The 576,716-nt window shown below is 40.5% G+C and overlaps 18 protein-coding genes, 3 long non-coding RNA genes, 2 other non-coding genes and 1 pseudogene across 41 annotated transcripts; 11 read left to right on the top strand and 13 right to left on the bottom strand.

Annotated features, from left to right (window-relative positions):
• Nucleotides 1-47,703: 47,703 nt before the first annotated feature.
• On the top strand, nucleotides 47,704-70,386 carry LOC103282846 (chitotriosidase-1). Of its 2 annotated transcripts, none has more exons than XM_062978503.1 (11): nucleotides 47,704-47,794; nucleotides 56,088-56,117; nucleotides 57,297-57,498; nucleotides 59,550-59,606; nucleotides 62,604-62,769; nucleotides 64,410-64,534; nucleotides 64,735-64,825; nucleotides 66,580-66,762; nucleotides 67,778-67,894; nucleotides 68,654-68,789; nucleotides 69,696-70,386. In XM_062978503.1, the coding sequence occupies exons 1-11, from the start codon at nucleotides 47,770-47,772 to the stop codon at nucleotides 69,959-69,961; spliced, it is 1,398 nt and encodes a 465-aa protein (XP_062834573.1). In that variant the 5' UTR covers nucleotides 47,704-47,769; the 3' UTR covers nucleotides 69,962-70,386. The 2 variants fall into 2 exon arrangements, with proteins under 2 accessions (XP_062834573.1, XP_062834574.1); XM_062978504.1 differs by having other exon boundaries at nucleotides 47,710-47,794; nucleotides 62,673-62,769.
• An 11,962-nt stretch (nucleotides 70,387-82,348) lies between these two features.
• Nucleotides 82,349-99,822, top strand: LOC100559330 (chitinase-3-like protein 2). Of its 2 annotated transcripts, none has more exons than XM_016993270.2 (10): nucleotides 82,349-82,512; nucleotides 82,796-82,825; nucleotides 83,516-83,714; nucleotides 84,245-84,301; nucleotides 86,329-86,479; nucleotides 86,907-87,034; nucleotides 87,595-87,730; nucleotides 88,782-88,964; nucleotides 96,492-96,608; nucleotides 99,182-99,822. In XM_016993270.2, exons 1-10 carry the CDS (start codon nucleotides 82,485-82,487, stop codon nucleotides 99,431-99,433), a joined length of 1,281 nt encoding a protein of 426 aa, XP_016848759.2. In that variant the 5' UTR covers nucleotides 82,349-82,484; the 3' UTR covers nucleotides 99,434-99,822. The 2 variants fall into 2 exon arrangements, with proteins under 2 accessions (XP_016848759.2, XP_016848760.2); XM_016993271.2 differs by having other exon boundaries at nucleotides 82,364-82,512; nucleotides 83,560-83,714.
• A 14,295-nt stretch (nucleotides 99,823-114,117) lies between these two features.
• LOC100559528 (chitinase-3-like protein 1) lies at nucleotides 114,118-125,207 on the top strand. Its single transcript, XM_003220374.4, has 10 exons — nucleotides 114,118-114,270; nucleotides 114,626-114,655; nucleotides 115,960-116,161; nucleotides 117,069-117,125; nucleotides 119,794-119,944; nucleotides 120,535-120,662; nucleotides 121,198-121,333; nucleotides 121,786-121,968; nucleotides 123,129-123,245; nucleotides 124,649-125,207. Exons 1-10 carry the CDS (start codon nucleotides 114,246-114,248, stop codon nucleotides 124,802-124,804), a joined length of 1,185 nt encoding a protein of 394 aa, XP_003220422.1. The 5' UTR covers nucleotides 114,118-114,245; the 3' UTR covers nucleotides 124,805-125,207.
• A 5,203-nt stretch (nucleotides 125,208-130,410) lies between these two features.
• Nucleotides 130,411-136,073, top strand: LOC100565373 (acidic mammalian chitinase). Its single transcript, XM_016993273.2, has 9 exons — nucleotides 130,411-130,587; nucleotides 131,080-131,136; nucleotides 131,510-131,675; nucleotides 132,232-132,356; nucleotides 132,964-133,087; nucleotides 133,206-133,391; nucleotides 133,951-134,070; nucleotides 134,692-134,833; nucleotides 135,701-136,073. Exons 1-9 carry the CDS (start codon nucleotides 130,451-130,453, stop codon nucleotides 135,982-135,984), a joined length of 1,341 nt encoding a protein of 446 aa, XP_016848762.1. The 5' UTR covers nucleotides 130,411-130,450; the 3' UTR covers nucleotides 135,985-136,073.
• A 9,895-nt stretch (nucleotides 136,074-145,968) lies between these two features.
• On the top strand, nucleotides 145,969-154,359 carry LOC100565573 (acidic mammalian chitinase; the record flags this gene model as incomplete). Its single annotated transcript, XM_008109678.3, has 9 exons — nucleotides 145,969-146,270; nucleotides 146,940-146,996; nucleotides 147,087-147,252; nucleotides 148,291-148,415; nucleotides 149,445-149,568; nucleotides 149,678-149,863; nucleotides 150,697-150,816; nucleotides 150,916-151,057; nucleotides 153,886-154,359. Coding segments are annotated over 9 exons (1,536 nt in total), but the record flags the coding sequence as incomplete, so codon positions are not given.
• Nucleotides 154,360-163,561: 9,202 nt separating this feature from the next.
• Nucleotides 163,562-181,497, bottom strand: LOC103278705 (uncharacterized). Of its 2 annotated transcripts, none has more exons than XR_010005482.1 (3): nucleotides 181,357-181,497; nucleotides 164,817-164,927; nucleotides 163,562-163,643 (listed from the first exon to the last, which is right to left on the bottom strand). It is a non-coding gene; the product is annotated as an uncharacterized LOC103278705 (long non-coding RNA). The 2 variants fall into 2 exon arrangements; XR_010005481.1 differs by lacking the exon at nucleotides 163,562-163,643 and adding an exon at nucleotides 163,708-163,850.
• chia (chitinase acidic) lies at nucleotides 165,539-177,747 on the top strand. Its single transcript, XM_016993274.2, has 11 exons — nucleotides 165,539-165,791; nucleotides 168,701-168,730; nucleotides 169,074-169,275; nucleotides 170,880-170,936; nucleotides 171,318-171,483; nucleotides 172,023-172,147; nucleotides 173,650-173,773; nucleotides 173,962-174,147; nucleotides 174,267-174,386; nucleotides 176,025-176,166; nucleotides 177,442-177,747. Exons 1-11 carry the CDS (start codon nucleotides 165,767-165,769, stop codon nucleotides 177,696-177,698), a joined length of 1,434 nt encoding a protein of 477 aa, XP_016848763.2. The 5' UTR covers nucleotides 165,539-165,766; the 3' UTR covers nucleotides 177,699-177,747.
• On the bottom strand, nucleotides 180,526-180,717 carry LOC134299042 (U2 spliceosomal RNA). The gene has a single exon (XR_010006202.1). It is a non-coding gene; the product is annotated as a U2 spliceosomal RNA (small nuclear RNA).
• A 98-nt stretch (nucleotides 181,498-181,595) lies between the features above and the next one.
• On the top strand, nucleotides 181,596-201,089 carry cimap3 (ciliary microtubule associated protein 3). 3 transcript variants are annotated; one of them, XM_003220375.4, is made up of 8 exons: nucleotides 181,610-181,873; nucleotides 184,287-184,454; nucleotides 189,145-189,291; nucleotides 190,553-190,695; nucleotides 192,316-192,414; nucleotides 195,067-195,200; nucleotides 197,294-197,411; nucleotides 197,557-201,089. In XM_003220375.4, exons 2-8 carry the CDS (start codon nucleotides 184,433-184,435, stop codon nucleotides 197,626-197,628), a joined length of 735 nt encoding a protein of 244 aa, XP_003220423.3. In that variant the 5' UTR covers nucleotides 181,610-181,873; nucleotides 184,287-184,432; the 3' UTR covers nucleotides 197,629-201,089. The 3 variants fall into 3 exon arrangements, with proteins under 3 accessions (XP_062834572.1, XP_003220423.3, XP_016848765.2); XM_062978502.1 differs by lacking the exon at nucleotides 197,294-197,411 and having other exon boundaries at nucleotides 181,596-181,873; XM_016993276.2 differs by lacking the exon at nucleotides 184,287-184,454 and having other exon boundaries at nucleotides 181,613-181,873.
• On the bottom strand, nucleotides 182,663-182,853 carry LOC134299041 (U2 spliceosomal RNA). The gene has a single exon (XR_010006201.1). It is a non-coding gene; the product is annotated as a U2 spliceosomal RNA (small nuclear RNA).
• Nucleotides 199,214-213,576, bottom strand: LOC100559926 (acidic mammalian chitinase). The gene is made up of 12 exons (XM_003220376.4): nucleotides 213,212-213,576; nucleotides 212,630-212,659; nucleotides 212,036-212,065; nucleotides 210,732-210,933; nucleotides 208,859-208,915; nucleotides 207,192-207,357; nucleotides 205,774-205,898; nucleotides 204,197-204,320; nucleotides 203,444-203,626; nucleotides 202,673-202,789; nucleotides 201,191-201,326; nucleotides 199,214-199,554 (listed from the first exon to the last, which is right to left on the bottom strand). Exons 2-11 carry the CDS (start codon nucleotides 212,649-212,651, stop codon nucleotides 201,192-201,194), a joined length of 1,161 nt encoding a protein of 386 aa, XP_003220424.1. The 5' UTR covers nucleotides 212,652-212,659; nucleotides 213,212-213,576; the 3' UTR covers nucleotides 199,214-199,554; nucleotide 201,191.
• Nucleotides 213,577-217,033: 3,457 nt separating this feature from the next.
• On the bottom strand, nucleotides 217,034-220,860 carry LOC134298710 (spore coat protein SP85-like). The gene is made up of 3 exons (XM_062979774.1): nucleotides 220,819-220,860; nucleotides 220,073-220,208; nucleotides 217,034-217,833 (listed from the first exon to the last, which is right to left on the bottom strand). The coding sequence occupies exons 1-3, from the start codon at nucleotides 220,858-220,860 to the stop codon at nucleotides 217,433-217,435; spliced, it is 579 nt and encodes a 192-aa protein (XP_062835844.1). The 3' UTR covers nucleotides 217,034-217,432.
• A 265-nt stretch (nucleotides 220,861-221,125) lies between these two features.
• LOC134298416 (uncharacterized) lies at nucleotides 221,126-224,615 on the bottom strand. Its single transcript, XR_010005480.1, has 3 exons — nucleotides 223,395-224,615; nucleotides 222,194-222,379; nucleotides 221,126-221,237 (listed from the first exon to the last, which is right to left on the bottom strand). It is a non-coding gene; the product is annotated as an uncharacterized LOC134298416 (long non-coding RNA).
• Nucleotide 224,616: 1 nt separating this feature from the next.
• LOC100560124 (acidic mammalian chitinase-like) lies at nucleotides 224,617-228,396 on the bottom strand (annotated as a pseudogene).
• Nucleotides 228,397-233,802: 5,406 nt separating this feature from the next.
• On the bottom strand, nucleotides 233,803-244,959 carry LOC100565965 (acidic mammalian chitinase). The gene is made up of 11 exons (XM_003220324.4): nucleotides 244,360-244,959; nucleotides 243,655-243,684; nucleotides 242,976-243,180; nucleotides 242,256-242,312; nucleotides 241,079-241,244; nucleotides 238,512-238,630; nucleotides 238,043-238,166; nucleotides 237,712-237,894; nucleotides 237,004-237,120; nucleotides 236,195-236,330; nucleotides 233,803-234,377 (listed from the first exon to the last, which is right to left on the bottom strand). Exons 1-11 carry the CDS (start codon nucleotides 244,382-244,384, stop codon nucleotides 234,082-234,084), a joined length of 1,458 nt encoding a protein of 485 aa, XP_003220372.1. The 5' UTR covers nucleotides 244,385-244,959; the 3' UTR covers nucleotides 233,803-234,081.
• Nucleotides 244,960-249,309: 4,350 nt separating this feature from the next.
• Nucleotides 249,310-264,658, bottom strand: taf8 (TATA-box binding protein associated factor 8). Of its 2 annotated transcripts, none has more exons than XM_062978500.1 (8): nucleotides 264,554-264,658; nucleotides 261,494-261,650; nucleotides 258,250-258,348; nucleotides 258,075-258,137; nucleotides 255,773-255,897; nucleotides 255,339-255,486; nucleotides 254,087-254,229; nucleotides 249,310-252,622 (listed from the first exon to the last, which is right to left on the bottom strand). In XM_062978500.1, exons 1-8 carry the CDS (start codon nucleotides 264,623-264,625, stop codon nucleotides 252,479-252,481), a joined length of 951 nt encoding a protein of 316 aa, XP_062834570.1. In that variant the 5' UTR covers nucleotides 264,626-264,658; the 3' UTR covers nucleotides 249,310-252,478. The 2 variants fall into 2 exon arrangements, with proteins under 2 accessions (XP_062834570.1, XP_062834571.1); XM_062978501.1 differs by having other exon boundaries at nucleotides 254,096-254,229.
• Nucleotides 264,659-264,670: 12 nt separating this feature from the next.
• ccnd3 (cyclin D3) lies at nucleotides 264,671-371,876 on the top strand. Of its 3 annotated transcripts, XM_062978498.1 has the most exons (6): nucleotides 264,671-264,857; nucleotides 271,350-271,710; nucleotides 350,052-350,267; nucleotides 357,417-357,576; nucleotides 359,650-359,792; nucleotides 369,958-371,876. In XM_062978498.1, exons 3-6 carry the CDS (start codon nucleotides 350,097-350,099, stop codon nucleotides 370,126-370,128), a joined length of 645 nt encoding a protein of 214 aa, XP_062834568.1. In that variant the 5' UTR covers nucleotides 264,671-264,857; nucleotides 271,350-271,710; nucleotides 350,052-350,096; the 3' UTR covers nucleotides 370,129-371,876. The 3 variants fall into 3 exon arrangements, with proteins under 3 accessions (XP_062834568.1, XP_003220373.2, XP_062834569.1); XM_003220325.4 differs by lacking the exons at nucleotides 264,671-264,857; nucleotides 271,350-271,710 and adding an exon at nucleotides 344,731-345,183; XM_062978499.1 differs by lacking the exons at nucleotides 264,671-264,857; nucleotides 271,350-271,710 and adding an exon at nucleotides 346,647-346,847.
• A 5,910-nt stretch (nucleotides 371,877-377,786) lies between these two features.
• On the bottom strand, nucleotides 377,787-390,531 carry bysl (bystin like). Its single transcript, XM_003220326.3, has 7 exons — nucleotides 390,123-390,531; nucleotides 387,253-387,415; nucleotides 384,592-384,730; nucleotides 384,076-384,209; nucleotides 382,000-382,160; nucleotides 380,279-380,381; nucleotides 377,787-378,558 (listed from the first exon to the last, which is right to left on the bottom strand). The coding sequence occupies exons 1-7, from the start codon at nucleotides 390,403-390,405 to the stop codon at nucleotides 378,210-378,212; spliced, it is 1,332 nt and encodes a 443-aa protein (XP_003220374.3). The 5' UTR covers nucleotides 390,406-390,531; the 3' UTR covers nucleotides 377,787-378,209.
• A 53-nt stretch (nucleotides 390,532-390,584) lies between these two features.
• On the top strand, nucleotides 390,585-413,330 carry med20 (mediator complex subunit 20). Of its 4 annotated transcripts, none has more exons than XM_003220327.4 (4): nucleotides 390,585-390,952; nucleotides 394,092-394,246; nucleotides 409,365-409,618; nucleotides 412,208-413,330. In XM_003220327.4, exons 1-4 carry the CDS (start codon nucleotides 390,786-390,788, stop codon nucleotides 412,421-412,423), a joined length of 792 nt encoding a protein of 263 aa, XP_003220375.2. In that variant the 5' UTR covers nucleotides 390,585-390,785; the 3' UTR covers nucleotides 412,424-413,330. The 4 variants fall into 4 exon arrangements, with proteins under 4 accessions (XP_003220375.2, XP_016848769.1, XP_016848770.1 ...); XM_016993280.2 differs by lacking the exon at nucleotides 390,585-390,952 and adding an exon at nucleotides 407,762-407,871 and having other exon boundaries at nucleotides 394,107-394,246; XM_016993281.2 differs by lacking the exon at nucleotides 390,585-390,952 and having other exon boundaries at nucleotides 394,108-394,246; nucleotides 409,370-409,618.
• On the bottom strand, nucleotides 409,203-412,290 carry LOC134298415 (uncharacterized). Its single transcript, XR_010005479.1, has 2 exons — nucleotides 412,155-412,290; nucleotides 409,203-409,628 (listed from the first exon to the last, which is right to left on the bottom strand). It is a non-coding gene; the product is annotated as an uncharacterized LOC134298415 (long non-coding RNA).
• Nucleotides 413,331-427,323: 13,993 nt separating the features above from the next.
• On the top strand, nucleotides 427,324-478,112 carry usp49 (ubiquitin specific peptidase 49). 5 transcript variants are annotated; one of them, XM_062978491.1, is made up of 7 exons: nucleotides 427,324-427,425; nucleotides 461,021-461,159; nucleotides 462,858-464,268; nucleotides 465,799-466,003; nucleotides 468,431-468,539; nucleotides 469,255-469,460; nucleotides 470,229-478,112. In XM_062978491.1, the coding sequence occupies exons 3-7, from the start codon at nucleotides 462,886-462,888 to the stop codon at nucleotides 470,417-470,419; spliced, it is 2,094 nt and encodes a 697-aa protein (XP_062834561.1). In that variant the 5' UTR covers nucleotides 427,324-427,425; nucleotides 461,021-461,159; nucleotides 462,858-462,885; the 3' UTR covers nucleotides 470,420-478,112. The 5 variants fall into 5 exon arrangements, with proteins under 5 accessions (XP_062834561.1, XP_062834565.1, XP_062834562.1 ...); XM_062978495.1 differs by having other exon boundaries at nucleotides 469,255-469,309; nucleotides 470,229-470,403; XM_062978492.1 differs by lacking the exon at nucleotides 427,324-427,425 and adding an exon at nucleotides 427,482-428,010.
• Nucleotides 478,109-483,679, bottom strand: tomm6 (translocase of outer mitochondrial membrane 6). The gene is made up of 3 exons (XM_003220379.4): nucleotides 483,520-483,679; nucleotides 479,463-479,567; nucleotides 478,109-478,504 (listed from the first exon to the last, which is right to left on the bottom strand). Exons 1-2 carry the CDS (start codon nucleotides 483,636-483,638, stop codon nucleotides 479,471-479,473), a joined length of 216 nt encoding a protein of 71 aa, XP_003220427.1. The 5' UTR covers nucleotides 483,639-483,679; the 3' UTR covers nucleotides 478,109-478,504; nucleotides 479,463-479,470.
• A 50-nt stretch (nucleotides 483,680-483,729) lies between these two features.
• Nucleotides 483,730-538,281, top strand: LOC100560909 (uncharacterized). 4 transcript variants are annotated; one of them, XM_016993285.2, is made up of 18 exons: nucleotides 483,730-484,769; nucleotides 510,419-510,502; nucleotides 518,851-518,945; nucleotides 519,619-519,755; nucleotides 523,681-523,721; nucleotides 525,221-525,358; nucleotides 527,324-527,419; nucleotides 527,914-528,060; nucleotides 528,729-528,824; nucleotides 529,364-529,522; nucleotides 529,800-529,895; nucleotides 530,423-530,563; nucleotides 531,940-532,286; nucleotides 532,941-533,083; nucleotides 533,756-533,811; nucleotides 534,194-534,280; nucleotides 536,214-536,357; nucleotides 537,547-538,281. In XM_016993285.2, exons 2-18 carry the CDS (start codon nucleotides 510,461-510,463, stop codon nucleotides 537,733-537,735), a joined length of 2,154 nt encoding a protein of 717 aa, XP_016848774.2. In that variant the 5' UTR covers nucleotides 483,730-484,769; nucleotides 510,419-510,460; the 3' UTR covers nucleotides 537,736-538,281. The 4 variants fall into 4 exon arrangements, 3 of the variants coding, with proteins under 3 accessions (XP_016848774.2, XP_016848773.2, XP_062834560.1); XM_016993284.2 differs by having other exon boundaries at nucleotides 519,616-519,755; XM_062978490.1 differs by lacking the exon at nucleotides 483,730-484,769 and adding an exon at nucleotides 497,961-497,979 and having other exon boundaries at nucleotides 519,616-519,755.
• A 5-nt stretch (nucleotides 538,282-538,286) lies between these two features.
• On the bottom strand, nucleotides 538,287-574,222 carry prickle4 (prickle planar cell polarity protein 4). Its single transcript, XM_062978496.1, has 8 exons — nucleotides 573,872-574,222; nucleotides 549,477-549,627; nucleotides 547,899-548,006; nucleotides 546,345-546,482; nucleotides 545,389-545,592; nucleotides 543,047-543,233; nucleotides 541,538-541,852; nucleotides 538,287-540,186 (listed from the first exon to the last, which is right to left on the bottom strand). The coding sequence occupies exons 2-8, from the start codon at nucleotides 549,612-549,614 to the stop codon at nucleotides 539,615-539,617; spliced, it is 1,662 nt and encodes a 553-aa protein (XP_062834566.1). The 5' UTR covers nucleotides 549,615-549,627; nucleotides 573,872-574,222; the 3' UTR covers nucleotides 538,287-539,614.
• Nucleotides 574,223-576,716: the final 2,494 nt, after the last annotated feature.

Here is a 576,716-nt window from a genome sequence, read left to right as displayed (position 1 = left end):
CTGAGGAGCCTTATCACCAAGGTGAAAGAAGAAAGTGCAAAAGCTGGGTTGCAGTTAAACGTCAAGAAAACCAAGATTATGGCAACTACACCTATTGATAACTGGCAAATAGAAGGAGAAAACATGGAGGCAGTGACAGACTTTATATTTCTAGGCGCGAAGATCACTGCAGATGCAGACTGTAGCCAGGAAATCAGAAGACGTTTACTTCTTGGGAGGAGAGCAATGGCCAACCTTGACAAAATAGTGAAGAGCAGAGACATCACACTGGCAACGAAGGTCCGCATAGTCAAAAGCAAACCGCTACTTAAAAAGTCCTCGTTAGACCCATCCGTATGTAACAACTACAGACCAATTTCCAACCTCCCATTTTTGGGCAAGGTTCTGGAGCGGGTGGTTGCCACGCAGCTCCAGGGGTTCCTCGATGACACTGATTTTCTGGACCGCTCGCAGTCTGGCTTCAGGCCTGGGCACAGTACCGAGACGGCTTTGGTCGCCTTGGTGGATGACCTCCGCAGGGAACTGGATAGGGGGAGTGTGACCCTGCTGGTTCTCCTGGACATCTCAGCGGCTTTCGATACCATCGACCATGGTATCCTTCTGGGACGGCTGTCTGGGATGGGGCTTGGTGGCACTGTTTTGCAGTGGCTCCGGTCCTTCCTGGAGGGCCGTTCCCAGATGGTGAAGCTGGGGGACACCTGCTCGGACCCCTGGCCTTTGACCTGTGGGGTCCCGCAAGGGTCTATTCTTTCCCCCATGCTTTTCAACATCTACATGAAACCACTGGGAGAGGTCATCCGGAGTTTTGGAGGGCGTTGCCATCTCTACGCAGATGACACGCAAATCCACTACTCGTTCCCATCTGACTCCAAGGAAGCCCCTCGGATGCTGAACCAGTGCCTGGCCGCTGTGGCGGACTGGATGAGGAGGAACAAGCTGAGGATCAATCCCGACAAGACAGAGGCCCTCCTGGTCAGTCGCTCGTCGGATCGGGGTATTGGGTGGCAACCTGTGCTGGACGGGGTTGCACTCCCCCTGAAATCACAGGTCCGCAGTTTGGGGGTCCTCCTGGATTCAGCGTTGACGCTTGAGGCTCAGGTGTCGGCGGTGGCCGGGAGGGCTTTTGCACAACTCAAACTTGTGCGCCAACTGCGACCATACCTCGTGAAGTCTGACTTGACCACGGTGGTGCACGCCTTAGTTACCTCTAGACTGGACTACTGTAATGCACTCTACGTGGGGCTTCCCTTGAAGACGGCCCGGAAATTACAACTAGTCCAACGCTCGGCGGCCAGATTAATAACGGGAGCGAGTTTCAGGGAGAGATCTACTCCCTTGTTTAAGGAGCTCCACTGGCTGCCGTTCATTTTCCGGTCCCAATTCAAGGTGCAGACCATCATTTATAAAGCCCTAAACGGTTTGGGACCCGCCTACCTTCGTGACCGCATCTCCTACTATAAACCTGCCCGAGCCCTTCGTTCATCTGGGGAGGCCCTCCTGTCTCCACTGCCTTTATCACAGGCCCGCCTTGTGGGAACAAGGGAGAGGGCCTTTTCTGCTGTGGCCCCCCGTTTGTGGAACTCACTGCCCATTGAGATCAGGCTAGCCCCCACTCTTTTAGCCTTTAGGAAAGTTTTAAAAACATGGCTCTTCCGGTGTGCTTTCGGAGAGTAATTGTATATACCTCCTGTGTTTCTCTCCCCAACATGTATTCTGTAGACCCTGTTCCCCATGGTTTTATTCTTATCTCTTCTTACCCCGAGTTTTTTAACCTTGTGTCCATGCGGCCCGCCCTTGTTATGTTATGCTACGTTCTGCTTTTTTGTTCTGTATTGTGTAGTGTTATTGTTGCATTGTTTAATTGCATTCTGATATGTTGTTTTTATATTTTGTCTATTGTATTGTCTTGGGCATGGCCCCATGTGAGCCGCCCCGAGTCCCCGTTGGGGAGATGGTGGCGGGGTATAAATAAAGTTTTATTATTAAGTTTTTATAATGGTATTCCCCATAGTAACCTATGGATGTGAGAGCTGGACCATAAGGAAGGCTGAGCGAAGGAAGATAGACGCTTTTGAACTCTGGTGCTGGAGGAAAATCCTGAGAGTGCCTTGGACCGCAAGAAGATCCAACCAGTCCATCCTCCAGGAAATAATGCCCGGCTGCTCACTGGAGGGAAGGATATTAGAGGCAAAGTTGAAGTATTTTGGCCACATCATGAGGAGACAGGAAAGCTTGGAGAAGAGAATGATGCTAGGGAAAATGGAAGGAAAAAGGAAGAGAGGCCGACCAAGGGCAAGATGGATGGACGGTATCCTTAAAGTGACTGGCTTGACCTTGAAGGAACTGGGGGCGGTGACGGCCGACAGGGAGCTTTGGCGTGGACTGGTCCATAAGGTCACGAAGAGTTGGAGACGACTAAACGACTGAGCAACAGCAGCAGCAGCAATAAGTATGACTTTCCAAAATCTTGTCTCCCACAGATGCTTATCCCTTCTGTACTACAATATTCTGTTGTCAATAGGCTTCTCTAGTAATCTCTCCCATTACATATTATACACTAATGTCCTGATTTTAATGCTACCACTACTGTGAAAACACTACCTATTTAAACCACCCACTTTTGACTTAATTGTGGTGCTTCTGGTAATCCCATCATCCTTCAAGGATTTATGGCAGCACTAGTAATGTATGGTTAACACTACCAGGATTGCGCATCTCAGTGTCTACTCTCTGCCATTGCTGTATAATTACAGCAAGATTAATTGTAACACTTGTTATGAAGATATTAGTCCTGTAAGGAGCATCACTCCTGCCTGAAATTTCTAACCATGGGTAGGATCCTCTCCCATGCCCTCATTGGCCTTTGCCACGTTACGTAGTTGAAAATCTCCCATGAGATTAAAAACCTGGGTGTGACCAGTAATTTATGGCAGAACATTCATTACAAGGAAGGCAGATAATATAGCAGACTAGCCTCAAGGTTGTAATGTCAGAGAGGAGATATACTTTCTGTCCACCCTATTGTAGACTAGCCTGGCTGTCTCAGAAAAGTTGCAACAAAGCTTCATCTACACACATTTGCTGCAATTAATACAAATAAAACTGATGTAATTTACTTCAGATTATACAGATCGATCATCCCTTATCAAGAATTCCAAATCTAAACTACTACAAAATTTTCCATGCAGGAAGTTGAGATAGTGACGCCTGTGCTTTCTGATCATACAATGTATATAAACTTTGTTTCATGTACAAAAATATCTAAAATATTGTATAAAATTACCTTTAGTGTATGAGTATAAAGTGTATATAAAACAGAAATGGATTTCTTGTTTAGACTTGGCTCCCATCATCAAGATACCTCAATATGTAAATATGTATAAATACAGGAATTCAAAAAATCCCCCCAAATCCAAAGCACTTCTAATCATGCATTTTGGATTGAGGACATTCAACATGCAATTCATGTATTCCTAATGAGCGCAATATATTGAGGTGAACATAATAAGAATGACAACCCAGAGACCTGGAAATAAAAGGAAGAGGGTTCCCATTTTGGAACTCTTAGACACCTCTTTGCATTTAGTTCATCCACCCTGAGAATGTCTCCATGATCACTGTAAAATTGTCTGCCTTTAATTACCTTCCTGGTTTGCAATAAAGTTTATCTCACTATGTTTGCCTACACATCACTGAAGTTATTAATATTTACTCATGCATAATCTGAATGCAAGATTATGTTCTTTGTAAACTGGGTACAGAAAACATGACTCTTAAAGCACTACTTTGCACCTCTCAAAGAATCAGGACTATATGACTTCATCTGAGCCATATGTATAATCCAGTGGAAGTTAATTTTATTGAGAACAAACTTTCAGATCCTGCATATTATCCATGTCAATAAATCCTACATGAATTCATGTATCTGGCTAAACCAATCTGGTAAGATAGATCTATTTTCTCCAGTCCTCTGAAGAAGATTGAAGCCTTTAAATACATGAGAAGCACTATGCTGAGTTGGATTGCCAATCTAGACCAATATGATTGTCTTAATCCCACAGTCACCAATCAGAAGCCTATTTGGGGGGGGGGGGGGGATAGAACATGAACATAATAGCACACTCCCGTTTATGTTTACCAGCCACAACTGACATTGAGAGGCTGGTAGCTTTTACTCCATGCCTTTGATGTCACTGCAGAAAAATGATGAGGCCATTGTATGCTGACATTGTAAATATTGCTGACTGAGAAATCCAGGACATGGCAGAAATTACTTGGTCTATGCCTACTCTTCCAATTTCGCAATCAACATGGAAGTATCTTGACCAAAGATTAATTCTGGCGTAACCTGTAGTGGAACTGAGTCATTCTGTTCCACTCATCCAAATGAGAACATTTCATCAGAGTTATCCATACAACTATAGTAGAGGTGATTCTGGGTGGAACTACACTATAATATTAATGCAGTTTGACATTACTTTAACTGCTATAGCTCAATGCTTGTAGTTTTACAAGGTCTTTAGCCTTCTCTGCCAAAGAGAGCTGGTGTCTGACCACAAATCTTAGGAATCCGTAGCATTCAGCCTTGGCAGTTAAACTGCATTAATTCCAAGTGTAGATGTACCCCTTAATGAAGCAGAACCACCCATGAGCACAATTCAGTTTATGACATGAATGTGTAATCCATGAAAAAAAAAACATGTATATGTTTATTGTAAGAGCCCCAGACCGAAAGGTCCCTTTACCTATATGTTTATTGAGCCAGTGTGACATAATGGTTAAAAAGTAAAAATGTGAGACTTTTTTAGACCCTGTTCCATGCCCCAGGGATGAAATTAGCATTTTTTTGGTCAGAAAACAGGTAACACTTCTCATGGATCTTAACATGGGTCAACTTTTAGTTTAGACAACCTTCATTCTGGAAACACTGGTCCTATCCTTCCTTGGCTATGCTTCCCACTATTGCTTAATATAGTTTTTAGGGCTAAATTAACTCTTTGCTGACTTGCTGGTCAATTTTTTTGCAACATTTACTACATAATATTGCAATAAGAAACAATGGACAGTATAAAAAATGCAGGACTGCACCTAGTTCAATTCATTGTGCTTCCAGATACATGTTCTCTCATGTGGAAAGATGATCCAGATGAGATATTTGAAATTTTAGAATGTGATAGTCAATGGATTATCAGAACTAGAATCCTCTATGAATCAAAACAGGTATATATGCTCCAAAGGTCTCTTCTTCTTTATCCTCTTGACCCTTTTAAAATCTTTAATGCTAGGGAGTCATTGGAGTTGTATTGTTAGGAGGTATTTAACGTTTTCTGTCAATGAGTACTGGTGCCTCACAAAACTACAAATCCCAGGATTCCATAGCATTGAGCCAGGGTTTTTAAACTTGATTAATTCTACACTGTAGATCACCCAGGGTTTTCATCCATAAATTAGGCTACTGAAAAAGGAAATCTTGGGAAAAATCAGTACTGGGTTTTCATATGAAAAGGCTTGGGTGAGCATTTTTCTGGCACCAATCACAAATTCCTGGGCACCCGCTCCAGCTTTATCTACACTGACCATTTAATGCAGTTCCAACCAGTATTGAAGAAAATGATTTCGCTGTGCAGATGATTACATAAGAAATCCTGGAAACCAATTTGAGGCCCGGATGGTAATGACGCAAACCACAGGTACTGATGTGCATTAAGGGCTTTCTTTTGTGTGCTTCTGTTGGAATTTGTTGTCTGACTTGCCGGTCAGCTAGCTTTGATCTGCATTAAATGGTCAGTATAGAAGAAGCCTCAGAAGCACCTCATTCCTTAATTCCTAGCTCATCTAATCTATTATTTTATCCCTGGCTCCAGTTGTGGAAATGTCTGGGTTCTGATTAAACATAATGTAGAGCCTGCGATCATGGGACCTGCCCCTGCCTTAAAAGATTTTCTATATTTGCCCTTCTATGTGCTGAAGCAGCCCAGTAAAGAAGCCTGGCATTTACTGAACAGAAATAATTCACCAAGCCAAGAAAGGACGAAGTGAACTATCCTGTGTGTGTTTGTGTATGTGTGCACGTACTTCCATGCACGGATCAGAGAGGACTTACATATTTTGTTGACTGAAGCAAAGGGCAAGATGACGCTCCACCCCTATCAGAGTAGAAAAAGCAAACTGGATTGTCAGCCGAATCTTATTTCAACCATGGCAATGCAACAGTCCCGAAGGACAGCAGACTGGTTTGAGAAGCACCTCTGCTCTTCACATATGTGTGTATGTGTGTCTGTTTGTCTATCTATGTATGTATAAAATGCAATGGACAAAGACACATAAGGAATTCTTTTGAGTGGTGAGGCAATGGCTTCATTGTGTCTCGTGAGAAGGCTCCCCATGTTTGTGTACAGAAACCAATCCAAGCCAAACAAGGTCTATCTATATCAAGCATGGGCAAACTTTGGCCCTCCAGGTGTTTTGAACTTCAACTCCTACAATTCCTAACAGCCTACTGGCTGTTAGAGACTGTGGGAGTTGAAGTCCAAAACACCTAGAGGGCCAAAGTTTGCCCATGCCTGATCAATACTGTAGAATTAATGCAGTCTGACACCATTGAACTGCCATAGCTCCATGCTATGGAATCTTTGGAGCTGTAGTTTTATAAGGTTTTTAGCCTTTACTGCCTAAGAGTGCTGGTGCCTCACCAAACTACAGCTCTCAGGATTCCATAGGATTGAGTCACGGCAGTTCAAGTGGTGTCAAATTGCATTAATTTGACAGTGTCGGTGCACCCACATCCAAGATGGTGGCAATGGAAAATCTTTCCGGAACAAATCTTGACAAAGAGATCCTAATAAGTTGAAGCACAAAACACATTCACCGCGCGGGTTTGTGTAGAACAGTGGTTCCCAAACTTATTTGGCCTACCGCCCCCTTTCCAGAAAAAATATTACTAGAAACCCTAGAAATTATTTTTTTAATTTTTTAATAACAATAACAGAAAGATATATGTATTAATGCATATGGCAAATGCACCTGTGGCCATCACCGCCGTCTGGATCACTGCAGCACCCACCAGGGGGCGGTAGTGCCCACTTTGGGAATCACTGGTATAGAATGTGTAGCTGTTCAGATCTGTAACAAAGCAGCCACTCATTTCTCAAGCTGAGGTGCATCTACACTGTAAAATTAATACAGTTTGATGCCATTTTGATTGCCATGGTCCCTTTCCTGTGAGTCTTTGGGCGCCAGGCTAAATCCTTAATTCATGCTCGCTTTAAAAAAAGACTTTTAAGAACAAGTCGGGGGGGGGGGGCGCTATGTGGTGTTTTAGTTATTTTAATGGTTTTATATAATTTTGAGTACAGTGTTCCCTCAGTACTCCGCAGTTCACTTTTCACGGATTCGCTGTTTCGCGGTTTTTCAATAAACTCTAAAAGACTTATAAATCATAAAAAATTACAATTTACAGCCTAAGGAAGGGAGGAAGGAGAAGCCAAAGAGAGAGAAAAGGAGCCCAAGCGGCAACGGGAGGAGAGGGAGGCGATTTATCAACACACAATTGGTTGATAAAGACTTAAAATGGTGTATAATTACTAAAATAAATAAATAAATACTAAAATAAATATAGTGTCCCTACTTCACGGATTTTCACTTATTGCAGGTGGTCCTGGAACCTAACCCCAGCAATAAGTGAGGGAACATTGTATTTATTTTTAGCAGCCTTATGCTAATAATATACTGTAGTATTATATATATGTGTGTGTGTGTGTGTTTGTATGTGTAAGTATGTGTGTGTGTGTGTGTATATGTATATATATATAATATTGTATATTATACAATATAATTTACAATAATAAATAATTAATATAATGCATATACAAGTAATATTGATAATATTATAATGTAATGCAATATAATACTAATAATAATCCAATATAATAATATTTATTATTTATTATTTATTACATGTAATATTACTGGTAATATTACAGTATAGTGGTGTGGTGCAATATGGTGGTATATAGTGCTAGTGTTGTGCTGTGCTATTGATACAATACACTGTAAATATTATTTGTAAGCTGCTCTGAGTCCCCTTCGGGATGAGAAAGGCGGGATATAAATGTAGTAAATAAATAAATATGTGTAATAATTATATGTTGTGGGTTTTAAATTGGTTTTTTTAATGTTGTGAGCTGGTTTGAGTCTCATTTCAGAGAGGAAAGAGAATAAAAGAAATAATAATCATAAAAATAATGGCTAAATGTGATGAAATCATGGACATTGTAGTGTTTTAATTATTTTAACAGTTTTTTAATGGTTTTACGTGATTTTAACAACCCTATGTTTAATAATGATATGTTATAGGTTTTATATTGTGTTCTTTTTCATGTTGTGAGCCGCTTTGGGTCTCATTTCAGAGAGGAAAGCAGAGTATAAATACAGCAGTAATAATAATGACTGAATGTAATGGAATCATGGGAGCTGTAGTTTTACAAGGTCTTTTCTGCCAAAGTGCACTGGTGCCTCACCAAACTACAGCTCCTGGGATTCCATAGCATTGAGCCAAGGGAGGCAAAGTAATGTCAAACTGCATTAATCCTACAGTATAGATCCAGCTTGGACAAACTTGGCCCTTCCAGGCGTTTTGGACTTCAACTCCCACCATTCCTTTCCTTTTCCCCCTCAGCTGCCTAAGCGGCTGAGGGGGGAAAGGAAGGGGCCTGAAGCTGTCAGGAATGGTGGGAGTTGATGTCCAAAACACCTAGACGGCCTAAGTTTACCCAGGCCTGGTATAGATGCACCCTGAGTGGGAATGACTACTTTTCCCCATTTCTAAAGGCTACACTGTTAACAGAAACGGTGAGGTTGGGGCAGATAGTAATCAGAAATCTGTAAAAAGAGAAGGCCAGGAAGCACAGCGAGAGAGAGACAAACCAAATGCCTTGCTAGCCCGGGGCTCAAATTCTGCTGAGCTCAGGCGAGGGATTTTCCAGGCCTGGGAAGCGTCGACACCGCCCATTGTTTTCAGGGATTAGCTTTCAGCCTCTGACAGAGAACAGCTGTTTCCCTCGTTCGCCCCGCCCCTCGCGCTCCGCCAATCAGCGCCGAGGCGCTCTGAGCCCATATTAGGAATGCGTTCCCCTTCCTGCTGGTTAGGGCGGCCTGTGACGTAGCGGGGCGGCGCGCGCGTCAGTGGCCCCAACGGCTGCCCAGAAGGCGGTTGGTAAACGCTTTTGAAAAACAAATGACGTCAGAGGTGAACAGGGCTTCGTGCTTTCAGGAGGCAGAGAAGGGCTGGAGAAGAAGGTCAGGGGAGGGCTTCTTAGTCCTAAACACGGTAGGGCTACTCTTGGAATGGAAAGGATACTTGAACTTGAAGACCTGGCTGTTCCAATGTGCCTTCCCAGATTAATAGGAAATCTCCAACACCAAGTCCCATAAGCACTTTATTAAAACTAAGATCGTATATCGCACTCTGCACTTGTCCTATAAGCCTTATATATCACCTGTCACTTCAGCACTTTTAATCTTGTACCCTTTACTCTGGCCCGGCCCAGTTTTATTGTGTTTTAGTGTATTGTTTATTGCTTGTTGTTTATACTGTTTTAATTGTTTTTAATTTGGCTTTTGTTTTGTATTGTTATATTGTGTGTTGAGGCCTTGGCCTTTGTAAGCCGCATCGAGTCCTTCGGGAGATGCTAGCGGGTTATAAATAAAGTTTAATAATAATAATAATAATAATAATAATAATAATAATAATACACATGAGGTCCATACCCTCCACATTGGCTGGGGTTAGGAGAACAGGGCCACCATGAAAGTGAAAAAGCACTAATCAAGAAATGGCTGTGGTTGAGGGAAGGCCTCTAGGAATTTCTAAGAGCCCTTCCAGACAGGCCCTATATCCCCAGGATCTGATCCCAGGTTTTTTGTTTAGCCCAGATTATCTGTCAGTGTGGACTAGTATAATACTAATAATAATACAATATAATAATTCTATATTACATGTAATATTACTAATAATATTATAGTGGTATAGTAAGTGGCGAAGTGCGTTAAAGCACTGAGCTGGAGACTGAAAGGTCCCAGGTTCAAGCCCCGGGAGCGGAGTGAGCGCCCGCTGTTAGCTCCAACTTCTGCCAACCTAGCAGTTTGAAAACATGCAAATGTGGGTAGATCAATAGGTACCGCTCCGGCGGGAAGGTAACGGCGTTCCATGCAGTCATGCTGGCCACATGACCTTGGAGGTGTCTACGGACAACACAGGCTCTTTGGCTTAGAAATGGAGATGAGCACCCACCCCCAGAGTCAGACACAACTGGACTTAACGTCAGGGGAAGCCTTTACCTTTACTTAGGTAAAGGTAAAGGTTTTCCCCTGGCATTAGGTCTAGTCGTGTCTGACTCTGGGGGTTGGTGCTCATCTCCATTTCAAAGCCACTCCTTTCAGAGGAGAACTGAAAAGTGGAAATACATAGTATCTGTCTTCTGTATATAACATAGACTGGGCAGGGAAGAATAGGAGAGGAGAGAAGTTGGTATTTGTGCCCTTCCTAAATCAAAAATAAAGGCAATTCCCATACTCTCTTAGAAATATGTCAAGAAAAGCCATGCTACATTAGTCCAGCTTCTAAAAGGACCAACCAGATGTCTATAAGAAGAAAACATTCAGACTATGAATTTAATTACAGCACCCTATCCTTGTTTCCAACAACTCATTTTCAGAGATACAGTGTATTTGATAGGTAAAGGTAAAGGTTTTCCCCTGACATTATCTAGTTGTGTCCGACACGGGGTTGGTGCTCATCTCCATTTCTAGGCCGAAGAGCTGACGTCCTTAGACACCTCCAAGGTCATGTGGCTGGCATGACTGCATGGAGCACTATTGATCTACTCACATTTGCATGTTTTCAAACTGCTAGTTCATAGAATCATAGAATCATAGAATAGTAGAGTTGGAAGAGACCACATGGGCCATCCAGTCCAACCCCCTGCTAAGAAGCAGGAAATCGCATTCAAAGCACCCCCGACAGATGGCCATCCAGCCTCTGCTTAAAAGCCTCCAAAGAAGGAGCCTCCACCACGGCCCCGGGGAGAGAGTTCCACTGTCGAACAGCCCTCACAGTGAGGAAGTTCTTCCTGATGTTCAAGTGGAATCTCCTTTCCTGTAGTTTGAAGCCATTGTTCCGTGTCCTAGTCTGCAGGGCAGCAGAAAACAAGCTTGCTCCCTCCTCCCTTTGACTTCCCTTCACGTATTTGTACATGGCTATCATGTCTCCTCTCAGCCTTCTCTTCTGCAGGCTAAACATGCCCAGCTCTTTAAGCCGCTCCTCATAGGGCTTGTTCTCCAGACCCTTAATCATTTTAGTCGCCCTCCTCTGGACGTTTTCCAGCTTGTCAACATCTCCCTTCAACTGTGGTGCCCAAAATTGGACACAGTATTCCAGGTGTGGTCTGACCAAGGCAGAATAGAGGGGGAGCATAACTTCCCTGGATCTAGACGCTATTCCCCTATTGATGCAGGCCAGAATCCCATTGGCTTTTTTAGCAGCCGCATCACATTGTTGGCTCATGTTTAACTTGTTGTCCACAAGGACTCCAAGGTCTTTTTCGCACACACTGCTGTCAAGCCAGGCGTCCCCCATTCTGTATCTTCGATTTCCATTTTTTCTGCCGAAGTGAAGTATCTTGCATTTGTCCCTGTTGAACTTCATTTTGTTAGTTTCGGCCCATCTCTCTAGTCTGTCAAGATCGTTTTGAATTCTGCTCCTGTCTTCTGGAGTGTTAGCTATCCCTCCCAGTTTTGTGTCGTCTGCAAACTTGATGATCGTGCCTTCTAACCCTTCGTCTAAGTCGTTAATAAAGATGTTGAACAGAACCGGGCCCAGGACGGAGCCCTGCGGCACTCCACTTGTCACTTCTTTCCATGATGAAGACGACGCATTGGTGAGCACCCTTTGGGTTCGTTCGCTTAGCCAATTACAGATCCACCTAACCGTAGTTTTGTCTAGCCCACATTTTACTAGTTTGTTTGCCAGAAGGTCGTGGGGGACTTTGTCGAAGGCCTTACTGAAATCCAGGTACGCTACATCCACGGCATTCCCTGTATCGACCCAACTCGTAACTCTATCGAAAAAAGAGATCAGATTAGTCTGGCATGACTTGTTTTTGGTAAATCCGTGTTGACTATTAGCAATGACCGCATTTGTTTCTAAGTGTTCGCAGACCACTTCCTTAATGATCTTTTCCAGAATTTTGCCTGGTATTGATGTGAGGCTGGCAGTTTGGCAGAAGCTGGTGGCAGAAGCTGGTGACAACAGTGGGAGCTCACCCCGCTCCCCGGATTCAAACCGGCAACCTTTCGGTCAGCAAGTTCAGCAGCTCAGCAGTTTAATCCGCTGCGCCATCAGGGGCTCCTATAGTACAATATATAGTTATATATAATACTAATATTGTGCAAAGAGTCGGAGACGACTAAACAACTGAGCAGCAGCAGCAGTTATGCTAATAATATATTGTAAAGACATATAATATTGATAATATTATAATGTAATACAGTATAATGATTTTTATTACCATATAATATTACTAATAATATTGCAGTATAGTGGCATACAGTAGTACAGTATAGTAATATAGAATACCAATATTGTGCTATGCTAAAATAATATAATATATTGTATGTACATATAACTTGTAAGCCGCTCTGAGTCCCCTTTGGGATGAGAAGGGTGAGATATAAATGTCGTAAATATATAAATAATAATAAATAAATACAATCCAGTTCAAAGCAGAAAGCCTGGGATCAGATCCTAGAATATAGGCCCTGTCTGGAAGGGCCTTAAGTCTTCTAGATTTAACTTTGAATTTTAAAATCACATTCTATCTTTCTTGTATTTTATTTTTTGTTTCATGTTTTTCAATATGTGCTTTTATGGGTGTATTTTTAACTACTGTGCTCTGCCTTGAGCCATAAGAAGTGGGTAATTTAATATATATATTATTATTATTACTGCATGACTCAGTTATCAATTTCTTATAGAATTTATTTATTTATTTACTATATTTCTACCCCTCTCTTCCCATCCTGGAAGGGACCCAGAGTGACTTACCGTTTGGCCACTCAGAGCCACATTGCAAATACACCATGTATAAATATAATACAATACAAATCAAAGCACATTTAACATAAAATACAGAATGAAAAATGACGCAAAGCATCATAGCATCCAGAATAAGATATAAATAAATATTAAGCATTAAAAACATTTAAAACCAATTACAATTATTCTGGAGACTCATCAGTTAAATAGTATATTTCGCTAAGCGCAGTCATCAGTGATTAACATGAGCCAGTGAGAAAATTAAGAGAAGTCTCCACAAAATAAATAAAATTAAAATAAAACCTGAAAACAAAGCAAAAACAAAAGTCCCCACTAAAGCCCAGGAGGAACAGAGTCGAAAGTTGAGATCTGGCGGAGAAGTCAGCGGCGCCAAATCAAAGCCTAAGTACTAAGTACTAAGTTGATGGTCAAAGGGGGGTTGGTTGGTAAAATTCCCCAGTACTGTCATCCTATAAGGTATCAGTGACTTGAAGTAACTTCGGGCAATGGTTACCTAGCTGCAAGGTTATGGCATGGTAGCGGTAAATAGCGGCAATGGTAGAATGGCTCTGCTGCACCAACTTCTCTAGGTCGATGCTGGGCAGTGGAAGGGAAGGCTGAGTGGAGCGTAGGTCAGGGAAGCCACCAATTGGTTGCGTTCGCCGGTGGTCGGGTCTGCATGAGACCATAGGCTCCCCAATGGAATCAGGCCTTCAGTAGAATGCTAGTCAGCTGGGTAGCTGATGGAAAAGGCTGCCCCGGAGCAGTTAAAGATGCCAAGAGGGTCTCTCAGCGGCTCTTGGAGAGCGCCTGGTTGGTAGACTGGCTCCCTCCCACTTAGCAGCCGGTGGAATGGCAGTTAAAGATGGTGGGAGGGTCTTTCAGCAGCTGTTGGAGAGCTCCTGGTTGGTAGACTGGCTCTCTCCCACTCAGCAGCCTGTGGAATGGCAGTTAAAGATGGCTGACCATAGAATCATGCTGGAGAACCTAAAGATTCTTAGATAGTTGTTTTCTCTAGAAATGTCCAGGTCCTCCAACATTAATGGAGGACGTTAACCATAGAGTCACACTAGAAGACCTACAGATTGGTAGAATATTTTTAAATGAAACTTGTCAGTAATCAAAGCCATAAAAGTCAAGACCACAAACAGGAAGAGATGACTGTACCTTTTCCTTAGTGAGGTCTATATGCAGATTTATGCATGTGTGTGTATTAATTGAATATGGTGACTTTTACAGCTAGCACAGAGTGATAAATCTGGGGATGTGGCACGTCTGTATGCAAACCTTGTCGTGTGCCTTCAGTTTCTGACCAATGGTGATCCGATCATAAGTGTTTCTTGCCAAGACTTGTACAGAAGAGGTTTGCTCTTACCTTTCTCTGAGGCTGAAAGAGCATGACTTGGACAAAATTCCCCAGTGGATTTTCATGGCCAAGTAGGGATTTGATCCAGAGTAATAGTCCAATGCTCAAACCATTGTGCCATGCTGGCTCTCTGTTTTTAACAACGCTTTACTTGCAATGCAGGCTCAATAGGATATTTATGTGAGTAGTTTGTGTCTGCTCAAATCAAACCCACCAGGGATACTAAAGCTTCTGAAAACCGTGTGATAGGGTTGCCTTAAGATCACCATATGTCAGAAACAACTTAAAGGCTCACACCAACAGAAACTCATAGCAACACCAAAAGGGATGCTCTGAAGTAAGGTTGAATGAGGGTGCATTATTATTATATGACACAGTGTGGATAATTTAGATCACATAGGTTTTTCCCACACCATACATTTTGACATTGGTGAGAAAAGGTGGTCCCATAATATCCAAATGATTTCTCTGTCACCAATTCAACGTGAAATGCAATATGAGGAATGACTTGCAAAACCATCATGATTGAAAAATGAAATATCTTTTAGGCCCAAAACGATTCTCTATCTCCTACTCTATAATTCATCTCTGAAAGAATAGCCTGGTTCATTAGTGTTCAAATCTTCTATTATGAATCATTAACGTGTGTGTGTGTGTGTGTGTGTGTGTGTTTTGGGATTTCCCTGGTCTGAATGCCATGCCTGTAATACCCCAGTGGAGAAATAATTGGACATGCCCAAAAGTTATGGTGTCATGTCATTTAAAATGATATCATGGCTGGGCCTCAATATTCAGATCAACTCTTGAGATTGAACTTTGGAAACCACTTGCTCAAATGATCAAGCATTACATGTTCCTGATGATGATGTATGGGAAGAGAACGCCCAAGGTCATTGCTCCTCTTCCCTTGATTTCTTTTTCCTCCTCAGGCCAACTAGTAAACAATAATGCTGGGAGGAAAAAAACTGCACATCGAGTCATCCCTCCTCCATGCTTAACTGCTCCAATGGAAATTGCTGAGTTCAGCCTTGCCTTGATTAGGGCTGTCAAGTTAGGAAGAAAAAAACAGTTCTGCCCTTCTGCACTGAATAAGCCAGCCATCTGCTGAACTGGTTGGGGAGGGAACTTCCACAGTAAACATTTTCATCTACTAGCCTACGATCTTTAGTCCCATTGATGTTAAAGGCACAAATGTAAAAACTGGAAAAAATGTGGACCTAGCCTACAGTTCTCTATCCAGTAACTCTGAATAGATTCTACTGAACTTTGTGGGAATTACTAGTAAAGGTAAAGGTTTTCCCCTGACATTAAGTCTAGTCATGTCCGACTGGGGGGTAGTGCTCATCTCCATTTCTAACCCGAAGAACTGGCGTTGTCCGTAGACTCCTCCAAGGTCATGTGGCCAGCATGACTGTATGGAACACTGTTACCTTCCTGCCAAAGTGGTACCTACTGATCTACTCACATTTGCATGTTTTTGAACTGCTAGGTTGGCAGAAGCCGGGGCTAACAGCAGGAACTTACCCCGCTCCTCGGATTTGAACCGCTGACCTTCTAGTCATCAAGTTCAGCAGCTCAGCAGTTAATCTGCTGTGCCACCGGGGGCTCCAGTGTAGAGTAGAAAAATATGTGATTTTGCTGTTTTTAACTTTCAATAGTGTAACATTGCTTAATTTGGGTTATTTCTCAGCGCTCATCTTCACCATAGAAATAATGCAGTTCAACACCACTTTAATTTCCATGGATCAATGCTATGGAAACCTGTGATTTTAGTTTGGTGATGCACCAGCAATCGATTTCATAGCACCAAGCCATAGCAGATCAAGGAATATCAAACCTAAGCCTGGGAGATGTAGTTTGGTGAGGCACCAGCAATCTTGAGCAAAGAGGGCTAAAGACCTTGTGAATTTACAACTCCCAGGATTTCATAGCATCAAGCCATAGCAGATCAAGGAATATCAAACCTAAACCTGGGAGATGTAGTTTGGTGAGGCACCAGCAATCGTTTGCAGAGAATGCTAAAGATCTTGTGAAACCACAACTCTAATCATCCTATAGCATTGAGCCTTAGCAGTTAACATGGTGTCAAACTGTGTTAATTCTACAGTGTAGATGCATTCTCAGTCTTCCCCAACTAAAACAGCGCTAGGTATGTTAGACTCCAACTCTTATTAGCTCCAGCTAGCATGGGCCATGACAATTGTAGATAAGCAAAGTTCTTTTCTGGTGGCATATGAAGCACATTGGGTTAAAGAGGTCATTCTGTCCCATTCCAGTTCTTGTTCTAGTCACTTATGGACAAGTAAAAATAACTTTGCCTGGAAATCACTCTCCTTGGCCATTCACTTGAACAAAAAATGCACTGTGGCTCCAATTAAAGTTTTCTCCTCCCCTTGCAATTGCACTCACGTACACCAGATTTAGCTCAGAGGACAAAGGAATGTTGGACTGATAAATGATGGATTGTCAAGTGACTGCAATCTGTAATCATGGAAAGAAATCTCAAGATAAGAACAGTGCTCCAAATAACATTGATCATGTAACCATCCAGCTTCCTAATTAGTGACGTCTTTTTCCAGCAGAAGACGGCAAGACAACAAAAAGTAGTAATAATCTCCTGTTGATGAGCAAATTACATTTGTACAGATCTTGCCTAGCATATTAAACTGGCAGTGATTTCCCTTGAGTTAGTTTCTCTGAGAAACTGTTTAGCAATATAAAAAGCATTTGAATATAAGGAGAATTGCAAATCCTACCAATATTTTCCCTCTAGCAAACAAAAAGGAAATGGTAGTATTTCCATAAATGGCCATTTCCTCTGACTAGGGAGCACATAGTGGGAAGAGGCAGAATAACACCAGGCCAAGGAAAGAGAAATGAATCTGGGCTTTGAGTGTTGAAAATTTCAAATGTTCAATTGTCAGTTTCATAAAACCACACAGCTGCTATCCTTTCAATTTCATTGTTCCAAATGGGTTAAATACATTTGTTCAGCTGATATTTGTCTGAATCATTCAGTAGCATTTACACTCCAGTAACTAAAGCAAGTGGAGCCCTGGTGGCGAAGTGTGTTAAAGCACTGAGCTGCTGAACTTGCAGACCGAAAGGTCCCAGGTTCAAATCCCGGGAGCAGAGTGAGCGCTCACTGTTAGCTCCAGCTTCTGCCAACCTAGCAGTTCGAAAACATGCCAATGTGAATAGTTCAATAGGTACCGTTCTGGCAGCAAGGTAACAGCGCTCCATGCAGTCATGCCGGCCACATGACCTTGGAGGTGTCTACGGACAATGCTGGCTCTTCGGCTTAGAAATAGAGATGAGCACCAACCCCCAGAGTCAGACATGACTGGACTTAACGTCAGGGGAAACCTTTACCTTTTAACTAAAGCAATATTTTACAGCGGGCCAGTAATGGGCCAATATCCAGCTCTGTTTTTATATTACCTTTTGAACAAAGGAATTGTGTTGTTCTTTGCTTCCTGGGCTCTGGGCCAACAGATAGTAAATAGGATGTTACATATGGGATTATTCCTACTGTTATTTCTCATGCTCCCGTCTCAGAATGGCTGTCCTGGTTTAGTTTTTGTGTGTGGCTCATTTTCTTATACACACACACTCGATAGATTTTCAGATGGATTTATAGATGTATTCCAGTGTGAAGTTTGAAAAAAGGGGCTATGATCCACAAGATTATACCAGAAGATTGATGCATGCAATGTGAATCATGTGGTTCTCCAGATTTGAGAATGTACCTCCCATCATTCCTCTCTATTGGCTTGACAGCCTGGACCTGATGAGACTTATAGTTCTGATGCATCTGGAATGCTGCATGGTTCCCATTCCTGATTTAAACTGTTTTCATAGCAAACCAAGGAAAGTGACTTTTAAAAACAATATAGTGACCCGCAGAAGCCATTGCTAACCTAGCAATGAAAGCATGATTGTCTGGGACCCAAAGCAATATCTTCCTGGTGTCCAGTTGTCTGTGGTTTCAGGATTTCAGAATATTAATTCTATTTAAAAGTTACTCTTTAGCCTCTAGATTCTGAAAGTTAACAGTAACTTTTCCAAGTTACTGTATGGGGCTTAAAACCTTCCAAGTTTGGGCATCTGAAAATGAAAATCCCACAACCACTTCTGCTTCCTCCACATTTAGAAACCATTTAAATTCTGCTCAGTAACCTGACATGATGCCATGTTGAAGCCTCAGTGGGAAACATAAATCTGGCTGGTTCTTCTTGGGAAAATGTGCTTTTAAGGGGCTCAAGTGTCATTTGTGCCCTGTTGACAGGACAGCTGACCAAGGAATAGAATCACAGAATCATAGAGATGGAGTCATCTAGTTTAATGCCCTGCCATACAGAAATACACTCACAGCACTCTTCAAAGATGTCCATCCAATTTCTGCTCAAAGATCTTCAAAGTTGGAGAGTTCATTACCTCTGATGCAGTCTATTCCACTACTGAATATTAGTTCCTCCTAATATTTATGTGGAATCTCATTACTTGATACTTGGATTTAATGTTGCTTCTATTTAAGAGAGGAAATAATAAAGTAGCACTGGAGGTGCCTAAACATGGGGTTTCTGTCACCTGGACAGCATATTGTTGAGCAACCAGCTGTTGAGCAACCAGCTGCAGCCAGCTGCAACAAATCACTCTGACCAAGAGGTCATGAGTTCGAGGCCAGCTCGGAGCCCCGTGTTTGTCTTGTCTTTGTTCTATGTTAAGGCATTGAATGTTTGCCTTATATGTGTAATGTGATCCTCCCTGAGTCCCCTTCGGGGTGAGAAGGGCAGAATATAAATACTGTAAATAAATAAATAAATATTGAAATATAAAAACACTTTGATGAGGTCTGTGTTGTTTTATAGTGTGATACATTTTAAGAATAATACTACTTTTCCTGTCCCTCTGCAATCTCACAGAATAAGCCTATGTTTGCCACTCGGAACAGCAAGCACAGAGTTCAGTCATCTCTTGCTCTGGGGAGAAATGCCTTGCTGAGGATAGATGCAGTTATCAGATGTGCTAAAATTAAACCTGCTTGATGAATGAATCAGTCCATAGCTATTTTCCCAGCACATCAGCAGTTTGTGCACTGGCTAGTTCAGGAGAGTCTCTCTGTTCTTATTCCAAGTTTGCCACATTGTTTTGCCAACTTTAGACTTTCACTCAAATGTATTAATAAATGTCAGAACTTAGACAATATTTTTGGCTACAAAAATTACTGTAATCCCCAAGACCACACAGGGATTCTAGAACTTATAGAGTAGCTTTAAAAAAAAAGAATAAGCATTTCCCAAGCTCTGGTAAAAGTTCACTCTAATGCTTTTTATTGATTAGGGGTATGCCTACACTATATAATTACTGCAGTTTTATACCACTTTAAATATCATGGCTTTAATTCTATGGAATTCTGGGAATTGTAGTTTGGTGAGGCACCAGCACTCTGGCAGAGAAGGCTTAACAACTTGTAAAACTACAACTCCCATGAGTTCATAGCATTGAGCCATGACAATTAAAGTGCTATTAAACTGCATCTGTTCTACATTGTGGATGTTCAGTACAGGCCTGTACCAGTATACAGTTTCATTCAATAGCATCTGGAGAACATTACATTAGTAAAAATATTCATCTTAAACTAATATTAAGTGAATAGAGTCATATGATATTTATAGGCTCTTACAGGTATTTAAAAGTGAAAGCAGTTTCTGTCAGGAAGCATGGGAAGGATGGTGTTCTTTTGGGAACTGGGCCCAAAGAACTGTTAATCCATCCCTACCCACACATGCCACCTTTAATACTCATGCCAACATTCCACCTCTTCTTTTTGTTTTCAGCACTGGGTAAAATGAGTCTGTTCATATGAAAAGGTGGGCAGGTAAACAATTTGTGTCATTCCAACACTACCAGTTCATGCTGCTTTGCAAAGGCCCCAAAATGTTATGGTGAAATTGTGGACTGTGTGTATAGCTGTTTCATTTGAAGGAATTGGGGCTACGTTCGCATTCAGAGGTGAATATAGCAGACCTTTCTTTCCTTGCTCTTTGCATCCTATGAAATGACTATCGGGGATGCTCACATGAACACAAAGCTTCCATTATACAAGATATTCTTTTAACACATTGATTAAAAGAATATTTGGGTTCTTGTTTAGTCTTCCGTCCTTAAAAGAGAAGAGTTAAACAGGCCTGCACTTCTCCCCCAGATATTGAGGACTTTGTATCTATGGTTTTAAGGTTGAAAAATAATGTGGAATATAGTTTTCCAGGTGAAATAAATGACAGTTCTCCAGTTAACAGGATCCTCTTCTGTTTCACAGTACATTTTCTCCACTCAAGAGATATTTCTTTCCAACCTTGACTGATTAAAAAGAACTTTAGGACATTTCATGACTGCCTTGAAGAGACTCCTCTTTGTGAAACAGACCATTAAGCCTATTTCTGCATATAAAGCACTAGATCAATAATGAAAATCAGGACCATAGCCAGAAAAAAGATTTGGGGGGGAGGGTTGAAACTTTTTTTAGCGAATCATGACGAGTAGTGCCATAACAAAATAATTTAGGAATCAGGCTCCATTGATAAACTTCTGCAGACACTCAAGACAAATAAACTTCAGTGGACACTCATGGGGATTTGGTTAATCAGTTTAAATTCATGTCTAAAGTTTTTTAAAAAACTGAAAATTTTTGCAGGGCGGGGGTTGAACCCCTAACCGCTCCCCCCCCTTGGCTACAACCCTGCTGAAAAATGCATGAATATCTCCTACAAAGCCAGTTAACACTTAACATAAATTACAAAAAACAAAACCAAGGACTCCAAATGAAAAAGGTAAATCTGACATACTTTACTATTGTTGACTGTAATGTTCTTTAACCAACAAGGCCAAATATTTGAGTATGGGATATGAATAGAAAGAAACTGGGTTGGTGAGCGAGAAGAAAAGCAGATTTGTTTTTGGGGACATCACATCGGATGGGGAGGGGTGTGGTTTTACTCCCATCAGCCTTTTGGCCCAGAAAAAGAAAATAGTTGACACAAACATGGAAAATTTAGAAGCAAACATTAGTAAGAATTTACAGATGTATCAATGGAAGATACAGTTATAGTATCCTTAAGATGCAGTATATAGATATTGGATTTGGACATCAATAAAAATACAAAAAGTAAATTATTACAAAACACACATAGGGTAGTATTTCATAAATTGTTATTACTGAAGGTTGTTGCTATGATAGATGGAGATTGTGATCCACGTTTGCTCACTACAAGTACTGTAGAAACCCGGTAACAGTTTACAAATCTCAATTTTATAATCCAGGATTGCAGAACAGTAGTTAGTAGATTAAAGTGTAATAATATTAGCTTTCAGTGCCACCTTGTGGGTAGTCAGTGGAAACAAACTGGAGGTAGATTTCCATTGTAGCAATAGCAAAACCTTTGTTTTTAATGCTGTAACATCACAACTGAACACTCTTCTCATCTGCAATACCCAACATGGCCAATTATGAAGTTCATGGAAATCATAGTTCAGCTAAAGCCAAAATGCTACTGATTGCCCATTTTTGACGTAGGTCATCAAAGTAGGGCATCATTCATGGGAATCACAGTGGCCTGTGGGAGGTGAATTGGATGAAGGTACTGCAAATCCCATCGTCCTTGGTCCATCCTCCCCCAAACTGCTGCAACATATAAAGTGTGTCATTTGGGATATATATACCAGATTTGGTTCAGTTCTGTCATATGTAGCAGTTGCTGTGGTCTCAAGAAGCGAGTGAAGGTACTGCATGTCCCATCTGTGTGCCAAATTTGGTCCAGTTCCGTCACTGGTGGGCATCGCAGTGGTCTGTGGGAATCGTAGCAATTGAAAGTACTACATATCCCATCACCCATGGTCCATCATCCTGCAAACGGCACCAGGACATAAAGCGCATCATGGGGTAGGCTCTCTGGAATTGTGGGAGTTGGAGTCCAAAACACCTGCCCAAGTTGGCGCATGCCTGGTTTAAAGGCTTCCATACAATCCTAGAGTTAGAAGGGGGCCCCAAAGGCCATCTAGTCGAACCCCTTTCTGCCATGGAGGAAGACACCATCCAAGCCTTCCCGACAGATGGCCATCCAGTCATAAATATGATTGGGAGATAGAGAGAGTCCTAGATTTGAAAGGGGTCTCTGAAGGTCATCCAGTCCAGCCCCTTCTGCTGTAAAGGAAGACACCATCCAAGCCCTCCTGACAGATGGCCATCCAGTCATACATACGATTGGGAGATAGATAGAGTCCTAGATTTGAAAGGGGTCTTTGAAGGTCATCCAGTCCAGCCCCTTCTGCCACAAAGGAAGAGACCATTCAAGCCCTCCCGACAGAAGGTCATTCCAACCATACATACCATTGAGACATTTATTTATTTATGTATTTATTTAATTCTGATATTTCTCCCCCGCCTTTCTGCAATGGACCCAAAGTGGCTTGCAAGGTCATTAAGCCACGTGCTAACATCCACCATATAAATAAAACATAAAAGTAATGTCAAGCAATAGTAGTATAAATAAGAAATAGCAGGGTTCAGTGGGGCAGGTGAACTACAACTCCCATATGCAAGTCCATCATCCATGGTCCATCCCACTCCAAACAGGGCCCGGATGTATAGTAGGCCATGGGGACTGTATGTGTCAGGCCTGTTAGAGTGAGTAGGCCAAAGCCTGCTCTGTGGTAGTTTTTTGCCTCAGTAAAAACTGGGGGGGGGGGGGGGGGGGGAGTAAACGATCCTTAAAAGAAAGAATAAAAAGATAGTCATTATTTTCTCTTTAGTCTGCTGTGAATAGTATTTACGTACTGCCGCCTTACCTTGTTGAAGGAGACTGCTGTATCCAAAAGACACAGGCAAAAGCTGCTCTGTTTGGAACCATGTGGAACAGGGAAGATGGCTGCCTCTTTTGCGGCCTAGCACAATGGAGCCAGGCTGCAAGGCCTGAAACGTGTTAGCACATTGATCAAAGGAGGCTTGGATTGGGGCTTTGGGGGCTAGAAGTGTTCATAAGCATATCGTTAAAAAGATAATAACAATGTTCTCTGCTGTCTTTTGAGGCAAGTAGGGCCTTACAAAGAAGTTGAAAGTTGAGGCAAGATGGCGTCTTCCTTTTCGGCCTAGCAGCGAGGGGCCAGCCTGGAAGGCCTTAAACATGTCAGCAGAGGGGCCAAAGGGGGCCATCCGTTGTCAGTGGGTTCATGGGGTGATGTGTGTCAGGTTTGGTCCAGGTCCGGCCTTTCTGGTGGTGGCAGTGGTGTTTTGGATTACCAAAGTGTAAGCTGAGGCTGTTAACTGTCCCAAAGCTAGCATCGTTCTGAGGAGAGAAGTAGGCCGAACGAAGCCAGTTGGTAGTAGTTTTTCCCTCAGCGATCCCAGTGGCCTGTGAAAGTGGCGGCCAATCAGAGATGGCCCATATTCCGGCTGGCCAATTAGAAAGCTGATCCATATTCTGCGAGGCCAATCAAAACGTGAGCACATATTCCGCCAGGCCAATCAAAACGCTGATACATACTCCGATTTCACTTTTATTATATATATAGATTTCTTGATTCTCTGAAGTTTTTAGGGAGATCCCAAAATAATAGCATGCCTTTGTGGGTAACAGTTTATTTTCAATGAGTAGTCAAGTTAGTACAGCCAAGAATATTAAGGGACAAGAATACCTGAAAATGTTTGAACTGCAAAGTGGAGATATTTTTTCCATGACACAGAAAGGAACTGGATGCCATTGAATCATTTCATAATTTTATGAAGCAGTGAATCAGGAAATTATAAAAAAAAAATCAGGGAAAAAGCAGAATTAGAACAGTTACTTTGAACTGCAGCTCCCAGAATCCTGCATGCTAGCTGGGGAAGTTGGTTATGAATATTGTGGTATTCTGAAAGTTGGCAAAAACAATGACTTTCCAAAGTTCAGTGGGAAAGGCATTTCTAATTTCTATATACAATGATGCTGAGATTTTTCCTTGCCAATTTCCTGCTATGAGTGAATAGTTTTCACTGACTCCAGATAAATCCACCCCCTGTTGTGTTACAGTTCAGGCATATTTTCTCCCTCTGCCCTGCCAATGCCTTCAACCAGCCACTATGGCTTCAATCCATTTTTATGGGTCATAAATGTTTGATGGGAGGCAGCTGTTATCTGTTATCTCTAGAGGCGGTTTAGGTTTCCAAGCTTGTCTGCAAGAATTAATTAGAAGCTGGCAGATGTTGGCCGGCTACACACCATGGTGCCATGTGGGACAAGAGCTTAATAAGTCAGTAATTAGATATGGTGAGATAATGGAAGGATCAGAACACTGTTATTCCAGTTCGGAAAGGGAGGGCCATGAAATGATTAACAAGAGGCTTCCAAGAAGGCTTAATTCTTAGACACTGTATGCAAAACTGAAGCTTGCCCATAGCCAAAAGATTCACCCCATCCCCTCCCACTGCCCCCTCTTTTTGGTACATGTGATTCAAAGGTAATGTAAAAATCCACTGTATGTCACCGGCTCTCTCAAAGGCCAAGCTTGAAAAGGCTGCTGGCTATGCTGGCTGTGAGAATCTGGGAAGTAAAATCTAAAGAAGCTTCAGGCTAAGACCAAAGTGTGTCTTTTCCAAAGCACAGTTGTTCTAGGAACTATTGCACATGCATCTGTGTGTGTGTGTGTGTGTGTGTGTGTGTGTGTGTGTGTGTGTGTAAACCAAGCAGTCACTTAATTTATATCCCACTCTTTCCCAAGACTACTTGGAAAAGAAGTATATAAGTGAAACCTCATGTAGATAAAAACCATATAAAAAGATCAAGATTAAAATAGCATTAAACTCCATGAGGAATTAAAACCATTTAAAGTGTTTTTTAAAAAACAATAACAAAATAGAACACAAGTAGCAATAAAAATACCATATATCAGCTTTCCATCTGCAACAGATTTTGACTTGCCAGATTGGTCACTATCAATTTTGGGAGGGCACCATCCCAAGACAGGACTTTATTTCCCTGTCCCCTTCATCAACAAACATCTGAATTGAATCTCAGAAACTGGGGATTGTCTCACATAGTCCCTTGTCAAATTGGTTTACTCGTGTTTTTGTAATGCTTCAAGCAGAACCTGGCATCAATCCAAAGTGGCTGTCGGTGCTAAAACAAGACATATGGGGATATCTGATCATAGCTGGACTGATATACTTATTAGACAGGGCCAATGCCTGTTAACCCAATAACCCCAGGGCCAAAATAGTTTTGGAGTTAAATCTTTCCAAGTAGATACAGTCTTCTAAAAATTAAAAGAAATATCATGCCAAAATGTACTCCCCCACCAACACACAGAGAGCAAAACTTTCAACTTTATGAAAATATGGTTTGAAACCATGTGAGAATCTGATATAGCTCCAGAAGATATTATTTCTTCTGGAATCTTTTCATACTACAGAATTGAGATGCCATGTTTCTACTTTAACTTCCATGAAATCCTGGAGGTTGTAATTTGGATGACAATTTTAAATGTTCTTTCCCAAATGTTCTACTAATCCTAGGATTCCATAGGATGTTGCCATGACAGTTAAAGTGGAATTATAGTGCCATAGCTATGTTGTGTGAAAGGTCCCTAGGAAAGGCAAATCACCTTTTAAACAGCTTGCACTAACTGTAACCTTAACCTTTATATGAAAAATACAGAAATGGAATTCCAACCACTTCCAATGTTTTCATTCAATTTGATTTTGTCATTTGGAGCATTCTATGTAACTTCGAGAGACTCCAAGATACAGAAAATTTACTCTGCTGCACTTGCCCATTTCAGGTGTGTATGAAATTTCAGAGGAGCAAGCTGCTCTTAGAAAAACCTTTCACCATCATCCCACCTGCCTATAATAATAACTAACAATCAACAAATGGCTCCAACCACAACACTAAGAAAAGAAGAAAAATATCTTGTAACTGTTTAGAAATGAATGTCTGACAACAACCTAATGATTGATTAGGCTGATTCGATCCTGACAATGAAGTCGGCTGAATGGGGCAAGTTCTCAGAAGGTAGACTTAGAGGAGGGGTGCAGCCAGGGCCATAGCCAGAAAAAGAAATTCGAGGGGGGACAGGTTTTTTTTAGTGAATCATTAAAAGTAGTTCCATAATGCAAAATAATTTTGAAATCAGGCTCCATCGATAAACTTCAGTGGACACTCAAGACAGATAAACTTCAGTGGACATTCATGGGGATTTGGTTAAAACTCATGAGTAAACCAGGTTTTTTAAAAACCTGAACAATTTGGCAGGGTGGAGTTGAACCTCTAACCCCCCCCCCCCCCTCCGGCTACAGCCCTGGGTGCAATGATGGCAGTGGTCCCTGAATTGCTTGGCCCATCTACCCTTTCAGAAGGACAAAATGACATGGAGCGTCACATGGCCTGTCCACTATCCACTGCCAGTATTTAAATAAGAGACAATTCCCAAGATATTTAATTTATGCAAGTATACTAACCAGGGATTAGTGTGGAGGCAGAGTATTTTCCCCCCTTGACTTCTCTTGGCCACAGGCAGCAAAATGTTTTGGAGCAGCCCTGTTTGAATTACTGCAGCAGAGGAAAATCGTAATACTTGAGATATAGACAAGTGGTAATCCTGCTTAGCCAAAGGCACAGAGTTCATGAAACCCATGACATTAGGATCACTCTGGCTACAGGCAGCAAGAGAGGTTCGCATATGTCACTTCTGATCTCTGTGGAATGTCATTGCCAGTGCCTGAACTACAGAGGGCAAGGTCAAATGTTTTGCAAGAGGGGAGGAAACTCCAGGTGGTGTTGCTGGACTCGAGCTGGTCCCCATAGTAAGGGAGAACACAAATGCCCCACTGAGTTTATGAGTAAGGATGTGATTATATACCTCATTGAGCTTTGCATCGAATTACTACCCCTGCTGAGTTGTCTACTGCGCACATGGTCCTGTCCATGGGGAGCTCTCCTATGTCACCTCCTAAAGCTTGAGGCATTTGATATTCTTCAGAAGATATCCTGTTCAACCAAGCAGAAGGAATTATGTGGTCAGTTTATAAGAGTGCAAGTTTTCGAAGGCAGGAATCCTTAGAGGCAAGTGGCGGAAACATCTGGTGAAAGCATTATTTGTCAGCTCTGTTCTGTTAGTCTTAATAAAGGGGACCCAAACTCCAAGAAATAGAATGAGGTATCTCTTGCTCCAGAGGCTAGTTTGGGGGTTTAACTGCAGAATCACTCTCAAAGGCAACAGTTGCATTTTCACACCATCATGTGAGATGAAACATGATGAACCAAAACAACCAGGGCTGTGGCCTGCAATGACTATTCTGTGAAGCTTGCTGTATGACATCTGGAATTTGGTGAGACATGTGGCTTCCTGTTCCTTAGAAGCTTTCTTTTTTAATTAAAAAAGCAGGTTTCTGCTTTGCAAAATTACAGACAAACTCTTAGAATATATATCAGTTGAGGGCCCAGAAATTGAATTGGATTAACTGCAGAGCTTCTATAGGTGGGGTAGCTAAGATTCCAAGCTCTGCAAAAGTTCCTCATAGGGCTGTACCACCAATTCAGATGAATCCCAAATCACTAAGTGAATTGGACTAATTTATGCAAGCTTCAAATTGAAATGCATTAGCCCAATTTGGTTCTGGAGCAGAATGGGATAATCCAGACTGCTTTTGGACCAATCTATACATAAAAAACAAACAGGAAAAGCCCAAAGAGTGTGTTTCCAAAATAGGAATAGAAGAAAAACTCCAAAATGGTGAGATGAGGAGGATGGAACAACAGTTTTACTGCCTGGCATTTCTGCCATCCAGTCTGAGGCAATGATTTCACCAAGACTTTCCAATCACAATCCTTATGAGGAGGAATTATGTGGTTCCATTTCTTTTTGTCACTTGCCTCTTTTTAAGTGTAATGTAGATGATACACTAGCAGAATCACAACAGAAAATACAAATCATTGTCTGGGATCATTTTGATTGGGGAAGCAGATTCATTTAATGTTATAAGCAGCAAATGAATTGTTTGTTTTTAAATATCTTACAGCAACAGTAATCTTCTACTGCATTTTAAAAGGCAGTAGCAAGCGGTTTTATTGAGGGCAGAGAGAGAATAAAAGTCCAAACAGCAAGGCATCATGAGCAACACTCACACACTGGGATCAAAAGGTGATGGCAACAATAGCTCTCAGCCTGTCTTCTCCCCAGGTTTGGGCAGCCAGCTCTGGAAAAGTTTCCAGCACTAGCATAAATAATCAAATGCCTTGAGGAAGAGCATGTGGATATTGAAAGGGGATTTTTCCATCTGGATTGCTTGTAATAAATAAAACCTGTTCCCCACACACACAACCATACACTCTCTCTTGTACTTCCTTATGCTGTGCCATTTGATTTGAGTAGATGGTATTCTGGTAGAATACAGCAAACAAGTACATATTCTTTTCATTACACTATGTAACAAAATTTGAAGAAAAATCTGTTCCTGGTTTGAAACTTTTATTCCAGTTTAATTGTGTGGTACTTACTTCAAAAGCAGTTGTTATACTCCAGAAACCTCATTTTTGTGGCTGCCACAAACTATGTTGAATTGGTTGAGACTCAATTCATTGAAAAACTATAGCAAAATGTGTTACCAGGTGAGTGTACAGCGGAATCAGCAGCGTCCAGTTAACACCATGTGCAAAAGACTCAGACCAAGCAGAGGAATTAAAAGAACAAAAGGAAACTTTACTTGTTGAGTTGAGTCAAATAAACAGTTCAGCAATCATACAATGTCCATGGAGTTGCATAAGATCAATAACTAATCAATCAGCATTCAAAATATATCCAGCATAGCATATTTAAATTACTACTTGACCGTAGCTATAGAGAGCCTGTCTTTTTCTGTGCTCTCCCAGCAAGCTCAAATTCCAACTGACAAATCCAACCATCTGCCAGCAAACTGATACATTGTTTTGAGGCGTGGCTTTGCCTCTGCAAAAAGAGCTCAGCTCTCCTTTTGCAGAGATCCCTTGCAAACATCTTTGCAAGGATTTCTTTACACACACACACATATAGCAATTTGGCGCAATAAAATGTGCTGCAGGATGTCCTGCAAAAACAAACTTTTTGCTGTTTAATAAACTTTTCCACTTTTTATGATAGAACCAATTGGAAAATTATATTTATAACCCAGGAACAAATATCATGTTACATAGTGTTATCACTGCCATATATGATAACTAAATTTTAACAGATGTATCTGAGTGATGGTCTGGAGTGATAGTGTTGGAATAAAAGCAGCAAAAATTAATTATCAAATTCAACAGCAAAATTACAAAGTTATTTAAGAGAGGTGTAAATAACAAACTTACAGGGAAACAGCACAAATGGTCTGCATTTGAAATTAGGCTGCATCAATTCTTTTGTTGGGATCTATGGTGTTTTTATGTCTTTCATGTTTTTTCAAAGTAAATCAATAGGGAACCACTGGTGATACAGCCTGAAAACAGATTTACAGACTAGATTGGTCTGATCCAAATTGGACCCAGACTCAAATTACCAATGAGGGCTTGGGACTGAATTGGAGACCCTATGAACAACATATTTCATTAAAAATTGGTGAAACGGCTAAAAAGGAATAAAGGGGGAAGAGATGACTCCTTCATGGACTGGGTCTCCACAGATAGCCATGCAGAAGACAAGAACCGGCCCGAGGTAATTCTAAGTAGTAGGCGAACCTAATTCTGGCACACCCCCCCCCAAATTTTGGTGCCCACCCCCCACAAACCAGAGGCCACAGCTGCGGAGGCGGCGGCGCACACCAGCATGCAGGATGGGCGAGCGCACGCCGGCACGCAGCCGCTTCAACTTGTGAGCGCGCATGCCGCCCAGAAGGCTGGCCCACGCTGGCGTGCGCCGGCAAGCAGGGCAGGTGGGTGCATGCCGGCATGCAGGGTGAGTGGGCCCACATGGGCATGGGCCCACCCGCCCGCTCTGCGGGCCGGCGGGCGCCACAGCCTCACCCGCAGCCGTCACCGCCGCTGCAGAGTTGATATATAGACAGTGCAAGGTTGATGGGTTGAGAAGGCCCGCGTGGACGGGTAGCTGGTGGGCCTTCAACCCATCAACCTTGCACATCAATCCCGTGGCGGCACCCCTGGAATGATTGCGCTACAGGTGACTGCCTAATTGGCCTCGTCTGTGGACCGCCTCTGCAGAAGACGTAGTATTCCCAGCTGCTGACCCTCTTCCCTCTGGCTCCAGCTGCATGTACATTTAAAATTTTCCAGTACAAGTCAGGACAAAATGACAATTTTCTGTTGGAAATGGAGTGATATATGCACCCTTATTTTACATTAACAACCACATACTTATGGGAGGCAGTATTGTTGGAGATGAATATAATTGTACTTCAGTTAACAAAGCACTATACAAATACTTGTGTTTCAGTTGACATCATGTATAATAAGTCAGAGCAGGTTTTGTTAACAATATTATGTATTTTTATATGAACATTGGATAAATCAAGGGTCATTCCATAGAGAGGGTAAAATGCTTTTGCCACCTCAGGGGGCTTGCTGCTTATGGCCACTGCCATTTTCCTGCTCAGATATTCAAAACGGCCTTTTGCCACTCTAAGAAAAGAGGATGGTTGGTAAGAATTAAGGTACAGTACATACAGTGACCCATTGATAAGTTTGGGGTTCTATCTTTTTATTAAAATTGCTAGGCTTATACATGAGTATATACAGTAAACATGTTCTTCATCATTAGCTCTTTAACAAAAATACAAGAGACAAAAATAAAATGGAAAGAATAATGATAGGTTCCTACAACCCTCCCACATCCCCCAAAATGAGCAATTCAGCATGTTTCATCAAACTCTTTATTCAAATTTAACAATGCACATGTGTTAGATGAAGTAGATATGTCAGGTAAGCCTTGTATAAGTAAAGAAAAATATTTTGAACCTCTGTAGAAAACATGTAATGTTCCTCCAAAATGCATAGATTCAAAATAGGTTTTTTTTCTTCCACCAGCCTCCAGTTTTCTCATGATTTTCATTTCAATGATCAAATGTGAGGCTAACTAGTCTACTGGTCCCTGTTCTATCTGTTTTGCTTTTCACACATACTCCATAAAGAATTCTGCAGGCAGCAGCTATTTTTCTTGTCTGTTGTATAGCAGAATTCCATTAATTCCCTGCTTAATTTTTATTGCATTGTTTATTGCAGACATGCTGTTGCAACTTGACACTGATGGCTTATGTCCCTTAAACACAGTGCCAACGCCAATGCTGCTAAATCTATGCAAAGAATGAGAAAAGGATTGAGGGAAAAGATGTAAAAGGCCTTTGTAAAAGATAGCTTCATTAACAAAAGCTTTTACAATTGAATTATGGCTATAAATAATTGGGTCCTAGAGCAAATAAATCACTTTCTAGAAGCTAAGATTATTATATTGAAACTGTCTTATTTTGGACATATTATGAGAAGACATGACTCACTAAAAAGACAATAATGTTTAGCAAAGTGGAAGGCAATAGGAGAAAGGAAAGATCGCACTGCAGGGGGATACACACAAGCAATGAAACAACAGCCTTGAGTTTCCAAGACCTGATCAGGGATGTAGATAAGGTAACCTGGTGGTCTCTAATTCACCATAAGTTGGAGTCAACTTGATGGCAGCCAACAACAAACGGTAGTAGTTTAGGCCATCTGGCTAATCTATTCTTTGTCTACACTTATATTGCTAGGGATGCCCCCACTTACTTCTGCTTCATAGTCCTCTACCATCCTCAAGCAGGTTTCTAGCTTAGCAGTAAGATCCCAAAAATTTTAAAAATCATAGATGGAGGTCTATTTTCTTTTTTCTAAAGATGGACTTCCATTTTCCCTTTTTTTAAAGTCACACCCTACATACCTTACATTCCTCTAATATTTTTCACCTACTAAAGCAGCTCGTGGGACATAATCAAAAAAACAAAAATGATAAGACTTGTAGTAACAGTAGACTAGCATTGACATGCCAAAGCATAATTGCAGGTGTTCTTTTTCTCTTTTTTCCTTTTTATATAAGTAACCTGAAGGCACACAACAACAATCATAATATCATCTATATTAGTGTAAAAAATAGAACATTCAAATAATATTGCAGTTTTTTTGCAGCAGAAAGTAAAACTGCTAATTAAGCTCGACCTGGTTTTGGACAGCAATTCCTATCAATTTCCACTTAACACAGTCAATGGAGCAAGATCATGAAAACTGGACTCCAAACTATAAGGCACCATATAGAAGAAGGCTGTTATAGGGTGAAAAGCAACAACTGTTAATAGTTGAACAATCACGGTCATGGTTATTTGGTTTTACTATTCCAGCAGTGTAAGACAGACAACAATTAGACATGGAGGTACTGCTGATCCCCCATATGTTGTCCTCAGAGCTAAGGAGGTGGGGTGTGTAGAAAGCTTCTTTTGTACATTGTCTGCTGCAAGCAGATTCCTCTTCTGGATGATCCTAGCTCCTGAATTCCTAGTTGTCATATAGCATTAGCTGCCATGGGTGCTTTTCAATTTTTGCATTGTTCCTTGATCCCATTTGGAGAGCAAAAGAAGGCAACTGTCTCTAAATGAGGGCCTCTGTTAGATGCTTGTTGTATGGCTGAATTGGAATTTCAGCTGTCACCTGCCCACGGAGCATATAATGTTACAGTGTCAGAAATTGTTGTTATCCTGTGGAGGAGACGGGAGACAATTTTGGCAGGAGAGGATATTTTGCTCTACTGGCTGCCTCCTCCGCTCATGCACCTGCGGGCATAGCAAAATCCTCACCTCAGTTCTGGCCTGAGGGGGCCAGAAAGCTCTGCATTTAAAAACTCTATAGGAAAATTACCAGCTTCCATTTTTTTAAAAATTGCACAATGAATGAGGATAAGAGGAAGAAACAGGAGGTGCCTTTTGTAGGCAAATGGAGGGCTTTGTTACGTTCTAGAGGAATTATTGAAATCTGTAGTCCAGTGACAGGTGAGTCCAAGTGCAAAGGTGTCACATCAAAAATGCCAACAAGTTTTATTGTTAAGCTCTTACTGCCAGTAAACATGAGCCTTTTAGAGTACAACTATACTATAGAATGAATGCAGTTGAGGCCCATTTAAGCTTCCATGGCTGAATGCTATGAAATCATGGAAATTGTAGTTTTACAATGTCTTTAGCCTTCTCTGCCGTATAATGCTGGTACCTTACCAAACTACAACACCAATGATTCCATAGCATTAGAATCATAGAATCATAGACTAATAGAGTTGGAAGAGACCACATGGACCATCTAGTCCAATCCCCTGCTATGCAGGACAAGCACAATCAAAGTATCCCTGACAGATGGCCATCCAGACTCAATTTACAAGTTTCCAAGGAAGAAGCTTCCACCATGCTCCGAGGCAGAGAGTTCCACAGCTTGCATGGTCAGGAAGTTCTTCCTAATGTTCAGGCTGAATCTTCTTTCCTGTAATTTGAACCCATTGCTCCTAGTCCTAGTTTCAAGGGCAGCAAAAAACAAGTCTGCTCCATCTTCCTTATGACACCTTTTCACATATTTGTATATGGCTATCATCAGGGCCGTAGCCAGAAAAAAATTTCGGGAGGGGTTTTGAAAATTTCGGGGGGGGGGGTTGAACCTCTAGCACATACCCCTCCCCGCTACAAACCTGTCAATATCTGCTTGAGATAGTGCCTGGAGGGACTCTTAATGTTTTGCATCTCATAGACTTAGCATGGGGATTTGGTTAACCAGTTAAAATTCATGAGTAAACGAGATTTTTTTTATAACTTGAAAAATTTCGGGGAGGGGGGTTGAACCCCTAACCCCCCCCCCTTCGCTACAGGCCTGGCTATCATGTCTCCTCTCAACCTTCTCTTCTGCAGGCTAAATATACCCAGTTCTTTAAGATGTTTCTCATAAGGCATGGTCTCTAGATCTTAAATCATTTCAGTCATCCTCCTTTGGACACCTTCCAGTTTGTCAGTATCTCTTTTGAACTGTGGTGCTCAGGTGAGGTCTAACCAAAGCAGAATAGAAGGTACTGTGTCTTCTCTCAATCTAGACACTATACTCCTTTTGATGCAGCCCAAAATCCCATTGGCTTTTTAAGGTGCTGCATCACACTGTTGGCTCATGTTCAGCTTGTCCATGAAGATTCCAAGATCTTTCTCACATGCACTATTGTTGAGCCCGGCATCACCCTATCTGTCTTTTTGCATTCCATTTTTCTGCCTAAGTGTAGTATCTTACATTTGTCCTTGTTGAACTTCATTTTCTTAGTTTTAGCCCAGATCTCTAATCTGTTAAGGTCATTTTGAATTCTGATCCTGTCTTCTGGAGTATTCACCATCCCTCCTAATTTGGTGTAATCTACAAACTTGATAAGCACACCCTCTAAATCTCCATCCAAGTCATTTATAAAGATGTTGAACAATATTGGGCTCAGGACCGAACCCTGCGGCACTCCACTAGTCACTTCTTTCCAGGATGAAGAAGAACCACTGGTGAGCACCCTTTGGGTTTGGTCGCTTAATCCATTACAGATCCACCAAACAGTAGTATTGCCTAGCCCACATTTGACTAATTTGCTTGCAAGAAGGTCATGGGAGACTTTGTTGAAGGCCTCACTGAAATCAAAATATGCTACATCTATAGTATTCCCTGCATCTACCAAGCTTGTAACTAAAAAAGAAATAAAATTAATCTGACATAACTTGTTTTTGAGAATCCATGTTGACTTTTAGTAATCATGGCATTCCTTTCTAAGTGATTGCAGACTGCCTCCTTAAGTATCTGCTTCAGAATCTTTCCTGGTATTGATGTCAGGCTTACTGCATGATCATTGTTTGGGTCCTCTTTTTTCCCTTCTTGAAGATAGGGACAACCTTTGGCATCCTCCAGTCTGCAGGGACTTCTCCTGTTCTCCAAAAATTCTTAAAGATTATTGTCAGTGATTCTGAAATGACTTCCTTCAATACTCTTGGATGTAGTTCACCTGGCCCGCAGCAGTTGGTGGTGTCAAACCGCATTAATTCTACAGTGTAAGTATACACCTAGAAAGAGAAAACTTATAAAAGCCAAGAAGAACATATTCTACAGAACTTCAGGTGGAATCTCCTTTCATGTAGTTTGAAGCCATTGTTCCGCGTCCTAGTCTCCAGGGCAGTGGAAAACAAGCTTGCTCCCTCCTCCCTGTGATTTCCCCTCTCACATATTTGTACATGGCTATTATGTCTCCTCTCAGCCTTCTCTTCTGCAAGCTAAACATGCCCAGTTCTTTAAGCCGCTCCTCATAGGACTTGTTTTCCAGACCCTTAATCATTTTAGTTGCCCTCCTCTGGACACTTTCCAGCTTGTCAACATGAAATCCCCACACCTGGAAATAGCACATTGCTGAAGGCATGTTTGTCTTGTCATTCTTTTTACATGATAGTTAGTTACTATGTGTAACGATCACCAAGAGATATAAGGTGCATCTTCACTGTGGAATTAATGTGGTTTGACACCATTTTAACTACCATGGCTTAGTGCTATGAACTTGTGGAATTTGTAATTTGGTTAGGTACCAGTACTCTTTGGCAGAGTAGACTAATGAACTTGTAATCTTGCATCTTCTATAATTCCAGAGCATTGAACCATGGCAGTTAAAGTGGTGTCAAACAGCATTAATTCTACAGTATGGATGCACCCTAGTTCAGTACAATTATAACACCTCAAAGCCCCCAATCAGCATAGACACTGGTCATGTTTTTGTAAGGAACTGTAGCTGTAAGGGCCCTTCCACACAGCCATATAACCAGAATATTAAGGCAGATAATCCACAATATTTGCTTTGAACTGGGTTATCTGAGTCCACACTGCTATACAATCCACTTCAATGTGGATTTTATACAGCTATGTGGAAGGGGCCTTAGACAAAGAAGCAGAAGGGAACTGATACTGTATTCTCCATTTGGCAACACTGCTGATAACTGTGCACTTTTATCTCGTAGAAATAGGTCACTGACTTTGAAGCACCAACACCCTGATCTCAGCGGCTTCAAGGTCACTTACTCTCAGAGGGAGGGTCAACAACAAAGTTTATTTACTCTGAGTAACTATAGAAACATGGCTTCAGTGGATGAAAAACACTGGAAAATGATCTCAGGGCTACTCCCTTCCTAGTTAACTTTTCACCTGGGCTGTTATGTTCAAAATTAATTAAATCAAGAACAGAGACTGTATGTTTCACCTGCACGGCTCTTTCGATTTGTGCAGTAACGCACACGTTCACTGCCAACTTTGAAACGGATTGTTAATTTTAAACTCCAGAGTCCATGCTCATGAAACAGGCATTTATGGTGACTGAATCTGCATTTTCTGTCTAAGTTTGCATTAAGAAGGTTGATAGATTCAGTTCCCATGAAGCACTCAGCTGAAAAGTACCTTCATTTTTGTTCCTGTCTAACCAATAAGGTTACTGTATTCATGTTTGGAATGCATGCTTCTTTCTTTTGTCCTATAGCCATTTCAGGTCAAATAGGCATTGCAGGGTTTTAGAGAGTAACAAAGCATTCCAAATCTCTGTACTCAAGGAAAAAGTAGAACAAGAGTACCTACAAAACACAAGGGTACTTCTTCCACATCAATGTCAAGCTGTTCTCTGAAATAACTAAAATCAGTCTGTGCTAATCTATGCACTACTAAGCTGCTGGTCCTGTTCAGCTTAAAAACTCATACATGAAAAGTAACTACTAAGATAGTGTTCACTAGACTATATAAACTAATGAAAGGTCATAGCTCCCTTGGGGCCGGATTCTGAAAGTATATAATTATTTCCTTTCTCCACTGCTTTGCTGGGCTAAACAAAATAACTCTCATTCATAATACCAAAATATAAGAATTATAAGAACAAATTGTACAAATTTGTGTAATCCCCCAATGCTGAGATGCACAAACTGTCCCTATATTTCTATAACCTGAAAAATATCATATGTATTTTATAAAGGAAGAAGCTGTATATATTCCTTCTTTGGATGCTGCTCTGGAAATAAAAAGAAGAGCTCCTGACAGAATTGACGTTGGTGGTTCTCAATACGCTTCTCATTGCCAGGGTGATCTCAAAAATCAGGGAATTGGACAAATGGGTTTGAAGGTTGATTTCCATTGGAGCTGCATTGAACAAGTAGATTTTCCCATTATTTTATCAGCTGCAATCCTAATGAATCCCACTGATACCAATAGCATGAAGAGGGGAAAATATTCCCCACTGGCACTACTAAGGGTGTTTTTAGAAATATCTCACATTCACAGGTGTGTTATTTTTATTGCGATCATGGCTGGAAAGGTGAAATGAAACATTCTGTCTTCACATAGCCTCACAAATATTCTTTTTTAAAAAATAAAGGAAGCAATTTTTGCAGTTACCTACACAACTTTTTAGTACCTTAATATTTAACATTTAGAAATTGAGTTTAATTTATCCAAAGAAAATGGCAGATAAAGTGACTTAAGGGATGCAAACGCAGCAAATATTAGTATTCTAGATATGGATGATTTTCAATGTCTTAGGGTACATCTGCACTGTAGAATTGATGCAGTTTGACCCCACTTTAATTGCTATAGCTCAGCGGCTGAGGAGGAAAAGGAAAAGGCCTGAGGCTGTTGGGAACTGTGGGAGCTGAAATCCAAAATACCTGGAGGGCTGAAGTTTGCCCATGCCTGATCTATAGCTCAATGCAATGGAGTCCTGGAATTTGAAATTTGGTGTGGCACCAGCACACTTTGGTAGAGAAGGCTTAAGACCTTGCAAAACTACAATTTCCATGATTCCATAGCATTCAGCCATGACTGCTAAAGTGGGATCCAACTGCATTAATTCTGCAATGTAGATGCACCCTTACTTTTTGCAATGCTAGAAATTTGGGGACTGAAGGAAAATGTCATGACAGAAAGAACTGTCATTTAATGCGGCAATGTCCTTACACACAGTCCATAAATACAGACCTGTTCTAGTGTATCAGCTTGTGATGGTTTAGTCCAGGTTGTCCAGCCTATGCAAGGCAGTAAAATACCTTTGGTAACTGTGGTTATGATAGACTTTACATCTCCAAGAATCCTGCCCATCAATTGGACAAAATGGAAAGTATCCATGAAATAATGGGATAACATGACAAAAATTGTGATAAAACAGCAGACTAGGCAACCCCTTGTGCATTATTTAAAATGAAATTCACTGGAAAAAAACTATACATTGAAATATCCAAAATGTAATTTAGTGTACTTCAGCTTTGCCTTTCTATTTGATCTTTTCTCATTCCAGATGAATAAACACTTCAAGAAACCCAGAATAGATTTATGTTTTGTGTTGGACTGGAGGTGGCTCTACCAGCAAATCACTGTGCTGCCCTTTTCTAGGCATGCTGGCGCACTGCCATAAGGCAAAACACTTCCTTCACTTGCTGTGAAACACCCAAAGTGTCAGTAGATGGCACCATTGTGCTATGTATGTATGAATGAATGAACGAATGAATGAACGAACCTCCTTCCCACTGTTTCTCAGTCCCTTCCTTTTCTTGTCTGTTTCATCTCATCAATTACCTCAGGATTAATTTACCTTGTAGTTCTTTTTATCTTCATCACCCATGATATTATGTCATAAGATTTCCCAATCACCTTTTTTTTACAGTTGCTGGTAGCTCAGATATCAGCAAGACAGTGAACCAGTTCCAGATATTAGTCTAAAATTCTCCAAGGGATTTGGGGAGATATGCTGAAGTACCTTGGACAGCTATGTTAGGGTTAATATTAACCCTACCATTAATATTAGAGCCACCACTGTTGTTGTTTTTTTGTTTTTGTTTTTGTTTTGTTTTTTGCACAGATTGATCATTCATATAACTAAAGCAATGAAATCTACTTTATAGCAGTCATGGCACTGGTCCATATAGTCCAGTGGTTCCCAACCTGCAGTCCAAGAACCACCAATGGTCCCCAAGAACTAAAATATTATCTGCAGCCGCACCATTACTACACCATTGCAACGAGAGCGACTGGTCTCGTGAAACCCTCTTATAGTGCCGAGGCAACAGAGCTGTCGGGAGAGGAGAGGCTGACTACCCACGAAAGGTGTGACAACAAGCCTCTTGACTGCTGCTTCTCCTCCTTCGACCTCCCCTTAAGCAGAGACATTCCATGTGGCACCTGGAAGCAGGAGTATCTTGGTATCTTCATTTTTAGGCCTGTTCCTGGGATTATTTGGGGTGCTGATTCAGAAAATTGCATTGGATAGACCACATCAACTCTAGATAATTAAATATGGCTTTCTGTGGCAAGCAGGTTTCGACTACTGGATGGCATATGTTCTGTATCAGAAAGTAGAGCTGATGTGGTCTATCCAATGCAGTTTTCTGAATCAGCACCCCAAATAACCAAATCAAATCTAAAATTGACCAAAAAATGATCTGTAGCCCTTTTGGTACTAATGTTGGAGAGTGGTTCCTGGTCAAAGTGGTCCCTGGTCAAATAAAGGTTGGGAACCACTGATATAGCCCTCTGGTGTCTATATCCAATTTACTGATTCATTGGAACTTCTGACAAGTCTCATTTTTTAGGTCTATCTAGAGGTGCTAGGGATTGGTGCTGTCTTGTTATCGGTTTGGGGGCACAATTAAAAGTACTAGTTATGGCCTACAAAACCCCCTATGGCATAGGTCCAGCCAATCTGTTAGACTGAGTCTGGCCAGGCCTTGAGATCCCCAGGGATAGTCCATGTCTCAGTCCCAACATAGATAGGGGTTTCCTGTTGGCTTCTCCTAAGCTCTGGAAAGCATTTCCCTGGGAAATCAAAATGCCCCCATCCTTGATCTACTTCTCCTTGTAGGTGAAGCTGTTGTTGTTGTTGTTGTTGTTGTTGTTATTTTGAAGAGTTTTTTCTTTAAAAAGAAAAGGTCTTCTAAGATGATGCTATATTGTTTTTAATGAATTGTAACTGGTTTTACCCTTTTTATAAGTGTAGATTATTAAATAGTTTTCATATTTTGAATACAATGTTGACCTTTATGTTTTCACTGCTATACCAAATTTGTGAATCATTTTCTATAGACCAGGCTTGAGCAAACATTGGCCCTCCAGGTGTTTTGGACTTCAACTCCCACAATTCCTAACAGCCTTAGGCCCTTCCCTTTCCCCCCTCAACCGCTTAAGCTGAGGCTGTTAGGATTGGTGGGAGTTGAAGTCCAAAACACCTGAAGGCCCAATGTTTGCCCATGCCTGCTATAAACAGATGGAGGGGTTTAGAGAACCTTTATTCAGTCTTTGACATATTTTTTTCTCTGAGACTCAAATTTCCCATCTGTCTTAAAAGGTGGAGTGTGTGTGTATGCATGCACCTATGTGCACAGGTGTGCACACATAGACACACATACAATTTTTTGGTTTGCTTCAGACATCAAAAATGTTTGGTGAAAGTCCTGAGAAGCAGGACATACATTTAATAAATATAGATATAGAATCCTTAAAATAGATGTCTTTGACATTTCTAGTTCACATCACCTCCAGCATCTGACCTGCAAGAAAGCATTATTTTTATTCCCACCACCTTTTCCCATGTTTGTGTTTTTTCCAGCCTTGTGCCCTGTTTGCAATTTAATATTACAAGAGAGAAACATCAAAGAATCTGCTATGGCCTTGCTAAGATTTAATTCCAGATTAGAAAAAGACAATATAGTATATGTGGCCTTGAGTGAAAAATTGCTCCAACAAAAATTGCCTTGGTTTTTTCTCCCCTGCTTACCACCTTATGCCTTATGCCTTCACCCTCTCCTATTCTTAGTCATCTCTATTAAAGTCAAACCAAACCCCATGTTTTTCTTGAGTGTCACTTGTCACAAGTGTAATTTATCTCAAGTACCATTTATCTTGACTTTAGCACATTGTGATTAGGTCTCTGCTGGGCAAAACTTTTTTCTGGCTGCAAAGGCATGGAAAGATGTTCTCCCGGCCCAGTCCTTACTTGTTATACATTATAGGTTGAAATTCTGTCAGTAAGTCCCAACTACATTTGGACCATTTAATTAATTGTTGAATGTGAGTCAAAACATAAGTAAATTTTCAATAACTCTACTCTTGGATAGGATTATAAAACAATTTGATCCAGTTTCTTTATTTATATATCCTAATTGGTCATGTTTCTTATCTTTAATGATGCTATTATAAATTATGTTTCAGTGCAGTCACATTTTACTGTCATTCTACTTGAAGCGCCATCTCTCTAGGATTGAATGACCAACTCCTTCAGAGACTATTTCTTCTTCCTGTTCTTCTCGGACAGTGGATCCCCTTGGGAAGGAACAGGTCCAACCTCTGTCTGTAAAATCTCCACAGGTCTGTCAGTTGTAGTCTCCAGCTCAGATTCTGATTCCAAGTCTCCCAGGTGATGCCTGCACAGGGCCGGGCTGTGGCATAGCTGATTAGCAGCCAGCTGCAACAAATCACTACTGACCGAGAGGTCATGAGATCGAAGCCCAGGTCAGATTGAGCTCCCAACCATTTAATAGCCTAGCTCGCTGTTGACCTAAGCAGCTCGAAAGACAGTTGCATCTGTCGAGTAGAAAAATTAGGTACCACTTTATGCGGGGAGGCTAATTTAACTAATTTGTGGCACCATAATAACTTCCAGCAGGGTGCGGAAAGGAATGAGAAAGCACTTCATCAAGGACTTGGCATCACAAGTAGACGATGAAGCGGCAGCTCCTCCTGTGGCCAGAATTGAGCATACCCTCATGAAGCCAGAAGCTGGAAAATGTTACATTGCCTCTGTCTCTGTCTGTATGTCATATATCTAATGGCACTGAATGTTTGCTATATATATGTGATCTGCCCTGAGTCCCCTTTGGGGTGAGAAGGGAAGAATATAAAAAAGCTTTAAAATACCTACTGAAAACTTCCACATGTAATGGAAACAGCCAGCAGTGGATTCAAAGTGAGTCTACTTTTTCTTGCCTGTGTACATTCCCTCTTAGTCCCATCTGGCATACAGTCAGAGCCGGTCCAACAATGAGGCAAATTAAGCGGTCGCTTGGGGCACAAAACATATGGGGTCGTAGTCGAGACTGCTTTTTCTGTTGATTTGTTGTAAAACATTATGTTTTGGTGTTTAATTTGTAAAATCTTAATGTAATTTGATGTTTAATAGGCTTTTCCTTAATCCCTCCTTATTATCCAACATTTTCGCTTATCCAACGCGTTTATTTTTCAGTGATTGGTTTTGGGGGGGAGGGCGCCAAAATTCTGTTCGCCTACACTTGAAAAATACCTAGGGCTGGCTCTGCATACAGTCACTGAATTGATGGGACCTTGTTAAGTGAACTGTTTTGCAAATTCAATTGAATGAAAGGGTCTACTTGTAGCTGGGGCTAACAACTGAATTTAATATGCCACGCCCATCTGTATTTTAGAATGTCCGATGTATTTCTGTATTTTAGAATGTGTTTTATGACTGTCCGATGTAAGTTAATAATTTTTAACTGTTTTATAGTGCATTGTACAATTTTTATATGTGTGTTTTATTGTAAGCCGCCCTGAGTCCCCTGTTGGGTGAGAAGGGCGGGATATAAATATTGTAATAAATAAATAAATAAATAAAGGATAGTGTATCACCTTAGAGAATAACTGATAGCAGAAGTTGGTAGCTTAAAGTTAGACTATGAAAGCTTATGCCACCAGTTCTGACCTCTTAGTTTCTCAGGTGCTACAAGGTGCCTTTGCACACTGATATTTCAGATTAGCATGCCTATATCTTTGAACTGAATTTAGGCCACAGTCTCCAATGAATCTAATTTGCAGAGAAGGAGCTGAGATTATATGACATGACAAAGAGTCTTTCAAAGAACCATGGCCACATTGAATTTGATTTGGTATCCAGATTTTCCAGATCCACCCCACTCTTTCCCATCTATTCAATCTCTAAGAGCTGGCTCTGTATGTTTATATCCATGTCTCTTTAAGACATTTCCTTATCATTGCATCACTATATGGATTTTCCTGCCATTCATCTTGTGTACAGGGCTAGCATTTAATATCAATGTTGTCAATCCTCTGTTTGCAACATTTAATTCTTTGTGTATACAAGCACTGCATCCTGCTCCCATACGGCAGATGAGACTGAAAAAGTTTATTTTTATTCAGTCTGGATAGGAACCAAATATTGGCTTGACTCAATAGTTTCTTTATTCTATTGGTTTGCATACTGAGATTTCAAAGATTTGAAACTGATCTCCGTTTGACAGGCATTATGAGAAAGTGTGAAAAAGTCTGTTTATATCAAACAATGATCATTGAGGAGAAAAGATTTCATATTGACTGTTATCACATTGTGGTCTAAATGTAATTGTGAGTTCTGACTTGAGTAGACACACTGAATCAATGGAATTTGTCTATGTACTGACTCACCATTCAACAATAGATTATGATACCACCCAACAAGGTGACGACCTTTATAGAATCATAGAATCCTAGAGTTGGAAAAGACTGCATGGGCCATCCAGTCCAACCCCCTGCAAGAAGCAGGAAAATCTCATTCAAAGCACCTCCGAAAGACGGCCATCCAGCCTCTGCTTAAAAGCCTCCAAAGAAGGAGCCTCCACCACACTCTGGGGCAGAGAGTTCCAGTGCCGAACAGCTCTCACAGTGAGGAAGTTCTTCCTGATGTTCAGGTGGAATCTCCTTTCCTGCAGTTTGAAGCCATTGTTCCCCGTCCTAGTCTCCAGGGCAGCAGAAAACAAGCTTGCTCCCTCCTCCCTATGACTTCCCCTCACATATTTGTACATGGCTATCATGTCTCCTCTCAGCCTTCTCTTCTGTAAGCTAAACATGCCCAGCTCTTTAAGCCGTTCCTCATAGGGTTTGTTCTCCAGACCCTTAATCATTTTAGCCGCCCTCCTCTGGACGCTTTCCAGCTTGTCAAAATCTCCCTTCAACTGCGGTGCCCAGAATTGAACACAGTATTCCAGGTGTGGTCTGACCAAGGCAGAATAGAGGGGGAGCATGACTTCCCTGGATCTAGTCGCTGTACCCCTATTTATGCAGGCCAGAATCCCATTGGCCTTTTTCACCGCCGCATCATATTTTAGGCTCATGTTTAACTTCTTCACACGTATTGCTGTCGAGCCAGGCGCCCCCCATTCTGTATCTTTGCATTTTATTTTTCTGCCTAAGTGGAGGATCTTGCATTTGTCCCTGTTGAACTTCATTTTGTTATTACAGATTATTACAGGTTATTACAGGTTATTATTACAAATTATTATTATTATTATTATTATTATTATTATTATTATTATTACAGATAATAATGTATTATTATTACAAATTATTATCATTACAGATACCTTTGCAGGTGTATGTATCTGTGTGCAGTGGAATAGTGAATATTGGTATACATATTGCATTGGAGGGAGGGAGAAGTATACTTTTGGAACAGAAAATATGTAGTTCATCCTAGGAAGCAAGCACATTTCGGTAACAGCAGGACAACAGCATCTTCCCTTTGGACTTATCCCATGATGTCACTCTTTCTTGCTGCTCCCTTGATGGGAGACTGTTGAAAGACATTTATTTCACAAAATGGATCATTTGTGTTTGTAAAAGAAATGCTTCCCATGCTGTTTTGCAGCAGAAGAGCACTGAGGAAGGAGCAACATTCTGTGTTAAGTCCAAGGCAAAGACAGTACAGTACTGTCCTACCGAAATTGTAATTCGCCTACCTTTTCCTGAAGAACTCTATAATCTCATTTCAAAAGATCATTCAAAAACATGTAGACTAAGAAAAGGGCGCTAAAGAGTTTGCCTCACTTCTATCCCCTCTAGCCTGGCTCTTTATAATGACATATTTTAAGCTACCTTGCCCTAGTCGACTGTTTTGTCCCTACCCAGATTGATCAGCCAGGCTGACTGAAGATGATGAGAGATGTAGTTCCATCATTTAAGTGGTTCAAACTTGGGTAAAGCTAGTGGACTTGATTTCCCCCTAGATCAAGTATTGGGAAAGGATGACCCATGGGCCAAATGAGTTTTCTCCTAGCCACCACATCCCACTACACCAATTAATTTCACTGACCAACACACATTTTGGTGCCTCCATGCCTGCAGGTTTACACAGGCATACAAAATGTGTGTTTCTCAGGAAGAACCGGGTTTAAAGGGCAACTTTTAAACATTTATTTTCCAGCCTTTAACCCAATTCATCCTATTCCACTCACATTTTGGATAAACGTCATTAGTCAACCCCCCCCCCCCTTTAACCCAATTTAACCTAGGTTATATGGGTGGAAGGGCCCTCAAATGCTGGTCCTGTTTCTGGGTATATTTGACCCATTGATTCCAAAAATGGTACCAGATTTTCACCATGAGTTTTTGTGATACAGAACATATACCATCTACCAGTTGCCGTCTGTTCACCCATGATAACCATGATAACCATATTAAAAATACTAGAGCTGATAGAATCTATCCAATACACTTTTCTGAATCAGCCCCAGATATCCCTAGGATTGTGCCTAAAAAGCAATTTTGGTGATAAATCCAAAATAATGCACCACTGAAGAGACAAGTATCAAGGTCTTGTTATGTAACGTTTCCCCCTATGAATGCAAATAATTACCGTAGCCGATAATAACATAAGCTCAAGCACAGAATGATTCTGGAGAGCCATCTCCAATGAAATCAGCATTAAAACATTCCTACTGAACCTGTCAATGTCAGGGTGCATAGAGATGTGTTGGATATGATTTTAGGATCCTTTAAAAGCAAGATAAAATGCTGCATGCAATGAAACCACCTTTCCTCCAGATCAAGTGACACTTAGTTTTAAATCTTCGAATGTCTCTTTATGTGCTGGTGTACATCAGTACGGAGTCTTGGGATTTTCACAAGAGAATTACGTCTCTCTATTTCTGTGTCACCACTTTCATGATTACAAGGCTTATCATGCTATTTCAAGTATCTGCTTCCTCTATATCTCAAGTGTCAGACATTTGACATTTAAGTCCACCACTGCCATTTCCAAATTGGAGGCTTAAGAAATCAAGGAATGCAATTCTCATGACTTTTTTTAATGCAGTGAACTAAAATCACCATGACTTGACATTTCTTTGTGATTCTGGCCAAATGAAGCAGTCTTGACAATGCTCTAGTATATTGATATCTCAGCTCACATTTCTACATCCTGGAAATGTTTCACAAACTTGAAAGCTGGGACGTGGCAAGATGAAAGCATTTTATTGCTCAGGCAAATGCAAAGAGAACTAGATCTCTCACAGGAGAAGCCTTTTTCCCCACTTTCTGAATTCCCAGTGTTTCTGTTATTGTCAATATTTTTGTGTTATTTAAAAACTAAATAAATAATGCACTGGATTTGTTGGTTACCTTGAAAGATGGAAAAAGATCTGCACTTGAAGGTTTTTGAGCTGCTAGCTATTTATCATTTGTTTATTTGTTAATTTTCTAGGCCACTGCTCTTGGAAGCAATTGACACACGTTTGTAGGTGGTAGTCATTGGTGGAATTGTTGCTAGACCCCAACACTTTTAATCCATCCTTGGCTATGCTATCTGCTGTGTCTACTGATGTACATGATGACAACAAGCCTACGGACACATTCCCCCTTCTCCTCTTGTCTTCTATGGCCTAATCCCATTCTGATTTCCAGTGGTCATTCTGATGTGATTTCTGATGTCTATGTTGTTTGATATTTATGTTTTGTCATAGCTAAATTATCCTTTGCTTGCTACTGTTTTGGAAGATTTGGTGCCATTTATGTACAATTTCTTTCATCTTCCAAACACAGCTACAGGGAGATCCAAAATTACATCCAATGTGAGGTTACGGTGTGATTAAACAAATAAATGTTCCCTTTGCTTCTTTGCTTAATTGTCCAAAGTGAAGTCTCAGTTGACTTGGCTTTCTGATCCTTTTGAGATCTCGGCTTTTCTTCAATCGTTCAAAGTTCTTGCTTTTTCCCTTGACTGCCCCTGAGGATATTCCCCTTCCCTAACTTCTGTTTTGGGTTTGGTGCAGGTATCTTAAGTAAATCCAAGTAACATGAATTCCACTATTGCAATCCAGGATGTTATGCCTTTCATTGTGATCATTATTGCAACATAGCTTAACCACAGACAAATGGGAAATGCTGTTTCAACATTACAATTGTTCTTTGTGGGTATGAGCCTATATAAAAGCAACAGACAAGGTGAATTGAGGTTTAAAAGTCTGCATTCTTAAAAGTAAGACAGCTGAGCAGCATTTGGACTCAGTATGGGACGAATATTCCTTTGGGGAGGTAAGATTGTATTCAAAACCATTCAGTGTTGGATGTTGTTGAATTACATTGCTACTGGATGAAGTCAGGAGACAGACCAGCCATTTCCAGAAGGGAAAAACTACCACTTAAACAAAATTGCATTGCTGCGGAAACTTAGTCTAACAGATCTAGAATACCAGTGACCAGATCCAGAGAAAAACTAGGCTCCTATATTTCTAATGAATGGGTCAGCTGGAACTGTGTACAAATTCTCCATCCTATCTGTGGTCAGAGAAATTAAGGATGGGAATATTTCATTGAATTTCTCAAGAAAGAAGAATTCACCATTGGTTTGGAAACAGAATATGTCATTACTACCCTGTTTCCCCGAAAATTAGACATTCCCTGAAAATAAAACCTAGTACAGGTTTTGCTGAATTGCTAAATATAAGGCCTGCCCTGAAAGTTTTTAAAGTAACTATTATGTTGTTTTTATCTTGTATTGCATTGTTTTTAAATCTCATTGTTTTAGTGGATCGTGTGTATTGTATGCTATGTTGTTGTCATATTTTTATGTATTTATTTATTTACAGTATTTATATTCCGCCCTTCTCACCCGAAGGGGACTCAGGGCGGGTCACATTACACATATAAGGCAAACATTCAATGCCATAACATATAACAGAGACAGAGGCAGACTCAGGCACCGGGCTGGCCTCGAACTCATGACCTCTTGGTCAGAGTGATTTGTTGCAGCTGGCTGCTAACCAGCCTGCGCCACAGCCCGGCCATATTCTCGTTGTAAGCCGCCCTGAGTCCCCGCGGGGAGATGGTGGTGGGGTTTAAATAAAATTATTATTATTAAAGTAAGACCTAGCAAATTTTTGTTTTGAAGTATGCCTACTGAACAGAACGCCAAAGCATGCAGGATCAATAAATGTATGTACCATAGATTGTTTTATATGGAAATAATGATGATAACAAGAAATTCATGATAGGATTCAGTTTGTCTGGTTATGCTGGTTTGTGATGACAACTATTGTACAGTATATAATAAATGTTCTTTTTTTGTTCAACAATAAATATGAATTCTTCTTTATGGAAAATAAGACATTCCCTGAAAATAAGACCTAGCGCATCTTTGGGAGCAAAAGTTAATATAAGACACTCTTATTTTTGGGGAAACATGGTAGTAATTCTACTTACATTGGCATCTTTCTTCCTACCAAGGACTGTATGAATATGTGGAGGACATTTCAAAAACTGTGTTGACAATCTGGACACCATCTTGCATTGTTCAAGGGCCTCAACCAGAGATATGGGATTCTAATGCTATATATTTCTGCAGAGAGAAAAAAATATATGCTACATAGATGTAGATTTATTTATCAATAATTGTCTTTGCTGGTGTCTTAAAATCAGTCATGTTAGACAGAGTAAATCTGGAATATGAACTAGTTATTCCTCTAAGGAGACACACGTCAAATTCTAGGGTCCAGGGACACAGTCTAACAAATGACTACATTGCTAAATTTGATTCAATTTTTGAAAAATCCTTTGCTTTCAATCTGGCAGAAGTACACTTTCAAGGAAAATGTGATAAATTGCCTGGGTCTACAGACTCGCATTCATCCTTTAGTGAAACAGAATGTTTAACCTATTGCACTTAATCATTTTTTTCTTCTCTTAACATGGAACTAATTAGTTGTGCACAGAGTGAGTGAGTAAAATGGAAGCTAAAATTATATCCCAGCAAAAGAAAGTTAAACTGTTGATATAAGATACTGCTTTCTTTAGCTATGTGTTCTAAAAAGAGTAATGTTTTGTCAGGTGTACTCAATTTTTCTTATTAAATACTAGCTTGGGGACTCGGCAGTGCCCGGGTTATTAGAAGAAGGCATTGTTTGTTTTGGGATGTTAGGTAATATCACTTAAGTTTGGTCCAGATCTGTCATTGCCTAGGTTCAGTGCTGTCTGGATAAGAGTTAATGACAACCAGGGCCGGCCCCACCATAAAGGCCAGTGACGCCGCCGCCTCGGGCGCAGGTCCCGGGGGGCGCCGTCAGGCTGGGAGGGAGGCGGGGCACCGCTCTGACGGTGCCCCGCCGCCCGACCAGTGCGCCCTGGCCTTGTGGCTCCCTCTTTCGCCGCCCGGGGAGGGGAGGAGGGATCGCCTCCTTCCCTCCCCGGGCGGCGAAGCCTGCTCCTTTCGCCGCCCGGGGAGGGGAGGAGGCGATCCCTCCTCCCCTCCCCGGGCGGCGAAGCCTGCTCCTTTCGCCGCCCGGGGAGGGGAGGAGGCGATCCCTCCTTCCCTCCCCGGGCGGCGAAGCCTGCTCCTTTCGCCGCCCGGGGAGGGGAGGAGGCGATCCCTCCTTCCCTCCCCGGGCGGCGAAGCTGCTCCTTTCGCCGCCCGGGGAGGGGAGGAGGCGATCCCTCCTCCCCTCCCCGGGCGGCGAAGCCTCCCTCTTTCCAACCCTGGCCGCGCCTCCCACGCTGCGTGGGAGGCGGGGCCAGGGCGAATAGCATGGGAGGCGGGGCCAACCCTGGCCCCGCCTTCCACCCAGCGTGCCCTGGCCCCGCCTCCCACGCAGCGCGGGAGGCGGGGCCAGGGCACGCTGGTTGGGAGGCGGGGCCAGGGCGCAGGAGGCGGGGCCGGCGGGGGGCGCTTTTCAGCGCCCCCGCTTAATATTTAAATTTATCTCCGACCGGCCCTGATGACAACTCCCAGATTCTCAGGACAACCACCCCCAAACCCTGCCAGTATTCACAGTTGGCCATGTTGGGTCTGTGTGCCAAGTTTGGTCAAGATTCGTTGTCGGCTGGGTTCAAGGCTCTCTGGAGTAAACTCCAACTCCCAGATCTGAGATCAATCAGCTCTAGACCAGGCCTGTATGCACAGTTGATCATGTTGGGTCTGTGTGCCAAATTTGGTCCAGATTAGACATCAGTTGGGTTCAGTGTTATCTGGATGCAGGTGAACTGCAACTCCAAAAATCAAGGTCAATTCCCCTAAACCCCTGCATTATATTCAGTTGGTCATGAGGCTTCTCTGTGCCAAGTGTGGTTCTGATCTATTATTGTTGCGGGTCACAGTATCACTGGATGTAGATGAACTACAACTCCCAGAATCAAGGTCCATTCCCACTAACCCCTGCAGTATGTTCAGTTGGTCATAGGGCTTCTCTGTGCCAAGTTTGGTCCCAGTCCATTGTTGGTGGGGGTTACAGTATCAGTGAAGGTACTGCAAGTCCCATTATCTGTGGTTCATATCCATCATTGGTTGGGTTAACATGCTCTCTGGATGTAGGTCAACTATAATTCCTGTAAATCATGGTGAATTTTCCCCAAACCTCTTGTTCAGTTGCTGATCAATTCCTCTGTTAACTGTGTTCCATAGGAAACAATAGGAAAAGGTTAAGGGAGAAGCAGTGGGTAGGGTCATGAAAATTCAGGAACCATGGGATGTCCATTCTAGAGGAAAAACAGTACATCTAGGATGAAATTATCTCTGCATGAAAGACTTCACTTGAGTGGGGGGCAGAATGGTGTAACCAATATGTGCTAAATCAGATCACATTATTTAGAGCACTACTTTTTATCCCATTTCTTTTTTCTTTGACTTCTTTATTTTTTCCAGGAAACCCACATCATTGCCCCAGACTAAATCTCATTATTGAGCATTGTGGTGGGGAAAGTGGCAGTTGCCATGCACACAAACATATAGGAGAATATATATATATAGAGAGAGAGCATTTCACCTTTTTATTTTTTAATAGTTTTTATTGAATTTAAATTTTTTCATACAATAATTACTTTTATCACATAGCAGATATGTAATGTATCGTACAATACCTGCATCATTCTTTTATATCTACTGCTGATTTATATCTACTACATCGTTAACATTTGTCCATCTATATTTCTTCACCACTGTGTATCTCCCCCTCCCACCCCGAGCCATTTCTTATGTATTGTCTAACCAAATTCTCATTTCTTTCTGAGGCGGTAGCCCTCCATCCCTTTTTTAGAGTCCTTTCTCAATAAATTTCCCCCATACATCCTCAGAATCATTTTTTTCCATATCCCTCTTTTAACTTTTAATTTGCATGTTAGCTTATCATTTATTGCCAATTTCCATACTTCCTTATACCATTCTTCAATCTGAACATCTATTACTTTTCTCCAGTTCTTTGCTATAAGCAGTCTTGCTATTGTCAATAAATTTGTTATTGCTTCTTTTTCTTTTTTATCCATCTTATTGTTATTATAAATTGATAATAATGCAGTACCAGGGCTTCTTTCCAATTTGATGTTCATTATATCCTCTATCTCTTTAAATATTTTATACCAAAATTTCCTTACATATTTACAAGGCCACCACATATGTATATATGTTCCCACTTCCTGACAGCCTCTCCAGCAATTTTTTGGATGGTTTTTATTAATATTTGACATTTTTAATGGTGTTAAATACCATTTCCAAATTATCTTATAATAATTTTCTTTAACTCTTATTGATAAATTTTTCAAGTGCCTTTGTTTCCACAATTGCGACCATTCCATTTCATTGATTTTCATCTCTAACTCCTCCTCCCATATTTCCTTAAGCGTGGTATTTTTTCTCTCTCCTTTTATTTTGAAAGAAAATTTGCAAAAGGCGATTTTTTTTTTAGTGAGGGGATGTGGACAAGAACATCACAGAAATCTTCAATGAAAAATGTAATGATGACTGGTAGCTCCCATGTCACCTTTCATCTTAACTTTACAGAGAACTATCCAAAATGCTGGACCTTCGTTAGGGTTAGGAGTCTGGCACCTTTAAAGTTTGAACTAACACAGTGGTAGACTCACCACCCCACTGAAATGGAAATAGTCAGTCATCAATGAAAAATGTCTGCATAGGTCCTAAATACCATAACACAGAGCTTTCTAAACATTCCATGTTAGTGGCACACTTTTAAACATGCATTATTTTGAGACACAGTAATTCAATCTTACTAGCAAACCGGAGGTTAAACCAACCCCTTATAAGAGATACTAACACATACATACATTGTAATAGCAAAGTGTTTGGGAACACAACACATCTCATGAAAATATTTTATTTATATTTTAAAAATATATTATTTATTGCTAGAGATAGGAAGCCTGGAGAAAACTTGGGAGAAAAACAGGGGGTTTTGGTCTTTTTTCCAGAAAAATAGGGGGTGGGTGGGAGTATGTAGAAACAAAAAGTCTCAGAAATCGTTCATTAAGATCTTCGTGTTATATAGTCCGAATACCATGTCATAGGTATATTATTTATCATTGGAAAAGAACTTATTCTATGCACTTCATTTTTTTGGGAGGGGAAAATAGCTTTGGGGGAAAAAAACAGGAAAAAACTTTTTTCCTCATGTTTGAATTTTTTTTTCCAGGCATTCTCATCTCTATTTATTGCTTACTTCACATAGACTCAAATGGTTCTCATTACATTTGCACAACCCATCTGCCCACTGCAGCCGACAAACTAATGTCACAACACACAATTTGGAAATCTCTGTCCTAAAGGCATCAGATCCCTTCTGATCTTGGATGCTAAGCATGGTCAGCTCTGGTTATTACTTGAAGGGGAGGCTGCCAACAAATACAAGGTGCTGCAGTAGGGGGGAAAAAACAAAACCATATTTGAGTATTCCTTGCCTAAGAAAACCTTATGAAATCCATGGGGTCTACGTAAATTGTCAGGTGACTTGAAAGCAACACACACACTGGTTGAGAGTCAAGAAGAAAGTTTCAAATAATGCATTTTGGTCTTCAGGAATAAAATGACCCAGGGTTTGAGTAGTCTGATGTATCTCACTCCAGAGCAGCAAAATGAGGCACCATTTGTCAAATCCCTTTTCAGTAGATATTTGAGACATGGGTCAGGAGCTGTATCTCCCTTCGCATATCCTTGCAGAGGAGAAAAACCACAAACACCACACATTTCCTTTCCTGTTAAAAATAAGCACTTATCACACAATGTCCTCTGTACATATATTCACAGCATACAAGCACATGGTAGCTATTACTGTTGGTAAAAAGCATGAGCGGAAACCTTTCTCAAATAAAAGGCTGATTTGTTCTCAGGGCTGTATTCAAGTGGCAGCTGGGACCAAAGGCCAAGACACAGGGTCAAAAACACAAGCCCATTTTAGTTTATGATAAACAACTTTTAAACAAGTCTTAAGATAGGAAAAGAATGCGCAAAAGCTGGAAAATCCTCAAAGACCAGCGCCCTAGAGAAAGGAGCATAGCTATCTGGGGTAAGACAGAAAGCTGGATAAGAGTACCAGAAGGGCTTGATTCAGCCCCAGGAAAGAGAAAGGCCTTGTAAAACTACAGCTCCCATGATTCCATAGCATTGAGCTATGGCAGTTACAGTGGTATCGAACTACATTAATTCTACAGTGCAGATGCACCAGCCTTCCCAGCTACATTATTCTAAATGTCCCTATCTTTTAGTGTCAAAGGGTAACAAATTTGAAATTGTAAGTTACATTTTCAGAGAAAGGATAAGGAAGAGGTCTTTGAATTCAAATGCTAACTAGAAGAATTGCTTCAGGATTCAGCCAGGTTCAGTCTTCACGGGGGAGTTACAGGTGGCAACAAGGATTGTTCCTGCTTTCCCACCACCAAGCCAGAGGCTGTTGTGCGAACGGGCGTTGAGAAGGTTTGGCGATAGAATTCACTTATTCCACCAGTTTTACTGGATCTGTAATTGGATCTGTAATTGGCTAAGCAAACGAACCCAAAGAGTGCTCACCAATGCGTTGTCTTCATCTTGGAAAGAAGTCACGAGTGGAGTGCTGCAGGGTTCCGTCCTGGGCCTGGTTCTGTTCAACATCTTTATTAATGACTTAGACAAAAGGTTAGAAGGCACAATCATCAAGTTTGCAGACAACACCAAATGGGAGGGATAGCCAACACTCCAGAAGACAGGAGCAGAATTCAAAACGATCTTGACAGACTAGAGAGATAGGCCGAAACTAACAAAATGAAGTTCAACAGGGACAAATGCAAGATACTTCACTTCGGCAGAAAAAATGGAAATCAAAGATACAGAATGGGGGACGCCTGGCTAGACAGCAGTACATGTGAAAAAGATCTTGGAGTCCTTGTGGACAACAAGTTAAACATGAGCCAGCAATGTGATGCAGCTGCTAAGAAAGCCAACGGGATTTTGGCCTGCATCAATAGGGGTATAGCGTCTAGATCCAGGGAAGTCATGCTACCTGTCTATTCTGCCTTGGTCAGACCACACCTGGAATACTGTGTCCAATTCTGGGCACCACAGTTGAAGGGAGATGTTGACAAGCCAGAAAGCATCCAGAGGAGGGCAACTAAAATGATCAAAGGTCTGGAGAACAAGCCCTATGAGGAGAGGCTTAAAGAACTGGGCATGTTTAGCCTGAAGAAGAGAAGGCTAAGAGGAGACATGATAGCCATGTACAAATATGTGAGGGGAAGTCATAGGGAGGAGGGAGCAAGCTTGTTTTCTGCTGCCCTGCAGACTAGGACGCGGAACAATGGCTTCAAACTACAGGAAAGGAGATTTCTCCTGAACATCAGGAAGAACTTCCTCACTGTGAGAGCTGTTCGACAGTGAAACTCTCTCCCCCAGGCTGTGGTGGAGGCTCCTTCATTGGAGGCTTTTAAGCAGAGGCTGGATGGCCCTCTGTCTGGGGTGCTTTGAATGCGATTTCCTGCTTCTTGGCAGGGGGTTGGACTGGATGGCCCATGAGGTCTCTTCCAACTCTACTATTCTATGATTCTATGATTCTACTACAATAATTCCAGCAACATATCTCTCACAGATATGGTAGTCCTATTGTATAGTAAAAATGTAATGAAGTTCTTTCATGAGCAATTCCTTACCAGGAAACATTAGGTTTTAGACAATTCCAAGTCAAAAAGAAAGTCAGCTCTAAAGTAATCACATTTTCAGCATTTATCTTGCATTTTGTCTGTTTTAGATGGGTTATAAAAGATTAAATGGCATTGATACACCATTTTATAATAATTTCTGAAAAAATATATAGCTCATGACTCTTCTTACTGTAATATAACATATTTTAATGTTGGTCAGAGTGTGAAATTAACTTGTATTTTTACATTTTACAAAATATTTCTATATTAATATTTTAATTACTGGATTATAATTTTATATTAGTGTTTTATTCTACAAGTCATTTTGAATTCATGTAAGAGAAAGGGTAGAAATTTTAATTATATCAGTGCTTTTCATCATGATGATCATGACAGAATCATCCCCAAGATTAATGCCTACATTTTCTTCATTTTATTCTAGGTTTTGCCATCTTGCTGTTTCTTCAGAGCAGTAAGTAAAGTTTCATTATTTCCCATTTCATAATCAAAGTAAGAGACAAAACACAAGAGTAAGGGTTGTATTTGTTGGGCTCCATTGTACATTTTCCTGTTTAGATTCATCTGTCTTTATGTGCTGGCTGCCCTCCAGGGGATAGTGACGCAAGACCTCCATGAAAGTGGGAAAGCTGTGAATAAAACAGCACCCATTTTTTCATTTAGAGAACATCTGTCTTGGAAGAAAATCACACACACATCCCTAATGCCTTTGCTTTAGATCTAGAGCAAACTTTCACCAGTTCCAGAACAGAAGTAGTAATTATAATTCCTTCTAGAACAGGCATGGGCAAACTTCAGTCCTCTGGGTGTTTTGGATGTCAACAGCTGTTTATGTTTTTCTGTGTCAGGAGCGACTTGATAAAATGGAAGTCTCACTTTTGGTGGGAGAGAATTGGCCATCTGCAAGGACGTTGCCCAGGGGACGCCCAGATGTTTTGATGCTTTTACCAAGAGTTTGATCATTGCATGAGAGATGTAGAGTATTTCAAACTAACTCCATAATGGCTAAACAAGTAAATTATACAAGTGAACAGAACTTACTTCTGTCTAGCTCAGGGGTCCTCAAACTTTTTAAGCAGAGGGATGGCCCACGGTCCCTCAGAGTGTTGGGGGGCCAAACTATAGATTGAAAAAAAATACAAATAAATTCCTACACACAGTGCACATTTCTTATTTGTAGTGCAAAAAACATGAAAGAACAATACAATATTTAAAAATAAGAACAATTTTTACCAATATAAATCTATCAGGATTTCAATGGGAAGTGTAGGCCTGCTTCTGACCAATGAGATAGTCAAGTTAATTAGGATTGTTGTTGTTGTTGTTGTTGTTGTTGTTGTTATTGTTGTTGTTGTGTGCCTTCAAGTCATTTCAGACTTAGGGTGAGCCTAATTCTAAAACTGAGGGGGGGGGCAAATAAATGACCTTGGAGGGCCGCATCCGACTCACGAACCTTAGTTTGGGGATCCCTGGTCTAGCTTATTAATAGGATGCTAGCCATTAATTCCAAAACCATCTCCAGTTAATCATCTCCATTCACAAAGCTAAAGCTGATAAGATTTAAGAGGCTAATTTCTGAAAATCAGTAGGACCAGTGCTGAGATGCCATTCATGTACATTCTCATTTCCACAGGTTTTGCTTTCAAAGTGGTTTGCTATTTCACCAACTGGGCTCAGTACAGACCAGACAAAGGGCGATTCCTTCCTCGTGACATTGACCCTAATGTGTGCACTCATCTCATTTACGCATTTGCGGGAATGAAAGGAAACGAGATTGCAACTCTGGAATGGAACGATGTGGACCTCTACAAGGAATTCAATGATCTCAAAAAGAAGTACGGAGAATGCTAGGATAAAATGAGGACTGGGATGTCACATTGCATGAGTTCACCAGTATTCTGATATTTAGGGAATTGATATGAAAACAGTTGCTAGCTTAATGAGATCTGAAGAAAAAAATGTAGTCCAGCCAACCCTCACATGTAATGCAATGAGATCCTATTGTCAAGGCCAGCTTTACTGTTAGGCATAGTGAAGATAGCTCCTTGTAGAAGTTAATTTTACTTGTCAGGAAGCAGCAAAATGGTAGAGTTACAGTGTCAGCTGGTGATTCCCGTGTTAGTGAGGCATTACATTCACAGTTTGGCTTTAGTCCAAAAATTAAATGAGCTATCCAGTGTGATGAACCCTAGCCACAAAAATATTTTTTGGGCCTTGGATAGCTCCTTCAAAGTTTAGACTAAAGGCAAAAAAGGGATATAAGAGCAATCAGCTACTCCTGGCAAATTATTAGAAGAATTTCCGTAGCATTTTCTGTCTCAGATGAGAAAATAATCAGCTTTGAATTCAATATTGCTTTTTACTTGGGATAAATCCCAATTCCTCATCTACAACCAGACAATTCAATGTCTTAGCATTCCAGTTCTAAAGACTGAGACTAAAAGTGAAATAGAGGAGGAAGTTTTTACAGTGTGTACATGTGCCGTCGCGCCTGGGGCTATAACTCTTAGTGAAAGAGGCATGGACGTGACATCTTTCCCCAGGGGATTGCTTCTTGCCCTCCTTTAGGGAAACTGGAACTCCCAAGGACCAAAACACTGTAGATAACTCAAAAACTGGGTTTATTGTTCACAAAGGGGGTAAAAGAAAATATACATTACAGTCTTTGATTGTTTAAGTCCGTGGAGCTTTTCCAGATCCCTCTTTCTCTGGCTGTGAATGCCGGAGCAAACTCAGCCTCAGTCCAATGACCTATATCTGAAGACAGAGTCTTCCTCTGTTGCCAAAGGACTGATGTGAAGGCGCTTGAGACTCCTCAACGTTGTTCAGGTTGGCCCTGAACATGAAGTGTGAGTCCCAAGGGTAAGAACCTCAGAATTGGTGCTGAGAGGTAACTTTTGAAGGGCTTTTTGAGCCAAGTCTCTCTCTCACGTCCATCTGGTAGAGAGCTTGCTGGTGGAATGAAAAGGAGGAAACACTGTCCTACTCCAGGAAGAGGTGGAGCCAAACAATTTTGCTGAGGGAGCAATACAACAGGTGCAAACAACATTGATTGACAGATATAAATAACCAATCCAACTACATTTACAGGGTAAGGGCAAAATCAGGCATGATACAATTATTCAAATCTTGAAACTTATAGTTTGACATATAGATGGCGCCACTCGCGCCGTCACAGTACATGCCAGGCATGCAGGTCCCAATCATGTCCACACATTTACTTTAAAGAAAAGGCAAACTAGTCTTTATTTGTGTAGTAAAGAGTGTAGTTTGAGTTTGTACCATTTCACTTTTTCCTGTAGAAAAAGAGTAAATGAGCAATGAAGTAGAGTTTGGGAGAGCTCAGATTTCTTGAGGTTTTCTCCTTATTTGTTTGTTTATTTTGTTTTGTTCTGATGTCAGGATGAGAACTCCAATGCAATAAACCTCTTGTCCTAAGGATATGAACCGAATCCTTGGTGGCCCATCATGTATGCTTTCTGTCTATAGAAATAATTTCATTTGGTTCAAAGTGATCTCATAAATTTTGAACCCAAACTTAATGTGTTGCACAAGAATCCCTTGAAAAACTTAAAATCCCACAAACCAGTAAGACAAAGTGAATGAAGAACTATTCGCTCTATTTATTCTGACTACGTGGGAAGAGGGGATTTTAAATTTTTGAAGGTGCTCCATATTCCCACCTTCAGGGGTTAGACCGTAAAGGGAAAAATGAAGACATGAAAAGTCATTTGGCACACAGTTTGCACTCCAACTGCACACAGTATCCTGTGTGCACATGCATAGCAGTGCTCCAAGGTGGCCCAGGAAAATGAATCTCTGAGGTATAGAAAAACATAGTTGCAAGACAAGAAAATTGAACTCTAATTTTTCCTCTTCTGTCTAGGAATCCAGGACTGAAGACACTGTTAGCTATCGGTGGATGGACATTTGGTAGTGCAAAGTAAGTTGTGGGATGTGTGTTTCTCAGAAAGAAACTTCATCATGAGAATTCCACAATGAGAGCTTTCTAATTTGCAGACTTCTGGTGGAATTCTAGGATTCTAGCTCTCTTTTTTATTTGAAATTAAGTTTCTAATTTTCACAAATGCAAATAATACTCTTGGTGCCTTACTCCAGCGTAATTTGCCAGAGTGATCCGTAATAGCTGTGTGGAGCAAACAATGGGACAGAATAAAATGCATTTCTCCTGCAAGAAGGAATCCCCAAAGCTTAAATCCAATTGTTAACTCCAACAACAAAAGCTCACTTGAATCAGTGAAAATTAAGTAAATCTGACTTAGCAAATCCCTGTGTATTGATAGGTCTACTCTAGTTGGGACTAACAACAGGATGTAAGCCAATGTATTTTAGAATCATCAATATTCAGTGACACTGTTCCCTCCCCCACATCTAATACTGAGCCTGACATTTTCAGGCCATGAAATTGAAATAATGAGAAATATGCATATTAGCTCCAATCTTCCATCTCATATATTTTAATGTTAATTTCAAGGCTGAAAATGTTATCCATTGGTGTCAGTCCTGCTAATCAATCTAGCAAATGCAAGAAATATTGGAACATTAACTCTGAAAATAGAGAGGACATGTTCTCAGAATATCTACACACTCCAGATTACTTCATCCCCCATCCCATTCCACCCCCAAAAACAATTCACTGGAGACAAATCAGTGCACTGCTCTGTTTTGTGGAAGCAAAGCACCAGAAAGGAAAGATAGATTGAGCTGCTAGGCTTTTCCTTTCGTCTGACAGATAGTAATAGAAAATTGTTCTTCCATCACATATACCACTGTTCACTGCTTGATTTGTCCCCCAGCTCCAATTAGAGATCTATTCTTCAGAAGGTGACATTGTTGGTTGGCAGCAGCTACTGTTTTCTGACATTAAGAAATCTTTCTGATTGCCTTGAGGTCTGTCATTGTGCACCTGTTATACAAAAAGGCGCATCCCTATATTATACCCTCTATTTCTTTATTTATAGTATATAGAGGCATTGGAATACAATTTCTTCTTAGATTGTGTGTCCCTGTGGATGCAATAGGTTCAGCCACATTCTTCCAGTTTGTTCTAGATCAGTGTTTCTCAACCTGTGGGTCCCCGGGTGTTTTGGCCTACAATTCACAGAAATCCCACCCAGTATACCAGCTGTTAGGATTTCTGGGAGTTGAAGGGGAAAACATCTGGGGACCCACAGGTTGAGAACTTCTGTTCTAGAACCATTATTTGTTCTAGATCAAGGGTGGCTCTTTGCTCTTTCTGGCTAAGTTCCACATTTAGTTTTGGAAAAGTTATAAAGAGGTGCATCCCAGAAATCGAAAGATAAGAGCAAGAATACCTGCATATTTTACAGCCAATAATTAAGCCTTAAAAGAAGACACTTTAACTAGTGGGGGAATCAAACCTGGAGAACCACAGAGCAATGGTGTCATGGTAAAGGAAATGTACCCTTCTGTGGAATCTCAAACAACCAGACTAGAAGCCCTTTCATTCTACACAATTACAATACTATGATTCTACTTTAACTGGCATAACAACATCCTATGCTATCTTGGGATCTGTAGTTTGGAAAGTATTTGAAATTCTCAGCCAGAGCATTCCGCAGAATACACATAAAGTTTTTCATTATTACTATTATTACTATTGCTATTATTATTATTATTACTCCAATGCCCCCCTCCAAAACTACAAACCCCAGAATTCCGTAGGGTGCAGCTATGGCCTTTCAATTGGAATCACATAATTATGTAGTGTGAAAGATTTCTAAGACTTGATGCCAAGACCTAGAGTTCGTCACACTGTTCTCAATGTTTTAGTGGACAATAATAATAATAATAAAACTTTATTTATATACCACCTTATCTCCTGGATGGGACTCAGGGTGGTTTACAGTCATAAAAGCAACACAAACATTACATAACAACATAATAACACATTATTAAACAAAGTAAGGTGCTCACATACAATTAAATGACCATGAATGCATTTTTATGTTCCTGATACCTACTCTAATGTGAAGAAATAAAGAAAAAGTTGATCTTTGAACACAGGAAAAAGCAAAAAAAAAAAATTGCCTAAATATGCCTAATTTACATAATTTCATGGTCAATTTTGAGTTTAAAAATGAGAGCTAAAATGAAGATTACAAATAGGCAGGGGATTAAATTATACAAAGCTAAGAGACCTTGCTGTGAAACAAAGTACAGGCAGTCCCCAAGTTACAAACAAGATAGGTTCTCGAGGACCCTTCCACACAGCCCTATATCCCAACATATCAAGGCAGAAAATCCCACAATATCTGCTTTGAACTGGGATATCTGAGTCCACACTCAGATAATGTGGAATTTTCTACCTTGATATTCTGGGATATATGGCTGTGTGGAAGAGCCCTAGGTTTGTTCTTAAGCTGAATTTGTAAGTCGGAACAGGTACATTTTTTAAGTGTAACTCCAGCCAAAAATATGTATTTTCCAACTTTGAAGAGCAAAGGGAGGGGTTAACACCCCTGTGGTGTTTGTTTTGCTATCTGTTCCCCTGTTCAGAAATTTCACCTCACTTTCTGTCCTGTCATCATTGGATTTTTTTAAAATTTGGCCTTTTGTGGAAACAAGGATTGGTGAGAAAACTTCAGTAGAGTCACCTTTTCCCCATGATTGCTTTTTCAAGAGTTAATTTCCCTTCTTAGGGGTAGATTTCTCTCACTTCCTGTTGTCTCACTCCTGTTCTTAACTATGACTCATTTGTAAGTCGGATGTTTGTAACACGGGGACTGATTGCCTGTATAGCACATTGAATGCATGTTTCAGTTGGGAAGGGAAAGGGATGTCCTCAGCAACCACCTGAAGACTCCATGGAAGGAAGGTGTACTGCTGTCATAATGCCATCACTGAAAAAGCCTTGTGACATATACTAATCAGAGTAACTGTTATCTTTCTGTGTTAGGTTTTCAGCCATGGTGGCCACTCCTGCCAATCGTCAGGCATTTATTCTCTCAATGATTTCTTTCCTAAGGAAGTATAATTTTGATGGCCTAGACTTAGATTGGGAATATCCTGGTGCCAGAGGCAGTCCTGCAGAGGATAAAATGCGCTTCACTGCTTTGGTTCAGGTATAGTAAAACCCAGCATACAGCCACAAAATGTTAGCCAAATTTGTGGATGCAGAGTTTTATTCTGGTGGCAAATTATGTGCATATCAGGCTCCTTCTACACTGCCATATAACCCAGAATATCAAGACAGAAAATCCCACAATATCTGCTTTAAACTGGGTTATTTGAGTCCACAGTGCCAAATTTTTGAATGCAGAGTTTTATTCCGGTGGCAAAATTATATACATGTCAACCCTCTTCTACACTACCATATAACCCAGATTATCAGAGCAGAAAATCCACATTATCTGCTTTGGACAGAATTATGAGTCTACACTGCCATATAATCCAGTTCAAAGCAGATAATCTGGATTTTATATGGTAGTGTAGATGGGGCCTCAATAGATGGAATTCAAAAGAGCATCAGTGAGGTCTGGAAAAGAGGAATGCTAGTTTTCTCAGTCAAAGAATGTTTTTTGAAGAAGACTACTAGAATGGCAGAAAAGATGATTGAAATATGAATAAGAAACCACATCTGATACTGTTGCAGTCTGTTAGTCAGTACTAAAGCAAGCAGATAACATGAAAAGGTTGTTGTATGTTTTCCGGGCTGTATGGCCATGTTCCAGAAGTATTCCCTCCCACATCGTTTCTCCCACATCTATGGCAGGCATCCTCAGAGGTTGTGAGGTATGGAGAAACTAAGCAAGGAAAGTTTATATAATATAAAAGTTCTTACTAGAATGAAGGCTGGCCCTAGCATGAAGCAAAGAGAGGCATTGGTGTCAGGCAGCAGATTCTGTGGGGCAGCAATGAAAAACTCTGGTCATCCACCAAGAGATAACAACACAAATGCACAGAGCTTCTATCGATCCCTTGAATTAACCTGCTACCTCAGGCATGATGGAAATGTCTGTTCCACTACTACTGAAGTTAGATATAACTAACAGACCAGTCAATGCTGTTACAGTAGAGTTCCGGTTATCCGGCTTCCGGTTATCCGACATACCGTATTATCTGACGTGCCAGGCCAGGCCGCATGATCCAGGGTGCTTGCTGGAGGGAGGAGATGCAGCTGGCACAGACTTTCCCTCCCAGCAAGCACCCAGTGCTGGGGAGAGGCCTGCTGTGCGTTGCTAGGCACTTTGGAGAAGCAACAAGCACGCACTGGGCTTCTCTAAACTGGGTGCTTGCTGGAGGGACAAGACTCTTCCCTTCGGCTTGCTGGGAGGGATAATAGGGCCTCCCTATTATCCGACAGTTCCAGTTATTCGACATTCGGCCTTCCCGTTTATGTCGCATAACTGGAACTCTACTGTATGTAGAACAAGGAAAGGGATCAATTGCCCTTTAAGGGGGGCAATCAAAGTTTTAGAAAATGTGGCTGTACCTCAAGCACAAAAAAGAAGTAGCAAAGCAGACAAAGGCAGAATTGCTCCTTATGAATCAATCAGTGTATAGAACAGAAGGTTAACAAATGTAAGGACCCAACTTCCTGCATTTTAGCAGCTTCAGAAACAATGATGTCATGTTCTTGCCCCATCTGCATAAAGTGTCTTGTCTCTGAAGTACGTCTCTGGCATAGTTTCCACTAGTATTGTTTAAATATTAATTTTTTCATAATCAAATTAATATTGTTTATCTCAATTGTTTGATTTAGGAATTGGAGAAAGAATTCCAGGCAGAAGCCCAACGGACAAAAAAGGAAAAGCTGTTGTTGACTGCAGCTGTAGCAGCTGGGAAACAAACCATTGACAGTGGCTATGAAGTCGATAAAATCTCAAAGTGGGTATTCTCAAAGATCTGAGGACCAAGGAGCACACAGTTGAGGTCATGGTTAATAAGCAAGCTTGCCTACCTTTAGCCCAGTTTAGTCCATGGACCCCACTTTCAGTGGTTGACAAATTATGTCTGTGATCCCTTCATTCCACACAATGAAGCCAACTTAGGATTCTTATGCCTATTTGCCTTCTTTGTTTTCATAGGTCTCTGGACTTCATTAACCTCATGACATATGACTTCCATGGATCTTGGGATCCGAAGACCGGACATGTCAGCCCTCTGGTCCCTGACACTGTATGTGGTAACCAATAGCGGAGTTTTCTTGTGTGTGTGTCCATGTCCATTCAGCTCTCTTTGAACATCAGTTTGGTTAAAGAGTTTGCCTCTTTCTCTGGAATTCAATCATACTAAGTCTGTTTTCCTGTTTGAAATAAAAAAAGAACTATATTAAGAGAAATAAATTGAAATAGAAAGTTTAGATCAGTCTAACTCATAGCAACTGACTAGTATGAAGTATCAGGAAGCCATGCTTACCTCTTACTCTTGGAACAAACCCAAACTATCTTCTAGAAAAACTTGAGAATAATTCATAGAAAGGTAATATCCTATAACTCGGAGTGCATCTACACTGCAGAATCAATACAGTTTGACACTACTTTGACTGCCATGTTTCAATGTTGTCCTGGGAGTGATAGTTTGGTGATTCACCAGCGCTCTTTGGCAGAGAAGGCTGAAGACTTTGCAAAAGAACTCCCATGATTCCATAGCACTCAGCTACAGCTGTTAAAGTAGTGTTAAAATCATTAATTCTTCAGCTCAGATGAACACCCTGAGAGTCCAATTCAGAAAGAATAATGCATATTCTAGCAGCATCACTATTAATACTTATACAAACATATGTAAGCTGAGTTGCATCTCTGTCACCTCCAACAATAGATCATTCTTGTCTCAATTGGAAACAAAGGGAATGTGATACAGAACCAATTAGAACTGGCCATCCATTTCATTTTTAACACTCTTACATTTTTACTTTACAGTAACTAGAGGGAGAGAGGGTGGGAGGGAGGGTAAATTATGGATGGATGGATTGGGCTAATTCTTTCCACTAGGCAAAACGAGACAGTTGTATTAGGTGGAAGATGCATTGGTGAGGGCAGCCATGCTCTTCTATCAAGTTGGCGAACTGAGCTATGTGTTTCAGAAAAACATTTAATGGTCCCTGAGGGCCCATCCAAACAGTACCTTTATTCCAGGAGCTTCAGTAGCAAACAGAGGGTGACCAGATGCCATTCCCTGTAAACGCGGAAGCAATAGCTGCAAACAGCAAAAAACGCAAGATTTCCAGGTGTGGAAATATACCGATTCTTGCCGGAAATCTGCACCTGCCAATACCTGTTTGTCCCTGAACTCGGAAAGCATGGGATTTTTAATCTTGGTTTCTTCTCGGGTGGTCGGTTCTGCCAGATGTCCTGCAGCAGCCATTTTAGGGGCTGCAAAGCTCCAGAACAAAGCAACCCCGGAACAAAGCAAAAAGTGTGGACTACAATGTCAGACATCTTGGGTCCAACAGGTCTATGTGCAGACCTGCTCACAGTTCCTGATTTTTTTTTGCCACTAATTAAAGTGAACAGTTTGGTGCTGTCTGGATGCGCCCTGAGAAAGTCATTGCCAATTTGGACATTCCATGATCAATTCTGCATCTGGAGGAGTAAAACACATTAAAGTACAGGCTGAAGAAACACTCCTCAAGGAGGTTTCTCAGGCTGGATCTAAACTGCCATCCAGATGATCTGCTTTGAACTTGATTATTTGAGTCTACACTGTCATATAATCCCATTCAAAGCAGATAATCTGGATTCAGAAACGATTATATGGTAATGTAAATGGGGCCTCAATCCGCAGCTAGCTTCGTTCTCCATTTGCTTTTCCCAATACCCCTTGAAGCTTTGACTGAGGAAACCACAACTCTATGAAATGACAAAAGATAATGCTTTTACTGGATAAATGACAATAAAATACATGTTTTCTCCCTTACTTGCTTTATCAAGGATGATGCTGTGAACTACTGGAAGAGCAATGGGGCACCATCTGAAAAGATTATTCTGGGAATCCCTCTTTATGGACGAAGCTTCACTCTTTCTTCCTCACAAACTGGACTCAATGCACCAGCCTCAGGGCCTGGAACCGCTGGGATTTACACAAGAGAGGCTGGGTTCTTGTCTTATTATGAGGTAGGCAGAATCTATCATCCATCCGTCCATCAAGCAATTCATCTGCCTATCTAGTCATGCTTATCTTATTTGTCCAAGAAACTCCTCCCAAATTTGGTTTCCTTTGCCAGAAAGTTACTGGAGGCTTGCTGATATTCTGTATTATTTACAGGCTCGAGCAGAGATATAAGTACAGCTCAAACATACTAACGTTCCCAAGTTCAATGCTCCCACAACAAATCCTCAGGGTGGCTCTGTTAGCTTACAACAATCTCTGAAAATTACATCACTCTTAGCTGCTATGGTTTTGTGCCTTCATTTCTGGCAATCCTATCACTGGGTTTTCTTGCCAAGATTTGTTCAGAGGGAGTTTGCCTTTGCCTTTCTCTGAAGCTGGGAGAATTTGGGCCCTTCCAAATAGGCCCTACATCCCATGATATAATCTGAGGTTTTCTGCTTAAAACTGGATTATATGGGTCCCCACTGCCAGATAATCTGGGATAAACAGAAAACCTGGGATCAGATCCTGAGATATAGGGCCTGTCTAGAAGGACCCTTTGGCTTGACCAAGGTCAAGCAGTAGGTTTTCGTGGCTAAGTGAAGATTTGAACCCAGGGTCATAGTCCAAAACTCAAACCACTACACTAAGCTGGCTCTCACCTCTTAGCTGCGGAGGAAGTTATATTGTCTATCCACTTCTTTGATTGTTTTTTTTTCATGACCAAGGAACAAATGCTAAGCAATTATTTCTCATGGTGACATCTCAAGCTCTATTCCATACATACATACATACGATTCACATTTATGGGTCATGAGTGTTTGAGGTTCATTTCCAGCAACTTTCTCAGGTCTGTGAGAAATCAATTAATATGGGGATGAAAATTTGCATGGCAAAGAGATTCTGGCACCTTCTTTAACAGAATGATGCTGCCATCACTTAAGCTGCAATTAGTATAAATAGTTAAATAGTCAAGTCACATCTGTCCTAGTTCAAGCATCTCTCAATATTATTATAGCCCAATTTGTTTTGTTTTAGATCTGCACCTTTAAAGAAGGTGCCACCACAGAAGTGATTGAACAACAAAAAGTTCCATATTCTTTCAAAGGAAACCAGTGGGTAGGGTATGATGATGTGAACAGCATTAAAACTAAGGTAAGTATAATGCATTTATTATCAAGAAACATCTTATAGAATATAATAATTATTACGTTTCGAAATCCCTACAGATGATAGATAAGATATGCTATCCGGAGAAGATATTTATGGTTCACTCTATCTATTGTAAAATCCTATGTGGAAGCCAATCCTGTATAGGAGTTACAGTTATCTCCCCACATTTGTAGTTTTGACACTTGCAGATTTATTTATGAATGGCATTTTATTTTAAAATGTCCTCCAGCGCAACTCTGTAATCATGTTGGGAGACCATGTCATGTTGGGAGACCATGAAATTCTTAGAAAGAACATCTCTCTAGGAATCTCTAGGTTCTTGCATGCAATTCCAAGGCTAGCCTCCAGTGAATATTGACCATAGCCTAGCAATTCCCAGAACGGCGATCTCTCTGGTAAAAAAAAGATCAGTGTCTTTCATGGGAGTCTTGTGCCCCTAACCATATCTAATACTGAATGCTGAAGGCCTCCAAAGTTACATTTGTGTATTTCCTGATATTGATTGTAAAAGATACTGTGAAACAATGCAAGTTTTCAGACTTTTCCAGCTTACTGAAGTGCTCAAAGACATGTCTATCAATGAACAAACCAAAGTTTATTTTAAAAAGATCCCTACCCAATCCTCTTTATAGGCAAATACTGTAGATAGAAACTTTACAAATCCATGGGTGGTTTTGACACTGTAATGTATCTCTCTAAATACAAAACTTAGAAGTATTTTCTGAATTCTCTTTCATTCAGGTTGCGTATATGAAGCAAAACAATTTGGGAGGTGGCATGGTTTGGGCCATGGATCTTGATGACTTTGGTGGCTCCTTCTGCAATCAAGGGAAATACCCACTTCTTCAAACTCTCAGGAGAGAGTTGGGGCTTAAAGGTGAATCTGATGTTATTGTACTTGTTTTTCTTGAAGTCACCATTCAGTCACAAGGACTGCATGGAATTAATGATTTACTCAGTCTCCTTGCACTCCATTGAAATTCTGTCATGTTGCAAGGTCAAAATAAAAAGTTGGCTGCACCAGTAAGGTGAGAATAAAAAAAAAACTGACATTCAGAAAGGTCAAGTATCTCCCTTGAAGTAGTCTCCATATTTCCATTTGCACTGCTGACTGTGATTTCACAAACTTAGTTGCTTAAATTGCTACTCAAACATTACACGTGTCTTCTTTTCCTTTTGGCACAGTAGGAGATGACTAAATAAGAGAAGCAGAGGATTTGTGCTACTGGACAATAAATGTCATTCTTAATCATTAGCTACATTGGGTGGGCCTCAAAATATCATCTCACTTGGAAAACCACAGACTCCCATCCCTCTCTATGTGTAAGAAAGGAGAGTATGAAGAAACCCAATGGATAAACCAAACAACTCCTTAGTTCAGCACTTTGTTACCTAGTGGAAGACCTTTCTGGGAGGCCCATAGAGTGTACATGAAGCCACATATAATCTCTCTATTGTTCCCTACAAAGTGAGGGCTGGTGCTTCTGACCTGAGATGTAGCATAAAGAACCCATGTATAACCCCATCTTTGCTGTGCTGAATAATTGAGGACATAACTTACACCATGGACTTGAATTTTCAATAGCATTCTAAAAATAAAGACATTTAGAAATTTAAATGTATCGTTAATATCCATGGGACAGCTTCCACTTGCAGTGCCAGAGGACAAAAATGAGTATGAACTGCAGATGTCACACCAGAGATGATTATGCACCAGATATTTACATTTTTAAAATAAAATGCCTGAATTGTAGCTAAATTGTTTATGTTATTCTTCTGACAGACCTGTCTCCAAATCCCAGACTTCCAACTTCAGAGGAAAATTCAAGACCCAATCCACCAGAATCCAATCCATCAGAACCCAACCCACCGAAAGCCGTTCCACCTACATCAGACAACTTTTGTAATGGCAAGGCTGATGGGTTCTATACTAACCCACAAGATGCCACAAAGTACTATATGTGTGGCAGTAATAGAGCCTACAGCTTTTCTTGCCCAGGAGGGCTAACGTTTGACATTCAATGCAAATGTTGCAATTATCCTCAGTAAAACGCACCTCATATCGATTAACTCCAATGATGGATGCATTGCATTTTAATCAGAGCTAACTAGAATTTCATATGCATATAATCAGAGCCAAGGAAAAATAGCTATTTTCTGTATGCTATTATTCTCCTCAGTGTGTCCAGCTATATGCTACTCCAGTTCTCAAATACCAAAGTAATGTTATCCATTCATAATTGTCATTAAGAGTGAGAATGATATTGCGATAACAATATTGAAGAAGTCTGAGAGTTGCAGTCCAAGAACATCAGGAGACCCTCATGATTCCCACTACATCTTATATCAAACCACAAGATACAAGCAACCATTGTAATTTCCTTAGAATAATATGTATTGTTACATATTCTTTGTTCTTGTCTCCTATTTTGCTATATAGAAAATTATTGGAAATAAATTTGTCTCAAAGCAGAGTAATTATCAATGTCTTTTGTTGCAAAAGTGCATGGGGTTAGTGAATTCACTGAAATACCAAATGGCTTTGGCTGGCCAAAAATAAAATGTTGCAAAACATACAGTAAGCCACCCATATTATGCAAAGGAATCATTCTAATATGATTTTTGCATAATGTATAGAACCCTTCTCCTTCTTCAGCATGCCACTGAAAGTTGAAAATACGATACAATTCATAGTCAACACCCCCACCCCCTCAGCCTGCTACCTGACCAACACAGATTATTAAAACTGATAACTCAGACTGTCTTCTTTGACCTGGATTATATGAGTCTACACTGCCTGCCATATAATCCAGTTCAAACCAAATAATCTGGATTTTATATGGCCGTGTAGATGGGGCCCCAGCTGTGTTTCTCTCTTTCTATAGAAAAAATCCCCTTTTCTCTGAGGAAAGAAATAACTAAAGCCCAGCTGCATATTTCCTCCCTGAGAAAGGAGTCAATCTTGGGGAGATAGGGCAGGATCCAAATTTTTTTATTATTATTATTATTATTATTATTATTATTATTATTATTATTATTATTATTAGAAACACAATAAGATGAGTCCACAGCAGATACTCTGCTGGCTGTTGTATTGGATCACATGTCGGACACTTCCCAAGTGTCTAGGACTGTGTGATGTATCGGCGAATAATGCGTGCAGATCCCAGTAAGGTGGCCTTCTGCAGCTGGCAGGTGGTAATTTTGTCAGCGCCGATTGTGTTTAAGCGCTGGCCAAGGTCTTTAGTGTGCCAATCACCACTGGGACCACCTTAACTGGCTTGTGCCAGAGTCTTTGCAATTCAGTCTTTAAATCCTCATATCGTATCAGATTTTCCAGTTGTTTCTCTTCAGTCCTGCTGTCACCTGGGATTGCAACATTGACAATCCAAACTTTGTTTTTTAACACGATTGTGAGGTCAGGAGTATTGTGCCGTCCGCCGGACAATAAAAAACTATAAAACTGAAACGTGCTGTCCTTTATCCGGGCGAACTGCAAATCCCTATAAGCTGTCCTATAGATATTGAACGACTGAGTCTGGATAACTTCAAAAAAGGATGTTTATTCATACAAGGTTGTAAACCTGGCACAGATCTTAAAGTTGCAGAAAATGAAACAAATTTCTATAGGTTTTAGGTACAGAATTATCCCTGGTTCCAGAAAGCAAAGGTGATTATAAAACCACTATACCCTAATCACGCTGCCTATATTAGAAGGAGAAACTCTTTCCTTCCCTATCTTTACAGCAAAGATTAGTTCTAGAAGCGACAGAATAACCCTGCTCCTCTAACTAGATTTCTTATTCCAGATCAATATAATTCAATACTTATCTAATTTGGATAGGCTTAGATTGGCCTGGTTTTGAGGATGATTTGTCCCAGTTAGCCTTGCACAGCTCCAGCACGTTGGAAGACTATAGCCAGAATGAAACTCTAAAATGGAGACTAGACCCTGGTAAAAAGGGCGGTCCTAAGATGTAGTACTCTTTGACCAATCATTGCAAAGAAAACTGCAGCCAGCTCTTGCAGACTTCAAGCCACCTTTCCTGGGCTTTGCAGCCAAAGGCTGAAACAAAATGCAAAGGAGGGAAAACAAACAAACGACCAATAGGTAAGGCAAACCATCGTCCTGGGGGACGGAACACTCCCCGCTTAAATTCCCAGGATGTGGGAATTTACCACTCAAAAACATACAAACACCTTTGCACATATGACAATACAAACACTAGAACTTTAAACATCTCCAATAAGCAACACGAGGTCACTAATTGGTCTGTCCAAAATGGACACTTTGTCTCTGTTGCAAGTCTTTAATTGAACTTTCCTGACCTTACCGTCCGGGCAAGGAAAGGTCTTTAATACAATGCCCATGGGCCATGCATGGCGGGGCAAGTCTTTGTCCTTTAACAACACAACGTTGTTAACCTCAATGTTGTCCTGTGGGCTTTGCCAGATTCTTCTAGCTTCAAGCTGGCTTAAGTACTCAGCTTTCCACCTTTTCCAAAAGTGGTTGGCCAAGGACTGCACCTGTTTCCACAGGGCACGGTGAGTTCCGTCCGGAACTGGCAACATGATGTCCTTCCATCCTGGCACCTTTTGTGTCAAAATAAGTGCAGGAGTCAGTGGTTGTAAGTTCTCAGGGTCACTGGTAAGGGGAACCAGCGGCCGGTTGTTGATAATTGCGGTAACTTCCGCCATAAGTGTCACCAAAACATCATGCGTCAATGACCTATGACTCAAAAGCATGGCATTAAGGATTTTGCGACTAATACCAATCATCCTCTCCCAAACACCACCCATGTGGGAGGCGTGAGGAACATTGAAAGTCCACATAATTTGTTCAGTATTCGTAAAGTTCTGAACCTTTGGGTCTCTCCCAAACCTAGACACACAATTGAGTTCTTTGGTCGCACCTACAAAATTGGTGCCACAGTCCGACCGAATTGACTTAATTGGCCCTCTGAGGGCTATGAACCTTTTTAATGCGTTTAAAAATGATGAAGTGTCCATCCCTTCTATGACTTCTATATGGACAGCTCGTACTGACAAACAAGTAAACAAAACCGCACATCTTTTGTTATTTACAACACCACCCCTGGTTTTCCTAGTGACAACCTCCCAAGGACCAAACACATCGATTCCCACATGGGAAAGGGGTGGGTCTGTCAAAGTCCTATCCTGAGGTAGTTCTGCCATTAACTGACTTTGACAGTTACGTCTGAGTCGCCGACATTTGACACACTTAAAAATAACACTGCTGACCAAACTTTTAGCATTTACCACCCACAGGCCTTCATTTCTAAGGGTCGCCTCAGTCAGAGTTCTACCCTGATGATGGATCCTTTCATGGTGATGCCGAACGAGCAGCAATGCAGTGTGACTATTAGGGGGTATGATGATGGGGTTTTTTATGCACGCCTTGAGTTTAGCTTTGGCTAACCTTCCTCCAACTCTCAAAATACCCTCCTTGCCTAGAAATGGGTTTAACTCACGCAAGAAACTCCGACTGGGGGTGTCAAGCCCTTGTTCTAACCTGGCTATTTCCTGCTTGAAAGCAGATCTCTGTACTGACTTGAATATGACGCTCTTAGCCTTTATCATATCCTGGACCTGTAAAGGCTCACTATCTTTGCAAGCTAAACGATGTATAAGCCTAGCTACTGCTCTAAGAAGACTGTGCCACTCCGAAAAACGTTCAAAACGGTGTGGTTCCAGGCAAGATCTTTGGCCCATCTTGATTTCTGTGGTCATCTTGCAAACTTTCACCTCTGCACTTCGTGAGACTTGAGCATTCATAATGTCCGAAAACCTTTGCTTATCTTTCGAGAGCGCTGTGGCTTCGTCTCTCTCAGAGACTTTGAAGATGGAGGAATACTCTGGAGTTATTGCTTGGCAGTAGACTGAGATGTGACTTAGGCAACTGCGCACAAGTGTAGGACGTCCACCTTTAAGCACCTGTGCTTGATTGGAGTCCAACGACGATGGTGGGTGCATCTTGTTTATGCACACTGGGCCTGTAACTGTCCAGCCTAGTGGTAGCAGCTGAGCAATGGGCGCCCCTGGAGGTCCCTTAACTTGGTCGTTCACATAGAACAAGTTCGGACAGTCCGCACCAAGCAGAAGGGCAATGTCCACATCTGGACGGAAAGCAGGTATGGCATTCTTTAATCGTCGCAAATGTGGATGAGCCTCCACAACTTCTCTAGTTACAATTTGTTTTTTGTTCCGAGGGATGGAGGAACACTCAATCAGGTCTGGCAACTTGAACTGTCTCTTCTGGTCGCAAGAGGAGACAACAAAGCCAGATGCTATGCGACCCTGCAACTTCTTTTTTCCTGCACACGTAGTCATAGTGTAGTCGACCATCTTGGTTTTAAGGTCAAACATGCGGAAGAACTCTGGAGTAGCCAGGGAGGCGTCGCTCTGTGAATCCAGGGCCACATAGAGTCTCTTTCTAAGCCAAGGGCTCTTGGCTGGATATACATCCGCTAGGCAGATAGGATGACAAACTCTGTACTGGTGCGAGTCAGAACACAGCTCTGTACAGGCGACTGCTGAAACTTCCACCTGCATCTCTGGTGCGGCTGGCTTGTCGGTGTCTTCGACTGCTGACTTTTCTTTTGGTGAAGCGTTCTCTTTGGGGTGGGAGATGATATTGGAGTTGTGCATTGCGGTGCAATGCTTGAGGCTGTTGCATTTCTCACACTTGATGTTTTCTTTGCAGTTGGATGCAAAGTGTGGAGTTGCTCCACAGCATCTAAAGCAGATTCCCTGCTTTTGAACTAGCTGTTGCCTTTCTTTGTATGTCTTTCTACTAAACTCCCTGCAGTTGGCCAAGCTGTGAGGCTTTTGGTGAATAGGGCAAAGCAACTCTTTTACCTCCGACCTGGGTTCGTCAGTCTTGAGTTGAGTTTCGACTGCCTTTACGCTGACGGGTTTATTGGCCTCTCTAGGTGGTTTTTTCTCCACTTTAGGTGCCTTCTCTGGCTGGGTCCCTTGGTATAAGGTGGGGAGGCCCGTCTGCGGATCATTCCTTTCTCTGGCCGCCCTGGTGATGAACTGGACCAAATGAGAAAATGGAGGGTATGCCTGGGAGTGGGCCTCCTTGTAGTTGAAGACCTCCTGTCCCCAGCGTTCTTGCAAAGTGAAGGGCAGCTTGGTCAAGATCTGCCTCTGGGACAGGTGCTGATCGAGGCACTTCAAACCGGGCAGTTCTGGATTCTCCTTGGCCGACTCTAATTCCGCAAGGAGATCGCTGAGGTCCCACAAGAGTTTGAAGTCTTTGAGTTTCAAAGCTGGGAACCTTTGGAGCTTGTCCATAAGAGATGCTTCAATCTCTGTGCTGGCCCCATACCTCTGCTGCAACCTGGCCCAGGCCTTTTCCAGGGCTTTGTCGGGATCGGCTACGTGGGCTGCGTAGATCTTCTTAACTTGTGAGGATGAGGCTGGGCCCAACCATGCAGCCAGAAGAGTCAGTTCTTCCTCAGGCAATAACTTTAAGTCTCTGATTGCTCTCTGGAAGGTGGCCTTCCAGAGAAGAAATTCCTCAGGCTTGTCCGAAAACTTTTCGACACCCTTGTCCTTAAGATCTCTTCTGGGGCTTCTGATGATGGAGACAAGCTGGGACTCTGGCGTCGAAGGGAACAATTGAGGAGTTTGCTGTTGTGGAGTGGACTCCCACCGTGCACCTTGCGTCAACCTTTGGCCTCTTGGAGGGATGACATCGACCACTGACGAATCGGTGGCTCCCTGTGCAGCTGTCTGTAAGGGCCAACTAGCACTTGGCCTTGAGGCCCTGATTGACTGACCTAGGGATTTAGCAGGAGGCACAGGTAGCTCGGGCAAGGGTGAGCTCCCCGCTATGACGCTCTGCTCTGCAGGAAACTCAAAAGTGACTTTGGGGCCCTGCTCTGGGTAAGGAGAGAAGTCTTCCTGTTCCTCATCCGAAAACTGGCTGTTCATGCTGCCAAGGTGCGCAAACACTTTGGCAGAAGGATCCTGTATTGGTAACTGGCTTACATTTTCTTCTGTGAGTGGCTCAATTAGGGCTTTGGCCAAAGTCTCAGCCCTTACCTTTTTGGCAGTAGCATCCATCCTTATTCTAAGCATTTCTATTTCACCTTGCCTTTGGGCCTGTTCCATTTGCATTTCGCTTTGTCTACGGGCCTGTTCTATTTGCATTTCGCTTTGTCTACGGGCCTGTTCTATTTGCATTTCGCTTTGTCTACGGGCCTGTTCTATTTGCAGTCGTTGCTCTTCTTCTTTAAAGGGAAGGGTGAGATCAGCTGCCTTAGCATCAGCCTCCGCCCCCGCTACCTTGCTCTTTAGCTCTAGACGTGCAGCCTCCTTAATGTGCAAGGCAGCTAGGGAAGAGATGGCACTCCCAGCAGCAGAAGACTTGCTAGAGTGGCTATGTTTAGATGATGCACACTCCCTTAGTTTAGATACCTGGCTAGAGCGGTTGGACTTAAGACTAAGTGCCACAGCAGGTGATTTTAAAAGATTGGTCTCATGGCTGCTTAAGGAAGACTGATTTCCTTTTGGCTCAGACCTTAGATTAACAGATGGAGAACTAAATTCCAAGGCATCTAGAATTGCCCTCACCTTATTTTCTTTCTCATTAGTGTCAGCTAAGACACTCACTATTTCTAACTCTGAATCCTTGGCGTTAATGCGCTCGAGGACCTGGACTATCTTAGACACCAAACCCCTCCAAATACCGAAGGTCTCTTCAAGGTCTGTCTGTAATATGGATGGCACCCTTGTAATACCCAAGCTCTCAATTCTGTCCATCAATGTTACAATTCGCTCCCATGCCGAACCTAACCTCACATGGAGGAGCTCCTTTTCATCTATTAGATGGGCTAGCATCTTGGCTGAAGGGTGCTTTATCCTTTGGGGCCTTTCATTCCTACTTTCAGCCTCAGAAGGAGGTATACCATCTGTATCATCTTGAAATTGCATAGACATTATGTATTCTTAATAGCAAGTAAATTTACAACAAAGGCAAATACAACATACCAGCAAGTAAATTTACAATAAAAGCAAATGCAATATATAATACAATGCACAACACTTAACCATAGCAATATATATCACTAAGTAACTATACTTTACAAAGATTGTGACCTTTGGCGCCAGACTTTGGTAGGCAAGCTGCAAAATGTCAACTGACAGCAACTTGCCACTTGATACCTCCCTTGCCCGAGTGACGTAAACTGCCAAAATGGCGACTTCGCCAAATTTTCAAGCACCTCGTGCTCTGCGGCTCGAGGCCTGCCGCCGAAGGAGCACCAAGGCTGGCTTTGGAAAGGAGGAGAGAAGAGACGCCTCCTCCCCGCTGTGAAGGGAGGTCACCACCGCAGGTCGATGAAGCAGGTCACCACCGCAGGACGATGAGGCAGGTCACCACCGCAGGACGATGAGGCAGGTCACCACCGCAGGACGATGAGGAAGGTCACCACCGCAGGACGATGAGGCAGGTCACCACCGCAGGACAATGAGGCAGGTCACCGCCGCAGGTCAATGAGGCAGGTCACCACCGCCGGACCATGAGGCAGGTCAAAGCCGGCCGAGTGCTCCGGCCGAACTCCTGATGAAGAGGCTGTCAAAGCCGGTTGAGTGCTCCAGCCGAACTCGCAGCAGCGTTGCCAGGCCTGTCCAGGTTCTAGCCTGGTTCTGGTGGGCTCCACGCCTCAGAGCCAGCCAAAGAACTGTCGCTGGTGCTCCGCGGCTCGAGGTCTACCGCCGAGGGAGCCCTGGACGTTGCTGGGAACTGCACAGCCTGTGCAAACCCAGAAAGCCACTGGGCCACGTGCGCACACGCGAGCCAAATAGCAAGGAAATAGAGCCCCACTATTTGACTCCTTCGGGTCTGAGAGCGGGCTCCACTGCCTCAGACGCTGGTAGAGTCTTTAGGTATGCAGACTGAGCTCAGGCGGAAAAGCCGCAGCCTATACTAAAACTTCCTAAACTATAAAAAACTATAAAGCCGTGCAAGCTAGCTCAAGCGGAAAAACCGCTGATCTACCTCAAAACTGTGCCGTCCGCCGGACAATAAAAAACTATAAAACTGAAACGTGCTGTCCTTTATCCGGGCGAACTGCAAATCCCTATAAGCTGTCCTATAGATATTGAACGACTGAGTCTGGATAACTTCAAAAAAGGATGTTTATTCATACAAGGTTGTAAACCTGGCACAGATCTTAAAGTTGCAGAAAATGAAACAAATTTCTATAGGTTTTAGGTACAGAATTATCCCTGGTTCCAGAAAGCAAAGGTGATTATAAAACCACTATACCCTAATCACGCTGCCTATATTAGAAGGAGAAACTCTTTCCTTCCCTATCTTTACAGCAAAGATTAGTTCTAGAAGCGACAGAATAACCCTGCTCCTCTAACTAGATTTCTTATTCCAGATCAATATAATTCAATACTTATCTAATTTGGATAGGCTTAGATTGGCCTGGTTTTGAGGATGATTTGTCCCAGTTAGCCTTGCACAGCTCCAGCACGTTGGAAGACTATAGCCAGAATGAAACTCTAAAATGGAGACTAGACCCTGGTAAAAAGGGCGGTCCTAAGATGTAGTACTCTTTGACCAATCATTGCAAAGAAAACTGCAGCCAGCTCTTGCAGACTTCAAGCCACCTTTCCTGGGCTTTGCAGCCAAAGGCTGAAACAAAATGCAAAGGAGGGAAAACAAACAAACGACCAATAGGTAAGGCAAACCATCGTCCTGGGGGACGGAACAAGTATTGTGCTCCAAAACTCTGTCTATCTGAATTCGGAAGTCCCAGAGTAGCTTGACATGTTCATTCTCTGTAACATTTCCGGCTTGTGATCCCACCAGTTATTATTATTATTACTACTATTATTCAATGAAATCTGACATTTTCTCCATGCTACCTGCCATTGACAAGGGGCAAGTGTTTGGGACAGCCAGGTATTAATTGGCCTCCAGCTCCATTTCAATTATGTGCAACGTCCTGGCACTAAGTGCCACCAGATGGCAGCTTTTGGCCTCTATGCATAGAAGCCATCAAAGCATATCCTTCCATTAATTACTATTATTTGTGTGGGTTCAGGTACATAGTGTTATTAATAATAGTATTGTGAATGGCCTATGTTTATCCCGTATATACTCACCACCACCACCACCCCCCGGCTTATACTCGAGTGAGGGTTCTCACCGGCTTATTTTCGGGTTGGCTTATACTGGCATATATACAGTAATCAGAGTTGGACAGTCTTATCTTAAATTACAGTTTTATGTAAATATTCAAAAACATTTAACCTACCGATGCCTCAATTAATGTACTTTTATTGGTATCTATTTTTATTTTTATTTTTGAAATTTACCAGAAGCTGCTTTATTTCCCACCCTTGGCTTATACTTGAGTCAATGTTTTCCCAGGTTTTTGTGGTAAAATTAGGTGCCTCGGTGTTGTAGCCCAGCCTGCACCTGAGCTGTCAGGGGAGCCTGAGGTTGGGCCTGTTCAGACTGTGGTTGTCCCTGCTCCTGACTCGGTGATGGTTCCTGTACCTGACTTGTCAAAGGACTCTGGGTTTGGGCCTGAGGTTCCTATGCAGCTAGAGTTGGAGGAAACTGCTGTCCCATGCCAGCCAGAGTTTGGTTTGGAGGATTCTGGGAACAGGCACACAATGCTTTCAAACCAGCAGCTTGACCCGCATTCCTTGAAGGATTTTGTACCTTGTGGACTTAAGCCTTATTTCATTGACTTTGATGTACTATTTCTTGCATATAATCTTCAATAAACAGCTTGTTTTGCTCATATTCTGGGGCTCCAGTGTGGTTTTGAGGTGCCTCTGCAGCCTTCAGGTGCAACACTTGGCTTATATTTGGGTCAGCTTATACTCGAGTAATATCATCGTCATCGTCGTCATCGTCATCTATGCATTTAGTTTTCCTCTGATCTTATCCCAGCTGTTTACATTGTGTGTGTGTGTGTGTGTGTATGTGTGTGTGTGTGTGTGTGTGTGTGTGTGTGTGTGTGTATATATATATATATATATATATATATCTCTGAAATGCTAGCTAATACACCATGTATGGTTTGAAATGGGCTATAGTTTATGAAAATTCATGTAGTGAGCAATGTGTTTTTCTTTTAGACTCTGTGGGACTTTTAGATGTTTTTGCTAACAGAGCTAACTCTTTTGAAATTACGTCCTGGAATTTCCCCTTTCTCACTTTGAAGCTGATTACTTCATCTGTGATTATGCAATAGATAAACTTACTTCTCTAAAAGAAATATTTGAAATACTCTGAGAATGAAACGGTCTCACTCTTTAAACTACTGTCATTCTTCTAATGAAATGTTATGAGTTGCTGGCAATGTTAGGGAACAGTGCTGGCCCCACCACGATGCCTGATGAGATGGTCACCTTCTGAGACAGAGTGGAGGGGATAGCAAATGTGCCACTCACCCACTTCACTGATGCTTTTGCAATTACTCCAAGAGAGCCTGTTCATATTTGGAGAGCAGTTCCTATGCTGACTGTTCAGTGCTGGTGAGGCCCAGACCTGAATGCACACCAACTGCTGATCTGGCATACATAAAAGGGGAGCCAGCCAGTCTAACTTCCCACATGCCACAAAAGGAGGCAAGAAGAGGTGTCACTTCACCCTTGCTGCCATAAAAAGAAGCCAGGGGAGATGACAGCGGAGGCTGAAATGTGGATCCTAGCTATTTCTTGAATGCGTGTATCCACAACATGATGAGAGGTAGTGTGAGTGTGATGTAGAGCTTAATTGCAGAAATGCTAGTAAGCTATTAAACCATTTTAAGCCTCTTATTATAGATAAGGATTTCTCTACCAAGCTTCCCTGGACCCTAGGGAAGGATTGCATGAGAGATGGTGATGGGGGTCAACTTTTTTTAAAAAGCTGTAGATGTTATTTTCATCCAGAAGTTCCCTGATATCCAAAAAACATTTTAATAATTCCTCCAGGGTAAAACTTGGAGAAAAGCTGTTCTAAAAGATCCATTGGTTTAATAAAGAGGGGATACACTGGCCACACTTCCCCTTAAATTAACTGCTGTTTGACCGTGGAATATGCTTTGGAGTGTGGTGTAGTTCCTTTTCTGGATGTTTTTAAGCAGAGGCTGGATGGCCATCTGCTGGGGTGCTTTGATTGTGTTTTCCTGCATGGGAAGGGGTTGGTCTGGATAGCCCTTGAGGTCTCTTCCAACTCTATGATTCTATGGCACAGGGCTGTCACTGGCTGTTTTTCTACTGACCCCTCCATTAGGCCTGGCAACAAAGCACTCAAAAGTAACTGACCTCTGAACTCCTGCCATCTGTTAATCCTCACATTGCCTCTACTACTTTTCATCACTATCATTGTATACATTGCCTTCATCAAGTCCTCTTCCATCCCTGTCTGGGTGCTGCTTTCACCAGTTGCCTCATATAGTTAGTGGGCTGATGTTGTCAGAAGCAAGTGACAAAAGCAATTACCAGTGAATAAAGCCACATGTAGATATTACTTTTTATTCACCTGTAAAAGGAAAAAAATAAGAAAAGCAAGACAATATACAAAGAAAATAGATTTGGGGGAGAATGAACCATGGACAATGGGATTTGCAGTACCTTCAACCACATCCAGGCAGTACTGGATGTACCTCATCAGGCATGAATTTGGACCAAACTTTGGACACAGAGCCCCCATGACCCACTTTATTTCTTGGTGAGGTTTGGTTGAAAGTGGACCACAGATGATGGGATTTGCAGTACCTTCAATCACATTTAGAGATTACTGCTAACCCCATCAGCCATGAAACTGAACCAAACTTTGGACACAGAGCCTCCATGACCTACTTTACATCCTTGAGAGATTTGGGGGGAAATGAACTGTGGACAATAGGATTTGCGGTATCTTCACCCACATCCAGAGAGTTCTGCTAATCCCATCAGCCATGGATTTGGACAAAACTTGAGACACAACACCCCCCCCCCCCCCATTACCCATTTTACTTCCTGGTGAGGTTGGGAGAGGATGAACCATGGACAATGGGATTTGCAGTACCTTCACCCACACCAGAGACTACTGCTAATCTCATCAGCTATGGGTCTGGACCAAACATTGTACACAGACCCCCCCCCCCCCCCATGGCCCACTCTACAGCCTGATGAGATTTGGAGGAAGGTGGGCCATGGATGATGGGATTTGCAGTACCTTCACACACATCCAGTGACCACTGAGACCCCACTATACCCTCCTGTATGGCAGGGGGTTGAACTGGAAGGCCCTTGAGGTCTCTTTCAACTCTATGATTCCATGTTTGTAAGTAATTAGAACCATTTTGATATTGGTCAGTTTCAAACAGCTGGATGTAATGAACAAATGAGTGCCACACCCACAATACCAGTTGCAACATTTTTCTCTTAAACAATTGTACAATCGTTCCAGGAAGTGATGTGAAAACTGTTATTATTTTGCTTGCACGCTGCTGTGTTCACGCAAAGCTGAAGCAAAGCAATAGTATGAGAACACCACAGTAAGGAAAAGAGAAGTGTTACATGGTATAGCAGACCACAGCACACAATGAGGAGTGCAGCCATCGTATGGACTGGTAAGGCTTTTGAGAAAATGTAAAATCTTTCTTTTGCAAGTAGAGTCCTCAAGATTTGGGCAACATATGAGGAGGGTAGGTCCAACAAGTTTTGAATCCTTGTAGTTAGAAGCCTTTAACATACCATGGGGTCTTCCAGAAAATCCAGTAGTCATTGTATGAATATCCGATAAATCTGACCAACTATGTAGATAATTTATGCCTCATATAAGAATCTATACTGCATTTGTTTCAGTCCCTTTATTAATCAATGAATGGCATACTTTCTCTTTCCTTCCATTAGGTGTAGTTGCACTGATTGTTCTACAGCATGGTACGTCAATGTTTCTTTATTTCTTGGTTTTGTTCGCTTTCTCCAGGAGTCAAACATTACAAAAGGGCCTCCTAATTCTCTTCTCACCAATCTTAATTTTGCATCAATATTGTGTGATATTATATGATTAAAAGCTCAGATGGTGTAAAGTGCTCCTCTTGAGAAAATTGTTTCCACATCCTGATTATTTTGGTGGCTCTTTTCTGCACCTTTCGTAGCTGTACAATATCCCGCAATAACCAGAATTATACACAGTATTAAGGATGTCTGCCAGTTCAAAGATCCTTATCCTTTTCCTTATCTGCTAGCTCACTTTTCATGAATATGTGTAAAATTAGGGTTTTCTCCAAGCATACTTCACTTTACATTTGCTTCCATGAATTTGGCATTTTCATTCACCCTGTTTAAAGAGCTCTTCCTGAAATTCTAAGTCCTACAGTTCCACAGAACTGCTAATAATGTGGATACATCACAAATACCAGAATGGACTCATTGACTTCCCAATAAAGGAGTCACCAGCTGTCAAAACTTCTGGACCTCTTTGATGCCCAGTTTTGTTGTGATTCCTTTAAACTATTTTTGTTGTCACCATTGAAACTGGTTACCTCCCTGCTCATACCTTACTCCATTTCATTAACTATTCATTGCCTTACTCCCTTTTCATGTTATCTTTCTGAATCATCACAACAGTTTCCACCTTTAAGTTGGTTTGTTATTTCACCGATTGGTCTCAGTATCATGATGGACCGGGGCGTTTTACTCCTGATGACATCGATCCAGATCTCTGCACCCACATCATTTATGCTTTTGCCAACATAAGAGATAATCAGATAGCCTCCAAGAAGAATGACATGAGAACATATGTCAGTAACAGACGCCTTAAAGCCAAGTAGGTATAACAGTGAAACATTTACAGACTTTGGATCACAAGAGAGAGACAATTTGCATAGCAGCTTTTAATTCTGATACAGGATGGTTCATACTGAGGTGAGAAAAATTCCTCAGTCAACGTATCCCATGGATGTGTTTCCTGGGAATTCCTGAGAGCTATAACAATCAAGAAGCCTCAGTAGCAGAATTATACCCCTAATTTGCAAGTCCCATTTACACAGACATTGAACTCAGAGTTGTTTTTAACCAAGTGATGTTCCATGTTCATAGAATCAGTGGTACAGTTGGGTAATTTCAGACTCTAAGGTTAATAGTCTTTTAGGATCAATCTCTTTAGATGGGAATGTCTTCTTTACATATTTAAAGTTACTTTGGAAAGTGGCAAATCAGCCCCACTGCTGTTTTTGATAGGAATTGCTTCTCTATTATGTATTGCAATCTGCCTTTGATTACTTCTGGATAAAAATATACACTTAATTTTACTGCTCTTTTTGTTGGTTTGATTGATTGATTGATTGATTGATTTAGAAATCCCATGCTGAAGACTCTTCTTTCTGTTGGTGGATATTCAACAGGATCTAAACCGTAAGTCCAAAACTATCAATGTATTTGTTATCAAGATCACGGTATAGAGAAAAAAAGGCTTAACCTTTCCTCTTCCAATCCTCCACAGTCTTAGCATAATTTAAAGTGGCATTTAAAATGGAAAATATGCATTTGCAATAACAAAGCAGATATTTAACATATGTTTATGTATCATGGAGCTTTCCTTTACCAAACTTATTTTATACTGATCCCATTCTCAATTTTCAAAAACCCACCAGTGGAAAAAAACTTTAAAATACCTGTTCCTCCTCCACTAATCCCTCTTTCTCCCCTTCTCTCCTCTACCAAGTTAATAACTGCTTATCAAAGTCAAGGTCTCTCTTTCCTTGTACAATTTACCTTCCTCAGAAAATTATGTGAATTTTGGAGAAAGTATTTGAATCAAACATTCAAATGGAGTCTCTCTGGAATCACTACTGCATGGGTAATAATTACCTAAAATGTGGAGTGGTAGGTCTTACAACTGTCTTTTGACATGTTTAATCAGCATTGTTCCCTAGTAGTGAATATATATATAGAGAGAGAGTCATGAGCAAGTGTCCCATCAGAACTTCTGCTAACTACCAGTCTATGGGGATTGCAGGTAAAATATTATTCTGAAAACAGTGGTCCAGGACCACATCCCTATGATTCCAAGCATTGTGTCATCATGCCCTTCCAACATTTCACAGATGACAACTGGCACATTTGTGGCTAAGGAACATCAGTATGTGGTCAAGATGGTTAAAGCTATTAATGAGGAAGACTAGATGGGTTTGGAATAATTGCAGCAGTTAGACAATGTAGCCAAAGTTGAGGAATAATGGAAGCTGTGGTCCAACACAAACTGGCAATCCCAGTAGCTGTGTACCACTGCTTTAGAGGCTTGGCAACTTGAGGACAAAGTGGTTCACATTACCAAAACAACTCCGAATTTTTCCATTGGTATGTTTATGCAGAGTTGTCACTACCAAGGCCTTTCTCATCTCTTTCTTAATTTCTTCCCTGTTGTGCAACATTAGAGCCCACATATGTCCTGTGTAACAATGATAGATATCTTGTGTGTGTGTGTGTGTGTGTGTGTGTGTGTGTGTGTGTGTGTATTGCATTTATAGATCACATCTATTTCCAATCAAGACAGCAACTAGTCCAACCATTATTTAATATTTTACCTCTGTGCCTTACTTGTGGCTCTTGACAACATCACTACTCCGCTCAGGGCAGAGGAGAAATCTGGCATAACATCTGTAGCTCCTCCTTGCTCTTTGAGAATTCAGGCCCTTCCATGAATTTTACAATCAAGTAAAATCAATTTACAATCATTTTTACAATCTATACTTTTCTGCACACAAAGTGAACACAAAAGGCTTATTAGTCTCGGAGGCTATTAGTAATAGTCCAGTTGTTTGTTTATTGGGAGCTTTGAACCATTTTAGTGGTAGCTAATTGCTCGTACCTTCTACACAATTGTAGATTTCCATTTTGCTTTTGTTCTTCTACAAACACAAAGGTTATATTTTTGACTTTTCAGACTACTACTCCTTCAGATTGGTTTTTGTTCCTGGGTTATAAATGTCATTTCCTAATTAGTTATATCATGAAAACATGGGAAAGGTTTATTAAACTGCAAAAACTGTTTTTGCGGGATATCCTGCATCCCCTTTTGCTATTGTTTTTCAATAAATAATATGTCACAGAATCTCAACCAATTCTCAAGTATAACAACTACTTTCAAAGTAAGTACCACTAAACAGGAAACAGGAACAGAAGATTTTTCAACTTTTGTTACATAGTGTTATCAATGTGACATGCTTTGTTACATTATAAACCTGGAGGATATAGCATTCTTCATAAGTATGTGCCCAGAGAACAGCAGTTGCTTTTGAAGGGAAAAATACTAGAATAGCAATGTCTCAGAAGCAAAATAGCTTTTGTACAGGTACCTTTTTTTAAAAAAAAGTATTTGAAAAATGCAACAGTGAAAACAAAGTCAAAACTTCCTCTTCTGTGTTTTCCATCTGTTACAGCTTTAGAGATGTAACAAGATCTCCTACCACACGCTCAGACTTTGTGCTGTCAGTGGTGCAGTTTCTTCGGAATAACGGTTTTGATGGCTTGGATCTTAATTGGCAATACCCAGAAAAAAAGGATAAAAAACGTTTTGCTAACCTGATTCAGGTACATTAAAGCACAATTCATTTCTGTGAAAGCAGGATTTAACCAAGATATGGACTCACCATACAACTGGGCAAATTTTAAAACTACTCTGTATCTTAGCTGTGAGCCTTTAGCTTCCAAAAGAAGTCCCCCTTCTTTAGAAACATCAAGGAACTTTAAGATTTGACACCGGGTTGGGGAAGTTACTAAAGTGTGGAAAGGTTATTTTGTGGAGTCATCTTCCAGAATTTACTATCCAGAACATCCAATAAAATAACTTTCCTAACTAATTTAAAAATCTGCACTGTAAGGAAATGGGTAGAAGATGGCTGGAACATACTTTGGTACAATTGTTATCATTATTCTGCATCTCTGAAGTACTGTATATGAAAACAAAAGCTATATGTTTCTTAAAACTAAATAACATCTACCCACTAATGTCCTTTAGGAATTCTTTCATGCATTTATGTTAGATGCCAGGGACAATAAACGCAAGGAAAAACTCATACTGAGTGTTGCAGTATCAGCTATAAGAGAAACCATTGATGAAGGCTATGATATCGAGAAAATCAAAAGGTAAATCTTTCAGCTATATCTGTTACATACACAGGCTAAGTAAATGTAAATTAGCAAGTAGTACTTAGAATGGAAAGCATAATGGGTTGAACAGTGCAGTGTATTTCATATTGACAATAGTTTAAATGGCACAGGTTAATAGTCAGAAACGACTATGTGATTGAGCAGCAGCATGAAGCTTTAGTGCTCACTTGTGGAATTTTTATTCTCGGTGGAGAATAATTCCTGGTTTTAAATTAGAGTTCAGCCTGATAATTGTAAAGGATCCCATCCCTATCCTTTTATGCTTCAAAAACATTGCAGCTGGAATCCTTCTGTTTGTCCAAGTTAGAGTATAGTAGATCTCTCTGATCATGTAGGTGAACACAACTCATTCAGTTACTCTAATTAGTTGACATGAAGAATAGGATTTGGTGTAAGTGTCATGCGCTCAGCAATCCCAGGATAAAATTTGGTGCAGACAGCTAAATTGGAATTTTATTTTAACCTTGCAGATGAACTGTAAGCATAACCACACTTACATAATGTGGCCTGATTTACTATGTGTCCTCTCACTATAGGTTTGCAGATTTCATAAATTTCATGACCTATGAGTTCCATGGTTACTGGGAAGATGGCAGTCACAATTACACAGGGCATACAAGTCCCCTTCACAAGGGCAGAACTGACAATCAATATGAGTTGTTACATAATGTGGTGAGTTGTCAACCCAAGGATTATGTAAGTTTTCTGAGGCCTTTTCTAGATGTTATCTTTGATGCTATGTTTTTCTTTGAGTGTTAAGGAAAACTAAACAACACTGGCCATGAGTTGAAACTTATATATCTGAAAAAGTACTCCTGACTATTATAACTCCCCCTACCTTCACTTCATTAAAAAGCAGTATAAAACTGATTTACAACACTACAATTTCCCTCTCTATCTAGATCACCACTTCTTAAACTGTGGGTCCCAATACCAAATGAAATTCCCTTAGCTGAACGTTGGGACCCTGAAGAATTTGGCAACAGTAAAAGTTTTCTAAATGTCACTTATTGACTGTTTTAGGCATTTTCATGAATCTGTCTGTGCAGTGTTTACAGTAGACTCTGTAGCTATACTTCATAAAAAAAGGAAAATCAGCCTAGAATCATAGAGTTGGAAGAGACCACATGAGCCATTTAGTCCAATATTTAAATCTATTTCTGTAAAATACATATTAAAATACACAGAATAAAGATTAAGCATGAGTTTAATATTTGTGAGGGTGGGTAGATCTAATGGAAGAGATAGATCTTCAGTTGGTTTTAAAATACCAACAGCTGATTTAGCTGTCAGAGTTCTTCTGGCAGGTCGTTCCACAGCCTTGGGGTGGCTGGTGAAAAGGCCCTCTGGATGATGGTTGCCAGTCGGGTTCTGGCTGGTTGGAGTAACTGCTCCCCAGAGGACCCAAGTGTTCAAGATGGATTGTACAGGAGAAGGCGATCCTTTAGGTAACCTAGGTCCAAACCATGGAGGGCTTTAAAGGTCAAAATCAACACCTTGTATTTTTCTGGAAACTAAAGATATTATCAACAACAAATGAATAACTATTATCAGTAACATATATGCATATTTAATGCATTAAAGGTATTACATTTATTTGAAAATTTAGATCAACAAGGTTGTTGAAGGAACATGCAAATCATAGTGTAACATAAAACGGGAATATGTACAATGTCCCACCACATTCAAAGAGTGACTAATGTAGTCTTTCTTCTTTATGCAGGATTCTGCAGTACAGTACTTAAAAAGTTTGGGTGTTCAAGATGAGAAGATCATCATGGGAATCCCCACTGAGGGGCAGAGTTTCACTCTATCTTCCAGAAATACTATGGTGGGGGCCGGAGCTTCTGGTCCAGGAACACCCGGTGCTTTCACAAATATTTCAGGAACCCTGGCCTATTATGAGGTATCAAGGGTTTCATGCATGTTTGTCTCCCTATTTGGCACTCCAGCATGAAATTTTACAATGTCAAAGAGTGAGACACAGAGAGTGCATAGTGTAGTGGTTTGAGTGTTGGACTTGGACTCTGGGAGACCAGTGGATTTTGGAGTTTGATTTCCACTCAGTCATGAAAACTATTGAGTGAACAGGGATGCATTGTAGAATTAATGCAGTTTGACACCACTTCATCTGCCATGACTCACTGCTATGGAACCCCGGGAGTTGTAATTTGGTAAGGCACTAGCACTCTTTGGCAGAGAAGCTAAGTAACGTGTAGAGTCCTACAAGGTCTTTAGCCATCTCTGCCAAAGAGTGTTGGTGCCTTACCTAGGGCGGTTCTACAAATACATTAAACCCACTTCAGAGCAGATTTACGAAACCCACTCTAAAGGGAGTTTAAATCCACACAATTGGGGGGGGGGGGGAAACGGGTTTCCCCCTTTGGCTGTCCACATGCCATCCTGGGATGACATTTGACCATCCCCTCCCCCCAAAAAAACCCTAAAAAATAAAAAGAAAACTCACTGGGAGCCATTTGGCTTCTCTTCTTATCTGAGGGAACATACCAATGATGCCCAAAAACATAGGGGAGCCAGGAGCGATTTGCCCCTCCCCCTTCATTTCGGGCATCATTGGTATGATCCATCAGATAGGAAGAGGAGCCAAATGGCTCCCGGTGAGTTTTATTTTTATTTTTTAGGGTTTGTGGGGGGGGGGGGGGTTGGGGAAGAGGCTGGTGCCCTTCCAGTTTTCCAAGCTGATTCAGCCTGGAAAATGCAGGACTACTGTCCAGACTGCCCCCACAAAAGTAGCGGAAGGCATGGAATAACCCACTAACCAATTAATTCACCACAAACCAGGGTTTTCCTTGTTTGTGGTGAATTAATTCATGTTTTCCAAAGACGTCATTTGGACAGCTTCCTTTTTTTGGCGGGAAGTCCCTCATTAAAGGGGCTGTCTGGATGCATCCCAAATTACAACTCCCGAAGTTCCATAGCAGTGAGCCATGGCAGACAAAGCAGTGTCAAACCACATTAATTTTACAGTGTGGATGCATCCTAGGAATTAAAAGAGGAAAGTGGGTATTAGTTATCCTTCACCAGCTATGGGGAATTCGGGGAGGGATCCGCAACCATGTCTAGAATCCAGGCAAGAGAAGATTAAATGTTTGCAGGTCACAATTTGGAAGAAGTTACATTTTTGGCCTGCAATTCCCAGAATCTCAACATCCAGCATAGCCATTGGCTATGGCTATTTTGCTTGCAAGTACAGTATACAGCAGGCATGAACAAACTTTGGCCCTCCAGCTGGTAGGCTGGTAGGAATTGTGAGCATTGAAGTCCAAACTACCTGGAGGGCTGAAGTTTGCCCATGCCTAGTATACAGGAAGCTGTAGTCCAGGAAGATAGCGTTTCCATATGCTGCAGGAGGGAATCTATCATGCAGGAAGCATACAAAGTGTTTTTGTCAGGCTCACTTCAAAGGACCAGTCTGAACGCAGATCAAAGATAGCTGCTCTCAAATCCAATCTTTATTGAAGAATACATGACTTTGGAAAAAGTCGAGAATGACCTAATGTTTACATACAATCATTTTTATCACCTCTGATGCAACGTAACACCACACGCAAATATCATCATCAAACCCCACCCCATGTATCACATTTCTACTATTCCCACACACTCTACCAATTATAATTGTTTATACTTTCAACCCCGAGTTCCCAGGCTCTTCTATCTTCTTCTGCCAGGTGCTTCCAGGATTATTTATGTTATGACTCCAAGTCCAGGGCTTGGAAATTCAGCCCTGGGACTTGGTTCCATGACATGGCGCCCTCTTTTTCTCCATCCTCCTCTTCGGTGCTTCTTTCATCACAATTCTGAAATAAATCAAACAATAACTCTATGTGTCCATTTTGTCCAAACTACCCATATACTTTTTCAGTAAGCTGCGATGGAATACTGGGTGTATTTTCCCTAAACTTTTTGGCAATGCCAACTGGAAAGTTACTTCGTTGATAACACCCTGTATTCTGAATGGTCCAATATATTTGGGGCCCAGTTTTCTCGAAGGTAGCCCCAATTTGATGTTTTGGGTACTTAACCACACTAAATCTCCTTTCTCCAATTTATCGCCTTCCATCCTTTTTCTGTCTGCGAATGTTTTATACTTTTTGTGTGCTTCCTTTAAGGATGCAGTCACTTGACTCCAGCATTCTAGCATTTGAGTTTTCCATTTCCCTGCCCCTGTTTCTTCATTCTCTGTCCATCTTGGCAACTGGGGCAGAGGCTGTATTTCATACCCGTAAACTACTTCAAAGGGAGTTTTATTTGTTGCGGAATGTATAGTCGAATTAAAAGCTAGTTCTGCGAAAGCCAGCCACTTAGACCAGTCATTTTGTCTCATGTTAGAGTACATTCGAAGGAACTGCCCAAGCGTCTGTTGAGTACGTTCTACTGCCCCGTTTGTCATGGGGTGAAAAGCAGAACTTAGACTCCTTTCTGCTCCTAGCATTTCCAAGAATTTTTCCCAGAATTTTGCTGTGAACTGAACCCCTCTGTCACTGACCACTCTACTGGGACATCCATGAAGTTTGTAAATATGGTTTATGTACAATTCAGCTAGTTTCTCTGCCGATGGTAGTTTCGTCAGTGCTATAAAGTGGGCCTGTTTAGAAAACAGGTCTAATACTGTCCAAATATAACGATGTCCTTTGCTAACCGGCAGTTCCCCCACAAAGTCCATAGCTACACATTCCCAAGGCCTGGTAGGTTCTGCTACTGTTTGTAATAATCCCATTGGCTTCCCTCCTCCCGACTTATTTCTGGCACAATCATCACATTGAACAACATGATTCTTTATGTCCTTCCTCATCCCTGGCCACCAACAATGTTTTGCTATTGCCTTTGTTGTTTTTGTAATTCCTGTATGACCAGCGCTCTGGTTATTGTGAAAACGATGCAAAATCTTAATCCTTAATATTGCTGGGATATACAGTTTCTTGTTCACAAACCAAAATCCCCCCTTCTGCTCCCCCTTTTCTGCGTTGGATGCGATCCACTGATCTCCTTCGTATGACTGTTTCAGTTCTTTTCCCCAACTATTTTCCTCGTCGAATTCAATAATAGCAGTGTTCTCTCTTTGGGTCTGCGCTCTTGTACTGACAGCTAAGCCCCATTGTTTATCAGAGAATATTGTTCCCTCTTTTGCTGTGGTTATGCCTTCGTGTTGAGGCATGCGTGAAAGAGCATCTGCCAAGACATTCTGTTTCCCTTGGGAAAACATTAATTGGAAATCGAACCTGCTGAAGTATTGTGCCCATCTAATTTGTTTGGGGGACAATTTTCGAGGAGATTTTAAATACTGGAGGTTCTTATGGTCAGACCAAATTTCAAATGGGATTCCGCTCCCTTCGAGGAAGTGTCGCCAGCATTCTAAGGCTTTTAATATGGCTAATGCTTCTTTTTCCCATATGGGCCAACATTTTTCAGTTTCACTGAACTTCCGGGACAAATATCCACAAGGTTTTAAGTTCCCATTTTGATCTTTTTGCAATAGTACTGCCCCGTATGCACAGTCTGAAGCATCGCAATGGATTATGAAAGGGCTCCGGATATCGGGGTGTTTTAGGACGGGTTCTTCTGTGAAGCATTCTTTTAGGGTTTCAAATGCCTTTTGGCATTCTGGCGTCCAACTCAGTTTGGCGCCAGGAGCTTTCACTTTTGCTGTCTCCCCTTTCCCTTTTGTTTTTAAAAGTTCAGTAAGGGGAGCGGTTATTTGCGCAAAGCCTTTTATGAACGATCTATAAAAGTTTGCAAACCCCAGAAATGATTGCAATTGCCTCCTTGTTTGAGGTACTCCCCATTCTTTTACGTCTGATACTTTAGACGGGTCCATAGCTAACCCTTCTGGAGATATCCGATACCCCAGAAAGTCAATTTGAGTTTTATTAAATTCACATTTGGACAGTTTTGCATACAGCTTTGCTTCCCTTAGTCTCTGCAAAACTTCCCGGACCAATTCCACGTGCTTTTCTTTATCTTCGCTCACGATCAAGATGTCATCAAGGAATATGAATACTCCTCGGTACAACAATGGGTGCAGTATTTCATTTATAAGCTGCATAAAGCAACTGCCGCCATTTTTTAACCCAAATGGCAAAATTTTATATTCAAAATGGCCGAATGCGCAGGAAAATGCAGTTTTCCAAGTATCCTCGGGTTTGATTCTTAATTTATGATATGCTTCAATTAAATCCAGTTTAGTAAATATGCTCCCTTTCTTCAATACGGTAATTAAATCCTTTACTAAGGGCATAGGGTATTTATTGTCCTTAGTAATTGCATTTAAATTTCGATAGTCAATGCACAATCTTAGAGAGTTGTCTTTCTTTCTCCTAAATAACACTGGGGCTCCGAGAGGAGAATTGGATGGCTTAATGAAGCCTCGCGCCAGGTTCTTATCAATATATTTCCTCAATTCCTCCTTCTCCTGAACAGACATGGGATACACTTTTGGTTTTGGTAAGTTTGCTCCTGGGGTTATTTCAATTTCTACTTCTATATTCCTCTTGGGAGGTAATTTACTTGCCTCTTTCTGATTGAAAACATCCACAAAGTCTCTGTATTCAGGTGGCAATAGCTGTGGGTCTATTTCCCCTGCTTCATTTCCCTCGTCCTCCTCTCCTGCTATTTTGCTTATCTCCCATTGCGTTTGTTGTTCTTTAAATGCTAGGCTCTTTCCTCTCCAATCTACTTCAGGATTTGCCTGTTCGAGCCATGGGATCCCTAGTATTACATGGTATGTGGCAATAGGGGCTATCACAAAGGATATTCTTCCTTCCCATTTGCCTATTTTACATGGGACCCCCCGTATTTCCTTCGTAGATACTTCCCCAGCAGCAACTGATCCATCTAGCTGCGAAAAGGCAATTGGGGAGTCAAGCAACGTCTGCTGGCATTTCAGCGCTCCTGCTAATTCCGGAGTTATAATGTTCCTAGAACAACCGCAATCCACGAATGCCCTGCAGGTGGCCCGATTCTCTAGCCCCGATAGGCAGATTGGCACTACTAGCATGCGTTTGTCTCGACTCACCAGCCTTTCTGGAGATTCTGGGGCTCGCACCTCCTCCTCCGCTCGTCTCCCGGCTGCTGGCTTGGGCTTTGAGGGTTTTGGCGGCTCCCCCTTCCGGGCCCAACATTCTGCTGCTCGATGGCCCGTCTTCCCACATACAAAGCATCCCGGCTTGGGTTTGTTGTCATCTCCTTTGAAGGGGATCCCCGGCCTCCCTCCGGGCCTTTCCTGCTTCTTCGTTTCTCCTCGACCCCTCGCCACCGGTCTTTGCTGGCCGCCGCCGCCCCTGAAACGCTTTACTTGGGCCAGGGTGGATTCGACGCGCCCCGCTAGTTGTATCCAGCCCTGGAGTGTTTCTGGGTCGTCTCTGTGCGCTGCCCAACTAAAAACCTCGGGGCGTAGTCCCTCTTTGAATATCTCCACTTTGGTCACTTCAGACCACTCTGGCACCCTTTCCGCGAGATGGAGGAATTCCTCTGCGTACTCGGGCACCGTTTTGTCCCTCTGCTTTATTCCTTTAAGCTGGTCTCGAGCCCTCAATTGCTCTAGCCGGTCTCTGAACCGGTTTTCCAGTGCGGCGAGGAAGCGGGGTACTGACCTCAGGCACGGGTCGCGTCTGGCATGTAGTTGCACATACCAGCTGGCTGCTCCTCTCTTTAGTGTGTTGCCGATGGCCCGAACCATGCTTCCTTCGGAGGGGAATGTGTGTGCATTGTCTTCCATATATCCTCTGATGCCAATGAGGAAAAAGTTCAGTTCAGATGATTCCCCTCCGTATTCCAGTTTGAGCTCTTCCCTCCTTTGCATCCACTCTGCGGCCCGTTGATGCTGTCTGGGAGGCATGGGGAAGGGTTGCATCGGGTTTCCTTGGACGGCCCCTTTGAACATGCCGCGCCCCAATCCGGCGGTCGTTCCGCGCGGCTCCCGAAATTCTGCCGCTGCTGTCGGCCCTTCCACCCATCCGAATGCGGGCCTTGCTGTAGCCCCCGCACCTCGCCTTCCCTCGTCGTACGGCACATCCTCCTCCTCTTCCTGGATCTCCGGCTCCTCTCTGCCTTCGTCCGCCAATCCACTGGACCCGATCCCTGGCCCCAGTGGTCTTTCCACCCCGACGCCCATTCGGGGGGTTGGAAGTTCTGTTGGAGTTGGCGGCCTCAGAGTTCCCAGAGCTTGCTGGCGCTCCACTTCGCGCGCCATTCTGTCTCGGAACTCCAGTTCCTGCCAGTATTCCTCATCCCCCTCGCCCCTCGCCGCCACGGAGCTCTGCGTTGCGGCGCGCTGGCCCCTCTGGCTCCAAGCTTCTTCTTTACTTGGCTCTCTCTCGGCGCCATATCGGGTGGGCTCCTTCTGGAGATTCTCTTCCAATAGTGGCACTAACCTCCCCACGGTTTCCGACAGCCTGGATAAATTAGTTTCCAGGATGGATAACCGCAGGGCCACGGTCTCCGGCATGCTTCCTCCAGATCCCCAACTAGTTTCTGCAGCCGCCGAAACGCCTCTTCCCCCTCTGGGAATCCTCTGGGTCACACCGTTCGGCCTGGGGTACCCCGTAGAGGAAGCTATGGCTTGCAGCGTCTCTTCCCCCAACGGCCGGGCCCCTGGCAAAGGCCTCTCTGCTCCATTTAGGCTTTGATCGCCTTCTCCACTCATTATCACTTCACTGCGAATCCGCAGGAGGGTGAGAACGGGATTCTCGACTTAAATGTCAGGCTCACTTCAAAGGACCAGTCTGAACGCAGATCAAAGATAGCTGCTCTCAAATCCAATCTTTATTGAAGAATACATGACTTTGGAAAAAGTCGAGAATGACCTAATGTTTACATACAATCATTTTTATCACCTCTGATGCAACGTAACACCACACGCAAATATCATCATCAAACCCCACCCCATGTATCACATTTCTACTATTCCCACACACTCTACCAATTATAATTGTTTATACTTTCAACCCCGAGTTCCCAGGCTCTTCTATCTTCTTCTGCCAGGTGCTTCCAGGATTATTTATGTTATGACTCCAAGTCCAGGGCTTGGAAATTCAGCCCTGGGACTTGGTTCCATGACAGTTTTGGTGCAAAGACTGTTCCCCAGTCAAGTAGGGTTGATGAAAACATTTGTTACTTCCATCCAAGTAATAAAAAGCATTCCCAGGGAAGAGGTGTAATACTGAAGACCAATAAGGCTATCAAAACACCAAAAGCCCTCTCTTTTGAATGCTTGTAGCCCATGAGGTGTTGAGGGTGGGGGGTGGGGGGGAGATTGCTTCTCTGCAATAGAGCCCAAAAAAATCAAGAATATTTGGGGCCCAAGTCATTTAGAGTTTGAAAAGCAAACACCATAACCTTGAACTGAATTCTAGAAGTGCTGTTTGTGCATATATTTATGTAATATTTATGTCTTCTGACTTATTCCTTCCAGATCTGCAGTTTTAATCAGGATGCCAATATAGAATGGATTACTGAGCAAGAAGTTCCTTACTCTTACAAAGGAAACCAGTGGGTAGGGTATGAAGATATGAGAAGTGTTAAGGCGAAGGCAAGTGTTGTTAAAAGTTCGATTCCTTATTTTCAATAAATAATATAATCTAGGGAGGCTAGTAAGTGTTTTGGGGCATCATCAGATGGATTTAGGGCTCTGTTTCCATGCACTTCGGAAACAGAGCCTTATGGGAGTCCCATGGAGGCCATCTAGGGAACTTCCACTGAGACTCCAGGGGACTCCATTTCTACAGCAGATAAAAATGGAGCCCTAAACCCATCTTCATACTGAAGAAAGCCAGGGAAAATGGGTAAAAGTTGGGAAAAGTCTATAGGATGGCTGGCCATTCCAGAGGATGGACCTCGATGGAAGGGAATGGGGTAAGACAAGTCTCTTCACTTTCCCCCCACTTGTCTGATGAAGTCCTTACAACGGTTATATAATAAGATAAGAATTAGTCTCAGTGCTGTAATGGCAGATTTGGAAGTACAGCTTGCCAACATTAAAGTCCTGCTTATAATACAGAGAAGACCCCACAAATTCAGAGAGAGAGAGAGAGAGAGAGAGAGAGAGAGAGAGAGATATCTGAGATCCAGTAGTAATGATTGATGATACCTCCATGCACAAAGAAAAAACCCTACCTCCACAACCATGTAGTACTCTAAAGGCCAGCTTTCTTAAGTCAGTGGAGATTGGAATACTTGGAAATGATGTCAGCCACATTTGCCCATTTCCAAGGTGCCTTGAGAAAACGCAGCCTCATATTCTGCCAGGACTGCTTGTCTCAAAGTACCATGTAACTGGAAGTACATTATAAAAACTTTTCACAGTATTTAGAGACACTTCAGTCAGGGTGCTGTCAGATTATGAAGGTAAGTCTTGAGGTTTCGGGTCCTGTCATTCATGATCACAAACATGAAAACCCAGGCGGTTGGATACTGTAAGTCCAGTTTATGATGTCATAACTATTGAACAGGACATTTCTAGCTGTTTACCAAAGTCTCTTTAAGAGAAAAAAAAGATGGTATATAAATAAATATAACAACAACAACCTTTCATCAGAAGCAGGATTTATCTACTCAAGACCAAGGTCATATCTACACTAGCCACTCAATCTGGTCTTGTAGATATATTATTGATACAGTGACTGTAAACAGGGCTCATGGGAAGTGTTTATGTAGTAACTATGAGATTTTTATTCAAAATGATGAATTTCCGCTGAAATGCTCTGCAAAACATTTGGGTGTCGCTGCCTCATATGTGTCAGCCAGTGCAGTTCGCACCCCTCTGATTCTCCCCTAGTGATGTTACAGACAGAGTGTCATCACTTTTACTGAAACATTGCCCAGAAGAGTGGAGTGATTCCTATTGCACTGCACCAGTTAGTAATGCCAACTAGTCTCAGATGGCAGGACTTAACAGGGGAAGAGCTTGGCATCAATCTCTAGTCTGGTCTGCTCCAAGTACAGAATTAATATCTACTTTAAAGATCTGTGTTTTCATCAGCACAAGTAATCTGGTGCAAAACACACAATCATTGTGGTCACAGTTGGTGTGGTCAGCTTGCAAGCTTCTTGTTACAAGCTTCACGGTACATAGCAAGACTGATCATCATTTGGCAGGCATGCAATCTATCATCAGGGCCATACCTTATCTGCCGCAGCTTAGGCTACAAAAGCTGGGGTACTCTTATCTCCACAATGTAATTCTGTGGCAGGGTAGGACTTTGTAGAAGATTACTGATGTAGCCAAATATTTAGTCACTCTTTTACAAAACTTCTTCACTCACTGATGGCAGCACATTTGCTCTGCCCTATAACATTCCAATTTTGCTATTTGCCTTATGTGAAAAGTAAAACATTTGAGCATATAGATGTCCCAATTTCACTGGAAATGCTATGCTGCCCAATCTTCCATGCATAGCAAAAGCCATCCTCTTCAAATTTATTGCCTTCCATATGAAAAGAGTGAAAGAAATAGAGAGAGATGAAGATGGAACTAGTAAGCTCTCTTCTCACCATTGCCTTATCATATCCAAATGAGTGAATTGGATAATCTCTAGAGATACTGTTATAGTATATAAAGCATATTTAAAATGGTCTAGTATCATGTTGGCGTTAGAGGATTTCTTTGCCAAGATTACATTTGTGGCGTTTGTTTCCAAAAGGTACCAAATCCAAAACAATTGAATAATAAGTTCTAGATGGAATCACATTGTTGGCTAGGAGTACAACATTATGTACAAATCAAAAGTATCAAAATGTATCAAGTCACTTTGATCTGGAGCTTGGAAAAAATTGTATAGTAAAAAAATGCATATCCTCAGCATATTTTTTTATTCCTGTAACATTTCTTCAGATGGATTTGTTACATTTTGGAAACAAACTCCACATTTGTGTATGTTGCTCTTCCATGGGTTATCTGGACAAATACTACTCCACTGGGCCCACAGTGCAGAGAGGAACGTACGTGATGTGCACAGCTCAAAAATATTACTTTCTGGTTCAAATCTCCCAGAATCCCCCAGCCACCATGACCATTGTTCCAAGTAAGCAAGCTTTGTGAAGTATCTCATCTGTTAGAGACAATTGTTGCTCCAGATTGGTCTCATTCCTTTCTCTTTCCTTTAGGTTCAGTATATGAAAAATAACACTTTAGGAGGCATCATGATTTGGGCACTTGACCTAGATGATTTCTCAGGTTCTTTCTGCAATGAAGGAAAATATCCACTGGTTGGAGCTGTTAAAAAAGAACTGAATGGAGGTGTAGATGATATAGATACACTGCTGGATACAATGTATGATGAATCTCTAGAACCAAGGCCGCCAATACCAAATTATGGCGACAAATTTACCAAAAGAAAAACTGGAATATCAGGATAATCCTTAATGGTTAAAGTAAGCTTTATGCTCTTATTCTAAAGATGGATACAAATGACCAAATTTCTGTATGAGAAACATGATGAACTTTACATGTTTCTTAAATGCTATAGTATAAACAGCCATGATTAGTTTTATGTGATTTTATGATTAATGTGGTTCTGTTCTCACTCATTTGCTTCAATGGACGTCATTTATACAACCTAGTCCTTCCTATGCGGCTTCATTCTTTTGTCTGTGTTTGGGAGGGGTTATTATAGAACAAGATGTTTAATTCTGATTTCACTGTTTGAAAAAAAAGTAACTTGCATTAGAAATTGGGCTGAATGCATTATAATTTTTAAAAATATATTGCCTAGTGGTTTCAATAAAATATTTTCCTGCCTTTTTGAGATTTTTGTTTTCATGTCTGCAAAATTGTATTCGTATCTCCAAAATTACATTTGTGGATGAATGTGGTGTAGTGTGGAAAAGGGTAGGTGATAATCATGTTTTGCATTTCATTGTTGAGGGCGGAATCTTTCCTTACATTCAGAATCGATCATTCATATCTCAAGGAATCAGTCACAGCAATACATTAAATGCACATTAATTCAGTAACCAGCAGCAAAATAAAGTTGGAGGTATGAGAGAAAGACATGGATTTTACAAGACATATGTTGTTTATTCATGTACCACTGAGCTCAGCATCACTACAAATTAGAGAAAAACAATTAAATTTACAGGTTAGAAGAACTTCCAGTGGAGACGTCTCCAGCTTTTTCCTGAAAGAAGGAAACAGGAGGTAATGCTTTCAAGGCTCCAGAAATGTCCAGCTCCAATGTGTAGCATGCTGCCCCAATATAATCTCATTAACCTTTCACTCACCTGGCATTACAGGAGGGCATTTCTAAATGTTCATGTGTCCGTTGTATTTTTGGTTACTTGATTACAGTGGTTGCATTTTTTCTTCTTGGCATGTATGCAGGTATGTGTAAATGCACATACCCATATTCACCAATAATCCTTGTTTTCCTGGCATGGGAGTGCTGCGCCACACTCCCATTTGGGTGGCTCCCTATCCTTGCTTTCCTCCTCCTTTCCCTCTGTAGCCCCACAACTTCTCCATCCTGTGTAAATGGATAAATGAGTGGGAAGATGTGTTCCTAGCTTGAGAACTAAACATCTCCTTATTCAGTTGAAGCTATGGCATATAAAGAGAGCCACCACCAATGTCCCTTCCCATTGCCCTAGCTGTGCAGCTTTGATAGGACTGAGCTTAACAGTGGCTTATATAGTCCCTCCCTATTAAGCCCAATTCTATTGAGGCTGCTTCTGTAAGAACACGTCCTTCCCACTGTCCTAGCAACATAGCCTCAATGGATCTGAGCTTAATAGTGACTCTATAGACCCATATTAAGCCCAGACCCCTAAATGCCATGTTGCAAGGTCAGTGGGAAGGGGCTGTGCTGGCTGCTTCTATGGTAGTACAGTAGAGTCTCACTTATCCAACATAAACGGGCCAGCAGAATGTTGGATAAGCGAATATGTTGGATAATAAGGAGGGATTAAGGAAAGACTATTAAACATCAAATTAGATTATGATTTTACAAATTAAGCACCAAAACATCATGTTATACAACAAATTTGACAGAAAAAGTAATTCAATACGCAGTAATGCTATGTAGTAATTACTGTATTTACGAATTTAGCACCAAAATATCACGATGTATTGAAAACATGGACTACAAAAATGCGTTGGATAGTCCAGAATGTTGGATAAGCGAGTATTGGATAAGTGAGATTCTACTGTAATTCTATTCACATCCTCGCCCCATGCCCGGTTCCCTATGTCTGTTCCAGGCATCCACATAACTACTACCTTTCCACTTCTCCCTCCCAAATCCTTAACCCTCCTGACTAAAAGAAAAAGGACTTCATCAGATGGTTTTCCTCCTATATTTGTATACATTTTAAAGACAATTCAAAAATGGACTCCCACTGAGATCATCAAATGACACAAGACTGCTTCCAATGGTTGCTTGTGATAGTCCATCTCTGCAGCATGGGACTCCATCTCCATGGCATGTAGAAACAGGAGGATTTCAAAGCTGGACACAATTGCATCCACTCAATTGCACGCATGAGAAATTCCTAAAAGCAGGTTTCTGTCCATGGGTGTCAGGACCCAGGCTACAGAGCACCAATAACCATGCGCAGAGGCCGGATTCTATCTAATATCTTTATTAAAGGAATATATAAAGTCAATAAAAACAAGTGAAGAATAAAGTTCAGAAATAGACCTTTCAGGAAAGGTCAAATATAGTCCAGGAAAATAATGTCCAATATGTGATATTAAGGTCCAAAGTTATAATCCAATAACCGAAACACACACTTTGCCGAGCATTAGTGTGGGGAAATGACAAGGTCTTTTAGTCCATTGAAGCTTGACAACTGGCTGGGAAACAAACTAGATTCTTGGCAAACAAGACTTGATACGAGGCAACAAGAAGCAAGAACAAGGTCCGTGGCGAGGTCCGGGGAACAAGGCAGGCTTGGAACTTGGTCCTGGAAACAAGGAACTGGAGTTGCGTAGTCCACACACGATCTCACTCCTCAAGCTGACGAGTCGACTCCGCAAGGTTTCCTTCGCGGCAAAACACCTAAATAGGGTCTCGTTTCCCGCCAGAAGAACACTTTCCCTGGAGAACTAGACGTGAAACCCAACTCTGTCCAGATGCATGACTCCTTAGAATTTCCCAAGGGAAGCAGACCTAATCAGCTAATTGTTTGGCTGCGATTCTGGCGCTCCGGCGATTCGCCTCCCTAGCTCCTCTATCTCTATTATAATTGTCCTTTCGAGAAAACGGGGGAGAAATCTGCCCAAGGCTTGTTTGGCTGACTTCTTGAGGGCAAACATCCTCCAGGTGCAGGGGCTCCGATTCTGGCTGAACCGGTGGAAATCCCATGTTTTCCTCCTCGTCTGCCACAATAGTACTAGGAACGGGACTACAAGGCCCATGAGACATCACACTATCCCCCTCCTCAAGGCCCCTCTCCAACATGGGCCCTCTCCGCAGGGTGCGGGGCCGCGGCTTGGCAGGATAGGCCTGATGGAAGCGGCGGACTAAGTCGGGGGCATGAACTGTGGAAGCGTCTTCCCAAGAGCGTTCTTCGGGGCCAAAACCCACCCAGTCAATGAGATACTGAAGGCGGCGGCGATGAAAGCGAGAATCCAAAATGTCCTGAACCTCGAATTCCTCCTCCCCGTCCACCAAAACAGGGGTGGGGGCCGGCCGGTTCACATCAGGGCGTACACCATCCGCCGGAAGGAGCAGGGAACAATGAAACACTGGATGAATGCGCATGGAGCGCGGAAGTTGGAGTTTGAAAGTCACGAGGTTAAGTTGCACCACCACTGGGTAGGGACCAATGAAACGGGCATCTAGCTTCCGGCAGGGACGGTGGGAGGGCAAAAAGCGAGTGGACAAGAGAACCCGATCTCCTACCTTGATCTCGGGGCCCGGCTGGCGATGACCGTCAGCGTGGCGTTTATAGTCCTCCTTGGCTTGATCCAGTTGCTGGTGCAAGAGTTCTTGCACTGCTGTGAGTTCCTGCAGCCAGTCCTCCGCTGCGGGGACTTCTGAGGTTTCAATGACAGAAGGAAAGAAACGTGGATGGAAACCATAGTTTGCAAAGAACGGGGTTTCCTTAGTTGAAGCCTGAACACCGTTGTTGTAGGCAAACTCTGACAGAGGTAATAGGGAAGCCCAATTGTCCTGTTGGTAGTTTATATAACAGCGAAGGTATTGTTCCAAAGTGGCATTGGTGCGCTCCGTTTGTCCATCCGTTTGGGGATGGTAAGCTGAAGATAAACGAGAGTCTATGCCCAATAGTTGTTGCAGTGCCTTCCAGAACCGAGAGGTGAATTGAGATCCACGGTCAGTGACCAAACTCTTGGGCAACCCATGTAGGTGGAAGATATGTTGAAGGAATAAATCTGCAGTCTCTTTGGCCGTGGGAAGACCATCACAGGGAACGAAATGGGCCAATTTGGTAAAAAGGTCCACCACTACTAGAATCGTGGTGAATCCAAGGGAGGGTGGTAAGTCAGTGATAAAATCCGCGGAAATTATCTCCCATGGACGAGAAGGAGTGGGAAGGGGATGAAGTAGCCCTGAGGGCTTCTCCCTTCGTGTCTTGGAGCGCTGACATACAGGGCAGGTATTGACATATTTCTCCACATCCTTGCGGATCTTGGGCCACCAGTAGTCTCGTAGGATCAAGTGCATGGTTTTAAATAGTCCGAAATGCCCTGCTGGCTTGCTGTCATGACACAGACGAAGTGCCTTTTCTCTGCCGGGGCCCGGAGGAATGTAAACATGGTTCCTGTAGCATAGCAGGCCGTCTTTAAGTGAGAATGGGAAACGTAGTCCTTGGCGAATCTGTTCTTGAGCCCAGGCATCTGTTTGTTGACTGGCTCTAATTTCTTGAGAGCAAAGGGATTCTGGGTTAGAGGGAGTGGATTTGGTGTTTCCCACTGTGAGCGTGGCAAAGTTTTCCGGCTGCAGCAATCGGGACTCTGAGGTCTCTCTGCGCCCTGCAGCATACTCCGGTTTTCGTGATAGAGCATCTGCTTGCTTGGTCTGAGCTGGGGTCACATAATGGATCTGGAAGTCAAAACGTTCAAAGAACAAAGCCCAGCGCTGCTGCCTTTGATTTAGCTTTCGTGCAGTTCTTAGATGTTCCAAATTACGATGGTCAGTATGAACCTCAATGGGAAATTTGGCCCCTTCCAACCAATGTCTCCAATTTTCAAAAGCTGCCTTTATGGCCAAAAGTTCTTTCTCCCAAATAGTGTAATTTCTCTCTGGGGCTGTTAGTTGACGGGAGTAATAGGCACAAGGATGGAGATGCTCTCCCACTGGTTGCATGAGTATAGCCCCAATTGCCACATCAGAGGCGTCAGCCTGTACAACAAAAGGGGTTTTAGGATCAGGGTGCTGAAGAATTGGCTGGGTCATGAATAACTTCTTTAGCTGCTGGAACCCTTTCTCTGCTTGCTCCGTCCAGCGGAAAGGCTGTTTCCCACGGATGCAGCTGGTGATTGGGTCAGACCAGCGAGCGAAGTCTGGGATGAATTTGCGGTAGTAGTTTGCGAACCCCAAGAAGCGCTGCACTTCCTTCTTGTTGGTTGGCGCCCGCCATTCCAATACTGCTGAGACCTTTGCCGGGTCCATGGAGAGCCCTAGAGGCAAGACGCGGTACCCCAGGAAGTCTACTTCTTGCAGATCAAAGGCGCATTTTTCTAACTTGGCATATAGTCCATGATCCCGCAATCGTTGTAGCACCATTCTGACGTGTTTCTCGTGCTCCGATTGTGATCTAGAAAACACCAAAAAATCGTCCAAGTATATGATCAAGAACCGATCTGGATAATCCTGGAAGATATCGTTGACAAAATGCTGGAATGTTGCGGGAGCTCCGGATAATCCATAATTCATGACTAGGGACTCGAATAATCCGAATTTGGTCTGGAAGGCGGTTTTCCATTCGTCCCCTTCTCTGATGCGAACTAGATTGTAAGCCCCCCGGAGATCCAGCTTGGTGTAAACCTTGGCCCCTCGAAGCCGGTCTAATAGGTCCGAGATCAAAGGCAGGGGGTAGCGGTTCCGCTTCGTGATATTGTTCAATGCTCTATAGTCCACAACCAAGCGTAGGTCCCCTGACTTCTTTTTCACAAACATTACTGGGGAAGCAGCTGGGGATTGAGAGGGTCTGATGAATCCCTTGCGAAGGTTTGACTCTATGAACTCCCTGAGAGCTTCTTGCTCTGGTTTAGTCAGGGAGTAGAGGTGTCCTCGCGGAATCGGGGCCCCCTCCACCAAGTCAATGGCACAGTCGTAGGGTCTATGTGGGGGCAGTTTCTCGGCTTCCTTTTCATTGAAAACGTCCCAAAAGTCCGAATATTTCTTGGGCAAGGTGATGATGGGCTCAGCGTCTGTGGCATGGCAGACCTTGGCTACTAGACAATGGTTTTGGCTATATTTTGAGGCAAACTGTAGTTCTCTGTTGGACCAGGAGATGTTTGGGTCGTGGAGCGTCAGCCATGGAATCCCCAAAATCACAGGGAAGTGGGGAACCTCGGTAACGAAGAAGGAAATTTCTTCCATGTGTTCCCTTATCCACATCCTGGTGGGTTCAGTCCATTGGCTTACTGGGCCCGTCTTTAGGGGACGACCATCTATGGCTTGCACCACCCGGGCATTCTTGAAATCGTGATATTGTAATCCCAGAGAGTCGGCATACTCTCTATCGATGAAATTGTTTGTTGCCCCTGAGTCTATCATGGCATGGATCATGACGGGTCCCTTTTTCACCAACCACAGCGTAATCACCAGGAGAAATAGGACCCCGGTTTGCGGCTCTTGAGCGGGGTTTTTGACCGGGTGGTCGAGCCTCTCTACGCCCGGTCGCTGGCTTCCCCCGCCGGCTTGATTTCAGTCGCCGCGGCCGCTTCCGCCTCCGCAGAGGACGCCGCCGCCAGGCGGGCGGTGGGCTTTCCCTTGGCTGGGCATCCTTTGGCGAAGTTCCCCCCATTCCCGCAGTACCAACAGAGGTTTAAAAGTTGGCGGCGGGCCTTTTCGGCAACATCTAGTCTGGGGCGCACATTGCCCAACTGCATCGGCTCCTCCTCGCTTCCCATGGGGTTTGGGGCTGGAGGTGGGGGTCTCCACACTGGACGTGGCTGAATACTGGCGGAAGCGGGAGGTTTCACTCCGGCTCTTCCACTCTGGCCTCGGAGCCACTGTTTTTTGTTGGCAAGCAGGACTTCGGCTCGTAAACAATGATTGATAAGTCTCTCAAGAGAATTTGGAGGATCCACCTTAGAGATTTCTTCCTGCATCTCGATGTTAAGACCCTCACGAAACTGTCCTCTGAGGGCTATATCATTCCAGCCGGTGTTCTGAGCCAACACCCGGAACTCGGCTATGTACTGGGACAACGGCCTGTCCCCTTGGAAAAGACGCCGGAGTTTATGACCGGCCGCCTCCTCGTTGTCCTCGATCCCCCATGTCGCTTTAAGGTGATTCAGGAAGTTTTGCGCGGAACTTAGGTGCATGGAACCCGCATCAAATAGCGCCGTCGCCCAATTGGCCGCAGGCCCTTCTAGGAGGCTGTAAATCCACGCCACCTTGATTTCTTCTTGGGGAAACTCGGTTTGGCGGGCTTCTATGTACTGGCGACGGAAAACATGAACCTTGGAGGCTTCTCCGGCGAACTTGGTTGGAAGCGCTAGGGCAGGGAGCCGGACACCGCGTTCCTTCAAGCCCCGTATTTCTCCCTCCTGCGTGCGGAGTGTATCGCGGATTCTGTCGAATTCTTCCTTGGAAATGGTGTAGCTGAGTGGTTGGGCTTCCGCCCCGGTTCCTGTAGACATCCTGGCCTAGGTTAATTGGTGCTTAGGGTGGCGGAGTCAAACTGTCAGGACCCAGGCTACAGAGCACCAATAACCATGCGTAGAGGCCGGATTCTATCTAATATCTTTATTAAAGGAATATATAAAGTCAATAAAAACAAGTGAAGAATAAAGTTCATTAATAGACCTTTCAGGAAAGGTCAAATATAGTCCAGGAAAATAATGTCCAATATGTGATATTAAGGTCCAAAGTTATAATCCAATAACCGAAACACACACTTTGCCGAGCAATAGTGTGGGGAAATGACAAGGTCTTTTAGTCCATTGAAGCTTGACAACAAGGCTGGAAAACAAACTAGATTCTTGGCAAACAAGACTTGATACGAGGCAACAAGAAGCAAGAACAAGGTCCGTGGCGAGGTCCGGGGAACAAGGCAGGCTTGGAACTTGGTCCTGGAAACAAGGAACTGGAGTTGCGTAGTCCACACACGATCTCACTCCTCAAGCTGACGAGTCGACTCCGCAAGGTTTCCTTCGCGGCAAAACACCTAAATAGGGTCTCGTTTCCCGCCAGAAGAACACTTTCCCTGGAGAACTAGACGTGAAACCCAACTCTGTCCAGATGCATGACTCCTTAGAATTTCCCAAGGGAAGCAGACCTAATCAGCTAATTGTTTGGCTGCGATTCTGGCGCTCCGGCGATTCGCCTCCCTAGCTCCTCTATCTCTATTATAATTGTCCTTTCGAGAAAACGGGGGAGAAATCTGCCCAAGGCTTGTTTGGCTGACTTCTTGAGGGCAAACATCCTCCAGGTGCAGGGGCTCCGATTCTGGCTGAACCGGTGGAAATCCCATGTTTTCCTCCTCGTCTGCCACAATAGTACTAGGAACGGGACTACAAGGCCCATGAGACATCACAATGGGATAGGAAATAGTGAATTTCTCCATTTACACTTGTTTTATGAAGTGCCCTCCTATGCATTAGTGGTTTAAAGACAGTGTGGGTCCCATTGAAAGAAGTGTGTTAAAATGTGCTGGAATCCTCTAAAAGAGGAGTTCAAAGAGAAGAAGGAAGGAAGATCCCACTGAAAAGAGTGTTAAAAGTGGAGGGATTCAAAGGGGGGGAAGATCACGGGGAAAGGGTGTTAAAAGTCTGCTGGCTTCTCAGGAAGAGGGATTCAAAGAGTAGAGGGGAAGATCCCAGTAAAAGAAGCATTACAATGGGGATCAAAGGGGGGGGGGGAGGATTGATCATGGAAAAGGGTATTAAACGTTTGCTGGTCTACTCAAAACTGTGACAATCACCAACCTGTCTGATGGGAAATTAAGCAGATGGTTGAACTAGAAAGGGGAATAAGTGATCTTGCGTGATGAGAGTAAGTAAATTCTCCATCTTCTTTAAAGACAGAACTTCATGAGATGCCATGCAAAGAAGACAATTCTCCCCTAAGTGAATGAGAGAAGATTAGCTTTCCCCAAGCAGGCAATAGGCTATAACTCACATGATTCCCAGCCAGGCCAGACATGTGGCATGCTAACTGGGATTGAGAAGAGTTCCAATAAAATTCAGAGTAAAATGTAAAGATATGAACAACATCACTTCCCTGGACCAATTATGTGGCGGATTCCTGGTGAGTTCACGGAATTCCCCAAACATTCCCTCACAGCACAGGACGGCTGGGGTGTGGAAACTGTAGTCAGGTTAGTGCATGTGGTTTCATGCCTTCCTTCATATGTAATTATTACTAAACCTGTTCTGAGAAATCTTGAATAGGACTTCAACCACTAAACTAGAATACTAAAATAATAAAACATCTTGTGGCATCTAAAAGGCCAAGAAATTGATGATACCATGAACTTTTCTGAACCACAACTTATTTCATCAGATACATGGAATACCATCCTGAATTGAAACAAGAAGCCATTAGCAGCTTCTGTGTTCTGCTACAATGATTTAACATGGCTATTCCATCTGCAATCAATAAGATTCAAAAGCTGTTCACTTTTAATGTTCCTCTCTGTAGATCAGTGGTTCCCAGCCTGTGGTCTATAGACCACCAGTAGTTCCCAGGAACTGAAATATGGTCCATTTCCTTGCTGTTACTACACCATTGCAACGAGAGTGACTGGTCTCATGAAATCCTCTTATATTTACAGCATTTATATTCCGCCCTTCTCACCCTGAAGGGGACTCAGGGCGGATCACATTACACATATAGGCAAACATTCAATGCCTTTTAACATAGAACAAAGACAAACAAACATAGACTCCGAGCCGGGCCTCGAACTCATGACCTCCTGGTCAGAGTGATTCATTGCAGTGATTGATTGCAGCTGCTCTCCAGCCTGCACCACAGCCCGAGCCAAAGGGGCAAAGGGGATGTCTGGAGGGGAGAGGCTGACTACACACGAAAGGCATGGAAACAAGCCTCCTGACTGCTGCTTCTCTCCTCCTCCCTCCCCCTGAGCAGAGCCGTTCTATGTGGCGCCTGGAAGCATGGGCGCCTTTGTGTCTTCGTTTTTAGGCCTGCTCCTGGTGTTATTTGGGGTGATGATTCAGAAAATTACATTGGATAGACCACATCAACTCTAGATTATTAAATATGGTTTTCTGTGGGCAAGCAGATGGTGACTACTGGATGGCATATGTTCTGTATAAGAAACTAGAGCTGGTGTGGTATATCCAATGCAATTTTCTGAATCAGCACCCCAAACCAAATCTAAAGTTGACCAAAAACTTATTCGTAACTCTTTTGGTACTAATGTTGGAGAGTGGTCCCTAGTCAAAAGGCTCTACTGGAAAAGTCTTTGTTCTTTCTTTACACTCTGGGTCACCAACAGGTCCTCCACCTCATCCGTTTACTTTGTTCCTCAGCTCCCTATGTTATGTCATCTCAAAGGAAGGAATTGGCAAAAAAAAAAAACTGTGAGTTCTGTGGGTGCTTACAGACTGAAAACACTGAGCAGCCATTTGTTTTCTTTCCTACCTTAATTAATGCATCTTCTGTGCTACAAAAAAGAGGAAATCAATTATAAGTAAACACCAAACGAATCCAGTGACCTCTGAAAAATTATGTGAATGAAGCAAGAAGATTGGAAGCAAGCACGGAAGTCTGCTTCTGTTTTCAGACCAGTGATATGTAATCCTGCCAGGACCTTCCTCTTCCTTTTTCACTTCTGTTTTCATAGTAAACACACTATTAACTTCATCCAAGAATGACCCTATTTTCATTGGGGCAATGTTAAAAGGCATGTACATCCCCCCTGCTGCTTTCCTTTATGAGTTTCACAGTTGCTGTGTGTATATGTGTATTCAAGAATATCCTAGTTTGTGCAGCTGTTTGCCCCAATATAATCCATATTTGTTCCTTTTTAAACAAAATTAGTCATTTAGTATAATAGTTAGATAGCTATGACACAAAGAAAAATTCAGATGGTAATATCTATTATATTTTAAAAATGACATGTTACAGAGGGGTTGGTGGTGAAAACCATTCTGGGGCAGATTCAGCACTTGACATTCTGGATCAGCCCCAGAATAAAGGGTTTGTATACAGCCACCCAAAATTTCACTGTTTTATATGACTTCAATTAATATGATGTTGGATTTAAGACAGTGTCTTTTCTTGAAAGGAATAGTTAATTCCAAACATTTCCCCAGGCCGGTTCTTTGCACATTCTTGTTCAAAAACTAATTCTTCCAATTAGGCACAGGCTGGTTAGCAGCCAGCTTCAATAAATCACTCTGACCAAGAGGTCATGAGTTCAAGGCCAGCCTGTGTCAGGGTGAGCACCCGACAATTAAAAATAAAATATAGCCCCTGCTCATTGTTGACCCAAGCAACCCGAAAGATAGTTGCATCTATCAAGTAGGAAATTTAGGTACCACTTATATGTGGGGAGGCTAATTTACGACACCATAAAAAAAATAATCCAGCTGCCATTGGAATGAGGAAGTTGCCGTCGCAGTGGATGATGAATCAGCTGCTCCCCCGTGGCCGGAATCAAGCATACCCTCAGGAAGCTGGAAGCTGGAGAAGGTTTAAATTGCCTCTGCGTCTGTCTCTGTCTCTGTTCTATGTTATATGGCATTGAATGTTTGCCTTATATGTGTACAATGTGATCCACCCTGAGTCTCCTTCAGGGTGAGAAGGGTGGAATATAAATACTGTAAATAAATAAATAAAATAAATAAACTTGGATAGACCTGTTAGATCCCAGCCAGCCATGGCACCAGGGCCTGCAGTGTTTCAGGACTTGCACTTCGACACAGATAATGCTGAGGATTATACTGACATTTCACCCTCCGCGGAGGGGCCCTTGCAGCTGCAGGTGCCTGAAGATATTGGCTCTGGAGACTTGCTAATTGGGGAAGATTCTTCTATTCCTCCCTCACAGATAGAGCCAGATGTTGCAGAGACGCCTGGGAACGGGGTTTTTAATCATAGAGATTTTGTAACCAGGGAGAGAAGTGCAAAACAAGGGGTCTGTCGGAGCCAGAGACTGGCAAATAGATGGGATAATGGTTAGTATTCCCATGGGAAAGTTTTGGGAGTTTGTACTCCCTAAATTGTGAACAGTTCGGAATCTGTTAAAAGTGTTTCGCTGAGTAGATTTTCTTACGGTGTCAACATAGCTCTTCCTTGAGAGAGGTTCTCCGTCTCCAGCTCTTGTTTGTTTCCAAGCCAAGTTTATCCAGATCCAGTTGGGCCGTGCCGTGCCGTGACTTTCGAGTAGACCTAGACTTTACTCCAGTTGTTTCCTTGTTCCTGATTCAAGTTTGCCTCAGCTTTGACAACCTTGCTGCCTTAATTGCTATGAAGTATTCCCAATGGATTGAACTGTTTCTGCCAGCCTTGTTTCTCTGTTTCAACTCATGGAACTTTGGTTTATTTGGAGAGCAAGCGAGTTCTCATTGTGGATTGGACCTTCTTCCTTTACCTATTTAGAACTACCATTGACTTTCTAAAAAGAGCTATTCCTTACTCAGACTCTATACCTAATTTCCTTTGGATATATAATTGCTTTAATAAAGATATAGTGTGTTGTATTGGCTCTTGTCTGGTTTTCGAGTGCTCATGCTGCCTTGGGGTGCAACAAGACCTGTAAACTTGCCTGGATTAGATTAGACCAGAGTTCTTTGACCACATCCACTTGAAATGAAGAGAATGCAGGAGACCCTATTCTACCAATATACCTATCCTCAAATATTCATGTTATCAATACAATAACATTTCATGTTCAATGGTGAGGCATAAAAGTCCCAAAACAAGGACTGAAACAAGTTTATTGAGTGCCTAATTGGCTACTGAACTCAACTCCTGAGCTGTATTCAGCTTGGAACATGGAGGGGGGGGTGGTATGGTAAGAACCGTTCGGCAATGGAAATATGCTGCCTTGCAGGGTGGCGGAGGCTCCTTCTCTGGTGGTCTTTAAGCCGAGGCTGGTTGGCTATCTATCAGGGGTGCTTTAGTTATGTTTTCCTGCATGGTAAAGGGATTGGATTAGATGGCCTTTATGGTCTCTTCCAACTCTATGATTCTCTGATTCTATTAGAAAGTGTAACCCCAGAACAGATAGTCTTATCATGAACAGCTAAAAAAGTATTTCACGGTAGATTCTTCCTAAACCATTCATATAGAAGAAACAATTATAGCAGACAAATGTAACACCCAACAACTGGAAATGAAAACAACAAAGTAGCATCTAAACCAGGGATCCTCAAACTTTTTAAACAGAGGGCCAGTTCACGGTTCCTCAGACTGTTGGAAGTTCGGACTATAGTTATAAAAAAAATGAACGAATTCTTGTGCACACTGCACATACCTTATTTGCAATGCAAAAAAAAAAACCATGAAAGAACAATTCAACACTGAAAATGAAGAAAATGTTTAACAAACATAAACTTACCTGTATTTCAATGGGAAGTGTGAGTTTGCTTTTGGCTGATGAGATACTAAAGCTAATTAGGATTCTTATTGTTGTATGCCTTCAAGTCGTTTCAGACTTGAGGAGATCCTAAGTCTAAATTTTAGGCCGGTGACCAGGGAAGTGACCTTGGAGGGCCGTATCTGGCCCACAGGCCTTCGTTTGGGGACTCCTGATCTGAACAGTGTCAAGCACAAAAAGTGATGCTTGTGAAAAGTTCCAAATTCTCCCTACCGACATGTTGCTGCAAAGCTTATCTGCTCTATCTTTTACCTTTAGACTGTTGATGAAAACTTGGTCTGAAAGGCATGTCACCGCCTTTCAGACCAAAAGTCTCCCTACTGGACATGTTGCTGCAAAGCTCATCTGCTCTATCTTTTGCCTTTAGGCTGTTGATGAAGGCTTGGTCTGAAAGGCATGTCACTGTCACTAGGTTTATGCACAGTTCTGTTTATTCCTTACTAGAGCTAAAACTGGAATATGAAGAGAGAACAATGATTAAAAAGTTACCCATGGGACTATAAGTTTAAGAATTCCCCAGCAAGTATGGTTACTATGGCCATCATGACTGGGAGATATGGGGATATTTATTTATTTATTACAATACTTATATCCCGCCCTTCTCACCCATAGGGGACTCAGGGCAGCTTACAATATTCCCCAGAAGTAACTTTTCCCTGCTCTGACCAGACCTGAGCAGAGAAGAAGCTGCAAAGTTCTCTATTAAGTTTAGTGAACTGCTTTGGTTAAGTTTTCTGAGCTGTTTGCCAGTTAGGCTTTTAGTGCCAATGTCCATTCTCGTTGACAGGTTCTAAAAGTTGTAGGTCAAAAAACAAAGAACTTTTCCAAGTTCTGAGAGAGAGTGTGTGCAGTGCAGTAGTTAGAGTGATGGACTGCAAAGATCCACATTAAATCGTTGTGTACCTTGCTAGGTCTTGCTTTCCCAGCAGCTGTACAAGGCAAGTTTTCGTGTTACACATGATCACAATTGATCAGGATTCTGCACAGTTGAAGTATCCAAATTACATTGAAACCTTTGTGTATATAGTGACTGACACAAAGGCATATTTTTCCAACTATCCCACAAGTATTAAGAGCAGGGGAGATGCAGTGAATGATGGAGAGGGCAGGAGTAACCAACCCCACCTTACACTCCAATTTTCCTTTGGTTGAAGGCTAAACCCCAGCTCAACTAGATTTATTATCCAGGTCAAAATCAAGTGATCAAGGAGGATTTTTCATCACTTTTGGCACTGGTCAGTTTCAAACAGCTGGGTGCAATTAATTAATTAATCCCTCCGGCACAATACCAATTTCAACATTTTTTCTCCTAGACAGTTGCACAATAATTCCCAGAAGTGTTTCACCACAGTCTTTCACTTCCACCCTGCCCAAGTCTTATAAAGCTGTTTCAGAGCAATGCTACAGGTACATCACAGGAAAGGAAGCAGAAGTGCTCGTGGGATATAGAAGAGCAGAGCACCCAACAATGAGCAGAGCAATCATATGGACTGGTAAGGCTTTTGATGAAATGTAAAGTCCTGCTTGGGAACACTACTTCAAATAGAGCTCTCAATACTTCAACAACATATGGGGAGGGTTGGTAAAACATATTTTGAATGCTTGTGGCTAGAAGCCTTTAACACTCCACAGGACCCTCCAGAAAATCCAGTATCAGTGCGTGGGAAAATCCCATAAACCTTGCCAGCTAAGCAAGTATGCTTTCTGCCTCAGCTAAGAATATGTCCTGCATTCATTTCAGTTCCTTTATTATTCAAAAGAACAACCTTAAAGGGAAAACTATTCAGATGATTATTTTTGGTGTTTATAGCTTTGTCCTAGCATAATCTCTCTCTCTTTTTCCATTAGGTATAGTGGCATTGATATGTCTACAGCAAGGTATGTCACTGTTTCTTTATGTCTTAGTTTTTTTCTTTTCTTCTTCTAAGAGTCAAATTTTTCTAAAGGGTCACCTAATTCTCTTCCCACCAAAGTAAATTCTGGATCTGTAGTGTATCATTTATGGAAATACAGGCAGTCCCCAAGTTATGATCAAGATATGTTCTGTAGTATTTTTAGTTTTGTATAGTTATGAGTAATATTTGTGAGTTATACTTAATTTGTTTGCTGTTAATTATTTCCTATGTAATTGATATGTTTACTTCTGTTGTTTGCTATGTGCGTATTTGTTGTATATTGCCTCTTGTTGTAAGCCGCTCCAAGTCCCCTTGGGGAGGTGGGAAGAGGTCTAAATAAAGTTTATTAATATTATCATTATTACATAGGTTTATTCTTAATTTGAATTTGTATGTAAGTTGGAACAAGTACATTTTTAAGTGTAACTCCAGACACACACATACATATACATATACAAACATATAATTTTAACTTTGGATAGCACAGGGAACGGTTAACATCCCTGTGGTGTTTGTTTTGCTGTCTGTGCCCCTGTTCAGAAGATCTCACTTCATTTTCTGGTCCTGTGATTATTGGCTTGTGGAAACAGAGATTGGTGATAAAGCTTTGGTGGAGACACTTTTTCCCATAATAACTCTTTCAGGAGTGAATTTCCCTTCTGATGAGTAGATGTCTCTCACTTCCTGTTGTCTCACCCCCATTCTTAACTATATGTCATTTGTAAGTCAAATTTTTGTAACTCGGGGACCAGATTTTGCTACCTCTCTTCTTGTGAGAGTTATTCTTTATTGCTTTGCTTGATCTTTTTGGCACCCTCTGAAGCTGTAGAATATCCTGTAATAATTAGAACTATATAAGTTATTTCAGATGTCTAGCAGCTTGTAGTTCCTAGCTCACTTCCCATTAGTGTCTGTGGGGAATTGTGTTTTTTTTCCTCGAATATACTTTACTTTATGTTTGCCATTTTGATGTTCATTCACCAAGTTGAAGAGATCTTCTTGAACCGCAGTGGCTTGCAGCTCCCATGTCTTTGGGGCGTGAATCTTCTCTAGGTCTTATTATCCAATGTGCTGAATGCTAACCCAATGTAAGTTCAGCATCTTCAGAGCTGTCCTACACTGTGTCTGCATTACACAAACTTTGATGTCCAGTTTTGCTGTGACTTCACTAAACTATTTTGTTTGTCATTAATGAAATTGGCATACCTCACTGCTCATACCTAACTCCATTTTGTTTCATGTTCATTGACTATCTTTTCATGTTATCTTTTTGAATCACCATAAAAGTTTCAACCTTTAAGTTGGTTTGCTACTTCACCAACTGGTCTCAGTATCGGGACGGATCGGGACGCTTTATCACGGACGACATTGATCCAGGCCTCTGCACCCACATCATTTATGCTTTTGCCAGCATAAAAGACAACATGATTGCAGCCACTGAGTGGAATGATTTGAGCACATATGACAATATCCACCAACTAAAAACCAGGTAAGTATAGTAATGAAGCACTTACAGAGTTTGGTTCACAAAGGAGAGATCATTTCAATAGTAGCCTCTCATACTGAGATAGGATAGTTAATGCTAAGGTGGGGGAAATTACTTTTTGGACTACAATTCCCAGAATCTCTCAGCCACCATTTCCATTGGCTGTGCTTACTGGGAATTCTTGAAAGCTGTAGTATTCAAGATACCTCTGAAGCAAGTCCCATTGAAACAGAATTAAGGTCAGAGTCATTTTCACTGTCCCATGCTGATAAAATCATTAATTCAGTTGTGTAAAGATTAGACTCTGAAATTAACAGTCTTTCAGGATGGGTCTCTTTACATGGAAATATCTTCTTTGTTTCTTTGAAATTACCATATTTACTCAAATCTAATGTGCATCTTTTTTAGCTTAATTGCTTTGCCAAAATTGAGGTGTGCGTTAGATCTGATCGCATACCGAAAGGTGCCTTTGCCCCTCCATCAGGGTGAGACTAGCAAACTCACCAGCCTCCACCTGATAGTGGAGCAGGGGCTTCCCTCCCCAAGCATTTCTCCTTCACTTCACAGCTGATCCTTTCCCAGCTCAGAGAAGAGGAGAAATGGTCTCATTTCCCTCCCCAAGCCATTTCTCCTTCATCCCCCAAGTTGGGGACGGAGAAGAAATTGCACCCCTTTCCTTTCCTGGCCATTTCTCCCCAGTCTCCCAACTTGGGAAACGGAGGAGAAATGGAACTGCTTTTCCTCCCTGGCCATTTGAAAGATGCCACCCCCACTGATTTTTGGGAAGGGGAACCACTTGTTATTCTGCCCAAAAGCACCAGTTTCTTGCAAGCAGGCTTTGATTACTTTGGGTTAAAAAAGTATACACTTAATTTTTACTTGCTTTACATCCACTGATTTATTTATTTAGAAATCCCACACTGAAGACTCTTCTCTCTGTTGGTGGATATTCAGCAGGATCTGCTCCGTAAGTCCAAAACTATCAATTTATTCAATTTCTGCCTTTTGTAGCCAAAATCAAAGATACCAAAAGTTCCTCTGAGACTTCAGTATGAGCTTTTAAGGTGATCAAGCCACATCTTCAGATGCACGGCTGAAATTGGAAGTATGGCCACAGGCAAGTGTGAGATTGCAATGTAGTAGCAGACACAGAGATACAAGTTGTGACTATGGTCATAAATCTTCAAAGAGATATGTGAGTTAAAACTGCTTTGCCAATCAGTTGGTCTGTAGTTCTGAGATGCAATATCAATATATAGTTCCACAGATATAATAGTCATTGAAATAAAAGCTCTATAAGAAAGGGTTTGCCATTTAAAATGAAAAATCTACACTATCATAACAAAATACATATTCAACATATCTTTAAGTGTCATGAAGGTTCCCTTTACCCAATTTAATTTGTATTGATCCTATCCCCAGCTCTTTAAAAAAATCAAGTGATGGAAAGAACTTTAAAAATGCAAGTTCCTCCTCCACTATTTTTTCTTTCTCCCCTAGCAGAGGAGTTTCTTTCTGCCATCAAGGCCTTGTCAATCCCTAGCAAAAACATCCATATCTACCTTGATTCTAATCTTCCTAGAGGAGGAGGAGGAGTGGAGGGGCGGGGGGGATAAACTGCCTAAACAGCTTCTACCCTCCCTCAGTTTGCCCTGGCGATGGCGTTCATGGAACAAATAAATTACAACTGTTTTCACTGTGAAATTGTTTCCTTGCAGCTTTAATGTGCAAGGAATTTGGTTGTGGTGCATTTTCCGGGCTGTATGGCCATGTTCCAGAAGCATTCTCTCCTGACGTTTTGCCCACATCTAGGAGATAATACTTATGGAACATCGCCATACAGCCTGGAAGATACACAACAACCCAGTGATTCCGCCCATGAAAGCCGTCAACAACACATTTAATGTAATTGTTTTAAAACACTTTTTTTTACTATATAGTTGTCAAGAGAACATATTTTCTGATTGTTTGTTATTGTTTTTGCAACATATATCCTTGGTATTAGAGTGGAATTAGGGTGAGATTTAGTTGTGGGGTACGATAGATTGTTAAGTAGTATCATCTATCTGACAAGTGTGGTGCTGGAATATTTTCAACGTTCAATGTGTACACAGTGTCTTGTTCTGAGGAGTGGTGTTATGGTGTGACTTGTGTCTGAGGAATGTCTCCTTCATTGACTGTAGAAGGAGGAAGGACACTTGAGGAATTCCTGCATTAAAGCCCTTATGCTTTCCCACAGAACAGGGGAAAATAATGTATCCAGTGGAACTGCAGGGTGTTGACAATGCTTTGTTCTCTCCCAGAGACTGGAAGCTACGAGGGTTGAAGGAAAAGTAATGCCTCCACCGTCATAATTCCTCAACAGATTGCAGTACTAGTATGCGGCAGGTACTGGCTTGTTCAGTAGACTGTCGTCTACAGTTCCATTTGGCAGGAAGCCTTGGCATTGAACGGTTGTGTTGTTAAAGTGCGAAGTATGGAACCCTGACCAGACAGTCAGTCAATGCGCCTTAAGCAACGTGCAGTCATTGAATTCTTAACAGCAGAAGGTGTCACCCCAAATGAGAAAGGCGTCACTTTCATAATTATAACACAAGAGGAGTTCCTGGCAAATTTCAAATCTGTGCGCTTTCATTTCAGACGTCAGCATCCTGGGTACCCATCGTGCTCAGATCTTCCAATAGCCAAGCAAAGCAGTAATGTGGCCCACACGTTCTTGTGAAATGCCAATTATGCTTGAAATTTCTCTCTGAGTGATACGACAATTGCCTTGAATCAATCTGTCAACCTTTTGCTTGTGAAACTCGGTGGTTGCTGCCACAGGACGTCCAACTCTTTGTTTGTCACGCAAGTCAGATGTTCCCACCTCAACATCTTTAAACTTACTCACCCAATGATGCACAGTACTCATATCAACACAATCACCATAAACAGCTTGCATTCTCTGATGAATCTCCTTTGGGGTGACACCTTCTGCTGTCAAGAATTCAATGACTGCACGTTGCTTAAGTTGCATTGACTGACCGTCTGCACAGGGTTCCATACTTTGCACTTTAACAACACAACCGTTCAATGCTAGAATTTCCACCAAATGGAACCGTAGAGGAAAGTCTGCTGAACAAGCCAGTACCTGCCACATAACAGTACTGTCATCTGTTGAGGAGTTACGAAGGTGGAGGCATTACTTTTCATTCGACTCTTGTATTTGGCCAAGGCACCACTGAGTGACCGGGTTCATTATTTCTCCTCCTCCTCTTTCTTTGCCAAGGCTTCATCCTAGTCAATGCCAGGGCAAACTGAGGGAGGGTAGAAGCTGTTTAGGTAGTTTATCCCCCCCTTCCTCCTCCTCCTCCTCCTCTATGCTCATTGTATGTTCTTCCTTCTGCCTTCAAGGACAAGATAGATATGTCACCTGATCACGTTATAAACAAAGGGAATACAGCATTCTTCAGTAATGTATACCCACAAAACAGCAGTTGCTTTTGAAGAAAAAGAATAATAGCAAAGCTGTGCCTAAAAAACAAAATAGATGCCACAGTGGCTTTTACGCTAATACAAAAAAAATCAATGATATTTCTATGAAAAATGAAATATATTTTTAAATCCCCTAATTCCATGTTTTCCATCTGTTACAGCTTTAGACTCATAACAAGATCTCCTGCCACACGCTCAGAATTTGTGATGTCCGTGATTCTGTTTCTTCGGGAAAACAATTTTGATGGCTTGGATCTTTCTTGGCAATATCCAGAACGGAATGATAAAAGACGTTTGGCTTACCTGGTTAAGGTACGTTAAAGCACATGTTAACAGGATTTAACCAAGATATTGATTGAAGAGGCAATTGGACAAACTGACAAAGGATGTCTCAAGGCTACTCAATGTCTCAGCATTGAGTCATTAGTTTTTAAATGAATAATTTAGAAGTGAATTTTTCAGAAATATAAAGGAGTTTTAAGATCTGACCCTGAGTTGTAGAATTTATCAAAGCTCGGAAAAGTTACTTTGTGGACTCTTCTCCCAGAATTTACCAGCCAATATGGCTATCTTAAATTAGAGTCCAACAAAATTTATTTATTTATTATTTGTTTACTATTTATACTCTGCCCTACTCATCCCAAAGGGGACTCAAAGCAGCTTACAATAGGCAACAATTGGATGCCGTACAAACATACATACAAATAAAGTAAAGATATATATTAAAACCCAAAAATCAATTTCCCAACTAATTAGAGCACCCACTCTGTTAGGGAATGAACTGATTGTGGCAGGAAGGAACTTTGATACAAATTGATTATTCTTGTTCGGAACAGCCTAAGTACTTCATAGAATAACAATAGCTAACTGTTCCTTAAATCACAATGATATCTACCCTTTAGGAACTATCTATCGCATTTGAGAAGGAGGCTAAGGACAATCCAAATATGAATAAACTCATTCTGAGTGTTTCAGTACCTGCTGGAAAGGAATTCATTGATAAAGGCTATGATATCAAGAGTATCTCAAGGTAAATCTTTTCAGCTATATTTGTTACAAACAAAGACAAGGCAAAAGGTACTTAGAATGGAAAGCATGCTGACTAGAAAACTGTAGTGTTCATAGGCATTTCATATTGCTAGTCATTTAAATGGTGCAGGTAAATGCTATGAGGATTTGGGGCTCATTTGTGAAACTTCCCTCCTAAAGGGAGAATTAATATCTGGTTTAAAATGAGAATTCAGCCATAGAATTTTACAACATCCTATCCCTGTCCTCTTATGCTGCAATAAAAGATGAAGCTGGGATCCTCTTTTAGTCCCAAATAAAGGAGACTAACATTTAGATAAACCTAACCATTTCACTGATTCAATTACTCTATTCTAGTTGAGATTAAGAGATTAAAAGTAGGGTTTAACCTAACTGTCATGCCTTCAGATTTCCCAGTGGGAAATCTGGTGCAGGTAGCTAAATGGGTACTTTATTTTAATCTTGCAGGCTTGAAATGTAAGCATCATCACACTTACAAAATGGGGCGTGATTTACTGTTTGTTCTCCTCCTACAGTTCTGTAGATTTCCTTAATTTCTTGACCTATGATTTCCATGGTTACTGGGAAGATAACAGTCACAACTACACAGGGCATATCAGTCCCCTTAAGAAGGGCACAGCTGACAGTGGAACTGCGTCGTCTTATAATGTGGTATGTTGTCAGTACCTTCTAATAACTCACTCCACCAGTCAAACAGTTCTCTGCTTTTAACTTTAGGCAACACCTTCTCCCATGGAAATTGTTAAATCTGCACTTTTCATGTCATCACCATACAAAAATGTTTTAAATTTCTATCACTAGATATTCATATACACAGTGTGCCTATAAAGGTCTGCTCCAAGGCACTTTGTTCCATGCATCTGGGAAAACAGTCTATGAAAGCTTATGTTACCAGTCTTTAAAGTGCTACAAGAGACATGCTAATATTCCACACAAACAGCGATGTCTTTGAATATAAATGTTATTAAGTTTATTTGAATAATTGGGTTTCACATGACTGTTGAAGAAATAGCAACCCATCATGTAATATAGCAGAACTGGAATATGCTCAGTGTCCCATCAGATATGCACATTTACTAATCGATTCCTCCTTCTTTTTGCAGGATTTTGCAATAAAATACTTAATAAGGAGGGGTGCTCAAGCTGAGAAGATCATCATGGGAATCCCTGCGTACGGGCAGACTTTCACTCTTTCTTCCAGCCAGACTGGAGTTGGGGCTGTGGCTTCCGGCCCAGGAAATCCTGGTGCTTTCACAAAAAAAGCGGGAATGCTGGCCTATTATGAGGTAGCAATGTTTTCATGCATGTTCGTCTTCCCATTAAACCCATGGAAATCACAGCATCATTCTGTTTTCTAAACCACAGTCAAGGACATGAATTCCTGATTCAGATATGGAATCCCAGCATGAAGTTCTACAACTTTAGAGAGTGAGACAGACAGATAGACAGAAAAGCAGAAAGGCAGACAAACAGCATGGTGTGGTGGTCTGTGTATTGAACTTGGACCCCAGGAGCTGAGTCAGGTTTGAACGCCCACTCAGCAATGCAAACTTATTGTATAATAAAGTTATATTCTCTCAGCCCTCAAGAAAAGCAATGTAAAACCTTGTAGTATATGTAGTATAGATTTGCCACACATTTGAGTTGACTTGAAGGATATAACAACCACTACCATAGCAAATAGTATGTAATTATACACACACATACATAATTTCTTGAAAATGTTACCCTTTTTTTGAATGAGCACTCTTAGAAGCTCAATCCCCAGCCAGCATGACCATTGGTTGTGGGATGGTCATGCCGGATTGGGTTCCTAGAAGCCCAATTCCCAGTCGATATGACCAGCCCACAGCCACAGGTCATGGTGGCTGGGAGATTATGGGAGTGATTGTGCAAAAAGATAAATGCTTCATGTATAGCTCACATACAAGAAGCATTCATCTAACTCCAAAGTTTACTTCATGTGGGAGGTTACAATGTTCAGTCCCACTGCCTAAGATGTGGGGTTCCCTCCAGGCCTCCAACACCATGTTTTGACCATGAACGTCTACAGTGAATGAGGAATTTTTCATATCTGGAGGCTTCCTATGAAGATTAGGCTGCTGCAAGATATTTTGCTGTGAGAACAAAAAGCATCTCTGGACAAGGGCCATAAGATCCCAAACTGACAAGCCTACTGATACAGAAGAAACCCTCACTGATGCCAATGATCAGATATTGTGTGGTGGGGATTGCCCCTGTGTAATGGACTATATGGGTCTGCTTTGTGTACATCCACACATTTATATGTATTTCATGTAAAGACAAAATATCCATAAGCAGGTATTTAAGGTCCAAGTCATCTAGAGGTTTAAAGGTTAAACCCAGAAATTTAAATTGAAGTCTAGAACTACTTTTTATTAACCTGTTTATGTAATATGTATCTCTTACAACTTGTTTCTGCCAGATCTGCAGTTTCAATCATGGTGCCAGGAAAGTACAGATTGAGGAGCAAGCAGTTCCATACTCTTACAAAGGAAACCAATGGGTAGGATATGAAGATGTGCAAAGTGTTGCGCTTAAGGCAAGTATTGTCAAAAGTTTCACTCCCTGTTTTCATTAAATAATGTCACCTAGGGGTGCTAGTGAGTGGCTTACAAAGATTGTATAATAATGTGAGAATTAGTTCTAGTCATATATTGCTAGTTTTGGAAGCACGGGTCCCCAATGTGACAGTCCCTTTCATAACACAAGGAAAAGGCCATAAATTCAGAAAACTGTATTGATCTAGATGATGCCTCACTACCTCCCCAAAGCTACCTTCACAACAAGGTGACACTCTAACTAAAGCCTTTCTGAGTCACTGGATAGCGGACTGCTAGAAAATGATGTCTGTAACACTCTCCTGATTGAAGGGTGTCTTGCGAAAGGGAAAGTTGTGAGGTCCTGTCGCAACTTCTTGGCCCAAGGCACCTCACAACTTGAAGAGCATATTGGTCAACTTCCCCCATGGGAAGCTCAGTTTGGTGAGTTGGGCAATGTGGGGCATGGAGCGACGGGTTCCCCACACCCTCTGATGGGCACCGCCAAAATTGCCACTATGCTTTTATGATGCAGTCCACAGAGGAAAATGGAACTACTGTATTTACTTGAATCTAATGGTCACCTTTTTAAGGCTAAATTACCTTCCCAAATTAAGGGTGCATATTAGATTTGTGTAATACTATAATCTTATTATGATAAGCAAAAGGAGAAGCTACTTCATGAGCAACTGGAGCTCCTATTTGAGGGATGTAATCACTAATTTAATTGCCATGGCTCAATGCTATGCAATGCTGGGATTTGTAGTTTCATGAGGCATCAGCATTCTTTGTCAGTCCCCATGATCCCAAACTACAGCCCCCATGACCCCATAGCATTGAACCAGGGCAGTTAAGGTGGATTCATTCTACAGCATAGATGCTCCCATGATTTTCTTTTCCATTGCTAAAAGTTTTAGTATTTTAACATTTTTGTTTTTAAAGAAGGAATTATGAGCAAGCAGCCACTGTAATGTGCACCTTGTTTGAACAAATTACAAAGAGTGCACTTTTTGCTGCTGCACATAACATTTGGCAGCATATACTTTTTTTGGTTTCAGGGCTTCAAAAACTGAGAAGTGCATTAGATTCGATGGTGCATTAGACTTGAGTAAACTCTCCTTAGGCTCTTGTCTTGTCATCCAACATGTTGTGCAAATGAGTGAAGAGAATAATATAAAGAGATATGATTATAGTATGCATTGTATATTTAGAATTGTCTAGTCACATTGGAGCTAGCAGCTTTATTTGCCAATATTGCATTTGTGTATATTGGTCTTCCATGGGCCATATGTGGACAAATGTTAATGCATTGGACCCACAGGACAGCATATAAGTACATTATATAATCAGCTTGAAAAACTTATTGTGCTTCTAGATTTACCTAATTCTTTGCTTTTTCCTTTAGGTTCAGTATATGAAACAAAACAATTTGGGAGGCATCATGATTTGGGCACTTGACCTAGATGATTTCTCAGGTTCTTTCTGCAATGAAGGAAAATATCCACTGCTTGGAGCTGCTAAAAAAGAGCTGGATAAAAGAACAACCCGTTCTGCAGAATGAATGATCTTGAATATCAAGTGAACCTTGAAGATGCAAGGATGCTTTGTGCTTTTATTCTAGGGAGGAATACAAATGACCAAATTGCCATATGCAAAACATGGTGGCATGATTTACACTTTTTAAAAAAGGCTATATTATAGATCACTATGATTAGTTTTGTGGGGTTCTGTGGTTAATGTAGTTCTGTCCTAACTTGTGTGCTTTAATGGACTGAAGTCATTAATTCAAATTTCTGCACTGCAGCATTTTTTTGTTTGTGTTTCTGTTTTAGAAGATTATAAAATATGTTTGATTCCAGCCTCACTGTCTGAAAAAAAGTAATTTATACTAGAAATTGGGCTAAATATATTGGTTTTAAACATATGTCTAATGATTTCAATTAAACAGTTTTAATTCCTTTCAAGTAGGTTTTCTTTTCTTGACTGGGAAATGGTATTCTTAATTTACAAAATTACATTTGTGCATGTATGTTTTGTGGTGTGGTACTGAGTAGCAAACAGAATGTATTCCATTAATCTTTCATTTCAACTTCATTATTGGGAGAAAACTTCTTTGTATTCAGTTTAGCCCATTCATAGATCAAAGATTCAGTTACACTTAAATATGAAATTTACCTTAATTCAGGAACCTTCAGCAAGAGCTTGAATTGGGAGGTTTGAGAGAAATGCATGAAACTTACAATGCATGTGTTGCTTATTCATAAGACATTGACCACAGTATAGCTAGAGATTAGAGAATAAAGAAAGCATAAGATTCACAGGCAAGCAGCCCGTCTCTGACAAAATGAATTCAGTTCTAGGAGGAAATGGCTTTTTGTGGAGAAGATTGCAGGCAACTTTTGCCTGAAAGGATGTCCTTAACATCTCCATTCTCTCCGATTTCAACTACAACCTTCCCAAAATGGAACAAGGAGGATCAGAACATGTCCCATCAATGGAAGCATTGGTCAAGTTTCTAGTTCTTTCTGTCAGTGGGGATTACTTTATAAATAAGGATCAATAGCTTGGATAGCCCCTTCAATATTCGGAGCAAAATCCAAGGGCTGATATGTGGAAGAATCCAAGCAGGTTCCCCAGAATGCACAAAGAACTGTCCCTCAGGTTTTTCCCCATAGTCATTGTATAAGAAAGTGGTTCTCAACCTGGGGTCCCCAGATGTTTTTGGTCTACAACTCCCAGAAATCCCAGCCAGTTACCAGCTGTTAGGATTTCTGGGAGTTGAAGGCCAAAAACATCTGGGGACCCCAGACTGAGAACCACTGGTATGGGAAGTCTCAAACTGGATCCAACACAGCTGTAGAAATGGAAGCCAAATTGGTGCAAGTGGACACATTCCCTCTTTAATGTATCTCCTGTTCTTTGACGTCTTAAGTAGGATTTAACCATAATAGTAAAAGTAAAGGTTTTCCCCTGACATTAAGTCTAGTCGTGTCTGACTCTGTGGGTTGGTGCTCATCTTCATATCTAAGCCGAAGAGCCGGTGTTGTCCATAGACGCCTCCAAGGTCATGTGACTGGAATGACTGTATGGAGCACCGTTACCTTCCCGCTGGTGCAGCACCTATTGATCTACTCGTATTTGCATGTTTTCGGACTGCTAGGTTGGCAGAAGCTGGGGCTAACAGTGGGAGCTTACCCCACTCCCCGGATTCGGTCAGCAAGTTCAGCAGCTCAGCAGTTTAACCCACTGCACCACCAGAGGCCCCAAATTTAACCATACTTTACTCCTCTAACTAGTTTTAAACCTAAGCTTTATTCAGGCATTTGAAGAATACATGTTGGAATAATGTTTGAAGGGATCATACAGGCACATGTGCCAACTTTATCACATGGAACACTAGGCATATTATTAATTATTTTATCACATATTTCCCATTCATGGGAAGAACCTGTAAGAGTTTTTCATTTCACCAGGTTTCCATCCAATTTTTTAATATGAAAATGCTGTGTGATTCGGAACTGGAGAAATCAATGCCAAAATGACAGTAAAAAGGCATCATTAATAATTTAATAACCAGCCTTGGAATGAAAAAGTCAGACAGCTAAAATATACCTTACAAACACCTCCACAAAAAATCACTCTGCTGTAAAATTTCTACATTTAACCTCAAGACTAACACAGCAAAGCTGCCATGCTGTGCCAAGGTAATGTGTAGTTTAGCCAAACCGATTGGGAACAGAAAGAAACTTTGCTAGTGATCTTAAATAAAAATATACAGATGAAGGTCACAGAACAGAACAGAATCAAAACGCATGGGCACCTCAAAGAGGTAAGACAACAGGACTAGCAAAACAACTTAATCAGCAGAATCAATGCCAACTAAACAGGCACTTCCCATGTAAGGCATAACATGAATGTCCCATAGTACATGAATAACCATAGTACAAAGGCATTTCTGGATTGTGATTCAAAATCAGCTTTCTTAACTTGGAGGCTTTACAGGGCTAATGTTATTTGATGTAGTAAGGAGGATACTGTGTTTATTTTTTTTATAAAAATGTATTCATATTTGTGCATTCATATTTGTAACTCTCCTTATTCTTGAGCTGTAATTGAATTTCTGGTTACCATCAAACACAATAGGGAGCCACAGTGGCACAATGGGTTAAACCAGGCACTGGCAAGCTTTCTAATTTGGGAGACGCATGGCGGGTCAGAGCGGGGTGGGTGGGCCGGGAAAGACGGGAAACATTTGGATCCCAAAAGGGTTGGCCTTCATCAGGATGAGATGGTGGATGAGAGAGAAAATGTGTATGCATTAGACCCTGTATTGCCTACTCCTGATATAGAATCCTAGAATCCCAAAGCTGGAAGAGATTCCCCAGAATCATCCAGTCCAACCCCCTTCCATGTAAGAAGGCACAATCAAAACACTCCCAATAGACAGCCTCTGCGGAAAAGCCTCCAAAAATGGCGGCGATGCCACACTCCCAGGCAGCCCAGGCCACTCTCCAACAGCTCTTGCTCTCAGGAAGTTCTTCCTAATCTTTTTAGTCAAATCCCTTTCCCTGCCATTTGAACCCACTGCTCCCTTGTGCCCTGGTCTCTAGAGCAGCAGAAAGTCAGCTTTCCCCCTCCCTCCTTCCTCCTCCTCAGTAGGACACCCTTGTAAATCTTGAAACAAGGTTCTCATATTTCCTCTCTACCTTCTCTCCTCCCAGCTAAACATCCCCCAGGAGGAAAGGAAGGAGGAAAAAGAGAAGGAAGGGAGAAAGAAAGGGAGGAAGAGAAGGATGGAAAGAAGGAAGGGTGGAAAGGGAGGGAGGGAGGGAGGGAGGGAAGAGAGAAGGAAGGAAAGACAAAAGGAAGGAAGGAAGGAAGGAAGGAAGGAAGGAAGGAAGGAAGGAAGGAAGGAAGGAAGGAAGGAAGGAAGGAAGGAAGGAAAAATAGGGGGAAGGAAGGAGGAAAGGGGGAGGAAGGATGGGTGGAAGAGGGGGAGGGAGAAAGAGGGAGGGAAGAAGGGAGGGAGGCAAGGGAGGAAGGAAGAAGGAAAGAGAGAAAGGATAGGATGGTGTGAGAGAGGAGAGCCTGAGAAAAGAGTCCAAGGTGCAGCATCTGCCCTGGGCTGGCCCATACCTGGGTTAAACCCTTGTGCCCACTGAACAGCTGACCTAAAGGTTAGGAGTTCAAATCCATGAGACGGGGTGAGCTCTTGCCTGTCAGCTTTAGCTTCCCATGCAGGGACATGAGAGAAGCCCCCCACTGGATGGTAACACATCCGGGCGTCCCTTGAGCAACGTCTTTGAAAACAGCTGATTCTCTCACACCAGAAGCAATCACAATTGCCTCAATTTGCTTCTGACATGATAAAAGAAATCTGACACAATTCAGTATTCCACTTTAAAATGTATTGTTTTAAGGACATCCTTTAAAATAGAAAATTGGTATAAAAGTATTTTCATTAAAATAGTATGTATTTCTGTAGAAACAATCAGATATTGTATCTACATTTTCCTTTATTTGAATATCTCCCAAGTTCTATTTAAAGTTCTAGTAATATTTTTAATGTAAGTTCTACCAAGAATAAGGGGGGGGGGGGGATTAAACAAAGAAGTAGATTCGCTCAGCGTAATTATTTTTGTTTGTATGTTAACTGTGTGCAACTATGGGAGCTTAAACTTAATTGCCAGTGACAGTTCAGCACCACGGTTGCCTCAAAGTTATGCTATTAAGTCCTTAAATTGATTGCCACAAATGCACATCAAGTTAAATAGCACATTAAAAGGGAAAACGGGAAAGCAAATTGACCTGAAGAAATTATCAATATCTTTTCCAAATAGCTGCTATCTGACATTTCCCCTTATTGGCTCACACATGGATTTGCTTCCAATGTCATTTTTCTAGTATAATTATATAAGTAAATCTCTTATGTTTGACTTTCTTATCTAATGCTTTATATCTTTGGTAAATTTCAAGTGGGATTATACCATTGATTTGGGGCTGGGGTGCCAAAATCAAGAAGGGGGGTGTATGTGCCTGCTAGACCCAAACTTCAAAAGACAAGGTGAAGATGGCTGCTAGAGGAGATGCCTATGATAATTTTGTCTACATATTAACTTTTTGTTTAACTTTTGGAATGAGGGCATTTGAAGTCATACTTTTTCAGCAGGGGGTGGGCACAGAAGGAAACATATAAAAAGGAAGCAAGGAATAAACCAAATTAGTACACAGGTATCAAAATGGGCAAACTACTCCTTCTCACTGGTGAGTATTAAGAGTTCATCTATGCAGCAGCAAAAAAGACAAGCTCTAGGACTTCCACCTGTCCATTTGTGTCCTATCTCCTCTCTTACGAGTTCAGATCCTTTCTTTAAAAGTACCTTTGTATATTACTTGATTACAATATTTGATGAGAATGCTCTAAATGTTGTTGGTGCTTCCAAACAAAGTTTTAGTTCCTACTTTGTTCATGGGACCCAAGTTATGTTATCTTTTGTTGAGAACCTGCCCATGCTTACTTATCCTTTTTCCATTTTTAGTTCTTGCGGCATCAAGCCTGTTTAGGATAAGATATGGAATAGTTTCAAAATCCTTCTTAATTAATAGTTCTTCAATCAATGGATTAGCTATATATTGACTTTACACAAACAAATATACTATTTTGTGCTCATTTCACACTATATTGTTTAGGACATTGAAAGAGATCATATGATAGATTCTATCAGGCAGTTTCATGAAAGCTGTCATCTGTAAGTGATCAGTTCATCAGTTCATCACAATCATAATTATTATGCAAGATTAGGGCAATCCATGGATAGTTTCAAACACTGAAGTGACCTAAAACAATCAGTGTTACTAAGAATTATTTTGCCTAAAGGAACAATGTACTTCTGTGTCAAAGTGAATCCACCATTTATAGTTTGAGTGAATAAAGAATTCTTATTTTTATGCTTTACTCACAATAGGAACTTTTCTTTCATAGGTCTGGCTTTCCTGCTGCAATTGCAGCTGGGTAAGTTCTAGTCTACTCCCCGTTTTTATTATATTCCATAAAAAGCAATATTCCAAACTTTTTTTTTCTCTCAACCCTAGTTAATTACAATCTTGCGTTGATTGACTCTATGCCTCCTCCCATGCAGGTGCATCTACCAATATTGTCTGTTACTTCACCAACTGGTGCCAGTACAGACCTGGCATTGCACGTTACATGCCTGAAGATCTTGACCCATGCCTATGTACTCATGTCATCTATGCATTTGCGGGCATGACTAACAACTACCAGGTCCAGACCATTGATCCGAATGATGTTGCTCTCTATGGTGGCATCAATGGACTCAAAAGCTAGTAAGAATACTTCTTGTGTATTTACATGGGATACTGAAAACAATGACAAAGTCTAGAGAATATTGAACATCTCTTAACATCTTCAAATCACAATGGCTTTTATGGGACTTCAGTCCATCTCATTTTTCTGTAGATGTTCCATCCTGTTTGAATATCTTTTGGTTTCCATTCCACATTAAGAGCCCTGAAATATATGTTATGCAAGAGGTATACAAAATCAAAGTCATTATGAGTAGCATTGCTTAAGTAGTTTCATCTCTGAAACAACATCTTTGATAAAATTATAAAGAATTCGCAATAAATATTGTTGCTGCTCTCACCTCTGCCCTGACCATGCAACCTTGAAATAGTATGGGAGCTCTTTTAGGATCTGTCAATCCTACATATAAGACTGACATTTCTGTTATTTAAAAAAAGAAGATCAATCACATGATAGTTTGTAGATGATTCAGATTGTCTAATGGCCTTTCTATTTTTCTTTTTCCTCTACAGCAATCCTGATCTGAAAACCTTGCTCTCTGTTGGAGGCTGGAACTTTGGTACCCAGAAGTAAGGCCTTGTTTTGCAAGCATTTTGAACAGCTTCTCACTTAACATATTAGCAACTTTTTCTCTTTGAATGGCTTATAATTATGTGCATCCACTAAAGCCTGTTTTAAAAGTTTTTATACCGTTAACTGAGTAGATCATACTTAAAATATGTCTATACATCTATATATAGATATAGATCTTTTATTTCATTTATAAGTAGTCATATATATAGCCCTCCAGATGTTGTCAGACATCTGCTCCCATCAATCCTAGACAATATAGCCAATGATGAGGAATCGTGGGAGACGGAATCCAACAAGATATGGAATGCTGCAAATTGGTAAAACATTCATTTCATCGTTTCTGAGTCTCCACTTTGGTTTATCGCATAGGTTTTCTGACATGGTTTCATCTGCTCAAAATCGCCAGGCATTCATTCAGTCTGCTATTTCCTTCTTACGCAAGTACGACTTTGATGGGTTGGACATTGACTGGGAGTACCCTGGCAATCGTGGCAGCCCTGCTGATACCCAACAACTTTTCACTGTCTTGCTCCAGGTTGGTTTTGACAATATATTCTCTAGATTATGGGTGCAGACTCCAAGCAGTGGAACAAGCTGTGCTCCAGATTATTTCCAGCCTTTGGAAAAATTCTGTTTGAGGAACAATTTGCAGAATATCTCAGCTAGCATTGGCCAGTAGCAGTGCTGACATGAGGATTCCAGGAATTTGAGAGCAAGATGTAATTATTCTAACCGAGGCATGAGCAAACTTGAGCCCTCCAGGTGTTTTGGACTTCAACTCCCACAATTCCTGGCCTCAGGCCCTTTCCTTTTCCCCCTCAGCCGCTTAAGCTTGAGGCTGTTAGGAATTGTGGGAGTTGAAGTCCAAAGATATTGTTTTTTTTCCTTTGGTCACCCCTATTCCCAATACTCTTAATCTTCTCCTCCAAAAATGCCATTATATGGTGAGGTTTATGGGTTTGGAGAAATGGGAGCAAAAGCTATAGAACACAATATCAGTTTAAAAGTCTTCCATCTATCCATTGTTTAGAAATCACTGCTCTTTCTTCTTAAAGGAGTGTTTTATAACTATTCACTGCTTCCAATAACAGGAGATGTATGAAGCCTTTGAACAGGAGGCATCTCAAACCAACAAGCCCAGACTGTTGATTTCTGCAGCTGTGTCTGCTGGTGTGGGCACCATTGAAACTGCATACCAGATCCCACAGATGTCCAAGTAAGTTGCACATCAATACTTCAACCCTTGGTAAAAATAGAACAAGATTTCTTTTTGTGGCAATTGCACTTTAGAACGTTTGCCTCAGTTCTCCCCACTGTGATTTCAAATGAACTGAGTGCTCCTTTGTTTTGAGAGTATAAGTTGCCTACTTTCTTTTCCAATCTATAAAAACTGCTCCGCCAGAATATGATGCTTGGTGAGCCACTGAAGACAGTTTAGTTTGCCTTCTTAAATATAACTATTTTGCTATTTTAGAAATATTTATGAATTGTATGTATATATGCATGTATTTATAACTCTGCTTCTTTCCCTTAATGGATCTATAAAAGATCACATATCCTTCCTAAAAATCCTAATTAGCTTTAAATGGATGTATGTTTTTATCAAATTCAGCACCTATCTGCCATAAATTGCTAATATGCAATTCGATAAATTTAAATGTATTGCTATATGGAAATGAGAAACAAAAAACTATTTCCCCTCCAAGAGAATGCTAAATACTCAAATACTAGAGTGAATCCCAAACTTCTTCTATTGAATAAATAGTTTTAAAAGAATTTGCCAGGACAATATATTAGATTGCTTTCTTCCTCTACCTCCTCAGGTACATGGACCTGATTAATGTGATGACCTATGATCTCAGAGGATCCTGGGAAGGTTTCACTGGTGAAAACAGCCCTCTGTATGCAGGGCCTGAAGACCAAGGCTCCTACATTTATTTCAATGTGGTGAGTAACTGTGAAGAGCTAAGCATTTCAGGTTCTTTTCACCTTCAGTCATATGCTTTTGTTCAATTGGTGAATAAGCATTTTAGAACTTCTTTCTGATCAATGTTCCTTCCACCAGGACTATGCCATGAACTACTGGAAGAAAAATGGTGCACCGGCTGAAAAGCTGATGGTGGGATTTGGAGCCTATGCCCGCACTTTCACCCTCTCCAACCCCTCTAACCATGGCCTGGATGCGCCAACTGCTGGGCCAGGTAAAGGTGGTGCCTACACTCAAGCAGCTGGGACACTGGCATACTTTGAGGTAAAACTCCAGTTTCCTTGTCAATGAGATCCCAAATATGTGCTTGTTCATACTGAAATCCCATACATATAGAAAATAGTTGTTGCAATATACTGACACCCACTTTCCATGTGTTATGTTTCAACCTAGCAATTATTTTTAGTTCCAAATTCTTTTCTTTAGTTTGAGGCCTTTTCTGTTTTGGAGAGATGAGTATTTAGTATTGATTTAAAACAAATTCATTTTCATTCTTTTCTAGGAAACAAAAATGGCCTCTTTTAAATAGGCTGATATAAGATGCTTTTAGCTGGTGGTTGGACAGAATATTTTGTGTGCGTATGTGTGTGTGTGTGTGTGTGTGTGTGTGTGTGTGTGTGTGTATGCCTCTTTTCTCTAATACATTGGTTTGATTCTCTGTGATTTGACTGTCCTTTGCTATGCATAGTAAGGATGTCATACTATTTTCAACATAGCAAAGTTTGAAGCAATCATCTAATAATGTATATCAAGTTTTATGTAGCCAGATATTCTACCTTCATTGGCTAAGCAAGAGATATCCCCCACCCCACCCCCACCCCAGGTCTGTACCTTCTTGAAGAGCGGTGCCACTGTTGTATGGAATGCTCCCCAGGAAGTGCCTTATGCCTATAAAGGAAACCAGTGGATTGGTTATGATAACCCCAAAAGTTTTGCCATCAAGGTAAGCTTCTTGCCTCTTTTGTGCCCTTACTTGTGGATTTTTGAAACACTCTCCAAGAGGACAAGAGCCAAAATTCAATATTGTACTTCAGCTATAGCACCAGCACAATAAAACTTCCTCTGCCTTTCCTTTTCCTTTTATACAATCCTTGGAGCTGTCCAAAAACTAGCTCCAGGTGATTTCCCAGCCCTCCTGAGTAGATTTATGGTGTTCATGGAAGATCTGAAAGAAGAGGTCACCTCTCACTTCCATGTTCCCAACAAAGAGATACCTAATGCTGGATCCTACCTATGAAGGCAGAATTCCTTTCAGGACTGAGTTAATTGTGTGTGTGCACCTTCAAATCACTTGTCAGCTTATGGTTATGGTTAAACTACTTCTGAGTATTCCTTACCTAAAAACCCTACAAAATTCATGGGATTGCCACAATTTGGCAGTGGATTTGAAGATATAGACACACATGAAATAACCATCAATTGTCTACTAGTCATTCCAACCCATTCATGTCTGGATTGGATTCATGACTGGGTGTAATCACTGTGGAAGAAGCTATAATGAGGTGGTGAGAAATATATTGTCGGGAACCTTTTACAATTGTCTACTTCACTATTTAACTTTCAGGCTAAGTGGCTGCTGGAGAATAACTTTGGTGGAGCCATGGTATGGGCTATTGATCTGGATGACTTCACTGGTGCATTCTGTGGGGAAGGCAAATACCCACTAATGAATTCCTTGAAATCTGCATTGGGAGTGACCACACCAAGTAAGTAACATATTGCAGATGGCTAAATAATCATCTGGTGTACCTGTTCCTGATCCTTCATAACATAAGTGAAATGCATCCACTATTTCCTTGTACCCATGTTTACACTTTCAGAAGCATTTCTTTTAAAACCATTTGGCATCAAGGGGTAATTTGCCCCAGTGCAATGATTACTTTCAGATGGGAGACTTTCCTCATAATTGTAGTGCAAAATGAAATAATTCATTTCGTCATCACTATCTGCTACAATCCTAACAATTTTCATATTTCAGTATTTGAATTTTAGAAATCCTGCATGTTAAACGTGCATTCAGTGTTCCGTTCACTTGGCCCTATGAAAAATCCCACTAATTTTATTTTTTCAAGCAAAATAAACATAACCAATGTTTGTCCTCCTGCATTTGCTTAATCTTTTGTTGCCATTCCTCCCCCCGGACCCTGAGTTTACAACTTCTTTTGCCAAGAATGAGAACACCCACTATCTATTTCATCACTTTCCTACATTCTCATTAGTGCGGGCCTTTCTGTTCCAATGAATTACTGCTCCAAGCCCTGATTTCAAGTTATGTCAGGTGATGATCCCTGGGTCCTTTAAGAAAAACATTAACAGAAAAGTTTTCTAACTATATAGGGAGCCCTTGGTATCTACTGGTGTTTGGTTCCAGGACACCCATGGATAACCAAAGTCCCATTATATAGCATAGAATAGTAAACACTGTCACTTATAAAAACAGCACAAAGTCCACACTGGAGGCTTTTATTGGTGGGGCTGACACTTTAGTATTTTCAAGCCATGGATAGTTCAGTCTATGGGTGCAGAATCCATGGATATGGAAGGACAAACTGTATTTTTCCTCTTTCTTTCAGACTGCAAGGTGCCAACCACCACCCTTGGGACCAATGCCAATGGTCAACCTGCCCAGCCTCCCACAGCAGCTCCATCTTCAGGTGGCAGTGGAAGCTCTGGGGGAAGTGGAGGTAGTGGAGGTAGCAGTGGTGGGGCCTTCTGCAACGGGAAGTCCAGTGGCCTCTATGCAGATCCTACCAACAAGAATGCCTTCTACCACTGCGTGAATGGAGAGACATACCTGCAATATTGTCAGAGTGGCCTTGTATTCGACTCCAGTTGTTCCTGTTGCAATTGGGCTTGAACAGAACAGCAATCATATACACATGCACTCCACTGGAGTAGAGGAGGAAGACAATTTTCAGCATCATAAATAAAATTGGTTGCATTTAACCACAGTCTCTCTGCTTTTTATCCTTGAGAAAAATGTGTTCAAATTGCATTCAATAACCTTTATGTTATATTTAATACTTCAGTTACCTTTTCAGGATTACACACAGGATTGTGTGTTTGCTTTATTTTATTTCTTCATTTATACTGAAAACATCTAGATCAGAAAAAGCAATAAAACTGTGAAAATTGATGCAAAACGGGTGGTGTTAACCAAACATAATGCTGATTACAATTTAATAGTGATATGCAAAACTCACCTTACAGCATATAGTTACTTAAATAAAGGAAAAGAAATTGAGTAGAAGCATTTTTATTTAGTTGGCAATTTGTCTGAAGATTAGTTGGGAGTTTATCGCACAAGAGTGGCAAACAGCAATTACAGCAAGACAGCATGTCTTTGGGACATGACTCCACTCTTTCAGTAAAAGACAGCCTGGAAAATATTTCTTTTGCAAACACAAATAATAATCCAATATTTAAATCTGGCTACCAGTGTTAAAAACTCTAAAATCAGGACAGTAAATAAAGAACAACACTCTGAAAACAGAAGAACTGCAGACATGAATCCATCAGGGGCAGCTAACACCTCCGAACAAAGGATTTTCCTAGGCAGGAAGAAGCCAGCCATGAAGCTAGCAAGGCCATTAATGCTAATCAATGTGTGTAAGTGTAAACTTTTATTACGGTCAATGACCAGCTCATATCAAGGGCACCCAGTCCCGTACATCCATATAAAATCCGAGAGGTTATATACTTCACAATTAATATAACTCCTATAAAACTAAATCATTGACAAAATTTAAATCTATGCTAAAAACTTCAATATTAATAAAAACCCTTATAAAATTGAATCATTGACAGAATTTAAAATCTAGGCTAAAAACTTCAACATTAATAAAAACCATTATAAAATTGAATCCTTGACAAAATTTAAAATCTAGGCTGAAGATCATATACCAGTACCATTAAGACCCAACTCAACTCACAAAGGATTCCCCCAGACAAGAAGAAGCCAGGACATGAAGCTGGCAAGACCATTAATGCTAATCAATGTGATTAATTACAACATTCACACTGGCCTCCAACAGACAAGAGTTCTTTCTCCCACCTTGGATCTTCCACAGATATATAAACTTTCCTTGCTTAGTTTTTCCAATATACCTCACAACCTCTGAGGATGCCTGTCACAGATGTGGGTGAAACGTCAGGAGAGAATGCTTCTGGAACATGGCCATACAGCCATTGCACAACAACCCAATGATTCCAGCCATGAAAGCCTTTGACAACACAAATCCACTATTTACATGCTTTTGAAAAATAAATGCTTTCCAACAGTCTCCCACTTGGATAAAAACATAACAAGAACAATGGCATGTGATAAGTTCCTCCATTATCCAACTGTAATTGCAACCTTCTGCCTCATGTAATAAGATTCTTAATCCAGCTTCTTTCTTCAGTGAGGAAGAATCCATAGAGGCTTCTCTTTCTTTTTGACTGCAAATGATTCCTTTTTGCATTCCTCCCTGACAATGTCCAAAGTTTCAGCCTAGAGGTCTTCATGCTCCTTGTTAATTAGGATTAATACTGGAAAGCAAATTACTAACAAGTGTCAGTTATGGTGCCACTGCTGTTGTCTTGAGGAATCCTCTGTCAGCGTCTCTCTCACGAACAAATTACTACAGGAAAGGAGATTTCACCTGAACATTAGGAAGAACTTCCTCACTGCAAGAGCTGTTTGGCAGTAGAACTCTCTCCCCCAGATTGTGGTGGAGGCTCCTTCTTTGGAGGCTTTTAAACAGAGGCTGGATGGCCATCTGTTGGGGGGGGGGGGTGCTTTGAATGTGATTTCCTGCTTCTTGGCAGGGGGTTGGACTGGATCGCCCATGAGGTCTCTTCCAATTCTATTATTCTATTATTCTAGGCTGACTTGCACAACTACTACCTGTTTGGCACATGATGATCCTACAAGGAGGAATGTTTCTGTTCATGACATTCCCCCATGCAATTCTGAAAAATCAGAACAAAATTTGTCAGATTGAAAATTATGAAATGTATATCAGGTAATAAGCCTCATAGAATAACTGAAAACAGCTTTTACCAGAAAACATCAAATGGTAGGCTAAACGCAGACTTCCAAACATAATCCATTATTATCAAGCAATAAGAACAGCTCAGATTTTTTAAAAAGCATGATCAAAACAAATTAGAAATATACGAGAACAGCATAAATATGGAAGATGTTTGTGGGAGGTGATTGATATATATCAAAATTATATCTATAATTCAAAGACATTAGTTTCCACAAAATCCGTTCTCAACATGGGAAGTAGATTTGCTACAAGCTTAGGTAGAACTAAGTGAGAAACACAATTTTCATTGAGTTAGATCTGACACTTGTTTTTTTTACTAACTTTTGAATCCAAAAATGACCCCAGTTTTTTCTATCATGACCATTTTCTAAGGTACAGTATACCCTCCCTTTGTACCAAAATTTATATAAAATGTACATATAAAGGAAAATAAAGAAAAATTGCCTGAATATATCATATATTTAGAGTTATTTTATTCATACCAAAACTATATATTGTTACTATAAGCCAAACTGTGTACAAGTAGTTAAGTTCTGCTACCAAACATTAAGGTAAAAATTATGCTTATAGTTTTTCCTGAAATGCTCTTCTTTCAAGCAAGTTTTTCTCATGCAGTCTTGATGCTAGTAGTTCTGAAGCCCTTTAGGATCATCCCATATCTCGTGCAATTCATTCCACTCACACTGATCAAATCCCTTACGAACTGAGTCATCTTCAATTTCAACACCTTCATTGTTGCTGTCAGTTCTTCACGATACTCCTGTTTTTCGAAAGAAGGTAGTTCAATGTAAACTGGCACTGGGATTTCAGCTGAATGAGGCACTAGGTGTATGATGGTAGACTAGGATATTCTATTTCATATTTATTTTTCTTGTTATATCCTGACATTTTCACTACACAAAATTAACAGTCACTTGAATGGTCTCTGGGCTCATGGCATAGGTATGCAAAATGGCAATTAATCATGTGTTCCCTTCGTCCACATCCGCAAACTCTCGATACACCATTTGCACACCTTGTGAGGGGCCCAAGACTTATCTTGATCACCAAGTTTTACTTTAAAATATGCAAAATAGGCTTGCCTGACAAATGCGCTGATGTTTGTCCTTTGACTGGGAATGGTGAAACTGCCACAGAGAAAACAAAATGAATCAGGGTTGTTTATGCACTTACAACAAGAAATAGCAGAGGTAAACAGAATCTGAAGGAAAGGAAATAAGTACGTATGTAAATTTAAAAACAAATTCTGTTAACTCCTTGTATACAGACAAGGACTTGGACTAACCTTCGGAATATGATTCACTATATAGAGCGGCACACAACCTCTAACCACACTGTCTGGTGTATAACTGAATAGCCAAGACAAATATGAACCTTTTGCTTGTCTCCAAATCGTCCCCCACCCCTCCCCACTTGAGGGCGGTTTGCTCTCAGTCAATAGGAGAGCACTGGTGCTTCTCTTAATCCAGCCTAGAGTGGTTGCATTGAGATAAGCTGCAGAGAAAAAAACTTGACATGATAGAAGAAAACTAATTGCAGTTTTGAAATCAACATGCCTATTTAAGTCTAAAATCGAACCCAACTGGAATTATGTTAAGAACTGTTCCTCAGTAATTAACATCTTGTTGTGGGAAAACATATCTAGATGAGGAAAATCATGACTGCGGTTATGAATGTATCACCTTGATTTATGGGTGGGGGGGGTAGTGTAATGATTTGAGTGTTGGGCAAGAAGAGCAGGGTTGAAACTCACTGCTGCTTTGGTGAGTCACACTCTTTCAACCTTAGAGGAAAGCAGTGGCACGCCCCTTTAAACAAATTTTGCCCGGAAATCTCTGTCTTGGGGAAACAACTTAAAGACACAAAACAACAACAACATATTCATGATCATGGCACTATCACCATGATCATAAATGCACCCCAAAGCTATGTTACATCCTCACTCACTGGCAAAAGGAGTGGAACAATCACCTGCCCCGACCCCAGTCAGCACAACAGACTTTCCTTTCTCCATGCAGCTGATGTCTGGTCAAGTAGACTGCAGCCTGCTGCTCAATCACCTCCCTTCTCCTCCTTTGTACTTCATGGCTGCTATAAGGAGAAGGTAGAAATAAGCACAGAGCTAAATCAATAGAGATAGGAATACCAGAATGAAAACTGCAGCAGGCTAGTTCTTGAAAAGGGGAAATGTCAATTTTGCTTGTTTTTACCTGGTTTTGTGACAAGCAATATCTGTTGAAATTCCTTCTTTTGTATAACCATTAAAGGTACAGGATCTGTCTCCAATTTTCATTTTAGCAACCCTACATGGAATGGTTGTTCTTCACGTGTCCCATGTGAGATCTCAGCTGGCATTCAGTATCAAAACACAGCTGTATTAACAAGACAATGAATAACAGTCAACACATTGGAAACATACACAAAATCTCCTACATTGTTACTATTTGCCAAAATTCAATTCTGCCTTAGGTATGAATAAGAGGCAGTTAAGAGACTACACTGTCCTATATCCCAGGATCTGATCCCAGATTATCTGGCAGTGGAGACATATAATCCAGTTCAAAGTAGATAATCTGGGATCGGATCCAGGGATATATGGCAGTGTAGATCCAGCCTAGGTATTTTGGATAGATTCAAGAAGGGATCTGTAATCACTTATGATCTCAAAATTACTTCCATGCCTCTCCTTTTTGAAAATTAAACATTTTAAAACCAGATATTTGATTAAACCAAACCATCTTCTTTTATTGAACTGTGATTTCAAGTAATGCCTATTGCAGTTTGAGATGGATGGTATAATAAGGTGTCATTTGAAAATAGGTATGTGTTTGTAATCAATGTCAGGTGAAAAACATTGTGCATTGCATTCTAACCTGTTCTCTATATAGTGACCCTAAAGAAAGATTTCTGAAACCCTCACAAATAGAATCAGTCACGCTCCAATAGAACTAATTCATTTTATTTTTGAGCTATTCCAATAATTATGCAACACACAAAGTGTTCCTTTTTGCTTGGGCTGCAAAAAAGACCAGGAAGACAAAGCTATATGAAGTTGCTATAAGAGACTCCAAGAATTAACTTGTTTTCCATGTTGACAATTTAGAAACTTATCTATAACTTAAAATGTTTTTTACCCTTTATACAAGCTTGGTAATGACGTAGTTACCATTTCTTGTACTTTTTATGTTGAATGTTCTGGATATATTTAATGCTCCTTGTCACAACCTTTGAAATGAGGTGTCTACGGACAACGGCAGCTCTTCGGCTTAAAAATGGAGATGAGCACCAACCCTCAGAGTCAGACATGACTGGACTTAACATCAGGGGAAAACCTTTACCTTTAAACCTTTACCTTATGACAAAATAATCTTCTCCATTACTGGTGACATTTTAATTAAAAACAGAAAATGTGCATATCAGATTAAATTCATAGCCTGCATAGTATAAACTAAGCAAATAAATACAAAATAAAACAAGCAACAGCAGCACAGAAATAACTACAGAAAGAACTCTCACATTCATGATCTCAGGGGATCTTAAAAGCAATCTTTGAACGATCTTTAGACAACCTTCAAATGACTGGGGGTGGGGGGGACTTAGCAAACAGAAAAGTGGATTCAAAGGACCACAGTAGATGCCAGGTAAGTCTCCATGGAAGGTCACTCCGCATCTGGCACACTCTACTGAATGCCATTTCACAAAGACACCTTGAGAAGCTCTTCTGAAGTTTAGCATACAGATAGATTCATATTGACCAGTTCCAGGAGTCAGGGAGCAAGTTTCCACTCTGCCAATCCTCTGGTAGGCCGGAGTGATACACAAGTGGCATTTCAGGCAAACCAAAAATCAATTTCAGGTCCCAGAACAGTACTTTGGAGATTCCCCCAAACAGAAGAGTCATTTTTTTCAATCTTTTTTTCTCAAACCAATTTTATGACACTTGAATGACATCTCAAAAGTCAGAGGTCCAAATCTGCATGGTTCCCACTCCTGAAGCTGTTGTTAGATATGGAAGAAGGCAATCCTTCAGGCAACCTGATCCTAAATTATTTAGATTTTTGTAGGTAAAAAACAGGAAACTGAACTAAACCTAGAAATTGACTTGTAGAATTTTTTAAAAAGCAATGTTGTAAACTGACTAATACACTCTCTCATCCAGATGATTTATTTACAATTTGAAGTGTTTTAGCTAGAAGAACCTGAAGCCAAACAATAATTGAGACCCACGTGTCTAAATGCTATTTACTAAGTTTAGACTAAAGGCAGATCCATATGTAAAAAAAAAAAATCAAACTACAAATTAAGTACTTATGCATTTCCAATTCTACTATGTTTTGTTCTTTGTGAACCAAAACAGAAGTTAGCTATTCATTTGGAACAGATGCCAGTTACTTATGATTTTGACAAGTTGTGGTTTCCTTCATTTTTTACCACTAGCTATCATGGCTAGAACTGCTGGGGTTTGTAGTCCAACAATAGCTCCAGCTCAGTTATACTCCCTTCATGTCAAGTCTAGAAGGAGACATTATTTTCTCTCCTTTCTGTACATTTTAGTCTTTGAGAAAGGGCAGATTACTGGGGGCAAATATCTGACCCCTTGTCCGTATGGGTTATATAACAGACTATTTACTCTTCATCTAAAAGCTCTGATTGCCATATGTAATTATTTAATTAAAAGAATGATAGCATTATATTCTATGATCACAATCTGTTCTGCCAGGAGTCTTAATGCACTGGTAAAACAAAAGTATTGATAACTATGTTTTCTTAAGTCCACGTTTTCCATAACTCTGTACCTGTACTGGAATGTATTCTGTGCTGCTAATTTTAGATGAATGTAACAGCCATGAAATGCCTTTGGTTACGAAAGCCCCAAAGTGTTAAAAGGGCAAATGTGGGGTATAAAAGGAAGCAAGGAACAGTGTCAAATCAGTACAGAGGCAAAGATGGCCAAGTTGATCTTGCTTACGGGTAAGTAGTAATATAACTCTCATATAATTGACTCTTATTTCTTCTGTTGGTTCATTATGCAATGTAGTCACTGCTATTTCATAAATAGTTTAGTATTTAAAAGATAATTAGTCTTACTTAATTCAATTGAGTAACTCCACCAACATCCCAAAAAGTTTACTATATGGTCAACCTCATTTGCTGGCATTTTACTAAAAAGAATTACAGTTATTCCTATTTTCTGGAAAGGATCTTGCTTACTGTATAATTTGCAGCCTTGTGATAAGAAACTGTTTGATCTTTGGGTTCTTTTGAAGAACAGATTACTTCTGCTATTTGGATGAACCTGTAGATTTGTATCTCCTTGTACTGAACAACTCCTCTCTCTAGCTCCTCCCCACAATGCATTTCTATTAATAAGGTCCATTGCATTTAGATTAAATAAAATCCAGGTAACTACTTCCCTTTTTTTAAAAAAAAGCTATTCAGGCTGTTCATATGCATTGATCCAAAATTATAGGAAGTTCACCATGGCACACTTTTGCCATTGGAACAGGCAGAGGTCAACATATTGTCAGTACCATGGAAAACCACAGGGGAAAAGAGATCTACCTTACTATTAGGAACATCATATTTCATTTCAGCTAATATCAGACATAAATCATTCAGTGGGCCAATTTTAGTGGATCATTCAGTGGGCCAATTTTAGGTGCACTTCTTTATGTGGCTTGGGTCCAAGTTACTTGAAGGACCCTATCTCCCTCTATGAATCTGTTAGAAATCTTCAATTCTCTGGGGAGGTCCATCTCTCTGTCCCACCACCCGCTCAAATGCCTTTTTGTAGGAACAAGGGAGAGGCCTTTTCAGTGGCTGCTCCAGAACTTTGAAACTCCCTCCCAGAGATCAGATGGCCCATCCCTGCTTGCCCTTTGCAAACAAATGAAGACATTTCTTTGCCATCAGGCATTTTGGGAAGGATGAAGGGCATGCCGCCTTGAGTCCCCTTGCAAAAAGAGGGCGGGGAGATAGTGGGTGGGAGTTGGAGAGGATATTTAGCTAAATGTAATTTTAATTGCACAAGTATTTTTTATTGAATCTTAACTATATTTTGAATACATGACACAAACATTTAATTGTTTTTTTTAAAAAAATAACTTGTATTTGCCACATTTTTTAATTTATTGGATTGTATCATGTTATCGTAAGCTGCCTTAGCTCCCCACAGGGAAAAAGGCAGGGTAGAAATAAAGTTCATAAATAAATAAATAAATAAATACATAATATTTATACTCATTCTATCTTGACATGTACATTATAGTTGATGTCCTGTTGACTAGTTCACAACTAGAGTTGGATCAATTGTTGTGAAACATATAATCCAATTGACTGAATAGGTCTACTCAAGTCAAAACTAACTACGAGATACAGGTTTGTGCATGCATGCATATAAATTAAAATGCATGCATATAAATTACAGATTACGTGCAGGTGACTGGCTTCTCACAAGAGCAGACACAAATGAATCAATTGTTGAATTTTTTAAAGTCATTAAGGAAATGAACAGACTTTAGTTGGGACTAACTATTGAATTTAGACCTACATCATGCTGTCAACAGAGAGTAACATTGTTAATCCAATTTACTAACGATATCCTTTCTCTTGACAGGTCTGGTACTCCTGCTGAATGCACAAATAGGTATGAAGTCCGGTTCTGGGAATATATGTATCTCTGGACCATGCTTTATGGGGAAAAAATACCAATTAAATATTCTAGGTGTTACTGCCTTTTCTCTGTAAGAAGAGCATGGCATCATAATTCAGGGATACAGCAGATATTTTGTATACAGAAGGTCTCCATCTAACTTAATACCTAGTATTAAAACTTTAAGTAGCAATGGAAACAATACCATCTTAGGACTTTGGGTGCACCTACACTGTAGAATTAATTTAGTTTAATACCATTTTAACTGCCAGAACTTAATGCTATGTGGTCATGGGATTTGTATTTTGGTGAAACACCAGCATTCTTTGGCAGAAAAGTTTAAAGTCCTTGTAAAACTACAGGGTAGAGTATATAATATTGGGCTTAGAAAGCTACGAGTGATTTTCAGTGGACTGGATAATTATTACTATAATAGCCAATAGCCATCAATATAGTTACATTGCATCTTTCTGCAATTCAGAATGAGTTTATATCTTTGATAAAAGACAACCTTTAAATTTATTTTTAACAGGAGGTTGTAACAGCAGGCCAACAAAATTGTTAATGTGATGCAAATATACTGAGATAATTAATTCACATATTTATAAATGAAATGGGCTCATTCTTTCAGTATTGTAATACAAGCTTGTTCAAAACAGAAAGAATTATGTTTATAGAAATCGCAACCATAGTCCATTGCTATTGTTTACCAAACCTAATAAGCAAAATTGGTCCAACATACTTTGCTGCCTAAGGTAAAACAGCAACAACAAAAGTTATTAAAGTCCTGCTTAAATAAAGATTATTCAAGCAGGACTTTAATAACTTTTATTGTTGCTGTGTGCCTTCAATTCATTCCTAACAATATGGAAGAAACTATTAAAATCAGCTCTGCAAGATTTTTCAGAGGAGATTTGCATTTGTCTTCCTCTAAGACTGAGGGACTAATCCAAAGTCAACCAGGTCTAAATGAAAATGGTAGACTTTTAATGTGCCATTTATTAATCAATGTATAATTGTTATAAAACATTCCTAGAGAGAAATTTTAATTAAAATCGGTGATTACTGGAAATTACATCCATAAAAGTCAATCCTCCAAACATGGAGTGCCGACTAAATGCACTAAAACTTTTAAAATAGCTACAGTAAATAAAATACATGCCAAGCTATCTTCTTCCTACCCTCTGTATTGACCCTGTTCTGTTTCAAGATTCATTGTCAGGTCTCCCTTCTCTTTTCTTTTTATAAAATAGGTTCTGCCTATGTGCTATCATGCTACTTCACCAACTGGGGCCAATACAGACCAGGCCTTGGGCGCTACAAGCCTGACAACATTGACCCTTGCCTGTGTACTCACCTGATCTATGCCTTTGCTGGGATGACCAACAATGAGATTGCAACCATTGAATGGAATGATGTCACCCTCTACAAATCTTTCAATGGCTTGAAAAACCAGTAAGTACCCATGAATAACTGATTCTCCTTTCCCCTCTCTCTTTTTTAAAAACAAAACAAAACATGCTATTAAGTCAAAACAAACATTCAAACAAAACAATGCTCAGACAGGACATTTGCCAGCTTTAGTTCAAGACATTTTCTGAAGGAATATATAGCACCTCTCTGTTTTTTCTCTATTACCTTTTCTGCTAGATGCCTACCTTACTGTCTAGATATAATGCATCACAAGCCAAAATTATCCACTTTGGCCTATCCACTTAACAGTAGGAGGATGATAAAATAATAGGTTATCTTGTTAGTGTACCAGCTAGTCTTTACAATACACATGTGAGGTGAAATCACATGTGAGGTGGTCTAGAAAATGTGTCATTTAAAAAAAATCACAAATGAAACATATCCAAATTCAATGCTGTTTTGACCAGAGGAGTAAGATCCTTTCAAATATCCATGAAACTTAAGACACTAGTTATCCAAAATGGGGTTATCTATTGGCCCCGAAAACCAAGAATGAAAAGTGATTTATTCTTGAATACTGAATAAATTGGTATTGGGACATGACTCACAATTAAAAAACAGACCTAATATGGGGACAGCCAGGTGTCACTGATTTGTGATTTGTTGTGTCAGAGAGTCTAGAATTCATATCTGTAATCTTTCCTATTGCAGGAACGGAGAACTGAAGACTCTCCTGGCAATTGGAGGCTGGAACTTTGGAACAGCACCGTAAGTTTGAAGCATCCCACCATTACTAGCAAGAATGCATGCAAGAAGTAGGCAACTCTCTAAAACATACCCCTTACAACCACCTTTCAGATTCACTGCTATGGTTTCCACTCCTGCAAACCGCCAGACCTTCATCAATTCTGTCATCACATTCTTGCGCCAATATGATTTTGATGGACTGGACTTTGACTGGGAGTATCCTGGCTCTAGAGGCAGCACTCCTCAGGATAAGTCCCTCTTTACTGTCCTGGTTAAGGTAAAGTCACTGTTTGTATATTTCTTCTTTCCACTCAGGGCCAGGGCTACAGGGCTACACAGAATGTGTTTAAGCACTATTTGAAAAATCATGGACCACAATTGCTTTGCCAGCCATAACCAGCACTCCCACAAATATCTACCTGATGTCATTCTTTGACCCACCACCCAAGGTTGCTCCTTCCCATGCCATGTGCCCCTCCATAGGCCCATCTGTGTATCCAGTTCAGGAGCTGGTCTCCTGGGCACAGGAGTTAGCAGAGTTAAGAGAGCTGCTCGCTCAGATCATGGAGGTGGAGGAGGAAATATATACATTTATATTTGTATGTATATTCTTTGTACAGCCCCTTGATCAAGGTCTTAAAATACCCATAAACAGAATCACATTTGGGCTTTTAATCATAAACTCTGATTCTTCAGTATCTTTAGATATTTCTTCTTCCCCTCCCTCTGAGATTTGAATTAGATGCACTCCAGCTTTTGTTTTGTTTTTTTCAAGTTTTCAATGAATAAATGACATTATATTGAAACTTCTGGTTTAGATGAGATTTCTGCTTCCTTGTTTTCTGAAAGAAGAGAAAAACAAAAGCAATGATTGCATTGAGTGATGCTAGTAAGAAAACTACTTCCACCAGTGGGATTAAAGAGGGGATAACCCTACCCTTTGTTTGGAGTGCCTCATGCACCAAAAACTTTGCTCTGGAGGGTTGGGCAGCTCTCTGGAGGAGATGACATGGAGGCCCACAAAGGAGAAGAAAGGAAGGAAAGAAGCCCAACTGCATTAGTTGTTATGTATTATCATAACATTGGAGCAATGAATACAGCACATAAGTAAACATTTCTTACCTAATCAGTACAGTCTATGTCAAACTTGTCAACATTTCTCAAACAAGCAGGAATATCCCGAGTATGACGACACTTTTCTTTTGCCAACAACTGATAGGGAGATCATCAATAAAGGTTACTGGTCCTGTGAAATCAGCTTATTCTGAATGTCTACCTTAATAAGGGTTTTTAGTTCAGTTTTATTATCTTGTAGGAAATGCTGGCAGCCTTTGAGCAGGAGGCCCAGAAAACAAACAGACCCAGGCTGATGGTCACTGCTGCTGTTGCTGCTGGACTTTCCAATATTGAGTCAGGTTACGAAATACCAGAGCTTGGCCAGTAAGTAGAGTGATTTCAAATTTCAGATTTTAAAAGTAACATCTGCCTTTTGTTATCTGTACAGATGAAGATCTCATTACACTGTGAGCTAATGTACTATAAGACCACACAATGTGCACCATAATGGCGTTCAGTTGTACAGTACATGAGCAACAATGTAAAACCAACCTGGTTAATGTCAATTTCTCCTTGATGAAACACTAAAGAGAGCATTTCCATGTAGCTAGAAAATGTATTGCCAGTTACAGTGTGCTTTGTAACATGTGCTTGAGCCCAGGGACACTGAAGCAGAGCTTATAGGCATAAATACTATTCCCCACTGGCTTTAAAGCATAGATAAATATTAATAGTGCTATGGGCACTGATTCTGTGCTGGCATATGCAGTGTTCTCAACCTGAGTGCATAATATCAGCCAGAGATCTGAAAATATGCATCTTCATCTCCAAACACTGACTGCATGCAGTGGTGCATCAGGCATATTCCAGCTGCCTTGCTGCACATGGGAAAGAAAGAGCAGCCTTATACTGGAGGCAAACACTTTTCCTCCCTCTTCAGTGTGCAAAAACAATCAGAAATTGCCTAGGCACACTCACATATCTAGCACCCTTTCAGCTGCTATTGCATAATTGGAGAGGATGTGGATAAAAGTGAGGAAACCTCCTTATCCCAGACAACAACATCCATATACTAGAAGAAATGGTTTCACAACAAGTTTAGTGAAGATCAGCCTAAATGATAACATGAATTGCTAGAATCAAAAGACATTGATGGTGATTCTGTTGCATCAGATTCCAGTTTTTTTATAAGATATAATGGGAAAACGGAAGAAGAAAAATCCTCATTCTTTTGCTTGTGATACCTGAATCCCCAAACAGTTCCGTGGATAAAACAGGGGGGTTGCAAAATATTTATTGTATAATCAGGCCTCATCTGGAACCAACTTTAGCAATGTGAGGCCTAAGTAACTGAGTCTTCATACTGCCTACTAAATGGTATGTTAGACACATATGCATTTTATTATTCCACAGGTACCTGGACTATTTCCATGTAATGACTTATGACTTCCATGGATCCTGGGAAGGGTACACTGGAGAGAACAGCCCTCTGTACAGAGGTCCTGCTGATACTGGCAGCAACATCTACTTCAACATTGTAAGTATAGGATGAAAGGATGCACCAGGACTCCTCAAAGCCAGCAATGAAATCAGGCTTGAAAAACTGCAAGCATGCAAAACTCAAAACACAAGTATTACTTTTATAGGACTATGCCATGAACTACTGGAAAGATCACGGTGCTCCAGCTGAGAAACTCATTGTTGGATTCCCAACTTATGGACACACCTTCATCCTCAGTGATCCATCCAATACTGCCATTGGCGCTCCCACATCTGGAGCTGGGCCTGCTGGACCTTACTCAAGACAAGCTGGCTTCTGGGCTTACTATGAGGTTTGTACATTTGTATTGATAACACAGAACTGAATTCAATATATTCAGGCAACTAGCAGTCAACTTATTTTATTGAAGAAGATCCTTCAAAAACATCTTACTTATTTTTGATCAATAGGAATGACTAACAAATTCCTCAGCACTGATAGATTATGAAACAAAAGATATAAAGTTGGTTTGACACAAACCATCAGTGGCAAAGAGTTTTGTAATGAATATATCCCGTTCATATCATGAGCATCATACATGGAACAATGGACGTGACATACATTAGAGTGTTGTACACATACCAGCATGAAGGCAGTTCTTTGCTTAGTTCAGAAATGATTCTGTACAAATGAATGCATTTCTAATGTATAGCTCTGTATTCAGAGAAGTATTTCCCCATTAGAATAATCTAATGTCATGGATGATGTCAATAATATTTTGATTTTTTTAGGAATGCTGTTTAGTCAAGACCAGTGGTAGAAAAATATTTTTGAAATACAGCAACTAGTGATTTTTTTAGACGTTGGCAATTAATGAAGTTTGCTTTCTGGCTGCCACAGGCAAACAGCTGTTACTCTACCTTCTTATGACAGATGATATTAACATAGAACGATATGCCTAATGCATGGTGGTTTGGAATGATCAGGAATTTTAGAAAATTTAAGGTGTCTACATTAGCAAGGACTTGCTTTATTATGAACCCAGCCTTTAGCACAACATATAGCACAGACCTGCACTTTTATACTTTCAATGCATTTCTCCAGATTATGCAAACTGCATTATGAGAAACTAACCATGACAAAAAATCTTACATGATTTACAAAATAGTATTTTTCTTGTTTCAGATCTGCACCTTCTTGAAAAATGGAGCTACACAAGCCTGGGATGGTCCTCAAGATGTGCCCTATGCCTACAAAGGGAATGAATGGCTTGGGTATGACAACATCAAGAGTTTTAACATCAAGGTATGAGAGTGATCCTTAATTATCCAACATGAAATACTGTTTCTATTCTTCATGCAACATGGACTGACCCCTCCTAGCTTCTTTCTTTACATCAAACAGGCTGAGTGGCTGAAGAAGAACAACTTTGCAGGTGCCATGGTTTGGTCCCTTGACTTGGATGACTTCACTGGCACTTTCTGCAACCAGGGCAAATACCCCTTGATCACCACCTTGAAGAATGCTCTTGGACTGCAGAGTGCAAGTAAGTAGTACCGGTAGTAGTGGTAGAAGTACAAATAGAAGTGGTGGTGGTGGCTGCAGCAGCAGGAGACCACAATGTGAATGCGAAGACCAACGTTTTAGGGAAGGGTTTGTGGCTGGATATAATATATTCATATCAATTCGAGATGTAGATTGGACAGAGAAATATAGAATAGACTGTGTACTGTCAGCACATTTTGATACAGTTGTAGCATGAAGGAGGCAAACATTAGGAAATAGGAGATACTGGATCTGGCTGCTTTTAAATTCTCAAAGTCAAAAGACTTTGCTACCCTGTTTCCCCGAAAATAAGACAGGGTCTTATATTAATTTTTGCTCCCAAAGATGCACTAGGTCTTATTTTCAGGGGATGTCTTATTTTTCCATGAAGAAGAGCTCACATTTATTGTTGAACAACAAAATGAACATTTATTATATACTGTAAAGTAGTTGTCATCACAAACCAGCATAACCAGACAAACTATGAATCCTATCAAGAATTTATTGTTACTACCATTATTTACATGTACAACAATCTATGGTACCTCTTGCAATTTAGGTTTCACAAGGTTTCCACGCTGATTTCTCTCTATTCTAGTTTCAATGTAGTCATGAATGATGAATAATATAATAAACTATAATAATAATATGATAATATAATGATAATATAATGATATACAATATATTAATGAGATAATATAATATAGGATATAATAATAACAGAATATGATAATAATATGGCATTAATAGGATAATATAATAATGGGATATAATAACAGAATAGCATAATAATATAATAATAATAGGATAATATAATAGAATAATAGAATGGAATAGAATGATATAAAATATATTAATAGGATAATATAAAATGGAATATAATAATAACAGAATATGCTAATAATAAAATAATATGATAATATAATATAATAATAGTATAGAATATAATGATATAAAATATATTAATAGGGTAATATAAAATGGAATTTAATAATAACAGAATAATATAATAATATGAAAATATAATAGAATAATAATAGAATAATATAATGATATAATAATAATAATAATAATAATAATAATAGAAAATATAATGATTTAAAATATATTATTAGGATAATATAATAATGGGATATAATAATAGTAACAGAATATGATGATAATAACATGGCAATAGAATAATAGTATAAAATAATCAGTTTCATGGCATAGGATAGGAATGATGAGAGGAGAATCCCAATGCGTCCTGTACCTTTAAGGAGCAAAAGCAGCAGGACGAAAGCCCTCTTCCCTCCCTCCCTCCCACCCTTCCTTGCCCTGGCTCCATGAGCCAATCAGAAGCCTCTGGGAAGCAAGGGAGCATGGCCAGGAACGGAGCCTTCTCTCGGAAGGAAGAAACGGCAGCGCAGCAGCAGCCACGGAGGCTGGGGGACAGGCAAGGCAAGGCAAGGCAAGGCAGGGAGGGAGGCACAGAAAGCAAGCACTTTCCCTCCCTCCCTCCCTCCCTCCGGTGTGTGTATGAGTGCTGCTTCTGCCCTGCAGCCATGCTTCCCAATGGAACTCTGCTGCAGCCTTAGTTGCTAGGTCTTACTTTCAGGGGAGGCCTTATATTTGGCAATCCCCCCAAACCCCTGCTAGGTCTTATTCTTTGGGGAGGTCTTATTTTCGGGGAAACACGGTAGTACAAGGGCATATTTATGTTCAATATGAAACTGGAATGAGTATTAAAGACTCAAACAGGCTTCACCACTGCTACAGAGACAATAACACAGGAATTGGAAGGAAAGGACTGAAACAGTTCAGAACAAAGTTCATAATTTATTGTTAACCTTCCAATCAGATGGTATTTGAATTCTGGAAGGATTAATGCAGAGTCATAAAACATATAATCCATACATTTAAATGATTCCATTGAGCGTTTATGGTAGGTCACTACCCTGTCAGTAGGAGAGTGGATTTAGTGTTTGTTTTAGTCTTCCCCTTAAAATAACAATTGAAGGTATTGAATGTATTTTTAAGACAGAGTTCAGTTCAATATCTTGGAAAGCTTCTTTAAAAATCAAACTAACCCCCGGAGTGGATTTTTTACCCATCTAATACAGTATAAATATATGAGGGGAAGTCATAGGGAGGAGGGAGCAAGCTTGTTTTCTGCTGCCCTGGAGACTAGGAAACGGAACAATGGCTTTAAACTATAGGAAAGGAGATTCTACCTGAACATCAGGAAGAACTTCCTCACTGTGAGGGCTGTTTGGCAGTGGAACTCTTTGCCCCGGACTGTGGTGGAGGCTCCTTCTTTGGAGGCTTTTAAGCAGAGGCTGAATGGCCATCTGTCGGGGGTGCTTTGAATGTGATTTCCTGCTTCTTGGCAGGGGGTTGGACTGGATGGCCCATGAGGTCTCTTCCAACTCTCTTATTCTATGATTCTATTATTCTAGCCAGCCACTAGCCAACACTGAATTGTTATGGCTGCTGATAAACTATATTTGATTTGGTAGATCCCAAATAGTGGAAGGATGGAATAGAATGACCGATTATGAGATTTTGCAGTCAACAAAGTTAGAAAATGCCAATTTTGTGCATACCTGAGATTAAAATGATTAGCAGCTCAGACTCATCTCTGCTGACATGAAGGTGAATTAAGGTGAAATATACTTTATGAAAAGGGGGAAAGCAAAATTAAGAGACTCATGGTTGACCTTCTCTATAGCATGGACTAATTGTCTGTGTCAAGCCCAGAATGGCATAAAGTACACATTTTTTTAAAAAAAATTAAAAATAGCAGTGATTATCCAAGAGAGGAATCATAACTGTTGTCTTTTTCTCTAGGCTGCAAAGCTCCTTCCCAGCCATCATCTGGTAGTGGCAGTGGAAGTTCTGGTGGCAGCCCCAGCAGCTCTGGAGGTAGCCCCAGCAGCTCTGGAGGTAGCCCCAGCAGCTCTGGTGGAAGCCCCAGCAGCTCTGGCGGAAGCCCCAGCAGCTCTGGCGGTAGTGGGTTCTGTGCTGGAAAAGCCGGAGGCCTTTATCCAGACCCAACCAACAAGAACAGCTTCTACCACTGTGTGAATGGAAGAACCTTCCTGCAGAATTGCCAGAGCGGTCTTGTTTTTGACTCCAGCTGTCAGTGTTGCAACTGGGCATGAAAAGATCAGGATTAAATTCACTATCTACTCTTTCCTAATCTGACTCAACATTCCAAACTGCTTTCCAATTGAAATAAAATTTAGCAAAAATACATTTTTCCTCTATGTCAACTCATCTATTTAACTTAGATTATTCTGCAATATTGATCTACACCTATAGCAGGCCTCATTGAAGCAATATGCAAATGCGCCCTGTGCATTTTTAGATAGGATTTATTTGCTTTTATGTTCATTTATTTGTTTGTTCTGCAACTGTGCCCTGTGTTGTGCTGCCACATACAATATCACCATGATGCTCCATGTCTGCCACCTCACTGGTTACGTCGCTTCCAGGAATTCTATGCTCTCAAGCCCTGATGTAACCCCAGTGTGGCCAGACCTATGGACATTGATCCTATATCAGTATAAAGCAGGACTTTGATAGGATCCTAAAAATCTTAGTGTGACATAAGTCTTTTTCAATCAATCAAAACTTTGGGTTGTTGTGGGTTTTCCGGGCTGTATGGCCATGATCCAAAGCATTCTCTCTGTGTAGTCTGACATGATAGTTGTTAGAGTGGTCCAGCATTTTTGTGTTCCCAAATAATATACTGTGCCCAGGTTGGTTCATCAAGTGCTCTGATGAGAAGCCATTGAAATCCACAAGCATGTGGACAATTTCAACAGAAAGGAGAAAACCATGAAAATGAACAAAATCTGGCTACCAGTATTTTAAAAACTCTAAAATCAGGACAGTAAATAAGGAACAACACTCTGAAAACAGAGGAATTCCAGACAGTAAACAATCAGGGGCAGCTAACACCTCTGAACAAAGGATTCCCCCAGGCAAGAAGAAGCCAGGACATGAAGCTCACAAGACCATTAATGCTAATCAAGGTGATTAATTACAACATTCACACTGGCCTCTAACAGACAAGAGTTCTTTCTGCCATCCTGGACCTGCCACAGATATATAAATCTTCCTTGCTTAGTTTTTCCAATATACCTCACAACCTATGAGGATACCTGTCACAGATGCGGGTGAAACATCAGGAGAGAATGCTTCTGGAACATGGCCATACAGCCTGGAAACCCCACAACAACCCTGTGATTCTGGCCATGAAAACCTTTGACAATGAATCAAACTTTATTACAGTCAAAAGACCCAATTTGCTCAGTGGTAAAAGGTGCACAACTGCAAACAGATTCATAAACTGATAAGACCAATTAAAAGCAGGACAACATGCAATACAAGATGCATATGAACAAGGGTAAGAACACTGCAAACATATGTAAGATAAGTTTCAACTTAAGTCTAATACAGGAAGTTGTCTTATCCCACTACCTCAGAGAGAAATTTGGCAACATGGGGAAAATTGTCACCTAGTAAAAACTTTACATGGAACTGGGCTGATCTAGTAAGTAAGTTTATCAGTCGTGGGTTAATAATATGTAGCTGAGCCTGCTTATAAAAACTGCAGGACAGTAAGATGTGATACATACATTCAACATTCTGGTTATTACATGGGCAAAATCTTGCATTGTATAGGTCTCCTGCAAATCTTCTTTGGAGCACTTCAGATGGGAACACATTGCACCTTGCCCTGTAGAATAGGCAGTCAAATTCTTAAGATAATTTGCTTCATGGAGAGGGACAGCATAGTGTATACTCGGGGCGCTTAGGGAACAAGAAACATATGAGTGAGAACGCAGCTCACAGAAGGCAATGTCCCACGGTCTTTAATACATGTAAGTGCCATATCAAAACCCAGATGAGATACATAAGCCTTTATAACAAGAGGCCTATTGATCTGATACTTGTAGTAATTTTCATTTTTCTAGAGGACCCAGACGCACAGTGGTCTTGATCACAGTGGTCTCAGTGCTAATTTGCATTACGTTTTATATCATCTAGATTTAATGTGACACCTTAGAAGTGCTGCCATCTTGATTGAAGCAGTGCCACATCTATGAATCTGTCTATCTCTCTATCTAAATGCCTAACAACCCTAAAGGCACCAGGGTTTTTTTTATCTTGGAAGCTAAGAAGGGTCAGGCCTGGTAGGTATTTGGATGGAAAACAGCTAATGAATACTAGGCACTGTGGACTATATTTCAAAGAAAGGAACTGGTAAAACCACCTCAAAGGGCGCTTCTAGACAGCATGAAAATATGGGTTTTAAATGGAAGACAAAAAAAAAAACCTGGACCTGAAAACATCCCCACACAAACCTGTGTATCCTGGGATTTGTTCCCCCACGATCCTAACATACTTCCTCTGTATCGGAACAAGATGGAGAATGGATGGGGAACATCTGTCAGAAGGTGTTTTTTTTAAAAAAAAACACTCCACTATGCGCTGGACTATGTATGCACACACATGAATTCTTCTTTATTCGTTCAGTCGTTTCTGACTCTTCGTGACCTCATGGACCAGTCCACGCCAGAGCTCCCTGTAGGCCATCACTGCCCCTAGTTCCTTCAAGGTCAAGCCAGTCACTTCAAAGATACCATCCATCCATCTCGCCCTTGGTCGGCCTCTCTTCCTTTTTCCTTCCACTTTCCCTAGCATCATGATCTTTTCCAAGCTTTCCTGTCTTCTCATGATGTGGCCAAAATACTTCATCTTTGCCTCTAATATCCTTCCCTCCAGTGAGGGAAAGCCTTCGACAATACATAGTCTCAAAGTGCTTTGGTAGCTATTGAAGATCATTTATCAAGACAGCCCAAAACATGTTATCCAGATAGTTCTGTTGAACATTTCATCTTTTGGCCCTTGTGGTAATGAGGAGATGGTCAAAGGGAAACATGTTTTTATTAGTGACCTGGAGCCACTACAATTGGGTTTGAAGACAGAATTTAGAATGAGGAGGAGAAAGCTAGAGAGGTCTTTCCTCCTCAACTAACAGCCACTGAGGATCACCTGCCTTACTTACTACTTCTGCCTCTTCTTTCGTTGTCAAATAGGGAGTGCTTGAGCCATAGCCATCACTGCAATATTCTCTTCTACTTTCTTCTATGACTGAGAGATTACAAAGCTGCTACCACCACTGCTACCTCTGTGCTGTAGCTCTGTGTCTTGTTTATGCTTCTTGCCATTGCAACAACTGGCATTAATCCATAGCCCAAAAAAGTAAACCTTTAAAATCAGGCTTCTGCTAAAAGATATCTGTTTGGCTTGGAGGTCTTGACAGTGGTTTCCTAATTTCTTCTGTTCTCTGCTTAGCCTCTATTATTGAGACCAAAGACAGCAATTCATTGGATAGGCTAATTTAAAAGAATCCTAAAAATACTAAATGGGCTGGGGATGGAGGGGGAAGGAGAGACTCAGGTAAGTATTTATGTGTTTATGTAGTTTACTGCAAGCTGCATCCTACACACTGGAGGAAACACACACACCCAATTACTGGCACTGAAGTGAACATCCAGAGAAGCCTTTATTACTATTCACAGAAGAGCTATTCATGACTTTTTCTGAGCCATGGAGTCAAAGTCATGTCAAGGAAGCACTGCATTCATTTTCTCCATCACAGCCAGTAGGTTTTGCATTCAGTACTTGTTTTTCTGAGTCACAGCATATTGGTAAACTTGCTATAACCATTTTTTAAAAATAGGGAAAAAATAATTTCAGTGGAAGTTTAATCTCAGAATTGATTGACTTTTATTTATAAAGAGTTGTGCAACTCAAGCTCATTGAGAAACCACTATTTTCTGGAAGGGGACAGGAAGAACTCCAGCACATATACAGTATGTGTCTGCTGGCACATTTTAAAAGACATTAAATTTTTCCCTAGTAGAACAAAAATAGAAACAGGAAAATGAAATAGGCACTCAAATATTAGAACTGACCACATCCTTAGTCCTTTACCCAAAATACTGGACCCAGTCCTTTCCGATTCAAGATGCATAATCCCAGAATATAATATGTTAGCACCTGAGGCAGAAAATCCCACAAGCCCTGTTGCCCCTCATCAGGCCTAAAAAGTGAAGAATAATACATTGACAGCTAACCATCTGCTGCCTTTCTACGTCACCAGAAAGCTGAGGGAAGAGAGAGCCACCACCTTGCTTAGACAAACAGAAAGGCTGGCCCAAATTCAGATTAAGAAGCTGGGGTCCCAAAGCAATTTCCAAAATACCCTCCTGGTGCACATGTGGGAGCTGTTCAAAGAATGGTGGTAGAGAAATTAAATACAGAAACGAATAAGAAAAAATAAAATGTTCTGTACAATAGTCAACAACATATAGAAAATGTTCATGTGCAATCACACTTCCAGTTGTCCGGCTTCAGTGACATTAACACCCTGATGCAACATGTGTTTACTGGCTGACACATATAACACATACTATGTAGAAACAGATAAAAGACTGGAAAGAAAGAAGAAGCAAGTTACACCATTTCCCTTCAACTAGTAGCAAGAGAGAAGCCAGTGGCATCAACCAAGCCACTGATAATCTGGACCTTGTTGGTTTGCATCTCCACTTACTGATGTTTCTGATATATTTATTCTCTAGTAGAATGATATGGGAGACACTGTGATGAAGAGAACTGCTATGAGCTGCTCGTAAGAGTCACGTTACACATAGCTGTATCAATGACAGCACCATATTCTTGCATTTAGGATAGGTTGAAAATGGTACTTATGCAACCAGGGACTATTTTGTGCTGAACTTTTCATCTCACTCATTTCATTTTTGAGACAAGAGAACTCATAAGTCTCTACCTAGGAAAATAATTAGGCATCTCTCCATTTCTATCACCACTTCAGATGCTGAACAACTCCCCACTCCAACTTTCTGGTACTTTCTAAAAGTAGGTAAAGATAAAGGCAAAGGTTTTCCCGACATTAAGTCTAGTCGTATCCGACTCTGGGGGTTGGTACTCACCTTCATTTCTAAGCCGAAGAGCCAGTTGTCTGTAGATCATGTGGCTGGTATGACTGCATGGAGCGCCATTACCTTTCCACCTGAGCGGTACCTATTGATCTGCTCACATTTGCATGTTTTCGAACTGTTAGGTTGGCAGAAGCTAGGGCTAACAGCGGGAGCTCACTCCACTCCCAGGATTCAAACCGCTGACCTTTTGGTCAGCAAGTTCAGCAGCTCAATGGTTTAACCCGCTGCGCCACCGGAGGCTCCTAAAAGTAGTTTTGTTTATTAAATACATCATGATCTGGCATAGTATTGGATTAACACTGTGGAGGTTTTGTTTTTGCTTTGCACACAAATGCCTTACCTATTCCTGTCCATCCTAAACCTGGGGTGACAAAGTTCTGAGCAGACCAAGCCATGGACTTTTTAAAAATGTCATTCCATGAATGCAGGCGCTTTCTCTGTTTATAGAAAGCACTGGGAGAATTTCCACAGAAGAATGAAAGTAAACAGACCATCTGTGTTCTTTGTCATTCTCTCCTTGCTGTGCACCACTATATCTTACCTCTTACACTGCTCCAAAGGGCATTTCAGCCCTCCAAGGGACTTTTTGAGGTGGACCAGGAAACTCTAAAGAAAGGGAATTTCATCACAAACAGAAATAACACTACTGTGGATCCAATCTATTCCATATGTTCATATGTCCAGCTCCCTAACAAAGGACTTCTGTCTAAATCCCTTGATTATGAAAGAACACACTTATTGCTATGTATCCTGGCAATAAAAATAATGCAGAAAAAACAATAAATCACAGAGTACAGACAGCTCATAGACCTAGTAGAGGACTCTACTTCTAATATTTCAGTGAACTTATCCCATGCAGAGCTCAGCACCTGCCACTCTGCATGGACAAATATCCCAATGATACCCAAAGGTAAAGGCCAATAGCTGGAGACAAAAGGGAGAGAGACTGAGAACAAATATCTGGTTAAATTAACACACTGCACAAATGTTGGCATTTCAATCTTACTTTATCTTAATGGGTGTATATACAGGTCCTGATCTTGGAAACAATTGATCAAAAGGACACCTTCACACCAAAGGTATTTACAAACAATTCAAATATGCAAAAAGATAAGAGTACTTGGAAGTGTCCTTCTAGACTTTAACATTTAGGACAATTGCAGACAGGGAAATTATATGGTTCCCCTATATAAACACTGGGTCTCTAGTGGCACAGTGTGTTAAAACGCTAAGCTGCTGAACTTGCGGACCAAAAGGTCCCAGGTTCAAATCCCGGGAGCGGAACGAGCACCCGCTGTTAGCCCCAGCTCCTGCCAACCTAGCAGTTCAAAAACATGCAAATGTGAGTAGATCAATAGGTACCGCTCTGGCGGGAAGGTAACGGCGCTCCATGCAGTCATGCCGGCCACATGACCTTGGAGATGTCTACGGACAATGCTGGCTCTTCAGCTTAGAAATGGAGATGAGCACCAACCCCCAGAGTCGGTCGCGACTGGACTTAACGTCAGGGGAAAACCTTTACCTTTACTTTATATAAACACATCTTCTCTGCACACAGTAGCTAGCTTGAGAGGAAGAGTATTGGACCTTCACCTACCTCCAGGACACATAGCTGATCATTGTCCCACAGAGATAGTCCTAAATAATCCTCTGCCTCCCTGCTTTTGCAGCTATATTAAAATATGCAATATTCCTCCATTATCCTCAACTTGCTTCAAAAGCTGTGAACTTAGTTCAAAGTGCAAAAAGTCATATGCGCTCAACACAACATAAGAGAAAAGAGTAGCAGAAGAAATCTTGCCCTTTCCTGCAGACTCAGCCAACAGCAAATTGCTGCAGCATCTCTTAGATTGTGCGTTCGTTCTCATTTATACGTTTTGACAACTTGGCCTTGGCTACTTTCTGATTTTGTTTGGTGACATATGTCCTTGTTTTTATTAGTGAAATGTTGGAGGGTATACAAAAGAAATGCTTGCTTTCCATGTGTGAAGAGTCTCATTAACAAGTAAAAGTTCCCAAGGCTTTTATGGGCTCCCATAAATTTGGTATACATAAATCCCATAGTTGCCTAAAACCATTGTTTTCTCATCACATATAATCATGTATTCAAAGGTCTAAATTCCTGTACATGTTCATCTCTCTATACAATAATGACCAGCAAAGTTGAAGGGAATTTTGAAAATTAATCACTCCAATGAGGATGGACGAGAGGGGAACAGAAACACATTATGAATCTTGTCCTTCTCCTCCTCCTTTTAATTATATTGACATTTTGATAGTCATTTCAATAAGCAGCAACACAACTGAGCTTTACTTTGCAGCAGTGCCAACCCATGGCATTAAAGGACACAGAATAAAAGGTTATCGCTTTTAAATTTTTAAAAATATTAAGTCATTTGATTGCTTTTGACAACCCATAAATTTAATCCAGAGATTAATTTATCTGCTTTAAATTAGTCCACTTGATATAATAAACCACGAAGTTTATTTCCATGTTAGGAGCAACTTGAGAAACTGCAAGTCACTTCCAGTGTGAGAGAATTGACCGTCTGCAAGGACGTTGCCTCCTTGTGGGAGGCTTCTCTCATGCCCCTGCACGGGCAGCTGGAGCTGACAGAGGGAGCTCACACTGCTTTCCCCAGCTTCGAACCACTGACCTGTCAGTCAGCAGTCCTGCCGGCACAAGTGTTTAACCTATTGCGCTACCGGGGGCTCCACCACGAGATGCAGAGCCAATCTTAAGAAATGGGGCTACAAAGTGGAGTCCATGACATGCGAGTGCGGAGAAGAGCAAACCGCAGACCACTTACTACTATACAGTCTGAGCCCTGCCACATGCACAATGGAGGACCTTCTTACAGCCATATCAGAGGCACTCCAAGTGGCCAGCGTCTGGTCAAAGGAAATTTAGCATAATGCCAAGTTTTTAACTTTGTAGTTTTTTATACATTATAACTGTATGCTCAATTTGCTTCTGACATGAAAAATAAATTAAACCAGGGGCCCCCGGTGGCGCAATGGATTAAATCTTTGTGGCAGCAGGACTGCTGATCAAAAGGTCAGTGGTTCGAATCTGGCCATCTGGGCAATGTCCTTGCAGATGGCCAATTCTTTCACACCAGAAACGACTTGCAGTTTCTCAAGTCACTCCTGACATCGAAAAAAATAAAATAAACCTGGATTTGAAAAAAATACAAAATTGCATTACCAGTTTAAGAAATCATAATAATTATTCAAATAAATATGATGTTTTGGATCTGATATTTCCCTTCTCTGTTCTTTTGCTAGCAGGCCCGGCCCAACATGGTACTCTGACCACACCCCCGTGTTGGACGGCATCTTCCCAGGGGCGCTACTGAGCCCCTGGGAGGCGTGGTCGCGCGGCGCAGGAGGAGTGGTCGCGTGCCGTGGGAGGCGTGGCCAGGTCTGGCTCCGCTTCCCGCGGGGCGTGCCCTGGTACAGCCAGGCTGCATGTGGCGGCAGTCCTTTCAGGCTGGGTCTTCACCGCGGCCTGGAAGGACTCCCGCCGCACGCAACCTGGCTGGGCCAGGATGCGCGCCACGGGAGGCGGGACCAGCCACGCCTCCCATGGTGCACGCCCGCTGCAACGGGAGTCCTTGAAGGAGGCGGCGAAGACCCAGCCAGGCTGGGCTTAAGCCGCGGCCTGGAAGGACTCCTGCCGCAGCCTGGCTGGGACAGGACGCACAACGCGGGAGGCGCAGGAGGCATGGCCGCCTGGCGCGGGAGGCGGGGGTCAGGGGGCAGGAGGTGGGGCCAGACCTGGCCCCGCCTCCCATGGCACGCAGCCACGCCTCCCGCAGCGCTGGGGGGGGGCGCAACATTTTTTTTTGCGTACCCCTTTAAATTTCCTCGGGCCGGTTCTGTTTGCTAGCAATATATTTTTGTTTGATGAATTTCCTTGGTAGACTTGGAAGTCATGAAAATGATCTAATACTGTAAATGAAATCATTAATATGTGTGTGTTATTTTTTGACATTATCACAATCACACAGAATGATACCTAACAGAGAACAGTTGATTTAGAATGAGGAAATATTAACTTAAAATTAGCAAACTTGCAGGGCTGCAACAGTGTAGAATAGGGAAATATGAAGCTGTCTGGGCTGCTAAGAAGAGGGAGAAATGAGAGAAAGAAAGAGATTCAACAATAATGACAAAAAGGTTTTAGAGATGGCAAAAGTTACCTCTCTTTGGCAGTGCCAGATTTATGAGCGTGCTCAGGTGTGCTGAAGCACAGGGCCCCGTTGGCTAGTGGGGTCCATCTCCAAACACACACACCCCAAATGTATGATAGATTTTGCTTATGTGGCACACTTCTAAATTTGAAGGTGTTCTCTTGCAGAGTGATTCCAGACATAATGATAGAATTGATAGTCCATGAGAGCATGCTACAAAGCAGGCAGTGTAGGCCTACCAGGCCTACTTCCTTCAGGGCCCAAGTAAGGAGTCTCATAACTTACCTAGCATAGTGACCTATTTTTCCAAAATCTGGAACTTATTTTTGGTCTTTGGTCTTGGGTAATAAGAGATGGTGATGTAAGAACCCACCTAAGGAAAACATTACAAAACCCTGACATTAATCATCTTTGCCACAGATGAGGTGTTACTTACATAGCAGACTGGCAGCCAGTGGAGTTGATGTAATGGGGAATTATATGCTCCCTTTGGTGAGCAACCTGGCTGCTGCCCGTTGGACCATCTGGAGCTTCCAAACAGTCTTCAAAGGCAATCCCATGTAGCGCATGTTACAGTAATCTATTTGGGATATAACGAGAATGTGGATCACCATGGTCAAGTCTGACTTCCCAATGTACAGGCACAGTTGGTGCACAAGTTTTAATTGTGTGAATGCTCCCCTGGCCACCACCAAAACCTGGGGTTCCAGGCTCAGCGATGAGTCCAGGAAAACTCCCAAGCTGCGAACCTGTGCCTTCAGGGGAAGTGTAAGCCCATCCAACACAGGCTGTAACCCTATACCCTGTTCGGCCTTGTGACTGACCAGGAGGACCTCTGTCTTGTCTGGATTCAATTTCAATTTGTTCGCCCTCATCCAGACATCACAACTGCCAAGCACTGGTTCAAGACCTGACCAGCCTCCTTAGTAGCAGGTGGAAAGGAGAAATAGAGTTGAATGTCATCTGCGTACAGATGACACCGAACTCCAAAACTCCAGATGTGCATATCCATGTACATCTTGTTCAGGGTGTTATGAAAATATGTCTATCTCAAAATATCTGACCTTAGAGGAACTATCCAAAGTGCTGAACTCAATAAAAGGATTCAAAGCGCTAAAAACTACAAGAGGGAACTAAAAATGAGAGCAGATATACTATCCCACTGGTAAGAAAACTACCAGCCACCACTGGATGGCACTGGATCTCAATTTATGTGGGTACAGGACACTCTATGGTATACTATAGGCCTACATGCAAATTGCAGTCACAACATTGTCTAAAGCTTTCTATCACCTAGATTCATTTAACTAAATCTTCAGAAGAATATTCTCTAGCATATGGGAGTGAACCATAGGGTTACATTGTTTATGATGCAAACAGTGCTTAGTATGACAGTATTGTGGAAAGTAAAATAGCATAATTAATTTTTGATATTATACCGGATAATAAAATAATGTTATTCCTTGAAAATCCTTGGTCTCTCTTAGCAGGGCTCTCAAGTTTATAAACTCAGAAATCCCATAATTGACCATGTACATTCCATTACCTATGCTTCTTCCTTTCTCTTTATTATTCAAATGCCAACATTCTTGCTTGTGTGTTGAATTTGTAGATATCCAAGACCCACAACCCGACTATTGATTGTTTCTCTCAAACTCTGCTAGAGCAAAAACATAAAATTAGGATGCATCAATTCAAATGCTAGCTCAGATACTATCTTGTGGGCTTTTTTTTTTTTTGAGGCATGAACTCAGAAATAGTGACCATTTATTTCAGTATAATCAAATTAGCTAGCAAACTGGATTTCCCAAATTTTAAGAAATGATTTTTTCAATAACATTTCTAGGTAATATTATTGTATTTGCAATTGATAACAATCTTAGGTATTAACTAGGGAAATAAATTAGGCTTATTCCAGGTAAATGCAGATGATTGTCAGCTGAGTGTCAGTAAAATCCTTTGCAGATCTTTATGCTAAAGCTGTGAAGGATTTTCGGACACCTGGAAACACAAAGGAGACAGGGACGGGGCTTGCATAACTTACCCCATGACCAGTCTCACTATGCCAGACTTGTGTTATTTAGAATTCTTTACATAACACTATCTACATCACTTTTTTCCACTAACATACTTGATTCATATGCTTTGAAAAGTTATTTAAACAGCAACACAAATACTGTTAAAATAATTAGAAGCACAATAGCCAATATCAGCTCCATAAAGAACATGCCCCTTCCTAAATCAGGTCTTATCTTTCTGAAGATATCACTTTAGTTCAGTTTCCATGGTGGCAGACTTGTATACAACAAGAAAGAAAGAAAATAGTACATTACAAAAGGAATGTGGAAATATCTACCAATTAATCTATTAATCACATTTGCTTTTCTTTTAATGGCTGATCTGCTTATCTTTTGTGATATGGAATCATGTAATAAGAGGACACACACACTATAAAAGTCAGTAGAAGACTGGGGAAGAACGGTACACAGATTAACCATGGCTAAACTGATTCTCCTTGCAGGTAAGTCTGTGATCGTTGATGTTATTTGTTAATAATGTGTTTAGGTTCTGTACCATATTGCTTAATTCTTAAATACAGCACTGAATTTGCAAGCCTGAATATTGTCTGTGACCACCTTTGAGTAAGTCCTACTGAAGCATGCACTGAGTCATTCTTTAAGTACAAGGGAGACTCCCAGAATCCCAAAATGTTCCACTGAAACTATTTATTGTTGATACAGTCTTTCCCAAATTGGTGAACTGGCAGAATACCACACCACTCATCTCCGGTTAGCATTGGCATTGATCACGCTGGCTGGGGATGTTCTGAGCTTTTGTACAGCATATCTGGAAAGCACAAGCTCATAGAAACAATAAAACAAACAATCAAAATGAATATGAAATCAATAGCCTACTGTTACAAATAGTACATGTTGCTTCTTCTATAATCTGCTTAGATATTTTCACTTAGCTCAGGGTTTTTTTTAAAAAAAAAAACTAACATGAAATACCAACAGTATTTTTGGGAAGCCAGTGGACATGCATGAGGACTTAATTCCTATCATTTATATTCCTGGTTGCAGAGAATCTACAGCAGGGGTCCCCAAACTAAGGCCCGGGGGCCACATGCGGCCCATTGAAGCCATTTATTTGGCCACTGTGGTGGCAACTCCCTCCTCCTCCACTGAGGAAGGCGCGTGCAGTGCGAGGGAGGAGAGAAAGGCGCACGCCTTTCCCACCTCCTCCCTCACCTGGTGCGCGCCTTCTAAAGCTTTGCTTGTTTATAATGGTATTTTAATTATTATTTAATTAATAATTAATTATTATGGGGTGCTTTCCTAGTGCTTTTGGTGCACAAAGGCAGAAGGGGGTTGGACTAAATGGCCCAAGGGATCTCTTCCAATTGACACAAAGATACAGTATAACTCAGCAAATGAGATATATATGCTGGATTTCGTATAACAAAATCACAAGTTAAACACTTCCCAAGCATTTAGGACTGTGTGATGTATTGTTGTTGTTGTTGTTGTTAACAACAACATTGAGGCTGGGTGGCCATCTGTCAGGAGTGCTTTGCTTGTGCTTTTGGTGCACAAAAGCAGAAGGAGGTTGGACTAAATGGCCCAAGGGATCTCTTCCAATCCTCTTTATTAGTTTTATTATGATTATGATTAACATTGAGGCTGTATTTATTCCCGTTTGGTTTATTTTTACTTCAAAATAAGGTATGTGCAGTGTGCATAGAAATTTGTTTATAGTTTTTTCAAAAACTATAGTCCAGCCCTCCAACGGTCTGAGGGACCGTGAACTGGCCCCCTGTTTAAAAAGTTTGGGGACCCCTGATCTACAGTTTCTTGCATGGTAGGAGTGAGGAGATGCTATTAGGTTACAACTCTTAGCAGCTCTAGCCAATGGTGAGGAGTGCTGACAGTTGCAGTCTAGTCACAATTTGAAAAGTCTTGTTCTAGTGTCATTTCTTTAGGATGTCAGTAAGGACAGTTCAACCATTAGGCAAACTACGCGGTTTCTGAAGGCGCCATCCTCTGGGGGCACATTTGAGGCACTGATATCCTAAATGAGCAGATTCTTTTTTGTCTTTTTTTTTCTTTTTTTTTCCCTCCCTGCGTGCCGGGAGTGAAGGAAGAGGCTGGGGGCTTGGCGAGGAGGAAAGAGGCAGCTCACTCAAAGTTCAAAGCAGCTATTGTGGATTATCTGCCTTGATATTCTGGGTTACATGGGTGTGTGGAAGGACCTTCAGTGCTCTTCTACACAGCCATATAACCCAGAATATCAAATCAGAATAACCTACAATATCTGACTTGATCTGGGTTATCTGAGTCCACTCTTCTATATAATCCAGTTCAAAGCAGATAATGTGGATTATCTGCCTTGATATTCTGGGTTATATGGCTGTGTGGAAGGACCCTCAGGGCTCTTCCACGCAGCCATATAACCCAGAATATCAAAGCAGAATAACCCACAATATCTGCTTTGAACTGGGTTATCTGAGTCCACACTGCTCTATATCCCAGTTCAATGTTTGGTGTTAAATTCGCAAATACAGTAGAGTCTCACTTATCCAAGCTAAACAGGCCGGCAGAAGCTTGGATAAGCGAATAACTTGGATAATAAGGAGGGATTAAGGAAAAGCCTATTAAACATCAAATTAGGTTATGATTTTACAAATTAAGCACCAAAACTTCATGTTATACAACAAATTTGACAGAAAAAGTAGTTCAATACGCAGTAATGTTATGTTGTAATTACTGTATTTATGAATTTAGCACCAAAATATCATGATGTATTGAAAACATTGAGTACAAAAATGGCTTGGATTATCCAGAGGCTTGGATAAGCGAGGCTTGGATTAGTGAGACTCTACTGTATAGTAATTCCTACATAACATTACCATGTATTGAACTGCTTTTTCTGTTGATTTGTTGTAAAACATGTTTTGATGCTTAATTTGTAAAATCATAACGTAATTTGATGTTTAATAGGCGTTTCCTTAATCCCTTCTTATTATCCAACATTTTCACTTATCCAATGCTTTTATTTTTCAGTGATTGGGTTGGGGGGGGGGGGAATTCTGTATGCTTACACTTGAAAATTACCTAGGGCTGGTCCTGGATGTCAGAGATAGGCAAACCAGAGAGCCGTCTTCTGCCAGATTTTCATCTCATAATAGGTCAAGGCCCAAAGCTCCATGATTTCTTTGATAGGACTGACTGAATAGCATGTACTAACATGCAGTTTGCATTTATTGAGGAAGCCTGGCTTTCTATAATGTCTGAAGTTCTGTGAATCATGTTAGCATAAATCATTCTGGGTTTCCAAATGTGCTCATATGCCTTTGCCTCTTTGGACACAGACATGTACTTTTTTACTTTTTTTCAAAGGGTCATCTCATTTTTTTCCTTTGTTTTCTAGGTCTGGTGCTTTTGCTGAATGCTCAGCTGGGTAAGTAATGATGGGACAGACTATAATCAAACAATTCAATCACCCTTTATGGAAGTAGCTTTTGTCAATATGCTTTTGATAACTTTGTGGAAATAATGAATATACGAACTTGAATGTGTGATAGTTAGCCCTCCTTTTCATGGATCTATAGAATCCATGGATTCACATCTGGATACTCACATATTGACTTGCACACATGAACTGGATGCAGTCATAGTGCATCCAAGTTACTGGGCATAGCTATGAGCTCTGTAAGTGCTTTGTAAGTCATTTTTCATGAATCGCTTTGGTTCATTATGGAAATCATGATCTACTACCATCTCCACTTTTTTGTTGATCACAGGCTCTGCCTATCAGCTGACATGTTACTTTACCAACTGGGCCCAGTATAGACCTGGTCTGGGACGCTTCAAGCCTGATAATATTGACCCATGCCTGTGTACCCAACTAATCTATGCATTTGCTGGGATGAAGGACAATGAAATTGCCACTATTGAATGGAATGATGTGACTCTTTACAAATCTTTCAATGGACTGAAGAACCAGTAAGTAGTTTGATGACAAGTTATTTCTGGTTTAACATTTATACAATGCCCCCTTCAGGTCAGCTAACATGTTTGCTTCTTCAAAATCATCTGTATTGTTATAAATAAGGCTTGTAGATTATACAGGCAGGCAAGTAGCAAAACATCTGGAATGCACAAGGAAACAAAAATGGCTGTTCACATCAAGCAGACTGAGGAGGCTTTGCTCTTGGAACATTTTGAACTGCAACTTCCACAACAAGGAGGATCAATCACTGGCCAACACATATATATAGCCTTGTTTCTGGGTATATTTGAGCTGCTAATTCAAAAAATGGCACCAGTTTTCCCCTATCAGCTCTAGTTTTTGAGATAAAGAATATATGCCACATATCAGTTGCCATCTGATGCCCACAGCAAATCATGATAACTATATCTAAAAAACTAGAGCTGATGCAGTCTATCCAATGCAATTTTCTGAATCATCACCCTCAAATAACCGCAGGAACAGGCCTCAAAATCAAGACACCAGAGGAAAAAAGATTTGTTGGGCTGGGTTACGGTTCTATGTACAGATCCCTACATTACATCAGTATACCAAATTTCAACGTAAATAGTTTTATCATTTTATAGGTATGCAATGTAAATGTATGACTGACCTAAGTTGCAACAATTTTATGTAATAAGATCCCCTTGGCTTTGATCACAATGATCACGATTATAATCTTTCATCACCACCTATAACAAACAGCACAGTAATTGTGCACTTAGAAGTCTGGCCAGATGTCACTTCCCAGAACCACAGAAACCCAATATCATGAGGTGGAGTTCTTCAGTCTGTTCTGATGGTGATCATGCACACATCATTCATGAAAATATCAGGTCATATTTTGGTTTGGCTATGCCATAAAATATTCTCCGCCTAATATTGTCTAACCTTGCTATTGTATGTTCAAACTTCTCCTGAAAAAAAAATACAGAACACATTCTAATCTGACAGCACTTGAAATGAATTTCACACTAGGGAATTCTAGAAAAGGGAAGCAAAGTGGTGGTGGGAACAAGTCACTGAGTCATCCTAACTGAAGTTCACACCAGAAGCGACTTGCAATTTCTCAAGTTGCTCCTGACACAGAAAAAAAATCCTAACTGAAGTTATCCATATAGAATTTATATGCTGAAATTTTCTTAGTTAGTTAGTTTTACATAATCAATACATACATCCTTTTGTACTATTGCACAAGAAAGTATCCAGTACCTCCTTGCAACAGTGGACTGTTTCCATACACACAACAGACCTCATCTCATGGCTTGTGTGTGAAGCTCACCCTTCTGCCTCCAACAGGAACTGATTGTCCACGAAGATACTGGGAAAACTCCATACTTATCATCCTGGTAGCTTTTGCCCTCCCAGACCTTTTCTGTCTCCAACTATAACTTCACCATAAGTGTATTGCTTGAGCTTTATGCTTGCTATTATCAAAGAGATCCTTGACCATTGTGTGAGCCATAATATTACCAGCATTTAAGGACACATCTGCTTCCCTTCCAACTCATAATCATTACAAGGACGCTGAATAAAAAATCAAAACTGAACTTAATCTTTCTTAATTATATATTCACAGGAATGGACAACTAAAGACTCTCCTGGCGATCGGAGGATGGAATTTTGGAACAGCACCGTAAGCTCCATTAATTTTTTTTCTTGGAAAGCTGTCATAATGGGCTTTGACTCAAACTCTGGATCTGAATAATCATCGCTGAAGTTTGGGGTTTGAAAGGACTGTTCTCAAAAGTCAAATCAGTTCAGGAACAGGATTATTTTCAGGTCCTAAACATGAGGTTTGCCTCACTTGGGACTTGGAAACCCGTATGTATGATGGCTGCATGTCATTTTAAAAGTTATGAGAGATAACCTTGAGACAAGGGGTTGGACTTGATATTTTTCCACTTATTCTGGTGCCTTTTTTAAACTATTACATTTTACTGTTACAGACCAGAATGGAATGAATGCTGGTTATAACTGTTTGTTCTAATTTTCTAATTCTCTCTGTTCTGATTAGATTCAATGCAATGGTAGCCACTTCTGCAACCCGCCAGACTTTTATCACCTCAGTCATCAAATTCCTTCGTGGATACGAATTTGATGGTCTGGATTTTGACTGGGAGTACCCTGGTTCTCGAGGCAGCACTGCTCAGGATAAGGCTCTCTTTACTGTTCTTGTTAAGGTAAACTGCATAACCAAAATCTTAACATACAAGCAGAAAAGCCTCAAAATAACCAAGTGCAAATAAATGCTTGTTACTTAGTGTTAGTAGCATTAGTAAGTACCACGCTCGAAGACGATAAAATGTGTCTGTGCATATTTAGAGCAATGAATCCCAGGTTTTTCTGTAAGAATCCTCAGGCAGCTTAGTAAAGATGAAGAACATGTGAAGTTCCAAAAGTTGTACTACAACTCTCCTGTAAGAATCCTCAGGCAACTTAGTAAAGACAAAGAACATGTGGAGTTCCAAAAGTTGTACTGCAACTCCCACAGTCCCCAGTTTCAGGATATTTAAAATATACAGTAACAAAATGCAAAGTCATGCCAGTATTCACTGCACTGAATGTATTCAGGGGATTACCAGTTTTTGCCTGTTCTGCTATAGAATACTAGGTTTATATCATGAGTAAACAAGGGATTTCTCTCTCTCTAAACTGAAAGCAAGGAAGATGGTATATGATGGTACTGAGAGATTTTATCTGCACAATTTCTTTTTCATAGGAAATGCGGGAAGCCTTTGAGCAGGAGGCCAAGCAAACTAACAAACCCAGGCTGATGGTCACTGCTGCTGTAGCTGGTGGACTGTCCAACATTGAATCAGGCTATGAGATTCCACAGCTTGGCCAGTAAGTCCTGACAGAATTGTTTTTCAGCAGCAGTGTAAACAGAATATCATAGGGGAAGTGGTTTTGCTGCAACACAAATGACTTCCTTGTTGTCTAGTAGCCAGGAAAGAAACCCAGCACATTGAAGAAGATTGCTGAGAGGGAGGGAGAGGAGCTGAAGTGATACAGTGTTAGAACCTAACTCTGCAATGTCCCTAGAAGCCTAGCTATATTCTTGTGATTTTCTAACTTCATAGGCAACCTCCTTGCTGCTGTTATGGCTAAAACTCTCAGGAACTACAGGCAACATAACCACTTCTGACAGTTGTATTCCAACAAAGTTACATTCCAAGCTCTGAATAGGAGAGGTTATCTTTATCAACCCATACTAACCACAACATTTAAGATGGTCACCGCTTAGCAAGAGGCAGGATGGGAGTCCTACAATATTCGTAGCCAACATATTTACAGAACTGAGATGAAAAGGCATTCTAAGATGTGCTATTATGCTCATCCTTTCTATTGCAAAGCCTTCAGAGTTACTTCTTGACAAGCTAGATTGCACAATATGGAATTTTACTAGAGCCCCAGACATCACTTTGTTTAAGTACAACCTTCCTCTTTTGTTCTCTCCAGCACTACTTTGGGGTACAAGAAAACTCATAAAGGAAGGGGAAATGGGATATATGTATAAGTCTGTTTTGATTAGTAGGACCTGTCAATCTTGAATTATTCTTCCAATCAGTTAGACCAGTCTTCTCAAAACTGATGTTCTCCATATGAGTGACCACCATTACCCTAGACCAGTGGTTCTCAACCTGGGGTCCCCAGATGTTTTTGGTCTTCAACTCCCAGAAATCCTAACAACTGGTAAACTGGCTGGAATGTCTGGGAGTTGTAGGCCAAAAACATCTGGGGATCCCAGGTTGAGAACCACTGCACTAGACAGTATGGTCATAGAATGTTGTGAGCTATCTTCCAATATATGTGAAGAATGCCAGATTGAGGAAATGCTGTACTAGACCCTCAATGTTATGGACATTTCAAGGTCAGCAAACTCTGTGAAACAAGGGAGAAGAAACATCTTAAAACTTATTCTCCGTAGAAGCAGAAATACTGCCAAGCAACTGTGCCCAAGAACACTGAAGAACAATGGCTAGGGGACATGCACCAACAGAAGGTTTATATATCTGCTTTCTGATTTCCAAAGAAATATTAACAAGAAAAAAAGAAAGCTCCACACAGGCTTGACAAGCTATTTAAAACAGGTTGCACAGTTCTTTTACAGTTCTCAGCTGTTTATCAATAAATATAAAGAACATATATTGTATGTATGTAATGACTGAGGAAAGAATAAGAGATGATATCTCTTTTCTCCATTCTGTTCACACACACACATACACATCCTGTTTTAAAAACTGCTTTAGAGATAACCACAAATTTCTACACTGTGAACTTGCCAAATTAGCAAACTGGACATATATGATGTAAACACTAAATTTGTATTTCCACAAAACCTACAGATACCTGGACTATTTCCACGTGATGACCTATGATTTCCATGGCTCCTGGGAAGGATACACAGGAGAGAACAGCCCCCTCTACAGTGGCCCTGCTGATACTGGTAGCAACATTTACTTCAATGTTGTAAGTATATTTTGGATACCTGGTCAGGTCACTTATATGAACTTGCCTAAGCAAAAGGTAAAAACAAAAGAGGATTAGAGCAAAGATCTCTCTTGTTCAGCTTCCTGTTTCCCAAGTGACTAATCAGCTGTCTTCCATCCATAAGTTCTTGGAAAAGCTTTTGTCATGTGTTTTAATTTTCCCTATAGAACTATGCCATGAACTACTGGAAAAATCATGGTGCTCCAGCTGAAAAACTCATTGTTGGATTCCCAACATATGGGCATACCTTCATCCTCAGCAACCCATCCAATACAGCTGTTGGTGCTCCAACATCTGGCCCTGGGCCTGCTGGACCTTACACAAGACAGTCTGGTTTCTGGGCTTATTATGAGGTATGTGTCATATAGATGTTGCCATAACATGTACTAAATTACAAAAAATATCAACAATGTAAAACTCAAGCAATTACAGCAATTTAACTAATGACAACTGAATGTTCTTCCCCTTCTAGATCTGCACCTTCCTGAACAAGGGAGCTACTCAGGCTTGGGATAGTCCTCAGGATGTTCCTTATGCTTACCAAGGGAGTGAGTGGGTTGGCTATGACAACATCAAGAGCTTCAATGCCAAGGTATGTTGAAAGTATACCCAATGCCATCTATATATACGTTAACTACACAAGTTTCATGACTTAAATCCTGGGAACCAGGTAGACAGCATCTAGATAAAAATTAAGGCAAGAGAAACAACAGGGTACTCATTTTGGGGTTCTGCCACAGATCTCCAAACCAGACTAAGGATTTGGATGATATCTTCCTAAAACAGATTACACACATTCAAAAAGGAGAGGTAGAGTAGTAGTAACTGAATATTTCAACTACCAGTGTGCTTGTATTTGTTGGAAGTCAAACTGTACTGACCTGATCCCAACCAACAGTGATAACCTGGGTTGTTGTTGTTGTTATTATCATCATCATCATCATCATTATTATTATTATTATTATTATTATTTTACCCACCTCTCCCTATGGCTCCAGGCAGAGTTAATGGGGTGGAACTGCTAGATCCTTAGGTGAGAGTTATGTTCTCCTGGAAGTTGTTGTACAGTGGGAAGAGGAACCTGAGCATAGTCATACATGCATTCTAGACTTTAATTTCAGTAAACACAGGAAAACATTGGATGTGATCCCATTGTCAGGAATACTAAAAGAAGGGAGCTCATGATGGATGGGAGTTTCTTAAAAGTGAGATATTGAAGGCACAATTTCAAACAGTTCCAATGAGGAAGAAAAATGTATTAGAAACAGAAAGTAGGGTGGAGTTCACCAAAGAGGAATTTAAGTGAATAGTCGACATATGTAGGGAGAAAGTCAAAAAAGCTTTTTAAAAAAGAAGAAGAAAAAGAAGAAGAAGAACCTCTATAGAATCATAGAATCTTAGAGTTGGAAGAGACCTCGTGGGCCATCCAGTCCAACCCCCTGCAAGAAGCAGGAAAATCTCATTCAAAGCACCCCCAACAGATGGCCATCCAGCCTCTGCTTAAAAGCCTCCAAAGAAGGAGCCTCCACCACAGGCCGGGGCAGAGACTTCCACTGCTGAACAGCTCTCACAGTGAGAAAGTTCTTCCTAATGTTCAGGTGGAATCTCCTTTCTTGTAGTTTGAAGCCATTGTTCCGCATCCTAGGGTCCATCTCCTAGAGAGGTCAGAAACTAAGGGTCTTTTTGGTCATGTCTGTAGCAAAAGTAATGGCAAGACAACTGCATGGAGAAGATGGCAAAATGCTAACAAGAGACTGAGAAAACTACTCAACACCTTCTTCGCCTCAGTCTTCTCCCAAAAAGAAAACAGTGTTCAACTTGGAGGAAATTAAGCAAATCATGCTGTAGGAGAAATGCAGCACAGAATAGGTAATGAGATAGTATAGGAATATCTGGATACTCTCAATGAACTCAAGACTCCAAGGCCAAGTGAAATACATTAAAGAATATTAAAAGAATTGATTTGTTTTGTGCTGCTCCATAGACTAGGACACGGGGCAATGAATTCAAACTATAGGGAAAGAGATTCCACCTAAAAATTAGGATGATCTTTCTGATAGCAAGATCTATTTGACAATTGAGTTGAGTTGAGTCTCCTTCTCTGGAAGTTTTACAACAGAGGTTTGTGATCTCTTCCAATTCCATGATTATGATTCAGTTATTAATTCTGGTGCACCAGAATCTCTTTTCCTGTTGACTGAAGGCTGATATTTTGTTTCCTCTTTCAAAGGTTGAATGGCTGAAACAGAACAAATTTGGAGGTGCCATGGTTTGGGCTCTTGACTTGGATGACTTCACTGGAACATTCTGCAACCAAGGCAAATACCCCTTGATCACTACTCTGAAGAAAGGCCTGGGACTAGAAAGCACCAGTAAGTAGCAACAGCAAAGAGTTTTCTTATGCAAACTGCCATCAACGAGTTGTAATTTAGCATGTCTATGGTCCATGACAATACAATGTAAACCTGTTGAAATTAATACAAAAGCATGCACAAAGTACCACACACATTCTAGGGTGCATAGTTCTCATGGCATTTTCTCATTTATCAGTACAGTGCTGATATCCCCTGCAGAACTGTAGCTTGGATGTAGAGGCAGAATTTTTACTTTTCTGACTTAAACATCCCAAATTCCAAAAGGCCTGAATTCTGAGACACATAATGCAAGCAAGTAACTTTCTGTACAGAAGCCTTGGTTCAGATCTATACTGTTACTAATGGACTATGGGAAAATATCTCACATCTAATTAATGAAAAGTACTGAGAAGTATTTAAAAACTCTGGGACAATCCCTGGATCAGGAGATGTAATAGTACCAGATAGGTATGTCATGGCCACATCTCCCAATGCTACAGCAATCCCCACTCCACCAAAAAAGGAAGGAAGACCACCACCTCATCACTACTTCTGAGTTGTTAGAGGATAGGGAGATCAATTTGCTGAATTCAGGTTCCTTTCTGTATCTGGATACACTGTAAGTGACATCCACAGAGACCCCTGGGGTTCTTTGTGAAGTCGCTGCAGATTATGTCCTTGCTGATCCTCCTACTCTTCGATAACACAAAAAGAAGAAGGTTTGGTGTAGGGGACTGTACTGCTAATAAGGTGGGTTTGAAGAGGTTTTGATCATTGTATAGTTAGAACAGAATTCAGGCATCCGTAACAACAATCAAAAGAGAGTTGAAATAGCATAATTTTGACTTAATGCATTTATAATTCCCCAAAAGGATTCCAGCCTCTGTATTATTTTCTCAATTTACATACAGTTAGGTAACTCTTTGTATTCATGATTGCTATTTAATCATGATTGTGACACATGATCGTAACTCACTCCTAACTGAACTTGCCATGCATCAGTTTCATAGGGAGATGGAAGGCCATTCTGCTAATGATCAGAGCACAGTTGAATGACGTTTTCAACAAGCCTGGAAGGTCGGGCCAAGACAAATAATGTAGTTAAATACTCTGGCCTATCATTTTTGGTTTTAAGAATTTAATAGGCATTCTGGTTTTTGAATTTAGCATTTAGTGATGGGCAGGTGTTTCTACAGTTTCACAAGGCTCTAACCTAAATGAGGAATAAGAATGGACATATACTGATCATACTAGGACACATACTGATCTGTGTGGTGTTATTTTCTGTTTCAGGCTGCACTGCTCCTGCCCAGCCCAACCCTCCCATCACAGCTGCACCCAGTGGTGGAGGAAGTGGCAGTGGCAGTTCTGGAAGTGGTGGCAGTTCAAGTGGTGGCAGTGGCTTTTGTGCTGGCAAAGCCAACGGTCTCTACCCAGTGGCCAACAACAAGAATGCTTTCTGGCATTGTCTTGATGGAACCACTTATGAGCAACATTGTCAAACTGGCCTAGTATTTGACACAAGCTGCAACTGTTGCAACTGGGCCTAAAATCAGATTCAAACTCATGACAACAGATTAAAAGAAAAAGTATGCAAAATAACCCTCATTTGTTTGCCTGCTTCATTATAATGGTTTTGCATTAGTAAGTTAATACCTTGTTTGTGGAGTAACACAATGATAGCAACAGGAGTGGAAGAGGGGATGGTGTGGCAAGTTGCTTCCACCCATTCTAGTAAATATTCCAAGGATGTTATGGAGTTATGTCCATATGCTGCTACACTCTGCAAAGGTCATGTGCATAAGACAATTTTGGACACCTTCTAATGCAAAGATCTTCCTAGTATATACTGCTGGCATAATTAGGAGTTACATCAATGTAAAACATACTCACAACTGGAGTCTGGCCAATATTACATACTTCAATTCATTATGAACAAATAATGTTTTGTCTGATGAAAAATACATGAAATTATTAATATATTATTCCAAGAACAACAAATGCACAGACAGAGGTTATCTGCTTGCACTCTCAATTTGATGCCTATGTGGAATTCTAAATACAGTAGAGTCTCATCCAACATAAACGGGCCAGCAGAACTTTGGATAAGCGTATATGTTGGATAATAAGGAGGGATTAAGGAAAAGCCTATTAAACATCAAATTACATTATGATTTTACAAATTAAGCACCCAAACATCATGTTTTACAACAAAATTGACAGAAAAAGCAGTTCAATACACAGCAATGTTATGTAGTAATTACTGTATTTACGAATTTAGCACCAAAACATCACGATGTATTGAAAAGTTTGACTACAAAAACATTGACTACTAAAAGGCAGACTGTGTTGGATAATCCAGAACACTGGATAAGCGATTGATAGATAAGTGAGACTCTACTGTAGTTGATAGCAGTGTCGTATCTATATCAATGGTCATAACATTGTACCTGTGGGTTGGATCAGTAAAAGAGCTATGTGATAAGTGTGGAATCATGTGCCAGTTGCCCATGAACCCAAAAAATTAGGCTATACATCCATCTCCCTTTAAATCCACTCAGCTCCAGAACATTTCACTGCACGAAGCAAAGAACATAATTGCACCACTATCCCATCCATGCATAGAGAATTAAACTGCTGCTCAGTCGTATAGTCATTTTCAACTCTTCGTGACCTCATGGACCAGTCCACACCAGAGCTCCCTGTCAGCCGTCGCCGCCCCCAGTTCCAAGGTCAAGCCAGTCACTTCAAGGATACCGTCCATCCATCTTGCCCTTGGTCGACCTCTCTTCCTTTTCCTTCAATTTCCCCCAGTATCGTGATCTTTTCCAAGCTTTCCTGTCTCCTCATGATGTGGCCAAAATACTTCAACTTTGCCTCTAATATCCTTCCCTCCAGTGAGCAGCCGGGCATTATTTCCTGGATAATGGACTGGTTGGATCTTCTTGCGGTCCAAGGCACTCTCAGGATTTTCCTCCAACACCAAAGTTCAAAAGCGTCTATCTTCCTTCGCTCAGCCTTCCTTATGGTCCAGCTCTTGCAACCATAGGTCACTATGGGCAATACCATTGCTTTGACTATACGGACCTTCGTTGCCAGTGTGATGTCTCTGCTCTTCACTATTTTATCAAGGTTGGCCATTGCTCTCCTCCCAAGAAGTAAATGTCTTCTGATTTCCTGGCTGCAGTCTGCATCTGCAGTGATCTTCACGCCTAGAAATATAAAGTCTGTCACTGTCTCCATGTTTTCTCCTTCTATTTGCCAGTTATCAATAGATGTGGTTGCCATGATCTTGGTTTTCTTGATGTTTAACTGCAAATGACAAGTGAATCAAATTTTGTGAGCTCCCGGTGGAGCAGCAGGTTAAACCAGTGAGCTGCTGAACTTGCTGACCAAATTCAAACTTGCCGTTCAAATCTGGGAGCGGCTCCCACTATTAGCCCCAGCTTCTGCCAACCTAGCAGTTCAAAAACATACAGATGTGAGTAGATCAATAGGTACCGCTCCAGTGGGAAGGTTACAGCGCTCCATGCAGTCATGCCAGTCATGTGACTTTGGAGGTGTCTAGGGACAACGCCAGCTCTTCGGTTTAGAAATAAAGATGAGCACCAACCTCCAGAGTCAGATACGACTATACTTAATGTCAGGGGAAAACATTTACCTTAACAAGCAAGCATGCAAGTTTTTGGGGCACCCTAACTGGCACGGTTTCCCATAACTTGGTACTCCCTGAGCATCTGCCACCTAATGTGTTAGCCTCACACTGCCTAATTGTATGACCAACCTAATTGTGCCAAAAGAGAAAATTCTGCAGTTGGTAAACCAAAGGATTGAAGGAGATGTGGATGGAGTGCTGCTTTGATTTTGTAATTTTGAATCCATTTTCCCTTATGGGAGGACACACTCCTCCCCATTTCATTCTCACAACAGCCCTTAAAAAAGCACAGAAAATAAAAAAGCATGATCTTGACACGTAAATCTAGTCCTTCTAAACACCACTGCAACATTGCACAAACGTCTAGAGCTAAGTTATGTAGTTACCAAAAAGCATATAGAACACTTATTTCTTATAGTTCTTTTATCTATTTTTGAACCAACAACATCTCCCAAGAGGGAGGTGCACCATTCCTGGAGGCAGGCCTGTAGCGAGGGGGTGGTTTTAGGGGTTCAACCCCCCCCCCCCCCGAAATTTTTCAGGTTATAAAAAAAACCTGGTTTACTCATGAATTTTGACTGGTTAACCAAATCCCCATGCTAAGTCTATGAGACACAAAACATTAAGAGCCCCTCCAGGCACTATCTCAAGCAGATATTGACAGGTTTGTAGCGGGGAGGGGTATGTGCTAGGGGTTCAACCCCCCCCCCCAAAAAAAAATTTCTGGCTACGGCCCTGCCTGGAGGCACTGCAATACCAGGTTGATGCATGGAGTGGACAGAGCAAGCTCCTGTTCCAGTTCCTATTTCCAAAAACCCATTTAATATATAGTTCTCAAATAGAGAACCTATCAGATATTAAACTGATAAGAACAGATACTACACTTGATCTTAGCCAAAAGGCCGAGAAGCGATACCAAGCTACTCTGAAGAGACAGCAGACTGATTCTTCAGTTACATATCAGCTAACCATGAGTAAACCAGTGCTTCAAAGTGCTCAGGGCCACATCAGAATCAGCAGTGTCTAATTCCACAAAATGTACTTTGAAAACATTGATGTTTCCACCATGTTGGAAAACAATCACTGATAGACAATGTAATATAGAAAGAAACATGTGAACTCCCTCAAACTCTTCTTTCCCAGTTGTCACTCTGGTTGCTCTGATGACAATTGGTGTGATTTTTACATATGCTTATCTATTCCCCGCCCCATCATGTGCTATGGAATTGTAAATCCATTGCTCACCAGCAGAGGTCACAAAAATTTTATTTCCTTCAATAAAGTGCAAATCTGCATCCTGAGAAGACTACATCAGCTTTCCTCTCTATTGATTTAAATACATCCCTTCCTCAGATTAATTCAGTACAATTCCAACAATACACAATGGACAAGAAAAAATGTTTCTGTGATCATGATTTTAAGAGAAAGCCAGAGACTAAGGTCCTTTCTGCATGTTTACATGTTAAATATCCCTAGATCCAAGCTACTTTTTCACATTTCATCCCAAACCAGAAAAGCCAGGGCTGTTTACAAAATAATATTTCTGATCATACCTATTGATTATTGGAAAGCTCCTGATCACACCACTTGCAGCTGTACGGAAACTAGTAGCTGATGCTCTGTGATGGGAGAATACTCTCTTGACCTGCTCATAGCTCCTTAAGTATTATTCCCTAGGTCAGCAGGAAATAAGCAGGGGATAGGAAACCAAGTAAGACATCACAATAAGAGTGGAGATGCAAGCAAGAAAATAGGCACATGTGAATACAATTACTCATACATTTTCCCTCTCTTCTTTCTCTATTGATTTTCCCTCCCTTTCTCTTCCCTCCTTTTACTTCCTACTGCTTCTGTCTCTTTCTTCTTCCTTCCTTTCTCTTCTCCTATTTCTTTCCTTTCCTGCCCTCATGCGTATTCCCTTCCTTTCTCTTCACTGCCTTTTTCAATCTCCCTCCCTTTTTTTTCTCTTTTTCTCCTCCCTCCTCTCATACATGTCACCTGGCAGCACCTCTTCCCTTTCACCCACTTTCTTTCCAAGTGACATCCCAGCAAAGGCTCAAAAGATGTGAGGTGAGTTACTTTGAGTGGCATAGGGCACCTGCAAGTTACATAAAAGGATCAAATAGAGGCTGGTAATTTCCATGAGAAAAAGATTGAAGGGAACTCGGATGGAGCTGCTGCTTTTAGTATTAAAAAACTCATTTAATACTGTTGGTACTGGTACTGAAAAAACTATAAAATCAGGACAGTAAATAAAGAACAACACATAGAAGACAGGGGAATTTCAGACAAGAAACAATCAGGGCCAGCTAACACCTCCGAACAAAGGATTCCCCCTGGCAGGGAACAGCCAGACTACTCAATGCTAATCAAGCTGGCCAAATGCTACATTCACACCTGCCTCAGACAGACAAGGGTTCTTTCTCCCACCCTGAACATTTCACAGATATATAAACCCCACTTACCTAGTTTCCAACACCTCACAACCTCTGAGAATGCCTGCTATAGATGTGGGCGAGCCCAGAAAATCCACAGCAACCCACTGATGCGGTTGTTGTATGTCTTTCGGGCTGTGTGACCATGTTCCAGAAGTATTCTCTCCTGACATTCGCCCACATCTATGGCAGGCATCCTCAGAGGTTGTGAGGTAATGATGTGATGCTTTTTATTTTGTAAATAATTTAAAGTCTCTCTTATTATTAAATCAATTTCTTGATTCTCTACATATCTAGACATAAATCCAATTGCCAACGTTACACGAAATCTAGATCCAAGTTTAATAGTTATCAATAGGAATGTGGAATACTTATTTTTTTATAGTTCTTTTATCTATTTTTGAACCAACAACATCTCCCAAGAGGAAGGTGCACCATTCCTGGAGGCACTGCAATACCAGGTTGATGCATGGAGTGGACAGAGCAAGCTCCTGTTCCAGTTCCTATTTCCAAAAACCCATTTAATATATAGTTCTCAAATAGAGAACCTATTAGATATTAAACTGATAAGAACAGATACTACACTTGATTTTAGCCAAAAGGCCGAGAAGCGATACCAAGCTCCTCTGAAGAGACAGCAGACTGATTCTTCAGTTACATATCAGCTAACCATGAGTAAACCAGTGCTTCAAAGTGCTCAGGGCCACATCAGAATCAGCAGTGTCTGTAATTCCACAAAATATACTTTAAAAACACTGATGTTTCCACCATGTTGGAAAACAATCACTGATACACAATGTAACATGGAAAAAAATGTGAAAACCCTTAAACTTGTCTGTTTCCCAGTTGTCACTCTGGTTACTCTGACGACTATTGGTGTGATCTTTGCATATGCTTATCTATTCCCCGCCCCAACATGTGCTATGGAATTGCTAATCCACTGCCCACCAGCAGAGGTCTCAAAAACTGTATTTCCTACAAAAAAAACAGCCTGGTAAATAACCGCGCTCCATGCAGTCATGCCGGCCACATGACCTGGAGATGTCTATGGACAACACCGGCTCTCTTCGGCTTAGAAATGGAGATGAGCACCAACCTCCAGAGTCGGTCTTGACTGGACTTAAGGTCGGGAAAACCTTTACCTTTTTTAAATATGGTCATAAAGACAGGTTGTCAGAAAGCAATTGTCTTATATATGAAATGTAACCCCATAAGAAAAGATTCTACATGCATTGAGTGCAGAACAACATATCTAATGTTATCCTTCTGTTAGCAAATCCTGATGTCTGAGAAACTAATTTAATCCTGCCCTTTAGACTTTAATTTGTTTATAAAGTTCAAATCTGCATCCTGACAAGACTACATCAGCTTTCCTTTCTATTGCTTTAAATACATCCCTTCCTCAGATTAATTCAGTACAATTCCAACAATACACAATGGAACAGAAAAAAATAATCTTTCTCTCTTCATGTTTTTAGGAAAAAGGCAGAAATTTAGGCTCGTTTAGGCAACTGTATAAAATCCACATTGAACTGGAGTATATGGCAGTATGGACTCAGATAATCCAGTTCAAAGCAGATATTGTGGATTATCTGCCTTGATATTCTGGGTTATATGGCTGTGTAGAAGGGCCATATGGCTGGATCTATACTGTCGTATATGATAGGATCTGATCCCAGATTATCTGCTTTGAAATGGATTGTATCAGGCCCCTTCTACACTGCCATATAAAATCTAGATAATGTGGATTATCTACTTTGATCATCTGCATTATATGGCAGTGTAGTTGGGGCCTGAGTCTATACTGCCAGATAATCTGGGATAAACAGATAATCTAGGATCCAATCCTGGGACATAGTGCAACATTAATGCACTATCCCTAGGCTCAAGCTTCTTTATGCAATTATATCCAAAACACCTGCTAAAGCAAATTTCAAGGTCTTTGAAGAGCCTACTATAAGCATGAGATAAATTGGATGAGTGAGTTTTAAAAACCAATCAGGCTCTGCTGTTTTATAATTATGATGTCAATTGTGTGTCACAATCAGACCAAAGCAATCCCCAGGATTACAGTTCTGTAACCTCTATGATGTCAGAAAGCTGAAGATCATCTTCTCCTGGCAAATCGCTATTTGGGAATAAACTGAAGTGCCATTTATTGGTGTTCAACGGCAGATAATCTGCATTTTGTGTCATGATAGATTTTAATAAGACAGGTAAGCAAATGAACACCGTTAGTTTGTTGCCTATCCAGGTGTAAGCTCCATTTAATTCATTTTTACTTGTGAGCAAACATGCATGGCTTGTGCTACTAATCAATGGGATTTGTTCAGTCTGAAGTTTCTCATTTTTTTCATATCTTTTAATAATTCACAGGTCTCAGTCAGACCCACCTACCAGGGCAATTAGAATTTAAATAGATTGAGGCAGTTGCCTCAAGTAGTAGATGCTGAGGCCCCTTCTACATTGCCATGTAAAATCCAGATTATCTGTTTTGAACTGGATTATATGGCAGTGTAGACTCAGGACCCTTCTACACTGCCATATAATCCAGATTATTTAAACAGATAATCCACATGATTTGCTTTGAACTGGATTATCTGAGTCTATTTATTTATTTATTTATTATTTTATTTACAGCATTTATATTCCGCCCTTCTCACCCCGAAGGGGACTCAGGGCGGATCACATTACACACATCAGGCAAACATTCAATGCCTTTTTAACATAGGACAAAGACAAACAACAAACATAGCTCCGAGCGGGCCTCGAACTTATGACCTCCTGGTCAGTGATTCATTGCTCTCCCGTCTGCGCCACAGCCTCACTATGTAGTGAGTCTACACTACCATATAACCCAGTTCAAAGCAGATAATCTGTAGTGTGTTTAGATTAGATTTTTATTTTTAAAAGAAGATGCAGTATTGCTAGGAATACAGGAAGACATTTGCAGATTATTCGGGTGTTCCCTGGGCAACGCCTTTGTAGATGGCCAATTCTCCCACACTAGAAGCAACTTGCAGGATGTTCTCAATTTGCTTCTGACATGATTTTTAAAATGGCAGATTATTAAGCAGTCATCATTCATTTTCATATAGTGTGTCAAAATGCTCCAGATTAGATGTTTTTGAATGCTGCAATGCTTAAAAACTATTCCAAAAAGCATACATAAATGCAAAGCTTAGTATAAAATGTATTCATTCATAGATATTTTTTCAAGAAAATGTGTTTTAAAATATCAACAAATCTTAGTATTATTATCATTTGTTAATGATAAATGCTGACACTTTCCTTGTAATCATTAGGAAAAAAAAGAAAAATAGACTTAACGATTGGTTCTTATTTAAAAAATCAATTGTAATTCATGCAATAAAAAAGCAGATAATCTGGATTACATGGCAGTGTAGAAGGGGCCAGAGTCACTATCAAAAATAAGCCTAAATAATATCATACCTTATACTATACCTTGCCATTAACTTTGCAATCATAGACAAGCATCTCAAACTCTGAAGATTGTCGCTACTCATGGTTTACTATAAAAAAAATTAAGTGATAATAAGAATTAGGGCCAGTTTGTTACTGTAATAGAGCAACTGTTATGTGTTAGTTGGGCGTGTTATCAGGCATACTGTATATGTTAAAAAAAGCTTTTTTAAAAAATATATATATATTTTTAATTGAAATTTGTACATAAAATAAAAAGGGAAAGAGAGAGGGGAGACAAAGAAAGAAAGGGAAAAAGGGTTATCTGACTTACTTTTGATAGTTGATAGGTGTCTCCTCCTGCTCTTTCTTCCTTTAATATTCTTCATTAATCCTCCTGCTTTAAGTATTCTTCCAAGTAAGTCCAGTCCGTCTCCCTCAGGGGGTTGACTGTATTTCTTTTCAGCAAAAAAGTCAATCTACCCATATTTTTTATGTCCATTATTTTCACTATCCATTGCTCCCGTTCGGGTATAGTTTCCATTTTCCATTCTTTGGCAAATATTATCCTGGCTGCCGCAATCAAATAAGTGAAGATCTTGTCTTAATTTATTTCCTCCATTACTTGCATATCAGTAGGAAATATTCGGGCTTCAGTGGTAAGTTTATTTTAAGAATGTTTTTGCATTCCTCGTGAATCATTTTCCAAAATTTTGTAGTTCTTTTACAACTCCACCACATGTGGAAATATGTACCAGTTTGTTCTTTACATTCCCAGCATTTTTTATCTTTATTCTTATAATAAAGGTACCATCTGTGTAGTATTTTTAACCAATTCCCTTTTATATCAGTGGCATGCATATATTTTAATTTTCTTGTCCAGATTGTTTCCCACTCCTTTAAATTTATTGGTCTGCCAATATTTCTCGCCCAGAGTATCATTGAGATTTTTATTTCTTCCGTTTTGGTTACCCATTCAATTAGTTTGTTGTATAATTTGGTTACACTTTTCCTATCTGACATTAATAATTTATCCCACCATTCTTGGCACAAAGCTTTTAGCTAGCAGGTGTTGCTGGTAGCTGGGCTGAGAGTTAATGTTTATCGCACTGCACTACCAGTCATGGGCATCCTAGTTTCATGAAGAAGAAAGAAATCGAACAGTTTATTGCTTTAGTTTTCTGTCATCATATCATATCAAGCAGGGAGCTTTGAAATAGTTGAGCAGAAGCTCTTCAAAGCTTTAGGTACTCTTACTGGCTGCCTATTACAGGGAAAACCAGCTGATTCTTAATCTATCTAAAACATAGACATGTGCTTTTCATTTTAAGAACAGACAAGCATCTCAAGCTCTAAGGATTACCTGGAAGAGTGTCCCACTGGAGCACTGCAGCACACCAAAATACCTGGGAGTCACCCTGGACCATGCTCTGACTTACAAGAACCACTGCTTGACTATCAAGCAAAAAGTGGGTGCTAGAAATAATATCATATGAAAGCTGACTGGCACAACCTGGGGATCAAAACCAGACACAGTGAAGATATCTGCCCTTGCGCTTTGCTACTTTGCTGCTGAATACGCATGTTCAGTGTGGAACACATCTCACCATATTAGAACAGTGGATGTAGCTCTTAATGAAGCATGCTGCATTATCACAGGATGTCTACACCCTACACCACTGGAGAAACTAGACTGCTTAGCCAGTATTGCACCACCTGATATACACCGAGAAGTAGCAGCCAGTACAAGGCATTGACATCTCCGGCCCATCCTCTGTTTGAATATCAGCCAGCATACCAACATCTTAAATCAAGAAATAGCTTTCTAAGATCTACAGAGATCCTCGCAGGAACACCTCAGCAAGCGAGAGTCCAAAAGTGGTAGTCTAAGGCCTTCAACAAAGTCCCCCATGACCTTCTGGCAAACAAGCTAATCAAATGTGGGCTAGACAAAACTACAGTTAGGTGGATCTGTAATTGGCTAAGTGAACGAACCCAAAGGGTGTTCACCAAATGCATTTTCTTCATCCTGGAAAAAAGTGACAAGTGAAGTGCCACAGGGTTCCCTCCTAGGCCCGGTTCTGTTCAACATCTTTATTAACAACTTAGATGAAGGGTTAGAAGGCACAATCATCAAGTTTGCAGATGACACCAAACTGGGAGGGATAACTAATACTCTAGAAGGCAGGAGCAGAATTCAAAACGATCTTAACAGATTAGAGAGATGGGCCAAAACTAACAAAATGAAGTTCAGCAGGGACAAATGCAAGATACTCCACTTAGGCAGAAAAAATGAAATGCAAAAATACAGAATGGGGGATGCCTAGCTCAACAGCAGTACATGTGCAAAAGATCTTGGAGTCCTTGTGGACAACAAGTTAAACATGAGCTGACAATGTGATGCGGGCGGCTAAAAAAGCCAATGGGATTTTGGCATGCATAAATAGGAGTATAGTGTCTAGATCCAGGGAAGTCATGCTATTCTGCCTTGGTCAGACCACACCTGGAATACTGTGTCCAATTCTGGGCACCACACTTGAAAGGAGATGTTGACAAGCTGGAATGTGTCCAGAGAAGGGCAATTAAAATAATTAAGGGTCTGGAGAACAAGCCCTGTGAGGAGCTGCTTAAAGAGCTAGGCATGTTTAGCATTAAAAAAAAGAAGAAGAAGGCTGAGAGGCGACATGATAGCCATGATAGCCATGTATAAATATGTGAGGGGAAGTCATAGGGAGGAGGGAGCAAGTTTGTTTTCTGCTGCCCGGGAGACTAGGACGCAGGACAACTTCAAACTACAGGAAAAGAGATTCCACCTGAACATTAGGAAGAACTTCCTAGCTGTGAGAGCTACTCAGCACTGGAACTCTCTGCCTCAGAGTGTAGTTGAGGCTCCTTCTTTGGAGGCTTTTAAGCAGAGGCTGGATGGCCATCTGTCAGGGGTGCTTTGAATGCAATTTCCTGCTTCTTGGCAGGGGGTTGGACTGGATGGCCCACAAGGTCTCTTCTAACTCTATGATTCTATGAAAACCCAGAACTTCAATCAGTGGCTGATGCCAAATGAGAGATTCCCTCCTGGGCACACTGAGGACAGAGCGACATGGAAGGCAGTGAACAGACTGTATTCTGAACCAGAGATGCAAGAGCCAACCTTAAGAAATGGGGCTACAAAATGGAGTCAGCAACATACGAGTGTGAAGAAGACCAAACCACAGACCACTTACTACAATGCAGCCTGAGCCCTACCACATGTACAATGGGGGACCTTCTTATTGCAGCACCAGAGGCACTCCAAGTGGCCAGTTTCTGGTCAAAGAAAATCTAGTATAATGCCAAGTTTTTGCCTTCGTGATTTTTTATACATTATAACTATAGTCTCAATTTGTCTCCTACGGTGGTCTACTGTCTATATCTTTTTCCAAACTTTGAATTGTTTGTTTCTTCCTCCCGCCCCCTCTGTCGCGATGGCAACGCCTGCTTCCTCAGGCCTGCCCCGGCGCTCCCTCCTTCCAGGCCACGAGATCAGGAAGTTCAGCCTCCCTGAGTTTCCATGGCAACGGATGGGCGCGGCGCACGCGAAAGGAGTCCTAGGCATGTTTTCGGGGCAGCGGCAGCTCGCCTGGGAGCTCACAGGTAGCGGCGGGCGTTGATTGGTCAATACGCCAAGGGGGCGGGGCTTCGTCTAGGGCTCCCCTAAACTTGGTTTAAAGAGAGGTTAGAGATCCCATTCATACCCAATAGCTAATAGTGCCATGATTCCAGATTAACTGCCATTGTGATTTTGTAGTTTTGTGAGGCACCCAGCCCTCTGTGGCAGAGAAGGCTAAAGACCTTGCAAAACTACAACTCTCATGATTCCATAGCAGTGAAAAGTGTTTGCAAACTGGCCGGGACAGGAAAGAAAGCCCTGAATGCACATCTGTGTTTTGCATAATCACGACCTGAGCTTCCAAATGGTTCCAGAATTTCCTATGTAATTGCACCAAAACCTCTTTCTTCAATACCGATTTGAATCTGCATTAAATGGCTAGTGTAGATGGGGCCTATGATTCCTCTTTACCCATCCTATGGAATCCTGAGATTTTCAATCCTGAGATTTTTTGACCCAAATCGGGATTTTAATATTATTGTGTATATTGACTTTTATGACTGTTTTTAATCATGTTGAAGTTTTACTGCTCGGTTTAATGTTTTATCTGATTTGTGCTGTCGTGTCTGGGCATGGCCCCATGTAAGCCGCCCCGAGTCCCTCCGGGGAGATGGGGCGGGATATAAGAATAAAATTATTATTATTATTATTATTATTATTATTATTATTATTATTATTATTCAGTCCACAGAGGCACTAGAGCAGGCCTGGGCAAACTTCGGCCCTCCAGGTGTTTTGGACTTCAACTCCCACAATTCCTATTAGCCAGTTGAACAAAATCTGGCTACCAATATTTTTTTAAAAAAACTAAAATCAGGACAGTAAATAAAGAACAACACTCAGAGAGCAGGGGAATTCCAGACAGGAAACAACCAGGGCCAGCTAACACCTCCCAACAAAGGATTCCACCAGGCAGTAAGCAGCCAGGCTTTGAAGTTGCAAGGCTTTTCAATGCTAATCAAGCTGATTAATTGCAACATTCACTCATGCCTCCAATTGTCAAGTTCTTTCTCCCATCCTGGACCTTCCTTGCCTAGTTTCCAACAGACCTCACACCTCCGAGGATGCCTACCATAGATGTGGGCTAAACGTCAGGAGAGAATGCTTCTGGAACATGGCTATACAGCCTGGAAAACTCACAACAACCCAAATTAAAAGATGTTTAAAATGATGAAAGATAAATTTCCATGCTATATCTCTTCCCTCCTTGTTTTAACACTCATTCATGTCTTTTGGGTTTTGCAGCTGCGCAAAAACGGAACTCATTTGGAACATGTCAGGAGCGGACAATTTTCCCCTTTGCTTATGCTCCAGACCGGCTGGGTAATGAGCATGTTCCCATGAAAGGTCATCCCGATCGCGGACCTGGAGTTTATAACAATGCAGAGGTAAGTTGTACTTTCCTTGATTTAGCTCTTCTTTTCCCTCTGTCGAGCTTTCATTTTGAAATAAAAGAAGAAAAATGGGTATTTGTGCTATGAATTGGAAGGATTGCACACATGAGATCACCCTTCTTCAATGACGTTTCAGGCACTGTCCTTGGAGCAACCATATCCCTGCCTTGGAAAATTTATTTTACAATAGTTGGTGTGATACTGTTCTCAGGAAGTGATACCCAAACTTTAGTCTTCCAGATGTTTTGGGCTTCAGCTCGCAGAATTCCTGGCTGTTTAATCAGGCTTCTGGGAACTGAAGGCCAAAACGGGACCAAAGTTTTTGTGGGAATGCTAAACAAGAACCAAGGAGTCTACACTGTAGATCTTACTTATGTCGGTAACAAATGTTGAAAAGTTGCCTCACATTATAATTACAAAATGAACAGGATGGCCATGTTCCAGAAGCATTCTCTCCTGACGTTTCACCCACATCTTTGGCAGGCAATCTCAGAGATTGTGAGGTATATTGGAAACTAAGCAAGAGATGTTTATATATCTGTGGAATGTCAAGGTTGAAAGAAAGAACTCTTGTCTGTTGGAAGCAGTTAATCACCTTGATTAGCATTGAAAAGCCTTGCAGTTTCAAAGCCTGGCTGATTCCTGCATGGGGGAATCCTGTGTTGGGCAGTGTTAGCTGGCCCTGATTGTTTCATGTCTGGAATTCTCCTGTTTTCAGAATGTTGTTCTTTATTTACTGTCCTGATTTTAGAGTTTTTTAAATACTGGTAGCCAGATTTTGTTCATTTCTGTTGAAATTGTCCACATGCTTGAGGATTTCAATGGCTTCTCTGTGTAGTCATGACATGATAGCCATACAGCCTGGAAAACTCACCGCAACCCAGTGATTCCGGCCATGAAAGCCTTTGACAACACAATAGTTACTTAAATAAAATAAACATTTTGTCCAAATTATGTAAAATGTTATATGTAAATTAAGATGCAAAAATGTGGTCTTGGTTTTTCCAGAGAAAAATGTTTCTGTTACAGTACAGAAGAAAGAAATATTTGTTATTTTTTATTTCTACACAAAAATAGACACTTTTGAATGTTATTTTTCAAAATAGCATGTTAGCATTGGATGTTCCTCTTTGCAAGAGGTAAATTGTTAGGTCTTGTTTTGCAAATAATGGACTAGTGACCTCTTCTTTTATTATTGTTTTAAAAAACCATATTGATCCAAACGACTTTTCAAAAACAACAAATTTAGAAGTTACAAAGAAACATTATTTATCGCTGACACCTGCAGAGATCATTTGTCCTGCTCAGAATGTGTTTTGATTTTGGAGAACCTGCAAAGAGACCACACACTTTTTTGTTTTATCAATGGAACATAAAGGACAAAGGTTGTGCCATCTAGGCTGATTTGAACCCTAAAACCTGTAGGTATTTTTCTTTGCAAATAATTTTTATTAAACATTTACTAAGAAAGTGGAGGTGGGGGGAAAGGGGATGGAAAAAGAAAAAATTGGGACAATAGATTTGTTATTAGTTAGTTGCAGGGGTATTTTTAATCTGTAGGTTTGTAATCTGTTACTGTATATTGAAATAATCTATATGGTGTTTTGAACACAGAGAAACACCCTTATATATAATCTGGCTAAGAGACCAGTGAGCATTAAAGGTTACAGCATGGGAGCAAGAACAACCCCGCGTTTTAGAATCATTGGCAAGGTAAAAGCGGTTTTCCTCTCTTCTACACATAATTAAATCACAAATTGTAAAAATGTACTGTAATATAAATGATCTAATGTACGCAATGCATTAAAGGCAAAAATATTTGTCATTGATTGCCAAGGCAATGCCACTGTGACAACTGCATTCGAGGGGGTCTTTACACAGTAGAGCAGTAGAGCATTTTCATGCAGGAGAAGGCATAGGATCAAAAGATTGAGAATTACAACAAATAACTGCTGTATTTATATACAGGCAGTCCCCAACTTAGATACATCCAACTTACATACAACTCATAGTTAAGAATGGGGGTGAGACAACGGGAAGTGAGAGGAAATCTACCCTTAGAAAGGCAAATTCACACCTGGAAAAAATATCTTGCCTATCTCCAGATAGGGCAGTTTCATGTCTTCACCATATGTTCTGCTTTTAGTTCAAATAGTTCTTTATTTAGCATTGTACTAATATATTTCCTGGTTTCTTCACCGGTAAGGAAAATAAGGCTACTGAACATCCTTACAGGGTTGAGGAAGCTATGCTCTTTCAGATATTGCTGGAATGCTGTTACCACCATCTCTGAGCAGTGGCTGCAGCTGATCCAGAACACTACTTTGTAAACTGTGGGTCCTGACCTCAAATGGGATCCCAAATAAAAATTCTGGACATCACCTAATGGCTGTTTTAGACATTTACATAAATCTGTTGTGCAGTATTATTTACAGTATATTTTGCACGCTCTTTTTTATCCTGCTTGCATCCTGCTTTTAACTGTTGGATTTTACAGTGTTTTATATAGATGTTTGTTAAATATTGTTTCTGTCGGTGTAAATAGTACATATGACCATTCGTTGGAGCATTAATAAATTTATTGAGTGTATTTGCAATAGATTCTGAAGAAGATGCCTCAGATGTACTCTGTAAAAAGGAAAATCAGCTTTTTTATCAAGCATTGCGAATGCTGATTTAACTATCAATAAATATTTGACTTTTATACCGATTCAGGCAGTCCCCAAGTTAAATACATCCAACTTACATATGACTCGAAGTTAAGAACAAGGGTGAGACAACAGGAAGTGACAGAAATCTACCCTTCAGAAGGGAAATTCACTCCTGGAAGAGTTATCATGGGGAAAAGGTGTCTCCACTGAAGCTTTATCACTAATCCTTGTTTCCACAAGCCACATTTTTCAAAATCCAATTATCACAGGGTCAGAAAGTGAGGTGAAATATTCTGAACAGGGGCAGGGACAGCAAAACAAGTTTCACAGGAGTGTTAACCCTTCCCTATGCTACCCAAAATGTACACACACACTTATATTTGGCTAGAGTTACGCTTAAAAACATATCTGTTCCGACTAACATATAAATTCAGCTTAAGAACAAACCTACCAAACCTATCTTGTCTGTAACTTGGAGACTGCCTATACCTAGGGGTCATGTAAACATTTCTCAGACCAAAAAGGGTCCCAAGCAGAAGAGGTTTAAGAAGCCCTGATCTAGAGAACTGCTTCTCAGGTTATCATAGAATCATAGAATCATAGAATAGTAGAGTTGGAAGAGACCTCAAGGGCCATCTAGTCCAACCCCCCGCTAAGAAGCAGGAAATCGCATTCAAAGCACCCCCGACAGATGGCCATCCAGCCTCTGCTTAAAAGCTTCCAAAGAAGGTGCCTCCACCACATTCCGGGGGAGAGAGTTCCACTGCCGAACAGCCCTCACAGTGAGGAAGTTCTTCCTGATGTTCAGGTGGAATCTCCTTTCCTGTAGTTTGAAGCCATTGTTCCGTGTCCTAGTCTGCAGGGCAGCAGAAAATAAGCTTGCTCCCTCCTCCCTATGACTTCCCCTCACATATTTGTACATGGCTATCATGTCTCCTCTCAGCCTTCTCTTCTGCAGGCTAAACATGCCCAGCTCTTTAAGCCTCTCCTCATAGGGCTTGTTCTCCAGACCCTTAATCATTTTAGTTGCCCTCCTCTGGACGCTTTCCAGCTTGTCAGCATCTCCCTTCATCTGCGGTGCCCAAAACTGGACACAGTATTCCAGGTGTGGTCTGACCAAGGCAGAATAGAGGGGGAGCATGACTTCCCTGGATCTAGACGTTATTCCCCTATTGATGCAGGCCAAAATCCCATTGGCTTTTTTAGCTGCCGCATCACATTGTAGGCTCATGTTTAACTTGTTGTCCACGAGGACTCCAAGATCTTTTTCGCACACACTGCTGTCAAGCCAGGCGTCCCCCATTCTGTATCTTTGATTTCCATTTTTTCTGCCGAAGTGAAGTATTTTGCATTTATATTATGAAAGGTGTTATTCTAATGTGTCAGAGACTGGTGCCACATTTTCATGTATTAGAATGAGTGTAAAACTATCTTCTAGCCATTTCTGGCTGTGAAGATGGACATTAATCTATTCTATGCAATACTGTATCCCATTTTGACATAATTTGTCAATACACAGCATGCCCATAAAAGGGGTTAAAGGATTGTCAGCATCATTGTTGATTTATCCATAAATCAGGAATATCAATATCTGATAGGGTTTAGCAGGAGGCGGGGATTTGCTTATTTATCTTTCAAATTAGAGGTTTCTTGGTTCAATTATTTCAATGAATGATTTGTCTATTTCCTTCATTTTCTAATCTCATTTGTTTAGCATGTTGTTCCTGACCCTACAGTCTACCAAGTGGATCAGAGCAAAGACCAAAAGGGCCAGCCCGGATTTGCTCCATTTAGCAGACGCTCACCACGATTTTCAGACTACCTTCTGTACAAAGAGTGTTTCCCTGGGTATCATTTTTCATTTCTTGAATTACAAGGCTGCCCATTAGGACTTAGAACCTAAAAAACAGAGAGAGTCTTTACCCAGTTCGGAATTACTGAACATGAAACACAGAGTTATAGGGTAAATGGGAGATGTGTTCATAGGATGACAATCACATTTAAACTCTTAATGGTAATCTGAAGTCAAGACAGAGAGAGGATGAAGAAGTTTGTGTTCTTTCTTTCCAGGCTAGATTACTGTAACGCATTCTATGTGGGGCTGCCCCATAAAAGCGTTCAGAAACTTCAAATGGTTCAAACGTCAGCTGCTAGACTGCTTACGGGAGCGGGATATAGAGAAAGAACTACTCCACTCCTGAAGCAGCTACACTGGCTTCCCATTTGTTTCCAGGCGCAATTCAAGATGCTGCCTTCACAAAGGCCTATATGGTTTGGGCCCAGCCTAGTTCAGGGACATATCTCCTTCTACCAATCCACTTGAGCCATGAGATCCTCGAGAGAGGCCCTTCTCTCGGTCACACCATCATCACAGGCGTGTTTGGTGTGAATGAGAGAGGGTCTTTTCGGTGGTGGCCCCCGTGGCTCTGGAACTCCCTCCCCAATGAAGCATGATTGCCCCCCTCCTTACTGGCCTTTTGTTTGCAAATTAAAACCTTTCTGTGAAGCCAGGCCTTCCCAGAAGAATGATAATAGGCACTGCCAGTCTGACAATATTTTGATAATATTTGACAAATAACTTCAGTAATTGGAGGTTATGGATATCTTTAAATGTTGCTTGCTGTAAGTTTTTAAATTGTTTTATTTTATATGTTAATTGGGTTTATATATCAGGATATGTTGTTTTAACTGATTATGTATTGTGGTCGGATGTATTTGTATGACGTTTACAGTATATGGTGTGAAGAGAAACACCCAGGTTCTTCATTGGTGTAATTTAGGGCCAATGGGAGTTTGGCGGAACAAAAAGGCTTAGGGCATGTGGATCCACACTCATCTTTGATATACCTAAGTAACCAGTTTTGGCTTTCACACTGCTAATAAAATAGACTCAGGTGGAAGTCAATGGGATGGAGGGAAAATTCCACTGTGTTGGAAGTTCGACAATGGAGTGTTATTTGTTTCTAACCTTTATAAACAGATGTAGCTCAAGGTACTGTTTGTTCTTGTTATGTGCCTTTAAGTCATCTCCGACTTACAGCAAAACTTGGACTTTTTTGGTAAGATTGATTCAGAGGAGGTTTGCCTATGTTTTAAGATACAGGAATACTTCTTGTCCAGGCATTCGGTTCCCACAGCCAAGTGAATACATTATTTGAACGTTGGTCCCCTGCACGCTAATCCAACACTAACTTCTATGGCTCCCAAACAATAGCATGTATGTGTATATGTATATGTATATATAGGTTCACTGTAAGTGACACATTACACTGGCCAATACACATGTTGGTGTCTCAAATGTTAGACCTTTCTGAGTACAGTGTTCCCTCACTTATTGCGGGGGTTATGTTCTAGGACCATCCGCAAAAAATGAAAATCCATGAAGTAGGGACACTATATTTGCGTTGTTTGCAAGTAGTGTCTCTGTCCCCTCCTCGCCTCTCAAGCACGTGCATATGCGCTCCCTCCACTGCCTTGTGAGGTAAAGACAAAGCTGCTTCAGCCTCCTTTTCTCTCCCTTTGTTAGGCTTCTCCTTAAGAAGGAAGTAGAAAGAGGAATTTATAATATTATTTTATGATTTATACTATTATTTTAGTGTTTATTGAAAACCTGCGAAACAGTGAGGGCGCGAAAAGCGAACCACAAAGTAGCAAGGGATCACTGTATATTTGATCTGCTGATTCCAAAAATGGCATCAGTTTCCCCCTATCAGCTCTAGTTTTGAGATACAGAACATATGCCATATTCCACTCTTCATATGTTGATTCATAAAGAATCATGATAACCACCATATCTAAGAAATTAGAGCTGATGCTGTCTATCCAATGCACTTTTCTTAGTCAGTGCCCCAAATAATCCCAGGGACAGGCCTAAAAACCAAGACATTTTTTTGTTGAGCTGTGTTATTTGGAGGCCTCTCTTTCTCTCTCTCTCTCTATAGACCTGGAACCTATGATCCATACCAGATGCCACACAGGCATGTCACTTGGCCAGGGAAATTTGGGGCCCCAGATTGGGAATTAGTACCAATGCCAGAAAAAAGAACTTTCAAAACTGAGGTATGAAATTCAGATACAGTTATCTAAATGGTCATTGTTGTGACCATGCTTGTGTTAAGATTGACTTGCACTGAACTGCTTGTTTCCTTAATAGAAAGTAGGTTTCCAACACTACTGACAATATTTATGTCTGTATTTATTTTAGCTGCTTACAGACAAAGAATTCAAGAAGCATCGGAACCTGGTGGCATACCTGAGCCTATACTACACTGACTGATTCTTTTGATTGGAGTCTTTCCTGTTCTGTATATTTAACTACTCATTTTCCTTTTTGCCATTTACAAAATTGTTCTTAATCATATTCAGTAGGCTGCTTCATAAACACTTAGTTTGTTGCTCTTCTGAATGTATCACACCTTCCTAATTTGATTATCTGGTCAAAAGTATTTATTGATTTTAGATAAAATATTCACAACCATGAAGCTTTTAAGATGGCATCAGAAGTCAGGATGGTGGTGATTTACAATTGCTGTGCCAGCCCTTCAGTTTCTTTTCCACAAAATACAGAAGTCAGTCCACCTTTTTGCAGTAAGGATAGGCAAACACTGATCAATGCTCAGGTACCCATTTTATCATTCTTATTTTGTATGCCAATTTTAAAACACCTTGCCAACACTTTGAAGAGAGAAGTTGAGGTCACAGTGCCCATAAAATACATGCCAGAGGGGTTGCTGGAACAAGACAATCAGGTGAAGTACCAGGATCTAAAATCCCTTACAGTGTTCACCTGCTTCACCATTGAGAGAAGAAGTCTGCCTTTTCTGTGTCTAGATGTGACTGAGGGCAGAAGACTGAAGCTGAGTTCTATTGCATCCAATTATTTTCGATTCTATTTTTCGCAATGCATTTCCTCCGGTTGGAATATGCGATAAATTTCCAGAAAGAGGACTGCCTTAGTCATCTCCCCTCTTACTGTTTTACTGCTGAAAAATGTGCATTCCTCTCTATATACACACACAAATACAAATTGCTTTCCCTCTTGGCTTGGCAAATGGCACAGGATTGCTCCATAACTAGCTCACACAGAAAGCACAATTCCTGTTGTGAGAGGGATTCTGATGTTTTCTCCTCCTCCTCTTGCAGCTGTGAAAAGGAGATGCTTTTACTTGGAAAGTTCTTGGTGATGTCCAAACATGAATTAGGAACAAGTCAGGAAACCATGGTTTGAACCAACCTTACTTGTGTTTAACCACAGCTCAAATGCATCATAATTATCCAAATATTGACATCACAATTAATTTAAAATTGAAAACAGATCTATCTGAAGAGAAATGAGATATAGAGTGTATGTGATTTGAACATACAAGGCCAAGACTCTCCGTGGCTTGCTTTCATATAAGGAACCCATTTTTTTTCTATTATGTATAACCTAAGCCAGATGTACTGTACTAGGTGTATAGATTTGCAACCCCCACCTGAAAAAAAGCATCCAGCACAAAATGATTTTAATGGGAAAACCTTGTAGACTTATCCATACAGTCTGTTCCCTGTTATAATCTTTAGTGTGGGAGGAAACACATAGGAGGCGTGCCATCATGTTCATACTGCATTGCTTGAGGCTTAGAACTACACTACATCAATCTATTAGCTGCTACTGCTGCTTCTTTTGCTGTAAAAATGTTTTCATATTTGGATTGGCCTAATTTTTTTTCTGGCTGGCACAACAAGTTTTGTTTTTGATGTTTTGTCATTTTTCCTTTGTGTCAAAAGTACTCAATATAGAAAAGAAATAAAATAGCAATGTTGTTGTGTTACAATTTGAAAATAATTCATAACATAAATAAATCCATTATTAGTGAAAGTAGTCTTTAAAAAATTTATTCCTTTATCATTTTCAGCATGAAATACACATAAAGCCATGTACTTTTCAAGTTCTACAGAGATAAATCACAGGATTGATCATTGGACTAGGAGTGAAAGGATAAAATCGGATCATGTAGCTAACTCAAGCAGAAGAATATCATATGTAGTATTCTCACCTATCCATTTCCTTGCTAGCTACAGTAATACATGGCGTGTCGAGAGATGAATTTGTGTGATTTGCATTACTTAAAATGCATGCAAAATGCCAAGATATAAAATGCTTGATATCAGGTCACAATACACCGCATTCCTCAGATTGCTTGCCAGGATTTTTCATGAACTGTAAGTAGAGAACAAGCATAGATGGAGTACAGATTAATATAATATAATTTTAATATATTAATTAATACAGATTAATATAATACAGATTACTGTAATAATAGATGGAATACAGGTTAAATGTATGATAATTTGGCCTTCATGTGAATAGATTAAACATCAGGCATGGTCAAACTTCAGCCCTTCGGGTGTTTTGGACTTCAACTTCCACAATTCCTAATAGCCTACTGGCTGTTGGAATTGTGGGAGTTGAAGTCCAAAACACCTGGAGGGCCGAAGTTTGCCCATGCCTGTTATACAGCAAGCAACAGGGTGAGGTGAAGGACCATAATTTAACCCAAGAAAGAGTGCTATGACATCTTAAAGATTAGCAAATTTATTTTGAGTTACATTTTTATGGACTACTGATCACTCCAACAAAATAACATGGCACCACTTTAGCCTTGCATTACACTTCATCAAACGATAGGGGCAATCTAAATACAATTTATGTCATTCATCCATGAATATCCCACCCAACATCCTTATAAACAAGATTATGATGTGGATTTGGGGACATAGTATAGGTAAAAGGATGGGATTTAATCTTTGGTCTCCACCACAGTTTGTATCCAGTTCTTCTTGTACCTGTGCATTGTCCCATTATTCCTGGGATATTGATCCCTGAGATTAAAATACATTTTCTTCTCTCTTTCTTTTATTCCAAAAAACAAAAAAAGGCTTCAATTTTGTTCCCATCCTTTCTGATTTTATTTTGGAGTTACATTCACATTTTATTTATTGCAGTATATGTTATGTCAGCTCCCAGTACAAGCAAAGACTTTTTATACCAGCTCCCCAAGTTGGTTTATTTCAACCCAGTATAAAATTGGAAAGAACAGGAATTAAACTAGGGACTTTTCAATTCAGCCTGGATGCACCATTTGTTACATTTATGTTCCATCTTTCTTCCAATAAGCTGAACCCTGGCTCTCTTCCTCCCTGTTGTCTCCTGGTAATAGCCCAATTGGGTAAATCAGCCAGGAGAGCAAGGAAGGCCAGGCCAGAGTCAACTTGAATTCAGTTAACAAAAACTTGTTCAATGTTCCTAACTACTGCAGGAGATTAAACTGCAATGCAGTTGAGTCTTTTACTAGACATTGGATTGATGACTTGGCATTACACATGACTTATCTACTATTGCGCCAAATTGCTATGTGTGTGTGTGTGTAAAGAAATCCTTGCAAAGTTGCTTGCAAAAGATCTCTGCAAAAATGGGGGCTGAGCTTTTGCAGAGGCAAGCCACGCCTCAAACAATGTATCGGTTTGCTGGCAGATGGCTGGGTTTTGTCAGTTTGGAATCTGGGCTTGTAGGGAGAGCACAGAAAAGACAGGCTCTCTAGCTACGGTCAAGTAGCAGTTTAAATATGCTATGCTAGGTATATTGAATGCTGATTGATTAGTTATTGATCCTATGCAACTACAAGGACATTGTACGATTGCTGAACTGTTTATTTGACTTCAACTCAACAAGTAAAGTTTTCTTTGTTCTTTTAATTCCTCTGCCTGGTCCAAGTCTTTTGCACATGGTGTTAACTGGACGCTGCTGGTTCCGCTATACACACTCGCTAATATCTACAACCTTAATTTGTTAATACCTCAGTTTCCAAGGGCACCCTTTAGTTTGTTAACAAGAACATAGGCTCCTTGACCACAGATTTTGCCTGAGAAATCGTCCATGCCAAGAGTCCAAACCATTGCACCTCCATAACGTTCCCGCTTCAGGAATTCAGCCTATGAGAATTTAAAAAGAATATAAAAAGCTTTAAATTGCCAATAACTTAATATTTACCCAATGGTTCCTATATAACATGCCATTTTTAGGGAATTTGTTTGTTTTGTTTCTTCTAGTAAGCAACACACTCGCAATAACTGAAGTTTACACTGAGGAATAAAATGCAAAGAAACAGAGTAACTGCATAGTAGTTCAGTAATACATTTTCTGTGTATTTGCAATGCACTCCTCCTCAGTAATGTCAATAAGATCCTCTGTGACCAATAACTAATCAGTGATCACTCAGAACTGCCAACTGGATAATGCCACACTTCATGCTGCTGGATCAGTTTTCTGTCCCTCTCCAAGTGAATTAAGGATAGAATAAGCAATGTTCTTCTAGTCTTTTGTGCTGTATAATGGGCATTCTTTCTGTTAGTAAGTTCAGCAAGTCTGTACTGAAAATAAGGCCTATGAGAAGTAATAAGGGCATAATGACATGTTCCAAGGCACTCCCAACTTTTGCAGAAGTTTAGAAGGAGTTTGAAAGTACAGACTTTACAGAAAATATAGTTGTTCCCTTACAGTGAGCATGGAAAGCAGTTGAACATTTGTTGTAGGATGAGATGGAGAATAGTAACAGAGATGGAAAATCCTGGAAGAGAACATGCTAGGGGTTCTTTCATGCTTTTTCATTATACAACTTTAACTGCCACAGCTGTATCCTATGGGACCCTTTATGGCTTGTCGTCTGGGGAGGCACACAACTGAGAATTCAAAATGCTCTTTCCTAGACTGCAAATCCCAGGATCCCCTTGGATGGAGACGTAGCATTAATAGTAACATCATTCTGTAGTGTAAAAAGATACCAGAATTCTGAAAAGGCAGCATTTCTCATTGTGAAGGGCAGATTGCAAAGGTAAGTGCTTTGAGAAAGGTGGTGCATCGAGTTTGCTCCACACACATAAACTTCTGAAAAGCATGACTCAACACTGTGGTTCTCAACTTTTAGTCCTCCAGGTGCTTTGGACTCCACCTCCCAGAATCCTTTATTTATAGCTATTCAGGATGAGACAATATTGAAATTGAAGTCTAAAACATCTGTAGGACCAACAGTGGAAATTTGGTTAATAGCCAAACATGTTATTAAAGCAAAGGTGGTCAACTGTAATTGTCCAAATATTTTTCAGCCTACAGTTCCCATCATCCCTAAGCAATATACCCATTCATTTTTTCCAAGACTTAGAATTTATCTTCATACTCTTAGAATATTGAATTAGTCACATTTAGACAGGTGTAAATCAATTCTCATTTATCTCAATGGGCCCAACCCAAAAATCATAAGATGAAAATGGCAGGAACATACTTTTAACTGGAAGCTCTTTTCATCATCATATCCAACCCATTCTCCATTTTTGAAAGCATAAGGGACTTTCTGTTCTTCAATCCATCCTTTAGTAGCTCCTTGTAAAAATGTGCACACCTGTCAAAATGATAGTTTTTGTAAAAGAGAACAGAAAAGGGAGAATAAAGCAAGAAATATTTAATTCCAAGTTTTTTCACTAGAATCAATGACTACTTGGTGAACTGCAGACTCAGACACAGGGTATGTCCAGACAAGACTTTCTGTGAAATTGTTCTTCAGACATAGAATTTTCTAAGGGGTGGAGGATCCAAATTGTCTTCAAGCTTGTAAAACTATTGTGTTTTCTCATTGACCATTCCATCTTTTTAAATCACCACAAAAATCCATCAAGATTGGAAATAGAGAGTATATATTGCTTTTCAATTGGTGGGACTAATAACCTTCCACTTGGGAAAACACCATGCAGGATTTTTTTTAAAAATAAAATAGCCAGGGTATTTTGATAGAAAAAAAGGTTCTGATATAGGTGAATAGCCTGAACTAAAGTATTATTGAATTCCCACTGAGTTCAATAATACCCCCAACATCATAGTGCTCAGAATTATAACTTTATAATTGGATCCTAAATTATAATTTGGTTGAGTGAAAATTATTTATAATGGAATATGAATCATAGTCTCCCCCAGTCCACAGCTACATATATTTCACTAGTTCTTTGATGTTAGTTTTTTTCACTAAATATTGGTCATGAATTACCATGGAAACTTTTACCTCATAATATGCCAAGATGCCAGTTTCTTTGGTGTAGGCTCCAGGAGAACCTCCACCAGCAGCTGGAGCACCAACTCCAGTAGCTGAACCAGACAGTCTGAAAGATCGACCATATGTTGCAAATCCCATCAAGAGTTTCTCAGGAGGGGCTCCATTATCCTTCCAATACTGCATGGCATATTCCTGAAGCACAGAAAAAAAAACCCAAGCATTATTATAATGCATCTTTCTTTTGTGAGTGCAAGTGTATTAAACTTTAAACACCCTGGACAAAGAGCAAGGGGGAGCAGAGAAGGATCAGGCATCCTTTTGTGATTGGTAGGCAAATATGGGATATTTATGTCTCTCACAATTCTTTGGCCTTGTAGATGAAGAACAACAGAAGGTTGATGTTTCTGTTGAAAAGTCCTAGTGGGAAAAGAGTAGAGCAGTCCTTCATTTTTTTCTTCCACGGGTAAGACAGGAAATCTTTGGTCTTCCATAGGGCTATCCCTTACCATGAAAAGTGAGGCTGATGGGAACTGTGGCTAAAACATTTTGGAGGAGAGGGCAAAGCTTCACTACCCCTAACAACCCAGGCTGCTTTCAGTATTAATATTATACAAGACTGATTCATGAAAGTCTTCAAGACATGTATTTTGTGTCCTTCCTATTGTTGGGCATAATCTAGTTCACATTGCATCCTATGGAAAAGTTAACATTGTAATTTACATATGACTTTACGATCTGATTTTTGTTGTTGTTTATTCTTACACAGTTGTAGAAAGCATTTGGATCATAGCTTTGCAGGCCCTTATGGAGGGGGCTGTTGTGTCCCGTTGTAGATGCCCAGCTTCCATGGAAATCATAGGTCATAATGTTGATAAAATCAAGACTCCTAAATGGAAAAACAATTGATGAAATGAACAAGGAACAACTGTTTCTAACTTTACTAAGCCACTAATCTGGAACCACATTGGTTCATAAACACACTTGTTCTATACAAGGCTGCGTAAGTGAGATTCATTTTCACTGGAATTTCTACTCTGCTGTATCCTAGAACTTAGTTTAAATTGAATTATCTAACCAGGGCTTTCAGTGCAATGCAAGCATAACGGTGATCAAACACTATTATAAAACTGCAGGTCTGGGAGGAACTATCAAAATGAAGTATCAATTCCCCTTTCAAAATTAACTAAACAGTTTGAGATTTTCAAGCTACTTAAGTACAGAGTTGCTTTGCAGACCAAACACAGCATCACTCCATAGCTACTTGAAGCACCATTTGAACTGTCAGCTTTTAGGTAGGATTGAATCAGCATCTTGCTTCATTCAGGATTTTTTTTAATAAGGCCTTTCCAAAATTTGTAAATTTCTTCATTAATCAGGCATTTTTAAAACTAAGTTTTTTATGTTTAATAGAAAAAAGGGAAAAAATGGGGAAAATATATCAACAGTCTTAATTGAGTAAGTTTATATTTACAATATGACTCCCCATAACTGTGGGGGACTTCCTAGAGTTCATGTGGTTACATTAAACTGTGTTTAATAGCAAACTCTATTATTTTCAAAGGAGGGACCAAGAAGAGCTATAGATTGAACAGAAAGCCATGAGTGAAAGTGTGGTTAAGTGAAATTGTGTATATTGGTTCTGTGAATACAGGTATAGTATGGTACAAAATTCAATGACCATAAATCTGGGAGAAAAACTGCTTGAAACTGGCATGTAATATAAAATACATATTCATATATAGATAAAGTGGTAAGATTTGCCAATTTTTGGCCCAATGCTACTGGCCCTGTTGTAACAGTCACACAGTGTTTTACTGTTTTAATTGGGTATGATATTGGTTTTTAAGTGTGTTTTACGATTTTTGGTTTTTACTATATTTTGTATTATATGTGGCATTAATCTTGCCATTTTGTAAGACCGCTCGGTCCCCCTGGGGGAGAAGAGCTGTATATAAAGTAAATAAATAAACAAACTATTGAATGATGGATGTTAATTATTTGTTTTCCAACCTTGAAGTATAATATTTTTGGTACAACAAAGGTGTGGAGGTTTCAAAGAATGTAACCATCATTTATCTGGACTTAAAACTCTGAAGCTGTCAGTATGACTTGCTAAAAGCTCACCCATCTTGGGAGAAAGGTGGGCTATAATACCAAGAGAAAATATAAATATACAGATGTTTGAATGGAGCTAAGGAAGAGAGCAGAAATGAACATTCTGCACACCAACATCTGCACCTTACAGAAGTTCTGCATTATCCGTTAAATTCACTGAATCACAAAGAGCTTGTATTCTGCAGAGAAATCAATGGGGCACAAGCAGAAATCATGTAACTTACTTCCCCAGTGCTGCAACTTCATATCCAGCATCCATGGTGCTTTTGCTGGCAGATACTGCTGCGGAAAGAAGCAGCCGGGGACGACCTGTTCTTTGCCCCTCTTCATTGAAAGCCGCTGCCAGGTCCTTCAAAGGTAAAGAACAGAAATAGTCAGTGTTGCATTCATCTACAGTCATCTGGAATCGCTGAATCTACAAGTATATAGGAGATATTTGGTCAATCAACGTATCAGCCGTAGTGTAAAAAGACACATTTGAAAGGAAAGCTGCTGTTTTTAGACTGGAAATTTGTATCCCAAAATGAAAGAATGACAAACATATACCCAGAGTTAGTTGCAAAATATTTTTGAAATTTATCTAAATGGAGAATCATGACATTTAGCATAGGTAAGGTAAAGGTTTCCCCTGACGTTAAGTCCAGTCGTGTCCAGCTCTGGGGGTTGGTGCTTATCTCCATTTCTAAACCGAAGAGCCGGCATTGTCCGTAGACACATCCAAGGTCATGTGGCTGGCATGACTGCATGGAGCACCGTTATCTTGCCGTTGGAGCGGTACCTATTGATCTACTCACATTTGCATGTTTTTGAATTGCTAGGTTGGCAGAAGCTGGGGCTAACAACGGGCGCTCATTCCGCTCCCCGGATTCGAACCTGTGACCTTTTGGTCAGCAAGTTCAGCAGCTCAGCGCTTTAACACACTGTGCCACCGGAGCCCTAACATTTAGCATAAATATAGCATAATTATTGCTGCTAATATTTTATTTCTGTCTCTTATTCTTTAATATACAGCATTTCCTAGAGACAGATTATACATGTCCACTGTGGGTGGAAAGCAAATCTCATATTCAGTAGAAATATAGAGAAATATAGGTTTCTAGAGATGGATGTAGCCAAATTGCTATTGATTTTGAGGAACATAGAAGATTGCCATATTAGTGACAAATGTTTGCCAATGTTTGCAAAATATAAAGGGCTGGGAGCTTAATGCTATCTTTCATCTTACAGTAAAGGCTTATCTTGCTCATCCTTAAATGTATGCTCTTCTCCATTCTTAAAGTCTGTCTGTTTCTGGATACATTGCAAGGCTATGTCCAGAATCTGGGATCAGACCTAAGCCCTGGATTATACTAGCAGAGCCCAGGAAGATGAAATGACTGCCTCAGGTAGCAAAATGTGGGTGTCATGCAAGGACTTGGCTTATTATTGTTGTATTTTTATTGTCAAGCAAACAGGGAGATCTGTTTTTGAACATTTTGTGCCTGAGAGGTCAAAATGAACATTAGTGGGGAGAACAGAGGTGCTCTTTGCTGCCAGCAGGACATTAGTTGATTCTGTTGCGATAAAAATGCATTGTTGTTTGAAAAAAGCCAACTTTTCAAGACCCGCTACTGAAGCTTGAATGCAATGTGTGGTTTCTGACCTGAGTCAAGAGGGTGAAATGATGCTTGTCTGCTGGAGGGCTACCTTTGGAACCTGGATATTCCCAATCAAGATCAAGACCATCAAAACCATGCTTGCGAAGAAAGCTTATTGTTGTTGTAGCGAATGCCTGACGATTTGCCTGAGATGACACCATGTTGGTGAACCTGGAAAAAATATGTTATTGAGAGAAGACCTGAGATTTTATTTTAAAAATCAGCACACAATTTACTCTTAGTTTTACAGATCATCAGGAAAAAGCTGATCTGGAAATTGTGGAATGATGTGAATTTGCACCCCAAATGTTTGCTTATTAAGAACTGTCTTCTTTTTGGTTTATTTGATCGTTCTGATGGGGTTCCAATTTGGGGGGGGGGGGGAGAGCATGAAAAGAGTTGGATACAATGAGGATGGGAAGATTTAGAACTGCTTTGAGACTTGTGTGTGTCTGCACTTCGAGCTGTCTTTCCAATAATTTTATAAGAATCTCTTTGCGAAGGAATCCTCAGGTGTAGTTTGTCATTTCTATAATAATGAGTATAGTACCTGGTATTTGTTGGTAGTCTCCCATCCAATTACAAACCAGGACTGACCCTGATTAACTTACACAATCAGAACCTCCCTGACTTCCTCCCCTCCCAACCTCCCTCCCTCCTTTCAATTTGCTTAATTCCTATCTCATTTTAAAACGTCTTTTCAATGCCATCACCATGGTGCTTTCCTAAAGATTTCAGTATTTGAAGCAGCAGCAATTGAAAATTAGTTGGTGCCCACACCATGTTTTCTGTCCAGAGTGCTTCTGGGAAAGTTACAAGCTAGTACTAAGAAACAGTACTGTATATTGTGTGTGCATTTTTAAAGCACAAACCCTTCTTAATCTTTGCAACACTGCATTCTAAAAATGAAACATATCATTCACATCAAATTTAAGCCTTCCCAAATGCCTTAAGATGAACCTTTGACATTTCTGACACTGCAATTGTAATGGGCAATCCCCCCACTAAAATGTATATCTGCAAAGTTTTTGGAGGGTTTAATCAAGCCTTTAGGACAAGTAAAACAAATAGCACTAAAGTGCCTTTTGACCCCTGTCCTGTCCATTGGCCATTTCAGCTCAGGGTGAAGCTTAGCTGAAGCATTGGCCCATGTTGTTGTCAGGGGCAGGCAATATAAGGGAGCCACTCCATTCATTTGCCAAGGCACAAAGTGACCCCAACCTAAGAAGTCAATATTAAACTACATAAAGCAGTCAATTCTGGTTTTAGAAGCGATGCCTAGTTGACCTAGCATGAGCTTTCTTCTCCTCCATAGTCAGCAATTTAGCTTGCTTATTTGTTGATCACTGAGATATGAACAAAGGTTTCATTTGCAAATGTAATTGCTCAGTCATACAGCTCTGAAGAAATTGCATTGCTGAAGAGAAGCTCTCATAGTTTGGCATTTAATACTGGCAAGAAATATCACAAGTGTATCTCCTGATTTTTCACAAGCGAAGAAAAACAGTAACCACCAAATACTAATTGCCCTTGATACTCAATTGTTGCAGGCTCTGGTGCTCTCCTCATTCATCTTAATGGCAAAGCCAGACCTCATAACATCATTCTGTAACTCCTTAGAATAATATAGCCCTTACAAAGACTGTTTCTATAAAATAGATTAATTTCTTACTTCTGATTCTCAAATGTTCCACCTCCAACAGCCAGCAATGTGAGCAGTTTGTTGTTTCTACAAAATAAGAAAAGGAAAAAAGTGAATTAATACTTAAATATGCATGGACCTTGCAAAACTGATGAAATTATTATATCTCTCAGAAAAAAAGATTGCCTTCACCCACAACCCATGACCACTTCCTCTTTGAAAAATGTTAACAGCTACACGAAGCAAGCAGCTTTTGGGAAATACTCAAGTAGTGGACAATTAGTCCAGAATCATGAACATTCAGAAAATAAAAGGTATTCCCCTTTTCTTGGGGATCCTGACAGCTCTATGCTGGAAACAAAGAAGGATCCTTCCCTTTTTATAACTCACAGACTATCTTGTGCAAGTATTTTTCTCCTAGATTGCATCTATATTGTGGAAATAAAGCAATTTGACACCACTTTACCTGTCAAGACTCAGTGTTAAGGACTCATGGAAACTGTAGTTTTACAAGTTATTTAGTCTTCTTTGCCAAAGAGTGCTGATGCTCCACCAAACTACAAATCCCATGACTCCATAGTTTTGAGTCATGACAGTTAAAGTTGCATCAATCTGCATTAATTCTACAGTATAGATGCATTTGAAAGCTCATATCTTAAAACAGTGCTTCTTTATCTGCTAGTTTCCATTTTTTTTAACTATTCTGTGCTTTTTAAAGCTATATTATATGTTAATTTAGAAGCCCCTGGTGGCACAGCATGTTAAAACACTGAGCTGCTGAACTTGTGGACCAAAAGGTCGCCGGTTCGAATCCGGGGAGCGGAGTGAGCACCCGCTGCCAGCCCCAGCTTCTCCCAACCTAGCAATTTGAAAACATGCAAATGTGAGTAGATCAATAGATCCTGCGGGAAGGTAACAGCATTCCATGCAGTCATGCCTGCCACATGACCTTGGAGGTTTCTGCGGACAATGCCAGCTCTTTGGCTTAGAAATGGAGATGAGCACCAACCCCCAGAGTCGGACACGACTGGACATTAAGTTAGGGGGAAACCTTTACCTTTACCTTTACCTTTACCTATGTGTTAATTTATGTTACAGACCATCCTGGGCCACACAGTGGCAGAATATAGGGCCCTTCCACACAACCATATAACCAGAATATCAAGGCAGATAATCCACAATATCTGCTTTGAACTGGAATATCTGAGTCCACACTGCCATATAATCCAGTTCAATGTGGATTTTATACAGCTGTGGGGAAGGGGCAATAGATGGATGGATGGATGGATGGATGGATGGATGGAAGGAAGGAAGCTTCCCTCTATCTGGTTCCATATTGATGTTAAATATGTTAGATGTTAGACTATCTGACATGTTAGCCTGGATATGTCCCATGAAAAGGAAGAAGGAAGAAGAGAGAGAAAAGTAATATGGCAGCAATTGTAAGACTTCAGTGGTTTTTATTTCTGCATTAGCTTTCATAGATATAAAACCACTTCTTCAGATGCAGTACGAAGTTGCATAAAGACCTCAGATCTGTTAGAGATCTGATGTAAGCAACTGACAACTATTTTTTCTACACTGTGCTAGGGATCAGTACTGTATTTCTACCCATAGGGTACAATAGCTTCTTTTTTTTCCTGAAAACCCATGAGGGACAGTAATGGTCTAGGAACTATCACTGTATTATAAGACAGCTCTGAGCATCTACATGATCTATCGTAGCTGTGGCGGCTAGGAATGCTAGCTAGGCATGATCCAACACATTTGGAGAGCTAGTTAGGGAACAGATGTTTAACTGCTGTCACCTACACATGCTGGCTAGGTAAACATCTTTAGGGGAGAAGAGACAAACACACACAAGGAACTGTATTTTTGATTCCTTTTATGTATTGTTACTTGCTTTTGCTTTAAGGCATTGAGCTGTTGGTAGAGTGTTGCGTCATTCCATTCTCTAGTGGTGATTTCATTGTTGTTCATCCCAGCAAAGGCAAAGATCACATGGGTGCACAGGAATGGATCTATATTTTCTGGTGTGAACTTGGCTGGTTCTGCTCTGTACTGATCCCAGTTGGTGACATAACACACAAGTTTGTAGGCAGAACCTGGAAAAAGGAAACAGAAGGTGAGCATGGGAAAGGACAAGGCTGGCTTCAATCCTCATCATTGCTTTCCAAGGTGGAAATTTCATATCCAGACAAAATAAAGGGCACAGAGACAGCAAATAGTACTGCCTTATTCTGATAATTGGCAAAATAAATGATATAAAGAACATAAAACACTTTGTACAAAACCTCCAAAAGGCTATATTTTATTTTTAAAATACCTATGAACATGATGAACACCAAGAGTCTTTGTAATGTTAAAAATTAAACTTTTAGGGAGCTACTATGTCATTGCAAATGCATTGCAAAGGTATATGTAATTCTTTAGCTAAAATCTAGGAAAATCGGGATACCTGAAAAAAATATGGACCTTGCCAAAGTCAATGCAGAATTCCTCCAGTAAAAGTGACCATGAAATAAAACTTTTCTAAAACTGATTATTCCCAGTAGTTACAGGAAAAGATGTTAATTGATCATTAAGAATGGCAAACTCTTCTTGAGGCAGGGATACATTTGACCATTTGGTATGAGTGAGCTGTGGAAATGCTTCTTATATCTCTTGCCTTCTCAAGCAGTAACTCATTTGAAAACAATGGATGTAAACTTGTCTGGCAACATAATTGTGCCATGACAAAGAGTCAGAATGGCATAGAGATTTGAGTGTTGGATTAGGATATGGACTAGAATTCAGAGAGGCAAAGACTGAAATCTCTGGGTTGTTGTATGTCTTTCGGGCTGTGTGGCCATGTTCCAGAAGTATTCTCTCCTGACGTTTCGCCCACATCTATGGCAGGCATCCTCAGAGGTTGTGAGGTATGGACCCGGCCATGAAAGCCTTCGACAACACACTGAAATCTCTGCTTCGCCATGGAAATTGACTGTGTGGGCTTGGGCAAGTTTAGCCTCAGAAGAAGAGAATGAAACATTCTCTGAATAAATCTTGCCAACAAACCCCATTTTAGAGTTGCCATGAGTCAAAGATGTGCCTTCAGTTTTACTGGGTTCAGAATGGACATAAGTTTTGCCTGAACTTGACCAAAAACCAAGCTATGAACTGAGTTAACAGTTCCAGGCTTGTCCAAAGAAATGAAAATGTTCATACCAAACTGCAGATTCAGCAAAATGGTGAGCCCTGGAAAGCAAATGAAAAAGACATATTCAATATAGGGAATTGATTTCGAACATTTTGTGTTCAATGCAAAATGTTAAGAGAAGACACACACTTTAATTGGCTATGATGCTATAAAAGTACTTGTGAGTCATGGAGGAGCAATTGAATGCTTTTTAGCACGAGCGCCCATCTAAACTTGGAAGATATGCAGGGTTACCCTTGGTTAGTGCTTGGACCACCAACAAATATCAAGTGCTACAGGCTATATTTCAGGGGAAGGACTTGGCAAAACTACCATTGAGTGTTCTTTGCATAGGAAACCCTATGAAATTCATGGGATTGTCATAAATTGACAGGAGACTTTCAGGCACAAACATGCAACTATGGTGATGGTATTATTTCCTTAAAGGGTAGTCTTCAACTGTGATGGAGAAGAGGAATTTCCCTCAAGGCTATAACAAGAGAAGAAAATATTTGATTATGTCTGCTCCAGAACTGCAGCTACTCAACTGATATAATAATTTTAATATGTTTTTATTTTCTTATTAATTAAACTGAAATTGAAACAATATTCAAGTTACTCACCTGCCCACAGTATCATCTTCATATTGACACCTAAACAGAAGGGGTAGGGGTGAATGAGAAAACATATAAGTGGATGCAAATCTTATGCACATTTCCTAAATTCACACACACTCACAAATGATAGAGGAATTGAACTAATATTCTTTGGTTCCCCTTGCAGTATAGAAACATTTTTTTTCACCTGTATAAAGTACAAAACTGATAAATTCAAAGGATGATTCTTCAGTAGTGACTCATATATGGGAATATGTCTACATGAATCTGCAGGGATCTTTTTCTAAGCTATATAATTCAATTTCTGGTTTTATGCCAATGTACAAATGAAATCCTTCCTTGTGAGTGTATCTCCCTTTGAGTTGTTTGCATGATGAACTCTTAATGCCTTGCTCTAGCATCTCTAGAATTAATACTTAAATCCATCCTCATTCAAAGCAACAGATGCTACTTCTAGCTCTATTCTCCATGATCTGAATCTTCTACTCAGTGCCACTACTTTCACCCATTCAGAATTAGATTCAAGAAAGTAAATAAAGCTATTTTGCCATAGATCTTAATGTTACCATGGGCCTGCCAAAACCTTACAGTTCAAACAGCACAGCTCTCTCTGAAGTGTTGCTCCTCTGTCACATGAGCCAGAATGCCTTCATCCATCCCGACCTCGGTATAAATTGTGTTTCCAAACAGTCCACGCCCTGCATTTCAGGAAGGAGCTGTCAGTATTCTGAGGCAATGACTCTGGCAAAGAAAAAAGTCAAGACAGATGACATGGGATTAAACTCATTAAAAAAGACCTGTCAGCAGATAATGTATGTCAAGATAGCCCAGATGCTAAGATTTCAGGGCACAAATCTGAAATCTAGGGATGACCCTTGCCACATCAGTTGACAACAAAACCCCTTCCCTTCAATCTTGAAGAGACTACCCCCCTCCCACCCACACACATAGATTTGTCCATTTTCCACAAATTTAAGTAAAATAAACTAATCTTCAGAGATTTGCACCCATAGGCATGTCATTGTTCTGTGTGGTCACGCTATTCAAATATATTCAAGTACTATCTTCTCTAATGGTCTTCAGCTGTCAGGGGTAATTCTTAACTTTAATCTTCAGTAAAGTGGAAACCACACATGTTCCGAGAATTTTAATAAATACAGTTTGTTCTGCGATCATTCAGTAAAGCCACACATACGGAAATTGTCTTTTGTGTGGATTTTATAGATATAAAACATCTTTCCTCTTTGCTTCTGCTAACCCTCTGTTTGTCTTTGAAACCTCCAAAATACAGATGGAATTCACTGCAGCAACCAACCTTTGCAATCTGATCTATGAACAAAGTCTTCTTTAGTCTCAACTAGCATAGATTTTTTCCTCATAAATCAAGGATTTTCTCCAAAAAGAAAAAGTTACAGTTTCAGACCTAATTTATAACAAGATGAAGTGTATGCCCCCAAAATCTAAAATATGCCTATTTGATGGATAAAGCTGTTCAGAAACTGTTGCACATGCCAGCTTCCAAACCTGTCCCTAATTATGTTATCTGTGCAGTTTTCAAGCATAAAGTCACAAATCCTACACTGTATAGGCAAGGTGTAATGCAGTTCCCTGTCTGTCCCACCCACAGAAAACAGCATCAGAATATTCTCTTTCTGGCCAAATGGGGAAACTAGGGTAGAGTTAAGCACCCAAGCAAGATCTAGTGTGCATCTACACCGCAGAATTAATACAGTTTAATGCCACTTGAACTGCCATGGCTCCATGCTATGCAATTCTGGGAGTTGTAGTTTGATGAAGCAAAGAAGGCTAAAGATCTTGTAAAACTTCATCTCTCATGATTTCATAGGATTAAGACATGGCAGCTCAAGTAGTGTCAAATTGCATTACTTCTACTGTGTCAATGCACCCTAAGACTGTTATTATCCCCATCACTTCCCCATTTGTTCCAGGCTGCAATGATTTTTGTTAATGGGTTAGCGTAAAAACTGCATTTTTTAAAGGGCTGCAACACTGCAAGCATCTGCTGCTTATTTTAATAATTGTAATGTTATGCTGTTTTATAACTATGTTATTATATTGTGTTTTAAATTTATGGACTGTTTTTCTCATGTAAGCCACTCCAAGTCCCTTCGGGAAGATGGAGGCGGGCTACAAGAATAAAGTTGTTGTTGTTGTTGTTGTTGTTGTTGTTATTATTATGCATTTCAGCAGCAACTGTGGCAGCCAGCTTGTTTGTAAAACAGATTCCATACAGATCCCTATGGCAATGAATGCTCAAAAAGTCACCCTTGGTTGTGAATTAGTCATATCATACGTATCTGCACATTCAAGCCTCAGTGCCTCAGTTAAAATAGTCTTTCAGGTTTCTAGCTTCCTAAGTGAAAGGTGGCAGGTAGAACAAGTTCTTTCCCCATCTTCAGTCCAGGAAAGCACAAAAGGCCCTATTGTATTCAAGCCTGGATTCTTCATCTTTGGGAACTGATGTGCATATGATATTTAATGATGACTGTGTTGTGAAACACCAAAGGAAGAGGTATTTCCAAAGATGTTATTCCTAGACTGGAGACTCTTTCCACATGATTGAAAATTATTTCAGTAAACATGTTACACAATAACAGAAATGACCTCCTACGCACTGTGAAATGGCATAGTTTTGTGGTCATGGGGGTTTGCATATACATGGGTTAAAATTCCAGTTTAGAAAAGGATAAGATGCCAGAGAACTAAACTAAAAAGTGTACTAAATACATGCAGCCCAGTGTAATGTAGCAGTCTGAGTGCTGACCTCTTCACAAGGCCCTCCCAGCCATGCCATTTCGCCAGCTGCCACCAGTGAAAGGGTAGGCGCGTAGACAGCTTGTGGCGCCCTGAACTCCCTCTCTCCTTTCCCCATCATATTTATTATTTATTTATTTATTTACAGTATTTATATTCCGCCCTTCTCACCCCGAAGGGGACTCAGGGCGGATCACATTATAACACACATAGGGCAAACATTCAATGCCCATAAACACATCCAACAGAGACAGAGAGAGACACGCAGAGGCAAGTTAACCTTCTTCTGAGGGGATGTTCGATTCTGGCCACAGGGGGGAGCAGCTGCTTCATCCACACTGACGGCACTTCCTCATACCAGGTCGTAAATTAGTTAATCTTGCCTCCCCACTTTTTATTAGTGGTACCTTATCTCCTACTTGATAGATGCAACTATCTTTCGGGTTGCTAGGTCAGCAACGAGCAGGGGCTATTTTTTATTTTTAATTGACGGGTGCTCACCCCGCCACGGGCTGGCCTCGAACTCATGACCTCATGGTCAGAGTGATTTAAGGCAGCTGCTCAACAGCTGCGCCACAGCCCGGCCCATCATATGGTGGGGATGAGACAGGATTGGATAGGATGTGTTGACACCGTGTCCCTGTACCCATCAGATGGGAGAAAGGACGGCAACACACATTGCCCCGCCACCCTTTCTCCCACTGTATGGTAAAAAGGGGAGGAAAGTGTGGGTAGCTGCTTTGGAGCTACCCCTTGATGGTGGAGGAAGAATGTGTCATCTGATGGTGCATGGCAGGCCCCATCCAAGCCGCAAATAAAGGTAACAAAACGGGGCTATTTTGCCCCATGTGAAGAGATTGGCTCCCGCAGGAGACCAAGGTCCATGTCCCTGTTCAGCCATAAAAGCCACTCTCTCATCCTAAAAGGAAGTCAATGGCAAATCTCGTTGGAATAAACCTTACCAAGAAAACCCCTTTTGTAGTGTTGCTGTAAATCAGAGTCAATCTGAAGGATTTCAGCCCTTTTTTTGGATTGGGTTATATTCCCTCTCAAAATGCAGGTCTATAACTTGGATATATTTCTGCACTTAACTCTGACCTTAGATGCTCAAGTTTTTGCAGCGATCAGGAAAGCAATTAAAGCTTGTGCAACAAGTCTTCCTGTTCCTTGGGATGCCTTACATAGCTACAATGATACATGCCTTTGTAATATCCCAGTTGGAATAAAGTAGGTAGGGTAAAGGTAAAGGTTTCCCCTGACATTAAGTCCAGTCGTGACCAACTCTGGGGGTTGGTGCTAATCTCCATTGCTAAGCCGAAGAGCCAGCATTGTCCATAGACATCTCCAAGGTCATGTGGCTGGAATGACTGTATGGAGCGCCGTTACCTTCCTGCTGGAGCGGTACCTATTGATCTACTCACATTTGCATGTTTTCAAACTGCTAGGTTGGCAGGAGCTGGGGCTAACAGCGCTCATTCCGCTCCCGGGATTTGAACCTGGGACCTTTTGATCCGCAGGTTCAGCAGCTCAGCGCTTTAACACACTGTGCCACCAGGGACCCCAGGAATACAGTACTGCATGCCAAATGGACTTCTTTTGAAGATCCTGCATGCTCTGGTGTTCTATTTGGTGGGCATGCTTCCAAACAAAAACTTTGCTAGGTCTTACTTTTGGGTGAGGCTTTATATTTAGCAATTCAGCAAAACCTCTACTTGGTTTTATTTTCAGGGGATGTCTTATTTTCAGGGAAACAGGGTAGGCTCCCTAATACTTCCTTTGAGGCAGAGACAGAAATCTGAACTGTGTTTATGTGAGTTATGCAGATGGAATACCCCTTACTTTTCAAAGGCTTCTTTGTGTGTGCTGTTTTGTGAAATCTTACATGATGCATATTCAGTTTAGAGAAACATTGCACAAGATTTTTATTATTTTTAAAGCATCTCAAAAGTTGGGCTATGACAATGAGTGAATGCCCACCAATAGGTTGCTTGGATTTTTTATCTTAACACAGTGAATGAGTTTAGTTGTTGTTGTTTAATTTTTAATGGTATGTGGATAGTCACAGCACTTGCAGCTGTCATTGAAGACTAAGCCAGCTGCACAACTGAACGGATAAGTGCGATCTCCTACACAAATATAGAATTTTCCACTGTCTTTGGGATCTGGATGGAGCCCATCAACTTTTCCGACACAAAATGATGGATCTGAATCCACTGGAGGAGTAACTGGAGGATCGGTTGGAGGTTCAGTTGGAGGATCAGTTGGAGGTTCAGTTGGAGGATCAGTTGGAGGGTCGGTTGGAGGATCAGTTGGAGGGTCGGTTGGAGGATCAGTTGGAGGGTCGGTTGGAGGATCAGTTGGAGGGTCGGTTGGAGGTTCGGTTGGAGATTCAGTTGGAGGATCAACTGCATCAGGGCAGTTTGGTACAATGGGATCTGCAGCAAAATTAAACAGCATTTTAAAATATGTACCAGTGCTAACTGTATCCTCATTTTTTTTCTCTGCTTAATTTGGGGAGGGGTGAGTGAATGCCAGGAAACATATAGAGATGTGTATACATACTCAGAGAGACACATGACAGCCTGAAATTTAACTAAAAATTCATTTTCAGTTTTTGCTTCTACATGTTTTCATCCAGTTTTTACCAATTAAAATAATTTGGGAGGCACTAGGAGATATTTAAATTCATATCACTGTTCCAAGTGATGTTTTAGGATGGTTTGTCAGCAAAGTTTTGCCCAGTTTTTCAATCTAGGTGGTTTGGAACCAGGGAGTGGCTCAGAGGAGACTTGGGGATTGTAATCATGGAACTGGAATTCATATGTAGTGCATAGCTGCCTTTCTTCTGCCCCTGATCTAAGCCTGTACAAAACATTTTTTTTTCTGTGTTAAGAATTAGTAGCTCTCAAACACAAAGCTGCCACATGAAATATTTTACTATGAACTTTGCAGTGTTGAACTGTCATTAAAATTACTGAGACCTTGAATGGACTTAGAAGACTCTTCTATCAAGCAAACACCAAAACAATTGGCTGGCAAAAACATAAAACTCAACCTTGGAAACTGAAACTTCTACATTAAGGTTAGTTTGTAGCAATAAATTCCAATAATGAAATAACAGTTATACTAAGTAACAACTTAAAAAAGATAAGTCCAGGATTTTTTAAAAGGAAAAATATATCGCATTGCAAGGATGGAAGCAGATTATTGTGTACACATTCCCTAATCTAAGGACACAGATGATGCAGGGGATCAAAGAGGTCAAAAAGCAATGACTTCACTCTCCTTGCACCCCCACCCTATAAAGTTTGTCATAGAACACCTACAAAAGCAAATATAAGGATCTGTCACGACCCAGGCTGCAGAGCACCAATAACCATACACAGAGGCCAGAATCTAACTAATATCTTTATTAAGGAAATATATAAAGTTAATAAAAGCAAGTGTATGAAATAGTTCAGAAGTAGACCTTTCAGGAAAGGTCAAAATTAGTCCAAAGAAACAATGTCCAATATAAAATATTAAGGTCCAAAGTTGTAATCCAATAACCGAAACACTCACTTTGCCAGGCAAAGTGAGGGGAGATGACAAGGTCCTTTAGTCCATGAACTTGAGCAAGGCTAGGAAATAACTTGAAACAAGGCTTGATACAAGGCAACAAGGAACGAGGAGCGAGAACAAGATCCGTGGAATTACTTGGCAAAATCCGGAAGACAAGGCAAGGCTGAGTCCTGGAAAACAAGGCAAGGTCCGTGGAGGTAAACAAGGCTGGAAACGGGAACGAAGGCTTGGAAACGGAGCGAAGGCTTGGAATCAGGAACAAGGCTTGAAACAGGAACGAGGCTTGGAAACGGAGCGCGCTGTCCACACACAACTCACTCCAGTAGCTGACGAATTGACTCCGCAAAATCCCTCTGTGGGTAAAACACCTAAATAGGGTCTAGTTTCCCACCAAAGAGCAGTTCTCTGGGGAACCAGAAACGAAAGCTAATCTCTGAGTCCAGATGCATGACTCCTTAAGGTTTCCCATGGAAAGCAGGCTTAATCAGCTGAATTCTTAGCAGCTATCCTAGCACTCCTACGAGAGGCCGCTTGAACTCCTCTCTGTTGTTTACAAAACTCGTGGCGAGAAAACACAGGAGATTTAGACTCAGGGCTTGTTTGACAGATTTCTGGAAGACAAATCTCTTGCAGGTGCAAGGTTCCCAAATCTGGCTGGGAAGGTTCCAATTCTGACTGAGACGGTGAAAAACCCAAGTTCTCCTCTTCATCTGGGACTACAGTGCCATGAACGGGACTACATGGCCCATGACTCATCACAGGATGGAACAATAACAGTGAGTATATCACATTCCAAGAAATTGAGGCTGAGTGTAGCAGGTGTACCTCTCTTGCAATAAGTCTACAATGAATAACTTCGGATTTTTTTGTTCTGCCCAAATGTGAACCAGTAAGAGACCAAATTCTAAATAATAAAATTTTGCTGACTTTCCATGACAACAAAAATCAGCTGCCTTGAAACAGTGTCACTCTGCCTAATAGTAGGATCAGCCTGGTTGGCTCTTAATAAGGAAGCCCTACTGAGATCAGCTAAAAACAATCCCAGGAAAGTATCCTATTGCTGCTTATTTTTTCCAAATTATTTAAATATTGCTTTCTGTTTTGTCCTCTTACCATTTGTTTCAAGCAATCTCTTCAGTTCACTAACCAAAGGGTATTTTCCTTGGTTACAAAATGTACCAAGGAAGTCATCCAAATCAATGGCCCAAACCATGGCACCTCCAAAATTGTTCTCCTTCAGGTATTTTGCCTTTAAAAGACAATTGGAAAAGTGTTTTAGTTAGTATCTCCCACTGATTTGTCAAATGTGAATACCTAAAATGCAACAGATACTTACTGGCATACATGGTTGACATAAGGAAAACTTTTATACAGCTATCCAGTAGTTTGAAAATAATTGTTTTCTACTTGCTACAGACCTAAGAGTATTTCAGCTTGGAGTAAGAGAAAGAGATCATCCTATCACAGCCAACGCGGGTTGCATCTGTACTGTAGAATTTCTGCACTTTAACTGCCATGGCTCAAAGCCACTACAGAAAAGAGTGGCTGGGAGAGCAAAGAGGAGGGATGGGGGAATTAGGCATATCTGCCCCCACGGTCACAACCCACATTACAGGTATGTCCACAAAGAACCGCAGGATGTGGCTTGAAGATGTGGACAAGGAAGCAGGAAAAGGTAACAAAAAGCCTCAAGAACTGTCAAGAAGCAGCATTAAATGGTTGAGTAACTGACAAAAATCAACAGTCTGGAAGAGCCTTTTGTCAGTCTTGGACAACCCTCAACAGTTGCCTGTTTGCTTTCCAATCTACAAACAAGTGTCTATTTTGGATCTTCTCTCTATTGACCCTGAGTATCTTACAAGTATGCTTCTGCCATCACCCATCAACTCAAAGCTACTCATGCTAACTTCCTGTACATCCAGAACAATGCTAGTTTCTGGACCACCTCTACCAAACATATGAATTAGAATAGAGCTGGCATTGGCTCCTATGGTACTTTTAAGAAAATTTGTTGCCAGAGTATTTATTCCCTAAAAATGGAGAAGCAATTTGCAGATGTAGAGACATGTGGCCCAAGCAAGTCCATATCAAATGCTATACAGACATAAGGTTACTAATGACAGAAATGAAGAGGTAAGCTTGAAAATCACAAGAGTCTTACCTTGTATCTGAAGCTGCAAATGTTATCATACGTAAGCCATACATGATTCTTAAAGGCATATGGGACTTTCTGGTCATCCAACCACCGCACTTGAGCATCCTTTATAAAATCGCAAACCTATTAGAAGAGTAAGAAATTGTTACCAGACTAAGGATTTACCTTAAAAAGCACCAATGTTGTTTCTCAGTTTATGCATTAATGGTACTAGCCAGTGATCACAACAAATAACACCACCCACTAATTTGTATACTGTCTAGCCTAATGAAAAATACTGCTCACATACTTTTGTGACACTTTATCGTCCTAATAAAAGCATTATACAACTCTGAATTTTGTTGTAACTGATTAGTTGTTCTAGAAGTTTTTGGGAATACCCTGCTACTAAATGGCAGAAGAAAAATAGTACATGATTGAAATGTTTTTTAAAAAATCATGTCAGAAGTGACTTGAGAACATACTGGAAGTTGTTTGTGTGAGAGAATTGGCCATCTACAGAGATGTCACCAAGGGGACACCCAGATGTGTTACCATCCTGTGGGAGGCTTCTCTCATGTCCCCACAAGCTAGAGCTGATAAACGGGAGCTCACCCCGTCTTGCGGATTCGAACCAGCAACCTTCAGGTCAGCAACCCAACCTGCAATCCAACCGGCACAGGGGTTTAACTCACTGCGCCACCGCAGCTCCTTATTGAAGTGCTGGTTCATCACTGTGACATGCACAGAAGAATGTTTTTCTACCATAAACCAGCAATGTGGCTCATTTAGTTGGAAGGGGGGCAGGAATTTTAGTGTGAGAACATGTTATAGTATTTTCCAAAATGCTTGAGACCAGAAATGTTTAGATTTCAGCCCCACCTCCCCACCCCCATTTTGGAAGCTATCTCAGAGGGCAACCAAGTCTAAACATAAAAGTCATTTGTGTTTCATATACAATTTATACACGTAGGCTGAAGATAATTTATATACAACAGTATTTAACAATTCTGTGCAATTCTGTTGTTTGAATCTTGGAGCCCTAGTCCAATACTCAAACAACTATGCCATACTGGTTCATATACTTCCTTCCGTCATACCTCAAAGTAAGCCCAATATCCAGCCTCTTCTGTATATGGCCCTGCAGGACCAGCCCCTGAGATTGATGTACAGAGTCCTGCGTCACCACTGCTCCAAAGCCCTAAAGAGCGTCCATAGGTGGGGAACCCCATGAGCAGCTTCTCCGCTGGAGCGCCTTGGTCCCTCCAATACTCCATAGCATATTTCTGCCAAAACATAGGGGAAAATGTTTGAACTATATTTTCATCCTTTTAAAAGATAAAAAACCGAAGGCTATTAGTAGGCCCTATATTCACACAATTGAAAATATCAACATCACACCACCCAGAGCCTGCATACAGAGGGCTGTTGCATCCGGTAGTGGAATCCCAGTCACCATGGAAGTCATATGTCATCACACTGATGAAATCCAACAGCCTGGTGCAAGTCAAGAAAAATCAATGAGGAATCATGGCTCATCAGATACTGCACTACATTGTCTACTATATTATTACTGTACTTGTTCTTACAGAAAAGTGACCTAAAATGCTACCAGTGAGATATGGTATCAATTTACATTTACTCCATGAGAATCTTACACATGATGATTTGCCTATGTTTTCAAATAAAGATGGAAGAAACAAGGCTCTCCAGATGCTATCAGACTGCAACTTGTAACCAGCCAATGTTGCAAGATAATGAGAACCTGAATCCAAAAACATCTGAAGAACCACATGTTTCACCCTCCAAGTTAAGAAGAGAGGTGCGCTTCAACCCCAGCATCAGATATCAGTGTGCATAGGACTGTAGTATGGTGTTTAAAATTATTTTTATCCATTATTCTTTTTATTTTGAAAAACACTCATTTTCAATGTATGTTCTTAGAATGTATTGCATAAAAGGTGTCAATTTTCCTTTAAATTAGATAAAAACAAATGTTTATTCAATTTATTTGATGTCCTTTATCCATCAGAGTATCCATCCCAGAATGAAATGTTTACAATCTTAAGAAGCTATTTTATTCTGAGCACCACTGGAAATCCCAGTTTAAAATACTTTCAAAAATAATGTAATGAATATGTTTCCATGTATAGCAGATTCTTATTTTGAGGCCTTTCTACAATCATAAGGGTATTCATGTGTCAGAATTTTACTAAACTGGAGGGGGCACAGATACTGAATATGATTATTGTTGAGGGTCACAGTACATTTAATCCATAGTGATTTGACAATGGTACTTACTTCCCTAAGTTAGCGATTTCATATCCGGCATTAATCGTTTCTACACCAGCAGACACTGGTGACCAACAGTCTTTGCTCCCCACCTTCTTTTATAAAAGCATCTCTCATTTCCTGCAAAGCAAAACAAGAATGGTGAATAACACTCTTCCAATGATTATATGAGCTAATCAATATGCTCTTCAATTAATTAATTATCAACTTGAAATATTTTATTTGTTATTCATTTTATGTAAGTATACTAATGCCCCCGGTGGTGCAGCGGATTAAACCGCTGAGCTGCTGAACTTGCTGACTGAAAGGTCAGCGGTTCTTATCCAGGGAGTGGGGTGAGCGCCCACTGTTAATCCCAGCTTCTGCCAACCTAGCAGTTCGAAAACATGCAAATGTGAATAGATCAATAGGCATTGCTCCGGCAGGAAGGTAATGGCACTCCATGCAGTCATTCCGGCCACATGACCTTGGAGGTGTCTATGGACAGCGCCGGCTCTTCGGCTTAGAAATGGAGATGAGCATCAACCCCCAGCATTGAACATGACTAGACTTAATGTCAGGGGGAAACATTTACCTTTACCTATACCAACCTTTGTTCCAGAAAAACGAATTCAGGGTGGGTTACATGTTCTTAGCATATACAAATGTATACAAAAATTAAACCCATAATAAAACAGTGTTTCCTAAAGCTGTGGAAGAACAATGTTAACACAGGCTAAAAAATACTCAAAACATGCCAGATTATTTTGAGGGTTATATGCTAACATCAATAACTTTGTAAAATATTCTTAATAACATGAAGATTTAAACCAAAGTAGTGATTTCTGTTTTTGTGTTCTTTTAAAACATATAACCTTAAAAAAACTTGTTTGCATATTCTATTATTATTATTGTGTAACTATATATATGTTTGTGTGCTTTTCTTAATATAATTTTTAAAAAACATTTAAAATGTTCTTCAAAATACATCTTTATTTGAACTATCAAAAGTATTTAAATCTTCAAAATTTATTTTAATGAAACACACATTTGTGTGAATATAATTTCACAATTCACAATTCACACAAAATGTGTGTGTATGCAAACTACTTACATAACGTCATAAATTGATAAAAACATATTTTAATGCTTCTCTACACCTTAGAAACTTAAGCAGATACTCATCTATAATAACATTTGCAGATGATATGAATAACTGAGGTGGCTAGCTGACATAAAAGTAAATTATGCGCTCAATCATTACCTGAACCAAGGTGGTAAATCGAGCCTTGTCCTCTGGGGGACTTCCCCTAGAGCCTGGGTATTCAAAGTCTAGGTCAATCCCATCAAATCAATATTTACGAAGATATGCAATCACTGAATTGATGAAGGTCTCACGGTTTTGGGGTGTGGAGACCATAATGGTGAACCTATGGAAAAATTCATTCTTAAATATGTTTCTTCTGGCAGAATATACAGTCGCTCACTTTAGGTCACTCTCCAACCAAAGTTAAATATATTTCAGTGAGATTATGAGGCACTTTGAAACAATTTGGACCAGAAAGTGTTTAATTTTTGGTTGGATTGTATCTTTTGAAATCTCCCCTGTGTGGGAATGTTATATTGCTTTAGCCAACCCTTACTGCATGTAATCAACAGTGATTATATTTTAGGATCAGGTTTAAGAAAAACAATCCATAATGACCCAAAAGCAATTAAGAATTAACCATTGGGATTTTTAAAAATCACCAAAATGATATGCACACCAGTTCTTAATGGCTGCAAGAAATAATGTTAACATACAATTCTGTAATGTTGACTATCCACCCAGTAATTGGGCCACTGTACTATTTACACACATGCATTAGACACTATCAATTATAAGAAACCTTCAAACTACTTGAGTGCTCAGAGTGCTTTAGTTGTGTTCCTGCACAGCAAGGGGTTAAACCAGATAGCCCTTCTTCCTTCTAACTCTATGTTTCTGTGTTTCACTATCATAAAATCCAACACTCTGAATTGATACCTGATGTGATTGCCAAATTATTTCACCAACAGTGACACTAGCATAAAATGAATAAAGGGTAAACTCACAATTCAGTGCCAAAATTCCATCCACCAATTGACAGTAATGTTACCATATTGGGATTGCTGTGAAAAAAACAAGGAGATATAAGAAAAACAGCAAAATTACAATTCTGCCTGTAACATGTCTGTAATTTATTAACTGAAACATAAGATGTGACTGTACAGCCTATATTGATGCTAAAAGTCATTCACACTAATCAGTGTCTGGAATACACAAGAAATTTGTAGCATGCGTAGCATGGCATCAAATACTTTATTTGACATTAGGGGAAAGCTATGAGTGTTAAACTGTTCTCATGAATGCAGATAGAAGAAAAGTTTCTATTTCTGCCAACCCAATTGTGCTTAATTGGGAAGTATATCCCCCAAATAACAGTGATGAACTGTCTGATAAAATGTTACGTATGTCTAGAAGATGGACCAAACTCCATTCTCTCCTTTGCCACTTTCCTCTTTCCTCCAACGTTTTCACATAAACTTAGCATTAATACCACATTTGCTCTTTTAATGATTTTATTGTTCACTTTCTTTGACATTTTACCCACATTGCATGGTATTGCTTGTGGAAAGATGAAAAATAAATGCAATCAATCAAGGTTATTTCTAGAAAGAATGTGTCATTCTTTCTGACATATAAGTGGAATTTGGGTTTGTGTGAGAACCAAACCCAAATTATCGGTCTTCCTATAATACTAGAAACTGGGGTGATCAAATAAAACTGAACAGTGGAAGATTCAAGATATACAATGCAGGGTAGTAGGGGATTCTGGGACCTAAAGTTCAAGAAAATACGTTTCTCCACTATGGAAACAGAATTCCAATCTGGACAGGATTTTTGTGTCTGATCCCAATTGACTTTTCTTACATTATAACATTGACAGACAGTCAAACACACAGACAGATATAGAAACTTCCTCCAGTGACTAGCAGAAGCAAATTACTATGAATCATGCAGAAAAATCCAGAACACTTTCTATATATGGACTTTGGATAAGATCCACTTACGCATCTTAGTAATCCTCACCTCTTTTTCAGTGCTTGGAACTGAACAAAGAGTTCTTCATCATTCCATTCATAAGGCGCTATCTGATTATTTTTCATAGTAACAAAGGCATACGCCAAATGTGTGCAAAGATGTGGATCAATATTCTCTGGGAAATACTGGGCAGGATCTGGCCTGTATTGAGACCAGTTAGTGAAATAGCAGAGAAGTTTGTAAGCAGAGCCTGGACAGAAGAAAGAAAACTATAGTGAATTTGATTTAAGAAATCTAAGATTGCTCAATCTAGTTATGTAGCTCTCCAAAAGGACTAATGCAAATTACAGGCTATATTTTCTCATGTTCTGTCTTGAGCAACGATGCACTTAGAAACACTTGAACATTTATCCTTACAGTTTGTTGACTGTTGATGAAGACATTTGAAATTATAAAACAATTCTATACCTTGGCTGAGTTATCAGCATTAGGCTTGTGCATTTTGGCTGAACCTCAATCTGTTTCTGCTGGCCAAATTTCAGGAGACCTGCTGATCTGCATGCAGTTAGCAGTTAGCCAAATAGCCGTTTTTGGTCCACAGCCAAAAAATGCGGTTAGATCTGGCCCATTGGCGGCAATAGTAGTTTCTTTAAAATTCAGACTAAAAACCAGAATAGATTTACCAACTCCTTAATATGGAAACCATCAGACTTTACTGCTGGGTAGCCTTCAGCTAGTACCTAGGTACCATATAGACTATATTGCATTTAGACATGGTTCTTCTATACAGCATGATTTTTTTAAAAGGGCATATTCTCCATTCTCTTAGACACAGAGAAAATAAACAAGATGCTTACCCAGCTGCATGTGCAGCAAAATGGTCAGACCTAGCCAAAAACAAAACAAAACAGCAGAATATGATTAATTGACAAGGCATATCTCAGAAGCATAGCAAACAATCCAATGGCTAGCCCGTTTTTATTTTAATTTTATTTTGTGTCAGAAGTGACTTGAGAAACTGCAAGTCCATTAATTTACACTACAATAACAGACAACAAGCAAACAGCAGAGCATCCTGTCTAAGCTATCTTTATATAGGTTATTCCACTTATTAGCTCTCTTAATGTTTAATGCAAATAATCCAAACCACAGCATTATGCCATAAGCAGTCAACACAGAAGAATGAAGGACACAATCCAAAGATGCCTACTGAGCGGGCCACTTCCAATGACTTAAAATAGTGAATCATGACAAATTGTAGACACCAAATCACTAGCCAATCTGAGCTGGGGAAAATACAGTTATGCATTTAGCTATTGGGATTACTTTATTTCTATTTTGCAGAATATGTTACTCAGTGGTTATTTAGAGATTTAGCAAAAGAATATTGGTGTTTCTAAATGTCTTTTATTGGAGTCCAACAGCACATGCAGAGTCACAGATTCCCTGTCCTTGGGCTCCAGTGACTGACAAATGGTTTGGGGGTTTGGCCTTCTGGACCCAGTGGCAGAGATAACTGTGAAATTGCCTGAAGCATCTCTAGGACATGGTTGGTCTTTGGGGATGTTTAATGCAGCGTTCGTTGCTCTACTGTCTGGTAAAACTTTCAGTGTGTTTAAAATACACTTTGCTTATATGTTTGCAAACAAAAGAAATACTATAAAATATCAATGTTTTCTCTTCCAGAGCAAATGAACATTTTCCCCCTGAAATTCTCACCACTTGGGAGATGAATAGCCAGTAACAATACCTTTCTAATCCCAAAGGTAGCCATCAAAGGTGGTCTGATCATGAAGACGCGCCACTCATTTGAGCTATGCCTAACATAAATGTTTAGAATTACTGTTATTATTATAATAACATATAATAACTGTAGAAACAACAGTTTGCCTTTAGTAAATAAATGAATGTCCATGAAGATTAAAGAGGCAAGAATTGCTTACCAATCCATAGTACCACCTTCGTCATCTTCCCTTGCCTCCAAATGAGACTAGAAGATAAGCATTGCTTTATATTGAGGAAAAAATACCAGTTATCACTGTGGAACCCACACACCTGCAAAATAAGTAACATAGTATTTGTCATATGATATAATACTCAGTCAAAATAGATTTTAAAAACCCATCCAATCAAGGACAATCAACATTTAACTATTGCTTCAAAACTTTTTACCCAAATAAAAGTATATAAAGCTCTTCTAGAAATTAAAAGCTAAACCTCTGCCCAGTGCTCAAAGTGATGCCATATGTGTGCTAGTATAGTTAGAGCAGCAAAGTAGGACCAGCAAATCCATGTTCAGATCCATAATTTGGAAGAGTGGACATGGAACCATCAAGGTATTTTGATTCATCCTAGAAAACAGATTTTTTTTATTTATTTTTTGTGAGGGGAAGAACCATGTCTGCAGTCAAGGCCTCCTTGTAAAGAAGGATTGAAGATAAAGGTGATGAATAAGAAACAAGAAATAAATCTGTAGGTATCTTCACCTCCCACTAAACAGACGAAATTATGGACTCTTTAAGGGAAAATGTGTCTGCATTTCAGTCAAGTGCAAATCATATAACAAACTTAGCGCTGGAGGCCTGAATTTGTTTAAAGTAGCTAGATGAATGAATTCAAGTCTCCAGGGGCAAAATGAACTATATTGAAGGATGTTACAGGAACTAGTAGAAATAATCTCAGAACTTTTGGCAATAATCTTTGAGAATTTCTGGAGAACAAGAGAAGTTCCTGCAGAGTGGATGAGGGCAAATGTTCTCTCTATCTTCAAAAAGGGGGAGACCCAAGAATTGACTACTTAATCAGTCTGACATCAATACCAAGAAAGTTTCTCAAACCAATGAAACCAGTGCCTGAGATTTAATGGAAACGATTCCTCTCATTTTGATGATATTTATGGATCTAATGATATAACACATACCTCATAATATGAGATGTGCCTTCACGTGCTCATTGTTTAGAGTGCTATCCTATAGCAGCATTGGACAAACTGCTCAGTTTATATTCTGGAAGATAAATGGACACAAATATGACATTAGAAGTGGAGATACATCAAAATCTGTTCCAGGACATTCTTGAACATTCTACACCATTCCTCCAAGTGGGAGTTCTTGAACAAAAAAGTATTAAAGAAATACCGGGGACAGAAACAGCTGCATTAGGATATATCTACACAATCCAATTAATTAAGCAATGATTTGAACAAAGATTTCTTGGCATATAGGTTGTGTGTATGGCTATGCGGAAGACATAGCTATACAAACAAAATGATTCTCCCTGCATCAGCTTTACAATGTTTTACTGGTCTTTCACCCATACAAAATCACTTTGCTACAAAGACTTTACTCAGCTATACATATGTTATCTACACTTATGTGAAAACCTTTCTCCCACATTTGTTCTTATAGCTACTCATTAAGACCATTATTAGACTGATACTTATCATCACTCCAAAATGGTTTGCATTTACACTACTTTTCACACACACACACACACCCACACACACACATATGTATGCATGTTCATAGGTTTCAGTCCATGTATGTGCTAAAGTGGGCTGTGTCCATGAAAGCTCATGCTAGCATTTTTTCCTCCAGTTAGTCTCATAGGTTCTATTAGATTCCTTTTTGGCTTTTCAGGTACACGGAAAGGTCTTATGGTTTATAGACTAACAGATTTTATTTTGTGCAAGACTTCATGGAATCCAGATCACTTTTTTACATGCATCACATGCATGGGCTTCAGTCCCAATTGGTAGGTATTTCTACACATGGTGAACCAGTTTGAATGAGGAGGAAATGAAAATGGCAGAAATACCAACAAGAAAAACCAGACATTTAGCAATCGTATGACTAAGGTAAATTGTAACATATGTTAGCAATTCAAATTATTACCATATGTTTTGGGTTTTTTGCATCTGAGTTTCTCCGGTTCACTAACTTGGATGTAGCATGCAAGAGAAGTGAAATGACTCAGCCTTTCTCCAATAACCTTGGTCACCTTGGCACCTGTCTGGTGTATTACCCTTGAATAAAGAGCAAGCACTGATAAAAAGGGAATAAACATTTGATCAATCTAAGCAAACTCTTAGTACATGCTACCTGGGCAAAAATATATCATATGTCAAAGTAACCTTCAGAATGTGACAAATAGCCTGATCGATTGGTCTTGATTGGCCTTAATTTAACAACTAAAATAAGTCAAGGTTATTTATTCTCATATTGTCAGCAATTTCAGTGTATTTGCTCTCTGTCAGACACACCCTCAATTTGATTTTTCTTTAAATGGCTCCAAACATTAGGTCCTTTAGTAGTAGTTATTCAGAGGTAAAGGTTTTTATATTCTCATTGTCTAGAAGGATACATTGTTCGCCTTTACTGGTGAAATGCAGGGAGTAACATAGAAGCTATAACATGGATATGATACTTGCAATGAGTCTTCCAGAAATTTAGTGCAAACCTAACTGACCACAAGTTTTTTCATGGCTTGCCAAAGACTCAAACACAGACCTTCCCAATCCCTGTCCCAGCAGTTTATCCACTACACCACACTGGAACTTGAAGCCATGAAGCTTGGACACAAGGCAAAGGATCTTTTCTTATTTCTGAATCTACTCCTACCACCTGCACCCTCCTTTTATCCTCATGACAATACTATAAGGTATGTCAAATTGAAAAAGCTTAACTGTCCAAATTTACTCATTTTGTAGGCAGGAAGTAGAGCTTAGATTTTTACACCTCACAATTTCTCATGGAGGCTGACTTTGAGGATGCAAAGTGAGTAGCTTTAGAGAAACAAGGCATTTTGATGGGATGAAAGTTTGCCCTTCCTGCCCAAGGAGACCTTCTCTCATGCCATTGCCCATGAGGATTGCTCAGCTGGATTTTGGTCATTTTTGCCAGTTACAAGTAATCTTTTTTGTCAGTTACGTGTAATTATTTTGCCAGTAATTCTTCTGCCAACCTAGCAGTTTGAAAACATGCAAATGTGAGTAGATCAATAGGTACCGCTCCGACGAAAAGGTAACAGCACTCCATGAAGTCATGCCGGCCACATGATCTTGAAGGCTTCTATGGACAACGCTGGTTCTTTGGCTTAGAAATGGAGATGAGCACCAACCCCCCGAGTTGGTCACGACTAAACTTAATGTTGGGGAAAATTTTACCTTTTTACTATGCCATCATCAACCTAAAGAAGTACCGTATACAGTGTTCCCTCGCTACTTTGCAGTTCACTTTTCGTGTCCTCACTGTTTCGCGGGTTTTTAATTAACACTAAATTAATAGTATAAATCTTAAAATAATATTAGAAATCTCTTATAAATCCCTCTTGCTACTTCCTTCCTAAGGAGAAGCCTAAGGAGAGAAAAGGAGGCTGAAGCAGCTGTGTTTTCGCCTCACAAAGCAGCGGCAGTGGCTGGAGAGCACATGCGCGTGCTTAAGAGGCGAGGAGGAGACAGAGTTGTGTTGTTTGTACTTGCAAACAACACAAATATAGTGTCCCTACTTTGCAGATTTTCACTTTTCACGGGTGGTCCTTGAACATAATCCCCGCAATAAGTGAGGGAACACTGTACTCAAAATCAGATACAGGCTTGTACCTATATCTTACCTCCAGTATAAGACTGCCATATTACAGTCCAAACAGGGTACCTGATTTGTTTGAAACTGATTTTCAGTTCAATTTTTGTTTAAAAAACTCTTTACACTAATGGAATTTCAGTTAGTTTCCAATTTTTATTTCAGCTGTTTGGAAGTGAGAGCATTTTGATTGAGATCCCTGCTATACTCACTTGTGGCTGGCAATGATTTCAGTAAATAAACTTTGGTGAATGTTTATAGTTGATTAGATATCACTCTACAAATAGAATTGTGTTACATAATTAAATCTAATGGTTTTTCAACTTAGAAAACAAAATCATGCTCAGCTGGTGGTTTCCATGTCAGTGAGATGGAGAATCTGTTCTGGATTCCCATGCCAACTGGAAAGATGCCATTCAAAAAAACCACACCCATTTTTGTAATAGGGTATAACAGTATGAAGAATTTCTTTAAAAATGGAATTAAAACCCGAAGCAGGGTCCACTAACATGGAATTTAATGGTTGCCACTTGTAGCCAATAGGACTTCATTAGCACATGGAGTTATGCTTCATTATGCAGCATAGCATCACCATAGAACCACTAGCTTAGGCCTGCAAATAATATTGGGTTTAACTCAGCATTGGTTTATGAAAACAAAAAGAGAGGGGGAGAGAAAGGCACTTTTGAACTAATATTATTATATTCTAACTATCATCAACTCTAATATGATTTAACTCTGCAAATGTAATTAAAAGCTAAGGAGTTTCACACACACACACTAATACACACACGCACACATGCACACACACATACACACACAATTAAATAATGTATAATATATAGAAGCTTCATATAATCTTGACTGTATAAACCAAGTATGGATTTTTCCCTTTACACTTATGTACTGCATTTGATTTTTGTGTAGTTTCCTTTATAGCCACTCCATGTGGTTCATCACAAACATTGTGAACAGAATTTCTTATAGCTTTGAAAAAATGTGGGTTTAAAAAAAAAAAGTTAAGCAGTGCAGTGAGACCTGGCAACTTATTTCAACACTGAAATTATGCTCTTGGGGATTTCTAAGAGATACAATTCTCCTTTTTAAAAACAGAAAAAGGGCCATCTGTGGAGAACTGCAAAGGCAGATTTTGTAGGTTACTTGTGGTCCAGATGATTTGGCCTTCAACTCCCAGAAATCCTAACAGGTGGTAAACTGGCTGAGATTTCTGGGAGTTGTGGGCCAAAACACCTGAGGACCCACAGGTTGAGAACCACTGCTTTAGTGCATCTATATAACTTTTCGTTTGACTGGTTTCACGTTGCTCTTCTGCTGTTTATGTTAATTCCTTTATTATTTTGCTTCATTCCCACTGTTTGTGTTATATGCAATTATGTAACTGAATTCCACTGAAGGAATTGGGTTATGTTGGTTTTTAATGGATAAATGATGTCAAATTTTAAATTGACAGAAAAAGTATTCTTTACAGCTAATTGACTAATATTGATTGAGAGAGAAAACAAGTGAATTGTATACCTGCAAACTTAGAGACTTGAAGTCGGTTGAAATATAGTTGACTAGAACATGTGGTTTAATGCAAATGTATCTTATGTTCCTAACCATAGCTTCAATAAGACTGCTACATGATGCATTTTACAGAGTATGGATTTTCTAGTTCTGTTCTTCTACAGATTGTCATGAGATATGCAAAAAATGATAATTATCTTGATTCATCCTGAATGAAAGCAATCATCCCACCCACTATATTCCACAAAAAATATCAACACCAATGTACTTTAGTTATGCCTAATTTATTTTAATTGTGCTTTCTCTTTTTTCATAACATTTTTACACAGATTCTCCAGAAAGGATCTTAAAAGGTGATTACAAATATTGGTAGTAAAATAAGTCTTGCCCTCAGGCTTACAATCTAAGACAGAAGGATGAATGGAGAAAAGGTAAAATGTAAGCTTAAGAACCAGATCTTATGGTTTGTGAGGAAAGGCATTTCCTGTTGGTTACAATGCTACCTGATTTAAATCACCTCTTTTTTCTGGAAACTATCTGTGAATATTTAAGGGTAGTCACAGCACTTACAACTGTCATTAAAAACCAACCCAGATGCACAGCTAAAGCTGAAAGTCTGATTCTGAACACACATATAGAATTTGGTGTTGTCTTTGGGGTCAGCATGGATGCCATCTGATTGGTTTGCACAAAAGTTATCAGGATCGGAAGGTCCAGCAGTAGTTGTAGTGCCTGGAGGAGGAGTTGGTGTGACTGGTGGAGGTTCAACTGGTGTTGTAGGAGGAGCTGCAGTAGTATCTGTGGGAGGAGGAGTTGGGACTGCTCCATCGCAGGTGATGGGATCTGAAAAGAATATTCATCAATTTAGTGGGGGGGGGGGACAATTTCTGGTTAATTATGCTGACGCTGAATGGCACCACTAGGGTTGGTGTCATCCAGTGTGATCACTCATATGGTATTGTAGCTAAAATAATATAACATTTATCAAAGTCAGCAACTATTTAAAAACCCATCAGCAATGATTTCTAGCATGTACCAACAAATCTACTTGACATGAAATGACATTGTAATTGAATAATAATAATAATAACATCCCCCTCCATTAGAAGGTTCAAAAATAAATCAGCATAGTCTTTTAGCCTTGTACGTCCATTGATAAAATACATGTAAACTGAGTTTACAAAAATGTTTTTGTGATTATATCTAACTAAGAGGATATTTTTAAATTTAAAATTAATACATCTCTGCTGAAACATTGCACAACAAGCATATAGACAATCCCTTCTGAGACACCCCAGTACGGTTCACCCCCCACTTTATTCTTGGAACTCAGTTTTATGGCAGTGGAGACTCATATAATTCTGTTCAAAGCAGATAATCTGGGATCAGATCCTGAGATATAGGGCAGTGTAGAGCCAGCTTTAGGTACATTGCAGAATGACCCATATGAGAGTTAAAGTCAAAGTTGCCTCTCTTCACTCTGTGGAAGACTACAGGAATCTATAGGTACCTGGCTGGTATTATCTAATTCTTCATACAAGGTGTGTTCCTCAATGTTAGCAACCTTTGTGTTGGGATGACAGCACAGACAACACAATTTTATCTTCTACTTAAGCTCAAGCATGTCTTTATAATGTTACTGGTTTTAGTCTCTTAGTTTCCATTTACACTTCCACCACCAAGTCTGTCAACTTCATTTCATCATCTTGCTCATGATCCATTCTTGTCTTGTGACTTTTAGACAGTTCATGGTCATGTCTCTTTTTTCATTTTATTAATGGAGCCATGGTGGTGCAATGGGTTAAATCCTTGGGCCAGCTGAACTGTTGACCTGAAGGTTGCCAGTTCAAATCCACGAGATGGGGTGAGCTCCCGTCTGTCAGCTCTAGCTTGCAGGGACATGAGAGAAGCCTCCCAGCAACACATCCGGGCATCCCCTGGACAGTGTTTCTGTAGACAGTCAATTCTGTCATACCAGAAGCAACTTGCAGTATGTTATCAGTTCGCTTCTGACACAATAAAAAATCCTATTAATGTTTAGCTACAAGTGATCACATCCTTGAGAGACATTTATCAAACTAATATGAGTCTTTCTGTCATACAAACAGGATGTCTCCCTCTCATTCAACACACATACATTTTGCACTTTGTTTGGATTTAGGAGCTTGTGTTCCTGCAGGATTAAATGTAAAGCACACATTTGTGTCATAAAAATCCTTAAAGCTCTAAATGTCTGGATCCGTTCAGGTGCTAATGGTATGAATTCTTCAAAACACTTTCATTTGCTTTACATCATTAATATTCTTGGGCAAAAAGAGGAAGAAGAAAGCAACCACAGGATGTGTTTGTTCTTATTATGAGAACACAAATGCAACATAGAAGAATTGGAGGTAATCTTGCCATGGTCTTTCCTGCCAGTTTTGAACAAACATCTGTGCCGAGACAATTTCAGACATTGCCAATGCTGTTGTTGTCACACAAGGGCATTACATATGGTAATCTGCTAGAGTTAAAATCCATGCATCATTTGAACAGAGCTGAGAATTTAAACAATAAGTCCCACTGCCTGTTAGACTAGTACAGTCCTTCAGCATTTTGAAATTCTAGCAAATGTCATACAACTGAGTAAGAAAACCTTGTTAACCCTTACTAATTCTTACCATTTGATTCAAGAAGTCTCTTCAACTCAGATATTAGAGGATATTTTCCTTCATTACAGAAAGTGCCCAGGAAATCATCCAAATCAATGGCCCAAACCATGGCACCTCCAAAATTGTGCTCTTTCAGGTATTTGACCTACCAAAACAAAAGGACACCTTTCAAAACAGGGATTCCAAAGGGGTTTTTTTTCCTTTTCTGTTTCATAACTATTACTAAAACTGCTCACTGTCTCAAGAAGGATGTTGTAAACCTTTGGAATATAATTATGTTTCAACCAGTATCCACTATGTGCTCAGAGGAAAAGAGTGCATTCGCAGTCTCAGGCCCCATCTACACTGACCATTTAATGCAGTTTCAAACCAGTTTTGAAGAAACTGGTTTTGCTGTGCAGATGATCACAAAATCCTGGAACCAGTTTGAGGTAGTTAGTGATTAAACAAACCACAGAACCTTGGCTTTCTTTCACACACTTTTTATGGGAGTTTGTTGTCTGGACACTGCAGTCTGAAGCTAACTTCTGACTACATTAAATGGTCAATGCAAATGAGGCTTCAGCTTCATAGAGCAAAACAGGCAAAAGTAGGTAATCACCAGAGGTCGGGGTTGAGAAATAACATTTGCATACACATTATGGCCCCTAGCCCTATTTTTTATTTGGAAATAGTGCCCTTGGCACTCACTAGGTAGACAATTCTATCTTATGTTTGCCTCTCACCATATTTTATCTAGACCCAGGGGAGGTGTTCAGAGGATTGAATCCATATTCTCATATCTGGAAATGGTAAAATTAAAGATAAAGTAGGGTTACTTTGCATCGGTAGCTGGCAATGTTGTCATATCCAATCCATTCGTTGCCCTTGTAGGTGTATGGAACTTTCTGTTCATCGATCCATTCTACAGTGGCAGTCTTCAAAAATGTACAGATCTGTGTAAACATGAAAAAAAAAGATTTTGTATCAGTATATCCAGGGCCAAAGCCAGAAAAAATGGGGGGGGGGGGGGGGTTTGAAACGTTTTAAGTGAATAATGAAGAGTAGTTCCATAACGCAAAAAAAAAAAAATAGAAATCAGGCTCCATCAATAAACTTCAGTGGACACTCAAGACAGATAAATTTCAGTGGACATTCATGGGGATTTGATTAGCCAGTTATGAGTAAACCAGGGTTTAAAAAAAAACCTGAAAAAATTCAGGGGGGGGGGGAATTGAACCCCTAACACCCCCCCCCCTTGGCTACAGCCTTAGGTATGACACAATCTATAACCTGTTGTTTTATGTCTAACACAACTGGACCAAAACCTATCTAGAGAGAAAGAATGGAGCTGAAAATAGAGGACTATACAAGAAAGGAAAGAGTGGTTAAAAAGATGTTCAACAGCATTTTAGAGTTTTGCTTCTTCACTATTCTGTTTTGGATGATCATATCCTTTGTACACTGCCCTGGTAAGGATGAATTTTTTTTAAAAAAAAGATAAATAAAAAAGAGTAAAGAGAAATACAAAAACGGGTATATTTTACCTCGTAATAAGCCCAAAAGCCAGCCTCCCGGGTATACTGTCCTGCTGAGCCAGCCCCAGAAGCAGGGGCACAAACACCAGTCTCTGAACTAGTCAGCCTGAAAGTGCGTCCATAAGTTGGGAATCCCATCATGAGCTTTGCAGCTGGGACACCGTTGTCCCTCCAGTAGGTCATGGCATAGTCCTGTTAAGTTGGTGAGTGAGACTGAGAATTAGTATACTGCTCATTCACTGATCTCTAGTTTTTAAAAAGCAAGCAAAAAGACACACACAAACACAGGCATATATGTACAGACACTAGAATTATTCATAAAATCAGAAGCTTTTCTTACACAGTTGAAATACTTCATATCGCCTTGGTCTTTGGATCCCACGTACAAGGGGCTGTTATGTCCTGTGCAGGTATCCCAGCCTCCGTGGAAATCATATGTCATTACGCTGATGAAATCTAAAAGTCTGGGATGAACATACAGGATTCCTTATACACTATGTACCATACATGATTCCTTATGCACTGATAACAATAAAAATTGTGGGGAAAACAACAACAATGCCACATCTTTTTAGGTTTCTATCAGTGTCACTCTAAGTTAATTGTGTAAAACTGGGATATTATCACTGATCAGGTAGCAGTGTTATTTATCAATTGTATTTATATTCCGCCTATTATCCAGTGTTGAACTCAAGGCAACCATAGTCATATTGCATGGAAATTTTAAGACTGGTGATACATGAAAAAGAAATTTAAATAAGTGTTTGTCCCCAAAATTTAAAAACCACAGCTGGCCTCCTGATACTTACGCTCCTATTTTGGCAATTTCATATCCTGCATCGATGGTTCCTTTGCCTGCAGACACTGCCGCAGTGATCAGAAGTCTTTTCCCATCAACTTTATTGTTTTCAAAAGCAGCCAGCATTTCCTATGGAGAGATAGCGAGAAAACAGCCATAAGTTCTTTTTGTTCATCCACACATTCCTATGACAGGTCTTAATTACTATGGGAATACACTGTAAAGCAAGTATGGGCAAACTTTGACTCTCCAGGTGTTTTAGACTTCAACTCCCACAATTCCTAACAGCTGGTAAACTGACTGGAATTTCTAGGAGTTGAAGTCCTAAACGCTTGGAGGCCCGAAGTTTGCCCATGCCTGCTGTAAAGGGTTTAAGTTTTTACGAATAGGGGGATGTAATCACTGCACTCTAGGTTTTCCCAGATTGTTTCACTATAATAATCTATTGTTAGTTCTGCCTTTAGGCATCTATTGTCATTAGGCAAATGTAAGAGCTTATAACATTGTTTGTTTGTTGCACATTAGGGTCTAAATCCAACCATTAGTCCCAACTAAAGTAGATAGACTGGATCAATAGGATTTACCTAAGGGTTAACTTACTATCTAACAATTGATTCAATTGGTCTATTCAACAACTGATTCAGGCCCTGGCTGTATTCAGGCTACATATCTTCTCTTATGACATATGACAGGATCTTGTGGGACTTAAGCCTAAATGCAATTATTAGTCTGAATTAGAATGGATTTGCTGAATCAATGGTAGCTTCGTAAGTCAACACTTATGTAAGTTGTATTGATGCCTTTTGCTTATTCTGGCTAGAACTAAGATTTATTTTGGCATAAGTTTATATCAATTAAATAACTCTAAAACATCAAAATGTGAAAGTTGTACATAACTTTCCCACCACTACCTCTCCCTTTCAAAGTAAACAGCTATCATGTGTGCCCTCTGTAAGGGGCCATTATTAAATCCCTATGGTGGTTCTGAAATGTATATTTTCAGAAAAAAAGATAGTTTAGGGCCCCTTAAATTTTTAGAACAAAGGGTTTCTTGCTGTGCACCTCCAGTATGACAGCAAACTAATTACTACACTATTTCTTTCAAGTTGAAAACACTAGAAAGTTTATCTTCGCAGCTATACCACAATGGCTTCATCCTAATTACAGTACTTTGTAACAGGGCAGGGATGTACAACTCATTGGCACTTGGAGCCATATCCATTTCCAATAGGGAGGCAGGGAACACACCCATCATGCAGCTATGTACAGTATACTATGTGTATGTGTGTATGCGTGTGTGTGTGTGTGTGCCTTCTCATCGCCTATCAACTTAGACAAGCCTCTGAATTTCATAGGGTTCTCTTAGGCAAGTAATACTCAAACGTAGCTTTCCCAGTTCTTTCCACTGAAATATAACCTACACCACCCAGAATTCATTCTTCTACGAAACAGCTTACCTTGCTTACCTTTCAAGGTCAGTCAAGATCGAGTGCCTTTAACATATTTGAATCCTACATTGTACCATACTGGTACATATAGAGACATATTTTTAGTGTACAGAGAAGGGGAGGTTGAAACCTCTCCTCCCTTCATACTGAGAACTAAAACCTGGCATAGGAAGTGACTGAAATATGTCACTACTACCCTGTTTCCCCTAAAATAAGACATCCCCAGAAAATAAGACCTAGTAGAGGTTTTGCTGAATTGCTAAATATAAGGCCTCCCCCGAAAGTAAGACCTAGCAAAATTTTTGTTTGGAAGCATGCCCGCCAAACAGAACAGCAGAGCATGCAGGATCGGTAAATGTACCTACCATATTGTTGTACATGGAAATAATGGTAGTAACAAGAAATTCTTGATATGATTCACAGTTTGTCTGGTTATGCTTTGTGATGACAACTACTGTAAAGTATATAATAAATGTTCATTTTTTTGTTCAACAATAAATGTGAATTCTTCTTCATGGAAATATAAGACATCTCCTGAAAATAAGACCTAGCGCATCTTTGGGAGCAAAAATTAATATAAGACACTGTCTTATTTTCAGGGAAACACAGTAGGAGTCCTGATTTTTCTCTGCTACCAGCATGAAGACAGTAATGTCTAAAGCAGGGTTGTTAGAAGTTGCGACTGGCTTTTGCTTTTGACTCTACATCCTCCAGTGAACAGAACAGTTTCTCCACCACTGCTACAAATGGTGAATAACAGTGATCACTGCAGCAGGTTTTTCTTTTCCCCATAGATGCACAGTGGAAAAGTGGATGAGGTTTCAAGGGCCAGAGGGGTACTCCAATACTTTATAGAGCTGCTTTTCCATCTGGGATCCTTCGGATCTTATGGACTTCAGCTTCCAAGAGCCTCATCTGGCATGAACTCAAGGAGTCTGGAAATTTGAACCCAAAGAACTACTACTTTATAACGAGAAACAATATACAACTGTTTACATGAAGGTGGTTTTCAGGTAACTTACAGCATTGTTTCAAATATGTTTGAGAGATCAATTAGTAATATTAAATACGCATAGTACTATTTACTGGCAAAAAACACTCATCTTAGGCTAATATATTGGCTACTCACCTCAATGAGGACTGTGAAGCGCTGCTTGTCTTCAGCAGGACTACCCCTGGATCCTGGGTATTCAAAGTCCAGGTCAATTCCATCAAAGCCAAACTTACGGAGATATTCTATCACTGAATCAATGAAGATCTTCCGATTGCCAGCTGAGGCAACCATTTCAGTGAACCTGAGGTGAAGAAAATCTTAGATATTGTTTGCCACATGCCATTACACATATGTAGCTGCAGTCTAAATATCATTGTCTGTTATCCTGCCTTGCTCTATTCATGTACCTTTCTGCCACTGGAACATGCACCACCCTAGTCAGAGGTCATTACATCCATATTCTACAACTCACACCATATGAATTATAACAATCACTGATGTATGATTCAAAGTGCTTTTTAAACATCATTTGAAACCATAGGGGGAACCACATTTTTACAACCATCTTTCATACAATTGAAGCTTCATTTAAATGGCCCAACCATACAACAAAGGATTGATCTGTCCCACAGCAAAAAAAAAACCTCTGCTTCACAACAAAGGGTTTACTCCTTGCCTGGGGCCTGTGTGATCTCTATGCACATACAATTGACTTCATTAAGTGTTATTCCCGTCTACAGAAGATGCTCATAAGTAACATGTCACATTTTAAGCAAAGGTAGGCAAAGTACTACCCACAGATTGTATGGGCATGTCAAGGGCTCCTATATGCCTCTGCAAACCATACCAAACAGAAGAAGCCCCCTTATCATGTGAGAGTGCTTTCAAGACTTACAACTACCTCATGAATTTCATAGTGTTTTTTTCTCAACTTTTAGGGGCCAGATAGTTACTATGGAGAACATGATATTTTGTTTGAAAGGCTGTGAGAACAGTGTTGTAATTGAAATATTCACTAGCTGAATGGAAAGAAGCAAAAAAGGGGAGAGTAGGGGCCATAAAGTTGTCCATCAAGAGTTAGCACCCAGAGACCAGACTCAAAAGCATACGAATTACCTAGACATATTATTTTCCACTGTATTAAATTGTGTCACATTTCTGTTATATTACAGGAGTTATTTCTAAGTTTACATACCACCATATAGATTAGCATATGTAAAAATTATGAAGGTGAACTTTCTCCCCATCTTTTTGGAGAGTGTGATGTATAATTAAAGTCTTGAATAACTTGGTTAAGGGTAGGGATACTCACTTCTGAGTGCCAAAATTCCAGCCTCCAATTGCGAGAAGTGTGACAAGATTGGGGTTGCTGAAAAACATGTGGAAGAAGGTCAATGCACAAATGTGCATAGTAATTGCAGAGTCAAAGGTAATATGACAAAATGCATCTCAGTCATTGAGAGCAAACATATGTTTGTTTCAATAAAGCACATCAATATTCTATGTATCTATATGAAAAAATTCTACAGATTTATTAAATGGAAAACAATTGAAATCAAAGAACATAGTCATCCACAGAAGGAGGAAAGGAATGAGGGAGGGAAACCATGCTAGGAAATGAAAACAGATTTTTCAAGTCTGTATGTGCATATGCAGATATGACTATGTATGTGTGTAGAGTGGTAGATTCAGCTATAATAGTGGTTCCCAACCTGTAGGCCATGGCCCACTGGTGGGCCACGAGACCTAAAATAAGATTATTAAATATGGTTTTCTGTGGCCGAGCAGATGGAAACTCCTGGATGCATATGTTCTGTATCAAAAACTAGAGCTGATGTGGTCTATCCAATGCAATTTTCCGAATCAGCACCCCAAATAACCAAACCGAATCTAAAGTTGACCAAAACCTGATTCATAACCCTTTTGGTACTAATGTTGGAGAGTGGTCTCTGGTCAAAAAAGATTGGGAACCACTGAGCTATAAGCATAGATACAGATATAATAAAAAGGTTTCTGAAAGGAAAGGACATACCTTTTCTTAAGTGCTTGGAATTCTGGGTAGAGCCTGTCCTCATCATTCCATTCATAAGGTGCAATTTTATGTTGGTTCATGGTGGCAAAGGCATAGACCAGATGGGTACAGAGATTTGGATCAACATTGTTTGGAAAGTATTTGGCTGGCTCTGGCCTGTACTGGGACCAGTTTGTGAAATAACACACAATTTTGTAAGTAGAGCCTGTTAAAAGAGGTAGAAAAGGAGCCCTGGTGAACCACATTTGTAGGATTTATGTTTATTTTTCAATTTTATTCTTCCTCATTGTTACGTTTTACAAAAACGAGCCCTGGCTGGGTTCTGTTCAATTTAGACATTCCCAGTATGCAATTGTAATTGCATGTTGCCACCCACCTCCGCCCCCCGCTGTCCCATCATCCACCACCCTGCCCTGCCCTCCTACTGCTAAGTCAGTGGGGGGAAACATGTGATCTTATTATTTCCTTACTTCCATTACAATCATGACAGTTATTCCTGCTTATCTCTATTTCATCTGCTATGTGATGCCTTCTGGTGTCCAACCAGATAAGGAATATCCCTGGCTAAGGTTCTTATTTTATTATTATGGTTGTTTTATTTTTTAATTTAATGTATTTATAGCTCGCCTTTTTCTACTGTTTAAGTCTTAAGGTTTATATTATCAGAAAAAGTCCTCACCTAGCTGCAACTGCAGCAATATGGCCAAACCTGCAAGAAAAAGGTGCATGTGTTAAAAACAACATTCTTGTCAGTATTTGCATACAGACTTGAGCCAGATTGGAAGGGCTCTTTTTGCCACACAGACAAATCTCACCAATGAGAATTTGGAAGTGTGGCTGTGAGATAGAGAAAAAGCGGTGACTAGAAATATTGCCTTTATTCAAACGCAACTCTGTAATAATTGAAATCGTCAACTTGGCAACATTAGGAACCCTGCTCAGAGTGAAACCAATGTGTTCTGTTGTGCATCATAACATCATCAAATAGCCATGTCTTATTGGCTGCATGAGGATGCACTGCCATCATGTTATCCAAATAAATTCTCATTGGTGCAGAAGGTTGTGCTGAATCTGTAGACCACGAACAGGTATCAAACAATAGATTGAAAGGTTAAACTAAAGTACTCTGTGTTTTGAGCTCACTCATCCCCACATAACTCTTCATTTTCCCCCAAAAGTTTGCATGGCAAAAATTAGGCACAGATCTGAATGAAAGATTTCCAAAAGATACCACACCATTTTGAACACTATTACCCCTTTTAAGAAGAAACCTTTTAATTCATCCCCTAACACATTCATCCTATTGCTTTAACAGTCAAACCTGCAGGAATTTTCTCTCAACTTGTACCATACTCCTGTAGAAAAGGGATTAGGGCATGCTCACCAAACAACAGCAGACTCTTCCCCATCTTTGTTTCTGGCTGTGACTGCAAAGTCCGCAAGGCAAAAACCGCCTTATAAAGAAGAGAAAGTTCCACTTATCAGTGTGGGACCCCAGCAGGTGGCTACACAGGGGGAGGCAGAGTTTTGAGTAGCTCAAATGCAATCAAAGCATCAAGAGAAAATCACATTTAAAAAAGTCAAGGACAAGAACGAACTATCAAAAGTCTTCACAAGGCCAAAATCTTCCAGACAGAACCTCTTGGAGGGTTAAAATGGTGTCTGGTGGATATGGAAGTGTAGGGTGAATCCACAAACAGAGTCCTCTTCTCTTAGCTGCTTCTTCCCCAAAGAGTTTCCCGTTCCTCATAGAAACCTGATCTAGCAGGTCCTGGAACAGTACTGTGAGTCAACGCAAGGAAGTGTAACCAGTCCACTTTTCAAGAGGATAGCTCTACACACTTGCTTAAGAGAGGAGAAGCACAGCAGTGGTCATAAGATCAAGTGTTGTGACTGGAAAATTACTACATGTTATGTTAGAATAAGTGTGTTGGACAACAGGGTAGCTCACTTATACATATTGTCAACCAGTTGAGTACAAGATGCAAACACACACACAATTTAATAGCACATGGCAATAGCACATCTTGATCCTCAAAAAGATATTGTCTAACTGTAGATTTTGGATTTTTTTATTTTATCTTATATTTAAAAGATACCATTTGAAATCCTGGATCAGCTATACAGCACAACTTCCATATTTACGGGACACCCATTCCAAGAGACACACCCACCCACCTGGACACCTGAAACTGTAGATAGCAGCAAACCCTGCATATTGATTATATTTGGGCCAAAATAAAATGCTACAATTGCACTATAAAGGTCCACAAGTACTTCGCCCCGTGGAGGGGGGAATGAGGGATACTTTTTGGTGCATGGGTAAGCAATAATCATGGATATTGAATCAGCAGATAAGGGGAGTTGCGTTGTACTTTTAGGTCTTTTTGAGAGAATTCTTCATTCAGCTAAAAGTACAAATCCAAGTATGTTTTGTTTAATCAGAAATAATGATTACAGTGTTCCCTCACTTATTGCGGGGGTTACGTTCCAGGACCACCCTGCAAAAAGTGAAATTCCGTGAAGTAGAGGCACTATATTTATTTAAATATTTATACATTATATTTAAATATTTACACATTATATTAGTAGTTAGGTGGCCTTTCTCCCCTTTGCAAGCCTTCTCGCTATGCTTCTTCCTCTCCAGCTCCTGCCAGTTTCCCTTTTGTGCATGTGCCACCCTCTCGTCGGCATCCAGAGTGGCCCGGCTGGATGTCGATGAGAGGGAGGGCGCATGCACAAAAGGGAAACTGGCACCTTTTGCGCATGTGCACCTCTCAGAAAAAAAAACGCGAAGCAGTGAGGGAGCGAAAAGTGAACCGCAAAGTAGGGAAGAAACACTGTACATGGGATTTTTTTCTACTCAAGCAAGGTTGCTTAGTTATTGGGATGTGTTACATAGGTTTTGTGGCTTTGTTCGTCATGGAACTCCTAATCCCTTCAGCTCCCATTCAGTCAATCAACTCTGCAACTATATTGATGAGAAGCATGAATACACCCAAAGGGAACATTAAAAATGATAGAACGTCCTGTTTTCTGGTACTGAGAGGTGCTAAGTCTTTAAAGTGTCATATTAAGCACTGTGTCCTTCAGATGGTGATCCCATGGTCTATATATCACCCCTACTAATCACTATACTTAGTCAAGGCTGTTCACCATGCTCTACACCTGCCAGTTCTGAAATATAATGGATCAATCCTTTTGAAAAGAAAAGTGCTAGTTGCCAAGTGTGCTTGATATTTGATAATACTGAAGTAGGACAGCCTTGGCAAATTGATTTTGCAGTTCATGCACTATAATCATATTGTCATTCTTGCATATACTTCAGCTGCTTCCCTCCCCCTCCTTTGCAGAGTAATGCTATATTTGGGAAGGCCTACTAGGCACTGTTACTTTAGTTAGCTCCTTATTGATCTCCAATCTGATTCGCTAACTTTATGTTCTCACTAGGTAGGTTTTTCTCAAATAATTCTACCACTAAATTATATTCAAAATTGATGTTTTCTTGCTACTACACACTTAGAACAATTCACAGATAGTACAGAATAACAATACCAAATATCAAAGCTTCCTCTCTGCCCTCACTTAAAACCAAGTATGTAGTTAAAGGGAAGAATAAAATGAAGATTTGGCATTCTTCCTTCACAAATGGAATTTTCCTTCAATTCCCACATTTTTGACATTTCAGAAAGAGACAGTGAAACTTCTCTAGAACTCTTATGTTATTTATTTAAGATATTTTTACCTCGCCTTTCTCCGCAAGCAGGCTTAAGGCAACTTATAACAGAATAAAGCTATACAATACAAAGTTAAAATATAGCTAAAATTACATGTAAGAAAGGAGTTAATTAGTTGTGCTCACATTTCCTTGCTACCTTTATCTGCCCCTTTTTGGGGCATCCTCTGGAACAATATGAGAAGTCAGCATACGGAGATGGCAAGCAGCAAACATCAATTTCCTGCCCTCCATACTTTTGTAGGACCTTTTATTATATCTTGATGTTCTGGAAGGGACATTTTGGAGCCATTAATATCAACATAGTGGTTGTAGAGATAATCATCACATTATATTTAATATATATATAGGATTCCAAACCTGATTATATTTTAAAATGCATTTTAATTCATTAGTTTGTTACCAAACCCATTCTCAAGACAACTAGCAATGATAGTGGCACAAAGTTCTTGTTCCCTTTCTCTAAAGCAAGTGAATACTGTCCTTTCTGCCCTAAAAGTGAAGTAAACCAATACAATGGTTACGCAAATGTACATGGAGGATTTATCAGTTTTGACGTGGCAGGTACTTTCTATCTTAGTTGGCCAAGGCCTCAAAGCTCTCTGTGTAATTAATCTTTCCATGGAGAAAAGAACACCTCCAATGGGAATGGAGAAAGTGAGCCCCACCTCTTCATACCCTGAGATCACTCCTCCTGTTTCCAAGGCAGAAAGACATACAGGTATACAGCAATGAAAATGATGAGGTTGCTATTTCTAAAGCACCATTCCATGATGACCTTTCAAGCAGCATTGCTTTTGCTCCATTAGTCATCTGTCTTAAAAAGCTTTAGTCCTCTCAGAATAAACAAGGTTCCTGCTAAACCAAAACAGTTGTGTCCATTGTTGAACTTTATGCTGTCCAAATTTGTCATTCTGACTTTACTCTCCTTTAGCAATCCGGTCATAAAAAGCATGATCTGGGCTGATATTTCATGTGACAGGAAATTCCCACTCAGGAGATCACATGAAGAACCAAAGGGAGATGGAGAAACTCATAGAAGCACATACTTATCGAGTTGGAAGAGACAAGGGCCATGCAGGAAAAGCACAACTATACAGATTCTGTTTAAAAAGCCCCCCAAAAAGTAGCCTCCATCACTCTCCAAGGCAGAGTTCCACTGTTGAACAACTCGTCCAGTCAGGAAGTTATTTCTAATGTTCAGGTGGAATCTCTTTTCCTGTAATTCGAAACCATTTGAGTCCTGGTCTCCAGGGCAGCAGAAAACAAGCCTGCTCATTCTTCCTTATGACAGCCTTTCAAATGTTTAAACATTGTTATCATGTTTCCTGCAGGTTAAACATACCCAGTTCTTTAAGATGCTCATCATAGGGCATGGTCTCCAGATCTTTAATCATTTTAGTTGCCCTCCTCTGGACACCTTCCAGCTTGTCAATATCTCTCTTAAATTGTGGTGCCCAGAATTGGGCACATATTCTAGGTGAGGTCTGACCAAAGCAGAATAGAGAGGCACCAAGACTTCCCTCAATCTAGACACTATGCTCCTTTTGATGCAACTCTAAATCCCATTAGTTTTTTTTAGCTGCTGCATTGTTTGCTAATGTTCAACTTGTGCTCCACTAAGATTCCAAGATCATGTACTGTTGTCAAGCCAGGCGTCACCCATCCTATGTCTCTGAATTTCATTTTTTCTGTCTAAGTGTAGTATCCTACATTTCTCCTTGTCGAAATTCATTTTGTTTGTTTTGGCCCAGCTCTCTAGTCATTTTGAATTCTGATCCTTTCCCTCTGGAACATTAACTATCCTTCCCAATTTGGTCTCATCTGCAAACGCAATAAGCACGCCCTCTAAACTTTCATCCAGGTCATTAATAAAGATGTTGAACATAACTGGACCCAGGAAAGAACCCCAGGAAACTCCACTAGTCACTTCTTTCCAGGATGAATTTATTTATTTATTTATTTCCAATATTTCTACCCCGTCCTTCTCCCTGAGGGGACTTCTTTATTGTTCATGTTGCTGCTGTTGCAGTAAGAAAGATCTTGTGAAGAAACAGAATAGTAGCTTTCAACAGACAACACTAAGAGTTATCTGGCTAGAAGTACTTCATTTCAGTATTATTATTTTTTTTAAAAAAGGGATCATACTTCCAGAACAATTTACAGTTTTACAAGTTAATCTAACCTTAAATCTTGAACTCAAAATAAAGAAAAATATCATCCAAATCATTTTATACTCATGTTCTAGCTACCAGGCCTGTTATCATCAATACAAATTCTGAAGTGGACCCTTAGAAACTCTACTAACAACTGCACCATTTCCTGTGTGCATTTAAAAAAACATTTGTAACCAATGTCTTCTCCTTACCCTCCTAGAAATGCTAAGATTTTGATATGAAACTAAATTCTCAAATGGTTTCCATATAAAAAGTAGCATTAAAGATTTAAGAACGTAAAAACTATTCCAAACAGCCAAGCTCTGAAGATAACTCCTCGGTTCACCAGCTCTGAAGATAACTCCTCGGTTCACCAGTTAAAAGGTTTGCAAATGTGTGATAATCACTTCCAATACAAGACTGAATTCACATAAAAAAAAACTCAATTTGGCTTGTGCAAGCACCATTTTATTTTGAACTGAAAAAATAAACTGTTTCCACTATGTTTGGTGTATTTGGCTATTCTTTTTTCAAAACTGCTAAGCCTAACCAGTGACCAAAATATATAAATGTAGAAATATACAGCTGTATTTACATTGTCTATACAAGTACACTGCATGACTGACAATGACAGGTTAACATTGGCCAAGCTAAATGGTTTGAAGTGGTACTTCCAACATCTTTAACATTTCTTCTTCTTTTGTGATAAAAAGCACTCTAACAGAAAAACTGACACTAAAAACTGCAAGTATTGAAGCCACTGGGAGAAACTTTGTCTTAATCTCTGGATTCTAATGATACTCTCCGAAGCTGCTAGAGGAAATAGAAACTTTGCTCAATCAAGTCAGGCCCTTACAATAATTTGAACAGAAATGTTTATAAATGTGTGTGCACTTTACATTAACCAGTAAATGCTTTACTTAGCTGAACAAGACAAAGGTAGGCAATATTTACCCCCTATGCAATTTTGAGATCCCCATCACGCTCCATTTGTCAGTACTTCAGACCCCTATTTTCTCCATCTTTCTCCGCCCAAAAAGGGACTTTCTATTATGTTACTCTACAGGGTGATAGTACATTCTGGCACCTTGTGAAGCACAAAGCCGCTGAGGTTGTCACATAATTCCAATAATCCCAGAAACCCAATTGCAGCTGCTAGGTTTCTGGAATAGTGTAGTCTCCAAATCATATGATGGCCCAAAAGCAAAGTTGCCCATCTCAAAGTCAGCACATTTCATCTTCTAACATGAGACTTTCGAGAAGCCGAAAGAGCAAGAAATTATTTGGGGAATTGGTAGAAGAACTGTAGCCAACAGGATTCTGCTGCCAGGTTAATTACCTGGGATAAACCAAAAGATGGTCCAGTTTTCAGCTAATGTTCAGCACGTATTGAAGACTAAACTGGTTCAATGATAATTTGTGTTTTCACAGCATGAATAGGATCTAACATTGACAGAAAAGAGTCAAGCATCCTAGAACTAATCTAGTACAAACTAGCTGCTTTTCCAAGAGGTTAAGATGTTCCTGCAAACAATGGGGGATTAGAATTGCTAATATTGCTCCCAAACAAAATGTTCACACCAATTTGTCCAGTGCAAAAGTCATCACAGACTATGGTTAGAAAAAATATACATATTTGCCAAAGGAACTCTGACAGCTTAATGCAATCATTCCCAAATTTTGCTTCATTAGATGTTTTGGACTTCATCTCCCAGAATTCCTGACTACTGGCTAGACTTCCGGGAGGTGAAATCCAAAACCCTCAGAGGACCCAAATTTGGGAATCATTGAACTAGTGGTTCAACACGACATCTAAACCCATTCTTCTTTAGGCAATCATGCTACTTTGGCTTTTCTACCAGATCCAACCAATCTATAATTTTATTCTGAAAAACAATCAGAATATTTGAAAAAGAAAAATTATTTTACCCTTTCCTACTCTATAAATATTTGGGAAGACTAAAGCAATAATGTAGCTTGTACCCTAGTGGTACACCTTAAAACCAATAGTTTCTCTGAACAAAACAAAAAATGATGTATTTTTCAGGAGGAGGCTGGGGACATCAGCCTTGGATGGCTTGATTTTTTTTACTTTTTTCACAAATATTTGATTTCTCCTTCTTTAAAGATTTCAGTGATACTCTTTCTACCTTAACCATTGTACAGAAAATCATTTTCCTCGATTGCAAGTACATAAATGTATTCATTCCATACAATCTACATTTTAAGGAGAAAACTGAATAATGTGTGGATATTAATTAGTTTCAATTGGAAGTAGGAAAACCACAAGGATTTAATAGAAATAATGAGATTTTCTTTACCTTGAGATATATTCATGTTTCAACTCAAGACGTAATAGAAGATACATGATGGATCGCAAGGACTACCAGCCAAGATCACAACAGCTATTTTCAAACACTTGTTTTCATTTAAATACTCTGCAATGAACTGACATCACAGAGACACTTTTCCAACTGGAGGAATAAGATTACAATGGCACTTAAAGCTGTTCAATTAAATTACAGATACTGTTATTTTAAGTAGCGAAAACATACTTTCTGCATCATTTGTTCTTTTGCCCCTCATTCAGGCAATTGCAGATTTTCAATATAGTAACATCTTTTTCACTTTCAATAAAAAACAATTTATGCCTGGAACAGATTGTATGCAACCCAGGAAACACAGTTGAGGTTTTAACTTTGCAGTATTTTATATTCTGCTTCAAACTACTGATGAGACTGGTGCTCTTGAAAGTAAATCTTTGGGCCAAAGGCAGATAGACATATTACTGCTATAAAATTATGGAGACCTGAAATCTAACACTTTGAGCCATAAAGTGCAGTGAAAAAATTCTAAAGAAAGTTATCTTAACCAAGTAAAGACAAAAGGGCCACAATAAACATATTGAACTACAAATGCACTTAAAGAACTGGGCATCTTGTGGAATTAGCTTTCAAAGCCTACGTTTGGCAGACCTGTGGCAACTTTATCTTCTGAATTGGATGTTATTGCTGATTTTTCCCTCACCTGGCCTAACATCTCATATCAGAGCTAAGATCTGACCAAAACACAAAAGATCAGCTCCAAATACAAAAAGAGCTTGAAGATGTCTGAACTGTTTAGTTCTGAAGTGTTTCAGTTTTTAAAAGGCACCACAGAAGATCTCTGGATGGCAACGTCAATTGCTTCTCATCCAACAACTCATGTGTCACACAATGATTTGACCTGTGTCTTAACACAATTACAAAAAATAAGAAAGAAGGGTTGATTCTTGTGATGTTCCAGAAGACCTGGAAAAATGTAAGCAAGACTGTCTTTTTGTCTGAAATCCTCAATCAGAAGAGATGTTGCCAATATTGCAGACTGACATGCAGCCTTCTCTGAAGCAGAGAGATGAAGAGTTCTCTCTGCATGATCATCGCTTGCTTAAGTTCAATGTTTTAGCCTTCTTCTCCAGTCATCACAAACTGTTGGGGAAAAGATAAAATTGGAGATTCCATCAGGCCCTCAACCAGCAATACCTTCCAGCTTTTCCTATGCCCCATTTCAACAGCATAGAGTCTCCTAAAAGATGAAAAGCTTCCTCTGACCACCCAACAACTCGCTGCAATTCACTTCTTCCTGCGGATCTTGGGTTTCTTCACTGGACGGAGGTAGGGATTGTCTATCAAGTTCTCCTCTCCATTTCGGCTGCCAGAAAGGGAGGTGTTGTGCTGTAAGACTGATGCATTCTCCTTCTCAGCTCCTGAGTCGTCCTGGCAAGTAAAACAAAAAATGAATTTCAGTGGAATAACATAACCGCCATCACACACAAGAAATGTCAAGAGACAAGACAACTGGGACATGCAGGAGATAGAACAGTAAACCATAGAGGCAACTCTCAGTCAGGTGCCCCCTGCTGGTAAGTAGAATACACTGTGAAATTAGAGTGGTGCTGTGCTGGGCTAATTTTGATGAAATGTGATTTCTAATGTGGTTGGGAGACTGGCTGTGACAGTTGTTTGTGGGGGACAAGAGAGAAAAAGACCCACAAAAGATAATACAAGTTCCGTGTTTTCATATATTTGAGGTTTCTTGCCAGTCACTGTTCCCTTGATCCCATCAATTCCACACCTATTTTGATCTATTAATTTCATAGCTATTCAGAACCTGAAAGGGATTCTGAGATTTTTAGGTACAACAAGAGTAGTAGAGTCCTCCATATGTTGCTGAACTGCACCTTCCAGCAGTTCTAGCCAACACAGCTAAATCTGAACTATCAAAAAAATTCCCACACTTGATGCGGAGAATATGGTGATATCACTGTGACATTCAGTCAAGCAGATTCAACTGTAGGATATTGTTGCTGAGAGTAAACCAAGTCCACTGTTTCTAACATGAACGGCAGAAGGAGAGGAGCCCTGCACTGTCAAGGCAATAGAGCAATGCCTTCCTTATTAGTAAAGGTAAAGGTTTCCCCTGACGTTAGGTCCAGTCATGTCTGACTCTGGGGGTTGGTGCTCATCTCCATTTCTAAGCCGAAGAGCCAGCGTTGTCAGTAGACACCTCCAAGGTCATGTGGCCGGCATGACTGCATGGAGCGCCGTTACCTTCCCGCCGGAGCGGTGCCTATTGATCTACTCACATTGGCATGTTTTCAAACTGCTAGGTTGGCAGGAGCTGGAGCTAACAGTGGCCGCTCACGCCGCTCCCGGGGTTTGAACCCGGGACCTTTCGGTCTCCAGCTCAGTGCTTTAACGCACTTCGCCACCCTTACTGGGTGTTTTATTGCCCACAAATGCTGCACACCCCCAAATCAAGTCAGAGCATGTATAGAATGCATTCCCCAATCACATTTGACACCAAGGAGCGATTACTGGATCAAAATGAGAAAGCATGGCCTAGTTATCTCAATAATGAAGGATATGGTCTCCCTTTCCCTGTCCCTTCATTCATACACACCTGCTTATAAGGTTTTTACATCTTTTGGGGGTGTATATTCTTTGCAAAAGTAGGGCAGGTATATTTTCCTGGGAGAAACCATCTTGTTCCCTGACAGTCCTGTCCAAAATTTCCATAAAAATATTGAGCATCTTCTGCCAGCAGTATGTACACAAGCATCAGCCCAACATCTCTCAATCACAAACCTTCATTTATACTTCTGGGTGTGTGTATTAAGGAATTCTTACGACACAGGACCCAATATCACACTAAATCAAACAGGATCCCTAAGGCTCTACCGTGCTCACGTGCAGAGGGAGGTTCTCGGTGTCGGTCTGATCATCTTGCTCTGATGAATCTGTCTCCTCCATCTGCTGCATCTCTAACTCAGAAGGCAGCAAAGCTGTCAGGTAAGGTATTGAAAAAGGCCTTGCGGCTATCACTGGAGAAAGGGGAGAAAGAAGTCATGATTTCAGGCACAAAGATTAATCCCTCCAATGTCCACCCTAAAGTGGACAAAGCATAGGAAAAAAACAACTAATGTTGAAAGAAAGTTCTACATTATTTAAGATTATTTCCTTCTGATGCCTTCGAGAAACAAAAAAGGTTTACCACAACTCTCCACAGGTCACCTGGTACCTGCAGGTTACATTTAAAAATAAAATCTTATGGAAATATATAGTTCTATGGTTCAAGCAGTTCAGGGGCTCAACTGATGTAGAACGTGAAGAAACAAACCTAAAGGGAATGGAATAAGCAAAGTATTCACTAAAACTAATGTAGCACTGTGTCAAATAAAAACCCTGCTAGGCTATGTTAACAGAATTCATGGAGACAGGTCACCTCACTTAGTCTACTCTACCTCAAAAGAACTGCTGTGCAGCTGAAATCTTCTGGAGTAAGGGCAGGGAAAAATATTATTTCAGAAATATAAATAAATTACATATATAAATGAATCCTACAGACATAAAGTGCAGTATTATTGTATTCATAATGTGAGCTATAACCAAGTGACAATGGCTTACTTAAAGCTACCTAAAGGCAATATCTAAACAGAAGACATCATTGCTTGCAGCTGAGTGCCTCATCAATGTGTGGTCCCACTTTTATATCAATGCCCATTCAAAAGTAATCTGGAAAAACTTCATTGCTAAGCTTACAACCATTCCTAAATGTCAAATGTTTTGGAATTCACTATTTTTGGGAACATCATCCATTGCCATTTTTATCTATTTGATATACATTAGACTTAAACATGCTGGTAAGTGACCTATAAAGGTCCATGTTGTGCAACAGACTATATCTTCCTGTATGAGTCTGTGTAGACCCCAAGATTGTCAGCAGACACATTTCTTACATCTTCATAAATGCAGGTAGGGGAGTAACAAGATAAGGTCTTCTCAGTGATTGTCTCAAGACTCTGGATCTCCCTCCCCAGGAAGACCTGAACTACTCCCTCCTTGCTGACCTTCCATCAGCAAATGGGGAATATTTCATTGTATATGTGGCATATATAGCCATCAGACTAACTGCAATGCAGGAAATTCTTACAAGGAAAGGTGCTGACATCATCCTTGAAAAGGCTCTGTGTCTCTCCTGTCTTTGCCATGAAGCGGGTCAAAGCCCTTTCAACGTCTCGTCTTTGGGAAGCAGCTTTCTCTCGAAGGATCTGGTAATCCAGGACAGGCTCCCGGTACGTCTATAAAGGGGAGGGAAGCAGCCATGATTGTTCATGGATGTCGAACTGAGATTCTTCACCCCAGTAAGCCATGGACATGAAGCTAAGGTCATACCCATAAATCCTCTTATTTCAGGCGTATTTCCCAAATTCCTAAAAAGGAATCTCTCACTGGGATCCAACCACTAAGATCATACTAATAGTTTGCAAATAACTCATCTTAATAATTTTATTGTTCAAACCTCAGCCAATCTCTGTTCCACAGTGAAAGGATGTGATCACTTTGACATAAAAAAAGCCTACTTACTGGTGTTTTAATGTAAGTATGAGGATCTGGGAATTCTGGGAAATGGCCGGGTATATGGGATGGATGAGGTTTGTTCTGGCCAGCCGTCAGGGCTTTGGGAGTCACAGGCTGATTTGTCACTGGGGCTGCAATTAGAAATAGAAGTTCAGTCAAGGAACTCTCTGCCACAAGGTATCAGTCCAATTTACCAGAGGAACAAACCAGTAACTCTGGTCAATTCAACATATACGCAACTTTCCACATTTGTGCGTTTAACTTGTATAGATTTAATTATTAGAAGATATGACTAATATGTTCTCTCCAAGAATTTCTAGGACCTCCAGGGTGACTTCATGGTAAACCTTCACCAAAAGTTGATGAAAGAGTTGCCCTAGAAGACCTAGAGACTCCCAGAAATGTTTCCTCTAAAGTTAAAAAATAGTGGGTTTTTTAAATTAATTTTTTTTGCTCTGGGGGGGGGGGGGAGGTGTTGAGTCCTTAACTCCAGCAAAAGTGGAGGGTCTACTTTATAGTGAATGCATTTAAGCAAAGAAAATGAAAGCAGGTTGCCAGCATAAGTAACTATGGAAATATGTTATTACTGATTAGTACTGTAATATCAAGATAAAACCGCATGAAATATGATAAGATATAAAATTATGACACACACACAAAAATATTTCCATGTTGAATTCTTTCCCTCATTGCTATAATGCACAGGGTCGTCATTCCCAGTCATCACGCCCATTCTCTTCAGACTCAGCTAATAACAGAGAAACAGGGGTGAGGAACTGGACAACAATGAATTTATTGTTAAATGAAAATGTACTTTCCAAAGGAAAAAGCTATCATAGAACTTGAGACAGAGACACTTTTTTGGCATAAGCCTTGCATCCTATGTTCTCTCTGATCTCTCTGGTGGCAGCAAATAATTATACACTCTGCAATTCTTTGGTTGTTAACTATTTATTTATTTATCGTGTCAGAAGCGAACCGAGGGTACAAGTTGTAATGTATTTGAAAACACAAAGTTTAAAAAAACAACAACTTGGCATTATACTAAATATCCTTTGACCAGTAGCTGGCCACTTGAAGTGCCTCTGGTATTGCTGTAAGAAGGTCCTCCTTAGTGCATGTGGAGGGCTCAGACTGCATTGTAATAAGTGGTCTGCAGTCTGCTCTTCTCCACATTGATACTATAGTATACATTAGAACAGAGATCCTCAAACCTTTTAAGCAGAGAGCCGGTCCACAATCCTTCAGACTGTTGAGGGACCGAATTATCCTTTGAAAAAAATACGAACAAATTCCTATGCACACTGCATATGTCTTATTTGTAGTACAAAAACAACAACAACAATGAAAGAACAATACAATATTTAAAAATAAAAACAATTTTAACCAACATAAATCTATCAGGATATCAGTGGGAAGTGGGGCCTGCTTCTGGCCAATGAGATAGTCAAGTTAGTTAGGATTGTTGTTGCTGTGTGCCTTCAAGTCATTTCAGACTTTGGATGAACCTAAGTCTAAAACTGAGGGCGGGGCCAGGTAAATGACCTTTGAGGGCTGCATTCAGCCCACGGGCCTTAGTTTAGGGAACCCTGCATTAGAATATGAATCACTCCATTTCTCATTGGCTTACTGAGATTAGTTAAGTCTGGCTGACGATGCAACTGACTATTGCATTGCATCCTACCTGGACTAAGGCTGGATTTACATGCAGTATAGAGTCATATAATGTAACTCAATGCAGTTCAAACTGCATTCTATGGGTCTACACCAGGTACGGGCAAACTTTGGCCCTCCAGGTGTTCAGATGTTTAACCATGCCTGGTCTATACTGAACACACAATGCAGCTCAAACTGCATTATTTGGCAGTGTAGACCCAGCCTAAATCAGAAAGCATCTTACAGGGTTTAATTGGAGGCTACAGAAATACTTTCCCCCTTGGTCAAATTTGTGATACTTTAGGAAAACAGCAAAACTGGGGTGAGCAAAGCATGGCTGTTGGGCAGCATGCTACCATCAAAGCTGTCTTTGAAAGCCTCAGCCTTTTCAGATTCACTTAATTACCTTCTTTATAAGCCCTTAAAAAGAATAAAATGCTCACAGGGGAGGCAATTCAAGTTTTAATTAAGTTACAGGGGGACTACATTGCATAACATTCAAATCTGATCACTTCTGGGTTTTGGGAGATTTTTTGTCATTGTGTGTTATTGTTTTTGGAAGGGGGGTTGGCAGTTAGTGAAGCCCCCATTGTGTCCTAGTGACAATCACACCATAGTTGACCACCCCTTCACTAGACCAAATCTCACGTACGTGCAGTGATCACCATCCTCTGGGACCGTTTGGCATACGCAGGGAGAGTTTCTACATTGAAGCCTGAAACACACAAAAAAGAGGAAGAGTTAGGAGTAATAATACCCAGTCTGTTGGCATCTGTCTATAATCCGACTTCCCAGCATTACAACCATGTAAGAGTAAAAGCACTCACCCATTTCAATTAAGGTGACAACAATATCTGAAAGGGTTGGTTGAGTCCTTGCTGTATGTTCACAGACAGACTTGGCGCTCCTCCCTATTTCTGATATATCTGGTAAAACAAAGATCACTGCAGAACTGAGATTTGAAATATATATCCTTCATTCTCTCACATTCCCCCAAAAAATCCTTTCCAAGGTCCCAAATGCAAGGTAGACATGGGCAGTCCAAATGCCAAATTGTATATTTAAATCACAAAACACAACAAGATGCCCATTTCACAGATACTCAAGAGGAGGAAATATACAAACTACACATATCACATAAAATGTTTTTACGCACAAACATCATAACAAAGGTACAATATATCTTATTAAAGCCATCACACACACCCAATACATCCAAAATTAAAAAAAAATTAAAAAACATACAAAGCACACTGTTAGCAAAACACATACACACACATTTAAAAGAAACTCAAAAGAAACAAATCCCAACCCAACATAATGGCAGCTTAACTCAATTATTGCCAAGTCAATTGTTATACCAAATGGTGAAAAGACAAACTAGTTGACAAAAGAAGCTATGATTATTTCGCCTGGCTAAACGGCTGCATTGGCTTGTTCAAGAAACAAATCATGGTGAACACAGCTAGAGAAACACCATCCATATTCAAACACCTTGTGTTTCCATCTTCAAGTTGACTTATGGCAAACCCATGGTTTCATAGGGTTTTCTTAGACAAGGAGGTGGTTTGGCCAGTTTCTTCTTCTAAAATATAACTTAAAGCACATGGCTTTCATTGCTGGCTTCCCATACTAGTACAGACAGTCCCAGAGCCAAAAATAGCCAACTTACAAACAATTCATAGTTAAAAATGGGGATGAGACAACATGAAGTGAGATAAATTTACTCCTAAGAAGGAACGCTTACTCCTGGGAGGGTTATCATGGGGGGAAAGTGTCTCCACTGAAAGCTTTATCACCAATCCTTGTTTCCACAACAAGCCAAATGTTTCAAAATCCAATGATCAAAGGGACAGAAAGTGAGGTGAAATCTTCTGAACAAGAGGCACAGACAGAGGGACAAAGCCAGATATTTGTCTCTCACAATAAAGGTAAAGGATGATAACAATAATTGGACCGAGATCCTAAAATATATGACAGCCTTAATACAAGCCATGATAGCCCGAGGATGGAGGGATGAGACAAAATGGGATGTAGAAACTTGGTTGTCTTATATATCAGAATATATAATTAATGAATCATAGAATCATAGAATAGTAGCGTTGGAAGAGACCTCATGGGCCATCTAGTCCAACCCCCCGCTAAGAAGCAGGAAATCGCATTCAAAGCACCCCCGACAGATGGCCATCCAGCCTCTGCTTAAAAGCCTCCAAAGAAGGAGCCTCCACCACAGTCTGGGGGAGAGAGTTCCACTGCCAAACAGCCCTCACAGTGAGGAAGTTCTTCCTGATGTTCAGGTGGAATCTCCTTTCCTGTAGTTTGAAGCCATTGTTCCGTGTCCTAATCTGCAGGGCAGCAGAAAATAAGCTTGCTCCCTCCTCCCTATGACTTCCCCTCACGTATTTGTACATGGCTATCATGTCTCCTCTCACCCTTCTCTTCTGCAGGCTAAACATGCCCAGCTCTTTAAGCCTCTCCTCATAGGGCTTGTTCTCCAGACCCTTAATCATTTTAGTCGCCCTCCTCTGGACGCTTTCCAGCTTGTCAACATCTCCCTTCATCTGCGGTGCCCAAAATTGGACACAGTATTCCAGGTGTGGTCTGACCAAGGCAGAATAGAGGGGGAGCATGACTTCCCTGGATCTAGACGCTATTCCCCTATTGATGCAGGCCAAAATCCCATTGGCTTTTTTAGCTGCCGCATCACATTGTAGGCTCATGTTTAACTTGTTGTCCACGAGGACTCCAAGGTCTTTTTCGCACACACTGCTGTCAAGCCAGGCGTCCCCCATTCTGTATCTTTGATTTCCATTTTTTCTGCCGAAATGAAGTATCTTGCATTTGTCCCTGTTGAACTTCATTTTGTTAGTTTCGGCCCATCTCTCTAGTCTGTCAAGATCGTTTTGAATTCTGCTCCTGTCTTCTGGAGTGTTAGCTATCCCTCCCAGTTTTGTGTCGTCTGCAAACTTGATGATCGTGCCTTCTAACCCTTCGTCTAAGTCGTTAATAAAGATGTTGAACAGAACCGGGCCCAGGACGGAACCCTGTGGCACTCCACTTGTCACTTCTTTCCATGATGAAGACGACGCATTGGTGAGCACCCTTTGGGTTCGTTCGCTTAGCCAATTACAGATCCACCTAACCGTAGTTTTGTCTAGCCCACATTTAACTAGTTTGTTTGCCAGAAGGTCGTGGGGGACTTTGTCGAAGGTCTTACTGAAATCCAGGTACGCTACATCCACAGCATTCCCTGTATCAACCCAACTCGTAACTCTATCGAAAAAAGAGATCAGATTAGTCTGGCATGACTTGTTTTTGGTAAATCCGTGTTGACTATTATGACTTCATTAATCAAAGGAAAAGAAAATATACAAACAGCCTAAAAGAACAAGACTGGTTCAGGAAATGGTCAGTGCTAATAGACAAAATAGACGGAGACGAAAGATACACCACCTTGAACCAGGCATTCCACACGGTTAAAATGACACGATAATATTTTGAATTGCTGTTCCAGGGAGGAGGGAGGAATGGGGGGTAGGCAGGGGGGCGGGTGATACATTTCAAAGGATCGTTTAAAATATCTTTTAAGCATTAGTTACTTTTGGTATTATGTATACTGAAATAAGACACATATTGCAAAAAATTCTTAATTTTTGGGATGTATCAAATAAAAAAAATTAGAGAAAAAAAACTTTTAAAAAAAGAATTAAATTGTGGAAAACCAAAAAAAAAAAAAGAGAGACACAGACAGCAAGACTAACACCACATGGGTGTTAACCCCTCCCTATGCTACTCAAAGCTTTTATTTGTGTGTGTGTGTGATTTTGTGTATGTGTGTGGCTGGAGTTCCATTAAAAATGTGCCTTTTCTGACTTACATACAAACTCAACATAACCTGTCTTGTTCGTAACTTGGGACAGACTGCATCTCCTAAAGAAGCAGCGGTCTTGATGGTTCTTTGCACATAAATTCAAAGTATCTGTTACTGATGATACCTAAAAGACTGGTGATTTTAAACTGAGGAGATGGCACTGTCTTTCTAATGAAAGCCATCATTTGGGGGCTACTCACAGCTCTGGAGCATCTCCGTCATGGTTTCCACAGCTGCCTTCTCCGCGCTCTCAAACCCAGCCTCTGTCAAGAGGGAGCTGACCACCACCTGCAAGGTCCGCCTTCGAGCCAAATAGTAGTTATCCGCAGGAGTCGTAGAGTGTTTGCCACCAGAGCGCTGTTGGGTGAAAAACCAACCAAGAAAAGGGAGGCAATGGATGAAGGATGGACACAACCTAATGATATATCTCACCATTCCATAGCATTGAGCATGGCAACTAAAGTAGAGTCAAACTGAATTAACGCTACAGTCTAGATGTACAGTCTTAGTGGTCTCCAGATATTCTGAACTTGATCTACTTTCGGCATGAGGATCCTTTCATACTGCACAATTATAGCACTATGAATATTCAGTACACTCTCAGGCCCCATCTACATATAACCCAGTTTCAGAATGCAAATTGAACTAGAGTAAATGCAGCGTAGACTCATATAAACCAGTTCAATGTGGTTCAATCTGCATTATATGAATCTAAACCAGGCATGGGCAAACTTCAGCCCTCCAGGTGTTTTGGACTTTTAAATCTCACAATTCCTCAGTCTACACTGACCATTATAATGAAGTTCAAACTGGATTACAAGGCAGAGTAGATGGGGCCTCCGTTAACCAGCAGCCATGGGGAGTAATAGATGCCAGATAAATGTTGATTCTGCTTGCATGAGAGTTACTAAGAAAAATATGTTTAACTAATACTATACCCCATACTATACTATACCATACCATAAATTTTGCATTGACTTGATATTAATACTGAAATACAGCAGTTAAAAACAAATAAAGACAAACTTAATGCAAAGTAACCCATTTTTCCTGTTTCACTGTATTATAAAATTAGCTTTTTATCCATTTTGTAGGGGTTGCTTTCAAGCAATGTGTATAAGATGAAACCTAAATGAATGTTTTATTTATTTATTTATTACTATATTTACATCCTGCTCTCTCACACCCCAAGGGGGATTCAGAGTGGTCTACAACATGGCAATATTCAATGCCGCATATACAATGAAATAAAATACAATACATCAGATATATAAATACAGGTAAAAACATATAAATACATAAAACTGTTTTAAACCATGATACATATTCCAGAAATCATTGCTTTTGTTGCTACAGTTATGCCAGTTCTATATTGCACTATCCAAACGCCTGCTCCTATAGACAGGTCTTCACTTTTTCCTGAAAACCAGGAGGGTGGCTAGTCTGCTATCACTAGGGAGAGAGATCCATAGCTGAGGGGCCACCACTGAGGCCTTCTCTTTCGTCCCCACCAGTTGTGCTTTAGATGCAAGTCCAATCACCAAGTACAGGGCAGAAAAGAGCTGCTTCCAGGCCAACCAGGGATGCGGTCCACACTGCAGAAATGTAACAGTTTGACACCACATTAACTGATATAGATGCATTTTATGAAATTCTGGGATTTGTAGCTTTGCAAAACATTTTCTATGTGGGAGAGACTGGTGCCACAATTAACTACAACTCCCAGGATTTCATAGGGTGGAACTATGGTAGTGTTATTAATAATGTTGTGATATAATATATAATATATACTACAACTTATAATATAGTACAATGTATTATATAATATACTTCTAAATTGGCAGAAGCTGGAGCTAACAGCAGGAGCTTACCCCGCTCCCAAGATTTGAACCATAGTCATAATAATAAGGTAAAGGTAAAGGTTTTCCCCTGACATTGTCTAGTCGTGTCCAACTCTGGGGGTTTGTGCTCATCTCCATTTCTAAGCCAAAGAGCTTGTGGTGTCCGTAGACACCTCCAAGGTCATGTGGCCAGCATGACTGCATGGAGCACCATTACCTTCCCGCCGGAGTGGTACATATTGATCTACTCACATTTGCATGTTTTCGAACTGCTAGGTTGGCAGAAGCTGGGGCTAACAGCGGGCGCTCACTCACTCCCTGGATTAGAACTGCCTACCTTTTGATCAGCAAGTTCAGCAGCTCAGTGGTTTAATCCGCTGGGCCACTGCAGGCCTCAATAATATAGTACAATATAATATTGTACTAATTATATTGTATTAATAATATAGTAGAATATAATAATACATAATAATTGTATATTATATATTACATGTAATATTACTAATAATATTGGAGTATAGTGGTATATTACAATATAGTAATATATAATATTAATATTGTGATGCTAATAATATAATATATTGTATATACATATAATATTGATATTATAATGTAATACAATATAATACTAATATGTAATAATATTGTAATATAGTAATACTAATATATGAAATATAATTACTTCCAATAATACATAATAATATATAATGATATACTATTTTATTATTGTATATTTGAAGTTGCATTGTTTTTGATTGTGAGCCGCTTTGGGTGTCCGTATGGAGAGATAAAGGGGGATATAAATAAATTAGAATCATAGAATTATATAGTTGGAAGAGACGGGCCATCCAGTCCAGGGCAGCAGAAAATAAGCTTGCTCCCTCCTCCCTATGACTTCCCCTCGCATATTTATACATGGGTCTCATGTCTCCTCTCAGCCTTCTCTTCTTCAGGCTCAACACGCCCAGCTATTTCGGCCACTCCTCATAGGACTTGTTTTCAAGACCTTTGATCATTTTAGTCGCCCTTCTCTGGACATATTCCAGCTTGTCAATATCTCCTTCAATTGCGGTGCCCAGAATTGGACACAATCAATCAATCAATCAATAGTGACAGTGGTGTCCACCTGCTATAATTTTGAACCCAGCTCCCAAGGCCATACATGTGGTCCCAGAAGGGCCCGAAGGTGATTGGCACCTGCCCCAGCCAACCAGGGCCAACAGGGCTCGACCAATCATGATCCGCCCACTTCCCCCGATTCTCCAATCCGAAGCAGGTCCTGCCTTTCGCTCTGGGCTTTTACGCCTCGCGTTGAGGGCCGAAGACAGAGACCGTAGTCCGCGAATAAGCGCCATTTGTCCCAGAAAACAAAGAGGGAGAGAAAAGGGGAGAATCGTGCCCTCAGAGCCCCGCCTTTACCGCGCCCGAGCTGCTACTAGATCCACCGGTCCCTGTGTCGGCCATCTTGGATCCATGGGAGGATGCGAGCATGCGCGCCAGCGAAAGGGATTGTGGGGATCGTAGTTCTCAGAGTGGGGCTTGTGCTTTTTACCCTGCTGCTGTTGCTGAGTGGGAATTGAGTCAGGGCTCGGCTGCTGCGCTGTGAGGATGGACGTAAACGCCTTGGGCCTTCTCTGCCTCACCAAACTAGGATGACGCCATAGCATTGAGCCATGGCAGTTCTAGTGCTGTCAAACTGCATTAACTCAATCATATAGACCAGGTATGGGCAAACTTAGGCCCTCCAGGTGTTTTGGACTTCGACTCCCAGCATTCCTAACAGCCTCAGGCCCCTTCCTTTCCCCCTTCAGCGATAAATAAAATGAATATCTCACAGCGTCTCAACCAATACAACATAGCTTGTGGCAGACACAAAAAGGAAGTTTTGGGGTATAACAACGACTTTCAAAGTAAGGACTGCACAATTAAACAGGAAATAAGACTTTCAAACCAGAAACATTTTTTTTCAGATTTTGTTACATAGTGTTATAGTTAGCCCTCTCTGTATCCACAGATTCTTCGTTCATGGATTCAATGGCTGTTTGGAGGCAACCATAAGGCTGGTGTGGCCCTCTATGAAAATGGGTTTGATGACCCTACCTTAGGCTCCTCTGTAACTTAACTTCAGGCTTCTCCATCTCATGGTTGTGCCATGCAACCTAACTTGCCAACAAAGGGCAGCAGAACTTGGAAAGTTCACTTTCTCATTACAGCTTCTAGACAACTTCCAGCATTATCACCCCCACAAGCAGCCTGACCATGGGTATAGATAGAGATTGCTCATGTCATATCATCATAGGAGATCACTTGTGGCCGAGTATGATTGCCTTTCAAGTGTAGAGTCTCGGCAGTGGGTCCGTAAGTAATTGTAGAAACTTATTTCGGATCTGCATAGTCTTTCACAGTGAGGGTTTGCTTGATGCATCTTCTTCCTCTTGGTACATTTCTCCCTTTCGCCCTCCATTCATGCCTCTTCAAAACCACTGCACTGTTGGTAATAGCTGACCTCCCGCTAGAGACAGTTAATGCCTCTTTGCCATATTTGGAAGGTTTTCCTTTTCTTATCAGTTATGTGGATCTCGTTATTGCCATCAAACCAGTCTTGATGTTTCTTAGTTTGGTATCCAATGGTTTGTTCACAGGCTATAATGATAAAGGTCTTCAGTTTATTCCAATATTCCTCTACATTTTCATGGTCTTCCATGGGGAGATGATCCTTAAGGATCTTACCATAGCCTCATGTATAAAAATATGGAGACATCAACAGTAAAGGAATCTACTGTGGTGCCTTAGAATAATGCCAGCAGCCATTCTTGTGCCATTTGCCCATAATGGCAGATGCAGCTGGAGTTGTGATAATACACTTCCCTGTTTGCATTACTGAATCTAAAATTAGAATGCATCTACATTGTAGAATTAAAGCAGTTTGACATTGTTTGAACTGCCCTGGCTGAATACAATGGAATCATGAAAGGTGTTGTTTTATAATGTCTCGAGACTTCCCTACCTCACCAAACTACAACTCACTATTCCATAGCATTCAGCCAGGACAGTTAAAGTGTAGTCACATTGTATTCTACAGTGTAGATGCACCCTGTGTTTCTCATTACTCCCTTGTGCAACATTAAGATTCATTCCTGGCCATTTGATGATGTATCTACTTAGAATCATAGAATCATAGAATCATAGAATAGTAGAGTTGGAAGAGACCACATGGGCCATCTAGTCCAACCCCCTGCCAAGAAGCAGGAAATCGGATTCAAAGCACCCCCGACAGATGGCCATCCAGCCTCTGCTTAAAAGCCTCCAAGGAAGGAGCCTCCACCACGGCCCCGGGGAGAGAGTTCCACTGTCGAACAGCTCTCACAGTGAGGAAGTTCTTCCTGATGTTCAGGTGGAATCTCCTTTCCTGTAGTTTGAAGCCATTGTTCCGTGTCCTAGTCTGCAGGGCAGCAGAAAACAAGCTTGCTCCCTCTTCCCTATGACTTCCCTTCACATATTTGTACATGGCTATCATGTCTCCTCTCAGCCTTCTCTTTTGCAGGCTAAACATGCCCAGCTCTTTAAGCCGCTCCTCATAGGGCTTGTTCTCCAGACCCTTAATCATTTTAGTCGCCCTCCTCTGGACGCTTTCCAGCTTGTCAACATCTCCCTTCAACTGTGGTGCCCAAAATTGGACACAGTATTCCAGGTGTGGTCTGACCAAGGCAGAATAGAGGGGGAGCATAACTTCCCTGGATCTAGACGCTATTCCCCTATTGATGCAGGCCAGAATCCCATTGGCTTTTTTAGCAGCCGCATCACATTGTTGGCTCATGTTTAACTTGTTGTCCACGAGGACTCCAAGGTCTTTTTCGCACACACTGCTGTCAAGCCAGGCGTCCCCCATTCTGTATCTTTGATTTCCATTTTTTCTGCCGAAGTGAAGTATCTTGCATTTGTCCCTGTTGAACTTCATTTTGTTAGTTTTGGCCCATCTTTCTAGTCTGTCAAGATCGTTTTGAATTCTGCTCCTGTCTTCTGGAGTGTTAGCTATCCCTCCCAGTTTTGTGTCGTCTGCAAACTTGATGATCGTGCCTTCTAACCCTTCGTCTAAGTCGTTAATAAAGATGTTGAACAGAACCGGGCCCAGGACGGAGCCCTGCGGCACTCCACTTGTCACTTCTTTCCATGATGAAGACGACGCATTGGTGAGCACCCTTTGGGTTCGTTCGCTTAGCCAATTACAGATCCACCTAACCGTAGTTTTGTCTAGCCCACATTTTACTAGTTTGTTTGCCAGAAGGTCGTGGGGGACTTTGTCGAAGGCCTTACTGAAATCCAGGTAGGCTACATCCACAGCATTCCCTGTATCGACCCAACTCGTAACTCTATCGAAAAAAGAGATCAGATTAGTCTGGCATGACTTGTTTTTGGTAAATCCGTGTTGACTATTAGCAATGACCGCATTTGTTTCTAAGTGTTCGCAGACCACTTCCTTAATGATCTTTTCCAGAATTTTGCCTGGTATTGATGTGAGGCTGACCGGACGGTAATTGTTTGGGTCGTTCTTTTTTCCCTTCTTGAAGATCGGGACCACATTCGCCCTCCTCCAATCTGCTGGGACTTCTCCCGTTCTCCAAGAACTCTCGAAGATAATTGCCAGTGGTTCTGAAATAACTTCCGCTAGTTCCTTCAGTACTCTTGGGTGTAGCTGATCTGGCCCTGGGGACTTGAATTCGTTTAGAGAGGCCAAGTGTTCCTGGACAACTTGTTTCCCTATTTGGGGTTGGATTTCCCCCAATCCTTCGTCCATTCCGTGTTGCTGAGGTTGAAGATGGCTTTCTTTTTCTGAGAAGACCGAGGCAAAGAAGGCATTAAGTAGTTCTGCCTTTTCCCTGTTCCCTGTCGCCATCACCCCATCTTCTCCTTGCAATGGCCCTATCGCCTCCTTTTTCTTCCTTTTTCTACCAACGTAAGCAAAAAAGCCTTTTTTGTTGTTTTTTATGTCCCTGGCAAGCCTGAGCTCATTTTGCGCTTTAGCCTTGCGAACCTTTTCCCTACAGGTGTTGGCTATACGTTTGAATTCTTCTTTGGTGATTTCTCCCCTTTTCCACTTCTTGTGCATGTCACTTTTGAGCTTTAGCTCAGTTAGTAGTTCTTTGGACATCCATTCTGGCTTCTTTGCACTTGTCTTATTTTTCTTCTTTGTTGGCACTGTTTGCATTTGCGCCTTGAGTATTTCACTTTTGAAAAACTCCCATCCATCCTTAACTCCCTTGTTTTTTAATATCGGCGTCCATGGAATGCCGCTCAGTAATTCCTTCATTTTTTGGAAGTCAGCTCTCTTAAAGTCCAGAATGCGTGTTTGACTTGTCTTAGTTTCAGCATTCCTTTGTATTGCAAACTGCAGGAGCACATGGTCACTTGCCCCTAAGGATCCAACCACTTCAACTGTATTGATCAGGTCTTCCACATTTGTTAAGATTAGATCAAGAGTTGCTGATCCCCTTGTTGCCTCTTCTACCTTCTGGACCATAAAATTATCTGCAAGGCAAGTGAGGAATTTGTTGGACTTTGTACTCTTGGCTGAGTTTGTTTTCCAGCAGATATCGGGATAATTGAAATCGCCCATGACTACTATATCACTTCTTTGTGCCTGTTTGGTCAGCTGTTGACCGAAGGCTTCATCAAGTCCTTCATCCTGACTCGGAGGTCTGTAGTAGACACCCACGACAAGATCTTTTTGAGTCCCGGTTCCCTTGATTCTTATCCAGATGCTTTCAAGCTGGTTTCCCGGATTACAGTCTTGCATTTCTTCTGCAACGTAACTGTTTTTGACATATAAAGCTACTCCCCCTCCTCTCCCCTTTGTTCTATTTCTGTGAAAGAGGTTATAGCCCTCAATGGTTAAATTCCAGTGATGGGAGTCATCCCACCAGGTTTCAGTGATGCCTATGACATCGTATGTGTGGTGCTGTGCTAGGAGTTGGAGTTCGTCTTGCTTATTTCCCATGCTCTGAGCATTAGTGTAAAGACATGTAAGCCCCTGTGACCTCCCCTCGAACTGTTTATTTGGGATTATTGTGCTCTCTGTACTTGGTCCTTGCTGTGTTTGTGCAGCCCTCCGTTTAGCCTTTCGGCGGTTCCCTGTGGTCGTGGGTAATATAGTGTTCGCCAGGCTGTTGTTCCCCTCCCCCAGTGGATCTAGTTTAAAGTGCGCCTGATGAGGTTTGTGAGTCTGTGTGCAAAAAGATGTTTTCCTACTTGTGTGAGATGCACCCCATCGCTTGCCAGTAGTCCATCCTCTTGGAAGAGTAGACCATGGTCAAGGAAGCCAAAATGCTCCTCTTGACACCATTTTCTGAGCCAGTTATTGACCTGTACTATTTTTCCGGCCCTTGTAGAGCCGTGTCCTACAACCGGGAGGAGGGATGAAAAGATCACATGTACATTATACAGTTTTAGCTTTGTTCCCAGAGCTCGAAAATCATTTGTGATCTTTTGAAAAGTATGCCTAGCGGTGTCATTGGTACCTACATGAATCAACATAAGGTGGGGAGGGTGATGGGGCTTTAGGAGCCTGCTGAGCCTCTGAGTGATATGGTGTATTTTTGCCCCCGGGAGGCAGCATGTTTCTCGAGCCATCCCATCCGGTCTGGAAATGATGGCTTCCGTTCCTCTAAGGAGGGAGTCACCTACTACCAAGACCTGTTTCCTTTGAGGATTGACAGGGTCCCTTTTGTGCAAGACAGTGTGTATGTCCCCTGAAGAGTGTTCCTGTTGAAGTGAATCATGTAGGTGTAAAGTGTTGTCCTCCTCCTCAACATCCCCAGTGCATTCATCAATGACAATCCATTGAGATACATCCGAGAGTCCATTACTCTCCCAAGGATGTTCCTGTTGCTCCTGGTCTATGATTGGGGATGGAGCATTTGCATGATTACATAAGTGTGACTGTGGTGATGCACTGTCCCCATCAGGGCTATCCCCTGCGCATTGATCCAGGGTGGTCCACTGAGTGGTATCTAAGAAACTGTGGTCCTCCACAAGATGTGTTTCCTGATTGTATGTTAATGATGTAAGAATTTCAAATCTGTTGTGTAAATGCAGCTGAGCAGAGGAGTTCTGCGGAGGCTGCCTGTTCCTGCGTCTCCTTCTATGGGTGACCTCCTTCCAAGCCTGAGGGTTGTCTACCTTTGAGTTGATCTCCCCATAAGGTTCCTGATCATGGTCTTGGTGGTGTTGGTGTGATGCAGGCTGCTGATCTACAGCAGCGTGTTGTGCAGTGTCCAAGAAGAGCTCAAGTGCCTGAATGTCCTTAAGGGTCTTAATACGGTGCTCGAGCTGTTGGATCCTCTGCTCCATCAGAGTCATCTGTTTGCATTTGGAGCAGATGTAGTTGTCTAGTTTTTGTGTGAAAAAGCGGAACATGCCACAGCTGGTGCATGTGATGGGAATGTTTTGCTTTTGTTGCATCTCTTGGTGAGCGTGGTGGCCAAGTGGGATCTTTGTACAGTTAAGTAATATGCACGCACTTTATGTGCAAACTGCAACAAACCACCTCTTTGTGTATTTGTTTATGTTGCTTTGTTTCCTGTATGTACTGCGAAGGATAGTTAGTAAAGGTGCCTTTTTCAAATAAAGCTTTCCCAGAAACTCAATTAACAGGGGACAATGCCTGCTGTCAATCAACTTAAGTACCTGGCTCTCTTTCAACACAACAGTCACACAACAGTTAGACTTTGACCACAGGAGCCAAGCCCACACTCAGTTTAAAATCTTAGCCAAATCCTACCTGAAGCCAGGAAGCAAAAATGTCCTCCTGCTGCCTCTGCTTCTGCAAGAACCAACTGCCCTTCTGGGATCAGGCTCTGGCAGAAACTCACACTGGCAAATAAAGCTTTCCCAGAAACTCAATTAACAGGGGACAATGCCTGCTGTCAATCAACTTAAGTACCTGGCTCTCTTTCAACACAACAGTCACACAACAGTTAGACTTTGACCACAGGAGCCAAGCCCACACTCAGTTTACAGTGCTCCAATTACTGTCTCATTTTTTGGAAATTTCTACATCAGATTTGTAAATCTGTTTTAAATTGTTTGTAAATAAAAAGCCTGTTTGGGTTTTCTTTTAGCATTTGTGAAAGTTGCAATGCTTCTTTGTTGTTATTGTTGTTGTTTCAGAGCTTCTTCTAACTGTGTGTCTTCTCCCATTTCACTTTCCTTTTTCTAGGGATGATTGTACAGAGGATCAAAAGTGTGTGTTACAGACTGTAGAACAGGAAACCCACATCTTACAGCCCCTCTGCTCCCCATTTCCTGCTCAAGTACAATACATGTGACAGATGGTATTGTTCCAACCAATTACACTGTTGAAGTACAGAAATGTAAACAACCGTCAGAAGTCTGGAAATTAAAGGTCTTTGGTTGTGTTGATTTAAGTTACAGTGCCTATTTCAGCAGCACGACTTCCTGGCAGTGATGCTTGGAGAAAAGGCAAATTAAGTAAAATAAATTAAACTTAGGGAACATTACATTGTTCCTTTTTCAAAGGTATCATCAGAGAATTGAGCTTCTTGATCGTGGACAATGAGGTAGGAAGCTACTTTGTTTGTATTTTTAAACATGGCCAATAGCAAGTTCTTGTCCTGAGAGAATAGCCCCATGAAGGAAAGGTTGAAATGTATGTTTGGAAATGTTTCCTGTAGAGTGAATATGGATTTGATCACAACTTGGTCCTGGATTAAATATTTTATTTATGTGGTTAGAGTCAGACTTCCACAGAAATCATTAATTACATTCCATTGAAAAAATGTGTGTGTGGAAATGGACAGGAATGAATTTTCTGGCACTTTGAAATTAAGGTATTTTGTTTGTCATAAGCTTTTGTGAGCTATATCCCACTTCATCAGATGCATGGATTGTTGTTTCAGCCAGCAGATAGTTGTGTATATATACAGTACTTGGTACTGATTGCTTCCTATATGATCCTAACCCACTAACTGGATTTAGATGTTTAAAAAGAGCACTACTTGTTATACATGTTTTACATGTGCCCATTAGATTTGCCTCAAAGTTGTTATTTCTCACTTAGGCACCTTCTAAACTGCCATATAAAATCCAGGTTATCTGATTTTTACTCAATTATATGGCAGTGTAGACTCATATAATCCAGTTCAAAGCAAATACTGTGGATTATAGGATTTGATAATCTGGATTATATGGCAGTATAGATGGGACCTTAGTTTTGCTCTACTATCTTTTGTGAACTATTTTGGCAACCTTGAAGTGGCTTCTGTTGTTCAGAACATGAATGTGTGCTTACAAAAAGGGCAGAGCTTTTTGATAATTTGATCATGTGCTGCTTGTGTTTTTTAAATACACACAATTCTGACCAGTGATATGAGATATGAATATAGGTGCCACTGCATGCCCCACCACTGGAGTGCATCTCCACTGTAGAATTAGCACATTTTGACACCACTTTAACTGTCATGGCCCAGTTCTATGGGATCATGAGAGTTGTCATTTGTTGAAGCACCAGCACTTTGGCAGAGAAGATTAAAGACATTGTAAAACTACAACTCCTGTGAACCTATAGCATCAAGCCAGGGCAGTTCAAGTAGTGTCAAACTGCATTAATTCTACAGTGGAAATGCATCCTAGGTTAGTAGGTACATGTAGCAAGGCTTTCTTTGTAGTGACATCCTAATTATGGATTTTCCTCTCTGGAGGCACCATGTTGGCTCCATCCAACTTGAGCTACCAACAAAGAACCAAGACAGTACTATTTCAGCTTTGATCCTTAAAACCAGCATAGTCCTTTCTGATTGTTTTAGCTAGATATGCATGTTTGCATGTGTTCAAAATACTTTTGAAAAAAAACATTTGTTTGAAGAGTTTTTTTCTTTGTATTTGTTGTTAAAAGCCATCAAGTTGATTTGAACTTATGGCAACTGTGTCAGTGTTGCTGTTCTTGCTATCAAGTAATTTTCGATGTATAGAAACTCTAATGTGAACATATCACAGGGGTTTCTTGGCAGTATTTGGCTTTTCTTTGCTTTTCTTTGAGGCTGAGAGAATCATCAAGTAGGTTACCAGGGCTAAGTAGGAACCTACAGCCTCATCAAGGGGATAGATCCACTTCAAATCCAGTTTCTGCCTCCTGCAGAATTCTGGGATTTGTAATGTAGTGGGACCAGGACCTCTCTGGCTGAGCAGTTTAAAGGCTTCTCCCTAAATTGCAAGCCTCAGAATTCTGCAGGAGGCAGAAACTGGTTTTAAAGTGGATCCATCCTGTTGTGTGATGTGGTCATATTATAACCCCAGTCTCCAATGTTTAAACCACTATATCATTCTGGCTCAATGAGTGATCTCCGTATTTCTCTGTTAGCAATAGGCCTACTCAAGTCCCACAAACCTAGGACCGTGACTTCCTTGTATCTATCCAACTGTAATGTGGTCTTCCTCTTTTCCTACTGTCTTCTATTTTACCATTCTTCTCTTTTGTGATGAAGCCTGTCTTCACGTGATATAATATGCTTTGTCTCTTTCTATCTGTAGTACATTGTCTCAAAAGCCCTGGCTGGTTAAGAGATGATAAGATTAAATTTGATAGACAGAGAGACATACTGCAGTCCAGAACCATACTTTTTATGTAAGTGCGCCATTTTCAGAGTGCAAATATATATGTGTTTACCATTTTGTACTATACAATCAGTTCCTGTTAAAATGTAACAGGAAACTCTTACCTTCCTGTCTATAGCATGCTATTTCAGGGATCAAATCTGATCACCTGATTAACAGCATCTTCCTTGATAAAATATACATGTTTCTTTCGGTTTCTAGAGTTGAACTGAAAAGCAAATGGTGGCTAAAATATAGCTTGTAGTCACTGATTTTATTCTTAAAGAGCAGATATCACCATATTTCTTTAATTCTAAGGTGTCAGTAATTATAAGATGCACACTAATTTGAACAGGAACAGTTGGCAACGTTTACGCCAGTAGAATAAGGAATAAATCTAGCCTTTGGCCAACTTTAAAGGAGCTATCGAAGGTGTTAATTCCTGTCTCCAAATGCCCTAGAAAGCTCAGACTGATACCAAGAACAGATCAATTTCTCTACTGTCATGGAAGTTACCAGAGATTGTGGGGTTTTAGTAGAGTTGTCTTGGACTGGTCAGTATTGTCACAAAGATAGGTTACAGTACCTTCTTCTGTGATGATGCAGCGGTGACATTTTACAAAAAGTCTTAATGGTCCACTAATTTATCTGTCTTATTAAGATCATTGTGATTTTCATTTTGAATATGTGGAAGAACTTCTGGAAGAATCTTACATTTTTAAATCAACCACTAATTTTCTCCCTTTCTTTCATATTTCCCCTTCCAGTTGCAATTTGTTGCCTTCTCAATCTACTATCATGCTACTACTTACACTATTCCCCTTCTTTAGGGTCTTCCAAAAGTTAACAGTAAAAGTGAATTTTGATTGTGATCTCTTGCCCACAACCTCTGATCCTAGTAGAGTTAGCAACAGCTTTCTTGTATGTTACACATCAATTTTAAAACAGCTTTCAATATCCCCTGTTCTTTTTGTATTTTGATTTGTACACAGTTAGCTACAAGTGGTGACCTGTTTCATTCTTTACTCCACTAAAAAATAGATGCTTAATTATTATATGCAGCAAATATATTTGCTGTCATTGTCATCTCTGTCATGTTGAAACTTTTAGGTCAGATAAAAGGTGCACCCATACAGAACAGTTATAGCAGTTTGGTGAAGCCAGTGTGGCTTAGTATTTTGAGCATTTGGAATATAACTTGAATCTCTGCTCAACCATGGAAACCCACTGAGTGACCCTGGGCAAGTCACACTCTATAAGCCTCAAAGGAAGATGAAGGCAAACCCCTCTGAACAACTATTGTCAAGAAATCCATGATATGATCACCATAAGAAGGAAGCAATTGAAGGAACACAACAACAAAGACTTATACAAAGACTTATAAATTAATATAAGACACTGTCTTATTTTCGGGGAAACACGGTATGTGTGTGTGTGTATATATATGGCAGTTTTGTTAAATTTCTGGTGTAGGTATGTGAAGTTACATCCCTGGCCTATATAGAAAGGACTGTTGCTTTTTACACTATACAGTGGAGTCTTACTTATCCAACATAAACGGGTCAACAAAATGTTGGATAAGCGAAAATGTTGGATAATAAGGAGGGATTAAGGAAATCCCTATTAAATGTCAAATTATGTTATGATTTTACAAATTAAGCACCAAAATAGCATGTTTTCCAACAAATCGACAGAAAAAGCAGTTCAATACATGGTAACGTTATGTGGTAATTACTGTATTTACGAATTTAGCACCAAAACATCGCAATGTATTGAAAACGTTGACTACAAAAACATTGGCTACTAACAAATTGACTACAAATAAAGATAGATTTGCATAAAATGAACTTACAGTAACATTGTCAAAAACTAAATGTGTAAAAAGTTCAGTCTTTGCTGCCTAGAGAAACAGCTGTGGATCTGGGCGGGAGGCAGACTGCGTTAGATAATCCAGAATGTTGGATAAGCGAATGTTGGATAAGTGAGACTCTACTGTAGTTACATTATGTCAAGGAAGGAAAGGTTGCTTACCTGTAACCACCTTTCTTTGAGTGGCCATCTGTGAAATTCACACCTGTGGTATTTCCTGCGCCAAGCAGCTGTTCCTCGGATACTTTTAATAAGCTCTTCAATTAGTGGACTCCAGCCCCCCCCCCCTCCTCCAGTAGGATAAATGATGGCCTCAGGGGCTGGCCCTTTAGTTCCAGAGCCAGAAAGCAGCAGCTCTGGACAGGGCATGACGATGTGGGGAGGATGGGCGGGTTGTGTGAATTTCACAGATGGCCACTCAAAGAAAGGTGGTTACAGGTAAGCAACCTTTCCTTCTCCTTCGTGGCCTCTGTGAAATCCACACCTGTGGTAGACTGGCAAGCTTTCTGCAAGGAGGAGGGAGTCATGCCAATGCAGAAAATAAAACCGCTCTACCAACCACTGCGTCTCTCTTAGCAAGGAGATCAAGTTTGTAATGAGACACAAAAGTGAGCGGCGTAGACCATATTGCCGCCCAACAAATGTCTTCCAGCGGTATGCCCCTGAGGAAAGCAGTAGAAGCAGCCATTGCTCTGGTGGAACGAGCTGCCACTCCAGATGGGAAGTCTAGTCCTGCCATATTATAGGCTAGTTTAATGGTAGATACAATCCAGGCTGCAAGTCTCTGTCTGGAGACTGGGAGGCTTGCTGCATCATTATGGTATTTTAGGAATATTCTTGTTGATTTCCTAATAGAAGCAGTTCTTTGGACATAAAAGGCCAGAGCCTTATGTACGTCCAACAAATGAAGCGACTACTCAAGAGGTGAAGAAGGATCTCTAAAGAAAGCCAGTAATACAATGTCTTGTGACATATGGAAATGAGTTGCCACTTTAGGAAGAAATGCAACAGCAGTTCTCAATACAACCTTGTCCCTATGAAATCTAAGATTAGGTTCATCCACCCGTAGAGCACACAACTCACTTGCTCTTCGAGCCGAAGTGATTGACACCAAAAAGGTTGCCTTCCATGACAGATGTGAAATATCAATTGTAGCCATTGGTTCAAATGATGGTTTGGTGAGTGCAGAAAGGACAACATCAGGCATCCATGGGGCCACTAACAGAGTTACCTGGGGTCTGAAATTCTTTAACCCTTTGAGAAACCCTTGACAAGAGGGTTGGAAAATACAGAAGGGAAGCCTGCCGCTAATCTATAAGCCAAAATAGCGGCTAGATAGCACCTTAAGGAAGATAAAGATAGACCAGCATCTGACAAAGAGAGAAGAAGTGACGTAGAAGCTGTAAGAGGGTATGAACCTTGTTGTGACCCATAGGTAGAGAAATGAGCCCACTCATAACTGTAAGACTTCTTTGTAGAAAGTCTACGGGCCAACTCAAGAATATCCTTTATTAGTTGGGGCAGGCTGCTGGTGTGATGCGCCATGCGGTCAGCTGGAAGCGATGGATGTTTGGGTGAAAGATCTGTCCATTCTGACATGACAGGAGGTCTGGTCTGTGTGGCAACTGTACATAACTTCCTGCTGACAGGTGATGGAGAGTTGCAAACCATGGTTGCCTCGGCCACCATAGAGCAATCAGAATGCAGTTGACCTGTTCTGCTAGGATTTTGGAGACCACCAGTTCATTAGAGGCAAAGGTGGCAATATGTATAGCAGAGTTGAAGTCCAATCTAGAAGGAATGCGTCCCCCAAGCAGCTGGTAGGATGGTGAGGAGGAAACTGAGCTCCAAACTTGTGACATTTTGCAATGTCAGGAGATGCAAACAGGTCTATATGCGGTGTTCTCCACCTGCTGAAGAGTGCAGCTGTATACATCTCAATAGATTGGCTTGGGCATTGTCGATTCCTGGAATGTGGGCCACAATGATATCTATGTTTCTGGCAATGCAGCAATCCCAGATGTGCATAGAGAGGTTGGTGAGAATGCGTGACCGGGAGCCACCTTGTTTGTTTATATAAAGCATTGTGGTTGTGTAATCCATAAGTATTTGTACTACCTGCCCTGCAAGTCGTGGCTCAAACAACATGAGAGCCTTCAGGATTGCTAGAAGCTCTAGATAATTGATATGCTTGAAAGTTTCTGCTGCTGACCATGTCCCTTGAATGGACATGTTGCCGAGATGTGCCCCCCAGCCAAGCAGTGATGCATCGGTGGTTAAAATTACTGTTGGCTATCTGGGCCGAAATGGAATCCCAACGCAAAGGTTTTCCAGAAGCATCCACCAATGAAGTGACTGTCGTACAGCATTTGAGGGAATAAGAAGCTTGGAGGAACTGTGACGTGAGGGATGGAAAGTCCTGAGAAACCACATCTGCAGTGGACGCATTCATGGATGTGCAAATGGCATCACCACAGTGGTGAACACCATGTGGCCGAGCAGATGCTGAACGTTCTTGGCCCGAACAACATGCTGCGTTGAGATGTGGAGTGCAAGGGAGTGGAGTGCCTGAAACCTTTTGTCTGGTAAGTATGCTCTTGCGAGAGTGGAATCCAGAGTGGCTCCTATGAACTGGATCCTTTGGCAAGGTTGCAAATGTGACTTGGCCTCGTTTACAATCAGGCCTGGGCTTTGCAAAACAGAAAGAGTGCACATAATATCACGGTGAAGTTGCTGTGCAGAAGGAGTGACCAGCAACCAATCATCAACATACAGACAGACAATTATACCATTTTCCCGTAGATAAGCCCCTACCACTGTCATTACTTTAGTAAACACTCTAGGGGCAGAAGAAATGCTGAATGCCAACACTCGAAAATAAAAAGCTTGGCCTTCTATCATAATAGAAATAAATCTGTGCCAACGAGAATGAATGGCAACATGCAAGTAAGCATCTTTTAAATCAATTGTGGTGACCCACACTCCTTTAAACAATAATAACATAATAGTGGCCAATGTCACCATTCTGAATCTTTTATTGGCCATGAACTGATTCAATTCCCTGTGGTCCAGAATGGGCCGGAGTCCTCCGTCCTTCTTTGGGAAAAGAAAATACTTAGAAAAAAATGCTAAAGGTACTATTGCACCCTTTTGTAGAAGGGTGTGGACCTCTTGCCAAAAAATTGGTGACTGAAGTGTGGAACAAATAATGCCTACAGGAGGCAAAGAAATAAATTCTGTATTATAGCCATGCTGAACTAGAATCCAACACCCATTTATCTGATGTGATTTGCTGCCATGCATGCAAGAATCTTGCCAGGCGAGATTCAAAAGGGGGAGAGTCTGGGGGGTGCAAGGGGATCCCATCACCATAGTAGGCTGAAACATCAACCAAACCAGGAGAAAGAGAGGGCAGTAACAGCCGCTCTAAAGAAAAGGCAGGGCAAGTGCTAAACCCATCGCCTAGGTGGGTTCTTCTGCCAAGTCCTACCCTGCTGGCGTCCCCTTCAAGGGGGGTTCTGCCTATTATTGTCAGATGGCCAAAAGGTCTGGTTAGACCAAGTCCTGTAGAACGGAGCCCATGCAGACCTGCAATAGGTGTTCTGCGGAGTATACCAGCATGCCCATAAGAAGAGGAAAGGGTTGGAAACCATATTTTTGTGCTGCCTGACGAACTTCATGCAAGCTTTTAAGCTGAGTATCAGTGTCAGGATGAAAAACAGTAATAACATCCATAGGCGGAATCTTCTGCCTTGGCCTTCCCTTCCTCAGAAAGATTAGATGAACGCAACAAAGCATGCCTGCGCATAGCCATAGCTGAGGCAAACAGTTTGCCTGCAGTATCCGCAGAATGCATAGCCAAACCTTTCTGCTGTTCCGCTAACAACAGAACTTCATGATGGAACGCATCTGCCCGTTGGCGATGCTGGTCGGGAACAATGTAAAAATGATGACATAAGCCCCATAAGAAGGTTTGATACGCCGCCATATACGTCTGGTAATGCGCAATGTGAACAACTAGCCCAGCAGAAAGATGAACTTTCCTTGCAAGGGTATCCATCATCCTGCCCTCCTTATCAGAAGGGCTAGGTTGAATCCTCCTTAATCGTCGTGAGGATGGAACATCCACCACCACCGAATTGGGTGTTGGAGGTTTAGCTATCCATGGGGCTGATGATGTATCTACTCGATAGAGATTATCGATACTCCTTGTCACTGCCAGTACAGCCACCGGAGCAACATCTGGTGACTTTGTCAGCTGTAAAAGGTATGGTAAAGCTGGAACCATAGCTGATGTTGGTAGCTGTTGTTTTTCTGCTGGAAACATTGGATCTTCCACTGTCTGTGGAGCAGTTACAGCAGGAAACTTTAAGGCATGGGAGAGGCGAACCATCAATGCCACAAAATCTTCATAAGACAAAAAAGATTCCATATCTGAATCAAAACAAGGGACATCAGAGCGAGAGGCCCCTGAGTATGATGGAGGGTAACCATGCCATGAGGTAGAGGGTCCCTCTCCTGGAGACAAAGGGCGGCCCTGAGAGGGGGGAGGCCCAAAGTAATACCAGCCTGGAGCTGCAGTTGATGTAGAAGGCTGGGACGCAAGAGGCTGCCCATAGGCATGGCCTTTTGGTGGTTGTAGTGGCTGAATAGAAGGCTCCAAAAACAGCGCAGACTGCTCACCCAGCTGGAATTGGGGCAAGACCGGCAGAGGTATGGAGGAAGATTGCCTCCCAGCTCCAGTGCCCTATGCAACAGCTATGTCTTTAGGGAGGGAAGGTGCCTTGTTTACAAGGTCTCCCGCCAGTTGGGGCTGCGCTACTTGCAGCACTGGCTGCAAAGCGCCCAAAACGTCGTCGGCCGGAAGCGGTGCGTGGGCAGATCTCCAAGAGAAAGTCGGCTCAGAAAGGTGCTTCGACTTCCTGCATGCCTTTGCCGGCGATGGCACCAGCCCCGCTCCCGATGGCGGCATTGCTGTTCAGCGAGAAGCAGCATGCTGGCCTCCCTCGCCACTCCCAGGCCTTGGAGGTAAGTTTGCCTCTTTCGTCACTTGAGGTTCTGGCGGTGCCGGGAGGAGAGGGATGAGGGAAGCCAAAGCCGCAGTCTTGTGGCCTGAGGCTGAAGGCAAGTAGTCTTCCCTGCAAAGAATACAAAGAGCCAAGAAGTGCCCAGGAGGCAAAACACTTACAAGAGCAGCATTTTAGGGAAGGCATACTGGCCTGAAATAAAGCTGAAGTCCACAAACAGTCCTGGTCAAATGAAGGAGAGATTCAGTAAGATGAGTCAAACCTATAAAGCAATAGGGATTATCCAAAGAGCTAAGTTCCAAGCTGCTGCTTTCGCAGCGAAAAAAGGAACTAAAGGGCCAGCCCCTGAGGCCATCATTTATCCTACTGGAAGAGGGCGGGGCTGGAGTCCACGAATTGAAGAGCTTATTAAAAGTATCCGAGGAACAACTGCTTGGCGCAGGAAATACCACAGGTGTGGATTTCACAGAGGCCACGAAGGAGAAGCAAGTGATTGATTCAGAATGTTCTATTATTCATAGTATTATCAATGCTTGCAGCTGATTAGGAGTTTCCCATGCATTGGTTATAACTAGCAGTGAAAGGTAACGGCTTTCATGCCATTGGGTGGTGAATGTGTTTTAGGTTCTAATCTGAACTTCACCTCTTCAACCAACTCATCATAGTTTTGGAATATAATTCAGCAAAATGGATAGCTCCTCTCAAGGTTTGTTGAGGAAAAAGAGATGGCAGTGGGAAATATCTGAGGCCCCTTCTACACTGCCATATAAAATCCAGATTATCTAATTTGAACTGGATTATATGGCAGTGTGGACTCAAATAATCCAGTTCAAAGCAAATAATGTGGATTGTCTGCTTTAATAATCTGGATTATATGGCAGTGTAGAAGGGGCCTGAGAGGTTACCAATGGAAAATCACATCATCTCGGCCTCTTGCCCTCACATATAATTTTATGGTTAAGGCAAATTGACTACAATATTAAAACCTTATGATGTATAAGCCCTGGGTTTTTTGTAACAGTGAGTGGACAAAGAATTGTAATTCCAGATTATTCAAGCAAAAGCTGTATTGGAACGTTTCCATATTGGTCTCAAGAATCGCAAGCTTTCAAAATATAACTCTTTGGATTTTTGCTGAATTTTGTCAGTTGTTGTCACCTCTTGCTATCCTCTTGCTTCATTCTCTTAGGACTAGGAGGCTGTTTGTAGTGATTTCTTGGATCTACCCTAGAGCTCTTCCAATAATTTATAAAGTGTGTATGGTCTGCCAAAATGCTCTGATGGTTTAATATGCCAATTAGTTTTTCTCTGATTTTTAAAAAGAAAGCATTACAAAACTGTTATTTCAGAACAGCACCTTATCCATAAAAGAAATTACAATATGAAAGGAGAAAAAGATAATGAACTATATTATTCCAATATGTCACAGAACAGAAAAGAAACTAACTTGAAGGTAGGTATAAAGGGGGCTTAGAATTGTCTGATAATACTTCAGGACTAGACATATATCATGTGGATTTTTTAAAAACACACAAGAAGTACAGCAATAAATACTGCAGCCTGTCAATATATTTGCCTTATTTAAAAGAGCCTTTGCTTGCTTGCTTGTTATTTTTGTTGAGTGCCTTCAAGTAATTTCTGACTTATGGAAACTCTAATGTGAACCAATCATAGGATTTTCTGGGGCTGCGAGTATATAACTCATGCATAGTCATCCAGTGGCTTTCCATGTCCATGCAGGGGATCAAACCCTGATCTCAATGCTCAAACTATGCTGGCTAGCTCTAGGAAATTTTCTATCTTTCTTTCTCACACTTTAAATATTGTTTTGCCATTAGAGGGCAGACTTTAACCATTAAAGTATTATCTGTTCATATTTTGACTCAAAAATATCCTTGATTACCTAAGTACCCTAAAGGCACCAGATCCTGTCTGAAAGAGGAGAGAAGTGGGGCCAGCCTTGGTTAGTACTTGGCTGGGTGACTGGCAACCAATACCAGATGCTGTAGACTATATATAAGAAAAAGAAACTAGAAAAAGCACCTCTGAAATCACTTCTTGTGTAAAATAACCTATGAAATCCATAAGTTGTTGGCCAACTTGAAGTCACATACACACGTCAGGTTTGTACACAAAGGGATCTATTTTTGCCATTTGTAAGGGAACCAAAAATACTTGCAAATACATGTAATACTTAAGAACGTGTATGTATCCTGCTGTAGTTAAAATGATGCTAGACACTGTAGTAGAGTACCAACCACTTAAGCAAAGTTGCTATAAAATGCTCAGTGAATGTTTCCATCAGCAGAGTAAAGTCAACCTAGGAGCAACCCTGATTCTTTGTGTATAGTACTGAGAGAAGATGACAGCCTGCATAACTTAACTCCATAAAACTTCCTGAGTCAGGCTCATTTCTTTGCAGTCTGCAATGAGATAGCTTCTGGTTGTCTGCTATTTCTTTGCAATTTTCAGTCTTTTGGCTTCTTTTTATCTGTGCCCCTGAAGTCCACCACCAACCCTACTCCATCATGCTGAATTATCAATATGTGTGTGTGTGTGTTTGTGTGTTCTTCTATAGTTTCATCAGAAACCTAACATACAGTTTCATCAGACCAGATACTTCTACTTATATTTATTTATTCACTTTTTATGTGCATCATGCCTTTCTCAAGGTGACTAACAATAAATATGACACAATGCAAATTAAAATACGAGTATAACATTTTTAAAAAATGTCAGCCTTTTCTTTCATAAAACCATTTAACATAAACATATGAAAATACTTTACAATCTACACAGCCACCCCAAAGTCTCAGTCACACCACACTAGGAAGTGTTTTCCTGATTCCTTAACTTCTATGGTTTTAAAATGCCCAGTGCTCCAGCCACAAACTAATGTTTGATGTCACTCAGAACCTGCATTGCAATGCATTTCAAACAGGAAATAATGTATTATGATCTCATATTAAAACCTATAACATGTTATTGTTTAGGGTAAGGAGGGCATGATAATGGACATTTTGTATATCATGATGTAAAAAACAACATTTACTCTTTGCTTGTTCTCATTACATTCAAGAAGATTTTGATGTTTTCTTGAGGGAGTTTTTCTTTTTGGGCTATTTAGATGGTTGTTTTTTAATGAATTGAAAGTAACTGTATTCACTCTGATCTCACTCATTTGTTGGCTTCTAAGTTGCAAATGTGCTTCATTGTTTGAAAAAAAAATCAACCTTCTCCAACCTGTTCTGTCAGACATATTGGGCTACAACCCCCCTCAGGCCTAGCCATTATAGTGATGGGGGTGCAGTGCACTGTCTGGAAACACCAGACTGAGGAAAGCTGAGATCTTCAATTGAATTATAAGTAGGGTTGTTGTATGTCTTTCGGGCTGTGTGGCCATGTTCCATGTTTCTGGAACATGGCCACACAGCCCGAAAGACATACAACAACCCTGTGATCCCGGCCATGAAAGCCTTCGACAACACATTGAATTATAAGTAGTTGAGATATACTGTAGGTAAAAATGTAGATCATTTGTCAGACGTACTTTGACTGTGCTTTTCTTGCATGGCAGGAGACTGGACTAGATGGCCCATGCAGTCTCTTCTATGATTCTATGTATAGTAATAAGATGGGTTTATCAGAAAAGCCCAGCTCAGGTTCTGCGTCACAGCTCCATGTCTCATAAAACAAGAATGTAGACCCACAACTTCTAAAAAAAAGCCCCACATCTCCATTGACGAGAACTATTAAAGATCTTTGGTAATTATACCATGTCTGCTGAATGAATCAGATGTTGCTGCCCTGTCTTTTCTTTCGCCAAGACATTTTGAGATTTGGAAGTTGCACTGAGTGACATCATCTACTTGGGAAGAAAAGTTCTACTTGTATCATGTTTAATAGAGAAGCAAAAGAATTGCTGAAATGAAATTAGTGTTGCTCAAGGAATATTTTTAAAAGGGAAAAGAGTAGGATAATTAGTACAGATGGAGTACAATTACAAAGCTGGCATTGCATTTCATTGACATCCATTTTAAGTAGGGAGAAGGATTATAGAACTAGAAACAGAAACCTTCAAATGTGTCATAGGAGCACCACACACTTTACAAACCATGGTCTTGAGGAATGCAAAGTACAAATCTGAAACCAGTATCCTACAAAAGCAGAAACACTGCAAAATTTGAAACAAAGAATATGCGGCTACTTTCAAAAACAAGGAAACTCAATGCTTTGCAATATGTTATGTACAGATTCAAAATTCTGGACTAAAATTAATGTGCTGTGGACTCCACCATCAGCACATCCAAAGTTCCTTCTGATGTCATGCTCTAGACTTGGAGTGCTTCAGAAATAAACCCTGGAAGATTTCTCAATTCCAGATCTCAGGGCCTGGCAAATGTGAAAAGGGGTTTGTACAATAAACCCATGTTCTTTTTCCCTTCTGCTTTTAGCTAGCCCTTCATGAAAGACTGTACATTTAGAAAAAATCCTTTTCAAAGAATGCTGCAAGGGAAGGAAAGTGCAGCATCTGCTGTGTCACTTTCAAGCAAAGGGGATGCACAAGCGAGCAGCTCACCCTGCAGTGCTCTATGGCATGGATTTCTGAAAGCTCTGCAAAGTAGACGGTGCTGTAAGGTGACAGCTTCTCTGTCAGCAACCTTGTCTGACATCTCTGTCTTTTCCCCAAAAGGGGCCACTTATCTTCACACTTTACCACATTTGGGTTTCTCACAACAATCTTCACCAAAGTTACTACAAAGCCTTCAGGAAACCACAGAGAGGGTGGTGCACTTGCAGGGATAGGGATGTATGTGTGTGCGCTTGTGCTCTGAGTCTGAGGCAGCAGGGAGGGGAAAGAATCCTTCTTCCCAAGTTCGACACAACCTGGAGATCCTGCTGATAGAATGAGAAAGTTGAGACTGCAGCTCCTTCTGCAGGAACCACTTGTCAGAAATTGGCATCTTATATTCATTTGATGAATAAAGCATATCCATAGTGTTGTTGACAATTAATTGTATTCCAGTGTAGACTGGCAGAGTGTTATTGAAGTTTTGCGAAATCACTCTCCCCTTAAACTATGCAATTTTTAAAAAGTTTTTGGAGTTCATTTGGTCAGCCCTCCACAATTGCTAAGACTGGGACAAAAGACCCCCACAAAACTGGGAAAATGTTATTTCTTTTTCCTTTGAAGAACACATCTCTAGTAATATCTAGGTTCTCCAGCATGACTCTCTGGTCAACTTCTTCTGGAAGTTTCCTCTCTAGTAAATGCCAGGTTCTCTGGCATGACTGTATAATCAACTTCAGGCAGAAGTTGACCATAGAGTTGTATTGGACAACTTAAAGATTCTTAGAAAAAAATATTTAATCAAATCCCTGAACAATCAAATTTGCAAAAGTCAAAGCTGCTGATATGGAGGGCCAACTACAGTACTGTATCTTCTACCTTGTTCTCTTTCTTTTAAAATAGTTAATTGGTTGCTTCATGTTTTCCTATCTCTGTTTGCCTTATTCCTGAAATTCCCTTAGTGTATGTTGTTGCAGTACAGGTGGATGGTGGTATTTAATGAGTCCCATTTATTATGTTCCCCCAAATCATTTTCTTTCTTTTCCTTTGTTCCTCTCTTACAGTCTGACTTTCTTACATCCTATTTCTTTTAGCATGCTTATTCACACATGGTTCCCAACAAAACTCACAAGGTTAACATATTTAAAATTCAATATCCTATGCAATTTATTTGTTAAATTACATTTTAGCAGCTTAGGATGTTTTGACAGTTATGCCTTAGAGACAAATAGTATTTTGTAAAATAGAATATAAAAATATGTAAAATTATTTTTGAAAGTGATTTCAATTCTGTGACCTAAACATTGTAATTATCCAACACTGAAGAACTAAAAGAATCAAGAAGTAGTTTTGCAGTTATAAAAGAAAATTAAGCCATTCACTGGACTTTTAGTTCTTTAACGCCAATGAGATGCTGTGTAATTTGTTGCCTTTTAGAAATGTGGCTTATGTAATTTACTCATAATTTATAACAGTTCAGGTTTTTTATGCTGATTGAAGACAATCTTTTTAATTAAACATAATATAATTCATTTGTCAATTTGGAGTTAAAAATAAGATGGCAGCTAGTGGTTCTTTGGATATTTAGTAACTTGGTTTTCAAAAGCTATTGCTTTCTGTTGCAGAGGGAGTGAAAAGAAGGTGGGCTATCAACGACCTTGATAAGAAAATCCACTTTTTGATGTTGTGAGGTGATATTCTAGTTGTTGGACCAAACAATATGATTTTCATTGAAGATCTCAGAGGCTGACTCAGTATATGTAGGGAAAGCATTTCTAATGGGTATCATTATGGGGCTTTATGTGTCGCCAGTAACATCTTGAATATAGTTTGGGAGCAACCATAACTGAAAGATAATGACTTTCTTTCAACCAGGTATAGTAAATGCATGTAGTGGTCTAGTGTTGGACGTGGACTCTGGGAGGCAAGGGTTAAAAATCCCTGTTATGTCATGGAAACTCATTTAGTGACCTTGTGTAAGTCATACTTTCTCAGCCTAAGTGGAAGGCAATGGCAAACATCCTATGAATAAATCTCACCAAGAGAACGGTATAGTAGTGTTGCCATACATCAAAGTCAACCTGAAGGCACATAAAGTCAATAATTTACCAGTGCATAGAGTAGCAAGGTTGTCCCTTTTCTGGGAAATAGTATTATTGAGACACTTATCAATGTAGGTAGTTAGTACTTCAGTGCACTGCAGTTCGCTAGACCTCCAGTGATAAAAACAGATCCAGGATTACAAAACAGGTGGCCTATTCAAAAATATCTCACCAGAATTCAGTTTGACTTGTTCACTCTCATCCAGCTCACTATTGCAATTAGGCAGTATTTCAAAGTATGTTTGACCTCTTTCACTTCAGATCTTGCAGATAACAAAACTTTGGTATCATCTGTGAAATGATACTTCAGCTGCTTTGTATAGTCAGGGAAGGGACCTGTCTCGTTTTTGCAATATTAAATAAGGTTAAGAACTGCTTTAGTTTCTCAGAATGGGTTTTAGTGGGGGAAATACACAACATTGCTAGATATAAAAAGGATGATCTTGCGGGAACTGGGGAGGTATGAGTAAATATAAGACAAAGAAAATTTGCTCAGTTGCTGGGCAGCAAATGCTGTCATTCACGAGCAGAAGTAGAAGAATGGCGGAACACCAAAACATGAAGATAGAGCCTGTCATATGCATCTGTTGTGAACACACCACAGTAGCCAAAACTCCCGCCCTTTTTTAGAGCAACACAGTTAGTTGAGAGAGTGAAAAAATAGCTCCTGATAAAGCCTCACTGAGCCCAGCTGTCAAGAGACCAGCCCACCGACCAACCCTGGGGAGCAGCGCCAGCTGGGAGACAATGATAGGCTTCATTGCCCACCGTCTGTTCACCCTCACTCCTCTGGGGACAGAGACTGACATATATCATCTCTCTTCCTTCCTCCATGCATTCTCTTATATGCTTCTGTCTTTTCCTCTCTGGTCTATATTTGTCTCCATAAATACTTCCAACTAGTCCTTGCAAACCCACTGGTTCTCTGCTCGGTTGAATTCTATTTCTTCTCAATTGCCTGGTTTTTAATTAATCCACTTTTGTGAGGGTCTCACAGAACCATAGCAACATCTTTATGAAGGTCCCATACTATTACTGGTGGTGGATTTTTTAAATATCAATTGGAGAGAGGCTCTTCAGTACTCAATGAAAGCAGAAAAAGAACAAAAACCAAAGTAGCTGTGTGGACCGTAAATTTAAAAACCATTAAAATTACAGACAACTAGTACCCTTCATTTTGACAGTTAAAGAGTTCCAAGAGTAGCACACGAGAGGATGGCTTTTTAGCAGTAAACCTTTTTTGAGTACCTTCAAGTTAACTAGAGCAAACAACACAAATTGTCATAACTCCTCGTCCCCATTTTAACTCTTGAATGTGAGCTTCTTCTAGTCCAACACTTTTGTGAAATAACTTGAAGAGGTTGCATCAGGCAGAACATTTCCATGTGTCATTTTCTTTTCTCTAATTTTCACATATGTGTTTATATGTTTATACATTGGTACGTAAGTGAATGAGTCTTACTGAGGAGAGTCAGGGGGATTAAAGTATTATTTTGAAAAGGTGCTATTGATATGGAAATGTCTACAGCTAGCTTTGGACATGGAAGCCTGCTTCAATCTAGAACCCTTCAAATGTGTTTCACTACAACTTCCAACATTCCCAGTCACTATAACCACTGGCTATCTGTACTGGAATTATGAAAATTGTATCTTGAACCATCTAGAAGGCAGCAAATTGAGGATGCCTGTTCTAGATTAATTTTTGCTGCAGATAAGGAGCCATTATGGTGTAGGAGTTGGGCTATAAATCTGGAGACCAGATTTGATTCTCTGCTTAGCCATGGAAACCCATTGAGTGTCCCTGGGTGAGTCACACATTCTTAGGCCCAGAAAACACTGTGGTAGGTTGGTCTTATGATAACCATACGTCAAAATTGAATTGAAGGCACACAACAAAAAATAACATGTGGCTATTTTGTATACACTCCATAGTCTCTTCACTGACAACAGATATCTAACATAGCTTCTAATTGAAGAAGCGCAAGCACACAGCCTGAGATTGGGAGGTGTTACAAGAAGATTCAGTTCATGCTTCACCTGTGAACAACTGTCAGTGCTCACAAACCTGGTTTCTTTTCCTCTTTGAATGAGCAGGGTCTTCTCATCTGGCACTGGCAGTTGGATAGCTCTGATGATACAATCATGAGGATAATGCATAGGACCAAACACCTGTTTTGTTTGATACCATGGGCTCACTCTTGGTGAACTAAATGCATGTGAAGACTCTAGAAAACAACAGTTGACACAGTTAGCATAAAGTGGAAATTAGCTACATCTGAAGTGGAAAGAAAGAAGGTGGGAACTTCTGAAGATCAAATTATATGGCAGGTGGAGACTTGGCCCATTATGACTGCGCTAACTTCTGATGAACCCATCAGAAGTTAGAAAAGGGCCATATTATAAACTTGTTAAATGCAATTTTGTGTTTTAAAAATCCCTTTACTAAAATGATGGGGCTGTATAGATTGCAAACTGAAACATAGGGACGGTATATATGGCTCTTTTTATGCCATCATCAGAGCCCCTGGTGGCACAGGGGGTTAAATTGCTGAACTTGCTGACATAAGGGTTGACAGTTCAAATCCAGGGAGTAGAGTGAGCTCCCACTGTTAGCCCCAGCTTCTGCCAACCTAGCAGTTCAAAAACACGTAAATCTGAGTAGATAAGTATGGCTTCAGCAGGAAGGTAACAACATTCTGTGCAGTCATGCCGGTCACATGACCTTGGAGGTGTCTACGGACAACGCTGGCTCTTCGGCTTCGAAATGGAAATGAGCACCAACCCCAGAGTCTGACACAACTAGACTTAATGTCAGGAGAAACCTTTACCTTTTTACTATGCCATCATCAATCTAAGAAAGTGCCATATCTTGAAGTACTCCCCACTGAATCTAAATCATGTGGAGTTGAAACAATCAGAGTGTCTCCAAATACATCATCAAGTAACGATCAGCAGAAGAAATGTGTAAGAAGCTTATTTTGTGCTGCTCCAGAGGGTAGGACACAAATTAATGGATCCAAAGAACAAAATGGTGGTTCATGAGAAACCCAGTTTATCTAGTTTTTCATCCTGTGTCTTTTTCCATCTAGAATGGAAAACATCAGTTAATACTAAGGGACCAATGCCACTGGGTTAAAAAACATTTTAAACCAGAAATTTAATTTAAGGATCCATGCCTGGGACTCAATTGACATTTGGCCTGTTTCTAATAGTAAAAGTGCATTTGGCACACAACTAGGAAGACCAAGGATAAATCTCAAAAATTTCATCTGTTTGGCAGCAAAATTACATGTACACCACTGTGCACCATATAGCAGTTGATGCAGAATTGCACAAAGAATGCAGCTATGCATACAGATGCACACTCTATCTTGATGTGCCTTTGTCCTTGCTGAGATTGGTAATAGTACCACTGTGCTTGTGCATTCAGTTGTACATTCATTTGCATATTTAGTAGTTTAATGTTGCCATTCAGCTGAAGGATCATTTCATTCAAGCAATGCATAACTTCATATGTAATGATATATACTATATTGCTGTTTTTATTGTTGATTGATTTGTTTTATTGCATTGTGTGCTTTTATATTGTTATGTCAGGGCATGGCCCCATGTAAGCCGCCCCGAGTCCCTTCGGGGAGATGGGGTGGGGTATAAGAATAACGTTGATATTATTATTATTATTATTATTATTATTATTATTATTATTATTATTATTATTGTTATTGTTATATACTACATAACCCTAACATAGCATCTCAGTCATGACATCCAAAGATGTCCCAGATCAAAGTATGCAAGCACATGCAGATACACCATATACACATGCCCAATGTACTATTTCAAACTCTTTTTATTTTTCAATTTTTTAAAAAAAAAAACAACTCATTTTCAGTTATGCCCATGACAATGATTTCCTACCACCAAATGCATTATTCTAGTAGTTCTTCTAAATTAAAGCAAACAAACCGTATAAAAACAAGTATTTCCTCCTACCCAACCATATCGTTTTATTGTTTGTTATGATTTTCCAATGAATCTGCTTTCAAAAATATTTCAGCATTAGTGTGCACACAGATCATTTAATTGGGAAAGAACTAAATGATGGTTCCCTTCATCCTCACCCCTATAGCCACTGAATATGTCCACTGTCCTGATAGTTTGTATGGATCTAGAGTGCTATCTTTTGAACAGTTTGGGTTTTTTTTTTTAATTCTTCATTGACTTGAAAGGCCATACATGGTTTTGAGGTGGAACATAGAGGAGAAAAATCATCCAGTTTAAAGAGTTAACAAAGCATTGAAGCTTGGAGAATATTTAGCAAGATTTTGAAATCTGTTTTTCTTTCTGCAATAGAGATTAATCAACTTCCTATCTGAGAGCAGAAGATGGTACAGAATACCAATGTCTTAGATTCATATATACTAAATAACCCAAATCAATTCTCATGTAAATCACTACTGACACTATGCTAAAAAGGAACATGATTGGAACACCATGCTTTTTCCTGTTCCATGGTGCTGAAATGGCAGCATTTTCTCTAGAATTGCTTCCCCTGTTGCTTGTCTATCAAATCAGCTCCTGCTGTCCCTTAGTCATTGCTGTGTTGCCATTCAAGATGAGAACATTACTTCAACCTTCCTGCTCTAAAATAGTTTTGCTTAAATATCCACATCTACTTTCATAATCGTGTGGTGTTCTGGTATTGGGATATGTTTAAAATAACTTCTGCTGTGGTGGAAATTTCTTCTCTCTTTTTAAATGAAGAGATGACATTTTCATATAAGGCTCCATGATTACAGGAACATTTGATACATTGTTTGCAGTGCATAAATTGTTTTGGAGTGTTTTGTGGTTTCTGGACTTTTTGCCCGTGTTCTAGCAGCATTTTCTCCTAGGAGAAAATGCTGCTAGAACACAGCCATACAGACCGGAACCACACAACACTCCAGTGGTTCTGGCCATGAAGGCCTTCAACAATACATAAATTGTTTTCTTTGCATAAAGCTTTACAATCAAAACAAACATAGCTTCATTAACCTTCTAATGACAAGGTCATATCTGTATTCAGGATTTCAACATCCTTCAGATTTGAATCTTTTTAAAATAGCCATTCCCAAACCAGTTAGAATTGTAGAGTTGGAAGAGACCATAAGGGCCATTCAGTCCAAACAAATTCTGCCATGTAAGAACACACTCCTTTCCCCCCCCCCCAACAAGTGGCCATCCCACCTCCACTTAAAAATCTCCAGAGAAAGAGACTACTGCTACATGTCAAGACAGTATATTCCACTGCTGAACAGCTCTTACTGACAAGAAATTCTTCCAAAGGTTTAGATGGAATTTCTTTTCCTGCAGTTTGAATCCATTGCTTTGTGTTGCAGCCTTTAGAGCAGTGGTTCTCAACCTTGGGTCCTCAGATGTTTTGGTCTTCAACTCCCAGAAATCCTAACAGCTAGTAAACTGGCTGGGATTTCTGGGAGTTGTCAACCAAACACATCTGGGGACCCCAGGTTGAGAACCACTGCTCTAGAGTCTAGCAACAGAAAACAAACTTGCCCCCTCCTCAATGTGGCTTTTTTTTTTAGCAATCTATGTGACTCTCCAACACAATCTCAAGGTCAAAAGCCTGTGGCCTGCCTTAGCATATAGTATCTCCAATGCATTTCTTGCTATATCCTGCATTCTTTTGGGGGAAAGCATTAATATACTTATAACAAAATGTTATGAGTTGTATACAAATCACCCTCACCATCAGAAATATATGAAAATGATGTGAAAAATATTTATCGCTGATTGTGAGCCTTTCAAGCATGCTTTCCGTGTTTTTTTCTTCTCCTCAACTATGAAGGATAAAAACAGCTCCTATCATTTCTTCTTCTTCTTCAATCACACAGTCGTTTCCAACTCTTTGTGACCTCATGGACCAGCCCACGCCAGAGCTCCCTGTCGGCCGTCACTGCCCCCAGCTCCTTCAAGGTCAAGCCAGTCACTTCAAGGATACCGTCCATCCATCTTGACTTTCGTCGGCCTCTCTTCCTTTTTCCTTCCATTTTCCCCAGCATCATGATCTTTTCCAAGCTTTTCTGTCTTCTCAAGATGTGGCCAAAATACTTCAACATTGCCTCTAATATCCTTCCCTCCAGTGAGCAGCCGGGCATTATTTCCTGGAGGATGGACTGGTTGGATCTTCTTGCGGTCCAAGGCACTCTCAGCATTTTCCTCCAGCACCAGAGTTCAAAAGCGTCTATCTTCCTTCTCTCAGCCTTCCTTATGGTCCAGCTCTCGCATCCATAGGTTACTATGGGGAATACCATTGCTTTCACTATGTGGACCTTCGTTGCCAGTGTGATGTCTCTACTCTTCACTATTTTATCGAGGTTGGCCATTGCTCTTCTCCCAAGAAGTAGACGTCTTCTGATTTCCTGGTTGCAATCTGCATCTACAGTGATCTTTGCACCTAGAAATATAAAGTCTGTCACTGCCTCCACGTTTTCTCCCTCTATTTGCCAGTTATCAATCAGTCTGGTTGCCATAATCTTGATTTTCTTGATGTTTAACTGTTTAACTTTTGCACTTTCTTCTTTCACCTTGGTGATAAGGCTCCTCAGCTCCTCCTCACTTTCAGCCATCAGAGTGGTATCATCTGCATATCTAAGGTTGTTAATGTTTCTTCTGGCAATTTTAACTCCAGCCTTGGATTCGTCAAGTCCCGCACATCGCATGATGTGTTCTGCATACAAGTTGAATAGGTATGGTTAAAGTATCCTTATTATTCCTAAAATATTAAAGTATTTGTGCAGGGAAACTCTGCTGGCTATTTATTGCTGCATGAAAAATTATAGCCTCTGGTTAAAACTATCTATGACGAGGATCTGAGTTCCTGTGCTTTGGGGTGATGGGATTGGGGACAGGAATGGTCACCAGCATTTCATTTCTCAATTTCATATTACTTTGGATACCATACTGGGCGGAAAGCAGGATATTAAACAAAGAAAAGATGATCCAGAATGATGTCTTCTCCCATGTTATATTTCCCTGTCTTTTCTTCAGAGGTTTAAAGAAGTTAAAACTAGTTTCAGCAACCTAATCCTAACTATATTTAAGTATATTTATTTGAAAGCAGTTCCTGTTGAGTTCTACAGAAGCTGTTGCTCAGTATAAGGTTGCTTAGGTGTGCAACCTACATCAACTGAAATATTCTGAGGTTCCACAACACCACCTAATAATTCAGTTGGCACATGTTGCACACCAAGGCATACATTTTATGGGGGAACAAGTTCTGAAGAATTCAAGAGGAACTGCTATATGTATGTTGTAAAAGAGACAGTGCATTACAAGTAGCAGCTCAAAGACTTATGACCAAAAAAAACTTCTAGTCCTTGACATGTCCCTAAATCCTTTGTTGTTTTTACTCAAGATTTTTTTTTTACTGATGGCACAGTATTGATGCTTTGGAATGCCCTCCTTCTTTATATACCACTTTTTCTCTCTTTAAAAGTCTCAAAGTTATGAAGTTGTCTAGCAACTTGTTTGTCATCTACAGCTAAAACTTTTAACATTATAAGAACAGTGAGAGAAAATACATGAAACTCCAGACTAAGGTAAAAGGTAAAGGTTTTCCCCTGACGATAAGTCCAGTCATGACCGACTCTGGGGGTTAGAGCTCATCTCCATTTCTAAGCCGAAGAGCCGGTGTTGTCCGTAGACACCTCCAAGGTCATGTGGCCGGAATGACTGCATGGAGCGCCGTTACCTTCCCACCGGAGCAGTACCTATTGATCTACTCACATTTGCATGTTTTCGAACTGCTAGGTTGGCAGGAGCTGGGGCTAACAGTGAACGCTCATTCCGTTCCCGGGATTTGGACCTGGCACCTTTTGGTCCGCAAGTTCAGCAGCTCAGCGCTTTAACGCACTGTGCCACCAGGGGCCCCTCCTCCAGATTAAATTGGACTGCAATTCACAAAATCTCCAGCCAGTAGTGAAGGGTAGCAGTGATCTGTATTTGTGAAGCTTTCCCACACGTAACTTAGAAGGTGATTTCCCAGATTTCCCTGTTTCTTTTAGTAGGGAATTCCTCCCAGGAAAAGGGTGAATTTGCTGCTAAGTATTATATATGGAAGCCTAAATACCCTAAGGGTGCCAGATTCTATCTGATCTTGGAAGCTAAGCAGAGTCATTCTAGTAGTAGCCGTATATGGCTACTATTTGAATGGAAGACTACTATTCATATACTAGGTATGGTGGGTCATTATTTCAACAAAAGGAACTGGCAATACCCCTCTGAGTATTACTTACCTAAGAAAACCCTATAGAATTAATGGGTTCGCAAATACACACACACAGTTGCACAAATGATGCCATTAAAAATCCACTTAATGCTTTCCCCTTCAAAATAGCAGCAGTATAAACAAAAGGGGGAAAGACAGCAAGAGGTCCTCACTTGTCCCTTGGAAGACAACTGATAGCATGAAATAATTCTAATTCTGAATCTGAATCTGACTTAATACCACATTCACATTAAATCAAAGCCTTTTAGAGAGAATGACTTCATGGCCTGGAAATTCCCAAGAACTTTTTCCAGTGAGAGATTACTCATTTTACATTTGACAATTTACTCAGTTTATGAGAATTGCACCATTTGATATGAGCAGCAGTATGAAGATGGTTCAGAGGAAGGCAAAATTAGTGCAGGGCTCTGAATCTGCTTAAATCACCCTTGCTATCTCACAGTTGTATTGATCACAGATGATGCTCTACAAGTGTGTTAGATTACAGCTCCCAAAATTTCCCAGCCAGCTGTGAAGAATACAATTAAGCATCATTGGCTATGATGAATGCAGAATTCTAGGAGTTGTGGTCCAACGCATTTGGAGCTCATCGTGTTGATTTACTCACCAAGTAAGTAAATCAAGATCACCAAGCCACCTTGAGTCCCCTTTGGGGATGAGAAAGGCAAGGTAGAAGTGCTGTAAATAAATAAATTTATCATATATATTTCACTGTCCATAGATGAAGGGGTTTTAAAGTAGATAGACTACATGGGGCTGTGTTTTAAATATCTGGGTTTTACTGTGATTCATAATAAATTTAATTTTGCATGAATTACCTGTCTTGTAGTAACATCTCATTTATGGAACTTCCTTCTGTTAGAGATCTAGTCATCCCCCATGTTTTTGTCTTTCAGCCACTCTTAATAAATAAATTTATTTGTAGAAGCTTTTGAAGCATAAGCAAGCATTTGATTTGGCTCTTATTACTTCTTTTATTGTATTGTATTTTAGGGCCCAATCTACACTGCCATATAATCCAGTTTCTGAATCCAGTTTGTCTGCACTGACTTGCAATGTACACTCATATAACCCAGTTAAAATAGGAAATCTGAATTCAGAAGCAGGATTATATGGTAGTGCAGATCCAGCCTATCATAAATATATATGCTTGTGATTGCGTTTGAATTAGCTTCACTAACACTTCATTTTAAGGCAGAATTCAAAGTGTTGGTTATGATCCATAAAATCCTATATGTTTTGGGTCTAGATTAATTCGTTGGAAGTATTCTAAGTCAGTAGTACTTAGCACTGAAGAGTCAAGAATGTCTTGGGGAGGGCAGTAGTAACAGAGTTAATTTGACCTAAAGTGTCCTCACAAATTGACCCCCCCCTCCATGTAAACTGATACTTTTAGGGATGATTCTCCATCTCATTCTCTTCCCTTTGTCCTCTCTCTCTCTGCTCTTCCATAGAACAGAGCAACATTAGATTAACATTCTGACTAATTTTCATATCTCAGACTGGAATGTCTACAATAAAACCTTTACCTTCTTTCTCAAAACCATTCATGCCTTTGCTCCTTAATCCAGATACCTAACTGCTGCACATACTCTATCAATAGACCACATTGGATCCATACAGAGAGAAAAGCAGGAAATTGTATGGATAGGTGGATGGATAGATAGGGCATCTCCACTTTTTATATTTTTAAAAGGATATGATGTCTTGCTTTTTCACATAGACTCACAGGCTGCTCATTAGGTTCATGCAGTGCACCTACACTCTACAGCCAAAACACTAATGTGTCATGACACACAGTTTGGAAACCTCTGCTTTAAAGTTTGGATTAAAACTCAGAGCCAATTCACCCTGTCACTAACATGGGAGCTATCAACAATATTGCCTAAGGTTCCAGTGAATGGCAGCACTGATACTCCTTTCTTTATTACAAATAAATCCTGAAATCCTTAAATTGAAAAATTATTTTATACCTTTGTAAAACGGATTTCTGTGATACTCACAAAAAGCATGCTACTACAACTCCATGTCTATTCTCTATTTTATTTCCATTGAATCCTGGTCTAGGGAACCAAACAACAGAAAGCTATTTATTTGCTAGATCTAGTATGCCATGTCTTGAATTCCTGAAGTAGATTGAAAATTGGTGTTTTAAATCCTGTTTTAATTTTATTTATGTGTTTTTTAATGATTTAATGTTTAATGTATTTATAATCTGTTATGTTTATGTTTCAATTTGGCATTCAAATTGTGCCAAGCTGTAAGCCACTCTGAGTCCCCCTTGGGGTGAGATAGGGCAGGATAGAAATACAATAAATTTAAATTTAATTAATGAATTAGAGTATTAATGAATTGGAGTATTAATTAATTTTAATTAATTAAAACACAGAATTAATGTGCTGTTTCAGAGGGGACTGTAAACTTTCTGCCCTGAGAACAGACGCAGTCAATATTATTGCAAACAGGGCATACACCACTAAGAAGCAATTTGTTGTCATTTGCTCCCTTGCAATGCATGGGATGCAGTGAAAAGCAGAACTATGTTCAGTTTGCTGGGAACCCCATTATTGTCAGTTTACTTCCTCCAAGGGTGCAAATGAAGATGCAGAAAATAGATACTCAATATGGTTGGATGCAATGGGGTGTTTCATACACAAATAATTATGTCTGTTTTTTACCTGCTTATGTTCTGCCTGTTGAGTGAACAGGTGTTTGCGGAAGATGTGTCTAGAACCAAAACAGCTCTGAAACAACTTATTTAGAAATACTGGGGGGAAGGGCCCAGTTTTAAAAATCAGCTGGTCATTAAAGAAAATCTAGCTAAGATTAGTATTTTCTGAGCTAATCAGGAATTTTGAAGGACCATAACAGCAAGTACAAAAAGATGACCATACTTCTGGCCACTTAGAAGACTTTGGACTGTACTTCCCATCATTCTTCACTGGCAATGCTGTCGGGATGATAGCATTTGTAATCCAAAAACATCTGAGGAGCCATACATTCCAACCCTGTCTGTCTTTATCAAACAGCTGAAGACATGGCTCTGCCAGCGTGTGTTTCAATAACCACCAATGTGACAGACCCCTACAACTGATGCATACTTTCCAGCACTTTATTTCCTTCCTATTTATCCTACCCCGCTTTATCCCAGCAGTCTCTCTGACACTTGTCTATGCACTTTATCAAAAACCCTTGGAATTATGTATTTTCTTGCACTCGACCCTTTTATCCATAGTGGTGATGTTGGTATTATTGCCTCAACTTGCTTGGTCATTCTATGTTTTATTATATGTTATGTTTTTAACTGATTATTTTACTTGATTGTTGTACTATTGTTTTTAGTAATTGATATGTGTTTTAATTTGTTATACTCTGTTTCTGTGTTGGGCTCTGCCCCATGTTAGCCACCCCGAGTCCCTCCAGGAAGATGGTGGCATGATAGAAAAATAAAGTATAATAATAATAATAATAATAATAATAATAATTATTATTATTATTATTATTATTATTATTATTATTATAAGACTGAGCGATGTGTTATAATATTAGCAATGTAATGTTGTTTTACATTTATCAAATTCTTCCTAGACATCCTTGATATCTGATCAAAATCAACGAAATGCCTAACAGCTGCTTTAAGTTCAGAGCAATACCAGATAGATTCTGTCATAAATCCCCTACATCATTGGGGGGCAGGGGAATCCCATGGTTAAAAGTCTATATACAGATAGAGATTCCCCTATCTAAAATTATTAGGACCAGAAGTGTTTTGGATGTTGGATTTCTTTGGATTTTGGAATACTTGCATCAGCATACACATACATAATGAGATATAGGACCCAAGACTAAATATGAAATTCATGTTTTGGTAACTGTATACACTGTTTGAAATAATATTTTACATAAAACAAAGTTTGTTATACACTGGAAAACAAAGATGACACTATCTCAGCCACCCATGAGGACAATTTAAGACTATTTTGGATTTTGGAATTGCAACTAAAGGATGCTCAACTTGTATCAACACTGCATAATTGTCCTAGAACTTTTCCATGTCAGTCTTTTAAGACTGCTATTCCGCAGTCATTGTGTAAAATTAGGGCGTGACCTAGATTCATTAGAATAGAGTTTCTCAAACTGTGCTCCCCCAGATGTTTTGGACTTCAGCTTCCAGAATTCCTAACAGCTGGTAAGCTCGCTTGAGTTCCTTGGGGTGAGAAAGGTGGGATAGAAATGACGTAAATAAATAAATTCTGAGAGCTGAAGTCCAAAAAACCTGGAGGTGCAGAGTTTGAGAAACACTGCATTAGAACATGTATTTGGTTTAAAAAGAGTTTCTATTTCTGCTTTTGGTGTTGTATAAGCAACATTTCAATCTCAAATTGATCTCCTCTCTGAGGGCAGTAGCAGTTAACGGTGTGCAGGTGGTACAGCTCGCACATTAACATTGAGCGGAGATGGCAGATGATGTTCAGCACAAACCACAAGTGTAATCACAAGCTCTGAAGTGTCTCTTCTATTTGAGTTTCCTCCAACAATAAAAAAGAAAGAACCCAAATCAGCACAAAGAAACTGGTTCCAAAAACCCCCACAAAAATGTACAAAAGTGTGATGTCTTTATTAGCCAACCAAAAGACACAAAACTTGCAAGCTTTTGAAACTCTGTGGGTTTTTGGAGCTTGAACAACTCACACAAAACATCTTGTACATTTTAGTTGGCCAATAAAGATATTGCTCTTTTGTGGATTTTGTTTTATTTTACAGAATGGCTGACTATACACAGCTATACCCCTCGATGGATTGTCACCTTGCCGTGGTGAGGGGGCTTGCGTGTTCCAATGAACCTGCGGGCACAACCACTGGAGTCATACACTCCCAGGAGTGGCCACAGGGGAGGATCCAGACCAAGCACAATCCGAAGACCCTAAGACCTCAACGGCGGAGCAGGCGGAGGATAACATGGTACATGTTACAACGGCTGTGAAGGCAGAAGAAGGCTGCAACAGACTGAGAAGCCACTGTCGTTGTGAGGTCCCAGCCACTGCTGGGACCTCACTCTGTGAAGACTGTGTGTTGACTGGTCGTGCACCGACCTCCACACATTAAAAAAAATCATGCACAGGCGTCTTCCAAGAAAAATAAAAACAAACCAACAGAAGTCCCATGGTGATCAGCGAGTGGTGACAGGGGCAGGACTGAAATCTGGAAGCCCCTAGTCACACACTGGCATATGGGTGGTGGATATGGACTCAGTCATTCTACCTCAAGGTCCGAGGCAGTTGAATAGTCCGGCAGCTGTATCCATGACTGAGCAGCCCTTTTTAGGATCCGCTCTGCTCACCCCACACGGGGAAGGGGCTAGAAAAGGTGCCCTAAACATAGCCTGCCTCTCTTATCCCTGACTGGACTGCCACGTCCAGAGGAATCACCACTCTGCGGCCAATAAAGAAAATGAACTTTGGAACATGGAATGTACGGACACTGTTAGATAACACTGACAGTGAACGCCCCGAACGCAAGACTGCTATCATTGCATCGGCATAACAGCACTTCAGGAGATCCGGAAAGCAGGAGAGGGACAGCTGAAGGAAGAAAAAGGAGGCTACACCTTCTTCTGGAAGAGACTGCCTGAAGAAGAGCGAAGAATACACGGAGTTGGCTTTGCTATCAGAAATGACCTGGTGAAGCACCTGACTGAATCACCCATTGGCATTAACGAACGACTCTCAACCCTCCCAATTAACCTTGCCAAAAACCAACAGGCAACCATCATATGTGCCTATGCACCAACTCTAGATGCTGATGAAGACATGAAGGATATTTTTATTGTCAGCTGGACACCATCATATCGGAGATACCTAAGAAGGACAAAATCATCCTCCTGGGGGACTTTAATACAAGAGTCAGATGGGACTCCGATGTGTGGCCAGGGATCATAGGAAAAGACGGGGTTGGAAACAACAACTCGAATGGCATCTTGCTACTCACCAAATGTGGAGAGCACAACCTTGTCATCACCAACACACTCTTCTGCCAGAAAAACAAGCTCAAGACATCATGGAAGCACCCTCGGTCAAAGCATTGGCACCTCTTGGACTATGTAATAACACGTGCCAGCGACCGCTGCGATGTGCTTCTCACAAGAGCCATGACAGGTAGTGATGACTCCTGGACAGACCACAGGTTAATCCGATCCACGATGGCTATCAAGATCGCCCCCAAACGCAGACTCCAAGGAAGAAAAGGCATAAAATGAACACACAAGCCCTTCAGGAGCCCTCCAAACAAGCCCTTCTCCAAACAACACTCAAGCATCATTTACTCACAGAACACCCTGAAAATGTTGAGGAACATTGGAGAAAAATGCAGGGAACAAAATCAACCTCTGTACATGGCATTCATTGACCTTGCAAAGGCATTTAATACAGTGAATTGCAGCGCTCTCTGGACCATCCTCCAAAAAATCAGGTGCCCTGACAAATTTGTGAACATCCTTTGGCTCCTCCATGATGACATGATGGCAACAGTCTTGGACAGCAATGGCTCCCAAAGTGACCCATTTAAGGTGGAATCAGGTGTCAAGCAGGGATGTGTTATTGCCCCTACCTTATTTTCCATCTTCATCACTATGATACTTCACCTTGTTGATGGGAAGCTTCCCACCAGAGTGGAAATCATCTATCGGACAGATGGCAAGCTATTTAACCTCAGCAGACTGAAAGCCAAAACCAAGGTCACCACAACATCTATCAATATGCCGATGACAACATAGTCTGTGCGCATTCAGAAGAAGACCTACAAGCCACTCTAAACACCTTTGCAGAAGCATACGAGAAGCTCAGACTCTCATTGAACATCGAGAAAACCAAAGTCCTCTTCCAACAGGCACCAGCAGACCCCTCTGCAATGCCAGGAATACAACTTAATGGTGTAACAATAGAAAATGTCGACCATTTCCGCTACCTTGGCAGCCACCTCTCCACAAAAGTCAACATCGACACTGAAATACAACACCACCTAAGCTCTGCAAGTGCAGCATTTTTCTGAATGAAGCAGAGAGTGTTTGATGATTGGGACATCCGTAGAGATACCAAGGTGCTGGTTTATAAAGCCATTGTCCTCCCAACCCTGCTCTACGCCTGCAAAACGTGGACGGCCTACAGGCGTCACACTCAACTCCTGGAGCGTTTCCATCAGCATTGCCTCAAAAAAATCCTGCAAATCTCTTGGGAAGACAGGCGGACAAATGTCAGTGTGCTAGAAGGAGCAAAGAACACCAGCATTGAGGCGATGCTCCTACGCCATCAACTCTGCTAGACTGGCCACATTGTCCAAATGCCCGATCACTGTCTCCCAAAACAGTTACTCTACTTCCAACTCAAGAATGGGAAACGTAATGTTGGTGGGCAGGAAAAGAGATTTAAAAATGGGCTTAAAGCCAACCTTAAAAACTGTGGCATAGACACTGATAAGTGGGAAGCCCTGGCCCTTGAGCGCTCTAAATGGAGGTCAGCTGTGACCAGCAGTGCTGCGGAGTTCGAAGAGGCACGAATGGAGGGCTTAAGGGAGAAATGTGCCAAGAGGAAGGAGCGTCAAGCCAACCCTGACCGGGACCGCCTTCCACCTGGAAACAAATGTCCTCACTGTGGGAGAACATGCAGATCAACAATAGGTCTCTTCAGCCACCTAAGAACCCACCCTCAAGACCCCACAACTGGAAGACTATCATCCTCGAACTATGAGGAATCGCCTAAGTAAGTAAGAAGGCACCCGCACAGGGCACTCCATATGTTCTTTGTTGACAAGAAGGGAAATGAAATAAAAACTTTTATTCCTAGTCCTAATGGCGATAAGATATTTGAAGCCAGGGCTTTTGTTGCATGCAGAGATACACAAATCCATAGTCATTTGCACTCTATATATAGGCAGCCATACACACACATATCATCCTGTGTCAGACATTGTGGGTCTCGGACTCTACGGATCAGTTCCTTACTTCCTCCACATCAAATACAGCTGCTCAGGAAAAGGAACTTGCAAGCAACTAGCTGAATGTGTTTCTGCTGGAAGATGACTCAGCACATCACGGATGCTATATGACCACAGCAGTGCAAATGTGCTTTATACCTGAGCATTTATTATTCTCTACTGCATCCAAATAGGTGGGTTTCTATCCAGAAAAGCTAATGCAAAAATGCATAAAAGTTAGTTAAAGGTCTGTCCTTTTTATGTGACCTGTAGTTTCGTGATCTCCTCCTCACTTCCATGCTAAGGATAATTCCATGACTTGGTTGAGCTGGTTAGAGAAATGGTTGGATATTTGAAAGCACAGGTGGGATAGTAACAGGGTACTACAGTTCAAAAGTGGCTCAATCCTTAAAATACACAAGCACTTTTTGGAATTTGTAAAGAGGTGGTAATGGTGAATTTATGATTGCCATTTGACATGTTAATTGCACTTGACCAAAATCTTGGTGAAATTTGCCACAGTTGCAGGCAAAGTCTGCACCAAATTCATTCCAATCATTGCATTGCATTGCATATTTTGATTATAACTGCAATATAACCCGTCTTTTCAGGAATGCTTTTGTGATTCTAGGCTGCATCAAAAAAACATAGTATTGAGGGAAGTGATAGTCCCACTCTGTTCTGCTTTGATAAGATCTTACCTGGAATAATAGTGTCCAATTATGGGCACCACAATTCAACAAAGATATTGACAAGCTGGAACCTATCCAGAGAAGGGCAACCAAAATTGTCAATTTTTGGAAACAAAGCCCTATGAAGAACAGCTTAACGATCTGGGCATGTTTAGTTTAGGGCCGGTCCACACAGCCATATAACCCAGAATACCAAGGCCGATACTCCACAATATCTGCTTTGAACTGGATTATTTGAGTCCACACTGCCATGTAATCCAGTTCAATGTGGATCTTATACAGCTGTGTGGAAGGGACCTTAGAGAAAAAAAATTGCTGAGAGGGAATGTGATAGCCATACTTAAATGTTTGAACAATGTTCTCTGCTGCTCTTGAGACTAAGGCCCCTTCCACACAGCTGAATAAAATCCCATATTATCTGCTTTGAACTGGAGTATATGGCAGTGTGGACTTAGATAACCCAATTCAAACCAGATATTGTGGGATTTTCTGCCTTGATATTCTGGGTTATATGGCTGTGTGGAAGGACCCTAGAATACAAAGCAATAGATTCAAATTGCAGGAAAAATATACTACCAAAACCTTAGAAGAACTTCCTCATAATAAGTGTGGTAGTGGAATATGTGCCTCGGAGTGTGGTGGAGTCTCCTTCCATGGAGGTTTTGAAGTAGAGGCTGGATGGCTATCTGTCAGGAGTGTTTTGACCATATTTTTCTGAATAGCAGGATGAGGTTGGACTTTCCCAATTCTATGAATTCATCAACTGAAAGACTTCCCAAATATGCAATTGGTCATAACAACAGATTTTGTATAATCTTAAAGACTTGCAGTGTTTTTTGAGAGCCAACATGGTGTATTGGTTCAAGCACTGGACTAGAACTCTGGAGAGCAAGATTCAAATTCCCGCTTGGTCATGGAAGTTTTGGCAAGTCATACTCTCTCAACCTCAGAAAAAGGCAAAGGCAAACCCCTTTGATCAAATATTGCCAAGAAAACCCTATGATGGTGTTGTTATTCAAAGGTTTGCAAACACTTTCATTCATTCCATCTCAAGACATTATGGAGATAACTGGATTTCAATATCAAGTCCTCCCCCTTTCCTCCTCCTTCTCCATCTTTAAAAAGATGTATTTCAAACATCTTAGCTAATTAAGAGATCTTCATAAATCTATTAATACAGGTTGAGCATCCCTTTACCAAAATGCTTGGAAATAAAATCATTTTGGATTTTGGATCCCCCACCCTTCAGATTTTAGAATTCCTGTACCTGCATATACATACATAATGACTTGTTACTTAAGTCTTAACACAAAATTCCTTCCATTTTTACCTTACACACATAGCCTGAAGGGCAACTGTATACACAATATTTCAAATATTTTTGTGCATGGAATAAAATTTGTGACCATTGAACCATTCGAAAACCATCTACCCATATAGATGATTTTGGATTTTGGGGTATTTCAAATTTGGAATAGCTTCCAAGATCAAAGAGAATTTAGGCTAAGAATAAGATGACAGGTTGATAGCAATCTGTATGGGAAGTTTCACATACATACTGGTTGAGCATCGCTTATCCATAATTCTGTGATACTCCAAAATCCTTAAAGGCATTTTGGATAAGGAATACTCCGCCTGTAGTCTCTGAAAATGTTTAAACTATGTCATTAGTGATCAATGTTGTTATTTGTATCCTGCTTTTAACTCTTGATTAAGACACAAAGTGGCTCATAACATTTTTAAAAAGTGCTATTTAAAATCCACAACACACAAGTATTAAAATAGAACTAAACAAATTTATCAATTAAAATCCCTTAAAACACTTCATTGTTAAAATAATCCCTACAGCACTGGCACACACTTGACATGCAGCCTATTTTTCCTCTGCCCTTCAATCTCCTATGAAAAAGTTATTCATTTTCCATTTTTCACGTCATAAGTAGGCAAATGCAGTCGATATGGGGGCCAGTTTTCAAGAGTCAAATGGACTGTTAAAAAAAGATGGGAAAGGACAACACACAAACTGCAAAGTCATCACGAGTCACTTCTGATTTTGAAAAGCAGCCAGAATCCTGTGTTTGTGAAGATGCACAATGTTCATATCCAATATTATTTATTATTTATTACAAGCATTTATATCCCGCCCTTCTCACCCCTGAGGGAGGACTCAGGGCGGCCTTATCACAATGCAGGTGTGATAATTACCTTTCTGAAGATTTACATCCATAACTATTGGTCTCCTTGTCATCGGGGCAGGAAATATATTTGCAGTTTGTGTGTGAAGTTTAAAGGTGCCAAACCTATTTTACGGGAGGGGTACAGCACCTTAGATAGCTTGTGTATTCAAGCTAAAAACCTGGAATAGAATTGATGCCCTATGGAGATGGAAGCTCCAGCCACCAGTGCTACTGACTATCCATTGCTATGGTTAAACACCCTATTTCTTTGAGATCTTTGTTTGAAGGGGGCTGCTTCTTTGGATTTTGTTCTTAATAACTGTTCTGTTGCTGGTGATTGCTCTCTAAGATATGATTTAATTTTATTGCTGCAGTTTTGTCATTATTATTACTAGGAGCCATGCTGCCGCAATGGGTTAAACCCTTGTGCCAGCTGGACTGCTGACCTGAAGGTTGGGTTGCTGACATGAAGTTTGACTACTATTATTGCTGTTGTTGCAATTTTGGAAGTTAAACTGCTTGTTAGGGGATTTTAATATTGTCTGACAAAATGCCAGATAATTCCGCTATCTTGTTAGGCATCTTTGGAATTCAGTAACCATGTTTTTAGTGCTTCTTCTACTTAGTTAATTGGTTTCAAAACTACTTTTGTGTGAAACATCATACAGCAGTTTCCAAACTTTGAATCGTGACACGTTAGTGTATCAGCTGCAGTGTGCAAGTGTATCATGCAAATATAACACAAAACCTCTGAGTCTGTGTGAAATAAGCAATAAATCATATATTTTAAAAAATAAGAATGAAAGGCTTTCATGAGATATATTGAATCCCCATACATTTCATTATTACAGTTTATGTATATGTCTATCTCTTATAAGGGGTTGGTTTAACCTCTGGTTTGCTAGTAAACCTAAATTATTGTGTCACAAAATGATGCATGTCTAAAAAGGTGTGTCACCAATGTTAAACGTTTGGAAATCTCTGTCATACAGGATTCCAGCCTTTTTTTGGTATGTGAGACATTGCAGAGGATTTGCTATCTGTTTTAGTACTGAATTATTGCTCCTGAAAGGTTCCAAAAGAGGCAACTCAAAGCTTCTCCACCTCTTGGCCAGAAAAAATGTGGTCTGGGAGATTTGGCTGGATCGAACACACAAAAACAAAAACCAGGGGCCATATATAGCCTTATCTAAGTCTTAGGTAATGCCATACTGTTAAAACATAGTTTGATTGACTGAGGTTTGCAGAATTTTCATAAAAGTAGGTTGTGAAAGAATATTAAGCAAAGGCTAGAAATGTCATGAGGACATTTGCTTTTATTAGGCAAAAACAGTATTTTAGAGCACAATTATAATGCAAGGAATGAATTTGCATGTCTGCAGCATTTATAATGCCACCTATCTTTCTTTGGGCTGTCAGTTTCCATACAAGCCAATAAACCTTAAACATGCAAAATAAGGTTGCATTATTATCAGCCATACTGCAAGCGTGGTGGTAAGAAACCTAAGGCTAATTACGTAAGAACACAGTTGAAAAATTTGGAACTCTCAGAGACTTGCAATTCATAACATAAATTCTTAACCACTTTATTCAAGAGCTCTAGAATGGTTATGAACATAGGAGCTTTAGGGACATTCCTGCCTTGCTTTTTACCAAAAGAATACATTTTACTTTCAATATTACTTAACTTTTATGCTCATTTCGATGCCGTATTTTAAATCATTATCCTCATAAGGCAGGGTACATAAAAATAAATGAAACAATAAAAAATCATGCCAATTAAGAAAATATGTAAATCTCCTCATACATATGATTATTCAATCATTTTACTCCTAGCACTAAATTCTGTCTTATCTTGGAAGTCATGCTTAAAATCCTTTAAAAACACACAACTTCAAAATGAGATCCAAATAAGTTTTTACCTTACTTAAGTACTTGTTTTCGTTTGTGCCCGAATGCTGCCTTGTTGTGTTATATTACTCTTGGAAGCTAAACAGGGTCTGTTTTGGTTAGTAGTTGAAATGGAGACCAACTGGGGGCCCTTCCACACAGTCATATAACCCAGAATATCAAGGCAGAAAATCCCACAATATCTGCTTTGAACTGGGTTATCTGAGTCCACACTGCTATATATTCCAGTTCAAAGCAGAAAATGTGGGATTTTATTCAGCTGTGTGGATGGGGCCTGGGATGTCAAGAGCTGTAGGTCAGTGCTAATCAAAGTCTTGAGTAGCAGTTGCTGCAAACTGGATCCAAAGTTCATACCCTCCCACATTTCACTGATTAAAAACCATGTTGCATGTGGCCAAGCAACATCAGAATGAGATGAAAGTGATAAATGCAGAAGAGCACACATGCTAGGAGAGGTTGCAGCAGTTCACCTTTGCCTGAGCCTACTGGGAGCCTTTTCCGCTCCTCTTCTCCCTGCTAAATTAACTGAGTGATAGTACTTTGGAACTTTGAACTCAGTTTGCAGCAACTGAAGTAAGCTGGAGGACTAAAGAAGAGAGTGGGAGAAGAAGAAACAAAACTGGAACATATCAACATTAGTTGACATGGTAGGATTAATTGAAATGTCCCTGCCAGACAGAGAAAGCTAAAGGGCATCCCCAGTACCAATCCATGAGCCATCAACCTCCATTACTTGGAGAGTTTTCAGGAAAGAAACATTTTTGAGCACTGTCACATTTTTTCAGATATCCAGAGAAGTGCTTATGTAAGAAGGGAATGGCCAACCTCTTTTAAATAATTCTTACCAAGACAACCGAACATTGGGGTCATCATAATTCGGGTTTGATCTGAAGGCACATAACAAGAGTAGCAGCTACTAGTTCATAAACAAAGCTTGATATGAGAGTGCATTGTTAAGTACAGTGAGAATAAAACCACCTCTATTGGTTTCTTCCCTCCCAGAGGCCCTGGAGGCATTATAAAGTCGAAAACTAGCTGCTGATTGAAGCATTATCAGTTGCTGTCAAGACAGTGCTGTTTGTTTTACTTTCTTCTTTTGAATGCAGATAGATTCTAAGAAACTGAGACAACAAATGGCAGGGGAAGCAGGACGATTCAAAACCTCCTTGCTTATCTTAAACAGTTCTGTGGCAAAAGGGTGTCATCATGCCACAGGGTGGGCATCCTCAGGGAACTCAGATAATGCTAAAGCTGTGACGCCTTGATTACCATACATTGAACGTAACTTCTTCAAAGACTTAAAAACCCACAAAGAAGTCCAAAGAAAGATAAATCCATATTGAAAGATCTGGTTAAGATGTTACCACCAAAGAATTTAGTATGTGGGTTAATCCCGAGGACTAGCTTTTGAAGTGTCTTCCTTATAAGGGCTGTTGTGAGTTTTCTGGGATGTATGGTCATGTTCCAGAAACATTCTCTCCTGGCGTTTCACCCACATCTATGGCAGGCATCCTCAGAGGTTGTGAGGTATATTGGAAAAACTAAGCAAGGAAGGTTTATATATCTGTGGAGGGTCCAGGGTGGGAGAAAGAACCCTTTGTTGGAGACCAGTGTGAATGTTGTAATTAACCACCTTGATTAGCATTAATGGCCTTGCCAGCTTCATGTCCTAGCTTCTTCTTGCCTAGGTGGAATCCTTTGTTGGGAGGTGTTAGCTGGCCCTAATTGATTCATGACTGGAATTTCCCTGTTTTTAGAGTGTTGTTCTTTATTTACAGTCCTGATTTTAGAGGTTTTTTTAGTACTGGCAGTCAGGCCTGTAGCGAGGGGGGGGGGGGGGTTTAGGGGTTCAACCCCCCCCCCCCAAATTTTTCAAGTTATAAAAAAAATCTCGTTTACTCATGAATTTTAACTGGTTAACCAAATCCCCATGCTAAGTCTATGAGATGCAAAACATTAAGAGTCCCTCCAGGCACTATCTCAAGCAGATATTGACAGGTTTGTAGCGGGGAGGGGTATGTGCTAGGGGTTCAACTCCCCCCCCCCCAGAAATTTTCAAAACCCCTCCCGAATTTTTTTTCTGGCTATGGCCCTGCTGGCAGTCAGATTTTGTTCATTTTCATAGTTTCCTTCTTTCTGTTGAAATTGTTCACATGTTTGTGGATTTCAATGGCTTCTCTGTGTACTCTGACATGATAGTTCTTAGAGTGGTCCAGCATTTATATGTTCTCAAATAATATACTGCGTTCAGGTTGGTTCATCAAGTGTCCTGCTATAGCTGACTTCTCTAGTTGAGTTAGTCTGCGTTGCCTTTCATGTTCCTTGATTCGTGTTTGGGCAATGCTGTGTTTGGTGGTCCCTATGTAGACTTGTCCACAGCTGCATGGTCTACGGTAGACTTCTGCAGTGGTGAGTGGACCCCTCTTGTCTTCCTTATCCTTTCCAGAAAACTGTTCTGAACACCTTGGAGCCAACATGTCTTGTTTTGCCCTAGTGATGACTACTGTGACAGCATTATATTTAAGGAAAATGCCCTGAACTTTCACAATACAGTTCACAATTATAGCATTATGGTTCTACTACAACTGAAGTCCTTCTTTATCTCCACCAAATCTATTCTTCTATAGATTTGCAAGATCTGTAAATATCATAAACTGTTTAGTAAGGTCATAAGCTTTCAATTTTTATAAGTGGTACTTTATTATATTATGGATTAATTTTAAAATTATATTTTCTTGGTTGTTGAATAATTTAATCCTTAGTGAGCATGGCTTGCTATAGCTGAGAATCTGTATCAGTTTCCTGCTGATCTGTTCATAAATTCTATTTAGGATGCACCTACACTGCAGAATTAATGCCGTTTGACACCACTTTAACTGCCATGGCTCAAAGCTGTGGAATCATGAGAGTTGTAGTTTAGTGAAGAACCAGAACTCTTTGGCAGGGAAGGCTAAAGACCTTATACAAATACAGTTCCAATAACTTATAACCTTAAAGTAACATTAATTCTACAGTACAGTTGAATACTTAGGCATTTTTTTCATGAAGACAAGAGTTAAGAAAATATAGCTCTTGGATTCAAGCCAGAATCCCCCAGCTAGCACGGTCACTCCAAAAAAAAACCTTTTCCGAACTCTGCCCTGAGGTAGTTGCTTATACAATGTATCATTCTCTACCTGCTAGAGTACAGCCAGGTCTAATAAAGGGTCAGAAGTGCAATAATGTTACTACAGGATAGTGATTTGAGTATTTCTCTGGAACTCCAGGGGATCAGGGTTGAAATCTGCACTCAGCCATAAGAACCCATGGCTAGGTGACCTTAGGTAAAGGTAAAGCTTTTCCCTTGGCATTAAATCTAGTTGTGTCTGACTCTGGGGGTTGGTACTCTTCTCCATTTCTAAGCCGAAGAGCTTGTGTTGTCCGTAGACACCTCCAAGGTCATGTGGCCAGCATGACTGCATGGAGCGCAGCTACCTTCCCGCCGGAGCGGTACCTATTGCTCTACTCACATTTGCATGTTTTCGAACTGCTAGGTTGGCAGAAGCTGGGGCTAACAGCGGGAGCTCATCTGCCCCCCAGATTTGAACTGCCAACCTTTCAATCAGCAAGTTCAGCAGCTCAGCAGTTTAATCCACTGCACCACCAGGGGCTCCCTGGTGACCTTGTACAAGTCATATTCTCTCAGTCTCAGAGGAAGACAATAGCAAATCTCTGAATCAATCTTGCCAAGAAATCTTATGAAACTGTTGCCATAAGTCAACTTGAAGATATCTACAACAGAATATAAATTTGCCTGATAGCAAGTTCCAGTGGCACTTACTCCTGAGTAAATCATGCACATTTTATAGTCCTATAGTCCCATTGTTTTTTGGACCAAAAAGAGGAAATATCCTTTGCACAAAAGCAAGAAAATCTGCTTTTGTTTTTGTAATTGTCATTTCCATTTGTTATTTCTAGGGCAGCCACCAAATATAAATGAGAGGCAGCCACACCCTGTGTCAGTTTCTCAAGTTTTGGTTTCAATCCCCATGTGGGAGAGGTCAATGAAGGTGACTGACAAGCACTGATGGCTATCTTGAAGACATGTTTGGTTGCTAAATGCTATGAAAAGGAGAACTGAGCTCTTCCTTTTCAAATCGGTGATGGCATCCTCAGACCCACCCAAAATTCACAGCTGAAAATGGTATACATATAAATGGGATACATATAGCCAAGCAACATCAGAGTTTTTAATGAAAAATAACACAGAAACAAGGAAATGCTACAAAAGTTTGCTTTTGCCCGAGGCCCCTTCCACACAGCTGAATGAAATCCCCCATTTTCTGCTTTGAACGGGACTATACCATGAGTTTGGCCTCAGATATCCCAGTTCAAAGCAGATATTGTGGGATTTTCTGCCTTGATATTCTGGGTTATATGGTCTGTGGAAGGGCCCTCAATCTACTGAAAAGGGCAGAATTCAGCTCCCATTTCTGTCCCACCTGCCCAGTTGAGTGCAAACTACTTTTTTGTACGTTGAACTCAGTACTGGAGTAAGCAAAGGGGAAAAGGGGCAAATTGGGAGAAGGAGAGGATTAATCAGGAATGTTCCTGCCTAATTGAAACAGTTGGGGGGAATGTATCATAATATTAATATTGTTTATATAGTGTATCATTTCCTACCAAATACTAGAACTGAGCTTCCACATACCTGAATTCGTTTATTGAGGTATTTTATCACTACATTGCTACTATGAGCATATTCTCTAGAGCAGAACTTTCCAAACACTTCATGTTGGTGACATGTTTTTTAGACAGGCATCATTTCGCAACATTCAGTTTTACAAGCAACTGGAAGGCTAACCCAATCCCTAATAAGAGATACAGACACATACATAGGATTGTATTAACAAAATCTATGGGGACACAACATATGTCATAAAAACCTTTCATTTATATTTTTAAAAAGATATGATTTTTAAGATAATAACATACATTTCCAATATTTTGGTTATTTCTCATTACATGTGTGTGACACCTACGCACTGCAGCTGACATACTAACATGCCATGACATACAGCTTGGAAAGCTTTTCTATAGTTAGTTAGTTAGTTAGTTAGTTAGTTAGTTAGTTAGTTAGTTAGGCAATGACTTGTAGATCGAGGATGATGGTCCTCTAGTTGTGGGGTCTTGGAAGTGGGCACCTAGGCTGAAGAGACCTATTCTTGAGCCGCATATTCTCCCATAGTGAAGACATCGGTTTCCAGGTGGAAGACGGTCCCAGTCAGGGTTGGCTTGATGTGCTTTCCTCTTGGCGCGTTTCTCCCTTAAGCCCTCCATTCGTGCCTCTTTGAATTCTGCAGCACTGCTGGTCACAGCTGACCTCCAGCTAGAGCACTCAAAGGCCAGGGCTTCCCAGTTCTCAGTCTCTATGCCACAGTTTTTAAGGTTGGCTTTAAGCCCAAATTTACATCTCTTTTCCTGTCCACCAACATTCTGTTTTCTGTTCTTCAGTTGGGAGTAGAGTAACTGTTTTGGGAGACCGTGACAGGCATTCTGACAACGTGGCCAGTCCAGCAGAGTTGATGGCGTAGGAGCATCACTTCAATGCTGGTGGTCTTTGCTTCTTCCAGCACACTGGCATTTGTCCTCCTGTCTTCCCAAGAGATTTGCAGGATCTTTCGGAGGCAACGCTGATGGAATCGCTCCAGGAGTTGAGTGTGATGTCTGTATACACTCCACATTTTGCAGGCTTATAGCAGGGTTAGGAGAACAATGGCTTTATAAACAAGCACCTTGGTATCTCTACAGATGTCCCAATCATCAAAGACTTTCTGCTTCATTCAGAAAAATGCTGCACTCGCAGAAAGCTCAGGCGGTGTTGTATTTCAGTGTAAATGCTGACTTTTGTTGAGAGGTGGCTGCCAAGGTAGCGGAAATGGTCGACATTTTCTAATGTTACACCATTAAGCTGTATTTCTGGTCTTGCAGAGGGATTGGCTGGTGCCTGTTGGAAGGGCACTTTGGTTTTCTCGATGTTCAATGAGAGGCCGAGCTTCTCGTATGCTTCTGCAAAGGTGTTTAGCAAGGTGTTTAGCATGGCTTGTAGGTCTTCTTCTGAATGAGCACAGACTACATTGTCATCAGCATATTGGAGTTCTATAACAGATGTTGTGGTGACCTTGGTTTTGGCTTTCAGTCTGCTGAGGTTAAATAACTTGCTATCTGTCCAATAGATGATTTCCACTCCAGTGAGAAGCTTCCCATCAACAAGATGAAGTATCATAGCGATAAAGATGGAAAATAGGGTTGGGGCAATAACACATCCCTGCTTGACACCTGATTCCACCTTAAATGGGTCACTTTGGGAGCCGTTGCTGTCCAAGACTGTTGCCATCATGTCATCATGGAGGAGCCAAAGGATGTTCACAAATTTGTCAGGGCACCTGATTTTTTGGAGGATGGTCCAGAGAGCGCTGCGATTCACTGTGCCGAATGCCTTTCCGAGGTCAATGAATGCCACGTACAGAGGTTGATTTTGTTCCCTGCATTTTTCTTGGAGCTGTCGTGCAGTAAAGATCATGTCCACTGTTCCTCTGGGAGGGTGTCTTCAGAGACAGGTAGAAGGTGGTTTGCCAAGGATTCTTGCCTAGAAAAATATTCCAAATTACAGAGAATGAGAAAGGGCCTTTCTCCTCTTAACTGCAAGTTAGAAATGTAGGTTCTGCTGCCTTAACACCCCCCCCCCGCTGCCTTTAGGCCCCGCCCCTTTGTATCCTATCAACTCCCACAGACAAGATGGCGCCCAGGGGGCAGGCACTTAGGCCTGATCCACATTGTCTATAAAATACAGATTATCCGATTTGAACTGGATTATATGGCAATGTAGACTCAAGACCCTTCCACACAGCTATATTACCCAGAATGCCAAGGCAGATAATCCACAATATCTGCTTAGAACTGGATTATCTTGAGTCCACACTGCCATATAATCCAGTTCAGTGTGGATTTTAAACAACTGTGTAGAAGGGGCCTCATATAAGCCAGTTCTAAGCTAATAATATAAGATTATAAATACAATGTGTAATAATTACTGTGATATAATAATACAGAACAATATAATCTCTAAAACCAGGACAGTAAATAAAACCAGGACACTTTGAACGCAGGGAAATTGGGAATTCCAGAAAGGAAACAATCAGGGCCAGCTAACACCTCCCAAGAAAGGATTCTTGCAGAAAGAAAGCTGAGAAGGGAGAGAAGTCATTATTATTATTATTATTATTATTATTATTATTATTATTATTATGTTGCTGTGAACCATGAAAATGAACACAATCTGGCTCCAAGTATTCAAAAACACTAAAATCAGAATATATAAAAATCACTGTGGTATAATAAAACAGAATACAATGTCTAAAATCAGAACACTAAATAAAGAACAACACTCTGTAAACAGGGGGATTCCGGATAGGAAACAGTCAGAGCCAGCTAACACCTCCCAACAAAGTATTCCCATAACCAAAGTCTGGCAAATCCTCTGTTTTCTGAGGGCCACAGCCTTTTTTTTTTTTTAGTGTGCGCACTCAAGCACTGCGTATGGGTTAATCTACACAGACAGTAGAAGCACATAAAATATCGCAAAGAACAACACTCTGAAAACAAGGGAATTCCAGACAGGAAACAATCAGGGCCAGCTAACACCTCCCAACAAAAAATTCCCCCAGAGAGGAAGCAGCCAGGCTTTAAACCAAAAGCAAGAGTGTCCCTCTGGGCAGCTAAACCAGGCAATTCCAACTGGATGGCCCCCCATGAGGGTCTTCCTCCAGGGGCAAACCAAGAATGGGCAACTTGGAAGTCTCTAAACAGACTCAGAAGCGGAGTGGGCAGATCAAAAGACAACTTGGCAAGGTGGCACTTCCTAGAGGAATTCTCAGCCTTGTGTGACTGTGGAGCAGAACAAACAACTCCGCATATGTATGCTTGCCCACAATGTCCTGCCTCATGTACGGAGGAGGAATTGTTTAAAGCTACGAACAATGTGGTCGCTGTTGCCCACTTTTTGTCCAAAACTATTTAGCTGCTTGTGATTTCCTTTATTTCATCATTTTAAAATTTATTTATTATGCAATGTTTTTGACACGAAATAAATAAAAAGCTGAAAGGCCATTACATGCTAATCATTTTGGCTAATTGCAGCATTCATACTTGCCTCCAACCGACAAAAAAAAGGAACCATCAGAAATATTGTATATTAACAAGATTTAGGAAATAATATCCCCTGGTGGCACAGGGTGTTAAAGCGCTGAGCTGCTGAACTTGTGGACTGAAAGGTCGCAGGTTCAAATTAGGGGAGCGGAGTGAGCCCCCACTGTTAGCCCCAGCTTCTGCCAACCCAGAAGTTCTAAAACATGCAAATGTGAGTAGATCAATAGGTACTGCTCTGGCGGGAATGTAACAGCGCTCCATGCAGTCATGACAGAGGTGTCTACAGACAACGCCAGCTCTTCAGCTTACAAATGGAGATAAGCACCAACCCCTAAAGTCAGACACGAATGGACTTCCTTTACCTTAACTACCACCAATTCCTCAATACTTTATTTCCCATACCACCATACTTCGCCACAGCAACGCGTGGCCAGGCACAGCTCGTTCCATATAAAAACCAAATCCAGTAAATAGTGTTCTTTACATGGATCCCAAATCTTGCATAAGCAAATGTATATTACCAAATGGGTGCTGGATCTGTATCTATGGTTCTTTTTATCACTAAACAAGGTACATGCTGCAACTTGTTTAGTATAATGCCAAGATTTTAACTTTGTTTGTGTTTTTAAATACGTTACAACTGTACCCTTGGTTCGCTTCTGATACAATAAATAAATCACTAAACAAGCATTTAACAGTGGGTGCATCTACATTATACAGTTGATGCAGTTTGACACCATCTTAACTACCATGGTTCAATGCTATGAAATGAAATCACAGGATTTTAGCTGGATAAGGCACCAGCATGCTTTGGCAGAGAAAGTGAAAGACCTTGCAAAAGCAGCTAAAAAGGGAAAGGATAGAGCAGTGATTCTCAAAGTGGGCGCTACCGCCCCCTGGTGGGCGCTGCAGTGATCCAGGGGGTGGTGATGGCCACAGGTGCATTTGAGGGCGGGGCCAGAGGAGGGGCGGGGCCTCGTCCCAAGTGCAGGAGACAGGGCTGAGCCCCTGAGGTGCTTGTTAGAACACAGGGGCGGAGCTAGAGGAGTGGGTGTGGCTTCTTCCCAAGAGCCCGAGACAGGGCTGAGAATCTATACCTCTCCTATAGAGCTTGCATATTTATACCATTGTGGGTGTGCAATTGTCTTCTCTCTTTAATGGCAAAGTCCCTCTGAAGACATAAGGACTAATCTCTGTTACAGGGTCATGACAAGGAGCAAGGCAGAATGGATTTTAGAACACCCTTTTGGCATCTTGAACATATCTGGGGTCCTTCAATGAAGGCAAGGACTCGAACAAATGAGAAGAAACATGAATCAGAATACCTATCCTGATAATACTCTGGAGACAGTGAGTCTGCACATGGTTGCCTTGTACAAACACTCTTTGACACTGTTGTGGTGGAAAGTGCAAGAACTCATGTGAGGGGTTCATGTTTTCTGTCCTTGGGCTTCATAAATGTCATACAAAATCAAGGTGTGTTGGAATAGACCCAGTGTTTTCCAGTTTATTATACTTCTAGCTGCATATGCACTGAGGCAACCAGGAATAATAATATTATTTAATAGATTTGTGTTTCTGTGCATATATGTGTGTTTGGTTGCTGTGGTCTTCAGAAACAGGGATATGATATTAGCTATTTAGGGTTTTATCACACCAGTCTGCTGTCTCACCAAAATTGTGTTAATGTTGGGGATGGAAACATACTAGTTTCAGTGCATGCCTTCTGCACAGCTTCCATAATTGTGCTTTTCTGCTCCATGCCCTATCTGGTGTACCAGAGGTTTTTTTTAATTGTACCATAATTTTGCAATTACAGCAATACTTTAAAAAGGAAAAAGCACATAAACCAAAAGGGGGAAAAAAGAGGCTGCTTGGGAATAGCAAGGAGGTGGTGACAAAGGAGAATCATGCCCATTGATGTTGCATGACTGCTGGCATATTGAAATATAAGTGGAAGGGACTTAAAGGAAAGTAAAGAGGAGGCAGTACAATGGTTTTATCCATCAATGAAAAGGAGCATTTCAGTAATGGAGAGAGGAGCCCCAGTGGCTCAATGGGTTAAACCCTTGTGTCAGTAGACTGCTGACTTGAACATTGGGTTGATGACCTGAAAGTTGCTGGTTTGAATTCAACCTGGGGAGAGCGCGGATGAGCTCTCTCTGTCAGCTCCAGTTCTATGTGGGGACATGAGAGAAGCCTCCTACAAGGATGGTAAAACATCAAACATCCGGGTGTCCCCTAGGTAACGTCCTTGGAGACGGCCAATTCTCTCACACCAGAAGCGACTTGCAGTTTCTGAAGTCACTCCTGACACAAGAAAAGTAATGGAGGGAAGGCAAAGCTGCAGTAGGATTCATACAACAACATGTGATAAGTACTGGCAACAGAGACTATTATCCTGTTGCAATTCCAGTTTGCCAGCTTTGTGTGATAATGTCCTAAGTCCCCACTCAACAGTGATCTGCATGACAGGATGGAATGGATGTAATCTTTGAAAGATAAGATGCTTTTGTGATTCCTTCAGTCAAAACCAAAAGCAGTGAGAAAGAAAAAACTAGCAACAAGCATTAAAGAGACTGAAAACAAATATGGATAATAATGGGTCATCCTGGACTAATGGTAGCAGGTTGTTTGTTGGCTACAGTAGAAATTTCTGCAAATGGAAAAGGAAGAACCAAATCTCTCAATGGATTTGCTGTTTTCCAACCATAGTCATAATGATTGCTCAGTTAATTGTAAATAACGGGAGAGTTATGAACTGAATGATATAGCCCACAAAACTGGGGTCTGCAATGAGTTGTTCAGAGGAAGCAATCCAAAAAAATTGCAGTTTCTGTTCAGCATCACAGCTTAGTTAACATAGACTCTGGTAAACTTACAAGATGTTGCTTCATAACTTCAATTATCTTACAACTTTATCTATTAAAATCAAGAAGCTCCATCTGTCATATGTACAATTAGAGAGCAAGATTTTTTAAAAATTATTTGAGTCTTTTGATCTTCTATACCAGGCATGGGCAAACTTTGGCCCTCCAGGTGTTTTGGACTTCAACTCCCACAATTCCTGGCCTCAGTTTCCTTTTCCCCCTCAGCCCTTAAGCAGCTGAGGGGCGGAAGAAAGGGGCCTGAGGCCAGGAATTGTGGGAGTTGAAGTCCAAAACACCTGGAGGGCCAAAGTTTGCCCATGCCTGATCTATACCTTGGCAAATTTCCATTTATACAGCTTTTTGCTGGGATTTTCCAGAGATTTAGCTCAACTTATGACTACAGACAAGTTATGTTTCTCATCTTCAACTGCTACCTAAATTTGTTGTAAGGAAAAAGTGGGGAGTATGGAGAGACGGATGCATACCTCCTTGAGCTTCTTGAAGAAAGTTGGAGTAAATAATAAATAATTAAATTAACAAGTATTTTCCTTCAATCCCTTTTTTTGCCAAGCAACTGTGGAGAATTTCAGTGTAATAACAATTGCAAATCATAGCCCATACTATCCAATGAGGATTAAAAATACTAAATCCATTTAAGAATCTATTTGACCATGTAGCTCTAATTATTAATTTCACTACTGGGTTTTTTAATAAATGCAAATGGTTATAATAATTTTATTTTAGTTCACTTTCAGAGTTTAATCATTTAGTTAATTCAAAAATAAATCATTTTTAAACCAGGAAATGTTAAGAGCATCCTAGGAAGGTAGAGGTCTTCCCATCATGTTCCACAACAACAAAAAAGCATAGCTACTGCACATATCCCAGAAAATTGAAATTTGAATTTCCTAATCCTAAGGGGTTTTAATGGATTCACAAATAAATGCATAAGTGAAAGACAGGAAGATAAGATTATAAATTGGGAGTAAAGAGAAAGAAAAAGAAAACAAGAAAATACATTTTGGTATGATGTGTAAGTTTTTTAAAACAAAAAGCCATGTAGCTGTTTTTGCTCTTGAAAGCTCAAAAGACATACCAGGAAATACAACAATGTATGGGATTTTAATTTTTTAAAAGACGTTTAGTGTAATAATGTAACATACATGTAAACACCAATGTCAAATTCACTTCATTTTCCTTGTTCCTTAAAAAGAGAAAAAGAGAGAATGCTTTTTCTACTTTCAATCTCCATTCCATTCTGAGCTGAACTGAATGACAATTCTTCACCTTGAGAGACGAGTGCCATTATTCCACCCACCTCTGTAAGATTCACACCCTACTTTTCAAATGCCTGGGGCCACAGCTTTATACAGTTGGTTACATTTTTTTTTTATTTCACTTGATCATGGATTTCACCAGTGCATCATGCAGAGTGCTACTCACTCACAAAGCTGACAACTGCCAAACCAGAACTACAGGTATTTGACACAAGTGGCAGCTTGGGATCTGCAATGTTTACATGATGATCCTTTATCTCACATGGAGGAGCCCCTGGTGGTGCAATGGGTTAAACCCTGGTGCCGGCAGGACTTCTGACCGACAGATTGGCGGTTCGAATCCAGGGAGGGCAGGTGAGCTCCCTCTGTCAGCTCTAGCTCCCCATGCAGGGACATGAGAGAAGCCTCCGACAAGGATGGTAAAACATCAAACACCCGGGTATCCCCTGAGCAATGTCCTTGAAGATGGCCAGTTCTCTCACACCAGAAGTGACTTGCAGTTTCTCAAGTCGTTCCTGACATGAAAAAAAAACTCACATGAAGGACAGCATTAATACATCTTTCCTCTTCTCAAACTGTCCTTAGGCTATTATAGCATACATTTGTGTTGGCCTCCACACTTCTATATAGAAAATGCTGCACCGAGGAAAACTTGGAAAGCCACTTTTGAAAGGAACCAATTAATAACTCTGATCATATTGTTGCTGTTGATATTGTGGGCCTTCTATTTATTTCTGACATGATGATCCCAAGGCCACAGGGTTTTCTGAGGTTGAGAGTGTGTGACTCACCCAAAGTCACCCAGAGGGTTTCCACCGCTAGGCAAGGATTCCAACTCTGAGCTGCAGTTGTAGTCCTGACAAACCACTACACCCCATTGGCTCTCAGATCATACAACTGGTAATTTCTAGTTACATCTACTGCAGTCTAGGTTCTTAATTACTCATTGTTCCCTTTATAATAATTATATTGTGTCAATGAGAAATGCAAGACAATGTTCTCTGGTTTCCTGCTTTGGTTACCATTGTAATTCTGAACTGACTACCATGCTTAAATTTCCCACCACATGCAACTGCCATACAGATGCTATGCATCCTTTTAGCAGGTGCAGAAAAGCAGTCATTTACTCAGTCCCTCTTCCTTTCTCACCCCCCTTTCGCCAAGCATTTGTTCTACATCTCATGCTTGAGCTGGTTTCTCCTCCTCTGATTTTTCCTTTACACAGCTCACTAACTCAGCCAGTTCAAATGTGCTCTACTTGGAGCAGCCAGGCTGATCAGCCTTCCTTAGCACAATGGTTTCCAACCTTTGGTCTTCCAATTGTTTGGGCTTCAACTCCCAGAAATCTCAGCCAGTTTAAAAGGGGTTAGGAATTGTGAGAGCTAAAGTCCAAAATACCTGAAGGATCAAAGGTTGGAAACCACTGCCCTAGCACACACACAAAATATCTAACTGTGGCAGTACCCTCTTTAATTGGGCAGTAAGTCAGAAAAGGCAGGGTAGATTTTTAAACATCTTCTCCCAGAGAGAAGTATCCCAAGTTTCAGTACAACTCGTGTTATCAGTTTTTTGATATCCTCGACAATCCTTGTCTCACTTCTTCCCTGTTGCTGGTTCCTCTGCTCATCACTAACTGCTGTCCCACATCCCACAAAGAGGCAGCACAAGGCAGCCACCCATGTGACCATTTCTCCTTCCCTTGTCATTGCTCAGGTGGAGCAAACTTGTAGGTTAAACCTTTGTGGATTTGATTAATATATTCTCCTTTGGGAATTCCTAGGTCCTCCAGTGTGACTGTATGGAAAAGTAGTTGCAAATTGTAAAAAGAAAGGAAGCATCCATCCACCTCCTCCTATCCACACAAGTGCAAGGGGGTCCATCTGCACAGTGTGACATATGCTGGAAATTGACCATAGACTCACACTGGAGGAATTACAGATTCCTGGAGATGTCATCTCAGATAATAATAATAATAATAATAATAATAATAATAATAATAATAATAATAATAGGTTCTTCCCACACTACATGAAGCAAGAGCATTTATGCAAAAATTAACAATGTGCACAAGGTCAGGTAGCATAAGGGGATGAAGTTTAATTTTCTAGAGACCATTTGAAACTTCTACCAAAATACCTGCAGGGATTTTGGTTTTTTTCCAGCCTCCCTTTCCCTTACTGTTTCCTTTTTTGGAGGTCAAATGTATAGATCTACACATGCGCAATATGCTGGGATGTAGCAGGTGACTCAGGCTTAGCTGATCCCCAGTTTACTATTATCTAAGAATTCACAGTTACAGTAGGATCATCTAGAATACAATTATATTATTTCCCAAATCCAGCTTTGTAGCATTGTTTACTTCAGACATGCTACTGCGATGTTACACCCAAAGTTGACTTCCTTGGCTTTCCTTTATCATCCTCCCAATGCCATTACTATTTTTAGTATCTCTGTCATCTTGTCAGAGGACAAGGAAGAAAACATGCAGGCTAAGTGGACATAAAAAGACTTTGTGAAAAGGAGCTTCTTTATTGGAGGCTTAGGTATGCCTGTATTACAAAGTTGAGGTTGCAAAGTAATCTTCCTTCTGCAATTGCAGTTAAAGAAAGATAAATACATCTCAATTCCTTCTGTTTCCTTTCTTCCTTTCCTTCCTTCCTTCCTTCCTTCCTTCCTTCCTTCCTTCCTTCCTTCCTTCCTTCCTTCCTCCCAAAAGCAAGAGATAGACTACCTAAAAAGAACAAGGTGTATAGATGGGATATACTTCAAAACTACAACTTTATTTCGCTATTTGCATGAACTCTCTAGAATGCACTAAAAATACACCCAAGGGGCTTTCCAGTGCTCATTCAGGGTTTACAGTTTCTACCTTAATTTATCTGTTATTGCAAATGCTAGAGACTAAGGATGGGCAGCTGGTAAACCATGGAGCAGAGCTACTTTTTGAAGAGTGCTCACTTAGCTGCCAGTTGCTGGATTTTCTACAAAGACTGTTGGGTGAGGCCTCTCTTCAGTGAGATCCCAGGATGGCACTTTAAGGCCCCTTATACACTGCCATATAATACAGATTATCAAAGCCTGAGATAAAGTGTGGTCTTTAAGAAAGAGTGGACTCAGGATGTCCTAGTACAGATTAGTAACACCCTTAACTGAAAATAAACACAGAGTATGAACTCTTGCTGCACACCAGTGGAGCACTAGGATTAGATCCTGAACAACTGGAGTCAGACCACTCTCGATGTAGAAAAAGAAAACGTCCGACAGTTAATTCCTTGTGATAAGAAATTTTGTCATATTTTCCAGTTGCATATTTTACTTTTACATTTTGTTAGGCTCACAAATAAAAATGCTGAGCATGCAGAGAACTGATTGCTGCATCAATACAACAACACCGCAACCGAGATGTCACAAGAGCAATGTAGGGATGTTACATCATACGTCTCCAACCTTAGCCATGCACTTAGGATGCACGGCTTTTGTTTCTTCTTTTTTTAAGAGAAGCAAAATTCAATACTTGATCAGCCTTTTCCAACCTGATGGGGCTCAACACATATATGTAAACCAGAGTGTGCCAGATTATGAAAGATTTATTTTAAAGTGAAATGATGTACTGAGGGACTATACATCCTTCCCAACAATTAAAAAAAATACCCACATTAAAAAAAAATTACATTGCTGATGCAGGCTGGAATTTTCTTGATTCACTATTCTGGTATAACTACACTAGTGTAGATAATGGCAACAGGAGATGAAAAGTTCCAGGTTCATTGACAAAGAAGTAAGTGTATGATGTGTCTTCAAGGTGCCATTGGATTTGTGGTGACCTCTGAAACACAGGGCTATTCACATATGATGCTATGCTACTACCGTCCTCTGAAATATAGCATACAGCACCTGTTATTGCAATCCCACTCATCCAGTCATACTAACCAGACTTGATCCTGCTTAGCTTTCAAGATCAGATGCAATCTGGTGTCTTCAGGATATTTAGATCAGGAAAGAATAAAGGCTTTGAAGAAACAGACTTCTTGGATGGAACTGGCAGATTCAACATGTCTTCCCTTGCCATGTCTGTGTGACCCTGGAGAAAGTTCACCCCTTATCACAGTGATTCCCAAACTTTGTTCCTCCAGGTATTTTAAACTTCAACTCCCAGAAATATTAATTGACTTGCCAACAATCAGGTTTTCTGGGAGGTGACGTGTAAAACATCTGGAAGGCCAAAGTTTGGGAGTCAATGTTTTAAGATTTTGTGTTTTATACACAACTTCCTTGTAATAACAACTCCATCAGTTGCTAGTCTGTTTCTGGGCACTGTTTAAAGTGCTGGTTGCTAAAACTAAAAACATCTTTGTAATATTAATATTAAAATATCTTTGTAATATTAAACATCAGAATAAAACAATCAAGAATTAAAGGTTAAAGATCTTGAGACTCTCTCTCTCTCTCTCTCTCTCTCTCTCTCTCTCTCTATATATATATATATATATATATATATATATATATATATATATATAGGTCCATGTTCAGATGTTCTAACTAGATCAAAAGAACTTGCATAAGTGTTGACAGAAAAATTCCATTAAATCACAAGGTCTGCTCAGATTAACAGTTGAATTTAGTCAATTGTTAATTTGGTGGGGAAGCCCTGTTATTATTTTTTAAAATAATAGAGTTTGTACATAAAGAAGATTGAATAGCTGGTGCAAAACAGAGGAGGGTCATTATAAATCACCATGCTGTGGGTATCCAGCAAGTTCTTTCAACATTTTGAGTGCTTTGCATTTATTTTGAACTTTATATAAAGGGCTTCAGTTGAAGGTATGTAGGAATCAACAGGAGTGTCTTGGAACAAGATTCAATAATTCATCATTTTCTTGTGAATATTAAGACTATAAAATGTGCAAATGTTTAGCATTCCTATATCATATGTCCCGTCTTTCTATAGCAATTTGGAGTGGTATACAATTTCAGAACCTCATACACAGAGCATTAAATAATAATTGAAATAATTCTAATAGTATACAAGTAGTAATGTACATTTAGAAATTAAATGCTGTTGTAGACACAACCTTATAGAGTAACAACCCTAGGAATTCTGCTGAAATAAGATTGTTTTCAGACTCTCCTTAAATATGGGCAAGGAGGGGGGACACGACATATTAGAAGCTTTCACAATTTTACTGTCCATGCTTCTAAATACTATACAATCATCAGAACATATTCTGTTTGTCTTTATTCATTCAGAGTATTAAAATGTTTTCTTCAATGTCTAAGCCAGGGGTCCCCAAACTAAGGCCCGGGGGCCTGATGCGGCCCTCCAAGGTCATTGACCTGGCCCCTGCCCTAAACCTTAGACTTAGGGTTGACCTAAGTCTACCTGGTCTTTGGAGGTCTTTTTGCTTACCTATGGTCCTATGAGACCATCTAGATGGCCTTTGAGGGTCCTTTTCCTTACCTATGGTTTTATGAGATTATCTAGATGGCCTTTGGGGGCCCCTTTCCTTACCTATGGTCTTATGATCATCTAGGTCCCCAAACTAAGGCCCATGGGCTTCCAAGGTGATTGACCTGGCCTCTGTCCTAAACTTTAGACTTAGGGTTGACCTAAGTCTGAAATGACTTGAAGGCACACAACAACAACAATCTTAATTTTGGACTATTTCATCCTAGTCCGGCCCCCTAACAGTCTGAGGGACTGTGAATCGGCCCTCCACTTAAAAAGTTTGGGGACCCCTGGTCTAAGCCTTTAATAAAGTAACATATCAGTCATTCCCAAGTCTTTTTTCAATAAAATCATGAGGATTAGAAGTAAAGAGAAAGAATTCATAAACTGAATACCTCACTGTAAAATGAGATTTAAATAAAAGCATTGAAAGGTAACATCAAGAAGGCTAATAAAAATGAGCTTCATTTTATTACAAGAGACATATGTGAGGGAGTTATTATTGTAAGTTTGTTAGTTTATAATCAATGCCACAACACTTGTTTGGTTTTAAATATTCGAATCAGCTATCAATGTTAAATATTATTGCTGTTGGTCTTAAATAAAACTTAGGGCAATTGCTAAATCAACTTTGCTTTGCCCTGCCCCAAGTGACTTGGCAACATTGTTATATCCATCCAAGCAAAGAGAGATTCCTGTGATGGTGTATGCCGATGTTGGTTCAGCAAGTGTGCAGCTCCAAGCATGAACCAGCTGCCCAATTGTTCCTGATTGGTGCTAATCCAAAACTCTCTGTTCTTCCCTCCTGCACCATCAGTGGTGGGCAACATACATATGGCCCAGGAGCCATATGTGCCACCTATGACATTATTGTGACCACAATGGCCATATGTTAGACACCTCTGGTTTAACAGCTCCAATGCCATTAGGAGCTCCTAGTGTTCTTGCACCTACTGCTGCTTTTAACATCTCCAAGCTCTGTCCCTCAATTTCAGCAGCATTTGTTATTTGTTGCCACACCTTATTTTAGTGCTAAAGCTGGATTCCTTCAGCAACCAAAAGCTAGGGGAGGGGCACTTCTTCTTCCCATTACGTTGCCAAGTTTCAATTGGTGAGGAGCGTGCAGTGCATGCCAGAATCCAGGTGGATGACACTGGTCACCATACTTGCCAGGGTTGTCAAACATTGTGCTAAGGTAGCTACTAGAGGAAACCTCTGGAAAAAACCTCTGAGTCCCCTCGGAGCCCCTCTGAGTCCCCTCTGGGAGAAGGGCGGGGTATAAATGCATGTAATAAATAATAAATACAGGAGGAAAGGGCAATTGACCTCAGCAGAAGGGTATCCTCCAATTTAACCTCTGCCTTATTTGTATTCTTTTATTTCCCAGTGGGATAAATGCTCAGATAATTGGATACAGTCTTCCAAAGCAAATTTCTCCCTCTGCTTTGCCTTTCCCTATACTTTTGTTTGGAATTATTTTTCATTTGTCATTTTCCACCTGAATACATTATGATCAGGGAGCTTTAAGAGCATCCTGAAGGCCTCAAAAATAGGGCCACACATAGCTGATATGCCACACTTTCCCCACCACCAAATTGAAGGGCCCTCTTAGGATAGGAAGTGACATATGTCCGCTGAGCAAGTCTTCCCTGTTTATTTAGATCAGGGGTCCTTAACCAGGGATCCCCTGAAAGTCTGTGGAAAGATTTCCAGGGGTCCATGAGCTTGAATTGAAAAAATCAATCTATTATCTTTGTAAAATATAATTTTGAACAATCTTAAAATTTAATTTAAAGACATATTGAGTGACATAAATCTATCTGCTGCTTCATTTTGAGAAGAGTCCATGGTTTTCATCTGACTGGCAAAGGGTTTCATCGAACAAAAATGATTAAAAACTCTTGCTTTAGATGCCAGGCGAAAAGAAAGCAAACAAACAGGCACGTGCTTCTGAGTTATCATGGGGGTAGGAGAAATAGGCATGTGCACCACTCTCTGCTCACTCCATAATTTGAAGTGGGGAGGGGGACACAGGAAGCGGTTCAATTTCTAAAAATATCTCAATACCTGGTAGAACCTTGCTTAAATACCTGGGATTGTTACACTTGTGGTTACACTTTTTCTAGCAAAGAAAAGACAACTTGTTTTCCTCAACAGAAGGGGAAAACAGCCGTTTCTGAGCAGCTAGTTTCTCTATTGCCTACCTTCTGTGTGGGTCTTTGTTTCCAGAATGCCTGGGAAGGCTAGTTGGAAGATAGAGTCTCTTCTGATTTTCTAAGCCAACCTTCCTAAACATGCTGGCTCCAATGACACACCGAGGAGCCATGTTCCAGAGCTTCCATTCAGCTATGGAATAATCCTGATGTTTTTGAGGTATAGACAGCTGAATGTGTCCACACATTCAACAGAGCCATCACTATGTTGCCAGCTAGAAGCAGGTCCTCAGTAGAGCCTTGCTATCAATGTCGCTTCTACTGGTCAAATGGCTGGGTTCCCTGTTGTAACCTCATCAGAAGTGACATTGCCAGCAAGGCTCTCCCAGGTTGCGGAGAAACTACAGTGGTGGCTCCAATGGAGTATTGTCCCAGTCAGTTTTCTGGACACCAAAAGGGTTCCAGGGATGCTCCCATGCTCCATCCTGAGCAGCTCCAGGCGTGCTTCAGATTATTTGGGTAAGTATAGATAGAGCCCTAGCATCCTGGGTGAAATGAATAAGTCTGGGAGAGGCAAAATTTCAGAGGATTTAGGATTTCTTTGTCTTGACAGCTGCTTTTACCTCTCAAATTATCTCATACTGATCTGTGCTGACCCAAGATATTTTATTGCCTGAGGTAAAGATAGATCCTTTTCTGTATACAAAAATGAACTGAAAACTTACTACAAATTATTGCAAAGGGACAGAATGCCCAATGCAGGGCAAGTTGTGTGGCACATAGAGTTTTGTTCTCTTGTGGCTTCCCACTGCACATAATCTTGCCACACCGGTTGGCTATGGCAGCCTCCTCACCTTGCTCAATGGCAAAACCAGCCCTGTTCCTGATTCTGTATGGTAGAAGGGACACAGAAGTTTGGAAAGTTCATTTTGAAAAAATAATTCATTTTCCTTGCTTGTTATGAAGTATTTGAAGTTCAGTTAGTTGTATTTATGATTTGCAAAGTTGAGGTACTAACTTGTTGCATCGCCATTTATTTTTGCTGTTTTATTTTTGCTATTAAAAAACCCCCACTCAAATATGGATAAAAGAAGGGCATAATATTAATAGGATGGGGTGGAATCTTGTAAAGTAATTCCAAAAATGCCTAAAAGTGCCCTTAAAAGGCAAGTTTCCTGACCATCTAGAAAGTGTTACTTATTATCTTAATAAAGTAGCTTTATTACCATTAAATTGCATACTTTTGGAAGGTAATTCAGTTACACCACTGTTTAACCTAAGCCCAGTAACTGATCACAGGTAATTAATGTACTTATAACATGTAACTTTCAAATTTTGAAACAATGAAAATGTTACTCAGATATGTCCTTGTGCTTTCCGACCCCAGTAATGTATTACTTTCAATCTCTGAAGCAGCGGAAGAGTTGCAAGACACGAGGGAGTACTAGAACGTGTAGTTCCATCCTTTGGATGAAACCCCAAGTGTACTTGTTAGGAAGTGAGTCACGTCCAAGCAAACATGTTTTAGGATCCATCCATTAGGGAAGAATAAACACTTGCTAAAAGTGACAGGAGCCCAGCCTAAGAAAACTATGAAGAATTGCATCACAGTTGAGGCATTTTTTAATATAACGATGGAAGAGTCTTCTGCTTTAAATCATCAACTGAGAGTAAATATTCCTGGCCTCACTTTTCAATTTAATGGGTGTAATGTTTCTGTTTCCCTTCCCTATTTAAAAATAACATGAAGATCAGAATTGCAGAATTACTTTCTTTGTGGAAGAGAAGAAAGCAAAGAAAGTGTTCATTTACAGCCCCTTTATAAAAATATAAATGCTGTGGTGGCAATGCTGTGACACTCCAGATATTTTTGGCTTGCAACTCTCAGTATTCTTGACTTTTGACTATGCTGACCAGGGCTGATGGGAATTGCAATTCAACAACTCTTGGAAGACATCATAATTCCCACCCTTGATTTATAAATATTCAGACTGTCAAGGAAGGGCTAAAGCAAATGACACAGTAGGTCCAGTTTCAATGTCCAATATGTGTCAAACACAGCCAGCTTCCCCATACAGAATAAATATTCCACAGAGTCATGAGGAGCATTTCTTATAAGGGTGTGCAGTTGCAAGTCAGCTAAAGAAATAGTAAGATGTAGTGTAGAATAGGGCTTTGTAAACCTTTTCCATTTGCGACCTTCTGCTTAAGGTTTGTTTTATGACCCCTTTATTCCCAAAGAATCTTTATGTGACCGCGGGCATATAGGTAAATAAAATAGGCATGAAAATCAAACATTAACTGATAACAAATCAACATTTGCAAGGCTACTTTTATGAAGTACAGTGGAAGCATTTTCTGCAGAGTCCACTGTAAAGGCTGCATCTTGTTGTTACATATTTATATAAATGTCTAGGGGCCTCATCACAAAGGCCCATGGATTCACCAAGCATTATGGGATCCCAGTGGGGGGCTTGGAGAACCCGTTGCTCCACACCCCGTATCATCTACCTTACCTTGACCCCCATCTCACGGGGAGAAGCATCACCACCTGGCTTCTTTCCATTCCTTCTAAGGCAACATGGAAAGCCTCCTGTGTTCCTGCACAGCTTGCCCTCCTCTTTTGGCATGGAGTTTGACCAGAAGTATACATGCGTCGTGTAATGGGCTCCATGCTGAAAGGGGAGAACAAGTAACATACGACAGGCAATGTAGCCCATCTGATGAGATACAACAACAACAACATTTATTACGGTCCATAGACCCATCAGAAAACAGTCATTTTGAATTCTCCCATCTCATGAGAAGTTCACTGCACAAGATACATCTACATGGTTTCAAGTGATATCCCTATCAGAGGTTAGTTGCTTCCTCAGCCTTGCCACCACTGCGAGGAATTTTGCCACTGTGAGTCACCCTGTGGCACTTGTTCTCTAAAAGATATGTAACAATCCTCTGCAGGGGATAGTTGGTCATGTGGGAGAGGATTGGATATAAAAGTTGTCTACGTTGTATTGTATAATAGTGGCACTGCAATAGAATGTGTTCTATTGTTTCTATTTCATTTCCTCCACAGGGGCATAGTCTTTGGGAGAAGGGGATTCCAGACAGTCTGCGTCTTAGCAGCTCTGAGGGAAAAAAATCTGCAAAATTTAATTACTGTAAGGCTTTCTAGGTATTCACATGTCTTAAATGGCTTTCTGTATGGTAAGTTTAAGACTCTAGGGAAACATGGTGAATTTGAACGGGCTCTAAGATCTCCCAGGACAATATCACATAATCTTTGCTTCAGGAATTCTTGTGCCATTTTGAATCCCAAGTGGAGCAGAAGGGGTGCGGATAGTCCAATTGAAGCCGCTTTTCATTCAATCTTCCTCACCCAAAGGGGTTTGGAGACTTCATAAGGGAGGTGATGAAGTAAACCTGTTCCCAGTTTGAAAACCATTGTTTTTAACCATAGATTCATTTCAGAATCCAGGCCCTGGTACTCATCTGATGAGATCATTAGTGGCATTCAGAAACCTTTAACTGTTGCAAATGTTTTGCAACCCTAACATTGAGCTAAGGGGATCTCGTATGGGATCAGAATCCACAATTGAAGAAGCAGTAATGCAGAAGATGAAATTTCAGCTGGCACTGCCAACACAGTGAACTACATTTGCTGAAATCCCCTATTTTGCACACTATTAAAAGTCTTCTTTGTTACCTGCCCACTCCAGCTTTTGCCTAGGTACTACTTCAAATTGCAGATGGGAGACTGCATGGGCAAATAAATTAGTAAATAATTATCTTCACAAGGAAACCTAGAATGCCAAGGAGGAGGTTCCAGTCTAGCACTGCTGCACAAACCCATCTGATCTCTATTTCTTCATCCACTAATCTTGCCTGCAGCTCTAACTGTTACTGAGGAGAAAGTTGTATATGCATTCCATTCCATGCTGCTGGACAGCCCAAATTCCAGGCAGTAAATGTTTCTTAATGAACTGGAACTGACCCCGTTCAACTGGTGGGTTTCACTGTGCTTTGGTTGTGCCTTGGGGACAAGGCCATACTACAGTCTTCCCATCAAAATGTTTATCTAGCTGGGATTGGTTGGGTTTGGGTTGAACCAATATCTATCAACATTTGGTGATCCAAAATAGTAAAATTATTAAGCATAGAATGAAATTACGTGCCTCTGAACGTTATCTTCAGGGGCAGGTAATTTCACTTCATACATGATTATTGTTTGTGTGGGTTCAGTTTTCATGCCGCTTTGGTGGATATGAATGATATAGGAAGTTTCATTATATTACTCAGGCATTGACAGGAAAAGAAAAATGCAGTGTGGATTATGATAACTTCACAAAGAGTCATAATGAGGCACATTTTCTAAGAAACATGTGGCTGCTACATACACTCCAAGATAAGGCTCAGAAATCTGATTAATCCTTGGTTAAGATAGCTTTATTTCTTTTGCCTCATGTTGCAAATAGTTTTCTACCTTTATTTTAGAGTGCACCACTGAGACCTGACAGAACCACCAGCTTCTGTAAAAGCTCTTTTCTCCATTCTCAATATCCTCCAGCAGGAAACAAAATATCACCTTCCCATCCAAAGAGTTTTCCAGCTGTGTCATTCAGTACTGAATGGGTCTCTAGTGTCACCAATAAAACATAGTCAAGGCAAGTCTTAGGATGGGAATGAGGAAGGCATCAGCTTTATAAGCAAAACAAACCATGCTTCCATACATCATAGTTTGGGAAAAAACCTTTTTCATCTATAGTTTCATGATCCCACAACAAGATTGGTCAGTGGTAATACTGGGAGTTGTAGTTCCAAAGTTGATTCTCCAAGCTCTGAAACAAGACAGGGGCCAACCTAAGGTTCTCCAAATGTGTTGGCTATGAATCCTATTATCTTTGGCTAGCATAGCTCAAAATATCTGGAAGACACCAAGACATCTACAGACCTGCATGTTTGTAAGAATTTAACCCCAACAACAACAAAGAAATTACACTCCACATAACTGTTTTTGGTACCAGTGTAGATCCAGTCACTCTACTGTGCTCTGTAATGCTTAGGAGAAATCCATTTTTTTTTTATATCGGTGTACCTCTTAAAACTTTCTTATAATGCTGAGAGTCAGCACTGTTCACCACATTTGAAAACACGAAGGAATTTTCTAAACTCAATTTACTTTAGGCATTTCCTAGACTAAAATTAGCTGCAATTAGATTCATATGTCTATGCATGATTAATTTCCACTACCAAATGAGATTCCAGAGTGCAATGCCTTGCAGAATTACACGAAGGCACAAATATCTATGATGATGCTTCGCACGTCTTTTTTCTTGCAGTATTTCCTAGTTTATTCTATGCTGAATTATTTGTTTCTCCTGACACTTGGGATTGCAGTTGGGTGTGTGTGTGAATGTGTACTTCCTATCGCTGAATTCAGTGCAATGGATCTTGTTAGCAGTATATTGACCACTCACCCAATGAGTTTTTATGGCTATGTTAGAAATCGAATCCTGTCCTCCAGAATGCTACAGCACCCTATTGGCTATCCTTTTCTCAGTGCCATCAGTCAATGATGTGTATTACGTTTTGGGGGCTGGGGAGAGGAAAGGGGCTTTCTCCTTTTATCACACCATTACAGTTTGGAAATGTCATCCCTAAGGAATTAGACTAGCACCCATTTCTGATGTGTTGGGCGACAGTTGAAAATATTTGTATTTCCCCAGGCAATTAAACTGGATGTAATTAAACTGATATAATTTCACCCTTTAACAATCTGTAGGGCAGCCACAGAGGAGGGGGCAGATTTGCTCTCTGTTACCACAGATCAGGTCTAATCGTTTGAAGCTAATGGTAAAGATTTCCCCTGACATTAAGTCTAATCGTGTCTGACTCTGGGGGGGTTGGTGCTCATTTCCATTTCTAAGCCAAAGAGACGGCATTGTCTGTAGACACCTCCAAAGTCATATGGCCAGCATGACTGCATGGAGTGCCGTTATCTGCCCACCAGAGCAATAATAATAATAATAATAATAATAATAATAATAATAATAATAACAACTTTATTTTTATACCCCGCCCCATCTCTCCGAAGGGACTCGGGGCGACTTACATGGGGCCTTGCCCGATACAACAATATAATAACAATAACAAAACAATAACACAATTATCCCAACAATAAAAACATCAGTATCAATAAAACAGTCATTAAAATCAACATGCAGCATAAAATATTAAAAACAGGAGACTAATTCATAGATCTAGGCCAAAGTGCAGAATATTCCGAAATGGGGAGAGGTAGTTTCACAGCTAAAATGGACAATAAAGTGCAATGTAATAATGGCAACGCATCAACAATGGAGCTATTTTAGAATGGGCAGATAAATCAAACCCACAACAATTAAACATCAAAGGCCTTTTGGAAGAGCATGGTTTTTAGGCTCTTCTGGAAGGAGAGGAGGGTAGGGTCCTGTCTGATCTCTCTAGGTAGCGAGTTCCAAAGCCAGGGGGCCATGACGGAGAAGGCCCTCTCTCTCGTCCCCACCAACTGCGACTGCGAGGGGGGTGAGGGCCTCCCCCGACGAGTGAAGAGAACGTGCGGGTTCATAGGGGGAGATGCGGTCTCTAAGGTAGGTGGGTCCCAAACCGTTTAGGGCTTTGTAGGTGATAACCTGCACCTTGAATTGGGCCCAGAAAATAAACGGCAGCCAGTGGAGCTCCTTAAACAGAGGCGTTGAACCTATTGATCTACTCACATTTGCATGTTTTCGAACTGCTAGGTTGGCAGAAGCTGGGGCTAACAGCGGGAGCTCACCCTGCTCCACAGATTCAAACCGCTAACCTTTTGTTCAACACATTTAGCAGCACAGCGGTTTAATCCACTGCGCGCCTGGGGGCTTTGAAGTTACAGGAGAGTAAATTTTGATTGGAAATTAGAAGTAAAATCCTGACAGTAAGAGTGGTTCAGCAATGGAATCAATTGCCTCATGGTAGCGAAGGCTCCTTCTCTGGATGTCTTTAAAAAGAGATTGGACAACTACCCTGTTTCCCCAAAAATAAGACAGGGTCTTATATTAATTTTTGCTCCAAAAGATGCATTAGGGCTTGTTTTCAGGGGCAGTCTTATTTTTCCAAATTGACTTTTAAAATGAACTATATCTAGTGCTAATTTTTTAAATAGAGCTTATATTGTGAGCATCTTCAGAAATGCTGAAAAATCATTATAGGTCTTATTTTCAGGGTAGGTCTTATTTTGGGAGAAACAAGGTGCCTGCTAGAGATGCTCCAGTGGGAAACCCTGCATTGAGCAGTGAGTTGGACACAATGGCCCAGAAGGCCCCTACAATTCTATGATTCTGTGGCAACAAACTTTCGATTAAAGAAGTAATGCCCAGTAACACATCTATTATGTTAAGTGAGGTATATCTATATTTGATAAGATCTATCGCTTTCATTGCTGCTGACCACACAACATCCACATTTTTTGAAAAATAAAATAATGATTATTATCCGTGATTCATCAAAGAAAAACTTAGTTGGTATCTTAGAAACCAAGAAACCCTCAGTGATGTGTTTGTTTGTTTTTCAAATTTTCATCAAGATTTTCCTCTCCTATTTGCCAAACTCTTTGACAGGAAAGCCAGGAAGTTATCCATCCTTAGTCAGCAGTGAACGGGCTATTGTTTTTGCTTCATCCTCTCCTTTTTTTTCCCAGAGGGCTGTTGAGTAGGCTTTTCAGGGTTACTGGAGTCTGTCATTTGCCATTTTAGCCTGATAATGTGGTTTTAGATATCTTAGTTTTGCCAAGTCATCCTCTGAGGAGAACACTGTCTATTTTGCAACAATCTTATTTTCTTTCCCTCCCCACCCTTGGCCTTTCTGTTTCTCTAAATTGCTTCAGAATATTCCAGGCTAAATTGGAGCCAACCCTGGATGAAGCAGATTACTGTTTTTAATGTGTTCTGTGGATCTTCAGTTCCAAAATACTTGATCCAGAAAATCTTCAGGTACGAGTATCCAGCACTCTGGTTTCCCAATGTTTGGCTAAGAAGACAACCTTTGACTATTTTCACTGAAAGCACAGAACTTGATGCTTTTGTACAAACCAAACGATGTTGGCCACAAATCATGGAGTGGAAGGTAGCCATAGTTTAAATAGTTTAAACTGGCTTGCATTGGTGAACACAGATATTTTACTCATGGAATCTTTAAATATTTAATGGCCACAGGGGTTGGAAGATTTCTGAAACTCAAGTAAAAGCTGTTCAAGATGAATTTTTAATGTGATGTCACTTCCTTGAAATTTTCCTTTTGACATAGGACTTTCAGTATTAATGTGCACGTGTGTTTAATTCAGGCTGTCCTATTCATTCCATGTTTTCACCCTACCATTATTTTTTCATGCCACATGAATGTGAATTTATATTGTAGTTGTTTCTCAAATTTGCTTACTTTATGATGTTTACATCTATCATTGATGTATTTTGACTGTTGTTTTATGATTTTAATATGTTGTAAGTTGCTTTGGGTCCTGTGAGGGAGAAAAAGTGGGATATAAATAAAGAATTATTATTGACACAAAGACATAGTATGACACAGCAAACAAGATATATATGCTGGATTTCGTATCACAACATCACAAGTCGAACACTTCCCAAGTGTTCAGGACTGTGTGATGTATTTTCAGATGATGCTTGCAGATCCCAGCAAGGTGACCTTTTGCAGCTGACAGATCGTAATTTTGACAGTGTTTATTGTTTCCAAATGCCGGCTGAGATCTTTTGGCACGGTACTCAGTGTGCTGATTACCACCGGGACCACCTGTACTGGTTTATGCCAGAGCCTTTGCAGTTCGATTTTGAGGTCCTGATAATGACTGAGTTTTTCCTGTTGTTTTTCGTCAATTTGACTGTCACCTGGTATGGCGACATCAATAATCCAAACCTTTTTTTCTTTTCCACAACCGTGAGGTCTGGTGTGTTGTGTGTCAGTCTGGATTCAAAAGTCCCATAGTATTTTTTGCATGCTCATTTTCCACTACCTTTGAAGGTTTGTGATCTCATCAGTTCTTTACTGCTGGCAGATGGTATTTTTCCTTAAATTTTGTCAAGGAACTGTCCATGCAATGCTTTGTTGTGCCAGCTGTCAGCTCTATATTATTATTATTATTATTATTATTATTATTATTATTATTATTATCAAATACTTTTTAAATGTAAAGTTTTGCATGGTGGTTTCGCATATCACAGTGTCTCACCTAGGATGGATTGGGGTCACTCTTCAATCTGATACTTCACCACTGAAGTTACTATCAAAACCTGCAATCTATGGCTAAAGATTTTACAGTTGTGAAAATCTGAGTCCTAGTTGTTCTTCACATACTTCTGATCTAGGCTTGGGGTAAATATTATTGCTGTCACAGGAATGCCACAGAAAAGAAGCTTCACATGGTATTATCCTGTATCTACCAATGCTCATCCCTGTTCTCTCCTTAATAAACTCTGGGTTTCCTCTATAGGTAGCTAAGAAGATCCTTGAGAAGAGGATGGTGATGTGGTCGATGGTGAATATTATTTCTGTGTATTATGGCAAAGGATCCTTTACCAGAGAAAAGAGATCTCTGTGCTAACTGAAATGCATATTTGAGTCCCGTGAATCACCCCAAAAACAAGACAGAATGTCAAGAGGGATTGTCATTTTTCCATACTAGTTTTTGGATGTGTCAATTAAATTGAATGGTTTGTTTTGTAATTATTCCATTATCCTGTGGAAGAACTTCTATGGTCAGCCTGAGTGGAAATGCATTTTTGGCAGTGTATGAAATCTCTTTATGTGTGAGTGTGTACATTTCACTGAATAAGCCCTTGGTAACATAATAAATGTACAGTATTAGGATTAATAAGTTGCTGGCAGATTTAATTTCATTTGCTGAAATATTTTATCCTCTATGGCTGTTTCTATCTTGGTTTTATATAATTTTTAGTCCGCACTTTAGTCTATTATATTAGTATTTTATATTTAATAGAATGTACATTGCACAGATAATTTTGTTTCATGAGCTATTTATAGTGCAATAAAACAAGAAAATAAATAATGGTAACTATTTTGCCAATTGAAATAAAATGCTTCCCCAGTGTTCTAGTCATGTTTAGTACTACAATAGTTTGCTCGGTCAGCTAAACATGCCATCTTCATTTTTCAGGCAATGTGTGTCATTGCTCTCTCCACAGATCTGATAAAAATGTACCACTTCTAGACAAATGCTAAAGCCATAACAAAACAATTAGTTTCTTGGGAGTGGTTGTTGGCTAAGTAGGCCTGCCATACTTGAGATTTCAGGGCTAAACCTTAGACTTCGGATTGGCTCTTCTAATGTCATGGGGATAGTCTTTGGTGATGTCATTATACAGTTATGTATCAACCATGCTTGATTTAGAGTATATCCTTCAAATAAAACCGGAAAGTCTAACAAAGGAGAATATCTTTCTTAGGTTGGCAAGCTCTACATTGAATAAGGAAGTTTCCCCAGTCCTCTTTTGAAAATGTGTGCAAACATTTATTTTAAAACCACTTGGCAATTGTAGTCCAAAGGAAGTGTAGATGCTATCCCTTAAATTAGAAAAAATAGGGGGGGAAATCCAACTCCATTTCAAACTTTTGTAATCACTGCTTTGAACAACACAGGGGAGTTGTAATCCAATCAAATAAGTATTTCCAAGCATAGTTTATAAAAGACTAATTTTTAATAATTTTGCAGTATTTATTTTTAAAACATGAGAATTGTCATGTAACCAAATAAATGTTTCCTTCTTTCCTTCCTTGTTCAGTCATGGAACTGTCTCACCTTCAAAATTGTCATGATAAACATGGTACTAGTATCATTGCATATTTGGGGGAGGGGAAGATAATGATTCTGATTATTGATAATTATCTAATATATTCCTGACATGATTTCAAGATTCTCTTGGTGGGCTAAGAACAAAAGTGAAGGAGATGGGGGTGTTTTGTGTGTCAAGAGTGACTTAAGAAACTGCAAGTCGCTTCTGGTGTGAGAGAATTGGCCGTCTGCAAGGACATTGCCCAGGGGACACCCGGATATTTTGATGTTTTACCATCCTTATGGGAGGCTTCTCTCATGTCCCTGCATGGGGAGCTAGAGCTGACAGAGGGAGCTCTTCCGCACTCTCCCCAGATTCAAACCGGCAACTTTCAAGTCAGCAACCTAACTTTCAGGTTAGCAGTCCGCCACCACAAGGGTTTAACCCATTGCACCACAGGGGCTCCTAAGGAGATGGTGAGACATTGAGTGAGAGAGTAAGAGCATTAATGTGGTTAAAAGGAAGGGGAAAGAGAAGGAGAATCACAGGGAAGAAAAGAGCAGACAAAAATAACCAGAATTGGGGGTGTGGGCAAGAAGAAAGAAAACATCAGAAAGGGAGAAGGGTCTATGGAGAAGATGAGTTTGAAAAAGGGAGAAAAGAGAAGATGATGTTTAGTTAGAAGTTGTGCATGGAGGAGAGGAGAATGTGGAAGAGGTTGAGAGGCAAAGAAGGAGATGCTTGGGGGAGTGTATGGTGTGCGCGTGAGAAAAACTTACAGTTGGCCCTCTACATTTGCAGATTTAATATTTGTAGATTTGATTATTCACTTTAATAAAATTAAATATTTTCTCTAGGAATCTCTAGGTTACAATTCTGTGGTCAACCATGAGGTCTTGCTGGAGGACCTAAAGATTCCTAGAGGGATGTTCTTTCAGGTAAACAAGGGAGATTTTCATTTATGGTTTTTCCACTTTTGTGGGGATTCTATGTCCTTAACCCCAGTGAATATAGAAGGATGGCTGTATATTGAATATCTCCGGAGGCACTGAATAATAGGAGTGTTCAATATTTTCCACATTGAACACTCCCTTTGCAGAAACATTGAGAGGAGGATGGGGAGGATAACGCCAAGGGGATTATTTGGAAAGTCTGGGGTGTTATCCACTTTAAATTCGGTTTCTGCCTCTTGCAGAATTCTGGGGTTTGTAGTTTGGTGAGGCCCAGGAACTGTCTGGCTGAGCTGCTTAAAGGCCCCTCCCTAAAGTGGATTTAAATTGGATCCGAACCCTAGTGTGATAAAACCCTATGGCATCCATTATGAAAGTTGCACTTTTGTTCTGAGATTTCTTTTTGCTGCCCTGAGTCCCTGTTCTGGGGTTCTTCTTGTTCTGAGGCCAAGAAACTTTGTTTAGTTAGTTGGACATTTTAAGATATTTTCACTACTATAATGGTCAGCATTTTGGCATTTGTCCCATTAATCACAGGATCCTGTGTTGAGTAATGCTTTGGAGCTCCAAAGGGAGGTGGCATTTACAATTCATTGCAGAATAAGCCTGGCTATTGTAATCTAATTAACTGCTATCATTCCTTCAAGCCCACAAGACAGTTGTCTTATCAGATAACCCCAGTCAAAAAAGTGTCCCTTTAGAAAGGTCACACTGATAGAAACAATTGGCATTATAATGTACTCAGAATGTCCAAAGGGCTTTCACATATACGCCCTTGGTTATCTTGGAACAATTCTGTAAAGCTGCTAAGTGCTGTGATTTCCATATGGCAAATTGAGCAGCAGAGGGGAGATTGGGAGACAAAGCTGTGCAAAGACCTTCCAGGCAGTTGGTTTAGGTATTGCAGAATTAAGTATGTAGCATCTTTGATTGAATCAATCTATCTGGAATTGCACTGCTAGAATACTTCAATGCCACTTCAACCAGTGTGATTCCTATGGTATTCTGGGATTTGTAGTTTTGTGAGGTCCTTGGAATTGTCTGCCATAGGACTCTAGTGCAGTAGTACAGGGATGGTTGTATACCAGAAAATTCAAAGTAATGAGCCAAACTACAGATTCCAGGATATCATTGTGTTGAAGGTCACCTAGTATCAACTGCTAGAATTTTGTGGTGTGGCTACAATGTGAGGCAGAATTTGAATCAGGGGACTTTCTGCATGGCAGCTTAAACTCTTCCCACATCTCCGCTTTCTCTCTCCCCCCCCCCCCCCCCGCTTTAAATATATTTTTATTTATTTTCATAATATATACACTATTACAGTACAGCTTGTTTTTATCTCATTAACCCTTCCTATCCTTTCTAAGCTTAAACTCTTATCCACAAGACATCAACTTTTTTCAAACAATATCACAAGGCCACTTGTTTAAATTGGTTGATATAATAATAATAATAATAATAATAATAATAATAATAATAATAATAAATTATTTATATACCACCCTTTCTCCTCAGGAGGACTCAGGGCGGTTACCAACATAAAGCAAAACATTCAATTGATCATACAACAACATGAACATAATAAAAATAATAAATATAATAAGACAAGAACATACAATTCAAAACAATCCACGAAAGTTAAAATCCAGTTTCCATATGCACTGGGGATATGTATTGGGGCAGGCAGGAACATATTGATTAAGTCATTTGTGATATGCATTAGAACAGGCAGGAAATAAACTTAATGGTGTCATTTCTAAAAGACTGGAAACCTCTTAGAGACATTTTGCAGAAAAAAGAAAACATCTTGGTCATTTTTGGTTTTGATCATTAGTAGGCTTTGGCTCTGGAAGAAGAGAACAATGTAGTTTTAGAGAGAAAGAGGTGATATTATACATACACATACATATATATTCACCAAAAAGAAGGTCAGAAGCCACTTTGTCTATTTCCCTTTTTGTGTTTCTTTCTTTCTTTTTTTTCTTACTTTGGATGTTTCTAGTTTGTATTGTATTGGGGTAAATCTTTGATAAAAAGTATGATAAAAATAAAGACATCTTGGGGAATGGTGACAACTCAATGAAAGAAGTATTTTTAAAAAGGCAGCTTTTCTTCTTAAAACTAATTAGGAAAGGGTATGAGTATGATGCATTTTGTATCATAATACAAATAATGTGCAAACCTATAGTATGGCTCCATTTAGATATTACATAAAATATTGTACAGAGTCCAAATTTGGTCATTTTATCACATAAAGAAGATTGTGGTGTTGAAAAAGTTGTATAGAAAATGACATGCAACCATGGGTAACCAAGGCATTAGCAACCCCATATTTGTTTCTTACTATGTCGATTTCTACAAAAACTACTTTAAAAATAAAATGTTAAGGAATCCAACCCTCTGTTTTACTACTTAGCCTAGTTACTTGGACAAAATATATGACTGAACATTACATCCTTAATAAATGAATTTTCATTTCATTTTTCTTTAACCCAGAAAATTGTCAGCTTGTTCATATATGGCAGTGGTTCTCAACCTGGGGTCTCCAGATGTTTTTGGCCTACAATTCCCAGAAATCCCAGGCACTTTACCAGCTGTTAGGATTTCTGAGAGTTGAAGGCTAAAAACATCTGGGGACCCCAGGTTGAGAACCACTGATATATGGACTCTTAACTGGAGTTGGTCCTGAAGTTCTCTGTTAGCTTCATCTTTTTGCTGCAACAAAGAACTAGTTGTGGCCATGCTATGAAAACACATTTAATATTATGCACCAACCATATTTTGAAAATAGTAAAATGCAATAATTAGAAAAGGAAATGCTAACCTCATAGTAAAATGAAAATACTTTCAAGAAAAGTTCTCACACCTATCCTAAAGTCACTCCACTGGCTGCCAATAAGTTTCTGGGCAAAGTGCAAGGTGTTGGTTTTGAAGACACAGGCTCTTAATCAGGAGGCATTGTGAAGTTGTGATGTTTATGTTGGCTACTTATTGTTTTGTTACAGTTTTTGCACTTTTTGTATCTTTCATGTCACATCTTAAGTGCTTTGTAAGCCGCCCTGAGTCCCTCTGGGAGATAGTGGTGGGGTATTAAAAAGTTTATATATTTGACCTTTAAAGCCCTACATGTTTTGGGTCCAGATTACCTACAGCAGTGGTTCTCAACCTTTCAATGCCGCAAGCCCTTAATACGGTTCCTCATGTTGTGGTGACCCCCCAAACATAAAATTATTTTTGTTGCTCCTTCATAACTGTAATTTTGCTACTGTTATGAATCGTAATGTAAATATCTGATATGCAGGATGTATTTTCATTCACTGGACCAAATTTGGCATAAATACCCAATACGCCCATATCTGAATACTGTTAAGGGGGATTGATTTTGTGATCTGGGAGTTGTAGTTGCTGGGATTTATAGTTAACCTACAATCAACTTGGCATACTGGAAGCGTTTGGTGGGCATTGACCTTGAGTTTGGGAGTTGTAGTTCACCTACATCCAGAGAGCACTGTGGAGTCAAACAATGATGGATCTGGACCAAACCTTGCACAAATACTCAATATGCCCAAATGTGAACACTGGTGGAGTTTGAGGGAGCTGTAGTTGCTCGGATTTATAGTTAACCTACAACCATCCACCAACAATGGAACAGTAATGTAAATATCCGATATACAAGATGTACAGTAGAGTCTCACTTATCCAAGCTAAACAGGCCGGCAGAAGCTTGGATAAGCGAATATCTTGGATAATAAGGAGGGATTAAGGAAAAATCTATTAAACATCAAATTAGGTTATGATTTTAAAAATTAAGCACCAAAACATCATCATGTTATACAACAAATTTGACAGAAAAAGTAGTTAAATTTACTTTTTCTGTCAAATTTGTTGTATAACATGATGTTTTGGTGCTTAATTTGTAAAATCATAACCTAATTTAGTGTTTAATAGGCTTCTCCTTAATCTCTGCTTATTATCCAACATACTCGCTTATCCAACGTTCTGCCGACCCGTTTATGTTGGATAAGTGAGACTCTACTGTAGCAACAAAAATAATTTTATGTTTGGGGTCACCACAATGTGAGGAACCGTATTAAGGGCTCGCGGCATTGAAAGGTTGAGAACCACTGCAGTAGATGGCACAGTGCGTTAAAGCGCTGAGCTGCTGAACTTGCGGACCAAAAGGTGCCAGGTTCAAATCCCGGGAGCGGAATGAGCGCCCGCTGTTAGCCCCAGCTCCTGCCAACCTAGCAGTTCGGAAACATGCCAATGTGAGTAGATCAATAGGTACCGCTCCGGCGGGAAGGTAAGGGCGCTCCATGCAGTCATGCCGGCCACATGACCTTGGAGGTGTCTACGGACAACGCCGGCTCTTCGGCTTAGAAATGGAGATGAGCACCAACCCCCAGAGTCGGTCAGGGGAAAACCTTTACCTACAATCAAAGATAGAATTGGGCAAATTGGGTTTTTGGTGGGAGGATTCACCGTCTTTTTTCCAAAAAGGAAGAGAAGGACAGGCGAAGGGATCTTCAGCCTTCTCTGCCAAAGGGCTGGAAGGGGGAGGGAGGGGAGGGCCTGAGGCTGTTAGGAATTGTGGGAGTTGGAGTCCAAAACACTTGGAGGACCAAAAGTTGCCCCAGCCAGTCTTGGCTTTGAGAAGGAGGCGGAGAAGGAGGAGGATTCGCGGGGCTCCGCCTCCCTCCCCGCTGCTGCCGCGTTCCATGCGGGAGTGTCAGCAGCACTGCAGCGCCCATTTCTGCACAGGGGGCGGGGAGGCAGGCAGGCAGGCAGAGGGCTCTCGGCTTCTCCTGGCTTTGCTCGCGGGCCTCTCTCTCCCTCGCTTCCCTTCCTTTCCCGGCGTTTCTCTTCCTCTCCCCCCCCCCTCCGCCCTCTGTCGGCCGGACTTGGTTCCTTCCGCCGCGGCGCTGGGGTCCCGGGGGCGCATGGAACTGCTCTGCGCGGAAGGGGGGTCGGCGCGGCGGGCCAAGCGGGACCCGCGTCTGCTGGGCGACCGGCGCGTCCTGCGCAATCTGCTCCTGCAGGAAGAGCGCTACAGCCCCCGCGCCTCCTACTTCCAGTGCGTCCAGAAGGAGATCCAGCCCTACATGCGGAAGATGTTGGCCTTCTGGATGCTGGAGGTCGGTAGCAAACCTGGAGCCTTCTCTTTATACCCACCCCTCTCCTTTCTCCATAAATAGGGAAGGAGAAAACCCAGGCATGGGCAAACTTGGGCCCTCCGGGTGTTTTGGACTTCAACTCCCACCATTCCTAACAGCCTGCTACAGTTCCCAGAAGCCTCCAGCCTGCGAATGCAGGCTGGGGGCTTCTGGGAGCTGTAGCAGGCTGTTAGGAATGGTGGGAGTTGAAGTCCAAAACACCCGGAGGGCCCAAGTTTGCCCCATGCCTGGGATAACCCCATGGGTTTTATGTTGGGCAGGAAAGTAGAGTCTCACTTATCCAACCTTCACGCATCCAATGTTCTGGATTATCCAACCCAGTCTGCCTTTTAGTAGTTTTGGTATCCGATGTTTTCAATGTGGTATTTACTGCATAATGCTGCCGTGTATCGAACTGCTTTTTCTGTTGATTTGTTTTGGTGCATAATTTGTAAAATCAAAATGTAATTCGACGTTTAATAGGCCCTCCTTATTATCCAACATTTTCGCTTATCCGGCTTGTTTATGTTGGATAAGCGAGACTACTGTACTTATATATGAATACATATACAGTAGAGTCTCACTTATCCAAGCTAAACAGGCCGGCAGAATCTTGGATAAGCGAATATTTTGGATAATATGGAGGGATTAAGGAAAAGCCTATTAAACATCAAATTAGGTTATGATTTTACAAATTAAGCACCAAAACATCATGTTATACAACAAATTTTGACAGAAAAAGTAGTTCAATACTCAGTAATGTTATGTTGTAATTTAGCACCAAAATATCACGATATATTGAAAACATTGACTACAATAATGGCTTGGATAATCCAGAAACTTGGATAAGTGAGGCTTGGATAAGTGAGACTCTACTGTACTTATGTCTACGTCCCATCAGGAGATAGATAGATAGATCAGGATGGTCCCCCGCTCCTTCCGCACACATCTGAAGACACAGTTGTTTCAACAAGCCTTCAATCATATTTAGATGCCTTTTAAACTAGTGGTTCCCAACCTGTGGGTCCCCAGATGTTTTTGGCCTTCAACTCCCAGAAATCCTAACAGCTGGTAAACCGACTGGGATTTCTGGGAATTGTAGGCCAAAAACATCTGGGGACGCACAAGTTGAGAAACATTGCATATGTGAAGACCCATAGATGTCACCAAGCACTTTCCATTACTCGATTGACTAGTGTTGTTTTCATATCTGCAACTATTGCTGTATGTTACTGAGTTTTAATTAAGGGGTTTTATGAAGCGAGATATTTCTGTTGGCTCTTATTGTTTTATGTTATTGGCATTGAATTTTGCCATTGATTATGCTGTGAACCGCTTTGAAGCCCCCCCCCCTCCCCAGGGGTGAACAAAGCAGTGTATAAATGCAATAAATAATAAATAAAAAAAATTGTGGGAGAGGAAATGCATATATAATGGAGGGGGTGGAGGGAATGCAGAGGATTCCTAGGAAGAAAGCTTCTTGGGATTTCCACCGGATGTGGTCCCACATACTGTATATCAATATATATATATACTAGGGCGGGAAGGGGAAGGAAATACAAAGGTTTGCTAGGAAGAAAGCCTCATGAAGTTTCCATGGGATTTGATCCCAAAGGTTTTTTAGAAATACAGCAACTTGCTTCTAGGTAAGTATGCATTTAAGAGTTGGTGTATTTACTCAAAAGTAAACCACGTTGAGTAAGGATACATGTAGGATTAAGGCCTGGTGAAAGTTTTGATCTTTGAATGGGGGAGGGGGTGAGATTGAGTGCATAGTGGGGGTATTCAGCCTTATCTGGGGGTGCAAGGAGGTGTTTTGTAGCAGTATTTGTTACGGGGAGGCAGGGAGCCATGCGTTGCAAGGCCTGGGAATGTGCAAGCGGCCCTTGCCTGCAGTTGGGCTTTGTGTTGGGGAAAGCAGCACCCCATTGTTGCAAGGCCAAGGAAAAAGGGTCCTTTTCCAGGTTGGAGAAGTGGCAAAAAAGGAGCGGCTAAGCTGCCAACAGACTTTGATCTCCTGCCTGGGAAGGGAGGAAAAACAAAAGGAATAAATGCATCAGGTCATCAAAAAAAAAATCAAGCACAAGATGTTATTGCTCTTTTAAACAAATAGTGTACAGTGATGTGTCCTATTCCTAATCAGACTGGATTGTTGGTGTTTTTTGTCTGTGCAAAAGAACTTTAGGGTGTGTCTACAGGCATGGGCAAACTTTGAACCTCCAGGTGTTTTGGACCAACTCCCACCATTCCTAACAGCCTCAGGCCCTTCCCTCCCCCTCCCCCTCAGCCGCTTAAGCGGCTGGGGGGGGAGGGGGAGGGAAAGGGCCTGAGGCTGTTAGGAATGGTGGGAGTTGAAGTCCAAAACACCTGGAGGTCCAAAGTTTGCCCATGCCTGATACACTGTGGAATGACTGCAGTTTGACACCATTTAAACAACCATGGCTCGATGGTATGGAATCATGGGGGTTGCAGTATCACAAGGTTTTTAATCTTCTCTGTCAAAGAAAGCTGATACCTGAACAAACTACATCTCCCACAATTCCATCCCATTCAATCATGGCAGTTAATGTGGTGCCAAACTGCATTAATTATAGATGCACCCTTTACATGACCATCTTGAGCCTGTCTGAACTTGAAGTGCTCTATTAATTTGACTAGCTTTCTCCTTGTGCAAGAAGGTCTGTATATAATTCAGCATAAATGGCAATTTCCCTCAAAGGACACGTGCCATCCTGACAATTTGCTTTGGCTCACAGTTTAGGGCTTGCAAAGAGTGATTTGTCTTGGCCTGACCTGGATGGAGGTAAGAATACCTTCCAGGAATGCAGTCTGGGAAACTCCCAGAAACTGGATGGAAGAGAACTTATTCTTTTTAAATGCTGTGTCATTAGTGTCACAAATTCTGGCAGTCATGTAGGAAAACAGAGTTGTGTTGACTTCCGAGCCTGGCATTTTTTCTTTCTATATAGATAAAAGTCATAATTGAGACAAATCCCAAATTCTCAAACAGGAAAGCCCTGTGACAACAAAGCCATACAAAAATTGTTCTGTAACAAACCTATGAGAAAGTTGAACAGGAAAATAATAATAATGAGCTTTTGCAGAAAAGAGAAATCTCAGTGTTAATTGTTAACTCTAATTTCATGCGTTATGTTGGCAGTGTTTTGGTCACTCGGTCTAGCCAGTGGTCAAGATAAGGGACTGGAAGCTGGGCCTTTCCTCTCTTTAATTCCACAAATGATTCTTGGTTGATATTGTCATCATTTGATAGCTTCCTGTGTGCACATAGCATTCAGTTCAATGGCGTTTGCATTGGCATGAGATCCAGAGCGTCAGGGTTGAAATGTTCTTTAGAGGGATATGAATGGTTTGATTCTTACTCAGAAAGCATGACACATAGAGGCAGAATTTACAAAAACCCATGTGCTGATTCTGTATTAAATATCTGGTTACTGTGGATGCTGACTCAAAAAGACTTCTGCCATAAGTACATGAATGATTTGGAATGCATGAGACATTGAAAGTCCTCAGTGCTCCTAGTATTTAAATGTGTCAGTTTAAATCTCTAGATAATTATGGCCATTGATGGGAGCTCAAGTCAACACAGCTTGAAAGAGGGTTAATACCATAAAAATACCCTATGTGTTTCAACATGGAAATTATCTGACAGAAAATGCTTATTTCACTAAGATCTGGTTGTTATGAATATTTGAGTACCTGTGTAGGTGGACTTCTATGTCATTTCACAGCATCCTATGGAAAAGAGAAATATTTCCATTTGCAGGTGGAAAATATGGTTCAGTGACCTGACCTAGCCAATTTCGCAAAAGAAGTCTATGGAAGAGCAGGAAACTATAGCTTGATCCCTGGGTTCCCCATTTAAGAATCTTAGTGCCTTTTCACACTACATACTTATAGCACTGTTATTCTCCTTTAACTACCATGGCAATATCCTGTGGAATCCTGGGTTTTGTACTTACAGAGGCCCTGGAGCACATCAACTGAAAACACTAAATCAGAGCTTTCCAAACTTTTAAAAATTGTGTCAGAAGCAAATTGAGAAAATACTGCAAGTTGCCTCTGGTGTGAGAGAATTGGCCGTCTACAGAGACGTTGCCCAGGGGACGCCTGAATGTGTTACCATCCTGCTGGGAGGCTTCTCTCGTGTCCCCGCAAGTTAGAGCTGACAAAGGAGAGCTCACCCCATCTCGCAAATTTGAACCCACTGCCTTCAAGTCAGCAGTTCAGCTGGCACAAGGGTTTAACCCATGGCGTCATCGCGGCTCCCTGCGCTTTCCAAACTTTATGTTGGTGACATACTTTTTAGATGTGCACCATTTTGAAATACAGTAATTCAGTTTTACTAGCAAGCCAGAAGTTAAACCAACCCCCTTATAAGAAATACCAACATATGCGTAAATTTTAATAACTGAATGTATAGGGACACAACATACTGTATTGCGTGAAAAAATTTCATTTATATTTTTAAAAATGTATGATTTTTTTTTCTTATTTCACATAGTCTCAAGTTTCTCATTATAATCATGCAACACACCTACACACTACAGCCAACACATAAATGTGTTGCCACACAGTTTGGAACACTTCGCTCTAAATCCTCTTCCCTAAACTGCAAATTCAAGGATTCCATAGGATTGATCCATGGTCATTAAAGTGAAATTACAACATTATCATTGTGTAGGGGAAAAGGGAACTGTCTTTCTTCGGAGTTATAAACATCCAAAATATGTTGTTAATGGTTATTCTTTAAAGCTTCCATACAAATAAGAGTGGATTCCTGCCTGTTCATGAACATGCTTGCCCTAATTTTGGATTGTTGATCTTGTTAGGTTTGTGAAGAGCAGAAATGTGAAGAGGAGGTGTTCCCCCTGGCCATGAATTACGTTGATCGCTACCTGTCCTGTGTCTCCACCCGGAAAAACCACTTGCAGCTTTTGGGAGCAGTCTGTATGCTTCTGGCCTCCAAATTGCGGGAGACCACACCTCTCAGCGTGGAGAAACTCTGCATCTATACGGACAATTCCATCACACCTTGTGAAGTTTTGGTAAGCTGTTTTTCTTTCTCCAGTTATAAGATTCCTTCTCTCTTTCTACAAATTGGTTTGTACTGCCACTCATTAGTAGCACTGTGGTACTTCTTCCTGTGTGGTAAATATGTTTCCCATTTTCCTGCTCCTTTTTCTACTCCTTTCTCTGTAGACATGACACTTACCCCTGGCGCTGGCATTATGGATGGGGGGATTATCCTGAACACAAGAACTGTCTGCAGTCTTCCTTTGATATAGATTGCCTTGGAATATTTAAGATAAAGACGCAATTTTGTAGACATAGCAAAATATGATTTAGAACTGAAGTAGAGATGTTGTATCTGCATAGCCACTTCCAATAACACTATGTAGCACGATTTACATAGTGTAGTACGTCCAGTTGTAAATTCAGCAGAGCCCAGTGCAGGCATAAACACATTTCAGCAGATCTCCATTACTATAAATGTGATGCTGCTCTTGTTCTCTCTTAAGATATGGTCATATCCTTGAGCTGGTAACAAGTAGTTTTTCTACCAAGAGATTAAAAAACCAGTTAAAATCAGTTAACTGGTTTAATATTTCAAGACAATTAGAGACGCTCTCTTAACAAGTCAGCACATATTCACCTGTACTAGGCTTTGCATGAACAGTCTATTCATTTTGAGTAGAGAACCTCTTTTTAACCACAAATGTAATATAAAAATATTATGTATTATGAGAGTATATAAGTTTGATTTTCATTGGGATCCTTTGGCTAAGGCTTTTAACTGAACAATGTCTGATATTTCTGGGGGGGGGGGGGGGAGTCTTTAAGGCAATATTTTTTGTTTTTGGTCTATAACTTCCATCCACCCTAGTCAGTACAGTCATTGATGAGAAATGACGTGAACTAGTATGCAGTCCTTTGCAGAGTAGGCAGGTCAAATTTTCTGAAGGAGAAGGGTAAGCAGGACATTTACAATGAAATCCCAGGTGTGCCTTCAAATTCCAATTTATGGCAACCCTAAGGTGAACCTGTCATGACGGTTTCTTGGCAAGATTTGTCAGAAGGGGCTTGCCTTTGTCCTTCTCAGGTTGAGAGAGTGTGACCTTTCCAAGGCCATCCAGTAGGTTTCCATGGCTAAGAGCGGATTCAAACTGATCTCCAGAGTTGTAGTCCAGCATTCAAATCACTAGACCATACTAACTCGCCACACTGGTTGTTGAGTGTGCACGCTCAAAAGTAAATCCAAAAAAGGGATTGTTCTGAAAAGGAAAGAAACAGGCTTATCCTTTAACCTTTCCGCTGTTCTTTAACAAAGAAGAAGGCCCCTTGGCATAGCTGCCCTCTTTCCTTAGCTCCAAAGGCCAACCGTTTTGAGCTGGCGCTATTGGATCACGGGAGGCCAGGACAGGCCAACATCCCACCCTAATGCCATCCTCATATTTACTTGTGTACCTCATTGTATGTGCACCTACAGAAGGATTCAACCAGCTCCTGTCAAGAGGATAGGGTGTGTTAAAGTAAGGGCATTTAAGCTAACAAAGCAAAAGGGCTGATTTAAATAACTGAATGAAACCACATTTCCAACTTTCATATCCTTATCCTGAATAAATATGCAGTCTTGCTGATGTAAGAATTGAAACATAGTCTGCTTGCAACTGCCTAGGATGCTGAAGATCAACTTACTCTCCACTCCACATGCACATATTGAAATAAAGTTCCTTTCCACCATTGCAGCAGCATTCCATCTTAATGTCCTCCCTCATTATCTGATTGATCAGCAGGTCAAGATTGCTATACATTTTAATGACCAAATTTGAATATTCATAATTTATACAAAAATAAATACGTTGTTTATTTGTCATACCTAATAATGTTTGATCTCCCAAGTCTTGTGTTAATAATGGAACTTTGAATGTCAACAATGTTTGTTTGTATTACTTTTTGATACCATTTTAAACAAGTTTTAGGAGATAGAGTAGGACTCCATCTGCAGGAGATACGTTCCTGGACAGACCATGTTTATATGAAACTGTGGATGTGAAAGAATGTGATGGAATCATCTCAATCCCAGTTCTAGCATGCTGTCAAGTTTTGTTGGAAGACCAAGAGATCTCCACTGAGTTATCTGTTAGGAAATAACTTGGTCTCCCAGTGCAACTCTGTGGGTATCTTTAGAGCAGTGGTTCTCAACCTGTGGGTCCCCAGGTTTTTTGGCCTACATCTCCCAGAAGTCCCAGCCAGTTGAAAATCAACCCAGATGACCCAGATGGTGAGAACTACTGCTTTAAAGGGAAATGTATCCAGTACAATTGCCTTGAGGACACAGCAGATTCCTAGAGATATCATTTCCCCCCAGGTGCAGGTAAGTAAAACCACTTATATGATTTCTGCTGTTTCTTGGTTCTTACTGTACTCCTTTTAGAAGAGAATAAAAATAATTTAAATAAAAACAGCTTATTTCATAGAATCATAGTTGGAAAAGGACACAGAGCCATCCAGTCTAACCCGATTCTGCCATTCAGGAACACACAATCAAAGCACTCTGGGGAGATGGCCATCCAGCCTCTGCTTAAAAACCTCCAGAGAAGGAGACTCCATCATACTCCAAGGCAGATTATTCCACTTCCGAACAGCTCTTACTGTTCTAACATTAAGATCAGGCATGGACAAACTTCACCCCTCCAGGTGTCTTGTACTTCAACTCTCACCAATTCCTAACGGTCAGTAAACTGCCTGGGATTTATGAGAGTTGAAGGTCCAAAGTTTGCCTTTCCTGGTTTAGATGCAACCTGATGTTTGAATCCTTTGCTCTGTGTCCTAGTCTCCAGAGTAATTGAAAAACAAGCTTGCCCCATCCTCAATCTGACATCCTTTGAAATATTTACAGATGGACATCATGTCCACTCTCAGCCTTCATTTCTCAAAGCTAAGCAGCCCCAGCTCCCTGCTAGCCTCACAGTAATGAACCCCACGAATGGAAGTAGTCTTTCACCAACATCTGGAATGCTGCAAGTTCTCCAAAACCAGTTTAATCATCATGCAGTTTGATCAACATGCAGCTAGAATTTTTTGAAGGAAGTATGTGCGATAATCTCTGCAAGAACCTTTCTCAGTGCCCTTTTTCTGCCCTATATCCCAGAATATCAAGGCAGAAAATCCCACAATATCTGCTTTGAACTGGGTTATCTTGAGTCCACACTCAGATAATGTGGGATTTTTTGCCTTGATATTCTGGGATATAGGGCTGTTTAGAAGAGCCCTCAGAGGATGAGAAGGGAAGCAAAATATGTGGGTTGAGAGAAGAAAGAGTTTTGATTTTTCTTAATGCAAATAAAATGGGAAAACCTCTTTACTTCCATGCCCCTTCCTTTTTGGCATTTGCAGGGTAGTTGCTGCTTGGTTTGAACAATAAATACGTAAGGACTTCCATGTGACCAGAGTAGGATATCAATCTCCAGCAGTCTTCACTTGCAGTGCATAAATGAAATTCGCCCTTGTTCATATTTTTGCTCCTAGTCAAATATTGTGTGCTTTGCAGCAAGCCATTCCTGTTCATTCAAGTAGTTCCCTTGAATTCATTTTGAGTTCACACTGGTTGCCAATACTGATGCTGTTGTGAACCTGTAAAGTGAGGTATGCTTCAGAAGACACTGAATATGGCTGCTACAGGAATACAGTCTTTCTGCTCATTGGGTATTAGAAGAATGAGATTCTATTAGCTATGTCCACATTGAGTCTCTTTTTTAGAGAGAAAAAGGGGGTCGAAGCAAATATATATACATACATATATATGTGTGTGTTAGAATATGTATTCATTGGACATGTTTTTGATTTTATGCTCCACTTGCCTCTCTATGAGTAAGAAAAAGAGGGTTTTTTAAAAGGAAAAATATAACCAGAAGGTATATCTTGAAGCCAAAAAGATCCCAAAGCCACTATGTAGCGTTCTTGACTCGAATAACAGGAAGAGTTTAATATTGGAAGCCACAGACAAATGTCCAGGAAACACAGATAAGAATGTGATTTCACTCCTTCATCTGAGATCTGTTTTTGAGGTCGTTTCCTGGTCTTGGGCTTTAGGACTATAGAATGATTTTCGTCCTGCTTTTGGGTGTTCACTGCTATTAAGATGGGCCTGTTACTCCTCTGGGTACTGCTGCATTGCATCTGGCTCTGGGATTGAGAGTGTTAATATCTCACTTACACAACTAGAGAGAGTCGCTACTTCCCTCCTGTGTGCTAATAATGTCCCGTGCCTCCCTCTCTTCTTTCACAACTGGGCAGTGAGAATGATCCAGGCAGAGGAAGGAGAAAGCCTCTTCATCACAGTTAGGACAATAGCTACATCCTGGCAACCCTGCAGGATATAGCCACAAGCCAGCTCCTCCACGGCTCCTGGAAGGAAAGCTGCCTCACTTTCCCAGCAGGTCAATTTCCTCTTGCAGAAAAGGATGCCGGCTTGACACCAGCTCCGCACTCAAAATCATGATGAAGTTATTCTTAGTTAGAAGGAAATGATGCAACAAGGAATTCATCCACTTGAAGGAAGCTGGGTTTCCGTCCACGGGTATTATCTGAGCAGGCTTGTGCTTTATTCATTCAGCCAATCTACTGTATACAGGCTTAACTGCAGGGATGGCTCAAAAGAGCATTTAATGTCAGCAGGTCACAAGGTCTTTGTTTGACAAGGACCTGTTTTGGCTGAAGAAATATTTACATGGCCCCAGGTATATAATAATAATAATAATAATAATAATAATAATAATAATAATAATAATAATAATAATAATAATTTTTATATCCCGCTTTTCTCCCATGACAGCATCCAAAGCGGCATATAAAAACTTATAAAAATCAAACATTTACTGATAACAAATCAGCATTTGCAAGGCTCACTAAACAGGCTGATTTTTCTTTTTATGAAGTACAACTGAAGCATCTTCTGCAGAGTCCACTGTAAACACGGAACAAGCGATTCACGTTAATATCTAAAACAGCTTCGTGGCATTCAGAAAAGCTTTACTGTTGCCCAACATTGACCTAAGGGAACCCCATTTGGTTTCGGGACCCACAGTTTAAGAAGGAATCGTATAATAGATTGTTCCACTTGAGCATGTAAAATGCTTCCCTATGTAAAATATTCCCTGCAAATAAACACTAGCATGACATTATTAAGAGTGGGTTGGCCTATATTCTTTATTTCAGATATGCTAATTTTACTTGTGTGGAATATTTTTATGTGGAGGAACATTTAAAGATGGAACTTTCTTCCAGGAATCAGACAATATTGTCTTCTAGTCTGCCATTTCTGATTCTGTCACCTTGTTTGGCATAAACTTAATTTCATAAGGACATCCAAAACACATATATGGTTTTTTTTTTACAAATTGGAAAGTGAGTGTTACTGTCTCCTGAGTGTAGGAGGGCATTGCTTGAAGTTGTTTCATGTTGCATCAAGAGACAAACGCCTTGAATTGTCATCTTTCACAAAGGAGACAAAAGTAAACATGTAACTGAATCTTCCTTTTTGCAAAATTGACTCTTTTCTTTAGCTCATTTCATTATCTACATCTGTTGCTGAGTGGGTTGAGTGATGAACTGCATTTGTGTCAGTTGTCCTTCTGCCCTTTGAGATTCTGATAGCAGTATGATGTGGGGAGATGTTGTTTTGCTACGATGGCTCATTTGTTCCCATGGTGGTGGGTATGCTGCAAGGTGTTGCCAGCTTTCTGGGACATGTTCAAAAGGAATATTGGAATATTGAAGCCCTAGTGAACTGCAGAGGCTTCTCTGACCCAACACCACTAGAGTTACTATACAAACGAGGTCTAATTCCACCTTGGGCATCAGTTACAACCATGATAAATCTGCGGTGCCGAATCTCCAATCCCTGAGACAAAAGTGCTGGCTGGGGACTCATGGTAGCATTGACTGAAAAAACTACAAGAAAGGGGTGTTTGCTATTTTGGGCAGAATGCAATAGTACCTTTCCTGGATTTACATTTGCCAGTTGTTCTAGTGGTTCTCCTTCCTAAGATAAGTGAATTAAATAATTATGCTAATTGGGTTTTTTATATCGGGATATAATGTTTTAACTGATTATATATTGTGGTCGGATGTATTTGTATGCATTTTATATGTTGTACACTGCTTTGAATCCCACTCATGGGAGAAAAGAGGGATGGAAATGAATTATTAATAATAATAATAAAAATAATGCCATGCTCTGTACCTTTAGGGTAGATAAACATGGGTTGAAAACTTTTTAGGGAAAATAAGACAGCTAATCTGAAAGTGTCTGGATTTCTGAAAATTTGAAGTAGATAAGCCTTCCTCAATTTGAGGCCCTCCAGATGTTTTAGACTACAATTCTCATTACCTCTGACTGGGATGGGGTGATGGGTCTTCTAGTTCAAATCATGTGAAAGGCACTGTATAGAGAAAGCCTAGGTTAAAACTCTTAATGGGAAAAAAACAACATACGAATATCTGGAATATAGGGTTTTTATTGGAACAAATAGACCAGATTGCAGTTTGTTCACAGCAAATGGATGAAACAAGGACTCCTCAATGGGCTTAGATAATGGAGTTGTCATGGTCTAGTGATATGTTCAGTTGTGACTAGCTAGTTCAGGGCATTAGTGAGTGGATGTGGATTTTGGCTAATTCTGCTAACTAGCTTTAACCCAAAGCATTTTGCCTGGGAGGCAGAGAGGAAGAATGCTCAAGGCTTGCTTACACCTTCCATCTATTAGGAGCAGTAGTAAGCATGCCTGTGGTCCTAGTTGTGGCAGGAAATAGGAGAGGCAACAATTGTGGAACCTCTTTCCATTTCATACAAAGCTAATGTGATTTTTATGGGTCCTAGCCAATTCTGTGTGATTATTTTATCCCTTATTTGGCAGTTCATGGTAAGATCCCCGCCAAGCACATTTCAGCCAAACGGTGAGTGGCCATGTTGGCTGGGGAAGTCTGGAGTAGTTTTTCCAAGCTCTGAAGCAGATGCTTGCTCATTGAGTATTGTAATATTGGCTGGGATGTCTTATAAATGAAGCTGTATGGGTTTTCTTTTTCTTTTTTTGGGGGGGGGGGGCGGGTTAGGATCCTGCTGATCTATTCTGAAATGTCTAATAAAAAAAATCTGTTTTTGCATAACACTTCTGTTTTATTTTCTTGTACAGGACTGGGAGTGTTTAGTTCTAGAGAAGCTAAAATGGGACCTAGTGGCAGTAATAGCAAATGACTTCTTGGATCATATTCTCCAGCGGCTGCCCCTTCCCCAGCATAAGGTGGACTTGGTGAAGAAACATGCACAGACATTCATTGCATTGTGTGCTACAGGTACAGTTTCGGCTATGAAAGGTGGACTCCTTTGGAAGTATGGCTCAGCAGTGAACAAGATTAAGATGAGGCAGGCCTCATTTTAATTCCTAACTATGCTAAACAAATTCTCAGCCTCACCTAAGATTCTTATTTTTAAGATAATCTGAATAGCATTCTGTTTGATCTCAAGTCCCTTTACTTCTGAACTTTGGCTTCTAAATACTTTCTGAAATCAAGGGTGATTTGTTGTTATTAACACATTTGATTAAATGACACGCCATTCTAAAAGATTCTCAATAGATGCAGAAAAAAATCCTATAAAGAACAGGCCGAGACTTTCCATTATCAGAGGTCTTAATCCAATTGCCAGAATAGTAAAACAGTTTCATACATTACATAGCTTCTGTGGGTCTTCCTTAGCTGGAGCTAGCAAGTGGATTTATGTCAAAATCTTTCAGTACTTGGCTAAAATTTAGCACTTGCTTACTTACTTTGTGTAGTCACCTTAACTCTCTCTCTCTCTCTCTCTCTCTCTCTCTCTCTCTCTCTCTCTCTCTTGTGTTTCCATTTTGCTGAGAGAACTTTCACAACTCTGTTGTATAGTTTTGTCTTCTCTTGGTGTTCAGTCTGATTGAGCTGGAATGCCTGGCTCACCACTCGCATTCCAGTGGTCATCTAAAATAGGCATCCAATTCAGTCCTGAGCATTTTGTGCAGTCAGGAATCAGATTTGAACTTTGCCATGTCTACAGCTGCATTTTTCTGTTACAAGTGCAAGGACAAAGGTGCACAGTCATGTGCATCTTTAATGTTAGCTGGTTTCACATAACATGCTGTCAAAAAGAAGCAACTCTTAGGTAATGAAGCATCTTGGACAGGTTCCATGTGTTGTTGCTTATATTCTAGGTTCAGGCTTGAGAAAAGGGAAACGCTTTGTGGTTACTTTGCAACTCGAGGATGTGCTCTCCAGTCACTCTTGATGACCTGGAAGTGAATGGAGAATGCATCATGTTGTAATGTTTTCCCTTCTTCCTTCCACTGCAGTTATTAAAGGCTGGTGTATTGAAATGTTAACAGTGTTCCCACAGGAAACAGCTCATAACTATTAATTATAGATACATTAGGTGCCCAGTGTTTTCAACATATCCTTCTACTGTCCATTTGTGAAGACCACTCCTTGCATTTTATTGCAAAATTATTTCCATAAGCTTATGAATTGTGTGAACATTTTAAGCATTGTTTCCAAATTCCTAATGCAACTCAATAGCTTCTGAGCTGAATTTGAGAAGTTGATTTTTTTTAACTCTTAAAGCCTTTCACAGGCCAAGTAGGTAGGGAGGTCTTCCTCACTTCACAAGTTTTCTTCTGTACATTACCATCATCAGAAGGTGTTCTGCTCCAAGGTGGGTTTTTTTTGTTTTTGTTTTTGTTTTTTTTACATTTTGTGAGTGAAGATGACCTTCCTAAAGAGGCGGACTTTTTTATCATAGCCTTACTGGCTGTTGACTCCTCTTTTAGTGGAGATCCGCTGACATATTCTTGATATAAGAGAGAAGAGGCTGCAGTCCCCATTTTTAAGAACTGGAGTTAATTCTGATAAGTTTTGGTAGGCTAGCACTATTTATGCATTTTTATTCAGAAATAGATCCTACTGATTTTAATGTAACTTGGAAAAGTGGATATAGGGTTGAAGACAAATTCAGAACAGAGACATGTACAGAACCGTACTGTTATTTATTGCAGTGCTTGTTCTGACCTACTTAGTAGAGAATGTGACAGGATATAATTATTTTAAATAAAAAAATGAAAGAAACATTTATATCATGTTTTCCACAAATGCAGGAAGCATGTATCTTGTTGATATTCAATGTATCTGCCAAACCTGCATACCTAAACTAGAAAATGCTATTCACTCAGCATAAATTTGCTTAGTTTTAGCTTTGAATTTATGTAGTGTGTAGACTGTGCCTTCAGTCCCCCCTCCCCCCTTTTCTGGTTTCAATGGAATATTGTACTACATGTAATAGCAAGTAGGTAGATTTGTTTGTCTTCCCTTCTTCTGACGTGCTTTCTCTCTCTTTGGAATTTGTAGATTACACATTTGCAATGTACCCACCTTCCATGATTGCTACAGGTAGCATTGGAGCGGCAGTCCACGGCCTCTCTACCTCATCCAATGATTTTTCTGGCGAGGTGCTTATGGAGTTGCTTGCTAGCATTACTGGCACAGAGGTGGTGAGTATGCAGTTGGAGATTGCAGAAGAGTGAAGGGGGAAACTAAGGCGCTGCTTTCATTTTGCTGCCTGATTGCAGGATAGCCATTGACAGTTAAATGGTCACATTCAGTACAGAAAGGATGTTATTCTTACTTATAAAGAGGCCAGATGTTCTGATGGCAACAAGAATCATTTTGCACCCTTCTGCAAAAGTCTTTGGGCAAACAAATTGTAGTTTGGTTGCTTACTTGATAATGTTGTTTTTGGAGCAAGGTGGGCAACTTAGTCAATATCTGAGCATGTTGGAAATTGAAGTCCAAATACCTGTGGAAGAACCCCAGTCATTCACCTGCATTTTAAAAACATGGGACAACCATATTTATGCTAACAAAGCTGAGGTATCTGAAGAAGGCTGATGACTCAACATGGCAATAATTGTTTTTTACAATGGTGATTACTTTCCATTAGAAAACCTAGACAGCTAACAAAAATGACAACCCTGCAATGGTATTTCATTCTTCCTCCAAATGTGTTTAGATTGCAGCTTCTTTCATCCCACACTATTAGCTGGGTGTAATGGGAGTTGCAGTCCAAAAACTTCACTAATTATGTAGTATCAGATTAAAGAAGGCTGCATAGCATTGGGATATATATCAGAGCAGAATTCTGATTGGTGGTTCTAGATAAAAGTGATCAAAAGAGTTCCGGTTTTAGGATTGAAAGTTGTCATCTCTTTAAAATCCAAGCTATTTGTTGTGCAAAGTCAGGCATGTATCTAAGTGCCTTATTGTAAGACTGTTTAAAACCATTGTAACAGAGGAGAAAGAAACTGAGGATTGAACTAGACATGTTTAAGGTCAAGGAAGAAGGTTGACAAAGTAAGTAAATAAATCAACTTCTTGACATGGTTCATGTCAGCAATTTACAAGGTAGTCTTGCGCATGTTTATTCAGAAGTGAGTCTCTTTGAGTTTAGTTGGAGCCCACTTTGTAATAGAGTATATTCAGGATTGCAGGCTTAAGAGGCTGTGAATTAAAATCCTTCATTCTGAGAATTATGCTTAAGAAAGGGTATTTCATTTTTAACCTGGTGTGTTCATATATCATTTTGTATTAATCCTGTGCATCCAGATGCCAGTGGGATGGCAAATTGACCAATGGAGATGGGTTCAGTTAGGTTTCACCTAACTGAACCCATCCCCATTGAACCCATAAGTTTGCAAAAATGCTTTTTTTGTGTGTTGTGAATTTCAGACATGGGGATCCCTCAATTTAATTTTCTTATCTATTTGAATAGCTGATGTTGTTATCTGATAGAAATATAAGATCACAGTTGAAGAACCATATTGACAAACTGGAGTGTGTCCAGACGAGGGCAGTAGATGGTAAAAACAGTAGAAGATCTGAAAGCCATGTTTAAATATTTGAACGGATGTATTGACGATGGAGCATGCTTGGTTTCTGTTGCTCTGGAGACCAGGGCACTGAGCAGTGGATTCAGACAACAGGGAAATACGTTCCATCTAAGCCTTAGGGAGGATTTCCTGACAGTAAGGGCTGTTTAACAGAGGAATACACCATCTCCTTCTCTGGAAGTTTTTAAACAAGCTGGATGGTCATATGTCAGGAGTGCTTTGTGTACTCCTCCATGGCAGGGGATTGGACTGAATGATCCTTATGGTCCCTTCCAACTTTATGATTCTGTAACAAATTAGTCATAGAATCCTAGAGTTGGAAGAGACGACACGGGACATCTAGTCCAACCCCCTGCCATGCAGGAAAAGCACCATCAAAGTATCTCTGACAGATAGTCATCCAGACTCTGTTTAAAAGTTTCCAAGAAAGGGGCTTCCACCATACTCCGAGGCAAAGAGTTCCACTGTTGAACAGCTCGTACAGTCAGGAAGTTTTTCCTAATGTTCAGGTGGAACCTCTTTTCCTGTAATCAATAGCAGTATCCTACTGCTATTCAGTAAACCTTCTTTTCTTGGCAACCCACAGACCTTGCTGTTTTCTTTAGCTCCCTAGTAATAGTGCTGAACATTTTTCAAAGGGGTTCTAACACAGCTCCCCTCCCCACTGCTCTAGAAGGTCTAGAACAAAGGTGAAGAAAATGTTCTCAGCTCCATTTTTGTTAACTCATAGTTCTCTGGAGCTCTTGTTCCCAAATTAAAAATCTAATTGATTTGTCACTCAGAAATGGATAAGAATGGCCCAAAGCTCACCCAAAACTTAGCATAGCTTTTTCCACTTCTCAGAGAACCTTACCACTCCCAAAGGGCTGAAAGGAAAAGGAAGAGGTAGCATGACAGCACTTCTGCTTTTCTAAAAAGGCAGGGGTATGTTTATGAATAGGTCAGTAGTCTAAATTGGTCCCTGTCCTTGTCACCCAACCCTTTAGTCCAAAAAAAAAAAGCTCTCCTAAAAGAAGTTCAGATGGACCATGAAAAGTTCCAGATTGAATAGTAAAACTGAGGGGATTTTTTGTAGCATTCAGAAGCATGCGTGTGACTCTTGAAATTTGGACTTGAAAGAAAGGTGCTGGTGGCATTACAAAAAAACCACAACACCTTTCAGAGTAATCACTTGATGTAGCATGCAACCATTTGTTTTCTTCAGTGCATATATCCACACAGTTGAGAGTAGCAGAGGCTTCTTTAAATTCCAGTCCAGTGCGGAAGTGTTGTGGCCTCCGGAAGCGGAGGATGTCCTTGGCTTTCTTTGCCTGCTTGGTGCAAAGGCTGCATGGCAGGCACAGGAAAATACTGAGCCCTCTACTAGCTGAGCCTCCTGGCTGGCAGCCTTCCGCTCCGTCCTTTGCTTCTATCCTGATTCCCAAGCCAGTGCTCCCATTTTGATACAAAGCCAGGCCAGTGAGTGGCTGCAACTCTTCCCTTGTCGGCGGGGGTTGCCATGAATCTGGCTGTCTTTCCAGAGTCCAACTGCATTTTCCCAGTTCGCCCTGCCAGCTTCCTGGCCTGCTGGTGAATGGATGATTGCCGCACACTGCAGATGGCGCCTCCGCTGATTTCTTGCATGATGTCTCACATCAGTTGCTCTTTTTTGTCCTTTTATACACAGTAAGCCTTTGAAAAGCATCCCAGCACTGATTGGACAGGTGTTAGAGATTGCCTTGGCCAATGAAAGAAGGCTGGAACCAGCTTAGCATCTGGTCATGTGGACTGATGTCAGATTCCTGCCAGGGTCAACTATGGAGTCCGGAGATGTTCACTTCAAGTGCCGTTCCAGAGCTTTCCCTTGGCATCAGCAAAGGGAAAAGCTGATGTTTTAAGGGAAACAATTACTCTGCTACCTGGTGAAAACTGCAAGGCTGTAGAATTGTACCTGTCTTGCAGATCCCTGTTTGGCTATTATAAATCAGAAAGCTGTCTCTGTGACTTTGGTTGGCTTTTTGCCCCATAGCCAGCTGCTTGCAAGCTGCTCCGATGTATGAGTCCAAAGCCGAATGCTGAGCCCATGAGCATTGCTGATTGAAGGCACTGCAGAACAGGTGGGAGGTGGAGAGAGGATTATAAAAGAGCGAAAACTTTGAAAGAGAAGATTAGATGCACTGAAGTCACCAAGGCCTGATGCTATTAGGAAAGTTCAGTCAGTCCGAAGTTGGAAGGACTTACTTTTATCAGTTGGGGTCTTTACTGCTGCCCAGTTCCTTTTGGCTTCTTTTCCACTTTGTGTTTATATTTGAATATTTTGTCTCCTGAACTGACATTTGAAGGAAAAGCTAACATCTTCTTCATGAGGTCTCGTGCCATGCCTTCTGCCATGTTTAATAGGCATCTGCTAAAGAGTCAGCAAGGAAGGGCTTCAAGCAGTGACTTGGATTGTTTATTCTCACTTGTGTTGGTCCCCTGCAAGGTTGAAAAGCTGTTTATCTTTTCAGGGGGAATGAGGGGAAAGCAGTGTTTCTTCCCCATTCAATGAAAAAGGGGTTTCTGTCACTACTAATTGCAGTTTGCCCCTCGTAGTATAATAATAATAATAATAATAATAATAATAATAATAATAATAATAATAATAAATATTAACTGCAAAAGGCCACCCTACTGGGATCTGCGCGCATCATCCGAAAATACATCACATAGTCCTAGACACTTGGGAAGTGTTCAACTTGTGATTTTGTGAAACGAAATCCAGCATATCTATCTTGTTTGCTGTGTCATACAATAATAATAATAAAATTCATTTATTTATTTCTATCCCACTTTTCTCCCATAGTGGGACTCAAAGCGGCATACAGTATGTATAATCAAGACAATTACAAACAAAAATATGAACATGAACCCCAATGAATAAGAAATTAACAATTTAAGACATTGAAACATTATAAACTCCAATTGCCCATGACAACAAGCATAAAACTAGCACAGTAACATAACATTAAAAACTTACCAGTTAAAACCCATGTAATGCCCCCGGTGGCACAGCGGGTTAAACCACTTAGCTGCTGAACCTGCTGACCGAAAGGTCGGTGGTTCGAATCCTGGGAGCAGAGTGAGCTCCTGCTGTTAGCTCCAGCTTCTGCCAACCTAGCAGTTCAAAAACACGCAAATGTGAGTAGATCAATAGAAATGGAGATGAGCACCAACCCCCGGAGTCGGACACGACTAGACTTAATGTCCGGGGGAAACCTTTACCTTTAATGTCCTATTCCTTTATGCCATGAAATGAACCAGTTGCCGAAGATCCGCTATATAGTTCACATATTGCACATTACAATGACAGTCAGTCTACTGGTCTTCAGGGAAGGCCTGCTTCCAAAGGAAGGTTTTTACTTGCTTTCGAAATGACAGTAGTGAGGGGGCCGTTCTAGCCTCTTTCCGGAGGATATAATCTCGTTTTCATTCCTAATGTCCTTTCTTTCCTCAGAATTCAAGCAATGCATCTCACACAACTTCTTTATAAATCTTAACAGTATTGTCTTGGAAGAATGATAGGGATGTGCTATTGAACTCTAATGTTAGAGCACTCTTACACTTTAGCACTAGAGAAGTTATAATGCTTCCTGCAAAAGTATGTTGTTAGGAAACACCTTGTTATTCTTTTGCACTGAGTAGTGGCTCCTGCTCAGTGAAAGAATGTGTTCTTTCTTCAGAGTATTATTCCATATTCTAATTTTGAGGGATGGATTAGAAAGCTGATGACTTGCTTGAGACATCAAAGTCCAAACTTCAGGAGGGTATCCTATGTATATCCTCACCTATGGACATGTTGTTTTGACAGGTTAATGTTATCAAGCTTGTTAAACAATGAACGTGAAATCTGACAAGAGGTTTGAGTATTATCAAAGGATTGCTTTTTGTCCTGGTTACCTTTGGCTTGTTGGTTATTGTGTAGGTCCCAAGAAGATTGTTAGTTTGCACCTGATTGTATCTTCAGTTTTATTGACCTTTCTTGTCTGCCACATTTTATTTGGGAGTCCAGAGAATATGGTCTGTGTTTCTTTAAGTGAGTATGTGGATAACATCATTGTGGGATGACAAAAGAGCTGTGGACAGTTTCCTTCAGTGCATATGATCATTTTCTTGTAGTGAGTACATAACCATTTTTGTGAACCATACTTTCTTTGTATTTACCACATCCATATTCCTTTGTTTAGTGTTAGCATGTTACTTGTATGAGTTTCTTTGGTGTGCATTTTCTAGCAAGGCTAAATATTTTTATTTGAATGGCTATGGATGCTGCATTGGATAGGCATCCATGTTACTTATTGAGTTGCCCGTGTCCTTAGCTGTAAATCTATCTTGTGTGCAGCTTGCCTGACACTTCCAGAAGCTCAGGATCCTAGAAGGCAAAGTTGCCAAAAACATGTGATTGCCAGAGGCAATGCTATCTTTGAGTATACGTGGCACTTGTTCACTGTAGATATTTTAAATAGTTGTGGGAATATTGTAAGCTCATGAGATAAGTTTATATAGCTCAGCATTTACACAATGAGAGTCATCAGCTCTCTGGGGCTTTAAGAAAGTTACTTTTTAAAAATAACTGAGAATTCTCCAATTATGACCACTGGCTGGATCAATTCTTGTTGTCAACCAAAAAATGTAGCTTACAGTATCCCAGGTGCTAATCGTTTCAAGATCCATCTGGAGATGCTGGATCTGCAGCTCCACCTGTTGAGCCAAGTATGTGTTCACCCACCCAGGTGGGGTCCTTCCTTTGCTTTCTGAACACTTGGGAATGCACAGAGTGGAGTTGGGGAGTTCATTTTTTTTACTCTCTCTCTTTACACACAGTATTTCAATCCCTATGGAGAGCCCTAATTATAATGCATCTAATTTCTTAGATGCAAATCCTCTTTTCTTTGTAGCTTTTGCTTCTCTTCCTATATACTTAGAAGCTGGACCCAAATAATAGAATGGCCTTCAGTGGACCCTATTGCTATAGAGAGGAGGCTTTAGAGTCTACAGTTACTGGAACTGTCTTGGGGAAAGGGTGTTGGGTGTTACTATTTTTACTTGCCACATCCTTTGTCATTTCTAAGAACGACATGTGGATTCTTCGTAAGATTGTGCATACTCGTACGACAGGATCTCTGCAAACAGAGCCAGCCTTAAGGAGTCTGTTGAGGGTCCATGTGAAACTCTGCAACATGAAATGTCACTTCACGATAAGCTGGGACAAGAAATTGATGCTTGGCCTTTAGAGAAAGGGTGTGCAACAGGTTACGGCATCTGTTGGGTCTCACCGCTGTGGCTCACTGCAGAACTTCAGGGGTTTCCACATCTTCCTGAAACCAGTCATTGCTGCATGCAACTCCTTCCTAACTTGAAGGTCAAGATTTTCCCTTGCATTAAGATCATTACCTTGGCAGTGCTGTTTTATGAAGAACTTGGCTGTGAGGAATCTACCAGGTTCAAATATTTGCAAAATGGGAGGTGGGAGGAAAGAGAACTCTAATTACTAAACACTTTATAGCACTACAGTATTTTGTACATTGTCTCATTGGAAGAGTGGGAAACGGAATATATGTTTGTGGCACTAGCTCCCCTCCAAGTGGAGCAAGACACAGGAAAGCTTGTGGTAGCTGCTTCTCCCTTGCAAACCAGATGTGGTCTTCTATCTTTTTGTACTGCCACAGTCCCTTACCTCTTCCTGCCATAGACAGCAAGATTGGATATTGCCTCATAAGAAACAGAAGGGGATGTAAGGATACTGGCTGTGTCACATCCTGAATGTTTCAGTGTTGCTTCTATATAGGAACAGCCCAGGATTTGACATTCAAAACATAGTGGTCTCCTATGGGTTCTAGATGAAGTTGGACTACATTTCCCATTAGGGATCATGGGAGCCATAGTCTGGAAGACCAGAAAGTCCTCATCCGAGTTTTAGAATCTAGCTGGCATTAAAGGATGAACTGCTGTGGTGAGGACTGGTGAGTTGTCATGTGCTCTGCAGTGAAGGTAGCATGAGTTTGAGAATTTTGTTACATATCTTGTGTAGAGAACATGAAAAAATAGACCTTTGAGTTCTTAATATACCAAAAAACAATGCCTGGCAGGAATAGTCACTGCTTATTTAACAAGTAAACTTGAGATTTGAGTTCTGGTTTGGTGCTTTGTTAAATAAAGTCATTTTCTGGTCCTAAAAACAATTGAAGGATGCCCAGATAATAGACAAATTCCCCAACCTTATTTTGAGTCCATTTCAAAAGATCATTTTGAATAAAACAAGATGAGAGTTCAGTGTGATGCCAGGTCTCCCCCCCCCCAGCAGTTGCCCACCTTTGTGTTAGTGGAATATAATGCTAAAAATACAACAAAAACTAGTTTAGTGATTAATTGTTATGTAATTGCTGAATTCCAATTTTTCTCTACCTCTCAAAACATTTCTTCCATTGCACTCTTTTCAGCAGCTTCACCAAACATTAGAGACATAATTGCAAGGTAACAGAACCTGCTATAAGTCACGTCTATTATCAGGGTTTCCCAGCCTTTGGTCCTCTGGGTGTTTTGGAATTCAAATCCCAGAAACTCCATCTAGCTTGGCCAGTGAGTTAGAATATGCAAGCAGACAGACTTAATATGCAGGCAGCTCCCAAGTTACATACAAGATATATTCTGTAGGGTTGTTCTTAAGTTGAATTTGAATGTATGTTGGAATGGGTACATTTTAAAAGTTTTGGATAGTATAGGGCAGTGGTTCTCAACCTGTGGCCCCCCAGATGTTTTGGCCTTCAACTCCCAGAAATCCTAACAGTTGGTAAACTGGCTGGGATTTCTGGGAGTTGTAGGCCAAAACACATGGGGACCCACAGGTTGAGAATCGCTGGTATAGGGAAGGGTTAACAGCCCTTTAAATGTTTGGTTTGCTGCCTGTGCCCCTGTCCAGAAGATCAGTCTCCCTCCGCCAACCAAGGCTCTGGTAAAGGGCAAGAGAGGCTGGCTATAATTAAAATTCATTAACACTACATTAAAGCCCCTGTCATCAGGTACCTACTCAGACAGACTACCTTAATTTTTAAAAATTGTATTCTGACATTATTTGAACCGTAACTATATCACAGTACAGTGAAGTGCAAGCAGATGCAGTGTTAGAAGCTTGTATCAGATTCTAGAGACAGAACACCAACCACTCTATTAACAAGCCAGCTCTATAACTTAGTTTATACAGGTAGCTTTACAGTTCTAATGTCAATTGCAGAACTGTCACAGCAACCAATCCCTCCCACATGTTATGGGTAGGGATGTAACATTCCCAGAAATTTTAAAGTCATTCAAAATGTGCCTCCCCCCCCCCCCCCCCCGGAGAAAAAATGACTATTTCAGCAAATTTTTTACCACATTTTTTACCTTAGAAACATAAAATGTATGAGATTTCAGATACTGAAAAGCATGCTTCTCTATTTTCTAATGTCACATTATTATTATTATTATTATTATTATTATTATTATTATTATTATTATTATTATACATTAAAAAAGCAACACTTCCATATCCTTCCTATTTTGAGAGGGACAGAACCTGTAAACCACTTCAAATCTAAGAGAATGCAATAAATACCTGCCCCCGTCCCCAGTAATTGCAACAATGTAATTTAGGTTTATTATGTTACTTCCACTCTCTTCTCCTCTCCCCCAGTTTTCGTCACTTACTTAATAATCAAAATAGAAAACAAAGTACTTCTCTCAGTTGCTAGACATGCATTTTTACTGAGCCCAAGTTGCTAAATTGTTTTTTTAGATTGGTTTAGAGGCATTTATGCAATCATTCTCCTGCCCCTTTTTGAACATTTTAAAACTTTTTGTATGTTAGAGCTCACTTTATATGGAAGTGACTGGAGAGTTTGCCCTGTCTGGAGCCTCTTTTCAGCTGTGTTTAGGCTTGGTGATGTAACCCACATGCCGGTTCCTTGCACATGCTCCAAACCCACTATGGAGGCAGCATTGCCAGCAATGGATGCAGAGCATGTGCAAATATCATATGTGCTCAGATTTTTTTATATTTGCCTTTTTGTATTTGTCATTTATTTTTATGAAGTTTTTGATATATTGTTTATGTATCATGTAATTTTGTAATTTGTGCTTTGCACTGTGTTTTTACTTCTTGTAAGCCACCATGAGTCCTGGTTGGAGAGGGGGCAGGATAGAAATAAAGTTTATTATTATTATTACTATACTAATTATTATTATTAGTGCCAAATATCAGCTTTGTGAATCATTATCACACCTTAAGAGAAGAGAAAACGCCGCATACCGTAGTTACTCTACCTCCATTTGTGTAGCAGCACAAACATTACAATTTTCAAAGCTTGGAAGTATTACTTTTCTGGACTATATCACTCCCAGAATTTTCCCGCTAGAAGCATTTGGTTGAAGGTTCTGGGAGCTATAAGCCAACATAAGATGCATCTACACTATGCAGACTTAATGCAGTTTAACAGCACTTTAACTGTCATGGCTCAATGCTATGGGGTCCTGGGATTTGCAGTTTGGTGAGAACCCAGCACTGTGGCAGAGAAGGGTCAAGACCTTGTAAAACTACAACTCCCATGATTACAGAGCATAGTGTCATGGACGTTAAAGTGATGTCAAGCTGCATAGACATTTTCCAACTTCTGTTGCTGTTTGCTCAGTTAATGTGTTGAAAATAGTCTCATGCCTCAGATGAAAAATAAGTGGAAATGAACCCCCCACCCATCCTTTGATGATCTTATCCCTTTCCCAGGACTGTCTGAAAGCTTGTCAGGAGCAGATTGAAGCTGCCTTGGCCGAGAACCTGAAGCAGACCTCGCAGCCACAGCAGGAATACAGCTCATCCAAGAACGCCGCTTACCCCAACAGCCAGGAGGTCACCCCCACCGGCACTCCTACGGATGTCACCGACATCAACCTGTGACCAAGCCTTCCCTGTGACCACCCAGATCCCAGCAAGTAGAACCTGGCACAGAAAAGGAAGGAGAAGACTCCCAAAACATTCTGCCCGTCTGCATTTATCACCGAAGAACAAAGGAAGTTCGAGAAGATTTCCCCAGTGAACATCGACATTGTAACAAGGCCATGATGAAATTGGGTCTTAGAGGAACTGGGTGGGGCTCAGACAGGAAAAGGTATTTTGCAATAGGACAGTTTCTGTCTTGCAAACCCGATTTTCTTTGGAATGATTGGAACATTGTTAGGCTTGGAAAGGCAAGTTCTAAGTCTTTGTTCCAAACATTCTTCAGTTTGGGTTTGTTTCATTGGTAGGGCGCTATTGATGACTATAATGTCTTAACTGTTTCTGCGTGCCTGCTGCATGCGTGTCAGGAGATGTGACGCACTTTTGTTATCTAAACGACTCGCCTTCACCTTCTGTGAAGACATTTTAAGCATTCGCCTGAGACCTCCTTGGCTGAAATTGCTTTTCTCTTGCTGCCATGAATGGGCAACTGGTGAGAGACCAAGTGAAGCGATGGCTTCCTTTTCCAGTTTTGCTCAATACTAAAAAAGAAGTCTTAGTTATCCTTTGAAGGTTAGTAGTAGTAGGCTCGAAGGTTAATAGTAGCACAAGTCCTTTGGCCTTTCAGTGGAAATGAGTGGGTTTTTGGCTAGCTTTGTATAGGTGCTTGTAAAGTGCTGCTTGCCATAGTAAAAGTTTGGAGACAGGGGGAGAATTCCTGTCATCACAGTAGGCTGAATCGATAAATTGTCCTTGCACCCAATTGCCTTTTCTTACTCCCCAGAACCCCTGAGCAACTTTATTTATTGTGTGGACTAAGTATTATAAAACTGCAGAGTGGGGGAAGGGGCTTGATAGTATTTGTTATCTTGGTCTATCTCTTATTGATGTCCAAAACTAGTGCCTTAATGTTCTTCCTTGTTCTCCTTCATACCTCTGGGTTGCTTAGTTTGAGAGATTAGTCAGTGTTGAAGTCAATCCACATTCAGAGTACACCCAAAAAGTGCTGCTATAACTTGTATGTAGAAATCCCCCCTTTGTCTTCACTGCCAAAAAGAGAGAGAGAGAGAGAGAAAAGAGGCAGGAGAGCTACATGCAAAGGATGGATGGAGAAGTAATAGGAAATCAAAGCTATTGGATTGCCTGCTTTTATAATGGGGTTAAAGATTTACCTCTTTCCCCAAAAGAGTTTACAATATGATGAGCGGCAGACTGCACTGGAGTCGATAGTTGTATTCTTGTTCAGGAAAAAAAGGGTTTGTTTGTTTCTAAATGCTGCTTTTATAAGAAATCACTTTTGAGAATTATCAGGTATGAGTGAACAGTAGTGATGGAAATAACCGTCCATTTTGAATGCTCCAGCTGGAAAAGAATATGGACTGATGCTACCTTGAACACCACTGGAGACCACGTTTGCTAATGAGAAAAAGGTGCTTCTTTGCCATTTCTCTTTCCCCTCGTTGCGCTTAAGTCTGTTTAGTCATAACGGAAGTGCTATCAGCAGATCTGATAAATGGGAAGTCAGTATCCTAAAAACTTCACAGAAGCTTGGAATTGAGGGGAAATTATTTTTATAGTTCCACCTATATCTGTATCTATATTTTAGAGCTTTAAAGAACGTTTGTCCATATTATTCATTATCACTTGAAATCTGATTGTTCTGAAAACCCTTGATGTTTTATAATGCAATAAAGGATTTTTTAAAACTAGCAGATTCATTCCTACCTTCATTGGAAGTGGAAATGTGGTGTAAAAAGGTCAAATAGTTTCTCAATCAGGGTTCCCTGGAATCCATAAGAAGTTGCTGCCTTATTTCCCTGAAAATAAGACAGTGTCTTACATTAAATTTTGCTCCCAAAGACATGCTAGGCCTTATTTTCAGGGGATGTCTTCTTTTTGTCCCTCTTTCTCCGCTGAGGAAGACCCGTGTGGCGCGAAGGAGAAAGAGAGAAAGGGGCATGCCTTTCCCTCCTCCTTCACACCACATGCACCTTCCTTGGCAGAGGAGGAGGGAGCCACCACCGCGGAGGAAGGAGAAGGAGAAGGAGGTAAAGGCATGCACATTTCCCTCCTCCTTCGTGCCGCACGTGCCTTCCTCAGTGGCGGTAGCTCCCTCCTCCTAGGTCTTACTTTCGGGGGATGTCTTATATTTGGCAATTCACCAAAATCTCTACTAGGTCTTATTTTCAGGTGATGTCTTATTTTCGGGGAAATACGGTAGGAGTTCCACAAGAGATGACTGTAGATAAAAATAATTTTTATGCAGGGGTTCCCTGAAAACTGAACATTATTGCAAGTATTCCTCCAAGGTAAAAAGGTTGAAAAAGGCTGCTGTGATGAAATCCTACTATTTATTTCAGAATAGAAGACAGCTTTTCCTGGTTCCTGCTTTCAGAGGGCTTATATAAATTCATTTACAGCACTTTCATGTAGTAGTTTGAGCATTGGATTCTGGGAGACCAGGGTTTGAATTCCTGCTCCATCATGGAAACCTACCTTTGCAAGTCACACTCATGAAGCCTCAGAGGAAGGCAATGAATGGTAAACCCCTTTGAACAAATCTGGCTAAGAAATCACTGTGACAGGTTTACCTTAGTCACCATAAATTGGAGATGACTTGAAGGGCACCTAAGACACAAGACTGTCGACTTATTATTTACTTTTATCCTGTTTTTCTCCCACAAATGGGACTCAAAGCGGCATACATAAGACCGCAACAAGTACATAATACAAAACCTCTCATCCCACAACCCAACAAATGAACAATAAATCACACATTATATAAACCCAATGTGTCTTGCCAGAAGTGTATCTTATGTGGCAATATCCATTACTTAAGATCATAAGATGAAAAGTGCACTGGCCATCATGTCCCGCTGATGAGCTTTCCATGGGCAACTTGGTTGGCAACTGTGTGAACAGTGTGCTGGACCAGATAGGCTTTCTGACTGATTTAGCATGGTTCTTAAGTATGCTAGAATGGGTCAATCACACGACTGCTTCTTTCTAATAGGATTATGATGGACACAGTACAGATGGAAGGCCAAGATTCAAGAGACACTGACACTGACCCAACATATTGAATCAATGTCAGTTCAAATCCAATCCCTCAGGTATACTGGCCTGCTGTTGGCTTGATTTTACTCCTTTCTGCTTTGAACCTCAGTTTTAGCAGCTTGCTATTAGGCAACACCAGCAAGCAAGTGCTCCATCCACTTTAGTGCTCCAGGCTGTTTCAGCAGGCTAATTTACCACTCAGCATGGCGCTAACAGCTTTTGCCTGTGACTGGATCAGCTAATTTCTGCAAAGTTAGAAAGATGGGAGATGTGCAAATTGTTAATAATCTGTGCTCTATCAAGTGGCTGTCTTCGGGGATATCTCCCAGCATGAACAAACCTGGCACTCTGAGGAGCCACTCAACCAAATCTTCCCTGGAGCTAAAACCTGCTCAGACACATTATTCTTCTCCCGGCTGCTGCAGGCACATCACTGAGGGGGCCTGTCGTTCACATGAGAATGACGGATTCTGGGTGGTGAATATGGAGACCAGGAGGATCCCCAAGTGCAAAATGTGTTAATGCTTCTCTGGGGCTGCAAGAGCACAGAGGAAATGCTGATTTGTTGACTCCGAGCCAATGATCAAGGATTCCCCTTTGGCGGCCTCACATTCTTGTTGATCAAGGTTAACAGACTGCAGGCCTCTAGGAGGAGGAAAATGCGCCATGGGAAGAAGCAAGTACAAGAAACGGCACAGGCTGCCATTGCCAGCTGTTTCTAGAAAGCAAAATGTTGACGATTTTACATTATGTAATGCAAACTCAACATTCTTGTGGCTTGATTTATAGACCACTGTAGCAAAGAGGAAAGAGGGAAAGGCAGAGAGAAAAAGTTTACTTTCTTAATGGTGGCAACATAGCTGGAGGGGTGGGAGAATAGCTAGATCACACCAACATCAAAATATACCAGCTCCGAGGTTGGCCTAGTTTCTCTTATTCTTAAGGCATGATTTCGGAAGACAAAGCTTTTGCATCCAGTAGATCCAAAGCCTCCATAGGTAGTTCTGGTCCATGTATGCTCCATTTTTCTCCATCGTTTTTACCAGAGGACAAACATGAGAATAGCAATGCTAATGGAAGTTTTGGTATCAGAGATAAGTTGGGGGGGGGGGGGGCAGATCTCTTGCTTTAGTGGCAGGGGAAGCTTGCAACATCCTACAAGCTCCAGGCAGCTCTCCAAGAGACTATAAGATTGCAGCCGTTTTTGTTATTTTGTAAGGTAAAAACTATTCTTGACTATGTAGATCAGCTATTATTTTCATTGCATAAAAAGCAAGCTTCGTGGAATGTATTTTCTAAGATGTTGCCTTCAGTTCCTCTCCCCTTAAAAAGACTGTTTGGATTCATAGGCTAATTGTGCAGGCATCATAGATTAAAGAAATCTTAGTTTCATCTGATAATAGGCCAAGTAATTGATTTTGAATTTTGTCAGAACAAAGAAGAGGAATTGAAAAACATTATTTATTTATTTGGGGGGGGGGGGGGACAACAGATGTATTGAAGAAGAAAAACAATGTCACAGTGCCACCTGCAGCTGATCTCCTTTGCCTTTCACAGACACAAACAGATTTTTTTTCTTCACTTGGGAGATGCAGAGGAAGAGCCACAATTGAGAACCCTTTTAAATCAAAATGATACTTCGGTAAGTATACAAAAATGGGAGTACAAGACACTCAAAAGGCAGGACAAGGAACTGGTTCAAAACTGAATGACACGGGGCACGAGAGCTTTTTTTTTGTGTCAGGAGCGACTTGAGAAGTTGCAAGTCGCTTCTGGTGTTAAAGAATTGGCCATCTGCAAGGATGTTGCCCGGATGTTTTGATGTTTTTACCATCCTTGTGGGAGGCTTCTCTGATGTCCTCACATGGAGCTGGAGCTGACAGAGGGAGCCCATTCGCACTTGCCCCAGGTTGGATTCGAACCGGCAACCTTCAGGTCAGCAACCCAACCTTCAAGTCATCAGTCTGCCGGCACAAGGGTTTAATCCACTCCTCCACCAAGGGCTCCACGAGAGCTGTGATCAAGGTCCTTACTATGGAGGTCGTAGGACCACTTCTGCAGGTGGGCCAATTTTACCCATTCCCAATTTTCTCCATTGAGAGAATATGCAGGATGGGCAAAGCCAATTCATAAGACCTTGACTCAGTGGACAGGAACGCTCTTGCAGCAAATGCTTTCAGCCATGGGGATTAATCCTTTAGAATCTCATCCTAAAATATACGTATGTTGCGTATATCTCTTTTGTGAAAAGATTTCTTGAAGTAAAGATAATGCATTACAGTACTTTAGTAAAGGTCAAGACACTACCCAGTGTGTTATTTTAGCATTTGTTAATTCATTTTTAAATGCACTTTACCAATCCCTCAAAATTGCCACCAAAAAAATGAAACCTCCAGAAAGGTTACAAGACAAGCAAGCAAAATTTTACCAGTTTTTATTTTATTTTTTGTGTCATTACTCTTTAAAATAATGGATTGTAGATACAGTAGAGTGTCACGTATCCAAGACTCGCTTATCCAACGTTCTGGATTATCCAACACATTTTTGTAGTCGATGTTTTCAATATATCGTGATATTTTGGTACTAAATTTGTAAATACAGTAATTACTACATAGCATTACTGCACATTGAACTACTTTTTCTGTCAAATTTGTTGTTAAACATGATGTTTTGGTGCTTAATTTGTAAAATCATAACCTAATTTGATGTTTAATAGGCTTTTCCTCAATCTCTCCTTATTATCCAACATATTCACTTATCCAACGTTCTGCCGGCCCGTTTATGTTGGATAAGTGAGACTCTACTGTAATTGTGTTCATTTTTAATGTATTACTTCCAAACTCGAATAAAAATACCAAGATTCTACAAAGTGAATCTTCTCTATATTTTCCAGGTTGTCTCATATTTATTCATTCTCTTCACCCTACTAATATGCAGCCCAACCACTTATTTCACTGCTGTTTATTAACAACTATCTTGGGTACTCGCCGCTGCCCAGGTTATTTGAAAAAGTCATTTTTAAATTGCACAAAATGCATAAGATGGGTGAATTACAACTCATATCATACCAGGTTAGCCCCAAAAAACTCCCATCAATACTTAAAAGTTATGTTTGGCAGGTTTGCACTAGATGCCTCATCGGTGGGACTTAGTACGCTCTCTGGCTGTAGGGTAAACTACAACTCCCACGATGGTGAGCCACTCCCCTCAAACCCCTCCAGTAGGATGAGTATCATGGGGTTCTGTGTGTCCATCATCGGTAGAGGTCAGTTTCCCTGGTTGTGGGTGAACTACAACTTCCAGAAAGGAAGGTCAGTTCCCCACAAATCCCCTCCAACAATCAAATTTCGACATATCAGGTATGTTTGCCAAGTTTGGTCCAGATCCATTAGTGTTTGGGTTCGCAGTGCTCTCTGGATGTAGGTGAAATGCAACTCCCCCAAACCAAGGTGACTTTTCCCCAAAGACCTCCAGTATTTGTTGCTGGTCATGAGGGTTCTGTGTGCCAAGTTTGGTACAATTCCATCTTTGGTGGAGTTCAGTGCTAATTAATTGTAGGTGAACTATAAATCCCAGTATCTACAACTCCAATTCCCCTCAAAACCCACCAGTATTCAAATTTGGGCATATCGGGTATGCATGGCAAGTTTGGTCCGGCTCCATCATTGTTTGGGTTCATAGTGCGCTCTGGATGTGGGTGATCTACAACCCCTATAAATCCTTCCAAAGACCTCCAGTATTTTTTATTAGTTATGCGGGTTTTGTGTGCCAAGTTAGTTCCAGGTCCATTGTTGGTAGAGTCCAGAGCGCTCTTAGGTTGCAGGTGAACTATACATCTCAGTACCTACAACTCCTATAAATCATGGTGAATTCTCCCTAAACCTCTCTAGTATGTTCAGTTGCTGATCAATTCCTGTTTGTTGTGTGCCATAGAAAAGAATAGGAATGGGTTAAGGGAGAGGCAGTGGGCTGGATCATGCAAAGTCCACACCAATTGAGAGAGAAATGAACACTGGGATGTCTGTGGCAGAGGAAACACATAAAATCTGGGATGAAATTGTTCTTGTATGAAAGCCTTCACTTGGGTGGGCAAAAGCGTGTTTGTGGAGGATATTGGCAGGGCTCTTAGACATGTTCACGATGCTGTCTATAACCTGCAATGTCATTGGAGGGAGGGCCATTGGTGTCTCCTGGGTAGTTAAGAGCTATAGCTATTTGTGAAAGTGGACACCCTAGCCGCATACAGTGTTCCCTCACTTATTGCAGGGGTTAGGTTCCAGGACCACCCGCAATAAGTAAAAATCTGCAAACTAGGGAAGCTATATATTTATACATTATTTTAGTAGTTATACGCTATTTTAAGTCTTTATCAATCAATCATGTGTTGAGAAATTGCTTCCTTCTCCTCCGTTGCCACTTCAGCTTCTCTTTTCTCCCTTCCTTAGACTGTAAATTGTAATTTTTTATGATTTATAAAATTTTTTTTAGAATTTATTGAAAAACTGCAAAACAGCAAATCCACAAAAAGTGAACCATGAAGTAGTCAGGGAACACTACACACATACATGTTTTCACTTTTATTATGTGCATAAGATATGCATTTCTCCAGAACTTACAAGACACTAGTGATCACAGCAAACTCTCAGGCAGCACAGGTCTCTTAGAACTGGATAACTCTACTGTGAAGCAGTTTCACCATCATAGGAAGGATCCTATTCTCTAAAACAGACCTGCATCACCGTGAATGCATGTGAATGGTAAGCACCATGAATGCTATAGGAAACAATTACAAGCACCTGGACTCCTTCATGAGGAAAACGTGCCTGTCTTTTGTACTGGAGATGACACAAATCCCATTTATTTTACATTGTGATGGAGCCTCAAAACCAAAGCAATGGCTGCCTTTGACTTAACAAGTTCCAGTCCAAACAAAACCGCAGCATTTGCGGTGTCCAATACACAGAGTCCACATTCCCATCCTTGATTCACTCAACTGCCATGGGCTGCATTCCCTCTGTGTCCCGACACTTGGAGTTCACAAGCTCTCTGCGAATCTCTGGAGAGATCTGGGGATGGCTGTGGGACTTGAGCAACTCCAAAAGGGCTTCCTTCTGCTCTGAAGAAAGATCCTCTTTGTACCGCTGAGCAAAGGTCAGGAGACACTGATGCCACAGGACAGGCAAGGTGCGCTTGTCTGTCCGGAAGGCTAAGAAGTGAAAGACCAGGGCATCCACCACCCGGAAAGGCAAGGCATACTTTTTGTCAATGAGCAGGCGGAGGAAGATGCTGTTGGCGCCGCTGTACTCCATCTCAGCAATCTTTAGCATTGCCGCCCTGTAAGAGTCGGAGAAGACAAATTAGGTTCTCCTACAGGTCTGTATCACTTAATTTCCCTCCTTATAGAGAATGAGACAGAAGAATAGGATATGGAGCAATTCAGGCAGTTCCTAAAAGTGCTGGAAAAAATGCCCTTAACTTCCCACTTGTATTTCCAGCACAGGGAAGATAAGCAGGAACAACAAGTCCAACTCCAAGCTGCCAACACCTCACCAGTGTCCCATCCCTTTCCTCAGGAGATGGATCATGGGCTGGATTGGCATTCCTAGCATGACTGATCATAGAATCATAGAGTTGGAAGAGACCACATAGGCCATCTAGTCCAACCCCCTGCCACATAGGAAAAGCACAGTCAAAGTGCTTGGCAAAGATAAATTAAGAAAAGGTAGCCAGTGCTCTTGTGAGGGGCACTTTTGTATTCACACTGCAGATCTCAGCCCACCTGCTAGCACTTTTAAAAAAAAACATTCAGTCAGATACAAAAATGGGAACTTTCTTCCCAAGGCATCAAAGAAAAATGTAAAGCAAGGTAAGGTCCCAGGTTCAAACCCCGGGAGTGGCGTGAGCGGCCGCTGTTAGCTCCAGCTCCTGCCAACTTAGCAGTTCGAGAACATGCCAATGTGAGTAGATCAATAGGTACCATTCCGGCGGGAAGGTAACGGCGCTCCATGCAGTCATGCCGGCCACATGACCTTGGAGCTGTCTACGGACAACGCCGGCTCTTCGGCTTAGAAATGGAGATGAGCACCAACCCCCAGAGTCAGACATGACTGGACTTAACGTCAGGGGAAACCTTTACCTTTTAAAGCAAGGTAACTATCTGATCTTCAAGGGGATAAGAATGCAAGGGAGAATGGCATGAACACCTATGCACTCTTATCTTTCTAAAACTATTATCCTGCTGAAGAAACTTAATGTATAAACTATCTACAGACCCACTAAGATAATCCAGCAAATGCTACGTTCAGCAAAGGACAAGAGGGATCCTCTCACCCCTGAAGGAGTCTATCATATACCATGCACCTGTGGACAAGTCTACAGAGGGACCACCAAACGCAATATTGCCCAAACACGGATGAAAGAACATGAAAGGCACTGCAGACTCACTCAACTAGAAAAGTCAGCCATAGTACAGCACCTGATGAACCAACCTGGACACAGCATATTATTTGAGAACACAAAAATGCTGGACTGTTCTAACAACCACCATGTCAGACTACACAGAGAAGCCATTGAAATCCACAAGCATGTGAACATTTTCAACAGAAAGGAGAATGCCATGAAAATGAATAAAATCTGGCTACCAGTATTAAAAAAAAACTTTAAAATCAGGACAGTAAATAAAGAACACTCAGAAGACAGGGAGTTCCAGACAAGAAACAATCATGGCCAGCTAATACCTCCCATCAAAGGATTCTTCCAGGCAGGAAGCAGCCAGACTTTTAAGCTGCAAGGCTTTTCTATGCTAATCAAGGTGATCAATTGCAACATTCACACTTGCCTCAAGCAGACAAGGGTTCTTTTTCCCACCCTGGACATTCCACAGATATATAAGACCCACTTGCCTAGTTTCCAACAGACCTCACAATCCCCGAGGATGCCTGACATAGATGTGGGTGAAACGTCATGAGACATGGAACATGGCCATAAAGCCTGGAAAACTCACAGCAACCCAGCGATTATCCTTCCAATAACAGATTAACCCAGTTCTCCTTACCCAGAATGAAGGACAGGGATAGAGCACTTGGCAAGGATGCTGCCCACTATGATGGCTTCCCGCAGCGTGCATGTTCCCGACTCACACAAGGGGAGTAGGATACCTGAGAGGAAGGAGAAAGAACTATATACATTTCTCTCTAACACTATATATAAAATATCAGATCAAAAGTACAAGAAGTTATTTCTATTTGAAAAAAACAGCTGCAAAATAATTTCAACCTTCAGCATCCCATTGAATGACTAACAGGTGAGCATAAGCGTCATGTAATGCAGGTAGGTATGGCAGTGCTGCAGCCTATACAGTACCACAGCACCACAGAGTGGTTATAATTACTCAGTAAGAAAGCCACACTCCTAAATGTGCAAGATCTTAACAATAGTTTGGTAAAGTTTCTCAGAGGTTTCTTATGCATAAGATCACGTGTGTTGAAGCTGACTTGACAACACATAATAGACACTTTATCATCATCAGACCTACTTGTAGACTTGCCTACATGCAAGATCAAACTACTTTAAGTGCAAATCTACCTCTCAGAATGTTTGAAGTAAGGTGTGTGTGCCTGGAGGCAGTGTGTTTGTGCTTAAAAGTAAAAAGGTGACATGGGCTGAAAGGCACAGAGTTTTTCCTGCATCTAGGGGTCTCTCCCTGGTGTTTTCTTTCCAGCCAGGATCATTTCTAGTATGAAACTCTGGCTGACAGAAAACTCATTGGATGAGTTGGATGCAACACAGGAAGGTGACTAGGGATGAGGGAATCCTTTCGTTTCCAGCTCATATAATCTCTTCTTGGTTTTTGTTATTGTTTCCTTAAAATTTAATTTCACGGTACTCTACAATTTAAAACCAATCCTCTCAAACTAGAATTGATTTATAGATTTATTTTGCCAAAGTTGATTTCTATTACAACATTTGGAGAAATGCAAACGCTGGTGAACAGAGCTTGAAAAGGTTTTGTTTTGGGGCTACAATTACAGAAGCCTCCAGTTCCATACAGTACTCTGAAAGGAGTTCAATAAGTTGCTTTGAATGGAACGAGGTGGGATCCTGTTGACACATATTCCTCAAGCATATCTAAGGGAGTTGAATTCAGAGACAGAAGCAGAGTTTTCACATTGAGAAAGATATGATCACATTATCTGCTCTATATAGACATCAGGAGCTGATGTCTCTTCTTCTTCGCCTCTTTCTTTTCCATCATAAAAACATAGAAACTTAAAAACAAGTGCCCGTTTGCTTTCCCCCTCTTCCTCCCCCCCCTTTTTTTTTTTTGAAATTTACCTTTTAGACTGCAAGCCTGCAGACAGGGGCATTCTCATTATGGATTCTATAAGCTGCTCTTGGAACCTTTGTCTAAAAGAGTGGCATAAAAATGCTCTAAAAATAAAAGACTAACTGGTTTTCTCATACCAAGCTGTCTATCCTGTATCCTGTGGCACACTGTCATGCCTCACAAGTCATTAGAAAGAAGTTACTACCGAAGAAAATACTTTGTATTTCAGGTAAAAGTCCTGCTTGTGCATCCTACAGTGTTGTCCTCTTTTAACAGGTTTTTTCAGAGGAAAAAAACAGTAGTATTAAAGAGAGTAAACCTAAGGTAAGGACTGGTCCAAAAGAAAGTCCTCCATATTCTCTTTATCACGTAGTGATGACACTATGAAATAAACCCCAGATAATTTAACATTCTGAGTTGCTGTCCTTGAAGTGAAATGTCTTGTGTACCTTTGAACCAGGCTCCAGGTTTGAAAAGCGCCTTCTTCAATGCCATATAGAGATGGAAGTTGAGCCGTTTATATTCAGCAATGTCATCCCTGATTCTCGGGAGAAGGACCAGATTATAGAACCGCTGGGCCATTCGCTCTTTGAGATTCGAAGCAAAGATTCTGAGATGAATAACAAAGGCATGGGGTTGAAAAAGAAAAGATGGGGAAGAATTGTGAATCACAAATATAATGTATTTCCTTGCCTTCACACTATGCAATACTATGCAATACACAAGCTAACAAGGGTACATCGACTTTAGATAGCAAAACTACCTGGGGTTTGGAATATTTAATTCATTTTCAATATTTCTGTACTGCCTTTTATAGCCCATATCCAGGACAGCTTACAAATAAAATGTAAAACCTAACAGGATCAAATAGAAATAAAACCCAAAAACAATGAGAAAATAAATTAAAAGCCAGAGCCAAATTTCAGTACAGTAGAGTCTCATTAATCCAAGCTAAACGGGCCGGCAGAAACTTGGATAAGCGAATATCTTGGATTATAAGGACTGATCAAGGAAAAGCCTATTAAACATCAAATTAGGTTATGATTTTACAAATTAAGCACCAAAACTTCATGTTATACAACAAATTTGACAGAAAAAGTAGTTCAATACGCAGGAATGTTATGTTGTAATTACTGTATTTATGAATTTAGCACCAAAATATCATGATATATTGGAAACATTGACTACAAAAATGGCTTGGATTATCCAGAGGCTTGGATAAGCGAGGCTTGGATTAGTGAGACTCTACTGTATGTGAAAGAACAAGAAATAGACATCAGATGTATAAATACTGGCAGCTTCCCACAACTACATTCTGAGCTTTATTCCACAGATCTAAGCATGATACTCTCTTCAGTCCTTTCTAGCTTATAAGAGGTAGCACTAGAAAGGCAATTTCAATCTGACTCTAAATATACTCTTTGGCAAGTATATATAAGCAGAAAATACCAAGCACATTGCGGAAAAGGGCTTGCTTGGCTTTTTCAAACAGAAGGAAAGCTTCTTGTCCTGCGATAACAATAGGAGCCTTTCCACACCAATACAGGACTATGATTCCACTTTAACTTCCATGGGATCCTGGGGATTCTAGTTTGGTGATGCACTAGAACTTTACGGCTAAGAATTTTAAGCAGCCCTCCTCTTTAACTGCAGAATCCAGGATTCCATAAGATGCTGCCAAGGCAGATTGTGTAGACTGCTAGAATTGTGTAAAACAAAAGGGTCCCAGGAGTGGTGAATGAATAGCAGGCCAGACTAAAGAAAGGACAGTGCTTAAAAATGACACTCAAACATAAGCTAGGGTTGTCGAAGGCTTTCATGGCCGAATCACTGGATTGCTGTGAGTTTTCTGGGCTATATGGCCATTTTCCAGAAGCATTCTCAGAGGTTGTGTGGTCTGTTGATAAAAAAGTTCTTTTTCCAACCCTGGACAGATATATAAACCTCACTTGCCTAGTTTCCAACAGACCTCACAACCTCTGAGGGTGCCTGCCATAGATGTGGGGTCAGGAGAGAATGCTTCTTGAACATGGCCATACAGCCCGGAAAACTCACAGCAACCTATAAAGTGGGGTGTTTGGGGCATGTGTGAGTACACAGGCATATTAATGCTAAGATCTGAAGCTAAAAGGGAGTGAACTTTTGGTAATAAAGACATGAATTGGTCTATAAGTACACATTACATTTTCCAGACACAGGATTGTGTGGCTCTAGGAGAAATAATAATAAACACTGAAACAAAGACCCTACTGTGTTGCTTTCTCTTCAGTTTTTCAAACATAAGTATGTTGATGCTGCAGTACTGAGTTCTGGCTAAACAGTCAAATGCCAAAAAAGTAATCACAGAGCAGAAACAACTTTGATTTTATGAAATTGTGGCAACACATAGAAAGATGAAAGAAATTAAGGCTCAAGACACTGCTGCAAATTGAGATGAGCAACTCAGAAGGGCCTCGTGGCCAATTTTATGGGATGCAGAAACAGACTCTGTCTGACTCTGCTACAAATAATGTGACAGTTCCCACCTTGTCGCCTCGTACATGGCAGCTGCTGTCCACGTTTCTGGCTCTGTGATATAGAGGATCTGCTCCCAGTTGGATAATGCTGGGATGACTTTGAAGGCTTTGGGAAGTTTTCCACTCCTGTATTTAGACAACACCTTTGGAATAAAATTTTCAAAAATATATATAAATTAAATAAATAAACAGGTACGACATACAAGTTCCAATATTTATTTCTATTAAAATATTTTAATAACAATTTTAATAACAATTCAGTGATGTCATTCAAGATTACTCACACATTATCAAAATTACTCTAATCCATGAAAAGTTATACATATTTATGATAAATTATCTTAAAACAGTGTTAGGAAGATACAAAGCAATAGCTACCCTTTCTCCAATTCCCAGATCTTCATACAAGCATTAAGGTTAATTGGCTGTATGACAGGATGGCTTTAGATTGATTTTAATGTATAAGTATATGTACCTATATAGATGCATGTTTACCCTAATTTACAAATGAAATGTTATCCTTACTTCTCTGACACCCTTGTAGACCTCTAGGACCCGAGGATTAAGCTGTGGCATGGGATGGCCAGATACTTCTGACATCACAGTCTCCACTTCTGTCTGCTTCTCTGTAATCTTCTCCATTATAATGTCTGCCAAGGTGCGCCTTATGGGACATGAAAGGAAACAAAATAAAGCAAAGGAATGTCTAACTCTCATTGGTAAATCAAGCAGCAATATGACAGGAATCCTCTGCTTCTTTCTATGAAATGCCTCCATTGTAATTTTCCTTCTCCAATTCAAATGGCTGATGTGCCAATAAGAAAGGAAGTGGCAATACTGTATCTTTGCTGTCTTTCTGCAATGATTTGCTCTTGGAGACTAGCTAGTAAACTCACAGTTCTTTTTTGCACTTCCTTTTGGGGTACAGTCTTCTCTCACTTATCGCGGGGGTTACGTTCCAGAACCACCCGCAATAAGTGAAAATCCGTGAAGTAGGAAGGCTATATTCATTTTAATATTTATATATTATTTTAGTAGTTATACACCATTTAGAGTCTTTATCAACCAATCGTGTGTTGATAAATCATCTCCTTCACCTCCTTGCTGCTTGGGCTCCTTTTCTCTACCTTCGGCTTCTCCTTCCTCCCTTCCTTAGGCTATTAATTGTAATTTTTTATTATTCATAATATTCTTTTAGAGTTTATTGAAAAACTGAGAAACAGCGAATCCACAAAAAGTGAACAGCCAAGTAGCGAGGGAACACTGTACCAACATACCACTAGATGTTTTAAAGATGAGGACCATTACCTTAAAATGTTAGTTTGCAAAACCATAAAATTTAAAAAAGGATATTAGCTTAAAACTGTCACATAATTTTCTGGCTTTTTTGGCAAGCTATGTGGGCCAGAAACTTAAAATATAAAATAATCAAGGACCACAAGCAGTACTGCTTTTGCTCCAAACTCACAGAGAAAGTGATCGTTTCGGGATAGGCATACAATACTTGTTTCAGGATAGGCATACAATACCACACAAAAAGGTTAAAATTGTTACTACTATGATTATTATGTTTATTTATATCCCACTTTTTCTCTTCACAAGGGGATTTGGCCCTCCAGGTACTGGTGCAACTTTCAAAGTTGACATCTCTTATATAATAACAAAAACACCATCTTCTGGCTAAAGGAAAAAAACCCAGCAAACAAATATTGAATCACAAGTGCTGTAGTAGGTTTTATTCTTTCCCCATGATTTCTAGCATCTAAGGAAACATGGATAACACTCTTCATGAGTTTTCCCAAACACAGCAGTGATATAACTTCAGAATTAAATATTCTTTACAGGCCATCTGACGGATTCAGTATTGATAGCTACATTACTTCTACATATTCTTTAGTTTCTCCATATGCCCTTTATATGGAACTATCTCCTCATACCGCAGGCCTACAAGAGGCCAAGCATTTCCTTGGAGGAAGAATTTGATGACACCATGGAACCTGTGAATTGGGTAAAACATTTGCATAATGAAACTCCTTTGAGTGGAAGAGAAATTATGCAAACACTCTTAAGTATAACTCATACCTGAACCCTCTCCATTTAAGAGGGATCACTCTTTAACTTGGCAGATGATAAAATGGGGGCAAGGACTTCGACATATGATAAGAGCTATCAAATTTGATCTGGGTATTCAGAAGTCTAATTTTCTTTAACTGACTTGTACATAGACTCAAACAGGTATGAAGCATGCTATCAAAATGACTCATATTAATTCCTTCAGAGTGTAAGAAAACATTTCAATTGTTCTGTTGCCTGTATATGACTTGTTATTTCAAAGGTTGTGTTTTATGAGGGTTATTAGCTGCTCTGTTTTGCTGTGCTGAAGATACATACAAATAAGATACATAAAAAACCTGAGAGCTATTCCAAAAGTAAAGGGGCATAATAATTGATGAGTCTCCTCAATTGTAATTGTTTTTAAATTGATGAGTCTCCACAATAATTGTACAGGAATTGGTTTTACATGGTTTTAATGCTTAACATTTATTTATATCTTATTTCTGGATGTTATTATGCTTTGTGTGATGTTTATCTTGTATTTTATGTTAAATGTGCTTTAATTTGTATTGTACTACAGTATATTTATACATTGTGTATTTGCAATGTGTCACTATTTATTTATTTGTCGTGTCAGAAGTGAACCGAGGGTATAAGTTGTAATGCGTTTGAAAACACAAAGTTAAAAACACATGCGACCAACAATAATTTGGCATTATACTAAATGTCCTTTGACCAGTAGCTGGCCACTTGGAGTGCCTCTGGTGTTGCTGTAAAAAGGTCCTCCACAGTGCATGTGGAAGGGCTCAGACTGCATTGTAATGGGTGGTGTGTGGTATGTAATATTGCATTGAAGTGGCCAAACTGTAAGTTGCTTTGAGTCCCCTTTGGGATGAGAAAAATGGGGTAAAAATATAGTAAACAAATAAATAGTAAATAAATAATAATGCATTCTTATAAAGACTAATAAACACTAGAAGGAACTAGGGGAAACTTATTAGTTTTTGTACCAACTTTCCATAGATCTCTTAATCCCAGCAGCAGCAACAAAATCAAACAAAACAAAAAACCTAAAAGGGCTCCTCTATTACTTTTCACCCATAAAGCAAGATTTGGTCCTCTGGGGCTCACCTCAGTGGTGGGTTCTTATTCATGAATATTTCAATGGCTTTTTCATCATCGGGATTCACAGTCATCTCCTCACAATACTCTCCCTTCTCCATGGCTGCAGCTTTCTCCAGTGATGGCCATTCCTCATCATCTGTATCTGAATCTCCATCCTTGGATCTGGATCCTAGAAGAGGCAGGTGAAAATTAGCTCTAGATATTTAGCGAAACCAGCAATTGGCTTATTTGAAGACTGGCTGGGGATGATGGCAGCTGTAGTCCAACCCAACTAGAGGATACCAGGGTGGTTCTCATGATGGGATCCTAAATGATAGGATGAATCCTTATTATAATCAGTGGGATAGTGGTCAAGAGGGCTTTTTTTCCAGTTGCAACAAAGAACTAGTTATGGCCATGCTCTGAAAATACACTTAATGTTATCCTTAGCTTCCCACTTACTTTGACAGGTTACACTAGACCCTCAGTTAATCAGAAATCTCAAGCAACCAGCAAAACAATCAAAGAAATATTACACATATAATACAGTCAAACAACTTGGAAAAAATATAGTAAATCTCAATAAACCAGAGATCTTAAGCAAACAGTTGAAGAAATAATACTTTAAATACACTTATACCAATGTCTTCAATTGTAAGGCGTCATCGATTGTAAGACGCATCCTAACTTCTGTAACACCAACACCACTAAAATAAGACACAGCAGCGATTCTAAGACACACCCCATTTTTAGAGGAAAAATGCATCTTAGAATTAAAGAAATACAGTAAAGCTGTGTTACATTAAATTTTGTCTTTATCTGCTTTAAGTTGCTGTGCTTTAGTATTGATAACACAATGTAACAAATTTATTGTCGAAGGTTTTCATGGCCAGAATCACTGGATTGCTTCGAGTTTTCCGGACTGTGTGGTCATGTTCCAGAAGCATTCTCTCCTGACCATTCACCCACATCTATGGCAAGCATCCTCACAGGTTGTGAGGTCTGTTGGAAAACTAGGCCAGTTGGGTTTATATATAGTATCTGTGAAATGTTCAGGATGGGAGAAAAGAACTCTTGTCTGAGGAAAGTGTGAATGTTGCATTTGATCACCTTGATTAGCATTTAATGTCCTTGCAGATTGAAAGCCTGGCTGCTTCCTGCCTGGGGGAATTCTTTGTTGGGAGGTGTTAATTGACCTTGATTGTTTCATGCCTGGAATTCCCGTTTTTTTTAGTGTTCTTTATTTACTGTCTTTTAAGGATTGTTTCAATATTGGTAGTTGGATTTTGTTCATTTTAATGGTTTCTTCCTTTCTGTTGAAGTTGTCCACACGCTTGTGGATTTCAATGGCTTCTCTGTGTAGCCTGACATGGTGGTTGTTAAGAGTGGTTCAGCATTTCTGTGTTCTCAATAATATGCTATGTCCAGGTTGGTCCATCAAGTGCTCTGCCATGGCTGAAAGGCATAGAGAGGGCCTTCTCGGTGGTGGCCCCCCAGCTCTGGAATGCCCTCCTGATGGAGATCAGGCTAGCCTCTACCCTCCAAACCTTCTGCACACAATTAAAGACCTGGCTTTTCTGACAAGCCTTCGATCATTTTTAGACTTTCTTATAATACATATGGGGGGCGTTATACTCTTTTTTTTTAGTGTTTCACAATTCTGAGGTCGAATACTGCTGTTTTATTTACAGCAATTGCTGTGTTTTATTTTTTTTACCAGGGGGTACTGTGAATTTATGATGTTGTGTTTCGCACTTGTATTTTGTATCACACCTTGAGTGTTTTGTGAGCCAACCTGAGTCCCTTTGGGAGATGGTGGTGGGATATAAATAAAGTTTTATATTATATATTATACATAATCCAACCAGAGAAGTCAGCCATAGCAGGGCACTTGATGAACCAACCTGGACACCGCATATTATCTGAGAACACAGAATAGTGGACCGCTCTAACAACCACCATGCCAGACTACACAGAGAAGCCATTGAAGTCCACAAGCGTGTGGCCAGAGGAAACCTTTCAGTTTAATAAACGTATCCCATGATTTTATGCTAGAACCAATTCGGAAATGACATTTATAACCCAGGAACAAACGTTGTGTTACATAATGTAATAAGGAGGATTTTTTCGTGTCAGGAGCGACTTGAGAAACTGCAAGTTGCTTCTGGAGTGAGAGAATTGGCCGTCTGCAAGGACGTTACCCAGGGGATGGCCAGATGTTTTGATGTTTTACCATCCTTGTGGGAGGCTTCTTTCATGTCCCCGCATGGAGCTGGAGCTGATAGAGGGAGCTCATCCGAGCTCTCCCCGGGTGGGATTCGAACCTGGCAGCTTGCAGATCAGCAGCCCAACCTTCAAGTCACAAGGCTTTAACACACTACTCCACTGGGGGCTCCACAATAAAGAGGTTAGTCGGGCCTATTTTTAATACTAGGCTGTATTGAAGGAGTTGATGACAACTGTAATCCAACATATCTGGAAGATAGCAGAATTTTGGGGGTTTAAAAAAATCCTAGGGTGAGTTTTAGGAGCCCCGGTGGCGAAGTGGGTTAAAGCACTGAGCTGCTGAACTTGCAGACCGAAAGGTCCCAGGTTCAAACCCCGGGAGCAGCGTGAGCGGCCGCTGTTAGCCCCAGCTCCTGCCAACCTAGCAGTTCGAAAACATGCCAATGTGAGTAGATCAATAGCTCCGGCGGGAAGGTAACGGCGCTCCATGCAGTCATGCCGGCCACATGACCTTGGAGCTGTCTACGGACAACGCCGGCTCTTTGGCTTAGAAATGGAGATGAGCACCAACCCGCAGAGTCAGTCATGACTGGACTTAACGTCAGGGGAAACCTTTACCTTTACCTTTTAGGGTGAGTTTAATGTCACTTGCTGTATATATGCCCACTCACCCAGGACGGTGGTCTTCCTCTTGGGCTCCTCTCTGCCGGAAAAGCCATGCTCGGCCTGCAGCTCCTCCTGCTGGATCCGCGCCTGCTCCAGAATCTTCCGAGAGAGCCGCTCGTCCACGTACTCCTCTTCCTCTTCTCCCGCTTCCCCGCCATGCTGCCCGGCTTTGCCCCGCCGCTTCACCCGCCGCCCGGGCTTCACCGCCTCGCCCTGTAGGATCTGCTCGGCCAGAGGAACGCTGCCCGCCAAGGAGGAGGCCCCTCGCTCCCGCTTGGCTTTCGGCATGACCGCCCAGACACGAGGGGGAGAGGAAGGGCCAACAGCGCATGCGCAGGGAAGGGAAGGGCGGGGGAAAGGGAAAGGGAAGGAGTGGCGCTTGAGACTGCAGAGGCAGAATAGTATAGAGCAGTTTCCCAACTTTTCACGTTGGTTGCATGCTTTTGAGACTAATCAGGAATGGACAAAGTTGGGCCCTCCATCCAGGTGTTTTGGACTTCAACTCCCACCATTCCTCACAGCCTGCTACAGCTCCCAGAAGCCCCCGGCCTGCGAATGGGCTTCCTTCCTCTCTGGGCTGGAGGTAGCCCTGCATTGCCTCCTCTGGACGCCAGGGGGCCGCTTTCGAAAGTAGGTGGCGGGGATGACACTCAACCGCATTCCCCGCGATGACGTCACTTCCTTTCGGTGTTCTTCCCTCAGAGGAGGCGAGGCTGTTTGGAGCTCCGCGAAGTCGCGCCGGAGGGGAGGCGCGGAGAAGGTTTGGGCGACCGTTCCGCCCGGGTTCACGCCTTCTCCGCGGAGGAGACAGCCGAGGAAACATGGGTGTCACCTGGTACGGCGTTCCAACGCTGCTGTAACCAAACCTTTTACTTTGAGAATGTTGAATGTTTTTGCTTCGCAGCGTCGTCCAAGATGGAGGCCTGCTGCGTTCGAGCTCGGGTGTAAACTTACAGTACAGTCTCACTTATCCAACACTCACTTATCCAACGTTCTGGATTATCCAACGCATTTTTGTCATCAATGTTTTCAATATATCATGATATTTTGGTGCTAAATTCGTAAATACAGTAATTACTACATAGCATTAATGTGTAATGAACTACTTTTTCTGTCAAATTTGTTGTATAACATGATGTTTTGGTGCTTAATTTGTAAAATCATAACCTATTTTGATGTTTAATAGGCTTTTTCTTAATCTCTCCTTATTATCCAACATATTCACTTATCCAACATTCTGCCGGCCCGTTTATGTTGGATAAGTGAGACTCTACTGTATTTTCAAGAATGAGGGGTCGGGCTTTGAAGTGTAACGTGTGAACGAGCGAATGACGCGTGTCTGGGGGAGGAGAAGGGCCTGGTGACAGAGATGGAGTTACTGCAGGCATGGGCAAACTTTGGCCCTGCAGGTGTTTTGGACAGCCGGTAGGCTGTTAGGAATTGTGGGAGTTGTAGTCCAAAACACCTGCAGGGCCCAAGTTTGCCCATGCCTGGGTTACTGAATCTCAATTTCAGCGCCATGTATGGCAGAGAGCGACTCCCTTGCTGTGAATCAGCTGAGAAAGATGCTTGAGAAGGGGAGGCGGCTCCTCAATATGATGCCAGGGGAGTTTCCCTTCATCCGAAGTGCATGGAACCAGACAAGTTTGCGATTTCAGGTATTTTTGCATCGCCTAATTGCCAAGCCTAATCACAGCATTCATTTATGTTTCACATACATATAATATGTACAGTAGAGTCTCGCTTATCTAACATTCTGTATTATCCAACGCAGTTTGCCTTTTAGTAGTCAATGTTCTTGTTGTCAATGTTTTCAATACACTGCGATGTTTGGGTGCTAAATTTGTAAATACAGTAATTGCTACATAACGTTACCATGTATTGAACTGCTTTTTCTGTCGATTTGTTGTTTAACATGTTTTCATGCTTAATTTGTAAAATGATAACATAATTTGACGTTTAATAGGCTTTTCCTTAATCTCTCATTATCCAACATTTTCACTTATCCAATGTTTTGCCGGCTCGTTTATGTTGGATAAGTGAGACTACTGTATATGAAACATAAATGTGTTTAGGCTTGGCTCCCCATTTCCAGTGTGTTAGCGCAGGAATGGGCAAACTTCAAGCCTTCAGGTGTTTTGTAATACAATTCCTAACAGACTGTTACTTATTTATCGTGTCAGAAGTGAACCGAGGGTACAGTTGTAATGTATTTAAAAACACAAACCAAGTTAGAAACTTGGCATTATACTGAATTTCCTTTGACCAGTAGCTGGCCACTTGGGGTGCCGCTGGTTTTGCTATAAGTGCATTTGACAGGGCTCAGACTGCATTGTAGTAGGTGGTCTGTGGTTTGCTCTTCTCCACACTCACATGTCATGGACTCCACTCTGTGGCCCAATTTCTTGATATTGGCCCTGCATCTTGTGGTGCCAGAGCGCAGTCTGTTCAGTGCCTTCCAAGTTGCCCAGTCTTCTGTGTGCCCAGGAGGGAGTTTCTCATTTATTTATTATTTACAACATTTCTACTCCGCCTTTCCCACCTGAGGGGACTCAAGGCGGCTTACAGAAATTGGCAAAATTCAATGCCCAGAACAAAATTCAATAAAATCAAGCAACACCTATAGATCAATTAACAGTACTTTGCTATCAGCCATGGATTCAGGTTTTGGGTTTTAGCCTGCCACTTTTAGACTCTTGTTTGCTGAGGTGTTCCTGTGAGTATTTCTGTAGATCTTAGAAAACAATTTCTTGATTTAAGGCATTGGTATGCTGGCTGATGTCCGAACACGGGATGAGCCGGAAATGTCAGTGCCTTGGTCCTTTCATTATTGGCTGCTACTTCCCAGCGGATGTCAGGTGGTGCAATACCGGCTAAAGAGTATAATTTCTCCAGCGGTGTTGGGGGCATAGGCATCCTGTGATAATGTGGCAGGTCTCATTAAGAGCCACATCCACTGTTTTAATGTGGTAAGATGTGTTCCACACTGGGCATGCATACTCAGCAGCAGAGTAGCAAAGCGCAAGGGTAGATGTCTTCACTGTGTCTGGTTGTGATCCTCAGGTTGTGCCAGTCAGCTTTTGTATGATATTATTTCTGGCACCCACTTTTTGCTTGATAGTCAAACAGTGCTTCTTGTAAGTCAGGGTGACTCCCAAGTATTTTGGTGTGCTGCAGTGCTCCAGTGGAATTCCTTCCCAGGTAATCCTCAGAGCTCCAGATGCTTGTCTGTGTTTTAGATGGATTAGGAATCAGCTGGTTTTCCCTGTAATATGCAGTAAGAGCACTTAAAGCTTCTGAGAGGTTCTGTTCAACCATTTCAAAGGTCCCTGCTTGGGCGATGATGGAGCTTTGAAATGGTTGAACAGAATGTCTCTGCAACTTGGTAGGCTGTTAGGAATTGTGAGAGTTGTAGTCCACAACACCTGGAGGTTCGAAGTTTGCCCATGCCCGTGTTAGTGAATAAGATATTGATACCCCCTGCATACAACATTTTGAAGATGGGAGCCAAGCCTAAACACAACATGTATGTTGTGTTGTCGAAGGCTTTCATGGCCGGGATCACAGGGTTGTTGTATGTCTTTCGGGCTGTGTGGCCATGTTCCAGAAGTATTCTCTCCCAGGAAAAGGCCTTTTCGCTCCATTTTGTATCAAACATACACAATGCAACATAACGCAAAAGTCTGAATATAGGTCTCAACATTTGCTCACTTTTCTTTCTCTGTCCTCATCTTTTTGTTATCTTCCACCTCACTGAAATCTTATTTGTAAGGTTTTTATGGCAGGAACCTGACATTTTGTTCCATTTCCCCTGCTTTCTCTTTATATAAGGTGTTGTGTATGTTAATAGATAACATGTAGTAGTATGTTAATATAAACTATTTTCTTTGGTAGCACATAAAGTGGAAAGCAGCAGTGATTCTTACTGCATTTTTTGAAACTTATTTTCATGAATGGCTTTTCTCCCTTGTTAGTGTGTCTCAGATGCCCATAGCAGAAGGGAAGAGTGTCCAGCAAACAGTTGAAATCTTAACAAGAAAACTAGAACTACTTGGAGCAGAAAAACAAGGAACATTCTGTGTAGACTGTGAAACGTACCACACTGCAGCCTCCACAATGGGCAATCAAGGTAATCATTCAATTTTCTACCATAACTGGTGCAGTCACGTCCTTCAGGAAAATGTAATGGCATTCAATTTGTAAAGAGAAACTTGAGGGCCTCAAACAGCTTTGTTTATATATTTTCTGGAAATTGGATTTTTATCACATTCATTATAAGAGATGCTATCACTGTGTCTAGTATATAATTCAAATTTGCTGTTTTGGATAAGGGCTAGTGTGGAGGAATATCAGGACAAACATCTGCAAACAGAATGGTGGGTATTTTTTCTGCAGCTCCTTCAGATTTAAACATTTGCATAAAGATATATCCTCTGGCGTATGACTAGGTTAATCTACTGGATGTGAAATAATGAAGAAAAAGTGAGATTAAAAGTATGTTAAACTGCTCAATGTACATGTTAAATTATACCATGGTCACAATGTACTTTTGACATAACAACATAGTTCTGTAATGCTACATAATATACTAGCTCATAAAAACGTGTTCTCTGATCAACATCATTTATTTGTAATATAAAGTGGATAAAAATTAACTAGCTTCTATAAAGCTTATTTGGTTGATTACCTGAAAGTGAGTATTCCTTTCTATAGGGGATCTATATGCCCATTTGCTTAAAAGTAAGACCTAATGGGTTTAATGGTATTTACTAGGCTTGTCCGATCGATGGAAAAAATGTTTCAATTCTCGTTTCTAAAGTAGGGGGTTGTCAAGACCCAGACAGCAAAGGCACCAATAACCATACACAGAGGCCAGAATCTATCTAATATCTTTATTGAAGGAATATATAAAGTTAATAAAAACAAGTGTAGAAAATAGTCCAGAATTAGACCTTTCAGGAAAGGTCAGAATTAGTCCAAAAAGGCAATGTCCAATATGGAATAGTAAGGTCCAAAGTTGTAATCCAATAACCGAAACACTCACTTTGCCAAGCAAAGTGAGGGGAGATGACAAGGTCCTTTAGTCCATGAACTTGAGCAAGGCTAGGAAATAACTTGATACTTGAAACAAGGCTTGAATCGTGGAACAAGGTAGCAAGGAACAAGAACAAGGTCCGTGGAATAACTTGGTAAAATCCGTGAAACAAGGCAAGGTTTAGTCCTGGGAAACAAGGCAAGGTCCGTAGGTAAACAAAGGCTGGGAAACAGGAGCGAAGGCTGGAAACCAGGACAAGGCTTGAGCAGGAACGAGGCTTGAAACGGAGCGCGCTGTCCAGACACAACTCGCTCCGGAGGCTGACGAATTGACTCCGCGAAGTTACTCCGCGGGTAAAACACCTATATAGAGTCTAACTTTCCCGCCGAAGCAGTTCTCTGGGAACCAGAAACGAAAGCTAAACTCTGAGGCCAGATGTTTGACTCCTTAAAGATTCTCACGAAAAGCAGGCTTAATTGGCTGAATTCTTAGCTGCTATTCTAGCACTCCTGCGCGAGGCTGCTTCCAAACCTCTCTGTTGTTTACAAAATTCATGGCGAGAGAACACAGGAGATGTAGGCTCAGGGTTTGTTTGACATACTTCTGGGACACAACTTTCTTGCAGGTGCAAGGTTCCCAGATCTGCCTGGGAAAGATCTGGCTGAGAAGATTCCAGTTCTGACTGGGATGGTAAAAAACCCAAGTTTTCTTCTTCATCAGGCATCACAATGCCCTGAGCAGGACTACAAGGCCCATGAGTCATCACACTATCCCCCTCCTCAAGCCCCCTCCCAAACTGGGACTCTCTCCCCGAGGCGCGAGGTCGCGGCTTGGCGGGATAGGTCTGATGAAAGCGACGGGTTAGATCAGGAGCATGGACTGTGGAGGCGTCTTCCCAAGAGCGTTCCTCAGGGCCAAAACCCACCCAGTCAATGAGATATTGCAGGCGGCGGCGGTGAAAGCGAGAATCCAAAATGTCCTCAACCTCGAACTCCTCCTCCCCATTCATCAAAACAGGAGGGGGGGCCGGTTGGTCTGTATCAGGACGCACACCATCCGCCGGAAGGAGCAGGGAGCGGTGAAACACTGGGTGAATGCGCATTGAACGCGGAAGTTGAAGTTTGAAAGTCACGGGGTTTAATTGCGCCACCACTGGATAGGGGCCAATGAAACGGGCATCTAACTTCCGGCAAGGGCGATGGGAGGGCAAAAAGCGGGTGGACAGAAAAACCCGATCTCCTACCTTGATTTCGGGGCCCGGTTGGCGATGTTTGTCCGCGTGACGTTTATAGTCCTCCTTGGCTTGGTCTAGTTGTTGGAGCAAAAGTTGTTGCACCGCTGTGAGTTCCTGCAGCCAATCCTCTGCTGCGGGGACTTCTGAAGTTTCAATGACAGGGGGAAAGAAACGTGGATGGAAGCCGTAGTTTGCAAAGAACGGCGTTTCTTTTGTAGAAGCTTGAACTCCATTGTTGTAGGCAAACTCTGACAGTGGTAATAGAGAAGCCCAATTGTCCTGTTGGTAGTTTACATAACAGCGAAGGTACTGTTCCAAAGTGGCATTGGTGCGCTCCGTTTGCCCATCTGTTTGGGGATGATGAGCTGAAGATAAACGAGAGTCTATGCCCAATAGTTTTTGTAGTGCCTTCCAGAAACGAGAGGTAAATTGGGATCCGCGGTCTGAGACCAAACTCTTGGGTAATCCATGTAATCTGAAAACATGTTGGAGGAATAGATCTGCAGTCTCTTTGGCCGTGGGAAGGCCTTCGCAGGGAATGAAATGGGCTAACTTGGTGAAAAGGTCCACCACCACTAGGATCGTGGTGAATCCACAGGAAGGTGGTAGGTCAGTGATGAAATCCGCAGAGATTATTTCCCATGGGCGAGATGGAGTAGGAAGGGGATGCAGAAGCCCTGAGGGCTTCTCCCGTCTTGTCTTGGAGCGCTGGCATACTGGGCAGGTGTTGACATATTTTTCCACATCCTTGCGGATCTTGGGCCATCAGAAATCTCTTAGGATCAAATGCATGGTTTTAAATAGTCCGAAATGCCCTGCTGGCTTGCAGTCATGGCACAGACGAAGTGCTTTTTCCCTGCCCTGCCCTGGTGGGATATAAACATGATTTCTATAGCAAAGCAGTCCATCCTTAAGTGAGAAGGGAAATTGCAGTCCTTGACGGAGTTGGTCCTGCGCCCAGGCATCTGCTTGCTGACTAGCCCTGATTTCTTGAGCACAGAGGGGTCCAAGAGTAGGAGAAGTTGAATCAATGAAAGTGGATTTGGTGTTCCCCACTGTGAGCGTGGCAAAGTTCTCTGGTTGTAATAGTTGGGATTCAAAGGTCTCCTTGCGTCCTGCAGCGTATTCCGGTTTACGTGACAGGGCGTCCGCTTGCTTGGTTTGAGCTGGGGTTACATAATGAATCTGGAAGTTAAAACGTTCAAAGAATAAAGCCCAACGTTGTTGCCTCTGATTTAGTTTGCGGGCAGTTCTTAGATGCTCTAGATTCCGATGATCAGTATGGACTTCAATGGGAAATTTGGCCCCTTCTAGCCAATGTCTCCAAGTTTCAAAGGCTGCCTTTATGGCCAATAGTTCCTTTTCCCAGATGGTGTAATTTCTCTCTGGTGCTGTTAGTTGACGGGAGTAAAAGGCACAAGGATGAAGGTGATCTCCCACCGGTTGTAGGAGTACAGCCCCAATTGCCACATCAGAGGCGTCTGCTTGCACAACAAAAAGGGTTTCAGGATCTGGGTGCTGAAGAATTGGCTGGGACGTGAATAATTTCTTTAGTTGCTGGAACCCTTTCTCTGCTTGATCTGTCCAGCGGAAGGGCTGTTTCCCACGGATGCAGCTGGTGATTGGGTCAGACCAGCGGGCAAAATCTGGAATGAACTTGCGGTAATAGTTCGCGAACCCCAAGAAACGCTGCACCTCTTTCTTGTTGGTTGGCGCCCGCCATTCCAATACTGCTGAAACCTTTGCCGGGTCCATGGAGAGCCCTAGAGGCGAGATGCGGTACCCCAGGAAATCTACCTCTTGTAGATCAAAAGCGCATTTTTCCAGCTTGGCATAGAGCCCATGATCCCGCAATCGTTGTAACACCATTTTGACGTGGTTCTCATGCTCTGATTGTGATCTAGAAAACACCAAAAAATCGTCGAGGTAGATTATCAAGAACCGATCTAGATAATCCTGAAAGATGTCATTGACAAAATGTTGGAACGTTGCGGGAGCTCCGCATAATCCATAATTCATAACTCGGGACTCAAATAATCCGAATTTAGTCTGGAAGGCGGTCTTCCACTCGTCCCCTTCTCTGATGCGAACTAGATTATAAGCCCCCCGAAGATCCAGCTTGGTGTAGACCTTGGCTCCTCGGAGTCGGTCTAGAAGGTCCGAGATTAAAGGCAGGGGATAGCTGTTTCGCTTTGTGATATTGTTCAATGCTCTATAGTCCACCACCAAGCGTAAGTCTCCTGACTTCTTTTTCACAAACATCACCGGGGAGGCGGCTGGGGATTGAGAGGGTCTGATGAATCCCTTGCGAAGGTTTGTCTCTATGAACTCCCTGAGAGCTTCTTGCTCCGGTTCAGTCAGGGAGTAGAGATGCCCTCGCGGGATCGGGGCCCCCTCCACCAAGTCAATGGCACAGTCATAAGGTCTATGTGGGGGTAGTCTCTCGGCTTCTTTTTCATTGAATACATCCCAATACTCGGAGTACTTCTTTGGCAAGGTGATAATGGGCTCGGTGTCTGTGGTATGGCAGACCTTGGCTACGAGGCAATGGTTTTGGCAGTACTTTGAAGCGAACTGCAGCTCCCTGTTGGACCAGGAGATGCTTGGGTCGTGAAGTGTCAGCCATGGAATCCCCAAAATCACAGGGAAATGGGGAACCTCAGTAACAAAGAAGGAAATCTCTTCCATATGTTCTCTTATCCACATCCTGGTGGGTTCCGACCACTGGCTTACGGGGCCCGTCTTGAGGGGACGGCCGTCTATGGCTTGCACCACACGGGCATTCTTGAAGTCATGATATTGTAATCCCAGAGAGTCGGCATACTCTCTATCAATGAAATTGTTGGTGGCTCCGGAGTCTATCATGGCGTGGATCATGACGGGTCCCTTTTTTGCTGACCATAAGGTGACTACTAGAAGGAACAGGACCCCGGTTGGCGGCTCTTGAATGGGTTTTTTGACCGGGTTGGCGAGCCTCTCTACGCCCGGTCGTTGGCTTCCCCCGCCGGCTGTGTGCCAGCCGCCTCGGACGCCTTCGTCTCCGTGGAGGACGCCGCCGCAAGACGGGCGGCGGGCTTCCCTTTGGCTGGGCACTCTCTGGCGAAGTGGCCCCCGTTCCCGCAGTACCAACAGAGGTTTAAGCGTTGACGACGGGCCTTCTCGGCGGCATCCAGTCTGGGACGCACGTTGCCCAACTGCATCGGCACCTCCTCGCTTCCTCTGGGGTATGGGGTTGGTGGTGGGGGTCTCCACACTGGACGTGGCTGAACGCTGGCGGGAGCGGGGGGTTTTGCCCCAGCTCTACCGCTCTGGCCTCGAACCCACTGTTTCCTGTTGGCAATCATGACTTCAGCCCGTAAACATTGATCAATGAGTGCTTCGAGGGTCTGGGGAGGATCCACCTTGGAGATTTCCTCCAGCATTTCGATGTTGAGACCCTCCCGGAATTGTCCTCTGAGGGCTACATCATTCCAGCCGGTGTTATGGGCCAGCACTCGGAACTCGGCTATGTACTGAGACATGGGTCTGTCTCCTTGGAAGAGGCGGCGGAGTTTGTGACCGGCTGCCTCCAAATTGTCCTCGATTCCCCAAGTCTCCTTAAGGTGGTCCAAGAAGCGTTGCGCTGATCTTAGGTGTGGAGAGGCTTGGTCGAACAGTGCCGTCGCCCAGTTGGCCGCTGGCCCGTCTAGAAGACTGTAAACCCACGCCACTTTGATGTCTTCTTGGGGAAACTCGGCAGCACGGGCCTCTAGGTAAGCTTGACATTGGCGACGGAAAACATGAACCTTAGAAGCTTCTCCAGTAAACTTGGTTGGCAACGCCATGGCCGGAAGACGGATTCCGCGTTCCTTCAAACCCTTTATTTCCCCATCCTGTGCATTGAGCTTATCGCGGATTCGGTCCACCTCATCCTTGTCGATGGTGTAGGTAATCGGCTGGCCGCCCGGTCCAGGTCCGGCTCCGGTAGACATACTGGCCGAGGTTAATTGGTGCTTAGGGTGGCGGAGTCAAACTGTCAAGACCCAGACAGCAAAGGCACCAATAACCATACACAGAGGCCAGAATCTATCTAATATCTTTATTGAAGGAATATATAAAGTTAATAAAAACAAGTGTAGAAAATAGTCCAGAATTAGACCTTTCAGGAAAGGTCAGAATTAGTCCAAAAAGGCAATGTCCAATATGGAATAGTAAGGTCCAAAGTTGTAATCCAATAACCGAAACACTCACTTTGCCAAGCAAAGTGAGGGGAGATGACAAGGTCCTTTAGTCCATGAACTTGAGCAAGGCTAGGAAATAACTTGATACTTGAAACAAGGCTTGAATCGTGGAACAAGGTAGCAAGGAACAAGGTCCGTGGAATAACTTGGTAAAATCCGTGAAACAAGGCAAGGTTTAGTCCTGGGAAACAAGGCAAGGTCCGTAGGTAAACAAAGGCTGGGAAACAGGAGCGAAGGCTGGAAACCAGGACAAGGCTTGAGCAGGAACGAGGCTTGAAACGGAGCGCGCTGTCCAGACACAACTCGCTCCGGAGGCTGACGAATTGACTCCGCGAAGTTACTCCGCGGGTAAAACACCTATATAGAGTCTAACTTTCCCGCCGAAGCAGTTCTCTGGGAACCAGAAACGAAAGCTAAACTCTGAGGCCAGATGTTTGACTCCTTAAAGATTCTCACGAAAAGCAGGCTTAATTGGCTGAATTCTTAGCTGCTATTCTAGCACTCCTGCGCGAGGCTGCTTCCAAACCTCTCTGTTGTTTACAAAATTCATGGCGAGAGAACACAGGAGATGTAGGCTCAGGGTTTGTTTGACATACTTCTGGGACACAACTTTCTTGCAGGTGCAAGGTTCCCAGATCTGCCTGGGAAAGATCTGGCTGAGAAGATTCCAGTTCTGACTGGGATGGTAAAAAACCCAAGTTTTCTTCTTCATCAGGCATCACAATGCCCTGAGCAGGACTACAAGGCCCATGAGTCATCACAGGGGTGCCGGCGCTTCGATATAGAAATTATTTCCGAATTTTTCACCCAAAAATTTCTGATATTTCCGAAAATTCGTAATGATTCTTAATGTTTCTAAAATGGCGGACGCGCATGCGCAACCACCAAAAAAAAAAAGGAAACCGCGGGGGACTTTTACAGGGCTCTCCCACCCTCATTTCTTGAGCTATCTTCATCAAATTTGGTACAGTGGGAGATCACATTCAACACTCTTTGCTCAACAAATTGCAGAACGTTTCCTGTCTCCTATGATTTTTGGCGAATTTTCATAACTTTTTATAATACACTATTTTTCAATATTTGAAGAAACCTGTTCCTGGTTTGAAAGTCTTATTTCCTGTTCAATTGGGTTCTTATCACTGTAAAAGTCCCTCTTCTACTTGTGTAGACTTTTGATTAGAAACCCAGCACACACCAAGCAATGCCTTGGCAGGAGTGCCACTGTCCTTTGGAAACTATAAATTGCCTTTGAACCTTTTGATCAATGGTGCCACTGGCTGACCTTGTGATTGCAAAAATGAAACTCTGGCTGAGGACTTTGGATTAGAAATGCAGCACACGCCAAGCAATGCCTTGACAGGATTGGCAATGTCCTTTGGATACTATAAATTGCTGTGGACCCTCTATTGAATCAAATCAATGTCTGAATTTGTGATTGCAGAAATAAAACTCAGCCCAAGGCTTGGGAATAGAAATGGAGCGTGAGGGAAGCAATGCCTTGGCGGGTGCCCCACGTCCTTTGGAAGCTATTTCTTCCAATGTACCCTTTTAGGTTTGAAAACAATGTGTGTCTTTGTGATTGCTGCAATAACACTCAGCCCGGGGGCTTGGGATTACAAATGGAGCGGGAGGTAAGCAATGCACTTGCAGGAACGCAGACGTCCTTTAGAAACTATAACTTCCAATGTCCCCCCCCCCTTTCAGGATTGCTATGAAGGGCTGATCTAGAGGTTGCAAAAATCAAATAAAAGGCAGAGGGTCTCTGGAGTAGAAAAGGAGAGGACCCCAAGCACTGCACTTGCAGGAACGCAGACGTCCTTTCGAAACTATAACTTCCAATGTCCCCCCCCCCCCTTTCAGGATTGCTATGAAGGGCTGATTTAGAGGTTGCAAAAATCAAATAAAAGGCAGAGGGTCTCTGGAGTAGTAGGAGAGGACCCCAAGCACTGCACTTGCAGGAACGCAGACGTCCTTTAGAAACTATAACTTCCAATGTCCCCCCCCCCCCTTTCAGGATTGCTATGAAGGGCTGATCTAGAGGTTGCAAAAATCAAATAAAAGGCAGAGGGTCTCTGGAGTAGTAGGAGAGGACCCCAAGCACTGCACTTGCAGGAACGCAGACGTCCTTTGGAAACTCTAACTTCCTATGCCCCCCCCTTTCAGGATTGCTAAGAAGGGCTGATCTAGTGATTGCTAAATTAAAAAAAAAAGGCAGAGGTATTTAGAAATGGAGCGTCAGAAAAGCAATGCCTTGGCGCCCACGTCCTTTTAAAAATAAAAATTGCCTATAGCCACAGCAAGGACTCTGCCAGATTCCACAAGCCCCAAGCCAATTTCCCAAAAAAAAAAAAAACCCCACAATATCGAACCAGCAACAACAGCCACTCAGCCAGCCCTTAACAGACCCAACCCCCTACAGCCAGAACACTTAGCCCTCTCTCCCCTCAATGCAAGCAAGCCAAGCAGCTTGATTCCCAGCGCGGCGCGAACCACCCTCTCTGCTCGGTATCCTAGCCCCGAATGGCTTGCCTGGGTTGGGGAGGGGTTTTTTATAGAGATCTTAAACGTGGACGCGGAGGATGCTAGCCCCCACCTTTTCCAGCCATCGTGGAAGTCTCTGATTGGCCAGGGAGCGGCAGCCATTTTAGGCTGCGCTAGGCTCCCATTCAAGTTAGGTTGCAGAAACAAAAAAAAAATTAAAAAAATATTTTTAAAAAATATAAAAAAAAATTTTGGGAGGAAAAAATTTAACGAAACATTAAGAAACAATTAGAGAATGGGCCAACGATGGTTCAAATTACATTGCCAGTTGCGCCCAGGGACAACGTTTCAATACTCGGTTCAAAAAGCGAGAACAATCCGAAATAATTCCGAAATAATCATAACGAAATTTTGGACAACCTTAGTATTTACTCCCAGGTAAAAAATGTCCATAAGGCTATAGTCTTGCTAGTGAGAGCCTTATTTTTACATTAATATGCCTTGTTAATAAGGTATAAATCCTTAGAAAGTGAAGCATTTATCAAGAGAACAGGAACAGATAAGTTGATCTTGCTGTTGCACTTTCCTCAATAGTTGTTCTAAGTCTTTGCTATGTTCTGCTAGTAGGATTGTAGACTATTAAGAGTTGAACTTCTGCAGAGATACTTGAAATCACAGTGAGAACATTAGATAATTATTTATTGTTCTAAAATGGATTCACATCTTTCAGCGTATTCATAAATATCTCATGAAGTCTGTCATTCTGGGTTGCCACTATAGGTTGAATATCCCTTATCTGTAAATTTCAAATGCTCTATATTCCAGTATTATCCAGAAGAGTTTCTGAGATAGTGATACTTTGCTTTCTGATGGTTCAGTGTACACACACTTTGTTTTGTGCATAAAATTATTAAAACTATTGTGTATAGAATTACCTTCAAGCTGTATATATAAGGTGTATATAAAACAAAGGAATGCTGCATTTAGACATGGATCCCTCCTCCAAGATACCTCATTATATATATGCAAATATTCCCAAATCCAAAACATTTCTGACCCTTGGGTAGTACTAGTAATAATAATAATAATAATAATTGTGCGGTTTTCTGGCATTGTATATTTTTGCCGCTTCTGTGACTGTTCATTTGGGTTTTGATGATTCCGTAGCCCACTTGTCGATGGATGTCCAGAATCAGCAGCATCCACCGCGGTCCTTTTTATCCTGGGCGACGACCGAGCCAGTATAGACTTCGTTTGGGTTTGATTCTCCATAATGCTAATGGGTTAGGTGCACTTGGTTGTGCTCCTCAGCTGAGGCCTCTCTGGCTTGGTTGGACCTGCCGGTAGTTACACTACCGCCAGCACAGCCCTCAGTCATCATTGGAGCAGCTAAGCCCCCCCCCCACCACGTCAAGTCTCAGCCGGCATTTGGAAACAATAGTCATTGACAAAATCACCATCTGCCAACTGCAAAAGGCCACCCTACTGGGATCTGCACACATCATCAGAAAATACATCACACAGTCCTAGACACTTGGGAAGTGTTCGACTTGTGGTTTTGCGAAACGAAATCCAGCATGTCTATCTTGTTTGCTGTGCCATACAACGTCGTTGTGTTGATAATAATAATAATAATAATAATATATTTCTTACTCATCTCTCGTGGCTCAAGGCAGGCTACAGCATAATTAAAACACATAAACGTTGTAAAAAAATCTATAAATACACATTAAAATGTATGTCTATAAATACATATTAAAACGTGTTTCTATAAAATACGTATTAAAATACACAAAACAGAGCTTAAATTCATACTTAAAACTGGCTGGCATTTTGAATAAGGGACCCTCAACTTCTCTGTGTTATTTGCAGCTTTGTCATTAGTGAATTCTAACCTCTAGAGGTCAGTAATGAATCTTGGCACTTTTCTAAACCTCATTTCTGTGAATCTTTTATTTGTAAGGGGATGTGTTAATATATCTCATAACTATTTCTGCATTTCCAACATACTTACCAAATAATTTTGCCCTGAATTTTCCAAAGGAAGATAAAAATATGGAGGAAAAATAGCAAAACATCATTAGACGCATGTTAATAAGCTGAAGTAAATCCAGTGAATTCACCAGACAGCATTGCCATACTAATGAGGGAGTGTGGGAGTCACAATCCAAATACAACTTTTCAAAGTTCTGGAGTTTCCCTTTTAGTAAACATATGGTATTGTGTGGAGAAAAATAGAAACTGCAGTATGTTATGTGGACAAAGCAAGTCATGCTCTCCAAGATAATTGCCAGATTTATGGAGCTTTTTGCCATCCTTGCAAATGACCTCTGGTATGATATCTACCTGTTTAAACACTGAAGCTCAACTTTATGGATCCTTTGTATCAGTATTTTTCAGGTTGCTATTTTGGAGACCTTTCTGACTTCAACTAGTCTTCTGAGGACATTTTGCATAGGATTCTGGGTTATTTTGCTTAACCTTATGCACCTCAGATTTTTTGGACTATAGCTGCCACCATCATTAACCATGACTGATGCACAAAGTAATCTGAAATGCTTCTTAAGGGATATATATACAGCAGCGCTCACCAAGGTATACAATGTTGGGGGGCAAAATCAGTTTTCTTCCAGGGAAGCTTGTTTACTGCTACAGATCATCCCATTAGATGTCCTAAAACTACTTGGATTCTCTGGAATACAATTTGAGAAACTCTAGATAGCAAATTGCTTCCCTCCTCAATAGCCCTGAGCAGCATATCTAGAGGTGGCAAGGGACATTCAGTGACAGAACATATATATGGCATGACCAGATTATGTATGTAGAAAGATCCAGGCTAAGTCCAAATCTTGTTCTGTCTTGCTGAGACAGAACATAGGAAAAGTCGTCTGTAATCCTATTCCAGAAGCTTTTTATCAGAGTGCTCCTATTTTGTTTCTCAATTGTTTACTTCCCACTTTGGGTTGCATGCACCAACAGCTGGGAATATATATATCAGTAGTTCTTACTTTTGATTCTCCAGATGTTTTTGGACTTCAGCTCCCAGAAGCCTCAGCCAGGATAGCTAATTTTCAGGTATTCACAAATACCAAGAGGGCAAAGGGCTGAGAGTCACTGCTTTATATAACAACAGAATTCTGACAAATATTAAGTTGCTCTTATTTTTCATTGGATGATCAGAATTTTCAAGAGCCAACCTGTTTTAGCTTGCATGGAACTGAGTTAGAATCATAGAATCGTAGAAGCGGAAGAGACCTCATGGGGCATCCAGTCCAACCCCCTGCGAGAAGCAGGAAAATCTCATTCAAAGCACCCCCGACAGATGGCCATCCAGCCTCTGCTTAAAAGCCTCCAAAGAAGGAGCCTCCACCACAGTCCGGGGCAGAAAGTTCCACTGCCGAACAGCTCTCACAGTGAGGAAGTTCTTCCTGATGTTCAGGTGGAATCTCCTTTCTTGTAGTTTGAAACCATTGTTCTGCATCCTAGTCTCCAGGGCAGCAGCAAACAAGCTTGCTCCCTCCTCCCTGTGACTTCTCCTCACATATTTGTATATGGCTATCATGTCTCCTCTCAGCCTTCTCTTCTGCAGGCTAAACATACCCAGCTCTTCAAGCCGCTCCTCATAGGGTTGATTCTCCAGACCCTTGATCATTTTAGTTGCCCTCCTCTGGACGCTTTCCAGCTTGGCAACATCTCCCTTCAACTGTGGTGCCCAGAATTGGACACAGTATTCCAGGTGTGGTCTGAGTAAGGCAGAATAGAGGGGTAGCATGACTTCCCTGGATCTAGATACTATACCCCTATTTATGCAGGCCAGAATCCTATTGGCTTTTTTCGCCGCCGCATCACACTGTAGGCTCATGTTTAACTTATTGTCCACGAGGACTCCAAGATCTTTTTCACACGTACTGCTGTTGAGCCAGGCATCGTTCCCCATTCTGTATCTTTGCATTTCATTTTTTCTGCCGAAGTGAAGTATCTTGCATTTGTCCGTTGAGCTTCATTTTGTTAGTTTCGGCCCATCTCTCTAATCTGTTAAGATGGTTTTGGATTCTGCTCCTGTTTGGATTCTGCTCCTGTTAGTTTACAGCCCATTATAAGATTAAGTCCTTCTTTAGAAATTAGTTCCTGATAAAGGCTGTATAGATGTGGATTTTCCAAATGCCTGTTTCCTGGCCAAGAGGAATATTGCTGCATGATGAAATTATGGGTCTCTATTACTGAGTGAGACAAAGGACCCATTGTTATCTAATTTAATTCAGGAGGGAGATGCAGCTTGAAAAGGGAGAGGTAATCAGTGTGAATACAAGAATTGTAGAGACTTTACAGCTTCTGCCCTGTGCTGAATTAAAGTGGATCAAAATAAAGTTGCAACTCTTGTGCAAACATATTGCCAGAATCATATCTAAAATGTAGGGTTCTTTCTACTGAAAGCCTTATCAATTATTTTTAGGTTGTAAGCCAAAGTTTACATGAGATAGGATTTTTTCTCCAGCAGTATATAATGCTATTTCTGTCTGCCCCCCCCCCCGGTCTACTGTGGCCAGAATCTTGTCGGCACCCTTCTAAGCAGTTGCACTTTTTTCCAAAATTGTGTAGCAGTGGCAAGGAGATGTAGACAGACCCAGTGGTTATTAGTTGCCTGATTTTTTCAACACATTTCCTCCTTGACAGCCATTACAGTCACCGCCTTTCCCTCCTATCACCACCCTGGCATAATTATAGCCATGTGATGTCCCCAAAAAACCGTGGCCTTTATCTCCAAAAGTGGAACAGTTTCCTAGGTGAGCCTATTCAATTGATTTATAATGTTTACCAAATTCATTTTTCTTGGGAATATGAAGGCTACAGAGTGAGAAATTAGGGAAGAAATATGCATGAAGGATGAGAGCACAGGACAAGTGTGCCAATGCAGAAAGGGCACAATTGACAAGTGAAGAGAGCCTCAGTAGTTACAGCCAAGGGGAAAATTAAAATATGGATGTAGCCAGGGGACTGATGGCCTATGGGCCTTCTTTGGTGGATGTGAGATGGAGAGCATATGAAGAGGCAGAGGGGGAACTGATCTCAGAATACAAGGATGCAGAAGTCAAGATTAGTGAAATGTGCAATAAATTCATGAAAAATCAGACAATGTTATTTTCTGAATGTGTTTTCTCATGTTGTCTCTCATAGTTGAGGTCTACATATGATGTCAATTACAGGCCTCTCTCATCTTTTTAAATGGGAGAACTTGTATAATTGGTATCTGACTAAATACTCCCCCCCCCCCCCCACTGTATCTACATTTATACAAAATAAAAAACCCAAAACATTTCTGTTTCCAAGTATTTTGAATAACTTGCATTGTCAGTCAGGATGTCATGCAGTGTCCTTGTCTTCCTCCCTTTTTAACAGTTTAGCTGATAGGATTGCTTGTCGGGCAACAACTTAATAGGAGTGTTTTTAAAAGGCATAGGGAAGGAGAATGAGAATATACCCAACAAGATAGCATCCTGAGTTTCTGGGAATTTTACTAATTTTATAATCCAACTAGCCAGAAAGGAGTGGAAGGAGGGGTTGAGTCTCTGCTGTTCCTGGCCTTTGCTTTCTAAACACAGATCTCCGAAGGTCCATAGAGATAAGGAATAAGGAGTACACCTATCTTGGTAGGTTAACTTTGAAGTACAGTACATTTTTTTTTGGAAAAGGTTACAACATTTCTTGTTCCTCTGCTTAACTGGTATGTAATTGCACACAGTTACGGAAATGATAGTATTTCAGAGAAATTCCCAATTGCTTGTCTTTTTGGGGGGAGCAATACTGTGAGGAAATGTAGAATGCTATGTGTATGGGCATAACAAAAATAATGTACTTCTATAAATCCAAAAGATTCTCTGAGTGGTTTAGGAATTGTGTACATGTTAAATTATTCTTTTCCCTCTTTGCCTACTTCCCTCCATCTTGTGCAATTATGCTGTTCAGCCTACTTCCATGTATTAGTTAAGTTAACGAATTAACTATTTGAAGGCTATTTTCCAGAATGGGCAAATATTCATTTATCTTAGAACTGTGGTACTTTAATAAAATGAAGTTACTTATGTTTTGCTAACGCAGAAAGGAATTAAGCAATCAGTGCAGCGTCAGTCTTTAATGAATAACATAAAAGATTCTGACTTGAAAGCAGTGGCTTGGAACAGAAATGACAAAGAAAGATATAACAGATGTTTCATTTTAAAGCATGTAAGAGAGAAGGAATATCCTTCTTGAAGCGATAATAATGCTGCTCTTGTTTCAGGGCAGACTGCCAAGCTGATGTACGTGATGCACAATTCTGAATATCCCCTCAGCTGTTTCGCTCTCTTTGAAAATGGCCCCTGCCTCATAGCAGATGCCAACTTTGACGTCCTTATGGTGAAACTGAAAGGCTTCTTTCAAAATGCCAAAGGGAACAAGATAGAGAGCCGGGGCACCCGATACCAGTACTGTGATTTCTTGGTGAAGGTTGGCACTGTTACCATGGGACCCAGCGCTCGAGGAATATCTGTGGAGGTAAGGATACCTGTGAAATATGAAAATGACAGAAAGGTTTCAGGCAAAGTGTGCATTGATGTATTATGGTCCAGGCTGAGACTAGATCTTGAAGTTGTATTTTGAAACAGTAACTTGATTGTGTTACTTATTGTGATGCTGATTACTAAATAATTATTTTGTTGAATTTAAAGAAATGCACTAGGATGGCCAAACGTTTGGAGGATTGTTGTTTAAATTTCTCCTCTACCTTGGTGAAGAAATGCCAGCTTGAAAAGGAAATTGCTATCTCACAATCATTTCCTCCCTACACATCCTGCAAAGGCTGACTTTTCCCTCAATGCCTTTATCTCTGTGGATTATTTGGATTTAATACATCCAAAGAACACACAGGTAGATAGGTTTGCTGGACAGATAGGCTTAAATAAAAGTGATATTTTTTTAAGCAGCAGTTTCTTCACATTAATACCGTGAGTGTATTTTGTAGGCATTATACACTATCAGTTTAAGGAAGGGTTTTTGTGCCAAAATTCTGGATTTTGAAATCCTGTGGGTAAGTTGAAGGATATTCTGCAGAGAGAATAAATTACCAGTACTGCCTCAGGAAGCCAGCCATCCCTGACCATTGTTGCCATTTTATCACCCGTGCATTCAAAAAGGCCAGAAGCAGCATTGCAGCAGAGAGGCCAGTGCTTCTTTTAAGTTCTACCAGGATGGACTAAGTTCTCACCTTTCACTTCTCCACTCAAAGAAGATGATGATTCCTTTTTAAAAAAGGAGTTAAGGCACAGTACTGATATTGATATGTAGATCAGTCAGCCCAGGTCTTTGCTGAAGTTTCTAATCATATACATAAGTGGGTCTACCAAAGCTTTGACACTAAAATTATCCAATCAGTATCCCTAGAAGACATGAGGGCTTTTTCATGCCTTCTAGGAATAAAAAGGCACATGTTGCCTGCTTCTGTCAGTGCTACTTCTATCCCCATATTCTGTTGTTCTCGCTAATCAAACGACAGCTGTCTCTCCATCTGCCAAGTGTGAACAGTGAACTCTTAAACAGAGCTATCCTTATTAGCAAATCAACTTTGGAGCTGTCCCTTCCCATCTCCTTCAGCACTTGCCTGGACTAGACTAACATCCAGAAATAACAAGTAAAAGTTTTTATTTAACCAACAATTTTGTGCATGTGGTTTCTTTTAGTCTTATATATGAAATTGTGAAATATTTGCTGTATGTCATAAGTGGAGGACTGTTTTGTCATATTCACTCTTGCAGTATTTTGAATACTGCCCTGTAAAAAGGTTCTCAGTTTAATCTTGCTGTTGAAACATATCCTAAATACTCAGGTATAAATCCAGAAAATTTAGTAAAAAAATCAGCCCACTGCACTTTAACTCATACCAAAAAAAGGAACTTTCCCATTCTTGGAGTAGAATGGTGAAAGGAGGGAATTTCGTCTGTTCTTGAAGAACCTAAAAGCACTGACCCTCTCTATTGTTGCTACTATGGCAGGTATGGGCAAACCCAGACCTGGGGGCCAGATGCAGCCCTTTGAGCTCTTTTCTCAGGCCGTCTCTCTCTCTCTCACTGTCCTATCAGCATGAGGACGCTGCAGCCCACCACATTCTCATGCTGAGAGGAACGTTGGGGCAGTCACATGTGACCTCAGCACTAGCCCCAGGTAAAGCCTCCTTTTGGCCTTCCTAGCCTGTTGGCACGCTCCCTTTCTTCCTAGCCTCCACCCCCAATGAGGAGAGGGACTCCTCTGACCTTCCTTATGGCCAAGTTCCCCCTTGGAAAGTCACTCCAGGAAGATGCACTGGCCCCAAGGAGGGGGCCTTCAGGAAGGGGTCCACACTGTTGCCTGAAGAAGCAGGAGGAAAGGGAAAAACGAGAGCCCCGGGCAGCCGCTTGCTGAAAGGGCAATTTGATATGCCCTGCTGGCTTTCCTCCTCTTCCCTCGCACTCTTCTTTCCAAGGGGAAACTTACCCTTGAGGAAAGCAGCGGCTGCAGAGGAGTAGGAGGGAGGCGGAGGACCCCCCCCCCCCGGCCCGCCCACCCCGCTCTGGCCCGCCATGCAGCCCCCAAGTTAGAAAGTTTGTCCATGCCTGCACTATGGTATTGAGTACGGCTTTTTTTGAATGTCTGGGTAGGGAAATGGCAGCAGTGGCCAAGGGCAGCTGGGCCCGAGTCAGCAATGGTGATTTCCCCTCTTTGTGCAATTACCCTCAACTTATCCATAGACCATATAAAAATCCATAATTTTGTCTCCAAAAGTTGTTCATGGTTTATGTATGAGGTAGGTCTATAAATGGGTATATACAATATAATATTCCAGTGATAAGCTTTACTCTAACATTACCCTGAAATTGAAAGATAAGTTCTATTATAAGAGCAACTGCTTGAATATTCTCAACTACCTCAATATTTTTAGTTTCACCATCTCAATTTTTTTAAAAGTGGTATTTCAATTTGTTCAGCTGAGAAGGCTTTCCTTCCACCCTGTATTATAAAAATGGATGAGCTCTTCAATGCTAATTGAAGTCTTAATTACCTCCTGTGGAATTATCGTTAGCTCTGTTTTGAAGTTTCTGTGTCTGTTGCCAGGTGGAATACTGTCCCTGTGTGGTGGCCAATGACTGTTGGAACCTTCTAATGGAGTTCATGCAAAGTTTCATGGGAAGTCATGCCCCGGGGATTCCTTCTGTGTTTGGCAATAAGCATGACAGCATCTACAGTCCAGGTGACACAATGGTACAGTACATGGAACTCTTCAACAAGATTCGCAAGCAGCAGCAGGTGCCAATTGCAGGGATCAGATGAGGAACCTTTATAAGGCCTTTCTTCATGTGAGCAATCATTTTATTGACTAATCATTCTACTGAATAGCAGTTCCATTCTGGCACTCCCGATTGCATTGGTTTCTCATTTTTAAAATGCAGTTGGTCTCCTTTGGAGGTAAAATCAATGTCACGTCATCTCTGGTTCTCAAGGCCTGTGATAATGCCATGGGTGGTCTGCTGTCGTAAGTGATTTGCCTTAGATTCTTCAAGCAACACTTCTGCAACAGAATGGAAATTGAAGGAAAATGATCATGCTGAAAAGAATAGGTTGAACATTTGTGCAAATGGCAGGATAGGCTTCAGATTTGCTCAGTTGTTTATGAGTGAACTTGAGATTTCTGGCTAATAATGTGAAAATATTTTAATGTGCCTTTTATTTTCATATGATGCATTCTGTATATGATATTATTAAAATATGTCCTCAAATTGGGAAAATGTTTTGTGTTAGAAAAGTATTGTAGTACGGTATATGTTGGTAAAGCAAACAGATAGCAACAGGGTTCTGTTATCAGAGTTTAAGTTCCTGGCCTTTCACTATCTTCATGAAGCTTGTTGAGAGGATTAACATGTTTGAGTGTTAGGATAATATCATTGGACCCTGGAAGTTTAAATCCTTTCCCTTTAGTCTAATGTTGTAATTCTGTCTGATGGAAGGGAGTAGAAAGTCCCTCACTATGAAAACTTATTCAAAACAAAGACTTGGATCAAATTACAACATCAGCATTTTTATGAGGCCTGAAAGTACAAATACATGGAACTTTCCAAATTCTTAAAAGATATAAAATTGAATATTTGCCTTTGTGTTTGTGTATGCTGGAATCCGCCCTGAGTCCCCTCAGGGAGATAGGGCGGAATACAAATAAAGTGTTACTATTGTGTCATACAAATTATTTGTTTTGCAGTTTTTCCCCTTATTGCTGCTGCAGTTGGAGAGTTGTTGTGCTACTTCTTCTATGACTACCATTCCCTTAAACTTTTCTAAAGTAAAGAGGACATGTAAAGATGTCAGGCAGGGGGGTATCTTTTTAATATCCCACCGGTGTCACCAATTGAGGAGATGTGGAGGTGGAGGTTGTTTTTATTAATTATATTTTATATTATCGCTGCCACCACTATTGGAAGATGTAGCCACTAGCTACTTAGAGAGGAGACTTTGAAATTTTGGTTTTTCTTCCTTTTCCTTGTTTTCTTTAGATGGTAACTAGCTGTGCCCGGCCACGTGTTGCTGTGGCAAAGTGGTGGTGGTATTGGTTAAAAATTGTGTAATTTTTATTTGACGTTATTTGTAAAAAAAAATTATAAATTTTATTGTAAGTTATCTTTTTATTTATTATATTTTATTATTTTCTTGTATTATTTTTAGTTATTTTCTGTTATAGTATTTTATTGTATTAAATTTTTAGTGTTTTTTATTATTTTTAGTGTTTTTTATTATTTTTTATTGGGTTGCTAGGAGACCAAGTTGGAGGAGCTTAGCCTTCTAACTGGCAGCAATTGGATAAAAGCAATTATTCCTCTCTCTCTAATTAGGACTTTATTTTTCTTTTCTTTTTGTTATATCAACCTAGAGCCGTGGATGATGGGTTGTGTTGTCAAATTTCAAGGTTGGGGGGCCTGTAGTTTTGTTGTTTTGTGGGTCGCCGTGATGCCATCACTCTTTTATATACAGTAGAGTCTCACTTATCCAAGCCTCACTTATCCAAGCCTCTGGATAATCCAAGCCATTTTTGTAGTCAATGTTTTCAATATATCGTGATATTTTGGTGCTAAATTCATAAATACAGTAATTACAACATAACACTACTGCGTATTGAACTACTCTTTCTTTCAAATTTGTTGTATAACATGAAGTTTTGGTGCTTAATTTGTAAAATCATAACCTAATTTTATGTTTAATAGGCTTTTCCTTAATGCCTCCTTATTATCCAACATATTCGCTTATCCAAGCTTCTGCCGGCCTGTTTAGCTTGGATAAGGGAGACTCTACTGTATATAGATATAGATAACAGAAGCTGAGATGTTTGAAAGAACAATAACATGTTTATTCAGGAACAAGTTTAATGGTTACAGTAACTTCTCTTTAGAGGCACTTTGATTAACAGTTGCAAAGCTATATTGAGGTGGTTCAAACTCCTTAAAATATCACTTCCTTCTCTACTGCTTTAAACTGCAGTCACCCTGTGAATTACAATCACAGACTATCTGTTTCTTATCTGGAAACAGACTACCTTAAAATAAGTTACCAAACTTATTTTAAACTGACTCAAATAAGCACTTGAGTCTCCCTGATCCCTTCAACTGAGAATCAGTCTTAACTGTACCTCAGCAGGGCACAGACTAACTGCTCTTTTTCAAACCTGCACTTCTCCACACAAAACGACAGTTGGCTCCGCCCACTTCTCCATTGCAACCAACTCATGAGTGCAGAGTAACTGAAATACTGACCCTTTAAAAACACAATTAAACATGGCATCTGTAAACTAAAAAAAAAACACACTTCATTACAGGACATAACTTAAGATCCTCTCTATTTAATTTTTTAGTCTAAATCTTGGTAAAGAATTTATTATTGGACAGGTTATATTACTCCACCTCATAGCAACTTCTCTCTTCCCTCTGATCTCCTTGTGTATATCTAATTCTGACAAAAGCCTGTGAGCAAAAGTCCCAAGGGTAGTTGGAGAGGATTTTAAGCTCTGAGAACTGGGTCTCACACTTTAAATTAGCTTATTAATAGGTGCTTCTGTGCCTGTGTTCTTGGAAATCGTATAGCTATAGGACATGATCCAAGGAGCTTCAGGGTAACGAGTGCCCACCATCCATGGTACATATTTTTTGCAGCATCCCTGTCCCCTAACACTGACATCCTTATAACAAAATGTATAGTAAAAGGAACAGTGACTTTGTTGGGATGTTTTGCATTGAATGTTCCAGTGTAGAGGAGGGTGTCACCTATTTCAGTTTATTTATAGGCTGCCGAGCACAATGTTGACCATTTTGACAGAAAAGGGTGTGCTCCTGTGACACCGGATAGATAACAGAATTTAATTTGTAAAGAACATAAGGAGTAAAGCTTCAGAATCTCGTTTGTTATAGAGATCATGTCCTCTTTAATCCAACACCTGTATATGTGCCTTCAAAACATCTTTCAGTTTATAGTGAGCCCATGAATTCCATATGGTTTGCTTAGGCAAGATGATCTTGCCAGTTCTCTCCTCGGAATATAAGCTGATATTCATTTACAGTCTGCCATCCAAGTACTATCCAGGGCTTACCTAGCCTCTTTGATCGGATGGGATCTGATGTCTTTAGGTTATCTTGACTCTTAGGAGAGATTAAACCTTTCCTCTGCCTCTACCACCAGATTGAGTGAGGCAACAGTGCATGGTAGTATGCAACTGCTGATGATTCATGCCTTTATGAGGATCAGTAACTTTGTTATGTATAAATCAGGACCTGTTTGATTTACAAGATTGTAGGAAAAATACTTTTGCAAATACAGAAATAAAGATGCGGTCTTCTGTTCAAGATACAACATGAAAAGTAGATTTCCTTTTTGAATTGATCTGCATCTGATTTCATACAGATAACATTGTTGCCCAATAAATTTGCAAATTAACTAAAAAGAAATACATGTTAATCAGAATCTGAAAATAGTGTGGAGGATAAACAGGTCCAATATGCAAAAAGAGGGGCCAAAAGCTTGATTTGAAAATACCCCTTTTCAATTCTGCAGTGTGTTTTTGGTATAAACCTTTACCCGCCATTGGTTATGTTTTATTTGCTGATATCCAACCGCAAATAAACATTAAATCTTTACACATGATCATAATAAAGATATAACCATTAGGATCAGCATTATCCTTTGGCTTTAAAAATTGCCAAAGCTATTACTGTACATATGATTTAAATTGTTTGATAGTCATTTCTTAAGACAGGGTATCTACACATTAAGGCATTTAGAAATGTTTCTCAGTATTTCCACCCCTCTCCATTGGCCATTAGCCCAGAAATATCTGACGTTGATTCATAACATGTGTAAAAAAATTTGTATTGCACATTTCTGAGTAATTTTAACATACTAATAACTAAATTGAATCTGATCCATGAACTACATTTGACTTTAATACATTTTGACTTTTCTGTTTGCTGATTAACTGCCCTGAGTAAAGGCTAAACTTAGGCCTTTGCTTCATTGATACCGTGCCTTTAAAGGAGCTAATATAAGCTTCTGCTATAAATGTGTTTATGTGGAAACAGACGTAAAGCTTCAGTGGGAGTTATGAATAAGTAACAGTATGTACGTCTGGAGCCCTGCTTGTAAAAATAACTTGGTTTTTGTGTTTTTCATGATACTGGTATTTAGAACTAAAGAGTCAACTCATTTTATAGTCTGAGATGACAATCTAAGTCACATATCTAAAAGTTGAAATATGGGCTTGCTGGAAGCTCAGTAGCATTCATTCTATAATTTTCTTCAAGTCAGCTTGGACCCCTGGAGCCAAACTGATCTGAATTATATTCATACAACTCCATTACTATCAGTGATATGAGTGGATGGGTGAATCTTAAAAATATAGTGTGAGATAGGTGTTCTGAAGGAATATACTTAAGGTTAAGCCATGATCAGGTCCTTGCTTCTGTGCATTGCAGGAGCAAGAATTATATACATGTGTCCTTTGTGGGCCAGCAGACCTGCTTGTACGTGTGATGCAGCATCTGTTCAAAATACAAAATGTCCCTGAGAAGCAGCCTTCAATGGATTCATCTTTATTTCTGTATAATTAGGTTTCCCTATTTTTCTCTCACCCATCCTGCCACTTTCCCAGAGAAAATGTATCCTAATGCATGGAAATACTGTGTGGTTAGACAGTTATATCAGTTGATGTCCAATTTAACGTAAATAAGATTATTCTAAATATTTTAATGTTAAAATTATTACTTAGATATTAATATTTTATATAATTTAATTACTATTTTTATATAATTATTTTAATTTAAGATGACTAACAAAATACTTTTACCCCACTCAATATGTTGTGAAAAACAAGGAGATTTTAGATCAACTATACTGTAAAAAAACAAATTGCCCTGTCAAAATGTAAACAGATGCTAGAAGTATCTGATCTCCTTCTTCTGTTAATGCTGTTGGATCAGTGAGCAGGAATTCCTGCATGTCTTCTCCTGCCCCTGAAATCTAAGCTAAACTGTAGCCCTCCATGTGATGACTGAATAAAACAAATCCCTAAATTCCACAAAGAACATGCTGCTTTGAAATCACAGTCTCTTCCTGCCTTCCTGTCCATCATTTCAGGTGTTGCTGTGGTAACCGAAAGCAAGGGTGAGGAGGGGGGATGTCTCAAACCATTTTGCCATTAAGCCCCAACTATTGTTTTTCAAAACTGAGAATTGCAGTCAATATTTAAAAACCTGTCCACACTAATCAAACAACAATCCGAAGAATGAATTCTGAGCCTCAGAAAGTGGTTTTTCTTGCTAATGAACTTGGAAAAAAAACATATTGCAATCTTTGCGCAATCAAGTTTGTTGTAAGCCTCCTTGAATCCCAAACTGGGACAAAGCCAAAATATAGATACAATGACAATAAATAATGGTGTGGGAAGGGTTATGTATGGTTCTTCAACAACCCATGACCCCTGCAAACATTCAATAAAATTCTCAAATGGGTTCCCTTAAAAAATGAAGCATTAACTAGAATATTTTCACAATTGGGGATCCTAGCACTATTATTAAAAAGGCATTGTAGAGCCATTCCAGCTTTCTTCAGTCAGTAGATTTTTTTGGGTATAATATTGAAAAAAAGTATGAGAAACCACAGGTGCATCTCTCCCATGGATAAAACAGAATAAGTCTCTCTCCCTTTTAGGACATTTAGTACTGAGAAATGTGCTTTTTACTGTAGGCTGTGAGTCTTAATTCATACTGTTGACAATATGTGCACACAGCTCGTGTAGCACCTTTCTGTTCTGAGCTGCTGTTTTAAATAGCAGCCAAAGTGGTCCCCACTGCTTTTAAGTACCTCCTGCAAATAAAATCCAGGTCAATACTATCCTTGTTCCTTTTAAATCATTCACTTCTGGATAGAGCTGCGGCATGTTAGACAGTGTCCAAAGCAGCTGCTTCTTCAGTTTTATTATCTTACCCAGGACTTTCTGCCCAAGATTATTTTTTGCTGTTGATTGGTTGGCATTTTTTCTTACAGGGAACAGCATACTTAAAGCAAGAGCCGATATTATAATTAGCATACTCTTCAGAAAGTGTGGGATTACTTCCATTTGAAGAAAAAGCAACTCTGGGACCAATCCACAATGCATTCATGCTCTACTGGTTTCCTTCAAACCGCCCCTCCTTTCTCCATTATTGGTTCAGAAAAAATGCTGTTATCAAAGTTGTATCAAAATGCTTTCCCACACGTCCCTCCACTTCCACCCTCTTACTTGTTAAGAATGAGTTTGTCTCTTGGGGACTGGATCTTATATTTCATCATTAAGTGCCATTATGTTAAAATGCTGGAACTATTATAAATTGAAAGTTTTTTTAAGATGCTTTATTACTGAGAAAACCTTTTAAAAGTATGAGGTTTGCAAGAGATCTCACTGAGATGCAATTTTGTCTTAATTCATGGGGAGATGCCATGTTTCATTGGCTAAGTGAACTGCAGAACAGGTGGACAAATTACAAATTTGATTCAAGGCCGGCTGTACTCTTGGATACTTTCAAATTATGGTTAGATTTATTTCAAGAATAAGAAATGAGTATTTAGGCAAATAAGCTAAGGTGTAAAAAGGAATCCTGTAGTTTCTTTGAGAGACCGAAAAGGGAAATTTCTAGCATATGTTTCTGTGGATTGCAGTCCATTTCATAAGATGGATCCAGAAGTAGTTTTATGTGGGCGTGCAAATTCAGCAAGCTTCATCTCAAGTCTGCTAGACACATACAATTTATAATCTAATAATAGATCATATACACATTTTGTCTCTAGATCACATAAAATAACATTTCTGCATGATGTGAACTGGTCTCTACAAAGGTTTAGGCTAGAAATGTCTTTTTCTGTCTCGAGTATCATCTACACTTTTTGTGCTAGAACAAACTAATATGGCTATGTCTCTGAATACTATTAATTAGGGATGTTTGCAGGTAGCAGACTCAAAACACAATGTTTCCAGATTGTCTTCATATAGAGAAAGAAAGAGCAAGATGAATTTATTATTGCTAACTGGCAAGCACCTCACAAAGTACTGGGTTGAACTGACAATCCTCACTTCAGATGGTACCTTGACAGCTAGCTGCTGGACTCTGAAGAGGTCCTCCACCCTCACTGCTTGTTTCTGAAATTCCTTTTTCATAGGCGAAGAAACCCTCGTGACTTTTAAACTGTGGCTTTTCAGATCTTGGGAAAATATCAAAAAGCTAGCAGTTTATTCCTCCTTTGTCTTTTTGTTGTCTCCACCAGCTTTAAATTGGCCTCTTTCTTTATGTTCCCTAATTCCCACAGCAGCCAGAACAATTGCCAGCCTGCCTTTTACCTCTGGTTACCCTTTTGTTGGCCACTCTTCACACACAGTTCATTATACTGTTTCAAATTCTTGGAAATGGAAAGTAAACCTATCTAACAGAAATAAATTGAATCCTGCTGAATTTATATTACTATACGCAGACCTAGTGAAACGTCCAACAATTCAGTCTGCACAGTTATACCTAACCGTCCACTATGGGATGATGCTGTCATGCTTAAACAGAACATGAATAGAGGACTTGTTATATTTTTACATGCAAACAGTCCAAATCCACGATCATTGTTCACATTTGTATCAACAGAATGAAGTGCAAAAACACATAAATATTAGTTTGCGTCTGTAATGTAAAATGTGTGGCTTGGGGCCATAAAATTACCATTGAACTTCACACTTAGGAACACAATATTGCTTTGCAAAAATGCAACATATCATATTTCCATATGAATATGTTAAATATATTAATATATTTTATCATCATTGTGTAACTCATACCAATCTGTGTGAGAGACACAAAATAATAAAACAAGCATTTCATGGCATAATTGTAGCACTTATTTTAGATCTGGAATACAGAACCGTGAGTTTGGTTTGTCATGTTGCAGTGGTCTGCAATCTAATAATAGATCACACAGTTCTGTCTGCACAAGCTGCAAAAATCATAGCTCAGCACATGGTACCAGTAGAGCAAAGCTATATATAAGACTTCAATTTTCACATATTCTTTGATCTTTATAAGAAAGCTAAAACTTACAATCTGTACATTGATTACACAGGTAAATATTATAGAGCCAGCGCTTCATAGAAGTATTACAGTCTACGAACCTTATTTTTCAGCTTCAAAAATTCTGTTTGTGTCTTTGGTGCATAAAAAACCCATCCATTTGCAAATCACCTATATATTTTTTCAAAAGCTCCACCAAATTATGGCACAAAGTGTTAATAAAAACCACATCCCAAACAAATTAATCCATGCGATTTTTCCACAAACGCATACCAAATCTCTCATCTAATTATCACTTGCATCTATGCCAAGGCACAGCTGAATGTATTGCAGGAATCAAAATCTGGAGGGCCATCAATCTCCTACCATGCAGTATTTAAAATGTATCATCCAGCATCTTATAGCACCACCAAGCAAAAATCTAAATATGAAATATAATTGTTTAAACACGCTCCAGAAAATCCCATTGTTTATAAACAGATCACATCTGTGCTACAGATGAAATCATAAATTTAATTTAGGATTTTCTCTTTGTGAGTCCACTGTCATAAAAACATTAGTCTGAAGAAAAAAAACCTCATGATCTTTACAGAGGCACCCAAGGTCTGCCGTACAATTACAGTCCATAATTATATCATGATTTACATCACAGAAGTAATTACAGCACATAAATAGTGCATATTTATCAGAAAAATAATTCAAATCCTTTAAATGTTCACAATAGTACAAATATGTGATATGTGCTGTAGTGTTTTAGTGACAAAAATACAGCAGTCATAATACACATTCTCACGTATTCTCTTTGAATTTTAATGTAGGCTTCTAAAACATTTATGATATCTAGATACCATATTTATCTATTGAACTTATATCCTGCCTTTTTTCTCAAAATGGAATCCAAAGTGGTTCATAACAATTTTAAAGATGCCACCAAAGCATTAATTTACAAAAGAAGGGAATAAAATGTCACAAATATTAAAACTATGGGGTTTGGGTTTAATCTCTGTTCCATTGCATTGAATCTCTGCAGTACTGAAAAAAAACCTACAACAAAAAAATCATCAGATGCTTCTCTGTTTTCATTGTTTTTCTGTTCAGGTTCAATAATTTATTTTGCCAATGATAGTGGCGCCGCCTTTACAATTTGCATTCTCTAAATTTATCTCATATTTTAAAATTGTGAAAATCCTTGTCTCGGACAGACGTTTCATCACCATGATATTGTCATGAAACAATATATCCATAATGTTATAAGTGGTGCTGAGATATTTTAGCTGGCAGAATATATGTCTCATAACCTATTTCTGTGTTCTTTGCAAGGCCACAAAACGGTGCCTGTTTTTACTCCCAGCTCCCATGTGTCCATCAATCTAGTTGCCAGCTAGGGATGTTTTGTGCTATGATCACATGATGGAATTTGGGGAAAACCAATGTAAAACCTGAAAAGATCAATGGAGAATTGTGTCCATAATTATCCAAAATAGCCTCAAATTTTGCATGGTGGTATGTTAGCTTAGTGACTTTTACACTGGAGTCTAGACAGCCTCAAAAGAAAAACTAATTTGGAGACTTAGAGAAATTCATGTAAAAACCATGAGAATCCATGGCAGTCAGTTTCAGCATCTGTGAAATGTGGAGCATGTGCTGAGGTATAGCTCTCACAGCCATAAGCCCCAAACTGCTGTATGCCACTGCACAGGCAGGCACAAATCTTGCTGTTGGCCACAGTGATTTGAGGAGCGGAGTGGCACTGGCAATGGTACTAAAAGCTCAAAATCTGGAACATGTCCAGAGAAGCGTGATCAAAATGGGAAAAGGTCTGGAAGCCAAGCCAAGGCTGCGAGGGAAAATGATACCCATGTTTAATCAACAGAAAAGATGCCATATTGAAGGGGGAACAGACTTTTCTGCTGTTTTGGACTTGGAACAATGGACTCAAACTGCATTAAAGAGATACCTAAATATGAGGAAGAACTTCCTGCTGGTTGTAGCTGTTTAACAGTGGGATATACTGCTGCCTCAGAGTATGCTGGAGTCTCCTTCACTGCAAGTTTTTAAACAGAGGCTAGATGGCCATCTGTTGGAAGTGCTTTACTTGTGTGTTCCTGTGTAGCAAAGGGTTGGACTGGATGACTCTTGGGGTCTTTTCCAACTCTCTGATTTTGTGATCCTCCTGACCACACTAGTCTGAGGGGAAATGTGGCATAAACAGAGGGCAGCACAAGAAACAGCTCTGCTCAATATCACTGCTGCCACTACCAAAAACCCCTGATGAGATTTCCTGCCTTTTCATAGTGGGACAGAAAGGTGCACATTAGCCTAGTAGTTCCAGTACAGGCAGTTCCCAAGTTACAAGTATCCAATTTACAAATGACTCATAGTTAAGAATGGGGGTGAGACAACAAGAAGTGAGAGAAATCTTTCCATAGAAAGGGAAATCCACTCCTGAAAGAGGTATAGGGGAAAGGTGTCTCCACTGAAGCTTTCTTGCCAATCTTTGTTTCCACTAAAAGTCAAATTTTTCAAAATCAAATTATCACAGGGACAAAAAACAAGAAATCTTCTGAACAGACAGCAAAACAAAGCCACAGGGGTGTTAATCCTCCCCTATGCTATCCAAAGGTAGATAGATAGATAGAGACAGATAAATATGGATGGAGTTACATTTTAAAATGTACCTGCTCCAATTTACGCACAAATTAATCTTACGAACAAACCTACATAACCTATCTTGTTCTAAGTTGGGGACTGTCCTATATTGAATAAAGCTCCAGACCTATGAGGCCCACCCTGCTAGCTCATTTCTCAGCTGTGCCAACTTCATCTCTGGCATGCTAAGTCTACATTGGGACCAGCAAAATGAAGATGGCAGTAGCAAAATTCAGGTGTGTTGGCTGGAGCTCTGCTCACAACTGCTGCCATGGAAGACAAGAAGAGAAATTGCCACAGGGCTTCTGAAACCTTTTCCGCTCATGACCCTTTTCACCTGAGAAATCTTTATGTAACCCCTGGTATATAAAGAAGGTAAAAACCCCAACAATTTGCAGATAATAATTCAGCATTTCCAAAATTGGCTAAACAGGCTGATTTTCCTTTTTGTGGAGGACAGCTGAAGGATCTTCTGCAAAGTCCAATGCACCTTGTTGCAAATAGATCTGTGTATTTTTTGTGACCCCAATATTGAGCAAAGGAGACCTCATTTGGGTTTGAGACCCACAGTTTAAGACGCAGTGGTCTAGCAAACAAGGACAAGGTAAGGAGGATGACCTTGTTTAAAAGTAAAATCTAGTTGAGTCTGACTATGGGAGTTGGTGCTCATCTCCATTTCTAAGCCGAAGAGCCGGCGTTGTCCATAGACACCTCAAGGTTATGTGGCTAGCATGACTGCATGGAGTGCCGTTATCTTCCTGCCAGAGCAGTACCTATTGATCTACTCACATTTGCATGTTTTCAAACGGCTAGGTTGGCAGTAGCTGGGGCTAACGACGGGAGCTCACCCCGCTCCACGGATTTGAACCGTCAACCTTTTGGTCAGCAAGTTCTGCAGCTCAGTGGTTTAACCCACTGCGCCACTATGGCCCCTTGCTAGGATGCTGAAAAACAAATGCTTGGCAACCGTGTGATCATGCCATCGCAAAATATTAAGTGCCGTACCTGTTATGTTTATGACACATCTAGTTGGCATTAATGTGTTCTGTAAAGACATTAATACCAACTGTCCTGGATTGATATTTTCTGTAACTCAATGAAAATAGCCATTAGGAAAAAAAACCCTACCCTTCAGGTTACACCTTTGTTAGGATCAACTGAATTATCTGACCTTTCACGCACATCTATGGCAGGCATCCTCAGAGGTTGTGAGGACTGTTGGAAACTAGGCAAGTGGGATTTATATAGAAGGTCCAGGGTGAGAGATAGAACTCTTGTTTGAGGCAAGTGTGAATGTTGCATTTGATAACCTTGATTAGCATTTAATGGCCTTGCAGATCCAAAGCCTGGCTGCTTCCTGCCTGGGGGAATCCTTTGTTGGGAGGAGATTAGTTAGCCCTGATTGCCTCTTGTCTGAAATTCCCGTTTTTGAGTGTTGTTCTTTATTTACTGTCATGATTTTAGAGTTTTTTTAAATACCTGTAGCCAGATTTTGTTCATTTTCATGGTTTCCTCCTTTCTGTTGAAATTGTCCACATGCTTGTGGATCTCAATGGCTTCTCTATGTAGTCTGACATGGTAGTTGTTAGAGTGATCCAGCATTTCTGTGTTCTCAAATAATATGCTATGTCCAGGTTGGTCCATCAAGTGCTCTGCTATGGCTGACTTCTCTGGTTGGATTAGTCTGCAGTGCCTTTCATGTTCCTTGATTTGTGTTTGGGTGCTATGTTTGGTGAACCAACCTGGACACAGCATATTATTTGAGAACACAGAAATGCTGGACCACTCTCAACAACCACTATGTCTAGATGTCAGCCATAGATGTGGATGAAGTGTCAGGAGAGAATGTTTCTGGAACATGGCCGTAGAGCCTGAAAATTTTATTTATTTATTTATTTATGGCTCTTTTATCCTGCTTTTCTCAACCTTGGAGGGGACTTAAGGCAGCTTCACAACATAGGCAGTGCCTTTAAAAACATAGTACAATAAAAACAACCACACCATTAAAACAATTAAAAGCATTTAAATCCATACAACAAGTTAAATCACGTGATCCATAGGTGTAGTCTGGGGCCACTCCATTAGTCAATTACACATCTTTCATATCTAATTATTGCAGTAGATTTTCAAAGGCTTGGTCAAAGAGCCACGTCTTCACTTTTTGTGGAAGGTAAGGAAGGAGGGAGCTGATCTAATCTCTCTGGGGAGGGAGTCCCATAGCTGAGGGGCCACCACCGAAAAGGCTCTGTCTCCGCCAACTGCACCTGCGAGAAAGGCAGAGCTGAGAGCATGACCTCTCCTGATGATCTTAAACTCTGAGATGGTTCCTAGAGGGAGATATGTTCAGACAAGTAAGCTGGGCCATGAAAACTCACAGCAACCCAGTGATTCCAGCCAGGAATGTCTTTGACAACACAAAGTATGTATTATTTGCTTCTCACAAATATATAGTAATCCCCCTTTTTTCCTATATTTTTTTACTCTGCAGTCAATGGATGTGTGTACTGCGTGGTGGCAAATTAGAGAGGATTTCCACAATTAAAAAAAAGAAAGAAAACAAACAGTAGTACAGTAAAGTCTCACTTATCCAACACTCACTTATCAAACATTCTGGATTATCCAATGCATTTTTGTAGTCAATGTTTTCAAAACATCGTGATATTTTGGTGCTAAATTCATAAATACAGTAATTACTACATAGCATTACTGCGTATTGAACTACTTTTTCTGTCAAATATGTTGTATAACATGATGTTTGGGTGCTTAATTTGTAAAATCATAACCTAATTTGATGTTAAATAGGCTTTTCCCTAATCCCTCCTTATTATCCAACATATTCGCTTATCCAACATTCTGCCGGCCCGTTTATGTTGGATAAGTGAGACTCTACTGTACTTAAAAGGCACCGCATGCTCATTTTCCAGGAAAGCAGTGAGCACGTCCCAAACATTCACCCATTCATTCCTTTTATGGAGTTGCCTTGCGACTAAAAGAAACTCCAAGAGCTTGCAGCATCGGTCATGAAAACTAAGACAATAACAGTAGCAAAACAACAACAAAATCCAATAGTTTAAAACCCCTGTGAGGTTTATCTAAGGCCAGGCATTGGGCAAACTTGGGCCCTCCCTCTTCATGTTTTGGACTCCAACTCCCACCATTCCTCACAGCCTCAGGCCCCTTTCTTTCCCCCCTCAGCCGCTTAAGAGGGCCCAAGTTTGTCCATGCCTGATCTAAGACATGGCCTCTTCCACAAGCTTCATGAATTCGTGAGGCAAAGCAAGACTCCCCAGAATTACGGTGTCGGCGCCTGTTGTGTGCCTACACGTGTCCTGGAAACACGTGTGAATCCACTCTTGTCAAGGAAGACGGCGACACGCGTCCCCCTCTCTCGGCGGCGCCGTCTTCCTGAGGCCTGCGCTGAAGAAACTCGCGCCACCAATCCAGACGACCAGCCGGAATGGGTCTCTGCCCCTTTAAGAGTCCCTTTGTCTCCGAAACATCCTTATTTACCCTCCTGTAATTCAACCAAACTTAACCCGCCTCCCCCTCCCCGCGATTCACAAAGCCTTCGCACGTCACTAACTGTGGGAAGGGGGGCGGGGCTAACATCTTTTTCCCCTCCTCGGGATTTTACCAAGCTCCGCAAATGCCGTAAAGTTGCGGTCGGTTAAACAAGACAGCGAGCGCGTTCGCCGTAGTTACGTAACTAGCGCAAAACTAGTTCCGACCCGACGCCGTCACTAGCGTAAACCCATGAGAGGTTTCCCGTTTCCCGCTCTTTCTTTCTTTCCTTCCCACGCTTTACGCAAATGGCGTTAGGAAGAAGAAGAAAAAAAAGAACGCCTTTCCGTAGAAAAGCCTTTGCGCTGATGGCGTAAAGCGAGTCGCGGCCGGGTGTTAGAAGGCGGAAAAAGGAGGGTGGGAAGGAGAGGCTTTGTGTGGCGTGCGGTTAAACCAATGGAAGCTCGGGGAGGCGAGAGGACAAGAACCAATGGATGCGGCGGGGGGCGTGTCAGGCACCGGTTGGGGTGTCTCGCGCTTGGTGACAGCTCGCGCGTGCTGATGATGGCGGTAAATAAAGGGGCCGGGGGTGGGGGGAGGGGAGGGGAGAGGAGGGGGCTTTTCCCTCTTGGGGCGCAAACGCGAAATTTGAAAAGGGGGGCCCACAAGGAAACCTTTTCGTGGAGCGAAAGGGCGCCTCACGTGGGACCCGTGGGGCTGGGAGGCGAAGGGAGGAGGAGGGGGGCCTGACCCCCGAGTTGGGGAGGGAGAAAGGGGCTCTTCCGGCGGGGCCTGAGGGGGCTTTCCGAGGGCCAGGCCCGACCCCAAGTCCTCAGGGGGCTCCCTCCGTTGGAGGAACGGAGGACCGAGGGTTAGAAGGGCCCCTTGGCCTCCCCCGGCGCCCTGGCGAGAGAGGAAGCCACCCCGACCTCCTCACTCAAGTAGAAAGAAAGGCGCCCTAAGAGTTGAGTCAGGATGCTTCTGGCTGAACCAGCACAGGACCAATCGCTGGATTTCCAACGCTGGAGACCCTCTTCGCCTCTTGTGTGGAGCTGTGGCACCGTCCAATGCCTCCACAGCTGGAGATAGGTCTCCCAAACCGCACTCTGTGTGGACCAGAGATCCCGAAGGCTCAGGCAGAGAAACAACAAGAAAGTATGTAAGATGATTTGAGAAGGGGGGGGGGGAGGGTAAAAACACTGGGCTGGTAATAAGATCCAAATTAAAGTTGAGGGATGCTAGATGGACATCTGTCGGGAGTGCATTGATATGAGGTCGAAATGGTATCTTCCTGACTTACGATTCTATAGCAGACATGGGCAAAACATTGAATCAGTGAGAATTACACAAGTATTAACTCACCATTTCATAGTTAGGACTAACTGTCCTATAAGGACTAGGACTAACTGGCCTATGAGAGTTTTTTATACATTTTTTATTACAGTAGAATTTCGCTTATCCAACATAAATGGGCCAGCAGAACGTTAGATAAATAAAAATGTTGGATAATAAGGAGGCATTAAGGAAAAGCCTATTAAATGTCATATTACATTATGATTTTACAAATTAAGTACCAAAACATCATGTTTTACAACAAATAGACAGAAAAGGCAGTTCAATACACAGTAACCTTATGTAGTAATTACTGTATTTATGAATTTAGCACTAAAACACGGCGATGTATTGAAAACATTGACTACAAAAACACTGACTACTAAAAGGCAGGCTGCCTTGGATAATACAGAACGTTGGATAAAGAAAGGTTGGATAAGCAAGACTCTTCTGTAATAAGGTAAAGGTAAAGGTTTTCCCCTGACATTAAGCCTAGTCGTGTTTGACTCTGGGGGTTGGTGCTCATTTCAATTTCACCTCCAAGGTCATGTGGCCGGCATGACTGCATGGTACCTATTGATGTACTCATATTTGAATATTTTTTGAACTGCTAAGTTGGCAGAAGCTGAGGCTAAAAGCGGAAGCTCACCCCGCTCCCCAGATTCGAACCAACGACCTTTTGGTCAGCAAGTTCAGCAGCTCAGTGGTTTAATCTGCTGCGCTGCTGGGGGCTCCTTTTTATTATTAGACATGTGCAATCAATTACAGAAATGTTTCAAAAGTCATTACAAAATTAGGAGTCGCTGGCATTTCATTTATAAAGTGATTCTAAAGCAGTGGTTCTCAACCTGTGGGCCCCCTGGTGTTTTGGCCTACAACTCCCAGAAATCCAAGCCAGTTTACCAGCTGTTAGGATTTCTGGGAGTTGAAAGCCAAAACATCTGGAGACGTGCAGGTTGAGAACCACTGTTCTAAAATATCATTAGTGAAAAGTTTTGTTACAGTAACGGGAGTAACGAAATTGAACGGCCCGCTTCACCTGCCGTGGCTCAGCGCTGTGGAAGTTGTAGCTTTATTTGTTATTTTATTGTATTTACACCCCGCCTTTTCTCCCTGTGGGGATTTAAGAGGGCCAATAACTGCACACTTTGGTCCCCATTTAACACAAACATAAAGGAAAAACAAACAGAATTAAATCGTACTGTGTGGGTTAGGTTATAATCCAAGTAAAATATAATAAATGCATTCTGAAACACAAAATCCCACCCATACACACAACCCACCTAAAAATCCCACCCACAGTCCTGCCAGGAGGTGGGAGCTTCTAACCAACTCCTGTGATTCCATAGTATGAGCCATGGTTGTTAAAGTGTAGTCAAAACTGTATTCATTCTACATGTCCAGGCCAAACCGGTAGGCTGTTGGGAGTTGTGGGAGTTGAAGTCCAAAACACCTGAAAGATTGAAGGTTGCCCATGTCTGCTCTATAGGTAAATGTAAAATAGTAAAAGGAAGCCAAGCCCTATGAGGAGTGACTTCTGAAGCGGGCCATGTTTAGTTTGAAGAAGAGAAGGTTAAAGGCGGGGGGAGATATAAGAGTCAAGTTTAAATATTTGAAAGGGTCTCACATTGAGGAAGGGGGTAAGCTTGCTTTCTGCTGCTCTGGAGACTAGGACACAGCAGAGCAATGGATTCAAGCTGCAAGAAAAGAGATACCGTCTAAACATGAGGAAGAATTTCCTGTTGCGCAGAGCTGTTCAACAGTGGGATATGCTGCCTTGGAGTGTGGTGGAGGCTCCTCCTTTGGAGGCTTTTAAATAGAGGCTAGCAGCAATGCTTTGATTGTGTTTTTCTAGATGACGCCCCATCCAGTCCAACCCCATCATGCAGGAAAAACACAATGAAAACACCCCTGACAGATTACCTTTGCTTAAAAACCTCCAAAGGAGGAGCCTCCACAACACTTTTAGGCAGAGAGTTTCGCTGTTGAACAACTCTCATGGTCTAGATGTTCAAGTGGAATCTCCTTTCCTGTAATTGGCCCCCATTGCTCCGAGTCTTGTTGGGAGAGCAGCAGAAAAAAAGCCTGCTCCCTCTTCCTTATGGCACCCTTTCAGATATTTTCCTGCATAGCAGGGGTTGGACTGGATGGCCCTTTATGATCGCTTCCAACTCTATGATTCTAAGATATGGGTTGTGCAGAATAATGTAAGGAGAGTAAGGGCTGTGCATATTAATTGGCAGGAAACGAATGCAGCCCTTAATGCCTGGAAACGGCAAGAGTTGGAAAAGGGACTCTTAACAACAAGCAATGGATGTTACAAAGGAATACTATGTTGTGTTGTTGTGGGTATTAGTATAGGCAGCATGCACAGGATGTAGGATAGTGATGGGCAGTAGGGTGATGTTGTTAAGCTGTGGTGTGCTGTTCTTTGTTTGCGAGGAGAAAGATGCCGAGGTGATTTGTTTCAATTATTGTGTGTTCTGGCTTCTTTTTTCGAATGTTGTGCTCTGAACCATGATCTGTGAATTCTACGGTATTTTGCCTTTGAGTTATGTGCATTAATATGAAATTGGTTTGAGAAAAGGTGTTGCATCAAAGTGCTTTTAAACTCATTGCTGTTAAGCATGCTTAGCATTACTGGGTAAGTTGTTTCAAGGATGAAATGCAAATAAGAACACTGCCTTACAGGATGGATCAAGCCGTTGCAACAACTAGTTTGCAAATGCTATTTATCACTCTGGTGTTGAACTCACTGTTGTTACACAGCTCTCGCATGCAAAATTAATACGTTAACAAATATAATCATTTTGTTACAGTTGTAAGAAAGTTGCATATTTTATTGTATTAAGATTTTTTTGTGCTTTAAAGCATGTTTTTGTTAAAGAATTTACCAATTATTAAGTAAAATTAAGCCTGTTTTCTTGGGAGTTAGGTAGTTGCTTTACTGGATGTGTTTGCTTTTATAGTGATAACACATCACACAGGCAGTCCCAACAGTTACCTGCAAACTAAAGATCTAAATATTGAGGTTCTTGTTGTTTCAGAATATGTTGATTCTTTGATTGTTATAGAGAAGGAAGCAAAACCTGTTTGTTTAATTTATTTGAAGTTTTCCCCTTTTCTCTCCACCATCACATTGTTAGTGGAAAAAGGGCAGGAGCTATGCCTTAATTTTAAACTGATTTGTGTGTGTATAAGTGATGTTGAAAATAAAGGCAGATGTACCAGTTAGGCATTTCTAACTCTGTTTCATTTCTAAGCCTCTTGAGAAACCCACTATTTTTCTTTCGTCTTGTTAAAGTAAGTTTAATAGGACCAAAGATACAATTTCCACTTCCTCCGAAACAAATGTGAATTTCATACTTAAGTTCTAGAGGCCTAGGAAAAAAACCTCCGACATATACTCCATATATGCAATTAACAGAAACTAATAGATGATAGGAAAATATTTTATATCTCCTTAAAAGTTCTTAAAGAGGAAACATAATGACTGTAGATTTCAAAATCATGCCACTTTTGTGAGCTTTCACTAAAGACTGATGATGGGAGATGGGACAGAATTGCATGTGATTTCTTGGTAACATAAAACAGACAACAAATCTTAAATCATTAGCATTTTCGCTAACAGGCGATTCACTTCATAATTTTACATAGGTTTATTAATATTTAAAGCTTAAAGGCAGAAGCATAGGTTTTTCTTTATAGAATTTCAGTTTATCACATTTCACTTTTGTTTTGCAACTTTGTCAATAAAAATCCTCAACTTTATTTTTCTTACTTCAGTTAGTCATATAAAGCACTTGGCATTACCTGTTGTTATCACTGGTTAAGTTTCATTCATGTTCAAGATCCTGGAGGGTAGATGAGATGTTGGAAGATATTGGAAGCTTGTGGAATAAGGTCAAAAACGAATGGACACGTTTTGTATGTTATAAGAAGACTGGAACAGGCAGAAACAATACATATCTGGTGACTTAGGGGAGGGGGAGGGGAGAAGCACAGTATCAAGGAGGCGGAGATACCTTCCCTTCTGCCTCATGGGGAAGCTTATTTATTGTGCCCAGCCTGAGATGGTTTGAGCTGTGACGTCTTAGAATATTTTGAAGGGGGAAGTTATTGTAGTAAAAGGGAACAGGAAAAAGGGAATGCTGTTGAGAGGAAGAAACAGAAAGGTTATTTTTCTGATGTGCTCTTGAATGTCCTCAAGGGAATTTTGCCATGTTTTGTTGAGTACTTTTGTGGAAAACCAGGAATCTGGGATTATTTGAGCCTTGTGTTGATCACTAAGCTTGCTGAATGTGTTTCATTGCTTTCTGAATAATTAGGCTGGGACACTAGAAAAAATCCATAAAACATTGTATTCCAGAGTCGAACTGATATTATTGAAGGGCTCTTCTTTTACCCCGCTCCTTTTAAAAGGTGATAGTGAGAAAATAAATTAGGTCTGCAGTTTTAAAATGTATAACACCTTCCACCAATGCCATTTTCCTGGACTAAATTGTCTGCTCTCAGTCTCCATATACACTTGGTATTTGAATCAGTGAAGAACTAGATGAGTTCTTACTTGCCAAAGGGGCAGTCATTTGGCAAAGGGGCAATTCCACCACCAGGTATGCCTTGGCATTCACAGCAAAGTAATGTGAATGAATTGGATATTGTTTTAAGACATTTGCCAAGGTTTGGAAATCTAGTGATTTGCGAGCTCACAGTATAGAGAAGAGAGTAGGAAATATAGGGCTAGAACATTGTACTTTCAGGAAGAAGATACACTTAAATATTTTTCCAATCTCCCAGTTATTACTCAGCACTGGGAAAACATGATTGTGAGCACCACTAACTAGAGGAAAGATTTTTCAGTACAGGATTAATGTACAATCTGATACTATAAGCCCAGTCCCCCACCCCCCCCCCCCCACCCCCCCAAAAAAACCCTTGCTGATCAGGGACAAACAACATGCTGTTGCATACTCTGATTACGCCCCCTTGCAGCAGGAATGTTTAAACAGAATTCCACTAGTAGTTCTGTTTAATGTGATAAACATCTGTAATAAACTAGCATTCTGGTTTCTTTTCCCCCTAACAAGCCGATGAAATAACTCCTGGTTTGTTGTGTTGGAACTGAATGTCATGACAAACAGAACATGATTTGGGGACCCATAGTGTGTTTAGTTTGGGTAAAAAAAATGAAGCAAGCGAAGTCCTTGGATCCCACCAGAACAACCTCTTCAAGCACTCAGGTCCACTTTTAGAGTAGATTTTTGGGTTGCTTTAAAATTTATAAAAACTACTGCAAAACATGATGGAAACAACTTCAAACATGTAATCTGAGTAATTGGAAAATTGGAGCAGCAGGGCCTTATATATTTTCAGACTGTGAAAAAGCTGGGGATTGTAGTAGTTGATAACAGATTTTCCCCAAAGGAAAAATACAGAGGCCTGTTAAAGACAGATACATATCAATGTTTCATAAGTTTTAGGTCATAATTTTTGTGAAACAAATTTTAAAGCTTCACTAGATGAATATACATTATAATGTAAATTATTAGGTTTCTAGTGGTTGATAAAAACACTGTTTTCCATAGAAAGCCTTTCATTTGTGAGACATTAATTGAATGTACTATATATATATTCCTGCCTAGAAATGTTAGTCAAAAAATCAACCCAAGAAACTTGGGACTATTTATCCATGGGTCGTAAGTGCTTTGCCTTAACTGTTAACAAAAAAGGAATAATCCCATTCTCTGATTAGAGTGGCAAGAGCTTAGTTCCTCCCAGGAGAACCTACAAGAAGGTCTAACCCTCCCTATTCTCTCTACTGTGGTGCTGCTTTTGATTTGTGTGTGTGTGTGTGTGTGTGCTTGCAGCAAGAAAACTGCAGCAACAGTAGCCAGGAGTGGTTGGTCCTTTGAGGTGCTCCTGCTTTTCCCACTCCATAAAATGACTCAGTTTAACAACAGGTCATAACAAAATCTATAGTTTTGACCTAAAACTTATGAAACTTGACTTATACATGAGATCAACTTAAATACAAGTATATGCAGTGTATAAGATTTGCTAAAACGTGAAGGAATTATATGTGTATTTCATGTGACCTAGTCCTGTTTGCAGAACTAATTACAGCTTGGCTTGGATATTATTAGAATTATATGTTGCAGTTTTAAAGACTATGTGGAAGAAAAAAGGTGATGTACTTATATGTAAACAATTACAGCAGACATCTGCCCCTTATGATATGTTAACTTAGAGATATTGCTAAGTTAAAAGAGTAAAGAAGTATTTTAGTCATCTGCTACTGTGTGTGATAAATTGTGGTTGAATTCTTACTGCTATGGATTATTTGCAAGTTAAGACATTCATTTGATGTCCTCTGAATTTCTTCAGAGTTTTCTTCTTGGCTATGCCAGGTTTTGAGCCTGGAACCCCAGGTCTCGGCAGTGGCCAGGGGAGCATTCGCACAACTAAGACTTGTGTGCCAGCTGCGCCCATTCCTTGGGAGGTCTGACTTGGCCACGGTTGTCCACGCTCTGGTCACATCCTGTTTGGATTACTGCAACGCTCTCTACGTGGGGCTGCCTTTGAAGATGGCCCGGAAGCTCCAATTAGTACAACAGGCGGCAGCCAGATTGTTAACTGGGGCGGCATACAGGGAGCATACTATTCCACTGTTATGCCAGCTTCACTGGCTGCCGATAAGCTACTGAGCCCAATTCAAAGTGCTGATTTTGACCTAAAAAGCCCTGAACGGTTCTGGTCCAACTTACCTGTCCGAACGTATCTCCTCCTATGAACCATCAAGAATGCTAAGATCATCTGGAGAGGCCCTGCTCTTGGTCCCACCTGCCTCACAGGATTTCATTTGTGCTAAGACCTAATCGCATATAGCATTTAGCACTGCTCACCCAGTACTGCCCCTTTTCTTAGTTTGGTACACACACAGAATAATTGAATAAATGCAGTTTTATCTGTAAGATTCTTTTAAATTCCCTTCTGTGTGATGAGTCAGAGGCCCCTTTCCATACAGCTGTATAAAATCTACATTGAACTGGATTATATGGCATAGTGGACTCAGATAACCCAGTTCAAAGCAGATATTGTGGATTATCTGCCTTGATATTCTGGGTTATATGGCTATGTGGGAGGGCCTGAGAGAAAAAGATGGAGAGAGGGAATGAAAGAAAGAATCAGGAACTGGGCTACTCCATTGGAAAAGGAGGGGTGGGAGAGACAGACAGCAAACTTTCCCTTCTTGGCTTCTGTGATAAGCCCCAGAGGGGTTATTTACAAATTGATTTTTTCCATGGAGGAAAAAAAAAAAACCTTTAAATGGAAGGAAATCAGATTGAAGTTTCCACTCCTTCTCCAATCACTGATAAGCAAAGGGTGCCAAAACCGTACTTTTAGCATGTCTGCTGACCACCTCGACCACCTAAAACCATTATTAAATTGAAATTAAACTTTCGTGATGAAAATCTGAACAGAACTATAATAGGAAATCAGGTCATTAATATATTTTTTTGTGTTAATAAAATGTATTCCAAACTGTCTCTTCTGGGAGAATAAGAAACATGGGATGACATCATGGAATAAACCCCAACTGAGAGCACTATTTTCTTGCTGTAATTGCAATTTACCTGTCTCTTGTGATAAAACCCATAGATTGACTATACAGGCAGTCCCCAAGTTATAAACTAGATAGGTTCTGTAGATTTGTTCTGAAGTTGAATTTGTATGTAAGTCGGAACAGGTACATTTTGAAGGTGTAACTCCAGCCAAATATATATATAGAGAGAAAACGAGGGGGGGAGAGATAGTGCTTTGGATAGCATAGGGAAGAGTTAACATCCCCGTGGTGTTTGTTTTGCTATCTGTGCTCCGTTCAAAAGATTTCACCTCACTTTCTGTCCCTGTGATAATTGGATTTTGAAAAATTTGGCTTTTTGTGGAAACAAGGATTGGTGATAAAGCTTCAGTGGTGACACCTTTTCCCCATAACTCTTTCAGAAGTGAATTTGTCAGGACCATGGGGCAAGACGAGGATGAAAGGGAGGAGGTTTGCCTCCCAGCAACAAAGTCTAATCCTATGGTGGATGATCAGGCTGACATTACTGAGAGTGCTGTGCAGGTCAAAGAGGTTGGCCCAGAAGAAGAATGCCCAGCTGTAGGACTTTTGCAAAGGTTGCACAAAAGCTTGGTATTTGCAACTGTTCCTTGCTGGCAGCAATCGTTGTTATGGAAAGCTTCAGCTTGTAATCTTGTGAACCCTGAGCCTTGAACCTTGGACTTCGTATGTTGGACCTTTGGTGAGCTTATTGCTAATTGACCTTTGGAACAGAACTTTAGAACTATCCTTTTACCTTGCCCTCTGCTTGGACTCCATACTGTTATGATCCAGACTGCCTCTGACTCCTTTTGTTGAAAGAAACTGCTGTAACATCCTGACAGAACTTCCCTTTTGAGGAGTAGATTTCTCCCACCTCCTGTTGTTTCACTCCTGTTCTTAACTATGAGTCATTTGTAAGTCAGATGTTTTTAACTCAGGGGCTGTCTGTAATTAGACTTACTGAGGTAGTTTGCTTCTGAGTTTCAGGGGTAGGATGTATCTTGTAAGAACATCTGGACATTTCAAAAAGCTTCTTGGACAAACATTTTAGCTCTGAAAAAGTGGCATATGTCTACAAAAAAGAGAATATATGATATCCCCAAATTATGTTAGAGGGAAAATATGAAGAATATTTTGAAATATGTAAATGCCTAAACATCTATATGAGTCTCTTTCTCAGGCTAGCTTTATTCATACAAAGGTGTGCACATATTGGTAGGAAGGATTTCAACAAACACAATTGAAAAAAAATGAAAAAGTATTGTTACTCTAGTCAAAATGAGAGGATTGACTTAGCAATAGAGATTGCCTTCATCCAATATCGTAGTCTCGCCCAGTGTACTTATTTCATGTTTGCATTGTAGCTAGTCATAAGTAGAAACCAGAAATCATGCTAGTATAGTCAGCAACCATGAACAAAGAAATTGTTTTTTTTAAGATGGAAGAGCACCTCTCTAGGAATTTCTAGGTCTTTAAGAACAACTCTATGGCCAAATTCCATTAGAAGCTGAACACAGAATTACATACATTGAGGGTATTAGAGATTCCTAAACAAGCTTCTTCCTAAAAATCTCTAGGTCCTCTAGCATGACTGGAGGAAACTGACCATAGAATCACACATAGGGATTTCTAGAGAGAACTTTATTAAAATCAAGTCCGGGAATAACCAAATGTGCAAAAGTCAAAACTGCAAATGGTGGAGGAATGGCTGTACAGGAACTTGTTTCTGCCCAATAATACACAAATGTGTCAACATTGCTGGGGAAAAGTATGTCCTACAAATGTTCAGTTCACTTGAACTACCACATTTATATTGGTCGTGCATTGGTGTATCTATTTCAAATAGTTTTACATTCTGTTGTGCTGTTCAGCTACACCATTTACTAGCTGAATTCATCTGAGTCTGTTTTAATAATCCATACATATTGCAGGATTTTAAATCTAGGAATAATTTTTAACAGTTTCACATAGACATTTTCATTGTATAAGTATCCTATCGAATGTGTAATTAGGTTTTCATGGCAGTAGATTCCATTGCTGTCCCACAGTTTTCTACACTTCTTAAGTAGGAAAAGCCTTGAATGTGGAGTAGTTGCGAATCAGAGTTTAAATTATATCTAACATCCATAGTTATGTTTAAAATGCAAACATGAAGAGTTAAGATTCCTCTTCTAGTTTTTGCTGTCTGGATACACAAAACCAGATGTTAAATGTTTTAATGTTCTAGTAGCTAATACAGTAGAGTGTCACATATCCAAGACTCGCTTATCCAAGGTTCTGGATTATCCAATGCATTTTTGTAGTCAGTGTTTTCAATATATCGTGATATTTTGGTACTAAATTCGTAAATACAGTAATTACAACGTAACATTACTGCGTATTGAACTACTTTTCTGTCAAATTTGTTGTATAACATGATGTTTTGGTGCTTAATTTGTAAAATCATAACCTAATTTGATGTTTAATGGGCTTTTCCTTAATCCCTCCTTATTATCCAAGATATTTCTTTATCCAAGGTTCTGCCAGCCCGTTTAGCTTGGATAAGTGAGACTCTACTGTATTTTGAACGAAATATGATATAACATCAGATATAGTTATTGACTAGAGAATTATATCTAGTAATCTTCCTTTGTCTAGATTTAATGAACAACAATGTGAAGGTTTTAAATGAAAATTCAGGTTTGGAAATAGAGATACTGCTTATGGTACTTGGAGCTTTACGTGATCTGTGGGCATCTTTGTTACATGCTACACTTTTTCTGAATATGGTTGATTAGTTGTGAAAAAAATAAGAAACACAGTTCATTGCCAGGCTATTAGTGGGTGCCTTAAAATTAGTTTGTTAACCTAGTTTAGCATATTTTATTATGCTTTCTGTTGGAGCAGGGGTGGGAAGAAGCGGATTAAGGTATTTCCCTCTACAAGGGCTGACATACAATGAAATTAACTGTCCAGGCCTCTAAATGTTTGTGCTTGATGAGCAGGCTGTTAATGTGATTCAGGCATTCTTTTCCATCTTCCACTCATGCCTACCCTTATTTTGATGAAATTAAAGTTGTGGGAGATAGGGACTAAAATAAACTTTTGAAAAAGAGCAAATATGAACATGAGGGAATGTTATGTACAAGACATGTTGAAAGCTGACGGCTTTTCAAAGTCAGGGTGAAAAGAGTTAGGATCTCATCAGATGCAGGGTTCCCCCATTTCTATACACTTTAAAAACATTTTAAAGACAGAGTCCCATGGAGCCTATCAAACAACCCAAGAGTTCTTCCGATGATTCCCCATGGGATGCATTCTTTAAAACATTTTTAAAGTGTGTAGAAACAGATTTTTGGAGTCAGGGAGCGCTTATTTTCAGAGCTCCCAATTTGCACAGTAAACGTGCTTTAGTGGGATGGAAACTGAAGATTCCCCTATTTTATATCATTGCAGTGACATTAAAGAGTGAGCATTCTTGTGGGCAGTCTCGAAATCTATCTCAATGCTTCTTTTCTTGCCATTAATCCTCTTGCATGAAATTCTTACAGTAATTATAAAAGTAATTTACTATTCAGGAATTGCGTAATTATAATATGTAACCAGTTTGCTCTAGCTGTATTTCCAACATTTTTTAGACCAGGGATGTCTCAATTTTTTAATTAATAGTTTTTATTGATATAACATTTTTCTACATTATTTTAATAGTTAAGTGGCCCTTCTCACCCTTGCAAGCCCCGGGGAAAGTGAAGCCTTTCTTACCAGCGCCGGCGGGTCCCTTGCTTGTTGCCTGCCATGTTGCTCTAGCTGCCTCTGCTCCTGCAGCCAGGGAAGAAGACACGGCTCCACCCGATAAGCAAGCGAGGGAGGGAGGGTATGTGAGAGAGTGAGAGCAGGCGGCAGCAGAGGAGCCTGGAAGAGGCGGCCAGGCTCCTTTTTGGCTGCTGCTCTAGCTGGTCATGCCGGGAAATGTGGAAGAGGGGCAGGACTTCTAAATCCCTCTTCTGAGTCCTCGACGTTTCCCAGCATGGCTCGACTGGAGTGACGGCAGAAAAAGGAGCCTGGCCGCATCTTCCAGGCTCTCTGCTGCCACCCGCCCTCACTCTCTCACCCACCTTCCCTCGCTTGCTTGCTCACTTACAGTGAGCGGTGTCTTCTTCCCTGGCTGCAGGAGCAGAGGCAGCCAGGGCAACATGGCAGGCACCAAGCAAGGTGCCCGCTGGCGCTAGTAAGAAAGGCTTCACTCTCCCCGGGGCTTGCAAGGGCAAGAAAGGCCACTTATGTAACTATCAAAAGCATCAATGGGATGGGCAAATGAATGAATGAATGAATAAATAACAGCGAGTCCGCGATAAGCAAACCACAAAGTAACGGGGGAACACTGTATAATAGTCTCCTAATTCAGTACTAACTAGGGCTTACCCTGCTTAGCCATCAAGATCAGAAGGAATCTTGAAGACATTTAGATCCTTTCAGGTCCCTAGATGTGGCCACCCAATCACAGGGTTTATTGCCAACTTTTGTTCAGAGAGAGCTTGCTAGTGCCGTCTTTAAGTTTGAGAGAGTATGTCTTCCCAATGGACCTAGGAAGTCCTACGTATTTTTTAATTTCCTAGCTCCTAGTCCATCACTAGGACATGGGGCAAAGGGGATTCCACCTCAACATTAGGAAGAAATTCCAGACTGTAAGTATGGTTCAACAGTGGAGTTCTCTGCCCTGGAGTGTGGTGGAAGTGCCTGCTTCGGGGGCTTTAAAACAGAGGTTGGATGGTCATCTGTCGGGGGGGGGGGGGGGGGGAGAAGGTACTTTGCACTTTTCCTGAATTACAAGGGTTTGAACTGGATGGTCTCTTCCATTATTCTATTTGCCACCATACACCATATTGACTCTCCATGTATTTGATACATATTATAAATCTGAGCTTGTTTTTATTGTTTTAAGAAAAAGATGCATTTCTCACATAACTTGCCATAGGTTTTTAAAAGAAAAAAAAGCTTTTCAGCAAAAGAAAATAATTCAGTGTCCATGTCATGTCATGTTCTGCTGCTTGCAGTATATTTTCAATACTACTTATTTCGTTATCAATCTTTTTAGTAGCTTTGCTTGTGTAGCAAGCAGATTGACAAATAGAGATCAATCACACAAAGCTAATCCTGGTGTGGAGATAAAGCACCTAGAGGGTTTTATGTGTTTATATTCTACAGTATATATCAGGCTGTTCTAAAGCTTAGAAGCCAGGGCAGAAAAAAAAGTGGTTTCCCACTGTCTTATGCAAGCTATGTTTAGTTTCACAACTGATGTTTGACAAGTACTGAAATGACTGGAGAATATTTTATAACTACAGTAGAGTCTCGCTTATTCAATGTAAACGGGCCGGCAGAATGTTGGATAAGCGAATATGTTGGATAATAAGGAGATATTAAGTAAAAGCCTATTAAACATTAAATTAGGTTCTCTCTGGAATAGGGAGTTAACCAGGGCAATTGACACGATTGCTCCAGAACGCCCCCTCTCGAGTAGCGGAGCTCAACCATCTCCTTGGTTCACTGAGGAGTTGGCAGCGATGAAGCGAAAGAAGAGGGGTCTAGAGCGCGTGTGGCGTTCGAAGTGGAACGAATCAGACCGAACACGGCTGTGCCTCTTTCTGAAGGCGTATGCCGCAGCAATAGATGCTGCAAAGAACTCCTTCTTTGCAACTAATATTGCATCCGCGAAGAACCGTCCGGCGGTGCTGTTTCGAGTTGTCAGAGTGTCACGACCCAGGCTGCAGAGCACCAATAACCATGCGCAGAGACCAGATTCTATCTAATATCTTTATTAAGGAAATATATAAAGTCAATAAAAACAAGTGAAGAATATAGTTCAGAAGCAGACCTTTCAGGAAAGGCCAAATATAGTCCAGGAAAATATTGTCCAGTATAAGATATTAGAGTCCAAAGTTATAATCCATTAACCGAAACACACACTTTGCCAAGCAATAGTGTGGGGAGATGACAAGGTCTTATAGTCCATTGAAGCTTGACAACAAGGCTAGAACATGAGCTTGATTCTTGGCTGGATCAAAGACTTGAAACGTGGCAACATGAAGCATGAAACAAGGTCCGTGGCAAAACGTGAGACAAGGCAAGACTTGAAACTAGATCCGGGAAGCAGGGAACAAGGAATACGAAGTCCACACACGATCTCTCTCTCAGGCTGATCAATTGACTCCGCAAGGTTCCCCTTGTGGCAAAACCCCTATATAGGGTCTTGTTTTCCCGCCAACAGAACACTTTCCCTGGAGAACAAGAAGCGAAACCCAACTCTGTCCAGATACATGACTCCTTAGACTTTCCCAAGGGAAGCAGACCTAATCAGCTAGTTGTTTGGCAGCGATTCTGAGACTCCGGCGATTAGCCTCCCTGACTCCTCTATCTCTATTATAATTGTCCTTTCGGGAAAACGGGGGAGAATTCTGCCCAAGGCTTGTTTGGCTAACTTCCTGAGGGCAAACATCCTCCAGGTGGAGAGGCTCCGATTCAAGCTGAACCGGTGGAAATCCCATGTTTTCCTCCTCGTCTGCCACAATAGCACTAGGAACGGGACTACAAGGCCCATGAGACATCACACAGAGGTTTGTTAAATCCCACCACTCAAGATGGGATCCCCGACAGCTCGGCAGCTCGCTGTGAAGCATTTGCTCGGTTCTTCGTGGATAAAGTCGCTCTGATCCGCTCTGGCTTCGACGCCATATTAACGGCAGTCTCCGGGGATGTAACACGAGCACCTTCTTGTCCTATTTTGATGGATTCTTTTCAATTAATTGAGCTTGAGGATGCGGACAAGGTGCTTGGAGAGGCGAGGGCCACTACCTGCATCCTAGACCCCTGCCCATCCTGGCTGGTGAGAGAAGCCAGAGGGGGATTGGCTGAGTGGGTGAAGGTGGTGGTGAATGCCTCCCTTAGGGACGGCATTTTTCCAGCGAGCTTCAAATTGGCTGTGATAAAACCGCTGTTGAAAAAGCCATCACTGGACCCCACTTGGATAACTATCGGCCGATTTCCAATCTCCCCTTTTTGGGCAAGGTCGTGGAATGGGTGGTGGCAGCGCAACTCCAGGCATTCTTGGTAGATGCTGATATTCTAGATCTGGCACAGTCTGGCTTCAGGCTGGGGCATGGCACCGAGACAGCCTTGGTCGCCTTAGTTGATGATCTTCGCCGGGAACTGGACAAGGGGAGTGTGTCCTTGCTGGTTCTGCTGGACCTCTCAGCGGCCTTCGATACCGTTGACCACGGTATCCTTCTGGGACGACTCGCCGGGATGGGCATTGGAGGCACTGTTCTGCAGTGGCTCCGGTCCTTCCTGGAGGGACGATCCCAGATGGTGTCACTGGGGGACACCTGCTCGGCTCCACAGCCATTGTCCTGTGGGGTCCCGCAGGGGTTGATATTGTCCCCCATGTTGTTTAACATCTACATGAAGCTGCTGGGAGAGATCATCCGGAGTTTCGGGGTAAGATGTCATCTGTACGCAGATGATGTCCAGCTCTGTCACTCCTTCCCACCTGTCACTAAGGAGGCTGTCCAGGTCCTGAACCGGTGTTTGGCCGCTGTGTCGGACTGGATGAGGGCCAATAAATTGAAATTGAATCCAGACAAGACGGAGGTCCTCCTGGTTAGTCGCAAGGCTGAACAGGGAATAGGGTTACAGCCTGTGTCGGACGGGGTCGCATTCCCCCTAAAGACGCAGGTTCGCAGTCTGGGGGTGATCTTGGACTTATCGCTGAGCCTGGAGCCTCAGGTTTCAGCGGTGGCCGGGAGAGCCTTCGCACAACTCCGCCTTGTGCGCCAGCTGCGTCCGTTCCTTGGGAGGTCTGACTTGGCCACGGTGGTCCACGCTCTGGTCACATCCCGGCTGGATTACTGCAACGCACTCTACGTGGGGCTGCCTTTGAAGACGGCCTGGAAGCTCCAGCTGGTGCAGCGGGTGGCAGCCAGGTTAATAACGGGAGCGGCTTACAGGGAGCGTACAACCCCCCTGCTAAGCCAGCTCCACTGGCTGCCAATATGCTACCGAGCCCAATTCAAAGTGCTGGTTTTGACCTACAAAGCCCTAAACGGTTCTGGTCCTGCTTATCTATCCGAACGTATCTCCTCCTATGAGCCCGTTAGAACCTTAAGATCTTCCGGGGAGGCCCTGCTCTCGATCCCACCTGCCTCGCAGGCGCGGCTGGTGGGGACGAGGGACAGGGCCTTCTCGGTGGTGGCTCCTCGACTGTGGAACTCCCTCCCCAGCGATATCCAGCAAACCCCATCCCTCCTGGGATTTAGAAGAAAACTAAAAACTTGGCTCTGCGCCCAGCCATTCAGCGAATAAGTTCATTGGCTGTTGTAATCGGGTCGCAAATCTGTAATTGTGGCAGTAGTGAATGACTGAGGATGGTGCATTATCGCTGCTTTGCAGCGTTTTAATTTTTGTATACTTTTTATCATGTTTTTATCATGTTTTAATTGTTTTGTTTTTATAGTATATTTGTTGCTGGCCCTCGTGGCAGAATGTAAACCGCTCTGAGTCCCCTTGGGGAGAAGGGCGGGGTATAAATGCATGTAATAAAAAATAAATAAATAAATAGGTTATGATTTTACAAATTAAGCACCAAAACATCATGTTATACAACAAATTTGACAGAAAAGTAGTTCAATACACAGTAATACTATGTAGTAATTACTGTATTTATGAATTTAGCACCAAAATATCACGATGTATTGAAAACATTGACTACAAAAATGTGTTGGATAATCCAGAACGTTGGATAAGCGAGGCTTGGATAAGTGAGACTCTACTGTATTTGTAAAATCCTACACAACATCAAAACAGAAAGAAAGGAGAGGATAGTCTATTAACATTATAACACATAGTACAGCCTGGTATATTAGACCATCTGAATTATATTCTCCAAAGTTAAACATCTTATTTTGCTTTGCTTATGAAATACATCATCTTTAGAATGCCAATACCATTTGCTGTTGTGAAGTAATTTTCAACTACAGTCGGTCACAAAATTTATTTGAAACATGCATTTCTCGCCTATCTTTCTTGTCATGTATTCATGGCTCCCAAGTAAATAAAGCTACTGTATATTATTTCCGGGACTCAGATCAGTGGGGATCAAGTAAGAGAAAGAGGATTGGTAGCACTAAAACAAAATTTTCCTGATGCTTAAATAGTATATTGCTAAAGCTCTCTAGCATTTTGACTATATATAGTCTCCTAAATTTATATAAAGTCCCCCTGGAAATTGATAAAAATCAGTTTCTGAAATGTTGCATGAGACTGGATTTGGCATGTGATTAATGGAAGAGGGAAGAGATGTAAGAGGGAGGGAAATCCATAATATTTTAAGAAATGATTATATGTAAACCTGTGAATATGCAAGTACAATTAAAGCAAAACAAAATTAGAAACATTTGAGACCATCTGTTTAAGATGTAATTTGGAGGAAAAAGAATCTCAACAAATACGGTACCATGTTTAATATAAGATCTGTGATAGTTGATTTTTTTCAAAATAAAAAGATGTAGATACCTTCAGTAAAATGAGAAATTTGTAGATTTCTTAAAATATAATAGTGTTATAATATAATAATGACTTTATTACCAGGCCTCTTCCTGAGGCTCGAGGCAGGATACAACATCAATAAAACATTATTAAAAGTCATGCAACAAGACACACAGAGTTAAAATGCAAGTTAAAATCCACTGGTAAAATGCAGATTAAAATTCACAACTTAAAATTGACCATGTAGGCTTGCCAGAAGAGATGGGACTTCAATTGTGTCTTTAAATCACTTGCAAATTATTATATACATTACTAACTTTGCCCGGCCACACGTTGCTGTGGCGAGGTATGGTGGTATGGGAAATAAAGTATTGAGGAATTGGTGGTAGTTAAGGTAAAGGGTAAATATAGTAATTACTACATAGCATTACTGCGCATGGAACTACTTTTTCTGCCAAATTTGTTGTATAACATGATGTTTTGGTGCTTAATTTGTGTAATGATTACCTAATTTGATGTTTAATCAGCTTTTCCTGAATCCCTTCTTATTATGCAACATTTTATTTATTTATTTATTTATTTACAGCAATTATATTCCGCCCTTCTCACCCCGAAGGGGACTCAGGGCGGATCACATTACACATATAGGCAAACATTCAATGCCTTTTAACATAGAACAAAGACAAACAAACATAGGCTCTGAGCAGGGCTCGAACTCATGACCTCCTGGTCAGAGTGATTCATTGCAGTTAATTGCACTGGCTTGCTCTCCCGCCTGCACCACAGCCCGGGCCACTTATCCAACGTTCTGCCAGCCTGTTTATGTTGGATAAGTGAGACTCTACTGTATATTTATAATCTTATATTATCTGCTTAGAACTGGATTATATGAGGCCCCTTCTACACAGCTGTATAAAATGCACACTGAAGTGGATTATATGGCAGTGAGGAGTCAAGATAATCCAGTTCAAAGCAGATAATATAAGATTATAATTGGGTTATATAGCTGTGTGGAAGGGCCTTGAGTCTACACTGCCATATAATCCAGTGCAAATTAGATAATCTGTGGAAGAGGCCTAAGTGAGGCCTAACTCTGCCTGTCCCCTGGGCTGAGTGGGTTGCTAGGAGACCAAGTGGGCAGAGCTTAGCCTTCTAACTGGCAGCAATTGGATAAAAACAATTATTCCTCTCCCTCTAATTAGGACTTTATTTTTCTTTTCTTTTTGTTGTATGAACGTAGAGGCATGGATGAGGGGTTGTGCTGCCAAGTTTAGTGTTTCTGGGATGTGTAGTTTTGTTGTTTTGTCCTAGGCCGAAATTTCATTACCCTTTTATATATATAGATAGTATAGACAAAAAATCTTGAAATTGAGTTTTTTGAAATGACATAGTTTTTAAATTTAATTAAATACTTCCGTTTTGATGTGTGCTGTAGAAATATTGATGAGGACCCAGGAGCATGTTTTAGGATGCAAATTCACAACATTTGAAGTGCTTTATGACCTTTGAGGGCCACATTAATAAACACAGTCTGAGTATTTGCTTTAGATCATATTTACACTGAGTGCTTGCTTTAGAACAGTCTTGAGTACTGCAGGAGAACACACAGTTTTGTAGAGATGAACTTAGTTTACAATAATTGTGTTATGAATGGAGAAGCAAGGCATGATTTTACACAATGTATCTATGTATTTTATTGGTCATGATTGATAATATATACTGAACAATAAACCATGAAAAAGTAATGCTATCATACCAAATGTCTTGCTTTGCAGGGAGGAGGTGATGGATGTAGGAATTCATTGTTTTTATTTAACTGCAATTATAATTTTTCCATTTATTCTGAATCCTTCTGCTTATGACTTATGATAATAGTGAGCATTCAGATTACTTGAGAAGTGACATGTGATCATAAATACTATATGCATAATCTAAAAAAGAAATCTGGTTTGCATTTCTGTTTCACTAGTGCTTTGTTCCCCTACAAAGGAACAGCCTCTGTGACCCTATAGATTCTCTATTCCAGTTCCAACAGAATCTCAAAATAGTTTTTCGGGGTTTTTTAAAACAAAGGCAGGTCATTAAAGCATTTTGTTTGTCAAGCCCATCAGTGCCATGTTTAGCACAATTGCTTAATAATGAGTGAATTTTAAAGCCACATAGTTTGAAATTGTTGTGATTCTGCAAACTAATCAAGTAACAAGTCATGTAACAGAGGTTTATATGAAATCTGAGGGTTACTTATTACTGTTTCTGGCTTGGCATTTTTTTTAGAAATTGTACCTGATATACAAAATTAGCCTGTACAAGTACAGTGATTCATAAAAATAAATTATTTATTTAGTTTTTGTATGCTACCTTTTGTCAAGCTAAATATTTTCATAATAGGTCACTCTGAATTCACATACTTTCACCGTTTAACACATCAAATCAAAATGTGGACCAGATTTTAGCATTTAGTACATGTGTCTCCATGCATTGCTGTTAACTGTATGGTTTTGTAGATTTGTAATCCTGTTTAATATAGCCTGAAGTATAAATATGGTTAGGATTGAGTTATAAGTAGTATGTTTGTAAGTGTGTGTTTCATGTCTGCACATTATCATATAAGGTCTGTCACAGAGAGTTTATTCTCTGGGACAGTTTGTTAGGAAATTAGTTCCATATGTAAAAGGAATACTTCCTCTTTTATACATTTCCAAATACAGTAGAGTCTCACTTATCCAACATTCGCTTATCCAACGTTCTGGATTATCCAACGCATTTTTGTAGTCAATGTTTTCAATACATCGTGATATTTTGGTGCTAAATTCGTAAATACAGTAATTACTACGTATCATTACTGTGTATTGAACTACTTTTTCTGTCAAATTTGTTGTATAACATGATGTTTTGGTGCTTAATTTGTAAAATCATAACCTAATTTGATGTTTAATAGGCTTCTCCTTAATCTCTCCTTATTATCCAACATATTTGCTTATCCAACATTCTGCCGGCCCGTTTATGTTGGATAAGTGAGACTCTACTGTACTTACAAAGGCTTTTTTTTCTATATCAGGTACACTTTAAAAAATCCAAACAAGGGAGAGAAATGCAGTGAGTATCCTTTCGCTCCAGCTGGTTTCTAGATGCAATAAAGGTAACTGAGTTTCTGCCAAGTCCTATCCAAGCTGGGAACACTCCCTCAATCATCCAGCTGAAGGTCAGGGTTGCCGGGATAGCTGATCTCTAGTAGTGCTTTCTTTTCCCTGAAAGAAATCCTGATGCTAAATTGTATTACTTGTTCCATATATTGATTGCCTTTAATTTTTCAACATTATGCTACTTTAGTCAGGATACTGTATAACAGTTTGGTTTTCTCTGCATTTCTTACTCGCACATTGCAGCCTTGTATGCATAGCTTGAGATCCAGTGTGTTGTTGTTGTTGTTGTTGTTGTTGTTGTTGCATACCTTCAGGTCATTCCTGATGTATGGCGACCCTAAGGTGAAGCTCTGTCATGTGGTTTTCTTGGCAAGATTTGTTCAGAGGGTATTTTCTTTACCTTCTGGGGCTTAAAGAATGTGTCAAGGTCACCCAATGGATTTTCCTACGGTAGGTGGACTCGGAATTGAATCTGGTTTCCAGCATTGCCACTAGCACGCAAGCTACTTGTTCATTCGGTATATATTCTGCCCTTGTGCTATGAATGAGATTCAGATTAGTTTGTCTTCGTCTTGGGAAGCTTCCTATTTAGGGAAGCAGTTGGGCTTTAAAAATAATTTAAGTTATTTCAAGTTTGAGGATGAATAATAATTTATATACTATAAATTAACATTGCAGTATTTCCTACACAATCATGTACTTACAACATGCACAAATGACCATCATTTTTTCTTGGAGGTAGAAGTGGCATGAAAAGGGGAAAGAGTTCAAAAGCAAAGCCATGTTAGTTTGTTAAAGCACACGTACACAGGACTGATGTTCAGGGTGGATCATTCCCCTCAACAGACCAGGTTTGCAGCCATGGTGCAAAGGAGCTTTCACTAGGAAGATTTGTAATCCAGCTGCAGTCTTTCCTGAATTAAGGTGGTAAGATCTATATTGGAATACTACAATAATATTGTGACAGTATTCTACTGGTGTTTTAAATGTGAGGATCAGATGTGGTTTCCTGGAAAGTTAGTGTTGGAGACTATTTCCTGCAATATGATTGCCTTACAGGAAGGTGGTTTCTCTGTAATTTTTTTTGCAGTTTTGCATTATATTACCTATCTGTTCAATATTCATTTTACACATAACATGTGCATTTCTTAAGTCTACAAAAGCTTATGCTACCAAAATCTTTCTCTAGGTCTCAAAAGTGCTACAATATCCCTTTGCATACCGATACAGACTAAGGGCACATCTACACTGTAGCATTAATGCTGTCTGACATCTCTTTAACTGCCATGAATGAATGCTATGGAATACTGAGAGGTGTAGTTTGGTGAGACCACAGCACTCTTTAGCCAAGAAGGCTAAAGACTGTAAAATTACAGTTCCCATTATTCCATAGCAATGATCTGTGGCAGTTAAAGTGGTGTCAAACTGGATCATTTCTACATTGTAGGTGCTCCCTTAGTCTTGGAAGACTTTAGGTGTAAAAGTACATGCCCATAACTATAAACAACATATTTCAAGAATCTGAAAGTCTCCTTCCACAAATCTGAAAGGAGGCTATTAGGCTTTTGCAAAATTGTATATACAGTAGAGTCTCACTTATCCAACATTCGCTTATCCAACGTTCTGGATTATCCAACGCAGTCTGCCATTTAGTCATCAATGTTTTTGTAGTCAATGTTTTCAATACATTGTGATGTTTTGGTACTAAATTCGTAAATACAGTAATTACTACGTAGCATTACTGCGTATTGAACTACTTTTTCTGTCAAATTTGTTGTTAAATGTGAGGTTTTGGTGCTTGATTTCTAAAATAATTACCTAATTTGATGTTTAATAGGCTTTTCCTTAATCCCTCCTTATTATCCAACATATTCGCTTATCCAACGTTCTGCCGGCCCGTTTATGTTGGATGAGTGAGACTAATGTAACAGATTTTCATTCCCTCATAGCAAGCTCGGCTCCCCTTCTTTGTTGCCTTTGTGATATAATTGACTGAAACAGATCCCCATACTTACTCGTATTTCTAGTGCTGATTGATTCATCAGTCTTGCCCATAGTTATATCCCCCCCCCCCCCCCAATATACATACCTCTGCTTCGGAAGGATTATCTTATAAAGAAATTAAGGTGTGCGTGCTCTTCTGATTGATTAATCTTGTGTTGCTCTGGAAGGAGATAAAGGATTGTGATGTCACAGGAACCAACCGGTGAGCATTATGCACAACTGGCTTTTACTGCAAACTAGCAGAACTAGTTTTCTCTGAATCTCAACTCCAGAAAAGAATAGGTATGTATTTGAGAATGTGCTGAGTGTGCTTCCAAAGTGGCCCAGGTGCCCCAGTAATTTGTACTTGTATAACATTAACTCATTAATTTGCAGCAAGATATTTTCCTAATCAGAGAAAATAAGAACATTTACTATTTGAGATGCGTCTATCATTGTTCAGAATCTCCAAAGTTTAATTTGTTGAAAATTGCAAGGCAATTGGTTTTTTTCTTTGTTTAAACCTCATGGTTTTCATCATCTCTGAAATAAAATAAATGGATCTATAAACATATTTAATGTCAGTGTTTATATATATTGGAAATGGCATTGTTAAGATTCTCTGAATTGTATGACCTGGCACCTTGGAATGGGACTGCTAGACATTAAAATAGCAGCTGTCACCCCTCCCTTCTGTCCCATCAGTTCTACCAGCTTACTTACTGCCCATTGTAAAGAGAATTGTTAGTGAACATTAATGTCCTCCATCTGTTATAATATATTAAAATAGCACCAAGGGCACCACCTCTTAATCACACCTTAAAATAGGCTGGTAATATCAACATGGGGACGTTTTTATTTCCTCTCATAACATCCAGGAATGTATGCTTCTTCTGTTCAGGGTTATATTTGTCTCTCAAAATAGCTAATAACTTATTAGAGAAGATTTCTTACAGAATAGATAAGCAGATGTTTAACAGCCTAGAGAAAGTGCTAAACATATTGTGATGGTAGTGATCCTACCCCAAGTCTTGAAATTAGAAAAGGCTCTTATGCCTACCTTGTCCTTACTTTTATTGTCCACCTGTTATTTGCAGGTGTTTTGTTTAATAGAAATGTGCAGTGACGGCTCATAGCAGAAACCAAATAAATAAATACAACTGACAGCTAGTGGTTATTCTTTTTTTGTGACTAATGAGAGCTTAGGAACCTGCATGACTTTAAGATTAGTATTTCATTGTAGAAATAACTTCAAAAAATATTGGTGGAATTCTGTGTGCAAATTTGTACTTTGTAAAAGAATGCATTTATCATAATGTAAAGTTTGCTTAATTTTTTTTTAAAAACCTATTATATCCCAATAAACAAGTGAATTTTCTTTTTTGAAAGCCTGTCAAAAAACCAACCAGTTTTTAATCTTGAATTTGCAACTGTGTATCACAAGAGGCCCCCTGCCTCTTGAATTTATTGCATATACAGTGACATCTTGAGTTAAGAGTTTAATTTGTTTGTGACTGAGCTCTTAACTCAAATTGCTCTTATCTGAAAGCAAATGTTTTTATTAAAGTGCACTGAAATGTTTTTATTAAAGTGCTGCTGACCCCCCCAGTCCCCCAAGTTTTTTGTTTTTAAATAGGACATTTTACTTAATAAATAACAAATAATGTGCAGAAATAATGCCACATAATGTAATAGAATGTAAACAAATAAACTTGGTTATTTCCATCCAGCCACTGTGGCAAGGAAGCACATTTGAGGCAACACAATGTGTGCTGGCCAGTGTCACAGCAAGGCAAAACCTGCACATTCACATGGAACAACAGCAACAGAAAGATCAACTTTAAAATGTTAGAAGCACAAAGTTGTGTCAATGAAGCACAAAATGAAGAGGCAGAAACATCATTTTCTTCTTGTAGAGTACTCATTCTTGGAAGCTCCTTAAGGAGAGCAGAAGAGGGAAAGGAGCAGTGGTAACGTGGGTGGCAGAACATGAAGAGGGAGACAGATGCCTGTGCCTGGGGAGCCCCATTTGCATCCCGTGCACAGCGGGTATCTACCGCCTCATTCTCTCTGCCATTCCAGACATGGGTAGGAGAGGTAATTGCGTCCTACACTTAGGGCACCTGCTCCACTTGTGCCCTGTGCTTTGGATGTCTGGCGTTGGAAGGGAAAGTCCTTGTTGTGTTTTCCATTTAACATCAGAAAGTTATCCTGGCAAGTTCGCTTTTTCTCCGTGCTTTTAACCAGAGATATGTTTTTGGCATGTTTGGTGGACTAGTTAATGATCTTTTAAAATGTGTTGCTTCGACTGCAGTGGATAAAATGCAGTTCTCCAGTTGTTGTTGAACTGCAAGAACCAGCGTTCTCATTGCAACCAGCATACCCAAAAAAGAGGATGGTGTTGTTGTTGCAAATCCAACATTTGGGGAATGTATTTCACTTCCTCCTGTTTAAATTAATATGTATGTGAATAAAGAAGGCAAGTCTCTTTATTGAATTCATTTAACTGATCTAAGTCATCTTTGTGTATAATCGAGGCAGTTTGAAGATTACATGAGTTCTCTTTGTCTATATGAAAGCTTTTAAATTGAGTTTTATTTCTACTCCAAGTTAGATCTTCTGCAAGAAGAGTCCCTTTGTGGAGATGGTGGCAGGATACAAGAATAAAGTTATTATTATTATATGTGTATTAAATGTTGTGTATAATAAACACAACTATTTTTAGCTATAGGCACTGTGTTGTTAATTTTATTACAGGCCATTAGTATTGCAAAGTGTTGATTGCTGAATGTTTCTTTAGCATGATTCCTGTTCATCGATACTTTGCTGATATTCCACTGTCTTAATTCCATTTGAGACCTAGCCTAATCTTTAAAAATGAAGAATTTCATGGAAAACGAGAACACTAAAGAAGTTCATGTTCTCTGTTTTGTTTTGCTATATGAAGTATTATTTTAAAACCATTTAATATTTTTATGGAAGTGAGGAGTTAACTTTTCCTCTCTGCTTGTTTTTATTGCTATGATCGATTAATTGTTCAGACTAAGAGACAATTTCTTGTGTCTTCATGCACACAAGAATAGATGGTCTGCCAGCTATTCTCCCTGGCTCCTGCCAGCCAAGAATCAGCCAGTATAATAGCTGCATGTAAACAGATAATCTCTAAGGGAAGGTAGCCTGTGTGAAGGAGATAAATGGCCACAATGTACCTAATATTTTTTATGAGATAACCTTGTAGATTTGGAAGGATGCTTGGTAGGAGAAGACACAGAAGGATTAATAAAATGGTATCTATGTGGAAGTCCTAGACTACAGTCATATTGCTGCTTGGGAATAAATTTGAAGATATATAATGATACTAGCTGTGCCCGGCCACGCGTTGCTGTGGCAAAGTGATGGTGGTATTGGTTAAAAATTGTTGTGGAATTTTTATTTGATGTTATTTGTATTTTTAATTAATTTTATTGTAACTTATCTTTTTATTTATTATATTTTATTATTTTGTTGTATTATTTTTAGTTATTTTGTTATTATAGTATTTTATTGTATTAATTTTTTAGTGTTTTTAATTATTTTAGTGTTTTTTATTGTTTTTTATTGTATTCGTATTTATTTTATTTTTTATTCTTTATTAACACGGCTGACTGGGTTGCTAGGAAATCAAGTGGGCAGAGCTTAGCCTTCTAACTGGCAGCAATTAGATAAAAACAATTATTTCTCTCCCTCTAATTAGGACTTTATTTTTCTTTTCTTTTTGTTGTCGGAACCTGGGGGCAAAGATGGTGGGTTGTGTTGCCAAATTTCTAGGTTCTGGGGCTTGTACTTTTGTTGTTTAGTGGGAGGAACAGACACCATTACTCCTTTATATATATATAGATTTGCTTCAGTGGAAATATATCGTATTACACTTTTAAAAATGACAGGCTTTTAGGGACTCAATTTGGGGTCAAAAGCTTTAAATCCAGTGTTTCATATCCTTTTCAGGAATCTGGACTGAGGCCTATATTATATAATTTTACATAGTCCTTTTTATGCCTAATGTTTATGACAGTAGTAGCAGGGTAACAGGGCCAAGAAATAAATATGTATATTGTGCAAGTTGTTTTTCTAAGCTTCCAACTAAAACAACCTAATTGAAACATTCCTTTTTAAAGTAGTGGCAATGACTTCAAAATATATATTTTAGGATTGAATTGTAGTGGAAATATAATGTTATGGAAATTTAACTGCAGTAGTTTTGAAAGTTTGGATTATTTCACTTTGTGGTTTGATACAAAAATAATGTTAAGTGTTCTGAGCTACTTTACCTGTCAAATACTGATGTTTTTCTTCAAGTTCAAGGCATCTCATGCTAGTTGGTAGTTTGTATCTCAAAATCCTTGGTATCTCCTAAAATCCTAATAAGCCAAAAACTCTCCAGTTTTAGGCCTGTTTCCAAAAGAAATACCTACCCCACCATGCATAAAAATTCAGCAAATGAAAATAATAATAATAATAATAGTAATAATAATAATAATAATAATAATAATAATAATAATAATAATAATAATAAATCTTTATATTCCGCCACCATCTCCCCGCAGGGACTCGGGGCAGCTTACATGGGGCAAAGCCCGACAACATAATTAAATAGAATAAATTGAAACATAATACACAATTCACAATATAAAAAGATAAAAACAGCAATACAATATAAAACTGGGATATTATAACCATAGTTAGTAATATCTCAGTCAACCACCAGGCACAGTTCTATTATCCCCATGGGTGGGGAAACTAAGGAATTTTTCTTTCCATATCTGATAGGGGGCATATATGGTGAGACAGTTGCATTGATTCAGCCATGACAGAGATAACCTATTGTGATAATCCACCAAGCGAGCTTTAGGAATATCATACCATAGTTGAGCTTAATCTGTGATGAAGCATAAGGTCTCCTGTTGGTTCTTGGCAAACTTGGGAAGGGAGACGGAGTCTTGGGTTTTGCAGTAATAGCAGTTTATTAAAGGAATCTGCAGCCTCAGGTAAGATCCTAAAATAAACCAAAATAACCTCAGTAGCCATAAAACACTGACTGGCTGGAAAGGAGGGGGGATAGAAAACCAGTGGTGGGTGGAATCCCATGCTGGGCAACTGGAAATCTGAAAAACTTTCAGACACTAAATCTTTGTTACATTTGAAAATGACTCTAGCCTGTGACAGTGGCAATGTGTTGTATAAAATTAACACGTCAAATTTTAATTACTGTACATTCAATAAAAAGCCAGTCACTCAAGTTAAGAAAAATAAGTTTTTAAAGTTCTTCTCCTGCTTGTAAGACAGAAGGAAACAGAGACATGTAGAAACAATAAAATGTATGTGTCTCATTCATGCTTCTGCATACTGTGCTAAATGATGATTTAATCTGAGATACATGCATAGCTTACTTCTGCTTTCAGTTGATACTTGGAAATCTGGTTAAACTGTGAGTAACAGAGGTTTACCAGTATGCTTCTATAAATGGAAGACGTAAAGCCAGGTTTACAGCATACATCTGTAATTTTAAATATTTTAACGTGTATTTTGTCCTGACTCTAGAGATCAGTGTGGCAGTCTTGCATAAATACACATACTTTTCCCTTTCTGTCCCCCACTCCCCAATTTCTCTTTTTTTCTTTTTATTTGAACAGTGCATGGTCTTCTCTGTCTTCATGCAGTTGCTCTTAGACTCATCGGCCCTGCCATGGCCTCTTTACAATCAGCCCTCTACATTTGCTGGGATTACTGGCACAGGGCTCCTGTGAAAGTGAAATACTTAGAGGGGTGTTCTCTTTAGGAATCTCCAAGTCCTCCAGCAGGACTCTATGATCGATCTTCAACAAAAATTAACCACAAAGTAGAGCAGGGGTCTTCAAACTTTTTAAGCAGAGGGCTGGTCCACGGTCCCTGAGAGTGTTGGGGGGCCAGAATATAGTTGGGGGAAAAATACAAATTCCTATGCACATTGCACATGTCATATTTGTAGTGCCAAAAAAAAAGAACAATACAATATTTAAAAATAAAAACAATTTTAACCAACATAAACCTACCAGGATTTCAATGGGAAGTGTGGGCCTGCTTCTTGCTGATGAGATAGTCAAGTTAATTAGGGTTGTTGTTGTTTTTGTTGTGTGCCTTCAAGTCATTTCAGACTTAGCGCGAGCCTAAGTCTAAAACTGAGGGTGGGGGCCAGATAAATGACCTTAGAGGACTGCAACTGGCCCACGGGCCGTAGTTTGGGGACCACTGATGTAGAGACTACTAGAGAGAACATTTTAATCAAATTCATAATGTAAAATTCACAAAAGTTAAACTGTGGAAGGGTTACAAAGGCTACCCTTAGCTGAAAATGTATTGTACATTATAATTGTTAGTTTGCCAGTCTCCATCATTACCGCTCCATGCAGTCATGCCGGCCACATGACCTTGGAGATGTCTATGGAGATGAGCACCAACCCCCAGAGTCGGTCATGACTTGACTTAACGTCAGGGGAAAATTACCTTTACTATCATTACCTAGGTTTGAGTCCTTAAAATGAAATGTGGTAAGAGGCACATCTACTTGCAGTTGGAGATGTACTAAAATGTTTTGCATAAAGCATTGCATAATAAAAAAAATTAAAAAGTGATGGAATAAAGGAAATCACAAACAGCTAAAGAGTTTTAGACCAAAAGCAGGCAACAGCGACCGCATTGTCCGTAGCTTTAAACAACTCCTCCTCCGTACATGAGGCTCAGGACATTGTGGGCAAGCATACATATGAAGAGTTGTTTGTTCTGCTCCACAGTCACACGAGGTGGAGGGTTCCTCTAGGTAGTGCCACCTTGCCAAGTTGTCTTTTGATCTGCCCACTCCGCTTTTGAGTCTGTTTAGGGACTTCCAAGTTGCCCATTCTTGGTTTGCCCCTGGAGGAAGACCCTCATGAGGAGCCATCCAGTTAGAATTGCCTGGTTTAGCTGCCCAGAGGGACACTCTTGCTGTTGCTGAAGGAACATCAAGAGGCGTGGTGGCTCTCATGAAGCCCTTCCTTGATTTGAGAATGGTGGGAGGAGGCTGGTAGTCATGCAGTGGGTGGCTTTCACAATATTCGATCTTATTTCTCTCACGTTAGCAGCAACTTCCCGTCGCACGTCAGGAGGGGCAATGGCAGCTAACTTGTAGAGTTTATCAACAGGTGTAGGTTTAAGGCATCCTGTGATTATTCTGCATGTTTCGTTCAGTGCTATGCCCACTTGCTTCACATGGGCAGACTTGTGCCAGACAGGACAAGCGTACTCAGCAGTTGGGTAAGACAAGGCCAGGGCTGATGTTCTTATTAATTGTGTGTCTGCACCCCATGCACTGCCAGTAAGTTTCTGCAGGATGTTGTTGCATGCAGCTACATTGTGCTTGGTGTTCATGCAGTGTTTCCTATATGTTAGTGTTCGATCTAAGGTGACACCAAGGTATTTAGGATGGAAACAGTGTTCGAGTTCTTGGCCTTCCCAAGTAACTTTCAGTTTCCTGTTGGCTTCAGTTATGTAGGTGGAAAGCACACACTTGTGTCTTGGAAGGGTTAGGCTTCAGGTGGTTCTCTTTGTAGTAGCTGGAGAGATCTTTCAAGGCATTAGTGAGTTGCTTTTCAACTGTTTCAAAATCTTTTGCTTGTGTTGTTAGGCCAAGGTCATCCGCATATATAAACTCTTTGTGAGTGGTGGTTGTGGCTGATCCTTCGTGAAGATGTTAAATAAGGTCGGTGCAAGCAGGCCTGGAGCGAGGGGGTGGTTTTAGGGGTTCAACCCCCCCCCCCAAAAATTTTCAGGTTATAAAAAAAAAATCTGGTTTACTCACGAATTTTAACTGGTTAACCAAATCCCCATGCTAAGTCTATGAGATGCAAAACATTAAGAGTCCCTCCAGGCACTATCTCAAGCAGATATTGACAGGTTTGTAGTGGGGAGGGGTGCGTGCTAGGGGTTCAATCCCCCCCGAAATTTTCAAAACCCCTCCCGAAATTTTTTTCTGGCTACAGCCCTGGGTGCAAGAACGCTGCCTCCTCGAAGACTGAGTGAATCCAGTCAGGCGTCCCCCAGGCAACGTTTCTTGTAAACGGCTAATCTTTCCAACCTAAAAGCATTGCTTTTAAACTTTTAACATTTATCTCTCCACAAATGGATCACCATATTTAAGCCTGTGCTAATTCCATCCTTGTGTGTTTGATTTGGTTTCAGGCATTAGAACAGATCAAATTGAGTGATGAGGATTCTGGATAAAAATCATGTCTGGGATCATCTAAGCAGATTTGCACAAACAATATTTCTACGTAACCATTCTCCAGATAATAGGAATTCCAACACCAGTTTAAACTGTAGCAACTATAATAACTGTTACTGTAATATGAACTGATATGATATAATATTTGGAATGTTAGGTTTGAACTGTAAAACCAATGTTAAGATCTCTTCTCAGCTATAAAGCTTCCAGGATAGCCTTAGGGAAATCACATTATCTCAGTGATTGATATCTACAGAACAGAGTGGCTGGAGGAAGGTGTAAAAAGATCTACTCTGAGCTCTTTGGTGTAAGATCAGAGTATAAATCCAGTCTGGATATCTAGTGATGTTAAATCCTATAGATAAAGTACAACATGGTGAGAGGCAGGGAAAGGAACTGTTTTCTCTTTACTTTCTCTAACTCATGAATGATTTCATATACTGTTCCTGTAGTATGCACCATATGTAATCTTTGTTTAACTATTTACATATGTCTAGACTTGACTAGTTTGACTATTTTTGTATGATTTGCAACTTCCATTGCTTTAGAATGCATTTTTGGAACCATAATTATCTAATTAAATAGCACATGAATATGACAATTTCTCCTAATTTTTTGCTGGTCTGTATGAATATTCTTTAAAACACATACGTTGATAGTAAATGCACAGGCAAATGGTTTGATGTAGTTGGTGATGCTCAGACATGCTCAGTGCTGCACTCTGGTGATTTTTTACCATTGCTGCAACCAATTTACACATCTGAACCTTTTAAAAAGATATTTGAAAGAAAAGGTTCCATATAAAAGTATGTGATTCATGCTCACCTGATCACTGATGTCTAGAATTTCATTTACAATCACCCTCTGATGCCTATTTTTTATTTTAGAAGCAAACTTTATTTTGACAATCTAAAAATATTGTTTGATTATTTTTTTTTACTTAACAGACAGGCTAGGTCAACTGTGGTCACTAGGATTCTTTAGCATCATCAATGTATAGTATACTGAATATAGCAAAATATGCAAAAAAGACAGACCCTGGTTCTGAAGGTCTTGTACTCTAAATTTTAACAATATATGGAGGCATTTTAACAATGACTAGAGGAAAGCAAGGGAAGAATTTTTGTGAGAGGAAGGATGACTGAAAGGAGACATAAAACGTGAGATTATTTGTACTGCATTAAGCTTTTACTTCAGTAGGGGGGATAATAAGATATCGGTTTTCTGGGTTGTGTTTCAGTTTCTTGTTATATTTCTAGTTCACAATAAGTTTTTAGCACATATATAATTCATGCCTCATATGTGGCCCAGATACTTGTTGTAGAAGTGGTCATGAAAGAACAAAGCATTTTCCCTCCCCCCAGATAATCTTTCTGGGGAGTTTGTTATTGTTTCCCTATTACTTCCCCCTCCCTCCAAGATCCCATGTGACTACTTTGTTCTTTGCTAAAATTCATGGAAAGTTCTCAGGACAGGCACCCCTGGCCAACCCCATCTTAGTGATGTCATAGCTATTGAAATCTGCTTAGTGGGAGGCCAAAGACATGCAAATAGAAAGATCCCCTATGGGTTTAAATGTCAGAGGATAACTTGGATTGCTTCCAGGACAAAAGGATCCTACAGGAAAGGAGAGCCTGCCTTAGCCGTGAGCATACAACAATGTGAGGCATAATTTACTAAGTATTCACAGATATTTTTGGTTTGCAGGGATTCTTTTCATTAGTAAGTAGCATCAAGCACATCTGTAACAATATGTATTTCACAGTGATTATGGAACTATATCATGTACTGGTGTTTTTACTATAAATATTTTATTGCATTCAGACACACCATTCCTTGAAAATTTACCTTCATAAATGTGGCCATTTACATATTCACTTAATTTCTGTGGTATGTTATTGTTGTATTTGCATTCATGCACAGACATGTTCTAAAATCCTATAGGAAGCAAAGCTATGGTAGAATTCTTTCACAAAAAGCTATTTCTTCTTACCATCCCAATGCAAAGCAATTCAACATTTGCACTTGGAGCAGGAGGGGGGGGTGTCTAGGTTTTGCTTTGCAGTATGATAGGTAGTTCATTAGAAGTATGATTAGCAGACTGTTCTGTAAAGTTCTGGAACAAAAGAAAATCAAGAGTGTCTTTTCCATTTAACATTTCTTCATCAGTGGTATGTTATTATGACTTCTATCTAGTTTTCATCTATTAAAACATTTTCTACAATAGTTCTTTCAGTAGATGAATTATTTAGGTTCTAAAACTATGTAGATTGTACTTTGTTTACATATATTTTACAGGCCTATTTTTTTCAGGGTTTTCTTATTGCATTGCCTTTTTCTGATGAAGACATAAGTTAAGATTAAATTCCAAACATCTGAAGCTTCTGTTGATTGAAATGGAGATGTTCCAGCCTGGGGTCATTGAGTTGCGAGAGTATTTCAATATGAATCGGTAAGTATTTTTCCTTATTTTAAACTTTCTTTTTCTATATCTGGAGATTTTTCTCCCCCCTCCCCTTTTCAGAATTATTTTTGAACAACAAATATTCTGTCTGTTTGTTGAGTTAATGTATGTGGGATAGGCAATGTTTTCACCATCCTGGTCTAGACAGTGCGCCTGGGCAAGTATGCCAGAAGTGGGCTTGGCCACAACTAGTGATAGGTAGGGCTGCCGATGCCCATCGGATCCACTTTAAATCCGGTTTCTGCCTCCTGCAGAATTCTGGGGTTTGTAGTTTAGTGAGGCCCAGAACTTGCCTGGCTGATCAGTTTAAAGGCCCCTCCCTAAACTACAAGCTCCAGAATTCTGCAGGAGGCAGAAACTGGATTTAAAGTTGATCCATGCTCTAGTGTGATGAGAAATTACTCATCTTCCTTATGTAATTTTGAGTCTCCTCTTTCTGGGCAGAAAATACTTTACAGTTTTTTCATGGAAAAGATTAATAGATGCTATAATCTTAACTTCATGATTTTTTCATATGTAAGATTCTTGAGAGGAAAAAACAGAAGGGGCTAGAGTGGGGTTGGCATAGTACAGTCCCACGGCCAAATTGTGGCTCTAGACTCACCCAGAATTCCAGGACTACCCTTCTCTGAGGGAAAAAAAGGTTAGTTTGCCTCTTCTGTGAGCCAGCAGGAATGGTAACTAATCTTTTGAATATATTTCTCAATTTAGTTTCACTGTTTATAATTTTAAAAATAGGAATGCCAAGCCAATTTTTTCACAAATAGAAGTGGACTTTGGAGCCATTTATGGCAGTCCCTTTATCTACTCCCTGGCTTTCAAAAAGAAAAATCTTGAATCCACTACAGCTGCCCATCTGTACCCTAAAAGGTCTGACCACATAGAGTTTGGTGGGCTAAAATACTATCTTTGCATCTAAAAATTGTTGTGGGAAATATGCAGAGAGAAATGGGGACAGAGGCACCTAGGGTAACTAATATAAACTGAAAGCTATTGATTACTTCTCCTAAGTTTGTAATCTACCCTTAATGTCCAAGGGCTACAACAACAATTAAAACAACTCAAAATTTTGTCATTAATATACAATATAGGGAAAGCTGAGACCAAAATATATTGTGTACACTTCAGGCATAATTTAGCATTAAGAAATATCTCTATTTGTATCATTATTTGCAACATACTACTTCATTCAGGATCAGTCAATAGATAAGATGTAACTTTGAGTTTGAGAACTTTCATATAACTTGAAGCAACTGTGGTAGAAGTTTTCAAGATGGGATAATTTTAAAAGGTGGAAAGGAGCCAAACTCATTTTATTGATTGATTGATTGATGGGTGGGTGGATTGATCAATCAAGTAAAAATAAAAATCTCTATTTCATTGGTTTTTCCCCTACTAGCCAGATAAAATCATGACACCTCAAATTATTTTAATTCCTTCCTTCCTTCCGTCTACCCACCATCACCCCTTCCTATTGAAACTAAACCTGCACTGACCAAATAATTAGTGAAAATTTCATCTGATCCAGTTCCTCCTCCTGCTGCTTTTTTATCTAATGCATTACACTATGCTGTAAACGGCTTTGTAGAAAACTAGGGTATGTATGTTTTGTTTTTGTAAACTATCTATATGACTGTATTTTTGAATGCATCCGGTGTTTGAGTTCTTTCCTGTCTGTTTTTTAAGGTTAAATCATTGGAGCTTTATGTAAGACATGGATAGATGCAAACATGTTGGGCGGCTACGACTTGCCCAAGACCACTCTATTCTGAACCCCCAGAAGTGGCACTGCATGGACTGCAACACCACAGAATCCATTTGGGCTTGCCTGAAATGCTCCCATGTGGCCTGTGGAAGATATATTGAAGACCATGCACTTAAACACTTTGAAGAAACCAGGCATCCTTTGGCAATGGAAGTAAATGATTTCTATGTCTTCTGTTACCTTTGTGAAGACTATGTATTGAATGATAATCCCGAGGGTGACTTGAAATTACTAAGAAGTTCTCTATCGGCAATTAAAAGTCAGAAGCATGACCCATCTGCTAGAAGTGGGAGGACGCTGCGGTCAATGGCTTTGGGGGAGGATGTTTGCAACCATCAGAGGGCCCCTCAGGGACGGCCTCAGATGCTTACAGCCCTTTGGTACAGACGGCAATCATTGCTAGCAAAAGCACTGAGGACCTGGTTTGATAAGAGTTCTAGAGGCCAACAAAAGCTAGAACAAAAGAGACAAATGGAAGAACTAGAGATTAAAAAAGAAATGGCCAGGCAGCGGCGTCAAGAGATGAAACGGAGATTATTGGAGGAACTGGCGAGCACCCCTCCAAGAAAAAGTGCCAGGCTTTTGTCACATATTCGCAGAGAGAATCTGATTCCTCGAAAGTTCAGAGACATGGAAGCAAGTTCCCCTACCTCAAGACGAGTGCAAAGTAGCAGATTCAAACAGTTTTATTCCATTCGTCGGAAGCCTCTCATGACTCCTGGTGTGACTGGACTAAAGAATCTTGGAAATACCTGCTACATGAATTCTATCCTTCAAGTATTAAGTCACCTCCAGAAGTTTAGAGAATGTTTTTTGACGCTGGATCTCTGTGAAACTGAAGAACTCTTAGCTAAGACCGTGAATGGAAAGTCTAGAATGTCTGGAAAGCTGGTCAGTGGGCTTGGTCCTACCGAGTCAGGGAGGAATGATCAATTGGGTTCATATGGCAGGCAGAGCCTGCCTGCTGGCTTGAATGGCGGGTCCTCAATAAGCAAAAGTTTAGAACTAACACAGCCCAAGGAGCCAAGTTCAAAGCACATCTCTCTCTGTCATGAACTTCACACACTTTTCAGAGTTATGTGGTCTGGGAAGTGGGCTTCAGTGTCTCCTTTTGCTATGCTACACTCTGTATGGAGTCTGATTCCAGCGTTTCGAGGTTATGACCAGCAAGATGCTCAGGAATTTCTCTGTGAATTGTTGGACAAGGTGCAGCAGGAGCTGGAATCTGAAGGAACAAAACGAAGGATCCTAATCCCCTTTTCACAGAGGAAGCTCACCAAGCAAGTCCTGAAAGTGGTGAACACCATTTTTCATGGGCAGCTACTCAGTCAGGTAGGCATTTACACATTATTGCTTTTGCTAAAGCTGGAGGTTTTCTGTATGATACTTTTGAACAATTCAATATTCTAGTGTATATTTTACAAAAGGGAAATTTGTTAAAGTTCTTCTCTTTTAAAGAAAAGCTGGCATTTTCAGTACAATATATGTTTCCACTGAGACTGCAAAGAACAAACATAGTTGCATGCTTTCCCCCCCCCCCCCCCCCATTTTTTATTTTATTTTTCTGGAGCAGGTATGCATTGAGGCTAGCAAAAAAAAGAGAGAGAGAGAGGTGTATCATACTCTTTTCCTACCTGCCCTTTTCTCTCAAGACAAAATAATATGTAGTAGTTGTGTTCAAGGACTGGGAAATTCTGCTGCTAGCAGTATGATTAAGCATTTGTTTTTGTATTGAATATTCTGGACATGGGTGGGAATATGTAGTTGTCATTCAGATATAAAACTTCTTTTTTGGCAAGACATTTTATGTCCAATAATGTTCTTCTTCTTTCCTCTTTTCCGTGTATTTGTTCTTGTCTCTTATATGAGTTTTAATATTAATTCAAAGGTATCTCCTGGCAGAATGTGGCAGAGATTACTTTTTGTTGCTGAGGAGTTCTACGTAAAAAACTATGTGTCTATTCTCCTCTCCCCCCACTTTAAGCAAAGTATCATAATAGTATTTTCCTTACTTCAGAATCTTGCAGCTGTGTAATATTTCAGGCAAATTCTTGTGTAATGTCTTACCACAGCTTTCATGCTCCACCCTACATTCATGAGCTTGGTTTCATTTCCTGACTTTCTGGTTCATATTATTGCCTCCAGATCATCAAATTATAGGTTCTCTAGCACTAGAAGTCGAGATAGAACTCAAAATATGTTGTAAATGTCAAACTTGAGATTCACTCATATAACTGAGATTTGCACATGTAATGCCAGTCCATAGTTTTTGAATGGTTTATGAGCTGTTGCAATGTGCTTCTTACTTTCATATGTTTGATCGGGCAAATGAAATAAGGTACAACTGCTATTATTTGTGAAACAAGTGACAAGACGTTTCCTACAGAACAACATTACTGAAACGACACAATGTAACATGGTTTTGAACGTACAAATAATCTGAAGAACTGAATTTTGCCCTTATATAGTAATTTTACCTTTAAAATTAAGTTATCGATATCTCAGTAAATTATCCAGGCAAGATTCTTAATGAATTAGAGTTGTATAACTGTGTCACTGCTAAACTTTTTTCATCTGAACGAGTAATTCAGATCAATTAATGATGTCATTTTTTTGCAGACCTGAATGCATAATAGCCATAGATTTCAGTTGGACTAAATCTTTATATTTTGTGCATTATACAGAGGAAATTCTTCTGAAGATGCATATTTTTCAAAGCACAGTCTCCATCTTACAGATGGTTACAGATTTGGGTCAGAGCAGAAACATGCCATACTATCTTGGTTGATACTGCCCTTGTAATGAAAATATTTATATGCTGCGAAGTGCACAGAAATGTCTTAATATATGTTTTTCTGTTAGGTTACCTGTATAACATGTAACTATAAATCCAATACTGTGGAACCCTTCTGGGATCTTTCCCTGGAATTCCCTGAACGCTATCACTCCATCAACAAAGGGATTGTGCCTGTTAATCAAACAGAGTGTATGCTTACTGAAATGCTGGCCAAATTCACAGAAACAGAAGCTTTGGAAGGGAGAATTTATGCATGTGACCAGTGCAACAGTAAGTAAAGAACTGCTCTGTGACTTGCACATCTAACTTTCCATTGTATCACATAAGAGATGTGCCTGCATGCCTGTGTATCCAAGTAGATACTCCTTTCATGGGTTTTAAACCTTTATTGAGCAGTTCAGAAAGAATTATTATATGTTCCAGCGGGGATATTGAACACCATAGACTTGAAAGCAAAGGTGGGAAACTGTGACCCCCCTTTGGCCTCTTACTCCGACTAGCCATAGTCATCATAGGAAATGATGAGCATTATGGGAGTTGCAGTAAATAACAAAACACTGGTGGGCCACAGTTGCACAACCCTGCTACAAAAGATTTAACTTCCAATTAGAATGTCATCAACCTCTTTGACTCCTTTACACAGATTCTTTTCTGGTGCTAAAAATAAATGCAGCCGTTTTTCTGTATATTCTCCTTCCCCCAAGCAAGGGGAAATGTGTAATTTTTCTGCCAGATTGTTGAGACAGATAAGTCATTATAACTAGGTGGGTTAATGACACATGAATAACAAGACTTTTTGACAGGAACTGTCTTCTCTTTAATGGAAGAAAGTGAACTTTTTGTGTTCTGAAAAACAAAAGATACACCAGGAGAAAGCAATAATGGGTCTGTGGGAATGATGTTAGTTTCTGCCTTCTTTAGACATGTTTAACTTGAATATGTGTATGCTGTTTAGATGTAGACAGTTTTGCATCTGTGCCTTCTTTTTAAAATTTAAGAATAAGAAAAATAGCACCATACAATTTCTGCAGTGTATTTCAATATTTGTCATTTGCATCAAATTAATCTGCTACATATATATACCCTTTCCACTTTGTCTCCTATATTTGAGTAAGGTGACTGTGTTCAGGAATGTCTACTTTGGAACAATTGCAGTTGCATGTGATTTGTATTATCCCAGTTTTGAGAACATAACAGGATATAAATCAGAGGAATAAAATGTTTCCTCCTCTCTTGAAATTGAGATGGTTACTTTCCAAACAATGATAGAAACCAAAAGAGCATTCAGAAGATTTAAAGAAGACAGTCTCCATTTCCAATAGCCCCATGCCTTTCACTGTAACATTCAAACACTCAGCAAAATTTATGTTACTATGTATTATTTTTCTTTGGAACTCTCAAGGCAAAGAATAATATATTTCTAAATGACTATTCACATTCAAATTCAAGTAGTGGCCACCATTTTTCTGTATTAAACTTGTCCTACATTTTACAGTTTTAGCTCCTCATGGAAACTTATAGATTCCTGTGTCTCCATTCCTACATCAGAAGTCCACCACTTTTGGTTCTCATAGAGCCAACTTGGGTAAACTGAGTCACAGAACAAGGGAAAGTCACTCCACTTTTTGGTTCTGTCCTTTGTTCTCTCTGATCTCAGGGTAAGAGACATTCTGTCTAGGCATCTACCTTATCTTTCATTTTCAGTATTGTTACTAATGGATTAGTAATAAGAACTGCTGTGGAAAGAGGATGCAATAACTATTACATTAAAAAAACTAGTAAAAAGTAAATGCAGCACTGATGAAGATTTTGAACTTATTTAGTGAGAGAGGTTTTGGTTTTTCCTTTACTATTTTCCCCCAAAGCCTTTTTACTATTGAGGCTGTTACCTATACTAAACATATTCAAAAACCATATGTATGTGTGTGTTTTAAGAGTTTTGAATTGATATGAAATGTTAATGTTGATGTTACCAACCTTTAATCTCCCTCTAAAAATTAGTCTTTAATGTTTTTTGGGAATTGTTTTGGTAGTCTCTGTGTGTGAATAGCAGCTTACATTAAAAGGTTTGTTTCCCGGACTACCTTTATTGCTCTTCCTCTTAGGATTTCATTAAGCCTCACCCCCATCCCGATGAGATTAGATTTTATCAGATTTATTTCTGAGATGATACATTAGTCTCTTGGCTCTGTGATACTGGTCTGTCCCATTGAGCTTGGTGGGACTTGCATCTAAGTAAAGATGGATAGGAATGCTGCAAATAATTTCAAAATAAGCAGCAGGGAAATTCATTCAATTAAATCATTTTTATCCTTCTGATCAGTCAGAAAGACTCTTTGAGTCATTTTTATATATTTGCTTTCTGGAATATTTTTTTTCTAAACAAAAAGAAAAAAGTATGTGCCTACAAAACATATAACCTTAGGGAAAATCAGATCTGAAAGAATTATTGGCAAAAAGAAATATAACACATTGCAAATTTCCTTGCAACATCATATTATTCTGACTGCACACTAACAGTTGCTCATGGAGGTTTAATCAGGAATTATTATAGCACTTGTATTTCAACTGTTTTTGTATAGATAATGGCTGTTGCAACAGTAAAAAGACTTCGTATATGCAGTATTTTCCCTTTGAAGGACAGAAACCTGTTACTTGTCCTCTCTTTTAACTTGCCCTTTCTTAAATGTTATGTAGGCAAACGACGGAAGTCTTCTCCCAAACCTCTCATACTAAGCGAAGCTAAAAAGCAGTTAATGATCTACAGACTACCTCAGGTCCTCCGACTGCACCTTAAACGATTCAGGTGAATTGGATCTGGTGGAAACAAGGGTCATTTGTATATTTGAAACAATTGTGTGGATCATTATTTTATTGTTGAACCATTTCATAAAGTGGCACTCAAATATATCCTTTCACTTTTGAAGAGATGTAGAATAATGCCTTTCCTTTAATTCTTTCAGGACACATGCAAGGCACAAACAAAGCCACTATTTGTAAAAAATAAAATAAAAATCTGATGCACATAGTAGAAGACTTGTGTATTTGTTGTTGAACAATTTTTTATAAAATATTGTCCACTCTAATACTTTCATAATGTGTATATGTGTCTTTGAATACACATTCCTCTCCCCCCCCCCCCCCCCCCCCCCGGCACTATATTTGGAAAACTTACTGATTTTTCTTCAGATACCGTTAACTGATTCAAGCTATTGTAAGCTAGAATTCTCTCAAGTAGTCATGATCCTGGAGTACATTGGATGAATGGATGCATATGAATATAAAAATTCATGGCATTAAAGCCAGTTGGTGTAATTCCGGATTACAAATATGGGAGGAATTGACTCTGTCATTCAACCACTTGTGGATTCAATCCAATAGATTTATATCTGTGGAAACTACTGCAGCAGTTTGAAGCCACAACAGGTGGTACCCAGGATATCAAGACTATTTCAAGTATTATAATAGCTTTATTGTACAATTAGTTGAAGACCTTTTGATTGCATATCTTTGGATTATAGGTGGTCTGGACGTAATCACCGTGAGAAGATTGGGGTCCATGTCCTCTTTGACCAGGTATTAAACATGGAACCTTACTGCTGCAGGGACACTCTCTCCTCTCTTGACAAAGAGACCTTTGTCTATGACCTCTCGGCTGTGGTGATGCATCATGGGAAAGGGTTTGGCTCAGGACATTACACGGCTTATTGCTACAACACGGAGGGAGGTGCGTGTGCCTTGTTACAAGGGGAAGTTTTTGATTTATTTCATTTTGTAAATTTACCACTTTAAAAAAATCTTTGTGTTTTTTGTAATGGTGTGTCAATAATAGTGTATTTACAAGGGGCCAGAAACTGCTTTTCCTGCCTTCCTTCCCCTTTATTGTAGTGCTTCAAAACTGACCTCTATTGTGTCTTCATTTTCAATTAGCCAGGCTCTTTTTCTTCAACTTAACATCATACTGAATGAAATTGTTTTTTTCCCAATTAAGTGGTGTCTGTACTCAAGCTGTAGAAGAGTACTATTCTGATATGAAATCCACTATGACTAGAGACTACTTCTTACCCACTCAATATTTAGAGCACCTTTTATTTTGTTTATGTTAGTATGATGTATTCCCAGGGATTTGAGGAAGTCAGAATTAGAGTTATCTTTTCTTGAACATGATTCAAAAAATTGGCAAGCTAAGATCCAGAGTGCTCTCCTTTTAGAGTTGTGGCTACCTGTTGCAATCATTTATTTGTTTTCTTTGAGCATCAGAACCATAATCTGATTTTGAGAGTCTCTTATGTTTTCAAAGTGGTTTGCTTTTCAACGAATAGCGCTGCTCTTCAGGTAATATAAATTCCTCTTTCTTTTGTCCCTTCCCCTCCCATCCCTTATTTAGAATTAGTACAGATATAGGCTTTTCCCCCCTTTGGGGATGAACCCAGATAATTATGTTTTCAGATTGGTTATTTGCATTAATATACTTTGTCTTCTTTCATCTTTTTAGGGTTTTGGGTCCACTGCAATGACTCCAAACTGAATGTATGTAGTGTGGAGGAGGTATGCAAAACCCAGGCCTACATTCTTTTTTATACTCAAAGAACCGTGCAGGGCAAAGCAAGTATCTCAGAAACACAACTTCAAGCTCAGGTGCTGTCCAAACACAATGATAAAGACAGAAGATTGACACTCCCATGAGAGGAAGCATTAATATCTCAATCAGCTGGCTCATCTTTTTAAAAAAGCCTTTGGAGTTCATTCATCTTGGCAGGAACAAAATACTGCTGCAGGAATTATTTGGATCCACAGTCTGAAAAAGTGGGCCTCCTACTGTGTGGAACTCTATTCTATGAGATTGTAGCAGAACATCTATTTTTTTTAAAGACAAATGTATTTGTAAACCCGTCCCTCTTCTAAGCAAAACAAAGAGTAACAGCCTCCAGTGTCTAGGATCATTTATCTTATTTCCAAGAGAAATCTAATGTGGCGTGGAAAAATAGGTGCATTCAGACTTATGTGTACAACCAGGATACAAAGCCATCACTTTGACCACATATATAAAAATTCCTTCAAAAAAGGGATGAATAGGTACAGTGAAATCTCATTTAATCTATGCTGCCTTGGTATACTAAATGGTTCTTGCACCAATTGGTGTAAATATCTGTCACAATTATTATACAGCATCCATCTTCCTAACCCAACATAATGTGGGTGGATGGTGGTGTACTGTGCTGAAGCCCAAGTTAAAATATTCTCACCAGCAAAATGTGCTTATCAGCTCTGGTTTGTTATGTTGTGTAGCAGGCATGTCCTCTTACCTCTGTGATCTATCAACTTCAGTCTATTGAAGCTGAAATTACATAGAAATCGGAAGAATGTATCACGAGCTCCAATTTAAGTGTGTTTAAAATGGCAAAATATTTTTCTTTTCCTTTATATGTTCCAGTATCTGCTCATCAAAGAAATATTTCAATGGGAGCCACATTCTCCACTTCCCTATGTAATGATTGCAAACATTATGGGATGCCTTGATGACTTTCAAGGCTTTCATTGTGTATTAGCTGTCACGTGATGATAACTGCACCGATTAGTATGTGACTCTACTCAGTTTTGCAATGGATAATTTGGTTTCCTGTATCCGTGGCTCATTTTGTTTTTCATCTGCTGCTGTCAAAACATATCAACTCCTCTCCTATGTGCATAATAATTTTTATATGCAAAGAATGTCCAGAGGGTGTACTCATTATCACACAGATAAAGAGGGAACCATTCCTGCTAACAAAATCCTGAACTTTATTACCATTCTTCCAGTGAATTATCCCTTCTTGGTGTTTTCAAGGCAGTGAGTATTCAGTTATATTGTAAGAAGATTGTTTCTACCTAATCATCTTTCCTTCCCACATCCCCAGTTCATGGAGCTTTAGAAATTTAGTTCACCCATATCAGCCTACACTCAAGTTGTGGTGCTCTGAGCCATCCTTGTCACATGCCTTGGGTCTCCTGTGCATGGTCACTTCAACATGACTCTCAATATAATACGCCATCTATGGTTATTTTAGTTAGAGCTGTTGCTGACCTTTTATCATGACACTGTTGCAACTTGACAAAAAGGATAGACTTGGAAAATATAGATCTTTGTGTGGTTGAACAACTTGGTGCTTTTGAATTAGGAAATATAGGCTAGATATCCCACATTGTTCACTGAATTGAAGATAAAGCACATGTAATGTAGGTTTTTTTAAATTAGTCTGAGGGCAATGCCGTATAGGGAAATGGTCCTAATTGTTTTTAAGAAATAGGTCAACTTGTTGGATGTGAGTGTATGAAAGATGGCAGATCTAATTGTGCAGTTGTGATGAACAGATATCAGTGTTCACCTCACACTGATTTCTTTGGTCAGGCAAAATATAGGTACTTCAAGAAACACTTTCAGAGATAGCACAGCCTTTTTTAAATATATAAAGATAGCAGTTTCCACCTCTGTCAAAAACATAAGCTATAATGCAATGGGTTTCGTTCTCGGTATTAATTGAAAAATGTTATGGGAGGAGAATAATTGGTGTGCTAGAAATCTGCTTTCCTGGCAAATTTGAATTACTGGACCTTGAAAGATGGTCAGAGATCTGACATGTGCAGGATTTCTGATAAAACTGAATGACAAAAGAATGAAAGCAACAAAAGCATAAGGGCTTGTCTCTTCCAGCTCTTTTCTCCCAAAAAAACTTATAAAATGGAGAAAAGATTGCATAGGGTTTGCAATCTTAGACTGTATCAAACAGTGATTCCACTAGTTTGGTCTATTGTTTAAATTGGTAAGGATTAGCACAGTACAGATGTCACTTACAAGTATTGAGTATAATATATCAATATAACTGATATTCCAGAAGACTCTCCATGAGAAAGATCTTAGTAAATTCAGATTCCACTGTCTGATAGACATTGCAAAACATTGATTCAATAGAACAAGTAGAATCTATATAAATCGAGGTGCAGCATTGCAATGCATACTAAAGTGAAAACCTATTCTTCACTGGTAAACCTGTCAACTGGAAGGGGAAACTCAGCCTTTCATCAATAGGAGCCTGATATACAGAAATCAACATCTGAGAGTTTTACATGTGATCAACACCAACAAGCATTACTGTCTACACATTGCATTATTTTTAAAGAAGAGGTCGGGTAGCCTCTTTGACGGCCACTTCCCTTGAGATGATCTAGGGCAGTGGTTCTCAACCTGTGGGTCCCCAGGTGTTGTGGCCTACAACTCCCAGAAATCCCAGCCAGTTTACCAGCTGTTAGGATTTCTGGGAATTGAAGGCTAAAACATCAGGGGACCCACTGCTCAAGGGTAAGAGGCATGTGAGCAGATGGCAGGGCCAATTTATCCTCACCATCACTCTGATTTCTTTCTCCTAAGAAGCTCAAGAAAGATAGTGTTGGGTGTGGCTATCCTAAGTTAGACTCTCAATGCCTGCCACTCAAGCATACTCCTCCTTCTGTTTTCTCTTCTTCCCCTTTTTTGCTTCTTTACTCCCACTCAAGCCCACAGTTCAGAACTTGCTGCCTCAAGTATTCAAAGGCTGCAAACAGATCAAGAAAACTGGTTGTTTGGCAGCCAGCCTCAGACCACAGTGTGGTAGCTAGAAAATTTTGGTGACAAATGCCTTCTCGTGGCAGTTATAGCTAGTACAGGAAAATCAGGGTACAGATACAGAGGGCTACATATTTCATGTAACAAACACAACTACAGAGGTTCATTTAAATAGTGCACACCTACCATTCATACTCATCTTTTGACAAGTATTGCAGGAATAGGTGTGGCCTGTATTAGATATATAGAAGAGAGCATAAAAGGGAGGGGGTGTATTTGTATGCTTTAAATTTTAATGCTTTACATTTCCCAAGCAACTTAGGAGAATAGCAGCCACTTGTGTGCATAATGGAGTGCCATGTGAAAAAATGTGCAATTATCTCAATAGGGAAGGAACTATCCTTTGAACTGAGCTTGCTGTTTTCAACACTGTGAGGTTTCTGTAATAATTAGCTTTTATTTGGAAGCGATAGCGTATAGCATTTTATGCTGTTTCTTTTATACCTGTCTTCTGCAAGCAGTGCTCTTGCTATGCTGTGTACACTGTTTTAAAGTGTCCTGATTGGCAGAAAAAATAGTAATAAATGTTTCTTGACAAGTTCCATAACTTCCCATTACAATGGAAGTCTCTCAGAGTAACAGATCAGATAACGTGTCTTCCTAGACTAATTTTCCTACCACATTCCACTTGGTTGTTGCGTATGTGTTAAAGGAAGGCTGGCATGTCAGTCCAGATCTTGAAAACATATATTAATGACCAATGTGTCACTTCACTCAAAAGCCCTCACATGCTTGCAAGTGTATAATCAGGGATACTTTGACTGCATTTAAAAATTAGCTATTTTTAGGAAAACAAAAGAAAAGCTCATTCTGTGTAACTAAAACCAGCTAAAAATAAAGCTGGATGGAGCCATTTAGAATATCAAGTCTTTGAAATCTTGTTAAATCGCTCACTTGTGAACTTGATGTCAAGTTCTCAAAGATCTGTAAAACAAGCAGCCACCTATGAAAACTCCATAGTGTTGACTTATAATGCCCAGTGCTCTTTATCAGACCTCTCTTATTTCCTATCCCCTCTTGTTGAAGGCTGAACTGCATATTTTCCTAGACAAAAACAGTGCGACTTGGCCAAACTGTCATCTTCCGATTACATTTAGAGTAATGAATTCAAGTTGTGACATTGTAAACTTCTTTGTTCCCAGCCATGGCAAAACATAACTTCCATCACAGATAGCTTAATCGAGGTGTGTGTGTGTGTGTGTGTGTGTGTGTGTGAAAGCCATGAGTTTTCCATTTATAGCAGCATTCCTATGCTAAGTGTAAGGAACAGCTCTGCCATGACTTTCTGAACCACTAGTCTTTTAAAGCCAAGAAAAAATTCTCAGAACTTTCATCTCTTGGTCAAAACAAAGACACAGGTAAAATGATATTTATTTGTACTTACAAGCACAGCGTCTTAACTATAGAATTGCACCCAGCATTACCTTGTGTGTAAAAGAAAATATTACAATGTTCTTTTATTTCAGAGGCTTCCTGCAGACATTCGGTAAATATTGCTAACTTTGCCAACCAAGAATACAAATTAAGACTATTGCAGCAGGCAACTCTCAATTGTACTGCAAAGTTGAACTGTGCAGATGCACCCTTTTGTTACTTTTTGAACTATAAATGTTTTCATTCACTTCAGGGAAAGCATAACACACCTACAAATTAAAATGTATTTAAAATCGGTGTTAAATGTGTCCTATGGACTCAAAAGGAGACTTTTCCGTATAAGAGAAGTTATCTTTGGTGGAAAGGCAGCCTGTTTCTGATTGTAACATTGTTTTGTGTGCCATTTATGCCTGAGAGAAAATGTGCGAGTGTTGAATGTCAGTTAATTGTCCTGAACACAAACTGCAACAATGTTCCAACAGTATTGCTGACAATTTTTTTTAATGAACTGGGATGAAGTTTGGGGGTGGGATTAGTTTTGCCTACTGATAAAGCTTTGTGAGCAGTTTTTTTTAAAGATAAAATTGGTGCCTTGTATCTAATTACATTTTGCATGGGACACAAGTTTGAAGTTCCACCCACTCCCAAATCTGTGTCTTTACAATACTTGAGTAGCATTGTGTTTTTGGTTTTTTTTTACATTTCATATTTGTATGTGAATGGGGAAAAAGGTTCCTACCAGCAAATTGATGTATTTTACTGTACTTGTCTAAAGACTGTATTCCTAATAATGGAAATGATTTTCTTAAAAGTAGAGTATAATTTTGGTTTTTGTGTTAAATCTTTGTCAATATTTTTTTTTCAAATTAGTTTTTTTTGTCTTTAAAATAAAGTTCTTTTAACAATAATGTGGAAAGAATGCCTAGATAAACCTATTGATAAAGCAGTTTGGAATAGTGTCTTGACTCTTATGCATCAGGGCTGAACATTTTAGTCCCCCAGAGTCAGTTTTTGTTCCTGAATCCATATAGCGTTAGATCTGTATGTCCTATTCAGCCTCACTGCTACTTGAATAATTGTGAGGGTTTAAAAAAATCCTCAGATTTCAGACTTGCAATCTAAAGGTTATTTGTTTGTTTTAAATAAAAACAGCTACGTGAGATGTGGTGCTTTTTTTTTTTTTTTTAGTTTGGTCCCAGCCAGTATAAGAAAATGGAACAACCAAAACACTCCTCCATGGCTTTTTTAAGAGAGCAATTATACAGTGAGTCAAGAAATAACATGCTGTTGTTGTCAGCAGTTTGGCTCTACTCAGAATATTAGAAATCTTATAACTTATTCAATGTCAGCTTTTCTTTTTTTTAATAGTGCATAAAGTTACATTATGGCAGGGGAACTGTTCCCTTCTACAAACGTTCTGCTTCCTACTATTTCCTGTTGGGAGGACATTTGTTCAATCCTTTCTTCAAGCAGATTCAGTACTGTTCCATAGTAAATGGTAGCAAAAGTTAAATATCTGTATACAAGGATGATTAATAGACTCAGTCTACTGAATTCTTCCTTGATACCAAATTTAGTATATATTTGAATTTCTAGAGCTATTTCTTATTTTTAAATGGAGCAGTCCAAATAGAATGCAACATGGTTACTATGACATTGTTTCAATGTGTGTGTGCGGGGGCGGGGGGTTGGAATCATGGCATGTCTGTGTAGGCTCAAAATTGATAAGACTATTTCTAGTACATAATGCACTATATTCTCCAAAAGAACCTGTAAAAAGCAAGAGCTAAATATACCATTAAGGATTCAGCAGAATACTGCAATATATACTGTGGAACTTGAGTAGCAGGAGAGAAAAGTCTGCTTTCTTGAGAACTGTGCACTTTCAAACTTGCGTCAATTGAAAAACTGGAGACTAAGTCAGGTTTAGCAAGGTACAAAAACACAAAGTTGAGGGAGCTATTTTCTGAATTAATCCCCCCAGTTTTGTCTCCACTCCCTCTCTACAGAAGGCTGTCCTCATTTTACCATCCAAGTTCAATAAACATTTGCTATTCTCTTCAGTGTTTTAATTGCCAGAGTTGCAACCTACTGGTGCTAAATAAAATAGTGTGTCTTGCAGCTTCTCTTTCTAATTCCATTCAGTCCAAATGTATTCATTGAAGGCCCATCCAAGCCAATGAGGAAGAGCTATAGAAAAGCTACATAACTAAAAGTGAATATAAACATGACTTTTTAATATCCAGGTATTACTAGCTGTTCTACACCTCGTAAATAAGAACAATTATGTAATTTGGCCATCCATAATGTGTAGTATCATTAAGAACTATTTCTACTGATTAAATTCTTACATATATTTTTTTTCCTAATGCTAAATCACTCCAAATATATTTTGGAACTGTTAGAACTGTTTTCTGGCTAAGTCTGTAAATGCATATTTATGGCTGCTAGGGGTTTTTAAAGCAGGAATTTGAAAGCAAATCTTTCTGAAATTATACTTCTGGTTACTATTTGTGTTGTCAGTTAAGTTGATTCCTTCCACTCAGAGTGAATACTGTTCCTGCTGAAAGTGGTTTGCAAGATGCCAATTAGTGATAGCAGTCAGAAGATCAATACAATGCACAAATGTTTTTAGATTGCAGCAATTTATCTTTTACATTATAATGTGGATGTAATGGTTACCAACAGCTCTGTTATACCCTGATAGGAAGCTGTGGGTTGTCAAAGTTATGAACAACATTATGCTCTTACTGCAAAATGTTACATTCGTTCTTTCTTTTCTTAAATGCGACATTTCCTAGACCCTTGGCTCCAAAGTTTTGATTCAATGTTAATGGCAGCAGCAGTTTTAGTTCAATTTTATTTACACTTCCAATCAAGATACTTTTCATTCCAATATAAGAATAGATGGCTTTGATGGAAGTTTCCTTCCATTATTGAAGGAAACTTTAAAGCAGACACTGAAGTGGTAATAAAATTCTTTACGGTGCACAACACCTTGGTCTTTACTTTGTTAAAATTGTACTTTTCAATTAACTTCAGAGGCATTAAATTGCAGTCCAGGACACCAAAATGCTATGCAACATCAAATGGTTTCCTTTCCACATACAAAATGAAATCATAATTCACAACACCATACAGCCATTGTGCTGACTGAAAACTGCCCATAATTAAGGCTCACCTAGGCCTTCTAAAATGTATTTTTCCTTTGAATAGTTAATATGTCCTGCTTAAACAAAGGACTGAGGCTTGTTACTACGTTTAAGTGTGAATTATGAATCATGTTTTTATGATTTTTTGTAAATCTACTTTTTACCTTGTTTTTGTAAGCTGAAATTTCCTATTAAAAAGAAAAAGTCCAATGCACTGACATGTCTTTATTTTGCAATGTAGAAGCTGTTAAACTCAGAAAGCAATTCATTCTACAAAATAATTTTATCTTACATTTTGAATAGCTTTTGAATAGCTGACTAGCACAAAAAAGAGCAGAGCTTTAAGGACTACAATTTTACTTAGACGCCAAACTCTTTGCTCCCAAACCAGGGAAATGAACATAATGAAATGTACACATAAAACATTGCTTCAGTGTTGTCACTATTACTTCATAATTGAGTTTGCAGACCTACCGAAGCCTCTAATACTTGGAACAGAAGCAGTTTGGAAAGTAACATCTATGCAAAATGTCGTTTCAATTGCAACTCATTTTTTCATATAGCAAGATGTTCTGTTCTGACTTCAGCGAGTTCTACTTCAGAGATCTGTAATCAAATAATACAAATGATTATGCTGCTATACAATTAAAGTAACATATAGCCTTCCCATAAATTTGTAACCCCCCATGCATACAAGTCTGCTCAGCTCTTTTTTAACATTTTCTGGCAGATGTTAAATATTCATAAATACAGTAGAGTCTCACTTATCCAAGCTAAATGGGCCGGCAGAAGCTTGGATAAGCGAATATCTTGGATAATAAGGAGGGATTAAGGAAAAGCCTATTAAACATCAAATTAGGTTATGATTTTACAAATTAAGCACCCAAACATCATGTTATACAACATATTTGACAGAAAAAGTAGTTCAATACGCAGTAATGCTATGTAGTAATTACTGTATTTACAAATTTAGCACCGAAATATCATGATGTATTGAAAACATTGACTACAAAAATGGCTTGGATTATCCAGAGGCTTGGATAAGTGAGACTCTACTGTATTATGTTTCATGTACTTTCCTTCAGGTAGACTCAAAATAAATTAAACATGCAAACTACACAAGCATGTCTGCCATAGGGTTGATGAAATATAAATTAACCTAAGATATAATTTAAGGGAAGCCCAAGGCCAGGTCACACTTCCCTCTGTTGCTTGACAAGTTTTAGGTTGGGAACAAATGTTTTTCTCTAGGTTTATTCTCAAGCAAGAAGCATAAATCCACAGTTAATTCTATTCAGGATCACACATGCAAATAAAGGGCTTTTGCTAAACATAACTGACTCTGTTTCAGAGAAAAAACCATGATATGGATTCCCCCCAGAAGATCATAATCTAACAGCCTAGATCAGTAAAAAGGTTGAGTTCAAGGATTCTTTTTTTAAAAAGCACCATCATATTTATTCATATTTTCAATTAACTATTAATCTGATTGAGAAGGGACATATTCAGGATATATCTATGCCCCACCCCTCCCCGGCCACCTGCCCAAGTCTTTGCTACTTACCATCTCTGCTATGCTACCGGCTGCGGTGCCATCAAATCAATATCTGTTAAATTTCTCGCTACCCAAACTCCAACTGCAAAGAGTCCCAAATTAACAATGAGGTTCCTGCAAAAAATATAAACTGGATTTAATGATTATGACTGATATAGTTGGTTACAAATAGTTCAATTGAAGATTTCCTGTCTAAAATCATTAATGCCAAGTATGCATATAATAAAGGACACAATAATAGCTTCAGACCCTAAAACATTTCTAGTATACAAATGTATTCTAGCACACCAAGAAGTGACTGTTCTTATTTATTCTCTCTCTCTTTTTTTTTTTTTTGCTTCATATACTCATGAAGACACCCCCCCCCCCTTTCCCCCTGGTGCTCCCATGCTTATACAAAAAACACAGATTTCATTTGCTCTTGCAGTCATTCTTCCCATCCATACCTCTTCTCAGAATTGTTCAAGCTCAGGAAAAAAGGGTGCCTTGCGGGTGACCAGACATTACAGTGCTAAGCCTTGGCTCACCTTCAAAATGCAGAGCTTCCCTTTTTATAAGACTTTTTCTTAGCCAGTGATTCATCCATCAGTTATATTTCATTTGTTGCACTCTGTTCTGCTCTGGGTAAGAGTGGCCAATCAAACTAATTCGAGTTCCATAATAAATTAGTCCATTATTGTTCCTTGTTCCACTCTAGCCAGGGGTGCCTTAACCTATACTGTTGTCTTTAAGATGGGTCACTGATTGCCCCTTTCTGTACAGGCACTTTCCTTGCCAGGCTGTGAAGGCTTTGCAATTCCTCGCCTTCTCCCCTTTCCCATAATGTAACTCTCATACCCCATTTTGTGGTGTTCTTTAACCTTGTTAGTATAAGCAAAAGCAGTTCGTTCTTATCCAGAGAAGAAAGGAATCTGAATAATATGCAACTTAAGACTCTAGGTTTGAAATAATATCCAAAGATACCAGATCTGGGTTTAAACACCTTGCATGTCACTTTTATTACGCATTTAAAATCATACAACAATTTGATACCAAGGTTGCATTCATTCTCTCATTCATCCATCCTCATACTCACAACGACCCTTCCTGAAGAGTTGAGCAATTCCTCTGTAGAAGCAATGGTGACAGATGCAGAGCTGTCTCCAGCACACTCAAGTATCTGACACCCCCCCCCCCCCCCAATATCATTTTCAGGTGTATCTCAATCCGTGGTTTATGTCAGTTGTTTTCTACATTCCTTTGAGTTCTTGGTAGCCTTATTGTACTAGTCAAGATCATAGAATCATAGAATAGTAGAGTTGGAAGAGACCACATGGGCCATCCAGTCCAACCCCCTGCTAAGAAGCAGGAAATCGCATTCAAAGCACCCCCGGTTTCCTATTCAATTTTCCAGGTGCTGGTACTCCCTGTTTCATACCAGTAGGGAGGTATTCTTGCTGTCTCCAATTCATCAGGTGAAAAAGTTAATTTCATGGATCAACTATTTCTCGCTTTGATTGCCAAGTCTCCATGCCATCATGCATTGTGGTTCTCCATATGCAATAGTCTTTTTCTTGTATGTATATATGTAGCCTTCTTCTTTGTTTCTTCAGCATTTCAGCTCAAACACATATTTATCACATTCGGCTCAACATTGAACCATTCATTACATTCTAAATCAAGGAATACTCAGGTTTTGCCAGTTCCTTCTTCTGAAATACAGCCTACAGCATCCGGTATTCCTTGGTGGTCTCTCATATAAGAACTAACCAGAGCTAACTCTGCTTAGCTTCCAAATTCAGCGAGGATCTGGAGTGCTTAGGTACAGATACAATTAACTCCCATGAATTTTTCCTCTTATAAAGGTGTCCAAATTGTGGATCTGAGGACATAAATTCTATAATTTATCACATAATTATGTTGTCTATTCTACATCTCCCACTATTCAACTTCATGGAACATCCAGACATTTCTCAAAGGGACAGGTGGATTTTTTATATCCACATGTCCTCTCTTAAGAAATTTAAGTGGAAAAAAACTCGTGAAATATTGGAACTTTCCCCAAATAAAGGGTTTTTTGTTCCCTGATCATTTTTGCTGCCTGTTTCTGCAGAGCTCCATATTTTTTTTGAGATGCAACCAGAATTGTAAAACAGAATTTCAGTTATAGCTGTACTTTAGATTTGTATAATACCATATTAATTAGTGTATTAATCAAAATGGGATATCCCCCCCCCCCAAATGTGAATTGTAAGGCTAAATCATTAATTATCACATCAGGTGAAATGTCTGTAGTTCATTCCACATCAGCACTATCCAGGTCAAATCATCATTGCTGTTTGCATAACCTTATCTTGTGATAAGAAGAGCAAATGTCAGACAGAACATGGTCTTAGTTAATTATCAAGCTAGTGTGTTCTATGAACAACTTTAAAGAAAAACAAGTTTTTGAGTAAGGGGTATGTATCTAGGTAAAAGGAAGAACATATTCCTTCAAAACACTGCCCCTCACAATGGGAAGGAGAACAGATGAAGGGAAAGGAAAACACTGGGTTGCTGTGAGTTTTCCGGGCTGTATGATCATGTTCCAGAATAATTCTTTTCTGACGTTTCGGCCGCATCTATGGCAGGCATCCTCAGAGATTGTGAGGTCTGTTGGAAACTAGGCAAGTGGGGTTTATATATTTGTGGAATGTTCCGGGTGGGAGAAAGAACTCTTGTCTGCTTGAGGCAGGTGAGTAAATAGGCAGGACAGTAAATAAAGAAAACCACTCAGAAAACATGACTTTATGTCTTGTTTTAAGGTATTTATCTGGCTGTATTCTATTGTATATTGCTGGGCTTGTTCCCCATGTGAGCCACCTCAAGTCCCTTTGGGGAGATGGGGTGGGATATAAGTGTTACAGGAATTTCATCCCTGTCTTTACCTTCGGGATATTGCCAGGCCGCTATGTGGGATCACCACTCAGAGTTCGAATAGTTAGAGCAAAACACAGGTTTATTCTTACTGCAGTAGAATAGGTGGACAGACAGCATAAATATAATTAATGCAGATACCAAGCTGCCGCACCCAGCCTTTGTGCTGGGGCCTTATATATCCAACTTGTTTATCACTTAAAGTTCCTCTTTTCTCTCTAAGCGTTACAAAGTTTAGCAAGCAGCTCACTGCAAAGTTTCTCAGAACTATTTATTTATTTATTTACTTACTTACAGCATTTATATTCCACCCTTCTCACCCCGAAGGGGACTCAGGGCGGATCACATGGCACACATAACATTCAATGCCATGACACAGAACAGAGACAAGACGCAGGCTGGCCTTGAACTCATGACCTCTTGGTCAAGAGTGATTTATTGATATGTTGCAGCTGGCTTGCTTTCCAGCCTGCGCCACAGCCCGGTCCTTTGGGGAAGGCAGGCTGCATCTTAACACAAGTTGAAGCAGACACTCTTTAAAGCAGACAAGTTGGAGGCACTTTGGTTCACTGTTCCTCTCATAAGAATAAAGTTATTATTATATTATAACATAGGAATTCCAGACATGAATCAATCAGGGACAGCTAACACCCTCCCAACAGAGAATTCCTCCAGGCAGGAAGCAGCCAGACCTTGAAGCTGAAAGGTTATTTAATGCTAATCATTAATGCTAATGCCAACTGAAACATTCACACTTGCCTCAGGCAGACAAGAGTTCTTTCTCCCGCCCTGAACTTTCCACAGATATATAAACCCCACTTGCATAGTCTCCAACATACCCCACAACCTCTGAGGATGCCTGCCAAAGATGCAGGCGAAACGTCAGGAGAGAATGCTTCTGGAGCATGGCCATACAGCTGGGAAAACTCACAGCAACTCAGTGATTTCGGCCATGAAAGCCTTCGACAACACACGGAAGGAAAACAGAAAGAGGAGCAGAGCAGATGGCTGAAGGAGAGAAGATGGAAGAGGACAGAAGGGGGAGAAGGATGGGAGGAGAGATGAAGGAGAAAAGGGAGGAGGAGGAGGCGGATAGAAAAAGAAGAGGCGCCTTTCTGGCCCTTCTACTGAACCTCCCCCCGACCAGAGGCCCTGACACTCAGCCAGGTACCTTCGGAAATCGTTGCGGTCCGTGGCGAAGCGGTAGGCGCCCCGGATCCAGCTTCGAAGGCCTTCCGGCGAAACCGGCTCAGAGCTGCTGCCGCTCCCCGTTTGCACGCCGGGCGCCATGATATTCCCGCCGAGAGAACGCGCCGCTTCCGTCGCACGCCTTTTACATCAGTGCGTGGCATCCTATCCCCGGACATCATCTCCCAGAATTCCTCACTGACGGCCATCGTGGGTGAGGCTTCTGGGAGTTGAAGTTCAACAGCCCAGAGAAGGCTCCCTGTCTTTCTAATGGCGGATCTATTCCAAGCATGGGCAAACTTGGCCCCTCCAGGTGTTTTGGACTTCAACCCCCACCATTCCTCACAGCCTCAGGCCCCTTCCTTTTCCCCCTCAGCCGCTTAAGCGGGCTGTATAGCCATGTTCCAGAAACATTCTCTCCTGACGTTTCACCCACATCTATGGCAGGCATCCTCAGAGTTTGTGAGGTCTTTTGGAAACTAGGCAAGGGAGGTTTATATATCTGTGGAAGGTCCAGGATGGGAGAAAGAACTCTTGTCTATTTGAGGCAAGTGTGAATGTTACATTTGGCCACCTTGATTAGCATTGAATAGCCTTGCAACTTCAAGGTCTAGCTGCTAACTGCCTGGAGGAATTCTCTGTTGGCAGGTGTTAGCTTGCTCTTATTGATTCATGTCTGAAATTCCTCTGTTTTCTCTGTGTTGTTTACTGTGCTGATTTTAGAGTTTGTTTGTTTTTTTTAAAAAAATACTGGTCGCCTTCCATAGATGCATGGGAAATGCTAGGAAAGAATGCTTCTGGAACATGGCCATGCAGCCCGGAAAACACAGCAACTCAATGATTCCGTCCATGAAAGCCTTCGACAAAAGGTGGAGACAACTTGCATTTCTTGTGCAGTGTAGGTGGGCGGCACCCACCCAAACTCACGCCTCCAGAGGCAAAGCTGAGGAAATCTCTGAGCCCCCTTTCCTGCTGTTTATATCTTGAGAACCCACCCTCGCGCGCCTTTTGTTTCCTCGGAGTTTATTTCCTGATAGTCTTGTTTAGCGGGAACTCGTTCCTCTGGCCGGACAGTTGTTTTCCCTGCAAAAAACTCAACAAGATCCAGTCAAGTTCCAATTTCCTGATGGACTCCCACCCTTCCTGCATTTTTGGAGCCTGAGGGTGCTAAGGCCCAAATCCCTATTTTAAAAGCAAAGAGCAAAAGAAGGGCAGAAGGAAGTAGAGCTCAAGGTAAGGATCCTTCGTGATTTGGGTTCTTTCCCCCCATTAAAATGCTGCTTCTTTAAAGGGGCTGATCCTGAGAGTGCCATAGGTCCCATCTACACTGCCGTATTATCCAGTTTGAACTACATTATAATGGCCAGTCTAGACCCACATAATGCAGATTAAACTGGATTGTTTGAGTCTATGCTACTATATAATCTAGTTCAATGCAGTAAATTTGCGTTCTGAAACTGGATTATATGACAGTGTAGATGGGGCCTTAGTCTACTCAGTGGTTCCCAACCTTTGGGCCTCTGGAGAGAATACTTCTGGAACATGGCCATACTGCCCGAAAAACACACAACAACCCTGTGATCTCAGCTATGAAAGCCTTCGACAACGTTTTGGACTTCAACTCCCAGAAATCCCACCCAATTTACCAGCTGTTAGGAACTGTAGGAGCTGAAGTCCAAAACACCTGGAGCCCAAAGGTTGGGAACCACTAGTCTACACTGTAGAATTAATGCAGTTTGACACCACGTTAAATGCTAGGGAAGCACTGGAGTTGTAGTTTTACAGCTTTTGTTCTTTGCCTTCTTCGCTGGAGATTGCTGGTGCCTCACCAAAACTACAAGGAGCCTCTGGTGGCACAATGGGTTAAACCCTTGTGCCAGCAGGACTGATGACTTGAAAGTTGGGTTGCTGTTCCGTCCCCCAGGACGATGGTTTGCCTTACCTATTGGTCGTTTGTTTGTTTTCCCTCCTTTGCATTTTGTTTGAGCCTCTGGCTGCAAAAGCCTAGGAAAAGTGGCTTGGAATCTGCAATAGCTGGCTGCAGTTTTCTTTGCAGTGATTGGTCAAAGAGTGCAACATCTTAGGACCGCCCTTTTTACCAGGGTCTAGTCTCCATTTTGGAGCTTCATTCTGGCTATTGTCTTCCAACGTGCTGGAGCTGTGCAAGGCTAACTGGGACAAATCATCCTCAAAACCAGGCCAATCTAAGCCTATCCAAATTAGATAAGTATTGAATTATATTGATCTGGAATAGGAAATCTAGTTAGAGGAGCAGGGTTATTCTGTCGCTTCTAGAACTAATCTTTGCTGTAAAGATAGGGAAGGAAAGAGTTTCTCCTTCTAATATAGGCAGCGTGATTAGGGTATAGTGGTTTTATAATCACCTTTGCCTTCTGGAACCAGGGATAATTCTGCAACTAAAACCTATGGAAATTTGTTTCATTTTCTGCAACTTTAAGATCTGTGCCAGGTTTACAACCTTGTATGAATAAACATCCTTTTTTGAAGTTATCCAGACTCAGTCGTTCAATATCTATAGGACAGCTTATAGGGATTTGCAGTTCGCCCGGATAAAGGACAGCACGTTTCAGTTTTATAGTTTTTTATTGTCCGGCGGACGGCACAGTTTTGAGGTCGATCAGCGGTTTTTCCGCTTCAGCTAGCTTGCACGGCTTTATAGTTTTTTATAGTTTAGGAAGTTTTAGTATAGGCTGCGGCTTTTCCGCCTGAGCTCAGTCTGCATACCTAAAGACTCTACCAGCGTCTGAGGCAGTGGAGCCCGCTCTCAGACCTGAAGGAGTCAAATAGTGGGGCTCTATTTCCTTGCTATTTGGCTCGCGTGTGCGCACGTGGCCCAGTGGCTTTCTGGGTTTGCACAGGCTGTGCAGTTCCCAGCAACGTCCAGGGCTCCCTCGGCGGTAGACCTCGAGCCGCGGAGCACCAGCGACAGTTCTTTGGCTGGCTCTGAGGCGTGAAGCCCACCAGAACCAGGCTAGAACCTGGACAGGCCTGGCAACGCTGCTGCGAGTTCGGCCGGAGCACTCGGCCGGCTTCGACCTGCCTCATGGTCCGGCGGTGGTGACCTGCCTCATCGTCCTGCGGTGGTGACCTGCCTCATGGTCCGGCGGTGGTGACCTGCCTCATCGTCCTGCGGTGGTGACCTGCCTCATCGTCCTGCGGTGGTGACCTGCCTCATCGTCCTGCGGTGGTGACCTGCCTCATTGACCTGCGGCGGTGACCTGCCTCATCGTCCTGCGGTGGTGACCTGCCTCATCGTCCTGCGGTGGTGACCTGCCTCATCGTCCTGCGGTGGTGACCTGCTTCATCGACCTGCGGTGGTGACCTCCCTTCACAGCGGGGAGGAGGCGTCTCTTCTCTCCTCCTTTCCAAAGCCAGCCTCGGTGCTCCTTCGGCGGCAGGCCTCGAGCCGCAGAGCACGAGGTGCTTGAAAATTTGGCGAAGTCGCCATTTTGGCAGTTTACGTCACTCGGGCAAGGGAGGTATCAAGTGGCAAGTTGCTGTCAGTTGACATTTTGCAGCTTGCCCACCAAAGTCTGGCGCCAAAGGTCACTATCTTTGTAAAGTATAGTTACTTAGTGATATATATTGCTATGGTTAAGTGCTGTGAATTGTATTATATATTGAATTTGCTTTTATTGTAAATTTACTTGCAGGTATATTGCATTTGCCTTTGTTGTAAATTTACTTGCTATTAAGAATACATAATGTCTATGCAATTTCAAGATGATACAAATGGTATATCTCCTTCTGAGGCTGAAATTAGGAATGAAAGGCCCCAAAGGATAAAGCACCCTTCAGCCAAGATGCTAGCCCATCTAATAGATGAAAAGGAGCTCCTCCATGTGAGGTTAGGTTCGGCATGGGAGCGCATTGTAACATTAATGGGTAGAATAGAGAGCTTGGGTATTACAAGGGTGCCATCCATATTACAGACAGACCTTGAAGAGACCTTCGGTCTTTGGAGGGGTTTGGTGTCTAAGATAGTCCAGGTCCTCGAGCGCATTAACGCCAAGGATTCAGAGTTAGAAATAGTGAGTGTTTTAGCTGACACTAATGAGAAAGAAAATAGGGTGAGGGCAATCCTAGCTTCCTTATGCAGCCATGAGACCAATCTTTTAAAATCACCTGCTGTGGCACTTAGTCTTAAGTCCAACCGCTCTAGTCAGGTATCTAAACTAAGGGAGCGTGCATCGTCTAAACACAGCCACTCTAGCAAGTCTTCTGCTGCTGGGAGTGCCATCTCTTCCCTAGCTGCCTTGCACATTAAGGAGGCTGCACGTCTGGAGCTGCAGAGTAAAGTGGCGGGGGCGGAGGCTGATGCTAAGGCAGCTGATCTCACCCTTCCCTTTAAAGAAGAAGAGCAACGACTGCAAATAGAACAGGCCCGTAGACAAAGCGAAATGCAAATAGAACAGGCCCGTAGACAAAGCGAAATGCAAATAGAACAGGCTCGTATAGAGATGCTTAGAATAAAGATGGATGCCGCAGCCAAAAGGGTAAGGGCTGAGACTTTGGCCAAGGCCCTAATTGAGCCACTCACAGAAGAAAATGTAAGCCAGTTACCAATACAGGACCCTTCTGCCAAAGTGTTTGCGCACCTTGGCAGCATGTACAGCCAGTTTTCGGATGAGGAACAGGGAGACTTCTCTCCTTACCCAGAGCAGGGCCCCAAAGTCACTTTTGAGTTTCCTGCAGAGCAGAGCGTCATAGCGGGGAGCTCACCCTTGCTCGAGCTACCTGTGCCTCCTGCTAAAACCCTAGGTCAGTCAATCAGGGCCTCAAGGCCGAGCGCTAGTTGGCCCCTACAGACAGCTGCACAGGGAACCATCGATTCGTCAGTGGTCGATGTCATCCCTCCAAGAGGCCAAAGGTTGACGCAAGGTACACGGTGGGAGTCCACTCCACAACAGCAAACTCCTCAATTGTTCCCTTCGACGCCAGAGTCCCAGCTTGTCTCCATCATCAGAAGCCCCAGAAGAGATCTTAAGGACAAGGGTGTCGAAAAGTTTTCGGACAAGCCTGAGGAATTTCTTCTCTGGAAGGCCACCTTCCAGAGATCAATCAGAGACTTAAAGTTATTGCCTGAGGAAGAACTGACTCTTCTGGCTGCATGGTTGGGCCCAGCCTCATCCTCACAAGTTAAGAAGATCTACGCAGCCCACGTAGCCGATCCCGACAATGCCCTGGAAAAGGCCTGGGCCAGGTTGCAGCAGAGGTATGGGGCCAGCACAGAGATTGAAGCATCTCTTATGGACAAGCTCCAAAGGTTCCCAGCTTTAAAACTCAAAGACTTCAAACTCTTGTGGGACCTCAGCGATCTCCTTACGGAATTAGAGTCGGCCAAGGAGAATCCAGAACTGCCCGGTTTGAAGTGCCTCGATCAGCACCTGTCCCAGAGGCAGATCTTGACCAAGCTGCCCTTCACTTTGCAAGAACGCTGGGGACAGGAGGTCTTCAACTACAAGGAGGCCCACTCCCAGGCATACCCTCCATTTTCTCATTTGGTCCAGTTCATCACCAGGGCAGCCAGAGAAAGGAATGATCCACAGACGGGCCTCCCCACCTTATACCAAGGGACCCAGCCAGAGAAGGCACCTGAAGTGGACAAGAAACCACCTAGAGAGGCCAATAGACCTGTCAGCGTAAAGGCAGTCGAAACTCAACACAAGACTGACGAACCCAGGTCGGAGGTAAAGGAGTTGCTTTGCCCTATTCACCAAAAGCCTCACAGCTTGGCCAACTGCAGGGAGTTTAGTAGAAAGACATACAAAGAAAGGCAACAGCTAGTTCAAAAGCAGGGAATCTGCTTTAGATGCTGTGGAGCAACTCCACACTTTGCATCCAACTGCAAAGAAAACATCAAGTGTGAGAAATGCAACAGCCTCAAGCATTGCACCGCAATGCACAACTCCAATATCATCTCCCACCCCAAAGAGAACGCTTCACCAAAAGAAAAGTCAGCAGTCGAAGACACCGACAAGCCAGCCGCACCAGAGATGCAGGTGGAAGTTTCAGCAGTCGCCTGTACAGAGCTGTGTTCTGACTCGCACCAGTACAGAGTTTGTCATCCTATCTGCCTAGCGGATGTATATCCAGCCAAGAGCCCTTGGCTTAGAAAGAGACTCTATGTGGCCCTGGATTCACAGAGCGACGCCTCCCTGGCTACTCCAGAGTTCTTCCGCATGTTTGACCTTAAAACCAAGATGGTCGACTACACTATGACTACATGTGCAGGAAAAAAGAAGTTGCAGGGTCGCATAGCATCTGGCTTCGTTGTCTCCTCTTGCGACCAGAAGAGACAGTTCAAGTTGCCAGACCTGATTGAGTGTTCCTCTATTCCCCGGAACAAAAGGCAGATTGTCACCAGAGAAGTTGTGGAGGCTCATCCACATTTGCGACGGTTAAAGAATGCTATACCAGCCTTTCGGCCAGATGTGGACATTGCCCTTTTGCTTGGCTTGGACTGCCCGAGCTTGTTCTGTGTGAACGACCAAGTTAAAGGACCTCCAGGTGCACCTATCGCACAACAATTGCCATTAGGCTGGACAGTCATAGGCCCAGTGTGCATAAACAAGATGCACCCACCATCGTCGTTGGACTCCAATCAAGCACAGGTGCTTAAAGGTGGACGTCCTACACTTGTGCGCAGTTGCCTAAGTCATATCTCGGTCTACTGCCAAGCAATAACTCCAGAGTATTCCTCCATCTTCAAAGTCTCTGAGAGAGACGAAGCCACAGCGCTCTCGAAAGATGAGCAAAGGTTTTCGGACATTATGAATGCTCAAGTCTCACGAAGTGCAGAGGTGAAAGCCTGCAAATCAACCACAGAAATCAAGATGGGCCAAAGATCTTACCTGGAACTACACCGCTTTGAGCATTTTTTAGAGTGGCACAGTCTTCTTAGAGCAGTTGCTAGGCTTATACATCGCTTAGTCTGCAAAGATAGTCAGCCTTTGCAAGTTCAGGACATGCTAAAGGCTAAGGGAGTAATACTCAGGTCAGTTCAGAGGCATGAGTTTAGTCAAGAAACAGCCAGGTTAGAACAAGGGCTTAACACCCCCAGCCGGAGTTTCTTGCGTGAGCTGAACCCATTTCTGGATAAAGAGGGCATTTTAAGAGTGGGAGGGAGGTTAGCTAAGGCTAAACTCAAAGTGTGTATAAAGAACCCCATCATTGTACCCCCCAATAGCCATATTGCTTTGTTGTTGGTTCGTCACTACCATGAGAAGATCCATCATCAGGGTAGAACTCTAACTGAGGCAGCCCTTAGAAATGAAGGTCTGTGGGTAGTTAATGCCAAAAGGTTGGTCAACAGTTGTATTTTCAAATGTGTCAAATGTCGGCGACTCAGACGAAACTGTCAAAGTCAGTTGATGGCAGAACTACCTCAGGATAGGACTTTGACAGACCCACCCTTTTCCCATGTGGGAATCGATGTGTTTGGTCCTTGGGAGGTTGTCACTAGGAAAACCAGGGGTGGTGTTGTAAATAACAAAAGATGGGCGGGTTTGTTTACTTGTTTGTCAAAACGAACTGTCTATATAGAGGTTGCAGAGGGAATGGACACTTCATCATTCATAAACGCATTGAAAAGGTTCATAGCCCTCAGAGGGCCAATTAAGTCAATTTGGTCGGACTATGGCACCAATTTTGCATGTGCAGACCTTAGCCAACCACTTCTGGAAGAGGTGGAAGGCCGAATACTTAAGCCAGCTTCCAACCAGAAGACTCTGGCAAACCCCAAAGGACAATGCCAAGGTGGGAAACCTTGTGTTGCCAAAGGACAAAGACTTGCCCCGCTATGCCTGGCCTATGGGCATTATACTAAAGACCTTTCCTTGCCCTGACGGTAAGGTTAGAAAAGTTCAAGTAAAGACTCATAGTAAGGACAAAATGTCTGTCCTGGACAGACCAATTAGTGACCTCGTGTTGCTTATTGGAGATGTTTAAAGTTTTATACTGTTGTATTGTTGTGTATACAAAGGTGTTTGTATGTTTTTGATTGGTAAATTCCCACATCCTGGGAATTTAGCGGGGAGTGTTCCGTCCCCCAGGACGATGGTTTGCCTTACCTATTGGTCGTTTGTTTGTTTTCCCTCCTTTGCATTTTGTTTGAGCCTCTGGCTGCAAAAGCCTAGGAAAAGTGGCTTGGAATCTGCAATAGCTGGCTGCAGTTTTCTTTGCAGTGATTGGTCAAAGAGTGCAACATCTTAGGACCGCCCTTTTTACCAGGGTCTAGTCTCCATTTTGGAGCTTCATTCTGGCTATTGTCTTCCAACGTGCTGGAGCTGTGCAAGGCTAACTGGGACAAATCATCCTCAAAACCAGGCCAATCTAAGCCTATCCAAATTAGATAAGTATTGAATTATATTGATCTGGAATAGGAAATCTAGTTAGAGGAGCAGGGTTATTCTGTCGCTTCTAGAACTAATCTTTGCTGTAAAGATAGGGAAGGAAAGAGTTTCTCCTTCTAATATAGGCAGCGTGATTAGGGTATAGTGGTTTTATAATCACCTTTGCCTTCTGGAACCAGGGATAATTCTGCAACTAAAACCTATGGAAATTTGTTTCATTTTCTGCAACTTTAAGATCTGTGCCAGGTTTACAACCTTGTATGAATAAACATCCTTTTTTGAAGTTATCCAGACTCAGTCGTTCAATATCTATAGGACAGCTTATAGGGATTTGCAGTTCGCCCGGATAAAGGACAGCACGTTTCAGTTTTATAGTTTTTTATTGTCCGGCGGACGGCACAGTTGCTGACCTGAAGGTTGCTGACTGATGACTTGAAAGTTGGGTTGCTGACCTGAAGGTTGCTGGTTCAAATCCAAACTTGGGACAGCACAGATAAGCTCCCTCTATCAGCTTCAGTGCCATGCAGGGACATGAGAGAAGCCTCCCACAAGGATGGTAAAACATCAAAACCCACATGTGCCCTGGGCAACATCCTTGCAGACGGCCAATTCTCTCACACCACAAGCGACTTGCAGTTTCTCAAGTTGTTCCTGACACGAAAAAAACAAAAACAAAACTACAACTCCAAGCATAAAGATTGTTGTTGTATATTTAGTTGTGTTTCTTGAATTTTTTTAGTTAAAATGATTGGGAGGAAAAACCAACTCCCAAGATTCCGTAATATTTCCAAATTGTGTGTGGTGACATGTTTGTGTGTCGCCAGCAGTATGTAGATGTGTTGCGCAAACCTAATGAGTCTTAAAACAATAAATAACATGTTTTTAAAAATACAAATGAAAGATTTTAATAAGATATGCTGTGTCCTCTTACATTTTGTTACTGCAATTTATGTATGTGTCTCTATCTCTTATAAGGAGTAGATTTAACTTCCAATTTGATATTAAAACTGACTTAACTGACCATCAGAGAGAGCTTTTGAATAAAGACATAACAGAGAATGAAATTAGAAAGGCGATAAACATGATGAGACCTAACACGGCACCCGGTCCAGACAGTTTTCCAACAAGTTTTTATAAGATTCTGCAAGAAGAGACTATACCCTTCCTAAAGCAAATAATGAATTCAGTATTGAAAGAAAAAGTCATCCCTGAATCTTGGAGGCAAGCAGATATAATTGTGATCCCAAAGAACAAAACAGACCCCACTGATGTACGAAATTATAGACCGATCTCCCTCTTAAATACGGACTATAAAATCTACGACGATTCTGGCAAATAGGTTTAAATTATTTTTAAACATCTGGATAGGCATAGATCAAAGAGGATTTTTACCAAATAGGTATATGAAAGATAATGTGAGATGTATACTGGACATTATTGAATATTATGAGACATTCCACCAGAAAGAAATTGCCTTACTTGCTATTGACGCAGAAAAGGCATTTGACAATTTAAATTGGAAATTCTTCAAATTATTACTAAAAGAATTGGATATTGGACATTACTTCACAAATGCAATAGAGGCTATTTATGAGAAACAAGAGGCCAGACTTATGATCAATGGCCAACAAACAAAACTAATTAATATTGAGACAGGGCTGTCCTCTTTCCCTCTTAATTTTTATTTTTGTGTTGGAAACTCTTTATTTTTGCGTTAGAAACATTCGGCAAGATGATCAATTGAAAGGGACTAAAATAAAAAATCAAGAATATAAAATACATACTTTTGCCGATTATATTATTTGTATTATTGAAGAACCATGTACCTGAATAATTAACTGGATTAAGAAATTTGAGAACTTTGGTAAATTAGCCGGTTTTTTTTATAAATATGGAAATAACAAAAATTCTTACAAAAAACATAACGAGAAAAAAACCAGGAAAAGCTACAAGATCTTACTGGGATAAAGGTGGTCATAAAGCTCAAATATCTTGGAATTTGGATCACAGCAAAAAATGCACAGTTACTAAAAAAATTACCAAGAAAAGGAAGTCGTTTCTCAAAACACACCACTCGTGAGAAGGAGATTCGGAGACGAAGTGCAAGATTAGCAGAGAGAGAGGATTCTAATTAAACCGATTCCCTTGGGAGCTTTCAGGGAGGTTTACATCTGGCAAGTTGTTGTCTTCAGTCTGTTTCCCTTGGGAAAATGTGAACTCAGGCACCTGGTTCGGAGAAGGTTTTGCAGTCCCATAAAAGTTCTGAGCACCGGCTAGCCATCGCGGTGTCAACGTGTCAGTTGGAAAGTTAACATCAACTCTTGTTCCTGTGTACCTCAGCGGCCTGATGGCGCGCTACTCTTGAGTAGACAGAGCATTGCGTCTCGTCTCCCTGTCAAGACTGGGCTGCATTTCAGTTCCATCACGACCAACTTTGCCTTGCCTTGCTTCCTTGCCTTGCCTTGTTTTTCCCTGCCTTGGACATTGAACCTGGAACTCTCTTGAGAGACCTTGCTTTATTCCCCACTCAAACTACTTGGAAGTTTGAGTGTGTTTCGGTTATTGGATTTAAAAACTTGATCTCTAATACTGGATATTAAACTTTATATTACTGGACTATATGTTACCTTTCCTAAAAGGACTATTGCTGGACTATATACTCTGCTTATTTTTGTTTGATTCCTTTATTGCTTTAATAAAGATATTAGATTGTTTATTGGCCTCTGTGTTGGTTTCCAGTGCTCACGCAGCTTAGAGGCGTCACAGGAATAAAAAAATAAAATATACCTACGCCTCAGAATTAAAAGAAAATTGGCTTAAGATATTTCACCGTTGGTATATGACCCCCAAAAAATTAGGACAGATATACAAAAACTATGATAATAAATGCTGGAAATGCAATGCCCATGAAGGTTCCTTTTATCATATATGGTGGACTTGTGAAAAAACTAAGAAATATTGGGAAACAATTCATGAAGACGCTCAAACCATATTAAATAAGAAATTTCCAATCAAGCCAGAATATTACCTATTAGGAATAATGGACACAGAGACAAATTTTGAAAAAAAAATGATGACATTTTATTTACATACTGTACAACAGCGTCGAGAATAACCATTGCTAAACCATGGAAATTGAATGAAGTACCTACGAAAGAACTTTGGCTACAGAAATTAGTAGAAATACAAGACATGGACAAATTAACTTTCTCCTGAAAGAGACCAGAGGAAAACATATTAGAAAGACAAATTGGGAAAAACTTGAAAACTACTTTAAAAAGCAATGAATGAAGAAATAAATTTGAAAACATTAACATTTTTAAACAAACCAACCGTAAGGGAAGAGAATGGAAGAACTCAACTCCCCCCCCCCCGCCCCTGTATCCCTTTTGTGCACCTTTCCCCCACCAATTTCTCCCCCAGTTTCCCACACCCTCTCCTTCCCTGAAACCCTTTCCCGTCCTTATCTTTCCCAACCCTCTCTTTATTACCATATAACCCCAGTTTTTAAAGCATGTAACTGAACATTCTTTAATAATTTTTTTAAAAGATATTAAAACTGACTTACTGTGTCACAAAATGATGCATGTCTAAAAAGATGTGCCACAAACATAAAATGTTGGGAAACCTTGGAGGCTAAAATGGTGTTAGATGGCACTAATTCTACAGTGTAGATGCACCCTGAGAAGAGAGCAATTGAAATTAGATTGTAGACTATATTATAGATTTGTAGATTATTAGATTACAGACAGTCCCCAAATTACAAAAATATGGATTCTGTAGCTTTGTTCTTAAATTGAATTTGTATATAAATCAGACAGGTATATTTTTAAGTGTAACTCCATACGTGTGTGTGTGTGTGTGTGTGTATAAAGTGGAGCCTCCGGTGGCTCAGTGTGTTAAAGCGCTGAGCTGTTGAACTTGTAGACCGAAAGGTCCCAGGTTCAAACCCGGGGAGGGAGGGAGTGCCCGCGGTTAGCTCCAGCTTCTGCCAACCTAGCAGTTCGAAAACATGCAAATGTGAGTAGATCAATAGGTACCGCTCCGGTGGGACGGTAACGGCATTCCATGCAGTCATGCCGGCCACATGACCTTGGAGGTGTCTACGGACAACGCCGGCTCTTCGGCTTAGAAATGGAGATGAGCACCAACCCACAGAGTCGGACACGACTGGACTTAATGTCAGGGGAAACCTTTACCTTTTACCTATATATATAAAAATAAAGCTTTGGGTAGCATAAGGATGGGCTAACACCCCTGTGGTGTTTGTTTTGCTGTTTGTGAAAATTTCACCTCACTGTTCAGAAGATTTTACCTCACTTTCTGTCCCTGTGTCTCACCTATCAAACATAAGAGTCTCACTTATCCAACATAAACGGGCCGGCACAACATTGGATAAGCAAAAATGTTGGATAATAAGGAGGGATTAAGAAAAAACCCTATTAAACATAAAATTACATTATGATTTTACAAATTAAGCACCAAAACATCATGTTATACAACAAATTGACAGAAAAAGCAGTTCAATACACAGTAATGTTATGTAGTAATTACTGTATTTATGAATTTAGCACCAAAACATTGCAACATTTACTACAAAAACATTGACTACTAAAAGGCAGACTGCATTGGATAATACAGAACACTGGATAAGTGAAGCTTGGATAAGTGAGACCCTACTGTAATTGGATTTTGAAAATTTTGGTGAGGTACCTTTTCCCCATGATAACTCTTTCAGGAGTGAATTTCCCTTGGGGGGGGGGGGTAAATTTATCTCACTTCCTGTTGTCTCACCCCCCCATTCTTAACTATGAGTCATTTGTAAGAGAGATGTTTATCAGAGAAACAAAGCTTTTTGGTAAAAGGCAGCTCCTTGTACTGAGTTCACCCTAATCTGCAGGAGCATTTTGTTTGTTTTTAAAAAGAATTACACAGCCCCCACCTCCCCAACACAACAAATTCTTTATGTCTTGGTTTTTAGACCTGATCTTGGGTTATTTGGGGAGCTGATCAAGAAAATTGCATTGGATAGATCACATCATTATTTCGTGTCAAAAGCATTGTACATTTCAAATAATGGAAATTTAAAAAAAAAAGGAAATCACAAGCAACTAAATAGTTTTGGACCAAAAGCGGGCAACAGCAACCGCATTGTCTGTAGCTTTAAACAACTCCTCCTCCGTACATGAGGCAGGGCATTGTGGGCAAGCATACATATGCGGAGTTGTTTGTTCTGCTCCACAGTCACACAAGGTGGAGGATTCCTCCAGGTAATGCCACCTTGCCAAGTTGTCTTTTGATCTGCCCACTCCACTTCTGAGTCTGTTCAGGGACTTCCAAGTTGCCCATTCTTGGTTTGCCCCTGGAGGAAGACCCTCTTGGGGGCCATCCAGTTAAAATTGCCAGGTTTAGCTGCCCAGAGAGACACCCTTGCTGCTGCTGGAGGAACATCAAGAGGAGTGGTGGTTCTCATGAAGCCCTTCCTTGATTTGAGTCTGGTGGGAGGAGGCTGATAGTCATGCAGTGGGTGGCTTTCACAATGTTCGACCTTTTTTCTCTCACCATTAGCAGCAACTTCCCGTTGCACGTCAGGAGGGGCAATGCCAGCTAACTTATAGAGTTTATCAACAGGTGTAGGTTTAAGGCATCCCGTGATTATTCTGCATGTTTCATTCAGTGCTATGTCCACCTGCTTTGCATGGGCAGACTTGTGCCAAACAGGACAGGCAAACTCTGCAGTTGAGAAAGACAAGGCCAGGGCTGATGTTCTTATTACTTGTGGGTCTGCTCCCCATGCACTGCCAGTCAGTTTCCGCAGGATGTTATTGCGTGCAGCTACTTTGTGCTTGGTGTTCATGCAGTGTTTCCTATATGTTAGTGTTCGGTCTAAGGTGACACCAAGGTATTTAGGATGGAAACAGTGTTCGAGCTCTTGGCCTTCCCAAGTAACTTTCAGTTTCCTGTTGGCTTCGCGGTTACGTAGGTGGAAAGCACACACTTGTGTCTTGGCAGGGTTAGGCTTCAGGTGGTTCTCTTTGTAGTAGCTGGAGAGCTCTTTCAAGACATTGGTGAGTTGCTTTTCAACTGTTTCAAAATCTTTTGCTTGTGTTGTAAGGTCACATCAACTCTAGTTTCTTAGATATGGTTATGTTTTCTGTGGGGGAGCAGATGGCAACTGATAGATGACATATGTTCTATATCTCAAAAACTTGAGCTGAGAGGGGAAAACTGGTGCTATCTTTGGAAGCAGGAGGTCAAATATGCTCTAACGTTTGAAGCACCGTGTTGTTAATAGTATGATTACTGGTTTAAGTTGTGTTTTATCAGTTCTGGTCCTTTAAGATGCAGATTAGCAATGGGTTGGATTGAATGGCCCATAGAGTCTATACCAACTTTATGTATCTATGCAATCTGACATTGTAGGTAAGAAATCAATACTTATGGAGTTTGTTTCCAAAAGGTACCAGTTTTTTTAAAAGGAAAAATTATACACATTGTTGGCTAGAAGTACAATATTATGCACTGAGCAAAACTATGAAACTGTATCAAGTCTAATAGATCACTTACTAGGTTAATCTCTGCCACTGGACTTTGAGTGACTTAAAGGTGCCATTTTCTTTGAAGGTTTGAAAATTGCAGAGGTGCTCTTTTAAGATTAAGCAATAGGGAGGAGAGTAGGGGTTGATTTTAATCATGTACATGAGCAAACATTAATCAGTAACTGTCCTCTCTCATTGCTGTGATTTCGCTGCTACTGCTAAAAAATAGAATATGTAATGGTGGTATGTCAAGAAGCTTGATTTTGTGCATGAGCACAGCTTTTGTTTCTGTTACACAACAGAAATAAATGTATAACCTTTTATTCAGAACCCCAGGCTCTCTGGTTTTATTTTTCCATGTCAAACACCAACATTCACTGCCTTGGCTCAGTGATATGGAATTATGGGAGCTAAAGTTCCAGAAGTTCTTTAGCTTTGTCTGCCAAAGAGTGTGGGAGACTTATCAAACTACAACTCCCAGGATTCCGTAGCATTGAGCCAAGGCAGTTGTTGAACTGCATTCATTTTACAGTGTCGATGCAGCCCAAGATGCAGTGCTGTTTTGCCAAAATAGAAGAAGCCCGAGGTCTCCTTTTTAATGGAATTCTTTTAAATAGAGGCAACAATTCTTTGGAATATTCTAAGTCGGGACTTCTTCAATGTTTTCGTCCTGCAGCCCCACTTTGCTGGATACATTTTTTGCGTGACCTTGCGCGACCACATCGGCCGACCACAAATCCTTTCTCGGAACAACCTGTGTGACACTTCCCTTCCCTTTAATTAATGTTTTAATTTGTTTTAATTATAACTGTTTTAAATATTATGTTTTTAGCATCTAATTATTGCTAATTCTGAGGCCGCCCTGAGCCCCGCTCCCCAATGAGGGGTGAGAAGGACAGGATATAAATGTCTGAAATAAATAAATAAGCATAACATGAATAAAGAGACACAATGTTTTATACATTTGACAGCTCTTCAAACCTCCTGTTTCCTCTCCAATTGACCAAAAGAGGGATCGGTTTGGATCTGCACTCTGATTGGCCGAGGCTCCACTGATGTTGCCGCTTTCAGGCGGGGATTCCCTCTGGTGGGGAGGGGATGCCGGGGGATTGGTCCAGGAGGGCCAATCAAGTGAGAGAGGCATCCCTATAGGAGGGGGAAAGCTCTGGAAGATCCATACCCATATTTGGAAATGCAAATGATTTTCCAAGTGGCTTAATTGTCTAGTTTCAAGTGATGCTTTCAATGCTCTGGGACTGTGGTTCTCAACTTGTGAGTCCCCAGGTTTTTGGCCTACAACTCCCAGAAATCCCAGCCAGTTTACCAGCTGTTAGGATTTCTGGGAGTTGATGGCCAAAACATCTGGGGAGCCACAGGTGGAGAACCACTGCTCTGGGAAAGCAAAGGTGTGAGACCGCAGAAAGAAAAGATGATATCTCTTCAAGTCCTGGGTTTGAAATAAAGAAGTCCAAAAATGTACATATCTTTAAGTTTCTGTTTCTGGAGTCAGCAGAATCTCAGCTGGAGTACTTGGCTGGACAAACATCAGCTAGCATTATCAGATTAGGCATGGAAATTGTCTGCTGTTTCGTATATACACACAATGGATGTCCATTATCGCCCTAGCCAGAGATAGCCAGGGGATTAGCCCAGCCTTTTCTGTCCATGAAATGTTTTTGCAGGGTTGCTGAAAGATGAAGACCTCTGGAACTCGCTTTGTTATATTTTGGTATTAATTTCATATGTTATATTATACACAGGGGGATAGAAATAGTATCAAAGGATATAAAGAAGGCAGGAAGTTGAAATGAAAAGATACAGCTTATTAAAGGGTTGAAATAATTGTAGGGGAGTTGCTGCTGCTGGTCCACTCCAATATCCTTCTCCACAATTGTAGATATCCAGAAAAGAATGAAAAAGGAATAAAAACTATATTTTTCTTCTTGTGCCCTTGGAAAAACTATAAATTGTTGGGGAGTATCGTGTTCGACAACACTATTGACAACCGCCCTGTGTAAGCCGCCCTGAGTCCCCTCGGGGAGAAGGGCGGGGTAGAAATATTCAAAATAAATAAATAAATAAACCCCAGGCGTGAGAAAAGCGGTATAGAAATGCAGATAATAATAATAATAATAATATAATTATTTGGTTTGGACAAATGTTCGGCAGTGGCATTGAAGAAGGGAAAAATCATTGAAAGTGAGGGCATAAATATGCCTAATGGCCAAACAATAAAGTGTCACCAGCCAGAGGCCTATAAATATCTGGGCATATTACAGCTGGACAACATCAAGCATGAACATGTGAAGACTGTAGTCAGTAAAGAATACACACAAAGGGTCAGAAAAATTCTCAAAAGCAAGCTCAATGGAGGCAACACCATCAAGGCCATAAACACCTGGGCCATACCTGTCATAAGATATATTGCTGGCATTATAAATTGGACACAGGCGGAACTGGACAATTTGGACAGAAAAACAAGAAAACTCATGACCATTCATCATTCACTGCACCCTCGCAGTGATGTTGACCGGCTATATCTGCCTAGAAGATCAGGGGGCAGAGGACTCTTACAAGTGAAACAAGCAGTCAAAGAAGAAGAACATGCCCTGGCAGAATATGTAAAGCAAAGTGAAGAACCTGCTTTGATTGAAGTCAAAAACCAGAAACTCCTCAAAGCACAGCAGACAAAAAACCAGTACAAGAAAACAGCACTACAAACTAGAGCTGACAGCTGGCACAATAAAACATTGCATGGAAAGTTCCTTGACAAAATTGAAGGAATCCAGAGTGACAAAGTTCTGGAACACAACACACCAGACATCACAGTTGTGGAAAAGAAAAAGGTTTGGGTCATTGATGTTGCCATCCCAGGTGACAGTTGCATTGACGAAAAACAACAGGAAAAACTCAGCCGCTATCAGGACCTCAAGATTGAACTTCAAAGACTCTGGCAGAAACCAGTGCAGGTGATGGGCACACTGGGTGCCATGCCAAAAGATCTCAGCCGGCATTTGGAAACAATAGACATTGACAAAATTACGATCTGTCAACTGCAAAAGGCCACCCTACTGGGATCTGCGCGCATCATCCAAAAATACATCAGACAGTCCTAGACACTTGGGAAGTGTTCGACTTGTGATTTTGTGAAACGAAATCCAGCATATCTATCTTGTTTGCTGTGTCATACAATAATAATAATAATAATAATTATTAATAATAATAATAAAAAGGCCACCCTGCTGGGATCTGCGCGCATCATCCGAAAATACATCACATAGTCCTAGACACTTGGGAAGTGTTTGACTTGTGATTTTGTGATATGAAATCCAGCATATCTATCTTGTTTGCTGTGTCATAATAAAATAATGGCTGTGGATTCTGGTAGTTATAGTTTGATGAGGCACTAGCACTCTTTCTCAGAGAAGGCTAAAAACCTTGGAAAATGACAGCTTCCAGAATTCTATAGCATTGAGCCATGGCAGTTTAGGTGGTGTCAAAAAGCATTAATTCTATGGTGTAGATCAGGGGTCCCCAAACTTTTTAAACAAGGAGCCAGTTCACGATCCCTCAGACCGTTGGAGGGCCGGACTATAGTTTTTAAAAAAACTATGAACAAATTCTTATGCACACCGCACATATCTTATTTTGAAGTAAAAAAACAAAACGAGAACAAATAAAGCTTCAATGTTAATCATAATCATAATAAAATAATAAAGTAGATTGGAAGAGACCCCCTGGGCCATTTAGTCCAACCCCCTTCTGCCTTTGTGCACTAAAAGCAAAAGCAAAACACCCCTGACAGATAGCCACCCAGCCTTAATGTTAATCATCATCATCATCATCATCATCATCATCACCATAAAAAAATAAAGAGGGTTGGAAGAGACCTCTTGGGCCATTTAGTCCAACCCCCTTTGCCTTTGTGCATCAAAAGCACACGAGTAAAGCACCCCTGAATAATTAATAATTAATTAAATAATGATTAAAATACCATTATAAACAAGCAAAGCTTTAGAAGGTGCACACGAATCGAGGGAGGAGGGAAAGGCACGAGCCTTTCCTTCCTTCTCCTTCGAGCTTCACGACGGAGGAAGAGGGAGCCGTCACCATGGGGGCCAGATAAATGGCTTTGATGGGCCGCATGTGGCCCGCGGGCCGTAGTTTGGGGACCCTTGGTGTAGATGCTCCTCTAAGCCAACCCTCAAACTGTATGCACATAGCATTAAAAGCAGTTATCTCACCAGATATATAAATGCAGTTGTGAAGACTTGATGTGATGACAGGGATGGAATCTTTTTGGATCCCACCTCTGCCACCAAATTGCGAAGGATTCAACTTCTACCTCTATGTATCCTACTTTTCAATGTTGTCGCTGCCACCACCTTTGAAAGATGCTTTGCTCAAATAATAAGCAACATTTGAAGAAACAGTAACTTGTTTATTTATAGCACAAAGCTTGATGGTTGCAAGAATGTTATATCTTAAATTGAACGATGTTACTTCTGTACAGTAAGTGTTGCAAGACTTCTCAATAGTTTCACTGAGCTTAGTATGGTATCAACTTTATATTACTTGTTTCTTTCAGTTAGGAATACTGTCCTTCTTGAACTTAGTTGACCTGTACCCGATCAAACTTGGATTGGGGAGTTTAACTGGTTAACCCTAGTCCTCCTTGACTTAGGGATATAGCCTCAGCTCTTTAGTTATTCCTACTAAAGGCTCAGCAACTTTAATTTTAGCCCTTCTCCGCTAAAACTCTCTAGCTGCTCAACTTCCTCCCACAATCTCTTTTTTTCGATCACACTCCTTTCTCACTGAACAGAACCAACCGCTCTGCTCAACCGACAAACTCCAACTGCCCAATTCCAACTGCTAAATTTTGAATTCTAAGGCTTCCACCAGCAAGGTGAAGCCACGCCCCTTTTCCTGGCCATGCCTTAGAGGCTCCCAGCTTCTGTATAAGAATAGCTGAAATATATAACCTTGAACAGTCAACCTAAACATAGCAATCATGAATAAAACACAATGATCATGACATCTTTACATACCTTCCAACCCGGAAAGATTATTTTTGCTTTTTCTAGACCCAGAATAAGCAAAAATAATAGAGAGTAACACCAAATACATATCTATACATAAACATAGCATCATACCTTAAACTCTAAATACAAACCTGTAAGTCTTCCGATCAAGGTGCTCTGGATAGAGCATCAGCTACTACATTACATTTGCCCTTTATATGTTTAATATCAAATGTAAAGTCCTGTAGTGATAAACTCCATCTCAATAATTTGTTATTGGTCCCTTTTACATTATCCAACCATCTTAGGGGTGCGTGATCAGTTTGTAACGTAAACTTCCTTCCCCACAAGTATGGTTTCAGTTTCTTTATGGACCAAATTATCGAGTAACATTCCTTCTCGATTGTGGACATGCTAAGCTCATTAGAATGCCACTTCTTACTGAGGAATAGTATGGGCCTATCCTCTCCATCTTCATCAATTTGACTTAGGACTGCTCCTAGTCCAGTGTCTGAAGCGTCACAAGTTAAAATAAATGGCTTATCAAAATTTGGGGCTTTCAAAACCGAATCAGAAGTAAGGGCCCTTTTTAAATTGTCCATGGATTCCTGACACTTGGAAGACCATATTACTTGGTTTGGGTGTTTCTTTTTTGTAAGGTCTGATAATGGGGCAGCTAAATTACTGAAAGACGGAATGAACTTTCGGTAATATCCGGCCAAACCAAGAAATGATCTAATTTGTTTTTTTGTTTTCGGGATTGGCCATTGGTGTATATCTTTGACCTTGGTAGGATCAGGTCTGATACACCCTCCACCTATAATATGTCCCAAATACTTAGACGTATGGTTTCCTAACTTGCATTTAGAAGCTTTAATAGTTAACCCAGCTTCTAATAACCTGCCCAACACACAATCAAGATGCTTAAGATGGTCCTCCCAACAATCACTATAGATACCTATGTCATCCATGTAGGCTAAACAGAACTCACCTAAGCCATAGAGAACTTTGTCTACCAGCCTCTGAAATGTCGCAGGGCTATTTTTTAATCCAAATGGTAAAACTACGAACTCGTAGAGTCCTCCCTGAGTTCTAAAGGCCGTTTTGGACTGGTCTTCAGGTGCCATAGGCACTTGCCAGAACCCCTTAGTCAAATCAATACTACTTATAAATTTGGCTTTTCCAATTCTTTCTAGTAAATCATCCAAACGGGGCATCGGATACATGTCGTTTTGGGTGATTTTATTTAACCGCCGGTAATCTATGCAAAACCTTACGGTTTTGTCTGGCTTCTTTACTAACACTATGGGCGAAGCCCAAGGGCTGTTAGATGGCACGATTATATCCAAATCTAACATCTCCCTGACCTCTTGCTCTATGCATTCGCTCATCTTACCCGTTACCCTATAGGGAGGGGATGCTATCGGTGCGGCGTCACCGGTGCATATTTTATGTTGCACTCCCTGCACTCTCCCGGGTAAATCCGAAAACATGACTTTATACTTAGCCAAGATTCCTTTAACCTCTCTTTGTTGTGATGGAGATAAGTCTGAATTTATGGTTACTTTATCCAAGTTTCTATGTATCTCCCTATTACCTTCCCAAAATGAAAAAGGACCTGTATCTTCCTCTGATACTATACAGTAAACATTTGCCGACCTATTTACATACGGCTTAATCATGTTTACATGCACCCGTTTCTCAATCCCCAATCGTTCATCTAGGATGTCACAGTTCACATGGTTCTGCTTCCTGATGATCCTCCATGGTCCAGTCCAGTCTATCTGTAGTTTGTTGTTCTTGTTGGGTGTTAAAAACAGGACCTCATCTCCGACGTTGAAGTCTCGGGGTCTCGACGTTGCGTCGTACCGGATCTTTTGTTGCTCCTGGGCCGTCATAAGATGTTCCTGGGCGATGTCCCTGGTCATCTTTAATGTTGACTGAAGATCCTTGATGTAGTCGTCGACAGGAACAGGATCTGGCGTAGGACTTGCTTCCCAGTGCTCTCTGATCAAATCAAGGGGTCCACGAGCCTTCCTTCCGAATAACAGTTCAAAAGGCGAGTAACCAGTGCTGTCCTGTGGGACTGATCGATATGCGAATAACAGCTGCTGCAACTTGGTGTCCCAGTCGTGGGGTCTCTGCTGGCTATAGGCCTTGATCATTTTCACTAGTGTTTTGTTCAGGTTTTCTACTAGGCCATTCGTTTGCGGATGATAAGGTGTGGACGTTAGGTGTTTAATTCTGCACAACTCTAATAACTTCTTCATTAGCCGCGAGGTGAACTGAGTCCCCAGGTCTGACACAAGCTCTCTGGGAAATCCAGTCCTTCCCCAAATTGATAACAGCGCATTGGCTATGGTGGAAGTTTCAATATTGGTCAAAGCCACTGCATCTGGATACCTGGTTGCATAGTCTATTACTGTGAGGATATATTTGTATCCTCTCCGACTGGGCTTATACAAAGGATCAACTAGATCAATCCCTACTCGGAAAAAGGGTTCCCCAACAACCGGCATGGGAACTAAAGGAGCTTTGGTCTTATCTCTTCCCGTGCTAAACCTTTGGCAAGTATCGCACGACCTGCAAAACTCCTTGATATGTTGATACATGCCAGGCCAGAAAAAGTTCTTGCTGATTCTTTGGGTGGTTTTTCTAACCCCCAAATGCCCTCCTTGTGGATTGTCATGGGCCACATCTAACAGTTGTTTCCTGTAGTTTACAGGTACCACTATTTGGGTACGTGTTTCTGGCTCATTCAAAGTCTTATGGCTTGTACTTTTCCTGTATAAAACTCCCTCCTTAAGTACGAACTTAGGAGTTTTACTTTCTTCTGTTCCTGTGGCGCTCTGAGCTCGCAAGAACAAAGGTTGTAATGTTTCATCTGCTAGCTGCTCTCGCAGTATCTCTTGTTTTCCCTCTATTCCGCTGACCAACTCAATGATGCTCGAACTAGACTCAGGAAGTTGCTCTGAGCTAGCTTGGATGGTCAAACACTTGGCTTTTGGAGTGTGGACCTCCATGTTGCTTTCATGTTTATCAGCTTCTTTCTGCCAATTCCTAACTTTTCCATTTAAATCATTCCCAATCAAACATTTGTATGGGATATCCGCGCAGACAGCGAAGTCCCATAATCCTTCCCAGCCTTTGTACTTGATGGGTAAGGATACTACAGGGGTTGGTATCGACGGTCCTATCCCCTTTAAATTTATCTCTGAAGAGGGATGTTGGTATCTCTGTGGGACCACTTCAGGACGTATAATACAGACATCCGACCCAGTGTCTCTCCATCCCTGCGTGTGTATCTCATCTATGACAATAGATTCTAAATAGTCTTCAGAGACTTCTCTTGAAAGGATAAATAAACATTGTTTTTCTTTTGGCCTCGCATCAGGGCTTCTAGACTTAACTTCAGGTTCCACTTCTTGTTCTATTGGAGCTCTATTTACAAAGAAAGTAGACCTGTCTTTCCTGATTAAGTTACATTGATATCTAAGATGCCCTGGCCTTCCACAATGGTAACATTTTATCTTTTCCTCAGGCCTGGCTTGGCCTGCAACTGCCTCATGCTTCCTATAGGCGGTGTTTTCTCCTGAACCTCCCCTTTGCATCTGTGTGCGTGAGTGAGGGTAAAACGTCGGCTTTAGAGGTTTTTTCTCTTTTGGTTCTTCCTCCTTCCTAAAACCTTCTTTCAAGGTAATTAGCTGGTCAATCATAACTGCAGCTTCGTTGGCTGTCTTTGGGTTTCGGTCTTGAATTAGCCATCTGTATTCTGAGGGAACTAGGTGAAAGAGCTGCTCCAGCTTCAATAGTTCCTTAAGTTGCAGAAAGGAATCTACTTCAGAAGTCCTCACCCAGCTGTCAAAGTATTGAGCTTGCTTTGAAGCAACTTGCGCAAAACTTTGGTGTCTGTCCCTCTTTAAAGTTCTGAACTTTAATCTGTAAAATTCAGGCGTCAACTGAAACTTTTGTTGTACCTGCAGTTTAAACATCTTATAATCTCTGTGAGTGTCTTCAGCCATATCACTATATATTTCTAGAAGCTTTCCACTAATTTGTGGCCTCAGATATAACATCCATTTGTCTTCACTCACTTCAAAATCTTTACAGCACCTTTCAAAGGATATAAGGAACTTTTCTATATCATCTTCCTTGTTATATCTGGGAAACCTTTTTAAAATTACATCAGGTGCTTCAGCTCTCAAATCCCCTTCTTGGGTATCAGCATGAGGTTGAGAGTGTGTCAATCTTTGCTTCTCCAAATCTATTTCCATTCTCCTCAACTCTGCCTGCCTGGCCCTCTCCTCAGCTTGTCTCTCTTTCTCTCTTTCCTCAACCTCCATCCTTTTCATTTCCAATTCTCTCTCTCTTTGCTTATCCTCCAATTCTAATTTTCTCAATTCAATTTTATATTTAAGGGTTTCCCTTGTCTCAGGGGTTTGCTCAGAGTCCGAACTATCTCCTTGGTATTCACTAGCCTCTCCTGCTAACTTCTTCTGTTTCCTGGTGGCCATTTCCAGACAAGTTTTACCTCAGCCCTTTTACCTAAAGCTGATCTCCGGCACCAAACTAACCTTTGCCAAACGAATTTCAGGCACTGAATCAGTTCTTGTTACACGGATCCCAGGCACTGAATCAGTCTTTGTTACACGTATCCCAGGCACTGAATCAGTCTTTGTTACACGGATCCCAGGCACTGAATCAGTCTTTGTTACACGGATCCCACCGCTTGCCGCCAATTTATGTGAAGACTTGATGTGATGACAGGGATGGAATCTTTTTGGATCCCACCTCTGCCACCAAATTGCGAAGGATTCAACTTCTACCTCTATGTATCCTACTTTTCAATGTTGTCGCTGCCACCACCTTTGAAAGATGCTTTGCTCAAATAATAAGCAACATTTGAAGAAACAGTAACTTGTTTATTTATAGCACAAAGCTTGATGGTTGCAAGAATGTTATATCTTAAATTGAACGATGTTACTTCTGTACAGTAAGTGTTGCAAGACTTCTCAATAGTTTCACTGAGCTTAGTATGGTATCAACTTTATATTACTTGTTTCTTTCAGTTAGGAATACTGTCCTTCTTGAACTTAGTTGACCTGTACCCGATCAAACTTGGATTGGGGAGTTTAACTGGTTAACCCTAGTCCTCCTTGACTTAGGGATATAGCCTCAGCTCTTTAGTTATTCCTACTAAAGGCTCAGCAACTTTAATTTTAGCCCTTCTCCGCTAAAACTCTCTAGCTGCTCAACTTCCTCCCACAATCTCTTTTTTTCGATCACACTCCTTTCTCACTGAACAGAACCAACTGCTCTGCTCAACCGACAAACTCCAACTGCCCAATTCCAACTGCTAAATTTTGAATTCTAAGGCTTCCACCAGCAAGGTGAAGCCACGCCCCTTTTCCTGGCCATGCCTTAGAGGCTCCCAGCTTCTGTATAAGAATAGCTGAAATATATAACCTTGAACAGTCAACCTAAACATAGCAATCATGAATAAAACACAATGATCATGACATCTTTACAGCAGTAAATAGTGACCTTCGACGAAACTATGCAGGACTTACAGACAGTGAGAGCATGTATGCCAAGGAGGAAATGAAATATTTTAGTCAGTCAAAGGCAAGATAATCTAAGAAACATTACTCACATAGACAAAACATTACTCACATAGATAAAAAGAACAAAGCAATCCTTACCAGCTGCAAGACTGAAGGCCAAGGGATGGGACATTAGTTAATAGATGTAATGAAATGCATTTTTGCTTCTATAATTACTCTTTGCAAAAGGTATGTAACTGTTCATGTTTAGCTCATTTTTTTCATTCCTTGTTCTGCATTTTGAATACAAGCAGGTTGACTTCGTTGCTTGCCCAATTGAATAAAAAGGATATTTTAACCAAAAATCTAGCCTTTTTGGTCCTGTTTTGTAGCAACAAAACTACAACATTTAAAATTCAAAAATGTAACTTAACCTAAATAGTGTTTTTTTCCCCTTTCTGGAAGAAAGTAGACATTTTTGTTTACCCAAAAATAGTATTGCAGAACCTTAATTAGATAACTGATGCTAAGAAAAAGGTATGTTTTAAATATATGATTGATTTGTATACCCCACCATTCTCCCGGGATGGGATCCAAGACAGAAAACAGAAATATAAACAAGATACATTTAAATATTCCATGAAAGTTAAAAAGAATTAAATGTCATTGTTGTTAAAACATGGTTAAATCATTTTAAAGATGTACATTAGTAATGAAAAAAATAAATATAAAATATATTATACCACTGCACTACTTTCTGCTAATACAGTTCCTATCTCAAAGGCCTGCGTAAACAAAAGATTTTTGTCTAATGATAGAAAGAGAGCAGGGACCAACGGGATCTCCTTTGAAGGGATCCGTGTTCTCACCAAAGTGAAAGTGGTGGCATCAAGACCGCATCTACACTGACTGTGGCGGTCAGACAACGAACTCTCACAGAAGATCACAAAAGAAAGCCCTTAATGTGTACCAATGCTCTGTGGTTTGTATAATCACTAGTTCCAGGATTTCCTATGTAATTATCTTCACAGCAAAACCACTTTCTTCAGTATAGGTTTGAAATTGCATTACATGGTCAGTATAGATTTGGCCCTGCAGATCTAAAAATTCATATTGGCTTGTATAGAGAGATTTAGTCTTTCAGGTAGCTTGAACACAAGTTGTTTAGGGCAGTAAAAGTCAAACCAGTGCACTTTTTATATTGTTGAATGGAATGTAGACAAACACAACAGAATAGAACAGAATAGAAATAATAAAATGAACAAGGCCAGAAGCCGCTTATCAACAGAAGGGAAACAGTGACTGAGCTTTGAACTATTGGCTGATTTGTATAGTACTGAAACATTGAATGCATCCTTTAAAAAAAAAACTAATCAGTCACTTTATTTTTTCTCTCCACAGAGCTTGAAATATTAGAAGTGGCTTATTTTTTTAAATTCAGAGATGTACCCCAGAAGAGGACATGGACCTCAGTTTCCTCAGGATGTAAGTTGTTGCCCTTGCTGCTTGGGTCTCCCTACTGCTTTCTTATTACTATTCTTTTAACAACAGAGAAGTTAGAATATAATCCATCTATCAAAGGAACAGAAGTGTACAAGCAAAATGTTTTCAATTCCCATCTGTAATTGGAAGCTCGAAGTGTTAGTGCTGTACACTATAGCATAGTAGAGAGACTACCCCATATAGCTAAATAATTCTTGCTGTATTTGTTTTTCTTGCCAGACACACTATTACAATGTACTTTTGTGACAATTTTAAGGAATTCAATTTGAATAACCCATAATACATGTGATACATTTTTGGTTATTTTAATATCATTTCATCTTGTTTTCAGTGCATTCTATGTACACACACTTTTAAAATTTTGATGTTAATAATTTTTTCACTGTTTCTGTTGACTGCACATTCTAATAAAACTGTTGAAGTCTTTAGAAGCCTCACCAAATTACAGTCGCTATGATTCCATAGCATTGAGCCATGGTTGTTCAAGTAGTGTCAAATTGCACTCATTCTATAGTGTAGATGTACCCCTTGTTATACTTCCTCTTCTGCAGGATTCAAAAGAATATATTTGAAGTTTTTTTCTTTAACATGCTCATCAAGAATAAGGTTTTGAATAAAATACATTTTATTTTAAAGCTGCAATGAAGTGTATATGAATAAGAACAAACAAATGATTTCCTCAGAAATCAAACTATTTAGAAAAGAATTATGAGCATTCATTTTGCTTGGTTTCAGTATTGTAATACATTCATTAGCTTTTAAGTTCAGACCAATCAAAATTGTAGTACAGGACCTCATTGGGGTCACCACCAACTATAATATTGTCCATTGCAAAGGGTTTTAAGTTATCTGGGAAATTTTGCACAAAGAAAACTTTATTAATGTTGGGTGAAATAAAAGATCTCTGTGTTATAGTACAATTAAGTAAACAAAGGCAAATCTCCTGCACAGATTCCTCACAACATCCTTCAATTTGTAGAAGATGTGTTTTGGAAATTAAAATTGCAGTGCCTCAGGCTTTGGTTGAGTTCCCAGAAATTATTTTTTAAATTGTAAATAATGAGAAAATTACAACCAGAGTCATTCTATGTGTTTCCTAAGGAACACAATTTTAGAAGTTGTTGCTTGATGATTTTTGAGATTTGTGTCCTTTTAATGTCGAAACCGAAGGAACATTAAATGAGGCAATCCTGAGTTTGTCCAACAATGTGTCATATTTGCACATAATGTGAGGTATCATTAACAACTGCAACTACAAGACTATAAACAAGTTGGAAGAACAATGAGGGGAATGTAGGGAAAACCTATGGAAAACCATTCAATGAGAAAGGTCTGGTGTGCCACAATTGTTCTATCCATTTCTATGTCCCCGAAAACAGGGCTTTTAAAACCTTTTCCACTTGCAATTCTTTCTGCCTAAAATTTTTTGTCACAACTCTTTCCCGCCCGAGGAACTTTTATCCGGCTATGTAGGTATATGAGATAGATATAAACATTAAATATTTACTCATACTTAACCAGCATTTGCAAGGCTTGCTAAACAGGTTGTTTTTCCTTTTCCTGTGGAGTACAACACATTTTCTGCAAAGCCCAATGTAAACACTGCATGTTGTTGCTAACAGATTTGTGTAAATATGTAAGTGGTGTTAAGACACTTATTACTGTTGCCAAATGTTTCATAACCCCAACATTGAACTTTAGGGTTGGGACCCATGGTGGCCAAAAAGACTGGAGGTTAAGTCTCCTTTAAGGACTTTTTTGTTGGATACTTTCGAGGTCAGAACTGACCAGGAGCATAAGGCCTTGAAATGTGGAAGGATACTTTAATTAGTAAAGTTGGCTGCTGCTCACCTGTTTTACCTTATCTGTTGGGTGGTACAAGAAGATCCTGTTGTCAAAACATCTGAGAAAAACAGATGTGCTTCATTCGGATGTTGTCTTGAGCAGCACATAGCACCCTAACTTGGCAAGGTATAAAAGACCTCACAGTTCAACCCTATACTGAACCTGGATGCAGAATGAGATTGGGAAGGTGCTGCATGCTGACCAAGAGTGGTCTGTTCCTCATTGTTAATCTTGGGGTTTCCGACAACTGATAGGGGAATTAAGCTTACATGGTGTGTATTTCTCTTGTAGAGTACTCTTGCTGCTTTAAAATAAAATAGTTTGGATTCTAATTGCTTAATGCTTCTGAATCCATAGAGAATCTTTGCCTTTAGCAAAGCAAGGGAGTGTAGTATAAACTGACATCCAATTGACAAGAAACACTCCATTGTCTCCAGAGGAAAGCTGCCCATTCCTATCAGAGCAGCCAAAGCCTCCCTAGTTTGAAGTCTAAAACATTGCATCCGGAATGATAATTAGGGATAGGTCCAATCTTAGATTATAACATTTCTTCAAGGAAAAAAATATAGATAAACATATGAAGGAAATAGATTAATAATAAAAGCCCGGAATATTAATAGTTGTTGTTTTGATAATGACAACATTTCATCACTTTAGTTTATAAATCATTACAATTAGAGTAGGAAAACTATAATTTCCACTGCTTGCCATCTAACATTTGTGAAGTAGAAACTTCAGTTATATATTCTTTGAAAATAAGACATTAAGTAATAGTAATAATAATAATAAAACTTTATTTATACCCCACCACCATCTCCCCGTGGGGACTTGGGGCGGCTTACATGGGGCATAGGCCCAAACAACATAGGATAAAATATAGGCAACATAATACAAATCACACTATAAAAAGATAAAACAGTAATACAATATATCAATTAAAACAAAAATACAGGATAAAAATTGCATTTAAAACACATAAATGGTAAAATAGTAATAAATACAGGATAGATTATTAAAAACCCTCTGGAGCTGATTAATTAATGACTGTATCTCCAAAGGCCTGCTGAAACATCCAAGTCTTCAGCTGTTTCCTGAAGGAAGGTAGAGAGGGAGCCAACCTAATCTCCCTAGGGAGGGAGTTCCAGAGTCGGGGAGCCACGGCAGAGAAGGCCCTCTCGTTCCCACCAAACGCAGTTGTGAGGAGGGTGGAAGTGAGAGAAGGGCCTCCCCAGAAGATCTCAGCGATTGGGTGAGTTCATAGGGGACAACCCAGTCACGAAGATAGGCAGGTCCCGAACCGTTTAGAGTTTTATAGGTAATAACCTGCACCTTAAATTGGGCCCGGAATATAATTGGCAGCCAGTGGAGCTGCTTGAACAGGGGGGTTGACCGCTCCCTATAAGCAGCTCCAGTTAGTAACCTGGCTGCCGGAATGGGTCAAGATAATCGGTGGCATCCAAGAATCCCTGGAGTTGAGAGGCCATCACTCGCTCCAGAACCTTGCCTAAAAATGGAAGGTTTGAAATTGGTTGGTAGTTAGATAGAATCGAGGAATCAAGGGATGCTTTTTTTAGAATTGGTCTAATAGTTGCCTGTTTCAGGCTAGATGGAAATTGCCCTTGTTCCAATGAGGCAATGATAATCCTCAAAAACCAATCGACACCCCCCCCCCCCGGCAAGCTTTATAAGCCAAGTAGGACAAGGGTCTAGAGAGCATGTGGTTGGTCTCATCACTCCAAGGATCTTGTCCACATCATCAGGCCGAACAAGCTGAAACAAATCCATCAAAGTTGACTCAACAGATGCACTAGGTACCTCAGTTGGAGCTGTATCAAAATTGGTGTCCAAGTCGGAGCGCAATCGAACGACTTTATCTGCAAAATGATGCGCGAACTCGCTGCATCAAGCAACCAAGTTGTCAAGGGGCTCCTCCCACTCATGAGGATGAAGGAGCTCTCAGACAACCCGGAACAACTCTGCTGGTCTATTTGTTGCAGGTACGATGCGGGCAGTCAAGAAAGTTTTTCTGGATGCCCGCAACGCCAAGGAGTATGCCTTAATGGAGGCTCTAGCTTGTGTTCGGTCAGTGACGCTCCGAGTCTTCTGCCACTTGCACTCTAGTCCCCGCCTTGCCCGCTTCATCAAAGCCGGCTCCTCGGTGAACCAAGGAGCCGACTTGGCTCTGCGGAGTGGGAGGGGGCATTCAGGGGCGATCAAGTCAAGAGCCCTTGCCATCTCGGTGTTATAGAGATCGACTAGGGTCTCGACAGGATCGTCAGCCATGACAGGAAGTTCCCCAAGAGACATCAGGAATCCATCTGGATCCATAAGTCTCCTGGGGTGGACCATCTTAATCGGTCTGCCACCCCTGCAGAGGTTTTGGGTGACAGTAAGTCTAACACTGACCAGATGATGGTCGGTCCATGACAATGGAAGGATGTTTTGATCTTCCACACCAACATCTCCCCGTTCGTCACAAATACTAGGTCTAAAGTGTGTCCAGCCTGATGAGTGGGCCCAGATATCATTTGGGACAGTCCCATGGTCGTCATGGCAGCCATGAAGTTCTGAGCTGCACCAGATAAGGTGGCATCCGCATGGATGTTGAAATCTCCCAGGACAACAAGTCGCTGAGATACCAACACCAGGTCAGACACCACCTCAGCAAGCTCAGGCAGGGAGACTGCTGTGTCGCGGGGTGGACGGTACACAAGCAGAATCCCCAACCTGTCCCGGCTCCCCACCCTCAGGTCCTCTGCAAAACACACTCAAACCCGGTTGATTGAGGAACGGGGCATCTGGTCAGGGGGATGGATTCCTGATAGACTACCGCCACCCCACCTCCCCGCCCCCCACTCAAGGCAGTAATTTTATGTTGTAATTACTGTATTTACTAATTTAGTACCAAAAAATCACGATATGTTGAAAACATTGACTACAAAAATGGCTTGGATAATCCAGAAATTGGATAAGCGAGGCTTGGATAAGTGAGACTTTACTGTAGTTAGAATCTTGGCAACAATACTTATTCAACTTCCTCATCTATTTATAAGTTGTATTTTCAAATTCCCCTTTCCTGCCATGTCATGGGCTGTTTGCTGATAGTTAGCCTTGTGGTCCGTTCTCAAATGGCTATCACTTCCTGATCAAATGTTCATTTCTTCTTCCGATGTCCAACATTTTGCAGAGGACATTTTACAGAATTTATACCTTCCATAACCAAATTCCTGGCCTTTCATCTTGTGTAATTCAACATGGACTAAATAAGACAAAACGTTCTTGGTATTGTTATGCTGGTAGAATTTCAGTTCTGTCATTACCCTGCTCCTAAATTATTTAAATATTCAATTACTGGTTTGATTTGGTTGCTAGAAATTTAAAATTCATAATACTAATAGTGAAAACCAAACTCCTGCTGCTGGTATCATCTATATATATAAATGAGTTCTGACATCGCGGCGACGCACTAAACACAATCACACACACCCCAACCTCGAAAATTGACAGCACAACACCTCATCCACGCCTCAGGGACAAGATAACAAAACATCACATTAGGAACAATCACGGGGCCAAAAAAAGCCCAAAAACAAGAACACACCATGTGCACCTGCGCAAAGATGGAATCCTCAAAACCCTTCCTCCACGCGCACATACACCCCCTCGCCTGTGCGCTCGACTCCCGTCATTGGTCCGCTGTCTCTTCTCTGAGCCAGGGGTTGAGAAAACGGGCAGCGAGAGGCATTATCCCCGCCCATTCTGGTTTGGAGGGTACCCATTGGTCAGGCGTGCCCCTTTCTTTGCCCCGCCCCTCTCCCTCGGCCCGGGCGATGCTGCAGATGTGGTCAGGATGGGGCTGGGACAAAGGCAGGGCCATGGGTCCGTCTTCGTGGCTGGCGTGGGCCGCCCTCCTGTGGCTCCCAGCTACCAAAGCCAAGACCGTCCAAGGGGGCTTCTCCACCTGCGCCGCCCGAAATGCCTTGGCGACGGCAGACTTTCAGTTCCGCGGTAAGTCAAGGCCCTCCCATCCATCCTCCAGTCCAAGCAGTTTCCTTTCGGGTGCGTCCACACTACAGCCAGTTCCTGTCACTTTAATTCCCATAGAACTTCAACTCCCAGGACCCCCGACGTATTGGCCAACCATCGGGGATTCTGGGAAATGAAGTACACCGTCCCTGCAGGCCAAAGGTTTGCAACCACTACTCCGGTATTTACAATTTGGTGTATAACCTTAAAAGACTGGAACTAAATCAGTTTTATTCTGTGGTATAGCCAGGCACTATAAGGATACCTCAACAGCTATAAAAGCTTCGCCAAACAACTCACCCATATGTCATTGTTGTTTCTATTGTTATGAGTAGTACATTATTACTATGGTAATATTTAATGTGTTGTCGAGGCTTTCGTGGCTGGAATCACAGGTATATAAACCCAACTTGCATAATTTTCAACACACCTCAGAACCTCCAAGGATGGCAGCCACAGATGCAGGTAAAACACCAGGAGACAATGCTTCTGTAACATGGCCATACAGCCTACAAAACTACAGCAACCCAACTATGATGTTTATTTATACCCCACTTTTTCTTTTTTGATATTTAGACCCCACTTTCCTCTCCTAAGGGAGACTCAAAGACACTAACAACCATAAACAATACAATTGGCAGTTTAGCACTACCAAACTTCGGCCCTCCAGGTGGTCTAAACTTCAACTCCCACAAATCCTAACTGTGGCTAGGCTGTTAATAATTGTGACAGTTGAAGTCCAAAACACCTGTCCTTCACAATGAATTTAAAACATTGACTACAAAAACATTAACTACTAAAAGGGACACTGTGTTAGATAATCCACAATATTGCATAACCGAATGTTTGATAAGTGAGATTCTACTGTAATATGAAATAATTACTCTACTATAATAATACAGAACAATATAATTTCTAAAACCAGGACAGTAAATAAAGAGCAACACTCTGAAAGCAGAGAAATTGGGAATTCCACAAAGGAAAAAATCAGAACCAGCTAACACCTCTCAACAAAGTATTCCCATCACCAAACTCTGGCAAATCCTGTTTTCTGAGCCCCACAAACTTTTTTTTTAAATGTAGGCGCTCAAGCACTGCATATGTGTACTTCTTCATCTACACACACAGTACAATATTCCAAACAACACCACTCTAAAAACAAGGAAATCCCAGACAGAAAACAGGGCCAGCTAACACCTCCCAACAAAAAATTCCCTCAGGCAGGAAGCAGCCAGGCTTTACACCTACAAGACCATTACATGCTAATTATTTTGCCTAACTGCACCATTCATACTTCCTTCTGGACCAAAAGGTCGCAGGTTTGAATTGGGGGAGCAAAGTGAGCCCTCACTGTTACCCCAGCTTCTGCCCAGCTCTTTACCTTACAAATGGAGATAAGCACCAACCCCCAAAGTCAGACACGACTACACTTAATGTCAGGGGAAAACCTTTACCCTTTACCTTAATTACCAACAATTCCTCAATACTCTATTTCCTATACCGCCATACTTCGCCACAGCAACGCATGGCCGGGCACAGCTAGTGTTTTATATATTTCTTTATTTTTTTTTAAAGTCAGAAGCCCTTCAGATATGAAACTGCAAATCCCATGATTCCTCATCGGATGTACTGGTTAAAGCTCATGAGGATTTCAGTGTAATAGAGTGTACTGCAATCAGCTACCGTTCGTTTTTCTGTCCCAATTCAAGGTGCAGATTATGACCTATAAGGCCCTAAACGGTTTGGGACCCACCTACCTTCGTGACCGTATCTCCTATCATAAACCTGCCCGATCTCTTCGATCATCAGGGGAGGCTCTCCTGTCTCCACTACCTATATCTCAGGCCCGCTTTGTGGGAACAAGGGAGAGGGCCTTCTCTGCTGTGGCCCCCCGACTGTGGAATTCACTGCCCACTGAGATTAGACAAGCCCCCACATTACTAGCCTTCAAGAAAGACATAAAAACATGGCTCTTCCATTGTGTTTTTGGAGAGTAACTATCATATACTTCTTTTTTGTTGCTCCCCTCCTATATTTATCCTTTAGATTGTACCACTTTCTTATGACCCTGTTCCCCGTGTTTTTTATCCTTATTTCTTTCTCACCCTGATTTTTAACTCAATGTTCATGTGGCCTGCCCTGGTTTTTATTGCTTTTCTGATTTTGTGTTGTATTATGTATATTATTATCTATTGTATTGTTTAACTGTGTTATGATGTGTTGTTTTATATTTTGTTATATTGTATTGTTCTGGGCATGGCCCCATGTAAGCCGCCCCGAGTCCCCGTTGGGGAGATGGTGGCGGGGTATAAATAAAGTTTTATAATATTATTATTATTTGTTCAGTAAACCACCACCATGCTGAGCTAGTCCGTTTTCAATATTAGTGCTTCATGGTTGTTATTTTTACCAGTTTGTGGTTTATGGTGTGCTAACATGGAGTATTCTTTATTAACCAGTACATGCCAAACAGAAATTTCCAGGAAGGCGGTTGGGATAGGCCACAGCAGAAATGGTACCCAGATGGTCCGAGGAGGGACCAGTTTTATAACAGGTGGGTGATGTTTCCATAATATGTATATTATTCTGGACCTTTTTCTCACCTTGAATAACATTATTTTAATAATTTGGAACAACATTTACAAAAGCAGTATGCAAGTTGGAAATTGTATTGCACAAGCTGCGATCTTTTGCCTTACTGACAGCTACTGTCCAAGTTCACAGATTCCCACATTGGACATATATCCTCAAGGTCCTGATTTCATCTTCCATTTCAGGCAGAGATGGTAATTTGAATCTTAACAGAAATGTTTGCGGGTGCCATGATGTGGAATGAGAAAAGGCATAATGTATATAATTCATTTCAGTTCCAGGCTGTAACACAACAAAATGTGGAAAGGTTGAAAAGTATTGAATAATTCTGCAAGGTGTTATATATACATACAACATAAATACTATGGGAGGATATTACCTAAGGTTTGAGCATGAGGCAGGATTGTATTGAAAATTGTAGGTATTTCACATAAACTGTATTTAAAATGGAAGACGGTTTGTAATTGCTAGCACTGTCACCGTAAACTGAATTATAAGTGGGAGCTATTGAGCAAATATCAGTACGCTAATCAGAATTAACTATATCTTGCCCTACTTTCAGGCTTGCAGCGACTTTTATTAAAGAGAGTAGCAACAAATTATACAGAAGGTTATGGATATTTGTGTCTTAGCAGAGCACATGGTGACAACTTTGGCCAATACAGAAGTTCCTACCAAGGCCGTGGTTGGAGACGTCCCCGAGGTGATTTTCCTGAAAAACACCACTATCATGGCCATTCTTACAGAGGAGCGAAAACCAGCTTCACAAAAGGTTGGATCTGAGGGCAGGAAAATAGTATGTGTGTGAGAGAGAGAATGGTGCAGCACCAAATACATTTATCCTCTTAACCATCTTGTGTTACCCTTGGGATATCCACTTTGCTTAAAGGCTTCCTGGATCAAAGGCCATTGTGGTTTTTTTGTATAAAATACTATTTTGTGCTTGTTCAAAGTTCTCATCAAAATGTTCCTAACTGGATATTGATTAAAGTTTGGATGTTCTGCCACTTTTCCATAAATTTAGGTATACATGCAAGACAAATTTTAAATCTGCTGTTTCATGAACTATAAAGCTTTGATTATCAAAATGGATCAATTCTTTTAACCAATTCAGTATAGCTGCTTCTCTGTAAAGTTTTAAATTTGGGAGGGTGAGTCCTCATCTTTGTGTAGCATCTTGCAAATTTTTCATCTATATTCTAGGTTTTTTCCCTTTCCAAATAAATTTTGTAAGTTCAGCATTCAAGTTCTTATATTCTTTTTCCTTAATATCAATTGGGATATTTTGGAACAAGAGGCATAGTTTGGGTAGAATGTTCATTTTATTGGAGCTCTGTTCTAGAAGAGATCTCTCTGAATTCATCCATTTTTTCAAGTCTTTATTTCATTCCAGGCTTTCTCATAGTAATTTTTATTAGGCTTGGGCCCGGATCAGTTTGACCAAAAGTGACTTGGGCCTGGATCAGTTTTGACCAAAAGTGACCCGAAAACAAAACTGGGAGTAGGGAACTGGAAACCCAGTCAAAACGAATCAAGTGAGCTGGATTTATCAGCTACTGGAGAGGATGGAGTCAAGCTTGCAATATACCTGAAGCAGGTGTCTGCTGCGGAGGCTCCTGGAGAAGATGGGATTAACTGTAGCATCTTTTCTCCCTCCCTAGCATTGGAAAAGTCCCCTAGGCTCCTCCTCCAGAGAGGGCCCTTCTCGGAACTCACTTTCCTATCCCAACAGCACTTGCATAGGGTAAGCATTGAAAAGTCTCTGAGTTCCTCTCGGAGCATGATGGGAGTTGAAGTTTTTCTTATTTACAGTATTTACAGTATTTATATTCCGCCCTTCTCACCCTGAAGGGGACTCAGGGCAGATCACAATGTACATATACATGGCAAACATTCAATGCCATTAAACAAATGACATATATAGACAATTACATATAGACAGACACAGAGGCAATTTAACATTCCAGCTTCTGGCTTCATGAAGATATGCTTGATTTCGGCCACAGGAGGAGCTGCTGCTTCATCATTCACTGTGACACCGAGTCCTTGATGGAATACTTCCTTATCTTCCACATGCTGCTGGAAATTTTATGGCATCGTAAATTAGTTAAATTAGCCTCCACCTCATAAGCGGTACCTAAATTCCTACTTGACAGATGCATGTGTCTTTCAGCAGCATAGGCCAACAGCAAACTAGACCAGGGGTCCCCAAACTTTTTAAACAGGGGGCCAGTTCACGGTCCCTCAGACCATTGGAGGGCCGGACTATAGTTGAAAAAAAAACCTATAAACAAATTTCTATGCACACTGCACATCTCTTATTTTGAAGTAAAAAACACCAAACAGGAACAAATACAGCCTCAATGTTAATCATAATCATAATAAAAATAATAAAAAGGGTTGGATGCATCACACAGCCCTAAACGCTTGGGAACTTGTGATTTTGTGATACGAAATCCAGCATGTATATCTTGTTTGCTGTGTTATACTGTGTATTTGTGTCAATAATAATAATAATAATAATAATAATAATAATAATAATAAAGAGGATTGGAAGATATCACTTGGGCCATTTAGTCAAGCCTCCTTCTGCCTTTGTGCACAAAAAGCACCGGCAAAGCACCCCCTTGATAATTAATTAATTATTTATTAAATAATAATTAAAATACTATTAGAAACAAGCAAAGCTCTAGAAGGCACGCACCGGGCGAGGGAGGAGGCGGGGGCCGGATAAATGGCTTCGATGGGTCGCATGTGGCCCCCGGGCCTTAGTTTGGGGACCCCTGAGCTAGACTATTAATGGTTGGGAGCTTACTTGGACTTCATGACCTATCGGTCAGTAGTGATTTATTGCAGCTGGCTACTAATATCCATGCCACAGCCCGGTCCTCTCTCCCTGTCTCTCAGGCAATAGAAGGCCTGGTTGTGTCCACTCTCTCATCATGTGAGAATGGACACAACCGGCGACTGCAATTCATAGAACCCTCCCTTGCAATTTGTCTTATTTTAAAAAATGTTATGGTACAAACTTAAAATAATTATAAAAAATCAGTAGGTTGGTGAGTTGTTCTGAAACTTGGCAGGGCTGCAGTTGTAAATGGAGTCTAAAACGGAGGTAGATTTCATGCAGACAGACCTTAAAATGGCTGAGAATTGAGCCTTTAAAGTTTCCCATTGTAACCAATGGGCTGAATCTTTACTGAATGAAAATGGCAACACTCCTACCAATTTGAGGAACTTCCTGGTAAACAGAATGAGGAGTTAGCCAAAAATAGACCCCAAAACGGCATACCTTTTGGCTGAATTGCACAAGTGTAATTTTTAGATAAATCCTTATTATTCATCATTATGTTTATTCCTATATATTTTGCTTGGGGAGGCTGTTTCACTTCTTCTTTTCTGACTTAGTTCTTCTTTTTCTTTGTTATTTAGTTTTGCTGCTAATATTTTTGTTTTGCGTAAATTGATCAAGAGTCCAGCAACTAGTCCAAATTGGTTATGGTCTACCATTTTAGGAAATTCCTTCAGTGGGCCGTCCAACATTAGGACAATGTCATCCACAAAAAACTTTATTTTGTATTTTTGGCATTTCACTTTTATTCCTATTCAATCTATCTTGGTGTAATTTCCTGAAACACAACACATATTAGACTACTGCAACGCCCTCTATGTGGAGCTGCCTTTGAAGACTGTTCAGAAGCTTCAACTAGTCCAACGGAAGGCAGCCAGGTTAATAACCGGAGTGGCATACAAGGAGCGTACTACTCCTCTGTTACGCCAGCTCCACTGGCTGCCAATGAGCTAACAAGCACAATTCAAGGTGCTGGCTTTAGACTATAAAGCTCTAAACGTTCCGGCCCAGCTTACTTGTCCAAACATGTCTCTCGCTACAACCCACCTTGAAATTTAAGATCTTCAGGTGAGGCCCTGCTGGCGGGGACGAGAGAAAGGGCCTTTTCAGTAGTGGCTCCCCGCCTATGGAACGCCCTCCCAAATGATGTCAGGCAGGCTCCCTCCCTTCTATCTTTCCGCAGAAAAGTTAAGACCTGGTTGTGGGACCAGGCCTTCGAACAATAACAGCAGCATCAATTACTACTACACGCTTTAGAACTCAATGACAGACCCAGTTTTTAGACTCAAAACACGCCAATTGTATATCTATAGGTATACTTTTATGAATGTTTAATGTATTTAATTTTAATTGATTGAATGTTCTGTATTATTTTTATATATGTGTTTTTATTGTAAGCCGCCCTGAGTGGGTGAGTACTGTACTGTACTGTAATAAAATAAACACATATAACAAAATGCACAAGAACACACAAATAAAATGTAGGTTAAAATTCAAATGTTAACATTGACTGGGTAGGCCTGCTGTAAGAGATAAGTCTTCAGTTGTATCTTAAATTCAGATAGCTGATTTTGGTCATTCAGCAGTTAGGAGGGGCCATTGCAAAGGTCCTCTGGGTGATGGTTGTTGGTCAGGTTGTGGCTGGATGCAGTAGCCCCCCCCCCCTTATTTATGTTCCTGTGTTTCATTGTTATGTGTTTATAGGATAATATCATTACTTTTAACAATTGTCCTGAAAAGAATGGACAAAACAGAATTGCTCCTAGCATTCAGACTTCTCAGCGTATGGAATTCTCCAAAGTCCTTTCTATTTCGTTTTGTTCTGACTATTTTTCTCTGTCTCCAGGTAGATACCAGCATACTTCACGTTCCCCCTACGTAAAGACGGTAAGGGATGTACCAGTGCGGATTAATTCCAATAGTCGTATTGGGAGCTGTATGACAGCCCTCAGAGATTTTCTGTGCAGCTCTAGAGACTCTCCTGGGATTAACTGTTGGGTGGATGGGGGCAGTGTGGTCTCCTGACACCCCCCAAGAGTTATCCACCAATTGTCCAGTCATGTGTGATATGCTTGATAGTATCAAAAGCTGCCAAGAATTAAAGGAGAAGCAACAAGCTAACACTCTCTAGTTGTTTCCCTGCAAATATCAGTTGTCAGAGAGCCTGAGATTATTTTAGTGTCCACCCAAAAATGGAAGTTGAATTTAAATGAATCTACAACAATACTTCTCAGGCTATCTGATGTGGGGAACCAGCATTTATTTTTCCCTCTGAAGCGTCAGAAGCCCATTGGTTGGTTATTTCTTTCTTTCTTGCACCAGCAGCCAATTGCTCAGAGACGAGCATTAGTCCAATAACCCAAACTTTGAATGGCAGTGATCTAAATAAGGGTCCGTGTGGTATAGTGGTTAAAGCACTGGGCTATGATTCTTGGTTTGAATCCCCACTTGACCATGGAAACCCACTGAGTGAACTTTGGCAAGTCATAGTTTCTCAGCCTTAGAGGAAGGCAAAGTCTGGAACTTACTTGGTTAGAAACCTTCTGCGATTTGTTTGCCTTAAGATTGTCATAAATTGGAAACAAATTTAAAGCATGCAACAGCAGTGAACTAAATAGTGTGCTTCAGCCATCACTTGTGTCACAAGCAACTTGCTTCAGAAGGTGTTATTAGTGACTGGATGATGATATTGAAGAATGAAAATATGATTTTTTCAATAATGGCTGCACAAATTAATAATAGATTGATGACGTGAAGATGTTAATTTTGGGGGTGTCTAATTGATAGAAAAGACTGTGTGAATAAGATAAATGTTTTCTTGACATACAAAGGCACTGTTCATTTCCTTTCTATGAAGCAGACCTGGCTCTTTACTAGAGCTTTTGATCTATGTTAATTTTATCAATATTTGTATGTATGTTTTTATCCTTTACAATTTTATCTTGTAAATCGCCTAGAGCATCTTGGATGGAGGGCAATTAATAAGTAATTAAATGATGATGATGATGATGATGATGATGATGAAGCTCATTTTGGGAGGATTTCTAATTACACTGTATAACAATTTATTTAAAAAAATTATGTTCCTGGTTTGAAAGTGTTATTTCCTGTTTAATTGTGTGGTACTTACTTTGAAAGTAGTTCTTATCCTCCAGAAACTTAGTTTTTGTGGCTGCCACAAACTGTGTTGAATTGGTTGAGACACTATGAGATATTCATTGAAAACTATAGCAAAACGTGCTGTAGGAGGTCCCGCAAAAAACCGTTTTTGCAATTTAATAAACCTTTTCCATTCTTTTATGAGAGAACCAGTTAGGAAATGACATTTTATAACCTAACAAAAATTGTGTTACATGGTGTTATTGTTTCTTTTTTAAAAAATACAGGTCCCTTTAAAAAACAAACAGGCAGCTGAAGTGTCTTCCAGCCAGGCTTTCCCTCTGCCATCAGCCAAAACACCTACAGAAAAACAAACGTCATCTACTCAAAAAAATCCTCATAAGATGAGAAAAGAACCTATATTGGTATGAACAAATATCCGTTCTTTTTGGCTAGACACACACACGAGATTTCTTTGTAATAATTTGTTACAATTGAACAATTTGTTTAGTTCAGAATCATACAATTTTGTATCCATTCTAAATCTTTTAAAAATCTGTTTACAAGAAAAAATTGAAAGTGTGTCTCTCTCAAAAATTCTTCATTGACTTAATTCAACGTGGCCATGTTCAAATTCTAAAAGATCTTAGTTTGGTCAGTCATTTTTCTTTGCTGTTTACATTTTTCTTTGCTGTTTGCTGTTTAATGGCCTTGCAATTCAAAGGGCCAGCAAACACCTCCCAACAAAGGATTCCCCTAGGCAGCAACCAGCCAGGCCTTGAAACTGCAAGGCCATCAAATGCTAATCAAGGTGGCAAATTGGAGCATTCACACATGCCTCAAGCAGACAAGAGTTCTTTCTTCCACCCTGGACATTCCACAGATACATAAACCTCACTTATTTCGTTTCTAACAGCCCTCAACCTCTGAGGATGCTTGCTATAGATGTGGGCAAAATGTCAGGAGAGAATGCTTCTGGAACATGGCCATATAGCCTGGAAAACTCACAGCAACCCAGTGATTCTGGCCATGAAAGCCTTCGACAACACAATTTATCTCTTAACTGACTCTGGGACTGTGAAATTATACAGAACAAGCATAACAATCAAGGGATTGCTTTTATAATATTTTGTGACTTGCAACTATATAATTGTTTGATCAATTAATTAATTAATTATGAATAATATTGTTTCTAAATCTCACATAACTCATTCCTGCTCTTATTGTGTGCATTTCTGATACACTTTTGCATTTTTTTCATTCTCCTTGTAAAACCAAAGAATCTAGGATGTTTCCTTTAATTAAAAGTTGAATCAGAGATTTACAAGAACATGACTGGATACTCAGGAGAATCTTGGAACACATGGATTTATGCCTTTTGAATTTTGATAGTAATGCTTATTCATAATTTTAATAATCTCAACAAAGTTTAAGCTTTGGTATAACAATTAATCAATAGAGATTTAATAAGAATGATGTAACACCCAGTCAAGATGTGCAAAAATGTGGACATATTAAAAGAAGTCAGCGATCTTTTAAATCTATGCTTGAAACCAAGGATGTGGCAGCTGATATGCGGTGCTGCCAATATCTGCTTAGGTTCTGAAGGCTTTTAATCAGGGGTCCTCAAACCTTTGAAGCAGAGGACTGGTTCACAGTCCCTAAGACTGTTGGGGGCGGGGGGGGGGGGGACTACAGTTTTTAAAAAATGAAAAAATTCCTATGCACACTGCATATATCTTATTTGTAGGCAAAAAAATTAAAGAACAATACAATATTTAAAATGAAGAGCAATTTTAACCAACATTAACTTACCAGTATTTCAATGGGAATTTTGGGCCTCCTTTTGGCTGATAAGATAGTCAAGTTAATTAGGATTGCTACTGTTGTGTGCCTTCAAATTGTGTCAGACTTAGGGTGACCCTAAGAGTCTATAGGTTAGGGAGAGTGCCAGGTAAATGACCTTGGAGGGCCACATCCAGCCTGGAGGTCTTAGTTTGGGGACCCTTACTTTAACTTGTTGCAGCTGCCGATTGGGTGCTTTTTTTTCTTTCTCTCTCCTCTCTTTCTCATTCTTGCACTTTCCCCCAAATCTCTATAAATGAAAGTGAAAGACAGTGCAGCTGCAGAATCTTCTGCCAACCAAACCCATCCTGTTCCATTTACTGAAGCACCAGTTTTGTCCAGTGGCAAGAAATTCTGGAACCTGACACCCATAATACCTGGAGGCCACAAGTATAACACCACCCTAACTTGTACCATTAATCTTGACTCCCCAATAGTTCTGCCTTCTGTTTGTCATAAATCACCTTGATCCAAGCAATGAAGTTGTTGCCAAAACTCATCTTTCTTATATCTATTGACTCCATAACCCATGTCTCCCATTACAGAAGCAGCGTACTGTTCAGAGAGAAGAGACATGTACTCAGCATGCTGTCTCTAAGGAAGGTGCCAAGAGCCAGGTTCCAGATGACCCTCCAGTGGAGGTAAATTAGCAAGGCAGAGGTGGAGGAAAGCACTGATCCATATATCTACTGGGGCTCTAGTTATGTGTCCCAGAATATTTTATCCTTTATTTTGTTTCAAATTAATGCAGATTCCAAATACAGTCAGCCAGGATGATACAGAAGTGGTGTATTAAACCACATTTTCAAAGGTCTGCAAATTAAAATGCTACAATTTTCCATGATTCTCCTCAGTGCAGTATAAATCAAAACCTGCATTATTTATATTCTCTGAGTTGATTTAGTATCATAGTTGTGTGCTTTGAAGCACTCTTTAAGCATTGCTACAATGCTGCATTTTGTGTGCCATTTATGACAATAGCTCTATTTTGTTAGTGTCTAGTTGTCATTTAAAGAGAATGGTGAGGAACTTTAACCCTTTGTAATACGATGGTAGAAAATTATTTTGAATGTAAGGATGTTTTTCATGCACACTTATATGCAGCCCTATTAGATAATGTGTCATTCTTTTACAGCCTCCACAATCGCTACAGATGAAAGAGAAAAACAGTGAGGCTGCCAACCAGACCCAGTCTACTCCATCTCCTGAAGTACCTGTAGAAGAGCAAGCAACACCTGAGGCAACAGAACGTCAACCTACAGCAAAACAAAATTCTGTTTTGGTATGAGCAGTGTTCCTTTTTGTTTTGGTTGTCAAAGTAGAGCATCTTTTCTTTTTGGTCTAAAACTGGAAACAGGCTCATAAATGTTTTGGGGAGTTGGGTGCCTTTATTTCCATGGCCATGTTATTGGATTGTCCTCCAGTTTGTAACATTGTCATTGTACAATTCTCTATCCGTGAATGATTGTATACAATTTTCTATCAGTGAATGGTTGTGAAAAACAATAGTGGATGAAGTGTGTTGGGTGTTTTTGTTCTAACCATGAAGACATTTACTTATTATTGGCAAATGTAGAGTCTGATTTCTGCAAACCCATGACCACTCTCTTTTCTGCAGTTGGAAGTGAGGCAATTTAGAGACCAACATGGACACATTAGCTCACATGTGGCTGTAGAAAAACTGTTTCTGTCTTACATACATAATCGCCAATCTGAAAGAAAAGGAACAATTGAACTGGTGTTAAATAACTGTCATTTTTATTGGTGGGGCTGGGATGGTAAATGGCATATATAGGAATTCCAAAGGTTGAAGTTCTGTTAACTTGCTCAGTTAATCTGGAATCCCGGTTAACTAATAGCAGTGCCTTCTATTTGTCATACATGACATTGATCCAAGTAATGAAGTTGTCACCAAACATCATCTTTTTCTTCCTGTTAACTCTGTTACAGAAACAGCTTACTGTTCAGACAAATGAGATATATATTCAGCATGTCAATCCTAAGGAAGGTGCCAAAAGCCAGGTCCTCGATGGTCACCCAGTGGAGGTAAACTGGCAATACAGAGGCAGAAAAACAGTGCTGATCCAAATATCCACTGGGACACTAGTCATTCGTGTGTCCCAGAATATTTTATCCTTTATCTTGTTTCAAATTAATGCAGAATCCAAATACAGACAGCAAAGGGGATGCAAAAGTAGTGTATTAACCCAAATTTTGAAATGTCTTCCATAAAATGTTTCCAAAGCAAAATGCTAGAAATCCCCAGGGCTTCCCTTGGTGTAGTATGAATGAAAGTCATATTGTTTACATTTTCTTTGCTGGTTTAATATCATTGTTGTGTGCTTTCAAGCACTTTTTAAAGAATAGCTGCAGGGCTGCATTTTGTGTACTGTTAACGTTAACAGCTCTATTTTGTTAGTGCCTAAGTGTTAAACTAAGTGTTTAGTCTAAGTGTCTTTTAAAGAGAATGGAGAGCAAATTAACCCTTTATAATAAGATGGTAGAAAATCTTTTGGTTGTAAGGATATTTTTCTTTATGTACCCTTGTATGCAGTCCTATTAAATAATTTCTCATTCTTGTACAGCCTCCAGAATCTCTACAGATGAAAGAGAGAGACAGTGAGGCTGCAGAATCTTCTGCCAACCAGACCCAGTCTATTATATCTTCTGAAGCATCTGTAGAAGAGCAAACAACTCCCGAGACTACAGAATGGCAACCTATAGTAAAAGAAAATTCTATATTGGTATGAGCCAGTGTCCCTTTTTGTTTTGCTTATCAAAGGGCTTCCTTAGTTTGGGAGCAGGCTCATCAATGTTTTGGGGAGTTGGGTGCTTTTATTTTCATGACTATTTTATTGGATTGTTCTGTCATTTGTAACATTGTCATTGTGAGGCTTTCTCTCAGTTGTGAAAAACAATAATGAATAAAGTATGTTGGGTGTTTTTGTTCTAACTATAAAGTTGTTGCCAAGACACATTCTTCTTCTTCCTGTTAACTCCATAACCCACGTCTCATTACAGAAGCAGCCTACTGTTCAGAGGGATGAGACTTGTATTCAGCATACTGCTCCTAAGGAAGGTGGCAAGAACCAGGTCCCAGATGACTACCCAGTGAAGGTAAATTGGCAAAACAAAGGTGGAGAAATAGTGCTGATCCAGATACCTACTGAAGCACTAACCATTCATGTGTCACAGAATATATTAGCCTTTTGAGGCAGTTCCCCAAGTTACGAACAAGATAGGTTTTATAGGTTTGTTCTTAAACTGAATTTGTAAGTAAGTCAGAACACTACATTTTTAAGTGTAACTCCTGCCAAATACACACACCCATATGCTTTGGGTAGCATAGGGAAGGGTTAACACCCCTGTGGTGATCATTTTGCTTATGCCCCTGTTCAGAAGATTTTACCTCATGTTCTGTGACAATTGGCTTTTGAAAAATGTGACTTGCTGTGTTAACAAAGTTTTTGAAAAAATTGGCTTGTTGTGGAAACAAGGATTGGTGGTAAAGTTTCAGTTGAGAGCCCTTTTCCATTTGATAACTCTTTCAAGAATAAATTTCCTTTCCCAGGGGTAGATTTCGCTTACATCCCTTCTTGTACGTCATGTTTGTAACTCGTATATTTTGTTTTAAACCAATGCAGACTCCAAGCACAGGTAGCCACGACGAAGCAAGTCCTGGACAAAAGGATGTTGGCCTTACTGCTGGTGTCTGTGGCTTCCCACTGACCCTCGGTAGTATTCATTATGTGCCTGTCCTGGTACAAAAAGCAGAAATGAAACTGGTAAGTCTGCTGGAACTCTTTGTGTCTCTGTTCCTTGACAAACTAGGTGGGTGTGCTTTTTGAATCTTGAATCCATTTGTGTCCTTGGGAATCACAATTAAGAAAGTAGTACTGAACTAACAACAATCAAAAAGGAAAAGCAGTTTATATACTCCTCAGAACCCCATGACTCAGAAAAGTGTTGAAAGGGCACTTGCTCAATACACTGCTTGATCTAGATATGGATTGAAGAGAGCCCAATTTGTGGTACTCAACTCAGGCAGGGGAAATCCTTTTTGAAAATCCCACTGCTGCCTCCAATTGAGGAGATGTGCGCGCGTGTGAGAGGGAGGGATGGAGGATGTGTGAATATATGACAGGGATGATTTAGTGGATAAGGAAGGATAACAGAACTTTTGGGTTTAAATGAGTAAAGATGGTAACTTATATAGAAAAGTACGGTAACTTATATAGATAGGTACGGTAACTGCCACCAACGTGAGGTAATGGGTTTCTTTCAGGCTTACAGAGAGGCAAGGAGATTGATCTTTGTGAACAATAACAAAATTCAAGTTTATTTGTACATAAGCGTATGGTTCCAATACATAAACGTTTCAGGATCTTAAGTTACAATGTAGTCTTTCTTGAATGGATATATCTTAAATAACTTCTCTTCGAACAGTAAATAAAACACCTGGTCAACTTATATCACCAGCCTTTCCCCTGCGTGAACAATAAGCTGCCGTCCTTAGCTGATTCCCACAGCTCCTAATCTTTTTAAAACCTAACCGGAACTGTCCTTTTTAAACCCTCACAGCAACTCCTTTTTAAAAAAAAGAGGGAATAGACTCTGTCAACTTAGCCACGCCCCCTTTTTCTCCCAAGGGAAGCTGTGTTACCATGGCAACCTACCAAACGCTGCTTCCAGCTGGTTTCCATGTTAGGCTTTTCCTTGCTAATATATAACTCTTTTTTTTTTCTTTAACAAACAAATAAATAAAATCATATCAATAATCTCTGTTTAACACATAACTTCTCTACATGGATGTATTTTTTAAAATATCTTTTAAGATAAAAAGCTCATTGATTTACATGAATAACACATTAAATTGTTAAAAATCAAATGAGATTGACAACTTTATTCCCCGCTCATCCCCAAAACAGTATAGACAACCTAAAACTAGCATCCTGGGAAAAGAAAGGCTACCAGAATGAAGGCGATTCAAGAAAGTTCAAGAATCAATAGGCAGTTGAGCCAAAGTTCTAGTTCAGATTTAGAATTATTCAGGTTTGGCCCCTTGACACCAAAGTATTTATTGGGTACTCCAAAGACAGAGAGAGGGGGAGAGGGGAGTTTTGTGGATTACTCTTGTTTGATAACTCTGTTCTCTTTCCAGTTGTCTTCACACTCCCTGCCTCAGACACATGTCATTTGTGACAAAAAATGTGATATTGAAAGACTACTAGTCTGTCATTCATGTTCATCAAAAAGTCACCACTGTAGTGCGTCAGAGTATTCTAGCCAAAACTGTGTGCCAAGGGAGTTGTGCATTTTGAGTTCAAGATCTTCTCACAGGCAAGAACAAGAATTGAGATCTCACAAACAAGAACAGAAATTGAGATCCTCTCACAAGAAAAAACAGAAGTTGAGATCATTTCTCAGGCAAGAACAGAGTTTGAGATCTTCTCCTAAGTGCAAACCCTCTCTCCACAGACAAGAGCAACATTCAGGGTCCCATCAGAGGTGAGACAAGCATAATTCCGGTCACTACTGCCTATTCTGTTTAGGAAATTGTTAGTGTGGGGGAGACATAAAATAACGGCAAAAGACATGGAAAAACATGGAATCAGAGATATGTAGGGAGAAATGATGCCACATAGTTTGTACTTGGAAGAACGTACTTATATTCAATCTGTGAAAAATAGGGAATTGTAATGTGCCCAAACGGGTGGGCAGGAGGTAGGTCCGAACCCACAAGAAGATCACTGGTAATTTCCATTTGGTGTCAAGTAGATCAAGAAGATTATTTGGCAGCATCAGATACAATTTCTACCAATGACACTAAATTGTATTGCTGAAGTAAAGAAAACTGAGATGATATGAAGTGATTTTTTACATGGAAGAATTGTATGTTCCTTCCCATTCCTTCTTAGAACCAATTCCTAGACTCGTTATTATTGAACTTGTGATCTGATTTGTGGGATGTAGTAAAAAGCAAAATAGATTCACAAGCCTGGCTTCTGCTCAACCATATGCTAGTAGATCTTAGTGATTCAGCCTAAATTTCACCAGATTGAAGGGGAACTATAAGAGTTTTGAATAGTTGGTTTCTAGGTGGTGTATTGAAGGCAGATGGTTGCCACTCCTCATCTGTAATCCTTGTACTTCTTTCAACAGGAGAAATGATTTCGTTGGAAGCTGTTGCCATTGTTACTGTGATCATAAATATGACTGCAGTCTATCCCAAGAGAATTCCAAGGAAAGTGATTTGTCTCCTCGTTACTTGCTCCATAAAATAAATGACTACCATTCCCTCGAAGGTTTGTTTTCCCTGGCATTTATGTTGTGTTTCTAAAACAGTTTAGAAAGTGAGTTTTTATGTTTCCACTGAAGAGACTGAGTTTGATGTCTCTAAGTTTCTCTACTTTGAGAGTGTAAAATTCTTCATGTGCTGGTGCCTGCTAGACATCTCTCAGGAGACGGAATCGCTGAGGCCATATTTTCAGGCTGTCTAGCTCGCCTTCTGATCTCTTAGTTGCCAGCCAGATGGTGTTTTTTTAAAAAAAATCACTAGGACATGAATGCAGTAATATTTACCAACTTGTGTTCCCCAGCACCTGCCATGCAAAGGCATACTGCCTTTGATTGTAGTAACTAACATCCATTCATAGTCTTAGTCTCCATTAATTAATTTGATTTTCCTTTAAACCTGCCCAAATTTAAAGCTTATGAAAGAAAATTTAATTGATGAAGATGTACCTCCTTCAGTGCAAACTTATTCAAAGTTACAAATTCAGTAATTGGGCAGAAGATTTGGGAGGTCTTGATGCCGAGATGTGTCATCTGTCTGATATTGAGCATTTCTGACATCTAGCCTGTCTACATTTTCTTGTCATATCTAGACTGCTAGTTAAAAATTGCAATTTGTATTGTGTGTCCTAGGCTAGAAAGCAAAGAGTCCACAAATCAGAAAGGTTTTTTCTTTTTTTCAGAAAGAAGTGAAACCGTTAAAGTGCCACATCTCAACTCTCCAGCAAGTTGCACTGTGGTAAGACAAGATGGTTATACTCTTCTTGCTTAAAATGGTGTCTTTATTAAGTTCTTAACTGTGGCTCTAACATATCAGTTAAATATGATACAAAGAATAGTGGTAGTCAAATGGGAATCAATCTGATTCCTAATAAATGATACTCAAAGTTTGTTCTCACTTGTCACAGCACCCATCATCACATGCAAATACATACATACATACTCAGTCAATCTACAAAAGAGAACTTTTCCAGTAATTACTGTTGAAGTTATGCTTCCTTCCACCTGCCCAATTGGCAGGCCATTTTTTATGGAAGATTGTGGCTATGTCAGAGTATTCCTCCTCAATCTTGACTCTCTCCTGTTCTCCTCCTACTGGTAAAATGAAAATCCATACACAGAAGACAAAGAAAAAAAAAGTGAGGCAGCCTGTGGAAATGGCAAAGAAAAAGAGAACATCTTCAGAGAAAGGAACAAAGTTTATCAAGGTAATTGAAACTGTGTCTGGATTTCACTTAAATCGGCTGTGATTAATGTGATGAGACATTATCTGTGTATGCATGTGAATAGATGCGGGAATGGAGGCTCCCATCCCTTTCTGGCTGACCACTCTGGAAAACACAATTTTAGAATCAAGGGGCCTTTTAGCTTCATCTCTGCCTCTGGGAAGATGTAGGATGTAGTTCACTATTTGCTGTACTATCCATTGTACAGCGATCCCAGGACTAATTTCTTAATCATTTTTTTTTTAAAAAAAGATCCTGTTGAGAGCTGGTTGATACTGTTGTGTCTTATTGGCAGATCACACTACTTGAGAGACCTCCAAAATACCCTAGTAACATTAAACATAGTGATTTGTAATGAGCCTTAGTTTTATTTCCTTGTGACATAATTTGGTAGTGTCACCCGGCAGTTACCTTCTCATGTAGCTGTTTGAATTCAAATGTAATGGATGTATGTGTTCAAATGAAAATGGTTACTTGATTGTATAATTAGCCATATTGTTTACTTGCAGTGATGTGTAAAATCTGGCAAATTGCTTTCATTTTCTTTTTAGATTATAAACAGAGGTGGTGGTGGTAATGATTTGTCATCTAAACTGTACTGAACAATTTTTGGGAATATTGATTTAGATGATCTAATGACAAGAAGTATCCAAGCATCAAATGATGTGCCTTGGTGTTTCCAAAAAGTAATTCCCTTCAACAAGAGCTATTATAAATAGATAATGGGCCCCTTGTTTAATTCTTCTTCTGACTTTCAGAAAGAGGTATGTAGGGAGTTGGGGTAGAAGATCCATAAGGCAATAGTTGCAAGGCACTTGATAAACACACAAACTGGGAGGCTATAAACCAGGACGCCTCAAATGCCAGTTAAATCATAAAACTCGATAGCAATGAAATTAAGATTCTTGGCTTTTAAATAGCAAAAACTGTTTGAGAAAGGATCAGACAACAAATATTTACCTGTAAATATGCTACATATTTTTTACATCCGGTATAGCCCACATATCTCTGGTGGTATATTTCTGAACTAACTGTGGAAATAAGAATTCATATGGATAATAGCCAACCCTATTGAAATCACAGTATCTCCTGTCAGAAGCTCCCATAGTCTCACTAGGCAACCTAGAAAATTTCTAGACATGTATCAATGTTTACACATCTCATTATATGCATTGGTATAGTAAAATGGTATTTCTTATATAAAATGGTGAGCAACTCAAATGAGTGCCAGAGAGAGCTTAAGGATCTGTGATGTAGAAGGGGGCTTCAGCAGGGCATGCCCAATGTAGTACTCACAATTAAGGTTTTATATATATGTGTGTGTGTGCACGTGCACCATGGTTGATTGAATTCATGGATGCGAAATCCATATAGGACCAGCAGTAATTGTTTTTGTGGACTGTTAATTTCTACCAGTTTATGTCTCAGATTGATAGTTAGGTAGCATTCATTTGTTTTTCATCTTTTAGAATTCTTATGAATAATCAGTACCTCTTAGAATTTTGTGTTATCTTATGGTTTAATTATTTTCTTTTATAATAATTTATGCATTTATTCTTCCCCTGTTCTAAAATATTCCAATCATGTATTGCTCTTATGATATTAACATATTGTATGACTGTGTTTATGTATTTTACAATTTATAAACTGAGGTCTCAGTACATTTCAATCCAGTTTACTTATTTAAGACTGACTCTTTTGGTTGCACTCCTTGCCCCACAGAACAAAAATAGACTGTAATAGTTGTGTTCTAGGCCATGGATAGGAATTACATGTGTCCTCCAGACACATGTTTTAGACTGTACCTACTAGCATTCCTCACCAGTGGCTGTGCTAAGATTTCAGAGATTTACAGTGACTTTAATTCTTGCTCTAGGTCATATTAACTCCACACTCCTTTGGGACATCTTTTTAGGTCCAGACAGCAGCCAGAAATTATGAGGAAATGGGTTCTCTTCAACATCCCAACACTGAAGAAAAAGCCAGTTCTTCAGCCATATCATGGACACTGGAGGACCGTTCTGCAGCTGTGCTGGCAAAAAAGGAAGAGATTGAGGAGGTAACTAAAACACAAACCTCCCCAATAGCATTTGTGCTACTTTTAATTAAAGAAAATATATACCTAAAATGGCTCTCTCATGCAATGCACTATGGTCTTTTTAAAAACAATGTTTTTATGACAATCATAATACATCAGATAGGGAAAAGCAGAACTGAAGTGGGAGATAGCACCATACAAGATGTATCTGTCTCCCAAAAACAGTTTCTCCCTTTGAAAGTTTAATACAATAACTCCCAGAGTCCCTTGCTGTTGATCATATTTGCTGAATTTTCTGGCAGCTGGAAATCCAGAAATAGCAGGAAGTCCACACTTTGCTGACCAGTGAGCTTTGGCAGGGTGGGCAACTATGGAATGCAAAGGACTCACATTGGTTCCACAGGAGATCCTCAAACTGTGTCCACACCATGCCAAGTTCCACACAAAAGCTCCCCCCCCCCCCCCCCATTCCTTCTGGAACCATTTTTACCATCTTTCGGGACCTTCTTGGGGGGGGGGGGGGGGGTTGGTGCAGCCGAGGCCTTTTTTAAACAGGAAATGAACAGAAAGCCCCCCCCCCCCCCCCAAGAATTACATTTTTTATTGCTATGAGCCACATGTAGGCATCATCCATGCTTTTTTCTTCCCTGGGCTAGGGGGATAAAACCTAAATTATGCATTAACTAGGAACAGGATACCCATAAGGGAAGATTCTCAAACCTATGGTTTCCTTGAGATGACTTGGAAGGTTAGGAAGCATTATTTTGTGACGCTGAGTTACTAGATGAAGGTGGGAGTGAATGATAAGAGCAAGAGAAAGCAGAAAGAGAAGGAGCCTTTGGAACAAAGGAGTACAAATAATTGATTTGAATGTGGGGTTCTGATGAGCAATTCTTTGTGGACCCCATCTAATTTCTATCTGTTCATAATCACTCAAATATACTGGAACCTCCATTTCACCTATAAAAAGAATGTTGACATGACGTAACAAGTCCACCCCTAACCACGCTTTTAACCACCCCAATCGTGGATGTGACTTAGGTTGTTGGTGGTTGAGGCCATGTAAATGCAAATGCATTCAGAGGAAAAGCATCACCTTTCCAGCCTTTTCAACCATGGCTGATACCTCTAAGCTATAGAGTTGGATAAGTTCTCCTGTTGTTGTTTATACAAACACTTGCATATTAGAACTATCTTTTCTTTCCTACAGGCTTATCTGCGGGTGCTTCTCAACTTCGCAGTGGTGGCCATCATGTTGGTGGAAAAAGAACCCAGTATGCAGACAACTATCGAATCGGCACTGAGGGCCAACTTGAGAAGGACTGGGGACTACTATGAACACATGCTGAGGAACTACATTGACAGCTTAGCTGAAGCTAGCTCAGAGGAGACTCAATAGAAAAATCTACCCAGTGTAACGAAAGCCCATTCCAAGACAGAAATCCTGAGGAATTGAAAGCTGTATGTTTTTTTGGATTTAGGCGTGGCTGGAAGAAGCCTCCCATTGGCAGTAGATATAATAAATCCCCAAGGGATACGAGTTTACACTGTAACTGCTATTGGAAATGGAGGTAGTAGCTGAAAGACTTGTTGATGCCTTTACCTTAGGACAAAGGGGTAGAGAAAGGGATTGGTATGGGAAAGAGAAAAGACCTTCTGGTAACAACAGTATTGGGAGCAATTGTAAAAGCCAGGAACTCAATTTGGTGATTAACAAATATGGCAGAAAACCAGTTTTGTCATGTTATCCTGTCAGGGTCAGGTGTTGGACAGCTTTCTCCTCTTGATATGTTGATATGTCTTAAATTCACTTAAATTCTTACTGTGCTACTATAGGCGTGGACAAAATGGAGGGCTCCTGTGCTGTACAACATTTCTTATGATGCTTCAACTTTGTTTTGTTTTTAAATCATTTTGAAAATATTAAAATGAATACTGGCGACAACAGGGTCTTAGAGTTGCCTTTATTTGTTAGTATGCCTTATAGTCAGCTCTGAATAAAATTGTTTTTATGTTCTTTTAGCCACCTGTTCAAGGTTGTCAAGTCACATATTTAAATAAGGCAATTAAAGGCAAGGTTAATCTATGTCTTCTTAGCACCTTTTGTACACATATTGGCTGACGTGGTAGTAAGCAAAGTGCCCAACAGCCTTGTCAGTTAATGCAAAACTTGGAAGAAAGAAGGTAATTTGAATGAATAGCTTTGTTTTAAATTCCTTGCATCCTTGGCAAACGTTCCAGACTATGACTCCTATTATTTTCTGATCACTGGCACAATAGGCAAGGACTAATGGGTGATTACAGGATACGTCTTCCAGCAGAAGCTGTGGCCATAGTGGCTGGATCTACAAATATGGAGGTCTTCACTGTATATACTGTACTTCCAAAATCCACCAGCCACTATGGCCTGGCTAACGGAGAGGGGAGGGTTCTCAAAGGTATAGTCCCAAAAGATAACATTTTCTAGCTCAAGGTTTTCAGAAGCATGAATGGCATTATCAGAACTATATGTCTGCCATGTCTCTTGATGGATTTCAGGATTAGTTGGTACTAAAATATGCCCAGAGCTGCCAGCAGGGAGCAGCATAAAACAACTAATTAGGGAACAAAGTGAAACAACTGAATACATGGATTATGCAGAAATATTTCCAGGATGGATTCCAAAGGTCACTGTCTATATCTCACTTTCCACACTTAATAGACTGAACACAAAGCAAGATGAAGGTGAACATGTTCAGTACGTATCATGTGTATCCACATCAGCCTTTTCACGCCCAGCTTGTTTCACTTAAAAAAAAAAACCCAACCAAATACCATTGTTGTCAAACATGCAGAAAATTTAGCTTGTTTGTCTAAAAGTGTAGTTTCCTTTCTTTTAAATTGCAGGTAAGAATGGACAGATCTTTCTCCCAACCTCTGCAATACTAAGTCTAACAAACTGAAGAAATTTCCAGTCTACGTCAAGGAGAGGATCGCATAGCTCTCAGGTTTTGTTTGCCTGCAACTTCTAGCAGCCCCGGCACAGCCAATAGTGACAGATGATAGGAAATACAGTTCCGTGACTATGGCACTCCAGCTTCTCAGGTCTCCTGAACCCACTTGTTCCTGGGTTAGCCTATATTGATTGGGTCTTTTGCTTTGTCCTCATAGGGAGATGGGTCTTCCATTCTCCCTCTCACTCTCTCCATGCCATCTTGCTACATAAAGTGTCTGCTCATCCCACTACCCTCCTCCTTGTCTTCCAACCTACTTTTCAGATATATGGGCACTATTCCTTGTTAGGCTATGCTACAGTGTTTGTTATCTGCCTTTGCTCTGGCTGCCTGCCGTGTTACTTTGTCAAGTGTTTCCTGCTCTATATTGGGCAGAGAAATGCCCCTGGCCCCAGGCTTTGGAATTGGCTTCCCAAAGAAGAAGCCTTCTGGCTCAGAGTCAGAATCAGAAGAGGATGAGCAAGTTGGGCACCAAGTGTCGCCTTGTTCCATCCGTGCTGCTTCTTGTTCGTCCGTGCTGCCTTTCAGTGGGCTTTCTGGGAAGTCCATGGTTAACACTGATGCACGGGGTGATATAGAGAGGCTGCTTCTGAAGTGATGGTCTCGGACCTGTTCTTGAGGTGCTTGTAGGAGAGTAGCACCCAAACTGTGGACCTCCCTCTGACCTACGGAGCTCCAAGCTTCTAGGGAAGGAGATGTGGAGATCTCTACCACTTTTTGTGGAGAATCAGTCAATGACTCACATTCACTAAGTTGTGCGGAAAACATTTTGTTCCTGAAGACAATGTCTGATTCTTCCTGGTTGCCATATTCAGGACCCACTGGAGAATTCCCAGTTGGGCAAAGGTTTTCAATTGCTGGAAAAGGAATAAAAGAAATACAATTTAAGAGCATAGTGGTGGCCAATGGTAAATGAAATCTATGGTATTCTCACAGCGACAATTGTTTGCTAATTATCAAAGATTTCACATGAGTTAGGTTTTTCTAAAGTCAATCAGCTCTACATCTAGATCAAGTTTACAAGATATTGTTTTGTGAGCCATGGCATTTATTTCATAAGCAAGTTCAACAGTTTTTCTGGTTTTTGATCTTAACAGTCTTTACATGCAGAATGTTTCATTTCCCGGCACATTATTTCTATAAGAAAATTATGGTATTATGTACAAGTTGAGCATCCCTTATCCAGAATGCTGGAGGAGTCCAGAAATCCTTTTTTTTTTTGTTGGGCGGGGGGGGGGGGGGGGGAGAGAGAGATTTTGCAAATACGTACATGACGAGGTATTATGGGGATAGGACCCAAGTCTAAATACAAAATTCATATACAGCTTATACACATAGCCTGAAGGTAATTTCATACAATATTCTTAATAATTTTGTGCATGAAACAAAGTTTGTGCACATTGAGCCTTCAGCAAATAAAAGTGTCACTATTTCAATGACCCATGTGGAATTGATTTTGAAATTCAGGATAAAGGAATTGCCGACTTCACTGTCCTGTAAAACAGTGGGACATTAATCTCTTTTCCTAGTTTGCCCTACTGTAATAGGCTATACATATATTTTTCTGCTTATCCACACCTGACACTCAGAAGCCTAAGGGTCACTTTTTCTGCCTAAAGGCCAGGGACAAAGGCTGAAGGGTTGGCATCATTAGCCATCTGCCAAAGCTTATATCCCATCAGAAGGCCCTCCCAAGCCAATGCCTGTGGCAGCATTGCCTCCTCTTGCTACTATTGCTTGTTTATCTGTCCACTCCAGAAGGCCAGTGGGATCTAGCAGTTGAACAGTTGGAGAGGCTTTGGGAGATCCAGCTCCAAATCCCAACTGAACTATGAAACCCATTGGATGTCCATGGGATAGTAATTCTCAGGCTAACTTACAGGGTGGTTGTGAGAAAATAGCAAGTCGTGGATTCTTTATCAGAATGGAAGAAACATGTAACAATCAAGGAGCTGCAGTCTCCATTTCTCTAGCCCCTTTTCTTCTACATAGTGCCAGAAATTTGGCCCACAGGAAAAAGAGCAATGACAGGGAGATGGACTTACTCTGAGCAGATAATTCCTATGGGACTGTTTTACCTAAACCCACCCCCACCCACCCCAAAATTAGAAGCTGACCCTGCACTGGGAATACAATAAACTAAGACTGGAAACAGGTTCATTGATCAGAAAGCACCTGATTTTGTAAGCTGCTGCTCAAAGACATTACCTTCTGCACCTTTAATTTCCATGCAGCTGGTTTCTGCAGTTTCAGCGGAACAGCCGGGGCTACTGTTTCTAACTCTTGTGAGGGGTGTGGAGTCAGGTGACGGTGCAGAGATGAAAGCAGAGTCAGAGGAATCTGAGCCACTGAACGACAAAACCGATTCCTTCTCTAAGCTGCAGGCTTCAGAGCAGAAGAGGTGGCCATTGTGAGTGATAGCCAGCTGGTCTTTCAGTGCTTTTTGACACAGGCTGCAGCAAAAGCAGGAGGTTTTGGCATGCCAGTGCTGACCCTGGAGGGTGGCCTGTTCACTGTCAACCCCTATAAGAAAAGAGCAAAACAAGAGTTTCATTTCATGACATATAAAAGCTCCTGGCACGTGCAGTTAAGAATGAGATCTGCTTAGCTATGTTGCACTCTCAGTAAGAGTTAACAAAAACTTTACTTGTGGTCATCAAATATACATTCTTTACATTGCTCCCCAGAGTAGCCAGAGCAGCTCTACACTTTGTTATTGTTGTGTGCCTTCAAGTTGTTTCCCACTTACAGTGACACTAGGACAAACCTATCATCAGGTTTTCTGGGCAAGATTTGTTCTTACCCAGAAGATTTGCCTTTGCCTTCCTGTGAGGTCGAGTGGAAATTGGATCCCTGGTATCGAGAATTATAGTCCAACACTGAAGCCACTTCAACGACAGAGCTCATTTTTTTGCACACAGAAGATCCCTGGTTTGATTCTCTCCCCCATCTTTGGTGGTTTCTGCACTACAGAGTTGTAGCAAGATAATACCAGTTTAACCTCTGTGGCTCCATTCTAGGGACTCCTAGGATTTGTAGTCCAAGGATGCCCTCAGAAATCTGAGCTAGAGTTCTAGTTCTGTAGTTCAGAAAAATACGCACTTGAAATCTCTGTATCAGGAAATCTCAGGTCTCTCATCAAACTACAAAGCCCAGAATTTCATAGGGTGGAACCACGACCATTAAAGCTGTATCACACTTGTATAACTTACATATCATTAACTGCATGCATTTGTTTTAAAAATGAGTTAATGTGAATTTGTTTTCCATCATTAGCTGGGAGCAACTTACAAGAGTGCATAAATACTGATAAAATTGATTTATGTGCAGCAGAAAAAGCCAACAGACTCAGGAAATTAGTAAGTGAAGCTAAAAATTATAAATATTTTAAATGAACAAATTAGAAAGCTAAATAATCAACAAATACATATAAATACAACCAACCGCAAGATCAATAATTTATGAATATTTGGCATTTATAATAAACCACATATAGTGCAAACATTTCATACATAACTGACTTTGTGGTTGGTTTATTTATATGCATTTGCTGATATTTATCTTTTTAATTTACTTACTTAAAATATTTACAACTACAGCTTCATTTATTTATTTTTGACTCTAGGTTTTTTTATTCTTAGATCTTGACAGGTCCTCTATTTCTTCCTTCTTTCAGTAAAAGGCAGCTCCTTACATTCCAGGGCATCCAGGACCTACCAATGATCTCTCCGCAGGCTTGGCAGATGTCTGCATACAGGCTCTCAAAACAAGCACAGCAGCAGGGTTGGCCACCCTTCATGACATATCGGCATGCCCCCAGGGGCAAGTCACACTCCAGGCAGCAGAAGTGCTCTTCATGCCAACGCATGCCTTCTGCTTCCATGCATTGTGATGTGAAAATGAGCTGCGGAGAGAGGGATGGAAGGGAGAAAGTCCATATTGCCGTGAACAAGGTTATTAAGGTGGAAGCATGTTGTGCTCCAGTGAGAAATCCTACCTGTCTTTTAATCTAATGGTACAGTTTATACAATCCTTTACTGCATTGTTATAGCATGTGATAGGCACCTTTCCTGATTCCATCAACTACACTGAGTGCTAGATGCGCAACCAGGATATGCACAAATATCTTTGTATATTCAAAAGTGTGCATTCCTTCCTCTCCCTGTCCTTGCCACATCTCAGTATACAAGGATGGTTTGGCTCAAGCTTTCCTTGCCTACTTACAGAGATCTATAAATCACTAGAGTGTATAGAGTGAGATTCTCTCCTATTCACTAAAAATGAGTCCACTTTTTTTTACTGTCACTGTTGGCAATGGGAAAACACCAAACCATGGTTGGATTTACTAGGCTTTCACTTCTCCATCCAAAAGGATTTCCACTGAGAATACTGCTTCGCTGAAATGCTTTGGGCCAGACGTGCTTTTAAGATTTTTTGATTTTGGAATGCCTGAATTTGTATATACACCTTTTCCCCATGATAATTCTTTCAGGGGTGAATTTTCCTTTCTATGGGTAGATTTCTCTCACTTCCTGTTGCCTGACCATGTTCTTAACTATGTGTCATTGGTAAGTCAGATGTTTTTAACTCAGGGACTGCCAACATTATGAAATATTATGGAGATGGTACCCAAGTCTAAACGTGAAATTAATGTATGTTTCATATACTGTATATACTATATACCAGCCAGAAGACAACTTTATATGATATTTTAAAATAATGTGCATGACACAACATTTGTGTATACTGAACCCTCTGAAAACAAAGCCATCACTATCTCAGCAATCCATTTGGACTATTTCAGGTTGTGGAATTTTTTGGAATTCTGGATAAGAGATGTTCAACCTATACTAGCAATGGGATCATGCGAGTCTGGGAATTTTTTTCCTATTTTCCACCATATCCACTGCCACATTGCAGCTAACATGGGGAGCAACTGAGGTCCTTGAGCTGGTCGTCCCTGCCCTAGAACAAAAGATAAATATTTTTAAAAGTATGCCATATTCCAACTTTAAAAAATATTTATCTTTTGTTCTAGGGCAGGGATGCTGGGGAAAATGGAAGGAAAAAGGAAGAGAGGCCGACCAAGGGTGAGATGGATGGATGGTATCCTTGAAGTGACTGGCTTGACCTTGAAGGAACTGGGGGCGGCAATGGCCAACAGAAAGCTCTGGCGTGTACCGGTCCATGAGGTCACGAAGAGTCGGAAGTGACTATGCGATTGAGCAGCAGCATGCCATATTCCACCACATGAGTAATGTCCTCCCATTGTATCTCATGACGGTCTGATAAATACTCTGTTCTAAAATGAGCATTTAAATTTATCTGATCTTAAATACATCCTGTAAAAATTTATACCTCATTTTATGACCATTCTTTTATTTTGAGGCCACTGTTCATCATATAAGCCAAAGAGCTACACTAAACCGTTGTTGCCTGAGTTGCTGTAAATCATCTGAGATTTCATCAGTTGCTACATAACATACTTCTAAGTGTCTCTTTCCAGCTATGAAACTGGAATTGGGTATCAACTAAATGAAACATACTCTCCACAACACTAATATCATTATAAGTGTTGTGGAAAGGCAGAATATTATCAGACTAAATCTCAACTGTATCGGCTGAAGGATTGTTTACCTCCTGCACAGCTTTGTAACATTATACTACACTACTTAGATATTTATGGAAGAATAGTGAAAAATAAGCAGGAGGCTAAAATGTCTAGTTCATTTGTTCTCAATTAAATATGTCTCCTAGCAAACCTAATCATTATGCTTGCAAAGCAATAATACATTTGAATTTTCCCTTCCTATTTGTCTGGCAGACATCATTTCTGTTGGCAGTGAGGAACACCTCATTGTGAATATCTATGAGATTTTATAAACTGCTTTACAAGGAAATCTTTCTCTTTCCCTACAAGTGGTCTTGAGCAGACTGAGGATGAGAGATGAGGGCCATCATTGATCTGATAGAGTTCCAGATTTCAGATAATCAAGTTAGAAGCTCATTTGGTTTCAAAAACGGAAGCATCATTACAACATGAGATCTCTTATACTCACTTGATCACACGAAGCACAGCGTGGTCGGAAAAATTCTGCATGGTGTCGACCACAGTAAATCTTTCCATGCCGATGGAAGTAGATCAGATCTACTAGGGGCTCGTGGCAAGTATGGCAGACAAAACAGGAAGGATGCCAGGAGAATTGCTCTCCCAGTTTAGGTGCAAATATGACTTTCTCATCTCTGGGTATCATCTTATCACACTGAAAATCAAGCAGACAGGATCTCATTATCTAAAGTTCATAGTTGCCATACCTGTTCTTTGTGAAGACAAAAACTAGAAGAGCATAAAATTCTGTATCAAAACTAGAATATTTCTACAAACAATAAGATTACACAAAATTTGTAAATTTTCATAGTTTTTAAAATTGTAACATGACAGTAATGGTTACTGTTTGATATAATATATTCTGGTTTGTTACTCAGCAATGCCACTCTCCCTATCTTAAGGTATTGTCCTATGGCCAAAGGCACAGCAACAAAGATCCTCTGGAGGTCTCTGCAAGAAGTCATTTCTGTACATTCAGCAGCAGAAATCTAGCTGAAGGCTTCTCAACCATTCCTCCCACTCTGCACTAGTCACTCGCTCTCCACATAACATATGTGTGCACGTTATTTAATTGATATTATCAAAAGTTAATATACTGTGAGAAAATTGGACTATAACAAAGTAAAACACAATAAAACTAAATAAAGACAGCTTTAGCTCTCAGGCCAAGTAATGTTAGAGTTTAGTACCTGAAGCAAGTATGAGACACTAGTGCCTAATGAGAGTGTGGTATAGCAATCTGAATGCTGAATTACAACTCTTGAGGGTTTGATTCCCTGCTTGGCCATGGAAACCCACGGGGTGACCTTGGGTGAGTCACACACTCTCAGCCTCAGAAAACTTTATGATAGGTTCACCTTAGGGTCAGTATAAATTGGAAATGATTTTAAGGTTAAGAAAACTCACCTTTTTACATGAGCACCCATTAGTTGTGAGTGATACCAGACATTGGATTCCTTGCCCCAGTGATTCCTGCCGCCGTTGTGCAGCAAATGTCCGTAGCTGCTCTTTTTCCTCCTCCCCAATGGATGAACAATATCGCTCCTTGAATATAATAGAAATATATTCACTAACAGTCAAGAGGCCAGTTTTATGTGGATAGAGAACTTTCAAATAATGGCAGAAGTGTACTATCATTGTGCTTCTATTTTTTTTTATTTGTTTGCTACTGCTGGTGAACATGATAATAGGCCATGCTGCTACTGCTGCTATTACTACTAAATAAAAACTAGTTTCTCTTTAACAGTTAAATCCTGTGCAAGTCTACCCAGAAATGTTCAATGGGAGTTGTGTTCTGTTCAACACTGTTGTGTTCAATGAAAGTTACTAATGTATACTATTCCATTTAATCTCCACTATCCTCATGCTTTGGAATGCTTTTGTGGATTTCCCAAAGACTAAAGCATTGCACAACATTGCTAATCAAGTCATTGTTCTACATTCGGAGCACAAAGGAGATGCTGCAGCACCCTATGGGCTGCCTGCATCTGGGTGAATAGTAGCATTATATAGTTTAGTCACTTGGAGGCACTGTATTTGGTTGCAACTGTTCTGGTTTTTTGGGGGAGGAACAATAAAGTTGTTGTCTATTTTCCTGATTGGTGGTGTCCTGAAGACAAAAATTACAGTGCAATGCTTGTGTAAGTCACAAAATCCATGATTCTTTCGGTTGACTAAAAGCTTGTGTTAGAATGAATCTTTTTAATACCATTTTTCTGCCAAGGACCATTTGGATATGTATAACATCTTTCATGAGTCATTTATTCATCTATTCATTTATTATAATTATAAAATTATAAATTAAAAATCAAATGAAAGTTCTAAAAGACAGGTAGCTTACTGACTTTGGCTCAGCCAGTAAAAACAAGAAGCAAGCTCATGCCAGCAAAGAAGGACAACAGGATTAAGTGGTTGATCTGGGGCAAGAATCGGTCCTCTTGCTGGACCAGACCAAATGATTTCCCAGGCCTTATAGGGACCCATGGGCCAGACATTCCCTACCCCTGCCCTAGAAGATTAGGAAGTAAAGATAGAAGTGTTGTCTCTACATCCCTGAAAATTCAGTGTTGCAATAGCAAAAGCACAGTTGCTTTGCTTCCCCAAAAAGCATTCCCTTTGCTATTCTGCCCTAGTGAAAGGATATGATGATTGTGGAAGATTGTTGACTTTTTTTCAGTTACAATTGCATGTATAAAATCCACATCTGTACTATACCTCACAGAAAGTCTGTGGAGTGGAGTTGAGTAGCAAGACTCTGACCAGAGGTCTCTGCAAGAATGCAATTAATAGCACACACCTTGCCACACCTCTGCAAAGACTCACAGGTTAATTAGTGCACAAACGGAAATATCTAACTCTACACCTCTCTGAAAAAAGTACATCTGATCAGTCTTTTCCACCAAGGTTTCAACAAGTGATGGCAAGCTTTTAAACTGTGGCTAAGAAGGTTTAAAATCTTACATCACTGTCTTGTGGGGGCAGCTGCTGGAGGAGAGTTTTGATGCGGAGCTGGTTCTGCGTGGCAGTAGGGATTGCATCTGATGAGTGACAACCAAAGTCTGGTGACACCTGCAAAAGAGAGACAAAGAATCAGTGATTTCCCAAGTTCTAATGAAAACCTTTCCCACAATCCTCCCTCCCTTGACAGATCCACTTGAAATTTCACACAGGAAGAGAAAAAGTCCTACAGAATGGGTTTTCTTGTTCAGAACTGAAACTAATTAGCAAAGCAAGAAGAAGAGAGTTAATTTCGAATTCACTGGCTTTAGCCATCATTTACCTCTCCAAATGCTGGTTGAATGTAATTCCCATTGTCCCTCACGTACAGCTACGCAGCAAGAGCTGACTAGCATATAAACCTTTAAAAGACTCTGTTTCTCAGAAGTTAGCTCTGTTCTATGTTGGTCCAACAGTGATACATCCAGCACTTCAGTTTGCTATACTGATTCTGACCATCCGCTTGTTGTAGATCAGCCTGAGACTGATGGGTTCACTGATGCTTTAGAGAGGACTGTGGGATTGCCTGTGAGATTTCCAAGGGGCATGAAGTGATGAAGATGTAAGTCAGGGGGAATTATGCTTCTTTCTATGAGAAAGCTCACTGTGAGAAAGTTGACTGTGAAAGTACAGGCTTTCAAGGCCAAGCCAAGCAGCCAAAGACATTAGATAAGGAAGAGTTGAGCGGAGAATTAAGTGGCACTGGAGCACCTGGAGATACGAAAATCAACACAGGCCTTCATTTACAGAGCAGAGCAGACAATAGACATTGCAGGGCAGAGCGTTTGCATGGGAAAGCTGGGGAGAGATTTCAGAGTAGGCAAAATGCTTTAATGGGCGGCTTTTAATTGGCAAGCTGTTTACTTTCAAGTTAGTTCAGGCAACATAGCATTTGGAGTAAGAAGCTAGGCCTGAGTTCCTGGTCCATATTTCAAGTTAAGCCTTTGGTTTTGGGATTCAAGTATATTGGTAGTTTCTATGTTCTTGTGGTTATATTCATGATCAAGTTTTTCTAAGGATACCTTGTGCTTGTGGACTTAAGCTGTTCTTGTGATTTTGGTTATTCCTGGATTGTATTCCCTTGGAATCTGTTTGAGACATTTGGACTCCTGTTGGATTATTGCTTATTGCTAAACCTTTTTTGGATATACTTCTTCTTTCTCTATTCCTGAATTTTTCCAATACTTTTGATATATTTTACAATAAGCTGTTTGCTTATATTCTGGACTCTTGCGTGGTGCTGTGATCGTAGGGATTTCCAGGCTTGAAGTGCAACACTGTTCCACGAACTCTACTATTCCCTAGAATGAGAAATTAAATGATGGGAAAGGGAGAGGCACCTTATTGTGCAGGGAGTAATACCAAAAATCTGGACTGTTTTGGTTTCTAGATGCAAGAGTAGCAAAGACTGACAACATCAAGTGACAACAAGGTAAAAGGCCATCTCCTACAAAATAGACCCAGCAGTCCTTCAAGGATCAGAACACCTTTTCCACAAATAAATAAGAAATGGAGGATGGAAGGAAGGTTCTTGCTACTCACCTCTGAAGCTGGTCCCTGGTAATCTTCGAGGGCACAGCCAGAATCACTGTCTGAAGACAAAACCGGCAGCAGAGTGCCCAGAGTTCCACTGCATGGAGCCTTCTCTCTCTGGGAGCAAGGAGGACTTGGTTGGGACATCCGCAGAAAAGTGCTGGAAAAGAAGAGTCTGTGAAGACTTGTGCTGCAATCAGCATGAGTTGCCCACCAGCATTTTACAGGTTTTCCTGATGACCCCACCATTTTGTCCACAGCCCATACATTATGACAGCCTTCCTTTCTCACCTAACGAGGGAAATTGCTAAATAAAGCTCTTTTTTTTTAAAATGCTTTTTATTAAACTTTTATGAGTTACAGAAGGATCAGAGAGGGAGGGGGAGGGGAAGTCGGGGGATCTATAGGGATGATGGTGTGGGGTTGACGAATATGATTCAGGGAGGGGGGTACGGGAATGGGGTAAGGGTAACAGCTGGGGGGGAAGGATCTCTATCAGGGATGTTGGGGAGGGGAGAGGGGGGGGGGGAGATAAACTTCCGATCTTTTCACTTCCTGCACGTTTCCTGTCTTAGGACGCTGGTTCTTGCATGTAGTTATCTAGAAGTGTCCAATTCGTTTCTTTCATTGGTCTTCCGTTAACCTTTTTCAGCAAGTACGTCAATCTGTCCATGTTTTTGATGTCCATTAATTTCTCCAGCCATGCTTCTTTGGTGAGATTCTTCCCTTCTTTCCAGTTTTTGGCTACTACTGTTCTCGCTGCAGTGATGGCATAAATAAAAATTTTCTCTTTATTGATTTCCCCTGTTTCCGAGTTCAAGTCTTTTTTATTTTTAAAGTTATATAGTCCTAATAAGAAATATTCTGGTTTGCATTCAAAATTTACTTTAAAGATTTTTTTACATTCTCTGTGAATTATCGACCAGAAGTTTTTAATGACCTTACAACTCCACCACATGTGGAAGTATGAACCCACCTGTTTTTTACAATGCCAACAGAGATTGTTTCTATCTTTATACATAGATCCTATTTTTTTTGGCGTTAGATACCACCTGTGAACAATTTTTAGCCAGTTTTCCTTCAGCTCAATTGAATAGCATATTTTAGTATTTTTATTCCAGATGGTATTCCATTCATCTATTGTTATCGCTTTGCCTACATTCCTGGACCAATTTAACATTGAGTCCTTAATTATATCCTTTTCCGTATTCCATTCTAATATTTTATTGTAAATTAATGTTATGATTTTTTTTTCCCTTTTGAGTAAGTTATCCCAGAAATTCGTATTTATATTAAATCCAATTACTTTATCTTTTTTATAGCATTCTTTTATTTGATAGTATTGAAGCCATGTAATATTTATATACTTTTTTTGAATTTCCTTCCAATCTTTTACTGGTGGTGGTTCTCTTGTAATACTTTCTTTTTTAATGATATCTTTGTATGTCGGCCAATTCTGCCATCCTAATAGTCTGCGTTGACTTGCTTCCAGAGGCGAAAACCATAGGGGGGTTTTCCTATATAAGTATCGTTTATATTTTTCCCAGATTGCGATTAAGGCAGATCTAATAAAATGATTTCCAAATTCTTTGTCAATTTTCCTCTTATCTTGCCATAGGTATCCGTGCCAGCCCCATCGTAAGTTATATCCTTCTATAGTTAGTAATTTGATTTTTTCCAATTTTACCCAGTCTATTATCCATTCTAGTGCACAGGCATCATGGTATAATTGTAGATTTGGTAAGTCAAAGCCCCCCCTTTCTTTTGGAGTGGTCATAGTTGTAAATTTTACTCTGGGTTTCTTATTTTGCCAAATGAATTTATTTATTTCCCGATTCCAATCCGTAAATATTTTTTTACCTCTGATAATGGGGATATTGCGAAACAGGTATAGTAATTTAGGAAGGATATTCATTTTGATTATCGCTATTCTGCCCAAAAGTGATAATTTTAAATTTTTCCAGCTATCTAGGTCTTTTTTAATCTCATGCCATTTTGCTCCGTAATTTAATTCCAGAAGTTGGTTGTTTCTACTTGTAATCCATATACCTAAGTATTTGATTTTTTTGACAGTTTCCAGGCCCGATATATCCTTTAACTCCTCTTGTTTTTTTTTTGATATATTCTTTGTAAGTATTACTGTTTTTTTCCTATTGATTTTGAAACCCGCCAATGCACCATATTCTTCAATCATTTTTAGCCAATCTTTAATATTCTCTCTTGGGTTTTCAACTATACAAATCACGTCATCTGCAAAGGCACGGACTTTAACCTCTTGCTTGTCAATTTTTATACCCTTCAGATTTTCTGCTTTCTTAATCGATCTCATCAAGACTTCTAAAGTAAATATGAAAATAAGGGGGGAAAGTGGGCATCCCTGCCTTGTTCCTTTTTGTATTTCAAATTTGTCAGTATATAGACCATTTACTTTAATTTTTGCCAGTTGGTTTGAGTAGATTGCATTTATCCCGTTTTGGAATTGAGTCCCCATATCTAATTCTATAAATAATAATTTGAAAAATTCCCAATTGACGTTGTCAAAGGCTTTCTCTGCGTCTAATGCTAAGAAGCCCACTTCTCGCTGGTGATTTTGGTCAAAATATTCTATTGCGTCGAGAATTATTCTTATATTGTCTTTAGTACTCCGATTGGGTAGAAAGCCTGCCTGATCTTCTGTAATCCAATCTTTTAAGAAGTTTGTGAATCTCTCTGCGAGTATTTTGGTATAGATTTTATAATCATTATTTAATAGTGATATGGGCCGGTAGTTCCTTACATTGCTCGAGTCTGTTCCGTCTTTATGTATCAAGATTATTTCAGCTTGTTTCCAAGATTCTGGGATTCGTCCCTCGCTAATGGCTCTGTTCATAATTTTTTTTAAAAAATTGCAGTATTTCTTCTTGCTCAATTTTGTAAAATTCGGCTGTAAAGCCGTCTGGGCCTGGGGCTTTGCCTAGTTTTAATTTTTGAATTGCTTTTTTAATCTCTTCTATGGTGATTTCTTGATTTAATTTTGATCTTTGGTCATCTGTTATTTTTTGTAGTTTTTGACTGCAAATATATTTAGTTATTTCCTCTGGATTGATTTCATCTTTTTCGTATAATTTTTTATAATATTCTTCAAATTCCGTTTTAATTTCGTCATCTGTGAATACATCTTTTTCCTTTGTACTGATTTTTATAATTTGTTGTTTGTTTTTATTTTTTCTAATTATTCTGGCCAGCCATTTCCCCGGTTTATTAGCATTTTCAAAAGCATTTTGTCGTGCCCATTTTAATTGGTTCGCAATAGATTCTAACTGTAAATTTGTCTTTTCTTTTTGTAATAATTTTATTTTTTTTAATATATCTCCTTCTCGGGGGTTTGCTTTTGATTTTTGTTCAAGTTTGTCTATCTCTCCTTGTATTGTTAGTAATTTTTGGTTCTTAATTTTATTATTTCTTGATTTTTGTTGTATAAAGAAGCCTCTCACCACCGCCTTATAGGCGTCCCAGACGGTTTGAGGGGCAACATTTTCCTTATCATTTAATTGGAAATATTCTTTAGTTATCTGTTTTAGCTTTTCTATATCTTTTTCCTGCTTGATCAAATTATTGTCCAATTTCCAACTTACCATATTTTTTCTCTTATTGATTGTCATGGTTATAGGGCAGTGATCTGAGAGATCTCTTGCCTGTATTTTTATCTCTTGTATTTTAGATGCTAAGCTTTTTGAGGCCCATACCATATCAATTCTAGTCCAAATTTCATGTCTGTTCGAATAGTAAGTGAAGTCTTTTTGAGTAGGGTTTTTTAGTCTCCAAATGTCACATAAATCATATTCTTCCATGAGCTGGTACATATTTTTGGGGAAAGATTTTTTAACATTTTTTTACTATTCTTTTTCGTTGATGATCTATCCATCTTACAATCCATAATGCCGTTAAAATCTCCCATTATTAACAGATGATCAGTTTCTACTTGATTAATATTAGTTCTCAATTGTTTTACAAATTTACGTTTTGGGCCATTTGGCATATAAACGTTGCATATTAGGATGGATTCATTGCCCACAAAGATTTTGACTGCGATGACTCTGCCTTCTTGGTCACTAAACTCTTTAACTGGTTTTAATTTTTCAGTAATATATAAGGTGACTCCCCTTTTTTTCTTTTCATCTAGAGAGTGGAAAGCTTTCCCTAATCTATTATTTGTTAAGTAATTGACATCTTTGTTTGCAATGTGTACTTCTTGTAGCGCCGTGATATCATAGTTATTTTTCAATAAAGTGTTGAATAATCTTTTTTTTTTAATTTTTGAATTTAAACCGTTGATGTTGTTTGTAAAAACCCTTAATGACTCTAAGAAATTATTCATTAGTTGATCTATCACTCACTGCATCCTCCTCCTCATCCGAGGATCCCTCCGGATTATCGTCTGTAAGCAGGGTAGACTGTATTTCCTTCGGCGAATCTTGCCTTCTTTTCTTCGCTTGCTTTGGATTTTTCTCCAGGCTCGGAGGTTGTAGTTTTGCTTTCTGTGATAGGTCCCTTTTTAGTTTTCTGTAGAAGTCGTCTGCTTTTTCCTCACTTTTAATCCACACTTTTTCTTCTTTATAGGTCAACATCAGTCCCTCTTGCTAAATAAAGCTCTAATAACTAAACTATTGTAAAGATTAAACAAGTCACTCATGACATATTCCCAACACTTCCCTAAGTAGTTCGTAACTGTGATTATGAATTCCAGTTTATATGTTTTACATGCTTACATTTAACAACATAAATATACAACCAGGAGTCAAGCTCTGCAGATATCAAAGAGATTGCTCGGATAAACTTTTACTGAGATTACTTATATATTTCTTATATATGCAGGAGGCAACTGAATGAAAACAGCTGAAGCTGTTATGACTTGCAAGAATATCAGCCATGCCAATCTGTGTTCTCGAAATTCTTATTCATCTGTTTTTGTTATTGGAACAAATAGAAGTCAAGTAATAAAAATCACCATGCAGATATTATATACTGGAGGGAGAGGCAAGTTAATAGTCCAACATTTCTGAAAGCACATTTTCAGTCTGTACAATTTTCCTAGAAGACAATTCCACGAAATGCCAGTGAAATGTTTTTTTTATGTTAATGTACAGTATTAGAATCCCAGATGGGTCTAAAAAGAACACAGTAATCTAATGCCAAGTCCAATTCTGACAAGTGTGGAAGATTTTAAGAAGCTTAGCCCTTCACTCTCCTGTTTTTCACTCAAAAGGATGCAACTGTCATTTGCAAAAGGATCGTAATTTTCCATATTTCAGTTTGCATCATAAACCTTATCTCCTGAGTCATACCAACAACTGACAAATATAATCCAGTTCAGATACTCCTCTATGGGCGATCTTGGAATCAATTTACTGGAAACCTCTTTTTTTTTTAGTAGAATATACTGGGTTCTAGTCATTTAAAGAAGAAATGATGTTGCCTGCCATGCAGTCTCTTGTGGATTGCATTTTATCTGTATAGACATGCTAAACTAACTCCATAGGATAATCCCAATCTTAAAATTGTGAAATAATCTTTTTTATGGAAGAAACAAGTTGTCTGCGGGATTTACACTTCAATTCAGTTACAAAAAATGTTAGTTTCTATATATATACAGACTATCAGATCTGAATGTCTTAGCCACCCTGCTGGGTTAAAAGCAGGAATTATATCCTCAAAGAAATGGAAACCAGTAAGTCTGATTTGTAAATGTTTACATGAAAGCACTCAATTTGATGTTCACACCAGCCTATCTGATGAAGTTAGAAGTGAGTGAAGTAAAGAGATTGTCCAGTGCCAAATAGCAAATGCAAAACTGTCCCATGGCTTCACTATCAAAAACCTCTTTAGACTTAAAACTGTTGAGCCTAGCAACAAATGCTGCTTCAGGTGTGTAGATATCATCACATCTTTTTTTTTAAAAAAAAAAATCTACTGGTGAGTTTTTCAGCCCTTATTTATGAGCTGAAAAAGCCTCCCCCGGCTTATAATCGGGTCAAGGTCAAGTCAGGCAGCGGAGCCTGGAGACTACAGTATGTTTTCTTTTCCAAAACCTCCCTTCTCCGCTTCTCCTCCCAGGCCGGAGTTATTTTTTAAGAGAGAGAGAGACAAGAAGAGAATGTTTTCAAAAGCGAAAGGAGAGTGAGTGAGAGCCTCTTGCAAGCCAGGAAGAAAAAGATTGCATAGGTGCAAGGGGAAGAAAAAGAGAGACTCTTGCAAAGTTGCAGGATTTATTATTGTTATTACTATTATTGCAAGAACGTTTGAGTCAATAGGGAGGGAAGGAGGGAAAGAAGAGCAACAGAAGGTGTGTATTTCTTTTTAGTCCTAAGGAAACAAAAATGGGGTGGGTTTTTTTTGGGAGAGGAAGGGAAGTTTTAAAAAGCCTTTTTTGGCTACTTTTAGAGTTTGAAAAGGGATAAATAAAAGAGGTGGGAAAGGGGAGGAGAAAAGAGGCCAAAGGGGCGGGGGGGGGGGGGGGTTGCTTGCATTTCTTCCTTGGGCAAATGCATGCCCCAAAGCTTGTAAATAATATATAAATTTCCCCCTACAAATACATTAATTTAATATATGAATTTTTCCCTCATATGTTTGCAGGTCTTTGCAAATCCTATATACATATAGATATCTAGAGATTTCAATGTACCTGTATATCTGTACCTATATGTATACATTAATTTTATATATGAATTTCCCCTCACATGTTTGCAAGTCTCTGCAAGTCCTATAAAGATATAATTATATATAGAGCAATGTCTAGATAGATAGATATTAATATAAATATAGGCCTTTTAAATATGCACACACCCACAGATGTCTAGATAGATGTAAACATAGATAAATAGGAATTGTAAATATTGCAGGAGGGAAATGCACACATATAGAGAGAGGATTTGCAAACTTTTCAGGGGGGAAATGCAAATGTGAAATTAGTATATATAATGATAGAGCTATATCTAGCTCTGCATTGATTATATAGGCATTGAATGTTTGCCTGTTACTATGTTGGAAGCCGGCCTGAGTCCCCATGGGGAGATAGATAGAGCAGGATACAAAGGAAGTTGTTGTTGTTATTGTTCTTGATGATGATAATGATGATGATTATTATAAAGTTATTGTTGATACCATATTGTTTTTGTTGACCCTACTTATGCACTTACAGAGTTAGCTTACTGTTTTTCTTTGAAATATGGTAAATATTCAAAAAACATTTATCCCACTTATGCCTCAGTTAATGTAATTTGTTCAGTCTCCCAGGGTTTTGATTTTACAAGTTGCCCATAGTTGCAGGAATAGCACCTGTCTGCATTTCTTCCAGGGCTGTTGCAGATTCTGCAGCAATCTGATAGTCAAACATTAGCAGAGGTTTGTAGCCTGTTTGCAAAGCTTTGCTGCTTGCAGCCTACAAATGTATCTATTTGTTCTGGAGACCGCCCCTTTTCCTGGGGAAAGAAGGCTCCATTTTGAGAAGCCTCTTGCCTTCTAGAGTGAAGAAGTAAGAACTTAGATGTGCTTGTGTGGCCAAGCCAGGCCAACTCTGACAAAGCCATCATAAGTACTGACCTGCCTTTAAAACCAGTGCTGAGCATAGATAGGGAAAGACCTGTTCTTTCTAAAAAATAGTAGCTTAGCACTGGGGCAGAGAATATCTCAGGATTTCTCTGCTACTGGAAGAAGCCCTACCAACTTCGCCTCAAAAACTAGCTTTGAGCTTAGATAGTGATAGACCTTTCTGATAGCAGCTCAGGGCTAGGGTGAAGAGGATCTCAGGATCTCTTCGCCTTTGGAGGAAGTTGAACCAGCAACTAAAGGGGAAAAGCAAGAAAAGAACATCTGCAAGGATTTATAAGTTGACTGTTTATATTTGCAACCTTAACTACGTGTGCCAAGTCTGCCATGGACTTTGTGAAAATAAAATTTTGTTTGATTGTTCAACTTGAAGTGCCTTTGGTTACTGGGATTTCCAGAGCTTCTAAGTAAGACCTCTGTAGTTCACCGGGGCAAAGGAAGAAGCACATCTCAAAGCTTACAAAGGTATCTGGGTGTGATGGCATATAATTTTATTGGTGTCTATTTTTATTTTGAAATTTACCAGTAGCTGCTGCATTTCCCACCCTCGGCTTATACTCGAGTCAGTAAGTTTTCCCAGTTTTTTGTGGTAAAATTAGGTGCCTCAGCTTATATTCAGGTCAGCTTATACTCGGGTTTATACAGTACTTCAACTAAATGTTGGTAATATATACAGATAATGCTTCCTTACAGCATATCATGTGGATGATGTGTGTTATTAGATTTCTTCTTTGTTGTCGGAAGTATAATGACATATTAGTTTTTGTATTATAAACATCTTTGGCATTTGTAGATGCCATGTTCTGTTACATTACATACCTGCTATGCGGAATTTAACTGATGGGTGTGTTGCTAAAATTTTTGAGCTCCAGATAAAACATTCACCATCGATTATTCAATGACAGAAGATCTTTCTGATGTAGGTACATGTGAAATGTGTATTTTATACATGCCAACTTCAAGGAAATGTACTTTTGGAAATAAGGCCAATTTTTCTTAATGAGCATATCTAGCCTATGATTGTATCCTGTGTACTTCACATTCCCTTTTTTGTTCTTTTTTCTCATTGAAACCATACTTTAAAATCTGAATTAAAACATTTATAAGCAGCAGCAGCTTGATTCAGATACGTATATCTCCCTTAGCATCTGTAATCAGAAGCAAGGCATGTAATGTGGAATGGGGCAATTTCAAAACAGGGATAAAGGTATTGCTGAGATTTATGGAACACTGGTATTAGGTGAACATATAATTTTGAAGATGTGCAAGAGATTGCTCCAATCACAGTACGTTTCTGTTCACTTCAACAACTGGATGTGGACCATAAGACAATAGGTTGGTGTGATCAAAGTTCTTAGTTAAGCATTCTTAACCCAGAAGCATCTTTTGGCCCTATGCTCAAAATCCTAATGTATTGGGAAGAGGCTGAGCAAGAAGAGGTGGTCCATTCTGCTGGCTGAAAGGGGTAGAAACATCATTTGTCCATGCCTCAATTGCAAGAAGAATAGAACTTCTTCTCTTGGAGTAGCTGCTCCCCAGTAAAGAAGATCCAGAAGAGAAGTTATAAATGTGGTAATAATGCCACAATCATTACTACATAGGAATCATTAATGCAGAGCAGTTACTCATGAAATTATGAGGTATCCTGAAACAGGAAAATTACCTTTTGCATTTTAGAGAGGAGGTAAGATATATCTGGGCCTGGGGCTTCACATAAGGTGTTTTTCTCTGTCTTGGCACTTGAGACTGATATCTGGTATGTTATAAAGGCAAAGAATGCATTATGAATGAATTATGGCCCCTCCTTATCCTGCTTTTGATCCATGCCAACACATTTTTCTTCTAAGGGATGAAAAGTGGAATTAAAAAGATGAAGGAGCATATTGTTATGGGATTGGGGGCTGGGATGGATGATCCCCTGGGATCTTGTCCAACTTGAGAGTTCTTTATTTGGAGAGAAAGGGTGGTCCTTAAACCTGCCTGGCAGGTTTGACTTAAGCACCTCATCTGGCTGGGCACATTCTTTAATAAGGTAAACTAAGGTGATAAGTTGCCATATAGACTAATTTAGGAGCAGACAACCTTTTTGCCTCTTGAGAGCCATCTTCTATCATTTGAGATACATCAGGAGCTGCATTTTGAGTTGGTGTAACCAGAGCAAGAGTGGGCAGGGCCCCAGCATGCCCCCACCCAAACATCCACCAACACTCTTATCTCCTTATGCGTTGATCAGGGTTACTCTTAGATCGGCCGGCACTTGTCCATTATTTAACTGTAGCTGAGGGACCCATGTTGGGCTGCAAATCCAAGGCTTGAGAGAAAGGACAGGGAGAAGTCATACTGTGAAGCGAATAATGCACAATATCTATAATAATGCAGAACAAAATGTATGTGTATATACACACTTGAAAACTCCCAAAAATTATAATACAAATCAGGATTCTACAATTCTATATTAAAGTACTTCTCATCAAAAAATAGCTTTCAAAATATCATCAACAATAGTACAATTTCCATGTCATAATCTTAACACAGTATACTATTGAAGGACATAAAGAGACAACCAAGTCCATATTGTTCCTGGAGTTGCGTGGAATCTTAGGCCAATACCAGTAGAAGTAAAGATTTTCAGTCTCCAAAATAATAGTTTTTATGTTCAAAGGAATTCTTCGTTTGATTTGCAATGCCAAGAAATGGTACACAACAAGGTCTCCCGGGTTGTTCCCCTTGTTTCGTTATCACTTCCTCGGGTGTTGTGTTTTAATCAAGTTGTACTCAGTATGCTAAATGAAGGAGTAAAAATAACATACACAATAGATATATGAAACTCCCATATTAACATTGCTAAGGAAAGGTTTTTTTTTAAGAAAAGACACTGAGAAGACACAGAAATGACATGTGCCATAGACTACAGTAGGGTACAGTAAGCCTGAAGAAGTGTGTAGTTGGCTCATAGTCTCCTTGCTGAATGTTGACAATTTTGGCAATGGTAGAAAAAAAAAAGCAAAAGCATTTTCCTTTGACAACAAGGTGTGCAGGGAATGTACACCTTATCTTAAAACAGAAACATATAGCTAGAACCTTCCTTAAAGTGGATTCTGGTTTAAACCAAGGCATGTGTTCACTGCTTGCCTTTTCAAAAAATATTTGGGAGAGGGGAATTGGGTGACATGGCACCCCAAATTTACTGTGATGATTTGACACCTTCAAAAGTATTCATTTCTGAACACTGAAGAATTCCACAAGATTTTCCTACTGGTATGATTGGTGTTTCTGTTGATGCCCTGATCACTCTTGTGTGCAAGGTACAGAGAATCACAATGTCAATATATCTTCATGTACACAGAAATTAAGATCACTCTTAACTGTCAATGCAAATGGACAAGAGTCATGTTAGACAAATATGGGCCAAATAGTAGTCCTTTTCGTCCCTTCTCCATTGCCAACCACAAGTTTATGGTTTTTGTCCTCCTTTTCTAGAGTTTTTCAAAGTATTTGATTCTACCTGAAAGGCAGAATCTGAATTCTATTATATATATATTTTTTTCTTTCGTGTCAAAAGCATTGCATAATAAATAAGTTTAAAAGTGATAAAATAAAAAGAATTACAAACAGCTAAATAGTTTTGGACCAAAAGCGGGCAACAGCAATCGCATTGTCCGTAGCTTTAAACAACTCCTCCTAAGTGCATGAGGCAGGGCATTGTGGGCAAGCATACATATGAAGAGTTGTTTGTTCAGCTCCACAGTCACACAAGGTGGAGGATTCCTCCAGGCAGTGCCATCTTGCCAGGTTGTCTTTTGATCTGCCCACTCCACTTCTGAGTCTGTTTAGGGACTTCCAAGTTGCCCATTCTTGGTTTGCCCCTGGAGGAAGACCCTCATGGGGGGCCATCCAGTTAGAATTGCCTGGTTTAGCTGCCCAGAGAGACACCCTTGCTGTTGCTGGAGGAACATTAAGAGGAGTGGTGGTTCTCATGAACCATCTATTATATTAAATCAACACAACTGGTCATCCTATGAATTGTGACAATGGAAAAGATGTGCTTGGTCCCCCATCCACTTCTATTTACAGGGTATTCCCATTTTCTTTCCTGTTTTCCTGGCTTGGGATGGGGCCTTTCCCCACTAAGAGTAGAATAAAAAAGCAGATTAGCTGTGCAGCAGGAAGTTTCATAGTGGTTCTCCTCTCCTGTGCTAGATAAGCCCACACATGTTAATCTGGATAAGACAAATTACTTTGGCTTTAGTGTGGTATTACTTCTCTCCTTATTTGAAGACAAAAATGAGAAGCTGTTGAATAAAAACCTCATAAGATTTTTGGTATCTGCAGCAATCATGGGGGAAAATTGAGAGTTTATTTTTACAGAACTGGATAAACAGAATGTGGACCATAGTTTTATCTGAAAAATTAACATACATTATTAGAGGGAGGATAAATAAAAAAGAATTTGTTCAAAGTTTATAGGAAACCATTTATTGGCTATATGTGCCACAGTGATAGCAAATTCAAGGGAAACATTGGCAACATGACTAGAGGAAGATACATCTGTTATGAAGAAAATGAGACAAAATGAGGATAATTTATTACTAAGGGAAATAGTAAACATCTGCAACATTGTACGAAAGCTGACTGGCACAACCTGGGGATCACAACCAGACACAGTGAAGACATCTGCCCTTGTGCTTTGCTACTCTGCTGCTGAATACGCATCCCCAGTGTGGAACACATCTCACCATGTTAAAACAGTGGATGTGGCTCTTAATGAGACATGCTGCATTATCACAGGATGTCTACACCCCACACCACTAGAGAAATTATACTGTTGAGCTGGCATTGCACCACCTGACATCTGCCGGGAAGTAGCAGCCAGCAATGAAAGGACCAAGGCACTGACATCTCTAGGCCATCCCCTGTTCGGGTATCGGCCAGCATGCCAACGACTTAAATCAAGAAATAACTTTCCAAGATCTACAGAGATACTTGCAGAAACACCTCAACAAGCAAGAGTCCAAAAGTGGCAGGTTAAAACCCAGAACCTCAATCAGTGGCTGACGCCGGATGAGAGAATCCCTCCTGGACACACAGAAGGCTGGGCAACTTGGAAGGCACTGAACAGACTGCGCTCTGGCACTACAAGATACAGAGCCAATTTTCAGAAATGAGGCTACAAAGTAGAGTCCACAACATGCAAGTGTGGAAAAAAGCAAACCACAGACCACCTATTACAATGCAGTCTAGAGCCCTACCACATGCACAATGGAAGACCTTCTCATAGCAACACCAGAGGCACTCCAAGTGGCCAGTTACTGGTCAAAGGATATTTACAACACCAAGTTTTTGAAAAACTATGTTTGTTTTCAAATACATTACAACTTGTACCCTCAGTTTGCTTCTGACACAATAAATGAAATCTGCTACTTGTGGAGGGGGCTGGGCGGGATAAGACAATTTTAATATGAAAAAAGAAGAAGAAAAACCTCACTGGAAACGCTCTGGCAGCCATCTCCCCTAGTCACCATTCCCTCTAATGCAGACAGTCATAACAGCAAGCCAAAGGCCTTTTCCTGTGATCTGACAACCTTTGGGTTCCTGTATTAAGACAGGCTTTATTATATTATTATTTGTGGGAAATAACATTTTCCCTTCACGCCAGCACAAGCCTGCATTGTTAATCATTCCCCGAAGCCCAGCTACTAGGGAGTTTTCCTGGTTAATGGTTATAACAATGAAAGAAAGAAACCCATCTCCCAGCTCTCTTTTCTAGCACTTGCCTGCTCACTTCCTTCCTCCCACAGGTCTGTTTCCAAAACAAAATAGCAATGGCAGTGTGATAGTTCTCTTCAACTCCTGGGATTACTTGGATGCCTTCCCAGAGACTGACGTTCTCCCAACTAGATTTCCAGCCCTGGCACCAAATGATGCAGAGAAAAGGAGAGATGAATCTAAATGGGTCTGAGGGGGGATTAGATATGATAAGATTGATAGAATCACGAATGATCAGCAGTCATTGTGTTATATAAGCAGTGGAAGGAGGCAATAGCCATATACAACAGAGACCCTGTTTCAGCATGCATGAGCTGTGAAAGCGCCTTCTGTCGTAACTGGCACAAAATCCCCCATTTAATCGGAGAGGCTGATTCAGAGTATCATCGGGGGGCATTCCAGTGAAACTCTTTCAGAGATCCCTAGGAACACAGCAGTATGTCTGAAGTGGAGGGGGAGGAGAGGGCACTGATTATTCCCATTTAAGTGGGTTTTGTACTCATGAAAAAGAAAACAGTCTTTGGCCTGCAATCCCCTTGGTGAACTACAAATAGACTACAACTAACTCTGTACAAATTCAACTTTACAGTCTTTTCATGAGTTCGGGGTATCACTACATTACCCCCACCTCCTCATTCAACTCCTTTTGTAGGGGTACTTTGGCACACAGTGACATCACACTATCCAAATGCAAGTGGCATCAGATAGAGCAATTTGCAGCTGAGAAAATGAATGCAAGGCAAGATGGAAACGTTAACTTGACCAGCTAGCAGAATTTATTTGGTGTAAAGAGCAGGCAGCTTTTTTTCTTTCTTGCTGGGTTTCAACTGTGGGACTGTTTTGACTCAGAACAGTCTCTTTTGAAATTAGTGCAGTAAGCTCAGATTACTTTGCTGTGCACCTGGATCAATAATTAACTCAGGAAATGTGTGTGTGTGTGTGTGTGTGTGTGTGTGTGGTGAATCTGATTTTGTTGATTCACAGAAGTAGCTGGAATTAACTTCCTAGGATGCAGTAGCAGCACAGACTACTCAAGGAGCAAAGTGAGTGGAAGATCTGTTTCCCAAGAGGTTTGCAAGAAGAACTGTTCATATTACACATTGTATATGTCCAGAAAGACAATCAGCATGGTATAGATAATTGGTTCTCAACCTGTGGGTCCCCAGACGTTTTTGGCCTACAACTCCCATAAATCCCAGCCAGTTTACCAGCTGTTAGTATTTCTGAGAGCTGAAGGCCAAAATATCTGGGGACCCCAGGTTGAGAACCACTGGTATAGATGGTTTGAGAGTTGGACAAATCTGGCTAAGAAAATCCTGTGACAGGTTTGCCTAACGGTCACCATACCCAAAAAATGACTTGAAGGCACACAACAAAACTATATCTAGAGGCTGGAGTGGGAAGAAGTTATTTTTCCAAGGCCCTTTTAACACATACAATTTCCATTACAGAATTCATATTCAACAGTGATTCTTGAGATGAAATTTGGTTCGCCAAACTGTTAGGAGATTTAAAATGACACAGTAGAATTACAGAGACAAAGAGGGAATTGCCACAAAACCACTGCCCAGAATGGTAATCCATACAGATTATCTGTAGGTGGATTATTTATAATTGTCAATATTCCAAAGGTAAATTTGTGCAGTGAAGCAGAATTGTACTTTGTGGAAGAGTAAACTATAATATAAACTTTATATTATAGTTTATATTATAATATAAACTTTATAATATAGTTTATAATATAAACTTTATATTATAATATTTATTGCAACATTCACACTGGCTTTACACAGACAAGGGTTCTTTCTCCCACCCTGGACATGCCATAGAGAGAGAGAGAGAGAGAGAGAGAGAGAGAGACAGACAGACAGACAGACAGACAGACAGACAGATATAATACATTCCACTTGCTTCACCTCCAACAGACCTCTCAGGATGCTTGTCACAGATGCAGGTGAAACGTCAGAAGAGAATGCTATTGGAACATGGTCATACAGGCTGCAAAACTCACAGAAACCATATAATATAGTTATCAAAACTCTGACAGAACAGTGAGTGAAAAAAATAAAATAGCTGTATTTCTGGCTGGCCTAATGTGGCCCTTGAAGTTCCATAAAGATTAATCCTTTCATGTGTTTCTTGTCCAATGGTTTTATGTGAGTAATCGGTCTGGCCGGCTGTTGGCCACAGACAATTCTCTGTAATCTACCCTAGTAATTAGTAAATACTACCCTAGTCTAGTCTGTGCCTGTCAGCTCACAGAGAATTGCTTCCTTTGCTCCTCCTCATATCCAGTTATAACTTGCAAGGGGATATAGTCACAATCTATTTTCTCAATTTTCACTTTTTTTCTAATGAAAAGCTGGGGCAGGCAACTGCACAAAAAACGCAATTTTAAAAAGAAAACAACCTTTAAAAAGCCATATAAAGACAAAAAACACTAGCATTAAAGCAGTAAACATTTCCCCTTCAGAATGCTATGTCTAAATTTCTGCCATCTAAGACAATCCTATTCATCACTCAGTCTGACATTCATTTGCAGTGCTTTAGGGGAAGTTGCCCAATGTTAGGTTCCTTCAAGGGGGCAATACTGTTTAATTCTGTTTAGAAATGCATAGCTGCCCAATGCATTAACAACATTGGAGAAGCTAGCTGCCACAAAATTGAATTAAATACATGCACATCCTCTGCTGCATCAGGAGAAAGGCTCGGGGCAAAGTAGCCTAGTATCCTGTTTCTGGCTGGAATAGCGGCAAGTGAAACACTTATATTAAACTGAGAGGCTTATCATGAAGATGGAAACCTTTCTTTTGTCCCCAGTATCCATGATTTAAAAGAATACAGCCTTTGAATACAGTGTTTCTATTTAAGCAAACTGTTCAGAGCTCAGAAGCAAAACATTTCAAGGAACATAGTTACGTGTTCCTTGCAATGTTTTGCTTCCAAATTCTGGAACACAGATAAGAGTAAATGAAGGCATGATAAAGTAGCAAGTGAAGAGTAACATATCGAAGGGGAACATATTTCTTTCACTGGCATAATGAGTAATGTTTCCCACTTTTCAAAATTACTTTTAGGAGTTACAGAGACACTCGGGAACATTTGAAGCTTTATGGCATTCTGTTACCAATTGTGAGTAAACATCTACTCCAAAAAGTAACAGAAAGGCAATGAATGTTTATATTTCTAAACACTATAAAAGATAAAGGTATTCCCCTGACATTAAGCCTAGTTGTGTCCAACTCTGGGGGTTGGTGCTCATCTCCATTTCTAAGCCAAAGAGCCAGCTTTGTCCGAAGATGCCTCCAGGTCATGTGGCTGGCATGACTGCATGGAGCGCCATTACCTTCCCGCCAGAGCGGTACCTATTGATCTACTCACATTTGCCTGTTTTCGAACTGCTAGGTTGGCAGAAGCTGGGGTTAATAGCAGGAGCTCACTCCACTCCCCAGAATCAAACCGCTGACCTTTCAGTCAGCAAGTTCAGCAGCTTAGCAGTTTAACCTGCTATACCATAAACAATTGAAATTAACAAGTTTCTAAAAACAACTTTCCAACATCTGATTATTTTCAAGTGCTAACTTTTATGAATTTATACATTTCCCTTTTTATCAGTCTAAGGAGAGAAGATTGCCACAATAAAGCAGTGAATTCATTTGACATACCATAGTGCCCCTTTTGCTTGGCAACAATTTCCTGTTGATCATTTACACTGGCTGACTCCAACAATTTGTAGGCAATGTTAGAAAAAATATTATAAAATAAAAACTTGTTCTTCACTTCTGCTAAACCATTCATATCAAACTCTTTATCAGATCCATTTTTTTAGTTAAAAATTCCCAAATGACTGAGCTGCCTGGGAAAATTGTTCTAGTCGCATAAATCGGAAGCAAAATAAATAATGCAATAAATAAAAACATATTTAATGACTGGAGTTATTTGTTCAAACTTCAGATATTTTTTTTCTTGGCGCAAAATCTAGATATCTGGGTTTCCCCCCGATATATGTGACTTTGGCCTTGTATGTTTAGTTTTAGCTGGTTTATAGATTAATGCCAACTTTTTCTTTAAAAACTCTGTGGAACTAGGGTAGAGAGTCAGACAACAAAAAGGGCCAGATGGTTTGCATGTGTTCTGTATTTTTTACAGTCAGCCCTCCACATTCACAGATTTTGCATCCATAGATTCAACCATATATTGCATAATTTTAAAAAATCTAAAAAGCAAACCTTTTCTGCATTTTATATAAGGGATACCATTTTACTATACCATTGTATAAAATGAAACTCGATTTTGGTATCCACAGGGAATTCTGGAACCAAATCCCAGTCGATACTCACAGTATTTTGTCCATTCCTGACTGCAATCTGACCTGCTCTTCTTTTGACAATGAATGGGACCATTGTGATGTCACATGCAGCAAAAACAAATGGCAGCTCTAATCACATGAATTCTTGTTGATTCGTTATCTGGACCCCACTTGTACTCACTAGGTCAAAAGGAATGGAAAAAAAAACTGGGAAACCAGCAGGACGTATCTATAGACAAAATGCACATAGGCCCACAATCAATTCAAGCACAAATTTCCAGAACGTAAGCATCTGACCTACAACCAGTTGCCCTTTTACATCCTTTTGCTACAAATCAAAGCCCGTACTATGTGGAAAGTGCTTCTGGCCTCACTATGTGGAAAGTAAAGGTTAGTTTCCACCCTGACCTGCCCCTGACAGTTAGATCAGTAGTGTGATATTCAACTCTGCCTCCCCCAATGCCATAAAAAGCCCTACACTGTAACATCTGTAATCAGCCTGGGTGTGGCATCAGCCTTCAAAGAGTGACACAGTTTCCCCAAGGCAAACACAACTGATTTGTACAAATCAAAAACAGTGATGTCTACAATTTAAAAAATGAAAATAGAGCAACTTGGTGGGGTAAGGAAACAGAAGTTTAGAGCAAATAGAGGACAGCTAAAAATGTCTGTGAGTGATCTATCAGTGATCAAACCTACCAAAACTAGATTTGATTGCAGCATGAACAAACCATAATATCTCCCTTCAATGTCATATATATGTGTGTGCATAAATAATCTAATCTAGTATAATATAATAAAGGAGAAGGATATACAGTAGAGTCTCACTTATCCAACACTCGCTTATCCAACGTTCTGGATTATCCAACGCATTTTTGTAGTCAATGTTTTCAATACATCGTGATATTTTGGTGCTAAATTCGTAAATACAGTAATTACTACATAGCATTACTGCATATTGAACTACTTTTTCTGTCAAATTTGTTGTATAACATAATGTTTTGGTGCTTAATTTGTAAAATCATAACCTAATTTGATGTTTAATAGGCTTTTCCTTAATCCCTCCTTATTATCCAACATATTCGCTTATCCAACATTCTGCCGGCCCGTTTAAGTTGGATAAGTGAGACTCTACTGTATCAACATTTTGAAGTTTACACCATGAGCACTGTAATGACCTCAAGCCACCTCTCTATACAAGCACTCATCCTGGGATAACAACTTTCTGACATTCCTCCAGTAACTATTTTGGATACATACTTAGGCAGTAGATCAGAGGAGAGAATAAACACTGATGAAAGACATCAAATCACAACACAAAGAGCCTTTGATTCACTTTTTAGCTACTTTTTTTTCCAAGGAAGTGAAAAATTTGTAAACCTTGAACTTGCCAAGATTCTCGATTTCCACTTTGAAACTTCTTCTGATTCAAAGTCCATACTTGATCTCAAGGTGCTCTTTTTCCAAACAAAGGCAAGTGCATATTTTAATGTACAGTATGTATGTATGTATGTATGTATGTATGTATGTATATAAACACACACACAACACAACACATACAATGACCATATTTTTGAAAACATATATTTTTCCTACTGTCTGTCATGTAGTTGTAGTAGTAGTAGTAGTAGTAGTAGTAGTAGTAGTATTTATATCCTGCTTTTTCTCTCCCAAAGGAGACTCAAAGGTGGCTGTTTGTATTTTTCTGAATGTGTTTTCTCATGCAGTTTTCAACAGTACACATTTCTCTTAAGCTACTATTGTGACACAAATCAAAATACAAGTTTGAAAACAAGATTACAGATTGAGTTAGGGCCTGGGCTCAGTTCCAAGAGGAATGAGTCGGATCTTCCTAAAGTATTCTGGTCAGACTGAAACGAATCTCTCACCCATCTCTAATCTTTTCTACTGCCAGCCACAACAACACTGAAGCAGGATTATCTCTTTAACCCATTTACATTAAAGAGATAACACAGTGATCTTTAAATTAGACAGCAAGAGATATCATTAGAATAACTTAGAATTCTTTTCTTATGTGCAAAGATTAAGCTTGCAATAAACTCTCAAGGTCTTGTATTTATAAATACAGTAGAGTCTCACTTATCCAACGTTCTGGATTATCCAACACATTTTTGTAGTCAATGTTTTCAATACATCATGATATTTTGGTGCTAAATTCGTAAATACAGCAATTACTACATAGCATTATTGTGTATTGAACGAATTTTTCTGTCAAATTTGTTGTATAACATGATGTTTTGGTGCTTAATTTGTAAAATCATAACCTAATTTGATGTTTAATAGGCTTTTCCTTAATCCCTCCTTATTATCCAACATATTCGCTTATCCAACGTTCTGCTGGCCCGTTTATGTTGGATAAGTGAGACTCTACTGTAGCACAAACACCACACATCTGCTACTGATCTGAAATGTGTGAATTTTGATTGATACAATTAATGTCAATCTACATGTTCAGCAAAGTGAAGTGGTAGAATCCTCTTTTGTTACAATTCCCTTTTTATTAAGGGGAGATGTCTATATATAAACTTCTGTACAAGGAGAAAATCATATAGATGGTTTATTACTGCTTATCTCTGTTCCATTATATCATTAAATTCACCTAAACTCAATTCATAATATTAGACACATCTACACTGCAGAATGAATGTGGTTTATCATTCTAACTGCCATGGCTCAATGCTATGAAACGATGGAAATTGTAGTTTCCCAATGTTTTACCCTTCCCTGCCAAAAAGTGCTGCTGCTACAACAAACTGCAAATCCTACAATTCCCTATTATTGAGCCGTAGCAGTTAATTCTACAGTGTAGATGCACCCACTTTGTAGATGTGCTGAATTTTAAGAAAAGGATTCACGGCTGTTTAACCTTATACTAAATAACAGATCAGCCATAAATTAAGCCTGGCACTACTTTTTATCTAAACAAAATGTCAAATATACTTTTTTTTAAAAAAATCAGAAAACATTTTGTGAGATATAGGAGATTCTGGCAGATAGACCAATTTTGACATCGTATAGCATCTGTGGTGCAGTGGGTTAAACTGCTGAGCTGCTAAACATGCTGATCGAAAGGTTGGAGGTTTGAATCCGGGGAGTGGAGTGAGCTCCCGCTATTAGCCCCAGCTTTCTGGCAACCTAGCAGTTCGAAAACATGCAAATGTGAGTAGATCAATAGGTACCGCTTCTGCAGGAAGGTAATGGCACTCCATGCAGTCATGCTGATCACATGACCTTGGAGACGTCTACGGACAATGCCAGCTCTTTGGCTTAGAAATGCAGGTTAGCACCAACCCTCAGAGTCGAGCACGACTAGACTTAATGTCAGGCGAAAACCTTTATCTTTACCTTATAGCATCTGTTGGCATTATTGTGTCAACAATTATTTCTATTGCAAACACAAGAAAGTCCCTGGCTAGTTCACCATTCATCAGATTCAATTGGCCTGCCAACCGGGAACAGGACATAATACACAGTTGCCACTGTTATTTATTTATTTATTTATTTATTTATTTATTTACAGTATTTATATTTCGCCCTTCTCACCACGAAGGGGACTCAGGGCGGATCACATTACACATATAAGGAAAACATTCAATGCCTTAACATAGAACAAAGACAGAGAAAAACACAGGCTCCAAGCTGGCCTCGAACTCATGACCTCTTGGTCAGAGTGATTTGTTACAGCTGGCTGCAGCTGGCTGCTCACCAGCCTGCGCCACAGACCGGGCCCATTTATTATCTCTATCTAGCACTTTAGGAACAAAACGAACCACAACTCATACTCAACAGAAAAGTAATATTCAAAGAGAGCTTGGAAAAGTTTTTGTTTTTAATTGCACCTCCTATAATCCCCCAATTTACATGATCACTGGCCTGGCTGGTTAGAGGGTTATGCGAGTTGTTGCTCCAAAGTGTAAGCTTTCCATGCTCTCTCCATTTGAGCCTTTCCAGTTTTGAGTGGGTGTTTGTATCACAGAGAAGACTATCTTTGGGAAATTAAAGCTCACATACTCTGCCTTTGAAAGGGCAATTTCACAAATCACAGATTTCTAGATGAATGCAAGCTGTGTATATGATCACTGGCAGTCCAATTATACAGACAACACAATGGTTTCTTCTAGAATAGTAATATTCTGAAGGCACATATTAAACAGCTTGCAATCAAAAAGATCCATCACCCAGCAACTTTGATTATACTGCAGAAGATCCATCTTTGGGATGTACTTTTCCTTTTCATGCTACTTTTACAAAGGGCAATGTGACCTTCAAGCTGCAAGGCTATTCAATGCTAATCAAGCTGGCCAAATGCAACATTCATGCTTGCCTCAAACAGACAAGAGTATTTTCCCCCACCCTGAACATTCCACAGATATATAAACCCCACTTGCCTAATTTTCAACAGACCTCACAACCTCTCAGGATGCCTGTCATAGATGTGGGGAAAAGGTCAGGAGAGAATGCTTCTGGAACATGGCCATACAGCTGGAAAACTCACAACAACCCAGTGATTCTGGCCATGAAAGCCTTTGGCAACACAATGTAGCCTTACATCATATTTTGGAGGCATATGTTTTACTGTATTTAAATATCACAGTAAGGTCTCACTGGCAATAGGTTTCTTCTATACATGTAAAATGAACTAGGCATTGATGCAGCCGCTTCCATTTGGGAAATATATGTTTTGTCAAGAATAAAGGTGGGGAAAGCTTTTAAACACTCATCCTTCTGTAGAGGAAAGGTAGCTACATTTTTCTCAATCCCAAATTGTCTTTTTTCAGTACCTATCAGGGCAGGGAGCATTTCTATTTTACACCTCCAAAGGAAACACACTCTCTTAGTACATGATTGAAATTTTGATATTTATATGTGAATGGTTTTACATTATTTTAATTTGCAGTGTTCTATTTATTGTTTGCCACCTTACGTCCCTATATCAGAGGAAAGGTAGGATAAAAATATATAAATCCATAAATGGTTTAGGCCCCTTCTACACTGCCATATAAAATCCAGATTATCTGCTTTGAACTGGATTATATGGTAGTGTAAATTCAAATACTCCAAAGCAGATAATGTAGATTATCTGCTTTGATAATCTGGATTGTATGGCAGTGTAGAGGGGCCCTTAAATAAGGAATACAAATGCAACCAGTTTTTTCCATTACAATCAGCATGGTATAGGCTACTGTCCTATACACACTTTGCTTCTGGAACATGGCCATACTGTTGGGAAAACTCACAGCAACCCAGTGATTCTGGCCACGAAAGTCTTCGACAACACACTTTGTAGTTGTTATGTATGTTCAAGTCATTTTGCAAGCCTATCACAGGCTAGATTTGTTCAAAGGAGGTTTGCCCTTGCCTTCCTCTGAAGCTGAGGGCCCTTCTGCACAGCCTTATAACCCAGAATATCAAGGCAGATAATCCACAATATCTGCTTTGAACTGGTTTATCTGAGTCCACACTGCCATGTAATCCAGTTCAATGTGGATTTTATACAGCTGTGTGGAAAGGGTCTGAGAGCATGATTCACCCAAGGTCACACAGTGAGTTTCATGGTTGGGCAGAGATTCAGAGCCAGCTCTCCAGAGTCATAGTGTGTATCTACAATGTAGAGGCAAGGTAGTTTGACACCACTTTAACTGCCATGTCTGAATGTAGGGCTGTAGCCAAGAAGGGGGGGGGGGTTAGGGGTTCAACCCCCACTCCCTTGAAATTGGTTTACTCATGAATTTTAACTGATTAACCAAATCCCCACGAGTATCCACCGAAGTTTATCAATGGAGTGATTTCTAAATTATTTTGCGTTCTGGAACTAGTCTTTATGATCAGTTAAAAAAAAGTTTCAAACTTCCCTGCGCCCCCCGATTTTTTTTTCTGGCTATGGCTCTGTCTGAGTGCTATGGAATCCTGGGATCTGTAGTTTTGCAAGGTCTTGAATCTTGCCTAGCAAAGAGTGTGAGTGCCTCACCAAACTACAGCTTGGTGTCAAACCACATTACTTCTACAGTGTAGAAACACTCCTACAACCCTGGAAATTTGAAGCAAGCTTTCAGTGTAGATGCATCTGTAGTCCACCTACACCACAACGGCTCCTTAGGGCTTTTCTACACAGTCCCTATATCCCGTGATCTGACTCCAGAATATCTGCTTCTCAAAGGTTTTCTGGCAGTGTGGACTCATATAATCAGTTTCAAACCAGACAACCTGGGATCCGATTCTGAGATATAAGGGCTGTGTGGAAGGGGCAGGAAGGAATGGCAGTGTAGCTTTGAAAAACAGACTGTGAGTTGCAACCCATAAATATGGAAATTCTCTAGCATTTCTATCCTAGGAAACGATGCCAGATGCTACTGTTTGGAAAGGATTATCCCAATTATCTCAGGCGAGGCCTCTTTCTGGTCAGACACAACAGAGCCCCTGCTATGATCCCAATCCATGGGTATTCTTGGGCAAGTCTCTACATCTATATGGCAAACTTTGGCCCTTCAGGTGTTTTGGACTTCAACTCCCACCCTTCCTGACAGCCTCAGGCCCCTTCCTTTTCCCCCTCGGCCACTTAAGCCTGAGGCTGTCAGGAAGGGTGGGAGTTGAAGTCCAAAACACCTGAAGGGCCAAAGTTTGCCCATGCCTAGTATAGATACAGTCTGGAGATTTGAGGTGTGGCGGTCTTTCCAGGAAAGCTTCCATCCCTGGGTGAAAAGCTGCCCGTCTCCCCCTTCTTTACCTGCTCTCTGTTGTTGTTATTGTTGTTGTTTCTCTCCGGGATCGGACTCTGGGGTGCCCTTCGCCCACCGCAAGCTGGGCTCCTTCCCTCCAGAGCCTGGGCTCAGTCCTCAGTGCAAAGTTTTCCCGAAGACGGAACGGAAGGAAACCCAACCGGTTGGGAAAAGGGACGCGGGCGGAGGCTGTGTTGTCGTCGCCAGGACGCCTCGGTGCCCTTCTTCTTCTCCTTCTTCTTTCTCCCTCCGCTCCTCATCTGCCTAATTGCAGGGCGGCTTCTGCCAGGCTCAACTCGCGACTGAGGAGCAGCCAATGGACGGGAACCGGAACAGAAGGGAAGGAGGGAGAAAGAGAAGGAGGGAGGGCAAGGTGCAGCCGGCAGAAGGAAGAAGAAGAAGGGGCAGGTTTCCACCCAGAGAGAGGCTGTCCCTGTGCCTGCCTCTCTCTGCCCTGGATCTACGCTGCCATGTAATACAGCTTCAGAATATGCGTTAACTGCATTGGAGTCTGTGAGTACTCTTATATTATACAAAATCCCAGAATACTTGTAAAGTATCTACACAAACACAAGATAGTAATAAAATAATAATAATTTTATTTTTTGTACCCCGCCACCATCTCCCCAGAGGGACTCAGGGCGGCTTACAGATATAAAACCAGCATACAGTATACAGTTTTACAAAAACACACAAATAAATTTAAAAGGCATTAAAAATCACAATCATTATAAAACACATGAAAAACACAGCAATAAAAACATAAAATGAGCTAGGCAAAGTGCACTGAGTGGAACTTGTAAACAAGAAGGAAAATTAAGATGCTACAGGGTCATGGGAAGAGCCTTAAAAGATGTACATAGATGGTCTATGTACAAAGAAAATATGTCCAAATAGCATATATTGTTATTAAAGTTCCCCAACTCCTGAAGAAGGGGATTTTCTCCCCGAAACAGAGTACAAAAATAATAATTATAATATAATAATAATAACTTTATTCTTATACCCCGCTCCATCTCCCGGAAGGGACTCGGGGCGGCTTACATGGGGCCATGCCCGGACATAACAATATAAAAGCAAACAATGCAATAAAACAAATCAATCAACAATAAAAACAACAATATTAATAAAAACAGTCATAAAAAGTCAGCATACAAAATAGGTATTAAAAACATGAGTTGAATACCCGGGAACCCCTGTAGACTTGGGACTTTATTTGGACTTTACTTGCGAAGACTTTTTTGAGAGCAGTGCTCCATCATTATTTTCTTCATTCCAGTATACAGCAACATGACCAACCATTTGTTTACTTTGTTTGGAAGATATTTTCATTGACTATGTATCCCTGAAGCCTATATACATTGGAACCAAATATCAGACTTGGATACTTTTGTGTTAGAGCTGTTGCTCCTTTTCATTTTGTCTGGTACCCCCCCCCCCCCCGAAATTTTTCAGGTTATAAAAAAAAACCTCTGGTTTACTCATGAATTTTAACCAAATCCCCATGCTAAATCTATGAGACGCAAAACATTAAGAGTCCCTCCAGGCACTATCTCAAGCAGATATTGACAGGTTTGTAGCGGGAGTGGGGGGGTGCTAGGGGTTCAACCCCCCCCCCCAAAATTTAAAAAAAAAACCCCAAATTTTTTTTTTTGCTACGGCCCTGTTTTCTTTGTACATAGACCATCTTGTGTTTGTGTAGGTATGTGAGTACTCTGCCACATAATCCAGTTGAATTCAGGTAGTCCACATTCTGAAACCACATTGTATGGCAAGGTGGATCCAGAGAGAGGCACATAGAGAAAGCCTCAAACACAAAGAAACCAGGACCCTTGCTTAGTTTCCTTGCTTAGTTCTCCATACCTCACAATTTATTTTATTTATTTATTACAATATTTATATCCTGCCCTTCTCACCCAATAAAACACACATATAAAATTGTACAATACATTGTGAATCAATTAAAAAGTTATTAAATTACATCAGACATTCATAAAAACACTTATACCAATGGGCATGTTTGAGTCTAAAAGACTGGGTCTGTCCTCTGAGGATGCCTGCCATAGATGTGGGAGAAACGTCAGGAGAGAATACTTCTGGAACATGGCCATACAGCCCGGAAAACATACAACAACCCTGTGATCCCAGCCATGAAAGTCTTCGACAACAAACTGGGACCCCCTTCCACACAGCTGAATAAAATCTCATATTTTTGCTTTGAATATATATATGGCAGGGTGGACTCAGATAACCCAGTTCAAAGCAGATATTGTGGGATTTTCTGCCTTGATATTCTGGGTTATATGGCTACGTGGAAGGGTCCAGAGACACAGCCTCACAAAGGGACACAGAGAGAGACAAAACACACAAAAACAGGCCTCTTCCACACAGGTGTTTAAAATCCACATTGAACTGGATTATATGGAAGTGTGGACTCAGATAATCCAGTACAAAGCAGATATTGTACATTATCTGCCTTGGTATTCTGGGTTTTATGGCTGTGTGGAGGAGCCCCTGGTGGCGCAGCGTGTTAAAGTCCTGAGCTGCTGAACTTGCAGACCGAAAGATCACAGGTTCGAATGCGGGGAACAGAGTGAGCGCCAGCTGTCAGCTCCAGCTTCTGCCAACCTAGCAGTTAAAAACATGCAAATGTGAGTAGATCAATAGGTACCCCGCTCCGGCGGGAAGGTAACGGCGCGCCATGCATTCATGCTGGCCACATGACTTTGGAGATGTCTACGGACAACACCGGCTCTTCGGCTTAGAAATTGAGATGAGCACCAACCCCCAGAGTCGGGCATGACTGGACTTAATATCAGGGGGAAACCTTTACCTCTACCTATGGCTGTGTGT

The sequence above is a fragment of the Anolis carolinensis genome, chromosome 4 (assembly GCF_035594765.1).
Source record: "Anolis carolinensis isolate JA03-04 chromosome 4, rAnoCar3.1.pri, whole genome shotgun sequence".
NCBI lineage: Eukaryota > Metazoa > Chordata > Lepidosauria > Squamata > Dactyloidae > Anolis > Anolis carolinensis.
The sequence above is the reverse complement of the archived record's forward strand: the minus strand, read 5'-3'. Positions and strand labels throughout refer to the sequence as shown.

Bases quoted from the DNA above. Each gene is read 5' to 3' on its own strand.
- bysl (XM_003220326.3), bottom strand. From the start codon at position 390,405: ATGCCGAAAGCCAAGCGGGAGCGAGGGGCCTCCTCCTTGGCGGGCAGC. The intron at 384,210-384,591 runs GTAAGGATAACA...TTTATTCCAAAG, and splicing joins TCTACAAGGGTGTCAGAGAA to GTGTTGTCTAAATACAGGAG. The intron at 382,161-384,075 runs GTGGGAACTGTC...TATTCATCTCAG, and splicing joins GCCATGTACGAGGCGACAAG to AATCTTTGCTTCGAATCTCA.
- tomm6 (XM_003220379.4), bottom strand. From the start codon at position 483,638: ATGGCGCCCGGCGTGCAAACGGGGAGCGGCAGCAGCTCTGAGCCGGTT. The intron at 479,568-483,519 runs GTACCTGGCTGA...TATTTTTTGCAG, and splicing joins GACCGCAACGATTTCCGAAG to GAACCTCATTGTTAATTTGG.
- LOC100565965 (XM_003220324.4), bottom strand. From the start codon at position 244,384: ATGGGGAAGAGTCTGCTGTTGTTTG. The intron at 242,313-242,975 runs GTATGTCCTTTC...CATGTTTTTCAG, and splicing joins TTCCAAGCACTTAAGAAAAG to CAACCCCAATCTTGTCACAC. The intron at 237,895-238,042 runs GTAAGAAAAGCT...CCAACTTAACAG, and splicing joins ATATGAAGTATTTCAACTGT to GACTATGCCATGACCTACTG.
- ccnd3 (XM_003220325.4), top strand. From the start codon at position 344,767: ATGCGGGAGTGTCAGCAGCACTGCAGCGCCCATTTCTGCACAGGGGGC. The intron at 357,577-359,649 runs GTACAGTTTCGG...TGGAATTTGTAG, and splicing joins CATTGCATTGTGTGCTACAG to ATTACACATTTGCAATGTAC. The intron at 359,793-369,957 runs GTGAGTATGCAG...TCCCTTTCCCAG, and splicing joins GCATTACTGGCACAGAGGTG to GACTGTCTGAAAGCTTGTCA.
- LOC100560909 (XM_016993284.2), top strand. From the start codon at position 510,461: ATGTACCCCAGAAGAGGACATGGACCTCAGTTTCCTCAGGAT. The intron at 528,061-528,728 runs GTATGAGCAGTG...ACTCTGTTACAG, and splicing joins CAAAACAAAATTCTGTTTTG to AAACAGCTTACTGTTCAGAC. The intron at 529,523-529,799 runs GTATGAGCCAGT...GTCTCATTACAG, and splicing joins TAAAAGAAAATTCTATATTG to AAGCAGCCTACTGTTCAGAG.
- LOC100559528 (XM_003220374.4), top strand. From the start codon at position 114,246: ATGAGCAGAGCAATCATATGGACTG. The intron at 114,271-114,625 runs GTAAGGCTTTTG...TTTTTCCATTAG, and splicing joins CAGAGCAATCATATGGACTG to GTATAGTGGCATTGATATGT. The intron at 117,126-119,793 runs GTAAGTCCAAAA...CATCTGTTACAG, and splicing joins TATTCAGCAGGATCTGCTCC to CTTTAGACTCATAACAAGAT.
- LOC134298710 (XM_062979774.1), bottom strand. From the start codon at position 220,860: ATGAGTAGCTTTGAGTTGATGGGTGATGGCAGAAGCATACTT. The intron at 220,209-220,818 runs GTAAGATACTCA...TGTCTTTTAAAG, and splicing joins GTGATGGCAGAAGCATACTT to GCAAAATACCTGAAGGAGAA. The intron at 217,834-220,072 runs GTAAGAGGACAA...ATTTTGCTGCAG, and splicing joins GAGATTGCTTGAAACAAATG to ATCCCATTGTACCAAACTGC.
- prickle4 (XM_062978496.1), bottom strand. From the start codon at position 549,614: ATGTCCCAACCAAGTCCTCCTTGCTCCCAGAGAGAGAAGGCTCCATGC. The intron at 548,007-549,476 runs GTGAGTAGCAAG...TCTCTTTTGCAG, and splicing joins ACCAGGGACCAGCTTCAGAG to GTGTCACCAGACTTTGGTTG. The intron at 545,593-546,344 runs GTGAGTTTTCTT...CTTGATTTTCAG, and splicing joins ATGGGTGCTCATGTAAAAAG to TGTGATAAGATGATACCCAG.
- LOC100559926 (XM_003220376.4), bottom strand. From the start codon at position 212,651: ATGAAGATGATACTGTGGGCAG. The intron at 208,916-210,731 runs GCAAGTAACAAT...CTTATTTTGTAG, and splicing joins CTCAATGCCTTAAAGCAAAA to AAACAACAAACTGCTCACAT. The intron at 205,899-207,191 runs GTCAGAAACCAC...TTACCTTTGAAG, and splicing joins ATTTCACCCTCTTGACTCAG to GACCTGGCAGCGGCTTTCAA.
- LOC100565373 (XM_016993273.2), top strand. From the start codon at position 130,451: ATGCCTGAAGATCTTGACCCATGCCTATGTACTCATGTCATCTATGCA. The intron at 132,357-132,963 runs GTAAGTTGCACA...CTACCTCCTCAG, and splicing joins CAGATCCCACAGATGTCCAA to GTACATGGACCTGATTAATG. The intron at 133,088-133,205 runs GTGAGTAACTGT...TCCTTCCACCAG, and splicing joins CCTACATTTATTTCAATGTG to GACTATGCCATGAACTACTG.
- chia (XM_016993274.2), top strand. From the start codon at position 165,767: ATGGCTAAACTGATTCTCCTTGCAG. The intron at 165,792-168,700 runs GTAAGTCTGTGA...TTTGTTTTCTAG, and splicing joins TAAACTGATTCTCCTTGCAG to GTCTGGTGCTTTTGCTGAAT. The intron at 170,937-171,317 runs GTAAGCTCCATT...TGTTCTGATTAG, and splicing joins TGGAATTTTGGAACAGCACC to ATTCAATGCAATGGTAGCCA.
- LOC100559330 (XM_016993270.2), top strand. From the start codon at position 82,485: ATGAGGAGTGCAGCCATCGTATGGACTG. The intron at 82,826-83,515 runs GTACGTCAATGT...TCATCACAACAG, and splicing joins ACTGATTGTTCTACAGCATG to TTTCCACCTTTAAGTTGGTT. The intron at 86,480-86,906 runs GTACATTAAAGC...AATGTCCTTTAG, and splicing joins GTTTTGCTAACCTGATTCAG to GAATTCTTTCATGCATTTAT.
- LOC103282846 (XM_062978503.1), top strand. From the start codon at position 47,770: ATGGGACGAATATTCCTTTGGGGAG. The intron at 47,795-56,087 runs GTAAGATTGTAT...ATTTTATTCTAG, and splicing joins ACGAATATTCCTTTGGGGAG to GTTTTGCCATCTTGCTGTTT. The intron at 57,499-59,549 runs GTACGGAGAATG...TCTTCTGTCTAG, and splicing joins TTCAATGATCTCAAAAAGAA to GAATCCAGGACTGAAGACAC.
- cimap3 (XM_003220375.4), top strand. From the start codon at position 184,433: ATGATAGATTTTAATAAGACAG. The intron at 189,292-190,552 runs GTAGCGGCGGGC...TGGGTTTTGCAG, and splicing joins GCTCGCCTGGGAGCTCACAG to CTGCGCAAAAACGGAACTCA. The intron at 195,201-197,293 runs GTATCATTTTTC...CTCTCTCTATAG, and splicing joins TACAAAGAGTGTTTCCCTGG to ACCTGGAACCTATGATCCAT.
- taf8 (XM_062978500.1), bottom strand. From the start codon at position 264,625: ATGCTCGCATCCTCCCATGGATCCAAGATGGCCGACACAGGGACCGGT. The intron at 255,898-258,074 runs GTACGTGAGATT...TTCTAATTGCAG, and splicing joins GAGGATGGTGATCACTGCAC to CCCCAGTGACAAATCAGCCT. The intron at 252,623-254,086 runs GTAGAGCCTTAG...TTTACTTGCCAG, and splicing joins TCCCTCTGCACGTGAGCACG to GACGACTCAGGAGCTGAGAA.
- usp49 (XM_062978491.1), top strand. From the start codon at position 462,886: ATGGATAGATGCAAACATGTTGGGCGGCTACGACTTGCCCAAGACCAC. The intron at 466,004-468,430 runs GTAAGTAAAGAA...AATGTTATGTAG, and splicing joins TGCATGTGACCAGTGCAACA to GCAAACGACGGAAGTCTTCT. The intron at 468,540-469,254 runs GTGAATTGGATC...TTTGGATTATAG, and splicing joins CTGCACCTTAAACGATTCAG to GTGGTCTGGACGTAATCACC.
- med20 (XM_003220327.4), top strand. From the start codon at position 390,786: ATGACGTCACTTCCTTTCGGTGTTCTTCCCTCAGAGGAGGCGAGGCTG. The intron at 390,953-394,091 runs GTACGGCGTTCC...CTCCCTTGTTAG, and splicing joins GGAAACATGGGTGTCACCTG to TGTGTCTCAGATGCCCATAG. The intron at 394,247-409,364 runs GTAATCATTCAA...CTCTTGTTTCAG, and splicing joins CTCCACAATGGGCAATCAAG to GGCAGACTGCCAAGCTGATG.